The following is a 550,541-nucleotide window of genomic DNA, read 5'->3' on the forward strand; positions in this document are numbered from 1 at the left end:
CCAATTTCTGGTATTTTTAGTGTATCTTTCCGCTTAGCAAATATTTATGGAGTGTCTACTATGTGTTGTATAATAAAGAATTTGTGCCAGGTTCCTGGCATGGAGCTTCTAAAACCCTTGGAATTTCCCAGGTGATAGAAGTATCATAGTGACCCGTGAGCTTCCTGGATCACACCTGAGTTTTTGCTAGTGCGGTGACTCTTGGAGGGCTCCTTGATGGCTCCAGGATGGGAGCTGGTCACCAGAGAGACCAACCATGCGATTAGAGGGGCAGAACTTTGAGCCTGCCTGACCTCCAGGGAGGGGAGAGAGGCTGTAGATTGGGTTCAGTTGGATGGTCAATGATTTAACCCATCCAGCCTATGTAATGAAACCCCAATGAGGGGCACCTGGGTGGCTCAGATGGTTAAGTGTCTGCCTTCGGCTCAGGTCATGGTCCCAGGGTCCTGGGATCAAGCCCATCATCGAGCTCCCTGCTTGGTGGGGAGCCTGCTTCTCCCTCTCCTTCTGCTGCTCCCCCTGCTTCTGCTCTCTCTCTCTCTCTCTCTGTGTGTGTGTGTGTGTGTGTGTGTGAAATAAATAAATAAAATCTTAAAAAAAAAAAAGAAACCCCAGTGAAAACTCTGTGGAGCTTCCTGGTTGGTGATGTGCTAGGAGGGCGATACTCCCTAACCATGGAAAGAGAACACTGAAGCTATGCATTTGGGACCCTCCCAGATCTCATCCTATGTGTCTCTCCGTGTAGCTGGTCCTGATTTGACTCCTGTATGATGAAATTGCGATCCTAAGTATAGTGCTTTCCTGAGTTCTGTGCGTTGTTACAGAAAATGATCGCACCTGAGGGGGATCGTGAGAACCCCCAGGTCTGCAGCCAGGTGGTCCAAAATAGGAGTGGTACTGCTGTGGAGCATGCCCTTTAAATAGTGGGGTCTGCACTAACTCTGGGTGGTTAGTGCCAGAATTGAACTCTAGTCCACCAGTGGGTATCAAAATACTATGTTCCAGACACTGTTTTAGAAGCCAGAAATCTCAGTCATAATCATTCTTTAATAAGAGTACAATAGTTGCTTTGGTTTCCATTAGGTAAATCACGGTCACGTTCCAGTTTTTCGATTTCAGGACCATCTCAATGGCGACCAGGGTCTCCCCAAATTCTTCAGACTTTCAAAGACAACCCCTAGGGTGCCTGGGTGGCTCAGTCATTAAGCGTCTGCCTTCGACTCAGGTCATGGGATCCCAGGGTCCGGGATCGAGTCCCACATCGGGCTCCCTGCTCGGCGGGAAGCCTGCTTCTCCCTCTCCCACTCCCCCTGCTTGTGTTCCTGCTCTCACTGTCTCTCTCTGTCAAATAAATAAATAAAATCTTAAAAAAAAAAAAAAAAGACAACCTCTAGGCTTACTCCCACAGGGATCGGGCTCGATCCTGGGATGTAAGGACATAAATCCTCCCCTCATGTGGCTCACTGTGGAAAACAACATTCAATGGGAGAAGATGCTGGAGAGCCTCCACGCCCTATGGACAAACTCTCCCACAAACAACGGTGAGTCCAGGAGAGGTTGTGAGTAGCTTGTTTTTGTTTTAGCTCTTTGTTGTATTTTCCTATCACTCTACATTATTGTAACAGAACATTTGGAAAATAAAAGAGTGGACATGGGAACTACCGAATGTAGGCCTCGCTTCTCTACCCCTGCACCCCACCATCCTTACAACATCTCCATGTATTTCTTCCCAGGCTCCTTCTTGGTTATCATTCTTCCACGGGTGTGGGCAGAGTGTCTACACTATTTTGGATCCTATGTTGTTCACATGACACCATGACAGAAAGGCTTCCCCATTTTATGTTTTGTGCATACAATTTTTGTATCCAGCTCTTACTCAATTAAAACTGTTCAGGGCACCTGGGTGGTTCAGTTGGTTAAGCGACTGCCTTCAGCTCAGGTCATGATCCTGGAGTCCCGGGATTAAGTCCCGCATCAGGCTCCCTGCTCAGCGGGGAGTCTGCTTCTCCCTCTCCCGCTCCCCCCTCTTGTGCTCTCTCTCTCTCTCTCATTCTCTCTCTCAAATAAATTTAAAAAAACTGTTCAAAATACTATTAAGAACTCTTTGCGAATGTGAAATCTCATAACTGCATAATACATTGTCATTTGGACAAACCATAATGTGTGAACATTTCAGGCTGTTTACAATTGTAAACCTTTCTGTGTCCCCATCATTAAAGGAATGGATATATCGTGACATACTGGAACAAAATAGAGCAGGGGTTTGGATTTTTTCGTTTTTAAAGATTTTATTTTTACATAATCTCTACACCCACCAAGGGGCTTGAACTTACAACCCGAAGATCAAGAGTTGCATCCTTTACCAACTGAGCCAGCCAGACACCCCTAGAGCAGGGTTTCTTCACCTCAGCACTATTAACATGGAGGCCAAGATAATTCTTTGCTGTGCTCCGCAGGTCGTTGACCAGTTTCCCTGGTCTTACCCACTGGGTACCAGTGCCCTCCACCTCTAGTTATGACAATCTAAGCTGTCTCCCAACAATGCCGAATGTCTCCTGGAGACAAAATTGTGAACCACATTTGTTGCCATAAACCAATGAAAATAAATGAGCTGCAATTGCAAAAGCAAAATATGGATCAATCTCATAAACATGATCTCAAGTAAAAAAAGTCCGACACAAAACACTATATACTATGTAATTTCATTTCTATAGGTTCATAAACAGACAAAACTAATTCAAGGTGCAAAAAGTCAGGGTGTTCTTGGGAGTAGGTACTGGAAAGGGTACGGGAGGGGTGGGGTGGTTGTTTCTGAGGTGCTGAAGTGTTCTAATGATTGATTGATGAATAATTTTTGATATCTTACATAAGAAATGTTACTAGTTTATATAGTCAAATCTGTTGGCTATTTTTTTCTGATATCTTCCATCCCTTTATAAAATCCTTTAAAATGTGTATAAGTAATACATATTCTTTGCAGAATAGATAATACAAAAGAAAAAAGAAAAAATCAACAGTCCTATTATCTAGAAATAACTACTATGGATATTTCGGTATATCAATTTCCAGACTTTTTTCTACACATACATGTGCATGTAAATATGTTATATAGTTTCTTTATATAAAAGTGGGATCATGGTATATAGATACTTTTAAAATGGTTTTTATTAAAATATTAATGAGGGGCACCTGGGTGCTTCAGTCAGTTAAGCTGGCTCAGGTCTTGATTCCAGATTCCTGTGGCCAGCTCCCTGCTCAGCGGCGGGCCTCCTCCTTCCCCCCTGCTTGTGCGCTTTCGCTTTCTCTCTCAAATAAATAAATAAAATCTTTTAAAAAATGTTAATGACATGTCAACATCTTTCCATTTCATTAAGTATGGGATTCCATCATATGGCATATTTTTTTTAAGATTTTTTATTTTTAAGTAACCTCTACACCCAATCTGAGGTTTGAACTCACGATCCCAAGATCAAGAGTCCCATGCTCTTCTGACTGAGCCGGCCTGGTGCCCCATGGTCATTTTTAATGACTGAATTCCTAGGCATTGTATTGCTGCATCAAATATATATGATAATTTCAATGTTTTTGCTACATATTGCTGCTTTGTCCCCCAAATATGTTGTACCAGTTCACACTGACCAGCAATCAATGTAGGTATGTAACAATGCCTATTTCTCCACATTGGGATATCAGATCATCATTATTTGATATCCTTGCTGTTCCGAAAAGTTTTTTTTTTTTTTTTTTTTTTTTAAGGGTTTCTGGAATGCCTGGCTGGCTCAGTCAGAGGAGCATGCGACTCAATCTCTGGGGTTGTGAATTTGAGCCCCACACTGGGTGTAGAGATTACTTAAAAATAAAATATTTTAAAAAATAAAGAAAGTTTCTCTTTGTTTTAATTTGCATGTCTTTAATTGCTGGTGATATTGTAGATTTTCTCATGGATTTATTTGCCATTGGATTTCTTCTTTGGCCAAATGCCTGTTCTTCGTCTTTGTCTATTTATTAGGATGTTCATTTTCTTTTATGATTTTGGGAGCTATTTCTAGCCTAAGAATTTTAACTCTTTGTCCATTATATATATTGCAGATATTTCCTCACAAAATTGTGTTGATTTTTAACCTGTTAGTGATTTATTGGCCATCAAACTTTTAAATTTTGTACAGTAAAATCCATCAGTCTTTTGTTTAACAATGTCCCCAGTGTCTTTGTCTCATGCTTAGACGTTCTCCAACTCAAAATTATATATATATATCAGCCTCTGTTTTTCTAGTGCTTGTCGTTAAATCTTGGTTCCATCTGGAATTTATTTGGATATGTAGTATGAGGTAAGAATCTAATTTATTTTTTTCTAAAATAACTAGAAAGTTGTCTAACCCAATTGACAAATAAATCCATCCTTTCTAAATTTGAGATGTCACCTTTAACAGAGTATTAACTTCTAATAAATTTAGGTCTATTTCTAGATTTTCTCTTACTCTCTCTGTCTACTCCCATGCTTATATGCTCATATTCGGACATTGTTATAATTATAGTGATATTATAACACATTTTTCTTTTCAAAAATTGTCTATCACAGTGTTTTGTTTTCCCAAGTATACTCTGCTAAATTTTAAAAATTCTGTTGGGTTTTTTGAATTTGTATTAAATGAATAGATTCATTTGTAAAGGAATTGACAGCTGTCCAATATTGTCTTTCTGTCCATGAAAATAGCGTATCTCTATATTTCTTTGAGTCTTCTTTCCCCCACTAGGATATTATTATTTTCTTCATCTAAGCTCTAAATACATCTTTATGTTAAATTCATTTCCTGGATATTTTATATTTTTGATGTAATGTAGAAAAGTTCTTTTTGCCTTTTATATTTTCTAACTGCTTTTGGTAGATGTATAGAAAAGCTACTAATTTGTATATCATACATTTTGTATAACCCAATTTGTGTATACCCAAAAATATTCCAAACTATTTTTTTAAGTTTTTATTTATTCATTTATTTTAAGTAATCTCTACATCCAGCATGGGGCTTGAACTCATGACCCTGAGAACAAGAACCACGTGCTCTTCCAACTGAGCTAGCCAAGCACCCCCCAAACCATTTTCAATTGATTCCTTTGGGTTTTCCCAAAGGAAACCATGTAATCTAAAAAGTATTTTGCCTCCTCTTCTCAAACCTTTAACTTTTTTATTGCATTGATGAGAACTTTCCAAACCTTGTTGAATAATATCAATCATAGTCATCATCTTTGTTTTACTGATATTTCCTCGTGTATAGGGACTACCTCAAGTGTTTCACTTAAAAAAAAATGATTTTATTTATTTATTTGAGAGAGAGAGAGAGCATGCACAAAAGAGCAGGGGGAGGGAGAAACTGACTCCCTGCTGAGCAGGGAGCCCTATGAGGGGCTGGACCCTAGAACGCTGGGCTCATGACCTGAGCCAAAGGCAGATGCTTAACCGACGGAGCCACCCAGGCACCCGACAATTTATTTTTTTAATACAATTTTTTTAAGTAAGCTCTACGCCTGATGTGGGGCCTGAACTCGTGACCTCGAGATCAAGAGTTGCATGCTGTACCAACTGAGCCATCCGGGCACCCCAAGAAGCTGAGAGATTTGCTCAAGATTGCTTGTTACTCAGTGGCAGTGTTTGGGATCAAATTCAAGTTCTCTTTAAAAATAAGTATTGGGGCATGAGTTCAAGCCCATATTGGGCAGAGAGCTGGATGCAGGGCCCGATCCCAGGACCCTGGGATCAGGACCTGAGCTCAAGGCGGACACTTAACCAACTGAGTCACCCAGGCACCCGAAATGTTTCACTTTCAAGTGGCTAAACACTTGATTTTGCTTCAAGTGCATTAAGCACTGGCACTTCCTTATATATTGATCTTCTTTGTAAGCTCTACGCCCAATGTGGGGCTGGAACTCACAACTCCAAGATCAATAGTCACATGCTCTACCCACTGAGCCAGCCAGGTGCCTCTAAATAGTGATCTTCTGATAATGTCTTCTATATATTTTATCTTCTCCATCATCATTTTAATCTCTTTATCTTTTTCCTTTTCTTTAAAAAAATTTTTTTTTAGTTTTATAGTTTTACTTATTTTTCTAAAGTAATCTCTATACCCAACGTGGTGCTCAAACCCGTAACTCTGCGAATCAAGAGTTGGCACACTCCTCTGACTGAGCCAGCCAAGTGCCCCTTTTTCCTTTTCATTCTAGGAGATTTTCTTGACTCAGTACATCATGTCACCGATTTTCATGTTCAGTACTATCTACTCTGCCTTTGGCTCCTTCCAAGAGGATTTTATTTTATTTTTTTTAAGATTTTATTCATTTATTTGAGAGAGAGAGAGTGAGGGATAGAGAGCAGGAGGGGGAAGAGGGTCAGAGGGAGAAGCAGACTCCCTGCTGAGCAGGGAGCCCGATGTGGGACTCGATCCCAGGACTCCAGGATCATGACCTGAGCCGAAGGCAGGCGCTTAACCAACTGAGCCACCCAGGCACCCCTTCCAAGAGGATTTTAAAGCTAAGGAATTCTTATTAGTTGGCTTCTTTTTGGGTTCATCCTTTTGTTCTTTCATCTCAGTCTACTCCCTTATTATAATTTCCTAATTACAAGGACCATGTCTTCTTGTATTTATCTGAGAATGCCTAACTGTGTCTTGAAATTCTCTTCAGGATTCTTTGTCATCATTATTTGAGGTGTGCTCTTCCTCTGAACATTTTTAAGGGAAGATATTTTTATTATGAAATATTACAAGCATTTAGAAAGTTATTGAGAATGATATAGTGAATACTTACATAAGCATGACCCAGTTTTGTCAAATCTTAATATTTTTTCTATATTTGCATCATATTTTCTTAGTATTAAAAAATTACTCTCATGCGGTGCCTGGGTGGCTCAGTAGGTTAAGCGTCTGCCTTGGGCTCAGGTCATGATCCCGGGGTCCTGGGATCGAGCCCTGCATCGGGCTCCCTGCTCGGCGGGAGACTTGCTTCTCCCTCTCCCACTCCCCCTGCTTGTGTTCCCTCTGCCACCGTGTCTCTCTCTCTCTGTCTGCTTCAAAAAATAAATAAAATCTTGAAAAAAAATTACTCTCCTTTTCCATTATTCCAAAAATTGTATTGTGTAAAACAGGGTCTAATTAAAAAGAAACTACTGGGGGCGCCTGGGTGGCTCAGTCAGCTAAGCATCTGCCTTTGGCTCAGGTCATGATCCCAGGGTTCTGGGATCGAGCCCCACATCCGGGCTCCCTGCTCAGGGGGACTTCTGCTTCTCCCTCTCCCTCTGCCTGCCACTCCCCCTGCTTGTGCTCTCTCTCTGTGTCAAATAAATAAATAAATCTTAAAAAAAAACTACTGGTTAGTCAATATAATTGAGGTATCATAATTTCAGAGTAAACATTTAATTTTTTAAAATTACACATATAGTTGGTAGTAATCAGTCTCCAAGATGGCTGGCCCCCAATGACCCCCCACTTCCTGGTATTCACACCCTGTGGCCTCCTCTCACATTGTAGCAGGACTGGTCTGAGTCACCAATAGCATATGGAAGAAATGGTAATATACACTTCCAAGATTAGGTTACAAAGAGCCTGAACTCTTATCTTGGCTATGCATTCTCTCTTTCTTTTAGATCATTTACTCTGAGGCAAGCCAGCTGCTAAGTTGGGAGGACAGTCAGGCAGTCTATGAGAGGCTCATGTGAAGGAACTGACAGCTTCAGCCAACAGCCAAGAAGTGGGCTTGAAAGCAGACCCTTCCCACTTGAGTCTTCAGATGAGACTGCAGCCCCAACCCACAGCTTGACTGAAACCTTGGAGAGACCTGAGTGGAATCACCCCGCTAAAGCACTCTCAGGTTCCTGGGTCACAGAAAGTGTGATTAATAATGTTCACTATTTTAAGATGCCAAATTTGGGGGTAATTTGCCTTGCAAAAATAGACAACTACTACACAGCCAAAGCCCCTTATGTCCTCCCTAATCCAATTTTCTTTCCTTCCTAGAGGTAATCATTATGCCGAACTTGGGGTTTCTACTGTTCTCTTGGATGTTTTCTCCTATTATGACTATAGCAACTATTGTTTAAAAAAAAAAGTCTTATGAATTAATTTTGAAGGTTTTAAAAAAAATTCTAGTTCCAAATTTTACGACATCCAATATAAACAGGTACTTGTAGTTCAATAAATAGCCTTTTAAATTAAAGATAATAAAATTAGAGAAAATTTCCTTTCTTAATTTGGGGACTTCCTTGTCTAATGTTACAATGAAATAAAAAAAGAACATCTATTGTTAATATTAACGATGATTATAATAATAGCTGGCACTTACTGAGCACTGTTCCAAGTATTACGTCTTTACATCAACCTAGGAGCTGATGCTTTTATTATCTTAGTTTTATAGATGAATAACTAAGGCACATAAAGGCTAACAGCTTGCCCAAGTTATACAGCTAGTAATCAAGTGATACCCAAATCATTAGCCACTCCTAGTGCTCTTTATATAAGGTAGAAAGAAAAAAGAACAAAGAACAAATTAGCATAAAACATAGCGCTAGAGGCCTCCTCTACAAATGGCCATAATAGCTGCCTTCTCCTATTACTTATTCCATGTTCCCCTTACCCACAGTTGGGCAGAGCCCTATGCCTGGTACGGAGACCCAAAACTTCATTCCTGTAGGACCTGAGTTCTTGGCAGTTGCTTTATCTGGTTGCTGTACTTTCCCATTAACCAGGTTTTTGGGACAAGGGCACACTAAGATGTGCCCCTGGTAAATCCTCGGGCTCCAGACGTTGTCTCGCAGGGCCATTTTCCACTTGGTAATTGTACCAATCACACAGGCTAATTCAGTGACAGTCCTAGCTGGGGCTGCTCCAACAAAGTACCATAGACAGGGTGGCTTAAACAACAGACATTTATGTCTCATAGTTCTGCAGTTCTGGGGCAGAAAGTCTGAGATCAGGGTGCCAGCATGGTTTTTGGTTCTGATGAGAGCTCTCTTCCTGGCTTGCAGGAACGTCCTGCTGTAACTGAGAGAGAGAAGTGAGAGAGAGAGAGAAGTGAGAGAGAGAGAGAGAGAGAGAGAGACTCCATCCTTATGACCTCATCTAAATCTAATTACTTCCCAAAGGCCCCCCCTCCTAATATCATAACATTGTGTGTTACGGCTTCAATATATAGATTTTGGGGTGACATAAACATTCAGCCCATAACAGTGACTCCTTTGTCTTCAGCAGCATGAGGAATCCCAAATGTCCAATGGGCAGTCTCAGCTTCCAAATGAATGGACCCATGATGGTGTTTCCCGGTCTTAACATTTGTCCCTTGGGCACTAGGACCTCTGGACCCACTGAGTCCCAGACCACTGGCAAGGAAAGCAAAAAGTTCTTCCAGTGAGTTTTTAGGGGTCATAGTGGGAGGGACCACTCCCATCTCCCCTTGGTTCCTGGACTGGTAAATCCTGGCAATGTCTAAATCTGGAAACGGTGGTGCTGGTAGAAGTCCTGAAGGCGAGGAAGGCAAATCCATACCCAGAACACGAATCTGTCCCTGTGAGGACAAGGCGCTGTCCACACACCCCAGTCTTGTCTTTGCAAACAAGGGATTATTGTTTTGCCTCTTGAGTTGCGACCCTCCCCTTGGAGAAGCGCCCTCTGCTGGCGTTTCCTAGCATCTGCGGCCAGGAGCATCTAATGGGCCTGTTAGCTCCTCCCTGCTTTCGGTAGACCTTGTAGCCCTTTCCGCTTTTATGTGAAGAGTTGCAGATGTCTCCTCCTAGTGTCATTGATGATGATGTTTGTGGTTCTGCTTCTCATTCCTCTTGTTGCTTTTGTGGGACTTCCAAGAGGAGTAGAGAAAAAATGTCAACTTTATTGTAGTTTTAACACTGGAATCTGGTAAGTTTCAAAGTATGATAATTCTGAATGTTAATCTTATTGGATTGCATTTTAATATTAATTCTGGCACTTATTGTGACATTTTAAAATGAATTTTGAAAATTTGGACTGATAGAATACTAATAAGTGTCTGTATTTAGTCAAACCTTTAAAAATTAAAATTCCAAAGTAATCCAGTATAAAAAGAGGCACAACTAACCAACGGTGTTAGAAAAAGGGTACTGGTAGCCCTGGAGGAGATAGTGATTGGAAGGGGTCAAGGGTCAAGGGGGGCTTCTGCAGTGAGTAAGATCCCCTTTCTTGATCTGGGTGCTGGTTATACAAGTGTGTTCAGTTTGTGAACATAACCGAACTGCATGCTTATGATACCTGACTTTCTTGCATGTATGTTACATGTTGATAATAATTACTTTTTAACCCCAAAGTAGAACAGCCTACAATTAAAAATAAATCGGGGTGCCTGGCTGCCTCAGTTGGTGGAGCATATGACCCCTGATCTTGAACCCATGATCTCGGGGTCATGGGTTCAAGCCCCACATTGGGTGTAGAAATTACTTTTAAATTTTTTATTTTTTTTTAAAGATTTTGTTTATTTGACAGAGAGACACACAGAGAGAGGGAACACAACCAGGGGGAGTGGGAGAGGGAGAAGCAGGCTTCCCGCGGAGCACGGAGCCCGATGTGGGGCTCGATGTGGGGCTCGATCCCAGGACCCTGAGATCATGACCTAAGCCGAAGGCAGATGCTTAACGATTGAGCCACTCAGGCGCCCCTAGAAATTACTTTTAAAAAAATCCATGATCCTAGTAAACGCCTGATATTTATCTAGCTCAATTAAAAGGAAAGGGAGAATTTTATGCAAAAATGTCAAATATCTGAATTTTGCCATATTCTTCTATTTATTGAGGATGCTATGTTTGATCATAGGTATAACGTATCTTTCCTATGGGGAAAATGGTTTTCTCCAAATAACCAGGTCTACAGTGATACAATTCTAATGGGGACAAACACCCCAGCTTATACACTATACAATGAATTCCAGCATTTGGAGGTTCTGTCATTGTCTCCTCATATGCTGGCCTGTCTCCCACGGCGGGGCTAGGACTTCAGAGTCATGCACTCAGCAAGGACCTCAGCAAGGACAGCTGACATCCAACTTACCTCAAGCATCCTTAGATATCTATTTAGAGTTTTTTTGTTGTTGTCGATCTTCTTGGTTTTGTTTTTGTTTTTGTTTTAAGTAGGCTCCACACCCAGTGTGGAATATGCGGCTTGAACTCAGGACCATGAGATCAAGACCTGAGCTGACATCAAGAGTCAGACACCTAACCGACTGAGCCTCCCAGGAACCACCCCCACCCCAAAGAGAAATGAGGAAGACGTTAATGAAATCTGCACCTACATTAAGAAACTTTGTTACAACCTCAACACAGGGGCATTTGTGCCAATGTTGGCACAAATGCCAATTGGTTACAAATGCCAATTTCTGGTTGGAATGGTGACAGCACGTTGGAGCCAAGTGCTAACATGCTTTGGTTCAAGGGATGGAAAGTCACCTGTAAAAAGGCAATGGCCAGTGGAACCATTGCTGCTTGAAGCTCCGGACTGCATCCTCTTACCAGCTTGTCCAACTGACAAGCCCTTGCATCTGCCCCCTCAGGACATCCACAAAACTGGTGGTATTGGTACTGTCCCTGCGGGCCACATGGACATTGGTGTTTTCAAACCTGGCATGGTGGTCCCCTTTGCTCCAGTCAATGCTACAATGGAAGTAAGTATAACTGGCGCAAAACAATAAACTGTTGACATGCACCATGGAGTTCTGGGTGGAGCTCTTCTTGGGGACAACGTGGGCTTCAATGTCAAGAAGGTGTCTGTCAGCGGTGCCTGGGTGGCTCAGTCAGTTAAGCGTCCGACTCTTGATTTCAGTTCAGGTCATGATCTCAGGGTCATGAGATCGAGACCTGTGTTAGGCTCTGCGCTGCGCATGGAGCCCGCCTAAGATTCTCTCTCTCTCTCAAAAAAAAAAAAAAAAAAAAAAGTGTCCGCCAAAGATGTTCATCGTGGCGATGTGGCTGGCGACAGCAAAAATGACCCACCAATGGAAGCCACTGACTTCATGGCTCAGGTGATTATCCTGAACCATCCAGGCCAAATCAGTGCTGGATAGTCACACGGCTCGCACAGCTCACATGCTCGCAGAGCTGAAGGAGATGGATGGTCTTTCTTGGGAAAACTGGAAGGTGGCCCCCAAATCTTGAAATCTAGTGATGTTGCCATCCCTGATATGGTTCCTCGCAAGGCCGTGTGTACTGAGAACTTCTCTCACTATTCTTGTCCAGGCTGTTTTGCTGTTCATGACATGAGACAGGTGGTTGTTGTGAGTGTCATCAAAGCAATGGATGGGAAGGCTGGACCTGGCAAGGTCACAAGTCTGCCCAAAGGGCCCAGAAGGTTAAATGGATCTTATCCCCCAATACCTGCCACTCCAGTCTTAATCGGTGGTGGAAGAATGGTCTCAGAACTCTTGTCTCAATTGTCCACTTCAGTTTAATAGTAAAAGACTAGTTAATGATATGATGCATCATAAAACCTTCAGAAGGAAATGAGAATGCTTGTGGACCATTTGTTTTGTGTGTGTGTGTGTGTGGCAGTTTTAAGTTACTAGTCTTTATAATCAGTAATTTTGGGGGGGTGCCTGGGTGGCTCAGTTGGTTAAGCATCTGCCTTCAGCTGAGGTCATGATCCCGGGGTCCTGGGATCAAGCCCCAGTTGGGCTCCCCACTCAGCAGGGAGTTTGCTTCTCCCTCTCCCTCTGACCTGCTCCCTGCCTGTGCTCTCTCTCTCTCTAATAAATAAATTAATAAAATCTTTCAAAAAATAAAATAAAATCAGCAAATTTTTTTACTGATGCAGGGGACTCGATCTCACAACCCTGAGATATGACCTGAGCTGAAATCAAGAGCCAGCCCCTTAACCCACTGAGCCACCCAGGTGCCGCGAAAATCAGTAATTTTTAATGGAAACGACCAAAAATCTGTCATAGAATTTTGAGACCATTTTAAACAAAGTTCAATGAGGAAAAAAAAAACAATCCTGGTCTATATCACCTAAAATCAACAGTAGTGGTAGACCAATTAATATGGATCACTAAGAACAAAATGTACCAAATTCATGGTGAGGACAGGTGCTGGTGTTTCAATGTCTAGCTAGCACCCATGCCTCTTTTTTTCCTTTTAAGGAATTACCTCATCGCCTTAAGGGAAGAATTGGTGGGAAGGTAATTTCTATGTGGCCCCATAGATCAACAGGAGAAAGGTCCTTGATCCAAACTGGGAAATTGTAAACATTTCGCCAGAACCTTGATTCTGGAGCAAGTGGACGAAGAGAACTGTCAGAGGTACTTGTCACAGCTCCAGCTGTGTGACAAGTGCCAATGATGACAGTGGTGGTAGCCTCCTGACCAGGCGTTTCTGGTTCTCAGAGTCGCTGTGCTTTCAGCTCCTCGCTTTTGGGGGGCCATTGGTGTGTCCTTGATGCTTGCCGGTCCCCGAGCCTGGTTGTCCAGCTTTGCCCTGCTATTTAGTGAGCGCCTCCCTTCCCCAGTGTCTTTCCAATGAATTATCATTCGCTTTGCTTGGGTTGAGCTGGTTTGTTTCCATTGTGTTCCATTGTGGGCACCTAGAGGGAACTAGCAAAGGAGATTGAAAAGAAGTTGTCTGGAGAACTGAGGAAATGGGATTTTCTGGAAGTGTGGGCAAAGAGCTTGTTTCAAGAAGGAAGGACTGATCGGATCAGGGCACCTGGCTGGCTCGGTCGGTAGAGCATGCCAAGGTCGTGAGTTCAAGCCCCATGTTGGGCAAATAGCTTACGTAAAAAGAAAAAAAAAATACTCATATTAAAAAAAAAAAAAGAAAAAAAAGGAAGGACTGGTCAGGAACTTCAATCTTTGGGGTGAAGTTAAGCAAGATAAGAACTGGAAAGGTGTTTCTTAAATTTGCCAGTTAAGGGGCGCCTGGGTAGCTCAGTTGAGCATCCAACTCTTGATTTCAGCTCAGGTCATGATCTTGGGGTTGTGAGACAGAGCCCCGTGTGAGGGTCAGTGCTCAGCGGGGAGTCTGCTTGAGATTCTCTCTCTCACTCTTCCCCGCCCCCGCATGCACATGTGCTCTCTCTCAAATAAATAAATAAAAATAAATCTTAAAAAGAAGTGCCAATTAAGAGGTCACCTTCAAGAAGGAGTTTGCCTATCAGCAGGAAAGTGCAGAGAGGATGGCATGTGGGGTAAACGGAGACTCTGGGCACGTGGAGACCGCCCTTGAAGCCCCCTGGCTGCAGGGAGGAAGGGTACCCAGGACTCAGGTGAGATGCCCAGGGCCAAGGGTGAGCTTTTAAGGAATAGAGAACCTGTAGAGTATTTCTGGGCTCGATGGAAAGAGCCAGTAATGCGGAAAGCTAAAGGCACAGGCGAGAGGGAAATTAATGGGCTTATACCTTCTGAGTGCCTCCTAAGAGCCAGACAAGTTTCCTGAGGGGAGAGGGGATGGGTTCAGAGCCAAGTCAGAGAGAGGGATTGGGCTGTGACTGGAGGAGGGACAACTCTGCATCTGACACAGGAAAGGGGAGAAATGGGGAAGATGACGGTGGTGAGAGAAGAGGAAAATGTGGAATTTGCATTAAGTGACCTGAATCTGGGGGTTTCAGTAGGCACTCAATAAATGTGTGCTGATTTTAGCTGAGTGAACCACGGTGAGTGAGCCACAAAACACCTACCTTAGAGAAGGAATGAGGCTGAGAAGGAGGTTGGAGAAGAGGAATGGGGTGGGAGAGTCAGGGGAACACACTGGAGGCCTAAGCAGGCTGGCCGGAAGTCCAAAGGGCAGAGAACCAGTGAGGGGTTTGTCCTGCCCTATCCTCAGGGACAGGTATTCTGTTAGGAGAGCGATCTTGCCTTTGGGAGCCAGGGGGGCATTGTCACTGTTCAGTGTCCCCAGATGCTGAATTATCCCCTGATCTTCATTTATCCATGTGTTCTGGTTTAAGAATTCAGCTCTACAGGGGCTCTTGGGTGGCTCAGTCGGTTAGGCATCTGACTTCGGCTCAGGTCATGATCTTGGGGTCTTGGGATTGCGCCCTGTGGGGGAGTCTTCTTTCCCTCCCCCTCTCCTTCTGTCCCTCCTGTGGTTCATCCTCTCTCTGTGTGGGTCTTTCTCTCAAATGAATAAATCTTAAAAAAAATAAAAAATTAAAATTCACTACATTCCTAATCTTTAAAAGGGGGAGTAAGTATATCAATTACCTTTCTCCATTGGTTGTTTAGTTTTTAATAAAATTTTAATTTGGGGGGCATCTGGGTGGCACAGTGGGTTAAGCACCCAACTCTTGGTTTCAGCTCAGGTCCTGATCTCAGGGTCATGAAATCGAGCCCCCCGAATCGGGATCCGTGCTCAGCGTGGAGTCTGCTTGAGATTCTCTCTCCCTCTCCCTCTGCCCCTCCTGCTTGTGCTTGCACGTGCTCTCTCTCTCTCTCAAATAAACACTTTTTTTAAATTAAAAAATAAAATAAAATTTTAATTTTAGAATAATGTCAGATTTACAGAGAAGTTGCAAAAATGAACAGAGGGCTCCCATCTACCCTTCAGCCAGTTTCCTCTACTGTTAACTTCTTAGATCGCCATGTACATTTGACATAAGGAGGAGGAAATCAACGTGGGCATATTACTGGTAATTAAGCTCCAGACCCAGACTGTTTTTCCCACCAACGTCCTTTTTCTGTTTCAGGTTCAAATCCAGGATAGCATATTGCATTTTGTATTTAGTTGTTTTTAAAGAGTAGGAATTAACTCAGTGATATTCCTCTTGCACAACTTTTGCAAGAAGAGTTTAAACTTTTCAAGATGGTCTACTGAACTGGTCTGAAAAGCTTAATGTCTGTATTTCTTTTATTACATTAATTTGCAAATCACACACACACACACACACACACACACACACACACACACACACACACACCCCTACACATACCCCAAAACCATACATTCTAACTACAGTTTTTTGTTCACAATGCCTTAGGATAGAAACTATAAAATATGTTTATTATATATGCCCGTTGCAACAGCATGGTTCTTCCCTATAGACTCCCCTTAGTACTGAAAATAAATCTGTTTGGAGCCAGCCCTGAGCATAAGCATGGGGAGAAAGTTTTGCAGGTGTGGCTGCCCACCGGGAAGCTAAGCTTGAAAAGGTAGACAACAAGAGGGGATGCCATCTGTCTGTCTAGTCGGCAGTTCGTGCTTCCTAAGGATTTTTTACTTAAAAAAAAAGTCAGCATAAATTAAGCAAGAGTTAAGTGCTCCTGTTCTGTGCCAAATATCCGCCTTCACTTGCAGGGTCTTAATCGCAGTATTTTAAAAACGCGGACATGCATTTCCTAATTTCTAAATACAGCTGTTCTTGAGATCGCTGTTAGAGACGCCAAATGACCACAATTCAAAATCTACTTCACTGCCGTCAGTGCCCATTACCACCTTTCTCTCCACCAAAACTAATCTCCGTGCGACCCAGATGGGACTCGAACCCACAATCCCCAGCTCCGGAGGCTGATGCCTTATCCATTAGGCCACTGGGTCACCACAGGATCCGGGCTCTCACACCGTCTCCTTACGCGATGCCATCATCGCGCCCCGCCCCGCGCTCCGCGCTCCGCGGTCTCGCGTCGGGCGCCGAGTGATTTGGAAGCCGCCCAGCGGCGGCAGCGCGCGCCTGCGCCTCTCTGCGCCCTCCGCCCGGCCCGGCACCCGCGGCCTCGTGCGCCTGCGCGTGGCCCTCCCCGCCCCAGTGCTCCGGCGCTGCGTGGCCGGCACGCGGGAGGTTCCGGGCTGCTCTCGGCCTGTGGGCTTGGAAGGTTCACTGTCCTCGCTGCGCGATATGCGTGCTTGGGGAACTCAGACGAAATTCCAATGCCTGTCCTCCCTCCGTTCTAATTCTGTTTACCGGAGCCCGGGCGTCTGCATTTTACAAAGTTCCCTGGGATCGCCTAGTGCCGCCTCCCGCAGAGCCTGAGCGCCTTCTGCTACCTACACACCCTACAACCTTCCCGTCCCTTACTGCTCCTCCGTCTCTTGCTTTCCCCCAGTTACTCAGCGTGCAGCGTTGTTATAAACTATCATGTGTTGGGGATTGTTGGGGGACTCCAGGGGAAACAGGCCTTTTTTTTTTTTCTTCCAAATCTGCCCTTCTCCCTCACTCATTTAACGTCCATTTTTCTCCCCTGTCTCTTCTTTACCTCCGGATTAAAGGGGAAATAGGTATAACAAGGTCCGTCAATACAAAACAATAGGGATTTTGTTTTTATCCTGTCCTGGGTCTTGGATAAAGATTCAGAGACTTTTTGGTTCATGCACAATACGTCCATGCTTGTTGCCTGTGAAGATGCTGCATTCGTGGTTTTTAAAAATGCACAATTTCGTTTTCTCCTTAGACACCGAACACCTGTTCATTGTAGAATTGTATAAAGTATGGATAAGCCAAACGATGGAAATTGAAATTGAAAATTCTACCACGTGGAGCTTACCACTGTTAACATTTTGGTGTGTATCTTTCAAATCTTAGGTGTCTGTGTGTCCCATGTCACTGTTTTAGTACCTGTAAAGCCTGAGTCATTAAGGAAATGCTTTTAATGAAGATTAGGACATTATTAGTAAATAACAATTCATTAATCATTTAGCATTGGTGGTACAGAAATGACAGTGGGTAAAACTGACACCTCAGTGAATCAAGGCAGTGGAACCAAACTAGTAATGGTCATCCTTCATGTTCATACACTGGCGAAGGGGGTGGAGGTAGCTGGCTTTGCTTAAAAAAAAAAAAAAAAAGTCCTTGATGACACTGTAGGAATTGTCAATTGTATTAAATCTCCACACCTGAGGACACGTCTTTTTAATATTTTGTGTGACAAAATGGGAAGTATACATAAATCACTTCTTTCACATACAAATACAATAATTGTCTTTTTTTTCCTTCCACTTTTTAAAAAAACACTTCATTTTCAGGTAATCTCTATCCCCATGGTGAGACTGGAACTCAGGACCCTGAGATCAAGAGTTGCAAGCTCCAGAGACTGAGCCAGCCAGGTGCCCCACAATGTCTTTTGAGGGAAAGAAATTGTGTGATGTTTGAGTTGCAAGCTAAACTAACTGCTTTTTCAGTGGAAAATGGTTTTTACTTGAAAGAACAACTAACAGACAAATTATGATTATTTTGCCTTAGATGCACTTGGATTTGCTTCTCTGAAAGCAGGAGAGTTTCAAGCTCATGCCACCAGCACACGCAGTCCTATGGAAGAGAGAGGATATCTCACACCCAAAGGCCTCAGTAAATATTTATTGCATTGTGTTACATCTTCACCAAACCAGTCCCCGGGACCTGGGGATGGAATGTACTGATTGGCCTAGGCCATACAAGGTCCTCTCCTGAATCTCCATCCAAACTATAATAGTTAAGAGTAGAGGATGTATGGTACCCCCAGGATGACATTGTATCTTTCAAAGGCAACTTTCACTTTGGACATCATATTTCTGTTTCAGGTTGTTTTCAGGTGAGAGTACAGAATAGCATGGCAGCCTGGGTCTGAATCCTGTCTGCCATTTACTGGCTGTGTGAACCTGGACAAGCTCCTTAACCACTCCTAATTCAGTCTTCTCTTCTGTGAAATGGTGCAGGTAGATTAATAATACTACAACACAGAGTTGTGAAGATTAGATGTATTAATATATGTAAAACACTTAGAACACTTCTGGGGCACATGGTACTCCATATTTTCAAGCAGAAGAAAACCCAATATAACTAGCTTAAGCAACAAAGGAAGTGTATTGGGTGACATAATTGCAAAGTTATGTAATTGCAACTTTCAGAGGTAGGGCAGGCTTTTGATCAGAGCTTTCATCGTTTCTCTACAATTGTCCTATTCAAATTTCTAGGACTCACATCCCCCAGTCCAGAAGAACACAGCCTGCTTTCCTATCTCCAGTCATTAAACAAAAGGCATAGGCTTCCCAGCTGAATGAATTTAGGTCATATGCCTCCCTGAACCATTCACAGTAGCCAAGAGAATCCCTTGCAATGACTGGTTTAGGGGTGAATTCTTTCCACATTTTTGCACTTAGGGGGATTGGATTATACTGACTGAGGAGGTGGGAGTAGAATCAGCTGCCAATGAACCCCTTTGCTGCTACACAGTGAGTGGGGCTGACAAAAATGTCTACAATAATGAACAAAGTTCAATGTTTGAGTTTATTTATAGTAATAAACTAATACAATGTTTCTAAAAATACCCTTTTTAGAATACAGAAAAATTGCAGAGAGAAAACAAACATCTTTAAATCTGATGCTCTGATAACCATTTGTGATGCAAGAAAATGCAAACATTTTATTCAGAAAAGTGTACGATACAGCATAGAAACATATTGGAGCAATTGGCAAAACTTGAATACAGACTATATAATAAATAATAGCATCAAAATTCAGTTGTCTTGGGGTCCCTGGCTGGCTCGATCAATAGAGCATGCAACTCTTTATCTCGGGTCATGAGTTTGAGCCCCACAATGGGTGTAGATTACTTAAAAAAACAAACAAACACCAAAAACCTTAAAAAAAAAATCCTTAAAGGGGCACCTGGATGGCTCAATCGGTTAAGCGTCTGCCTTCAGGTCATGATCCCAGGGTCCTGGGATTGAGCTCTGCATTGGGCTCCCCGCTTCAGCTGGGGTCTGCTTCTCCCTCTCCCTCTGTGCTCTCTCAAGTATAAATAAAACCTTAAAAACATCCTTAAACAAAACAAAAAAGTTCATTTGTCCTGAATTTGATGATTGCGGTGTGGTCATATAAGAGAATGTCATCAGAAGATACACACTGAAGTATTTAGTGGTTAAGGGACAGAATTTCTGAAACTTACTCTCAATTGGTTTGAAAGTTTATATATATGTATATATGTGTGTATGTATGGCTTTTACATGTTACTTTTACACACATGCACACACAAATGTTAACATTTGGCAAATCTGGGTAAAGATTTGCAGTTCTTCTGTATTTGGAAGTATTTAAAAATAAGAGTGTCTGGAGAAACAGGCATAAGAAAACTTTTGTTACCAGATTTGTGACTTCTATGCAGTCTTTTATGACAAAGGTTGAAAAAATAAAACAACTAAAAAATGCAACACAAACCTGCCTTATCTCTTCCTTCAATAATAGCCAGAAACCCCTGCTAAGTTCCTACTGTGTCCTATCAAGGAAAAAACTCAAAGCAATATATTTCTATATTAAGATTTTTTTTTAGCCCACCTCCTCTATATCAAGATTTTTAAAGAGAATTATTTTGGAAATCAGCTGTGGTGCTTTGGTTAAAGCAGATGCCCAGGCAAACGACCTGCGAGCGATCTCCCTGGCATAAACCCTCTGCAGAAGCGCTGGGGTTCGGGCCAAGGTGGGGCTGAGAACTGGCCCGCTGCATGCCGGGATCTGGAGTCTTTCTTCACCCAACTGCAAAGCGCTCTGGGATTGCCCGGCCGCTCCCATATCTCGCGATGCTATCGTCTCTTCTTCGCCCTATGACCCCCCCCAATTTAACGTGTTTTTTAAATCCGCCAATGGGAGCGCAGCGTAGGCTCGAACCAGCCAATCGGAATGCGGGGACACCGGGAAATTTAAATCGCGCCGGCCGGCTGCACGAGCCACACCGTCTTTGGGGTGATCCGTGGTGGACGTTTTGAGGGCAGCTGTCCTGCGGCTTGCGCGCCCCGGACCGCCTCCTGTGGAAGCCTGAGCCGGCTGTGTAGGTACGAGCTCAGGCCGGAGCCCGGCCCGAGTGATAACGGCAGATGTGCAGGCCGCCCTCCGCTTGCGGGTGGCGGGAGGGGAGGCCGGGAGTACACGCCCGACCTGGCTCTGGCCTCCTTCGTTGACGAGGCCCCGGGGGCGTCGTTCGTTGACAAGGCGGCTGTTTCGCGGTGCGAGTGCTTGGGTTTTAGGGCGCCGCGGCTCTGCGAACCGCGGCTAGACCTCTGGCGCGTCGCGGCGGGGAAAATCAATGAGGCCCGAGGGCGAGAGTCCCGGGAGGTGGCCCAGCGCCTCTCGCCCCTCCTCCGCCGGTTCCCCGCTGCATCTTCCCGGGTGGGGGGCAGGGGAAGGGCCTGGAGATGGGGGTGGCAGTTGGAAGAACTGTCTCTTAACACGTAGGCCCAGGGCTGGCTGTGACACAGCGTCGGAAAAGAACATCACCGAACGAAAGATAACAAATTATAAGGAGGATTTGTACTTTTGTCCCCTTTCGGCTATCGGTCTTAAAGTCTGAATGAAGCACAGTTGATATCAGCCTAATTAAGTGCATTCACTCGAAATTTCTGGAAATGAAAATGTTTGCGAGATGCTGAGGATGCAGAACTGTGTCTCGAGTTTTCAGTGTTGACACGGAATGTTATCGAAGACTCCATAATGTGATGATGAGCCAGATATTTATTAAGTTTTCAAGTGTGGAGAATGTACCTATTTTGGCCATTTAAAGACAATAGAGAGAGCGTCCAGGATATGGATTTATTGCCCGTAGGACATAGGTTTTAACTGTGAGCTAGTTCCCCTATTTTGCCTTCAGTTAACTATTTAATTGAAATAGTCCAGTTGCATTGTCCAGTATGGTAGTCACCAGGCTGATGTGGCTAGTCCGGTTGGGATCTGCTGTAAGCCTAAAGTACACAGAGGATTTTGGAGAATTAGGATGAAAAAAGTGTAAAATATCTCAAAAGCTCGAAATATTATAACGTTGCAATGAGAACATATTGGATGTGTTGGGTTAAATAAAAGAGATTAAAATTAATTTCACTCATTTCTTTTTGCTGCTTTGAAAAATGTGGTTGCTAGGATATTTAAATTTATGCAACTTGCTTTCTATTTCTGATGGACAGCACTGCTCCAGGAAGTCTCAGCTCTTCAGAGGGGAGGGGACTAATACTGTTTGGCCAGTTCACTATTTCATAGTGTGGAAAAAGGAAGTTGCTCCTCTAATATACAAGTGTGGATGCAGTATTTGATAATTCTATAACGCTCTTCTTATTGACAAAGCAAAATGATAAAAGGGGAATTTTTTTCTCTCCATCTTAACAGCTTTCTCCCTTTGTCTCATAACCATGTCCACCAATGAGAATGCTAATTCACCAGCTGCTCGCCTTAACAGATTCAAGAACAAGGGGAAAGACAGTACAGTGAGTACCTTCTGTTGCTTTCCTGTGGTATTTTGTAAATGGAAAGGTATTTGGGAAGGGATCAGAACTTTGAGGAAATTTGAAATAAATGTCCTCACTTCGCAACAAAAACTGATAACAGTAGGTGAAGTGGTTTATCTTTTTCCAAGGAAATGAGGCGGCGCCGAATAGAAGTTAATGTGGAGCTAAGGAAAGCTAAGAAGGATGACCAGATGCTGAAAAGGAGAAACGTAAGCTCGTTTCCTGATGATGCTACCTCTCCACTACAGGAAAACCGCAACAACCAGGTAAATATATATTTTAGATTATGAATTACGGCAAACCCACAAAATCAATATGGTTATTTTCTTAGAAATTTAAATAGTAAGGGGTTTCTGGGTGGCTCAGTGGCTTAAGCATCAGGTCTTGGTCTCAGGCTTGTGACATGAGCCTCGCATTGGGCTCCACACTGGGTAGGGAGCCTGCTTAAAAAAAGAAAGAAATTTAAATAACATTCTTAGCCTAATGGTTTTTTTTATTAAGTTTTTTTTTTAAGATTTTATTTATTTATTTGAGAGAGAGAATGAGATAGAGAGAGAGCATGAGAGGGGGGAGGATCCGAGGGAGAAGCAGACTCCCGGCTGAGCAGGGAGTCAGATGCGGGATTCCATCCCGGGACTCCAGGATCATGACCTGAGCCGAAGGCAGTCGCTTAACCAACTGAGCCACTCAGGCGCCCTTAAAGATTGATTTATTTATTTTGAGAGAGTGAGAATGAGAGAGAGAGAGTGAGTGAGTACATGAGGGGGGGAAGGTTAGAGGGAGAAGCAGGCTCTTCCCTGAGCAGGGAGCCCGATGCGGGACTCGATCTCGGGACTCCGGGATCACTTAGCCTAATGGTTTTAACTGTCAACTCTGTGAAGATCTTTTTTTCTGCTCCCAGTCAGGAATTCTGTTGGGTTGTCTCCTTTTCTACCTACTCTCCCTAATCTACTGAAGCTGATTCCAAGGTCTCCTTTAGCTCTGAACTCCCTTCAGGTTTCCCTGCATTTCCACCCACCAGTTCAGTACCTTGACTGGCCAGTCCAATGTTAACTGAAAGTTAGTGTGTCTAGAACCAATCACTTTCTGCCTTTTTTTTGGGTGTTCCTGTTTTTTGTACTTTTCACCAGCTTTGTTCAGATCTTTTTCCTCCTGAAATACTTTCAGTGTTCTTCTAATTTATCTTTCCCTTCATTCTATGCCACATAATACTTACCTAAACATAGTCCTAAAATACTGCTTTAGACCTCTTCTTTCTCTGCTTAAAAACTTTGGTAGTTTTAAGTCCGTATTCTTAGAAAAAAATTTTGTGTGTGTGTAAATTAGATCAATCTTAGATTTTCAATTTATTTTTTATCTTTCAAAGATACTGGGAATCTTTAGTGCCTCAATTTTTTTTTTCCCCACCAAATAGTACCTATGTGCTATTTCTAGAGTACTATAGTCAAATCCTATATTCTTATAGCACTCCTTGGTCAACCTAGCAGGAAAAATGTTCCCTTTTCAGGGTTCCCATAGCATCCCAGCTGTGCACTAAGATGGAGAGTAAATGCTAACATAACATGAATATTCACCATTTGTTTTATGGTTATCTGTTTTTCACATTTTCCTTGTTAAGTTGTAAGCTACAGAAAAAGGGATGCTGTCTTTTTGAGTTAACTGTAGCACTGATTCTCAAACCCTTCTACTGTGATTACAACATGAAACATTTTTGTAGCACTGTACTGTGGAAATGCAGAGATTATAAGCTTAGATACGAAAATCCCCAGCACGTTGCCTACGTAACTCCATCCCTTTCTCCCTAACAGCATGTCTGAATGCAAGTGATTGAGACTAATGTAGGAACAACCTTCAAACTGCTCTAATTTCATTTATTAAATTGTTCATAGTCTCTTCTTTTAGTGACAAAATACTGGGATGATACTCCATAACTGGAGGTTCCAGTGAGTCATACACCAAGTTTGAGCACTGTTCTGCATGTGAAAGAATGAATATTTAATTAATAGCCAAAATTAAATGTAAGGCTAAACTTTTAGTAACTGATTGTAAACCTAAAAATGTCTTCACAGTGGCAAGTAGGGATTTTATTGTTTGTATTTAATGTTAAAAATGATAATTTGTGAAATTAATACCACTGTCCTTGCAGGGCACTGTAAATTGGTCTGTTGATGACATTGTCAAAGGCATAAATAGCAACAATTTGGAAAGCCAGCTCCAGGCTACTCAAGCTGCTAGGTAAGTCTTTTCTGCCAAAGCATGGGTAACCTAAGATATCAGCCCTCTTGGATTTTTTTGGTGGGAAAGAGACAGGCAGATAGCATGGGTAAAATAAAAGTTAAGTTTGCCATAGGCCTATTTTCATTAGAATCTTCCCTTAGGTGAAACTGTGATTTTGTATAAATCACAGCTGCCTAAAGTCCTGCCCACCCCAGTGATAACCTTTTGGTGTGCTTTTTAAGTAAGTTACAAAGTTTTTTGTACTTTGGTGGCATTTCAAATTGGTGGCAGAGAAAGAGGAATTATTCAGTAAGTGGGATTTGCACATTCATTTAGAATGGCGCATTTACTCTTACCTTCTATCAAATACAAATATTTGTGACATCCATAACAAAGAATTAATAATTTCTGTAGTTTGACAGTGTGCTGAAAAACAAATCCAAGTGACAAATGATGAAGGAAAAGATGCTTAACCTCACTAGTAGTTAGGGAAACAAATTAACAACGGTAGTATAACTGTCAGATTGTCAAAGTTGTAAAGTGACAAGATCTAAAGTAGTTTGTGGGAATGCAGAGAGGAGGTTATTTTACATTATTGGTTATATTTCAATTTTGGGGAAAAGGTAACTAAAGACGCCACGTGTGGCAGCACCGTGCAACCAGTCTGTTCATCTCTTAAATTCCAGGAAATTTCAACATTTTTAGTGCATTACTTTAAAAGGTTATCTCAAGTTGAATTGCATTTTAAATTGATTTTTAAAGTTAACTTCTCTTGATAATCATCTTCAACTTTTGTTTCTCTTTCTGCTTATCCTTAGGAAACTGCTTTCTAGGGAAAAACAGCCCCCCATAGACAACATAATCCGGGCTGGTTTGATTCCAAAATTTGTGTCCTTCTTGGGCAGAACTGATTGTAGTCCCATTCAGTTTGAATCTGCTTGGGCTCTCACTAACATTGCTTCTGGGACGTCAGAACAGACCAAGGCTGTGGTAGATGGAGGTGCTATCCCAGCATTCATTTCTCTGTTGGCATCTTCCCATGCCCACATCAGTGAACAAGCTGTATGGGCTCTAGGAAACATTGCAGGTACTTGGATTTAAAATCCTTTTGACTATCTCTAATCATACTGAGGTTGGGAGAAGTGCCTTGTCATAAGTAAGAGTCACCTGTGTGTTAAGATTTAAACTTGCTTGCTTTTAGTGCTTATAAAGGGGTATTAGGGGCATCTAAGTAAGTTAGGGAATTTCCGAGAGTATTGTCTTTGTGTTAGGACACTGGTACACTCAGTCACTGGACATTGATGGTGCTAGACAAGTAGATTATGATTAACCTTGACTTTTTTTTTTAGGTGATGGTTCAGTTTTTCGAGACTTGGTTATCAAGTATGGTGCAGTTGACCCACTATTGGCTCTCCTTGCAGTTCCTGATATGTCATCTTTAGCAGTAAGTTGCTAACATAAGTCAGGTTACTCAGTTCTTGATTCTAATTTTTGCCACCCCCTCAAAATATAGAGGGACCTCTCATTGCATTTTTCTTTTCCCTCAGTGTGGTTACTTACGTAACCTTACTTGGACACTTTCAAACCTTTGTCGCAACAAGAATCCTGCACCCCCATTAGATGCTGTTGAGCAGATTCTTCCTACCTTAGTTCGTCTCCTGCATCATGATGATCCAGAAGTATTGGCAGATACCTGCTGGGCCATTTCCTACCTTACTGATGGTCCAAATGAACGGATTGAAATGGTTGTGAAAACAGGAGTTGTGCCCCAGCTTGTGAAGCTTCTAGGAGCTACTGAATTGCCCATTGTGGTAAGTTGTTAACTTTTCGTTGAGAATATAAACCATAAGAAGCATGGTCAGTTGATACTGATGTTGACACATTGCCTATTTTAGGCCATGAGGAGCCTCTGACTTGTCAAAACCTTTATTTAGGGTGTAGAGTTTTTGAGCAGTGTTGGAAAAAATAAAAGCTAACCGTTGGCACCAACATTTTTTTTTTTTTCTTTTCAGACTCCTGCACTAAGAGCCATAGGAAATATCGTTACTGGGACGGATGAACAGACTCAGGTTGTAATAGATGCAGGAGCACTTGCTGTTTTTCCCAGCCTCCTAACGAACCCCAAAACTAATATTCAGAAGGAAGCTACGTGGACAATGTCAAACATTACAGCTGGTCGCCAGGACCAGATACAGCAAGTTGTGAATCATGGATTAGTCCCATTCCTCGTTGGTGTTCTCTCTAAGGTAATGAAGTCTTAGTACTTAACCAAGGGATGTTAGTATTTATGGGTGGACATTTGGTAGAGCTGTGCTTGATAAGATTCTTCATGTACCAGTGTTGGGTTCTAAGTCCTTCTCTAAATAGTGGCCAGTAACCTCTTTCACTTACAGTTGGATGGAATCAGTTAGTAGTTTAGTCCTTGTTTTTCTGTAACGGTACTTTTGGGATCTTATTTTTAACAATCGTTCTGAAGTAAGCTTGTTTTCTTATGTTTATTAGGCAGACTTTAAGACACAAAAGGAAGCTGTCTGGGCTGTGACCAACTATACAAGTGGTGGGACAGTTGAACAGATTGTATACCTCGTTCATTGTGGCATAATAGAACCATTGATGAACCTCTTAACTGCAAAAGACACCAAAATTATTCTGGTTATTTTGGATGCCATTTCAAACATCTTTCAGGTAAGTCATAAGGTAGTATTTGAATTTGGGCTTGATGGTAATTGATGATATTTAGACTCAGGGTAGGACAGCTAAGGTTACTCAGTAGGGCCACAGAATTAGGCTGTTTATGTGGGGCACACTCTCAGTAAGACGTGACAAGGGATTATAAGAGATTAAAGGAGATGACAAGTGGGTGACCTGAATTGAAATCAAGTCCCTATGTGGACAGGATTCAGTCCTATCTATTTTGTCAAAAATCTTTAATTCTCCAATGTCATACGGAATTTTGGTACAATTAAATTTTGATGACTTAAAGTTACCTAATTGTATTTTTCTTCTGGTTCCCTTCCTAATTAACCCGAGCATGCTAGCATGTGACACCTTGTCACAGTAGTTGAAGGTAGGTAGGTCCTACCTAATGACTTTATAAACTTCTGATAGGGAAATTTTACCTAGAACAGTCGAGTCTAGGATAATGATGCTTGGTGTATCCGTCACCCAGCATAAATAATTTGTCAACATTTGGCCTATTTTCCTACTCTCCCCTTACCTAAACCCTCTAAATTTAATTATTTTGAAGTATATAAGTTATTTCATCTGTGAATATTTATGTATTCTAAAATTTGAGGACTCTAAAAAAGGCTAACCACAGTTTCATTTTTATACCTAGTAAATTCTTGATATCAGCAAATAATCCAATCAGGGAAATTGGTTTTTATACACTTTAGGCCATCTTTGCCCTTATACGATGGTTCTCTACCTTGACTACACTTTGGTGTTATCTGAGGTGCTTTTTTAAAAAGATTTTATTTATTTATTTACTCATTCATTCATTTATGAGACAGAGCCATGTGTTAAGGGGGGCAGGGAGGGTGGGAAAGGGAGAGAGAATCTCAGCAGACCGAGTGCAGAGCCCAGTGTGGGGCTCAGTCCCACGACTCCTGAGAATCATGACTTGAGCTGAAACCAAGAGTCAGATGCTTAACTGACTGAGCCACCCAGGCGCCCCTCAGGTGCTTTTATAAAACAGTAATTTTCTGTTCTCATCATAGACCAATTGAACCTGGATATGGTGTCATTAAAGTTGCCCAGGTGATTTTGGTGCACAGAAATAATTGAGAACTACTGTAAGATCTGGCTGAGTGCTACAGAAGTAGCTGCTAAGAGCAAATAGAAATCTGATCGCCTTGAATTTTTAGAAAATGTAAACTGAGCCTGGGTGGCTCAGTCAGTTAAGCGTCTGCCTTCAGCTCTGGTTGTGATCCCGGGACTCATGATCCCAGAGTGCTGGGATGGAGCCCCACATCGGGCTCCCTGCTCAGTGGGGAGTCTGCTTCTTCCTCTCTCCTTCACCCCACTTGTGCTCTCTCTCAAATAAATAAAATCTTTAAAAAAATGTAAACTGGAGATAAAACCATCTCATAGGGTTGTTGAAGGAACTTTTCGAGTGGTTGTCTGATGTACATCAGTACCCAAACATAAACATTATTTTCATTAAAATAGAACATTCAGTAAATTCCAGTAAACTTGGAATTTTTTTTTTAGGCTGCTGAGAAACTAGGTGAAACTGAGAAACTTAGTATAATGATTGAAGAATGTGGAGGTTTAGACAAAATTGAAGCTCTACAAAACCATGAAAATGAGTCTGTGTACAAAGCTTCATTAAACTTGATTGAGAAGTATTTCTCTGTAGAGGTGAGTAACACGGTAATGTTAACAAGAATTTGGAAAATACACAACGTCAAGCCCCTAAGCTTTTTTTTCCTTATACTTTTTAAATGAACCCTGTGCCCTTGTTAAATATGGCAAAATATCAGTGTGAGTAGGACATGATGTATGTATTTGCTCCTCAGATGTTTGGCTTGATGATCATATAATCTTTAACCAGAAATTTTTAAAATTAAAAATCACCAGTGTACTTTCGAATGAATAGTCTTAGGGAATTAAGAATATCTTGAGAGTAAGTTTGTGTAGGAGTTGATGGAGAAGTGGGCCAACCCTACTAATAGGCCATCTTCCTTCCCATTTCCTACTGAAAAGTGACAGGTGGGAAAGTAAATCTCTCTTGTGGTAGCATCCTTCACCCTTTCAGAATCTTCCTCTCCCAGGCGCTCCAGAATTAGCAAGTTTCAGCAGCTCTCCCTCCCCTATTTGTAATATTGAAATACGGTTCAGCATTAAAGGTGTAATATGCAGATGAAGACCTTAAGAATAAATACAGACGTCTAGACACACTGCTGCCTGGAAATGTGCTCTGTTTGTGGAATTATATTGTTTGGTTTTGTTTTTTAATACTTCCAGGAAGAGGAAGATCAGAATGTTGTGCCAGAAACTACCTCTGAAGGCTATACGTTCCAAGTTCAGGATGGCACTCCCGGGACTTTTAACTTTTAGATTGTACAGCTGAGGCAGAAAGTTGTTTGTTGTGTACTCTGTTTGGTAGAAGTTTGTCTTACTGTTTCTCTACTAAGAACTCTTTTTAAATGTGTTTTGTTATTGTAGCACTTTTTACAACAAAACTCTACTTGACCAGTTCCGAACTGTACAACCTGTATGAAGCTCTTCCTCAGTGGGTTTCTTATTTCTATGTAGAATCTCCTCTCTTGCAGTGTCCTGTAAATAAAGATTAAATTCCACTCTTTTCTTTACTTCACCGTTCCTATGTATTGCTTTCTAATTTGGAGTTCTTAAGATTGCAGATGAAGGGTACCAGACCCAAACCAATGTGAGTAACCAGAGGTGTGGTTCTGGTTGCAGACATGGTTTGATGTCAGGTTTGTGAGGTCATCAAGGATGCAAGGGTGATAACTTTTTGTCCTGCTCACTTCTGAGTTCTGGCTTAGCTCTAGGCTGCTTCCATTCTTTGTAAATCGTGGCTGTTGGTACTTCCAGATGTCATATCCACTACACACCAGTCAGAATAGAATTTTTCAGAAGTTTGCATAGAATAATGAACAAAATTTCCCAGAAGCCCTTAGCCAGAGTCTCCTTAAATCTCACTGGCCAGGGAGACAGGATAAATACATACATATATATATATATATATATATATAAAGTTTATTTTTTTAAAGCTTTTATTTATTTGAGAGAGAGAGAATGAGAGCACGAGAGGGAAGAGGGTCAGAGGGAGAAGCAGACTCCCTGCTGAGCAGGAAGCCCGATGTGGGACTCAGTCCCGGGACTCCAGGATCATGACCTGAGCCGAAAGCAGTCGCTTAACCAACTGAGCCACCCAGGCGCCCTATATATAAAGTTTAATCATAAGTCTCCTCGAGCTACAGTTAGAATTCATTCCTCCCAAACTTCAAGGCTGAACGTTTCAAAGGTGTATTGATTTACCCAAAAGTTCTGTTTAATTGGTAAGGGGTGGGGTCCAAGTATCTTTTTAAAATTTCATCCCTGTATGCATTTTCTGTACAGTCCAGGTATAAAGCCACTAATCTAAGGAATAGTTACGCTATTAGCAGTATAGGAAATGGATTTGGGGGAGAGAGAGAGAGCGAGGGTTAACCAAAGTTCCCCACAAGTCTTAGGACAAATGAAACGCACCTTAAAAGCACTACTATCCATTTCTCTGTTGATGAGTGGGAAAGTAATGAGCCAAGCCTCCACTGCTGAAGTCGGACAGCTTTGCCTGCTTGTTTTCCCAGCTTGTTTTCCCATAGAAGTTCTAGAGCTGAGGTGGTGGAGGTGGGCATTTGGGTTGAAGACTAAAAGTGAGTTGGGGGGCGCCTGGGTGGCTCAGTCGTTAAGCGTCTGCCTTTGGTTCGCGTCGTGGTTCCGGCCCTGCGTCGGGCTCTCTGCTCGACGGGAAGCCTGCTTCTCCCTCTCCCACTCCCCCACCTTGTGTTCCCACTCTCGCTGTGTCTCTGTCAAAAAAAAAAAAAAATGAGTTGGGACCACAGAGGGCTACTGCATTCCGTAAAATAAGCTAGTTTTGCAAGTCAGTAGTAGTATAATGCAACAGATTTCCGTTTACTTTGTCTCCATGGGAATAAACATAAGGATATTCTTACCCCCTCAGCTCATCAGTCTGCACCTAAGTACATCTTGCCTTTTGTAGATAACAGGCTTTTAAAGTGGCCACTATGAGATATATATATTTAATGCTTGTTTAGGTGCAGAAATAGAGAATACTTTGGCTAATGCTTATTTAAAACACCTCCTGCAGCCAAATTTTTAATTTGGAACACTGAGCCATGTTACACCTGGTCCTCCCGAGCTCAGGGTGTCCTGTTGGGAGCCCTGGTCATTTTCTCGGCTTGTTGTATACAAAGGACCTCCTCCATAAAGGGGAGGCAGAAGTCACAGAACTGCACAGACTGCCCTTCCTGTCCCACCTACTTGCTGCACTGCCCTTTTTTCCTACCCTTGCTCCAAGGTAAGTCTCCTAGATGCCGGACCCCGACATCGTGAATGTGAGAAGAAAGAACATGGAAGTAAACCTGGAGACCAGAGGTTTTTGTTGTAGGAGAGGTGGGCTTAGTGGGCTGAGGGACCAGTCGAATACATGCTGCTAAGAAGCATCAGGTCTGTCACTTTCAGAGGGAAAGCATGAGCCAGTAGTGAAGTAATGGACAGGAGACAGCTGATGGCCAGAAATACATTTTCATGTCTTAGATAACATTTTTAGCATGCTGGTTTCCTATACAGCCACCAACCTCTTCCTCGTTCCAAAGTGTTAATGTCTAGATAGCTTTTATTAATGCACATTTTGTAGCTCCTATCAGTTTTAAATCCCTTTTAAAACTTTAATAAATTCCCTTTGCCCATAACTTTCAGTTTTGTATTAGTTTGTAGTAGTAGGTAAGTAGGGGTGGGAAGGTAACACTTAAATTTTTATGAGGCAAATATCAAAGGAAAATCTAGCACTTGTGCTTGTGGCAAAAATCCTTAGAGTTAAGCTATGGTTAGAGGTTGAACGTCAGTGTTAAAACACTGCACCAAGTGTTGATTCTTTACCTTACTAATTGTATCAGTTTTAAATCCTATTAAGCTACTGTTTTTGGAATAAAGTAGGACATTCCGTTTCTTTAGGTTGGATTATTCCTTCTCCCCGAATCTTTCTGTGGCTGCATCATCACTGAAAAGATAAAAACTGGATAATTTCGTTATAGCAGCTCTTTGGTGTTAAGGGGGATTTTGCTTCAGCATTTGGCCTCGAATTGCTTTTTTTGGGGCTTCCAAGAACCAGGTCAATTAAAACCAAAATGGTGTTCACCAAAGTGGTATGTTCCTTTTTATCTTACCAATAGTTCTAGGAGCAAAATCTTCAGTTTGTTGGGCAGTCGGAACCCTTGTGAGATTACAGTACCCCAAGTTCGGAAGGCCATGAAGAAAAGCGAAGCTGGCTACTCCTTGCCTCCCTCTGCCCTGCTGGAGCTTGCCAAAACCCAGCTGGCTGAATTTGGAAAGCCCTCGAAACATGTCATTAATGGTGCTTTCTTTTGAGATTGGGCTGTTGACCTAATTTGGGATGAACAAAACCTGGCCAAATCCTGTAGCGTCCTCCCCCAAGGGAACGTGTAGTGAAAAGTGTTTAGCAACATCACGGAGTTAGGTCTCACAACCTCAGCTAATAAAGATGATAAAGAAACACTCAAGCTATTAAATAGGGTTTTGTTTTGTTTTGTTTTGTTTTTGAGGGCAGAAGAGCAATTTAATTTTGAGCATTTGTATGTTAAATGGCATGTTGCTGGCATAGTTTGAAAGCCTTATTCTGGTGTCTTATAAACGCCTCTTTCCTCCTAGATATTTGGGACAGTTTCCTGACGCTGTGTAGGAGTTGTATGTGTCAAACCCTTTCCTACTGATCAGCTGTGCATTCCTCCCAAGCTTGTCACAACCGGGAATGCCCTTCCCCACCCTAGTTCTGGGATTTGCGGTGGGAAGGTCTAGGCATTAGGAGTCAGCTCTACCTGAGTTCAAATGCTGCCTCTTCTGTATGTTCTGAGTGACCTCAGTAGCTACATCAAAATAGCACAATCCCTAGTACAAATTAAGTTCCCTACAGATAGTAAATACTATATTAGTGGTGATATCTCAGTGTTCTAGCCACAGGGCAGGTTTTACTTTCTAGGTTAAGTTTACTATTACTCTTTTTTAAGATTTTATTTTATTTAAAATTTTTCTTAAAGATTTTATTTATTTATTTGAGAGAGAGAGAGAATGAGAGAGAGAGCACGAGAGGGGAGAGGGGCAGAGGGAGAGGCAGACTCCCCGCTGAGCAGGGAGCCCGACGCGGGACTCGATCCCGGGACTCCAGGATCATGACCTGAGCCGAAGGCAGTCGCTTAACCAACTGAGCCACCCAGGCGCCCTATTTTAAATTTTTTTTTTTAAGGATTTTATTTCTTTGACGGGGAGAGAGCGAGAGAGAGAGAGAGAGAGCACAAGCAGCGGTTGCAGCAGGCAGAGGGAGAGGGAGAAGCAGGTTCCTCGCCGAGCAGGGAGCCTGATGCGGGGCTCGCTCCCAGGACCCTGGGATCATGACCTGAGCCGAAGGCAGACACCCAACTGACTGACCCTCCCAGGCGTCCCTAAGATTTTATTTTTAAGTAATCTCTACACCCAGCGTGGGGCTCGAACTTACAACCCCGAGATGAGTCACATGCTCGATAGACTGAGCCAGCTGGGCGCCCTTCTTTGTTTTTCTCATCATTCACAACCGCACACCAACACGAGACGCCCCCCATGGATTCGTTTCTATACTCAACAATAGGATTCAATCCAAAAATTAGAATGTTTCGTGAGCCCTCAGGCCTTTTAAAGGCTGGCCTTAGCTTTGCAAACGGTGCCTCCCACCCGAGGGGAGCCCTTGTAGCCTCCCCAGGGAGAGCTCTGTGTTCTCTTCCTGCACCCACCGTTTCCCTTCTTAATTCTGGCAGACGGAGTGTTGCGAGCACCTCCTCAATGAACTTCTCACTGGCTGTGAGAACAGCCACCTGAGCCACCCAAGTCCAGCTTGGCGATGGTTTGCTTGGCAGCTTGTCACTACAAACAACAGATGGGCCCTTCCCAGTGACGGGAAGCTCCTCGAACGCACTGAGGCAGCAAAACAAAACTGTATTTTCTTCTCTGAACAAGCCTTGATGTTTAGAACTTGAACAGGTTGAGGCAGAAATATTGGAAGCTTACCCATAAAAACAAGGGAAAACGAAGGATTGGATGAAGAAGAAAGCTTTGAATTAACTGAAACTGAATGAGAAGTCAAGGTCTGATATATAGATGGTAGTTTCTGATGGTAGCTACAAAAAAACAACAAAAAAAAACCCACACCAAAACCCAAAAACAACACATACCATTTTTGGGGCACGACTGTTGGAATACGGGAGAAATGTGGGAAAACATGTAGACTCAAACTCTGACTTAGACCAGAGTTTTAGGTGACTAGTGACTGTCCCAGTACCCTTCCTGCCCATCCTCTCAACCAATTGTCTCTGTCCTGGGGAAACGTTAATTTAGTGAATATGAAGCTTTTTCCTTTTCTTTCTTTTTGGTAACTTTGTAAGGTAATGTTTCCTGGTTATAGAAATAGTAACTAATTATCAAAAATTTAAAACTACAGGATACCAGAAAGATTAAAATAAAATCTCACCATATAATTTTACCTTTTTTCATCGATAGGAATCCTTAACCTGAGTGACCTGAGATGCAGAATAGGCCTTAATGGGACCCATGGACCCCCCAAATTGTATGCAATACGTGCTTGTGAGCTTTTGGGGAAAAGTTGCTCAGAGCCTGAAGAAAATTAGGTTCTCAGAGGTGCAGCCACCTTCAAAAATACTATAGACCTGAGGTATAGATCTTTCCAATTTACTTTCTACACTCTGTAGTGCGCTTTTTTTTTTTTTTAAGATTTTATTTATTTACTTGAGAGAGAGGGAGAGGGAGAAGCAGACTCCCCGCTGAGCAGGGAGCCCAACTTGGGGCTCGATCCCAGGACCCTGAGGTCATGACCTGAGCTGAAGGCAGACCCTTAAGCAACTGAGCCACCCAGGCCTTTCCCCCACTTTTTTAAATGTCACCATCTGAGTTCGCTTCACACGGTGGTTTGGCTCCCCCCTTTCTCCTTAATCTTTACACCCAAGGTGGGGCTCAAACTCATGACCTTGAGATCAAGAGTCGCCTGCTCTACGGCCTGAGGCCAGCCAGCGGCCCCATTCACGCGGTAGTTTCAGACCTCAGACCAATGACCTTGGCTGTGATTTGCCTACAGGACTCTGTTTGGACAGGAGTTGTAACTGCTGTCCCTAAATTTGATGGCATTGGGCTGACATTCATTCCCAAAAGCATGATGAAGCGCGTAAGAATGTGGCACCTCTCCCCGGGGAGTGAAGATAGCAGGCAGGGCTTTGTAGTTCTCCCCCTGGCCTCCCGTCCAGCTTCCCCGCCGGCCCCAGAGGGTGGGGGGTATCCACAGGACGCGTTTGGCGCCTGGTCGTTCCCGCAGACTGCATATCACACACTTCCCAAGGGTTGGATCCCAGGCCGCACTGGCGCAGGGACAATGGTCGCGAACTGTCATTAGGAAGCAGGGAACCTGCCTGGCCTTCACCAGCAGCAGCAGGTCTGTGTCGGGGGCTGGCTTCCTTTCTAGGCCTTGCTCCTGGCTCTGAGGTAATAGCTGAAATCCCGCTGGTATGTCTGCGGTGGTGATGGCGCTTGCCCTTTCTCGTAGGAGACTCAGGGGACAGCTGGCTCCCAGATGGCTCTGGTACCGTGACCCCACCAACATCCCGAGGTGGATGTGCTTGGGACACTTACACTCGGCCTGCCGGGGCGGGATGCCTGGGGACCCCCAGCCTGGGAGATTTATGGGCTCGGGCCTTGGAGAGAGCAAGTCTCTAGAGGAGGGATGCGGCTAATCAGTCTCCTTTGGTGGCGCGTTCTAGAATGATTCCAAAAACAGAAGAGGTTGACCTCATCCCTACCCCACCCGAAGATTAAGTGAGGATGAGTAGATAACTAGCAAGCTATTACTGACATTGCTAAATTACCTGGCAAAGAAAGTTCTTCATGTTCTCTCTCTCTCTCTCTCTCACACACACACACACCCCAGAAGAGTTCTCTTCAGGGTATGTTCTTTAGGACATGACATCCACACGAGCCAAGAAGATCATAGGCTTCCCTTCCCAGAGGGAGTATCCATCCCGTTCAGGTGAAAATGGGCAGCAAAGCTCACATAGTTTCTTGTTGCAAAGAAATTCTTCAGCGTCTATTTCCTGGAGATAATGTAGAGAATGTTAGCAGGTTTCTAACATACTTCAGCTGTTCAGGAAACACTTTACATAATTTCCTGCTCTAGAGAATAGGAGGAGGCCCAGAAAGTTGGAAAGTATTACGCTCTTTCTCTACGGTCTCAAACGCACTTCGCAAGGACTCCACACGCTCCCTCCTAGAAGCTCTGTTCTCGCTCTCGCAGCCCTTTCTCTCGGGAATGTTCTTTTTAAGAGGGTGGCGAAAACCCTCGTCACTTGGACTTCCCATAGCATCCTGGCCTGAGCTGTGTAAGGAACTTTGCAAATGAGAACTAATTAAGCTTGGAGAGCCCCCGGAGAGGGCTCCCAGCCGTTTTTGAAATGCAGCCAGCTCTGCGGTGGACCAGCCGCCGTTTCTGCCCTGCTCAGCAGCTACAGCAACAGGGGCAGACCGAGGGGAGCGAGGAAGCTGACCGCCTCAGCTCACCGGAGGTGCAAGGAGAAAGCAAGTTAGACACCATGTCCTTAACTGCCCTTTCACTTGCTTTTTGCCACCTGCAGTGGGGGTCAGATACTGGGGTTCCACCTGGGTCGTTTAGACTTTTGAGCAAGATTTCAGGTAATTGTGAACAAAAAGAAAATTAGCAAGTTTGGGATTAATTTTAGTCTAGGGGCGCCTAGGTGGCTCAGTCGATTAAGTGGCCGATTCTTGGTTTTGGCTCAGGTCATGATCTCAGGGTCATGAGATCGAGCCCCGTGCTGGGCTCTACGCTCAGTGGGAGGATTCTCCCTCTCCCACAGCTCATGCTCTCTCTCTCTAAAATAAATAAATAAATCTTATTATTATTATTATTTTTTAAATCTAAAGGAACACTGTCCCAGTCAAGGGCAATTTTTGCCCCCTGAGGGAATATTGGACAGTCTGGAGACCTTCTTGATTGTCTCATCTTGGGGAGAGGGATGCTACTGACATCTAAGTGGGTAGAGGTCAGGGATGCTGCTCAATATCCTGTAATGTGCAGAACAGACCCCCACAATAAAGAACTATCTGGTCCAAAACATCAGTAGGGCCGAGATTGAAAACTTCTGGTCTAAAGTTTCTAAGTGATTCACCGTTGGCTTGTGTCCTCTTTCTCAGCCCTAAATCTTATGTTGGTGACCTTTAAGCCCATTCAAATTAGGATCCAAGCTCCTGGGAGCATCATGGGTTCCTGGCTCCAGCCCTGCTGTAGATGTGTCTGCAGGTGATGACATTCTCCTAAGCCGTGGGGTGTTGGAGACATGTCTCTCACCACCCCATATGTTCCCTGGCAATGAGATGCTTTGTGCCTCTAGTGAGTGGTCTTTCCGAAAGCAGAACCACTTTTTGCATCGTTCCTTGTTGGGCCCCAGAGCTCAGAGGTCCTGTTTTCCCTTCAGTGGAGAGCGAGGCATTCCTTTCCCCCAGCAGGGCCGATTCGGCGAGCAACTGTTTATTTCTTCCCTCCTCAAGGCCCTACTGCCAGGGAGACCCCAGGCTGTGGCCGTTTGTCAGGCAGCCACAGTGATACTCAGCCAATAGAAAGATAGCAGGGAACTTCATTTCAACCTTTCCTTAACTTAAAAACTTGAAAACTGTCTTTTCTGGGGGGAAAGAAACACCCTAGGAAATCCTCACCTCACCCAGGGAGCCCCCTGGACAGCCCCGTGCAGCCTCTCCTTCCCCTCCGCCACGGAACCCCTTGGCTTCCTCCTCCAAGTCTTGGTGCCCCCCTGGGTGAACCTGGGGCCAGCTCTGGGCACTGGCCCACCCCACGCCCCTGGTAGACATTGAAAAGGAGAAAGTCCACCCAGATCTCATCTGATCGGTGCTGTGGACCCTGAAAAGTCGCTCTGAAAGCCAGGCTGCCTGTGGTGCCCTAGAGAAGATACTCTTTCCCCGGGTGGCTGTCCCAGTGGGTCACCTGCTATTCATTAATCAAGCCAAACAGGCTCCTAAACGTGACCTGACAACTATATTCGTTTCCTCGGGCGGCTATAACCAACTGCTACAAACCAGTGGCTTCAACAACAGAAATGTATCGTCTCAGTTCTGGAGGCTACAGAACTGATCAAGGTGTGGGCAGGTTCCTTCTGAGGCTGGTAGGGAAGTATCTGTCCCAGGCCTCTCTCTCTGGCTCACTGATGTCCGCCTTCTCCCTGTGTCTCTTCACGTCGGCTTCCCTCTGTGCATTCTCTGAGTCCAGCTGTCCCTTTCTATAAGGACACTGGTCATATTGGATTAGTGCCCACTCTAATGACCTCATTTTAACTTGATTGCCTAAGACCTCCTCTCCAAACGAAGTCATGTGCTGAGGTCCTACGTGACTTTTTGGAGGAGAAAACAATTAAATGCAGTCCATGATCTGGGATTGGATCCTTGACTGAGGGGGGAAAAATGACATTAAGGAGGTTCTTGAGGCAATTAGCAAAATTTGAATATGGACTCTATGTTAGATAATATTAATCAGTATTAAATTTCTTGTTTGGAAATTGTACTGTGGTTGTGTAGAAAAGTCTTCTTGCCCTTAGGAGACAACATGACAGTGTTGAGGCATAAAGGAGCATGCATCTTACACCCTAAAGTAATTCAGAGAAAAAAATATTAAAATTATAAATATATATAGGGGCGCCTGGCTGGCTCTGTTGGTAGAGCATGTGACTCTTGATCTTGGGGTTGTGGGTTCAAGCCTCATGTCGGGTGTAGCGATTACTTAAAAACATTTTTTAAATCCTTAAAAAATTTATTATAAATATAAACATATAAATTGATGTGAAGTGTTGGGGTTTGGGAGCCAATGGTCAAGAAAGAATTCTTGGGACATGTTTGGTGCAAAAAGGGTGGTTTTATTAAAGCAGAGGGTGGGACCCATGGGCAGAAAGAGCCCATTATATACTTTCAAGTTGGGAGGGGGGGTTAGGGATAGCATAAGTCTGTAAGGAATTTGGAAGCAAGGTTTCCAGGACCTCGAGGGGCTAGCTGTTGTTAGGAAAAGGTCATTTACTACAGTCTAGTAAAACCTTAGTCATGAGACCCTTCCAATGTATATCAGTGGGCCATATGCTTGGGGGATGATTGCTAACATGTATCTTGGGGGGGGTAGAGATAAAGGAAGTTTCCAAAGGGATTTTTACAGGATCCTGGAGGTCAGGCTAATGTCAAGCTAAGGTTGCCTTTTGCCTCCAGCAAAGTACTAACATTGAGGCTGCTAAGCTCCTTGAAGACTTGTCTCAAGGACTTGTCAGTGGGCTGCAAAAGAAATTTAATTTTTTCTAGATTTCTTTTGTCTTTGGCCTCCACATCATAAATTACACACACACACACACACACACACACACACACACACACACACGATGCTACCAACGGAAACTCAGCAAGAGCCATTTTGTCAATCATTTTGGGAGTAATGAGGAGAAGGCATGTATTCGTCACAGAATGAGCCCTGCAAGGGAGGAGTTCCCAACACTGGCAACTGGGAGGGTGTCTGGGGCGGGGGCTGCAAGTGCCGGCCTGGGGCTCCGGCTGGGCCACCTGCTTGCTGTGATCTTGGGCGGGTTACTCCCCCTCTTTGGGACTCACTCTTCTCCCCTGTTAACGCCGCTGTGAGGGTCAGAGAGCTTCCTGTAGGTGAGGCGACGCGAGGAGTGCTCAGGGGAGCTCGGCCATTAGCACGTGACCCTGCCAGGCGGTCTTTGCCTGTGGGGCCCGCCACACGCGCTCAGCAAAGTTCGCTCTGGAAAGCCCGGATTCCGAGGCAGACATGTTTGCAAAAGGTGAAGGAAACAAGCGTTTCTGTCCTTTTAATCATTTTATTTTCCTTATTTGCAAGCCGACTCGCCCTTGTCCTAACACTTGTTCTGGGCCTCAGTTTCCCGGCCGTGGGTCATCGTCCCCACTCTCTCCTTTGTCCTCTTCTCCGATTCTTTTCTGTCACGGCCCACCCCCACCACACCACTTGGTAAATAGCGAGGAACCCATTGCCCAATCAGGCCTCAATTCAGTCCATCCCGCCCAGAGCCCATCGGCTCTGTCCTAATTCTCGAATTAAAGGGGCTACACTCGCTCCTCGTCCCATCAGAGGGCTCGAACCTCCCGCCCAGCAGGACCCTCCGCCGCCCCACACCTCCCCCGCCACACCCCGGAACCAGCCTCTGAGGCCAAACACTTGAGGTCTGAGCCTTGAAAGTTTTAACAGGAAAAACTCAACCCGCCTCCCTGCCTCCTGACGTAGCGAAAACACTGATGTGAAGAAAAAGATGTTTCTCAGACTTTGGACATGTAACTTCCCCCAAGCGTTCCAGATCGGGGTGTCAAAGCGATAGGGACCCCCAAACTGGGCCACGTATCACCGCGTTCCTCTCAATGGACTCAACCCCCCAGGACTTCTAAAGAGGAACCATGAGTTGACAATGAATTCTTTTGGTTTTAGGTAGGAAGGGAAGGACAAAATGCTGTTCTCATAATGATCTAAAATCAGAGAAAAGAGAAGTTATTGGCTAAAAAAATGTTTTGTTTTGTTTTGTTTTTTCTCATGGTGGGTTAATATTTTGCATGTGGAAAATGTGAATACGGGGTGTGGGATTTGCTATGTAACAACCTGGGAGGTAGCGAGTTCGGTGTGTTACAGCGGAAGGGAGGCGTTTGTGTAAAGCCGTGGGCTTTCTCCCAGCTGGAAAAACCACCACAGGGAGGCAGCAGAGCTTACTGGTTAAAAGTGAGGGCTCTGAAAGCGGCCGATTGGAGTTTGGGAAATCTTGATTCTAGTACTTAGTAGCTGTGTGACCTCCTGAAAGTGACTTAACTGCTCTGTGCCTCACGTTCGAACTCAGCAAAATGGGATGAAACTACTATCTAAACCCCGAAGGGTGTTTTAAGGGTGAATGAGCTAAACAGCTCAACGAGTAAGCTCTCAACTAGTTTAAAAAGCAGAACTTTAAGGTGGGGGGAGGGGCAAAAAATTCAGATAGGTAGAGGCATAGATAGGCGTTTTCTTGGTTTTGTTTTTGAGGGTGCAATGTTTTTAAGGCTGTGCAAAATGCGTTAGACCCCAAATCTCTAAACGGTTACTCGAAGAGCCTGTCCCCAGTCCTCACCTACAAATGCATCCCTTTCTGGTCATGAAGCAGATTTCAAGAACGGTTCCAGAGATGCCATGACCCTCCACAATGTTATCCTTCTAGTTTTCTTGTCATGCAAAGGATGTATAATTTGTTCCATTGCCCTCTTGAGTGTGATAAGCATTCTCTTAGCCCTGGTTGAATGTATATATACACACTTGCACAACAGAAAAATAATTTATATAATTGTCTCGTTATATGTAATATAGTTCTTATATTATATATGATACATTATAATTACATATCAAATTTATCTTTTTTATTTAGGATTTCACAGAGGTGGGGAAGGCTACTTTTTCTGCTTTTTTTTTGTTGTTGTTCAAGGTTTCAGAAAAAGAGCTTAAAGTGAAAGCTTTTAATATTGTGTGTTGATTACATTGAGCAGTGTCCCAGTGTTGGGGGGGGTTAGATCATGGCTGGTGATTAAGTGGGTGATTGATAAAATTTGGGGAGAAGGTTAATTAGGTGTGGTGGGATCTGGGTGATCAGATGAGAGGAATTAAGGCTTAAGTACCTGACTGGATCATGGTTCCATCTATAGCTTGGCTGGTTTATAGGAGTGGATTAGACGTTGATGGACTACCAGATTCCTCACTTAAGAAAGGAAGTGAGAGATTATCTCTCTCCCCCAGTAGCCTGGGTAGATCAAAGTTGAGCTTGAATCCTGGCAACTTCTGAGTTGCTTAGCAGGAATTATTTAGGGCTGGAGAGATTCCTTTTATTTTTTCTTTATTTAAAGATTTTATTTATTTATTTGAGAGAGAGAATGAGAGACAGAGAGAGAGCGCATGAGAGGGGGGAGGGTCAGAGGGAGAAGCAGACTCCCTGCCGAGCAGGGAGGCCGATGCGGGACTCGATCCCGGGACTCCAGGATCATGACCTGAGCCGAAGGCAGTCGCTTAACCGACTGAGCCACCCAGGTGCCCAGGGCTGGAGAGATTCCAAATGAGTGCTAATATTCCTAATAGTGAACATTCACTAAGCACTTCTTCTGTGCCAGGTACTGCGCTAAGTACACCCCTTATATACTCGAACCTCTCAGCAAAGCCTTATCACCCTCTATGAGGTGGCTGGTGTCCATTTGTACAGATAAGAAAGCAAAGGCACAGGGAGGTCATGTGATTTGCCGAGGTGTAGTTCACTTCTCTGGTTTCATCTTCTCCTAAGGACCAAGGGAGGTGGTGTCCCAGAGTCCCAGACTCTTTGGCTCTGTGGACCTGGCTCCTGACCAGGGCTCTGCAATGGACAAGTGTGCCCACCGAAGCTGGGTGGCTCCTAGTGACCACCCAGGAGGGTGCCGGGGAAGAGCAAGCTGGTGGCGTCCACTGAAGAAGCAATGTCCTTTTTTTAGTGTGAGGGTGCCAACTGGAGGCCGGGCTGGGAAGCCAAGGGGTGCTGGCCGGGATGCTGGGCCTCAGAGCTCTTCCCAGAATGAATCAGCACTCTTCCGGCGGCTGCTGAGTTTTGGAGAGGAAAGATCTAACGCTGGGCAGAGAAAGGGCCAGAGCTGACAGTCTTAAAAGATGCTTCCCTGAGGTGCATCCCTTCAACCCAATACTGTTTTTTGACGCTTTTAAATGAGTGTGGGAAGGAAAATAGCAGATACGACAAACCATCTCCTGACATGCAATACCTCTCTTGATTCCCTCAAACCCCTGGGAGGCAGGAGCAAGGATTCCACCACTACAGAGAAAGAAATGGAGTCTCAGAGGGGTTAAGGAAGTTGCCTAGAGTCACACAGCCACCAAATAGCAAAACTGGCAAGTGAACTGTCCTCTGTCGATCCCCTGCCTGATACTGCCCGGGATGGGACTCATTGCTGGGGTACAAAGCCTGCAAGAAAAATAGCTGTCCCCCCCAACCCACCCCAATGACTTTAGTATCCAATAGGAGAGATAAGACTGGTATCCAGATGACCAATGGGAATGGCAGACATTGATCAAGAACTTTCTGGAGCTGACTCTGCTTTTCCTTCAGTGACTCTCATTGGCTAACCATGACCCTGTGAGGAAGGAATCATCGTTTCCATTTTCCAGGTGGGGAAACTGGGTCTCAGAGAAGCTAAGAAAGTTGCTCAAGATTCCCCAGAAATCAGTTGTCCCTTCCCAGCCAAGGGAGGCACCATGAGAAGAACAAACAATCCGTGTGGGTGGAGGTGGTTACACTTAGTGTGTGTAGAGCTCCAGCCTCATTCTGGGCCTGAAGTGAGTCATCTATCTGCACGTCACAGAACCAGCCCCTCTGGACCCATGGCTGTTTTGTACATTAGGCAGAGCTGGGCCCAGATAATGTGGTTCTAAGCAGAGAGGATGGCTTCCTTCCAACCACGTCCTCTCTGCAGGCCCTTGGGAGCTGGCCAGGCCCGGTGACCCGTGGAAGAGGTGATGCTGTGCCCTGGTGTCCAAGCAGCATGGCTTGGCCAAGTCTGCTGGGCTTCTTCCAGCTCAGAAACCCATTTGCTTTTACCCGTCAATGTGAACCAGATGTGGGGCACCTCTGCTCTGCAGGGCAGAGGCCATTCCCGGAGGCCCCTGGCCACCCGTCGCCCCCTCCCCAGCCCCTCAGCACCAGGGGAGGGGGCTCACTGGAAGCAGCAGTTGGTGGCCTAGCCCCCTTTCCTCCCTCCTGCCCCCTGCAACCCCCCACCCCCTTCTAATGACACCCCCTGTATCCTCCCTCCCCATCAACAGGAAATGACACTGGACAGATCTCAAAAGTCCATATGTCTTGGACAGTCTCTCTAGGAATTTTCTGGGCCTCTGGTTTGCTCTATGTGTCATGTCCTTTTCACTCAACATTTAAAAAAAAAAATAGGAAAAAGGAAAATAAGAGTGAACGTCCTTCTTCTCCCCAGTGCTCTCTTGCCTTCTGATCTTGGCTGAGAAATGTCATGTCTGTATATGCTTGTGGATTCAGGGGGGCTGTAATCGGTCACTTTCATTGCTCATTTTGATAATTATTCCTGGTGTGGCCAGTGGGAGCCCACTCAAGCTAATTGCTGTATTCTTTTGCCAGGCCTGTCATTCTTTGAGCTTTCTAGCACAAGATGTTCTAGGCTCATCTCATACTTTTCCTGTCCCAGCCCTCGGAAATCAGTCATTTCTCCAAGGACCCCGGTTCATTTTAGTGCAAGTGGTGTTTAGAAGTCAAGATCTCGGTGCTGGGTGTGCTCATTGCTACCAGGGTGAGGCCTCCTTGTCCCTCTCAGGGGAGAAAATGAGGGAATGTTGGTGTGTACACATCCAGACACAGCAGAACACACACAATATGACCCATACAAACACAACCAGTTATGTCAACGTCTACTTATTATTTAAACAAATTATGGTAAAATACTCAGAACATACAATTTGCCATCTTAACCATTCTCAGGTGTACATTTCAGTGGCATTAAGAACACTCCCTTGTATAACCCTCACCACCATCCATTCCCAGATCTCTTCATCTTGCAACACCGAAACTCTATCTATTAAATACTCATCTCTATAATTACTTTTATATCTCTATATACTGAAAGAGTTCACACCAATATGAGTTCACACCAATGTGTGTAATTCCTGTCCAACACCGCAGGCTTTGTCCCAACCTTCTCCTTTTCCATATGTATAACTCTGTTCTCAGACAGTGAGGCTCTCCTCTCCCTGCGTGGGCTCTGACTCCCCACTCCAGGCTGCATCCTGCATGGACAGTCTTCCTACCCTTCTCGGGCTCTGAATCCTTATGTCAGACCACCCACACCCTGTGTGGGCGCCTACTCTGGGTCACCATGGCTGCCCCCCAACCTTCCACTGTGGACACCTACCTAGCTCTGTCTCACCTAAGTTTTAGGATTGAATTGTTCCAGAAAGGAAGGAGAAGGGGAAAGGGATATGAAGAAGAGCTATTAGTCCCATCATTTTAAAGAGTTATTTATTTATTTGAGAGAGAGAGAGAGAGAGAGAGCGCACAAGCAGCGGGGGAGGGGCAGAGGGAGAAGGAGAGAGAGAATCCCAAGCAGGCTCCATGCCCAGGGTGGAACCCAACACGGGGCTTGATCTCACGACCCTGAGATCATGACCTGAGCCAAAATCGACAGTCGGATGCTCAGCCGACTGAGGCACCCAGAAGCCCTAGTCCCATGATTTTTAAACTAAATGACACGGACTTTATTCAGTTCTCACCGGCTATTCTACCACTGGCCTTACTCCATTGTGGGATCCAATCCAGGATACCATGTTGTATTGAGTTGTCCAGTCTCCTCCAGCCTGTGACAGTTTCTGAGTCTATCCTTGTGTTTCTTTATCTTGATACTTTTGAAGAGTATACTCCAATATTTTGTATAATGTTCCTCAGTTTGAGCTTGTCTGATGATGATGTTTTCTCATGATTAGACTGGGGATATAGATTTTGGGGAGGAATACCAAAGAGATGAAGTGCCTTTCCGTTATATCTTATGAAGGGGTGTGTGATGCCAACGTGTGTTGTTTACATTTTAAAGATGGAGAAACTGAGTTTCCAAAGCTGTCACCTGCCTGAAGTCACACGGCCAACAGATGGTCGAGGGAGGATTAGAAGCTTGGCTGGTCTCTGAGCGTCGTACTAATTTCCTGAGTTTAAAAGGAAGGACTGGCCAGTGACGGAGATGACAAAAGGCCTCTGGCTTTCAAGTCAAGGGTGGGAGTGGGGAGACTTTGCATCCATATTAGGTTCTCAGGCCAGGGCTGATTCACCACCCGTGGCCTCTCCCACAGGACCCTGTCCAGTCTTGTCTTAAATTCCCTCTGTCTTGTGCAAGCAGCAATGAGGGCTCCTCTTGAAATAGATCTGGCAAGACCATCTTTTGTCCATTAGATGAGATTGTCTGGTCTTTGTGCCTAGAGCGCTGGGATGAAAATAGTCTGATAATTCAAAAAAGATGCATTTTTCATGAGGGTCCAAGTTATACAAGAATCCTATAACCAAACCAGCTAGCAGTCGTGTGGTCATCTGTGCCCCCCTCAACCCCCCTTCAGAGTTCCTGACTGCTCTTTGGGCCTCTTCTGGTGGTTTGCTTACAGAAGAGGCGGTTGGAGGGAATTAGCTTATGGATGTCGGTGACGCTGGCTTTCCTTTGCCTGCTCTTGAGCTCTTTGCCTAGCAGTTATCAACAAAAATCACTGCCTCAGAAACTCTGAAACAGCCTGACGTTTCAGAGCGGACGTTCCAAACATGGCCTCTGGACAGTGGTCAACCAGCATATGTGTTTTGTTTGGCTCTCACTTAATTAAAAAGGTTTAAAATTAGTTCGCAACATGAAAAAAATCAGGAGCTCATCATAAAAACCCGGATTTTGGCCTCTCTTGAAAAATCAGATGTGGCAATAGATGGTCCACATTCCCACATGGCAACAAGTGGCCAGGGCTGAGGAGTGGCTGCCCCTTTCGAATGTGGCACACGTGCTCCCCCGTTCACTCTCTTCCTTGCTGTTCCCTATGTTACCATCCCCAACCCCATTCATTTGTATCGTCTCCCTGGCCTTGCAAGACGTCTGAGTCTGCAATCCTGTGTTAGATGCTTGCAGTTCATTCATTCACGCTGCACTGGCTGAGCCCCTGATCCAGGCCACGTTCTCTTCTGGGCTCCAAGATCAACAGCATATACACTGGTGATTCTAGAACTGTATGGAAAGTCCTTGAGAAGATAAATCCTGTTGATGTGGGAACATTGAAGTGGGGCCCCTAGGTCAGCCTGGAGGGAGTCAGGGGAGGCATCCTACAGGAGACACATATCCTTGAAAAGTCAGTCACCATCTAAATTCAAGTGAGGTTTATAGGGGAAAGCTGCTTTCTTTACTCTGGGACCCCTGACCCCCCCGCGGAGCCATCAGCCTGTCTGGACTTGTCCTGTGGTTGGCTTTTAATGTGGCTTCATGTCTCTGCTAATTTTTACAGCCTCTCTCCAGCAGCTTCTCCTTTTCTGCGTTTATCTTGGGATCTCGCCACAGCTGTGAGGAGTTCCAGAGTGTGTGAGAGGGATAAGTGCAGGACACCCAGCCGTGGTGTGAGGTGACATCGGGGCTAGAATGGCAGGTGAGCGATGGAGGCTCCATGCTTTGGCGTGTATTTATGTATTAGGACTTTTCATGAGGCAGGGAAGGGGCAGAAGACTTGGAGTCAGATTTGGTTGAAGTCCTGGTTTTGCCACTTACCTGCTATGGGATCGTGTGTAGTTAATTACACTCTCTAGGTGTCAGTTTGCTCCTCTTTCAAATGGGGGCAATAGTTTTAATTCACAAGGTTGCTGTCAATATCTTGTGTAATGTACATAAGGTTCCAAGACTTTGGTTTGGAAGATGGCAAACAGACAACATTATTTTAAAAAACATTCACTCTTTTTTGTTTTTGTTTTGTTGGTATACAGTTCTGTGAAATTTTATCACATGTGCAGATTCAAGTAACTATCCCCACAATCTGGATACAGAACTGTTCCATCACTACTAAGAAACTCCTCTGTGTTAACCCCTTCCTAGCCACACCCTCTCCCAACCCTAACCCCTGGCAACCACTGATTGATTGTCCGACACTATAATTCTGTCACTTCAAATATCAAATAATATGCAACCTTTTTTTTTTTACAATCAACATATATTACTATTATTATCGCAAAAAAAGAGAGCTATTTTAAATATGTGTACCAATACCAGGCAAAAGGGAGCAAAAACGGCTCTATGGGCAGGGTCTAATCTTTTTTCTCCCCCCGCCAGCTTTATAGAAGTACAATTAACGAATAAAAATTATATGTATTAAAGCCTACAACATGATGATTTGATACATGTATACACTGTGAAATTAGCACCCCTAAAGTGAACATATCCCTTACCTCCATGTAACCTTTGAAATTGGCTTTTTTCACTCAGCAGAAATGCCTGACATCCACTCAAGTTGTTCCAAGTAGCAATAGCTCATTCCTTTCTATTGTTGAGTAATATTTCATTGAATGGATATACCACAGTTTGTTTTATCCATTTACCTGTTGAAGAACATTTGCCTTGTTTCCAGTTTCTGACTTGTGATGGTTAATTTTGTAGGTCAATTTGACTGCGCCACAGGTTGCCCAGATATTTGGTCAAATGTCATCCTGGATTTTTCTGAGAGTATTTCTGGATGAATTTAAGGTTTATTTATTGGGTGCCTGGGTGGCTCAGTCGTTGGGCATCTGCCTTCAGCTCAGATCATGATTCCAGGGTCTTGGGATCGAGTCCCACATCGGGCTCCCTCCTTGGCGGGAAGCCTGCTCTCCCTCTCCCTCTCCCGCTGCTTGTGTTCCTGCTCTTACTATCTCTGTCTCTGTCAAATAAATAAATAAAATCTTAAAAAAGAATAAAGTTTATTTATTGATTTATTTTTAAATAATCTCTACACCAAACGTGGGGCTCAAACTCACAACCGCAAGATCAAGGGTCACATGTTTTTCTGACTGAGCCAGCCAGGCGCCCCATGAGTTAACATTTAAATCAATCGGCTAGGGGCGTCTGGGTGGGGTGGTCGGTTGGGCGTCCAACTATTGGTTTCAGCTCTGGTTGTGATCTCAGACCAGTGTCAGGGTCCACACTCAGCGGGGAGTCTGCTTGAGATTCTCTCTCTCTCTCTCTCTCAAATAAATAAATCTTTAAAAATCAATCAATCAACCAATGACTGAGTAAAGCAGATTGCCCTCCCTAATGAGGGCAGGCCTCATCCAAGCGGCCGAAAGCCTGAAGAGAACAAAAAGGCTGACCCTAAGCCAATTAAGGGAAAAATTTTCTTGACTGCTTTGAGGTGGGAAATCGGTCTTTTCCTTCCTTCAGACTCAAACTGAAACAGGACCCCTTTCTGGATTTCAGGTCTTTGGACTCAGATTAGAATTACACATTTGGTTCTCTTCAGTCTCCAGCCTTGTAAACTGCAGATTTTGGGACTTGTCTGCCTCCATAATCACGTGAGCCAATTCCTTATAATCAATATAGATCTATATATATCCTATTGCTTCTCTTTCTCTGGAGAACCCTGACTAATATGTGACTATTATAAATAAAGCTGTAATAAATATTGTACAGAATTTTGAATAAATGCAAGTTTTCATTTTTCTGGGATCAATACCCAGGAGTGCAATTGCTAGGTCTTGTAGTAAGTGTATGTTTAACTGTATAGGAAACTGCCAAATTGTTTTCTAGAATGACTGTGACATTTTACACTCCTACTGTTCATAATTTTTGTGATCTTACTCTATTGGTTGAGTTAGTTGACTTTGAAATGGGCTGGCATTTTGAAGGCTGGTCACACAGGGATTTTTGCCCACTTGAATTCTTTTTAAAGATATTTATTTATTTATTTCAGAGGCGGAGGAGAGAGAGAAAGAGAGAGCACGCATGCGCACATGTTGGGGGATGAGGTGGGGTGGGGTGGGGGAAGGGGCAGAGGCAGAGGGAGAGAATCTCAAGCAGACTCTGTGCTGAGAATGGACCCTGGCATGGGACTCGATCTCACGATCCTGAGATCGTGACCTGAGCCAAAACCAAGAGTCTGAGGCTCAACCAACTGAGCCACCCAGGCACCCTGCCCCCTTAAATTCTAATCATGGCTGTCACACGCATCCTTGTTTTAATTTTCATATTTATTAGGCAAATACAGGGGTCTGCAGGGTTAGAGATTTGAAATAACAAACCTGGCTGCCTCAGATTTTCTAGGCTGGCACTGGGTCTTGCCAGGCCTTTGAATCAGCTGGGTGCAGGGAAGGGTCACCAGGAAACTCAGGCTGCCGGACTCAACAGGAAGCGTGGGCCGAAGCTTACTCTCGGTCTGGCTCGTGGTCAGCCCGGCTGGGGCCTGAGGCTTCCAGGCCGGCTCGGTGTGCACTGTCAGGAAACAGCCGAGGCTCTTCAATAAAATGAAGATAAATTCATAAACAAGGAAGCTCTGAGCTCCTTCCTTTGAGAAATATCATCTTATAGCCTGTGAGAAAATCTCCTTGCACAGCAATTATGACCATGTGCCCCTTGGGCTCTCTATACCTATAAGTCAATGACAGGTGGCTTTGAGGCTTTTTTGTTTTTCCTGGAGAAGACTGCTATGGATCTGAGCTCCCTCCCTGAGCTGAAACCAAGAGCCGGACACTTAACTGACTGCGCCACCCAGGCGCCCCACCTACCACTACAATTTTTTTTTTTTGAAGTCTTTAAATTTTTTTATTGTTATGATAATCACCATACATTACATCATTAGTTTTTGATGTAGTGTTCCATGATTCATTGTTTGTGCATAACACCCAGTGCTCCACGCAGAACGTGCCCTCTTTAATACCCATCACCAGGCTAACCCATCCCCCCACCCCCCTCCCCTCTAGAACCCTCAGTTTGTTTTTCAGAGTCCATCGTCTCTCATGGTTCGTCTCCCCCTCCAATTTCCCCCCCTTCATTCTTCCCCTCCTGCCATCTTCTTTTTTTTTTTCTTAACATATATTGCATTATTTGTTTCAGAGGTACAGATCTGTGATTCAACAGTCTTGCACAATTCACAGCGCTCACCGTAGCACGTACCCTCCCCAATGTCTATCACCCAGCCACTCCATCCCTCCCGCCCCCCACCACTCCAGCAACACTCAGTTTGTTTCCTGAGATTAAGAATTCCTCATATCAGTGAGGTCATATGATACATGTCTTTCTCTGATTGACTTATTTCACTCAGCATAACACCCTCCAGTTCCATCCACGTCGTTGCAAATGGCAAGATCTCATTCCTTTTGATGGCTGCATAATATTCCATTGTGTATATATACCACATCTTCTTTATCCATTCATCTGTCGTTGGACATCTTGGCTCTTTCCACAGTTTGGCTATTGTACCACTACAATTTTAACACATGGCATTTTAGTGTTAAGTCGATTCAATCAGACATCATAACTGAATGAACTTTCTAGTTTTATGTTATCATGCTGGAGTCTACCAATAACCTTTATTGTATAAGCAGGTGAACTGTTGACTCTTTGTTATATATTTTCCGGGAGTAGGACCAAGATTCGTAACTCCTGAGGCACTTTCCACAGGTTCCCATGGCTGTAAGTGGTGGTGTTGGGCCTGGAAGTCAGCAGTCTGAGTGCTGGTGCAGGGCTCAACCCTCATTCTAGCCCAGAGCCATCCAGTACAAAAACCATGAGCCACCTGGGGCCACTGAGCCTTAAAACATGGCTAGTCCAAGTTGAGATATGTTGCTTATGGAAAATACACATCAGTTTCTGAGGACTTAGCATGAAACAATAATAAAGGTAGAATATCTGATTAATGATTTTTTATATTTTTTCACAAGCTGAGGTGATATTTTAGATATGTTGGGTTAAAAAAATGTGTAAAAATGAATCCCGTCTTCTTTTTTTTAAGATTTATTTATTTGTTTGAGAGAGATAGAGAGAGAGAGTGAGTGGGGGGAAGGGCAGAAGGAGAGGGAGAGAGGGAATCCCAAGCAGACTCCCCGCTGAGCTTCCAGGGCCCTGAGATCATGACCTGAGCTGAAATCAAGACTTGGACACTCAACCTACTGAGCCACCCAGGTGCCCCTGTTTTTTTTTTTTTTAAGTGTGACTACCAGCAATGTGAATCACACGTGTCTCACACTGTGTTATATCAGACTGTGTTGGCCTAGACCATACCACAGGCATTTTTTTTTTTTAATAGAGGAGAGTTTTAGGGGCACCTGGGTGGCTCAGTTGTTAAGCATTTGCCTTCGGCTCAGGTCATGATCCCAGGGTCCTGGGATCGAGCCCCATTGGGCTCCCTGCTCCGCGGGAAGCCTGCTTCTCCCTCTCCCACTCCCCCTGCTTGTGTTCCCTCTCTCGCTGTGTCTCGGTCACATAAATAAATAAAAAATCTTTAAAAAAAAATAGAGGAGAGTTTTAGACATATGATTTCATTATTTCGTAAAAACATATTCTTCCCAAGTGTCTGCCTTCTAGATGGCATTCATGTGGATTTCTCCCCACCATCTTTAAATGTCACCCTTCTCTGATAAATTTGGGGAAAGGGAACTTGTCTCTTGACAGTTCCTAAGTGCTTTTCTTCTTCCCCTCCTTCTCCTCCTTCTTCTTTTGATTTTTAGAAAAAAAATTTTTTAAAAATTTATTGTTAAGTAATTGCTTACACCCAAATGGGTCTCAAACTCATGACCTGGAGCTCACGAGTCACATGCTCTACCAACTGAGCCAGCCAGATGCCCCTAGAACTTTTTTTAATTGTAGTTAATATACACAAGGTAAAATTTACCATTTAAACAATTTTAAGTCTATAATTCATTTGCATTAAGTGCATTCACAATATTGGCAGTCACCACTATTTCCAGAACTTTTTTTATCATCCTAAACAGAAAATCTCTACCCATTAAACACTAACTCCCCATTCCCCTGTCCCAGCCCATGGTGATCTCTGTTATATTTTTTGTCTCTATGAATTTGCCAATTCTAGGTACCTCATACACGTGGAATCATAACATTTGTCCTGTCGTTTCCGGCTCATTCCACTTAGCATAGTGCTTTCTAGTTTTATCCATGTTGCAGGGTGTGTCAGAATTTCATTCCTTTTTCAGGCTGAGTAATATTCCACTGTATATATACACCACATTTTGTTTATCCACTCATCTTTTTTTTTAATCCACTCATCTCTCTCTCTCTCTCTCTAAGATTTTATTTTTAAGTAATCTCCATGCCCAATGTGGGGCTTGAACCCATGACCCCGAGATCAAGAGTCACCTGCTCCACCAATGGAACCGGCCAGGTGCCCCCAAATGCACTCATCTTTTGACAGACATTTGGGTTGTTTCCACCTTTGGGCCAGTGTGAACAATGCTGCCGTGAACACTGGTGCACAGGTATCTGTTGGAGTCTCTGCTTTCAGTTCTTTGGGGTGTGTACATAGCCCTGGGATTGCTGGATCGTATGGTGATCCTGTGCTTCGCCTTCTGAGGAACCGCCATACTGTTTGCCATAGTGACCGCATTACATTCCCACAAGGATTCCAAATGAGTGGTTAGCTTTCTTTCTATCTTTCTTTCTTTTTTTTTAAAGAGAGAGAGAGAGTGTGTGAGTGGGGGAAGCGGGGGGCAGAGGGAGAGGGAGAGAGAGAATCTTAAACAGGCTCCCTGCCCAGCACAGAGCCCGATGTGGGGCTCGATCTCACGACTCTGAGAGCGTGACCTGAAATGAAATCAAAAGTCGGACGCTTAACCAACTGAGTCACCGAGGCGCCCTGGGTGGTTATCTTTGAAAACGTCTTTATTCTGAGTTCCAAATTAATGCATACCCATTATAACAAATCCGAACTGTAGGGAGAATTGCAAGTTAGATGTTCTTTGGAGGGAACTACACTGAGAGTGATCCATCTGATTTTCGTCTGTGCTTGTACAGGGAAGGCTGTGTCTCCTTTCTCCATTCCTGCCCCCCACCCTGGTACCCCAGTTCCTGCATAGTAGGCCTCTTAATACAAAGCAGAACGTATGGTTTCCCCACCTGGAACCCTCCATGGGCCTCTCATCGCACTTTGTGTTTATGCCAATCTGCACATTGGCATCGAGACATGGCTGGCACCTCGCATCTTCCCCAGCTGCATTTTCTACCCGTCTCTTCCTCATTCATTCTGCTCTGGCCACACTAGCCTCTTTGCTGTGGCTCACACCCACCCAGCTTGTTCCCACCTCTGGGTATTTGTGCTTGTTTGGTGTACGCCGAGCTTGTTATTGGCTCCCCCTTCCCTCATCTGGATCTCTGTCTTGGTGTCTCCTTCTGAGATAAGCCTATCATGAATGTCCTTCCTGCAAGCCAGACACTTGATCCCCTCAGCCTGTTTTCTTTGTCAATACAGCATTCGTCACCATCTGCCTCATATACTCTCTGCTCATTTTCAGTCTCCCTGACTTGAACGTGATCTCCAGTAGAGCAGGGGCTTTTTCCATTTTGTTCTTCTTGTCTCCGCAGTGCCTAGGACAGTGCCTGGCAAGTAGTAGGTGCTCATTCGTTAGGTGCGTCTGTTTGCTAGCTGGATGAATAAATGAATGTATAAAATACATCTTTTTTTTTTTACAAATGTTTTAGTTATTTGAAATATAAACATATTTATATCAGTTTGCAAAAGGAGCAGAAATGATTGCACATCCAAGGACCAGTTATTGTGACATGACGATGGCTGTCTTCTAAGTCAACTCAAAGCAAATATGGAGGAGCCTCTAAAAGCCTCCCATTCACTCCAGAGCTCATTTGTTCTCTGCCATCAAGCATGTGTTTTGCTTGGCTATAGGATAAAGTGGTAAACACTCTTGATGCCACACGGCAGCCTGCAAAACTGGATTTCTGACACAGGGCTCCAGCTTCGTTTCCTCACGGTCATCGTGGGAGGACAAGCATCTGAGCAGTCTCCAAGTCACACTCCTGTATGATGTCCTGAACCTCCTCCAGGGAGAGGATGGGGGAGGGGCCGAGCAGGCCACAACCTCCAATGGCAGGATCTTCAGTGTGTGTGTGTGTGTGTGTGTGTGTGTGTGTGCGCGCGCGCGTGTTTAATTGAAGTATATTCATGTACCATAAAATTCCCCTTTAAAAGTGTGTGATTCAGTACTTTTAGTGTATTCAGAGTTTTGCAACCATCACCCCCATCTAATTGCAGAACATTTCATCACTCCAAAAAGAAACACCATACCCACCAGCAGTAGCTCCCCATTTCTTCCACCTCCCCAGCCATAGGCAGCCACCCATATGTTTTCTGTGTCTATGGATTTGCTTATTCTGCATATTTCATACAAACAGGGTCATATAATATGTGGACTTTTGTGTCTGGCTCCTTTCACTTCGCATAATGCTCTCTAGGTTCATCCACGCTGTAGCAGGTATCAGCACTCGATTCATTTTTATTACCAAATACTATTATATGGATATAGTATATTTTGTTTATCCATTCATCAGTTGATGGGCACTTCGGCTCTCTCTGCTTTTTTGACTATTATGAATAATGCTGCTATGAATATTTTTGTACAGGTTTTTATGGGGACATATTTTTTTAAAAAGATTGTATATTTATTTATTCAAGAGAGAGAGAGAGAGAGCAGGGGGAGGAACAGAAGGAGAGGGAGAAGGAGACTCCATGTCCAGCACGGATCCTGTTGTGGGGCTTGATCCCAGGACCCTGAGATCATGACCTGAGCCGAAATCAAGAGTCGGACTGAGCCACGCAGGCGCCCCTCCATTTTGTTAATTGTAGAATATTTCAAGCAACAGTTGAGAGTTATATATATGTATGTATATATAGCATCCTCTGCACCCATCATCTATTTGAGCAACTTTTAATATTCTGCCATATTTGCTTCTGAGTTTTTGCTTATTTTTAAGGAAATGAAGCATTACAGAGAGAGTTCACCGCCATTATTCCTGCTGTGTAACCAGTCTTGTTCCCTTCTCTAGAGGTAACCACTCTCCTGAATATTTAGGATATCTTCATAATTTTACAATATATAATAATCTAATTATCTAATATCTAGAGCTGATGTTTGGGTTATTTATTAACTCTATTTAAATTACAACATATATATATTATGCTTCAACATGCTTGCAAATTTATGCTTTTGAATTTTTTCCCTAGTGATATATGCAGCTCTAGTTCTTTTTCTTGCTTTCTTTTTTTTTTTTTAAGCTCCTGCATGGTATTCCATTGTACAATTCTGCTGCAATTTATTTATCCAGTCTCCTGCTGATGGGTATTTAAGTTGTTTGCAGTTTTTTGCTCTTACAGACAGAGTGGCAATGGACATTCTCGTTTATCCCTCTTTGGGCAAGTGTGTGAGAGCTTGCTGAGTTCCTATTTCTGCACATCTTTTGCCAATGCCTGACATCGCCAGGCTTTTAAATTCCTGCCAACCTGAAGGATGCAAAGTGGTCTGTCAGGGTTGTTTCAATCTGCATTTTCCCGTTAATGAGTCTGGGGACTCTTTCCACATGCTTTTGACCATTCTCTGGGTTTCCTGTTAAAATCCTTTGCCCATTTTCCCCTTGGGTTGTTTGTCATTTCTTCTTGAGTTTATAAGAGTTCTTTATATCTTCTGAAAATGAATCCTAAAGTCTGTGGCTTTTTTTTTTCTCTGTGAATACCGTCTTTTATTTTATTTTCCTTTCTTATTTTCTTTCTTTTGGTACAGAAGGCTTTGTTTTTTGTTTTTTAGTTTTATAGTCTCTTCTATTTGTGTCTTATTTGAGAAATCTTCTTCTACCCAATGCTATAAAAATAATTCTATTTTTTTTCTAAAAATCAAGTTTTGCTTCCCCATGTAGGTCTCCAATCCATTTAGAATTTATTTTTGTGTATACTATGAAGTAAGGATCTAACTATTTTCTCCCATGGGGGTAACTAATTCTACCAGCCCCACTTTTGAATAGTCCAACTATCTTTTTTTCACTGATTTGTAATGTCCCCTCTGCTGTATATTGTTTTCATATGGCACAAGTAGTTTCTGGCCTCTCTGTTCTGTTCCCTTAATCTGTTTGTGCACAAATACCACGCTGTCTTCATCATAATAGTATGACAGTATTTGGAAGGGTGAATGCTGCTACATTGTTCTTCAGATATTTCTTAGCTTTTGTTCTTTATCAAATTCAATAAGAAAACCTATTTGCGGGGCGCCTGGGTGACTCAGTCAGTTAAGTGTCTGCCTTAGGTTCAGGTCATGATCCCAGGGTCCTGGGAAGGAGCTGTGAGTCAGGCTTCCTGCTCAGTGGGGAGCCTGCTTTTCCCTCTCCCTCTGCCCCTCCCCCTGCTTGTGCTCTCTCTCTCTCTCAAATAAATAAATAAAATCTTAAAAAAAAAAGAAGAAGAAAACCTATTTGGATTTTTGTTGAAGTTTCATTACAGATTATAAATTAATTTGGGGGGAAATTGGCATCTTTACAATTTTGAGTCTTCCTATCTCTGAACAGGTTGTATTTCTCCAGTTCTGGATACAGGTCTCCTTATGTCCTTCAGTAATGGTTGGAGATTTTTTTCTCTATAGAGGTTTCGAATTTATGTTGTTAGATTTATGCTTAAGTATCTTACAGCTAGTGTTGCCACTGTATGCATTTAAGGTGTACGGCATAATGACATGACTTACACAGTGTGAACTGGTTACCACAGTAAGTGTATTAACATTCATCTTCTCATATAAATACAAAAAAAAAGGCAAAAAAATGTTTTTTTCTAGTGATGAGAACTCTTTGGATCTACTTTTTTAAAAAAGATTTATTTATTTTTAGAGAGAGAAGGGAGCGTAGGGGGAGGGGCAGTGGGAGGGAATCTCAAGCAGACTCCCTGCTGAGCACAGAGCCCTGACCTGGGACTTGATCTCATGATCCCGAGATCATGACCTGTGCTGAAACCAAGAGTTGGGTTCTCAACCGACTGAGCCACCCAGGTGCCCCTGGATCTGCTTTTTAAACAACTTTTTTTTTTTTAAAGATTTTATTTATTTATTTGAGAGAGAGAGAATGAGAGAGAGAGAGCATGAGAGGGGGGAGGTCAGAGAGAAGCAGACTCCCTGCTGAGCAGGGAGCCAGATGCGGGATTCCAGGATCATGACCTGAGCCGAAGGCAATTGCCCAACCAACTGAGCCACCCAGGCACCCCTTAAACAACTTTTTAAAAAAGATTTTATTTATTTATTTGAGAGAGGGAGAGAGAGCAAGAGAACACAGCAGGGGGAGCAGCAGAGAGAGAGGGAGAAGCAGGCTGCCCGCTGAGCAGAGAGCCCAACGCGGCACTCGATCCCAGGACTCTGGGATCATGACCTGAGCTGAAGTCAGATGCTTAACTGACTGAGCCACTCAGGCGCCCCTAAACAACTTTAAAATATATAAAATATAAAATTTAAAATATACTAAAATATAAAATATAACAGTGTTAACTATAGTCATTTGGTATGGTAGCTTTTTAAAGCTGTCAGTTGCATCCTGTAGGCAACCCTCTAACCCCACAGGCGTTGTCTCCGAGCTGACCCTGTAACTGAGCCTTCAGCAGGCCATTCTACCCTCCTCCAAGCCAGTTGCTGCTGGGTGGTGGGACATGTGTTAAGACCAGTGAATTCTGTGGGTGGGAGCCCCCTACAAGGGTTCCTTGGTTGGAGGCACCCTTGTGAGGAATAGATAGTGATGGAGAAGCTCTTCCGTAGATCCACAGATGATGGTGCTGGCAGAAGCACGGCAAGCAGGGAAGATAATCTGAACCTGGAATAGGCACCTCTTCCTGTGAGGACAAAGCACAGCCGTGTCCACGAGTCCCACGTAATTAACATGTTGCCAGGTGGCTGGCTGGTCCCTCCACCCTGGAAATGATGCTATGTGGGAAGGTCGGTGTTGACCTCTGTTTGCAGAAAGGGCCCTTCCTTAGCAGTGGCAGCGGCCAGATCAGCCTGTGTCGGGAAAGTCGATGTTGTGGAGTCCGTGCGTGGACACCAGCCCAGCTGCCATGGCCACTTTGCCTACGGGCTATTCAGGAAGCACTGGGATGCTTGGGGAAAGAGCCCAAGTGATATGCACAGGATAAGTCATCCTGTCTACCTCATTTATGGGCTTGTATATGGTCATTAGTGGGCATACGTGTGGAACATGAATGTCTTCACACCCTAGACGCATTCCAAAGGGTCCATCCACATCTCTCTCCCCTCCAGAATCTCCTTTTCCCCAGTTTTCCAGTCTTGTTCTTTCCAAGCCCCTGACCAGCCAGCCAACCCATCAGCCACTGCCAGTGAATGAGTGTGGATTCATACCACAGGCCGTATTCCATTCTGCACAGAGTGGACCACCACATGTTTGATCTGAGGTTCAGCCCACTGGGAAGATTTTTCCTTCACCACTGTCGTGCAGGGCCATGCTTGGGTGGGATGACGTGCCGTAGTCATCTGCTTCGGGCTGATGTCAGCATGCTGCACTGACTCAGCCAGAAACCAGGCCTACTGGTTCTTCTTCCTCCTCTGTTAACTGGTCGTAAAGAAATTGCCATGAGTCTATAGGTACAGGTAGAGGGAGAGATGGAAGAGCAGTAGGAGCTCCTGGTCACCTGCTTGTATAGTTTACTTCTGCCTTCTGGATCCTCTCAGGCCTGGACCCAGATATACCAACTGCATTTTGTAACAGAATGCTGCAAAGCTGCCGTCCACGTCATCTGGTGCCCTGTGGTCAGGTGTTTATACTGTACTCGGGCCCAGTAACAAAACAGGACCTGCTTTTCAAATGGAGAATAATTTATTGGTCGATGAGGGCATGACCTTCTCCAGTGTATCATTCTTTTGTTGGGTGTTGTCAGTACTCCTTCGAGTATCTGTGTTGGCCAGAGACACTTCTGGCTTCATTAGGTGTAGTATGTCAAAACGCCCAAAGACAGGGCAACCTTAATGGTGGCCTGGACTGCCACAGAACCCTTTCTTCCTCCAGGCCCCACCAACACCAGCAGCCTTGCAGGTTGCCCAGAGGAGCATGCCCACGGGTGATATATGCCATCTCCAAAATTCAGAAGTCCAGCCCCCCCAGGGTTGCACCTTGTTCTTCATGGTGGGGATTGCAAAGCACAACAATTTGTCTCTTACTTTGGAAGAGATGTTCTGGTATGCCCCAAGCTATTGGATCCTAAAAACTTCACAGTATGGCAGGCTTTGAAAGTCTGTGGGGTTCCTCTCCCACCCTGGGCTACTGAGCTATCTGGGGAGATTACTATGTACGGCTAATCAGTGCAATGGACCAGCATGATATTCTGTGGGTTATCAAGATAATTAAAGCCTCCTGGATTAGATTAAGATGGGAAAGATAGCTGATGGAGCCCTAAGGCAAAACGGTAAAGATCATCTATATTGACCCCTGCTTCTAAGTCTCTTTACTGATGGGTGTGGGGAAAAATATTTTTCTGCAAACAACAACAACAAAAAACAGAAACAGACTCAGAAATACAGAGAACAGTGGGGTGGTTGCCAGAGGGCTAAGGGGGTGGGAGGATGGTGAAATTGGCGAAGGGGATTAAGAACTATAAACTTCCAGGGGCACTTGGGTGGTGCAAAGTCTGTTAAGCGTCCCACTCTTGATTTCAGCTCAGGTCATGATCTCATGGTCGTGAGATCGAGCCCCGCATCAGGCTTGGCGCTGGGCGTGGAGCCTGCTTAAGACTCTCTCTCTCCCTCTACCTCTGCTGCTTCCCGCCTCTAAAAAAAAAAAGAAGTACAACCTTCCAATTATAAAATAAATATATCAGAGAGATGAAAAGTGCAGCATGGGGACAGAGCCAATAACGTAATAATGTTGTATGGTGACAGGTGGTGGCTATATTTGTGGTAGTGAGCATTGAGTAAACGCATAGAATTGTTGAACTACTATGTTGTACATCTGAAATTAATATAACATGGCATGTCAACTATACTTCAGTTTTTAAAAAAAAAGTATTCTTCTGGTGAGTAGCTGTGTATTCGATGCGTAGTGTTGCAGTTCTGATCGGCACAGCCGGCACCTGCTCCATCAGTCTCCTGGCATTCTCAAGGACCATAGGGGACTTATGCCATTCAAACAGGATGCTGTATGGGCATGGGGTGGGAATGGCTGTCCCTGCATCTTTCAGATCTTTGATGGAAGCATAATTATTGCCCTCTCTTTAGGGGTTTAGAGCTGGTTTGGGTTTGATATCTTGGTGGGGCATTGGGAATGGGGAAAGTTCTACTTGGCCATTCTTATCCTAATATCCTCACTGCGTGGGTCAGAGCACCAATGTGAGGATTCTGCCCTTTGCTAAGTGTAATATTCTGCGGCCGAAGTTATAGGGCGCCTGGGTGGCTCAGTGGGTTAAGCGTCTGCCTTCGGCTCAGGTCATGATCCCAGAGTCCTGGGATTGAGTCACATCGGGCTCCTTGCTCAGCGGGAGTCTGCTTCTCCCTCTCTCTCTGCCTGCCCCTCCCCCTGCTTGAGCTCTCTCTCTCTCTCAAAAATAAATAAATAAAATCTTGAAGAAATTTACTATTTAAAAAAAAAAGAAGTAACAAACTATGTGGCTTAAAACAACACATATTGCGGGGCGCCTGGGTGGCTCAGATGGTTAAGCATCTGCCTTCGGCTCAGGTCATGATCCCAGGGTCCTGGGATCGAGTCCCGCATCGGGCTCCCTGCTCAGTGGGGAGTCTGCTTCTCCCTCTGCCTCTCTCTCTCTCTCTCTGTCTCTCATGAATAAATAAATAAAATCTTAAAAAAACAAAACAAAACAAACACATATTGAGTCTCCGCCGAGAGTCGCCGCGGTTTCCTGCTTCAACAGTGCTTGCACGGAACCCGGCGCTCGTCCCCCACCCGGGCCGGCCGTTCAGAGCCAGCCCTCCGCCATCTCTTCGTCGCGCCCTCGGACCGCTCCAAGGCCCCCGCCGCCGCTCGCCGCCGCCTTTTCTCAGCCGCTGCCATGACGACTGCGACCCCCTCGCAGGTGCGCCAGAACTACCACCAGGACTCGGAGGCCGCCATCAACCGCCAGATCAACCTGGAGCTCTATGCCTCCTCCGTCTACCTGTCCATGTCTTACTACTTTGACCGCGATGATGTGGCTTTGAAGAACTTCGCCAAATATTTTCTTCACCAATCTCATGAGGAGAGGGAACATGCTGAGAAACTGATGAAGCTGCAGAACCAACGAGGTGGCTGAATCTTCCCTCAGGATATCAGGAAACAAGACCATGATGATTGGGAGAACGGGCTGAAGGCAACGGAGTGTGCATTACATTTGGAAAAGAGCGTGAATCAGTCACTACTGGAACTGCACAAACTGGCCACTGATAAAACTGACCCCCCATTTGTGTGACTTCATTGAGACTCATTACCTGAATGAGCAGGTGAAATCCATCAAAGAATTGGGTGACCACGTAACCAACCTGCGCAAGATGGGGGCTCCCGAATCTGGCATGGCAGAGTATCTCTTTGACAAGCACACCTTGGGAAACAGTGATAGTGAAAGCTAAGCCTTAGGCTGTCTTCCCATAGCCACAAGGGTGACTTCCCTGGTCACCAAGGCAGTGCATGCATGTTGGGGTTACCTTTACCTTTTCTATAAGTTGTACCAAAACATCTACTTAACTTCTTTCATTTGTACCATTCTTCAAATAAAGTAATTTGGTACCCAAACAAACAAACAAACAAACCCCACATATTTGTTGTCTTACGGTTTTAGAGATCAGAAGTGTGAGACGGTCTCACTGAGCTGAAATCAAGGTGTCAGTATGGCTGCGTTTCTTTCTGGAGGCTCTAGGGGAATTCCATTTCTTTCTTTCTTTCTTTTTCTAAGGGAAGATTGGTTTTCTTTCTTTCTTTATTTATTTTTAAAAGATTTTATTTTTAAGTAATCTCTACACCCAACATGGGTCTTGAACTCACAATCCTGAGATCAAGAGTTGCGTGGTCTACTGACTGAGCCAGCCAGACACCCCTGGGGAAATCCGTTTCTTGGCCTTTACATTATTTGACTTGTGGCCTCTTTATCTTCAAAGCCAGCAATGGCTGGGCAAGTCTTTCTCACGTCCTTCACGTCTGGTCACTCTGATGTTGACTCTTCTGCCTCTCACTTCCACATTTAAGGACCCTTGTGATTACATTGGGACCACATTATCTAGGATAATCTCCCTATTTGAAGGTAATCTGATTAGTGGGCTTCAGTCCATCTGCTACCTTGATTCTCCTTTGCCATGAACTGTAATATATTCCCAGGTTCTGGGGATTCAACTGTAGACAACTTTGTGGGGACTTGTATTCCGCCTACCACACTAGGTGTGTCTTCATGTATACATTCAAGGATTAGGGACATAACCACAAGACACTAGACTTGGGTCAAGATTCCACTTGCACCTGATCTCCATAAACTCTTATTCTGACCAGTAGATCACAGTGGAATTTTGGGTCTCCAGAGACATCAATTTAGAACCAATATCTAAGAACCCCTAGAAAGTCTGGGTGTTTCCTTTTCCTCAGTGCACAGCCACTCTGGTAAGTGGCCCTGAGACCCTCTAGGAGGGTTTGGGGAAAGATTCACAGTGTATACATGTGACTGCCTTGCAGACCTCTCCTCAAAAATTCTCAGCTTCTCCCTCAGTCAGTGGGACTTCGGTGTGTGAACTGGTAGATCTGAGAACTGCATAGGAAGCCATGAATCCCTATCACAGCAACGCAAGTTATGGAATTTTTCCTCCTTATATGTCAAGTGGCATCTTACTAGGTTGCATTATCTACCTAATTCCCGGGAACGCTGTGATCAGTTGGCTATCACTGGTCAGTCCAGTTTGATTCCCATTCCTTTCTGCTGTTTACGAAGAAATTGTGCCACGTGGTGTCTGACAAACACCCACCTGACCTCTACCCTTCTGGAATTTGGCTTTTCTCACTGAGATCAAGGACTCTTATTTCTTCGTAGCAACCCAGAGCTCACCTCCAGCCTACAGTGACAGTCACCACAGAGTTCCTGAAAGACAGTGGTGCCCCTGTCACAATGCATTTGTTAACATCTTGGTGAAAAGAATGTCCTCCAGGCCTTAGGGTGAAGGAAGGGAGATATGGCTGGGAATGGCCGAGAGGTCACAAGTAATTGATTCGTTTGAACATTCCTGTTCCTTTGGGCTTTCAGACTCGTTCCTCTACACTCAACATGCCAAGGATTTTTTGGCATCTCAACCTCATTAACTTTAGGTCGCTATTAAATCTAGTCTGAATTAGCCATTGTAGGAGATTATTCAGGCCAAACTCCAAAGCCTAAACCTGGGTAACTTCATGTCAAGGGAACTCAGCCCGAGGAAGCCTTGTACTTACCCTCCTTGGGCTATGGTGTATAGAATTCATTCCTGTACTTGCTCCCAAGACTCTTGATTTGAATTGGCAAGGTCCTAAAACTCTTTCTGTGTCTAGGCCATCTCCTTCTGGCTCAGGACTTGCACTTCCTCATCTGGGTTGTGTTGGGATCTAACTCTTCCTTCAGGCCTGGGAGATGGAAGAGGAGATTTGGCATCCCCTTTGTGAAGCAGCTGTCCTGGGTGCAGTCAGTGAGGGGCTCTGAGGCAGGGAAAAACAGTTCCCCCAGACAGGGAAGGGACCACCTGCTCTGACAGGGGAGGTTCAGGGGAATCTGAGAGTTCAAGGTTCTCTGCTGCATGTACAGTGAGGCCCTGGGCTCAGGCTTCAGCCACACCTACTACTCTGCAAGGACAGATGGCGAGGGCTTCCTCAAAGCTGCCACCAAGCCTCCTTTCTCACTGACCACTGCAATCTTAGTGTGACATCACGGCTTTCGATTTTTCCTTTTCCCGGTGTGTCCTCTCCAGGGCTGCCAGAAGAAACCAAGTGACCATAATCGGTGAAACGACCAGAACTGCTATAGTAACTAAGGGCCCAAGTCACTCCAAATCCTAATGCCTTATCCTCCGCCTGCCCTTCATCCCATGCTACCACCGACAAGTTGAGTGATCACAATGCCACGGATTTCACGTGACCCATCCCATGCCCACCACTCCCCAGGAGTTCAAGGAGGTTGTGGTTGCTCTCCTCAAATAAATGAGCAATCTAATCTCAGGATTCCATCTCGAGGGGCTGCCCTTGGTACTGGGCCACCCCTGGTCCCTATTACCAGCAGGGAACAGGTGCACATTCAAACTGGGCAATTTGAGGAGAGTTTAATGAGAAGTAGGTGAGAAAAACAGCAAGGAATAACACAGAACGCCGAAGCTGGAAATAGTGGAATGCTTTCTTTGCCATGCCTGGGCCTAAAAGGGGAAGGGTAGGAGTGCTCACTGAAATCCAGGGATGGAAAGGCCATGACCTTCGCGCAAGGGATGTAGCTGCCCAGTGGCAAGCTCTCAGGCTGCTGGAATAATCAGCGCCCCACCTGTGCACTCCTCCCTTCCTCCTGTCTTCTTTTGGCTCCCCCATTGGCTGAGCCTATCAGAAGCGAGGGTGAGAAGGCCCTTTAATGTGGTCCTTAGAGGACAACCTCCAAGGACAGAGAGCAGGATGAGGAAAGGTGAAAAATGGATTTGGAGGGGCAAATGTCCAGCAAGGCTATTATTATAATTTTGATGTTTAACAATCCTTGAATTCCAGAGATAAATCTTACTTGATCATTTTTTAAATTTTTAATGTTTATTTATTTTTTATTAATATTTTATTTATTTATTTGACAGAGAGAGACACAGCAAGAGAGGGAACACAAGCAGGGGGAGTGGGAGAGGGGGAAGCAGGCTTCCCGCGGAGCAGGGAGCCCGATGTGGGGCTCGATCCCAGGACACTGAGATCATGACCTGAGCCGAAGGCAGCCGCTTAACCGACTGAGCCACCCAGGCGCCCCTAATTTTTATTTTTTTTAAAGATTTTATTTATTTATTTGAGAGAATGAACAGGGAGAGGGGCAAAGGGAGAGGCCGATTCCCCACTGAGCAGGGAGCCCGATGCGGGGCTCCATCCCAGGACCCTGGGATCATGACCTGAACTGAAGGCAGACCCCTTAACTGACTGAGCCACCCAGGCGCCTGCCCCTTGATTATTTTAATTTCATTTTTATTCCCTGATAAATCCGTTTGGCAAATATATTGTTAAGATGCTTAGATCTGTTATTATTTTCTAGCCAATTAAAGGAAGGGTTTCCCCAGTTACAATTAGTTTTGGAAGCAATGTCCTTGTGCTGATGATCCTTTGTGAGGTGATGGAGTTTGCCCTAATGTTCTTGTCCTTGGTGTCTGTTCCCCCCACCCCACAATACCAGGAGACTGTTTCCCCACTCTTTTCCAGAAGTCTATGCCACTCAGTTCTAGTCTTATAAGTCAGTGGAGCCTAACTTTTGCACATGATAATACAGAGGGAAAGTCATACTTTTGATTTTTTTTAGAAGTGACATCTATGCCGAATGTGGGCCTCGAACTCAAGACCCCAAGATCAAGAGTCACATGCTCCACTGACTGAGCCAACCAGGCACCCCTGGAAAGTCATACTTTTTTTAAAAAAAAATATTTTATTTATTTGAGAGAGAGAGAGCAAGCAGGAGGGGAGCAGGGGGGAGGAGCAGAGGGAGAGGGAGACGCAGGCTCCCCGCTGAGCAGGGAGCCCAATGCGGGGCTCGATCCCAGGACCCCGGGATCATGCCCTGAACCGAAGGCAGACACTTAACTGCCTGAGCCACCCAGGCACCCCAGCAAGTCAGACTTTTGCATGGTACACTGGGGTAACGAAGCCGGAACCCGGCTGCTTGGGGCGGGAGACACCTGCCACGCCAGGCCTCCCTGGCTGCCCAACAGGGTTTCAGACTCACCTGTCATCCCTTTGCCCCTCCATGTGGCTCTTATGACTACAGTCTGGTCTATGTACTGTGGGGAGAAATGATGTGTCCCCCCCACCCCCAGGCGGTTCCCTTAGGAAAGGTGTGCCTTCCCCTCTGCTTTATTCCCTTTCTGCTGCCGGGAATGTGCACACAGTGGGCTTGAGCCACCTTGAACCGTAGCCTCGGGAAGGGGAGCAACAAGACAGAAAGAACTGGAATCCCCGACCACCAGAGAGTCGGAAACTTTGCTTGTTTAAGCCACTGTTACTTTGGCTTCTATTTAATCTACCCTGTCCGTATATATCAACCTAACTTTATTATTTAAAACATTTTTTTGCATGACGGTTATTTTTTAAAATCACAAGTAACGAAAAGCAGGCATGGGTGAGGCGTGGACCCAAAGCAGGCAGGCTGCAGCTCTGAGGCACTTATGACAGCGCACAGAGTTGTAGAAAAGCCTGGACGCTGGAGTCAGACAGTCCTAGGTTCAAATCTGATTCAGCTAATCACTGCCTGTGGTCCCTCATGGGCCTCAGTTTTCTTATCTGTAAAATGCCATGAGGTTTCGAGGAGCCACGATTCCTCAATCTTCCAGCAGCGTCCCGCGGGGCCTGAGCCCGGCTTTGACAAGCAGGCACTGCCCTCTGTCCCTAGGGTGGCCTTGTGTCTCCCTCTCTGCCTCCCTGTCACTGCCCCCCCCCCCCCCCGTTCTGCTGCCCTGTCCTTTCTTTCACAGAAGTTCTGGGTTGCTCCCGCCCGAAGCAGGACTCCTGGGACCACCAGTGCGTTTTGCCCAGAGGGGCCTTCAGGAGACCCGCAGCAATCCCTGGCCAACCTGTTATTTCTTCGCCCTCCTTCTACCAAGATGCTCCTTCAGCCCACCAAGAGATTCTTTCTCTCTTCACGGGGCTGTCGGCGGCCGAGAACCCCCAGGGGCAGTTGTGACTAGGTCCGACTTGATGACCTACCTCTACCTTCTCTCTCTCCCTCCCCCAGGGAAGGTGCCCCGGGCCCCACAGCCAGTAGTGAGGCTCAGCCAGCAGGGGGAGGGCGCCTAGCCAGGACCGTCCTGGGCCTTTGACACATCAGATCTTGAAGGAAGGTCGCCCCCTCTTCTTCATCTTGGGGTTTGCCGTACATGTGTAATACCTCCTTGGAGAAGGTATGGGAGGAAAAAAGAAGAGAGGAAAAGAAAACAAGAACCTAAACACCACTCACTCCCTGAGATAGCAGAGGCCTCGGCACTTCCTGTGGTGGCCTCACTTCTCAGGCATGGGTTCCGCCCTGGCTCCGAAGGTCCCAGATCACCTCACTCCTCCTGGAGAACTCGACCTTTAGTGCAATCACATGAAGGTGAACAGTGTCTGGTGGCTTGATGGGACAGACTTGTCAGGCCTTCCTGCCTTTGGATGCATACCATTCCTGAGAGCTGAGCTGGGCCCCTGAGGATGAGAAGGACCCTTCAGACTTCCTGAGTGTCTCCACACTCAGACTCTTGGGGTTTGTGGTCTGAGACTCTGGCATGGCTATTGTGTTCTACAGAGCATGCCCTCTGGGTCCCAGCAGAACTTTGTGCAAACCACCTCTAACCAAACTGACCGAGAGGGTCTGAAAGGCCCTTGACCTTGCTGCCTTTAGCAGAGAATGAGTGACTGGCTGGGTGGACCTGGCAGAGCATGAGGGGAACTGCCTGTCTGGGGCAGTGGGGACGGGGGGGGGGGACCCTCTGCCCTCCATTCTGGCACCTTGGAGCTCCTTCCATGTGTATTCAGACATCTCTCAGCCGCTCAGTATCACTAAAGGCCGACATACGTCACCATATTCTCCTCCTCCTCCCACTTACAGTTGAGGAAACTGAGCCTCAGTGAGGTCAAGTGACTGCCCCACCAGCACACGGGGCTAGGATTGGAACTCAGAGCCTGTTGACTCCAGGGCCGTTCTGCCTCCTCACAGTTGCGTAAGGTGTTGGCGAAGTCAGGAAACACAGGACAAACTCTTTTCTTTTAAAATCGCCTGGTTGAGGTCATGTTAGTCAGGTTTCTCTGCTATAAAGTGCCTCTTTTCTCCCACTTTCCAGCTGTGATTTTTGGGAAGGAAGTCACAATGCACACCCCATGGGTAAGGAAGGGCCAGGGACCAGGGAGCCTTGAGGGTGGAGTATGCACATAGATTATTTGGAATTTTTCTGCATGGGAGATTTCTATTTTGTCCTCCTTTGTTTATTTATTCAACTACTTATTTTTTAAAGTTATGCTACTTACATTTTCATTACATGATTTCAGATGAAGTACCTTTAAATTGAAATTATTGGGTCTAACTGTGAAGCTGGAAAAAAAAAGTACAATAAATGTACCACAGAATGTCCAGAAGTTCTGGAAACACAGGGAAACTTGTGTACTTACTGTGTATTTTCCACATTAGTAATTAGATTCATTGTTTGTTTGTTTTTTAAGATTTTATTTATTTATTTGTCAGAGAACACAAGCAGGGGGGGCAGCAGAGGGAAAGGGAGAGGGAGAAGCAGACTCCCTGTTGAGTAAGGAGCCCGATGTGGGACTCGATCCCAGGACCCTGGGATCATGACCTGAGCTGAAGGCAGACGCTTAACAGACTGAGCCACCCAGGCGCCCCAGATTTATAGTTTAAATGTAGAGGCATTTGGGGGTGCCTCAGTGGCTCAGTCAGTTAAGCGTCCAACTCTTGATTTGGGGTTCGTTTGTGATCTTGGGGTCATGAGATCGGGCCCCATGTCAGGCTCCACACTCAGTGCGGAGTCTGCTTGACATTGTCTCTCTCTCTCTCCTTCTGCCCCTCCCCCAGCACGTACACGTGCGTATGTGCACACTCTCTCTCTCTCTCTCACATAAATAAATAAACAAAACCTTAAAAAAAATGTAGAGGCATTTTATGTGGAAAGGTGTTGGAAGGCTGACTCCCCCAAAAATGATGCATGTTATTTGAAAGTGTTCCTAGACCTACTGCTTAAACCTAAGTTTATCCTGGTCCCCTGAGCGGTGTCTCCCACAGCGATGGCCAAGTCTGTCCTGCCTGTGAGCAGCCTCTTCCCCTCAGCTCTGCTCCTTTGTGGATACTAGGACCCAGGTCCCACAGGCTGAGGCAGGGAAGGGCCCGGCAGCCACCTCATTTGACGAAAAAAATGGAAGCTCTAGGGAGAGCTTGTGGCTGGCTTCAGACATAGGATGGCTTTGCTGAGTGGGAAGCAGCCAGTATCTTGAGCAGGATTCCTTTCCTGGTGGATAGTTCTATGCCTCCCAGGTACCCATTCCCTGTCCTGGCAACTGTTTCCAGCATGGGCATGGGACCTAAGCAGGCCCAGTCAATGAGAATCTCTGTAAGTGTGCATTCCAGAAATTTCCAGCTTGACCTTGGGGGAAGGAGATGTGAGAAGGGGATCTCCAGCAACTCAGTCAGAATTGGGCTCCCCTCCCCCCACCAACACCACGATTCTGGGAATAGGGTGATCAGCCCTCCTGGTTTTCCGGGGACTGTCCTAGTTTTAAAAACCCAAAGTCCTATGTTATGGGAAAACCCTCACTCTCAGGCAAATCAGGAGGGCTGTTCACTCTACCAGGGAGAATGGTTTCTTTGCTTTCCACATCCAGCCTCTAGAAAGGAAAAAATGAGTTTGGAGCAGGGGCAGGGGAAATTGCAGCAGGGAAGGGCTCAAGCCAGCCAAAAGGGGACTCCTCCCCGGGGGGAGTGTCTGGCAGAGCACTGAACAGTGTGGATGCCTGCTTGGGGCTCACCTTCAGGCCATCCTCAAGGTTACTCCATCTCTTCCATCAGGGAAGACCCCTTAGTCTTAGTTTACAGGAAGTACATAGAAGGATATAGATACATACAAATTGACATGACAAGATGTTCATGATCCATTACTTAAGCAAAAAAAGCAGGTTGAAGAATGCTTTGTACCATATGAGCTCTTTCTTGTAAATAAAGAAGTTATACGCTGCCTGCCAGGGTGGTACCTCCTGCTATCTTCAACCTCTTATCAAAGACAAGCTTAAAGATGCTTGTTTTGGTTTTCAGAGAGGAGGAAGAAAATACCACAGCTTTTATTATAATAATCATAATGCTCATAATAACATTCCAAGCTTTGAGTTGCTCGCTGCATTTCCCCGTAAACAGAAGGCCCGGAGCTTGTCTGGAGATTGCTGTGGTCACACAGTGTGTTGGGAGAATTTTCTTGCTTTTTCTGTTCTTCTGGGAACTTGAATTGATGCATCTGCCCATTTCCATGCTGAGCACTGTGTTTGTAGTTATTAAACAGCCGGGTTGCTTTTCATCAAAAGTTTCCTGGCATGGGTTTTATGACATTCATGCCCTTTGGCCAAAATGCAGAGGCCAAATTTTTGAGCCCACCAAGGCAGAGCTACTGTGGAGAGTCTGTAGGAACTATTTCTCTCTATTCCGGCCGCAAAGTAAGATTTCAGGCCACAGCCTCCGTGATCTGGAAGCTGGATCACCTTGACAGAGCTGGGAGATCCCTCTGCTGGGTGCCTGAGTGTGAGGTCCCAGGGCTGAGGCAGGCTCAGCTTGCTTCCTCATCCACTCCCGGGGAAGGTACAGAAAGCAGGTTTCCTAGAGACCTCTGGCACTGGCCTTCTGGACCATTGTAACTTCTGATCTCAAATCAAGAAGACGAGATTGGTAAAATGGTTTGCTAAAAAGCTGCTCTCTATGACAGCTCCTGCAGAGCCTCAAAGCCGGGTGCTCTCTCCTCTCTCTCCAGCACTGAGTTAGTCCTCCCTGTGGTGGCAGACACAGCACCAGGACCTGCTGCCCCGCTTCCTCACCCACATCATTCCCAGGGAGATGCCAGCACAGGAGCAGGTTAATCTTGTAGCCCACCTGACATGGCTGTGGGCTTGGCATGACCGTTGCCTCTCCTTCAGCATCCAGTCACCCAAGCTGGGAATCCCAAAGGAGGAAACACCTGTTCGCCCTGTCTTAGGGATGGGCTGTGAATTCCCCGAGATATAGAGTGAGTCACTGTGAGACTGTGGAGCGGAATTTACTCATCCCCCAGGAATGGACCCTTGGAAGGCTCCAGAATGACTCGCCTCAAGTGTTCTGTCTCAGGCACAGGGCATTTTCCCCCTGAACCATGTCTGCAGTCACTTCCTCTCTGGACACATCCTGTTTCTGGGAGCAGGCGACTTGCCAGGCAGATCGTAGCCTCTGCTGTTGGGAGCAGACGGGCGGAGACATCCTTCCTCTAATTTCTAGTACCTCATCCCATCTTCCTTCCCAGTCAGAGATATCAATCAGCATCTCCGCTTTTCCCAGGTCCCTGCACGCCAGGAAGGGAGCGTACAGAAGGAGCATGTTTCTATTGGCAACTCCAACTTACTGGAGGTGCTTAGAAACCACTGCTGATTTGTGACCAGCTTCTCAGGCACAGGTAATCAGCAAAGGATCTAGGGCTACGATTCCATTCACTCATTCACACAATAAATATTTGTGGAGTACCTACTGTGTGCCAAGCCTCATTCTAGATGCTGGGCTATGGAGGTAAATGAAACGTAAAAAAATCAATATCCTCATAGCAGTTACGTTCCACTGGGAGGGACAGGTGATAAACAAGATAAAAATTATGGCATGTGAGATAGTGATAAATGCTAAGCGGAGGAAACAAAGCTGGGAAAGCAAATACGACATGTTGGGTACGGAGGGAAGTGTGAAATGTCCAACAAGGTGGCTGGAGAAGTCCTTGCTGAGAAAGGGAATCCTGAAATAAGACTTGAAGGAGGCAAGGGAGACAGCAGTGGGGGCAAGAGCATTGTAGGCAGAGGGAACAGCAAGTGCAAAGGCCCTGAGGTGGGAGTGTGCCTGGACTGCCTGGTGAACAGGGGAAAGACCAGTGTGGCCCGAGAGGAGTGAGAAGGGGAGAGGCACAGGGGTTGAAGTCAGCTAAAGGGAGCCGTTCCACACTGCTGCCTGTGAGTGGTGGTGTGGACTTTGGTATTCACCCTGTGTTACAGGAAGCCACAGGAGAGTTTTACTAGTGAAGTGACAGGATCTAATTTATGTTCTAACAGGATTCTCTTTTGAAGTTGCATGAATAGTAGCCTGAAGAAGGTGAGGGCAGGATGTGGAAGGCGGGAGACCACTGAGGAGGGAACTGCACGAGTCTAGGGAAGAGATAAGGGTGGCCTAGACAGGTAGTGGTTGGGGGTGTGGTGAGCAGGGACTCTGGAATATTCTGAAGACAGAGCTCACAGGATATGCTGATAGACAGGATATGGGGTGTAAAAAAATATAAGAAAACAAAAGGACACCACCGATGTTTTCGGCCCAAGTAACTGGAACAATGAAGCTGCTATTAATTAAGAAAGGGAAGCCTGTGGGAGGAGCTGGTCCAGGGCAGAATATCAGGAGCTGGGTTTGGGATGAAAGTTTGAGATGCCCACTGGATATCCATGTGACATCAAATAGGCTTTGGAGACATATAATCTTTAAAAATTTCTAGTATGTGGATCCTTTAAAGATGTAGGTCAGATTAAACCTTCAAATGATTTCCCTTTTCATTCAGATTAAAAAGCAGAGTTTGAAGATTGCTTGGTAATACCCATCAACGCAAAAACTATGCCCAGTAATCCCACCCCCCAATATTTACTCAACTGAAATGCCTACTTATGTGTTCTAAAAGACACAAATGAAGTGCTCATAGCAGTATTATTTGAAATAGCCCCCAAATTGGAAACAGTCCAGATGTTGATCAATGGTAGAATGGAGAGACAAATTGTGGTATATACATACTAGTGCAATACCACCCACTAATGAAAAAAATGAACCATGACCATGCGTAGTAACATGGACAAATGCACACATATAATATTGAGCAAATAAAGCCAGACACCGAAGGGCAATGCTGTATGATTCCATTTGCGTGAAGTTCAAAGCCAGGCAAAATGAATCTACAGTAACCAAAGTTGAAATAATGGTCATCTTTGGGAGGATAGGGACAGAGGGGACATGAGAGAGGCTTTAGGGCTGCTGGCAATGTTCTTTTTTGAAAAGATGTTATTTATTTGAGAAAGAGAGAGAAGGAGAGAGAGCGGGGGGGGGGGTGGGCAACAGAAGGAGAGGGACAAGCCGGCTCCTGGGTGCAGAGCCCGATGCGGGGCTCGATCCCACAACCCTGAGATCAGGGCCTGAGCCTAAATCACGAGTAAGACCTTCAACCGACTGAGCCCCGCAAGGGCACCACTGGCAATATTCTACCACTCAGTCAGGAGGGGGGTTTAAATGGGTGGGTCCAGTTGGTGAAAATTCACTGAGTTGTGCATTTATGATTTGTGTATTTTTCTCTACGTGTGTTATACTTTCATAAAAATCTTATGCCAAGTCCTCATCAGAAAGGCCCCATGTGATAACGGCACGCCCTCTGCCACACCCCCATTGCTGGATGCACCCCAACTCTGCTCATTCCACTCCTATGACACCGTACCAGTTATGGGTCACTGATACACCATTGTTGGCTGTTCTTGCCTTGAGGATTTTGTGCTTACAGTTCTCTCTGCTCCCAGATATCCACGTAGCTCACTCCCTCACCTAATGCAAGTCTCTGCTTGAACGTCCTTTTATCAGGGAAATCTCCTCTGATGAACCTATGGGAAATAATATCCTCCACCACTCTGGTCCCCTTGCTCTTCGTTATCTTGTCCAAATAAGTATCACTGTTTTACATATTATGTGCTTAGTTCATTGACTTATTGTCTGTGTCTCTTACTAGAATCTGAGGTCCATGAGAATAGATACTTTGTTTACTGTTGTATCTCTGGTGTCTGAATTGGGGCCTGGCACATAGTAGGTGCTCTGTAAATATTTACTGAAGGAATGAATGCAATAGACAGCAGCAAATAAGACAGACATTCTTTTTTTTTTTTTTAAAGATTTTATTTATTTATTTGACACAGAGAGAGAGAGAGACAGCGAGAGAGGGAACACAAGCAGGGGGAGGGGGAGAGGGAGAAGCAGGCTTCCCGCCGAGCAGGGAGCCCGGTGCGGGGCGATCCCAGGACCCTGGGAGCATGATCTGAGCTGAAGGCAAACGCTTAACAACTGAACCACCCAGGCGCCCCAAGACAGACATTATTCTTGTTCTCATGGAGAAAAGAGTGGCTTAGATCTTTAAAAGGAGTATAAATAGTCTAGCTAGCTCTGAGGCAGGAGTTGGGTTTATTTGTATTTTCGTAGGGTGTAGGACAGGGACTGACCTATAGAAGGAATTTTCAGCAAGTGATTATTGTGGTCTTTTTTCTTTTAAGATTTCATTTATTTATTTGAGAGAGAGACAGAAAGAGCAGGGGGAGGAGCAGAGAGGGAGGGACAAGCAGACAAGCCTGGAGCGAGACTGGGGGGGGGCGCGGGGGGGCGGGGGGCTGGATCCTGCGACCTCCAGGCCACAACCCGAGCTGAAACTAAGAGTGGGAGGCCACCTGACTGAGCCACCCAGGTGCCCTATTGTGGTCTTTAAAGCTACATTTCTTTTTTTTTTAAATAATTTTTATTGTTATGTTAATCACCATACATTACATCATTTGTTCTTGATGTAGTGTTCCATGATTCATTGTTTGTGCATAACACCCAGTGCTCCACGCAGAATGTGCCCTCTTTAATACCCATCACCAGGCTAACCCATCCCCCTACCCCCCTCCCCTCTAGAACCCTCAGTTTGTTTTTCAGAGTCCATCTTCTCTCATGGTTCCTCTCCCCCTCCGACTTACTCCCCTTCATTCTTCCCCTCCTGCTATCTTCTTCTTCTTTTTTTTTTCTTAACATATATTGCATTATTTGTTTCAGAGGTACAGATCTGTGATTCATCAGTCTTGTACAATTCACAGCGCTCACCATAGCACGTACCCTCCCCAATGTCTATCACCCAGCCACCCTATCCCTCCCACCCCCCACCACTCCAGCAACCCTCAGTTTGTTTCCTGAGATTAAGAATTCCTCATATCAGTGAGGTCATATGATACAGGTCTTTCTCTGATTGACTTATTTCACTCAGCATAACACCCTCCAGTTCCATCCACGTCGTTGCAAATGGCAAGATCTCATTCCTTTTGATGGCTGCATAATATTCCATTGTGTATATACACCACATCTTCTTTATCCATTCATCTGTCGATGGACATCTTGGCTCTTTCCACAGTTTGGCTATTGTGGACATTGCTGCTATAAACATTGGGGTGCACGTACCCCTTCGGATCCCTACATTTGTATCTTTGTGGTAAATACCCAGTAGTGCAATTGCTGGATCGTATGGTAGCTCTATTTTCAACTGTTTGAGGAACCTCCATACTGTTTTCCAGAGGGGTTGCACCAGCTTGCATTCCCACCAACAGTGTAGGAGGGTTCCCCTTTCTCCGCATCCCCGCCAACATCTGTCGTTTCCTGACTTGTTAATTTTAGCCATTCTGACTGGTGTGAGGTGGTATCTCATTGAGGTTTTGATTTGGATTTCCCTGATGCCGAGCGATGTTGAGCACTTTTTCTTTTCTTTTCTTTTTTCTTAAAGATTTTATTTATTTATTTGAGAGCGAGAGAATGAGAGATACAGAGCACGAGAAGGAAGAGGGTCAGAGGGAGAAGCAGACTCCCTGCTGAGCGGGGAGCCCAATGCGGGACTCGATCCCGGGACTCCAGGATCATGACCTGAGCCGAAGGCAGTCGCTTAACCAACTGAGCCACCCAGGCGCCCTGAGCACTTTTTCATGTGTCTGTTGGCCATTTGGATGTCTTCTTTGGAAAAATGTCGTTCATGTCTTCTGCCCATTTCTTGATTGGATTATTTGTTCTTTGGGTGTGGAGTTTGATAAGTTCTTTATAGATTTTGGGTACTAGCCCTTTATCTGATATGTCATTTGCAAATATTTTCTCCCATTCTGTCGGTTGTCTTTTGGTTTTGTTGACTGTTTCTTTTGCTGTGCAAAAGCTTTTTATCTTGATGAAATCCCAATAGCTCATTTTTGCCCTGGCTTCCCTTGCCTTTGGCGATGTTTCTAGGAAGAAGTTGCTGTGGCTGAGGTCGAAGAGGTTGCTGCCTGTGTTCTCCTTTAGGATTTTGATGGACTCCTGTCTCACGTTTAGGTCTTTCAACCATTTGGAGTCTATTTTTGTGTGTGGTGTAAGGAAATGGTCCAGTTTCATTCTTCTGCATGTGGCTGTCCAATTTTCCCAAAACCATTTGTTGAAGAGACTGTCTTTTTTCCATTGGACATTCTTTCCTGCTTTGTCAAAGATGAGTTGACCATAGAGTTGAGGGTCCATTTCTGGGCTCTCTATTCTGTTCCATTGATCTATGTGTCTGTTTTTATGCCAGTACCATACTGTCTTGATGATGACAGCTTTGTAATAGAGCTGGAAGTCCGGAATTGTGATGCCGCCCGCTTTGCTTTAAAGCTACATTTCTGAGCTTAGAAATTTACTCTGTCAAAGAAAGAATGAAGACAATTAATTAAATGAATGAACAAATGAACGAATGAATGAATGAATATTTTCAAACCCATGTGCTTCCAAGCCTTAGAAAAGAGACTGGATTCAAACCTACCAGCAAGTTCTTGAAATCAGGTGTGTGTGTGTGTGTGTGTGTGTGTGTGTGTGTGTGTGTCCCCCTCCTGAGTAGATGTAACTGCCAACATCATCAATTTATTGGAGCTCACTCAATTGTACCACATTTCTACATCTTGACAAGACCATTGCATTCTGAGCAGCATCTCTAGGGTATCAGAGTTCCCAGTGTATGGAGACTGGATTTGCCTTGCTGAGTAGGAGTGAGGCAGGGCAACAAAGGGCTCTAGATGAGAACTGAAGGCAGGGCTCCAGATCTGGGAAGGAACACGCATACTGGGGGAGGGGACCAAGGAGGACACGTCACTAGTTCTATAGGAAACAGCTGCCCAAGGATATACCTGGGCTGGTGTTCCAGCTGGGAGTTTCACACCCATTCATACCTTTACCAATGGTCATCCCTGCCCTGTTCTTAAAGTGATCTGAGGGTTTCGCCAAAGCTTGCATTAAGCTGCACCTGTAGGTGCCCAGCTATGAACCTGGAGTGTTGGTCTCCTGGGTGCATGAGAGGATCACAGGATTCAAAGGGTTACATGCTTGGTAATAACCCTCCTTCTGCCTGTTGGGTCTTTTATCCCACCAGTTCACATACCTTTTCAAACAGTAATTAACCTCCCCACAGCCTCAAGTGGAAGCTGGATATGTTAAACACAGTGTTCCTTGTTTAGTTGTGAGAAAAGAGGCAAGAGCACTTCTAAGTGTCTTGGCTTGAGGGCACACACAGTGAGTCAGCGATGTCTCCCAGGAGGGGAGTCTGGAGTCCTGTCCACAAGTGACATGTTTTACTTTAATCACCACCCCACCCAGCGCCTTCTGGTCGCTTCCTTCACAATTCTGTGGTGTCTGTTACCATTCCTCCAGCAGCACGCCCTCTCCCAGCACGCCCTCTCCCAAAAACGTGTTAAGAGTTTTTCAGCTGTGAGATCTTCTGCTTCCTTTTTTTTTTTTTGTCTTTGTAGGTTTGTAATCTTTTTATTTCTTTACTGTCATTTAGTGAGGTCTCCCGAGACAGAAGAGCAAAACCCAGTTGGACAATCTGCCATGATTAAAAAGTAAATGTGAAAATTACACTTGATACCACCACTTTACAGAAAATCCAGGGGAAAAAAGGTGGGGGAAATCTCTCGTCTCTTACCCCAACGAAACCATGTTAAGATTCTGGTGTACTGCCCATGTGATTCTTTGCTATGCATGTTTTCAGACTGTGGTCATCTTCTTGGTTTGCATAAAGTTTATATCCTTCCTTTTTCACTTGATATTTGCATCAGAAGCATTTCCCCCGCGTTTTGACATAATCTGTATAATCATTGCTTTAAAGGTTGTACACTATTCCATCGGGGAGATTTACAAGAATACAGTTTAGCCAGAATACTATTATTGGTCTCTGTTGCCAAATATTTAAAATGTTTCTGGTATTGATTCATAAATGTAGTCGGGAGGGGCAATCAAGTAGGGTGTCTACACCTAGTATTTCTTTTTAACTAGAAAAACCTATCATTTGAGTGTTGCCAGGAAAAGTTATTATAAGGGTATATAAATTAATGGGAAAATATAGATAACTAACAAAAATAGTGTTGGGGACAACTGAGTAGCCCTCTGGGGTGGGGGAAGGGGAAAACTTGGATCCATTTCTTTAACTAGGATAAACTCCAAACACACCAAATATTTAGATGTCAAGAAAGAAAGAGAGAAAGAAAGAAACTATAAAAGTCCTTGAAAAATCCATTGGAGAATTTTTTATTATTTTGTAAGGGGAAATTTTGTCCAAGTATGAAATGAAGTCCAGAATCCATAAAATAAAAAATGGATAAATACGATTATATAAAAATCTAATTTCTTCATGGCAGAGACCATTATATATGCAGTCAAAAGACAAATGACAAACTGGGAAGTATATTTTTAATTCTGAATATAGAAAAGAATAATTTCCCTAATATATTAAGAGTTCCCACAAACTGGTAAGGAAACAGGCCAATAATCTAATGGAAAAATGGGCAAAGACCATGTACAGACAATTCACAGAAAGGAAACACAAATCATTCTTAAATATATGAAAAAATGTTCACTTTCTCTCATCATAGGACCAATTCATAGAAAAACTACCCGAATCATAACAGTCTTGATTTTTCTGTTTGGGAGATGCTGAAAATGCAGTTCAGCTTAACGATGAAGAGCCTGAACTCATTATTAGATGAGTTACTATGGAGAGTGAATTGGTAATCCCTACTATGGTTACCGTTTAATTCATTGATTTATCATGAGCAATGATGCCCCTTTGTGATATTGTGATTTATAATGAGAAATACGCATTTGGGGGTGGCTGGCTCTTGATTTCAGCTCAGGTCATGATAGCAAGGTCCTGGGATGGAGCCCTGCTTTGGGCTCTGAGCTCAGTGGGGAGTCTCCTACAGCATTCTCTCTCCCTCTCTCTCTGCCCCTCCCCCTGCTCACTTGCTCTCTTTCTCTCTGAAATAAATAAATAAATCTTAAAAAAAAAAGAAATATACATTTGGTCTTGGTCCCGATTCTAGCACAGAGCTCCTAAAACTCTTGGAATTTCCTGAGTGATGAGAGAGGGAAAGTTATCTTTTGTTATGTAAATGGCGTGTCTTTTTGGACTGCCCCTAAGAACGGAGGCTGGCTGCCCAAGACCCAACCATGTGATTGGAAGGTTAGAACTTTCAGTTCCACTGCACCTGACCTCCTGCAACAGGGGCTGGAGTGGAGCTGGAGATTGAGTTCCATTATCAATGGCCAATGATTTCATCAGTCATGCCTTTGTCATGAATCCGTCATAGGAACCCAAAAGGAGAAGGTTTGGAGAGCTTCTGGGTTGGTGAACACTTGGAGATTGGGGAGAATATCACACCTGGAGAAGGCACAGAAGCTCCACGCTCTTTCCCCGTCCCCTTGCCCCACACACCTCTTCCATCTGGCTGCTCCTGAGTTCTATCCTCTTATAGTAGACTGGTGATCTAGTGAGTAAAATATTTTTCTGAGTTCTGTGAGCCACTCTAGCAAATTAATTGAACTTAAGAATGGGGTTGTTGGAACCTCTGATCTATAGCCAGTTGATCAGAAGCACAGGTGCCAACCTGGACTTGGACAGGTATCTGAAAGTGTGGGTAGTCCTGTGGGACTGAGCCCTTAACCTGTGAGCTCCGATGCTACCTCCAGGTAGATAGGGTCAGAATTGAATGGAATTGTAGGATACCCAGCTGGTATCTAAGCATTGCTTGGTGGGTTGGGAGGAAAGCCCTCCTCTACACATTGGAATTCGGGTACAGAACAATTTTACTCCTTATAAGGGTGTTTGCTGCATTGTTGATTGATTAGCAAAAGATTAAAAACAACCTAATAAAGGATTGGTTAAATAAATTATGATATATTCAAATTGTGCACTGATATGGATGATAATTCAAGAAAACAAGGTGTGAAAAAAGATTACATGTTATCAGTTTCCATAATGTAGTACTGGCTTGTCTCTAATATTGTTCCTAAGTGGGGACAGGATTGGAGAATGCCTTTTCACTGTGTACCCCTTTGTATTTTTTTATTTTTGAGTGGAATTTTTGCCTATTCATGGAAAAATAAATGACGTTTACTTTTTTATTTTATTTTAAAGATTTTATTTATTTATTAGAGAGAGAGAGAGAGAGAGAGCACGAGTGGGGGGAGGGGCAGAGGGAGAGGGAAAAGGACCAGCAGACTCCCTGCTGAGTGGGGAGCCTGACCGGGGCTCAATCCTAGGACCCTGAGATCATGACTGGGCCCAAGGCAGATGCTTACCCGACTGAGCCACCCTTACATTTACTTTTTAAAAATTAAAATAGAAGCTGCCAGCAGTGGGGCTACCCCACCCAAACTCCTTGGAGGGTAGAGCTCAAAAATTGTTGGGGAGGGGTGGGAAAGTCCGCCTTTAATGAGGCTTAGTGGTATTACAATCTCACTGATGCACTGAGCTGCTCCCCACTGAGGTCATCTGAAGGACATAGGGGGCTGCAGGAGGAACTTACCAGGGTGGCCAGGGAGGTGCTGGGCCTGGAACCCAGACCTCGTGGAAATGAGCAGGAGGGGCCAACACGTGCCAAGTGTCCTTCCAACAGTGACCCTGTGGGAGAGCCTCCTCAGCAACCTTAGCGGAGATGGGCCCTTTTGGAGACTGATGGATTTTCTCTTTGTAAAAGCCTCTTGGGAGAAAAGACAGCAATATGTCTCCAGTCATTTCAATTTTAAAGAAGATAGGTTCTTATTTTTGTACTTGATGCTGGAGAAGCAGGACAAATTGGTTATGTTTAAATAATATCATGATCGGCAACTTTCTACCTAGTGCTTTCCCACATTGCAAATTCCTGTCTATTATTTATTTATATTATATATAATTATATATATATATATAATTTAATTACTTAAATCAGATTTTGAGAAGCAGGGCTATGGAGTTAAAAGGTATGGACATTTTATATATGACTTTGTCAAAGGGTTACATCCAACTTATATATTTCCAGCCATGTAAAGGACAATAGGTTATTCCACATGAAGGCTTATGCATGGATAAGAGTGGAAATATTTCTAGTGCCCATCAAATGATGAATGGATAGACAAAAATGTGGTATATCCTTATAGTGGAATATTATTCAACAGTGAGAAGGATTGAAATGCTGACACATGCTACAACATGGAGGAACATTATGCTAAGTGAAAGAAACCAGTCACAAAAGATCACATATTGTAAATCCATTTTTTAAAAAGACTTTATTTATTTATTTAAGAGAGAGAGAGAGAGAGAGAGAGAGAGCACAAGCAGGGGGAGAGGCAGAGACAGAGGGAGAAGCAGGCTCCCTGCTGAGCAGGGAGCCCTATGTGGGGCTCAATCCTGGGACCCTGGGATCATGACCTGAGCTGAAAGCAGATGCTTAACTGATTGAGCCACCCAGGCACCCCTTGTACATCTATTTATTTGAAATGTCCACAATAAGCCAATCTATAGAGGGAGAAAATAGACTGGTGGTTGTCCACAGTTGGGGGACGGAGGGATGGGGAGAGACTGCCAATAGGTGCAGTATTTCTTTCTGGAGTGATGAAAATGTGCTAAAATTAGATAATGATATGGTTGTACAACTCTGAATATGCTAAAAACCACTGAAAAGGATAAATTGTATGTGAATTATACCTCAATAAAGTTACTATTAAAAAAAGGCAATGAGTACTATGAAACCCTGACTAATATGAGGTTGTTCCTTTGTTGTGGTACTTTTTCTGATTTAATTAATGAGAAATTTTTAAATATTTGAATAATTTTTAAATTTTTTTGAAATTAAAAAAATTTTCTTTGTGAGCTGTATGTGCAAGTACCTTGCCCAGGAATCTTTTGGGTTATTGTTTTTTTTTTTTTTTCTTGTGAATTTGAGTTGCCTACATAATAAAAAATATTAAAACTTTCCTAATCACATTTGGGAACAGAGTACAGTCTGTTTCTTTTACTCTTATGTTAATTTTTCTTGGGAATGCATAACTTTAAAAAATAATTTTATAGAGTCAAAGCCATAATTTTTTTCCTTTTATAATTACTTTTATTCTTTTGTAATTACTTTTATTGGGAAGTTATTCTCTGAAGGAAATAATAAAGAAAAAATAAGAGTCAGAAATAAAGTTGAATTGGCAAATAAATTAAAGGGCTGATTCTTTGAAACACTAAAATAATCTGGTTATCTAATTAAGCAAAAAGAAAACAACAACAACCACCAAAACCCAAAACCCATAATAACTAGAACTAGAAATGAGAAACAGAATATAATATCAGATGGGAAGAAACCCTTTAAAAAATTAAAACATATCATGTTCAACTCAATTCTAGTAAATATTCAATTCTTGATGAAGTGAACATTTTTTTCTAGAGAAATATAAATTACCAAAATTGATCCATGAGAAAGTAGTGTATCAGAATAAGCAAACAGGTATGGAAGAAACTGATTATGCATGTCGTTAAGGAAAAAAATCACTTCCAAGAAAATCTCTAAGTCCAGAGAATTTGTTAGTCTATCCCAGTAGCTTTTAGGAAAAGAAAGACTGGTGGACATGTGGTGAGATAGCCTCAGTTTTCCAAAACAAGGTTGTACCTAGAAAGAGTTCGTGCCCTTTGATCTCAAGATAATCCCAATTCTATGGCTCATTCTAATAAAATAACCAGGGATTTATGCACAAGAGTAGTTATTACAGATCTAAACTAGTGAAAAACTGGAAACAACCTAAATAGTCATCACTATGAGAATGGGCAACAAATCAAGGATATTTACAGCATAAAATACCATCTAGCCACCTAATTGTGTTCAAATAATATTTAATGATACGCAGTCTCACGATAAGTGAAAAATCTGGGTATAAATTTGATTTTACAATACAATCCCAACTTGTTTAAAACAATTTTTTTTTACAATGATGCATGAAAACACAAGTTGGATAGAAATATTTATTTTTTATTGGAATACTTCCATGCTTAAATCACCAAATTGGCCTTGGAAAATATGCAATCTCTTCAAATTACATTCTCTTTTAACTCGGAATTAAAAAAACAACAGTCTCCACAAGTTAGATAACATTTTAATTATATTTTTGTTTTTCACAATTATTTTTAAGTGAATGTTAAATATATGGTATCACGTTGTGCATACCAAATTTTGTAACTTAGTTTCCCCTAGTGTATTCTGAACATTTTTAAATTCCTTAGAAGTTCATCTAAAATATCATTTTTAATGGCTGCCTAATATTTTATTGTAATTTTTTTACCAGATTTAGATTAAAAAAATTTTTTTCTTTTTTTAAAAATTTTTTTAAGATTTTATTTATTTATTTGAGAGAGAGAATGAGATAGAGAGAGAGAGCATGAGAGGGGGAGGGTCCGAGGGAGAAGCAGACTCCCCGCTGAGCAGGGAGCCCAATGCGGGACTCGATCCCAGGACTCCAGGATCATGACCTGAGCCGAAGGCAGTCGCCCAACCAACTGAGCCACCCAGGCGCCCTAAAAAAAAAAATTTTTTTTTTTTCTAATTCAAACTGTGCTTCAACAAACACTCCTACTCATCAGTCATTCTTAGGCCATCTTCCAGCTTTTGAGTTCTCCACAGTGTCCTGAATGAGAGTAGGCCAGCCTTGGATTTCTCTCCAGAGGAACAGGGCACTATTCCCTCACGTGATGGACAGTCTGGACCAGTGTGACCTACAACGTGAATGTGCATTTGAGTCGCCTGGGCATCTTTTTGAACTTCAGGTGCCGGTTCAGTAGGTCTGGGTTAGCCATGAGACCTGGCACTTTTCTAATGGGTTCCCCTGAAGTCCATGCTGGAGTTCTCCAGACCACACTTAGAGGAGCAGTTCTAAGGCCGGCGTATCTTCTACCAATTCAAATTCCAAAAAAACCTTTCTCTTGTCTCAAGTTCTGTCTCAATGGAATTCTAGTCCCAGCTCCTCCCGGCAAAACCATGGCAAACAAGGTTAATCTACCCGAACGTGAAGACTTATCAGGTATTTTAAGGCAGCTGATATGTTCCTCGGAGTTTTCTTTCTCGGCTTTTCCAAATATTCCATATGGGATATGACTTAAAGTCCCTCAGTGTCTTGATTCCTGTCTCCCTTGTCCCTTTACGGTATAGTTCCCAGAGTGGAAAATATTGTTTATAGTGTAGGCTGATGGGCTGCAGGTAGAGGGGGGACCATCATGACCTTTATCCCCGATAGAATACTGCTATGAATTCAGCCAAGAGCTCATGTCACTAGAGTGACTCATGCTGAGCCCATTCTCAGCTAAGAGCCTGAAGTCACTTCCACAGGGGCTGCTGTTGGTTCACATCGTCCTCGACTTCCACTTGAGCCTAAGTAACCCAAGGAATTCTTGTTAAGCTCTGGGTTTCTCACTTGAATTTGGCATGGAGCTATCCTTGCTTGTCTCAGAGAAAGATGCTGCGACCACAGGAAGGGGGCGGTGTTGAGTCAGAGATTCCCACCACCATTTGGACCAATACAAAGGTGTCACTGATAAAAGCAAATTACACCTTTTTCAGCTTCATTTAGGAATCTTGCATTTGACAATCAGACATTTCTGAAGAAAGAATCTATAGCAGTTGATAATGCAGAAATTTTTATTTTTAGTTTATTGAAGTGATCTTTCTCCTGTGTAACCATTTCCTTTCCCCTGCCCATCCATCCAATATGTGGTGAAAAAATAGAGCTAGTAACATGTAATATTAATATTATATGCAATATGATTTTAATAAATGCTCTTCGTGGAAAATTCAGAAAGCATTAAAGAAGAAAATGAAAGTCCCATTTGATGGCATCATGTACTGACATTCATTGTTGACTTTTCTTTCATTCTTTTTTATTTCCATATTTTTATCTTGCTAAAACCCAACATTTTAACTGTTTTATTACTGAGTAATAGAGGTTCATTGTAGAAGAAAAGTGGAAAATACAAATATGCAAAAGAAGAAGAAATAGAAATTCCCATTATCTAGAAACAACCTCGGGACAACTGGGTGGCTCAGTTGGTTAAGTGTCTGCCTTTGGCTCAGGTCGTGATCCCAGTGTCCTGGGATCAAGCCCCGCATTGGACTCCTTGCTCAGCAAAAAACCTACTTCTCCCTCTGCCTGCCGCCGACCGCCACCCTCTGCTTGTACTCTCGTGCTCTCTCTCCGGCAAATAAATAAAATCTTAAAAAGAGGGCACCTGGGTGGCTCAGATGGTTGAGCGTCTGCCTTGGGCTCGGGTTGTGGTCCCGGAGTCCTGGGATCAAATCCTGCGTCGGGCTCCCTGCTCCTTGGGAGTCTGCTTCTCCCTCTGCCTCTCTCACTCTCTCTGTCTCTCATGAATAAATAAATAAAATCTTTAAAAAAATAAAAAATAAATGTTTAAAAAAATCTTAAAAAGAATCTTGAGTTACATTTTGGTATATTTCTTTTAAGATGTTTAAATGTGTATATAAATTACATTTTTTGTTAAGAAATGAAGTTACACAGGGGTGCCTGGGTAGCTCAGTCAGTTAAGCATCTGTCTCTTGATTTTGGCTCAGGTCATGATCTTAGGTCGTGAGATCGAGCTCCACATTGGGCTCTGTGCTGGGTATGGAGCCTGCTTAAGATTCTCTCTCCCTCTCCCTCTGCCCCCTACCCATCTCTAAAAAAAAGGAAATGAAGTTACATAGTAATATTATATTATAAAAATTTTTTTCCACTTGACAATATGTTAGAAGCATTTCCAATGTCAAAAATATACATATTAACAATAACTGATATTTGTATGTTATATATGCCATATATCTTATAGCTAATGAATATATTTCTAAAATATCATTTTAATGGATCCATGTATTCCATAATATGAATGTATCATAATTTAACCTCTCCTCTATGGTTAGATAGTGTGAGTTAAAAATTTCTTGCTGGAATATAAACTTTTTATTCTAAACAGGATCACTGCTCTGGATCATATATTCTTTAAAGGATTTTATTTCTTTATTTTTGAGAGAGAGAGTATATGAGCACAAGCAGGGGGAGGGGCAGAGGGAGAGGGAGAAGGAGACTCCCCGCCCAGCAGGGAGTCCAATGCAGGGGCTCCATTCCAGGACCCCGGGATCATGAGCTGAGCCCAAGTCAGACGCTTAACCGACTGGGCCACCCAGGCACCCCTAGATCATGTATTCTTAATCTCTCTGTTAATATGTACTACTTGATGATGCCTCCTTCAAGTTCTTAAACATTTTTTAAATTTAACTTTATTACAAATATACATTTCAATGTATTACCATAGATTATCTACTCGGCATTTTTATTGACCTTTACAGCATTATAATAATTGAATATATTATAGGGCGCCTGGGTGGCTCAGTCATTAAGCGTCTGTCTTCGGCTCAGGTCATGATCCCAGGGTCCTAGGATCGAGTCCTGCATCGGGCTCCCTGATCCACTGGAAGCCTGCTTCTCCCTCTCCCACTCTTCCTGCTTGTGTTCCTGCTCTTGCTGTCTCTCTCTGTCAAATAAATAAAATCTTTAAAAAAATAAATAATTGAATACATTATAGGTTTCTTAGCTATAATCACAAATGGCACATTAGAAATTGCTATTTTCAACAAGAAAATTAACGATGAACATTACAGTATAGTAGATAGCTTTTGTTTTTATTTTCTATATTTCTATATTCTGTATATTTTCTACATTAATTTTCATAAACATTTTCTGCCGTTTTGTATATCCATGCTTTCTCTCGAGCTTGTTAAAGTTGAGAACCTCAAGCCAACAGACCTTCTCCACTTAGGCGCCTCTATCATGGGGTGGGCAGATTTCACCTTGGTTTACTCAGAGTTCTTTCTTGTGTCTCCTGCGTGATGAGGCAGAAGAGGAGTTCCTTTCAGTCTTGATCGGCTAAGTCACTTTCCATGGTTGCAGTTCTATGGAAAACTATTTCGGAGAACATTCAGTGAACTTACCCGGTATGTTTTCACATTGTGAGGATTTACTCTGTAAGAATATCATTTCACCTGTATTTAGAGAAAGTTGCTTGTTTTGGCAATTTCTCTTTTGCTATGAGAATTCACAAGAGCCAAATTCACTTTCAGAAATGCTGTGGGCCAAACTTCATGCTGTGTAAGTTCATATCTAAAGACTGTAAATTTCTGAATGGGTTCACAAGATGAAATACAACTTACTTGTGCTCGCTGTCTTTCCTTAGAAATCAAATCCAGAATGTTTTAAATGCCTACATACAGTCATAGATTTAAGCTGCTAATGGACAGCAGTGAATGAATTCAGAAAAAAGACATCAGTGTTTTCAGATGGGTTAGACCACATGTTTTAATAATTTTGCAAATAAGGAAATTCTGACCTTGAGGGGGAACCCCCTTGGTCCCTCTGAAGAGAACAGTTATTCTAAAAAAGGATATTTTTATTTTTTTAAGGATTTTATTTAATTAATTTATTTATTTTAAAAAGATTTTATTTATTTATTTTGACAGAGAGACACAGCGAGAGAGGGGACACAAGCAGGGGGAGTGAGAGAGGGAGGGAGAAGCAGGCTTCCCGCGGAGGGAGCCCGATGCGGGGCTTGATCCCAGGATGCCAGGATCATGACCTTAGCCGAAGACAGACGCTTAACGACTGAGCCACTCAGGCGCCCCGTTTTTAAGGATTTTATTTATTTATTTGAGAGAGAGAGAGAGTGAAAGAGAGAGAGCACAAGCAGGGGGAGCGGCAGGCAGAGGGAGAAGCAGGCTCCCCGCTGAGCAAGGAGCCTGATGCAGGACTCCATCCAAGGACCTTGGGATCACAACCTAAGCTGAAGGCAGACACTTAGCCGACTGAGCCACTCCAGAGCCCCTAAAGGATATTTTTAACTGAGCCACTCAGGCACCCCTACAGTATATTTTTAAAGTCAGTAACTTGAAAATTAAGAATTCCATTCATTTCTGGGTGCCTGGGTGGCTAGTTGGTTAAGCGTCTGCCTTTGGCTCAGGTTGTGATCCCGGGGTCCTAGGATCCAGCCCCTCATAGGGTTCCCTGCTCAGCAGGGAGTCTGCTTGTCCCTCTCCCTCCCCGCTGCTCGTGCTCTCTCTCACTCTGTCTCTCAAGTACATAAAATCTTAAAAAAAAGAATTCCGTTCATTTCAAGTTTGACAGGATTTGGCATAATAAATTTGATAAATGAATATATAGTTTATACTTACTTTTACTCTACCAGGATAGTAGAAAATATGGCTCTGGTCTCTTGATTGTTTATATGGTATATGTTTTGGCAGAGACACAAATTGGCTGTAATTTTGTCTTTGGGTTTAAATATTTAGTTTTCAGCTGCTCTCCTCATGTTGTCTTATCCCAGCCTCAATCCATGGACCATGGTGCTGCTTTTCTAACTTTCTGTACTAAAACCATGTTCCACCTCTTACATCATCTGTCAGCTGTGGTTAAGAGTCGTGGTCCTTCGGGAGCCTAGGTCATGTTGGCCATGAAATAGGCCTAACTATCGAACACTCCCTGAACTACAAACGTGGGAATGGGGCATACTATGGTTGCATGAAAATGTTATAGCTTCAATCTCTCTGCGGAACGTGGAAAGAAAATCCTTTTTCAGCTCAGCCCTTATTAAAAAGGCAACTCTTCCTGAATCTGGGCTAGCACTTAAGAGGTCTTCCATATTTCCACTCTCCCTCTTGGCCCTGTGATCAGCCTCCAAGTAAACAATATATTATAGATTGCTTAGCAATAATATCATCACAAATGGCACATTAGAAACTGCCAGAAGCTGGGCTGGCCTGCTGGGAACGAGAGACTGCCCGAAGTAAAGGCAAGCTATCTCACTTGAGTCCATCTTAGACTAGCCAGGCCCTGGTTGATCTGCTAGCTAATTGGCAGCTAACCAAAGATGTATGAGTGAGTCCAGCTGAGACCAGAAGCCCAGCCCAAATTGCTGACCCCTATCATTGTGAGTGAAATAAATGGCTGAGGTTGTTTCTTACACAGCAAAACTGAAGTGGTATACCCTGCTAGAGAGGTCTGGTCACATCACAAGTTTAATAACGGGCTCAGTTGTACTTGATTTTTGAAGCAACCTTTGGAGCTCTCGGTCTTTCCCTGACATCCTCAGCTCTGCTGTAGCACTTCAGTGTGGTGGTTGAGGTGTTGGGCACTGTATTCGCAGACTTGGGTCTGAATCCAGTCTCTTCCACTTTTTTGCTGTATGACCTTGGGCAAGTCACGTTCCTCTCTCTGAACTTTATTTTCTCATAGTGTGTAAAACATGGAAAATAATATTATCTCATGATATCACATTATCTCATGATATCCTTCCCCAATATACTTTCCTGGCCCCCGTACCTCCTTCCTAACAGAACCCTGATTTCATTCAGTTATTCATACATGCTCTGCATTGTTTTCTGCATTCTCTACAAAGCCTCAATGAGGAGCTGATTCCTAATTAGTCTCAACTAATCTTGGAAATTCCATTGCCCTTGCCAATGATTAGTTTAAAAGCAGGCATATGATCAAATTTTGACCAGTGAGAAATGAGAGGGAAGATGCAGGTGTGGAGGGATTTGGGGAAAACATTTCTTCACTTATTTTTTTAAAGTTTATTTATATACTTAGATCTCTACACCCAACGTGGGGCTCCAACTCAAAACCCTGAGATCAAGAGTCACATGCTCTTCTAACTGAGCTAACCAGGTGGCCCTATTTCTTCACTTTTAAGAAGCAGGTAGAGGAAGAGATGATCTGTTTCTTTTCCTAAGATTGTTTGGTCTGGATTTGAGGCCTGGAACTAGAGTAGCCATCTTGTCGTCATGGAGGGAGTTACTTAAAAGTAAAGCCAAGGGGCATCTGATTGGCTCAGTCGGTTAACTGGTTAAGCGGTTAAGCCTTTGGCTCAGGTTGTGATCCCAGGATCCTGGGGTCAAGTCCTGCTTCGTCGGGCTCCCTGCTCAGTGGGGAGTCTGCTTCTCCCTCTCCCGTGCCCTCCCTATGCTTGTGTTCATGCTCTCTTGCTCTGTCAAATAAATATGTAAGTAAGTTTTTAAAAGTAAAGCCAAAACCCTGAGGAAGGCAGAGGCACCAGGTGGGAAGAAGCTTGGTCCTTGAACATATCACTAACCCACTGGAACTCCAATCATGGAATCACCCCAATCTCAGCGATGCTTATTGTGAAAAATACAAATCCTCTATATCATGTAAGTTTGATTCAGGTTTTCTGTTCCTTGCTAACCAAAGCATCCTAAGTGAGATACCCCTTAGCCCATAGTAAGCCTTCCATAAATATTAGCTCTTGTTATAATTGTATTGGCTTCTTTCCCTCAACTATTAAATGGTTTCAGATTTCACAGATCTTGGAAACACATTTTACTGAATTCTACTGACCCTGTCAAGTATGGTACTTTTTCTCTTGTGGCTCTAGATCTAGAGCCGGGGTCAGCACTGTGGCCAGTGGGACAAATCGAGCCCACTGCTTGCTTTTGTAAATAAAATTGGCCTGTGGTCTGCAGTCAATTCTTCACCTCCTCCATGATTATTCACATGGGGACCTAGTTCACAAGGCAGATTGCAGCTTTCACCCCAGAGATTCTGCTTCACTGGATGTATCAGTGAGGACTTTTATAGGCAAGTGACTGCAAACCTGACCTGAGCTACATGATGGCTTCAGGATACAGGGGCTCAAATGGATCATCAGGATCAGATTCCATGCTCTTCATCTCTTGGCCCCACTTCCTCTGTGTTGACTCCAGTCTCAGACAGTGTTTGACATCGAGGACCACAATATGGCCCAGCAGTGCCAGTCTTTTCTAATTCATGTCTGGTGGGAAAGAGGTAAAATCTTTCTCAACAGTTTCAGTGTAACTTTGGAGAATCATAGTGATTGATTTGACCTAAGCATTGAAAATGCTCTCTAGAAAGCAACAGATAATTCCTTTTTACCCTTTGCCTTTTATATGTTGTTTGCCTTCCTTTATTAGCTTATAAACTTGAAGAACAGTGCTCAGCAGCTAGTCTGTGCTTAGTAAATATCATTTTGAGTGAATGAATGTATATTTATTTAAAAGTTGGAACTGGGATCATTCCTCACATATATTTTTGTTTTCTGCTTTTTTTAAGTTTATATGTTTATAACATGAGCATTCCTTTATGTCACTAAAGCTGTTTGGATGGGAGTCAAGAGGCAACGAGCCGTCACTGAAGGTTTTTAAGCAATGGTTGACATTGACCCATTGGCTTATGAGCCATGTTGATCTCATTCTGGCCCATATTCTCTGCATTACCCATAAAGACTGCATCATACAAATATTTCCACATCTCCTCCTCCCATCCCGCCCTTGGAGAATTGTGTTGTAGCTACTACAGTTTTTATTTTGAAGATGATTGGGGATGACTTTTTTTTCAGCCTGCTCATGTTGCTCAGTTGTCCAAAGTAGTTGCAGTCGTGTGATGCGCCCGCTCCCTTTCCCCCGGGGTTGGGGCTGCTACCTCATCCCCAAAAGATGTATTGCTTCATGAGATCAGCTTACAGCAAACCATGCACAGATAACTTTTCAAACATTTAATTGTAATACTTCCATGCTTAAATCACCAAATTGGCCTTGGAAAATATGCGATCTCTTCAAATTACATTCTCTTTTAACTCAGAATTTACAATATATCAGGGCAGTCTGTATACTTAAGACATTTGAAAATGGGTGCATGAAAATGGCCTTGATTCACAGGATGTTCTATGTTTTTTAAAAGCCCAGTATTGTAAATGCAACAAATAATGAAAGTCAGCTGTGCAATATACCTTTTTACCTGTATTGTGCATAATATAATAGGGTGCAGAGAAGACTTAGGGGTTATATTAGTTTCCTAGGGCTCCTGTAACAAAGTATCACAATTTCGGTGGTTGAAAACAACAGAAGTGTATTCTCTTACAGTTCCAAAATTAAGGTGTTAGCAAGGCCATGCTTTCTCTGAGACTCTGGGCAGAGTCCTTCCTTGCCTTTTCCCAGCTTCTGGTGGTGACCAGCAATCCTTGGCATTCCTTGGCTTGCCAGCTACACACTCCAATCTCTGCCTCCCTTGCCACATGACATTCTTCCTGTGTGTCTCTGTCTTCATATGGCATTTTCTGCTTCCTTTTTTTTTTTTTTTAAGATTTTATTTATTTATTTGACACAGAGAGAGAGAGACAGTGAGAGAGGGAACACAAGCAGGGGGAATGGGAGAGAGAGAAGCAGGCCTCCCGCTGAGCAGGCAGCCTGATGCGGGGCTCCATCCCAGGACCCCGGGATCATGATCCGAGCTGAAGGCAGACGCTTAACGACTGAGCCACCCAGGCGCCCCCCCCCCCCCTTTGCTGCTTCTTATAAGGATAACATTCATATTGAATTAGGACCCACTCGCATGGCCTCATCCTAACTTGATTACATCTTCAAAGACCCTATTTCCAAATAAGGTTATAGTCCCAGATACAGGAGGTGGAGTTTAGGACTTCAACATATCTTTTGGGGGCGAATAATTCAATCCATAACAGGGGTCATCTGGTCTACGTCTCTACTGGACATAGGAATCTGCTGTACAAGATCTGTTCAATCATCAGTCAGTTTGAATCAAAACCAGGTAGGGGCAGTAGGAGCAGATAGAGGATCTTGGCACCGGATCTTCCCATTCTCACAAGAGTGAGATAGTTGCAGTTGAACTGACCTAGCTATAGAAATCGGTTGGAAAGCTGGGTGGGTAAGATAAAATCTAAAAAAGTGCCACAGGGAAAGTCAGGTGCTGGGCAGAGTGGTGGGGAATTCAGCTGGTGGCAAATATTCTGGAAGTAGATGAATGGGATAGTCATCACCCTCTAGATCACCACTGGTCAACAGAAGTACAGAGAGAGTCATACTTGTGGTTTCAGATTGCCCAGTAGTCCTATTTAAAAAAGTAAAAAGAAATAGGAAAATTAACTTTAATACTCTATTTTATTTAACCCAACCGATCCAGAATATTATGGTTTCCATATGTCATTGATATAAAAAATATTAAGACATTTTGCCTTCTTTTTTCCCATACTAAGTCTGCAAAATCCAATGTGTATTTTATACTTGCAGCATATCACTAGCCATATCTCAAGAGCATGATAGCCATATGTATTAGAGGGCTCTGGATTCTGGAAGTGCTACCCCTCTGTGGTAGGATCCAAGCCACAGTCTGGGTTGTAGGTGAGACTCATTTCTGGGGAGGAACACCAGCAGGAGCAGAACAGACAATCAAGGGTGTTTGGAGAAGCGTTTAGGACAGGCCTGAAGAGGAAAAGGTGTTCCAAGTGGGGACAAAGTGAATGTAAGGGACAGAGACCCACTTACTTGCTTAAGTAGGGTGGGGTGGTTGTTCTGCACAGTGAGATCCCTTGGAAATGAATTGTAAGAAGTCCTTCGTGGGCCAGGAGTACAGGCAGGAATTCTGTTAGACAATCATTCTCTTTGTCTCCGTCTTCAGGGTTATGAAACCTCTTATCCGCACTTTGGTTTGTCTGCTTTGTTAGGCTCTTTCTACACACTGATTTGCTTTTTTATTTATCTATTTGAACCTTAAAATGTCTTTCTCAGCAGCGAGCTCTACAGCCTCTCAACCCAGTGCCACACCACTAACTTAGTCTCCCATTGCCCCCATTTCATGTTCCAAGGAGAGAAAAATCTGATTGGCTTATTGGTCAGTCATCCCATAACTAGGAGGCCAAGCTCACCTAATACAAACAGGGACACCCAGGCTCATTCCTGATCTCAGGCTGTGGTTCTCACAGTGGGTTCTCCCCACCAGTAGCATTAGAAATGTAAATTCACGGGCCCCACCTTAATCTGTTGAATCTGGATTTCTGGGGATGAGCATAGAACACTAGGCTAGAGCAGTAGATGGGGGTGGAGTCCTTCAGAAGGGGTTGTGGGTAGGGACTGCCACTGTAGGCAAGAGTGAGGTGAGTGGCCCGGGGGAGCCTTGACCTGGAGAAACACAGGCCCCAGATGTGACCTCAGTTTTCATCAATGGGAACCAGGTCTGCTGGGAGGGGGTCAAGGAAGGGGTCATAGACAACAGCTTGGAATGTGACCCAATTCTAAACCATGTCAGGACAGGACCGCACATGTGGGTTTTTAGTAAACCTAACTTTGAGGACCTAGGACAGGCAAAGGCAGAGAGGAAACAAGTGGAGATGGAGCAGGGAGGGTCAGGTTAATAACTGTAAGTACATGGGGGCTATGCTTAGCTGCTTCATCAGTGATAAGCTGATCTGAAGGAAGCTAGAACTAAGTATTAAATTAAATTAAATTAATGATATTTTAAACATTAAAGAAAGTTGAATTTTAAGCCGTGGTAGAAACTGCTGAGTTCCTGATGTTTGCTTTTTTCCATGGTGCATAAACTGTATTAAATTTGAAATTTACAAAAATAGCTTCACAGGAGGACCATTATTAACATAGCCTTACCTCAGACAGATTTTTTATTACTGGAGACAACTCTTCTATGTAAAAAATATATTAATGGCTGGAGCAGAAGAAAAATACCAACTACAGATGGTAAGCATTTTCTTGCAAAGTCACATCAAATTTAACATTAGCCTTGGAAAACAGAAACATGTTTTAAACAAAAGATTTTTAAATATTCTTGTAACCATGTGTAGATTTTCACCTCTGGTCTAGGATACCATCATAAAGAGTGCAACTTTCAGTGATTAAAATATGTTCATAAAGTTTTAAAACTCTTGCCCCAAAATGCTATTTAATAGTTGTTATAGCGTTTTCATTGGAAGTTTCTACTAAGTGGCATTTATGGAAAAAGACTTATTTTATACTAATAAAATAGGTGGAGTTAGTAAACTTGAGACAGATGCCTAAAATAATGATTTGATAAAAGGTGCACAATTCTACCGAGAGCAAATTAGAAGTCATAAGGGAATAAAAAGGCTTTGAAAAGATTTTCTGCAATTCCCATACCCATTACAGACATGCATAGGTATGATTTACATTGGAATTGGATTTCTATTTTAGGAAGAAAGAAAAGGGTGAATTCCCTAAGAATTGCTTTCCTCCCTTTTTTCTCAGGCTTATGTCTAAAAGTGTTGCCATGATGAAGCAATACTATGCATCTAGTGCTGAAATTTAATCTAATGAAAGTTTTGCTCTCCTTAACAATATGAATCGTTTCAAAGTGTTATTCTTGTCTGAATCTTTTGTTTTAAACAATGAGATTTAAACCTATACACAGGTAAGCCTAAACAGAGTCCTCCTCTGTATGTTAAGCATGTATACATTTTGCCTCACTGTCACTTACATATTGGAAGATATTGCTTTAAACTTCTCAACAGGTAGCCTCCCCAGCTCCCCCACCTCTGTTCTCAAATCCTAACTTCCATTGCCTAATACAAAGCTACAAATTAGGGCGCCTGGGTGCCTCGGTTGGTTAAGCGACTGCCTTCACCTAGGGAATGATCCTGGAGTCCCGGAATCGAGTCCCGCTTCGAGTCCCGCTTCGAGTCTCGCTACGAGTCCTGCATCGAGTCCCGCATTGGGCTCCCTGCTCAGCAGGGAGTCTGCTTCTCCCTCTGACCCTCCCCCTCTCATGTGCTTTCTCTCTCTCATTCTCTCTCTCAAGTAAATAGGTAAAATCTTAAAAAAAAAAAAAAAGCTACAAATTATATTACTGGGTGGTTGGGAACAAAGTGTGTGCCATAAGAGCAAGGCAAATGTGTATGTATCTGTCAGTTTGCTAATTTTCTTGCCATTGTCCATCCAGTCTTTTAAACTGTGGTAGCAGCCATTGTTCGAATTGATTAATGTCCCTTCAGAGCTTCAATAGTACAAAGAAGCATTTCTAAGGGAACTTGTTCACTGCTTTGCACTTAGTAGGCACTCAGTATTTTAATTTGAATGAATTTCTAGCACTGTCCTTTGAATTTCTAGTCTAACTCATAGAACTTTATATAATTTCTGGGTACTTTATTTTATTTTTTTAAGATTTTACTTATTTACCTGACAGAGGGAGAGAGAGAGCACAAGCAGGGGGAGCAGCAGAGGCAGAGGGAGCAGCAGGCTCCCCACTGAGCAAGGAGCCTGATGTGGGGCTCTATCCCAGGACCCTGGGATCATGACCTGAGCCGAAGGCAGACGCTTAATGACTGAGCCACCTAGGTGCCCCAATTTCTGGGTACTTTAATTGTAGAGCTGTAGCCAGACTGATGAGATGCTCTTGGAGGTAACTTTCTCTGGAGAATGAAGAGACATTGCTGATAAATTAAGAGGAATGACTGACACCGAATTAGCATTAAAATATATTAGACTTTATTAAATATTTAAAATCGCATTAAAAACAGCATTCAGCAAAACTAACAAAGCACATAACACCCCCCCCCCGTTATTCTTAGTTTTCATTGTCCTAGATCCTTTTGCATGCATACAACTTTTTGTTGTGCTTTTAAACTTTATTTGTAAACTCTTCCATATTATAGATCTTCATAATTGCCATTTAAATGGCTGCATAAAAATCGATGGGGATGATGTAATACAATTCACCATTAGGCTGTTCCCTCATCCCCCTTTTGTTATTAACCGAACTTTGCAAAGAACATCTGTATTATTATATATGAAGAATAAATTCCGAAGAGTGCAATTACAGGGTCAAAGGGCAAGGTACACTTATTTTTATCTCATTTTCTATTTTTTCCTCCTGAGATAAGGAAATACAGTACTGTATGAAAAGCTTTCATACGCTGCTCTCCAAGGTTTAGCTTGTTAATAATCCTTTAAGGTATTATTATCAATCTCCTATCCTTGGAGATAGAGCTGGAAAAAGAGCTAGAGCAGGCAGGTAACCTGATCTAATCCACCAGGTGAGTCCTGGAAGGAGGTAGCAACGACTATACCAGAAGCAAAACACCCCTGGGAATTTGCCGGAGCCCTCGGTATGGGAACGGTGTCTCTTCCTCACCCCAGCAACGCTAAATTCCCGGAGGGTCGCGGACTTGGGGCCAACCTTGCTCGCCCCAGCCTCTTAGAGCGCCCTGCATTCAGTGGGCGTCTAATAAATGCAATCTGCGTCGCAAGGACAAAAGCTCTCCCTTAAGTGGGCTAGACACTAAGCCCCTCCTGGTGCCACAGAGCTCGGCGCCGCCACTTTGCTCTTTTGCCCGTTCTCTCCCCAAGTTCTGTGTGGGACCCTCGGCTGCAGCGAACACCCCCGCCCTTCACCGCCAGCGCCCAGGGCGGCCCGGGCTCCGCGCCCAGCGCCCCCGCGCCCTGGGCACCCTGCGCGCGCCCGCCCGTCCAGGCCCCGCCCCGCCGGCTCCGCCTCCCGTCTCCTCCCCGCCCCCAGGAGCCGACGAGTGGCGGCGGCGGCCCCAGGACCCGGTTCCCTCAGACAAGAGGGCGGGTGGAGGAGGAAGCGGCCGAGCCCCGAGTCTTGCTCCGGCGCCGCCGAGCACCGCCCGCCTCGGCCGACCAGCGCCGTCGGCTCCTGGGCCTCGCCGAGCCGAGAGGAGGGAAAGGCGGAGGCGGCTGCGTGCGGGCGGCGGGGGCGCGGGCGCGGGCGGAGGCGGCGCGGCCGGCCGCGGCTGCCGCTTTGTTGTGCGGCCCGGACCGAGGAAGGAGAAGTGGGAGGAGGGGGGAGCTCGGCGTCCCGCTCCCTCCGCGGCTCATGGCGACGACGCTCGGCACATCCGGGACCCTCCGGCCGTGGCGGCCGCGGCGCCGGCTGCTCGGGCCCCAGCCCCGGCCGCTGTGGTGACTCCGCCGCGCCTCGCCGTCGCCCCCGCCCCGCCCGCCGGCCCCGGGCCCCGCGCCGCGGCCGCAGCCCCGCCGCCGCCCCCGCCGCCCCCGCAGCCGGGGACATGTCTAACCCCGGGGGTCGGAGGAACGGGCCCGTCAAGCTGCGCCTGACAGGTGAGGGGGGCGGCGGGAGCTGGGCCGGGGCATCCGCGGGGTGGGCGAGCCGGTGGGGGGTGCCTGTGGCCTTGGGCAGGGCCAGGGTCGGGATCAATGGTGAGTTGGGGGTCGGGGACGTGGGAAGGCCTAGTTCAGGGAGAGTAATGGCTAAACCACTCGCCCTTGTTGGGGGAATTCTTGAAAAAGTCGACGGTGTCTCGGGGGTCTTTTGTTGCGGGGAGGGCTGCCCCGGTTGGACTCGCCGGCGGATTTAAGGTCGGAAAGCCTTGGCCGAGGAGCTCGACTCTCTCCGGGCCCTCGGGGAGCATCCCCTGGGCCACTGCCCAGGTGGGGTCGTCGAGGGGATGAAGAGCTCCTGTGGCGGGGATTAGTGAATCCGGTCGCTGACTGCGAGCTGTAAACACTCCTTAAAGATGGAGCGCTTAACGGGAGGGTGTGTGTGTGTGTTCCCTGGTGGTTAACTTGTTCGCCCACTTATGCCCGCGTGCAAAAACCTTCATTCTCGGCCGCCTGCCACAGCAGCCGGTGCCACACACCTGAAACGCATGTCTTTGGGAGGGGAGGAGACCGGGGTGGATTTTTCCGGTGTGACCGCCTGATCCGACGACTCCGGCTCGTTGTACACTCTTGTGTTTTGGAAGTGTTTGATTGTAGGGTAGCATGTTTTGGGTTGTTCCTTGTAGGCCGCAGAACTTGTGTCTCACTTCTAACTCCAGACCTGCTTTAAGGGCGCACCTTTTTTTTTTTTTTGGTACATTTCTAAGTATGTGCTCATACAAACTTGCAAGCGAAGTTCTCTCTCTCATCTCCTCCCCTTCCCTTTTCTAAATGGAAAAGAATGTATGGAGGGGTTGCTAGGTAGAAGGCTTCTCTCTTACAAAGTGTTTTTGATTCCAAGTGCATTAGATCTTTAACATTACAGGTACATTTTGCTTACACAGTGCCATTTTTGGTATTCTTACGTGGTCGTGTCACCCCATTTTAAGGACAAATTATTTTTGGTTTGAAAAGTGGAATTGAAATCACTGTAGTTATCCTAGTTTCACCATTCACTCTTAATTATCCAAGTCGTTGTTGGGGTGTGTGGTAAGAAAGACGATTTTCCTTAGAGGTTGTGTGTGTGTGTGTGTGTGTGTGTGTGCGCGCGCGCGCGTGCATGCGTATGTAAGGATAAACGGTAATTATGTTTGCCTACACTAGACGTTGAGATTTATATGGACTAATTTTGTAATTGAATGCTTGTGTGTCACATCCGAGTCCACTGGCTGAACTTTACGGATAAAAACTTGCAGTGAATTTGGTATTTGAGAATTTAGCCTGACTGTAAATTGGCTGCAATTTAAAAAATATGACTTTATGACAGTTTTACTTTCCCTGGGGAAAATTGCAAAGAATTATGAACTGAGTGGTTCTTAATGGAAAACCTGGATTGGGGATTACGCCCCTCCCCCCTGCCCCAACATTGCCCCCATTCGGTTTCCTTGTTTTGTTAGGATACCTTTATAAGGGATCTTTGTGGCTTTAGGGTTTATCTCCTGATGTTCCTCTCCGAAGTCAGTCCTGTGGCAGTGATCATGGAAAGAACCTGTGATTCCAGGTGTGCAAAAAGCATCAGAAATAGGCTGTTGGCCATTTACTTCCCTCTAGGCTATATGCATAATGAGAAAATGAGGGAGAAAACAGGTGTTTTTTTTTCCAGATAAAATGAATTTGAAGTTTTTACTGTGACTCAGTATCTTAAAGTGTTTGTGGTTTCCTTACAACCTATGATACAGTATAAAAATTCATGAGTAAACTTAGGAGAAAAGATGACACTTCTCTTTTGGGGGGGAGAGGGAACGCTGGACTAAATTTATAGAGTGATTTTTGTATTTTTAGGTTTTTCTGAGGAATATTAAATACAGTGTCCCCTTAATTGTAAAAACAGTTTGAGGTACTCTCATTTTTTTAAAAACCATTGGGTATTTGTCTCTGTCATATTTTAAGAAAAAACTATTCAGATATTAAAAACATTGCCCTCTCCTTTTTGGTTACATTTGGTGGATCCTCTTCTGTTTTGCCAGGAAAGTTAACTTGTATTTTTCATTTTTGTCCATTTACAAATTAGATGGTATAGATTTTAACAAATGGATTTCAAGAGCTGGATTCAATTAGCAGCTTTTTAGGACATAAACATTAAAGGGTTAGATGGAAAAGATTGTTTTGACTGACTGGATAAATGACAGGGCTGTGTTTGATGTGCGTCCAGGAACTGGTCTGGAGCTGGTGCCCAACTTTTCAGTCCATCTTGAGAAGCCAAATAAAATATTTAACCTAGGCCTCATTTTGTTTAAAAAAAAAAAAAAAAGTTGATTCTTTGTTAAGACCTTAAGAAATGTTTGGCATACCTTTAGACTAAGTGTTTAACAGTTCATTTAGATCCGGGTTCCATAATAGAGGAAAATCACTAAAAAAAAGTCACATCCCCCAGTGAATTTTTACTTGGTTTACAATACACTTGGGCTGTAAGATGCTTTAAAATTATTGTTCTTTGCTTTAAGCCAGCACCATACTAGTATTTTAAATTTATAGTGTCCTTGATTCCATGGTGCTTTATGAACTGTACTCAATTACATCTTTAACATAGAGTTGCCCCTTTACTCAGAGGTATAAACAATTCTTCATGATGACACACACACACACACACACAAACTGAAGAAGAAATATTTGAGCCATGAGATCTTTGCCCACAACAGATATTAGACTTTTCCACATATTATTCCTTAGCCCACAATCACCTAGTGAACTGTTTGGTATTTTTGATGCTAAGGAGGCAGGGTTAATTTAATCCCACATTTGAGATTCCTCAGGCCATTGGTGTTAAAATCTGATTTGGTCCATCAAGTACTTTGGTGGTTCTTCTGACACATTAACACTTAATCATTAAAATAGGCTGTATGGTAAAGCTATCAATTTCAACTATTATTTCTATAGGGAATTGATTATAAAATGTAAAATTTGTATGCATTATACTTATGAATATCTGATACAGGCTTTTCTTACAATGCTTTGGATAGAAAATATTCTTTGTATTTGGTTACAGTAAAAAAATGTAATTTTTAATATCATTATTGTTTTTGAAAACCAAAGACTTGAAAAAGCAGTTTAGTATAATTTGTAATATTTAAATTTCTTAGATAGGGAGAAATAACAGATTACTTCTCTAGAAAATTTATTGCAGACCTTTTTGTAACCTAAATGTTTTTGTGTGCTGTTTCTCATGTTATTAATTTATAAAACCCTTGGCAGTAATGAGGTTAACCTGTCTATAGCTAAAGGAAAATCAGATTTAAAAGTCCCACTTTAGATATGCTGGTATCTTAGTATTGTTTTACTGTATATTTTATTGATTCAAGGCTTTAAAAATTACAACTTGATTATATCTCACAGGTTTCTAAGTAGGAGCGTTAGTGATTTGAATGTCCCCAACTTATTTTCTTGGTTTTTGAGGAGGAAGCTAATGTGGCTTAAGCCCCTTCCTTTTGTCTTAAGTTGTCTCTTCTAGTCTAACATTCAGACATGCAGTGGAACCTGCTTAGGTGCTTCATGTAGTTTGGTTTTCATTGGTGAGTAAAGGGTGTGTGTGTTTTAATCATGGATTTTACTTTTTTTCCTATTGGTTGAACTGTAACATATACTACCATGTTACTTATTTTGCTTATCATTTAGCATAAAACTCAATTTTCAAGGTAAACAAAAGGCCACACTTTAGGCACACAAGATTTTTTTTTTTTTTTTTTAAGATTTTATTTATTCATTTGACAGAGACAGAGACAGCGAGAGCAGGAACACAAGCAGGGGGAGTGGGAGTGGGAGAGGGAGAAGCAGGCTTCCCGCCGAGCACGGAGCCGGATGCGGGGCTCGATCCCAGGACTCTGGGATCATGACCTGAGCTGAAGGCAGACGCTTAACGACTGAGCCACCCAGGCGCCCCCACAAGATTTTTATTTTAGCCATTTTTGATGTCTGTTAAAGATGTTGAAGGCTTTTAAAGATGTACTATGTCCTACTTTTTTCAAATAGACCACATTTAACAGAACTTAATGTTTTATTTATGATTAAGTATCATGAATATAAAGGACCATCTGTTGTAATGTGTAATATAAGGATATGGTCATGGTGTATAGAGAGACCTGTTTGATCCTGGCTGTATGGTGATAAGTTGTTTAACCCCATTCTTACTGCTTTTTCTCTTTTTGTTGTCATTTTTGTTTACTGTTACTTTCTCTGTTCTGAGAATGCTGGACCCTTGAAATACACTGTTGTAATGAGCATTGTTGTGTGTTTCTGTATGACTGACAGGTATTGAATGCTTATCAAGTGCCAGACACTGTGTTAAGTTTGTATCTATTATTTTAATTCTCACAGTAGCTCCAAGAGGTAGAAGAAACTTGGGGAGGTTAAGTACATGTCAGAACCCCAAATTGTCTAGAAAGCTTGTTACAGTGTCTAAGATTTTGTGTGGAAAAATAAATACATTCCAGTTATTTGGAATTACCTTTGCCCCGTGAGATTTTTGCTCATCTTTTAAGGTTCCAACTCAAGGCTTACCCTTATCCCTAGAACTTTCCTTGACCTGAGTTGGCCTTTCCTTTGTGACTAAGAGGCTCTTCCTCTGGTGTCAGACCTAACTCAATGAAGGGTATTTGTTGTTTCTATGCTCTAAGCTCTAGGAAGCCAGAATCTTTGTTTTAGCATAGATTAAGGGTTTTTGGTATTTTATTGAATGAATGCTAGAGGCCTAGAAGTAAATCTTTGTAGTTCTGTATGTATTCTTTGTGGCTAATGCACTAGATGTGAGTGGCAAGAGATGAGGCTAGACAGGGACAACCCAATTTGGAACTTACTGTGTTTTGCCAAGACGTTTGATTTTTTTTTTTTTTAAGATGGTGGGAACCATTGAAGGATTTTTAGCTTTTTAGCTTTGATGTCTTTGATGTTTAGAAACATTAATCTTGGGGCAGTAGGGAGGATGGACTGGGATGGGAACTGTGAAGACTGATTTTAGGACAACCAGTTAAGAGGATGCTACATAACAACCATTGTTCTTACTTTTTTCCTTGTTATAACTTTTATTTCTAAATTTTTTATTACAGATGATTGCTGTAAACATCTTGGTGTAGATAACTTTTTAAAAAGGATTATTTTTCTAGGATATTTGCACAGAGAGAGTGCTATTACAGGGGCACCTGGATGGCTCATTCATTTAAGCCTCCGACTCTTGATTTTTGGCTCTGGTCATGATCTCAGGGTCCTGGGATCGAGCTCTGAGTCCAGCTCCATGCACAGCTGGGAGTCTGCTTGAGGAGTCTCTCTCCCTCTCTCTGCCCCTCTCCTTGCTTTATATGTTCTCGTTCTCTCTCTCTCTCTCAAATAAATAAATCTTAAAAAAAAAAGAGTGCTATTGCATTATTGGGTATGGATCTTTTATAAGTTCTTTATTAATTTCTCCTCAGGCTGTTTCCTATAAGAATTGTGCCTATTTAGGGCAGCAATGAATAAGTGTACCTTTTTACTGTCCTGTTACAAGCATTGGCTCTTGTTTTTAAAATTTTTTGCTAATTTCATGGAATATAGTATTTAAACATTTACTTGTGAAGTTGAATATTTTCCTGTTTATTAATGATATTTCTGTTGACTTGTTTGGCCTCGTCCTATTACCTGTTAGGGCTTTTGTGTTTTTCTTATTGATCTGCCTGAGAATTAAAAATGTTAATCTGTTGTTAGATTTACTACAAATGTTTCCCCTAGTCTGTTATTTGACTTTTAATTTTTGACCATTTTTGGACATCAGAAATGTGTTGTTTTAGGAATCAAATCTGTTCAACTTCTGTTTTTCTTATTCTGTTACTTGGAAGGCCTTTTTCTTTAAGAGGCTTAGTAAATATTTAAGTACATTTTATTTTAGTGTTTCTTATTTAGGAAGATATTTCACCTCCAGTTTCTATTTCGTCATCTCATCATTATTGATTAACCCATTCTTCCTTTCCACAGTGATGGGATATCTTTTTAGTTATGGTAAATTAGTTATAGTAGAGTCATATTATCTCTTGTTCAGTGCCACACTCTTTTCATTATTGTAGCTTTATAATTTAGTTTAATATGCTCATTGTGATGGAAATTTTTTTTTTGCTATTTTCACTTATTTGCTCTTCCACACAAATATTAAACTCGTTAAGTTTAAGAAGAAATTTCCTTGGGATTGTAATTAGAATCACCTTACTTTGGGGAAAAGAGGCATTTAAGTGTATTTAGTTTCCCCGCCTAGGGGCACACCATGTTTTTACTTTTATTTAAGCTTTTGTCTGTATTGCTCAGGACAGTTCAATAATTTTCTATGGTTTTTTTTTTAAGATTTTATGTATGTATTTGAGAGAGAGAGTGAGAGTGCGTGTGTGTGCATGAGCATGATCAGGGAAGGAAGGGCAGAGGGAGAGGGAGAAGCAGACTCCCCTCCCTGCTGAGCAGAGAGCCCGATGCAGGACTTGATCCCAGGACTCTGGGATCAACCTGTGCTGAAGTTAGACGCTTAACTGACTGAGCCACCCAGCTGCCCCTAATTTTCTATGTTTTGATGTAATTCCAGCCAATTTATATGACATTTTCATTGTATTTTCTAATCTTAGGTATTGCTTATATTTAGGAATGTAGCAATAGGTATTTTTGCTTGATTAGAGCAGTTTTGTTGAATGCTAATCCTGCTAGTATTTCACTTGATGCTAATTTTCCAGGTATCAATATTTGGCATTTTTAACAGTTGAATGTTTACATTAAAAAAATTTCTTTGCGATTTTTCTGCTAAAGTATAATTAGTTTAACAAAATGAGGAATTTCATGTTTGTTTTAGAATAGCTTCTGAAGGCATAGACTACTTTTTTAAAAACCACATTTGATATACTAAGAAGTATTGACATGTGTCTTAAGTTTAACACTTTGGTTTCTTACTAAAAATTGAAGGCAGACATAAAACTTAAGTTTTATTTATTTACTTGATTTTTAAGTTTTAAGATAAATCTTGATGATAATGAATCTAATAATACCTAAAATGTTAGGTAGGAATAGGAATTACTACATAGATGATTGCACAAAGCTTATTTATCTTTTCCCAGAAAGTTTCCTCATGCCCCTTCACAGCCAGTCTCCTTCTCCCATTCCCAGTCCTTGGCAACCACCACTTTACTTATGGAATTGTACAGTGTGTAGTCTTCTGGGCCAGCCTTCTTTCACTTAGCATAGTGCTTTTGAGATCTATCTTGTATATCAGTTGTTTGTTCCTTCTTATTCCTGAGGAATGTTGCATTGTGCACATATGCCCCATTTTGTTTATCAGTTCACAAATATCCACAGACATTTGTTCTTTCCAGTTTTTAACCATTACAAATAAAACTGTGAACATTCAAGTATCCTTCTCTGTGTGTGAACATGTTTTTATTTCTCTTGGGTAAATGGTTAGATTGTTGGGTCATACGGTAAATATGTAAATATGTGTTTAACTTTAAAAATGTCTGCTAAAGTGTTTTTCAGAGTTGTACCATTTTGTATTTCTACCAGCAGGAGTTCCAGTTGCTCCTAGTCCTAGCTAGCACTTGAAACTTGAACACTTGCTGTTGTCATCTTGGATTTTCGCCATCCTAATTGGTGTGTAGAGATATTTCATTGTAGCTTTAATTTTAATTCCCTTATTGACCTACAATGTTAAGCATCTTTTCATGGGCTTAGTTGCCATCTGTGTATCTTTGGTGAATATCTGTTCAAATGTTTTGCTCATAACTTAAATTATTTTTTATTAAGTTTTGAGATTTCTTTTTGTATTCTGGATACAAGTCCTTTATCAGATATGTGTTTTGCAAATATTTTCTTCTAATTTGGGGCTTTCCCCCCAATAGTGTTTCAAAAAGCAGAAGTTTTGAATTCTGATTTAGCTCAGTTCATCAGTCTTTCATTTATGATTCATGCTTTTTGTGTTCTAAGATATCTTTTCTTAATCCATAGTTCTAAAAGTTTTCTCCCATGTTTTCTTCTGTGTTATAATTTTAGCTTTTACATTTGTATCTATAACTCTTCTAAAGTTAATTTTTTAATATAGTGTGAGAGGTAAGCGTCAAGGGTTTTTTTTGTTTTGTTTTTTTCTTCCAATATGGATATCTGATTATCCTAGCACTATTTGCTCACATACACTTTTGTTTCTTCCATTGCATTGTCTTGGCACCTTGACTGAAAATCAGTTGACAAATACATGTAGTTCTATTTCTGGACTCTGTTCTATTCCTTTTAGCTATAATTTATAAGTTTATCATTTATAAGCCACAGTTTCTTGATAACTGTAGCTTTAACATGAGTCTTCTGATTTCAAACAATGATTAGAAAGCTTTTATAAACATTTTGATAACAGTTTAATGAGCATAAATGCATCGTTAGTATAGGATCCTGTAATGATTTAGGATTTTGTAATGCTTTTGGAGCCATTATTTCATTTATTCAGCCAATAAATATTTATCAATTTCTTGACATTTGCAGACATTGATTATCAACGACATATAGTACCGTGAATGGAAGTATAGGAAATCAGAATAAACCTAGATTGGGGTCTCTGTTTTTCTTCTGAAAATTTCTATTATGGACCTTTAAAAAATTTATTATTTTTATCTCTTACTGATGAAAGTGGATTGCAATAGGTATGAGTTAACAAGGTTTGCCTGTTTACCAGCTATCATCCCCCTCAGATCATTTTTGGGAAAAGGTGGGATAAAAAGAATAAACACATGTAAAATGTGGCAATAGAAAGGAAAAGATATACTGTAATTGTTAAATGTGTGTTGGATTATGAGTATTTTTTTGGTTGTATTTTATATTATGAGCATGTATTTTCTATAAGATGAAGGAAGAAAGTCAATTTTATTAAAATCTAAGCAAGACTGTTTATTTGAGAGAGAGAGCATGAGTGGGAGAGGGAGAGAGAAACTCAAGCAGACTCCATGCTGAGTGTGGAGCCCAATGTGGGGCTGGATTCCAGGACCCTGAGGTCATGACCTGAGCTCAAACCAAGAGTCGGATGTTTTTCTCGTTTTTAAGATTTTATTTATTTATTTGACAGAGAGATAGCACAAGTAGGCAGAGAGGCAGGGAGAGTGAGAAGCAGGCTCTCCCCTGAGCAGGAGACTCAGGGCCCTGGGATCATGACCTGAGCCGAAGGCACCCGCTTAACCAACTGAGCCACCCAGGTGCCCCAAGAGTTGGATGTTTAACTGACTGTGCCACCCAGGTGCCCCAGACTTTTTTTTTAAGATTTAACAAAAAATTTTTTTTAGATTTTTTATTTATTTGACAGCGCGAGCACAAGCTGAGGGAGAAGCAGGCTCCCCACTGAGCAGGGAGCCTGATGTGGGGCTCGATCCCAGGACCCTGGGATCATGACCAGAGCCGAAGGAAGACATTTAACCAACTGACCTACCCAGGTGCCCCCATTTTTTTTTTTAATTTGAGAGAGCGAACATGCGTGTGAGCATGAGCGGGGGGAGGGGCAGAGGGAGAGAGAAAACCTCAAGCAGACTCCATGCCAAGTGTGGAGCCCCACGGGGAGCTCAACATGGGGCTTGATCTCATGACCCTGAGATTACAACCTGGGCTGAAACCAAGAGTCAGTTGTTCAACCAGCCGAGCCACCCAGGCGCTCCTAAGCAGACTTTTTTATTTGACCATAGTACATTCCTAGGAACTGTCACAAAACAGACATCTGTAATGTAGATCTTATTTACTGTGTAAGATGTACTTGGTAATTTGGAAGGAGAGGCAGTTGGGATGTTGTGGAAAGAATATAGAACTTGTAGGCAGAAAATTTAGGTTCAGATCCTAGTTAGGCCACGGGTAAACTTTATCACTTTTCTTGGTGCCTGTGCTTTTAGTTTTAAGTGCATGCTTAAAATGACAGTAGTAGTTAAGATTCTGCTTGACAAGGGGTGCCTGGCTGGCTCAGTCATTAAGCATCTGCTGTCGGCTCAGGTCATGATCCCAGGGTCCTGGGATCGAGCCCCGCAACGGGCTCCCTGCTCCGCTGGAAGCCTGCTTCTCCCTCTCCCACTCCCCCTGCTTGTGTTCCCTCTTTGCTGTGTCTCTCTCTGTCAAATGAATAAATAAAATCTTGGAAAAAAAAAAAAGATGCTGCTGGACAAGAAATAATGTATGTGAAAAATACTGTTCAAGCTGTAAAGTATTATGTTAATGTATTTTGTCATTTTTGATCAAAGACTTTCAAATGTTAGTCATAACCAATTATATGCTGTTATAGGAGCAAGTACAACATTAATAAGGATTAATATAGGTATCTGTTTAATTGATATCATGTCTTATAAAATAGGCACAAATGTGTACTTTGGGGGTACCCAGTGTATCATAAAGAATTCATATAGTTAGATAAGCTACTGTGTTATAATTTTCATCATGAACTCATATAGCAGACACTTAGAGAATTAACTGTGTTCTCTCCTCTCCCCCTTACTTTTGCTGAAAAGTAGAAGAGCTTTGGAGAATTGTTTGAATAGCTCAGGGTTTTGGAGGTGGCAAAACTGTTTGGATCCAAATCCAGTCTTCAGTGACTTAACTACATTTCCCTGTAGCTTGCCACACTTTCAAGAATAGCCCGTAGTTTCACCTTTTGTCAGTAGATGGAGATATTTCTGCACAGGTAGATGTCAGGAGTGTGTAAGACCTATAAAACTGAAAACTAAAAGTCTAAATGAGTGTACTTGAAATAAATGGAGTTAGAGAATTAGAATCTATCAAAGGTGACACTGGCTTTTAATGAAAATCCACATTTTAGGATAAACTTTCTTATATAAACTATGTTACACATGTCCTACTTGTGTTATAGGAGTAGATACAAAAATTCTTTTTATTAGAATTGCAAACATAAGTAGCTAATTTCAGTTTTTTAAAAAAATTTTTATTATGTTAATCACCATACATAACATCATTAGTTTTTGATGTAGTGTTCCATGATTCATTGTTTGTGCGTAACACCCAGTGCTCCATGCAGAACGTGCCCTCTTTAATACCCATCACCAGGCTAACCCATCCCCCCACCCCCCTCCCCTCTAGAACCCTCAGTTTGTTTTTCAGAGTCCATCTTCTCTCATGGTTCAACTCCCCCTCCGACTTACTCCCCTTCATTCTTCCCCTCCTGCTATCTTCTTCTTTTTTTTCTTAACATATATTGCATTATTTGTTTCAGAGGTACAGATCTGTGATTCAACAGTCTTGCACAATTCACAGCGCTCACCATAGCACATACCCTTCCCAATGTCTATCACCCAGCCACCCCATCCCTCCCACCCCCCCCAACTCCAGCAACCCTCAGTTTGTTTCCTGAGATTAAGAATAATTCCTCATATCAGTGAGGTCATATGATACATGTCTTTCTCTGATTGACTTATTTCACTCAGCATAACACCCTCCAGTTCCATCCACGTTGTCGCAAATGGCAAGATCTCGTTCCTTTTGATGACTGCATAATATTCCATTGTATATATATACACCACATCTTTATCCGTTCATCTGTCGATTGTCATCTTGGCTCTTTCCACAGTTTGGCTATTGTGGACATTGCTGCTATAAACATCGGGGTGCACATACCCCTTCGGATCCCTACATTTGTATCTTTGGGGTAAATACCCAGTAGTGCAATTGCTGGATCGTATGGTAGCTCTATTTTCAACTTTTTGAGGAACCTCCATACTGTTTTCCAGAGGGGTTGCACCAGCTTGCATTCCCACCAACAGTGTAGGAGGGTTCCCCTTTCTCCGCATCCCCGCCAACATCTGTCGTTTCCTGATTTGTTAATTTTAGCCATTCTGACTGGTGTGAGGTGGTATCTCATTGAGGTTTTGATTTGGATTTCCCCGATGCCGAGTGATGTTGAGCACTTTTTCATGTGGCTGTTGGCCATTTGGATGTCTTCTTTGGAAAAATGTCTGTCTGTGTCTTCTGCCCATTTCTTGATTGGATTATTTGCTCTTTGGATGTTGAGTTCGATAAGTTCTTTATAGATTTTGGATACTAGCCCTTTATCTGATATGTCATTTGCAAATATCTTCTCCCATTCTGTCGGTTGTCTTGGTTTTGTTGGGCTTTTTATCTTGATGAAGTCCCAGTAGTTCATTTTTGTCCTTGCTTCCCTGGCCTTTGGCGATGTTTCTAGGAAGAAGTTGCTGCGGCTGAGGTCGAAGAGGTTGCTGCCTGTGTTCTCCTTTAGGATTTGGATGGACTCCTGTCTCACATTTAGGTCTTTCAACCATTTTGAGTCTATTTTTGTGTGTGGTGTAAGGAAATGGTCCAGTTTCATTTTCTGCATGTGGGTGTCCAATTTTCCCAACACCATTTGTTGAAGAGACTGTCTTTTTTCCATTGAACATTCTTTCCTGCTTTGTCAGAGATTAGTTGACCATAGAATTGAGGGTCCATTTCTGGGGTCTCTGTTCTGTTCCATTGGTCTATGTGTCTGTTTTTGTGTCAGTACCATACTGTCTTGATGATGACAGCTTTGTAGTAGAGCTGGAAGTCCGGAATTGTGATGCCGCCAGCTTTGCTTTTCTTTTTCAACATTCCTCTGGCTATTCGGGGTCTCTTCTGGTTCCATACAAATTTTAGGATTATTTGTTCCATTTCTTTGAAAAAAGTGGATGGTATTTTGATGGGGATTGCATTGAATGTGTAGATTGCTCTAGGTAGCATTGATATCTTCACAACATTTGTTCTTCCAATCCATGAGCATGGAACTTTTTTCCATTTCTTTGTGTCTTCCTCAGTTTCTTTCATGAGTATTTTATAGTTTTCTGAGTACAGATCCTTTGCCTCTTTGGTTAGATTTATTCCTAGGTATCTTATGGTTTTGGGTGCTATTGTAAATGGGATCGACTCCTTAATTTCTCTTTCTTCTGTCTTGTTGGTGTATAGGAATGCCACTGATTTCTGTGCATTGATTTTATATCCTGCCACTTTACTGAATTCCTGTATGAGTTCTAGCAGTTTTGGGGTGGAGTCTTTTGGATTATCCACATAAAGTATCATATCATTGGCAAACAGTGAGAGTTTGACTTCTTCTTTGCCGATTTGGATGCCTTTGATTTCTTTTTGTTGTCTGATTGCTGTGGCTAGGACTTCTAATACTATGTTGAATAGCAGTGGTGATAGTGGACATCCCTGCCGCATTCCTGACCTTAGGGGGAAAGCTCTCAGTTTTTCCCCATTGAGAATGATATTCGCTGTAGGGTTTTCATAGATGGCTTTTATGATATTGAGGTATGTACCCTCTATCCCTATACTCTGAAGAGTTTTGATCAAGAAAGGATGCTGTACTTTGTCATTCTCTGCATCGATTGAGAGGATCATATGATTCTTGTTCTTTCTTTTGTTAATGTATTGTATCATGTTGATTTGCAGATGTTGAACCAGCCTTGCAGCCCAGGGATAAATCCTACTTGGTCGTGGTGAATAATCCTTTTAATGTACTGTTGGATCCTATTGGCTAGTATTTTGGTGAGAATTTTTGCATCCATGTTCATCAAGGATATTGGTCTGTAATTCTCCTTTTTGATGGGGTCTTTGGTTTTGGGATCAAGGAAATGGTGGCCTCATAAAACGAGTTTGGAAGTTTTCCTTCCATTTCTATTTTTTTTTTTTAAAGTTGATCAGTTATTTTTTTTTTTAAGATTTTTATTTATTTATTTGAGAGAGAGAGAATGAGAGAGAGCACGAGAGGGAAGAGAGTCAGAGGGAGCAGCAGACTCCCTGCCGAGCAGGGAGCCCGATGTGGGACTCGATCCTGGGACTCCAGGATCATGACCTGAGCCGAAGGCAGTCGTTCAACCAACTGAGCCACCCAGGCGCCCTTCCATTTCTATTTGTTGGAACAGTTGCAGAAGAATAGGTATTAATTCTTCTTTAAATGTTTGGTAGAATTCCCTTGGGAAGCCATCTGGCCCTGGGCTTTTGTTTGTTGGGAGATTTTTAATGACTGCTTCAATTTCCTTAGTGGTTATAGGTCTGTTCAGGTTTTCTGTTTCTTTCTGGTTCAGTTTTGGTAGTTGATACACCTCTAGGAATGCATCCATTTCTTCCAGGTTATCTAATTTGCTGGCAAATAGTTGCTCATAATATGTTCTTATAATTGTATTTCTTTGGTGTTGGTTGTGATCTCTCTTCTTTCATTCATGATTTTGTTGGTTTGGGTCATTTCTCTTTGCTTTTTGATAAGTCTGGCCAGGGGTTTATCATCTTGTTAATTCTTTCAAAGAACCAGCTCCTAGTTTCGTTGATCTGTTCTGTTCTTTTGGTTTCTGTTTCATTGATTTCTGCTCTGATCTTTATTATTTCTCTTCTGCTGGGTTTAGGCTTTATTTGCTGTTTTTTCTCTAGCTCCTTTAGGTGTAGGGTTAGGTTGTGTATTTGAGACCTTTCTTGTTTATTGAGAAAGGCTTGTATTGGTATATACTTTCCTCTTAGGACTGCCTTTGCTGTATCCCAAAGATTTTGAACAGTTGTGTTTTCATTTTCATTTGTTTCCATGAATTTTTTAAATTCTTCTTTAATTTCCTGGTTGACCCATTCATTCTTTAGTAGGATGCTCTTTAGCCTCCATGTATTTGAGTTCTTTCCGACTTTCCTCTTGTGATTGAGTTCTCGTTTCAAAGCATTGTGGTCTGAAAATATGCAGGGAATGATCCCAATCTTTTGGTGCCGGTTGAGACCTGATTTGTGACCTAGGATGTGATCAATTCTGGAGAATGTTCCATGGGCACTAGAGAAGAATGTGTATTCCGTTGCTTTGGGATGGAATGTTCTGAATATGTCTGTGAAGTCCATTTGGTCCAGTGTGTCATTTAAAGTCTTTATTTCCTTGTTGATCTTTTGCTTAGATGATCTGTCCATTTCAGTCAGGGGGGTGTTAAAGTCCCCCACTATTATTGTATTGTTGTCAATGTGTTTCTTTGCTTTTGTTACTAATTGCCTTACATAATTGGCTGCTCCCATGTTAGGGGCATAGATACTTAAAATTGTTAGATCTTCTTGTTGGATAGACCCTTTAAGTAGGATATAGTGTCCTTCCTCATCTCTTATTACAATCTTTGGTTTAAAATCTAATTTGTCTGATATAAGGATTGCCACCCCAGCTTTCTTTTGGTGTCCATTAGCATGGTAAATGGTTTTCCACCCCCTCACTTTCAATCTGGGGGTATCTTTGGGTCTAAAATGAGTCTCTTACAGACAGCATATTGATGGGTCTTGTTTTTTTATCCAATCTGATAGCCTGTGTCTTTTGATTGGGGCATTTAACCCATTTACATTCAGGGTAACTATTGAAAGGTATGAATTTAGTGCCATTGTATTGCCTGTAAGGTGACTGTTATTGTATATTGTCTGTGTTCCTTTCTGGTCTATGCTGCTTTTAGGCTGTCTCTTTGTTTAGAGGACCCCTTTCAATATTTCTTGGAGGGCTGGTTTCGTGTTTGCAAATTCCTTTAGTTTTTGTCCTGGAAGCTTTTTATCTCTCCTTCTATTTTCAATGACAGCCTAGCTGGATATAGTATTCTTGGCTGCATATTTTTCTCGTTTAGTGCTCTAAAGATATCATGCCCTTCCTTTCTGGCCTGCCAGGTCTCTGTGGATAGGTCTGTTGCCAATCTAATGTTTCTTCCATTGTAGGTTACATCTACATCTACATCTCTTCTCCTGAGCTGCTTTCAGGATTTTCTCTTTGTCTCTGAGACTCGTAAGTTTTACTATTAGATGTCGGGGTGTTGACCTATTTTTATTGATTTTGAGAGGGGTTCTCTTTGCCTCCTGGATTTTGAGGCCTGTTTCCTTCCCCAAGTTAGGGAAGTTCTCTGCTATAATTTGCTCCAATATACCTTCTGCCCCTCTCTCTCTTACTTCTTCTTCTGGGATCCCAATTATTCTGATGTTGTTTCATCTTATGGTATCACTTATCTCTCGAATTCTGCCCCCGTGATCCAGTAGTTGTTTATCTCTTTTTCTCAGCTTCTTTATTTTCCATCATTTGGTCTTCTATACCACTGATTCTCTCTTCTGCCTCATTTATCCTAGCATTTAGCACCCCCGTTTTTGATTGCACCTCATTAATAGCCTTTTTGATTTTGACTTGGTTAGATTTTAGTTCTTTTATTTCTCCAGAAAGCGTTTCTCTCATAACTTCCATGCTTTTTTCAAGCCCAGCTAGTATCTTTAAAATCATCATTCTTAACTCTAGGTCTGACATCATACTAATGTCCATATTGAGTAGGTCCGTGGCAGTCGGTACTACTTGTTCTTTTTGTTGAGGTGATTTTTTTCTGTCCTGTCATTTTGTCCAGAGGAGAATAGATGAATGAGAGAACAAAATGCTAACAGGGTAACAACGTCCCCAGAAAATATACTCTAAACAAATCTGAAAAGACTTGAAGCTGGGGGAAAAGAAAGGGAAAGAAAGAAAAAAGAAAAAAAAAAAAAGATAAAAACAAAAACATAACAAAACAAAAAAACAGAATATGATCAGATATGATCAGGCTGGTGCATAGATCAGTGCCACACACTAGAGTTGGGGTGTATTTTGGTCTGTTAGAAGAAAGTGCCTCCTAAAATTTTAAAGAAAGAGAAACTTATATATGTACGAAAATAAGGGTTGATAGGATGAAGGGATGGAATATGACTGTAAAGATGAAAATTATAAAAAATTTTATAAAAGGAATTGATAAGTTGTTTGAAAAAAGAAAGAGGATTTAAAAAAAAAGGGAGAGAATGTGATCAGGCAGGAGACTAGAACAAAGTCATACACTAGAGATTTAGGGTATATTTTGATCTGTTAGAAGAAACTGTATCTCAAAATTTTAAAGAGAGAATAACTTATATATATGCCAAAAAGAAGGGTAACTACTATGAAGGGATAGAATATGACTCTAAAAATGAAAAATAAAATTTTTTTAAAAGGATTGATAAGATGGTTGAAAAAGGGAAAAATAAAACTAAAAAAAAGTTAAAAATTAAATTAAAAAAATTAATTTTTTTAACTTTGAGAGACTAAAGAATCATGGTAAAAAAGCCATGAATTCTATGTGCAGTATTCCCCTAGCTCTGGAGTTCGACCGTTCTCCTTGATGGGTAAACTTGGTCTTGGCTAGCTGTTCTTGCTGATCTTCTGGGGGAGGGGCCGTTGCTGTGGTTCCCAAATGTCTTTGCTGGAGGGGGAGTTGCCCCAACGTAGCGGGTCTGGGCTAAGTCATCTGCTCAGGTTTGCTCTCGTGAGCTTTTGTTCCCTGCAAGCTTTCTGTACAGCTTTGGAGGACAAGAGTGAAAATGGCGGCTTCCCACTCTCCCCCCCACCCACCCCAGGAGCTGAGAACTCGGGGTCCCGCTCCTCAGCCCCCAGAGAAAAGCAGTCAGTCATTCCCGTCTCCCCGGTGTCCGGCTGCACTCCGTGCTCACCCGGCCTGTGCCGGAGCGTTTCTATCTCTGGCACCTGACTGGGTGTGGAGTCTCCAAACCCAGCAGATCCTTGCGGTTTGCTCCTGCGGCGTTCCTCCCGGAGGGGGTAGGGGGGAAGAAGGGGAGTCTCCCCGGATCTGCCGCTTGTTGGGTCCCTGCTGGAGAAGCAGGGGCCCGACTGTGTCGCGGATCACAGTTTATGGTAACCCCGAGCTGAGGGCCCGCACCTCGGCTCTGTCTCTGCAGCCGGCTTCCCCGCTCCGATACCTGGGAGCTCTGCTGCACTCAGGCACCCCCGGTTTTTCTGTGACCCCGAGGGTCTTGAGACCACACTGTCCCGCGAGGGTACCCCCCCCCACCCCCCGCTTAGCCACTGGAGCGACGTCCCTCAGCGGAGAGGACTTCTAAAAGTTCCGATTTTGTGCTCCGCGGCTCTATCACTTGCCAGAAGCGGCTGTAGGAGGCCCCCTCCCCCGCCGTCTATCCTCCCGAATATCGCCTCGGATTCGCTTCTCCGCACGTCCTACCTTCCAGTAAGTGGTCGCTTCTCTGTTCAGAGAGTTGTTGCTATTCTTTTCTTCGATCTCCTATTGAGAATGGTTTGATCCCTATCCAGCTGAATTTCTGAGACCAGATGAAATCCAGGTCTCCTACTCCTCCGCCATCTTGCTCCGCCCTAATTCTTCCATTTTTATATGTGATCTTATGTCATCTGCCTTTAAATCTAACTATTTCTCTAGTGAAGAAAGTTAAGTTACTGATTGGTCAGATTATTCAGAGTCCTATGAATTTACTAAAAAACTTGAAATTTTTTAAATTTAATTTTGGGAATTTTGTAAAGGAATAAGGATGAGAAAAAAATTTTTTTAATTTAAGAAAAGTGAGATGGCATTTGATACATGTGATACATTCAAAATACCCTGAAGTAATACTTGATACATAGTATACATTCAGTATTTGTGAATTAAAGAATGATTGAGGGGGCACTTGGGTGGCTCAGTCGGTTTAAGAGTCCAACTCTTGATTTTGGGTCAGGTCATGATCTCAGGGTGGTGAGATCAAGCCTTGCATCTGGCTCTGCACTCAGTGGGGAGTCTGCTTGGGATTCTCTCTTTCCCTCTGCCCCTCCCCACTGCACTCTGTTGTGCTCAAGCTCTCTCTCTCTCTCTAAAATAAATGTTTTTTTAAAAAAAGAATGAGGAAATTGAAAAACTTACCTGGTCTTTAGGACTTCATTTGAAACAAATAATAGGATCTCTCTTTGTGATGTCATTTCGAATTAACTGACATGTTATCTTAGTAATTTTGACAGAATTTATAAAGATACAGGACTGAAGTATTCATTCAAGTTACTATTTGACTTCGTGAATAGAACTCTTACCAGAACTCTGCAAAAATTTTTTTTTTTTATTTTTATTTTGGGGGCACCTGCGTGGCTCAGTTGGTTAAGTGTCTGACTCTTAGTTTCAGGTTGGATCATGATCTAAGGGTTGTGAGATTGAGCCCTGCGTCAGGCTCCGTGCTGGGTGTGGAACCTGCTTAAGATTCTCGCTCCCTCTCTCAGAAAAAAAAAAGGGGGGGGGAAAAAAGATTTTATTTTTAAGTAATCTCTATACCCAACAGGGGCTGGAGCTTACAACCTGGAGATCAGGAATCACATACTCTACTGACTGAGCCAGTAGTTGAGCCAGGCACCCCCAAAATTTACTTCTCAACAAAGTAAAGATTTGTCTGATGCTCACTGCAAAAAGATCTGTTTTTGTAGCATCACCTAAGAAAATTCACATATATAACTAGTGTCAATGTTAGGGAGATAATTAATTTTTCAGAGTTCTACAGTTCTAACTACTACTCAGATCCCAACTTTGTAAGTATTCTGAACCAATGATAGTGAAATGAGAATCTTTATCTTACGAATTTTTTTCTTAAATCTCATGAAATCTTAAATTTTAAATCTTTTTTTTTCTTAAATCTTACTAAGAGAATAGTAATAGATTTTTGAGGAAACAATTGGTACAACTATTCCAGTTCTATAGAAATGAGACTAGTTGAACCAGAAGTCCTTTGTAATGAATTATGAATCCTTCTAGAGGCACCTGGCTGGCTCAGTCAGTGGAACATGTGACTCTTGATCTTGGGGTTGTGAGTTTGAGCCCCACGTTGGGTGTATAGGTTACCTTAAAAAAAGAAAACACAGATACGAATTCTTCTGTATATTTTCTCTTTTTTAGTTTTGAATTTTTCTTTTTTCTTTAAAGATTTTATTTATTTGAGAGAGAGACTGAGAGGGGGGAGGGTCAGAGGAAGAAGTAGACTGCCTGCTAAGCAGGGAGCCTGATGTGGGACTTGGTCCTTGGACTCTAGGATCATGACCTGAGCCAAAGGCAGTCACTTAACCAACTTGAGCCACCCAGGTGCCTGAAATTTTCTTTTTTCTTTTAGGTAGGTAAGAAAGCTTAGGTAGGAAACCAATCTTTTTAGTACTTAAAAATGGCATTGGTGATGACATTTCAAATTTCTTCTGATTTCCAGTTTGGTTAACTTTTTTTTTTTTTAAGATTTTATTTATTTGTTTGAGAGAGGAGACTGAGGTGGCAGGGGGAAGAGCATGGGAGAGAGCGAGTGTGTGCATGAGCAGGGGGAGATGCAAACAGAGAGGGAGAAGCAGACTCCCCACTGAGCAGGGAACCTGATGCGGGGCTCAATCCCGGGACCCTGGGATCATGACCTGAGCCGAAGGCAGATGCCTAACCAACTGAGCCACCCAGGCACCCCCCAGTCCTTAACTTTCAGCAGTTGAAGGACCCGATCAAGTTGTTAGCTGATGATTAAAGATAGTTTTCATAAAAAAATAGAGATGTCAAGTAATGCCATTATTTTCCAGAAAGTTAAAAAAAAAAAAAAAGATAGGTTATTGTGGTTTTTTTTTTTTTTTTTAAATATAACTCAGGCCAGGGATTGATTTAGTACGTAATAGATAGCTACTATCTTTAGAAGGATTATAATGCAAGACTCTGAGTTGGCTGCTTGGTAGCCTGGTAAGTATATTTATGCACTTTCTTTTGCCATAGGAGAATCATGATATAGGGCAAAAATCTGTAGGGCTGTAAGGCTAATTATGTTAACTTCAAGAAGAATGTGACTTATTAGACTTTCTGTGGGTTATGACATAGCTTTTTCAGATCTCTTAAATATATGAAAGCTGGTCTCTATCAGGAAAGTTCTTCCTTATTGTTTGCCAAATTCTCTCCCCCAATTAGTTGAACTAATTATCATATTTGCTATAAAGACTTGTTAGAATTGCTACACAAAAGATTACTGCAAAACTTAGAGTCCTAAAACACAAGGGATAATTTTATTATCTTTCACGGTTTCTGTGGGTCAGGAGTTTGGGAAGGGTGGTTTTGGCTCAGAGTCTGTTGTGTTTTATTCAGATGGTGTTTGAAACTGGAATAGCTGGGGGCAGGCTGGGCATTTACCTCTCTTCAGGTCATCAGAGAGCCTCTCCATGTGGCCTGTCTACATGGGCTAGTTGATGGCAGTTCTAGGGCAGTTATACGGCCAGTATGACTGACTCGGGGCACCAGCAGTTGTTGCCTGAGGATCGTCCGAGGAACAAGGTGAAAGCTATGTCCTCTTTTCTGGAGTAATCTAGGAAGTCCTTGCTACATATTATTGGTTACAAGCAAGTTAGTTCATTACAAGCTCTTCTAGATTCCAGGGGAAAGAACATAAACCTTATCTGTTGATGGAAAAAGTATCAAAGAATTTGCAGCCATTAAATAATTGTCAGAGGTGGCAGTTGTGGCAGCCGCTGCTGCTAGTTCTGTTGTTTTGTGGGTTGGACTACATATTCTTTGGTATCCTAATCTAATAGAGACCATTTTTCAGTTTTTATAATTTATTTTATGTTCTGTCTTTGAAGTTTACGAGAATTTTATTAGAGTACTTAACAAGTGGCATACAAGTTTTCAACAGCTTCTAGAAGAGTTATGATAATTTGTTTTTAAAGTATAAAAATCCAGGGGTGCCTGGCTGGCTCAGTAGGTAGAGCATGGGACTCTTGATCTTGGGGTTGTGAGTTCGAGCCCCATGTTGGGTGTAGAGACTACTCTAAAATTGAAAAAAAGTATAAAAATCCATAAATTTTGGTAAATTATAAAAAAGATACTCGGTGGAAACAAAAAGGCTGGTGAAAAGAAAGAAGGCAAATACTGTTTGAAGGAAATAATTTATGCAAATAATAAAAATTCTTTGATTCTCTGGAATGATTTTTATATTGAAAAAATATAGTTCAGGGCTAAAAATCAAATAATTTTAGTGTTCTCCCATCAGATCTGTGTTGTTTTTCTTTAACCCTTTTTAAATCCATTCTCCACAGAGCAGCTTCATATGTTTAAAAAAAAAAAATGAATTGGGTAATTTTGCTCCCTTCAAATTCTTCAGTGGCTTTCCATTATGCTTTGAATGAAGTGGACATTATTTGCACATGATCCTGTATAATCTATCCCCTGGTGTCTTTCCTTTGTTCATTATGTTATAGTCACATTGATTTTTATTTTCATTTCTTGAAAAGGTCAGTCAGTCTCTTTCCTATCTTAGGGACTTCATGTGTATTTTTTTTTGTGGGGTTGGGAGGTGGGGATCTTTTTTATCTTGTTGCTCCTGATTTTTCTGTGTCAGTTTATCACCCCAAAGAATTCCTACTCTGTCTAAAAGTAGCTTCCAGCCTCATTATTGTCTATCACAATGTCCTGTTAACTTCAGAGGCCTTAATACAATTCATTTTTATATTCATTTATTTACATGTTTATTGTCTTTTAAAAAGTCCTTGTAATTTTAGACTAGTTTTAGATTTACAGAAAAATTGGAAAGATAGGACAGAGAGTTCCTGTATATTCCATACCCAGTTTCCCCTATTATTAACTAATCTTATATTAGTATGGTTCCTTCATCACAATTAATGAACCAATAATGATATATTATCACCATTATTATTATTTTAATTTAAATTTTGTTAACATATAGTGCAGTATTGGTTTCTGGAGTAGAATTCAGTGATTCATCACTTATATACAACACCCAGTGCTCATCACAAGTGCCTTCTTCAGTACCCATCACCCATCTAGACCATCCCCCACTCACCTCCATCAACCCTCAGTTCTCTGTCGCTAAGAGTCACTTGTGCCTTGAATGATACATTATTTTTTTAACTAAAATCCATACTTCACTCAAGTTTTCTTAGATTTTACCTAATGTTCCTCATTGTCTTTCATTTTTACTAGATTGGGAGCTCCTGCAGGCAGGGACTGTGTGTGTTTCATTCACCTAGGGTAATACTAAGTAAACACTTGGGAGGTACTCTAAATATTTCTTGAAAGAATGACTATTAGATGTCTCAGAGTTTATAGACTAACATCTTTCCCATTTGCTGATGGACATCATGTGTGTCTTTCTCAGTTCCTTGACTAGTTTGCAAGATCCAAGTCTCCAAGGTGGTACTAGAAACCATATCTTGTTATATCTAATTTGCTATATAGAGGGGTGAGTTTACTGGGAAACTCACGAAGCTGGTGAAATTCATGAAACTGATAAAGCTTAACTTCCAGGATTCTATCTGAGGGCCTGGGAGGGACCTTAGCAATGAGTTCACATGGTCACTTTAAAAAATCTTTTATTGGTATATAGTATATACATGCAAGAATGCAAAGATTATAAGCATCCAGCTTAAGACTTCTCACAAACTTAACACACCTAAATAATCAGCACCCAGATCAAGAAACAGAACATTTCCTGTACATTATCACATACTTACGAAGAATTTGCAAATATCCTAACCACCATCAGTTAAGATTGCTGTTTCTTTTTTCACTGACTTCCCCTCTATCACAGTTGTCCTCATGTTGGTGGCACTGGAATGGCTGTAGCATTTTGGGCATCTGGTTATGGGGAAACTGACATTGGGGATACATTTAATTGGGTTTTAGCAGGATATGTTTATTTGGTTCATAGTCCATGTATTGTCAAGGTATTGTTAGCCATCCAGTATAGGGATAGCTTCTAGGAGTACTACACATTATGTTAACTCACCTGGCATTGTGACATAAATGCGCAGAACTAAAAATAGTAGAGTAATATGGATGTGTCCCATGGTACCTGGCACCTGAAGTATGTGGTTAGTGGAGGAAAAGCAGGGTTTGATGCCAAAAGCCAATCTGTGAAAATTCTTCCAAATCTTAAAGCTTCATGTGAAAAAGACTTAAGAGTTTTCCCAAGTTTGACCACAATCCTAAAAGTTTACATAACATTACCAATAATGGACCTGTACTAAAAGAAACTTTTCGAAGCCAACAATAACAACAACAAAAACAACAAGAAAAATACATTCAATTATGCTAGAGAAAGGACTAAATTATTTTTCTGTTGTCTCTATAGAAATGACATTATAAAACTCGTGAGAAGGTGCAGTACTGGCATAAACGTTGACCGATCAATGGAATAGAATCGAGAGTCCAGAAATAAATTCATATACCTGTGGTCAGTTGATCTTTGACAAGGGTGCCAAGACCATTCAGTGGGGAAAGGTTAGTCTTTTCAACAAATGCTATTGGAAACAACTGGATATCCATATGGAAAAGAATGAAGTCGAACTGCCACCTCACACTATATATAAAAATTAACTCAAAATGGATTAACGACCTAGTTTAACAACTAAAACCATGAAAACTTTTAGATGGAAACACAAGACCTTGAATAGGAAATGATACCAAAAAGCATGGTAACCACAGGAAAAACAAATTGGACTTCATTGAAACTTTTGTGTCCCTTTGGCAAGGACTCTCATATACTGTTGGTGGGAATTGAAAATGGTTCAGCTCCTGTGGCAAAAAGTTTGGCGGTTCCTCAAAAAGTTCAACATGGAATTACCATTTGACTCAGCAGTTCCATTCCTAGGTATATAAGATAATTGAAAACCTAGGTTCACACGAAAACTTATACAGGAATGTTCATAGCAGTGTTATTCGTAATAGCCAAAACAGTTGGGTGGGAACAACCCAGATGTCCATTAACTGATTAATAGAGAAACAAAATTTGGTGTATCTGTACAATGGAATATCATTCATCCGTAAAAGGGAATGAAGTACTAATAAATGCTATAATATCACTGAACCTCAAAAATATGCTGTGTGAAAGAAGCCAGACATAGAGGGTCACATGTTGTATGATTCCAGTTGGCAAATCTATAGAGACATAAAGTAGATTAGTGGTTGCCTAGGTATGGAGTTTCTTTTTGCAGTGATGGGAAAGTTCTGGAATTAGCAGTGGTGGTTGTACAGCATTAGAAATATACAGAAAAAATGAATTACACAGTTTAAATTTCTGTATTCATTTTTTGCAGCTTTAATCTCAATAAAACAAATGGCAAAAATTCTGTTATATGGGAAGAGATAAAGTATGCAGCAGGAAAACTAGGACAAAAGGTATCATAGGGCTGTGTCATTTAACAAAAACATTATTTTCTGTTTTGATGTATTTGTCAGCTTGTTAAAATTTTTATTTTCCCATTCTCAATTGACTTATCTGCTTTCGTACCTCATTTTATATTCGTAAAGTGGGACCCTCAAACTATATAAACTCCGGGCTTTGCAAAACCTGGATGCACCCTAGTATATGTATTAGCATCAAATAATCATTCAAGAACCATTGTCTTTTTTTTGAGTAAAGATTTTATTTGTCAGAGAGAGCGAGCAAGCAAGCGACAGGCAGAGGGAGAAGCAGGCTCCCTGCTGAGCGAGGAGCCCGATGCGGGACTCCATCCCAGGACTCTGGGATCATGACCTGAGCCTAAGGCAGACGCTTAACCCAATGAGCCACACAGGCGTTCTGAACTATTGTCTTTTTAAGCATGGGGGACTGAACAAACGTTTATTTCTGTTCTCTCCCCAAACCCCATTTCATGGGAGTAAAGGGATAAAAACAACATATCCCTACAAGAGCAAAAAGAACAGAAGAGACAGCACATAGTGATGTGAAAAAATTTCAGGAAGCTGGAAGGTGGTTGGAGTAGGTAATTTAGCTAGGAAAGTAGAATATAAAGTATCTGCAGACGGGTATACCAGATTTCTTGCAGTATTCCAGCTAGTTCATGTCGCAGATCTCTAGAAAAGCCTCAGGAATTGGAGGCACTCTGTATCTCTGAGGCTGCAGGTGGGATGTGAGGCAGCAAATGGGAAATGGTTTAGTCCATAAATGGTTCTGTATGTACTTCATCCCAGGCAGCCAGGTGACTGGTCGTCCTCAGCCCTCACAAATAGTGTCTTACTTTGTGGAGAAAGTAAACCAAACTGGTTCTGTCCCAGGGATACCTGACACTGTGGAAGGTGGGGGAGAAGTCCTCTCCTGAAAGTGAGGGGACTGGCAACACCTTCAACGGTGAAACTCCCAGCCCCCTTACACTGCTCATCTCCAAGAACACTAGCAGCCAGTTGTATCTTTTATCCTTTATGCGGAAATCTCTTCTGGAAAAAATTGGACAGCTCCAGAGAAAACACGAATACTAAGTCTCTCCGTGGAACAGCTAGGTCACCCTGCCAGACACCCTACAGTGAAAGCATTAGTTGCCAGTAGGGGGAGGGAGGTCTCACCACTCAGTCCTTAAAGTTTTAATTTCACATGAAGAATTAAACATGGCACTGACTTCTCAACAGCAATATCAACTGTGAAAAGAGTTGAGCAATGCCTTCGGTATTCTGAGGAAAGATGATTTGCAGCCTAGAACTCAAATTTGTTCCATCACGTATGAAGGCAGACTAAAGCTATTTGGCGTGCCAGATCTAAAAAAAAAAAAAAAATCCCGTCCACTTACCCCTTCTTAAGAAGATACCGATAGATATGCCACCAAAGTGAGGGAGCGTGCTATGAAGGAGGAAGATACCTTTATAAGGCAGAGGGAGGCAAAAGAAAGTCCTAGGGCTGTAAACCTCACGTCAAGGGTAGGAGACTCTGCCTTGAAATTGTATGCAACATCTTGTGTATTTTTTCTTGAGAGAGGGTCTATACTGGGACCCTTGTTTATAAATGACCAAATGCATTGCCAGCCATGAACATTATCACTTTTTTAGTGTTTTAACAATTCTGTAGGTGAGAGAGATGGTGTGTTTAAAAATTTTTGAGTTTGAAAGTCTTTTTTTAAACTTTTAAAAAGAGATGTATTTATTAGAGAAAGAGTGTGCGAGCATGTGTGCGTGTGCGCCCTCGAGGGGCAGGGGTTGCGGGAGCAGAGGGGGAGAGAGAGAGAGAAAAACTTAGGCCGATTCTGCACCGAGTGCGGAGCCCATCTGCGGAGCCCACCGCGGGGCTGTATCTCACGGCCCTGACACCATGACCTGAGCCGAAATCAGGAATCAGATGCTTAACTGACTGTGCCACCCAGGCGCCCTTGAAAGTCTTTTTTATTAGTCAAGTTGATCACTTTTACTGTCAGAACTGGTTTTTTTTTTTCTGCTTTTGTCAATTATATTGTGGCTTTATTGCTAAAATACTTGGTAATAGAAACTCAAGTTTTAAAACTGGCTGAGAACCAAGTAATTACCTTAACCTGTGATATGTAGATCTTTAAGAAGTCTGTGGATTGGTTTCAGGTGAGTACTGTGAATCCCTTGGGTTGTATGTAAAATTGTTTACGTGGACGCTTTTTTTTTTCCTGGCATCGGGTCCAGTTTCATATTATAAAAAGTATCTTAGAGAGGTTAAGTGACTTAATCAGCAGTGGTCTTCTGACTCCTGTTTTGGTGTGCATTCCCCTGTTGTGTCATGCTGTCTGCAGAGTTCTGAATTAGTGTACTTTAAAAGTTTTTAACTTTGCTATATAGTGAGAGGGGGAAAGTTCAGAGTTGCCTTGGAGTGGGTAGTTAGCTTGAACTATGAAGAAGACGACTTGGTACTTTTTCTGCTCTTGTGATTGACTTGAGGTGAGTGGTTACCCGGTTTTTGTCTATTTTGTACATGATTTAAAACTAAAAAAAAATGAATTAGCTAAATGTATATGCATGGCAAATTTAGCTTGTAGAAAAGATTATACAGTGAAAAGATTAATTTCCATCTGCTTCCTACTTTCTGAATGTGGCTTCCCCAGATGTAATCAGTTACCAGTTTTACCTACTTTGTAAATTGCCTACTGCTGAACTAGAGGATGCTTGCAGTTTTGTCCCCTTCTCTTAGTAACTTATGCTGCTATTCCTTTTGGGAACCTCTTTTGTCTGCTCTCAGTCCAAGTAATTGCAATGTGCTGAGCCCATCTCTGGACTCCAGCTGGTCTTATCTTCAGATAGAGAATATGAGCAAAAGCAGAGGATATAAAATACCAAGTTATATGTGTTGGAGTAGGGTAGGGAGGGGAAGAAAAGGAACACCTGAGATCAGATTGTACAGTGACTTAAATGATAGACTAAGGAGTCTGGATTTTATCCAGTAGGTAGTCAGAAGTTAATAAACATTTCCAAACAAGGGAGAAATTTTGGCTTTATAATTAATTCCCCGTTCCTCCCAACCCTGACTGTAAAGCCCTGCCTTTTCTGCTTTGGAATCTCTCTAGACCCATCCTTTCCTTTTCCATTCTTACTCATTCTACTACCATAAGTCAGTCTTTATTACATCAGACTGAGATTGTTGCTGTAGTTAAAAAAAACAAATAGTTTCTCTGCTTTGAGTCTTCTGTCCTGCAGTCCATTCTGGACATCACTATCAGATTCATCTTACCTAGAGCTTCACTTTGATCATGTCTTTTTCCTGCTCAGAAAACTTTAGTATCTTCCTGTTGTTGACAGGATAAGATCCAGTCTTCTTAGTCTGTCTTTCAAGCCATTCCAAAAAATAACCTAGTCTACCTTTTAAGCCTTACCTTTTTTCCTTCATTTAACCTAGGTTCTAGAGAACTTGGAATATTCCTTTTTACCCTCTCATTTATCTTGCCTCCTCCATTTTAAAATTTAGTCTTTCTTCCTCCTGGGTTATCTCTTCTCTAGTCTCATTTCTACTGATTAAAAAATCGTACCCATCCCTAGAGTTCAGTTAAAATTATACCTCTCTTGTACAGCCTCTTCAGATAATTGAGAAGGTAGTTTGAGTTCTTTCCTCTGAAATCTCAAAATTCTTTGAGTGCATTTAAGGCACTTGTTACTTAATGCTTTATACTGTGCTTGTTTGTCTTAACTGCCTTGCTAGATGATAGAATTTTGTTATAGTGTTTATTTTCCCCACACAGTGCTTCCATGCTTCCATATGCTTATGTGCTTGATAAATATTCTGTTAGATTTTCCTACTTTGGACTGCCTTTTGTGCTGATGTGTTTTGGTAGTTCAGTTTAGCACTAATTGTTTAGCACTAATTTGATAGTAGTTATGTTTCTTAGTCATGGTTTTCAACTAGACTATAAAATTCTTAAGGGCAGGAAATAGTCTAATCTGTACTTCAGAATCCTTTCATAATATATATATAATGTTTCTCGTTTTTTATTTTTTTATAAGATCTTATTTATTTGACAGAGAGAGACAGAGAGAGAGAGAGAGAGAGAGAGAACACAAACGGGGGAAGCGGGGGAGGGAGAAGCAGGCTTCCTGCAGAGCAGGGAGCCGGATGAAGGGCTTGATCCCAGGACCCTGGGATCATGACCTGAGCCGAAGGGAGCCGCCTAACGACTGAGCCACCCAGGCGCCCTCTATTCTGAATTTTTTAAATTGATTTGTAGAAGCTCTTTATATGTTCTGGATATTAATCCTTTGTTACACTTTGTTTTGTTTTTATTTCTTTTAAAACTTTGTTAATGGTAACTTTTGTCATACAGATGTTTTTAAATGGTTGATTGTTGTGATGAGATTCATATTTAATATTCCATAAAGATTAAGTTAGTATGCCAGATTTTAACTTCTTAAGAAAAGTTTGATAAAAACTGATTATTGTTTCATTTTATTTTCTCGCTGTTATATTACATGGACACTTAAAAATCATACTTCTAAGTGTAAAGTTGTATACAGGCCTCCTTTTCCTAATTTTAAGTAATGACAGCAATTTAAATGGTTGGATTATGTCTGGTGATAGCCAAACTTTTTTTTTTTAAGATTTTATTTATTTATTTGACAGAGAGCAGACACAAGCAGGCGGAGTGGCAGGTGGAGGGAGAGGGAGAAGCAGACTCTCGGCTGAGCAGAGAGCCCCATGCAGGGCTCCATCCCAGGACCCTGGGATCATGACCTGAGCTGAAGGCAGATGCTTAACTGACTGAGCCACCCAGGTGCCCCCAAAATGACTTAACTTTTAAGGCAGTAGTTTCTGGATAGATTTTTTTTTTAAACTTTTTTTCCCCACACAGTTGATTTCCTTTAGAATTGAGACATTTTCCTGAGAAATGAAAGCCTAGAAAACCTGTTTATTTTCTGTTAAAAAAAAAAAAGTGAAATCTTATATCACTTTGGGCTGAAGTCTCTTTTTTGATGTTTTAATAAGCATGTAATTACGGTACTTGAACAAGAGATTGATTCTAAGCATATATACAAATAGAATGTATGGTCTCCAACAGTTTTGAGCATATTTTCTGTAAGAATACTGTGGAGGAAGTTCTGTCCTGAATAAGTGATTAGTAAACTGATTCTAGCAATGTTTAACCCCTTTCAAAATATGAAATAATTAAAACTAAAAAATAATGACAAAAAATTTATCTCGACCAAGTAGACATTTTCCTAAAATGCAGGGTTATTTAACTATAGAAGACATGCTAAGTGATCACCCATTAATAGAATAAAATGGGAAAAGGTATTTTCATCATAATTGATGCAGGAACAGATTTTAACACCCACTTATGTTAAAAAATGCTTAGAAAATTAAGCTTAGAAGAAACTTTCTTGATAGTGGGTTACCTACTAAAATCATAAAGGAAAAATCATACTGAATGATCAAATGGTAGAAGTATTCTCTCTAGGATAAGGAATAAGTTCCAAAAGTCCAGTATTACTGCTTTTATTCATCACTGCATCATTGTAAGGAAATACTTACAAGACAAGAATAAATATAAGAATTAGAAAGGAAGATACAAAATCACAAATGGCAGGGGCATCTGAGTGGCACAGTCTCTTGGTTTCTGCCCAGGTTGTGATATCAGTGTTGCAAGATGGAGCCCCATGTTGGGCTCAGCGTGGAGTCTGCTTAAGTTTCTCCCTCTCCCTCTGTCCCTCCCTCCCACTCTCTCTCTCAAATAAATAAATCTTTTATTTTTTTATTTTTTTAAAGATTTTATTTATTTATTTGAGAGAGAGAGAGAGAATGAGAGATAGAAAGCACGAGAGGGAAGAGGGTCAGAGGGAGAAGCAGACTCCCTGCTGAGCAGGCAGCCCGATGCGGGACTCGATCCCGGGACTCCAGGATCATGACCTGAGCCGAAGGCAGTCGCTTAACCAACTGAGCCACCCAGGCGCCCTAAATAAACCTTTTAAAAAAACAAAACAGAAATGGCATAAAAACGTAGGGCTAGAGACAATACCCTGCAATAATGACCACCATATTTAAGGGAACAATAAAGGATGCAACAAGAGTTGCACTGAACGAATTTTTAAATTTAAATGTGATAAACCTATTTCTGCTACTTGATAGTTTGAAGTTTTTTTGTTTTCTTTAACCCTCAAAAGTTGTTTACCTCATTTGGGGAATAAAGCACCAATGAGTCTTTTTGTGTCTCTGATGGTCATTTTTAGTGTTAAACAGAGCAAACTGCAAATAATTTCTGAGATTACTTCAGGATGTCATTACACTTCCTTGGCAAAAAAAGCTTTCATATTGGTATTCACAGTAATTGGTGAATTTGTAGTTCTCAGTTGATTCTGAGGTAAATTATCCTCATTGTGCAAATTCATTCATTCTGTTGCCTGCTTTGTTAGAATAAGGCCCTGAATGTGGTATTACGGCTGTATGGATGGATGGAAGCATGGATGAGGCTATCTTTCCCTTCTGGAGATCAGTTATAGCTTCAGTGACAAAAATCATGTAAACAGATGTTTCATTTGTTCATATCCCAAATAACTCATTTGATATATGTGCGATTTGTATATAAGGGATGTATATCAAATATATTATGGGAAAATAGTGAAGTAATTGGGTCTGTTTTTGGACTTTCTATCCTATTCCGTCAGTCTGTTTATTAATGCACCAACGCCTATGTCTATTTATCTGTTAGTGGTTTTAATTATAGAGGCTTTGTAGTTTGTTTCAGTATCTGGTAGGACTGCTCTCCTCTACCCCATAGCTTTTCCTTTTCTCTGTTTTTCTAGCTATTTGTGATATTTTTCATATGTAATTAGGTATCTGTTTTTCCAGCTCCAGAAAAAAGTTGCTGCTATTTTTATTGGGATTTCATTAAATTAATAAATTAACATAGGGGCAGTATTTTAATGATGAGTGGAACTTTTTTTAAGATTGTATTTGTTTTGAGAGAGAGAGAGAGAGAGAGCACACACACAAACGTGAGCAGGGAGAGGGACAGAAGCAGCGGGAGAGAGAAAGTCCCAAGCAGACTCTATGCTGAGCACAGAGCCCAACTCGGGGCTCAGTCTCATGACCTGAGCCAAAATCAAGAGTTAGAGGCTTAACTGACTGTGCCACTCAGGTGCCCCAATGAGTGAAAAATTCTAATCAATAATAAGGGATTTCATTTCATTGATTACATTTTTCAGAGATCAGAGAGTGTAATGTTTCTACTTTATAAACATTCTGGGGGTGCCTGGGTGGCTCAGTCAGTTGGTTAAGCATCCAACTCTTGGTTTCTGCTCAGGTCATGATCTCTGGGTCCTGAGATTGAGCTCCACGTGGGGCATCTTACTCAGTGGGGAGTCTGATTGGGATTTTCTCCCTCCCCCCTCCCTCCCCCTCTGCCCATCTCCCTGCTCGTGTGCGTGCTCTCTAAAATAAATAAATCTTAAAAAAATATATAAACATTCTGATTTTTTGGGGGAGAGTGGTCCTAATATGATCAGTTTCTATTATGGTTCTATGTGTATGTGTGCTTAATATCCCCTGTTATCAGGGTATTATATATAAAATCTGTCAGAACACACAATATTCGTATACTGTGCTTTTACATGTGTTCCTGTCTTTGTCTTCTTTGTAATTCTTTAAATAGATATAATAAAATGCTCATCCCCAATTCTTAAGTTACCTCAGTTATTACTTGGATGAAGCTCATCTTGCAGTTAGACTGCTCAGAAGTGTCCATGGATAGAATATTTCTTGAGTTCTTGTACATTTGAAAACAACTGTTTCTTAAGTCTTGATACTTGAAAGATCGTTTTGCTTGATGTGAAACCCTTGGCTCGCCCTTTCTTTCCTTAAATTTCTTGAAAATGCTTCTCCACTGTTGCCTTCCTATGTGTTGTTCTTGAGAAGTTTGATATCAGCCTGTTTTCTTAGGAGTACTAATGTGATCTTGCCTGGAAGCTCTGGGGATTTCTCTTTGTCTTTAAAGTCTAGTTTTACTAAGATAATGTCTCAGAATTTATTGCTTGAGTCTGTGTTCCCAGGGATACGATGGGCCCTTTTCAAGATGTAGATTTGCTTTCTCGAATTTCTGGAAAGTTGTTTTGTATTGTGACTTTAAATATTAAAAGTTCTAAAAATCTTTTATTATTTTGTTTTTCCACCCTAGAGACTCCCAATTATATGTGTATGTATTGGCCTTCTTTGTCTCCTTTCCATTTCAGTCTCTCTCTGCCTCCTTTTAACTCCTTTTTATTCTCTGGGTTGTCTTCTTGCCTTTCTTCAGTGATCCTTACTAGCTTTTCATTTGATTCTTTTCTCCCATGGACACTTTGTAATTTTTTTTTTTTTTCATTTCTGCAGTGGTTTTATCTTTCTTCAGTTTCTGTCCTGAGTTTGGTCAATTATTGTTGCTTTTTTCCTCCTCCTCCTCCTCCTCTTCCTGATTCTTTTCCGCCTTTCCTTTTCCTTCTTCCCTTTCTGCTCTTCGTTTTTGTACATCTCTGAACTTTTGTTTGAGCATATTTAATTCAACTAGGAGTGTTTGTCAAAGGGTTTTTTCCATCTTTTTAACAGCTGAAGTGTTTGTTTCCATTTTCTGTTTTTATAGTATTTTCTGCTTTTATAGTATCTTTGTATGGAGAATATAAAATTCTTCATAGTTTTTTTTCTAATCTCTTGGTAGTTGCCTGTGTTCTTCAGTTACCTCTAAATAAAGTATAGTATTGAGAGCTGTGTACAGTGTTTTAAGCATCGAAGCCTCAGATTTGTAGAGATGAGAATTTTACTGATACCTATGATGCCTCTAATTGAATTTGTGAAATCATTCATGTTATGTGAACAACAAACTAAATGCAGGTAGTTGAGTCCTGGAATTTAGACTTTGACATACGGTGAATATGACACATTTAATGGTTATTCTTACGTTGTTTGGTAAATATGTGCTAAGGGGTTTATGTAGATGACTGTTTTTACTAGCTAATACAAACATTTCACCTGGGATGGAATGATACTGGAGTGGGTGTGGAGGAGTCCGTGGAAAGGGCATTTCTTGCCTCTGCTTCTCTTTTTATACTGCACTTTCTCTTTGAAGTTGTTGTTCCCTCTCATTTTAAGGGATTCTGATCAACTCCCATCATCCTGGTTACAGAGGATCTCTCGTTAGGGATGCTGCCTTTTTTTGTAATAATAAATACCATGTACCTGTGTTGCCAAGTAAGGTTTCCCCTGCTTATCCAAAAGTACAGCATTGCAATGACACCTTTTGTAAGCTGAAATTGCATATAGCAAAGAAGTAATCACTTCTTTTGTAGAATCAAAAATCTTCAGATTTGGGCAACTTGGGTGGCTCAGTTAAGTGTCTGCCTTCAGCTCAGGTCATGATCCCAGGGTCCTGGGATCGAGTCCCACATCTGGCTCTTTGCTTAGCGGGGAGCCTGCTTCTCCCTCTCCCGCTGCCGCTCCCCTTGCTTGTGCTTTCTCTCTCTGTCAAATAAATAAATAAAGTATTTAAAATATTAAAAAAAAAGAAAGAAGATCTTCAGATTTCTTTTGGTTAGTGAAAACAGGTACTGATATAGGTCTGTCCTAAGAGCGAAGTGGCGTAAAGCAAACTTTCAGAGGGTGAAGGAAACCTGTATTAAGAAATTCTTTACCTAAATCTTCTCATCTAATTCTCAAAGTAATTCTATGAAGTAGGTGGGTACAAATATTATAACTATATCATCCTCAGAAAACACTGATGATTGTTAAGTCATTTGTACTTGTAAGGGCTTAAAGCTAGTAAGTGTGGGGGAGCTAGAATTTGAACACAGATGTGTTTTACTCAAGGTTCTGTGTTATACTGTCTTCCTGAACTTTAGACCTCTTGACAGGTCTGGAGGCCTTTGAAGTTTTCCCCCTCCCCTTCCCCAGGCAGTTCCTTTTTGTCTTTTCCCTTGAGCCAAAAAAAAAAAAAAAAAAAGGGAGGGGGAGGGGGGACACAGAAGCATTTAAAACCTTTAGAACCAGGTTTTAGGTCAAATAGGCCCGGTGAGTGTTTCAAATTAAGAGATTTTTTTTTTTTCTTTTTCCTGCCCATGTCTCTTTTTGACAGCTGACTGAGTGTAATCAATTGGGGATTCATTTCATTTAATTGGCGAACATTCCCTGGGAGGATTAATGTTGAGTGTGTTGGGACACAGTGACTTATTAACCATGTGGTGTGGATTACAGAGGACATTTTAGCCATCCCTCAGACATCTGAACTAATGGAGAAATTTGTGATCAATGTGTCAAAAGTAAATTAAGTTAAACTTCTGGAGATTGAAGTACCCCCCCCCTTTTTAAGATTTTATTTATTGAGACAGAGAGCACAAGTTGGGGGAAGGGCAGCGGCAGCGGGGGAGGGAGCCCCGTGAGGGAACTCAATCCCAGGACCCTGAGATCACGACCTGAGCTGAAGGCAGATGCTTAACTGACTGAGCCACCCAGGCACTTCACCCTTTTCCACCTTTTTAAAAAGAGAGGCTTAGAACACCAGAGTGATGGCTGGCTAATGGACGATCTGAGAGGCAGTATATGATAGTGAAGTGCAACTTCGCAGGGTAGCTGTATGTTGATCTTCTCTAAACTTTCATTTTCTTCTGTAGAATGGGAATAGTATTAATCCAGAGAATTTAATGAGCTAATCCATGTAAGTGTTTAGCCCAGTGCCTGAGAAGTAGTAAACACTCAGTGAATATTAGTCATTGTGTAAATACTTTTTATACCCAATAAAGAGGGTATGAAAATGAGTTCAAAAGTAGAGTTTAGGATCTTGTCACATTTCACTGTTTTGTTGTTTGCGGGCAGGCATTGGTTAAATGCATTTTGTCTCATGAAACAGTAGATCGAGGAGCTGGTGTTTGAAGAAGACGTGTCAAGGTGTGTTCCTCATTCATCCAGGCCGGTTAATTTTCCTTTTGAGATCTGAAACTTGACCTGTCAAGTCCCCTTTTATACTTCTTTCCGAATTTAAATATCCATATGGGCCTCTCATATTAAAAAGTCTTACTTTTGCTCATTTCCTTTAGTTCTTGTATTCTTTTAAAAAGTTTGACTTTTAGATAAGAATAGTCTACTCTCATTACTGTTCACATTTTCACCTTTCATTATATGCTAGTACAGTCTTTGCTCAGCACTCTTCCGGAATTGCTCTTGGTGAGGAGACTGGTGCCCTCATTGATACAAGGAATGGAGACTTTTCTGTTTTAGCTTTCTTGACCTCACAAATTCATTTAAAGGAGGTAATGTTAAGGGTACCCTAGAGCTAGTTGAGTGCTGATGAAAGTAGGGCCTCTAGGGATGTTTAAGTTCTCTTCAGTCCTATCCAAGGAAAGCTCTTAGCTGGAGCCGTCAAGAAGTTTGTAAAAGCAGCTTGTTCTTCGTCAGTTTCAGCTGCGTGGCAAACTGGTTGATACGGTTTTCTAAAGGACAGTTTAAAAAACCTATTTTGGGGGCACCTGGGTGGCTCAGTCAGTTAAGCGTCTGCCTTCGGCTCAGGTCATGATCCTGGGATCCTGGGATGGAGTCCTGCACTGAGCTCCCTGCTCAGTGGGGAGCCTGCTTCTCCCTCTCCCACTGCTGCTCCCCCTGCTTGTGCTCTCTCTCTTTGTCAAATAAATAAATCTTAAAAAAACCCAAGCCTTTTTGGGGTAAATTTGTTTGAACTCTGGATGGACCATCATTTATTTTTTCTCCCCCTTGTCCTAGAGCCTTTAAATAGAAATTTTTAGGTCTGATAGTATTAACAGACAGTTCTCCTGCCTTACTGCTTACACCAACCTGTTGTACCAGTTTGGGTGTGGTGGCAGGAACTCACGTCTTGTGTTTTGGCAGATTAGTTCTCTGCATGCTTGCAGAGTAACAGGTTCCCTTTCCCTTTCTTTTGTGACATTTAATTTGAGCAGGATCATATAATTTTAGAGATTCCCAATTCACTGATAATCTCTCAAATGAAGTGGTTTTCTCCTTGATGCAGACAGGACTTTCGAAGCCTCTTGTAAAAAAAAAAAAAAAAAAAAATTCTTCTAGGATCTTTGGTAACCACTTAATCTGCATTAACTTTATATTTCACAACCTAGGGGGAAAGCAGATGATTATTTCCTCTAGTCACCTCAAGTGGCTAGTCTTTCCTGTCATTCATTGTCTCCGTTTGTAAAACCACCCTGTTCACTGAGCTCAGGTTTATAGCTAATCTTCATACATATTATGAGAGCATTTCTGGGTTCAGATGACGTATAGTTGAAATACAAGTAGTTTCACGTCTCTCAGCTTGAAACTTGTTTAAAATATTAAATAGCTTCTTCCAGGAATCTTTTGTGATTTCCCAGGTCGTTCTTTTAAACCTTACTAACACTAAGGGTTATTGTTTTTATAGGTTTTCTCTTCATCTTCTGGGTCTAAGCCTTTATTTTCACCACCAGGAGCCTATGTTTTAGGATAATTTTTTTCTTGCAGTCAGGTCACCAGATTCATTTCCTGTAGACTTTAGGTCAAAACTGTTGTCTCAAGGCAGCCTTCTTTGGTGGGTATTCTTCTAGGCTCTTCCTGTTGGAGGTTTCTGAATAGGCTTTCTTTGGTTCTGAATAGTTTACCTGTGTATTATCATGATCGTTTTTCCTGGCCTCTGTTCTCTTAGTTCTGTTTTTCTGTTTGCTTTCTGTCTCCTTTTGCTATGTTGTTTTTAAAATTCTATTAACGTTGCTCTTCTTAGCCTCTTTTCTTAAGATTGTTTGTCGTTCTTTCTAGCCTTTCTTTCTCCTGCTGTGTAACTAAAAAATCTTCTTTAAGATTCTGACCTAGGAAATCAGTCCCAGTCTCCAAGATTCTTTTTCAGGACCTCACTTGGTTCCTCTGGAAATTTGATCTATTTAGAAATTTGTGGCTTACTCTGGTCTGGTTGTCCCTTTAATTCTAGTGCAGTGAAAATTGCTCTAACTTAAGGATTCTTACATACTCTTTACAATTTATAATCATGTTTTGGGGAGGGATGAAGTTGCCACAGTAGATGAGAGGAGGCTATTTTCTCTTTAGATTTTATCCATAAGTAAGCAGCACAATGTGGTAGAAAGAGTATGAATTTTGAAGTGAAAAAAGAATTTGGGTTTTAAGTCTTCCTTTTCGCTTTTTTTTTTTTTCCTTTTTTGTTAAGAGAGAGTGGGGGGGGCGGGGGGGGCGTGGAGAGAGGGAGAGGGAGAATCAGCACGGAGCTCCATCTCACAATCCTGAGATTGTGACCTGAGCTGAAATCAAGAGTCGGACGCTTAACTGACAGAGCCACCCAGGTGTCCCTGCGTGGTATTTTTGAGGCTCTGGTCATTTTTTCCTCATCAATAAAATTATATCCATCTCCTACGATTGTTGTAGGACTAAAAGGACAGTTTCTATAAAATATGATACCTAGAAGATAGTATTTACATACCAAAGGTTTTTTTTTTCCTCCTTAAGGAGTAGACCTCAGTTAACTAACCTTATTGTGGTAATCATTTTGCAATATGTATAATCATCAGTTGTAGGGCCCCTGGATGGTGTAGTCGGCTGAGTGTCCGACTTGATTTCAGCTCAGGTCGTGATCTCAGGGTCTTGAGATTGAGCCCTGTGGTGCGCTCCAAGCTCAGCGTGGAGTCTGCTAAAATTTCTCTCTCCCTCTCCCTCTGCCCCTCTGTGTGTGTATGTGCTCTCTCTCTCTCAAATAAATAGATAAGTCTTAAAAAGAAAATCATCAGTTGTGCACCTTAAATTTACACAGTGTTATGGGTCAATTATATCTTAATAAAGCTGGGGGGTAAAAAAAGAAACAGACCATTAAAGTAGTGAAGTCCAACATACTGAGACCATCATTCATTCAGTAAAGAAATATTTATTGAGCATTTGATCTGTGTCAGGCACTGTGGTAGGAGAAGAGGTGTTAAGACATCTTTGTTTCTAAGGTAGCTTACAGTGTGGTATTTCAGTTTATTTTGGTAAATGCTATGGTAGAGATAAACACAGTACCATGAGAAGACTGAGAAAGAAAAATCAAACTTGGTCAGTAACTCAGTAGGTGTTAAGGATCACTTTCTGTTGGGAAATGATGATTGTCCTCAATTTTTAAGGATTATTAGGATTTAGCTACGTATATAAGCTGGGTAATAGTGAAGGAGGTATTCTATATTGATGGAGTATAGTGATATTAGGCTGGAGGAGATGGTGTTCAGGGACCAAATTATAAAGTACCATGTGTGCTAAAGTGTTTTGGCAAGCCCTTGAAGGATTTTAAGCAAGTAAGTGATACAGTATGAGGTCTGTTTTAGAAAGTTTACTCTGGAGGGTGTATAGATGATGGATAGAGATTAATTTCCAAGCTTTCTTGATGACTGTGTGGATTGGTGATGCTGTTAAACTTGAGGGGGAGAGGGAAAGATAAAATTTGATAGTGGGGAGAACCCTAGAAACCATTACCAAAGAGAAAAATAAAGACTATTAGAGATCCACATTGGAGCACCGAATGAAGAACTTTTATTGCTAAGCAGGGAACCTGATCTAGCACAAAGTCTAGGGAGGAGTGAGAGTCATTTGAGGAGTGAGAAATGAAGATCTTTTAAACCCAAAGACTATGAGACAGTCTCTGTTTCATATTAGGAAAGCAAAGTGCTGTTGGTAGGCTGGTGACATATGGATTTGTTGGTCAGATAAGCCATTGACTGGCCAGAAGTAATCTGTCTTGAGTGTATATGGATGTTCCTGTCTTGAGATTATGGTGTATAGCTAGCTGCCAATGCATAGGCTATCCTGTAAACATATGTTTTAACTGTACAAGGAACTAAACATAGTTAAACTCAGTCTCACTATGCCAAGACAACACAGTGATCACTTGGTATTTGATTTAAATCCCCAGAAAAAATACTAGAACAATAATTTTTTTTTTTTAAAGAACAAATCATTCTATGTTTTCCTCCAGTATCTTGTTAAGAAGTTGTCTATATATGTAGTCATCAGCTTGATCTGTGGTCCTGGGGCAAGTTGTATATTTCTTGGAGTTGTCTGCTTCTGGAGTTATTTTAATAAATCCACTGGTCTGGATTGGTTTCACTGTGACACATGAACCCATGCATCAACACCTTAAAGCTTGACTGTTGTAGGGGTGCCTTGGTGGCTCAGTTGTTAAGCGTCTCCCTTTGGCTGAGGTCGTGGTCCCAGGGTCCTGGGATCGAGACCCGCATGGGGCTCCCTGCTCCGCGGGAAGCCTGCTTCTCCCTCTCCCGCTCCCCCTGCTTGTGTTCCCTCTCTCGCTGTGTCTCCCTCTGTCAAATAAATAAATAAAATATTAAAAAAAAAAAAAAGCTTGACTGTTGTAGCTGTTGACAGGAGGACTTGAAAAGGTCCCTTGAGGTGAGGTCCTTTCCAGAGGAAAGATCATTTACACTTACTGGGGATAAGACTGAGTAACTCAGGTTAATCTCTCACAGTGTTTAGCTAGATTTGCATGTAAGAGTACAGAATAAGTTTTTAGTGGATTTAGGGCCCAGTTGTGTTGGGCATATTGTAACGATTTCATATGGAGAAAGTCTGTATGAGCTCTGAGGAAACAATTGCATGGCCATTGATGCTTGTGGAAAAACTTTAGGCTAGGAAGAATGAAGGGTTTCTGAAACATTAGGGATAATATGAACAATGGAGTTTCTATGTTAAGAGAAATACATTAAGGAGTTTCTGCTTAACTCCTCCAATGAAATGAATTCCTTGATCATTTGACAGGAAGGTAGGGGTTCCTCATGTTTCACTAAGCAGTGAACCTGCTTCAGTGCCTACATGTTCATTGGTTGCAGCATATCCTGTACGGGGAATGCCTTTGTCATTTTTAAGATAAGTCATTCCACAAACAGTATTAAATCAGAATTGACAAAAGCAGGTATCTGTAGGATCAAAGCTGGGCATAATTAGTTTTTGAGTTATTGTTCAGCAATCATGTAGTTTCCCATTATCTGAGAAGGAATTGATGTTGCAAGAGTAAGTTTTGAATAGAGTTGAAGGGTGATATAAAAAGTGAACAAAAAGGGATTTCTTAAGAGGTAAAATGGTTGACAGAAATGTCATATGTTGCTTAGAAGTAACAAGAATTGGGTAGCATGTGGGACCCATCAAATGCGTAGAGAAAGTGCCACCAAATGCAGACAGGGACAGTATGTCTTAGCAAGATAAGCAGTAGGCTTCTGGTGTGAACAGTGCTGTTAGATTACTAATGGAAGGAACTGAGGAAAGTTAGGTGTTTCATTAAGAGCTACTGTGAGGGGCGCCTGGGTGGCTCAGTCATTAAGCATCTGCCTTTGGCTCAGGTCATGATCCCGGGGTCCTGAGGTCCTGGGTTGGAGCCCTCCATCGGGCTCCCTGCTCTGCCGGGAGCCTGTGTCTCCCTCCTCCACTCCCCCTGCTTGTGTTCTCTCTCTCGCTGTGTCTCTCTCTGTCCAATAAATAAAATCTTAAAAAAAAAAAAAAAAGACACTACTGTGATTCTAAGGATCACAGTTCCATTGATGCCCTGAGATCTTTAACAAATCTGTAGTCCTTTCCATTAGTTTTCTCAAGGGGCAGTCGGGGAATATTAAAAAAGACAACACATCTTTGTTCTGATAAAGGCTCAATATGAGATTTGTTCTTGATAATCACTTCAGGTTTAACTATTGGAGTGACTGAGGCAGAGTTTTGTAAGGATCAATTTGAACTCTTTTTTTTTTTTTTTTTTTAAAGATTTTATTTATCCATTCATGAGAGACAGAGGGAGAGAGAGAGAGAGAGAGAGAGAAGCAGAGGGAGAAGCAGGCTCCCAAGGAGCAGGGAGCCCGATGCGGGACTCGATCCCAGGACCCTGGGATCATGACCTAAGCCGAAGGCAGATGCTTAACCATCTGAGCCACCCAGGCGCCCCAATTTGAACTCTTAATGGAGTCAGCAGCATATATTCTGCCTGTGTCAGTAAAATTCTTAGTTCCAAGAGTACAGGTATCATCTAACAGTGGGTTAGGAGAGGCCAGAAGGCACAAGACAACAAGAGTGTCTAGGGCTGTGATAATTTGGTTTTGTGCACCCTTTTCATTTGGGATCTCTAAATATATGCCTTCTGCAGAGCATTTAATTTGACAGTGCTATCTACAGAACAAGCCTCAACCTAGCAAATTATACAGGGCAGAGGTCATACTAATGGACTAATTAAAATTGGTAAAAGTTGGGAGACTGGGAAGATACTAGTTATTGGTGATACCATCACTATTATTCTTTTAGTACAGTGAGGAAAAGTAGGAAGGAATTTAAGGTAGAAACAGAAGACCCTATACCCACTAGGAATTTGTAGGTCTGTTCTTTTTAAGTTTATTTTTTTAATAATTTTTATTGTTATGTTAATCACCATACATTACATCATTAGTTTTTGATGTAGTGTTCCATGATTCATTGTTTGTGCATAACACCCAGTGCTCCACGCAGAATGTAGGTCTGTTCTTGAACAGAAAATTATCTTCATCTTGTCCGGTAACAGCAGACAATATAAATAGAGTATTATGGAGATTCTCAGAGGTATATCTGTACTGTATCTCTAATTTAGATTGTTGGATTCCTTTCTTGTTTTTTAAGGGACAGTGACTTTTCTAGTACCTGAATTTTTCATAGATGCAGCATCTCCCCCAGGACAGTTCTTTCTGTCATACGAGGGAAGGTTGGACTTTAAGTTGTTTAATTTAAAGGGACATGTGGGCCTCCCCTCCCCTTTCCATTGTTTCAGAGTTCTTTGATAATATTCTGTTGTAATTCACCTAAATAATCTGTTTGCCAATCTGGTTATTTTTGGTTTTAATCTGTTAAAGGGGTGAAAAGACCTTGTGGTGGTCTGCCTCCAGGTCTATATCAAAATATTTTCTAAAATTCTTAAAATCTTCTAATTATGAATGATTTTGCTTGTAATTTTAGATTTTGGTCCAATCTACTTTGGTAAGAAAGGCTTCTGGGATAGCCAGAAGCACTTTTCTGTGTCTTTAGCATTCTTTAAACTTTCTCCTGATATGGGATATCTGATCTGCATTAGGATCCTACCTTGTTTTTTTGAATCATCTTTGACATTCTGTTGGGGAAATTAGTAGTCTGTACAAGCTTGTGAAGTTCTGGAAGGCCTGGGAGTATAAGTGTCTAAAAGTATTCTAAATTCCTCAGAGAACCTTTGGTTCTTAGTGGGTTTGGGGATTCCCTCAGGTACTAAAGTTTAAAAACAACAGCCTGACCTTCTTTTGAAGAGTGATAAATCCTTAATGGAAATTGCATGATTGTCTGTTCCTCACTATGTGGGTGCTCAGCAACAAGGGAGGAGATAGGATCATTATATTTAAGGGAGGAAGATATTACGGAAACCCATGATGATAAACTGAGAAAAGTATGAGGTCCTCATCTGAAGAATCAGAACATTGGGATTCTAGAACACTGGATAAAGGCTAAGCTTTCAAGGCAGGAAGTTAGGCACTGAGAATAAGCTGCCTTTTCTTTAGCTTTTGCCAGGGAATCCTTCAAGGAAGTTAGTTATGAGCTATTGAGGCATTTAGATGTCTTGGTGTACCAGTTTAGAAGGTAGACTATTGTCTTGGGGGTTTTGCCTCCTTTGGTTCTAAAGTATTGCAGAAGTATAAGTCATTACTGAAATCATGATTTCCCCAGAGTGGCTACTGCAATTATAAACTATCCATGGTGTAATTATACCATATTATTAGAAATGTATATGAACTTGGACTATAATGCATATACGTATACTTGGTTCTTTGAATTGACAGCCCCTACAACAAATATCAAAAAGGAGATTCCTTTGCTATGTGGTAGACAAATGTATACACAGAGTACCTAGGCAGTTGAGAGGGAGCCAGTAGTCTAGTGCCTTGAATCTGGCCCAAACCATGAGTTTTCTGAGACACAGGTGGACTACAACAGACATACACAGAATGGATCTTCTCTCTGTGTCATTCAAGAAAGAGATTGAATTTCCTCTCCATCTCTACCCATGAGAAACCAGATGGCTCTGAGCCAGAATAAACAGAAACTTGTGGGACAGAACGGAACAAACTCAGAGCTGAAATCAGCTGAATCACTATCAGAAGGTGCCAAAACCCTGCTAAATCCAGGGCTCAGTAGGTTCTTAAGTGTCGGTGGTCTGTCAGCTTCACTGGTAGCTCAATCATATGATCTCTGTGGGACCTCCAAACTGTTAAAGAAAGCAATAACGACTCTTAGAGACCAAAGACTGAGCACTAAGTGAAAAAGCTTTATTGCCAAGCATGGAACCTGATCCAGCCAAGAGTTTAAGGAGGCTCTCAAGGATGAAGTTCAGGGCAGGAGAAATGGGGTTGGTAGGTTTTTTAAAGCCAGAAGACCATGAATTATCTTTATTTCATATTAGAAGAGCCAAATCTTTGAGTGTTACTACTGATTGGTTGGTGATATCTGCATTTATTGGTTGGTAAGCACTGGACTGGCTGGAGATAGTCTGTAACATATGTGTGGTACAGAGTTATGTCTAGCTGCCTCTGTTTTGTACATAATATGTGTGAGGATATGTCATCCATCTGCTTCATTGGCATCAGCAGGCCAGGTGGCCAGGTCAGGGTTTATCAAGAGCTTAGTAGTTTATTGGATATGAGGGGATGGGTTTTAGGAGGGAGGTCTGGGTATGGTTCTATAGCTATATACTTTGAAATGTGGTCTAGTACAGAAAAGTACCAGCTTTAATGGGTCTTAATCTGTTCTTAACTTACGTAATAGTGTTCTAATTGTTGATGTACAGTAAACCACCCCAAAACTTAGTGACTTAAAACGACATTTATTTTATTTGAGAAACTGCAGTTTATACAGGGAGCGACAGGCTCAGTTTTTTTCTCTTTTACTCAGCATCAGCTGGGGTGGCTCAAAGGCTGGGACCTATGTTATCTGAAGATTCACTAATATTCACTGGCGGCTCAGCTGGCTGTCAGCTGGGACCTCAGCTGGAACTCTCACTGAAATTCCTACAAGTGGTCTCTCTATGTGGCCTAGCTCAGTTCCAGGCTGAGTACTCAGAGAACCAAATCACTTCCAAATATCATACATTGGGGTCAGGTTTCAACATACGAATTTTGGAAGGACACAAATACTCAGTCCATACCATACTTATTTTCCAACTATATCAAAATTATATACCTTAATTTCCATAAAAGAACACTTTACTAAAAATAAAACATCTGAGATTTTCCAATTGTGGGTATAAAGGTTTATGAACTACAAATAGTGAAGCGTTTTTTACAGCTTTTTGTTTTTTACAGATCTTATTACAGGGCCTGTCACATTTTAGTTGCTAAATAGATGCTCTTGAGGATACAAAAACCTAATAATCCTTTGAAACAAAACTACTAAAAATTCTGCCCTTGCAGGATAAGTGATAAAATAAGTGATATTCAAATCATTATGTAAAAGTGCTGTGTGTCTGAATTTTTCTAGTGGCCCAGAGAGCTTTCAGAGAATGAGTTTCTCAAGTTTTGTCCAGATATGGTGGATTTTATGCGTAGGTCTCAGTGGACAACTTCCTTTTTAGAGTGACTCTTCATAGCAGAAAATGTGTACATTAACTCTAATCTAGAGTTTTTTTTTTTTTAAGGAATGCAGGTATGTCTTTCATGTGATAATTAAGGTCTTAATCTGTTACTCCTGAATGTTTTTTTTCTGTTTAATTAAATCTAGATACAGATTTTGTCTATTTTAAAGATAAAATTTTGTCTATTTTTTGTGACAAAGAACCAGGTGCCCCAAGCCTGGCTCTTTTGAAAAAACAAACAAGATGAGGGAGGTTTTCCTGCTGCTTCCCCTGCTTGTGTTCTCTCCCTCTGACAAATAAAAAAATCTTTAAAAAAGCCCAACAAGATGAATGTGAAAAAATATTAGGTAAAACTTCCAACTGTACTAGAAAAATATAAGTGTATAAGATCCTTTGTTATTATTTTAATGAGTTTTTTTTTAAGATTTTATTTACTCATTTGAGACACAGAGATAGCATGAGCAGGGAGAGAGCAGAGGGAGAGGGAGAAGCTGGCTTCCCGCTGAGCCAGGAGCCCGATGTGGGGCTCAATCCCAGGACTCTGGGATCATGACCTAAGCTAAAGGCAGACGGTTAACCATCTGAGCCACGCAGGTGCCCCTTTAATGAGATTCTTAACCTAGAATTATCTCGAAGAGGATATGGATGACCTTCTAAATTTCCATAAACCATTTAAAGTGTGTGTGTGTGTGTGTGTGTGTGTGTGTGTATAAGTACATAGTTTTCATCAGATATTCATAGTAGCCCTTTACCACCACCATTTCATCCTTCAGAAGTTAAGAACCATTACTCTCTGTGGTTCTCAAAGTGTGGTGTAGAGACCAACAGCATCAGCACACCTGGGAACTTAGTCCTGGGACCCTACTCCGAACAACTGAATTAGAAACTCTGAAGGTGCACCTGTGCCCACCCCATCTATTTTTAATAAGCACTCCAGGTGATGTGATGCATGCTACAATTTGAGAACCATAACTTCAAGGTGATAGAGTAGATATACTCAAACAAATACTACAGTAGACCCCTTTGTCCCATTACTGTGTCAGGTGCAGTCTGGAAGCATATAATCCTGCGCCTGACCTATCATCATAGGCTTAACCCTATTTCACAATGCCTACATGATTCACCTGACTTCATCTCATCATGTAGGCATTTTATCACACTATCACAAGAAGAAGGGTGAGTACAGTACAATAAGATATTTTGAGAGAGAACACATCCACATAACCTTTATTACAGTTTATTATAATTGTTCTGTTTTATTTTTATTGTTAATTTCTTACTGTGTGTAATTGGTAAACTTTATCATAGATATGTGTGTATAAGAAAAAATCCTGTATATACAGGGTTGGGGACTGTCTACCACTTCAGGCATCCACTGGGGGTCTTGGAAATGTATCCCCTGTGGATAAATACGGACTATTGTAGTTTTATGTATGTTGGCCTATAATCTGTACTAATCTACACTAATGTTAATTTGCTGATCTGTTACAGAATAGAGATACCTGTTGAATACAAAATTCTGTATTATAAGCATGTTCATATGTTCTTGTCTGCATAGCAGTTTTTTGAACACAAATATTTTTCTTGAGATTTAAGATTAGAACTAACGTTTGAAAACATCTTGATAAACTGTTAATGACTTTTGGTGAAGCACATTTTGGTCTATAACAGTACTTTGGTAAGCACTGTGGATTACCTTTATCTTAAGACTTTTTTTAAAGATTTTATTTATTTACTTCGAGAGAAAGAGAAGAGAGAGCGCATGCGTATGAGTTGGGGGGGTGGGGAGAGGGGCAAGGGAGAAGCAGACTCCCCTCTGAGCAGGGAGCCTGATGCGGGGCTCCATCCCAGGACCCCGGGACCATGGACTGAGCTGAAGGCAGACACTTAACTGACTGAGCCACCCCAGGCACCCCCATCTTAAGACATTTTTGGTTGCAAGTAACAAGAAAACCCATTCAGACTAAAGTAAAAAGAGACATTATTGGAAGGACATAGTTTTGGCACCCAGATGGGAAAGTCCTGCCTGACTTTAGATGAGACAGGATCAAGGAAATGGAAAGCCTCAGGAACTGACACAGCTAATCCCAGTGGCCTACTAGGGGCATTTAGTACTCTTGTCTCTGAGTGCTTCCTAATTTTAGTAGCTCTGACTCCCAGTGCTAGTTTCACAGGAGAGTGGATCTGACTGGCTCATTGTGTCTGGTGGCTGCTCATCCAATCAGCTGTGGTCATTGGGTCAGGATCACACTACGAATACAGCCATGGATACCTCTGTGGTTTAGGCTGTAGCTGTAGATTACTCTTAGTTGAAGGTAGAATTTTGATATCCTGTTAAGGTGAAAGTAGGGCTACCTGACTTGCCTGTTAGTAGTGAGTAGCTTTCTTTTTCCTTATAATAACTGTCTTTAAAAAATAAGGCATTACAAATTATTTAGTGAATTTGGAGTTATATCGTAGATACAAAGTTGCTTAGTAGAATCATCCCATTATAATCATGGCTTATTTTTGCATGTGTTTGAATAGGGTGTGGGAACATGTCTTCACCTTATAATCAAACCATGTAAACATGAGACTGTATATGTTTAGTTTATGCTTTTTCTTTTTTACATACTTATAAATCTGTAAAAATTGGTATATTACATAAAAACCTACATATTGGTAGGTTTCAGATGCTTTATTTTACATATATACTAGCTGAGTGTTTGAGGGGGCATTGTATATAAAAAAGTATGAGTAGATTTTTGGCAGTTTCATTGTCAGTAATTTTTCTTCTGCCACTGTTGGTAAGGATTTGGCATTATGCCTTTCATTTAAATTCTACAAAGTTAAACATGATCATTTGAATAGAACTTGGAGAGGCAGTATGGCAATATGCCATTATAGAAAGAATCTAGGAAATGTGATGCATTAGTCCTTTGCACTGGAAATTTTACTGGGAAATACTTAAACTTTTGGCTTGCAGTGGAATAAGAGGGAGGAACGGTGGAAAAAGGAAGCCTTTTGTTTACTGTAAAACAATGCAGTGAATTAGCCATAGTGATGTTAGAACAGGAGTCTAAACATGACACATCTAGGCAGATTCCATTGGAATGGGAAGTTATGTTGTGATTCAATCCTGAGCCCTCCTTTGGAGCTTCAGAATTTGTAAGACTTCAGTATTTGTGGTAGTTATTGAAGGCATACTTTGCACAATTTTCTAGGCTCTGGGGATGTAGTGGAGATCAAAATTAAGTTCTTGACCTCATGGAGTTTAATGTTCTAGTGGGGGGAACTAAAGGGTTAGTTGGCTTAACTGTTTATGTTTGAAAAATGTGGGTCTTTATGGATGTTTAAAACTGGTAATTCCCTGGGCTTCTTGGAGAAATGAATGATTCTAGGACAGGGGCAGGGAACACAGGATGAGCCTGGAGCATTTTCTAGCGTCAGAAAGGATGCAAGTGTACCCCGCTCCCCACAGTTAGGTGTGTATGTCAAAGGAACATGGGAACCAACTGAAAGAACTCCCAGTGGCCAAAGCTGGCATAGTTTGAGCAACAGAGTAAAGTAATACTGGATTATAACCCAAAGTATAAAATAAATATTTATGAGTCCATACTGGTATAAATAAATGATTGAATAACTAGATAAATGGAGGAGGATAGATAACGCTCCCATGCAAATTCCAAATAATTTATGTGGACATTCCACAGTTACGGAGGGGAAAAATAACTCCCTGGTTCTTTAGTGTGGGCAGCACATAGTGATTTCCTTCCAAAGAGTACAGTATGGAAAGGAGGATAAAAGAGTACCTTAGAGTCGAGAAACTACAAACACTCCTTCAGCCAGGTCAAGGTTAATATCAGTAGTGATAAGTCATCCTTGACATGATATCATGAGAATGGCACCTTTACCGTGGATTTCCTCCCAACAGCTCATAAACCAGAATAATCATGAGAAATCAGACAGATTGACTTGAGGGGCATTCTACGAAATACCTGACCAGTATTCTCTAAACTGTCAAGGCCATGAATAATAAGTCTGAGAAACAATAACAAAGTCTGAGGAACTGTCATAGCCAAGGGAAGCCTAAAGAGACATGATGACTAAATGTAATATGGCTTCCTCAGTGGGATCTTGGAACAGAGTAAAGCCCTTATGTGAAAATTAAGGAAATCTGAATAAAATATGAACTTTAATAATAATTTATATTGGCTCATTAAATTGTGACAAATGTACCATACTAATGTAAGATGTTTTGGGTAATAGGGTAAATGGTTGTGGGGTATATGGGAACACTATACTATCTTTGTAACTTTTCTGTAAATTGAAATTATTCTAAAATAAGTTTATTAAATTTAGTAATTCCCTATCAACCCAGGAAATACCTCAAAAGCATGAAGTTATAAAGAAGTATTGTTATAAATCACAGTGCTTTTTTTATAGTTGCAGTCTTCCTTCCTGTTTGTATTAGTGGCTTGTATTTACAAATATGGTCTGTTTCAAAAACTAAGTATCTTTGGCACTTTGCTCTATTAGAGTAGATCATCAGGTATTTGACTACAGTTTTTAGAGACTGGAAGGATGCAGAATGAGAGCTTATCCTTGTTTGCACTGTTGTAGAAATAAGGTTAATATAATTGGTGATAATAAAAGGTGATAATATGCTTTTTTATTGTATATGAGAGAAGGTTCAGTGAGATTTTTTTATTTTTTAAAGATTTTATTTATTTATTTGAGAGACAGAACAAGATGTGGGGGAGGGAGAAGCAGACTCCCTGTTGAGCAGGGAGCCTGATGCAGGACTCAATCCCAGAACCCTGGGATCATGACCTGAGCCAAAGGCAGATGCTTAACTGACTGAGCCACCCAGGCGCCCCTGGTTTTTTTTGTTTTTGTTTTAAGATTTTAAAGCAATCTCTATACCCAGTGTGGGGCTTGAACTCAACCCTGAGAACAAAAGTCACATGTTCTACTGATTTAGCCAGCTCAATGAGCTCTGTTTTTAAGGGCTCCAATAGGTAGTTGGATAAGCAGAGTGTTTACAAATAGTTGAGGAGGCCACTGTGATTTGACTTGCTAGGTTAAGGAAAGCAAAGAGTGAATTTTATTATTTACCCTTTAGTTTGGTCATACCTTATCTTGGTTTTCTGAGGATTTTCATTGATTTCAAGAAGTATTTGAGTACATATTATGTTTAAGATATTATACATATAAACAGTAGGAGAGATAAAAATAAGTCATGGCTTTGTTTTTAAGAAATGTATAGTTTAGTGGGACATTGAAGGACAGATAAGATATCACGTGAATAACTTTAATACAAGCTTAGTGAGAAGGGACATACGAAATAGAGTCAAGGTGGTGGTGAAAGTTCATAGGAAGGGAGAGAGAAAATCAGATATTGAGAAAGGAGGAGATCAGAAAAGGTTTCACATGAAGATGAGATTTGAATGGATAAGATTTTGAAGGTAGGTGGTTAGAATAACAACACTTGAGATGGGAAGGATATTTTGAATGAAGGCAAGGCAGAAAAGTCCTGGGTTTATTTCAGGGGACGAGGCGGCTGATATTCTTAGTCTAGGGGTTAAGGAGAGGGAAGGCTAGTGTGAGTGAGCAATCTATAGAAAAAGAGAATAGAGCCTGGATTCAAAATGCCTGATAAGCTCATTTACTAGATGACAGGTTAGGGCAAGCCATAACCCTTAGTTGTAGTTTCCTTTTCTATGGATATTAGAACATAACTCACAAACTTTTGTAAGGATCAAGCAAGTGACACTGTATGGAAGTTTTTTTGGCATATTATAAAATACTCTAGATGTATTGTTTAAATGTGAACATCAAAAATGGAAATAGGTGGAGAGAGAGGTATGTGATACCCGATACAATTTGGCAACTGCTTTAGATATGAAGTGGTCAGGGAGAGATAAGAGACAATTGCTTTCTAGATGATTGGAAGCATGTGGTGCAGTTCACAGAACTGGGAAGGTCAGAAAGAAGAACAGCTGCTGGTTCAGGAGGAAAGCTGTTGGATTCAATTTTTTTTTTTTAAAGATTTTATTTATTTATTTATTTGACAGAGACACGGTGAGAGAGGGAACACAAGCAGGGGGAGTGGGAGAGGGAGAAGCAGGCTCCCCGTGGAGCAGGGAGCCCGATGCGGGGCTTGGTCCCAGGACCCTGGGATCATGACCTGAGCCGAAGGCAGACGCTTAACGACTGAGCCACCCAGGCGCCCCTGTTGGATTCCATTTAGAATAAATAAAATTTGAAGTGCTGGTGAGGTTTTCAGGTGGGTATGTGGGGTTAGGCAGTTGGAAAGTGGGCTTGGAGCTTGAGAGAAGAGTGATGCTAGACATACACATTGAGACTCAATATTTACTGAAAGCTAAGTACATAAACTTTGTTACTGACTTCATATTTGTGTCCGCCCTCCCCAATTTTATATGTTGAAGCCCTAATTCCCAATTTGATGGTATTTGAAGGGGGGGCATTTGGGAGGTAATTAAGTCATGAGGGTATAGCCCTCATGATTGGGATTAGTGTCCTTAAAGAGACTTAAGAAAGATGATCCTTCTCTTGGCCATGTCACCGTACAGCAAGAAGGTGGCTGTCTGCAAAACAGGACGACAGTCCTCACCAGACATCAGATCTGTTGGCACCTTGATCTTAGACTTCCCGGCCTTCAGAACTGTGCAAAGTAAATGTGTACGCCACCCAGTGTATGGGATTTGTTACAGCAGCCCAGGCTAAGGTTCCTCATCAGGTTATGAGAAGACCCCTTTCTTGCTCTTTAAAAAAAAAAAAAAAAAAAAGCTTGCAACTTGATGGTTTAATTTTATTAGAAAGTTTAGAGTAGAAGGGACAATAATAGCTAATATGTATTGAACACTTGCTGTATGTGAGGTCCTGTTCCAAATACTTTATGTGTTTCAATTTATTTAATCTTTAAAATACCACTTCAGGGTGGCTCCTAGTATCCTCCTTTTTACAGGTAAGATATGAGGTAAAGAGGCATTAAGTAGTTGTTTGGGGTCACAAGTTAATAAGTAATAGCACCAGATTCAAACTCATATAGTGCTTATAGCTTTATACTATGCTGGCTCTATGAGTGTCTCTAGAAAAAGTTAAGTAAGAGAAACTTTGGAGTGGACAGAGTGATACAACCTTTTCCCAACATACAGACTAGTGTTCAGGCTTCATTGCACCTATATACTTGTATTTTATAATAAGATTTTCTTCTCTTGGTGTTCTGATGAAGAAGTAAATTACCACGTGGTTAAATTTAGACATAGCTATATCCATCACTTTGAGCAGCCCTCTGTTGTGTCTGTCTGAATGAAGGTGTCCAGTAGAGAGGAGGCAGTGGTCACATCTCCAGTGACACTAGCCAGGCGAGTGTTCAGTCTGCAGATAGCGTAGGAGGACCTTAAGTCATAGTGAATTTACTGACCTTATAAGAGGAGACAGTACTTTCATTTTCATCCCCAAATTTTGGAGAAAGGAATTTCATGGAAGTAATGATTGAAGATATATAGCTGAAATGCTTCCAGAGAGTTTCTTACAATAATACCTTCTATCGTGCGCCTGTTATGTGCCGGGTGCCTAGACTACATGCTTTACATTTCTCAGTGTGCTGCTTGGCTTTAGCTGAACCTTACTTATTTTTTAACATGTGAACTTACACCAGAATTTAATTACTGTGTTTGTAAGAGAAGTTTTATTTTAAAATTACCTCACTATAAGGCAGATGTTTATAGTTGTGGCTAAAACAAGTACTATATCTGCATTTATTATGTCAAAGTAAATAATTGTTTTTGTACTGAAGAAGTTAACAAGCCTGCACTTAAATTTTTTAAAAGCTTATTTGTATACCCTGATCTTGTTTCAGTTTTATTCGGTTAAAATATACTTTTTTAGGAAAATTTTTTGACCCAAATCTTTATATGTTTTAAGTTAAAAAAAAACAAAACTGTAGTTACTTAAAAGTTGTTTGGTATGAGTGAGCTAGAAAGGTCACTTTTAACTGATTAACTTGAGAACCCATTTTGCCTTTGGTGAAATATTTAAATGCTGATAGTTTAGGTTTTTGCGTGTGTGTGTGTGTGTGTGTGTGTGTTTGTGTGTTTTAGTAAGAATATTTACCTCATTGTGATAGAACCTGTATCTTTTAATATAGCCTCTAATATGCTAATTTAATCACCTGCCTGCCAGGTACTAAATATATTAAGTTAAACTTAGCGGCCCAGTTTGTTTTGTAACATGCATAAAACAAATGGCCTAAAATTATTAGATTAAATGGCACTTTGGCAAGATACTTAGTTAAAAGCAGGTCTAATATGATTGTAGGGGTAAACTGTTACATCTATTGAAAGAGGGAGATTGCTCATTTTTTGCAGAAGGCCCTTTTGCATCCTAGGTTTCTGTTGACTGTTTTGTGAACTCGTATCAGACCGATAATTGCTTTAACCAGTATGAGTTCCTTTATATAGGAAGAGCTAACCTGAGAGACTATGTTTCATTTTATGTATGATGGTTCAAATTTTGGATTCTGTAGTTAGTCTGTTTGAGTTGGCATCTCAACTCTAGTACTTACACTGTAAATCTCTGGCAAGTCTTTAATGCCTGAATCTCCGTTTCTTCATCTCTAAAATGTAGGTAGTAATACCACTTACTTCACAGAGTAGTAGATGTACATTTGCACATAGTATATATTCAGTAATGTTAGCCAGTCTTCTTATATTCCCTACTAAAATTACATTTTATTAAATGTATTATTTGTAAATGGACTTCTACTCTTAGCATTTAAAGAAATATTTTCTTGTCAATAAATATATTCACATAATTTTAATGGATGTGTAATAATATTTCAACATGGTACTTGTCATCCTTAACCGTTTCATTATTATGCACAGAGAGTTGTAGTTGATACTTCTCATTGCAACATTTTGTAATCTCTTGAATGTGAATTATGTATGCTCCCGTTTCAAGCAACAGTAACTAAAATATGTACGTATAAAAATTTGTGTATGAGTTTTCTGTAGAGCTTACATTTCATTTTCATTCCATGTGTAGGAGTTGAGGTAGTGGTTATTTCTTGGAGCAGAAAGATCTAAATTGCTGTCATGTGCCAGTGATCAGGAAGGGTGCATATTAGTAGACATTTTTAAAGCACTAGGCCGTCTTGTTGGAATATGTATAGGAATGTTATCCTGAACTTCAGTTTTATTTTACAATGATAATATAAGTTCAAAGAAAATCCAGAGAAATCTACTCTTTTCAAAAATAGTCTATGCAACTTTTGAGTTGCAGGAACAGTGTTATAAAATCTGTTTTCATGGGGCGACAGAAGACGGGATGTCTGAGTGGTTTTTTCTTTCTCTCAAGCAGTCTCATTCCAATCAGCAGTGTAATTGGAATGCAACTCCAATCTGGAGGAGGAAGGGGAATTTTTGGCAAGAAGATACTGAACAGTTGGGAGTTTTATTCAGATTAAGCATAGACAGCCATTCATTATGAGTACAACTCAGTAAGAACAGCAATACCATTCTGTTTCTACAGCTGGGATTTACTCTGATATTACTACATGGTGTGTTGCAATTGATAACTCTTATCCAACCATAAAAAGAAATTACTGACTGAAATGGTAATATTTATTTCATCTGCACTTCTGCAAATGGTTTTCTCCAATCACCTCAAATTGGTTGCCTCAAAGATACTAAAGGAGATTTTTGCAAAATTTAAAATAGTTTCTTGAGAAAACAACAACAAAAAAAGGTCATTAATGGCATAATATTTGAAGTATACTTGACCTGCAAGCTCTGAGGGCAAAGTACTATTTAAATACTAAGTACTATTTATTTATTTTTTTAAATTTTATTTATTTGAGAGAGAGAAAGAGCAAGCAAGCATACAAGCAGGGGCAGGGGCAGAGGGAGAGGGAGAAGCAGACTCCCCGCTGAGCAGGGAGCCCGATGCAGGGGCTCGATACCAGGACCCTGGGCTCGATACCAGGACCCTGGGAACACGACATGAGCTGAAGGCAGCCACTTAACCAACTGAGCCACCCAGGTGGCCCACTGAATACTATTTAAATACAAAGTATTTATCCCTGTGTCTGCAAATCTGTTATAGTACTTGGCACAAAGTAGGTCCTTAGAAAATGGTGAAAGAGTGAATGATATAGGGGGACGCCTGAGTGGCTCAGTTGGTTAAGCGTCGGCCTTCAGCTCAGGTCATGATCCCAGGGTCCTGGGATTGAGTCCTGCATTGGGCTCCTTGCTCAGCAGGGAGTCTGCTTCTCCCTCTGCCTGTGCTCCTCCCCTTGCTTGTGCTTGCTCAGTCTCTCAAATAAATAAATAAAATCTTAAAAGAACAAAAAACAATGATGAACTTAGAAGCCAATCCAGAACAAAGGTGGAAGGATAGTTCTGAGGAATGTTTTAAGGATATTTTGGAATGGTATTAGGAGGAGGGGAAATGTATGGAAGGACTTAATCATGTTTGTAAAGAGATCACTTTGGATCCATTGTGGAGAACTGATTGGAGAGTTGAGGCTTCAGGCAGGGGACTGATTGGCAGGCTGGTTGTAATGGCCTAGACTAGTTGATGGTGGCCTGGACAAAGGTGGGGTCATTGTTAATAGAAGTGGACGGATGAAGGCTATTTGAGAGGCAGAATTGATTAGAATTGTTATTTGCCAGGAGGTGGGGAGGGGGAAGAGTAGTGAAGGTTGCTGTTAAGATTTCTGACTGGAGCAGTGGAGTCAAAAGCAAGGTTATTTATTGAAAGAAAGTGAACTGGAAGAGCAGTTTTTGGGGAGGAGGAGATTTTATTTTGGGGGCATATTTAATTTAAGTTTAGGAGAGAGTTAAGATTGGGTCTTTATATTTAGGTGTCACCAGAATGGTAAAGGCCAGGGAGAATGTATGAAATGTAGCTCTTCATATTTATTTTTTGAGAGGGGAAGAAGAGCTTTGTCAGTCTGTTAGGCCGTGAATTTTCTCCTAGGAAAAATGTGTGTTCTTTCCCCAGAAAAGTACACATGCTGCATATGACAGTTTACGTATAATTCCAAGGTTTGCAAAGATGGGCTTCTGTGCTCCTCAGGTTATAGAGTAAAAGAAGAGGATCTAGGCCACAAATCCTGAAGAACCCCAATTTCCATGGATGGAATATAGGAAAAAGATCTAGCAAGGAAGATTTAGAATGCATTTTATGCCTGGTATAAAACCAGGTGAATGTGGTATTGAACAGAAACCAGAAGAAAAGAGGGGTTCCAGAGGAGGCAAATGCTCCTCAGGGGTCAAGTGTGATAATAATGAAAGATGTCCATTGGATGGATTTAGTAATTAATGTCCCTGGCGCTTTGGAGAAGCCATGTAGGGGCAATGGTGAGAGAGGAAAACAAATTGCAGTGAATTAAGGCATTAGTGGGAAGTGAAGAAGTGGAGTCATTCTAAATTTACTTTGTTCAGAGTATTTATTATGTATGGATATTGTACTTTGTCAGGTGCTTTTTCTGCATCTATTGAGATGATCATATGGTTTTTTATCCTTTCTCTTGTTAATGTGATTAATCATATTGATTGATTTGTGAATATTGAACTGCCCTTTGCATCCTGGGATAAATCCCACTTGATCGTGGTGAATGATTTTTTTTTTTTAATGTATTGTTGGATTGGGTTTGCTAATATTTTGTTGGGGATTTTTGCATCTATGTTCATCAGAGATATCGGCCTATGGTGTTCTTTTTTTAAGTGTCTTTGGTTTTGGTATCAGGAGAATGCTCGCCTTGCAGAATGAATTTGGAAGCTTTCCTTTTGTTTTTTTGGAATAGTTTGAGAAGAACTTTTCTTTAAATGTTTGGTAGAATTCACCGGTGAAGCTGTCTGGTCCTGGATTTCTGTTTGTGTTGGAAGCTTTTTGATTATTATCAAAATTTGATTATTTTGATTGTTGTCAGTTTTATCAGTACTTGGTCTGTTCAGATTTTCTGTTTCTTCCTTATTCAGTTTTGGAAGGTTCTTTGTTTCTAGGAATTTATCCATTTCTTCTAGGTTGTCCAATTTGTTGGCATAACATTTTTCATAATAGTCTCTTATAATCCTTTGTATTCCTGCGGTGCTGGTTGTTATCTCTCCAGGATTTCTGATTTTATTTATTTGAGTCTTCTCTTTTTCTTGATGAATCTGGTTAAAGTTTTGTCCAGATAAAATAAAGTAAAATTTTGTTTATTTTAAAGAACTTGTTCCCAGTTTCGTTGAGCTTTTCTCGCGTCTTTCTTTTTTTTTCTTTTCTTTCTTTCTTTCTTTCTTTCTTTCTTTTTCTCTTTCTTTCTTTCTTTCTCTCTCTCTCTCTCTCTCTCTCCTCTCTCTTTCTTTCTTTCTATTTCATTGATTTCTGGTCTAAACTTTATTTCCTTCTTTTGACAGGCTTTGGACTTTGTTCCTCTTTTTCTAGCTCTTTTACGTGTAAAGTTAGGTTGTATGTTTATTTTTCTTGTTTCTTGAGGTAGGTCTGTATTGCTATAAACTTTCTTCTTAGAACAGCTTTTGCTGCATCCCAAAGATTGTGGACCATTGTGTTTTCATTTTCATTTGTCTCCATGTATTTTTTGATTTCCTCTTTGATTTCTTGGTTGACACATTCATTGTTTAGTAGCATGTTATTTAGCCTCCAAATATTTGTGTTCTTTACAGATTTTTTCTTGTGATTGATATCTGTTGTAGGAAAAAGTGCATATGATTTCAGTCCTTTTGAATTTATTGAGACCTGTTTTGTGATCTAACTTGTGATCTATCCTGGAGAATGTTCCATGTGTACTTGAAAAGAACATGTATTCGAATGGAATGTTCTGTATATACCTGTTAGGCCCATCTGGTCCTGAGGGAGAAAAAATTAAGAGCTTTTACTCTAAAATCAGGAATAAGACAAAGATGTCTACTCACCACCTTTATTCAGTATAGCACTGGAGGTCCTCCTAGCTGCAGCAATCAGACAAGAAAAAGAAATAAAAGGGTGCCTGGGTGGCTCAGTTGGTTAGGCGACTGCCTTTGGCTCAGGTCATGATCCTGGAGTCCCGGGATCGAGTCCTGCTTTGGGTTCCCTGCTCGGCGAGGAGCCTGCTTCTCCCTCTAACCCTCCCCCATCTCATGTACTCTCTCTCTCTCTCTCATTCTCACTCTCTCAAAAATAAATAAATAAATCTTTTAAAAAAAAGAAAAAAAGAAAAGGCACCCAAATTGGTAAGGAGAAAGTAAAACTTTTGACTATTTGCAGATGACATGATAATATATATAGAAAATCTAAGGACTCCGCCAAAAACTACTAGAACTGATAAATGAATTCAGTAAAATTGCAGGATAAAAAAACCAATATATAGAAATCTGTTGCATTTCTGCACACTAATAATGAAGTAGGAGAACGAGACATAAAACAATCCCATTTATAATTGCACCAAAAAGAATAAAATACCTATGAATCAACTTAACCAAGGAGGTGAAAGACCTGTACTCTAGAAACAGTAAAACACTGATGGAAGAAATTGAAAGTGACACAAATAAATGGAAAGATATTACATGTTCATGGATTGTAAGAACCAATATTGTTAAAATGTCCATACTACCCAAAGCAATCTACAGGTTTTATGCAGTCCCTATTAAAATACCAACAACATTTTTCACAGAACTAGAAGAAATAATACTAAAATTTGTGTGGAACCACAAGAGACCCTGAATAGTCAAAGCAATCTGGAGAAAGAAGAACAAAGCTGGAGGGGGTATCATAGTCCCAGATTTCAGGATAAATACACTACGAAGCTGTAGTAATCAGAATAGTATGGTACTGGCACAAGATAGACACATAGATAAAAGGAACAGAATAGAGAGCCCAGAAATAAACTCACACTGATAAGGTCAACTAATCTGTGACAAAGTAGGAAAAAATATATGGTGGGAAAAGGACAGTCTGTTTAACCAATGGTACTAGGAAAACTGGGCAGCCACGTGCAAAAGAATGAAACTGGACCGCTTTCTGATACCATACAGATCTAAATGTGAGACCAGAAACCATAAAACTCCTAGAAGAAAACATAAGCAGTAATTTTAACCTTGACAGTGGAAACATTTTTTCTAGATACGTCTCCTCAGGCAAGGGAAACAAAAGCAAAGTTAAATTTTTGGGAGTATACCAAAATAAAAAGCTTTTGCACGGCAACAGAAACTATCAACAAAACAAAAAGTCAACCTACTGAATGGGAGAAAATATTTGCAAATGATATGTTTGATAAGGGGTTAATATCCAAAATATATAAAGAACTTATACAACTCGACATGCAAAAAACACAGATAATCCTATTAAAAAATGGGCAGAGGACCCGAGTAGACATTTTTCCAAAGAAGACATGCAGATGGCCAGTAGATCCATGAAAAGATGCTTGATACCCCTGACCTTCAGGGAAATGTAAATGAAAACCATAATGAGATATCACCTCATACCTGTCAGAATGGCTGCAATCAGAAGGACAAGAAATAACAAGTGTCGGTGAGGATGTGGAGAGAAAGGGGTCTTCGTGCTCTGTTGGTAGAACGCAGCCACGGTGGGCGGGGGGGACAGTGGTAGGAGGGTGGACACCAAGTGGAAGGAAGGCAAAAAGGATGAGTATCAAAACAGAAGTTTGTAGGGTTAGTGATAAGAAGTTGGGGAATTCACATATATTTTCTGTTTCTCTAAAGTAGCATGTGAAATCATTTCACTCTGGAATCGTAGGCTGATGATTAAAAAAGCCATTACCTCGTCAGGACTGAAGATTATAATTTGGATTCATGTATGTGTTGTGTATGTATTGATCCTGAGTGTTCAGTTTATAGGGTGATAATCAAGGTTTAGGGAGAAGTTCTTCTAAATCCAGTTTGTGGTTTGGTACTCTTAGTTATGGCCCTTAGTTTTCATGATTGAGTTTTTATGTTTTTAAAAATAAAACTGTTTCTAAGACAGGGCCTAAGAAACTGACTAGTAAATCAATATCTCGTGCTTACTTAATAATTTTATTCATTTGCCAATGGCATCTGTCTTCAAAATTGTTTTTATTTGAACTTTTAAAGTGAATATATTTTGACTTATTGCTGAGGTTTGTTATGTTAAATGAACTTTATACACTAAACTTTAAATAGTTGTAATTAATTGAACAGACCACTTAAACCGAAGTGGGTAGAAATTAACCAAACATTACATTTACAGATATTTTATAAAATAGAAACATATGGAAATTGATGTTTTCCTCTCACTTGTAACAAGTTTGAATTAAAGAAGTTAAGTTTAGGGGCGCCTGGGTGGCTCAGTTGTTGGGCGGCTGCCTTCGGCTCAGGTCACGGTCTCGGGGTCCTGGGATCGAGCCCCGCGTCGGGCTCCCTGCTCCGCGGGAAGCCTGCTTCTCCCTCTCCCACTCCCCCTGCTTGTGTTCCTTCTCTTGCTGTGTCTGTCTCTGTCAAATAAAAAAATAAAATCTTTAAAAAAAAAAGTTTATGACTACATAAGCAGTAATTTTTAAGTTAACATATAATCACGTACTATAAAATTCACCCCTTTAGAGTGTGCAATTCAATACTTTTAATATATTCACAAGGTTGTGCATCCATCACCATAAAAGTAGTAATTTAATGCAAGGTAATACAGAGAATGTGGATTTGGGATATCTGTCTCAATATTATTAACTTTCAGTTTTTGGTAGATACAGTAATCTGTCTTGTCATTGAGCTGATGATTTAGGAGAAGGTAATTTATCTCCTGTAAAATTCTGTAGAGTTAGATGAAGAGTATATAACAATGTTATTTAAAAAAAAAATCTCATCTATATCAAGAAAGTTCGAATTTATGATCAGTACAAAAGTATTTCATTTAAAAATACATTTATCAACCTAAGTTTACATATTTTCTTCTTAGAACTGTTTTCCCTTTCTCACCAGGCTACTCTGAGGTAAATCTTGAGGGAAGATTGATTGGAAGTCGATTCTTATTAGAATACCAGATTTATAAACTTCCTGGCCCTCAGCTGTTACTGTGATCATTGCTGAAGTTGCAACCACTGGTTCAGCTGTCTTTTGCTAGTCTTTAATAAAAATTTGTGATCATATTTCATACTTTGCTGTAGTTATTATTATTATTCACTGGTGTTTTCATTGTTTTAAAATGAATCTTTTGACAGTGCAGTCTTACCGTTTTAATTCTTTCCATGTATATTTTTTTGTTTCCTTTACAGTACTCTGTGCAAAAAACTTGGTGAAAAAGGATTTTTTCCGTAAGTAAATTAACTTTAAATCTTGTATGTTGTGTGTAGACTTTTTGGATAACACTTTCAGAATTGTCTGGCTAAGTGAGTTCTCTATTCAGAAATCTACTCAGTACTGTTTTATGAATGCTTTGGGTCAGAGCCTTTTGGCAACACTGTTTTTTGTTTTGTGGTTTTTTTTTTTTAGAGGATTTTGTGCCTTTTTAGCTTTAGTCCCTTTCCTTGTATCCACTCCTCCCACATATTTGTGTGAAACGTGTGTGGTAAGTGTGTATATGAGATGTGCGTGGAGAATACTGAAGGTGTGCATATACTACTAGGTTTCTAGAAAAGTAGAGATTATTTTGTAAACACTTTTTCTTTTCTAACATTTTATAGGAAATTTTATTCAGGCAGTCATGATTCCTTGGAAAGTAGAGAAGTCATTCAGCCTGCTTGGAATTTCCAGAGTGTAGGAAAGAAATCTCTGCCACATTCAATCATAGATGCTCTTATGTCTCAGACTCCAAAGCAGACATTTGGTTCCCATATTTGCAGTCTCTTTGCCAATAAGTTGTCAATTTTTTTTTTTTTTTGGTGGCTTTATTTAGGATTAAGTTTTGTGAGGGAGGATTGGGAAGAACCCCTCACGTGTGTTTAGAATCTTTACCCTGTAATATCATATTTCATGATAGCTTTAAATTACTGAGTAAAGAAAATTTAAAAATATATAAGTGAGGAAAAATGATATAACTTTTGGTAAGGAACTATAAGCCAACAAAATTTTATATGTAAAATATTTGAAGTTATAAATGAGACATTTCATTAGATTTTAAAATTCAAGTTCTACCAGCCAGGAAAAACTAGCTGTAAGTGCTAATTTAATATGATATTACTTAATTTTCAGGGGTTTGATTAAAAGAAGTAATAAGCTCTTGATGCATTTTTTAAAATCGTACTTAATTCTTTTCACTTGAAATTTTCTTTTAAAATTTCCGGAGAGAACCAAAATTAAAGTTTGTAAAATAACATCTTATAAACCTTTATATAATTAGAAAATTTTCTGGTGTCTGTGTTTATATGGGAAAGGAGTTAAATAGGATAATTGGGGGCATAGTTAAAGTTTTAAGCAGTTCCAATTTATGTACTGTGTGCTCTCCACCCTACTACTGCATGTTGCAGTAGCAGAGGCCACTGGCCTGTCTTCATGCTGCCACCAAATAATATCTTCACAGGCTTTTGCTGAACTACTTATCTCATCCTTGTCACTAATAACCTAGTAACCAATGTATACTCTTTTACCCTTAAAGGTTGATTTGATGTAGGATTTATTCTAGTAGGACTGCAGAGTGGCAAATAGGATCAGATAGGCAAGTGACAAGGAAAAAAGGGAGGAAAGTGAGGAATGCATACTCTTAAAGTTGCTTCTGCACTCTCCAAGACATCTGCTCTGGTTTTAAAGATAAAATCTTCCATTTTGTCTCCCAGCCTTCCTTCCCAAGTTCATTCTTCCCTCCAGAGTCCCAAGATACAGCTTCTCCAGTAAAATATCCAAATAACCTTGTCTCAGTTTTCCTAGAAAATCTAGGGGAATCTTACTTTAATTTTTGATAAACCTCGGAGAGCCCATTGTTATCACTTATATGACCTTTATCTGCCCTTAACTTGTAGTTAGGAAAAAAAGGAGTTCCTTCTTGAACTCCTTCTCTTTTTCATTGGTGTACGCGTAAAAATTAATAAAAATTCTTAAGAGTTGTGAGTTTGCTCCAGGGATAAGAAAATTAGGGGAAACTATGTGATTATGATGGCTCTGGAAAGGGAAACAGGAAAGCCAATCGTGAGGCCTTCCGAAGGCACTCAGCCAGGGATGGACTATCTCCCGGGTTCACAGTGAGAACAGCCTCTGCTGTGGTAGATTTACATCTGTCTTTGATCTGCTTATAAGTTGAGGGTGGCCCACATTAATTCCAGAGAAGGAATTAGAGTACTTCTTAAATCTTTTAATGAAATTTGAGTGAGAGTGTTTATTGATCAGAATGCAATTATCATTGATACCAAAATATAAAGTACTTGTTTGTAATGAGGTTTAAAGCATGTTGAATGAGAAAAGTAAATTTTAATATCAAGCATGACTATAGGCTGATGAAATATGTATGTGTGTATATATTTAATTATAGGAAAAAATACAAAGCCAAGTGTTGTAGAGTAATTTGTATAATTTGAGATAATACTATTTATTTTGGGTAACTACCCTTCCTGAGAAAAGTTTTGCTAATTCACTTTTTAGAATTGTTTGCAAGCTTATTGGCTTTAAAAAATAAGTTACTTCCCTTCCCCCAAAATTTTAGAAGGAAAAATTTCTCACATATAGGAACATGTAGAGAGTTTTATAGTGAATATCCAATCTAGATTCTCTTTGTCACATATATGTTTATCCATTATCTGTTTTTTAAAGACTGTTTTTTTTAAGATTTTTTTTTATTTATTAGAGAGAGAGCACGCAAGAGAGCACAAGTAGGGGGAGTGGGAGAGAGAGAAACAGACTCCCTGCTGAGCAGAGAGCCCGATGTAGGGCTTGATCCCAGGACCGTGAGATCATGACCTGAGCCAAGGGCAGACACTTAACAAACTGAGCCACCCAGGTGCCCCAAGAATATTTTCATTAGCGTATTTTTTTCTCTTTTATGCAACATTTAAATAAAAGATTTGTGTGTAAGCTACTGTGTTAAGGTGCTGTATATAAGGGCCAAATTGAAGTCACTCAGAACCAAGATGGTTGGTGAAAGATTTTTTTTTTCTTCCCCCAATCAAAAATAAAGCTTTAGGGGCACTTGGGTGGCTCATTTGGTTAAGTATTAGACTCTTGATCTCAGGGCTTGATCTCATGGTCATGAGTTCAAGCCCTGAGATTGGGCTCCATGCTGGGCATGGAGCCTACTTAAAAAAAACAACAACAACAACAAAAAACCCACAAAACTTTTTCTCTGGACAGTAGCACACTTCTAAGTGGAAATTTTTGTTTCATTATCATTTGCAGCCCAAGTACATTTGTGTAGCGAAAAAGTCTTGAGCTTTAGCTATTTTTATATGACTCAGAAATGATGGGGCTAATTGAGAAATTTTTTAAAAATACAGAAAATACCTTAGCCACTTTATGTTTACCACTAGGGGTCTCACTCACTTCAGAAAACTTGATAGCTTTTGATGACATCACAGTAACTTGGCTCTCAAGTTAAAGTTTTGTGGAGTAATAGAATCAGGTAAGTTGAAAGTTAGGTATTTTTATTGTTGTTAGGGTGTAGAGCTTGTATTTTGTATTATTTAACAGAAGAGAAACGTAGGAGGCTGGGACTGATAATTTCATACTTAAGGATTTGAAAGCCATACGTAGTGTTTTTGTGTGGAAAAGTTGTTTTCCTTAGTCCTTAATTCTATAACTAAACAAAATCTAAAAGGAAAGCTAGAAATGTGATTTTTGTTTTTGTTTTTGCTTGCAAACATACTTATGTGTTTTTTTGAGATAGTAGAATCAAAAGAACAAGATAGAATGGAGTCCTTCAGGAGAAAATACTTAATGTTACTGAAGGCAGAGGGAAAAGTACTCTTCCATTAAACACAGTTAAAAATGATTAGGTATTAGGGGCGCCTGGGTGGCTCAGTCGTTAGGCGTCTGCCTTCAGCTCAGGTCATGATCCCAGAGTCCTGGGATCGAGCCTTGCGTTGGGCTCCCTGCTCAGCATGAAGCCTGATTCTCCCTCTCCCTCTCCTACTCCCCCTGCTTGTGTTCCCTCGCTCGCTCTCTCTGTCAAATAAGTAAATAAAATCTAAAAAAAAAAAAATGATTAGGTATTATTGAAATAATATGAGTAGCAGTAAACTTCAAGAATATAGTTAAATAGGGGCGCCTGGGTGGCTCTGTCAGTTAAGCGGCTGCCTTCGGCTCAGGTCATGATCCCAGGGTCCTGGGATTGAGCCCTGCATTGGGCTCCCTGCTCGGTGGGAAGCCTGCTTCTCCCTCTGCCTGCTGCTTCCTCTGTGCTCTCTCTTTGTGTCAAATAAATAAATAAGTAAATCTTAAAAATATATATATAGTTAAATATATCAGTACCCTAACTTCCAAGTATGTTCTTAAATACTTAACACTCGTAAATTTTGATCTTTTCTTATTTGAAGTTGACAGATCACAGAATCATAGAATTGGGGAACTGATGACACAGTTTCTGCCTGGCCTTGAGTCTTGGCACATTGGTATCTTGACTTAAAAAAAAATTAGATATCAAGGTGTACAAGTTCTTCACTTATCAAGACTTACCAACATTTTGTTCTAGTATTTTCAGCTGTCCATAGGAAATCTTTGCTATCCCAATATGTCTAATGCCTAAATTGTCATTTTTGTCTCTAACATTTTTAGTTTTACCTTGTAACTTTTCTTTTTCTTTTTTAAGATTTTTTTATTTTTTATTTGACAGAGAGTACAGGCAGGGGGAGTGGCAGGCAGAGGGAGTGGGAGAAGCAGGCTCCCCGCTGAGCAAGAAGCCCGATGTCGGGCTCGATCCCAGGACCATGACCCGAGCCGAAGGCAGATGCTTAACTGTCTGAGCCACCCAGGTGCCCCGACCTTCTAACTTTTCTTTCCCTGCAAAAGACCACTCTTCTCATTGTTACTTAGGGCTGAAAACTGTAGTGTCATTTTTTACTTTAGTTTCTTATAAACTCAGATCTTTCAGAGTAGCTTATTTCACTGTTACTTTCCTTTTCATGTGACTTCCCTAGTGCAGGGTCTACTCATCTTACTGTTCTTTTATCCTACTCTTTGGAACTTAGAACAGCTTCGTAGATGTTCTCTATACCAGTCTTTCCTTCTTCCAGTCCACCCTGAATACCACTAGTGGGAAAATAGGACCATGTATTTACAGCCATGCTTAAGAACCTAGAGTGGCTCCCTGTTATCTATTTCAGTCATTTCCTGACTTTTAAGCCTCTCTTACCAGCAGTATTTACTTTTACACATTAGCACAGAAGATTTGGTTAGACTCCTCAGAGCCCTTCAAATATTGTCAATATTGCCATACCTTTCTTGGCAATCTTCCTGTTTGTCTTTAAAGCCCAAATGAGTCCCATCCCCTCAAGAAAACAAAACAAAAAAAACACACCTTGATTTACTGTTCAAACTTCAACTGTTCTGTTTTTCTGAGCTCTTACTTGTGCTCACTGTTGAACTGCATAGTAAGTGAGAGGTGTAACATAGCATAGTGGTTAAGAGCATGAAATCGAGAATCAGATTGTATGTGCATGACTTTAAAAATCGAAACTTTAGACCCTGGCTCTGTCATATACTGTTTGTCCTTGGACTAGTTAATTAACCCTTTTTGCCTTAGTTTCCTCATCAGTAGAGATTATAGTAGTATTTACTCTATGGGATTATTGTGAAGAATAAGAGATTCAATATATGTAAAGCATTTAGAATAGTGCCTGACAGAGTATTAAAAGTGTTTTCTTTATAGTCAGTACAAACCCTTCTTTATTCTCAGGGTCCCCTCTCCCCAACAGCATTTTTAAAAAAAGATTTATTTATTCACTTGAGAGAGAGCATGAGCTGGGGGAGGGGCAGAGGGTGAGAGAGAATCTCAAGCAGACTTCCCGCTAAGTGCGGAGCCTGATGCAGGGCTCAGTCTCAGAACCCTTGAGATCATGACCTGAGCCGAAACCAAGAGTTGGAGGCTTAACCCGCTGAGCCACCCAGGCATGCCAACCCATCCCCCAGTCCTCATGGCATTCTTATCTCCCCAATTAGATAGAAAGATCTTTTAAGGCAGGGTATTAGATTTTTTATTTGTTTCTCATCACTCATGGTAGCTATTGAAGAAAACTTTTTGGCTAATTTGATTTCTCTGTAGCCCATGTTCTTGTGTGAAAACCTTTAATAAGCTGTTTCTTTAAATGCTACTAAGAGAGACCTTGGGAAGGCTCTAAGAGAGCCAGGAATGTTTTAAGCTCCCTTGGGTCAAAGGGCTGGTAGATGTATAAAAACTTCCACATTCTGAGGTAACCTCTAGGCTTTTGTAGTTTAAGCTGAGAATGTTTTGAGATAGGAGCAAGAAAAAAACGTAGCTTTTGGTATTTAATATAGAATTAACTTTAATCTTAATTTTAAAATGGACCACTTTAATTTATAGCTGAATGTTAAACTTTTTATAAAGAATGGGAATAATCTTTTGTAGTAAATAGTAAGCTTTATACAATTAATCTTCTATTTTCCATGTTATAATATTCTTTAATAAAAAAAAAAATTCTTCCCCTTTTTTCACAGGACTTCCTGATCCATTTGCTAAGGTGGTGGTTGATGGATCTGGGCAATGCCATTCTACAGATACTGTGAAGAATACACTTGATCCAAAGTGGAATCAGCATTATGACCTGTAGGTTTAAATGATTCATTTGAAATGAAACCTAGAATCAATATTATTTGATATAGTCTTCGAAAAGAATCACTGAAAATGATCAGAGTTTGATCTGTGGTATAATTTGGTCTTCACAGAGGGACACAAAACCTAATGGGAAGGTACTTTGGCTTATTGATAGCTGGTTTTGAAAGACTAAGTGCCCTTAATAAGCCTATGGAGAACAAAATGTATATGCAGTTTAGAGCAGCCCCACCCCATCTTTTTTCAGTTAAATAAAGGTATTAATTTACTTTCCACCAGTTATGAGTATAAAACCAGAAGTCATAATTGGGATGCACTCGTAGGCATTCTTTTTGCTTTTGTAGGGATGGTTTTATTTTAATCACAGTAGTATATGTAACTTCTAAAAAGGCACATAATACTGTAAGGCTTTTAATGGGAAAATGCAGTTTGCTGTCCCATTCTTATTCCTGATTCCCATTCTCAAGGTAACTACTTTGAGTAACTTTGAATATTTATTCTGGTATTTTCTTGTATTTCTAGATATCATGCTTATTTTATACACCTGTCTATATGGGGTGGGGGTGGGAGGAGAGATGCAGAGAGATTCAGTGTCTACATACTTTTAGTTTTAGGTATTATTTTTACAGTTCCTACCGTACAAGAAAATTCAGCTTTTACAACTGATCTCTCTCATCTTACTCCCCCAACATCCATAACACCCCCATAGCCCTTCTTTCTCCCAGCCCCTAGTGTAGGTATGTGAACCTTTTTGGTTAAATCATTGTGCTGTATTTACATTACAATGGTCATGTAACTATTCATAATTGAGTCATGTGGCATGTAATGATTACATTTCCTTTCTTGACAACTTTTTTTTTCTGGAGTTATAACTGTCTTACTTTGCCATTTGCTTAGTTTTCTGTCTCATTGGTTAATTCCCAAAGTCTCCCACAGGACTGAACATATCTTCATATATACAACCACATATATACAACCACAAATTGGCTTTGTTTTCTTCTTCGAGATATCCCTCCTGAAACCTCTGTCTTTTTCCTCCAGTCTGGTCTGGTAGTCTAAACTGGTCTAAGACCTGCTGCACAGTTGTCTGGGAACTTGCCTTTATCATTACATTGGGGATTTCCTTTCTCTCTTCTAGGTTCAGTGACTTCCCATTTTTTGTTTATTCCCTGTTTTGGTGAAGTCTGTCTTTCATTGAGAAAGAGTACAAAGATAGGGAAAATTCCTTTGATATCTTATCCTGAGAATACTTTGTCTTCTCACTTGATTGTTTGAGTGTAAACTTCTAGGTAAGACATCACTCTCTTTCCAAATTGTGAATACAATGCTCCATTGTCTTCCAGGTGTAGATCAGCACTGCTGAATAGAAGTACAATGTGAGCCACAAACGGGAGCTTGTCTGCAATTTTAAATTTGCTAGAAACCACATTTATAAAAGCTAATAAAAAGGATTAGGCTTAATAAATATATTTTATTTAGTTCAGTATATCTAAAATATTCTTATTTCAACATGTAGTCAATATCAAATAATTGTTTTTTATAAATAGAATTAAAAAATAAATATTTTAAAACTAAGTCTTTGAGATCTTAGGGGAGTTTGTTTTGCACTTACAGAGTGCCTCAGTTTGGACTAGCCTCCAGTACTCATTAATAGCTCCATGTGGCTGGTGGCTTCCGTTTTGAACAGTGCAGTTTTAGAGTATTGCTAATGGCAGCCTGATTTTGGTCTTTCTTGATTATTGTTTTCTACTGGAAGATTTCAGGGTATTCTCTTTATGCCTGATACTACATTTTTTTTCTGATGGTCTTGGTATATGTTACATAGTGCTAGATACTTATTGGAAACTTTTAATCTGGATAATGAAACTCTTTAAAAATTTAATTTCAGTATTGTTAACATACAGTGTTATTAGTTTCAGGTGTACAATATAGTGATTCAGCAGTTCCATGTGTTACTCAGTGTTCATCAAGATAAGTGTATTCTTCGGGTGTCTGGATGGCTCAGTGGGTCAAGCATCTGACTCTTGATTTCAGCTCAGGTTATGATCTCAGGGTTTTGCGATTGAGCATCGCTTAAGATTTTCTCTCCTTCTCACTCTGCTCCCCTCCATCCCACTCCCTCCCTGACTCTCCCCCCACCTCCCGAAAAAGCTAAGTATACTCTTAATCTCCTTCCGCTTTTTCACGTGTCTTCCCCCCGCCCCATAACCATCTGAACCATCTCTGTGTTCTCTATAGTTAATCTGTTTTTTTGGTTTCTCTTTTTTCCCCCCTTTGTTCATTTGTTTTATTTCTTAAATTCCACATATGAATGAAATCATACGGTTTTTATCTTTCTCTGACTGGCTTATTTTGTAGCATTACACTCTCTAGAGCCGTCCATGTTGTTACAAATGGCAAAATTTCATTCTTTCTTATGGCTGAATAATATTCCATTCTTTATCTCTTCATGTCTCAGTGGACACTTGGGCTCCTTCCATAATTTGCCTATTGTAAATAATGCTGCAATAATCATAGGGGTACATATCCCTTTGAATTAGTATTTTCGTATTCTTTGGGTAAATACCCAGTAGTGTAATAACTAGATTGTAGGATAGTTCTAGTTTTATTTTATTTTATTTATTTATTATTTTTTGAGAGAGAGCGAGCGAGCGAGCCAGGGGAGGGGCAGAGGAAGAGAATCTCAAGCAGACTCCATGCTGAGGGTGGAGATGAACATGGGGCTCGATCTTATGACCCCAACTGAGATCACAACCTGAACCGAAATCAAGAGTCGGCTACTTAACTGACTGAGCCATCCAGGTGCCCCTCTATTTTTAATTTTTTAAAAAATTTTATTTATCATTTGAGAGAGCAAGTGCATGAGAGCAAGCAGGGGAGATGGAGAGGGACAAGCAGACTCCGCACTGAGTTCAGAGCCCAACATGGGGCTTGACCTCAGGACCTTGAGATCATGACCTGAGCTGAAATCAAGAGTCGGATGCTTAACCAAATTAGCCACCCAGGTGCCCCGCTATTTTTAATTTTTTGAGGAACTTCCATACCGTCTTCCATAGTGGCTGCACCAGTTTGCATTCCCACCAATGGTGCATGAGGGTTCCTTTTTCTCCACATCCTCACCAACACTTGTTGTTTCTTGAGTTTTTGATTTTAGCCATTCTGACAGGTGTGAAGTGATATCTTATTGTGGTTTTGACTTGTATTTTCCTGACAATGAGTGTGAGCATCTTTTCATGTGTCTCTTGGCCATCTGTATGTCTTCTTTGGAGAAATGTCTGTTCATATCTTGTGTGTTTTTTAATTGGATTATTTGCGGTTGTTTGGTGTTAAGTTCTTTATATATATTGGATACTAACCCTTTACTGGATGTCATTTGCAAATATTTTCTCCCATTCAGTAGGTTGTCTTTTAGTTCTGATTGTCCTTTTCTGTGCAGAAGCTTTTTATTTTGATGTACTCCTAATAGTTTATTTTTGCCTTTGTTTCCCTTGCCTCTAGACATATCTAAAAAGATGGCTGATGTCAGAGAATTACTGCCTGTGGTCTCTTCTGGATACTTTTTAGTTATGGGACAGTTATTTATTTAGTGAGTAAATAATTAAAAGATCTTAATTTTTAAAAAATTATTTTTTTAAGATTTTATTCATTTACTTGACAGAGCACAAGCAGGGGGAGCGGCAGGCAGAGGCAGAGGGAGAAGCAGACTCCCCACTGAGCAGGGAGCCTGACACAGGCCTTGATCCCAGGACCCTAAGATCATCACCTGAGCCAAAGTCAGACGCTTAGCTGACTGAGCCATCCAGGCACCTTCTCTGTTTTAATAAACTATTTTTGTTTTAGTAAAAAATTAAAAACTGTGATGAAATGTCTGGGCTGTTTCCCCAACTTAATTTTCAAACATTCCTTTTTTAGGATTTATTTATTTATTTATTTGTCAGAGAGAGAGAGAGAGAGAGCACAAGCAGGGAGAGTGGCAGGCAGAAGGAGAGGGAGAAGCAGGCTCCCCTGCTCAAGCAGGGAGCCCGATGTGGGACTCGATCCCAGAACCCTGGGATCATGACCCGAGCCGAAAGCAGTTGCTTAACCGACTGAGCCACCCAGGAGCCCTCAAACATTCCTTTTATTGTAATTTCTGTTTTCACATTTTTAGTTTCCAAGATCGCTTTGTTTTTTTGACTATCTTTTTTTTCATAATTTCCTCTTATTTCTTGGATGCAATATCTTCTCTAATAAGAAGTGAGTTTTCTTCTGTTGTTTGTATTGCCTTTCTTTTGTCAGAATTCCTTTTTTTCTTTTAGTTTGATTTGGGTTTCTGTCTTTTTATATTTAAGGGGAGGCATTTAAATGTTGATTGGAAATTCTTTGCCCATGGGTAGAGCTGGTCTACTCACTAGGGTAATCAGGTGTGACTGTGACAATTCTCCCCTTTCCTGCTTGGGGGCTATATATTCTTGGATGCTAGTGTTCTTGGAGCTGAAGAGTGTAAGGATGCTAGGGAGTGTCTTCTGTTGCCTGTATTAACCTCTTCCTTATATGCCTGCTTTTATTTAATTAATTAATTAATTAATTTTTTAAAGATTTTATTTATTTGACAGAGAGAGACGCAGCAAGAGAGGGAGCACAAGCAGGGGGAGTGGGAGAGGGAGAAGCAGGCTTCCTGCAGAGCAGGGAGCCCTATGCGGGGCTCGATCCCAGGAACTGGTATCATGACCTGAGCTGAAGGCAGACACTTAATGACTGAGCCACCCAGGCACCCCAGGATCCCTGCTTTTATTAAGGACTTTTATCTCCTTCCTCAGCTGTGCCTCGTGTCCCTCAGTAGAGAACTTTTCCGAGTATAAACCTTAGGTTTCTTCCTAGGGTTGAGGATGAACTGGATCAGGGAGGGGATTCAAGAGGGCCTTCCATTCCTTTTTAGTACTTTCACCAGTCCTTCTGTTTTAGCCACACCATTGCTGTCAGAGTATCTTGGGCTTAGAAGTTCAGGAATATTTCAGGGATTTGATGACCGTAATAGTCTTGTTTCTTATTTGTTCCTCCCTGAAACCAGGTGTAGGTTGCAGTTTTCTCCAGGTCGTTAATTCCATTATCACATGCTTTCTACACCACTACCATTTTGTCAGCGTATCTCATGTTATAAACATGTTGACTGCCTTGATATCTTCTTTTAAGTCTTTGGTCTTTTAAGCTTTGGACTTCACCCTTCATCAATTTCAGTTTTTCTTCAAAGTGTTCCACTTGACTTACCTACAAAAATGAATTTTAGATCTCCCATCAAACCCTTCTGCCTGACATCTTTCCTACTTACTTCAGACAGTTCTAGAACCACCCTAGAGTACCCACCTCAGTCAGGACTCTGGTCAGTTACTTAAATTTGACTTTCTAAACCACATGTGAACAAATGTCCTGTCTCTACTACTGAAACACTGAGATACCTAGAGACAACTCAGAATAAGGCTTCTGTGTATGCCCATCAGTGCTATGGCTCAGTAACTCCAAGTTAGTATGCAGATGAATTGGAACCAAAAAAGTAAGCGATAGAGAGAAGTGAGAGTACGCAGCTTCCGGCCTCCACCACTTGCTTGTGTGATCATTAGCTCAGTGTTTAACCCCTTGTGTGTCAGTTTCCATTGACTACAGCAACAATGCCTACTTTAGAAGACTGATAGGAAGAGTGAGACAGATAATACCTGTAAAGTGCTTAGACTAGTACCTGACAGGTAATTCTCAAATGTTAGAGGCTTTTAGTAAAAGTATTATATTAGGTCACACATTTTTTTCTATTACTTGATTTGACCTTCAGTGAATTTGAAATCACAGCTCTAATAAGCTACTATCTGTGTAACTGACTAAGCTTTTGAGTTCTTAATCAGATTGTTTTAAGCCATGTCTTTAAGTTTCAGTGAGATTTAAATTCAGCCAGAGACCCAGGTGCAGTAGTGAACAAGATGTGGTCCTCCAGTGTCCAGCCAAGTGGTGTATCAGCACAAGTAAATAGGAAATTATAAACAGTGTGATAAGAAAATGGGGAAGTATAGGGTGCTCTGGAAATACAGAGAATTTCTTTATATGAATTTAGGAGTTAAGGACAGCTTCCTAGAAAAAGTGACATTTAGGCTTTGACCTTAAGTGGGAGTTTACTTGAAAAAGAAGTGGGCCGGCTCTAAGCAAAAGCAGTCTGTGTGAAGATCCAGAGGTGAATAAGATAATGACTTTGAAAACAGTTTGGAGGGGCAGCATTAGTGAATTCATGTAAGGGGAGTGTGGCATAGGACAAGCAAAGAGAGGTAAGCAGGAACCAACTCACGAAGGTCCTTGAAAGCCTATGAGTAAATTTGAATCCTCTCCTAAAAGCAGTGGAGAGCAATGAAAGGGTTTTCAGTGGGGGGAATACTATAATCGGTTATATCCAGGAGTGGACACTTGGGCTATAATGTGAAAAATTGCTTAGAGGGGGGCAAGGATGTCCAGGAGACTAGTTCCTACACTGGAGTGTGGGGCAGCCTGATCAGGTGGAGGCTGGCGGAACAGGTGCTGAGAGGATCACCGAAGGCAGAACGAAAGAGAGAAGTTTACTGAATACACTGGGAGGGAGCAGTGGGCAGGACAGCAAAGTGTAGAGACTGTCCACCAGGAGGCAGTGGTGGGGGGCTGTAGTTCAAGGGGCGGGGTGAAGAAGTATGGGAACATAATGGAATTTTCCTTTTTTGGTACCTGTGCTGGTTGTAAGTAGCCCATTGGTCAGCTAAGGCCTATGGATATTTTGAGGTAGGTCTCTTAATGAGCTTGTTTGCATTCAGCCCGGTGGTCACTGTGGCCCCTTTGACCTTACTCACGTTTCCATTGCTCAAGCCTGTTGTTCAGAAGTAGCCTCTACATTCCCCCCCGCCCCCGAGATCGACAATGACAAATCTTTGGCATTTGGGCAGAGGTCTCCTCTTTAGTAGTTGCTTCATGCTGGACCTGGGGGAGGGGGTGTTCCTGCCTAAACTTGTCTGTTTGTCAGGGGTTCTGTGCAAGTTACAGACCAGAGCTTGGTATTATACTCATGTGCTAATAGGTAATTTGAGTGGGATTCTCTGGTGGTCAGGTCCATGGGATTTAGGGGGAGGGGACTCTGCCTGTTGGATCCAGCCCATAGAAATGATGACTTTATGTTAGAAAAGTGGTAATGTGAATGAAGAGATGTAGACTTTCTGATTATTTATAATATGGCCTTAAAAGTTAAAAAAAAAATTTATCCTTGAAGAAAATGAAATCACACTATACCCTATGCTCTGCTGGATTTGGCTCACAGGCTGTGGTTTGCTGACCTCTGCCTTAGACTCCTTGCTTTCCTAGCCTTGCTTCTAAGGTCTTTCTCAACACAGCAGCTAGGGTGATCTTGTTAAAACATATTTCAAATCTTGTTACTCCTCTGCTGCACATCTCCCATTGGTTTCCAGCCTTACTTGGAGTAAAGGCCAGAGTTCATACTATGGCTGACAAGGTCCTTTATGATTTGCCTTCTGTATTGGTTAGAGCAGACTAACTGATATAATATTCAACTCCAGATTTTCAGTGACTTCATACAGTAACAGTGTATTTTGTATAAAAGTTTCATTTGTCAGGGAGGCAATTCACTGTCTCAAAGTTGTTCAAGGACACAAACTGACGGAATCTCCCCTGTTTTCATAGTATGTGCCTAAGGTCTCTGGGCCTTGACAGCCAGCCACCTGACAGGATGCTTATGCCAGTGGTGGGCTAAGGGCATGAGGGGATCAATATTTTATCGTACTTGTACATCTGGCTTACCAGTTGGGAAAGTGATTTAATGTGATTTTTTTCTTTTAATGTTGGTTTGGGGTTATTTAGCTGTTTAATAATTGATTCTGGTCTAGAATTTTGACGTATCACGCAGGAGATACTTGCCAAGTTAGGTCTGTTAGGTATATTTAAAAATTCTAGTTCAGAGTTTTTCATTTGCAAGCAACAGAAATGAAATTCAAATTGGCTTAATTTTTAAAAAGGGAATGTATTGATTTGCATAATTAAAAGTCCAGGGGGTAGGCCTGCTTTAAAGCACAGCTGGATCCAAGTGTGGCTTTCCTGTTTCTCATTTAAAAGTTTTAGTTCTCACTTAAGTGGTTTTGGCGTTTTTATATACTAGGTGAATTTTTCTGATATTATTGCTTTACTGAATGACACTTTAAGATCAAGGTTGCTGGACCAAAAATTTGACCACTCAGAGGCAATGAAATAGGGTTAGGTTTCTACTGGTATAATTATGTTATTTTATTATATTTTTGCATGGGATGGCACCATGTGAACAATTGGCTGTGGTAGAGCTTTTACATACTTGCAGGTATATGCACAGACAAGTATAGTAACGCTTTTCCCTGCTCTGCTTGTCTGCAGGCAGTGAAGTGAAATCTGCAAGAGTCCTGCTCGCTCAAGGCCTGCATACAGGAAAGAAGCAGGGGAAAAGCGTTACAGTCAGCTTTTGTTCTACAGCAATTTAAAACATAACAGGTATGTCAGATTTTTGGTCTGTCAGCCTTGACGATGCCCCTTGAAAACTGACTGCTCTCTGAGATGATAGGTCATGTCATTGAAACGTTTTTAAAATGTGACTGATAAAAGTTCTTGTAACACTTTTGTTCTTGGAAAGAAATGTCAGAAACTCCTTTAGTGTTAATTGACACTAGCTACTAAAATAGTTTTTTACTAACAAAAATTGTTACCCAGCCTGAGAGTAGCAGATGTGATGAAGGATATATTAAAAATTCTTTTTAGATTTTACTTTTAAGATTTTTTTAAAAGTTTAAATTCAGTCCTGTGGGATTGATTGAACTCAAAACATATTTTGCATTATTTAGTCATACTCTGAAGCATTTGTGACTTTAGACTACAAAAGCAAAAGAAAAATCTCACACTAACTACTTGTAGTTGCCAAGTTACTCATTCAGTCATGTTATGTTTTAGGTATATTGGAAAGTCTGATTCAGTTACGATCAGTGTGTGGAATCACAAGAAGATCCATAAAAAACAAGGTGCTGGATTTCTTGGTTGTGTTCGACTTCTTTCCAATGCCATCAACCGCCTCAAAGACACTGGTTGTGAGTAGACACTAGTGCTTTTTAAAATTTAAAAAAAATATATATATATATATATTTATGTGTGTGTGTATACACACACACATTTTTGGGGGGGAGGCAGGGATTCAGAAACTTAACTTCCTATGTGTGTTTGAAACATTGGTAAAAGTTCTTGGTTACATTTATTTTATGGACTTTATAAAAAGAATGAAACATTTAAAATATGTGAAACTTGAACTGAATCAGAGCTGATGCTTAGTATCCAGTGAATTTGTAAGTGTTAGGAAAGGTTTGATATCCAAGAGTAAAAAGAAGGGTGTCAAAGTATATATGCCTTTTTTTATTTCTTGGTACCCTTCTCTGGTGTTGGTGGATTTATGAGATAAAGTGAGTTTTATTTAGGTGATTGGAATGTTTAAAGGGGAATTATTAGTGAATAAGAGTGATATATAAAATAGGGTGAAAAAAATTAAAAGTTCTGGAAGGTAAGACATTGAGTGTAAGACAGCTGTATTAACTACTTAATTATAGCTTAGTTTTCCATCATCCCGGGCATTTATAAGATCAGGCCAACGTCAAGACATAAGAAATGATTTCCATATTGGATTGACAAGTTTAATTAGCATATGCATAATTCATGTAACCAGGTGACAAAGCATCTTTTGGGGGATTATTCCCATTGAGACATAGATGAAAATGTCTTTTTCAACAAATTTTTTTTGTTTCTACAGGATTCTTTTTTATATAATATAAAAAATATTGCTAGTCATTCATCATCATGGGATTTTAGCCCAGATGTCTCTGCTAAACAAAAATTCACATAGAATCTAGCTGAAGAAATTGATTAAAAAGAGCAAATTTATCTTTGAATATTAGATATTGAGATGACCCCTTTTAATGTAGTATGATATCATAGTCCAGATATATAAATACTGATCTGTTAAAAAGGGAGAAAATTGTGCCAGAAGTCCCGAGTTGGAGGAATTTAAAGGCACTTGAGAATTTCTTGTATTTCTGGGTTGACAGGGTGACCCAGCAGGAAATAGAGGACGTTGGGTTTGGTAAAGGTCTAGCATATAAAAACGAACTGTTTTATTACCCAACCCAGCAGGCACACTGAAGACTTACAGGCCATATGTACGACCTTATCTCTGCTTCAGTTTAGCCAACATATATTGAACCTTTAATGTGCCAGGTACTGTTCAAAACCCTGGTGATAAAAGGTGAAAAAGGCATGGATCCTGTCCTCTGAGAAGCAAGGGCAAGGGCCTGCTGGCAAAGGGAGGAGGACTCACTGGAGAGACTGAACAAGAGAAGAGGAATTGCTTTGCAGAAGTCCACTATGAAGTGGATTTAGCAGTGTCCGTTTATTTTGCGAAGGGAAAAATGTCTATTTTTGGCTGGATAACCAGGTGCTGTAGTTTTGGGACACAGAGTTTTCTTTCTGCTGCCGTGAGTGTTTCATTGCATTAATTTACTTGACTCTTTTGATGTGCCATAATATTTGATTTATCAAACATTTGTTGAGCACCCTGATACAGTGTGTGGAGTGGAAAATACAAAGACTAATGTGTTGTCTCCTCCTCTTATCAATTCACAACTTCTTTAAATAGACAAATGGCATATAGCTGTACAAGAATTCAGTTTTAAGTGCCATAATCAAAAGCAATGTGCTGTTGGATGACACTGTTCCTTATTATAACTGACCAGGTCAGTGTGATGTCTGTTCTATAGATGAGGCATAAGAGAGTAAATGAGTTGCCCCTAAATGCGTTAGTAGCCAAACAGACTCAAATCCTGATCTTACAGTTTATACTCAGGTTTTTATTAATATTTAGTTTGTGTGTGTGTATGGAGCTCATTTGAAATGGTTAGATAAAAAATAACAGTGATAATAACTAACATTTATTGAACACTTATATGCCAGGTACTGTGCTAAAAGTTTTACATAATTACCTAATTTGATCCTTAAAAAATATGAGGTAGATACTACAGTTGTACGTGAGAAAATCAAGATTCATGGATAAATTGCTTAAGAACAACTGCTATTAAGTGACAAGCCAAGACTCAGACAAAGTGGTCTGAAATCTTTGGAGAAAAAGTAATTGCATGTTGGTAATGTATACACCAGTGCCTTATGGTTTTTGAAATCTGAATTTATCAAAACTTTGTTAAGACATTTATACTAATTACATACGTAGTTAGAGATTTTAAATATTTGTTTCATCTTTAAAACATTATTATTTAAATGATAGGCCTGATTGCCATTGGATTATGGAAATTTACCATCACTCTATAGAAGCTCTGATACCAGCTTATTTTTTAATTGCTTTTTTTTTGTTGATTTGAAATAGATCAGAGGTTGGATCTGTGCAAACTTGGGCCAAATGACAATGATACGGTTAGAGGACAGATAGTAGGTAAGTGTGGAATTTAAAGTCATGTGAAATTTTGGCATCATTCAGACTGACCTAAACTCTAAACATCTTTGAAATCCAAGTACACTAATGATAGCTTCATTGTATTGGCTTGAGTTAAATGAGTCACGTAAAATGTTTCAAACAGTGGCTCCATGTTCCAGGCTACCTTAATTTAAAGAATTAAGAACAAACAAAACCCCCAAACTATAAATAATGTTAAAAAAAAAAAAAAGAGGCTCCTAATGTTGTGAAAAACTATTGATCCTTTAGGCATTCTTTTAAAGACATATTTTATGTGTGGTCTGAAAGTTTTCTAAAAATAATTTCTCAGCTGGTTTTTGAGTAAGAATGTTCTATTGAACTTTGTTTAAGCTTTACAGTTTTAAAATAAATAATCTGTGCTAATTGAAAAGAATAAGAGGAATGATAGAATACTGATTGGAAAAAGGGAGAGGTTGTAATCTTACTCATAAGGGACTCGTGGGCTATCTTGAATTGACTCAGAGGAAGGGCTTTATACAAAATTTCCTGAGACTCAAGAATTGATGGATTGAGCTTTGATGAAGATACATAGTATGTGGGGTGCCTCGGTGGCTCAGATGGTTGGACATCTGCCTTTGGCTTAGGTCATGATCTCCAGGTCCTGGAATTGAGCCCCACATTGGGCTCTCAGCTCCGTGGGAAATCTGCTTCTCCCTCTTCCTTTGCCTCTCTCCTGCTGTGCTCTCTCTGTTTCTCTCAAATGAATTAAAAAAAAAAAATCTTAAAAAAAAAAAAAAGATGCATAGTGTGGTAGGACACCAAGATGGGCTCCTTTGAGGCTTCTTAAAGAAGAAAACATAATTGGAATCTTACCAGTTCACTGTAGAGCAGAATTTAGGATAAGTTGATTGCTTTATGAACCTATCAGAGAGGTTTTAGTTACTGAAGTTACTTTTGAAGGGCTTCATTTCCCAAGGAAATGAATTGGGTTCATAGTGAATTGCCAGAGTAGCAATGTAACAAAGCCCTATGACAGTTATCATAGGGAAGTATCTACACTACAGCCTTATTGAGAATTCCTGTCATTCTTAGATTGAGAAGGGAGTAAAAAACTCAAAAATAAATGCTGGCATATAAGACCTTTAAATGTGATTGTTCTTACTTTATTTGATTTGCTATGTTATGTAATGTTTGCCAACTAATGTCCATTAGTAACAAGATAGTTTTACTAGATATAAATTGGCATTTCTAAAAACAGACTTTCCTTTGTCAGCAATTAGAAATAAACCTATGGAGTATACTATATAAAAAAGGAAAGCTTTACTTTAAAATGTGTGTGTGTTTAAATTTGAAGCTTTTGTGTGGATTTGGTTTTCATAGTAGACATATGTTGGATTCAAACATTATGCTTTAGGATCTGCCATTTAAAAACGGAATAAGTTAAAAAAAAAAACTAAGTTCCAGTTCTTGCTGAATTAGACCTTTACAAATAATCATGTATAGATGTATATAAAATCCTTTTGGGAAATGGAGAAAAGTATACTAGAATACTAACTTTAAAAAATATATATCCCTTTCTAATTTTATATACATTTATATGTGTATTTTTATGATTTTGGTTCACTGAATATAAAATTTTTGTTTTCTTTCACTTACTGTAACCATTATTAGTGTTTACAATTGATTTTAAAGGATGAGATATCAATATATCATAACTTAATTACTGGACTTTTAAGTTATTTTTTTGCTATTGTAACATTGAAACTTGTAAGCATTTTTGGACACTTAGCATTATCCTATTTTTGGAGTATTACCTGAAAGAAAAATCTTCCAAATTGAGATGACTGATTCAAGGTTATAAATCCTTTCTCTTGTTTTTGAATCTGTTACTCAATTCTTTGCATCTCTTGTGAGGTTTTTATTTTTTTGTTATAAAATCAAATCAAATTAAAATATAGACAGAGAACATAAGGAACATCCATAATATGCCATCATTGTGATTACCATGATATATATACCTTTTCTGTTTTTTTTAAATGATATTACACTGTGCAGAATTTTAAATAACCTGTTTTAATTTGTCCTAAACATCTTTTGTTGTTGTTCATGTATACATTTCTGTAACATTTTTAATGTATGGCAGTCCATGGTGGACAAATAATTAATTTAGCTAGTTCATTATTGCTGGATATTTAGATTGTTTCTGATGTTTTAATGTTATGAACAGCGTTCTTATAAACATAGTATTTCTATGATTCATTTTATATATTGCTAGGTTTAGGCCATTTGAAAACACAAACCCACCTAAAAATTGCTTAGGTGTTTTGTAATATAGTAGTCTGGAGTTGAAGCTCATGAAATCCTTAATTTTGAGCCTTAATATTATTCTAAACAAAGCTAATGAGAAAACACATAGTGTTTACAGTGATTATATCTAGATAAGCATTTCACTTAGCTTTTCTGTGTAAGAACTGGTTAATACTGTTTTTTAGTACAATTTTCATATAACATTTTATGTTCACTGAGGAGAGAGGTTACAATGTTACCTATAAATGAAATTCATATAAAGGAGTAATGTGTTGAACTTTCTGATTTTTCAAAATTTTTGCAGAGCTGGAAAATTTCAGAATTTTGAGACTCTTCCTAGAATGAAGGGTGTTAAGATGTCATACTTTATATGTAGTAACTGATTAATTCTTTAAAAAGTTGGGTTATAGTCAGTCACATTTGCCTGTTCCTGTTTTATCTTTTGGGAGAATTGCCAAAAATAGAGTTAAGGAATATTAGAGCAGCAAGGAAGGACTTCAGACATATCAGTTAGTCTAACTTCCTCGTTATTTAGATTATCTAAACTTTAAGAATGTTAAGTGTTTTGTTGAAGGTCATTGTGCCAAACTAGATTTTAGAGCCTGGTCTAAAGCTTACATCTCTTGCTTCCAAATTTATAGTGGTAGTTTTATATCACACTAGATGATTATGTACTGTTTTAACTCATGGAATCTAAGTATTGCCTGATTGCCAAAATCCAGTGTTTTTTGTTTTTTTATTTTTTATTTATTTTAGAGGACACCTGGTAAGTGTCTGCTTTTGGCTCAGGTCATGATCCCAGAGTCCTGGGATCCAGGCCTGCATCAGGCTCCATGCTCAGTGGGGAGTCTGCTTCTCTTTGCCTCTCTCCCCCCACTCATGCTTGCTGTCTCCCTCTCATAAAAATAAAATCTTAAAAAAAAAACAACAACTTATTTTAGAGAGCAAGAGAGGGAGAGGGGGAGAGAATCTCAAGCAGATTTTGATCTCAGGACCCAAGATCACAACCTGAGTCCAAACCAAGAGTTGGACGTTTGACCAACTGTGCCACTCAGGTACCCCTGTTTGTTTTTTAAAGATGTGTCAAGAATTAAACCCAAATTGATGTGAACTTTTCCAGTTCCTCCGTGTGTGAATATACCTTTCGTGTGTTATGTCTCTTTTGAGTGTAGTAGAGGCCTTGCTTTGCCCCATTACAATGGGCAAAAAGGATTTAAACTCTTCTCCATGAACACAGTAAGGCATTGAAAATCATAAAATTGAATGTCACTCCTAAAGGGAAAAGTCTCATGGAAAAAGACATTACAGAATTTATTAAAAGCTAAAGAGGTCATTCTAAAGTATTAAAATAAGATAAGCTAGATGTCTTTTAAAGATATATATTTTAAATTGCAATAAATCTTTCTAGTTTTACGACTCTTAGTAATTTTTTTGTTGTCTTATAGTAAGTCTTCAGTCCAGAGACCGAATAGGCACAGGAGGACAAGTTGTGGACTGCAGTCGTTTATTTGATAATGATTTACCGGATGGGTAAGCTGAGATCATTAGAGAAATATGTTGATTACATCCTTCAAATAATGACAGATAAGTTGGTGTTTATTGTATACTTAACTTTAGAAATTTGCTGATCAGTTCCAGAATCTAGATTTTCCTTGTACTTGGAAAATTAGCAAGGAATCCTGTCAAGACAAATTTATAAAATAAACCATGAATTAGATATGTTAAATTTGGTTTTTAAGAGTTTTGACTAGGAGACAAATTGCTTGACAAATACAACTTTCCAATAAATATTATGTATTTAAAAGAACAACTTTTCTGGGTGATAGACTTTGGAGAGGGTATGTGCTATGGTGAGCGCTGTGAATTGTGCAAGACTGTTGAATCACAGACCTGTACCTCTGAAACAAATAATACATTATATGTTAAAAAAAAAAAAAGATAGGGGAAGAATGAAGGGGGGTAATTGGAGGGGGAGACGAACCATGAGAGACTATGGACTCTGAGAAACAAACTGAGGGTTCTAGAGGGGAGGGGGGTGGGGAGATGGGTTGGCCAGGTGGTGGGTATTAAGGACGGCACGTTCTGCATGGAGCACTGGGTGTTATGTGCAAACAATGAATCATGGAACACTACATCAAAAACTGATGATGGAATGTATGGTGATTAACGTAATAAAAAAAATAAAAAGTTTATCTCCAAAAAAACAACTTTTTTGTTTGTTATTCAAAACGATATATATACGTTATATAAGTGCTGAATTTGAGACATTACTCCATTTAGAGGGATGGGATAGAGATTTGTGGAGTAAAAATTTTAACAACATAGAAACATTTATTGAGCATGTGTGTGTCATGTACTGTTAAAAGCACTTTTTGTGATACATTAAATCATTTAATTCACATGTGTGTGATTCTGGAATTACACCATCTGGGTTCTAATCCTTACTCTTTACAAGCTTTATGAATTAGTTTATTTAACTTCTGTAAGCATTGGTTTATATTTATTTACTTACAGAAGAGGATCGTGATAATAGTATATATGCCATAAATTGTGAGAATTAAATGAAATCATTCATGTAAAGCACTTAGCACAATGTTTTGCACATACTAAGTGCTTAAATAATTAGCTACTATTATTACTCCTGCTGCTACTGTTGTCACCCTCATTCATTTCATAGATTAAAAACAGTGGGACTCAGAGGAGTTAAGTAAACTTGCCTTGAAGGTCGCATACTGAATGGTAGAGCTGGAACGTAGACTTAAGCCTGGATTCCAAAGCTCATACTTTTGATCACTGCTCTTTGTTTGTTTGACACTAGTGCTGACACTTTTCTGACTTTATTTTTAACTTTCAAACTATGTTTAATTAACACCAGTGAGGTGTAGTTTATATACAGTAAGTTATTTAAAGTATATAATTGGTTGAGTTTTGATTTAAATTATTTTTGATAATGAAATTTTACATCCAAGCCAGGGTATTTGCTCATTTTGTTTAAACTCTTAAAAATCGCCATAATTTTTCATTTTAGCTCCTTGATATATATGTTAACTTCTATGGATGTGAGGTAGATTATGGTAATTTTGAATGGGAAGTTTAGTATGAAATAACTAATCAGTATTAAGAGATTACAGCAACGTGAGGCTTATTCTAAGCTTGCTCTACTTTATAGTACTTTTTCTTCCCCATTTGTTTTTCTATCACATCATTTAAAAATTCCAATCTGGGCGGTGCCTGGGTGGTTCAGTTGGTTAAGCAACTGCCTTCGGCTCAGGTCATGGTCCTGGAGTCCTGGGATCGAGTCCCGCATCAATCCCGCATCAATCCCGCATCAGGCTCCCTGCTCAGCAGGGAGTCTGCTTCTCTCTGTGACCCTCCCCCCTCTCATGTGTGCGCGCTCTCTCTCTCTCATTCTCTGTCTCTCAAATAAATAAATAAAATCTTTTAAAAAAATAAATAAAAATTCCAGTTTGGTCTACATTTTATAATACAGTTGTACATGTATATAATTTATAAATTAATTGATAAACACTACATTTTGTGCTTTAATTGTTATCACAGGGCAAAAGACCCCTTAAGCATCTCTTTATTTCCCATTTTTTATGGCTTCTACATCTCTGCCAGGGTTTTGGTGGAAATATTAACATTACTACATTTCTCTGGTCATTTGCCTATTTTTTTTGTTGTATATTACATGCATTAAAAAGTTACCAAGGAGGAAGTACCATTCTTTAAAAAAAAATAATTTGGGTAGGCTAAATGCTTTAAAAATTCTTTTGTATGCTTTTATGTTAATTTTAAAAATTAGGTGTGATTTTTAGTATGGTTTTTCTCCCCCACTAAATTCTGGAGAAATTAGTATAATTTAATTGAGTGTTGACATTATTGAAGAATTCAGAGTTTGGCTGATGGAAAATATTAGTCACACCTCAGTGTAAATATTTTAGAAGGTTCAAAATTCCAGAAGATACATTGTACAGTTTTAAAATAAGCTGACAAAAATTCCGGTATTCTATTGATTTTTCAGTTGTCATTCCTGATTTATAATAGCAGATGTCTTCCTGGCTCATTTATTGTACTAGAAACATTCTGTATCCACCTTCCTATTGATGCCTTATCTCTCAATTTTTATTTAAGCTGGGAAGAAAGGCGAACTGCCTCTGGAAGAATTCAGTATCTAAACCACATAACAAGAACTACGCAATGGGAACGCCCAACACGGTAAGAACATACAAATGTCTTCCCGGGGTCTGTGCTTTTTGCTTTCTTGAATTCGTCACTTTCTGTTTATCTGTCAGCTTTACCAGATTTCCTTTCTTGGTTTATACTGCTCAAGATCAGTAGATCTTACAGCAAGTGCCAATATTATTTCCAAAAGTAATTCTCAAAAAAGATTGTTTAGCAGGTCATCCTGTTATTGTAGCTCTAGGGCCTGTGATGGTACTTAATAAATATTTATTAAATGAGTTAACTGAATAAATTGAGAAGTCATCTTATTTCTGGGACTCTTAGAAAATTTTTTTTGAGTCTGTTATTGAATGGCTGTAACAAAATATATATATTGGATCTTTATTTGTTTAGTCATGTCGGGGTATGATTACATTATTATATTGCATTCAGTAAGGTCTGTGATCAAGATAAGAACCAGATGCTCTGAGACCATATGGAGAACACCTAACTTAGAGTGGGGGGGTAAGGGGATGTTAGAATCTGCAAAGGAAAACCCTGAAGGAGGAGAATTTCTGAACTAAATCTTGAAGAATGTTAGAATTTAACCAGGTAAGGGGAAGGTGATGAAAAGTATTCAGAGTAGTGGTAACAGCTATCATTCAGTTCACCAAATGGTTATATGCCAATTACTATGGTCAGCATTTACACTGTAACAGTGAACAAGGCAAAAGGGCCTTCATGGAGCTTAATGTATAAAGACATGGGGATGCAAGATAATTTTTGGAAACTCCAAGGAAGTACTTTTTAAAGTATTTTATTTATTTGGGGCACCTGGGTGGCCAAGTCCATTAAGCGTCTTCTTTCAGCTCAGGGCTACCACCAGGTCCGGCTCCCTGCTCAGTGGGGAGCTTCTCCCTCTCTCTCTGCAGCCTCCCTGCTTATGCTCTCTCTTTTTCAGTCTCTCTCTCTCTCTCTCAAATCTTAAGAAAAAAGATTTTATTTATTTATATGAGAGAGAAAGCGCGTGCACGTGCCAGGGATGGGGGTGGAGGGGCAGAGGGAGAGGGAGAGACATTTTTATTGTATCTGAGCATAAATGAATGTGTACTTGTGTCAGTGCTTTAGTGAAGTCCCATTTCGTTCTAACTCATTTAACTGATGAAACTGACTTTAATTTCCACATGTATAAAGTTGATTGTGGTTGTAAGTGTTAGTTTAAAAATTAACTCTTGATTATCCTCTTATATTTTGGATGACCTGTCAATATACCAGAAGTTCTTTGAAGAGTCACACCATCTTCTTTATTCATTCAGTAAATATTTATGGGCTACTCATATATATACACACATATATATATATATTCTAGGTGCAGGGGATATATATATAGGGAAACAAACTAGGTGGACTTTCTTCTCTCAGTAAATATTCTAGTAAGGGAAAACAAACGAGGGTACGGATAAAAATTGCTATGCTGGGAAAGTAAGGTGAAGTACTTACCAAATGCCTGGGTGATTACTTTTGAATTGAAGGTCTGGAAGGACCTCTCAGACATTTAAGCTTAAGCTATGATTTGAATGACAGAAAGGAGCCCTGCCTAGGGAGAGTAGGAGAAAAAAGCATTCTGGGTGGGAGGAAGAAGTCCTTTCCAGCCCTAAAGGTAAAACAGTGTTGGCAAGTCCAAGGAGCAGGAGGAATGTCAGTGTGGCAGAGGTGGAGTGGGAGAAAGGTGGGAAGTCGGGTCCGAGAGGTAGGCTGAGGCTAAGTCAAGTCTTGCTTTGTAAACTAGTGCTCACATCTACAAATATATGTGGATTTCATATAAAATATAATTCAAATCAGTATAAGATGATTTAAGTACATAATTGACAATCTGCCTGTAACATGAGTTTGTTTGGTGTTTAGAGGCATCAAGCTTGCTTTTATTCAGAGTTTTTGAAATCATTATATTTGTATTGATCATTCCATTCTCTTGTGATTGTTCCTGCAGTACATACATTGTCTGGAGAACTCTACCTTTGGTATCTGAGTTGAGTAACTTTTCTTCCCCCTTACTTTTCAACAGACCAGCATCTGAATATTCAAGTCCCGGCAGACCTCTTAGCTGCTTTGTTGATGAGAACACTCCAATTAGTGGAACAAATGGTGCAACATGTGGACAGTCTTCAGATCCCAGGCTGGCCGAGAGGAGAGTCAGGTCACAGCGACATAGAAATTACATGAGCAGGACACATTTACATACTCCTCCAGACCTACCGGAAGGCTATGGTATGACTAGCAGAGGAAAAATAAAGTGTGGCTTACTCATTTCAGCTTGCTAAGAAAGCCAGAAAATCAGCTGTAAAGAAGTTATTAATCTGGGTTTAGGGATTCTACATGAAAATAAATGTGTAAAACCTCCCAATCTGAAGTGTCTTTGAAGTGGTAGAGGACTACCTAACCAGCGGTTTGACTTGGGCTAGTCATTTAACCTCAGCCTTTTGCTCTTTTATAATGAAATGAGATGAATGATGCCTCTCCTTGTCTCAGAGGTCCCGTGAAGAGCATATGTAACAATGCGAGGGGACTTGCAAATAGGCACTCTATAAAGGTAAGATGGTATTGTTAGTGATCATGGTAATCTGAAGTCAGACCTGCGATGTATTTTCCAGACCTACATATTTAGAAATGCCATCAGAAATATGCTTTTGAAGTTATTTGTATCTTTGTATTGTCTATAATTTTGGATTATCTGCACGATATGGGTTATTGTTATAAATGATTTAGTCACTTCTGTGTTTGTATAAAATTATTATAATCTTATATAATTTCTTAAATTGTAGAATTTCATGTGGAAGATGACTTGAATCTTCTAGTTGGATACAGAACTTTCTAAATTAATCACAACCTGTGAATACTCTTGTAGATACTAGGAACTCAGCTGTCTTCTCCTTTCTTGCCAAAAGTTAACCAAAGTAATTGTATCCTTGCCCTCACAACAGCCTGTAGATAAACCATATCTGGGCTGATGGTGACACCTAATGACCAACATTGGGAATCGCCTGATCTAACTTGAGTTTTATTTTTCCTCTACAGTGTGTTTTAAACTGTTCTGCAAATGCATGATTCTAGCTTTATTTTTTAAATATATTCTAACTCTTTTAAGATTTTATTTATTTGAGAGAGAGAATGAGAGAGAGAGAGAGCACATGAGAGGGGGGAGGGTCAGAGGGAGAAGCAGACTCCCTAATGAGCAGGGAGCCTGATGCAGGACTCGATCCTGGGATTCCAGGATCATGACCTGAGCCAGAGGCAGTCTGAGCCACCCAGGCGCCCTATTTCAACTCTTAAATTAAAAATTTGTTAACTATGCTGTGCTGCACAGGTTAACCTAAGTAGCACAGTGATGAGAACATGGCCTTGGGAGACAGACAGACCTGGGTTTATATCCTGGCTCATTATTTAATTTCTCTGAGCCTCAATTTTATCTTCCATAAAATGGGGAAATTGGATGATGATTTCAAGTGTTGGTTTCATGTGAAGTGCCTGACACAGTTTCTAGCACAGAAAGCACTTAGTAAACTTTGCCTGTTGTTATTAATGTTCAGACCTTAGAATAAAGTATTTTCTGTCATTACTGTTTGAAATTATAAGGCAAGCTGTTTGGAGGTGGGGGTGGTTATATTTTTATAATATTTTTGTGATTTGGATTAAAAACAAATTTTGTACAATGAAAACCTAGGAGTAAAGTGGGTACCAAGGCTGAAATTATTTCAGCTGTCATCTCTCACCAATTTTAAACACTTATGTTTATAATTTTAAGCTTAAAGTTTAAATTGACTTTATTATAGGTTTATAAGCAAATTTATACTAATATTAGCAATAGTTGTATTTTATATGTTGGAATTTTTCATTAGATTTTGTTTAAAGACAAGTGGTTCTGTTGCTTAAAAGCACAATTAAGAATGAAAACCACTGTTGAAGAAACTTTTCCGGAGATTCCTTCCCTTTTGCCCCAGCTTCCTTATTCTCTTCCCAAGGGCTGAGAGTTAATTCTGCCTTTGACCTTTTTCTCCCCAGAATGCATGTTTGTTCTCTGGTCTTCCTCTTTCTAACTTGCTTATTTTTGTATTTTGTCTATTTTTGGCTATAGAGTCTCCCCTTTTAAAATGGCAAAAAAAATTCCATCTTTTTTGCCTTTGTTTGAGTCTAAATGGTAGTCTTGAGAAAACACCTTTCTCAAGAAAAAAACTTAAGTTTTGATATAAAATTAGGCATAATAAACAAGCATTAGCAGCCTGCAAACCCTTTGACAGTTTTTACAAGCCCTTGCAGAATCCCCCCACGGTTGGTCAGCCTCTTCCTCTGAGCTTTCTGTTGTTTCCCCTCAGGCTCCACTTGAAGACAAATAAAAGATCATTTCTTCATGTTTGTTTTGTTGAAATGTCCGTACTGTGACAATCTTGTTTTCTGTTTTACATAGCAACATGTTTAGTATTTGAGCCACATTATAAACGTAGTTGGCTTTCAGATAGCTGGCCTCTCTAACCCTCATCACCATTTATAAGATTGTTTCCCAGAGAAAATGTATTGAGTTGAAAAAGAATGATTTATAAAGCATTTTTTGGTAATGCAATAGATTGGTAATTTGGAGAATGTAACTATTGATATAATTATCATCCTAGTGTCTGTAGCTGTCTTTGACTCGGACATTCTGAATATGTTTTTATTAGTGTTTCTTAATTTTACAGAACAGAGGACAACACAACAAGGTCAGGTGTATTTCTTACATACTCAGACTGGTGTGAGCACATGGCATGATCCAAGAGTGCCTAGGTAAGAACATATCCAAATACTTTTCACACTGATGGATACCTTTTTACCTAGGATTTCTTTGATTATTTAATCTTCAACTTACAATGGTTTATGTAAAAGTTAGGCTCTTTGTGACAGTCATTTCAGTTGACATTTAGTAGAAAGGCTTTCCTATTTCTCTGCAGTCTCACCCCAGTGCCCTGCCCCCAGCCAGCCCCCAGTCTTTCTACCCTCTCACCCTTAAGAAAAAAAAAAATCAGGGTGAAAATGTGGGTCTTTAAGGAATTTGAAAATTAACCTGGAGAAGAACATAAAAACCTTACAAAACATACATCCCCTCCCCCCCCTTTTTTAAGGCTAATAAGTTGATATTTTAATTTTTAGTTAGACCTTTTAAAAAAAAAGGTTTATTTTAACCTAATGTGAGAGTATTCAATGTTCTTTTATGTATTCCTTAATAAAGTTTCATTTTAATAGAAAAAAGAAATAACCTAATCAAATCTTATTTATTTAGGACGTTTGTCACTTTTTTTTGCTTCAGCTGGTACTATCATGTGATTTTTCTCTTTTATTCCATTAATATGACATTACATGGATCAGTTTTCAAATACTGAACCAGTCTTGCACCCTTGGAATAAACCTCACTTGGTCGTGGTGTCTTATGAATTAAATTTCTTTTAAATACCGGAACTTGTACATTTAAACTGTAGGCCTTGTTGAATGCATTTACTAACCCAAATATCAGCTCTCTTTTAACTTGAAGAAGATGGAATGACATACAGATCAATTTAGTAATTTAACATAATTTTTGATACATTTTAATATCAATAAGTTTTTCAAACACTGTTTAGCTCTTTTGAGTTATTGAACAGATGCAAAGTGTCAGGTTCCGTTGAAGCTACAAAAAAGGTTGAGTTCTAAATTCTGAATCAACTTGGTAAGCTGCATATATACCTTTATGAGACGAAGATATTTTATATTCTAAGTGTACCATTCTTTTCCTCCAAAAAAAAAAAGACCATGGAGTGTGAAGAGATCTTTTACTGCCCTAAGCTTATACTCACAGTTCTACTTGTCAAGAGTCTTGCATTTGAATAAAAAACAGATGTGACTAGCTGATCGTGGATTGCTTTGATACTCTGTATTTACAGTGGACCCTTGAACAATGCAGGGTTAGGGGCACTGACCACCCACACAGTCGAAAATCTGTGTAACTTTTGACTTCCCCAGAACTTTGCTAATAGCCCCCTGTTGACCGTAAGCCTTACCGATAACATAAACGGTTGATTAACACATATTTTGTATATTATATGTATTACATACGTATTCTTACAAAAAGTAAGCTAACAGAAAAAACATTAAGGAAATCCTAAGGAAAGGAAAACACATCTATAGTTAAGTACTGTTCCGTAAAAAATCTGCATGTAAGTGGACCCACACACTTTAAACTTGTATTATTCAAGGGCCAACTGATATTTATAAATGAAGCTATTATAATGTAAATGTTTTACTTTGTGATATAGCTTAATTAGAATCTTTTGAGGGTGGCAACCAAGGAATGTGCTATCATTTTCATTATTGTATCAAGGTTGCCATTTCTGTTTCTTGATAATATAAACTGTTTAAAAAGTAGTGGGGAAGAAATTTTGTTTTATTAATAAGCTCACTGAAAACTAAGGGCCTAACTTTTTTAGAAACATGAGTTTTGTTAATATAAATTAGGAAAAGAAGTGTTTTGGATTCTGTTTATCAAATTGTAGGTCAATAATGAACTTCTCTATAAAATAATTTAAAATTTATATAAAAAATGATTTTTTTTAAACTAAATGATTTACAATAGTGAGAAAGTTGATCTTGAGTTATCCGTTGAAAGAATAGTATGTAAACTGGCACCAGAAGTTGAAATTGAGAGAGATTTTGGGACCACCTTTGATAATGTTTCTTATTCCTAAGGAAACATGTCAGTTTTTCATTTATGAGTAAAGGGTTTCTTCTATACACGTTTAAGAATATTTTATGTTGTGTATTGAATAATGACTTTAAAATAATGCTCTGGATTATTTTTCCTTAGTCTCTGTGTTCCAAATTGTTAATGTAAAAATGTGTATCATATCTTTTGGAGGATCCTGTAAGTAAAGATGCCTTTTTGTATGGAGGACCTTTTGTCAAAGCAGACCATGAATACTTAGATTATATTAAAATATCATCACTGTTCAAAGACATTTATAAAATAGTGTAGCTCAGACACTTTAATTTTATAAGATATCCAATAAACTTAGATATCTGAGAAGTCCCATTTTTGCCATCTTTTGCATTTCTCTTTAAAACCATGATTAATGCCTTGTTATTCATTACATTTCACCCTGACTCTGTAGTCTTGTGGTACAGATCTGTATCTTTATGGCTGTATAACATTCCATTTTTAATCTTTTCCTAATTGGGCATAAAGATTGCTTCCAGTTTTTTGCTCTTTTAACCCATTCTTTAGAGCTCTCCCACATATGACTATAGATTTATAAAATTCTAAATAAAATGATATAAAACCAAGTTCTGCATTATATCAAAAGAATTATTCATTCTTTGATTTCCATAATCGCTTTTCAATTCTAAAAGTTACATTTAAAAAATCCATCTGTTCATTTTTTTTTTTCTTTAAATATTTTATTTATTTATTTGACAGTGAGACACAGTGAGAGAGGGAACACAGCAGGGGGAGTGGGAGAGGGAGAAGCAGGCTTCCCGCCAAGCAGGGAGCCGATGCGGGGCTCCATCACAGGACCCTGGGATCACGACCTGAGCCGAAGGCAGATGCTCAATGACTGAGCCACCCAGGCGCCTCCATCTGTTCATTCTTAATAATCTCTCATTGATAGTTTGTCTTTGTAATTATTCCCCTCCCCCCCCTTTTTTAACTTGAATATCATAGCCGTTCTGTTTGATCTCTGACAGTATTTAGGGATCTAATTCTGTGGTTTATTGTTTCCACTCACTCTCAGTCATCATGACTTTTCTTTCTGGAGTGTGTGGTGATCTTTGGGAGTTTGATCTTTAATTGGTTGGAGTTTTGTGGGCCTAAAGTGGGAATTTAGGAAGTTTTCCTGAATCATTTCAGCTTCCCTTTGAGTTCTCGGCTTAGTGGGGAAGTTCCAGATTTCCTTTCCCAAACTTCCTGCTGGCCTGGGGCTGAGTTTCCCAGTTAACAACTACTCTCTGGCAGCCCTACCCCTCTGCCTGCCCACCTGCCTGATGCCATCAGCTCCAGCTCCAGCCACCCGGTGGGGCGGGGGGGTGTTTTTGTTTTTTGTTTTTTTAATTTGAGGAGGATTCTTGGAACTTTTTCTCTCTCCTCTTTTGAGACTAGCAGTGTATTTTCTAAGCTTTAGTTGTTCTGTAGCAGTCTCTTGGACCTATAAGCAGAAGTCAAATCATTGTTTCAACAAATCTGTGGGTGCTTAGATGTGTCCATCATTATGCTTCACCATGACCAAGAAGAGGTTATTTCAGGAAAATCTTTTTCTAGTTTAACTTTTAAAACAAGATTTCTAGTTTAACTTTTAAAGCATGAGATTAATCATTACAATTATCTGTTACAGTTTAAGTTTACATTAGACATGTTTTTATTCTTTAAGGTTCTGTAAATCTTTGTCTATATATAATAGTATTTTAATAATGTGTAATACAGTAACAGTGGTCTTTGATCCATTAAAAGTCTTTTTGCTTTTTTTTTTTTTTTTTTTTTTTTTACTGTAGTAGTAAGCTTTAGAGCATTTTTCCTTAGGTGTCTTAAAAAGGTTCTTCATTCACTAGCTTTATAGCTTTCAAAATTCAAAGTGGAACATTTTTCCTTTAATATATATACTGTGATTATTTTCAGGGTCTCTAAATCAATAACATTTCCAGTGTTGCTTTGTTGGAGAGTTTAAGATTAATATGGAGTGAACATTTAGTTACACAAATTTTATGTGTAATGAAAGTAATAATTGAAGGGAAATTTTACAAAACATTTCATTCCTTATGTCACTGACATTTGTAAAACGATTTTGTCAGACAAGTATTGAAGCACAGTTTATGTTGGCAAATGTTGTGATTGCTTTTATATTAATTTAAAATCTGTATTACATTAAAGCCCAGGAATGAACTTACTAAAATAGTAGACTATGTGATAAGTTCCTGAGCCATTTATGAATTGGGTTTTGAATATGCAAGTTTGTTAAACTATTGGGAATTAAATATTCTAGCTGAACATCTCAGGTTTCTGAAACAATACATTTTCTCAGACTTCATGGAATTGTTCTGTGTCATTTACACTTGCCTGGCCCAACAGGCCCAGCAATGAGGTATTTTTTTATTTTATATTTGTTTTTGCAGGGATCTTAGCAACATCAATTGTGAAGAGCTTGGTCCACTGCCTCCTGGATGGGAGATCCGTAATACTGCAACAGGCAGAGTTTATTTCGTTGACCATAACAACAGAACAACACAGTTTACAGATCCTCGGCTCTCTGCTAACTTGCATTTAGTTCTAAAGTAAGTTTTTGAAACAATACATGTTAAAATGCAAGCCAGAACAAGAAAAGTCTAAAGATGCTTTTTGTAATGTAATAGAATTTCTGCTCTCTTCAATTATAAATTACTTTTGTTGGATGAAATTTTATGTAAGAATATGACATGTTTTGGGCACCTGGGTGGCTCAGTTGGTTGAGCGACTGCCTTCGGCTCAGGTCTTGGTCCTGGAGTCCCAGGATCAAGTCCCGCATCGGGCTCCCTGCTCAGTGGGGAGTCTGCTTCTCCCTCTGACCCTGCCCCCTCTCATGCTCTATATCTCATTCTGTCTCTCAAATACATAAATAAAAAAAAAAACTTTGGAAAAAAAAAAGAATATGACATGTTTTATTCTCATACATGAGTATTTTAAACCCCTGTGCTTAATTAGGAACCTATCCTGGAGTGTTAAGGAAAGGGTATGTACCAAAGGTGCATCATAGCACACTTGAAGAGACAAGATGCTTTACAGGGTAGATATTTTTTATTTTTTCCATGAGTGCATCAGAAATAGCTCCAGGATAGCTGAACCCATCCCAGAGGATTTTTTTTTTAAATCATCTTTATTGAAGTGTACATGACATACAATAAACTGCATATTTAAAGTGTACAATTTAAGTTTTGACATATGCATCTATGAAACCATCACCACAGTGTAAATAGTGAACATATCCATCATCCCCCCAAATTGCCTTGTGCTGCTTTGTTAAGTCCTCCTCCTGGAGGGGGGCTACCCCCTGTATTCGTTTCCTAGGGCTGCCGTAATAAAGTATCACACATAGCGTGGTGTAAAACAACAGGAATTCGTTCTTGCACAGTTCTAGAGGCTAGACGTTTAGAATCAAGTTGTCAGCAGAGTTGGTTCCCTCAGGAGGCTCTGATGGAGAATCTGTTCCCTGCCTCTCTCCTAGCTTCTGGTGGTGGCCAGCAAAACTGCCTCTTCCTTGGCTTATAGACACATCATCTCTGTCTTTGTCTTCAGTTTCACATGGCCTTCTGTGATCTGTTTCTACACACAAATCTTACCCAAATATGTGGGTTTTCCCCTCAAACCTTGCAGTTCTCCAGATCGCGGGATACCAACTGAGTGTGCAATGATTGAGTTCAGGTCTGACACTACCTGCAGTCAGCATCAGATCCCACAGGTTAAGGGCTCAGTCTCACAAGAGCATCACCACTTCAGAAGCCAATCCCAAGTACCAAGTCATCTGTACTTCTTATTGACTGGCTGTAAATTGGGGAGTTCCCATGACTCCTTTGGGTTCAGTAACTTGCTAGAATGGTTCACAGAACTCAAGGAAATACTTTATTTGCCATTACATTTATTATAAAGGATACAACTCAGGAACAGCCAAATGAAAGAGGTGCACAGGGCAAGGTGCGGGGATGGGGGAACTTAGAGCTCCCAGGCCCTCTCCAGGTGCTTCACCCTCCCAGTGCCTCAGTGTATTCTCCAGCCTGGAAGCTCTCTGCACACCGTCATTTGGAGGTTTTTGTGGAGATGTCATACATAGGCATGATCAATTATTAACTCAAACTGCAGTTCTCTCCCCTCCTCAGAGGTTGGGAAGATGGGGCTGGAAGTTCTAGGCTTCTAATCAAGCTTTGGTTTTTCTAGCAACCAGGCCCCATCCTGAAGATATCTAGGGCCCCACCAAGAGTCACCTCATTAAAATGAAAAATGCTCCTATACCCAGGAAATTCTAAGGGATTTAGGAGCTCCTGTCAAACTGGAGGCAAAGACCAAATATTAGAACAAAGGACACTTCTGTCATGTCTGTCACTCCAGAAACTGCAAGGATTTTAGGAATTCTGTGTCCGGAACCGGGACAAATGCCAAGGTTTATTTCTTATTCTACACCTTTTGGTATGTCTGGATCCAAATTTCCCTCTTTTTATAAGGATACCAGTTTATTGCATTTAGGGCCACCCTAATGCAGTATGACCTCCTCTTAGTACATCTGTAAAGACTCTATTTCTAAATAAGGTCACATTCACAGGTACCAAGGATTGGGACTTCAGCACATCTTTTTGGACACAATTCAGTCAAAACACACCCCATCTTCAGCTAACCACGGATCTGCTTTCTGTCACTATATATTAGTTGGCATTTTCTAGAGTATTAAATGCATTCCTGCAGTATGTGGTCTTTTTTCTTTTACCCAGTGTAATTATTTGAGATTCATCTCTCTTGTGTGTATAGTTCATTTATTTTCTTTGCTGGTTGGTATTCCATTATATGGATATACTACAATTTATTTATCCGTTTACCTATTGATGGGCATTTGGATTTTTCCCAGTTTTTGGTCATGACAGATAAAACTATGGATGTTTATGTATAAGCTTTTATATGGACGTATGCTCTCACTCCTCTTAGATAAATGAGCGCCTAGGAGTAGAATGGCTACATCATATGACAGATTTATGTTTAACTTTAAAAAAACTGGCAGATTGTTTTTCAAAGTGATTTTATCATTTGACATTCCCCGTAGCAGTGTGAGAGTTGTAGTCACTCCACACCCTTGCTAACATTGGGTATGGCTAATCTTACTAAATTTAGACCCTCCAGTAGGTGTATAGTTGTATCGCATTGTAGTTTTAAGTTGCATTTCTCTACTGACTAATGACGTGCATCTTTTCATGTGCTTATTTACCATCTGTGTATCTTATTTGGTGAAATATTTTGCCTCCTTTTTAAAAAAGGTTCATTTATTTAATTTTTGAGTTTTTAGCATTCTTAAGATATTTTAGAGTCCTAAATATCAGACACATGCTTTGGGAAAGATTTTCTCCTAATCCATGACTTGTCTTTTCATTTTCTTAACAGTATCTTTTGAAATTTTGATGAAGTTCAATTTTTACATTTCTTTTATGGCTTGTGCTTTTGGTGTCACCTCTAAGAAATCTTAGGCTAACACGGGTCATGAAAATTTTCTTCTGTGTTTTCAGAAGTTTTATGACTTTCAGTTTTACATTGAGGTCTCTGATCGATTTTGAATTAAATTTTTGTCTGTGGTATGAGGTATACCCAAGTTCATTTTTTTTTTTTTTTTGCATAGGATTAATTTAGCTGTTTAGGGAGTATTTTTAATATAATATTCTGTTTTGATTTTGTTTATATGTGTGTATAAAAAAACACCTTTAATGTTTACGAGAATAGTGTAAATAATGATTTATGATTTTCATTAAAGCTGTATTTTCTCTGGGAAGTTACATGTTTCAGGAATAAAATTTGGCCTGGTACATAAGAATTACTGTATGTAAAATAAGTTCGGGTCGATTTGTTAGAGACCTTAAGGTTACTTTTGTTTATTTTATCATAGCTACCACTGCCCTTTACCTTTAGGTTAGGAAATTGTGCTCCTGTCTGTTGTGTGTAAAATTAAACTCCAAAATGATTCAGTGTGTGCATGGGCATCAATAGTGAATTATTGGATTTTTTCTTTCCTGATGGGTTATTGGAATTAAGTAGTTCATTATAACATCAGGTTTTTAAAAAAAAAATTCTTAGGTGTAACTTAATATATTTTTGCCGGGAGAATAAAAATATCTGTAGGCAATGTACCCTTTTAAAAGTATTCTATTTATGCTGTCCTTGGGAGATTATTTTCATGTATTTGTGGTAAACCATATATGTGCACATTTGGAAATCACTTTAGCACAACAATGTGTATGTGCTTAATGCCACTGACTATATATTAGAAAAAGGTTAAAATGGTAAATTTTATGTGTTGTATATTTTACCACAATAAAAAGAAAAGTAGTCATTTTATAAGGCATTTAGACATGTTTGTAATGTGTTCATTTCTCTCTGCCAGTAACTTACATGTGACCTTCCACATTCTTGTGGTCTAGACTTAGCACGTATAGGAAAAGGGGCTCCTGCCAAACTACTGGCTCAAACTGTCTCTTCCAGAGAGACAGACTCTAGATAACGGGCACAGGGTTGGACATGTGCCTGAATTTTAAAATGGGTGATGGTCAACTAAGCAGAAAAAAATGGAGAATGGTATTTGAGAAATTTATTCTCAGCAGCTGTATAAAGCTGAATGGATACAACTCTGTTGTTTGATTCTATAAATTTGGGTTCTGAGAAATAAACTTTGGAGGTAGTTTATCATCATCAAAAATGTCAAGCCAAGAATATCACAAGGCCTGAAAATTATACAGGTAGATTTACTTTCTAGTATGGTGCTTTTTTAAATGTATAATTGCAGTCTCTTTTATTTATAATAATAGCATTTCTGTTTACTTTTAGTCGGCAGAACCAGTTGAAAGACCAACAGCAACAGCAAGTGGTATCGTTATGCCCCGATGACGCAGAGTGTCTGACAGTCCCACGGTACAAGCGAGACCTGGTTCAGAAACTAAAAATTTTGCGGCAGGAACTTTCCCAACAACAGCCTCAAGCTGGTCATTGCCGCATTGAGGTTTCCAGGGAAGAGATTTTTGAGGTAAATTTACAAGTCTTAAAATAGAGAAAAATTAAATTTCAGTGTTTCACTGTTTTATAAGAATACTTTCTGGAATTCCTATCTCTCTAGAGTGGGAGAGTTTTTATTAAGTTCTTTTTTAATTGTGGGGAATAAAGGCAGTAATATCAGAGATTTAATCTAGAAGGTAAACATTTAAATGGGATGAGTGTGAAGGAAGAGTGTGAAATATTCCAGTTGGTTCAGCTTGATTCTCTGCATTGCAAATACTTGTTTGTTAATGAATTTTAATATATATATTTTTTTAAAGTAAACTTTACACCCACAGTGGGGCTTGACCTCACAACCCTGAGATTAAGAGTGGCATGCTCCATCACCAGCCAGGTGCCCCTGCCCTGTTAATGAGTCTTAAAAGACCACAAATATTATCCATCCCTTACTTTCTAATTCTTCCAAAAGATGAGTGACTTCTAAGTCAAAAAATCATTTTGTTTAATGCTTTTTATTTTTATTTATTATTTTTTTAAGATTTTATTTATTTATTTGACAGAGACACAGCGAGAGAGGGAACACAAGCAGAGGGGAGTGGGAGAGGGAGAAGCAGGCTTCCCACCGAGCAGGGAGCCCGATGGAGGGTTTGATCCCAGGACCCTGGGATCATGACCTGAGCCGAAGGCAGACGCTTAATGACTGAGCCACCCAGGCGCCCCATTTTGTTTAATTCTTTTTGGACTACTTCCTTAATTTATTGAAAATCTTCCTTTCTCGTATATTCTTTTATCTTTGGTCTTTATAGCCCTACTGTCACCTTCAAAGTTCTTCCATAGTAAGTGGCAGAGGTCCAAAGCAGGGGTTTCCCACTCATTAGAAGATTCATGGGTAAAAGCTGTTTGGGGATTTGATAACCTTTTTCCTAAAGGATGAACTTTTTTCTCTCGGGACAGTTCTGACCTTGTTTGTAAGTTAGTCATTTGTATTTTAAAATAATATGAAGATGCCAGTTTAATGAGGATCACATAAATGATTACTTATGTTCTTTTGAACTTTCTTTTTCTCATCTTTACTTTTTTTTGGTGCCTGTGACCTAGAATTAGGTCAACCAACTTTTAAAAATTTTTGGTACTTTTATCAAATGCTATAATGTGAGTGTGTAGTCATTGCTGTGGTTCATAGAACTTAAATATGGAGTTTTGTACTTAGGTTGTTAATATAATATTTATCAAGTGAATTAATTTCAGTAGTATTAAGCTATAGCCATCTTGTTTTTCTAAGTTTCATGAAGTTTCAAACACTTGGAGTTTATCCATTGATTTGATTGTTGAACAAATTTCATCTTATTTCAATAAATGTATGTTTTGTAGGTAGAATGCAAGGGAGAGTTTAAATAACAAGTTTAAAGCACCTAGTACCAATAGTATGTTAATATTTTTTTCAGGAATCATATCGGCAGGTCATGAAAATGAGACCAAAAGATCTGTGGAAGCGATTAATGATAAAATTTCGTGGAGAAGAAGGCCTTGACTATGGAGGGGTTGCCAGGTAAAGACTTGCTCATGAGTAAATGACATGTGGTTATATTTACAGGTTTAAGGTACTTCCCCTGGTGAACGTTCTCACTGATACTTATTTTCTAGTGTAGCATTCCCTAATTTTTGCAATACAGAGGATATCCTAATAGGTATGTTCGTGATGAGGTTGAAGCAGTACTGCCACAGAGTAATTGAGAACTCCCTACTGGATTATCCAGCTCAGCGAGACTTCCTCTAAAAGTAGCTGCAGCCCTACATGGGCAGTGGTGGGCCACACGGGCCCTGCATGCTCACCATGTCTCTCCTTCATTATGTGTTACTCCCTCTGCTTTACATTGTTAGGAACTGTCTGGAGATTTTAATGACGTTTTCCTTTGCTCCCATTGCCATGCTTTTTAACCTTGTTAAAGTGACGTCTGTGTGTGCGTGTAAGTATGGAAGCGGGTGTGTGCATATGTATATAAGTGGTCTTTAAAATATTTCAGTACAGAATGTAATGTTTTTATGCTACATTCAAACATACATTTTTTTTTTTACAGGTGTAAAAATTTACTTTATGTAGATGTAGCAGAAACATTATAACTTCTGTACTGAAACGTCCTAAGGACCATCATGATAATTCTGCTATCCCTAATCTAAATCCAGCCTAAATTAAATTTGTGTTTCCACCAAGTCCCATTTCTGGTTTTCACCTGTAGGCTTATTTTTGTTCTGTGGCCTTTTTACCAGTAAACAGATAGTTTCTTTAGTTTGGAATTTTAGAATTGATCATGTGTACATCATACTTAGGGCTTGATAGTTTCTGTGGAATTCTTACAATTTGCTCATAACTAGATTTGAATGCTTCTTGGGAAAACTTGTTAATTATCTGCTGATGGAATCTAAATGCTGTAACTATATGTATAGTCAAGTAAGTAGTCAGTTTTTTATTGTTTATTTCTTAACCTCACTACTGTCAAGGTTTGGGCAGGCTAAGTGCGATGTGGCAGTGAAATGCTTTTTCTGCTCTTTGTTACATAGTAGAACCCCAGAGTAGCTGGGATCTGCTTACCATGTGTGTTCTAAATACTTGGTAAAACAAAACAAATATTTGGGTTTTCTTTAAAATAGTGTATGAAAAAGCATGGAAGACGTGTCAGCTGAGTTTGTTAAGTGTGTTGACAAGCTTGCTTATATGGAGACCTCCCGCACTTCCTTTTCTAATCTCTAGAGTTTTTCCAGTATTACATAAATGGTAGTGATTTGATTTAGACTCCATCACTTACAGAACTTTGAAACATTTTTCTTTAACTGCTTGTCAGTAGTGTTTCACTGCGTTTCCTAAAAACATTATTCAGTCTGTTTGTTTGTTTGTTTGTTTTTTAGGTTTTATTTATTTGACAGAGCGAGCGCACGCATGAGCAGGGGGAGGGGCAGAGGGAGAAGCAGACTCCCTGCAGAGCAGAGAGCCCGATGCGATGCGGGGGATCAATCCCAGGACCCTGGGATCATGACCTGAGCCAAAGGCAGACGCTTAACCGACTGAGCCACCCAGGCGCTCCTCAGTCTGTTTAATCCATAATACCAGAACATATTTAAATACTTTTCTAGTGGAAGAATGACAAGAAATGAGACTAGAACTACATCTCTTTAAGTCCTAGACTAGTGATTTTGTTTTACCAAGATGAATAACAAGTTAACCTTTCATACTTTGAGAAACATGAAGGATTTAGTAAGTTTCAGGTGATAGTACTGTTTATTATGTGGTTTTTAAAACACTGATGTACACTTGAAACCAATTACTATGGAAGCAACCCCCCAAATGCAGGCTTGCTCTTGTGTTCCTACCTATACCAAATGCCTTGCAGTGTCTGATCACTTCATACTTTTATTATGGTATATCTTAAGGTATATACAAAAAAAGATGAAATGGGATAATTTCCTTGCTAAACAAAATCAACAACAAAACAGAGCCTTGTCCAAAAGTGAGAGTAAATCAATGCTATATTATTTATCAGTATAAACCAGTATAAATGGGCCATGGTGGGAATGGACCAGAATAGTACAGACCACATGGATGTTTTGAAACAAAGCCATATTCTTCCCTTCATTTTATATTTATCCTGGATTAGAAATTTATTTAGTAATTAAGTAGGTAACAGACCACTAGGCTGCAGCATCTAATGAGTAGTTGGCACTTCTGGATAATACCTTTATACTCTCTTGACACTGAAATGTCATAAAATTGCCCTAAATAGAGTGAGAAGTAACTTCAGTATAACAAAACAAGAGTTCATTTGCTTTTTTGGGCATGGTAGATTTTTCCAATGTCATTTTATAGAACTAGTTAGTGCTGCTTTATTTTCTTTTATTTAAAAAATTCCTTGCTAAAATAATAGCATATCTTAATGAAAATATTCATTAACAAAAAAATTCCTGTGTCCTATCTTGCTTTCTAGGGAGTGGTTATATCTCTTGTCACATGAAATGTTGAATCCTTACTATGGCCTCTTCCAGTATTCAAGAGATGATATCTATACCTTGCAGATCAATCCTGATTCTGCAGTTAATCCGGTAAGATTGGTGGTTATTATGATGTGAATTAACTTGTGACCTATAATGCTTTTCATTTGAAATGTCAGTGTAGTTTATGATACAGGATTACTGTCCATGTCCTAGTCACAACCTACCTAGCAAGTCCTCTTTTGAAAATTTTCCCAAGTAAATGATTATGGATATATGTGGTAATTTGTGCACAGAGATGTGCACTGCATCATTTAAAGTAGCCCTTATTGGAAATAACATCTTTGTCCGTAAGAGAGGGATTGAATAAATTATGAAATGAAGCAAAATTACATTAACGGTTAAGAGCATAGGTTCTGGAATTAGAAAAACATGAGATCATATATCCTGGTCCTGTTACTTACTGGCTTTATGATTAAGCCTCAATTTTATCGTTGTTAATAATAATAAACATAGTTTGAACCTCAGAAGGGTTGTGACAATTAAGTGGGACCCTGCACAGTAGGTATTCAGCATAGTGATGTACATTGTTAGCCCTATTATATATTATTAAGCACTCAACAGAAGTTAGTAGCTGTTATTAATATTTTGTTTTTATATTATGTCTATTAGCTTTCCATACAAGGGCATACTATATAGCCACTAAAATGACACTATGGGACAGTAGTTAATGACAAAGTGTTCATGATATATTAAGTGAAAAGAAAGTTACAAAATAAGATGATACAGTTTTGGTAAATACATATATGTGTAAATCAGTATAATACTGATGGGGGTTATCTCCAGGTATTAGATCAAGGGTGATTTTTTGTTTTTGCTTGTCTATTTTCTAAATATTTTCTTAAAAAAAAAAACACCTATTTTCAAGATAAAAGGGAGGTTTAAAGATGAGCTTAAAGATTACTTATTAACTAGAGAAGTAAAAAAAAATTTTAAATGCCAATAACAGTTTATCATGAAAGACCAGATATATCCAAACATGGTAGAAATGTTAGGTTCATTGCAGAGAAATTTTATAAAGGGAAGATTTTTAGGTGAAGGCTGTGCTTGGGGAGCCCATTACTGTCATTCTATTAATAATAGCTTGTGTTTGTTGAATGTTTACTGTATGCCCGTCCAGTGCCATGAGCTTCATCATCTCATTTTACTCCTTGCAGGGACCTATTTGAGATACTGTTATTACCCTCATTTTTCCAGTTGTAGAAAATGAGTCCTATAGGAGTGAAGTAATTTACCCAAATATGCATGGCTAGTAACTGGCAGAATTAGGGCTCTGGTCCAAGTTAGACATGAAATCTGTGCTCATAAATCTATGGTGTTTTGAAGTTCAGATTCTGGTTAGGTCAAGGAAATAGGGAGGTTTAATATTGAAAGCTTTTTTCCCACAACAGAGTCAGGATTGTTAAAGGGCTCAGCAGGTAACAAAAGGAGAGGAAGAGTGATCTGAGTGGTTTCATGAAGCTACAGTAGGGAATGTAATTTGGACTTAATTTCTAAAGATAATTTTTACAAAGTGACTGTACTCTCTGGGAGAAGCTTGTCCCTGGTGTGAGATTTTAGCAATGGAGAGAATTTTGAACATGCCCTATAGAAACTCTCCCTATTGATTATTGACCTTTGATATGACAGCATTTTCCACTTAAATAAATTGTAGAGTATAAATTGATACTTATAAAAAAGATGAATGCTGCTTAATTTTTATTAAAAATTCCCTGCATGTGTCTAACTTGAGTATTTATATAAACTTTTCTCGATTTCAGGAACATTTATCATATTTCCACTTTGTTGGACGAATAATGGGAATGGCTGTGTTTCACGGACATTATATTGATGGTGGTTTCACATTGCCTTTTTATAAACAGTTGCTTGGGAAGTCAATTACTTTGGATGACATGGAGTTAGTTGATCCAGATCTTCATAACAGTTTGGTGTGGATACTGTATGTATCGAGTCTTGTATCTGTTCATTATAGTTAGAATCTGAGCCTTAAAAAAATATACATGTTTCAAAATGGATGTACTTTTTAAAAAAAATGATGCACAGAGAATATTGAAAGAGATTATCTGAGTGCTAGGACCACTTAAGACTTCACTCTTTCTGCTGCTTTCCTGTATATTTCAGATTCCTAAAAGTTAGTCCTACTATTTTAAAAAGAAAAAAAAAATCTAGTATATTCTGTTTTAAAGAGTAGCACATGCAGTGATTTCCTCAGCATGATGCAAGTGCTGTTCCAATCCTGCATGTGTGAGAATAGCGAATTCCTGTTGAAGTAGTGATTGTAGAAACCATACTTTGGAAAGGGTATCTGTAAGATTCAGTTCTATTTTGTCAGAGGTCATTTGTTTATGAATATACATTGGCCATACTTATTTTTACCGTATACAAAAGTAGCTTTCTCACGGGACACTCAGGCGTTTGGTTGCAAGGGGGTACCCAGATTCAAATGAGCTTCTTACTTAAAAGCCAAACGTAATTGAAGTTTTCCTTATGCAAAGCCTAGCTTTGGCCCAGGGGGCTTTGTCATTAGGAAGTGAAATGTTTCCTGAGGTATGGTAGCACAAGGACTAGCAAAAGGAATCTGATCTTGTATTTGTCATGTCATAAAACTATCTTAGTTTTATCTGTCTTACCAGTGAAGACATCTATAGGATCCGTATTTTAGATTTTCCAGTTAAATATCTTTCTCTTTTTTCCTTTCTAGTGAGAATGATATTACAGGTGTTTTGGACCATACTTTCTGTGTCGAACATAATGCATATGGTGAAATTATTCAGCATGAACTTAAACCAAATGGCAAGAGTATCCCTGTTACTGAAGAAAATAAAAAAGAATATGTCAGGTAAATACTTTTATGTTCGCAAGCCTGAGAATTGTTTTGATGCTCTAGAATGGCAGTACAGAAAAACATTGAAGTATTTAGGTCGTGTTACTTATTGCTACAAAATAGGCTTCTGTAGAATTTAGTGGCTTTAAAAACCACCACCATTTTGTTTTTTTCTCACAATTCTGTGGGTCAGTAATTTGGATAGAGAAGAGTAGGGAGAGCACACCGCTCCTCCGTGTGGTGTCAGCTGGGACTGACACCGGGACGGCATCTCACTCAGCTAGGATGGCTCAAATGGCGGGGGGGCTGGCTGGAGTGGCCCCTGGGTCACCGTCTGGGGTCCGGTTCTCGTTGGTTGGGCTCCCTGGTTATCCCCATGTGGTATCTGAGGCTTCTCGGAATTCTCCCCATGGCCTCTCTCTTCCCAGCAAGACAGCTGCACTTCCTGTGGGGCAGCTGGTTTCCCAGAGCACACAAGCAGAAGTTGTCTGTCCTTTTTAAGGCCTAAGCCTGGAACCGGCCAGATCATCCCTACAGTGTTCTTTCTGTTAAAGCGAGTCACAAGCCAGCCCAGGCTCAGTGTGGACGAGGGGCTGCACAGAGGCACGGACAACAGGAGACGTGGTGCATGGGGCTGGTCGTAGGGTAGCTGCCGTGGCTAGCCGTACAGGACGCTGCCATGCTGTGTGACCAGCACCCTCCCTGTCGTGGGTGTAAGGGATAAATACAAGAAAACGTTCTTCGGATTTTCTGTAATCACCTGATGATTGAGGAATTTAGAAATAGGGTTAGATCATTTGGCCTATGGTAACTAAAGTTCTTTTAAACATAAAACTATGGCAGTCCAATGTAGGTGTTTGAACTTGACCACATGGACACAGAAATGTGCACACTGTACTTTTGGTGTAGATTATATCCCTAAGTCTTACTGGCTAAATTGTCCTGGTTGACATGCAAGGCCCATCAGTCTCACAGACTGTTCATGGGAGTAAGCATTGGAATAGCTTTTTTGGAAAGCAGTTTGATAACAGCTATCAAAATGAAAATGCCTTTCAACCCACAGCCCTGTTTTTAGGAATCTATTCTATATAGAAACACATGTAGTTAAAGAAATATAAATATGGATGTTCACTTAAATACTACTTGTAAAAACAACTGAAAACTGATGAAATGTTTTTAGAGGAGAACGATTTACATATATACATAGAACAGAATATTATATGGATGTTTAAAAGAAAGAGACTATATAAGTTGTCAGAGTTAAAAAAGTTTTAGGGGCACCAGGATGGCTCAGTCGGAAGAACATGTGATTCTTAATCTTGGGATCACGAATTCAAGACCCACATTGGGTGTAGAGATAATAAACTTTTCTTTCTTTTTTAAAGGTAGGTTTTAGGGGTACCTGGGTGACTCAGTTGATTAAGCGCCTGCCTTCAGCTCAGGTCATGATCCCGCGGTCCTGGAATCGAGTCCCCATCGGACTCTGTTCAGTGGGGAGCGTGCTTCTCCCTCTCCCTCTGCCTGCCTCTCTCTCTCTCTCTCTCTCTCTCTGTGTGTGTGTGTGTGTGTGTGTGTGTCAAATAAAAATCTTTCCAAAAAAAGGGGGGGGGCAAGTGTTAGGAATTATATGGGAACAAAGTCCGTGTTGTTGTTTTATAATTATTCGGAAGTTGTCCAGGAGGACTGTATACCAAATAAAGTATTTGGCTAGGATGAGGGAGTACTGGTGCTGGGCCTGAAACTAGACAGGGAGAAGGGTGGTAATAGAATGGACTACCTAGCATGGACTACTCAGTTCCTAGACTCAGTCATGTTTTCAGCACATAGTCATGTCTCCTACCAGATACAGTTTTGACAGAAAAAAGTTACAGAGGGGTGCCTGATCTGCTGCCTTCAGCTCAGGTCATGATCCCAGGGTCCTGGTATCGAGCCCCATGTCAGGCTCTCTTCTCAGGGAGCCTGCTTCTCCTTCTCCCTCTGCTGCTCCCCCTGCTTGTGCTTGCTCTCTCTCTCTGGCTCTCTCCTTTCTCAAATAAATAAAATCTTTAAAAAAAAAAAAAGTTACAGAGAAAAACTTTTGTAAAGATGCGCAGTTTTGCTGTCCTTTTTAAGCAAACAAAAATGAGGTCTGCCCAAGGATCTAATGTTAAGTAACTTCTTAGAGATTGGTTTCCCCACGTTTGGAAGAGGAAGTGTTGACATATTTGGAAGGTGAATAGTTCTGAGATTTTTGAGGTGGGGAAGTTTAGGTAGATAGGGTAGATAGATTTTTTTAAAAGGCAATTTGGTTATAAGTCCAAGTCAAAAATATAAATAAAGCTCCATGTTAGACGTAGTTTGGTGTACTTTTTGTCGGTAAAATTACATCTTCCATGTTTTTTTTAAAGCCTCCAGGGAACAATGAGTATTTAATCAAAAAGTGTTTACTATTGGCTTTTACTGTTCTCATTCTGGATATGAAGAGACTCTTTACCTCCTTCCCTACATACCACCTCCAAAATATAAACGAAACACCCAACACGTTCAGATTAGACTTTGAAGTGAAACCAGAAAAATAGTTTGGTTGAATGGGCTCTTTTCTCTGATTGGTGGCATGCATGCTAGAAGTTCAGGAAGAAGTTTTCCTCCAGATTTTAACTTCAGACCCATCTAATCTCTAGCTGCCTTCCAGTTCACTAGGAATTTCTCTGATTTGCTTTATTCATGCTGCTTTTGTTAGTGGAAGGTCACCACTTTTTAATTTACAGTGAACTATCTCACAGCTCAGGGTCCAGCACCCTCAGGAATCTGAGATTCTTTAGACTGTGGCCTAATTTTTTTTTGGATTTTATTTATTTATTTGAGAGAGAGAGAGCATAGGGGCGGTTGGAGATGGGCAGAGGAGGAGGGACAGGAAGAGGAAAAAATCCCAAGCAGACTCTGTGCTGAGTGCAGAGCCGAGGTGGGGCTTAATCCCATGACCGTGAGGTCATGACCTAAACTGAAACCAGAGTCAGACACTTAACCCACTGAGCCACCCAGGCATCCCAGACTGTAGACTAAATTCTTAATGCTAGGTGCTTATAAAGTGTATTGTTGCTAAAGTAGAGATTCATAATAGTTACCAAATCTGAATATATTTGATCATATGAAACCCCTGCCCAATGTTTACAGGCTCTATGTGAACTGGAGATTTTTACGAGGCATTGAGGCGCAATTCCTGGCTCTGCAGAAAGGATTTAATGAAGTAATTCCACAGCATCTGCTGAAGACATTTGATGAGAAGGAACTAGAGGTCGGTGTTATTAATGTCATGACATCATTTAGTGTCATGAGGAAAGGTTGGGAATTTTCTGTTTTAGAGGAAAGTCATATTGCTGGTGCTTTTGAAGTTTTATGGTGCAATGCTATGAGAATTCTTATTCACAGGAAAAGTCTTTCCTGCTTTGGAAAAACCTTTCATGCTTTGGAATTTCTACAAGTAAGCCATCTCTCTTATATTGTGAACAGTCTTATTTTTCCATATTATCCTTTCTTGTTTTCAACAGATTTCATGTCTTATGTGTAAATGTTGTTTTCTATTCCCTAATTAAGTGGTTATTGATTTTTTTAAAGTCTTCATTATTTTTATTGCCCCGCTACCCAACAGAATATGATTTTGACCTTCCCCTTTTATTTTTTATTTTTTTTATTTTATTATGTTTATGTTAGTCACCATACATTACATCATTAGTTTTTGATGTAGTGTTCCATGATTCATTGTTTGCGTATAACAGAGTGGTTATTGATTTAATTAAGTTTCGTTACTTAGTCTCCACCATATTGAAATTTATTTGAATTAAAAGCCTAGGTTCAGTTGGATTTACACTAAGCTTTGCAAGAAAGCTTTTGATGGGCAAGATCATAGAGAAATAATTAAAACACTTAGGATGGGGCACCTGGGTGGCTCAGTCGTTAGGCGTCTGCCTTCGGCTCAGGTCATGATCCCAGGGTCCTGGGATCGAGCCCCGCATTGGGCTCCCTGCTCGGCAGGAAGCCTGCTTCTCCCTCTGCCACTCCCCATCCTTGTGTTCCCTCTCTCACTGTCTCTCTCTCTCTCTCTCTGTCAAATAAATAAGTAAAATTAAGAAAAAATAAAACACTTAGGATAAACTGTATCTAAATATATTTCCTCTCTTTGGAAATATTTATTACTAACAGTAGCAGTAACAACCAACCATTTTTTTGGTGGTGGTTTTCTTTTAAAAGCTGATTGTTAAAGCACCTTTAGTCTGGGTTTATAATTAAGACCTTTAAACAAATACATCTGAATTTCCACTGAGCTTCTTTGAAAAACAATGAGGTTTTATTCTACTAGAGGCCCCAAATTTAATTAGTGGCTAGGAATAGCATAAATATTTGAAATCTACAAATAAATGTAAAACATTTTATTCATTAATGTCAGTGTCCTTTCTTTTTTTAAAAATATTTATTGGGGCACCTGGGTGGCTCAGCCGGTTAAGTGTCTGCCTTCTGCTCAGGTCATGATCTTGGGGTCCTGGGATGGAGTCCTGCAGTGGGCTCCCTGCTCAGCGGGGAGTCTGCTTCTCCCTCTCCCTCTGTCCCTTCCACTCCCCTGCTTGTGCTCACTCTCTCTCTCAAATGAATAAATAAAATCTTTAAAAAAAAATTATTTAAGTAATCTCTACACCCAGCGTGGGACTTGAACTCACAACCCCATGATCGAGAGTCACACGCTCTTCCACCTGAGCCAGCCAGATGCCCCTTCAGTGCGTTTCTAACTACAGCTGTTAACAGACCTGTTAGTGAATCCAAACATCTTGGTTTGACTCAGTACCATCCCCCATTCCTTTTGTGCTTGAACTATTCAGTAGTGAAATGGCCAGAGGGAAGTGGTCAGGAGGAGGCAGAAAACACAGCAGGAATGGCAATAACGCTGAAATGCAGTGCATTTTCATCTGTTCATAAAATGAGTGAGGAATTTGGTTGTATAATTACCACTCCTCTGAAGAAAAGAGGAGATATCTTTTGTGTTAATAATACTTCTGTAATCCTATTTGGATAACCACCTCCCTGTTTAGTGTGGCTATGATTTAGTAATCTTTCCAGAACCCTGTCAAAGCTTTGGTGGAGATTTTAGTCAGTAGGGTTAGGGTTTATTTTACATAGTTTCATTTGGTAATGAAATTAAACTTTTTATTAAAAAAGGCATAGTTTCTTTTAGTGTTATATGGGATTAATAGAACTAATTATAACGTGGGATTTGCAAGTTACATCATGCTTTACGCTGCACATGGTTATAATTCACGGTTATCAGTGCTTGACTGAGATGAGTTACTCTTGGAGCCTCAGGAGATGTGTCAGTGGTATCCCAGTGATTTTGATGCGGCTTATGTGTGCTGCCCGTGCAGAAGGATGTCCAGCAGAGCTCTCTGTCCTGTATTTCATACTTTGCTATAACTTAAAGATTATCAAACAGATAATGTTCTCACTTGTTCAGTACCTATTTCTTGCACAGGATGGAGTGAGGTAGGCGTTACTCACAGCAGGGGAAACTGCTGGCCGAGGGAGTGGACCAAATTGCCCACATCCCAAAGCTAGTAAGGTGTTGAAACTCAATATGATGCAGGTATTAAGGAAGGCACATATGAACTGTATTTACTCTGAGTCTTTTTTCTGTCCATTAAACAGAAATTTAGAATTCTCTGAAAATATGGGACTTTCATCCTGTCATGTTCACCACAGTGGTGGTTCTCAGACCCTGGGTAGGGAGCCTGCCGTACGTAGGTCCATGGAGCCTTTGAAATACAGATCCCTAATATCACCCCAGACTCACAGAATCAGAATCTCTGAACATAGGACCTGATGATGTGTCTGTTTTGAAAAAGCTTTCTAGATGATTCTGATGTGTATCTTTGATTAAGAATCATCATATGAGAGCCGACACTACAAATCTAAAGTTCTGTTTGAGGGATTTGGGGCTTAACTTGGATTTCCATTGGCTCATTATTTGTGCAATATTTTAACAGCTCATTATCTGTGGACTTGGAAAGATAGATGTTAATGACTGGAAGGTAAACACCCGGTTAAAACACTGCACACCAGACAGCAATGTTGTCAAGTGGTTCTGGAAGGCTGTGGAGTTTTTTGATGAAGAGCGAAGAGCGCGGTTACTTCAGTTTGTGACAGGATCATCTAGAGTGCCTCTGCAGGGCTTCAAAGCTTTACAAGGTAGAACCCAGATGGCCGGCCTCAGAGGATTGGGGGGCAGGGCATCAATATTTGTTTTATATATATAGTTTACAAACCGTGGGCTTCATTCTGTTTCGTATCTGTAAGTCTCTCGTCTTGATACCTTCATCTCCTTCCTTTCTTTTGTTCCCCTCCCAAGAGCCCTTTCCGCTGGGGTCCTCTGTGCTTGTGGTGAGGGCCGCACGCTCCAGGCCATTGGTCACGATGCTCTGCCTTTTCTGGTCACCTCGCTTTTAGCCTGTGGTGCACATTCCCACAGGGAAAGCCTGTCTGTTTCCATCTTCACACCTCAACCTGGCAAAACCTGCACCCACTTGGGATGCCTCCTCCCTCAACTTTTTTATTCGTTTACTAGAAAGAGGCAGTGTGCGTTTGTGGAAGCCGTTTGTCTGGCCCGAGCGCTTTCCTTACTACATGGTGTCAGACCATTTGTTTGTTCTTCGGCATAGCTGTTGACTTTGGGGATGAGTTGGTAGTATCGCCAAGGACTGTGGGGCTTCCCGGGGTGGCAGCTGCTTCCTTCCGTCTGAAGCCATGGCTGAGAAGCGCACAGCAAGACTGGCACAGGATCCGGCGCGTTACCTGCAGCGCCCGTGGCAGGTGTCCCGGGGAGAGCGGCCTTTGAGCTGTGCTTACATTCCCTATTTGGAGAACTCACTAACAGACTACCAAGATGTGTAAAGTGAAGCTATATTTCTACATACACTTTTATGGAGGGTCTTATGTTAACTGAGATTTATGCCATGGACTGCTGATCTTTTGCTGTTGGCCAAGTTTGAGGCACGAAACCGTGGTTATCTTTTTGAATGTGTGTATATATATTTGACCTTGGATTTGTCCATTTACTTTTCTTCTCATACTTTTGGCATATCAATTTTTTTAATAGAAGATAGAAGTTGGCAAAGGATTTCTAATCCTGGACTTTTGAAACGCTAGCATATTAAGGAATCCAGTGTTACCCAAGGTCAATTCCAATTTTCAAAACCCAGATTCTTTTCCTCCTGCACTTGGTGGCTGGTAGTGGAGTCACCAGTAGCCGCATCCTTTAGGCCCCGTGGTTTATGTACCAGTGTTTTTCTAAGATTTCGGAGACTAATACAGTGACGTGACCCACACTGACTTCTTCGGCAGGTGCTGCAGGCCCACGACTCTTCACCATTCACCAGATTGATGCCTGCACCAACAACCTGCCCAAAGCCCACACTTGGTGAGTTATTTTTGGAGCTTTCCCCCTCATTCCATGTCAATACGTGTTAGTTTTAAACCAGTTTAATGTTTCATTTGCTGTTCTTACTGCTAAAAGGACCTCTAAAAGGAATAAGCCACTTTTAAATGATTTAAGATTATTCAGAAATTGGTAGGAAAACCTGAAAGTGGCACGTCTCTGCTTTAGAGAAATACAACTTTTAATTTTTATGTGTGTCATGAAAAGTGATGTGCCTGAATTAGTATAATATCACACTTGCTAGGCTAGGCCAGTTTGCTTATTCTCAGTGAACTCTGTCCATCTGATTTGCTTATTTACAGCTTCAATCGAATAGACATTCCGCCCTATGAAAGCTATGAAAAGTTATATGAAAAGCTGCTAACAGCCATCGAAGAAACATGTGGGTTTGCTGTGGAATGACAGACTTCAAGGATTTCCCCAGGACTCTATTTATACCCCGACCGCCAGCCTCCTTTCAGCAAAGTTTCGCGGAATGCGGAAATACAGGAAAATGCCCACCCCCCCCTTAAGTTTTTTAGGACACTGTGAGGGGAAAGGACAATTTTGAAATTCCTTTTCAAGGAAAAAAAAAAGAGGTCTTTATGCTTTGCCATGAGGCCATACTCAGCTGCTATTTAAAATTAATATCTTGAACCTAAAGAATGCTGACTTTTCCTACATATCCAGAGTTAGGCAGTATTCTACACTTAAAGACTACTACTATTTTTATAAAAGGTAATCTATTCAAATCGCTCCACAGATTTCAAGTCTCTCAAACATCAAGACACCTTCAGCAGTCGGTACACATCACATTTCATTTTGATTGAATACATGATTTTGAACAGCTCCTGTACTTGCTCTTTGTAAAAAAAGAAATAAAATTATTTTGAATTATTCTACCTTTGTAAACAATTGGCTAAAGGAATCATTATCTTTAAAAAAAATAAGCCATTTACACATTTAATTACATTTTTCTATAGCAAAACGTATTTTAAAAGCATTATATGTTTCAACCTAGACTAAGTGAGTCTTTTGTATATTTTTCAAGTACGAACTTCCTGGAATACAGCCACATGATTTTGGTTGTCAGATTCCTAATGCAACCATTTAGTCTAAACTTAGAAGCTTATTGATATAGTCAGATGCATTCAGGGGCTCCTTGTTTTTAAGAGACTTTTTAAAAAAAATCCTAATTTTTTATCTTGAATCAATATGATCAGGTATTTTGGATTTACTTCTCATCTTAAATGGAAATACTGCATTTTTATAGCTCCTCAGATCGTGTGGTTGGGATGGGATTTTCATTCTTTTGCTGGGTCAGCTTATCTTTAATATATATAATACTATTTCTGTAAACCAAAGTCTCCTATGACAAGTGCACCTAATTTATATTTTAATTACGGTCTAAGTTTCTATCAAGTAAACCATCCAGAATCTTCGTTTAGCTGCTCATGAGTTAAAATTTTTACAAAGGAAAAATTTTATTCAGGCAGCTTAGAAAATCCTGTTTTTACCTAATAAAATGAAGGTGGGGTGGGGGGTGGGGTAGGAGAGGGGGTAGGATTACTGAAGAAATAGTGATTCTAAATCTCTGGTATAAATTACTTTATAACTGAAGAATTAACTTGGAGGTAAGGGAATCCCAGTTCCCTTGGTGTTGATCAGCATCTGATTTTGAAATATCCAGATTTAGCTTTCAAGGTGTGTGGCATGTTGCATAATCCAGAAGGCAACCAAAATTCTGGAGTTAAGGATTGAAAAACTCTGAAATCATGGATGGATTTTTAAATTCAGCTGTCAGAAATCTGCACTATATATATATATATTTTTTTTCTTACACTGACGTGAATCAAGAGGGGCAAATTTTGATGATAGCTCTGTTGAAATTTTGCAGCTTAATTATCAAGTGAATAGGTCCTTTGTGTTCTTTCGTTTGATGGATTGGTTTTCAGTCTGTGTTCATGAGCCAAGGGGTTCCTCAGAGGTGCCTCAGAAGTAATGGTCTAAGAGAGGAGGGACAGAAAGGGAGAGGAAAGGCCTAGCTGGTATTTGAGCAGGAGCCTCTAACTACCCCCCCACCCCCTTTACCAGAGCAGCTCCCAATTTCTCTCTCTTGTGTATTGGAATTCCAAGTAAGCTTTCATGGGGTGGGAGGTTGGGGCAGGGGATATAAAAGAAGTGGAAATTTTGCTGCTTAAAAAAGTTGAGAACTACTTGTGTAGTTTCTAAGTATTTGAATTTATTTCATTCAGCCAAATTGGACTGCTACATGCAAGCTAGTCATAGTCATACCGTGCAGTGGTAAATGTGCTTCTGCTGACCTTTTCCTTCCCAGACACTTTGTGTTTTCCTACTGCATTCTTAGTAGTACCTAAGAACATCTTGAAACGTACAGAAAAGGTTTCTGAACTATTTGATTATCAGCTTTCAGCTTTCACAATAGTACCATATTGGTTGTAGGTCTGTCTCTTTTATATTATATTAAAGCACTAGTGCAGTGTAATTGTGCCTACTCTTAGAACCTTCCAAAAAGTAAGTACATGATGAACACTTTAGAGATGTCCTAACTGACGGATGCAGTAATGAATGCGACTATCATAATGTACAATAAAGCAGGCTAATACCATTGCTTTTGAGTGCCTTTTTAACTTTATAATAATGACTTAATAGAGCTTTAAAAGAAATCGACCCTAATAGTCTGTGGTATCACCAACGTGATTTAGAAAGACGTGATTTAGATTTCATTTTCAAAATTATGTTCCCTGATGACTTCCAAACAGGTGCTAATAAGCAAACAAAACCCCCACCGTGTCATTGAATCTGGGACTTGCACCTCATATGTAATGTGAATATTTATTTCCACATGTCCCTCTTAGCTGGGTTTTTTCTAATCCCTCCCTCCAGTTGTGTTATTTCAGATACGTGATGTCACGTTTCCATACACCGCCTCTCCACCATGAATGCTTAATTACGAACAGTGATTATTTGTAGAGCTCATATGCAGTACAGAGGTGAGTTCTGTTTCAGAGGGTCTAATTTGTTGGTGTAAAGAGTTTTTAAACAGTGCTGTGTATAGTGTACATTTTGTTTTGCACATAGTTTGTTGCCCTGAATGGGTTTTTATTTTTACTTTTTTTTTCAATTGTTAGCATTTATGGTTCAGAACACAGAATTCCTTCCTTTTAAGTACAATGTAATTCGCTTTATTTTACAACACTAAGTCCGCTTTGAACTTCCAGGGCGTTGAACTGGTTGCATTGTTGGGAATTAGAGACGATTCTAGTCGTCTGTAGTTTGATAGAGCGGCGCGCTTCTGTATTTAAGCAGCAGCGCGCGGTCAGCGGGCGCCGTGTGGGGCCGGATGTTCTTCTGTTCGGGTGATGAGTGTACCAAATGCTGAGTTGTTTTCTTACTAGATGTAATTAGTTCACTTGATGTAATATTCTTCTTTCCCTCAAACTGACTTTAAAAGCAAAGTTTTATCATTTTCATTGTATTTGTATTTATTACAGAGTGTTTTAGCTTTGATATTCTTTGTATTTTCACTCAGTTGTTACATGAGCTTTATCAATAACATCTGTATAAATGGTTTTTAAAAAAATTAACTATGTATGTGCCCATGCCGCAGTTGAGCAATAAAATGAATGCTGTTTGCACTGTCACAGCATCAAAGTTTTTAAAGAATATTGAGTTTATAATGAATTGTTTTGATAAAACTTTGTGATTGGCTTTGTGGAGAGTGACAGCCCATGAGCCATCAAGTGAGAAGTTTACGAAGATTCACGTGCCTGCCTCAGTTGTTGCCTTGTCACACCACAGAGCCTCAGGGAGCCCGCCCCCCCCCCCATCCCGGGCAGAGCAGATTGATTGGCTTGATTGGCAGCCGGCAGCTGCTTGGGAGGGGGAGGCTGTGTGGGGATGGATTTTGGAGGCTGCTCTGGGCTCCCTGGGTCCGCGCACCAGGCCTGGAACCGTGGCAGTTGGGGCTCTGGTGGCCCGAGCAGTGGTAGGGGCCGCCTCTACTATCTTCGTGTCGAGCCATAAAATCCTCAAAAGGAGAAACCAGTTACATCTTTCCAAGAAACCAAGACTTGAAGGGCCATGATTCACAATGGTGAATGATCGTGGATAGTGGATGAAAGTCCAGCTAAATACACGGGTCAAAACAGGAGTGGCTACAAGGTTTCTTCATCCAGAGCACAGCCTGTGTCAGTCTCCTGTGGCACAGGCCGCCCAGAAAGGAATGTCGGGGAAGTGGAGGGAGGTGGGAGCGGGATAGTAAAGCCCAGAGAAGGGGCGTGCTGGCCGTTCTTTACATCCTTTTGAAGTTTTTTTGCTTGGTTAAAGCATTGCCATGTTTACTGGTTATTATCTAAAATTTGTAGTGTTAGTATAGTAAGGATTTTAGTTTTTTTATAATCTATGAATTATCCAAAAGTTTGATTTGATACATTTTTCTGCTGTGTGGCGACCTGGAAGGTTTGTCTCTTTGTTATAATGAAGGTTAACCTTGGTACCCACTGCGTTTATTTGTCTTGTGTATCCCAGATGCTTACAGTTAGGATCCATACAACAGAACAAGAGCCTTGTAACAGGATAGAGGTAATTATACAGGAAAAAGGGATACATTCCTGCATTAACACTCTTAGCAAACCAGACAAACCAGCTTTTAATTTTTTAAAGATTTTTAAATTTTTTTTAAAGATTTATTACAGCGAGCATGGAGGGGAGGGGCAGAAGGAGAGGTATAAAGAATCCCGAGCAGACTCCACACTGAGTGTGGAGCCCAGTGTGGGGCTTGATCTCATGATCCTGAGATCACAACCTGAACCAAAACCAAGAGTTGGGTGCTTAACCGACTGTGCCACTGAGGCACCCTGAGATTTGTTATTTTTAATCTCTACACCCAACATGGAGCTCGAACTTAAAATTCCAAGATCGAGAGTCACATGCTCTTCTGAGCCTGCCAGGCACCCCAAGGGTTAAAAATTTTTTATTTATTTATTTATTTTTTAAAGATTTTATTTGTTTGAGAGAGAGAATGAGAGAGAGAGCCTGAGAGGGGGGAGGGTCAGAGGGAGAAGCAGACTCCCTGCTGAGCAGGGAGCCCGATGCGGGACTCGATCCCGGGGCTCCAGGATCATGACCTGAGCCGAAGGCAGTTGCTTAACCAACTGAGCCACCCAGGCGCCCAGTATTTTTATTTTTTAAAGTAATCTCTGTATCCAACGTGGGGCTCAAACTCACAACCCGGAAATCAAGTCACGTGTTCTACAGACTGAGCCAGTCAGGTGTCCTGCCGAGCCAGATTTTAAAGTTACCTTTTATCAGGTCTTTGCCCTATGACTTGTTCATTCAACAAATAACCTGTGCTCCTACTGTGTGTCAGGCTCTGTATTAGTTGCCAGGGATACAGCTTCTTCCTTGTTTGTGTTCATTATATAGTTGGCTACATTTCCAAGGTGATAGGCTCAACTCTTGCTGATCAGCATACTTTCGTGGATATTTGGGCTATGATTTATCTAGGGTAACAATTAGTCTATGAGCTGTAAACCCCACTTCTGTCTCCCTTGAAGTGTTTTGTAAGTGGAGAAAGTGGAGAGGCAGCTGTAGCAGTCCACGGGGTGGGTGAGGGACCCTTCTAAGGTATTTCTCCTGCCTGCCCAAATGTTCACAGTGTTCTGACTTTTAGCACAGGAACTGGGCTTGAAGATGGAGACACACATCAGACTCAACCTTTCAGACCACTCACTTCTCCCGGACGTGATGGCATGGCAAGAAGGTGGAGAACCAGAGACCAGAAGGGCAAAGTTCTTTTTAAAAATTGAGGTATAACTGACATATTGTTTCAGTTGTACAATTTAATGATTTGGTATGCGTAGATGTTGCAGATTGATCACCACAATAAGGTCTAGTGAAACATCCAACACCATATATAGTTACAACTTTTTTTCTTGTGATGAGAACTTTTAAGGTCTACTCTATTAGCAACTCTATCAAATATGCAATATAGTATGAACTGTAGACACCAAGCTGTACCTTACATCCCTGTGACTTATTTTATGACTGGAAGTTTGTACCTTTTGACCCCTTTCACCCATTCCCCCACCCCCTCACCTCTGGCAACTGTAAATCTTTTTTCTGTATCTATGAGCTCCATTTTGTTTTTAGATTCCACACGTGAGGTGATGGTATTTGTCATTCTCTGACATACTTCACTTAACACCCTTATGGGGTTTTTTTGTTTTTACTTCCTTTTTTTTAATGGTTGAATAATACGGCATTGTGTATAAACACCATGTTTTCTTATGGACACTTAAGTTTCTGTATCTTGGCTATTGTAAATAATGCTGCAATGAACATGGGGGTGCATATATCTTTGCCAGTTAGTGTTTTCATTTTCTTCAGATAAATACCCAGAAGTGGAATTGCTGAGACATAATAGTAATTCTTTAAAAAAAATTTTTTTTAAAGACATTTTAGCGAGCAAGCAGGGCAGGGACAGAAGAAGAGAGAAAAATCCTTAAGCAGACTCCCCACTGAGCAAGGAGCCCCACGTGGGTCTCAATTCCAGGACCCTGAGATCATACCTGAGCTTGAAACCAAGTCAGACACTTCACTGGGCCACCCAGGTCCACCATCTACATTTAATTTTTTGAGGAACCTCCATATTGTTTTCCATTTTGATTGCCCCAACTTACATTCCCACAAACAATGCACAAGGGGTTCCCTTTTATCCACATCCTCCCAACACTTTTTTGATAATAGCCATTCTAACAGGTGTGGGGTGGTTTTGATTCACATTTCCCTGATGATTAGTGATGTTGAGCACCTTTTCATGTACCTGTTGGCCCTCTGTGTGTCATCTTTGGAAAAATGTCTATTCAGTTCCTCTGCCTATTTTTTAATTGGATAGGTTTCTTTTTGCTATTGAGTTGTATGTTTTTTTTTGTTTTTTTTTTGAGATGGGGAGAGGTGGGGAGAGGGGCGGAGGGAGGGAGGGAGAGAATCTTAAGTAGGCTCCACGCCCAGCACAGAGCCTGATGCGGAGCTCGATCTCACAACCCTTGAGTTATGACCTGAGCCAAAATCAAGAGTCGGATGCTTAACCAACTGAGCCACCCAGGTGTCCCGAGGTATATGAATTCTTAATATATTTTGGATATTAACCCCTTTATAGTATCTCATTTGCTAATATTTTATCCCCACTTGATAGGTTACCTTTTCATTTTGTTGGTTTCCTTTGTTATGCAGAAGCTTTTTAGTTTGATGTAGTCCCTCCCACTCATTATTTTTACTTTTGGTATCAAATCAAAAAAATCATCACTAAGACCGGTGTCAGGGAACTTACCACCTATGCTTTCTTCTAACCTTATGGTCCCAGGTCTTACGTTCAAGATTTTAATCCTTTGGAGTTAATTTTTGTGTGTGAGATAGTGGTTCAGTGTCATCTTTCGCATGTGGCTGTCCTGTTTTCCCAACACCATTTGTTGAAGAGACTGTTCTTTTCCTATTGTATATCCTTGGCTCACTTGTCGTAAATTGACCACCTATGTGTAGGTTTATTTCTGGGCTCTCTATTCTGTTCCACTGATCTGTGTTTCTATGCCAATACCATACTGTTTTGATTATTAACAGCTTTGTCATACAGTTTGAAATCAGGGAGCACGATGCTTATAGCTTTGTTCTTCAGAGGGCAAAGCTTTATTTTTAAATTATTTTTCTTCCATATTTTTATATTCTAGTTAACATATAATGTGATACTGGTTTCAGTAGAATTTAGTGATTCCTCACACATAACACTCAGTGCTCATCCTACAAGTGCCCTCCTGATTATCCTCCACTCGTTTAGCCCATCCCCCCACCTACCTCCCCTTCAGCAACCCTCAGTTTGTTCTCTATCTTTAAGAGTCTCTTATGGTTTGCCTCCCCCTCTCCTCCAGAGGGCAAAGTTTTAAAGGCAGCTTAATGTTTTTTTAAGACAAGAAATTGGTCATAGCAATCCAATGAGCTGGGTAATATAGTCTGAACGGCTTGAAATGCCAGATGAAACATGTTCATATGCTCATCACCATGCTACTCTCTCCCTGCCCTAACGGGAGTGTCTCCTCTCCCCTTCAGTCCCTCCCTGGTACCCTGTGCCACTCTCTGGCTTTGATCAGCAAAGTCCCCATATCCTCAACTGCTCTTGGCCTTTACTAAAGCTGAAGCCTCCCTTTCCATGGAAGGTGCCACACCCTGCTGGGTTTGTGGTCCTCCCCCCCCCCCGCCCCTCCATACCAGAAAGAGGGTCGGTGTACTTGTTTACTCCAAGTCCAATGTGCCTCCTTTCCATGCACTAGTGCTCCTTGAGGCCCACACCTTCCACCCTTTGCCTCTTCTCACACTGTCCTCTGCCAACTAACAAACAGAGGCCATATACACAAACTCATTTTCCAGTCACCAGATGAAACGTACCTTAAAGATTTAACCCCAGCTCCCACCTCTTAATACAAGCCCACACTTCTGGTGCTTCTCTGAATTAGAGACTTTTATTGTTTTTACTGAACTACAGCAATAGGCTTCGGAAGCTGGCTGCTCAAGCAAGTCTTGTTAATTACGTTAGTGCAACTCTGACCGTGAGTGTGTGCCTTTATTCCTCCTCTGAAGTCATAAATTCAAAGCGGTATACTTCGAGAAAATGATTTTTATTTAAAAAATTGTCATAAAAAGTATTGGAATGCATTAGGCATTTAGAAACAAGTCTCCTGGTTTAGACTGTTTACTGGCTCAGTTCTAGATCTGTCCTAGTCAAGTCCTCCAGAAACCACTTATAAAATTGGGCCTCAGAGGAAGGGATTTTTACTGTACTGAAAAGAAGCCAGATGAAGCCGAGCTCTGAAGCGCTCAGCTTCCAATTCCCGGAAGAAAGAGTCGTCGTCATCCTGGGTTATCATGTGCTGCAGTTGCTGAATTTCCTTCTCCATCTTTGATCTCAGCTCCCTCTTCACCTTATACAGTGTCTAAAAGATAAGGCTGGTCACAACACTGGTCTGGGCCCCTGTCAATTTTTATCCCCCCTCCTCAAGCTCCTGCCATTGTCGTAATTGAGCAGTCGCTCTTACAGAGACTTAACAGGTAAAATTAACACAGAATAAATCCTCTTTATAGGATTAACCATAGGATAAATGTTCTGGGTCGTAGATGTAATACAATTGTTTTCTAGTTCTTAAAAATGTAAATCAATGATTTCTATCCTGTTAATTATTACCTGGGCCTGGGATTTCTCTCTGGCTTTGAGTTCCTGACGTTCATGTGATATGGCTTCTGCCAGCAATGAAAACTGTGTATAGAGAGGAAAAAAACCCAAATGTTTATCTGTAGCCCAAATTTGACAATTCTGATATAGAATGTTCACAGACTTAAAATCTTTATTTTAATAGAAATGGGGCAATATAGAGAATCTGTACTGTGGTCAAGTTCTAGCTTATCGTGAATAATCAGTCTAACCAGCAGTGTGACAGGTTGAGTTACTATGTGGAGGTTTTTTATTAAACAGAGTAAGCTGTTTTTTGACACAAGGTGGCCGGGATTAAGTACATTAGAGTGTGAACCAGCAACAGTGAGCTCACCTGGTCTTTATAGTAGTTCTCCATTGAGTCCAGTTCATTCTGGTGCTGTTTCTTTTGTTCGGCTCGCTTTTCTTTGGCATAGTTTCTTAGGTCTCGTAATCTTTGCTTTTGAATTTGTAAACCTTCTTCAAACAATTTCTTAAATATCTGTTTGGTTAGAAAAATAGTTATGCTGAACTTTCATGGAGGAACAAACATTTTGTACTGATTATTTCACAGTTTTAAGTAACAGCTTTATTGAGATAATAATCCACATACCACAAAATTCACCCTTTTAAGAGGTAGAATTCAGATTTTTGTATATTCAGAGTTGTGCAACCATCACTTCAGAAAGCCACCCTATACCCAGTAGCAGCCACTCCCCCACCCCCTGCAACCACTAATACACTTTCTATGTCTATAAATTTGCCTATTCTGGATTATTTCATATAATCACAAAATATGTGGCCTTTTGTATCTGGCTCCTTTCACACTTAGCATGTTTTCACGGTTCATCTATGTTGTAGCAGGTATCAATACTTCATTCCTTTTTACTGCCACATAATACTGCGATATGGGAATATCACATTTTGTTTATCCATCAGTTGATGGGCCTTTGGGTTTTTTTCCCTTTTTTGCCTATTATAAATAAAGCTGCTACAGGTAATCGTACATAGATTATTTGTGTGGCTATATGCCTAGGAGTGAAACTATGGAGTCACAGGGTAGGAAGCCATGTTAACCTTTTGACGAACTGCCAGACTGTGATCTAAAGTGGTTGCACCATTTTGCCAACCTTGCATGAGGGCTGTAAGTTCTCCATATCCTTGCCAACACCTGTCTTTTTTATATTTTAGTGAGTGGTTTCCCCTTGTGGTTTTGATTTGTACGTCCTTAATGACCAGTGGTGTTCAGCATCCTTTCCTGTATCCCCAAAATTCTTTTTTTAAAGATTTTATTTATTTGACAGAGACACAAGGAGAGAGGGAACACAAGCAGTGGGAGAGGGAGAAGCAGGCTCCCTGCTGAGCAGGGACCCTGATGTGGGGCTCAATCCCAGGACTGATTGAGCTTAACGAATGAGCCACCCAGGCGCCCCTCTGCAAAATTCTTTACTGCTTTCAGAAAACAATTCTCAAGCAGCCACATATATAGAAAAAGAACTGCAGCCAGAGAAGAAACAAATGGCACATTTACACAGGTGCACAACTAAGGGGGAGGTGGTTATCACTGAACGGGCCGGAGGAAAACAAATTTTTCAAAGGATTTAGATATGCCCGTTTTCCTTATAGTCATGCATTCATTAGTCAAGTTACTTAACCTCTCAAAGCCTTAGTATCCTCTAGAAATGAGCATGATAGTAGTAGCCCAGTTAACTGTAATGACCTTAATGTTTTACTCTAGAGATGTAATTTACTGCCAGTTTGGAATCCCAAAAGATTAAGCATTTCAGCTTGATTAGGATAAGACAACAAATACTGTGGAGAAATACTTCACAACGCATCTGTCCTACATTCCTTTCCCGTTTTTATGTGGAATCCAGGTCATCTAGTCACTTTAAATCCCTGTCCCTTCTAAACACACTCCCAAAACTCTTGAAGCAATTGTACTGGGAAACACATGCAGGGGGTCAGAGGGAATGAGGGCACTGGAGGATGTACCACACAGGTAATAAAATGAGGCACGGACAAGTTGAAACTCTGAGAGCTGGCACTTTAGGACTTGCATTTGGGTTTTGGATTCAAACTGGGACAGGAGTCACAAAGAAGGTAGTCCTGAAAGCTAACAGATAAAATTCACCCGTTTGACAGGGTTGCATAAAAAGCTACATTTACGGGGCACCTGGATGGCTGTCGGTTAAGCGTCCAACTCCTGATTTCGGCTCAGGTCATGATCTCAGGGTCGTGAGATGGAGCCCCATGTCGGGCTCCGAGCTCAGTGAGGAGTCTGCTTGAAGATTCTCCCTCTGCCCCTCCCCACCACTCGCTCCCTCATCCTGTCTCTAAAATAAATCAATCTTAAAACAACAAACAAAAAAACCTGTATTTACCATTTCTTCCCGGGTCCTCATTCTCATCATTTTTGCATGCAACTGAACTCTGTAATCATCGTAGTATTTTCGGGCACGGACAATCTGTTGCCGATTCTCTGTTATCTTTGACTGTGTCAGCTTCTGCCTATGAATGCGGTCCTTGAAGTCTTGCTGGGAAAGGGAAAAGTAAGGCCAAGAGGAAGACAGACTGGCATTCTTAGCTGCCCCACTCCCCATCACGAGGTCTTCAAGGAGTAAGCCAGGCATGCAGGGCCAGTGGCCTACTACCTGGGCATAGACTCTGAAAAACTGTCAGCCCCCAGAAGCCTTCCAGCCTTTGGTAGGTTCGTCACCAGTCTGAAAGGATGCCCCAACGAGCCCCGACTGCTGCAGCTGATCTCGGTGGAAATGAAGATCTCCTTTCCCCATGTCCCCTAGGGGGTTGCCTAAGCCACACCCAGATGCTTAAAAGGAGTAGAAAAAAGGCATTCTGACTTTTAAGCAAAGCTTGAGTCACACCAAGAGTATTTATGTCAAAACTAAGGAAATTAGTATCTTACAAAGTAGTGAGGATGAAATGAGGTCATGTACATAACGCCCTCAACAAGGTGTCCAGACTGATAACTAGTTTTCTTTTCCCCAAAAGTACCATATGTAGATTTTCAGCTGGCTTCCCCTTCTTTCTCTGAAATTGTTCACTGCTTATCTCAACCAAGAGTTTTAAAATCCCTTCTTCTGACATACTGTCTTTGACCTCTGTCCTCTCCATTATACTCAACAGAAGATGTGCTATGTATAATTCTCAATCCAAATCAGAAGGAAGGGAGGGTGGTAAACTAGCTCAGTTCTCTACTTATGACCTTAGATCAGAGAGGACAAAAAGCACTAGCTTACAACCACCTGGTACCTCGAAGTTGCTGTGGAGGTAGAAACAGACCTGAATTAAAATCTCAACCTTGCCCCTTGCTGAGTACCGTGGGACCAAGCATAAATTAGCACCTCAGAGAAAACATCTCCATTATGTTACTGTAAAGACCAAATGAAACCGTATATATAAAGTACTCAGCACCTTTGCCCCTCATCAATTTTGGTTACAGCCTTAGATGCTTCCATAGGCAAGTGTTAGAGGTAGAAGTCTGTGGACCTATTACCCAGTTGTATAAATATAAGTAATTAATATAACTTACAAACTCAAAATCATAACACTCAACTTGCTCTTAACATACCAGTCTCTTGTTATGTTCATATTCTTTCTTGACCAGTGCAGTAAGGAGGTCATGCCTTTTTAAGGCTTCTTCTATCTTTAGGAGGGACAGAAAGGAAGGAGGTTAATGCTATTCACTAAATTCTGAAGGATAAGCTCTTCCCTTTTCTGGTTTATATTTCTAAGCTTGTAATTGACAGTTAACTTACTTCATCCTGGAGTTTCTTCTTTGATCGATTTTCTCTATATGCCTCGTTTTTGAGCTGTTCAACCTGTGTAATCTGCTGTTTCCACATTTTGCTTAGTGTTTGGCCAGAAACATTGAGAAATGGAAACTGCTCCAGCATAAGGGGCAGGAGACTGTGTTCATTTACTTTCACTGCAAGGTAAAACAAAACCACCATAAAATCCCTCAGTCTGAGAGATTTGCTGATAACTTTTAATAAGAACTCTCATTCTACCTTCCTGGTAGAGCAAAGCTTATCTAAGTGATGCAGTTCTGATCCTGAAAAGAATAAATCTCAAAGTATGTCGATCACTTTCGCACTCCTTCTTTGATCCGAGTACACCAACTACCAGTAAGGACGAAAATAAGCTCAACAGTTCTGACTGATGCAGAAGTCCTTCCTAACTGCTCAGCTGACTCAGTGACTGGGGTGGACACTGTGCGTGTGGTCAAACACCTCTCAGCTCTACTGAGAGGCAAAGTCTCTGATGGGATGTTGTTAGAAGGCCAGCAGTGTTTGAAATGGAACCCTGGCATTTCACATGACCTTGTTTTCCTTATAACAGGACTCTAACATTCACTGGCACCGACTGTCAATATAACAGGAGCTGGACGGGACATCTGCTTGCTTTGGAGCATCCCGCAGGTTCTACCAACTTCCCAGAAACAAAGAAAAGGCAACTGGTGTGAGTGAGCAGAGTGAGGCTACAGCTGGAGCAGCAGGCAGGACTGCCCACTGGTGCCGCCGGTACCAATATATAGGCCTCCGGAAGGTATTAAGAGTTTTAAATAAATGCCTTATTTATGAGTTTTATCTCTCTTTATAGAAATCTAGCATATGGCAGTGATAAAAGAGGAACTTTCTCCAGCTAACTGGTTGATGTTAAGTTTTCAGTGCTGTGTCCTTGGAATGTAGCACACGCTTTCAAAGGATGCCAGTTTTCCATAAAGTACAATTTTGTGGTTCTTACTTGGAACTGGTTTATTTGGCTTTGGCAAGCCACCTCTTGGACTTGGAGTTGTGGTTTTTCTAGAGTAAGTCTTCCAGGGCTGACTACGTTTTGGAGTTCCTTTATGAACAGCTTCTCTGTATATTTTTTCCTTAGAAGCAGACATAAAACAGAATAGAAATAAAAGTCTAATAACTCTCTCATATATTACCTTAAATATTACACATTGACAAAAATAGCTAATCCCCAACCAAACACCTTACTTCCAATTTCTAAAACCTGCTTCGTGTTTATCTAAGTTAAAAGCATCTTTTGGCTTCTGGCACCCCTTGGAATCTGAAAAAGCACTGAATCTTTTTTGAGTTTCAGAGTCACCATAGTCCCACACCCTAAACACAACCACTAATAACGTTTTGATGTACTGGTTTGACAACTTTTTCCATGTAGATTAAAAAAGTGCTTAAATAACGTTTATTGCAGCCATATTGTATTTTATATCCTGTTTTTTTGTTCATGAACATTCCAGCACAAGCACTTTTCCAGTTTTTTTTTTTTTTTTAAGATTTTATTTGACAGAGAGAGACACAGCGAGAGAGGGAACACAAGCTCAGAGAGTGAGAGAGGGAGAAGCAGGCTTCCTGCCAAGCAGGGAGCCCGATGTGGGGCTCGATCCCAGGACCCTAGGACCATGACCTGAGCCAAAGGCAGACGCTTAACTGACTGAGCCACCCAGGCGCCCCTCCAGTTTTCACTTAGTTTCTGTAACCATCCTTTTGAAAAGGCAATGGGCATGTCTGTTTTGGGCTTCTTCCACCCAGGCACAGAACAGGTGGGAGCTCCTCACTCCCCTTGAACCTGTGAGCCTCAGCTATCTTTTAAACCCCTGGTGAACAGAACCCCCTAAAAACTGATGGGACGTTTTGGACAGGAAGGAAAAGTGCTGGTATCCTTTGGTACCAAGTGTCTGCCTTCAGCTTGGGTCATGATCCCAGGACCAAGTCCCACAGGGGGCTCCTTGCTTGGTGGGGAGTCTGCTTCTTCCTCTCTCTCTGCCACTCTCCCCCCCTCCGCCTTGTGCTTGCTCGCTCTGACAAATAATCTTTAAAAAAGTTTTTTTTTAAGTAAAAAAAATCATCTCTGTATTTTCCACTGATCTGATCAAGTTGCATTTATTACAGTAGAGACTTTTACCCACTGTTTCCTCCTCATTTATTCCGAGAGATCCAATATTCTCTTGAACTTTATTTCTTCTTAGTTCCCTTTCAAATGCTTCAGTTATTGCCTAGAGCAGAAAAAGCCATATAACATTAGTTACTAAAAACATACACAAAATGAAAATGTAGGGAAAAAAATTAACCTAAGATTCTGCCATTCCATTTTTTTTTAAGTTCCTTTCAGGCCCCCGCTATCATAAATATACATTATTTAACAAGCATGCAATTGGGACATAAAATTTTATGTCCCCCCAAAAATGCATTTTGTTTTTTGTATATAGGTTTTATAATTATTTTGACAGTCCCTTGAGTAGAAGTTACATGTTATTATAAGACACCTGAATTAATTTCAGTTTTTCACAATCATAAAATATGCTATAGCAAACAATGTACGTGTTCTAAATTTATGCTGCATTTCAAAATCCCTATTCCACAGCGGAAAGCCTTCCTTGGTAATCGTAATTCTCCGTGTTGAATCTTAACCACTTCCTCTCATTCCTGTCTTGGGCACTTTAATCCTACCTGTAACTCAACTAGTCTATCACTTTTAATCCACCTCCAATTCTCATCCTTTCTGAAACACTCTCTGAAAATATCAACCCACACTGATCTACTCTTTTTGAATCCACCTGAGCACTGGGTTATATCTGACAAGGTTAGTTTTCTTAAGAGTATCACAAGTTTTATGTTCCATAAAGGTGGGGGGGGGGACAAAAAGCTATGTCACATAATCTACCATCCACTCAGTTCAAGAATATTAAGTGCATTTTAAGCCTTTAATCAAGAGTACGTTCACTGTAGTATTTGGTTGAGGGTAAAAGGTATTGCCGGCTACCCAATCTTAGTCAAAGATGGGATGTACCTTTGCTTGGAATTGCCGAATATCTGTTTCTTTTGGCTTTCGCTGCCGTTTTCTCTCCTTATGGAACTGTGTGTTTTTGTTAACTGGAGATGGAGAGAGCGAATGAGATCTGTAGGGTGGCCTTCTATGCGTGGAAAGTCCTACAATATGACATGTACCATTAGTTCCTATATAGCCAGAAACGTTAAGTTGAAAATCAAATAGTTGATTTTTACCAAATCCAAAAAGAATGACTGTGAATGTGCTAAACGTACTCTCTCCTGTAACTTTTTTTTTTTTTTTTTGAGAGAGAGAACACACGCACGAGTGGGGAGAGGGGCAGAGGAGCAGGGAACCAGACATGGGGTTCGATCCCAGGACCCTGGGATCATGACCTGAGCCAAAGGCAGACACTTAACCAACTGAGCTACCCAGGTGCCCCTAACTAATTTGTATTTATTTGTATGTTTAGTCAGATCAATACACAAATGTATACAGTCTCAAAAAAGTACTTAGGTTCTATATTCAACTTTGGGTTGAAAATGGAGCAACACGTGGAATTAAGTGGAAGGAAGTGGTGGTGGAGAAAGAAAATGTTAAACCATCCAAGCTGTATGTCTGCTATCCTTTTATACCTACCTAGGTCCTGAGGAGGTAGGAGATAAGTATGTACACACCTTACCCTTATAAAGCAGCATGCTTAGAAGAAAAAGTTAACGTAATTCAGCATTTTCTAGGTAGTCCCAATTTTTCCTTATGTAGTTAAGTTAGCCCTAATTCCACACTGCCTAAGAGATCTAACAAGTCACTTCATAAACGTTTTTATGTTCCACTGTTTTTAGTTGTACTTGGGTATCTGCTAGTTGTGTGGAGGTGGACTCCATGCCTTTTTCAGAAAAGTGAGTAGTTCTAAGGTTAAGGAAATTAATTGGTATCTTTAAAACCTTCTCAGAGAATTCAAATTTCCCTAAGCTTTTATTTTTCTCACTCTCTTAATTCAGATCTTTCAAATGTAAGATATTTAGGGGGCACCTGGCTGGCTCAGAGGAGCAGGCAACTCTTGATCTCGGTGTCATGAGTTTGAGCCCCATCTTGGGCACTGAGATACTTAACTGAAAAAAAAAAAAGTAAGATTGGGGCATCTGGGTGGTTCAGTCAGTTGGACATCCGCCTCTTGGTTTTGGCTCAGGTCAGGATCTCAGGGTCCTAAGATCGGCTGGTGTCGTGCTCCATGCTCAGGGGGGAGTCTGCTTGAGATTCTCTCTCTCCCTCTCCCTCTGCCCTTCCCCTCGCTTGCTTGCGTGTTCCCCAAAATAAATATATAAATCTTAAAAAAAAAGAAAACTGACTTGCACAACTGATTTTAAATGATGTTTTTATGACATCTTATTACAACCATAATGTATTCTTTTCATTAAAGATCCAATGAAAATAACATTTTAACTTAGAATGAGTTTTCAAAATGGGATATGATGTGTATGTGTATAGAAGGGAAACATGTAGGTTACTAGGTGAGGCTTACCTAGCAATTAATTACTTGGGAAAGTTTAAGGGGAGAAAGATGAAACAAGAGAAAAAAAGATTATTTTTTGTAGTAAAAAGCTGTTCTACTAGATGTAGAGCCTACGGAAACTTTTTTTTTTTTTTTAAGTAAACTCTACTCCCTACATGGGGCTCAAACTCACAACCTACAACCCTGAGATGAAGAGTTCAATGGTCTATGCCTCAGCCAGCCAGCTGGCCCAAGATTCTAGAGAAATTTCTGCACGTTACAGGTTGTACATTGTTTCCACTTTTCATAACTACACTTTTGCAATCTGTATGTCCTGCAATAGAGGAAATGGTGATATATATATTTCATACAAATGGAGTATTATTCTATGAACTTAATAAAAATGCTGGATCTGTAATCAACAAAGATTTCCAAAACAACATTAACAGAAGATACGGACTTTATTTGAGGAAGACTTAAAAATGGTGGTCATAAAGATGCTCACCAAGGTCAGGAGAACAATGTATGCACAAAGTGAGAATCTCAACAAAAAGAAAATATAAGAAAGTACCAAACAGAAGTCACATAATTAAGAAATATAATAACTAAATTGAAAAATTCAATATAGGGGATCAACAGCAGACTAGATGAAGCAGAAGAAAGGATTACAAACTCAAAGAACTGTGGAACTTACCCAAACAGAGAAGCAAAAAGAAAAATGAATAAAAAAGAAGACAGCTTAAGGGATTTGTGGGACACCAGCAAGTGGATCAATATTCACACTATAGGGGTCCCTTTAAAAGCAGGAGAGAGAGAAAAAGGCCAGAAAGCCAATTCAAAGAAATAATGGCTGGAAACTCCCCTAACCTGGGTAAAGGAAACAGACATCCAGATCCAGGAAGCCCAGAAACTTTCAAATAAGATGAATCCAAAGACCCCCACACTAACACACATTATACATAAATTGTCAAATTTGAGAGAATCTTTAAAGCAACAAGAGAAAAACAATTTGTTATGTACAAGGGAACCCACATACCACTATCCTTAGATTTTTCAGAAGCTTTTCAAGCCCAAGGGAATAGCACAATATATTCAAAGTGCTAAAAGAGAAAAACTGCCAAGAAAAACTATTTTACTCAGCAAAATTGTCCTTTGGAACTGGAGAAATAGTTTTCCACACAAGCAAAAGCTGAAGCAGTTCATTAATACTAGAACAGCTTTACAAGAAATTTTTAAGATGCTTCTTTAAATAAAAGGGTGCTGTTTAGTAACAGGAAAGCATATGAAAGTACAAATCTCACTGGTAAAGGTAAATATATAGTTAAATCAGAAAAGTCTAATGTAACTGGTGGTGTAACTGGTGTGTATGTGTGTGAGCAGGGGGAAGGGCAGAGGGAGAGAAGCAGACTCTCTGCTGAGTGTGAAGCCCAATGCCAGGCTTGATCTCACGACTTGAACCAAAACAAAGAGTTGGACACTTAACTGACTGAGCCACCCAAGCTCCCCTGAATTCAACCATATAGAGAAAAGATCACACACGATAATGAAGTGGAATTTATTCCAACACAAAGATGGTTCAACATCCACAAATCAATGTGACTCACCACATTAACAAAATGAAAGATAAAAATATGATCATCTCAACAGATGCAGAGAGAGCATTTAACAAAATTCAACATCTATTCAGGATAAAAACTCTCAACAAACTGGGTATAAAGGGAATGTACCTCAACATAATAAAGGCCATGTTTGATAAGCCCACAGCTAACATTATGCTTAATGGTGAAATGCTGAAAGTGTTTCTTCTCATTTCAGGAACATGACAAGGATGCCTACTCTTACTACTTTTATCCGCCATAGTAGTGGACATCCTAGCCAGAGCAATTAGGTAACAAAAAGAAATGAAAGGCATTCAGGGGCGCCTGGCAGGCTCAGTCGTGGAGCATGTGACTCTTGATCTCAGGGTTGTGAGTTTGAGCCCCCCACGTTGAGTGTAGAGATTACTTAAAAATAAAATCTTAAAAAAAAAAGGCAATGAAATTGAAAAGGAAAAAATAAAACTTTGTATTTGTAGATGACATCCTAGTAGTTATAGAAAACTTGAGACCCCACCAAAAAACCGTTAGAATATAAACGAATTCAGTAAAGACACAGGATATAAAATCAATATACAAAAATCAGTTGCTTTTTATATGCTAAGAACTGTATGTTGAGAGAAATTAAAACAATCCCATTTACAGTTGCTTTAAAAAGATACTCAGCCATAAAAAAGAATGAAATCTTGTGATTTGCAACAACATGGATTACGCAGAGTAGAATGCTAAGTTAAATAAGTCAAAGAAAGATAAATACCATATGATTTCACCCATATGTGGAATTTAAAAACAAAGACGACAAAAAAACAGACTCTTAAATACAGAGACCTGGTGGCTGCCAGATGGGAGGTGGGTGGAGTACGGGTAAAACAGAAATTAAGAGTACACTTATCTTGATAAGCACTGAGATGTGTATAGCATTTATTAATTATTGAATCATTACATTGTACACCTTAAAGTAATTAACACTACATTAACTATACTTAAATAATTTAAAAAAGAATAAAATACCTACAAATAAATTTAACCAAGGAAATAAAAGACCTATATACTGAAAGCTGTAAGACATTGATGAAAGAAGACACAAATAAATGAGAAGATATTCCATGCTCAAGAATTTAAATATTGTTAAAATGCCCACACTACTCAAATTCATCTAGACTCAATGTAATCCCTATCAAAATTCCAATGGTATTTTCACAGAAATAGAACAATCACAAAATTTGTATGGGACCACACAACACCTCAAATAGGCAAAGCGATCCTGAAAAAGAACAAAGCTGGAGGCATCACACTTTCTGATTTCAATCTGTATTACAAAGCTGTAGTGTCAAAACATAGTACTGGCATAAAAGACACACAGATCAACGGAAGAGAATACAGAGCCCAGAAATAAATCCACACATATATGGTCAATTAATTTACAAGTGATCCAAGAATATATAATGGGGCAAAGAGAGTCTAATAAATGGTGCTGGGAAAACTGGACAGCCACATGCAAAAGAATGAAACTATAATTTATCTTACACCATATGCAAAATTCAACCAAAATGAATCGAAGATTTGAATGTGAGACCTGAAACCACAAACTCCTAGAAGAAAACAGTGGGTAAGCTCCTTGACATTGGTCTTGGCAATGATTTTTTTGGATTTGATACCAAAAGCAAAGACAACAAAAGCAACCAAAAGCAAAGACAACAAAAGCAAAAATCAACAAATGGGACTATATCAAGCTTCTGCACAGCAAAGGAAACTATCAACAAAATGAAAAGGCAACCCACCAAAGATATCTGCAAATCAGATATCTGATACAGAATTAATATCCAAAATACATAAAGAACTCATACAACTCAATACCAAAAAAAAAAAAAACCCAAAAAACTATCCAATTAAAAAATGGGCAGAGAAACTGAGTTTTCCCAAGATGATCTACAAAGGGCCAAAAGGTATATGAAAAGGGGCTCAACATCACTAAATGTCATGGAAATGCAAATCAAAATCACAATGAGATGTCATCTTACAGGTTCAGAATAATGGTGATTATCAAAAAGACAAAAGATATCAAGTGTTGGAGAGAATGGAGAGAAAAGGGAACCCTTGTACCCTGTTAGGTGCAGCCACTATGTAATCCAGTATAGAGGTTACTCAAAATATTAAAAAAACCAAATGACCCATTGATACTACTTCTGGGTACCCAGCAGTGAAAAGAAATCACTACCTCAAAAAGATACATGCACCCCCATGTTCACTGCAGCATTATTTACAATAGCCAAGATAGAGAAACAACCTAAGTGCCCACCTACAGATAAATGGATAAAGAAAACAAATACATAAAAGATTATTCAGCCATAGAAAAAAAGGAAATCCTGCTATCTGTGACAATATGGATGGGCCTTGAGGGCGTTATGCTAAGTGAAATAAGTCAGAGAAAGATAAATAATGTATGACCTCATATATATGTGGAATCTAAAAAAACCAGTCATAGATAACAGAAAACAGATTGGTGGTTGCCAGAAGTGTGAAGGTGGTCAAAAGGTACAAACTTCTAATTATAAGGTAAATAAGTTCTGGGGATATAATGTCTAGCATGGTGGCTGTAGTTAACAAAACTATACTGCATATTTGAAAGTTGCAAAAAATCCCATCTTAAAAGTTTTAAGAAAGAAAAAATTTGTAACTATGTGAAGTGATCAATGTTAACTAAACTTACTGTGGTAATCATTTAGATCAGTATCAATATATAAATAAATCATACTGTACACCTGCAGTGAATACAATGTTATATGTCAACTGAATCTCAATAAAATAAAAAATATCAATAAAAAAACAGGGATAAGAAGATATAAACTTTGACAGCATTGTTCTTTGAAGGAAGGGGAAAATGGACTGTGGGGAGTACAGAGGGGATTTCAACTCTTATTTTTAATCGCAAAAGGTATAAAGCATATATAATTATTAGCATCTGCTTTTAGATGGTGAAGATATAAGTATTATTATTCTTGCTCCTTCTATATATTTCTGAAATATTTAAAATGAGAAAGCCAGTCATAAACAATGGATCCCTGGGACATCCTTATCCTGGCTTCTCTGGGATAAGTACCTGGCCTTCGATTCTTCGGCCCATACTCCATGATGCTGTCACTGTGCTGAGATAGTGTTTCATCCTTCCTACTCTCCATCTCTTCGTTTCCAATACCGTCTTCTTCATAGTCAGTCTTTTCTTTAATTCGATCACCCAGGGCACTTTTTAACATCTACTGAGAAAATACTTTTCAACACTTTGATTTCAGCAGAATGCAAGTTGGAAGAAGTAGACAGAATCTTTAAAAAGCTTCTCATAATTAGGCACTAATAATTTTCAGATGCTTACGCATATTTAGTTTCTGAAGGGTGTATATATCAGTGCTATGGACTATGCAGTTTCAATAAACTTCAGAGTAAATCTCAGAAGGATTTAATACATGTATTCAATGATACCCCCAAACTGTAATACTGGATTTTATGAGAATCAAGAGATCTAATTTTATACCAAATGTCTTAGGTGTATCTAAAAGATTTTAATGTAATCACTTAAAATGATTAGTTTTCATCAGAATTCAATAAAAATCAGGATAAATCCGTACCAAATTTGGTTATATCATGAAAGGCTACGTAAGAGATGACTTCTCATCCTGTGTCCTACCTGCCTGATTTATGGAACATTTTCACAGTAAATAAGACACAACTAATTTTAGTACCTTAGCTTAGCTTTCCTCTTCAATTAGAAGATCACTTAAATACTCACCAACTACGGCAATCTCAATATAGATAAAAAACAAGACTTACCCAATCTAGTTCAGACAGCCGTTGAGAGAGTTTCTTGGAAACTGAATGTAATTCTTGTGCTGTTAACCTCTTTCTTGGCCTCTGGGAGATGGCTGAATCCCAGGATGAGACTGCAGGTCTGCTTTCATATCTGTAATAAAATGACCATGTGACATTTAAGTAGCCAAGCGTGTGGTAATGCATGCTTTAACAAATATTTCATACTGGTCTTCACAGCCAAATCTGGAGAGTATACCCCTTTCTTCAAATCCCTTTGCAAACGGGCTGAAAACAGACTGCAATAAATGTTACCTTTTTCCTTTGGGAAACTTCCTTGTCCTAGGGCCTTGGATCTGAGCTGAACACATTTCCTCTTTGCTATCTTTAGGCAACTTAGAAGTTAAGGGAACTTTATTATCTGATTCCTATTAAAAACAAAAGAGAGTTGATTTGAAAAAGCTACAAAAGATGGCACATTTTGGGTGGGAGGATAAGGGAGGACCTGTGGCACAAAGCTCAGTCCCTTTATTCTCCATGTTTTACCCTTTTTTTTTTTTTTGAGGTTTTTTCATTTATTTAAGCAATCTCTACACCCAACATTTGAGCCTGATGCAGGGCTCAAACTTAGGACCCTGAGATCAAGAGCTGCATGCTCTTCCAACTGAGCCAGCCAGGCACTGCTGTTTTACTTTTTAAAAAACACATTTGGGGGCGCCTGGGTGGCTCAGTCGTTAAGCGTCTGCCTTCGGTTCAGGTCATGATCCCAGGGTCCTGGGATCGAGCCCCACATCGGGCTCCCTGCTCCGCGGGAAGCCTGCTTCTCCCTCTCCCACTCCCCCTGCTTGTGTTCCTGCTCTCGCTGTCAAGTAAATAAATAAAATCTTTAAAAAAATAAATAAAAAATAAAAAACACATTTGTCAGGGTGCCTGGGTGGCTCAGTTGGGTAAGCGTCTGACTCTTGATTTCAGCTCAGATTATAATCTCAGGGTCATGAGATTGAGCCTCGCTTCAGGCTCTACACTGGGAGTGGAGCCTGCTTAAGATGCTCTCTCTTCCTCTTCCTTCGCCCCTCCCCCTCCACACCCTGCTCATGCTTGTTCTCTCTCTCAAAAAAAAAATAAAATAAAATTGTCAGAATACTCTCTTGATCCTCAATACCAAAGCAATGGAAGAGCAATGTCTGTAAACTTGTACTCAGATAAAAACTGTGGGTCAGGATGCCATTCAAATATAAAGGCAGGTGAGATGTTCTCAAATATGAAAATTTAGGGGTTACGGCTACACCTGAACAATGAAAAAATGATCAAATCAAAAGTGGTATTAAAATCATTCTCTTTAGTATTAAGAAGTCAACAGAAACTGTCCAAAACTGTAATAAAGATAAAATCTTCTAAAATATGAATATAAACTCAACATTTTTAACAATTTCTTTTTTTTAAAGATTTTAGAGAGAGAGCAGGCGCAAGTGCGTGGGTGGGGGGGGGACACAAGGAGAGGAAGAGAAATCCCCAGACTCCCCGCTGAGTGCAGAGCCCAATGTGGGGCTCGATCCCAGGACCCCAAGATGATGACCTGAACGGAAGACAGACTGAGCCACCAAGGCACCTCACTGAATAATTTATTTCTTAATCTCAGAGGAAATCTTATGAAAAAACAAAAATATTCGACGTTTAAGAATCTCTTCAATTTCACTTATCTTTTTCTTCTACCAAAGTAAAATTAAACACTTTTTAGTAAATAACAACTATAATACAAAATTCTTAAAAACTTTTTATTGAAGTTTAAGTGTCCTGCTCAAGAATTATTTCAAAATGAGTATTCTCACTTACATGCCACTCAGGTTAGGAAATAGAGTATTACCAGCAACTCAGAAGCTCTTCTACCATCCTCCCCTAAAACTCCCCCATATGTAACCATTATCCTATGATCCCTTTTATATATCTATCCACCCTCCCATGTGAACAGATGCACAGAATGTTAGAAGAATGATGGCCACCTAATGCTAATGATGCTTATTTCATCTTTGCACTTTTTGTGCACTGTTTGAATTTTTAATAACGAGAACGTATCATCATTTACGAATTCACCTTTTGCATATCCCTAGCTGTTCATTTCTACGAGGACAGGGACGAGATAACTTTACAAAAGGGATTTTTCAAAGAGTAGAAGCAAACAGGCCATGGTATTAATAGCAGTTCACACTGTATAATAGGAATATGAACGAAAGACTGTTCCTCATACTTTTTTTTTTTTAAAGATCTATTTGTCAGAGTGAGAGAGTGCATGCATGTGCACAAGCAGGGGGAGCGGCAGGCAGAGGGAGAAGCAGGTTCCCCGCGGAGCAAGGAGCCTGACACAGGACTCGATCCCACATGACCTCAGCCAAAGGCAGACACTTAACTGACCCAGGCATCACCCCCCCTTTTAAGATTTTATTTATTTATTTGAGAAAGAGAGTGCGTGCACAAGCAGGGTGAGGCAGAGGGAGGAGAAAGGGAGAAGCAGACTCTCCACTGAGCAGGGAGCCAACGTGGGGCTCGATCCCAGGACCCTGAGATCATGACCTGAGACAAAGGCAGACGCTTAACCAACTGAGTCACCCAGGTGCCCCTATATTTTCTTATATTTATAAAAGTTTAAATAATTTAACTAGGGACACAGAATATGGGCTCTGAAACTAGAATACTGAGTTCAAATCCTGACTCTACAGTTGCTCTGTGACCTGAGACTAGATATTTAATCTCTTTATATCAGCTTCCCCATGGGAAATAAAAATCATACCCACCCCACAGCTGTTATGAGGAGTAAATTATTCAATATCTGTAAAATACCTATAACTGCACAGGACACAAAATAAACACATAATGCGTGTTAGCTCTTAATATTTTCCTTTTTATACATTCATCCCTACTATCTTAGAGTAAGAACATGTAGGTATATGCAGAGGTAAAATTTCAGAAGTACAGTGCTCTAATTAGTGGAGTATCCTTTACTACAATTCTAGCAGAGATCTCTTTAAATGTATAAACGTCTACCTAATTGTAAGCAAGCTTTTCCACTTACCACAGAAAATGCTGTGCCCTCTCCAGTAGAATTCACGGCAGGGGAGATGTGACTTGAACGCAAGTATTCTTTTCCTATGGGGCAGGGTGCTCGAGGCTCTGAAGGGTGGTAGGGTGGATGTAAAGGAATAGCTGATCGAATAGGCTCCCCTAGCTTCCTAGCACTTGGAATCACATCCACAGAAGGAATCTCCACTAGTTGGCAAAAATAAAGTGGACATATTAAGATGAAACTCTAAGAAATACGTCATTTAACATATACACATACCTATAGATACTAAAAACCTAAATGACTTGAAGAATAGCTACATAAATTATGGTTCATCCATGGGTTATAAATATCGTTAGCCATTAACAATGATTTTATGTAATACTAAATAAAATCCCAGAGAGAACAGTAAGAAATGAGAATATTTTTCAAATTACTATATTTTATCATTCCCTAATAATCTGAAGACCACCAAGTGATATACTAATGTATTAGAGACTCATATTGTCCTAAGTCTTTAAGAGAAAAACTTAAATAATAAAACAGTGGATGTAAAACATGCAACCAAAAACCATTTTAAGAAATGAACTCATAATTAATAGCAAACATTTAAAATATGATCATGTAAAACCAAACAATCATATGAAGTATAGAGCAACAAAAGCAAAAAGGCTAATAGCAACAGAAATTGTCCCAGGAACTAACTATTGTCTCTAACTCACTAACAACACCTTACTACTCACTGTCTTCAACAAAAGATGTCCTGTTCTTGGACAAAAAACTAGATAAGGGAGGGTGCGGCACTTCTTCATATGATATGGTTGAAGCTTTTTTGGACTGCATTTCATTAGGGCCTTCGGCACCTAGAAAATAAAATATTAGAGGTAGAATTTTTTTGTTGCTGAATATTATACTAAAAACCAGGAGTTTTGTACCCAGAAGATAAAAATCTCATGAATGACATAATCATTGAACTGTGTTGGTCTGATTGCTCAAACTGTGCATTATTTTTTTTTTTTTTACCACGCATTACTTTTTAATAACTACCAGAGAAGATCTGGAACCACTAAATACAAATTAAAAGTAAAGATTTACATCGTATTACTTTTCTTTAGAAAAACAAGTGCCATAAAAATAGATACAAAGATCAAAAGAACAGAATAGAGAGCCCAGAAATAAACCCATGCTTATATGGTCAATTAATCTACAACAAAGGAGGTAAGAATATACGATAAGAAAATAGTCTCTTCAATAAATGCTGTAGGAAAGTGGACACCTACATGCAAAAGAATGAAACTGGAGTACTTCAATACACCATACACAAAAATTACCTCAAAATGGATTAAACAACTAAATGTGAGACATGAAACCATAAAACTTCTAGAAGAAAACACAGGCAAGTAATCTCTGACGTTAGCTTTAGTAATGTTTTTGTGGTATGTCTTCTCAGGCAAGGGAAACAAAAGCAAAACTAAACTATTGGGACTACACCAAAATAAAAAGCTTCTGCACAGTGAAGGAAACCATCAACAAAGTGAAAAGGCAAACTACTGAACATGAGAAAACATTTGCAAATGATATGTCTGATAGAGGGTTAATACCCAAAATATATAAAAAACTGATATAACTCAACACCAGAAAAACCCAGATTAAAAAATAGGCACAGGACCTGAACAGACGTTTTTCACAAAGAAAACATAGATAGCCAACAGACACAAGAAAAGGTGCTCAACATCACTAATCATCAAGGGAAATGCAAATCAAAATCACAATGAGATATGGCTAGATTCAACAAGACAAGAAATAGGGTGCCTGCGTGGCTCAGTTGGTTAAGCAACTGCCTTCAGCTCAGGTCATGATCCCGGAGTCCTGGGATCGAGTCCCACATCAGGCTCCCAGCTCAGTGGGGAGCCTGCTTCTCCCTCTGACTCTCTCCCCTCTCATGCTGTTTCTCTCTCGCTCGCTCTCTAATAAATAAATAAAATCTTAAAAAAAAAAGACAAGAAATAACAAGCGTTGACAAGATTTCACATGAAGGGAAAGGAATTCTTGTGCACTGTTGGTGGAAATGAAAACTGGTATAGCCACTATGGAAAACAGTATGAAGGTTCCTCAAAAAAGTAAAAATAGAAATACCACATGATCCAGTAATTCCACTACTGTGTGTTTACCCAAAGAAAAAAACTAACTTGAAAAGATATATGCATCCCTGTTTATTGCAGTACTTATAATAGCCACGATACGGAAATAACCCAAGTGTCCCTGATAAATGAAGGGATAAAGCAGATGTGTACACGTACACACACACATACACACACACTACTTAGTCATAAAAAAGAATAAGACCTTGCCATTTACAATATATATAGACTTAGGAGTATGCTAAGTGAAATAAGTCAGAGAAAGACAAATACAATTTTACTTACATATGGAATCTAAAAAACAAAGCATATGAACAAAAAAAAAAAAAAGAAGAAGAGACAGATCCACAAATAGAGACTGATGGTTTCCATGCAGGAAGAAGTAGAGAGAATGGGTAAAGTGGAGTGAGAGGTACACAGGCTTCCAGCTATGGAATGAATAAGTCACAGGGATAAAAGGTACAGTAAAAGGAATATAATCAATGGTATTATAATAATGTATGATGACAGATGATGGCTATACTTGTGGTGAGACTAGCAAATATACAGAGTTGCCAAATCACTATGTTGTACACCTGAAACTAATGTAATATCGTGTGTCAACTATACTTCAATTAAAAAAACTATTAATATGTACTATACGGTTACATTTTAAAAGATCATGAGATACACATTTGCATATCTGTAAGGAAAGAAATCAAAATGTTAACAGTGGTTTTCTCTGGGTCAGAGGTTGGCAAACCATGGCCCAAAGTCCAAATCTGACTCATCAACTGTTTTTGTAAATAAAGTTGTTTTAAGATTTTAAGTAATCTCTACATCCAACGTGAGGCTTGAACTCACAAACCGGAGTCACAAGAGTCACACACTCTACTGACTTGAGCCAGTCCTGCACCACTGTAAATAGCTTTATTGGAACACACTCATATACAAAGAGGTGCCAGAATTGTAGGAACGCTGTTATGGGGGTATATCTCTGAGCTAGGAATCTTGGCTGATACAATAAAAAAATTTATAGGTCAAATTGTTTTGTCTAATTTTTGAATGCTTATTTTTTAAGATTTTATTTATTTATTTGACAGAGAGAGACACAGCGAGAGAGGGAACACAAGCAGGGGGAGTGGGACAGGGAGAAGAGAAGCAGGCTTCCTGCCGAGCAGGGAGCCTGACGTGGGGCTCGATCCCAGGACCCTGGGATCATGACCTGAACCAAAGGCAGACGCTTAATGACTGAGCCATCCAGGCGCCCCTGAATGCTTAATATTTTTAATCGCCTTTATAATATTACATATAGAGCTGTATTAAAATATTCCTGAATATCCACTTTGTTCCCTTAGAAATCTACAGTACACAAACTCTCCACAAACAAAATGGATTGATGACTCCCCCTCTCCAGATGACTATTTATGCCTTCTTCAATTTAATGAAAGACTTCACCATAAACTTATTCCTACTTTGAAGGCATTGTTACCAGATGGTCATTTTCAAATGACATAATCACTACAAAGAGAAAAATTCACCTTGCACAGATCCCAAACTCCATGCAATTTATTCCAAGACACTGTATACTTTAAAATTTTTGACACTCATTTTATGTCTTTTAAAAACCAGCACACACATCGTTTTGTGCTTTCCTCTTCCACAATCCAATCCAATATGGCCATTTTCACATCAAAATGTTAAAATATGTGAGTCTCCCTCCATAACTTCCTATTACACATGAAGAGTATCTGAGATCTAATGTTCAAAATTCATTAACATGGTCCACAATTTCTCTACTACCCAAACTGAATTTGTCATCAGCTTGACCCCAGGCTAATTCACTTTTACCCGGGTCCATTTTTTTAGTTTCTAGATGACCAAGAAACTCATATGCTCCTTATTTTTGATGAAATTTCTCCTAAAATTTCATGCTTAGTTACCATCTGGAATTTTTGTCAGACTGAAAGTGACACACTCAAATCTCTCTCCATAAATTTTAGATTGTTTAAGGATGTACTGTTTAATTACTGGAATGATTCTGAATTTGTCTACTGTAAGCATTAAAATTCAATTATATATCTATATGATAAATGTATATAACATTTCATTTTTAAAAAGGGGACGGGGCGGTCCTGGGTAGAAAAAAAATGGGTGAAGATGGTCAAAAGGTACAAACTTCCAGTTAAATAAGTCAGGGAAATACAATATACAAAGAGGACAGATCTTAAAAGTTGTCATTACAAGAAAAAAAAATTTCAACTACCTGTACTGACAAATGTTAACTAGACCTTTGTGATGATTATTTCACAATATATATAAACATAAAATCATTAGGTTGTACATCTGAAACTAACAATGTTACATGTCAATTATATCTCAATTAAAAAAAAAGATTTGGGCGCCTGGGTGGCTCAGTCGTTAAGCATCTGCCTTCAGCTCAGGTCATGATCCCAGGGTCCTAGGATCGAGTCCCGTATCGGGCTCCCTGCTCAGCGGGAAGCCTGCTTCTTCCTCTCCACTCCCCCTTGTGTTCCTTCTCTTGCTGTGTCTCTGTCAAATAAATAAATAAAATCTTTAAAAAAAAAAAAAAGATTCATAGCCCAGGAACTGAAGCCTAAATTAGACCCCATGAGTGTATATGACAGTTATAACTTAAATCCAAATATAAGAGGAAGATACCATAGCCCTTTATTTTTTATTTATTTTAGAGATCTTATTTATTTGTCAGAGAGAGAGAGAGCACAAGCAGGGGGAGTGGCAGAGGGAGAAGCAGACTCCCCGTGGAGCAAGGAGCCTGATGCGGGACTCAATCCCAGAACCCTGGGATCATGACCTGAGCTGAAGGCAGCCGCTTAACCGACTGAACCACCCAAGCGTCCCACCACAGCCCTTTATGACACCAAACACCTTAACCCTAGCTTTTCTTTCAACCTTTTCTCTTTTGCCTTAATTGCATTATAATCTGAATAGTTACAATCTGAAAACAATTCACTTTTTATAGATGCAACCTTTCTATGTGGCAGTTGTTACCACAGCGCACCATTTCTAAAATCACCATCCCTTCCACCTTTTGTCAATCCATCTGACTCTCTTCCTTCTAGAAACACTACCTACACTTGACTCTGGTCATTCCCTTACTTTGCTCCTCCTAGTAGCAAGTACATGTTTTTGGTCTACTGTCTAACCTCCCAGCCTTAGGTTCTTTGAACATTAATTCCTTGGAATTCAGTGTCTAGTCTTTAGAATAAAAGTATTAATGCTGAAAGGGATTTCAGAGATGGTTTGTTGAATTCTCTGATTTAAGGCATTAAGAAACTGAGGCTCAGGAAAGATAAAGACCTTGTCCAAAGTCACACAGCCAGTAGCAGAGTCTGGATAAGAGTTTGGCCACTTGATTCCCAATTTAATATACTTAGTTCCTCTCTAGCATTCCTGTTCTTCCATTTAAAAAAACTCCACAACTTATTGTGGGCCTGGTGTTTTGCAAAGTTTTGGAATACTAAGATGAATATAAATGATTTTACTATATATTTCACTTATTTGTCTTATTTATTGGCTGCCTCCACAAGTAGAATGTAAGCTCCACAAGGGAAGGGATTTGTGTCTATTTTGTTTACCACTGTAACACGACTGCCCGGCACATGGAAGGCACTAAATATTTGCTGAATGAATATGATGTGGCTACTATCCCTGAGACTCAGTTTACCTAATAGACACACTCAAAATTAACTATGCGATGTGAAGAATGCTACTACCAAAATAAGGAGACAGGGCCACACTGCAGAAATATAGAATCTCAGAACCTGAGGCACACAGGAGAGACTGGGCTTTGCAGGGTAAATCTGCCAGGAATAGAAAGGAAGGAAGAGCACCCCAGCAGAAGAAACAATATGATGCCAGAAAAGAGCATGTCAACCAAGGTAGGCAGGACAGGGAGTGGGATGTTGGAGGACAGCAATGTGGGAGGCTCAAAAGGGGTTTGAGAGATATTCAGGCTTACTGTGTATAAGCAGCAGACTGTTAGAAATGTGGCCTGACACCTGGCAGAAAAATTGCCACTGGATATATAGACTCGTTGGTTGAAACCATGAAAAGAGCACCATTTAGGAAACTACACTTAGGGGGTAATCTGAATGTGAGTAGACTATTAAGTTATGAAGTTGCATCCAGAAGTCTCTTCCCAGAGTATCAAGTCCCACATATTACATGACAAACTTGCATCCACCTGTTTACCCATGTGCCTGCCTGTGGCCCCTACTTGACTGATTTCACATTAACCATTCATATTTAGGATAATGGTGGTATACTCCTAGAAATTCAATTCTAATATTGAGTTACAGCTCTCTCTGTTCTTCTCAACTATAAACATTCCTAAGTATAACTATTTATACTTTCATAGTTATATGATAACAATAACTGGTATCTAACAACTTACCATTACTTCTTAGAGAAAAGGTGTGTGCCGTGTCTCCCAGTCTAATTATTTCACCGGTGGATTCTGTTTCATCTCCATCCCAAGAGGGGCCCAAAGCCTCAGATGACAAGGAGCACCTGAAAGAGTTCCCTTACTTACTTGGGGCCCAGCCTAACCATAGAGGACCCCTCCCAAGGACCCCAAGAGTTCCTCCTAACAGCCTGCCTACGGGTATTCAGACTGCTCGCTGTTATGTGCAGAAAAAGGGCAACATACTCCCTTCTGCTGCTTATCACTTCTTGCTGCTTGTCTGTTTTGACTGATACATGTATGGGGGAACTGTGTTAAAAGTGTCAAGGATTAAATGCATAGGAGAATCCACACGGAGAACGATAAACATTGGATATTCTAGGGGTGTGGGAGTGGAGTCTGGGTAGGGTATTAATTTTGCACTAAATATTCTTGTATTGTTTTACTTTTGCACTTTTTAAAAAAATCTAGTAATAAGAAATAAAGTCAGGAAATTCATTTTATGGTGGTCTCCTTAATTTAAGATATGTTTTCCACAATGTACTATACCTAAACAGGAAAGCACAGCCTGTAATTTTCAAATCATGACAAACTCCATAAAAACATGGAGAATCAGATATTTAAAACAAAGTCATAGCATCATATTCAACCTCTAGTTATAACTACCATCAAATCTGTAATGACATTTTTTCTATAAAAGTCACAGAAATTTTAAAAACTCTGATATTTGTCAACAATATTGATTCATGAAAGTGCAGTAACCCAGCAATTTTATACTGCCGGTGAGTGTATAAACCGCCACCACCTTTTTGGAAAGTGACTGCTTTTAAAAGCTTTATAACATTCATTCTCTTTGAGTTTAGCTTAAAGAATAAAGAATAGCTTAAAGAATAAGTAAAAGTATGTATCACACTTTTAAAACCATAAAAAAAACACAAGAACGGCCACCTCCACTTTAGAGGAGTGGTTTAGCCAATTATGAAGCACACATATGGTCTGTTGTATGATGATTAAAAATTATTACAAAGATTTTAACAACTTCAAGACTACTGATGTGTAAAATCTTAAAATGCAAAAAACAAAATTATATAAATATAACTAAATCCAAAAAACCCTTGAAACAGTAAAAAAGCCTAAAGTATAACAAAACATCAACAGTATTTATTCAGTTTTGAATGGTAGAGTTCATCTTTTTTTTTTTTTTAATTTCTCTGTACTTTCCAAGTTTTCTATAAGGAACATAAACTCTTCTGATGACCTAGGGAAAAATTTAAAAATAAGGAGGTGCTTAATACTGAGAATTAAGTACTACATATAGCTCATGGTTCTTAAAACTCCCTCAAGAAGGTTTAAAATATGAGAAGGTAGTAAAATTTTCACACTCGTTTTTTTTGTTTTTTACTGCCATTCTGGTATATTGTGTGCCATTTCAATTCTTAGTAGAAGGAAAAAGCATAACTTGTTATGATTAAATTCATAGACATTGAGTGCTACCTCTCAAAAGAAACCCTTTTCCATGGTGACTTGGATTCCTTAGTACTTTCTGGCTCTTCCAAAGGTTCTCCTTGATGGGATTCTTTAAAACTCTGTCCAGTTTCACCTGTTCAGAATAGACAAAAACAATACCCAACTCCCCCCATTAGTAATGCTATTTTTATACAGGGATAGGTAGAGGTAAGAACAGTAAGGCACCCTCATCCTCTCCTGGTAAACTCGGCTCTTCTGAACATGAAATTAGAAAGAACCAAATCATCACCTGTGATGAGCATATTACTTGGGTAACAAACAAAAGTGTTGCTTTAAAAGCAGGGTCTGCAGTTGTATTAGCCACGTTTTATTTTTTAAGCTAGGTGGTAGGTTCATTTTCTATTGTTTATAAACACGTTTCTGTCTACAAGGGATGTCTAAGGTAAGAGGACTAGGTTGTGGCTTCAGAACAACATGACTGTGTCAGCTTGCCTCAGGCTCCAAGACTATCACTCCCCCTAACCTAAGAGTCAGACTACGTTAAGGCTTGGATGGAATTTTCCTTAAGATGATCACTCTTTTCTTCTATCCCAACATATCTGCGGATTACACTTTCACCAGTGGCAGCAACTCACTAGCAAGGTGATTTCAGGAGGTATGTGGGTGAACCTCCTATGATCCAGATTTATGGATATTCCCATCTCCATTTCTAGAGATTCCCTGTTTGGACATCCACCATCATTTTTTTCTATTTCTGTATTCAACAAGCAACATTTTAATAACATTAGTTAACATTCACTGTGCATCTACTCTAAGCTTGGCTCAGTGCTAAACTATTTATGCATATCTACTTATTCGACCTTCATATAGCCATGAAAGAATTTCAGATGAGAAAACTGAGGCTTCAAGAGCTTCAAACAATGAGGAGCATAATGCAGCACTGACTCAAGGTCTCCTTTCAAATCCTTTGTCCTTCAGTTTAAGTAAATGATAATGCTAGCTCAGGTAACAGGAAAAAGCTGCTCTGTATACCTGCTGTGACTCATGATAATAAAGATTTACTTCCCATTATTAACTGGCATTTTGAAGAATCTGCTCAGCTCTAGGTAATATTGCCATATCAACTTGGGACCTGCAAAGGTGAGTATCAGACTTTAGAAAACACTGTCCAATTCAGGTACTACCGCACAGGGAGGCCCCATCTGTGCAACTACCTCCTAGCAGCCCTAAGTTCACCACATTCTACTGACCTCCCCTTGAAAGATCCCTTCTCAGCTCTGCCTCAGCATTTCACTATGACCAGACTCCCATGTAAATATCTCTCAGTTCTGTGCTCCTCTCTCCATCCCCACTGCCCTATCCGTGGCCAAGCCACCATCGCCCCTCCCCTACTTACAATCAAGCACTGCATTGTAAAAACTGCTGCTGTCAGTGTAAAATTTCAAATTAATCTCCATCTAAAGGTAGTTTTCTACCTCTTAATCTTGCTTCTAGAATGACTAGTCACAGAGCATCAAAATACCTACTGGTAACCTTGAATTAGGTGAGTTTCATATGTCTTTCACTCTCCCCCAATTCTCCTATAATGTTTTTATTGTACAACAGTACCACTTATCCATGGGGGATATGTTCCAAGATCCCCAGAGAATGCCTGAAACCACGGACAGTATTGAACACTATATATACCCTTTTTCCTGTACATACATACCTATGATAAAGTTTAGCTTCTAAATTAGGCACATTAAGATAAACAATAGCTAATAAAAAAATAGAGCAATTACAACAATATACAACAATAGTTACAGAAATGTGTTCTCTCTGTCAAAATATCTTATTGTATTGTACTCACTCTTCTTGTGATGATGTGGGATGATAAAATACCTACGTGATGAGATGAAGTGAGTGAATGACATAGGCACTGCAATACAGCATTAGGCTATTATGACCTTCTGACAGTATGTCAGGAGGATCATCTGCTTCTGGACAGAGGTTGACTGCAAGTAAAATGAAACTGTGGAAAGTAAAACTGCACATCTGGGGGGAACTATTCTATGTATTTATGGTTGTCTTCCTGACTTGAGTATAGGTTTCTTTGAGAGCAATAAACATGGCATGCAATTCTGAATCCTCCCAGAGTACTTGGGCTGGTACATATTTAACATACATTAAACACTCAAAATACTCCACACTCAGAACACTCAAAGTTTTTGAAATAAGAAATACCTTGTGTGGCAATTTTTCCTTCCTACATGATTTTAAATCTTTTCAACAATGATGATAAAAGGTAGAAAACTATCATTAAGAGTTTAAGGTTAATTTCAAATGTTATAATCACAGCACAGGTCTCACCATCAACGGTGTGAGAAGAATGATAAGCCTACCCATACTTTTGTCTTCATTCATATTAGAATTTATGTTGATTGCTACTACTGCTAAAAACTTGTTGGGTAACTTTAAAATAGTAAAACCATTCTTACATGGGTCATATATTACTCCAATCATGACACAGCATTATTTAATCAACCAATCTCAAACTGTTAAGACACACAGGCTTTTTTTCTTTCTTTTCAATTACATTGCAATAAAGACCTTTAAGCCCCTTTCTTTTATATTACTTCCTTAGGATAAATTCTTAGAAATGAGATAAATTGAGCCAAAAATTATAAATAGCTCTTATGTACTGCTGATCCACTTTAAATAACCATAAGCCTTTTGGAAAATAATATGGCAATATTAATCTTTATAATTATCATTAAAAACCATAAAATAAAAATTTCACACAATAAATTGTTACAATTTGGGAAACTGAGTTACTGAAGACTAAAATAAAACGTTCAGGCTGTCACAAACCTGTAGTTTGAAGACAAAAAACACACCAATTTTTCCTGCTAATGCTTTAGCGATATCCAAATTGGTAACTAAAATAGCAGTTCTGACAGAGAAAATTATAGTCAGTAATTTCATGCAATAAGAAGACAACAGGCAATTTTAGCCAGAATTTAGCCATTACAGATTAGCCTTAAAGTTATAAGCAATAGTCAAGTTGACAAAGGACATGGTGACAGTCTAGGATAATTTTTCTCAACCACTTAGAACAGTAAGAATTGAGATTTATGATTAACTTTACCAGGTATACGCATTAGTGATTCCAATTCCTGTGAAGAAAAACAGGCAAAAAGAAAAAAGGCAAAAAGGGACAGGATGTAGAATATAAACCAAATCAAATTTCTATTTTTAAACTTACTTTTCTCATGAGATGTCTCACTGATGTGTTCTGTAAGATACTCCAGCAACCCATCAAATATTTCTAGCAGGTTCTTAATAGATTCTTTATCTCCTTTCACTATATTTTCTCCTAAACACAGGATAAAGAGCTAATTAAAAATATTAACCAAGAAATTGAAAGCCTCATAATTTTGAAAGGAATAAACCACCATGCACTGTTCTAGATAAAAGAATTATAAACTAACTCAGGAAAAACAGTAATATAAATATTAAAAATATGAATTTTCTTTTTTTTTTTAAAGATTTTATTTATTTACTTGAGGGCGTGAGAGCAAGCACAAAAGCAGGGTGAGGGGCAGAGGGAGGAGCAGACTCCCTGCTGAGCAGGGAGCCTGATGCAGGGCTCAATCCCAGGACCCTGAGATCATGACCTGAGCTGAAGGCAGCCGCTTAACCAACTGAGCCACCCAGGCGTCCCAAAACATGAATTTTCTGATGCCTAATTATATTTGAAGAAACAAAAGCAGCAGCCTTGAATATGTTTGATAATTAACTGGCATATTCCTTCCTTTATCAAAAAACAAAGTAAGTGAACTTAAGAAAACATCCCCTAGTAATATTTATACCAAAATATAAAGCATCTAAGGAGAACTTTATTAGGCTGGTGAAAAAAAATGGCATGAGAAAACAGTTTCAGATTGTGAGATCCTACTTCTAGATGGTGGTTTGTTCTGAAGATAAGAGCAGCAGAGTAATATAAAAACAAAACAAATCTGTTGGGATACTTTCATCAGGAATCTCTCATTTTTTCTATTTAACTTCTGTTCATTTCGTATGCATCATGTCATCTTCTTAATTAAAAATTGCCTATGCATACAAACTTCCAATTTGTATAACTTTGTATACAGTTTGTATTAACTTCCAGTTATAAAACAAGTCACAGAGATAAAAAGTAAGGCATAGGGAATAACGTCAATATTGTAATTAGCATTGTATAGTGACAGATGGTTAACTAATCACAGTGAGTACTGTGTAATATACAGAACTGTTGGATCACTATGTTGTATACCTGAAACCAATATAACTTTGTGTCAACTATACTTCAATAATAAATTTTCTTAAAAAAACTGTCCATGCATATAAAACCCTTTTTAATTTCACCTCACCCCCAACTTCTCTAGTCCAATCTCCCACCGCATCCACTTTACACCCAGAAGTTAATCTTTAAACAATCCCTAGCACAATACCTGGCCCATAATAAATTTTTAATAAATGCTAAATTGAAATATTGACAAGAAATGGGTTGGTAAAAGCATGGAAACTTGGCATGCTTAGTGTCACCTAAAATGGACTCTACTCAACATCAGGTATGGACGGAATTTAACTCAAGACACTTAGGTTGTCCTTCAGGAGATCATGCAAGCAATTCTCATAAGTTCAAACCAGTAAGGGAGAGGCAAAATGGAAATTTGATATTTGAGAGAATCTAGCCATTCAAAAGTTCATTCATGACGCAAAACAAACCTAAACCAGAAATGTGATGTTCAACACTACTACTAGTACAGATGGACAACATTTGACAATTTTTTTGTTTAAAGCAAATATTATTCTTAAGCCTTATGTTTTTCTGACTTAAGATACACAAGTATACCCCAAGGGCATACTCAGAAATTCTCAGTTGCCAGGATGGGGGAGCATCCTCTGCCAACCCAGCAACTAAGATGGCATGTCAGAGTGAAGTGCTTTGTGGTATAGGAGATATTGCTTTAAACAGAACACATGGAGTAAAAAGATGCTGTACAGTATACCACAAGAGGTGAACAGTTTTGCAACTTTTCATGGGGTGGGTGTATGCTGTCAGGAGCAGCTCTGCGTTCAAAAGTTATATATGCAGATACAACCTTGCTATAGTAGGTTTTAAAAGCACAAATACCAGAAATTGCCCTGTTCAAGTGATAAAGCAATTCAAAATTGCAAAAGAACAAGAAAATCCTTCGATTACCCTTCAAAATGAATTATCTCCAAACAAATTTACCTTTACTCACCTAGAACTGAACTCAAAAATTAGAGTATCTTCCTAAAAGTTTGTCATCAATATTAAATTGAGAGATGTAAATGACCTATGCTGATTAACATTTATCTCTCTTAACTGTCAAAGAACAAACCAATAGTGTAAGCCTTCTCTTAGTGATTCATCAAACCCACTGGGGCGCCTGGGTGGCTCAGTCGTTAAGCGTCTGCCTTCGGCTCGGGTCATGATCCCGGGGTCCTGGGATCGAGCCCCGCATTGGGCTCCCTGCTCAGTGGGAGGCCTGCTTCTCCCTTTCCCACTCCCCTTGCTTGTGTTCCCTTTCTCACTATGTCTCTATCAAATAAATAAATAAAATCTTTAAAAAAAAAAAACAAAACCCACAGATTCCCTCTCTTCCTTAGCTTGAAATAATTTACTTGAGGGCGCCTGGGTGGCTCAGTTGCTTAAGCGACTGCCTTCGGCTCAGGTCATGATCCTGGAGTCCCGGGATCGAGTCCCACATCGGGCTCCCTGCTCAGCAGGGAGTCTGCTTCCCCCTCTGACCCTCTTCCCTCTCATGCTATCTCTCTCATTCTCTCTCAAATAAATAAATAAAATCTTTAAAAAAAAAAAAGAAATAATTTACTTGAATAATCCTCATTTTCTTACTATGTAAAATATAGGGATTTATAAATATATTTGGTAAGTCTGGCTTCAGAATATAAGCATGATATACTTTATCCTGGAAAAAGGTTCACAATTTTTTTTATTTATTTGAATACACAATATATTAACGGGGTTTAAAATTCAAAAAGTGCAGGGTGCCTGGGTGGCTCAGTTAAGCATCCGACTCTTGATTTTGGCTCAGGTCATGATCTCAGGTTTTGAGATCAAGCCCCATGTAAGGCTCCACACTGGGCGTGGAGCGTGCTTAAGAATCTCTCTCCTGCAACCACTCTGGAAAACAGTATGGAGGTTCCTCAAACAGTTGAAAATAGAGCTACCATACGATCCAGCAATTGCAGTACTGGGTATTTACCACAAAGATACAAATGTAGGGATCCGAAGGGGTACGTGCACCCCAATGTTTATAGCAGCAATGTCCACAATAGCCAAACTGTGGAAAGAGCTAAGATGTCCATCGACAGATGAATGGATAAAGATGTGGTATATATACACAATGGAATATTATGCAGCCATCCAAAGGAATGACATCTTGCCATTTGCAACGACGTGGATAGAACTGGAGGGTGTTATGCTGAGTGAAATAAGTCAATCAGAGAAAGACATGTATCATATGACCTCACCGATATGAGGAATTCTTAATCTCAGGAAACAAACTGAGGGTTGCTGGAGTGGTGGGGGTGTGGGAGGGATGGGGTGGCTGGGCGATAGACACTGGAGAGGGTATGTGCTATGGCGAGTGCTGTGAATTGTGCAAGACTGTTGAATCACAGATCTGTACCTCTGAAACAAATAATGCAATATATGTTAAAAAAAAAAAAAGAAGATAGCAGGAGGGGAAGAATGAAGGGGGGGAATCAGAGGGGGAGACGAACCATGAGAGATGATGGACTCTGAAAAACAAACTGAGGGTTCTAAGAGGGGAGGGGGGTGGGAGGATGGGCTAGCCTGGTGATGGGTATTAAAGAGGGCACGTTCTGCGTGGAGCACTGGGTGTTATGCACAAACAATGAATCATGGAACACTACATCCAAAACTAATGATGTAATGTATGGTGATTAACATAACAATTAAAAAATTTAAAAAAAAGATTCTCTCTCCCTCTGCCCCTCCCTCTCATTTGCACATACACATTCTTTGTCTCTCTCACAAATAAAATAAAAAGTAAAATTCAAAAGTGCAAAAGGTATATAATGAAATCTCAGCCCACCCTCATCCTGTAGCCCTGAAGTTCCTCTTACTGGAAGCAATCAGTATTACAGGTTTCTTGCACATGCTTTGAAAGAGTCCTTCTGCGAGCAATCAACTGCATATTTACTCTCACCTTTGTTTTCTACAGTAGCACCATACTCTGCACATTATTATCAAGTGCACATTTTTCTGACACTACATACACTGGAGACTGTTGCACTAATATGGAACATTTTACATAATGAGGATCATCAAAAATCTTTTACATTGGTAGAGTAATTCTGTGTATGGAGCAATCGTTAACTTATTTAACCTGTCCCTATTTAGTGGACATTTAGATGTTGCTAATTTTTACCTACTACAAACAAGCAGCATGTTAGCTTTAAAATAACTAAATAACAGGGCACCTGGGTGGCTCAGTTGGTTGAGCATCCAACTCTCAATCCCAGCTCAGGTCTTGATCTCAAGGTCATGAATTCAAGCCCCTTAAAAAAATAACAAAACAGGGCGCCTGGGTGGCTCAGTCATTAAGCATTTGCCTTCGGCTCAGGTCATGGTCCCAGGGTCCTGGGATTGAGCCCTGCAGCAGGCTCCCTGCTCAGCAGAGAACCTGCTTCTCCCTCTCCCACTCCCCCGCTTGTGTTCCCTCTCTCTCTGTGTCTCTCTCTGTCAAATAAAATCTTAAAAAAATATATCTATAACAAAAAAAAATAAAAAAAAAGAATGAAAAACATACTTCAAATGACCAGGATACTTACATCTCAGATCCAGGTCCATCACAAACTCAGTGTTTGACTCTCCTAAAAAACCTCCCAAGGATGGGTGCCTTAATTCTACCAGTCAATTGTCTTGGCTCAGTGTTGTCGTTTGGTCTACTTCATAAGGTTACTCATTTGGTTAACTAAACAATGTATACGGTTCTACCTAATAAATCATTTTAGTAAAATGCAAAATTATTTGATGGTTAAGTATACACCAACCTGTTATGTGAGACAAGCTGACTTGCAGGTAATCCAAGGCCAGTGAATCAATTACTGCTTGTACATTATGAGCTTCATCCTCTTGACTCCTGGGAATAGCTATGAGGTCTGTGGGAAAAAAGCCACATAATTTTTCATCTGAGGGTCCAGGTTGTCATGGTCTCTGACCAGGCTTCTAAGTGAAGTTAACGGCTACAAAAGCAAGCTCCACCCAAAGAGAAGAGGCTTTTATAAAGTACAGATAAAGCTAACAGAGCCTGATTTCTATATAGCACCTTTATTAGTTGACTTAGTCAGTTAACATATATGTAAACATGCTCTACAATAAGCACCATACTACAGAAAGATTAAGATAAATTCAAGGAGATGCTAATACTCTAATAAGGGAAACAATACGTGAAGTGAGACTTTAACCCATAATCGTGGGCTGCTTTCCATGAGAGAAAAAACCCACAACAGGTACGAAAGGAGAGTTCTTGTAAGTCTTGTTAAAGCACCCTAGTAGAAATTACTGGCATAATGATTTAAAAGGTCAGTACAGACCAGACTGAGGAGAGATATTAACATCAACTTATACGTGGAATTTCTCCTCTAGTACTGAGGAAGGTGAATGTTTTGGAGAAGTATGAAAAAAGTATTTTAAAAGACTGACCAGGTAACTCTATGCCTCTGCACTCAAAAGGTTAAGACTAGCATCAAAGATACCAGCTGGAGGCCATCTCCATTATTCCAAGTGATGAAGGCACTAAGTCAAGGTAACAGTGGGAACGGAACAGAGACTACACACAGTTTTAGTACTTGATGGTTGTAAGCTACACAGAAACAGCAGAGGAATCTATGGATAAGGACTCTGAGATACTTAACCAGGGACGCAGGACAAACATCAACTCGTATCTGTAATACTGGTTAAGTAACAAGACCCAACAAGTTTCCAAGTTCTACTCAATTTTAGAACCTTTGAAGATAGATTTACAGAAAAGGTGTAACTTTCATGAGGTATTAGGCATAATTAAACAGAAATGACCAAAACCACTTGAACTGATTTGACCAAGGGTGTTACTATGTGTGGGTCTCATTAAGGTAATGAATGCAAGTTGGAAAGAAATAAGATATAAAAGAAAAAAGTCAAGATTTTATAAATCTCACAGGATCTAACTGAAGGCTCTCAAAACTCCTGGCCTAAGATATGGTCACTATTACTCCCACTTTTTAGTACCCTTACCTGGTACCTTTTCTCCCAAAATGGATTGGTAAAGAGCAATAAAAACATTAGCATCACAATCTTCTAGTTCTCGTATCCTCAGGTGTATGTGACATTTCAAAAGAAGGTTATTGGCAACGGTTATCCACTCTGTCAGGAATGGAAAAAGATCAGCCTTAAATAGCACTAGAAAAAGTCAACCCCCATGAAGACAGACATTGAATGATGTAGAAGATAAAATATTTGATTATTGTAGAAGTTCAAAGATCCTCTGAGGCACGAATTTTGAAAATATTTAATTTCTTGGGATGACGTCCAGAGTGCTAGAATTTTAATGTAGTCAAAACTATGATGCAAATCTAACTTTTACTATTGCAACCTAAAATCTTAAGTTATTTTACCCCTGTTCTTATTTTACCAGCCATACCTAATGTTTTTATTTAAAACACACAAGTAAACGGGAATATATGTCATAAACGAGTTTGTTAACGATAGTCTGAGGTTACCAGAAACCAATTAATAGAAGCTGCTTCAAATTCCCAATGGTATTAGTCATGTTTTTACACAATTATCTTGTGCAAGTCAGAATTTCTCTGGTGCCCAAATAGGTGGTGATTAACTTAGGCTGTTAAAAACTGAAATAATGACACCCAACACTACAACATGTTAGTTTTTTAGAAAATTACATTTAATGAATAAGAAATAAAACATAGAAAACACACAAAAACGTCCCTAAATTCAGAACTAGCACGTTACCAACACAGTTGAAGTTTCCTGTGTACCACCGCACCCCACCCACAGATACGGTAGGAATTAGCAAGGTTATTTCAAGACTTTCTCAAACAAAGGTAATTTAGAAAGCCTGACCTATTTGATCCCTGATATAACTGGCGATTAATGAGAAAGTCCTTTTGTGTTCGACATATTCAGTATGTTCTAGGAATAACGATGTCTGTGTGTTCAAGGCACGTTATCTCCCTCTCCCCACGCCCACTTCTCACAGCTGACCAAACCACGACAAGCAGTCTGAACGCTGTCCTGAGGAAAGGGATGAAAGCGTCCCAGACAACCCAACCCACTCGCTTTGCAAAAGCGGTTGCTAGACAAAAGCCGGTAACTCCAGAGGGCAATGAGGGGAATATCCAGGAGCATCAGCAAATCTTAAGAGTGCCGTTCCCCCAAAAGTTCAATGCACATGCAGGTACGGCCTCAGTCCCCACAGTTCAAGAACCAGAGAACACGCTGACAGGGGCCGCATTCCCCACAGAAATACAAGTCCCGGGAAGACGCTTTCTGACTGCCCTTTTTGCAGCCAACTTGCAGACGTGCTGCGGGACTCGCCACGGGATCCTTCTCTCCACACCCCAAAATCGCGCTCGATGGCCTCTAAGCCGACCGAGAGCGGGGCGAAGAAACCCATAGAAACCGCCCACTACGAGGGGGTGTCTGTCACCAGCCCTGCGGACAGCCCAGACCTAAGGAGTGCATCCAGAGGAGTCAAGATAAAAGGGGAGTTCGGGGACTTAAACGGCTTCAGTTCACACACACCCGGGCTCCGAGCCGAGACTCACCAGCCTCTGAGCCCGCCATGTCACGGAGGCAGGTCGCCGCCGGACTCCCAGCTGGGCGCGCGGTGGACGGCGTCCTGGAAGGGCCGCACAGCGCAGACGCACCGCCAAGGCGGGGGGGGGAACGAAACTAAAGGGCAGGGGTAAAAGAGGGAGGGACGTTAAAACGGCTTCTCGCTGCTGATTGGCCATCACAAGAGCACTTCCTTTCGCTGCACGCGCTGAGGCGGCGGTTTGTGGGCTCTGGATACCATTCTTCGCGGGCAAGATCCCGCTAAGGAATTCTCAGGTGGGTGGGCTTGACAGGCCGGGTCACCCAGCAGCCCAGGCCGCTCTCCCGGGGGCATTAGTACGGTACTTCCGGTGAGCTCTTTCGTTTCGTATTCCTCCGCCGACGCCAAGTGGAGAAGTAGTGCGGTCCGCTTACCGGAGGGGCGGGAGCAGCCACGTGACAATGTCAGGCTCCGCCTTCCTGTCTCAGTTGGTTGGGGGCGTGAAGGCTCTTTGGAGACGTAAACATCTCCAAGTGGGCTGAGTGGGTAGGCCTGTGCTGGCCATTTTGTCGGCTGGGCTGGAACTGAAAAAGGGCGGGGTGGCTTCCTTGAGGTGTGGAAAGACGAGAAAAAGGTGAAGGAGTGTAGGCTGAGATAATCTCAGTGTAGGTGGGCCCAGCCATGAAAGGGCCCCCAAACAGGCGACTCTGAGGGAGAGGGAGGGGGAGGGGGAGGGGGGTGGGGGTGGGGGTGGGGCGAGAACATGGCGGATCCCGGAACGCCGGCGGGCGTTGCGGCCTCTGCGCAGGGGCGGGGTGATTAGGTCATAGAGCGGCTCCCAGCAGTCTCTGCGGCGGAGGAGGCGGTCCAGGCTATAAAACCGGCTGCCGGGACGCGGCCGGTACCTCATTCATTTCCACCGGTCTCTTGTTGAGCAGCTCCGGCTCCTGTCATCGCCGCCCCTCCGCCGCTGCCGCCCCCGCAAGGCTTTGCCATAGCCAAAGCCACCTGCAGCGACTCGTCGCACCCGATTCTCTCCACTTCGTTCCCCGCCAACCGCAACCATTGACGCCATGTCGGGTTATTCGAGTGACCGAGACCGCGGCCGGGATCGAGGGTGAGTGTGGGAACGGACTTGTCAGGCCCGGCAGTGGGGGATGGGAGGCCGATGAAGGTGGCGGCGGGCGGGGGCGGCGGGAACTTGGCTTTTTTAGCCTATTATTAGGTTTTATCAATCGAAGGTTTGCGCCATTTTGATATTTGTCCAAAACTGACTGAGGTATGTTTTCCTGTTAACGGTCCTCAACCTCGCCTTTTGTTGGCGGGGGTGGGGGGAGGGGGCGTCGAAGCCGCCCCCCCCCGACGATAGAGCAGCTGTTGGGAGAACCCGGGAGAGCGTATTTCGATGGGAGAAAAGCGCGACGCTTCGAGGAGAACGAAGTCAGCGCTGTTAGGTGCATCTTCTCGGGAGGTGTTTTAGGGGCCCCAGGAGTTCTGTGATAGCCGAGGGGGTCGCCTCCGAAGCCATTGATGCGGCGGGGGCAGGAGGGTGGCTGGCACCGCGGGAATCGGCCATGTGGCTGAGTCGCGGGTACAAAATGCCGGCGTCGGACATGGCGGCGGCGCCTTTGTTACCCCGCCCGGCGGAGGAGCTCAAAATGGCAGCGTCGAGAAAATGTGGCGCAGAGAGAAATGCGAGACAAAGGGGGAAGCGCCGCCCCAGCGGGAACGCCGCCCGGTCCGGGACTCCTCCCCCGGTAGTTGCCAGCTCCTCCTCCTCTTTTTCTTTGCGTTATATAATTTTGCTATCTCGATCGGGAGTCCTTCCGCGGGATCCCCCCATTCGATAGGCTTGCATAAGTGTCTCTGAGACCAGCGTCCTTGTTTTGTTCTCGTTGCTGTTGCTGTCCCATTATTCCCTTAAAACCAAAGCTGCTTTGGTTTTAACTGTTGATAAATAACGTTGTTAAGCACCTCCCTTGTATTGTCTTTTTCCCAGACATTTAATTCCTAAGCTCAAGGGAAAGACTAGGAGCTACAAGCTGTTGTCTATCCTTGTAATTTGAACTTCAGGCGTTTGGGCAGCCAGTTTCCGACCCGGTAAATCCCGGGCTGTTGACTTGGCTTCAGTAGTGTGTATTTGGGACAACGGGAAGTGAGAGAGGTGCTAATTGTGGCTTTTGAGAGCATGACCGGTGCTAAGTGCTAAGCCTTAAACCTCGAAAAGTCTCTTGTTTACGTGAAGTGTATGCCAAGGGAGAATGAGTTTGTATATAAATTTCTCTGTAGACGTTTGAAAATATGAGTAACAACTTTTTTGCTTTAATTTCAGGTTTGGTGCACCTCGATTTGGGGGAAGTAGGGCAGGGCCCTTATCTGGAAAGAAGTTTGGAAACCCTGGGGAGAAACTAGTCAAAAAGAAGTGGAATCTTGATGAGCTGCCCAAATTTGAGAAGAATTTTTATCAAGAACACCCTGATTTGGCTAGGCGCACAGCAGTGAGTAATTTCACATAGCTTCATTGGGCTGTAATTCGATAATGGTTTCTATCTAGTAAGTAAAAATATGAACAGAGACCTCGTGGAAATGACCAAATTTAGGGAACTTCGCACTTTCTCAGTTAAGAGGTGGTACTTTGGAAACAGGTGTCTTCAAATTTTTCTGCAGAGTGGTTAAACATAACTGCAATCGCATCTTTTACTGTGTAGGTTTTCCATATGTGTATATAGGTTTTAAATGGCCCCATTAAAGTTTAAATAATAGTTCATAAGTTTAGGGGCTTGCTGGCTGCGTATTAGTGAAGGTTGTCATGGTACTTAGTAGATTATTACAATTTGTTTTATAGCAAGAGGTGGAGACATACAGAAGGAGTAAGGAAATTACGGTTAGAGGTCACAACTGCCCAAAGCCAGTTCTGAATTTTTATGAAGCAAACTTCCCTGGTAAGTGCTAGTTTTGAACCTCCTTTTTTATTATTTTTTTTCCTTGGCTTTACTAAATTTTACTGAATTATTACTAATTACAGCAAATGTCATGGATGTGATTGCAAGACAGAATTTTACTGAACCCACTGCTATTCAAGCTCAGGGATGGCCCGTTGCTCTAAGTGGATTGGATATGGTTGGAGTAGCACAGACTGGATCCGGGAAAACATTGTCTGTAAGTGTGGGAGACTTTGAGTTTTAAATCTGTGGTCATGTGCTAGAGAAAATGGATTAGGAATATAAAGAAATCAGAAGCCTTTTAATTTAACTCCTGTTGTTTGTTCCCCTACCACAAACAGTATTTGCTGCCTGCTATCGTCCACATCAATCATCAGCCATTCCTAGAGAGAGGTGATGGGCCTATTGTAAGTATATATCTGTATTTTTTCTTAATTTTTGCTTAGGAGTACAACGCAGTGATTTGTAGAACACATAGCAAAAAATAATCCTTGGGGTTTTATGTAGAGACGTTAGTTATATCATGTTAATTTAGCTGCTGACAGAGCTGCCTTGATTATATTTGAGTATTGGACAGCAAAACCAGTGACCTGCCCATTTAATGCCAATCAGTTAGTTTAAAACTAGGATCCAGGAGTTTGCTAAAACCTGTTCCACTTTTTGTTCAACTTTAGTGCTTGGTGCTGGCACCAACTCGGGAACTGGCCCAACAGGTACAGCAAGTAGCTGCTGAATACTGCAGAGCATGTCGATTGAAGTCCACTTGCATCTATGGTGGTGCTCCTAAGGGACCACAGATTCGTGATTTGGAGAGAGGCATGTAACAAAAATTGTATTTGTCACTGTTGGTGCTGGAAGTTCTAGATGTCATAGTTACATCTATGTGTTTAATTGAAGGTGTGGAAATCTGTATTGCAACACCTGGAAGACTGATTGACTTTTTAGAGTGCGGGAAAACCAATCTGAGAAGAACTACTTACCTTGTCCTTGATGAAGCAGATAGAATGCTCGATATGGGCTTTGAACCCCAAATAAGGAAGATTGTGGATCAGATAAGAGTAAGTGCCTTTAAAAATGTTTTATTTTCAAACTTAGCTCTCAATTTATTCTTGAAAATACAATGTTTTTAATCCAAAATTCTTTAGCCTGATAGGCAAACCCTAATGTGGAGTGCAACTTGGCCAAAAGAAGTAAGACAGCTTGCTGAAGATTTCCTGAAAGACTACATACACATAAACATTGGTGCACTAGAACTGAGTGCAAACCACAACATTCTTCAGATTGTGGATGTATGTCATGATGTAGAAAAGGATGAAAAGTAAGTTTCCTATAAAAGTTATAAAAATTTTGCCAGATAAACTTTGGAGTTAACCCTTTCATAGGTTATCTTAAAAGTGACTTTATTGGGTGGAACCTGAATGTGTTCATTTAAATTTGTCTTCCTGAAAAATGTTTTCCATCATTTACATAATTGGTTATCGCTATATAGCATTCCTTCAGGTGAAAGAACATGCTTTGTGGCTTAAGGACCAAGGGCAGTTGCTTGATAAGTGTTCATGCAGGTGTTTTTACTTGTAGCTGTGTAACTGAAGGTAGTGCTTCAGTGACCTTAAATGCGTGGCCATAACCATGGACTACTTTTTAAAATTCACAATTTTTTTTCCCCAAGACTTATTCGTCTAATGGAAGAGATAATGAGTGAGAAGGAGAATAAAACCATTGTTTTTGTCGAAACCAAAAGAAGATGTGATGAGCTTACTAGAAAAATGAGGAGAGACGGGTATGTGGGCTTCTTCCATTGAAGCAGGTGTATGAGAGCTGAGGTTAGGGGGAGGGGCAAACCGATCAAGAGTAATGATATAAATGTTATGGATGACCATTATTTGGTGTAAATAAAACTTGTTTAGGTGAAATCAAAGGAATTGGTGACTAGATAGGTAGTAGAGTAAAACCTTTCATGTTTCAAATGTGAGTCTACTGATAACGGTTTTTCTTTAATGTAGGTGGCCCGCCATGGGTATCCATGGTGACAAGAGTCAACAGGAGCGTGACTGGGTTCTAAATGGTTAGTTAAATGAAAATTTTTTTTTTCAAAACCTGGAATTCTCAGATTATTGATGATCCTTTCTTTTTCACAGAATTCAAACATGGAAAAGCTCCTATTCTGATTGCTACAGATGTGGCCTCCAGAGGGCTAGGTTAGTAAAAACTCGAATTCATGGCTTGGTTTCCCAGAAGATCTCCATATAACTTTTTTAAAGAAAGTTTATTGCTTTCTTTAACCTCTGCATTTTTTCTAAGTTTTTTTCATATAAAGGTGCAGTCTTTGTGGCAAGGCCTAGGCATGACAATCGGAGGACTCGAGGGGGATGGAGGACTAGTGATCGGCTGGCTGCTTCCAGTCGATTAGAGAGGTGAAAAGCTGAAAGTGTGCCAGTAATCTTCAAAAGGCAGAACATACCACCTCTGCCCCGTAAACTGTTCTCTCCGGGGGAAAAAAATGGAAGTTATCCTCACAGTTCACTGCCGTGGTATTTCTTCTGTCCCATGCTTTGCATGACTGCCATGGTACAGCATTGTTTCAAACTGTTTACTGTGATCTGTGGGTCTTTGAGTTTCAGTGAGTTTGCTGAAATGTTGAAGAAATATTTCCAAACTTCAATGTTCAATGAAATTTTTGTTCAAGTTTGAAATGGAGAGAGCAGCTTTAAAAGGTACTAAGCCTTTTACAAATTGGTGAGTACTGGCACATGAGATCTAGATCAGGAGCAACTTCTCACACTTAGTCAGTGGGAAAAGAAAGCAGTGCTTTGAAAGTTCCTCCCTCACCTACACAGTAGTCGTCATGTCGAGACCTGCCAGAGAGAGACACATTCTCAAGTGAATCCTGGCTTCTTGGAAGCGCTTGCCTAGACGAGACACAGTGCATAAAAACAACTTTTGGGGGACAGGTATGTTTTTCTTGCAGCTGCGGTTGTAAGGTCTTGGCAAGACAAGCAGTGTGGCCAGAATTTTGAACTTCTGATGAGTGTGTAATGCAAAGGACCATGTACATTTTTGTTTAAAGGTCCTCAAAATGAGCACATGAAGAGGTTGCTGTGAACCTTTAAGTGGCCCTACTGCGCAGAAGCATTCAGATGTCACTTGATGATCTGTAAGGGGACTTGGCTGGTTTGGGAATATGTTAGAGAATACACGTCCTTTTGACAGGCTCTCTATCATTGGGTGGGTAATGAGAGGTAGATGGTGTGTGCTTTTTTTTTTTTTCCTCCCTTCCAACCTCAATGGTATTCCTACAGAGAATGGATAACCATTTTAACTGTATTTTTTGCAGCCCGTACCTTCTTGGGAATACAATTGTCTAACTTTTTATTTTTGGTCTGGCTGTTGTGGTGTGCAAAACTCCGTACATTGCTATTTTGCCACACTGCAACACCTTACAGATGTGGAAGATGTGAAATTTGTCATCAATTATGACTACCCTAACTCCTCAGAGGATTATATTCATCGAATTGGAAGAACTGCTCGCAGTACCAAAACAGGCACAGCATACACTTTCTTTACACCTAATAACATAAAGCAAGTGAGCGACCTTATCTCTGTGCTTCGTGAAGCTAATCAAGCAATTAATCCCAAGTTGCTTCAGTTGGTCGAAGACAGAGGTTCAGGTAAGACCAACCTTCATTAAGAAATGTTGGTGATTTGGGGTCACATGATTGTCTACAAATCCTTTAAATGGGATTGGCGGGTGAGTAAAATCTTCAATATGAAACTGAGAAAACACTTCACACATAGAGTGAATAGAGCTTCCTAATTCCTTCTGCGTTCATAATGATTTGTGCCATGGAAATAATCTGCTTGCAATTTTTTTTTTCTTGACAGGTCGTTCCAGGGGTAGAGGAGGCATGAAGGATGACCGCCGGGACAGATACTCTGCGGGCAAAAGGGGTGGATTTAATACCTTTAGAGACAGGGAAAATTATGACAGAGGTTACTCTAGTCTGCTTAAGAGAGATTTTGGGGCAAAAACTCAGAATGGTGTTTACAGTGCTGCAAATTACACCAATGGGAGCTTTGGAAGTAATTTTGTGTCTGCCGGTATACAGACCAGTTTTAGGACTGGTAATCCAACAGGGACTTACCAGAATGGTTATGATAGCACTCAGCAATATGGAAGTAATGTTCCAAATATGCACAATGGTATGAACCAACAGGCATATGCATATCCTGCTACTGCAGCTGCGCCTATGATTGGTTATCCAATGCCAACAGGATATTCTCAATAAGACTTTAGAAGTATATGTAAATGTCTGTTTTTCATAATTGCTCTTTATATTGTGTGTTATCAGACAAGATAGTTATTTAAGAAACATGGGAAATGCAGAAATGACTGCAGTGCAGCAGTAATTATGGTGCACTTTTTCGCTATTTAAGTTGGATATTTCTCTACATTCCTGAAACAATTTTTAGGTTTTTTTTGTACTAGAAAATGCAGGCAGTGTTTTCACAAAAGTAAATGTACAGTGATTTGAAATACAATAAATGAAGGCAATGCATGGCCTTCCAATAAAAAATATTTGAAGACTGAATTAAGTGGAAATTGTACTTTATTTTACATATATAATGTCATGTAAAATTTTGCTTAGATGGTCTTTTTTTTTTTTTTTACCATAAAAACTCAAATTGCTCCTTTCTCTAATTTTGGTTTGGGAAGTGGGGAGATCAGAAGGCCCTTCTTAGAATGACCTATTTATAGTGCAAGAATTAAAATGAGATTATACAGTTGTAGGCTAAATTGCATAAAGGCTCTCTGTCCGTACCTCATCAGGTGAGTCATTTAAAAGCCTAATGGTTAGGATGGTGAAGTGAGATTAAAATAGGAAATAATCAACTGTATAGCCCCACCCTCAAACTTAGTGTGAGAGCAACATGGATGACTTTATTCCTTTGCAAAATTTTATCATTTGAAAAGCTCCAAATAACTTTTTCGGAATAACTTTTGGCTCTATTATAAATTACCAAAACGGTGAACAAAGCTAAAAGACTTTACACCTGTTAAGATCTTTGGCCAAGAGCTAAGTTTGAATTTAATATAGATTGTAGTATTCAGGCTCTTGGGGCACTTAACTATGGTTACACTGGGAATCATGAATGTCTTTGATAATTCAGGGAACTCTAGAGCACTTCAAACTGGACGGTCTATTCATATTCAAAGAAAATCCTGTCGAAGTTAATGATTAACCAAGAGGAAGCAACATAACCAAAAGCACAGTGACTATTGTATAAGTCATCTTGTTAGGTCAACATGGTTTTTTATTGCTAGAAAGGTCAGGGGAGGAGGGGGATTTGTTTTAGATTTAATTTTGGCTCACCAACCTTTCTAATACTTCATTTCAGTAATGACTAGAAATAGGTCTGGATGTCTTCCCAGAGTCTGGTATATATGTTCTTTTTTGTCAGGAGAGGAGAGGTCTTCATGAGACTTCACTTAAATTCTGGTTATTAAACTGAGGCTTTAATTGGTGTCAATGCCTTATCTCTAAAATGTAAAACTTAACTAGAATTTGCTTGGGGTAGGGAATGGGGAAGTGGTATTTTTAGGACTAATACATTGAAAACTGATTCAGCCTCTAGTGACTTGAACAGTTTTCAATAGCATGGTTAGTCAAATTCATTATGACTTTTAACTTATAAGAAGCTTTTGGGGTAGGTTGGAGTATTTATTACATATTTTACTGTTTAATGTCTAACGGCCTTTTAATTTGTAAACATTTATTGAAATGATTTGTGGGGCTGTGGAAAACATTTACCTATTTACCTTTGAAGTAAGTTTTAAGACAGTCCACTTTTTAGCATGTGTTGTGTCCAGCCTGTGGTTGTCTGAACTAATAAATGTGATTTTTCTCCCCATTCTCGCTTTTATTTATTTGTGTATAGGCCTCTTCCCTGGTGTGTGTTTCCTGATTGGAAAACACGATAATAGAGCCCAGCTTTTAATGGAATTAAAATTTTTTTTAACAAAATTATTTTACAGCAAAACGATCTTAGCTTTTTTTACACGAACTCCTGCACACGTGCTTGTATAGAATGTTTTTGAGCCTGTCCTGCAACATGTTACACATAATGATGAATTAACAGTTAAAATTTAACTGCTAGGCTGTCACCCTCCTTTCATAAACTGCCCCTTGGTAGTTTAATAGAATCTAGTAGTACTTTGATCTGCATTAATCTTTCAAGGTTATCCTAACCACTTTAAGGGAAGCTAGAGGTAGGAATTACGGGCTTTGGAAGCAACCATTTTTCTCTGGGCTGTGCCAATTCACACTATTTGGGCAATTTTTGAGGGCTGAGTGTAAATGAGAAATTGTGAGGTCACAAGTGCCTTCTAGGTTAAAACAGGTTATCACATTTTGCATGTTTTGATGAGCCTGTAGAAAGGGTTGATAGAAGAACTTGCCTTTATATTAGAGATTGTCAATGTGCTTCCACATTCACTCGGGCGGCTTGTTTAAAAAAGCTGGGCTCCTCTTCAAAAATGTTCCCGGGGTGGGGCGGGGCGGGTGCAAGCACTGCTGGCTGAGAACTCCACCATGTAAAAGCTTATCCCGGTTCGCAGTCACAGCCCCATCCTCACTCCTGTAAATAGGCAGCATGGCGGCAGCGTTTACAATGAATATACAGCTAAGACCTGGGTCTCTAAACCACCTCGAAAGTGGGAACTAGTTTACTTTCGCCAACGCTTAAATTTGAAAAGGTGTACTTATTTTTTTTTTAATTGGAGTATTTTTTATTTTATGTACAATGAGTTGACATTGAAGTAGGTATCCTGGTTATCTGCAGTTAACATAGGTTATCTTGGATGAGCAATTCAAGGAAGTTCACTTAATCCAACTTAATGAAGCCTATATCCTTCGCGTACTGACGGAAACACTGGCGGCACATATTGAGGCCGTATTTCCGGATCAGACCGTGCCGGTTTGAGCAGACGCGGCAAGAACGAGAACCCTGGCCAAATTTCCTCGGATGGCTCCAGTACAGCTGCTGGTGACCCATCTTGCTCTCTCGGATGCAACGAGGCAAAAGGCTGAAAAGGTGTATTTAAATGGTGATTTGGGGAAAGCCTAAGTATTTTGATGGGATTTGCAAAAAATTGAGAAGCAAGGCTGACTCAGTACCGCAGGATAGTGAAAAAGTAGACGGGAACGACCTTTATGGGTGCTGAAGACCTAACAATTAGGCAGGGCTTAATGGCGAAAAACGGCAGGAGGTCTGCATCGGCCTTAGCAACAGGGCCCGGCCCTCGGCGGCAGGAGCGCGTACACGGTGACGCGCTTCCGTGGGTGTGGCCGGCCGCGCTTCTGGTCACTTCCGTCGTGCCTGCGCAGTTGGCTCCCGGGCTCATGGTTGTGGCGGTTTCCCGGATCGACCAGTTAATGGGAGCCTGGGCTGTTTAACTGCCGCCGGCGATGCGTTCTGGTGCAGCGGTCAGGGCCTGCCAGAAAGTCTGCAGGTGCCTGTTGTCTGGGTGTGGAGGTCGAGTGGATGGGGGGCAGCCTGAGCCGTTATTGGAAGGGAGTTGTTCCTTCGGAGTGCCCGTGAGGTCACACGCGGAGCTGCCCCGGGGGAGCGAGCCGACCGGAGCCCCCGAGTCCGGTGAGGGGAGCGAGGAGCTGGTAGACATCTGTCAGAGAAGGCATTTCTTCAGTGGTAGCAAGGGGCAGCTTAGCCGACATTCTCTTCTGAGCGGGTGCCACCCCGGCTTTGGCCCCTTGGGCATAGAGTTGCGCAAGAACCTGGCAGCAGAATGGTGGTCCTCAGTGGTGGTGTTCAGGGAGCAGGTCTTCCCGGTAGATGCCCTCCATCATAAGTCTGGCCCTACGCTGCCTGGGGACAGTGCCTTCAGGTTAGTTTCCGCAGAAACTCTACGCGAAATCTTGCAAGATAAAGACCTGAGTAAGGAACAGCTAATAGCATTTCTTGAAAACTTATTAAAAACTTCTGGGAAACTACGGGAGAACCTTCTTCACGGTATGCATCACGATTTCATGCTTCAAAATAGATGGGGGTGGAAAGGCAGACTTGCTAGATTTCGCGGATTGCAACTGGTCCTTTATTCACGTGGAAAGGAAATTATCTGGTTCTCATCTTTTTGAAGTAATTGGGTATATTGATGATGTTTCTACCAAGGAGAAAACTGGTCTATGGAATAGTTACTCTTCCTTAAAGAATCTGGCTTGAAGGACCAGGTGACGCTCTCAATTTCCTGCGGCAACCCTACAGTTCAATTGAGCAGCCCTAGGATTGGGAGTAAATTGAATCATTTGTTCGTCGTTACCAAGATGTTGGTAAATACTCCCACAGTTACTCTTTAATTTTACACATAATAGGCTAATCAAGAGCTCGGTCTTCTAGAGCAAAAAGAAAATCCCCCCTCTCCCAAATTTCCCTACTGAAAACCTATCTACACTCTGTTGTTTGAAGAGCCCTTTAAGTGATTTTTGTTTTTAAAGATTTTATTTATTTGACAGAGAGAAAGACAGCCAGAGGGAACACAAGCAGGGGGAGTGGGAGAAGGGGAAGCAGGCTTCCCGCGGAGCAGGGAGCCTGATGCGGGGCTCGATCCTAGAACCCTGGGATCATGACCTGAGCAGAAGGCAGACGCTTAACGACTGAGCCACCCAGGTGCCCCCCCTTTAAGTGATTTTTGAGTCGACTAAAAAAATAGAACTAATCAAGCTTTATAACATTCTTGAGTGAATACACAGAAATTTGTGGGGCACCATTTGCCTTTAAAGTTTATTTTTGTAATCTCACACTCAAGGTGGGGCTCGAACTCACAACCCTGAGATCAAGCGTCACCTGGCTCTTCTGAGCCAGCCAGCGCCTCCATCATTTGCCTTTAAAGTCAAATAGAACACAATCGCAGAGATTCTGAAGAAACAAAAATTCAAGTTCTTTACAGGACAGACTTGCCACAGCATCTCCGCAAAATGCTATCCGTACTATTTTAATTAAGTGGCACTACAGAGTAATTTAACCAATGTCCATGGTTCTCTGAAAATTAGTACCCACATTATAGCTTTTTAAAATTTTCCTTAATAATTAAAGCAAACTGGTGAATATTTGTGACAGTTTTGATTTGTACTACTTTAATTATTCCATGATGTCTTTATTTGGGGCAAGTTAAATCACTACTTATTACCATGTCCAAAACAAATCAATCTTTTCATCCCTATTAGAGAATGAAACTTAGGGGCACCTGGGTGGCTCAGTCAGTTAAGCATCTGCCTTCGGCTCAGGTTGTGATCCCAGGGTCCTGGGATTGAGCGCCGTGTTGGGCTCTGTATTCAGTGAGGAGTCTGCTTCTCCTGCCTCTAAACCCCCCTCCCCCCCGCTCGTGCATACTCTCTCTCTCTCTGAGATAAATAAATAAATCTTAAAAAAAAAAAAGAATGAAACTTAGCTCACTTAGATTTCCATTCATCAAAACCTCCATTGATATACCAGACATTTTTCCTTTATTTCCTTTATTTGCAGAATCCTTTAGTTGACTAGTATTTTTAGCTTAGAATTACCCAGTTTACCACTTCTTTCTATTCCTAAGGTCCTTGCTCTCTTTATTTCATGTCTGAACTACTTTGGTAGCCTCTACTTACGAACAGTTTTAAAAAATCTTTAGCCATTATATTTCCAGATATTGTTATTGTCCCATTCTACTCTGTCCTTCTGTGACAGATTACCTGTTAGACCTTTCCCCCATCTTGTCATCAACTTTCTTGAACACAATCACATTTTATAAAGTCCACATCCAATAACTCAGATATATCTATTTTTCTCTGGGCCTTTGGTCAATTGGACTTTTCTCCTGATATTCTGTGTAATTTGTGTATAAACTCTAGACATAATTTGAGCTTCTGGGTGTTGTTTTCTTCCTGGGAGGATTTACTTTTGCTTTTGGCAGGCAGCTAGAGTGGGAGCATATCTTTTTTTTTTTTAAGATTTTATTTATTTGAGAGAGCGAAAGAGCACAAGCAGGGGTGAGGAGCAGAGGGAGAGGGAGAAGTAGGCTCCCCACTGAGCAGGGAGCCTGTTCAGGGCTTGATCCCAGGACCCAGAGATCATGACCTGAGCTGAAGTCAAGACACTTAACTGACTGAGCCGCCCAGGTGCTTCAGAGAGTGGGAGCGTATCTTCTTAATACAATCTGGGATTAAGTTTATTGGAGGCTGGTCTTCAGGGTTTTCATCTCTACTCCTACAGTGTAGCCCTTTGAGTGTCCCTAGTGAAAGGCTGGAGTGTTTACCAGGGCCCCTCCTCCTTGAGAAGCCAGGAACTACAGTTTTTGTACTCCCCAGTCCCTTAAGATGTCAGGAAGCTTCTCAGCTCTGCTACTTGAGATTTAGAAAAGCAACCCTAAATGTTGGGTTCACCTCTCTGCTCCTCCCTTCTCTCCATATTTTGGACCCTCAAGTCCTTACTGCCTTGATAGCTCAGTCTTTAAGCAGATTTTTTTTTAAAGTTTCTTGACCAGCTTTTCTTATCTTGCTGATCTACCAGAAATGGAAATCTCAAGTAGCTTAAACACAATGCTGTCATTTAATGGGACATAATCTAAGTGCATAAAGAACTACAACGAAATCTTGAGCTTAGATTTATTCCAAATAGAAATGTTGGAATTATAATTCTGAAGCTATTTCATATATGTTATAAAGCAAATATATGGATAGATAAATATTATTAGGAACCAAAATTTTCACTGTGAGAAAAATGAGATACAAATATAAAAGACAAGGATAAACTTTGCAATGTTAAATTTGAATCAGCAATATCAGTATGACCTCATAATTTTAAAAAACATTATTCTTAACTTTCTTCATTGAAAGGGCCTAGAAGTAATGACACTCAATAGCAGTGAACACACCTAGTACCCAGATTTTGATTTCTAAAATGAACCAGTGCTTGAAGAAATGGCTTATCCCAGGTCTGGGGCAGGGAAAGTACAAGGTGAGTTTGGGACATTTTATGGTGCTAGGAAGCAAAGAATTACTTGAAGACTGGTGAGGTCATGTCAAAAGGACAGATGGTGGCTTGAACTAGACTCCCACTGGCTAAATTTGAGACAAACTGAATATTAAGTATTGATGGTAATAGATCATAACACATTAAAATTAAAAATTTATAGTGTTAATCAGAAAAGTAAATAGTTGAGGTTGCTGGTAGGGGAAGGAGGTGGAGAAAGTTTACTTTTTTTACAGAAGCTATGAAATAAATGTAGAAGGAAAGACAGAAAAATCACCATTTTGTGATTTTTGTAATCCCCAGTATAATAATTGATTCAGGCAGGATCATCAATGGATTCTAAAATGTTGGGTGGAAGATTGTTGAGCAGGATATTGTTGGGGAATGGATATTCACTGCCTAACCAGGTAATCAAATTCAGTTTCATTAATATGGTATAATTTGATATTATTTTCCTCCTGTTAGAATGCAAGAAGACACATGCATCAACTGTGTAGTATTTATTTCTGCTAAAAATGACTTACCCGAGTTAATGAAACAATCAGCCAAATCTCGAGTATGACTGGTCTGGACTCAAACCAAAAGTCAATATCATTAAAAGTTAGAAAAAGAGGGAGGAATCAGGGGAAATGTTCCAGATTAAAAGAGACCTAATCAAAATGCAGAGCAGGAGCCTTAATTAGGGAAAGAGAGAACAACAATAAATGACATTTTGAGTGACAATTGGAGAAAATAGAGTATCGACCATATTTTATATAAAATTACGGTATTATTAATCTTATAATGGTATAAAGAATAATTTTAGGAGACACGTGCTGAAATGTTTTGGGGTGAACAAGGAGAAAAGGTGGCAGAATGTTGACAATTGGTGAATCTAGCTGAAGAGTGTACAGGTATTTATTGTACTATCAACTTTCTTATAGATTTGAAACTCAAGTTAAAAAGTTGTGGGGAAGCTAAGTAGTAATCAGTTAAGATCTGCCTGAATAGTTCCGTGCTACTTGTACTGCTGTGTTAGCATTATTATATTAATTTGTTTATAAATTGACCTTTAGGACTTGGGTTTATAGAATAGATTTATACAGTGACAGATTTATCTTTTGACAGGTGCTTTGGAGCACTATGTTAATTGCCTGGATCTGGTAAACAAGAGACTGCCTTATGGCCTTGCTCAGATTGGAGTGTGTTTTCATCCTGTTTCTGATACTAAGCAGACATCTGATGGTGTTAAAAGGTACCAAAAAATGGCAAATAACTTGGCCTTGTATTTAATCAAGAACCAGTCACTTTCACTTCAGGATAGATTATATAATCTTCACGTAAGTAACTATCTGATATTTCTGCTATCCAAAGAATCGGTGAGAAGACTGAGGCTTCACTGGTTTGGTTTACTTCAGCAAGAACTGCAGGCCAGTGGCTTGATTTCTGGTTACGTCATCGACTCCTGTGGTGGAGAAAGGTATACCCTTAATTTACTCATTAATAGGTGAAGTGTCTTAGTGTGTCAGAGATAATACTTCTCTACAATAAATGAAATTTTATTGATGTGGGGCTGTTATGTTTGTAAGAGACAGCTCTAATAAATCAGTAAGTACAAATAAAAGCCTCTTTGTAATGATTTTCGTTGTTCCGTATAAAATTACTTTGTTAAAAAATATCTGTTGATGTCTCTCTTGCTCAGAAGCTTTTGTCGATAAGGCTTTGCATTCGAGCTAGAGTTCAGATGCCTTACTTGGCATTCCTGGCTGGGATAGAGTTTGACCTTTGCACACCCTTAAAGCGTCAGCCTTTGCTCCCTGCCTCTGTCCATGAACTCTCCATATTTGTCAAGATGATTCTGTGATTTATCATCAAGTTTTAGTACATGCTGAAGAGGAAAGAGTAGGTATTTGTGGTTCATCATTGTCTTGCTTTTCTCCAATTCTTAAAAATCCCCAAACACCCACTCAATTAAGTGGAATAATTACAAATAATCACACTCTTCACAGAGGATAAGAACGGTGAGTATACACTTTCTTCTCTATCCCTCTTAGTTTATGGTCACCTTCCCTTCTTATTAACTGGCCAAAAAAAGCTAGATCACTCCAGCAGTTTTTCTCTGTAGTTCTTTCAGGCTAAAAACAGTATTTTTAGCAATACATTTGCTCATATTTAATTGAACTTCATAGTTTTTATATGGGACCTGACCAGTTTCATTCAGTTGCCACATAAAAGTCTCGGGCAACTTTACTTTTTAACATTTAGTTTCATAAATTAATAAAACAAACTTTCTTGGGGCACCTGGGTGGCTCAGTCGTTAAGCGTCTGCCTTCGGCTCAGGTTGTGATCCCAGGATCCTGGGATCGAGCCCTGCATCGGGCTCCCTACTCTGCGGGAAGCCTGCTTCTCCCTCTCCCACTCCCCCTGCTTGTGTTCCTGCTCTCACTGTGTCTCTCTCTGTCAAATAAATAAATCTTTAAAAACTAACTTTCTTTTCCAGTTTGCTGTGAGTCCATCTAACTTCAGCAGCAGCGATTGTCAGGATGAAGAGGGACGAAAAGGAAACCACCTTTATTACAATTTCCCATGGGGAAAGGAGCTAATAGAGACCCTGTGGAATCTAGGAGACCGTGAACTTTTACACATGTGTCCTGGAAATGAGTCTCAATTACACGTATGTTTTACCTTGAGCTCCTATCCATCCTTTACGCATATTCTCTAACTGATCATTTCTGAAACCATTTGAGAACAGGTTGCAGACTTGAGGCCCCATGACCTCTTAATGCTGCAGTATGTATTTCTGAAGTGCAAGGACAGTCACCTGTGTAACCACAACATGGCCATCAAGATCAGGAATGTGCCAGTCATCCATTAGGACCATCCAATCCATGTAATCCTTCAGATATAAGTGATTATCCTAATAATGCCCTTTATTGGTCCATTATCCAATTTAGGATTTCATGTAGTTGTCATGTCTCTTTAGTCTCCTTCACAGGAATAGTTCATTTTATCTTGTCTTTCATGACCTTGACATTTTTTTTTTAAGATTTTTTTTTTTTAAGTAATCTCTACACCCAGTGTGAGGCTTGAACTCACAACCTGGAGATCAAGAGTCACCTGCTCTACAGACTGAGCCAGCCAGGCAGCCCATGACTCTGACATTTTTGAAGGATGCAGGCCTTTGTAGTTACTTTGTAGAATGTCCCTCCGTTGGAGTTTCTGACATGTTTCCTCATGATTTATGTATTTTTGCTTAGAAAACCATAGAAATGATGCTGCCATCATATCACGAGGCATATGATACCATATTTGTTACTGGTGATGTTAACTTTTATCTCTTGGTTAAGATAGTGCTAAATAACCTGTTTCTGACCACGTTTTGACTGAACGAGTTGCAGCATACATTGGTGATTCTTGTGCAAATCAGTGATTACTATGAGGGTAGCCAAATGGTATCTTTTTTTTATTTTATTATTTCATTATTTCTTTTAGATTTATTTATCAACAGTATACTGTGGGATTGAGCTTTTCCCTCCTCTCTTTCTTTTTATGGGCTTACAGATTCCTGTTTTTCTCAAGGAGTTACCATCTGTCACTAGCATTCTTTGATGCTAAAATTGTCCTAGACTTGGCCAGTGTCCTTTTGACATATCCCGATCACTCTCTGAGCACTTCCTATTTTTTGTAGCAACTAATTGTTCTGGGATCATCTTGTTTCTTGGTCTAGCTGTGCAGTCAGCCATTTCTTCAGGGAAACTTAGTTCTTATTAGAGGAAAATGTATTTAAAATTTGAGATTCTGCTACTGGGTGTACTCCTTGCAACTGGGTATCATTGCTTCTGGGCCCTTTATGTGGACACAGCTAGTAAATATTTTGAGGCAATTACGTACATTTATGTTTACACACTTATCTCTGTATTTGTGTCTATATTTATCTATTATTAAAAACTAGGAGTTCATACCAGTTCTTCAGGTTCTAATCTAATGTCACAGGGTTTATTCTAGCTTTACCTCTTTCCACATTTGTAATTCTCTTCTCTGACAGTGAGAAACGTGGTTTCCAGTATCTTTAGTGTATTGATTTTTCATTTCTTGTATATAACCAAACTCCCTGCCGTTATTACGCAAAGATCAGCCCTGACACACCCCTTGTCCCACCGCACCAGGTTCTCTAGATGAGCTTCTGAACCCAGGGGAAGGAAAAAGGAAGAAAGACGTTAGAGAACGTGACCGTGGACATGCTGCTTCCCCCTCCCTTTAACAGCCCCCCTCACTAGGTGCTCTGACTAGAACATAGAGAAGGAGGAAAGTTAGAAAGCCTGGCCTTCAACCTCAGTGTCCCCTTTTTCACTAGTCACACTGGCCAAAACTTTGGCCCTGGGTCAACCCCAGTTGGATGCACTAGCCAGCTGACCAAACTCAGGACTGGCCAAAGGAAAAAGGTGCTTCATTTACTTCCTAAAATAAACAGAGTTTTCAAAAATTTAAACAGGTGATAGAATTTTTTTAGAGAAGGAATTTTGCCTTTGCATCCCACAGGGCACTTTGTAAATAGCTGTAATATTTTTCAGGGTGCCCAGTGGGTGCAAAGTTTTAGAAGCCATGTGGATGGATAGAATTGTGGCTGAGCCCTATGCTGACCCTCTCTTGAGTGGTTCCAGATTTGAATGTTTAGATTTTCTGACTGGCCGCAGCTGGAGTTTTATGTGCTATTTGGTGACAATACAGTCTTCTCAGTGAGAAAAGGTATTTGGAACTTGAAAATAATTAAAACATAGTAGTTCTCATCTTATTAGAGAAAGTAGATTAATCTTAAATACAAATAAGATAACTAATAAAAAATTAAAAAGGTTATGGGGCACCTGGGTGGCTCAGTTGGTTAAGCAACTGCCTTTGGCTCAGGTCATGATCCTGGAGTCCCGGGATCAAGTCCCACATCGGGGGGCTCCCTGCTCGATGGGGAGTCTGCTTCTCCCTCTGACCCTCTTCCCTCTCGTGCTCTCTATCTCTCATTCTGTCTCTCTCAAATAAATAAATAAAATCTTTAAAAAAAATTTAAAAAGGTTATTTATGAATATTTTCCCATAACCTCAACACCACCACATTTTATTTTGCGATATTCAGCTCTCATATGAAACTTAACTTGGTTATCATAGTCATTATAGTTAAATAGTCATTATCATACTTAAAAACCAATCAATCTTGTGACTAGGAATTTAATTTTAAGTTCATTAATTTTTTTAGTAATCTACACTGAACTCATGACACCAAGATCAAGAGTGGTCTTCTTGGTCTTCTGACTGAGCCAAACAGGCACCCCAATCTTGTGACTAGGAATTTAAAGACAATCTCTTTGTCATGGCTGTTAGTCTCTTATTTAGTTCATTATTGTGGTAACTTTCACTGTCTCAATGAAAAACTTTATTTTGCAGAGTTTTACTCTCCATTAAATTGTTGCTCTTCCATTTTCACAGTTCTCAAAATTGTTCATCATTAGTTGACATAAAGTGTTATAAAATAATAAATAGAATTCCTGCCATTTAATATGCTTTTTTGAAAGGCTTCTTAGGCTATTTTGTATTTGTTTTTAGTAAATTTTACAGTTAACATCTAAATATATTCTTGGAGGGATTTTTAGAGTGGTAAAGCAGATCAGTAAAGTCTGAAGAACAGAGTTAGGATAGAAATTCATTCTGGATGGTATGAGAAATCAGGTATTTTAGCTAAGAAGAGTTGCCATTGGATATCTCTACATCCTTGGATATGAAATTTTCAAAGAATTAGAAAACAATAGGCGCACCAGCCTGGCTCAGTCTATAGAGCATGTGTGTGACTCGATTGATCTCTGGGTTGTGAGTTCAAAGCCCCACACTGGGCACAGAGATTACTTAAAAATAAAATCTTAAAAAAAAAAAAACAACATTAAAGTCTTCTTAATATTTAAATATGATTTAGTCTTTTTTTATATTCAAATGGCACCACAGTAGCTTGCAGCGCCTGAGTTATATTAAGTATCAGTTCTATAAATGTATAAAAGACATCAACTAATAAAGTTAGAATAGAATCCCAGATTTCAGGAAGTGTACTGCCTTTTTTTAAAATTTAAAATCAATTAATTAACATACAGCGTATTATTAGTTTCAAAGGTAGAATTCAGTGATTCATCAGTTGCATATAACACCAGTGCTCATTACATCAAGTGCCCTCCTTAATACCCATCACCCAGTTACCCCATCCCTGCACCCACCTTCCCTCCAGCAACCCTCAGTTTGTTTCCTGTAGTTAAGAGTCTCTCATGGTTTGTCTCCCTCTCTGATTTCAGCTTATTTTAAAAGTATTGCCTTTTGAGGACAAATTTACATTAATCTTTACAATACCATATGCCATTAAAATGGGTTTAAAATGCCAATACAGGGGTGCCTGGGTGGCTCAGTTGTTCAGCGTCTGCCTTCGGCTCAGGTCATGATCTCAGGGTCCTGGGATCAAGTCCCACGTCAGGCTCTCTGTTCAGTGGGGAGCCTGCTTCTCCCTCTCCCTCTGCCCCCCACGCATGCTCACATACTTTCTTTCTCTCTGTCTCAAATATTTTTTAAAAAGGGGTGCCTGCATGGTTCAGTCGTTAAGCATCTGCCTTCAGCTCAGGTTATGAACCCAGGGTCCTGGGATCGAGCCCCGCATCGGGCTCCCTGCTCCGTGGGAAGCCTGCTTCTCCCTCTCCCACTCCCCCTGCTTGTGTTACCTCTCTTGCTGTCTCTCTCTCTGTCAAATAAATAAATAAAATCTTTAATAAAAAAAGCCAATACATATGTGTTAATGAAGACTGTGCTTGATCATGGATAATTAATAGAAGATGAGGATTGACAAATTGTTTTTTTAAGTATTAGAGAATTACATGAATGTTCAGATGACTGTGATGATAGTAAAAAAAGAATGAAGGTAGAACTGTTTATATGTAAAACCTTTTAAATTTTTAGGATTGACATTGAAAAAATTTGAGGTGATTATCAGTTTAAAAGAAAGGCAATAATAAGTCTGTTTATCAATCCTTGATTTATATCATGCATTACAGTATATTTTATATTCTTAATTATAGCCTTAAAGTAAATACCCCAAACCGGGTTTTTAAGAGGTTTGCTTAATATAAAAACCTTTCATTTCCAGAGATTATACTCCAAACCCCTATCCCTAACCATACCAGTTTTTTTCTCTAAGGGCCCTGCTGAACTTTATTATAATATTATCCTCTTTATTATAATGCTCACCTAGGGACCATTGGAAAAATAGTGATGCTGAGGTCCCACTCCCATCCAGGTAGTTCAGAATCTCTGGGAGTGGGGCCCAAGCATAAAACCTTTACGTTTTAAAATTCAAGACAGTTCTAATACGTAGCCAGTTGAGACTCACTGATCTGAACCCTAATCTCCCTGAGAGCGGGGAATAGGTCATAACCATTTTTGTGGGCCCAGTGCATAGCACAGGGTTTGCCCAGAGTGGATGCTTTGTAGAATGAATTTGTAAGTTTGTGTTCTGATTCTATAAGTCTATAGTTTTAAGAGAGAGCTCTGCTAACAGATTCTGTATTTTTGTTCTACTTTTCTTTGAAGGGCCGAGATGGACGAAAAAATGTGGTTCCACATGTTTTATCTGTTAATGGAAATCTGGACCGAGGTGTGCTGGCTTACCTCTACGATTCTTTCCAGCTCACAGAGAACTCGTTTACAAGGAAGAAGAATCTTCATAGAAAGGTGCTTTTGATATTTCAGAGATAAACTTGGGAAACTAAAAATATATGTTTTTCCATCATATGTTAGTGGGCTTGGTTTTTTAACACAAACTGTGAGTAATAAATTTCTTTCCATGCAGGTTATTTTACATTTTTCATTTTTTAGAATCTGGCCACAGAAGTAATAAGCAGGTTCTCACAGAATAGAACAAGGCATTCCTATTGGGTAATCTCAGAGGCATTTCTCTTTGATCCTGGCAGACAGGTAGAGAGTAATCTCTGATTCTTAGCCCCTGAGCCTTTCCCTCGGTGGCTTACATTTATTTGTATCACAGAGTGTTAAGCAGGACTATGTCAGACTAGCAAAACTTGTGAGATTGACCTCTCTGCTTCTAGTCTGACCCCAAGTGGCTATTCACTAGATCACAGGAGCTATCTTTGGGCCTGGGTCAAGGACATGTTTATGGGCTCACAATCAAGAGAGAAGAGGGACTGAAGCTATAGGAAAGAAAATAAATGCTTAAAGGAGTGAGATTTTGGAAGAAACATTAAGGGTCAAAACAGGATCAAGAACACTAGTGGAGGGATTGGTCTTGAAAAGGAGTTACTTGAAAAAGCACAGAGGAGAAAAATGATGGTATAGATATAAATAGGCTACCAGGGCTGGTTTAGCCTTTGAAGGAAGTTTTCCTCATATCCTCTATTTTCTTAGGGAATTAGAAAGCAGGATTATTAGCTTAAAATGTGGAGGAGTAGAGGTTTAAGTGGCAAGAATTTAGAGTATTCATATTCCCCTTGAATGTGAAAGGGAGCTGCCCCAAATCAAAAGTTTCAACATGTTGAGTCCTCAACTGGGTTTGGAAACCATGAATTTGTAGTACCACTTTGCATAGCTGAATGATTTATTTATTATGCAGTGTTCATTTAGCCTGATATGCCCATAAAGAAAGTCGCATTATAGAATTGTTCTAGGGCTTGGAATTTATAGGATATATAGCAAACGAGGGATCCTTTCTATCTCTCATACCCCACATCCAAATCATCAGCAAAAACCATTTGACTCTGTCTTCAAAATATATCCTGAATCTGACCATTTCTTACCACTTGGCCTCTTTCCACTCTGATCTAAGCCACTACCATCCCCTCCCACTAGCACTGAGTGGCCCTTTTAAAAGGTACATGTTACTTTGCCCCGCTGCCCAGAACACTCCACTAAGCTCCTTGTTTCCTTCAGAGGAAAAGGCAAAGCCCCTAAAGTGTTTTACAAAACCCTTCCCTTTTGACCTCCTCCACCCCCCACCTTACTCATTCTGTTCCAATAGCACAGACCCCTTTGCTGTTTCTAGAAAATGTCAGTCGTGCTTCCAGCTCAGAACTTCGTCATTTGTTCTCCCCTTTGCCTGAAATGCTCTCCCTCCAGGATCCAGAACCACCTTTTAAGTGTTCGGTCAAATGTCACCTCAGAGAGACCTCTTACCACCTTATTTAAAATTGCAAACAGTCCTCTCCAACCCACCCCTCTCCAGCACTTCCTATCTCCTCCCCCGCTTTTTTAAAGCACTTAACCACCTTCAGATATATTATTTACTTGTCTATTATCTCTTTATCCCCACCATGAGGGGCAAGGAGTTTTGTCCCTAGTACCTAGAACTGTTTCTGGCACCAAGGAGCCATTCAAATGTTTGTTGAGTGGATGGATGAATAAGAAGAGTGGTAGGTTTTGGCAAGAGAAAGTTCAATTGATGAGTCCCATGGCTGGGGCTGGGTAGGGAGGGCAGTGATACCCAGAAGGGGCATTTGGATTGAGGGAAAATGGAGTTGTCAGAAAACGGGAGAGTATCAAGTGAAATTACCTCTGCAGAATATCTAGTGGAGAAATCAATGAGCAGCTAGATAATAGCCAGCTGAATACATCATTACATGATTGATGATCTCAGCTAGCTTCCATTTTCACACAAAATTTTTATGGTTTAAGAAGTTCCATGTTTGATGATGCTTGTGTTAGACTTAAACAAGATGTGCTATCCTTCCCCCCCCCCCATCTCTTTCAATTGCTTTAGGTACTTAAACTTCACCCTTGTTTAGCCCCTGTTAAGGTTGCTTTGGATGTGGGAAGAGGCCCAACGGTGGAATTAAGACAGGTGGGTTAAATGAGTTTTACTATCATGATTTTAATTATAACCATTACTTCAAATAAATGAGTAACTTTACTGTTTAAATTTTTGATTCATTTGCTTTTTTAAAAATTTAATTAAATAGCTGTGGATAAATACTGTGGTTATTATAGATAACTTGAAGCATAGTATATAAAAGAAGCTGCATACAGCTCAGTGATTTTGCTGTTAAAGTCATACTTACTCATAGTTGCCTTTTTCAAATGAGTATGCATAGTTTTGTTAATCCAAGTATTCATACAGATGTCTAGTGAATTATTTCTTGCTCACTTAACATTTTTAACCTGATACTTATTGGTATAAGCACAGGTTCTAGATCTATACCTTATTTTGGTTCTTCTAATCTATCTGGTCTAATTAAACACTCTTGAGAAGCCACGAGGGTGGTTTTAGTTTCTTTCCAGACACCTGTTCAGCCGTCATGCTGGGTCCTGGGTGACTCATACCCACCCAGCACCTGAGTGAGGACACTAGCAAGATTCACCCAGCTTTCTTAGGCTCCTGTGGAGAGGTGTGGGAAGGTGGGGATAGTGCACTCAGGGGAAGGGAAGGTAGTGGTTTAATTTCCACTTTTCCCCCTGGGGTTGTGGCAGCCTCCCCAAGACCCTTGTAGTAGAAGGTCCTTGGGGTTTTGTTTTGTGTTGTTTTGCTTGAAGGACAAAAAAGTCTGCTCCCTAAATTTTTGTCATTGCAATTGCAGGTCTTGTTTTGTTTTGGTTTTGTTTACATATAAGAACATAGTAGTATTTTGTCCCTTGTGTGTTTTTAATTTACCAGAAGGGAGTATGTTGTATATCTCATTCTGTTTTTAACTTTTTTTCCCTCAGTGGTAGCACAGAACTTTCTGGGCTATGCAAGGGGTTTTGCTGGTTATATACATGGAGATGGAATTTCTGGATAAAATGGACACATATCCTTAATTTCACTATTGTCAGTGAGATTGTCTCCAGATTGGCTGCACCTGTTTGTATTCTCATGGTGTGGGGGTTCTCATTTCCTTAGGCCAGAGCTACTTCTCTTCTACCTCCCAACAGGAAGAGCAGATGTTTTTGTTGTCAACCACTAACTTTTTAAAATAAAATCCACAATGATGTTTATTTTTCTCTGTTAACTTCTTAGACTTATTAATATTTATATTCTCACCTATCCCCAAAATATCAAGTACCTTCACACTCATTGGTCTTTCCCTGGGAACTTGTTAGAAATGCACATTGTTGGTCCTCACCCCAGAGCTGCTGAATCAGAAACTCTGGTAATGAGGCAGAGCAACCTGTGTTTGACAAGCCCTCCAGGGGATTCCAGTTTGAGAAAGTTGGAGAAGTCTGAGAAACAGTGCTGTAGCTCAGGCATGCCCTCCCCCACCCACCACGGCCGCCCTCCCCTGCTGGGCCATTTGGTGTTGTCTGGAGACATTTTTGGTTGTCACAAGTGGGAAAGGGAGTGCTATAGGCATCTCAGGGAGGCCACGGATGCTGCTAAATATCCTAACGTCAGCAGTGTGGAAGGGGAGAAATCCTGCTCTAGAGTTTTAGCTCCCAATTGTTAAGGGTTAAAATTTTTGCTTTGGGAGCGCCTGGGTGGCTCAGTCGTAGTCGTTAAGCATCTGCCTTCGGCTCAGGTCGTGGTCCCAGGGTCCTGGGATCGAGCCCCATGTCGGGCTCCCTGCTCTGCGGGAAGCCTGCTTCTCCCTCTCCAACCCCCCCTGCTTGTGTTCCCTCTCTCGCTGTCTCTCTCTCTGTCAAACAAATAAAATCTTGAAAAAAATAAAAATAAAATTTTTGTTTTGTTTTGCCTCACCATTGCTTGTGAAGAAAACAGTAAAATTTATTATGTAATATTACTCATTATTCTGTATTTCCAGTCAGGCTTTGTGTCCAGCATTCCCACTTAAAACCAATCATTCTCTTCTTGAAACGTTTTTTTTTAGTTGGCTTCAGGAACACCACTCTCCTCATTTTCTTCATACTTGTCTGGCTACTCCTTTGTTTCCTTTACTGGCTCTTTCTTCTCTTCCTGAGGTGGTGGTGTAACCCTGGGGCTCAGTTGCCAGCTCTCAGATGAGCTCACAGTTAGCACGGCCCTTTGCACTTACGCTTTTTTCTGACAGAATCTGTTTCGGTTTTGTTCCTGTTTTGAAGGGTAATGATGATGATAAAAATGCTTGTATCTGTTATAAAATTTTCTCTTAGGGAAGATTTGCACTTAGTATTTAGCTTTGCAGTGCTTAATTTCATTTTCAGAGGAAGTATGCAATTAGTAAGTATACAGTGTATGAATTGTAAACAATATGATCACATAACTATAAGAATTTATGCCTCCTGTTAAGGACTGGAAAAAGTGATTTGTGGTTTCACAAAAACAGGGTAGTCATTCTAGCTACTTTTACTTCGTTATATTTGAACTGTTTGTATTTTTTTCCTCAGGTCTGTCAAGGGTTATTTAATGAATTACTAGAAAATGGAATTTCTGTGTGGCCTGGTTATATGGAAACTGTGCAGTCCTCATTTGAACAACTTTATTCAAAGTAAGATTGTCTTGTCACTAAAATATGTATGTCTGTTCAGTTTTTTATCATATGTGTCTTTACGAGTAATAGAAATCTCTTCTAAATATCCTTCTAAATAAATGTAAATATATATATAATTAAAAATATTCCTAACTTTCCCATTTATACCCCATACCCCTAGTTAATTGCTACAGCAGGGAACAATATTCACTGGTATATTTGAGCACATATTATGTGCAAGTTCAAGACTTAATGTCATGTAGTATGTGCACCTGAGTTTATCATTTTATCAGGGATGCAGTTATGTGTAGCTGCATTTATTGAATCAGGATTGAGGGAACACAAATGGAGTGCCTTTTCCTTGTTGGTGCTGTGGTTCATTCTGAGGCTGAGTGGAAGATAATTCCATCCCAAAGGACAGAGAACTAGTTTCAGTGATCAGCACCTCTATTCACCCAGTTGCTCCAGACTGATACCTGGATTTATCATCCTTAACTCCTTCCTCTTCCTTACTCTCCACCACCCCCAATTCATCACTAAATGTTGTCAGCCTGCTTCCTAAATAGTATCAGATCCATCTCTTTCCATCCTCACTGCACTACCCACATTAAAGTCACCGGTGTCTTTTGGCTGGGTTCTTTTTTTTTTTTTAAGATTATTTATTGATTTATTTGAGAGATAGAGCACAAGTGGGGGGGGTGCAGAGGGAGCGAGAAGCAGGCTTCCCGCTGAGCAGGGAGCCTGATGTGGGGCTCGATCCCAGGACCCCGAGATCATGACCTGAGCCGAATGCAGAGACGCTTAACCGACTGAGCCACCCAGGTGCTCCTTCTGGCTGGATTCTTGTAGTAATCTCCTGATTGATCTTCTGTCTCCAGTCTTAGCCCCTGCTATTTCATTAACTTCCATTTTTAAGGTAATCCATTCTTCCCTCCTTTGCATTTGTTACCTTCGTAGCTTTTTGTGTTGAATATCTATCTTTTGGGTGAAAAGTTGGGAAACTTTATGTTTTTCTCTTCAGTTCTCTAGTAACTTGTTAAAATCACCTTTCAGATGATGTCAGAGGAAAAATAAGTTTCTATAGTAAAGCAATTAATGGTTTCATATAAAAGTGGTGGTGCTTGAACTCTCCAGTCCCTGAGTTCTAAAGTCTTATCCTTTGAGTCATTTAAGGATAATTGAGTGAACATTATCAAGTTAGAGTGGTCTTTTGAATGGTAAAGTCTTTATTATCCCAGAATATTTTTAATGAAATATTTATTAAGCGTACATACTATGGTTTTTTAAGAGGATTTTTTAAAAAGATTTTATTTATTTGGGGAGGGGGTTGTGTGCACACGCATACGCAAATAGGGGAAGGGAGAGGGAGACAATCTCAAGCAGACTTCACACTGAGTGCGGAGCCCACTGCTGGTTCGATCACACGACCCTGAGATCATGACCCAAGTCAAAACCAAGAGTCAGTTGCTCAACTGACTGAGCCACCTAGGTGCCCCCACAGTTAACTATGTTTTATGCACTTTGATAACAGCAGTAAACAAGACAGAAAAATTTCTTGTTCTTATGAAGCTTATATTGTAGTAGGACAAAGTAGACAATAAACAAGTAAACAGATAAATAATTTCTGATGGAGTCCTATAAAGAAAACAGACAATGAGAATCATGTGTCTTGGGTAAACAGAAAGAAGGCCAGTGTGGATATATTCAGTTATTGCTGAACTAGAAATGATAAGTTACCATTCTAAGTTATATATTAGGTAAGCATGATTTTGGTATAATTTGTTGTATACAAGATCTTTATCAGAGTAGTATTATAAGAGATTTAGTCTAAAGTAATGTTTCTTGGATTGTATAAAGCATCAAAAGGCTGAGATTATTCTGAGGTTCATCCATAATTTCACCCCAAATGATGTATTGAGGACCAGTGTTTATTTCTTAGATTTTATTTTCTTTTATGATTTTTCATCTATTACAATAAGTCAGAGAAACTTTCTGAGAAATTTACTTTGAATATGGTTCAGAAACTTTAAAAAAAGTGTTTTTTTGGTCCAACTCTCAAGCCCTGCTTTTGAGTTTTATGACTCTGGAAAGTGGCTGGATTCTAAAGTAATTAAAGCTGGTAATATGGTGAATTTACAATTTGTATTTGTGCTCATATATTTTGTTTAACTACTTTTTTCCTTAGATATGATGAAATGAGTATCCTGTTCACAGTTTTGATTACTGAAGCTACTTTGGAGAATGGGTTAATACATCTGAGAAGTAGAGACACCACAATGAAGGAAATGATGCATATATCCAAAGTAAAAGACTTTTTAATCAAGTATATATCATCAGCTAAGAATGTATAGATTTTAATATTTGTGTAATAAATATTCTCCTTTCCTAATTTGATTGTCTTATATTAACAGATTTGTTTTTAGCCCCTTTACTTTTATGATGTGGACATTTTTGGTGCTTTTTTAATTCAGTTTTTATTACTTATATTTCTTAATGGATTACATTCTATCAGAAATATGTTCAGCTACAAGAAACAAAAATCCCACTATATTGGATTAAGCAAATTGTAGTTTGTTTTTCTCGTAACAAGAAGTCTAGGAGGGTAGACTGTCCAGAGCTAGTATAATTGTTTCCTCTATAGTTAGTGACCCAGGCTCTTGATACCTTTCTGTTCTACCATCTTGGGTATGTTGGCTTTTATTTTTATACTTGCTGCTTTGTGGTCACAGGGTGGCTGCTGTATGTCTAGCCTTCTTGTCCACATTCTAGTCAGGAAGAAAGTAAAAGACAAGAGCTAACCAGCCAAAACTCTTCCCTTTTTAACTGGGAAAGTAAAAACTTTCCCAGACATCCCAATCAAAGGACTTGTTTACATTTCATTGGTCAGAACTGGGTCACCTGGGCATCCCTAGGCCAGTCACTGCCCAAGGGAATGAGAATATCATGATTTATTTGGATCAAACACAACTTCTGCCTTAGGGCTTTGGTGGTGTCTTATCCTCTTTGAAATGGGTTTTATTATCAGGGAAGAAGGAGTCTTTATAGAATCTGCCACATGTGTACTGTCAAATATTGAAGATTAACCTAAAACTAAACTTTAAAAAATTAGAACACTTACTGATTTTTGAAAAGCAAGATAAAATAAATATTAGATGGTATAATCTAATATTACGGTGTATTTTGTGTCTGGTTCTAATAGGTATATTTAAAAGAAATCTTTGAACTTTTATGTGCTGGTTATGTTTGTGTTAATTATACTATCATTACTCACCTGACAAAAATTCCAAACATAAGAAGAATAGTATAATTAACCCCAAGTGCTATCACCCAGCACCAGTAACCATCAATCTGTGAACATCTTGCCTCATCCACCCAACAACCATCCTTCCATATCAGTTGGAAGCAGATTGCAGCTCTCCCTTCATTTGTGAGTATTTTAGTTAAGTGTCTTTTGTTAACCATTATCACACCTAAAAAAAAATGAACATTACATGGTATTAAGGAATTGTTGACAATTTTCTTGGATGTGTGATAATGGTATTATGACTTTTTTTAAAAATGTCCTTATCTGAAAGAGACACATACTTAAATATTTTTGAGTGAAATTATATGATATCTGAGACTTGCCTTAAGATTCTCCAGTTTAAAAAAGGTGGTGTATTATAGATAAAAAATAATAGTATCTCTCAGTTGTTGAAGCTGGGTGATGAGAACATGAGGGTTCATTGTATTGCCTTTTTATTTTTGTGCATGTTTGAGAATTTTCATAATAAAAAGTTTTTAAAAACCATTTCTTTAATATCAGATATCTACTCAGTTTTCAGTTGTCTTATAATTTCATAAAATTGAAGTTGATTGTTAGGTCTTTTAGTCTCTGTTTTTTTTTAAGAAATTGGGCTGCCTATTATGGGGTTTGTTACTCTTTGGATTTTGCTTATTGCATCCCCATGATGGTTTAACCAGTTCCTGTCTATATATAATTTCCTAAGGATTTGGAAGTTGAATCCAAAGGCTTAATCAGTTTCAAGTTTAATTTTGGGGGACAAGATTTTTCCTAGGTTGTTGTGTTCTATCAGGAGGCAGTACTGTCTGGTAGCTTCTCTTTTGGGGATGCTAACAATCATTGATCAAAACGGTAATATTCTGATTCTCTTTCTTCCTCATTCATTAGCTAGAATACTTCTGTAAAAGCATCTCATCTATTAATTGCTTAGAGGTGTGAGAGAGGTAGGATAAATGCAGATTTGTTTCCTTTAAAGTTGTTCTCTTTGATGTTCAAATTGTCCTATCTTTGGCCAGTGGGAGCCTCTTCAAGTTGGCCTGGAGTCATTTTGACACAACTTCTGTAGTCTTTAATAGCTTGTATATTTCAGAGTTTCTGTAAGAAGTCCTGTTTCCTTTTAATGGGAAATGGTATTTGGAAGCTGTATCTGAGTACTGGGGATACTCATTGTTAGAAGGTGGTCTTTGTTTCTAGGCTTTTTCAGTGTTCAGTACTAGCAGATATATGTGTGTGTGTGTGTGTTTCACCCTGAATTTAAAAAGTCATGAATTCATACCAGTACTTTATATTCAAATTCAGCACTGCAGTGTGGCGGGGGGTGGGGCAGGGTTGTTAATCAGCTTTGTTGGGATAAAATTTATATTCAGTAAACTTATTTTAAATGTACAAATTACGAATTTTGACAAATGTGTAACCACCACCACAATGACAATATAGAACATTTCCATCACCCCAAAAATGTCCCCTCAAGCTTTTTAGGACTGCAGGGCTTTTACTTAATCTCTTTTATCATACATCTGTATCTCTTCCATTCCAAAATCCCAGTTCTCAAGAATACTGAGGGGCTGGGGCACCTGGGTGGCTCAGTCCATTAAGCTTCTGCCTTTGGCTCAGGTCATGATCTCAGGGTCCGGGGACCAAGCCTTGCATCAGACTCCCTGCTCAGTGGGGAGTCTGCATCTTCCTCTCCCACTTCCCCTGCTCATGCTCTCTCTCGCTCGCTCTCTCTCTCTGGTAAATAAAATCTTAAAAAAATAAAAATACTGAGGGTGATAATTAGAAAGCCATGGCCTACAACTGCTCATTTGCTTGATTTCACCTTAATTGTGGCAATCTCAGAATTACCATACCAATATGACCACCATATGTCAACTTAAAAGTTTAAATTTCAGGGGCGCCTGGGTGGCTCAGTCAGTTAAGCAGCCCACTCTTGACTTCAGCTCAGGTCATGATCTCAGGGTCATGAGATTTATATATTTATAAATATATAAAATCTTTTCTAAAAAAAGTTTAAATTTCATTTTTATAATTTAATGATAAGAGTGTTCTTTTTAAAAAAAAATTTATTTTAGAGAGAGAAAGAGCACAAGAGGCAGAGGGAGAGGGAGAAAGAATCCCAAGCGGACTCAGCACTGAGCACAGAGCCTACTGCTGGCCTCGATCTCACAACCCTGAGATCATGACCTGAGCTGAAGCCAAGAGTTGGAGGCTTAACAGACTGAGCTAGCCAGGCACCCTGCTGTGAGAGTATTCTTGAAGGCATTTGTTTGCTCTGTTATACCACGTCTTCCTGTAAGGAAGCATGGGAGAAATTTCTCTCAGTTGTGCTTCTCCTGGCCTGTTATTATATGTGTTATATATTTGTTCATTTTGTTCATTCAAAAAAGGCTTTTTTGAGCACCTAAGTCCTGGGGACTGTAGGTACTGGGGATATAGTGGTGAACAAGATAGACCTTTCTGGGGGTAGAGAGGTGGGAACAGATACTAAGCAGGTATGCTCATGGACAATTTCAGGTAATTTCGGATAGTGATAGTGTTGTAGGTAATAGAACAGGATGATGTGCTAGATCATGGGTGTAGTTGTGTGCTTTGCCTAGGTGGTCAGGGACGCTCAGAGGATGTGACCTTCAAACTGAGGCTGAATGATACAAAGGAGCCAGGTATGTGAGGATCTGGGGCAGAGCATCCTGGACAGAGGGACTAGGAAGTGCCAAGGCCCTTAGGAGGGAGAAGGTAGTGACCAAGGAGCAGAAAGCAGGCCAGGGGGGCTGAAGGAGGTGAGCGGAGGGGAGATGAGTAGAAGATGAGGTCGGACAGGCGGTCAGGACCCACATCACTTAGAGCCATGGTGGCCCCAGCAAGTCTTCCGGAAGCCACTGGGGCAGGAGGGGATGGTTTAAGTAGACAAGGGACATACTGTTATTTTGAAAAGATTACTGTGGGAATGGGATGCAGAAGAGTAGGAGGGAAGCAGGGAGACCCGTTAAGGAGCTCTGACAGGTGATGGCGGTCAGGACAAGACAGGGAGCAGTACCCTTCTTAGACCTGGCAAGAGGAGCCCCTGCACTGGGCCCTTTCTCGAGCATCCTGCTCTGGCCCTTCTCCATCTACCTCCTTCCCCACAGGATGTTTGAGGGGCCAAGAAGGCATGCTTGGAGATCACTGTAGTCCTTAGGTGTCTAATTTTTCTAACCTGTAAATCAGTTACAGCCTCTGGTACAGTGTATTGGGGAAGAGTTGAGGGCACAGTCCATGTCCCTCAAAGGTGGAAAGAAGAAAGGAAAAAACATTGAGCTTCAGGCATCACAGAACTGTCGATCATTCCTCCGGTTAGGTCTCCTTTACATCCTTCCTGAGAAGCATCACTGAGAGAAGGCAGTCTCCTCCGGTTGTAATCCACCAGCCCTGGGAGCAGAAGGGGCAGACGGTCCTCCCTGCAAGGCTTTTGTGCTGCCTGGTATTACCCTGCAGGTACCACCTTTTCCCATTTTTCTGTTGGATTATTGGTGGGTTGGTTTTTGTTTTTCAATAGTTTGTAAGAGCTCATTATATATTATGAAACTTCAAATTTTATCTGAGATGTGGGTTCAAAGTATTTCCCCTATTTATTCTTTCGGCTTAGCTTATGATTTTTAAATGTAATTTTAAAATGAGTCATCTAATTAAATTTAGCAGTTCTTTATATCTTCTGAATTGTGAGTCATACCTAGAAAAGCCTTCCCCTCTTAAAGATTATTTTTAAATTCCTCCTGTTTTCTTCTAGCACTTCTATGGCTTTATTTTTAGGTATTTTAACATTTGACCTATTTGACTTTATTTCGTTGCAGAGAATGAAGTGTAGGGGATCCACCTTTTCTTAAATGTGATTCTAAAGTTTTTACACTATATTGAATGATCCATCTTTTCGCCACTGATTTAAAATGCCATATTTTTCATTCACTGAATTCGCACGTGTGTTTAGATTTATAGCTAGACTTTCGGTCCCGTTCCATTGTTCTACTTGTTCAGCCATATGCCAATACCACACTTTAAACATCATGGTAGCTTTATAATGTTTCCAAACCTTACATATACATCCCTGTCCCTCGCCCCCGCCTTCTGTCATTTATGTTTTCTATATGCTTCTTAAATCCTACACCCTTTATCTGTGTTCACTTTTCTTCCTCAAGTACATCATGTAGTTCTTCAGTGAGAACACAGTTGGAAAAACCTCTTTCTCTGTCTTTGTCCTAAAATGTCTTTATTTCACCCTTAGTCTTGATTGAAATTTTGGCGCATGTAGAAGATATTTTGAGTGGCCCTCTTAAACCTCATCATAACCCTCCTTCCATTTGGTGGGGTCGGAAATCTAAAAGCATTACCATTCTCTTACTGCTGGGGGACGTATGGTGGTGAATATCTTCTAATCAGATGCGTATGCTCGGGATCTAGAAAGAAGGGAGGTGGTGACGGTCGCTGAGAAGCAGGTGTCTGCGGCAGTGGAGCTCCATGTTCTGTGTCGGGCCTGAGGCTGTGGTGGCAGAGGCAGCAGTGGCAGGTAGCTGTCTGGCTCCAGATAGTGAGAAAACCTACAGATAAATTATTAAAGTGGAAGAGAGAGTTTAGTGAGGTTGCTAAGGGATACAGAATCAAACACAATAATATTGTGTTTCTGTATATCAACATGAAACAAAAACACAACTTATCATAGCATCAAAATATCAAGTACCTAGGAATAAATCTAACGAAAGATGTGTAAGATGTTTATGCAGGAAATAATAAAAACACTCTTGAGAGAATCGAAGAAGACATAGACAGTGAGTTATTTGTAGTTCGGAACATTCACTGTTCTAAAAATGTTAATACTCCCCCAGTTGACCTATTAATTCAATGCAATATCAATCAAAATCCCTATCATGTTCAGGGTTTTTTTTTTTTTTTCTTTAAGAAAATAACAGGCTGACTTTTTTTTTAAGCTGACTCTCAAATTTAACTGGAAATGCAAAAGGTCAAGAATAGCTAAGACATTCTTAAAAAGGACAAGATAGGAAAATCTGCCTTTCCAGTTATCAGAACTTATTGAAAAGAGTATGGTACTGACACAGGAGAGATAAGTAGAACAATGAAACTGAATCTAAAGCCCAGAAGGAAAGCCACATGTATATGGACATTTGATTTGTGACAAAGATGATACAGCAGTTTAGTGGGGAAAGGACAGCTTTTCAGTGGACAGTGCCAGCATTGGTGATGCTCATGCGTGGGAGCAGGGAGAAATAGGGTGCTCCTTTCATACCACACACACAAACGGTTCTGCGTGGTTGTAAACCGAAATATGAAAGTAAACGAGAAAAACCTCTAGTAGATAGTAATATAGAATAATTCTTGCATGCCCTCAAGTTGAGGAAATGCTTCGTCACCTGGACACACATACACAAAAAACACTAATCGTCAAGGAAAAGGTAGACAAATTAAGTTCTTAAAATTAAAACTTTTTATCAAAAGGCAACACTGAGAGAGTGAAAAATTAAGCGTCAGAGTAGGAGAACAACTATTAAAAAATAAGAAAAAGTTAAAACACCTCCTAGAAAAACAGGCAGAGAGCCTCAAACAGGTATTTCATTAAAAAAGGAATCCAAATGATCTCTAAATATAGGAAAATGTGTTTGTTCAACCTTATTAATCTCAGGGAAATGCAAATTAAAATCACAATGAGATATCACTATATGCCCACAAGAATGGTTAAATTAAAATGACAGTGCCAGTGTTGGTAAAACTGTAGGGGGGTGAAAACTCACATACTGCTCAAGGGAATGAAGAGGTGATAGGACCACTTGGGAGAATATTATGGCATCGTCTACTTAGGCTGGGGATAAGACCCATGACCCAGACATTGTATTCCGACACATATTCAGCACAGTTGCATGCAGTTGGGAAGCAGCAGACATGTTCCTAGCTTAAGAGTGGTCACAGCTGCATAATCGCAATAGCCCCACGCTGACAAAAGCCCAAATGTGTGTCAGCTGTAGAATAGATAAATTACAGTAGATTCAAACAATGGAATACCATTTAGTAATGGAAGATGTAATTACAACTACATGCAGCAACACGGATAAATCTCACAAATATAATGTGTTTTTTTTTAAGTTTTTTTTAAAGATTTTATTTATTTATTCATAAGAGACAGAGAGAGGCAGAGGGAGAAGCAGGCTCCCCGCTGAGCAGGGAGCCCGATGCGGGACTCGATCCCAGGACTCTGGGATCATGAGCTGAGCCGAAGGCAGATGCTTAATGACTGAGCCACCCAGGCGCCCTCACAAATATAATGTTGAGCAAAAGAAGCCTGACACAAGAATAAATGCTATAATGATTCCATTTATATGAAATTCAAAAACAGGCAAAACTAAAGACAGTATTCAGGAATGCATACTTGGTGGTAAAACTATAAAGAAAAGCAAAGAATCGATCCCCTTAAATGAGTAGTGAAGGGCGGGGCGGTGGGTTTGTGAGTGGGAAGAGGCATGCAGAGGGCGTCTGGGCCATGGGCAGTGTTCACTCCGTATAACTTACCAAGTTGTCCATATCCATTTTAATGCATTTTCTTATAATGTGTGCTCTATTTCACAACAACAAAAAATGTAAAGACCCTGGATTTGAAAAAGACCCAAAGTGAAGCTGAAATAGACATGACAAAAATGTAGCTATTGAAAGGAAAACTCAGTAGACCTTTTCCCTTTCCTTTTTCTCTTCTCTTCCTGAACAATTCAGTCCAAAAGCCTGAACATCTGTGCGGGGGCGGGGGGGGATCAGGTAGAGTGGGAAGCCACAGGAAGTCGCAGCTGGGTGAGGACAGAGTCATGAGGACTACACAAGCCTAAGTACACAAAGCACTTCACAGCACCTGCACCCTGGTACGTGCTGCACACGTGGCAGCTATTGTCACAGAGGAATTCTTGGGAGATGGCGTACCCGCCACCTCTGTATCTTGCGTCACATCCCCTGGGCCTCACCTCCGATTCCAACTGCTCCTGAGACTTCATTCACTTTGTGTCGATAGCATCTTGCTTCAAGTGTACAACACATACCCCCATTTTCTGCCCCGATGCTTTGCAGCGCCCTGGGTGAGATGCCAGCTTGGAATGTCCACATGCACAGCCTAGAAGTGGGGGAGGCATCACCTCCTGGGACAACCCTCAGCCAATCAGGGATGAAAGCCAATGGATAGGTCCTCAAGCAGACAGTTCTGAGAGAGTTTCTCGTTGCTCTGAAGGTTCCAGTGGAATCAATCCCCAGTTGTCCATAGAAGTGCCCAGCTCAACGGTACTCCCTGGTACTGGCTTTTCCTCCAGTCCCTTATGCTTGTTCCCTTGGGTCACCTCCCAGATAAATTAGTTGCACCGAATCCTTATCTCAGGCTCTGCTTTCAGGGCCAGTCCAGGATAAGACAGGGTATCAGAAGACCCTAGAAAGCAGCCCTAGGAAACGGATTTACACCTTGGATGGATAGCAACAGGCGATGTTGTAAGGGGGTGGTAAGGAGGGTGGTGATAACCTTTACATGCCATAGCTTCACAATTACTTTACAATTATTAAGACCTTCCTCTGCAGTGGGGAAGGAGGCAGAGGTAGAAAGTGAAGCACTAGGCTATGCAATGGTTTTAGCACTTGAAAGGCACAGGGCAATGGTAATTATATGGATTGTGGAGTTGGTTGGCTTCTACTAACTGCTTTAAAAGCTTTGCAAGGAGAAAATGAGAGACTATTGATTCAGGGCATGCTGTGAAACCCAGAGGCATTCTGGGCTTCAAAACTTCAGAAGGTCTTAACTGGATCAAATCCAATTACCATTATGGTCTGGAGCTTGCCAGCCCCTCCCCACCCCAGTGTTGACTTTTCCTCCCTGTTTTACTGCCCTGCTCCCTCACTCCTGCTGCCTGAGGTCACGTGCCATATAGGCTACCTGCATTCAAGTCCTTGTCTCAGGCTCTGCTTCCGGAGGGACCTCAAGACAGAAGAAGCAGCCAATGGTAACCAAGTTACGAAGTTTAAGACCTCAAAGACTTAAAGATTTCTAAGGGGAGCAGCCAATTAGTAGGACGCAGAGTAAGCACCATACCTAATAGCCTTTTTTTTTAATTATATGCCTGGCCCTGTTCCAAGCCCTTTACATTCATTACCTGAGTTAATTATCACGGCCCCTCCATATGCTGGTGTTATTTGCCCCCTCCCTTTCTCCGTCCCCCCAAGTGAATAACGCTGAAGGCCATAACTTATCCACAGTTAAGACACAACTGAGCCTGAATTATGTTCGGTCTGTCTGACTCTGGAACCCTTATTTTCTTAGCCTCTATGACACACTGATTTTCCCCCAAATAAAAATGTCAACAGAGAAAGGGCAGAAATGCTCATGAATGCTGCTTTATGGCAACAAAATCCTCAAACTCATCTGGACCTATGTGCACAGTATCCCTTCCCAGCCTGGAGAGGCATTCCCATGGCCAGTGCTTCTGCTGATCTTTGCTAGGATTTAACTCCCGGTTCAACCACTACTAATCTGTGCGTGATCTTGTGAAATCACTTACCCCATCTGAGTCTAAGTTTCCTTACCTGTAAAAGCAAAATAATAATATCGCCCTGTAGGATGCTAGACAGTTAGTGTCTAATAACTGGTAGCTATGATTTTTCTAGTCAGAGGTCCACTGTTGGGAACTATTAAGACTGAGTTTCAAGCAACCCCCAGAAGAAGAGCAGAGCAGAAAAATTTGGGCCAAGTTGTTTTGTTCATCTAGAACCCAACAAATGCCTCTTGGCTTTTACTGGACTTGACTAATAACGCCTAGGATGAGAGATTTAAACCAGATATCATTTTGACCCACCCCTGTAGTGGTCTGAATGGTGGCTCCCCAAAAAAGATAAGTCCATGTCCTAACTCCTGCATCCTGTGAACGTCACCTTATTTGAAAAAAAGGTCTTCAGAGGGGTGCCTGGGTGGCTCAGTTGGTTAAGTGGCCAACTCTTGATTTCGGCTCAGGTCATGATCTCAGGGTCTTGGAATTGAGCCCAGTGTCAGGCTCTGCACTCGTGGGGAGTCTGCTTGAGGATTCTCTCCCTCTGCCCCTCCCCCAGCTCTGTCTCTCTCATAAATAGATCTTAAAAAGAAAAGAGAAAGAAAAAGGGGGCGCGTGGGTGGCTCAGTAGGTTGGGCATCTGACTCTTGGTTTCAGCTCAGGTCATGATCTTGGGGTCCTGGGATCAAGCCCTGTGTTGGGCTTGCATGCTCTTCTTGTCCCTCTCCCTCCCCCTCTGCTTCTCCCTGCTCTATCTCTCAAATAAATAAAATCTTAAACAAAAACAAAAAAGTGTCTTTGTAGATATAATTAAGGATCTTGAGATGAGGTCATCCTAGGGGTCCTAAATCCAATGACCAGTATCCTTATAAAAGAAAGGCACAGGAAAAGAAGTCCATATGAAGACAGAGGCAGAGATTGGAGAGATGTTGCCACAAGCTCAGGAACACCAGGAAGCATAGGAAACTGAAAGGGACAAGGAAGGATTCTCCCCTAGAGTCTTTGGAGGGAGCACAGCCGTGCTGATATCTTGATTTGAGATTTCTGGCCTCCAGAACTCTGAGAAAATAAATCTCTGTTGTCTTAAGCCACCAGTTTGTGGTGATTTGTGAAGACAGTCAAAGTAATCCATTCTCCTGTCTCCCACAGAACACTATCCTCTCTACAGAACGCCAATGGGAAATGCAGCACATAAAGGCATGCCTTTGCCATTAGCTAAGTTTTGAGGCCTGAGAACGTCCACGAAAATCAATATAAATATTTTTGCGGGCTTCCAAAATCTGAGAGCAAATTGAATAGCAATGGATAATAAATGTGTCCTTGGTGAATAATCTCATTTTCCTCTCGTAACTACGGGGACTCTTCTCTTCAGACACGTTTTCAAGGTCACCAGTTTTTGTTTTAGAATTTAGACATGGTTTTTTTCTTCTGAACCTTCGGTGGGCATGGTGGTGGGGACCCTGGAAAGGTGATCGCTATTCTGCCTCCAGGATGCACTTAATGAAGAGCACAGTGGTCTGGCGATTTCTCTTTTTTCAGTGATGTGGCAATGGGGAGAATGGTCCATGCCTAAAAATGGCAGAAGCATTTAAAAACTGTCACCAGTCAGGATCCCACCTGACAAAACTGTTGCCTGATGACAGGATTGGGTGTACACAGGCCAAAGGAATGGTGTTTAATCATGAAAAATAGTAATTCACTTTAGGTCACCAGTGAGATATTTTTGAGTATCGATCACATTTGCCTTTTCTTCATTGTAAATCAACTTTATAAAAAGGATCTTACTCTGAGATGTAGCTTGTATCTTTTTTAAATTTCAGAAGATGAGTTCTGAATAGATATATCCAGTTTTACAATCACTACAGGCTTCTGAAATATAAGAGAGAAAATAATTCAGTAAAATTAGGATATATATCCATAGAGACTCTAAAACGAACCCCCCCCCCTCCACAAAACCTCATTTTAGTAGCTGGGTGGTCTGAAAGAACCATGTGTTAACTGTTTTTTTTCCTAGACTATATAAGAATAATTATGAAACTCTCAGTGTCACATCCTTCCCTCTCCAACCCCGCCCTCCCGTCTCCTAATGAGATTTGTTAGGTTGTTACTGGCTTCCTGGGGTGTGCATGTTGCCTCCATCTACCCCATCCTTGGGCTTCTAAAGCCCTGGTGGCCTTATGTCTCATGTTGATAGGATTCTCTTATCCCAAACTGTGGCTTACCATGAACTCTTGGTGCCACCTCCTGGAACACAGGGGTAGCATAGTGTATCTCCTGGGAGCATCCAGTTCCTGGGCAAAAGACAAGGAACAGTTATTGGGCCTATAATCTGAATCTCTGATCACGTGAGGGCAGTGGTTTAGCCAGCCACCCTTGACATGGTGTGCAGCCTCTGGACTTTGCAGAGAACACTTACCATCTTGGGCTGTGGGAACACACTGCCTTGGTTCCAAGCCTTGCACGGATTCCCTACCTGTAACATGGGAATAATATAAATTGGGAGTTAGTGGTGCTTGTGTAGGACAGGGTAGGTAAATTGCTTAGCACCGTGCCGGCAACAGGGTCAGGGTTAGTGTGAGCTGGTTTTGTTCTCATTGTTACCAAGGCCCTGAGTCTATTTACCATAAAGCAGCATATGATGCCTGCCTTAAGAGGGGATCATAAGAGGCTCTGGAACACAGTGTGGATCGTTCCAAACTGACATTAAAACATCTCCAAGATATGTTGTTAAATGAAAAAAATCAAGGTGTAGAGTGGCATATCTATGACCTGCTACCCTTTGTGTAGATGCTAGCATCCACGTAGAGGATCTATGTGAGGATTTTAAAAATTGGTTGTTGCCCCTGTAAAGTAGGACTGGATGTCAGGGGTGGGAGGAAGACATTGTATTCTAATTCCTTTTATTTTTTTTATTTTTATTTTTTTTTTTACCCCGGGTCTGTACAACCTTAAAAAAAAATAAAAAAGACAACAATCTGAATCCAACCAACCACACCAATCAAAATACCCCAAAAAATTCTCTTACCTGCTTGATTTTCACAGATATTTGCATATATTCTTACTTCCCTGGCCGTATTTCCATAGTCTCCGGGTGCTTTATCTCTTGTAGCTTTTACTACATAAAGTGAATCATTTATGTAGAATCATTAAATTAAACCAGTTCAGCCACATTTTCTCATTTCCTCTGCCAAGGAGTAGAATCCCCCAAAGGTCCGAAACAAAGAATAACCTGCTCCTATGGCCTAAACTGTTGTCTATTGAAGGAAAACCATGGACTCAGCAAGGAATCCATAGCACCCTCTTCTCCAAGCCAGAAGCCCTTCTGATTTATTTTTCTGGGTCTGCGAGAGACATCCTTTGCTTATGCCAGAGACACATCACGTTTTCTTTCCTTCACTGAAAAGAACAGTCTGTAAAAAGCTTTGTAATATCTGCAAGAGACAGTAAATTACCCAGCTGAGTTCTTTTTAGTCCTGGCCAGTAACCAAGAACACTAATTCTACTTTTGCAAGACTTTTTGTAGGAAGGGAAGACAGGTTTTAAAAAATGTATAAGATGTATACTTTTTTTTTTTAAGATTTTATTTATTTATTTGACAGCACAAGCAGGGGGAGCAGCAGAGGGAGAGGACGAAGGAGGCTCCCTGCCAAACAGGGAGCCCAATGCGGGGCTCGATCCTAGGACCCTGAGATCATGACCCGAGCCGAAGGCAGACATAACCAACTGAGCCGCCCAGGCGCCCAGACGTATACATTTTGACATCTATTTTCAAGTCTTGTGTCAACTAAGTTTCTGACTTGTCTGAATGATAACTCTCTAGAGGAGGCACAGGAGGTTAACAAGTATCTTGGTTCTCTCTATCTTAACAAGAACTTGGTTCTCTCCCTAGCTATGACAGTATCTCCCCATTCTACAGGTCAGAACACTGAAGCTCAGGCAAGTGAAGGAGGCTGCCCGATGCCCCTCAGCTCACTGCTGGGATGCTGATGCTGAGACATGCTGTTCTTTGTGCATATCTTGATATTCCTCCATACTTGCATGCCAAGTGAAAAGGCCATTTTGAAATCATAAGTAGAGGTGGTCATAAGAGGTGAATAATGAAAAGCAGTGACTGGGGCTTGATGCAGCACTGAAGGTAGGCAGAGGACAGTGATGCTTTTGTTGGTCTTCTTTGAGCTTCCTCTGAGTGGCAGAGCTAGACAGCATGCTGACAGATACAAGGCAAAGCTCTTGCCTTTGCGGAGCTGCCAGTTAGAACCCACCAGCTTGTTTGCAGGGCCCGGTGCACAGCGAAAATGCAGGGCCTCTGGTTAAAAAAGTATGAAGATCTGTGCACCTATGTTCGTGGCAACAGTATTCACAGTAGCCAAAAGGTGGAAGCCACCCAAAGGCCTATTGATGGATGAGTGGATCAACTTAGTGTATATATGCATATGTATCTATGGATCTGTCTGTAATGAAGATTCTTCAGCTTTAGAAATGGAGGAGATTCTGACACATGCACAACATGGATGAATCTCGAGGACTTCTGCTGAGTGAGATGAGCTAGTCACAGAAGGAGAGATACCATAGGAGTCCGTCATCCGAGGTCCCCAGAGTAGCCAAATTCATAGAGACAGAAGAGAGAGTAGTGGTTGCCAGGGGTTGGGGGAGGGGGACTGAATGGGGAGGGCATAATGGGGACAGAGTTTCAGTTTTGCAAGATGAGAAAAGTTCCATGCGTGGACAGCGGTGATAATTGCACGGCAGTAACAATGCACCTTATGCCATTGAACCGTATACTTAACAATGGTTAAGATGGCAAATTGTATTGGTCTGTATATTTCACAAATTAAAAAATAATTTTAAAAAGAGTTAAAAAGAAAAAGTATTCAGAATTTCAAGACAGTGACAGCAGAGCACGAAACCCAGTGTGGGGCTCTTCTCAGTGCAGGGGCTCCGGGTGACCGCACAGGTCACGGACCTCCAAGCCATCGAAACAAGAAGGGCTTTCGCCAGAGAAATGAGAACCAGCTTAGGTGTGAGCTGTGCGGGAAGCCGGCTTCATTTACCTTCCCCTTTTGCCTCTTTCCCTTCTCTTTGTTCCCCTCGTATCCCATTTTATATTTCCCTTTCCCTTCCTCTTCACCTTCTCTTCTGCTTTCTGTACCCAACACCCATAGCAAACAATGCAAAAGCTGCTGAAGAACTTACTTGTTTTGTACTTTGGTAGTATCCAAAATGCCAGAATCAAGATTATTACACTCAGCACCAGCAATAACCCTGGAAGCAGTAGCTGCAGGCAGAAAGGACAGCCGTCTCCACCTGGAAGAAGACAGCATTCACTGGTCACCACACAGCTTTCTTTTCCAATGGTATTGAACTGTGGAATGTTCTGGAAAGGGCAGTCACCACCGTCTCCCAGGCTAACTAATGTACTGTGCACCCCAGGCTCCAGACTGCTATGGACACCTGCCACTCTTGAGAATTAACTTGTTAGTGAAGTTCTGGAAGTCACAACCAAGTGCATCTTCCACATGGGCTCATACAAAGAAGAGAAAAACAGCACAGCATTTAACAGATGGATTCCTGGCAGCGTTGTTAGGATCATAAGGCTCAGAAAAGCCTGGTCATTTATTGGGCAAAGCCCTTAGTCATTTGGTATGATTTATGTCACTTAAACAGCTACCATTCATTATTAACTACACCCCAGACACTGTGTTAAGCGCTTTACATGCATTGCCGTATTTATCTCATTGCTATCATTCCCATTTTACAGATGACTAAAGTAAGGCTCAGAGGGGTTAAATGACTTTCCTACAGTCACACAGCTAGTAAATGGAAGGACTGTGACTGTAGGCAAAGCTTGACCCTGGGGCCTGAGTCCTACAGGCTGCCTCATTTGTTAGAACTTACTGAACACCAGGGCGTGGGCTCTGTTCTGAGGATGAGGCTGGGTGAAGTGTTCAATACCTAAGCATGCCTACTGCCTTAGCTAACCTTTTTTGTTCTATCCTTCTCCTACCTCAATGAGTGTCCCTTTGTAAGGTCCTGGAAAGCCAGATTTGAATCTAGAATTCTCAAACTCCTCAGCGTTCTGCACTAGAACATGGCAGCATGCAGAGAGCCAGCCCCAGCCCCAGCCTGGCCCACCTTTCCACTCAGGCTCTGACCTGCACCCTAAGGGGTCTCGTGTGCACATGGACCCTCCAGCTTGCGTGTACAGATGTTGTCCATGCTCCCCACAAACAGCCCCCTTAACTCAGGGCCAGCGATGCTCACTTCCTTTCTATGGGACAGCCTTGGGAGGATGAGCTGGGAATGAGACTTGTGTAGGCCCTGGAAGGTGGGTCCCGATCTGATTGGGTAGGGAATTCAGGTCCAGGTACCTAGAATATGGTTCAGGAAAGTGGGGATACAGGGTCCAGGTGGGTATATTCTCCTGTTTCCCCCTGAGCTCCTCAGCCGAGGGGAAGATGCATGGCGGAGAAAGCACCAGAACAGTGCCCTCCCAAACACAGCGCTGGGACAGGAGCTCTTCTCACCCCAAGGAGGGTCCTGGAGGTCTCCACTCACCAACCCCTGGCAGTGGGCAGTAAACAGCCAAGCAGGCGGGCACAGGTGTTAGAAATCAATGGAAAAGCAAAAGAGAATCAAAACCCGGCAGCTCCAAGAGATGCAAAATCTGATGTGATTGCTTGGAACCTGGGCCGTGGAAGATCAAGGCAGGAAGCAGGGTCAAGTTAGGAAGTCTCCCTACAGGATTGTAGGGATGTAAGTCTCCCTACAGGATTCCTGACCTAGCTTCTAGGCTCATCTTCTTCCTTTTAGTGGCAGAAAGAAACCCCATCGGGGTTTGTGTGGAACCTCCCAAAGGAAAGGCATTTGGATGCAGATGGCCAGCATGGGAAGTGGGTGGGCAGAGAAGCTACAGTTTCTGGAAGCAAATGCAGACCCTGTGGAAAGAGCTCAGGTAGCCCTTACCTGGTGGGGGATTGATGGAGACTGGCTGACTATCTTTCATGGTCAGGCAACCTGTTTTCACTTTTGCACCTGTACTCTTCCCTTTCTCCAGTGTTGTTCTTGCTTACGTTGAATTCAGCAGGCTCCCTTACATGCTTGAAATTAGGTGGTGATATCGCAATATCTTTCTCAAAGAAAGTATAAGTGATGGGCAGAGAGCCATTGAGCTACAAACGTAGTATTATATGTCGGTCTGTTTCTATGTTAATGACATGAATGTTCAACACTGGTGTGATCACTGGGTCTAGAAAAATGGAAGTGTGTGTTGAATGATAAGGTTGGATTCACTCAGTCCACAAACGTGGATTGAACCCCTACTCTGCTCCCGACCGTGGACCAGAAGATGAATGACCCCCTTCTTGAGACGTCAGGCAGCTGGCTGCCCAGTGAGAAAGACCAATGGTAAGTGGTTGGCTGCACTCAGTGCAGCACAAGCCAGGTGCTGAGAACGCCGGAGGGTGGAAGGCGTCTCTCTTCTTTGAGGAATCACAGCACAAACTTGCCTTTCATCAGAAGTCTCAGTCTGTTCATTGTTGAGGATGAGTATAATTTTGTCAAAGATCTAGTTTCAAGTATGAAGTTGAGAGGTACTTTTATTCCTAATCTTTATAAGGCTACAGGGGGGTTTTTTCTTTTTTTAATCAAAGAAATCTAAAAATATCATCTTTTCTAACTTTTTCTTTATAGAATTCAGCTGTACAGTTATCTTCTACTTCCTCCCACAAGCAGGAAGTAACCCTGGTAAATAGATTTAAAGGAACTTTTCAACAGGAAGTATGTGGGTCTGCTAGATTCTGTCAGGTCATACCCTATTTTGTGGGAGAATCCAGCTATATTATTGATTTTATAATTCATTAATAGGGGCACCTGGATGGCTCATGTAGTTAAGCGTCTGCCTTTGGCTCAGGTCATGATCCCAGGGTCCTGGGATCGAGCCCCTTGTGGGCTCCCTGCTCAGTGGAGAGTCTGCTTCTCACTTTCTCCTCCCTCTGCCTCTCACCCTGCTTGTGCACGCACTCTCTCTTTCTCAAATAAATAAATAAAATCTTAAAAGGGGGGGGGGGTGATGCCTGGGTCAGTTAAGTGTCTGCCTTTGGCTCAGGTCATGATCCCAGGGTCCTGGGATCAAGCCCCTTGTGGGCTCCCTGCTCAATGGGGAGACTGCTTCTCCCTCTCCCTCTGCTCCGCTCCCCCCCGCTCATGCTCTCCCTCTTGCTCACTCTCAAATAAAAAAAGAACTAATTCATTAATAAAGCAGAATAATAGGAAAGGAAGGAAAATTGTTGAGTATCCATCATTGTCAGGCTTGCTATTCACATTACCTCATTTCACTTCACAATAGTACTACAAGGAAGAAGTTTCATGCCCATTCCACAGATGAACAAGCTGTGATTCAGAGAGGTTAAGAAACTTGCCCAGGGTCACTTAGCTAGTAAACAGCAGATCCAGTTGGCTTGGGCTAACGCCCCAGCAGAATTTTTCTTTAAACAATATCAGTTTGGCACAGAAACAGTGAAATACAGGGACCAAAGTATAAGTAAAATCAAAGAAAATCATTTAGAGTCTCCTTACTCCACCCCTCCCCTGAGCAGGAATCCCTGGGGAAGCATCCTTGACAGAGCAGTACCTGGTAACAGTGGCCTCCAAGAATAACTTTGGGAATAGTAATGGTGGCATTGGAAAGCAACTTGGGTAACAGCACCAACAGGACATTCTTCCTATGGAACTGAAGTCTATGTCCTGTAATTTTCAGGAAGGGGCCGTTGAAACATTCGTGAGGAAGCAGAGAGCACAGACTCCTCTCTGAGATGGGATGATCCAAACTAGACCAAGGATTGATATCTCAAGTGATTGGAAAAATGTATACTTCCCTGAGAGTTTGTAAAAAGACTGGCAAAGCGCATCACAGCTTCATGGTGATCAGAGTAAGGGAAGAGCTACTCTTCACTAAACCAGATATTTTTTTACAAATTTCAGGGAGCCCTTTTAAGACTCATTCAACTGCCACCTTTCCCATAAGACCTTTCCTAAATCCTCCAGGCTGATGTGCTTCCTCTTCTGCCTCCCATCATGATCCACTTGGATTTCTCATGGTCCCCCTCATATGGAACCTGTTTGAAACTGAACTCTAGCTAATCTGCTAATTATTGAATAATCAGTAGGTAGATAAACATATACTAAAACCCTATTATTTAAGAAATGTTTTTATTTATATATTCATCCATCCATCCATCCATCCATCCATTAATTCACTTATTTTATCATGGTAAGAAGAGTTAACATGAAATTTAACTTAAAATTTTTAAGTGCTCAATACAGTATTATTAACTGTAAGCACAATGTTGTACAGCAAGATCTGGAGAACTTATATATCTTGCATACCCACAACTTTATACCTATTAACAACTTTCCATTTTCCCCAACTCCCCATTCCTCCAGTTTTCCCCATCTCAATAAATGCACCACTCATCAGCTGATTACATTAGATACCTGGAAGTCATTCTTGATTCCTTCCTCACCTTCATGACCTGTGAATCCAAATCTAATCATTAACAAGTCCTGCTGTTTCTTCCTCCAAAATATATCTTGAATCTACCCACTCTGTCCATCCTCACCATTGTCTCCTAGATGACTGCAAGAGCCTCCCAACCAATCCCCAACTTCTACTCTTGCCCCACCTCACCTAGAGTGGAATAACTTTGCAGATGACAGTTGGGTCACAGGCCCAGCCTGCCTCCAGTCTCGCCTGGGGCCACAGTCCCCTCATCTGACCTTCAGCCATACCAGCCTCCTATTAGGTCCTTCCCAGCCAGCTAAGTTCTTTCCCAAGTTGGAGCCCCTGCACAGGCTATTGTCCCTTGACTAGAGCCCTCTTTCCCTGTCTCCTCACCTAGCTAATGCCTTCTCATTCTTCAGGGCTCTTCTTAAATGTCATCCCCTTTGAAAAGCTTTACCTAACTACCCTATCTAAGTAGAATGCTCCACCATCCCCTGCTTCTCTCCATCACTGTGCCAGTTTGTTTTTCCTTCCTAACAATCAACAAAGTTTGTGATCATGAATTTGGGTACTTGGGTTTTGTATCTCCCCAACTAAGACTGTAAGCTCCACTAGAGCAGAAATGAATGTATAGCCAGGGCTTGGGACATTTGGGATATCAATAGTATTTGATGAGTGAATCAGTGATCGTTATTCATGGCTCATATCCCTACTAGGCTGGGGACAAGAACATGTCTTAGGCATCACTGAAACTCCAGCAACGCCCAACATAATTACTTGCACAGGGTAAGCACTCAATAGATACCTATTAATCTGATCTAAATGAAGAGGAAACAGTTTTATAACCTATCAAAACAGTTCTACAGGGCAGTGTAATTACTGTAACAAATTGCAGGAAACATGTACATTTACCTGGAAGGCAGGATGTGGGAAGATTTTCTACATATCTGTGGGACAGAAGCTCAGCAAATGAGTACTTGGGGTTTTTTAATCAGCTAATTTAAGGCTTCAGCCATTGAGTTCATAAACCATCTAAAATCGGGCTTATTCCTTGCAGGAGTGTATGCCCCTGTTATTCAAATGGAGGAGACCCACACCAGTGGTGGGTCTTGCATCCTTTCTCACACTGAACCTTGGTGATTTGAAGGACATTTGGATGCTTTCCCTGCCAATAAGTGCCTACTCTCCTCACCCCATTCTGCCCACAGTAGACTGAGACTCTCACCCAGAGTTAAAGCCAATGTTAGGATTATACTGCCTATCTTCTCAATTCATATTTTAATGATTGAGGACTGGAGATATATCAAAGGTGTAGCCAAAGGGAATATCTAAGGTTGCACAGGAAGCTCGTGGTACACAGGTCCCCCAGTGCTCATCCCATTGCTCTTTCTGCAATACCAGGCTGCCCAGTCCAGTCTGGTGGCCTATAATGACCACTAGAGAATATTTTCAGCTGGGGGATAGTTGGACGCTTAACTGAGTGAGCCACCCAGGGGCCCTGACTATCATTGATTGTTTTGGGTTTTTTTGTTTTTTTTTTTTAAGATTTTATTTATTAGAGAGAGAGAACATGAGCAAGGGGGAAGAGGGAGAAGCAGGCTCCCTGCTCCGACATGAGGCTTGATCCCAGGACCCTGGGATCAAGACCTGAGCCAAAGGCAGATGTTTAACTGACTGAGCCACCCAGGTACCCCTATCACTGATTGTTAAGATGGTTATAACCTAAAAAGCTAAGAACCATTGAGCTAGAGCAGTGGTGCCCAATGGAACTTTCTGTAATGATGGCAGTGTTCTTTGTCTGCATCGTCTAATACAGCAGGCACTGGTCGGCTGTGGCTATTGAATACTTAAAACATGACTAATAAGACTAAGGAACTGAGCTTTTTATTTCATTTAATTTTAATTAATTTGGATTTAAATGAAAATAACCGCATGTGGCTCGTGGCTACTATGCTAGAGAGCACAGACCTAGGGTCACTCAAAGATTTGGTCAGTAAGTCAGAGCTCCTGTGTTTAGAAACCTCCAGGTACAATGCACACACATTAGCCGGGAAACCCTATCTCCCCCTCCTAGGAGTCCACTATCAAGGTCATGAGACCATTAATGCTAGGTTGTGAGAGGCTTGGGGTGGGAAGATGGGAGAGAAAAATACAGTAATAATAAGATGTGTTTGGGCAAGGAGAGCGCTGGCTGATGGAGCACCTGGTGGGTAGTCACTGCAAAGGGGAGAAGGTGGGAAAGGTCTGGGGCTTTGAAGACCCTTGCCGCAGTATCCACTACTGATTCTAAGACTTCTCGAGTCTTCAGAGAAAAAGTAATTTTTGCCTACATGATGGGGATCCTAGAGTAAAGGATCTAGAAAAGATCTCAACAATTTCCCAAATTGTTCATGTAAGATTTTTGTCTAAGGCAATCAGGCTACTATTATCTGAAGTAGGCAGAAGTCTTTGGAAGACGTATTCGGGACTGCCAAGTTGTCGTTCCCCAAGTGCCAGCCATTGAATTTGGCCCCTCTACCCGCTCCCCTGCACCCAGCTGAATACGACTTATCTCTGGAAGCTGGGAAGGCACAAGCTGAGCGGTTGGTCATATGAGCTCACCCTCTTAAATGGGAGTACTTGCTTCAGTCAACAATCCCAGCCACAGAAGGCTCCACGAAGATCCTGACCTGATTTGTTCGACCTCTGCAAGATCAGCAAATATCTATCCCAATTTCAAACCCACTCCCAGGACCTCACTCGTAGGAGCTCTGTTTGAAATTGGGTCCCTCTTCTTCTGGTATTATGTTTTCAAAACTGACAGAGATAGGAAAAAACAAAAACAAAAACCTTATCCAGGAAGGAAAATTGGATTGGACATTTAATGTTTCATATTAAGTCTGGCAACGATGACTCTATGTATTATTGTTTAAACAAATCTTCTATTAATCATTTTTAAAAAGTCTTTAGAAGAGAAAGTAAAATGGAATTAATAAGAACAAAGACCTCAGTGACATACTTTCCAGACTCTTGAGTATTTGTAGGGAAGCAAAGAGCCCACTGTAGAACAGGAAGGAATCCCACAAATCACAGGGCGCCCCCAGGAATGAGTGCCCTACTTACCCACAAATGTGAAGTTGAACTCGTGACTGTATTTGACCAATGAACAGTTAGAAACTTGGGCTTTGCATTTGTAGGGGCCCAGCTCATGGGCTTCTGAGATGCTTAGGTTAAAAATCATGGGTTCACCTTTTCCATCATGGGTTCTCAGGTGTTTCTCACGCCGAAACAAAAAATAGGTGATCTGTAGTGATTTGTTCTGGTTGGAACAAATTAGCGATACATTTTGACCCCTCATGACCGCTTTTGCTTCTGAGTCCAAACTTGGAGAAAGGAGTTCTGGAAAAGAGAGTAACACGAGAAAACGTCTTTGTGAATGTCCCTTAATAACTAAATGGTAACCTGACCACATTTTGTGGGTCAAGGTGGTAGAGACACTGGTTCCTGGAGAACTTTCTTGCTGCACAGCCAGGCTGACCAGTGTGTGAGGAAGCCTCAGCACCTACAGAAGCTCCTTCCAGTGATGCATGGGGGGCCTTGACAAGCTCTCTCATGCTTGCCACCTCTTTTGCCACTGAGAGCTTGAAGTGGACACTGGTTTTTTTTTCTCTTTTTTAAAATGTAAATTCCAGTTAATTGACATACAATATTAGTTTCAGATGTACAATTTAGTGAAGTGACCTCTTAAAACTGGCTATGCTGACTTAGAAATATTAATTGATGCTTTGTATCTGTAAAAGATAAAGACTTTTTTGGTAAACACAACAGTACCATTATCACACCTAAAAATTAATAATGTTTTTAAAATGTCATCAAACGGGGCGCCTGGGTGGCTCAGTCGGTTGAGCATCTGCCTTCGGCTCAGGTCATGATCCCGGGGTCCTGGGATGGAGCCCCACTTCGGGCTCCCAGCTCTCTGGGGAGTCTGCTTCTCCCTCTCCCTCTGCTACTCCTTCCTCCCCCACTTGTGCTCTCTCTCTCTGTCTCTCAAACAAATAAATAAAATCTTTAAAAATAAAATAAAATGTCATCAACATCTAATTAGTGTTCAAATTTCCCTAATTGTCTGTTGTTGTTGTTTTTGGATCCAAAATGGCCCACTGTAATTAGTTGATATGTTTCTTTCTTTTTTTTTTATTTTTTTTTTAGTGTTTGCTTTTTTTTAGAGTTTTTATTATAAGGTTTTATTTATTTATTCATGAGAGACAGAGAGAGAGAGAGAGAGAGGCAGAGGGAGAAGCAGGCTTCCCGTGGAGCAGAGAGCCCGATGCGGGGCTCGATCCCAGGACCCTGGGATCATGACCTAAGCTGAAGGCAGACGCTTAACCATCTGAGCCACCCAGGCGCCCCTAGTTGATATGTTTCTTATGCCTTTTTTAATCTATAGACACTTCCATCTTTTTTTTTCCCCTCCCCCTACAGGTTATTTGTTGAAGATAGCAAGCTGTTTATTCTATAGTGTTTTCCATGGTCTCAGTTTTGTTGATCACATTCCCATGGTATCTTTTACCATGTTCCTCTGTCCCCTGCCCAGAGGCTTAATGAAATTCAGATTAGCTTTTATTTAGCAAGAACACATGGGGTTAGTATGCACTTCCATGAGGAGGCACATAATGTCTGATCATCTCTCTTTTTGTTTCTTAGTAGGCTTTGACAATAACCACTTGGAAGCATTATTTCACTAGAGGTTGCAAAATGGTGATATATTAATTCTATCTTTCCTTTTTTATTTATTATCTGAAATAATTCTATAAAGGGAAACTTGCCCCCGTCAACTCTTTAGTTCTACTGAAGTATGGTTTGCATAGAAAAGGCAGGATAAATGCTTGGTTCTCTCCCTTTATTGACCAGTTCTGAAAATAATGAGTTTGTTTTCTAGCATCTTGTAACAGTAGGATATTTTTCTTTCATTGTTGTTATTTTTTGTTTAAGAATCATTATGAATTCATAGTGTAAACATATTTGATGTATTTCAATCCATTGCAATTATTATTTTTATTGTCCCATTTTTTGACCATGGGAAGCACCTCGGAACCAGCTCCTAAGTCCTTTTTTTGTTTTGTTTTTGTCTTAAGGTTTTATTTATTTATTTATTTGAGAGAGAAAGAGAGTGCATGCGAGAGAGTGAGCAAGGGGGGAAGCAGAGTGCATGCGAGAGAGTGAGCAGGGGGGAAGAACAAAAACAGAAGTTTGTTTTTAAGTAAACTCTCTGCTCAGTGTGGGGCTCGAACTCACCACCCTGAGATCAAGAGTCATATGCTCTACCAACTGAGCCAGAGGGCACCCCTCCTGAGTCCTTTTGACACTACCCAGCAGTCTTTGATAGCTTGTATGTTTGTATTTTTTTTATTTTAAAATGCCAAGGGAAATAATAACCCTCATCAGAAAATCTAATGTAAGAGAATAAAATTATTAAAGAAGAGAAATATTAGAAAATGTTTTTATGGGCACTTGGGTGGCTCAGTTAGTTAGGCGACTGCCTTCGGCTCAGGTCATGATCACAGAGTCCTGGGATCGAGCCCCACATCGGGCTCCCTGCTCCATGGGAAGCCTGCTTCTCCCTCTCCCACTCCCCCTGCTTGTGTTCCCTCTCTCGCTGTCTCTCTCTCTCTGTGTCAATTAAATAAATAAATAAAATCTTTAAAAAAAAAATGTTTTTATATCACCCGAGAAGAAAAGTTCTTCCAAGTAAGGCACAAAAATTGAGAGCCACAAAGAACTTAAAGCTTTTCTATGGCAAAATTAAGACAAGTGACAGCCTAAAAAAAAATACTTAACACATAAATGAAAGCAGAGGATTCTTTTTATACATATAAGTCAATGGCAAATGAGTAAGAAAAAGACAAATAAATGGACAAATAATATGAGTAGGTAATTCCCAGAAGAATGAATGCAGGGGGCCATTAAATATGGTAGGGCCAGGGGATAGCTTGGGTGGAGGAGGGGTTTAGGCCCTTCAAAAATGCCAACAACTTCCCTTCCACTCTTTGGTCTGGACAACTAACATTTTCTCAGTCTTACGTATAACTCAGCTTCAAGACAAAGCCTCTCCTCTCTTCCCAACCATATAGCCATCCCTAAATTTCCTCCCCATGGAACTGAGTGTTCATGACCAATAAACATGAAAAAGACTCAGCCTCATGAGTAATGAGGCAACTACAAATCACAACAATACTGAGATATTGGTTTTTACTCATCAGATTGGCAGTTTACAAACATTGTCTCTGCTATTGGAGAGGGGTAGGAAACATTCGCCCATGTGAGTGGTCACTGTTGGTGAAGTTTCAGGGTATTGGGAGGGCAACTTAACAATTCAAATGTACTTGACCTTTGACCCAGCAATTTCACCTTAGGATTTTATTTTATTTATTTATTTTTAAAGTTTTTTTTTAATTTATTTTTGAGAGAGAGAGAGAGCAAGAGAGAGCGCAAGAGCCGGGGTTGGGGGACAGAGGGAGAAGCAGACTCTCCCCACTGAGCAGGGAGCCCGATGCAGGACTCCAACCCGGAACCTTGGAATCAGGACCTGAGCCGAAGGCAGACACTTAACCGACTGAACCACCCAGGCGCCCCAGTGGCCTAGCATTTATTGACAGTTCACCAAATGTCAGGCGCTGTGCTGAGGGACATGGCTTGTCTCACTCAGTCCGCCTCATAAGAACCCTCCCCGGTAGGTGCTTTTATTATCCCCACATCACAGAGGAAAGAGATTGTCAAGTGGTTGCATCATCCACCCAGGCTGCCTGCTGGAAAACAGTAGAACCAGGGTTAGGACCATGACCCTAGCAGGTCTAGTTCTATGATGATAAACTGTCTCCCAATACATATTTTTTATTTTGTCGCTTAAATTATTTTACAATGATTATGTGTTGATTTTGTACATTAAAAAAAACAAGAGCAGGGATGACTGGATGGCTCAGTCGATTAAGCTGCTGACTCTTGATTTTGGCTCTGGTCAGGATCTCGGGGTCCTGGGATGGAGCCTTGCAGCTGGCTCCACGCTCAATGGGGTGTCTGCTTGAGATTCTCTCTCTCCCTCTCCAGCCCCTCTCTCCCCCCTCCGCCCCTCTGCCCACTCTCTCTCTCTCAAATAAATAAATAAATCTTCAAAAAAAAGCAGAAAGAAAAATATTTCATTATAAAAACAATCTCAATATTTTATCTCTAAGTCTCAGGAAAGAAGCTTCAATTCCCGGCCTCACATCGCTTCATTTAAACTGTAGGTGATGGAAAAGACTCGACTCTTTGGTTGCTCCTCTAAAAGCACAGAAAGACTTAATCATGAACGGTCGCGTTGGGAAAGCTGACCATCCCCACGGTGTCGGTGAAAACGGTTTTGGTAAAAGAAGAGAAGGAAGTAAATGAAACTTACTGTTTATTCTTCTTGTGTCACAATCCAGGGCAGCTTTTTGTACTGAAAGAGAGAAAAGGAACGTAAGAAAACTCTTTCTCCACATCACGTTTTGGTTTGGAGATGCAGGCTTCAAAATGGCAAATGGGCTTTACATATGAGAGAAGAAAAAAAGCCCCAAAAGAACAGTTTATTCAAATATCTGCACATTCTCTCAGAAGAAATCGGATGGGAGGGAAAGGAGGCGTGGTGCCCCCATAGGGGTGAGTCATTTAAGGACTTCCTCCTTTTCTGACCAACTTAAAGAAATTGGAGTTGCTGGGGCAAGCTTGAAACAATATGACTGGTTGGTTTGACCAGCGTGTGTTCCCCCAGTGAGTTCTTGTACGAAGAGAGAGATGTGGTAGGTCGCCGTAACTCTGGCTGCCTGGGAAGCTGGACAGTGGGAGGAAGAAGGAAAGACAGGACTGTGATTTCGTCTTTGCAAAAACCCACCTGATCATCTCTCTCTGGATTCGGCCTGTATCGAAAGGAATTTGACGGAAGTTGGGTCCAGCCTTGGGAAGCAAATACTGACTGTCTGGAGTAGATACACACAAATGAGCCATCAGAAATGTCTGGTTGTGTTACATGCGGATTCCTAGGCCCCACTCCGGACTTCCTAGGGATAAAATTATATTTTATATAATTTTATTATATAAAATGGGACTCTGAATTATAAGAAAGGGTCCCAGCAGTCTCAGAGTCTCTACCATACAACCCAGAGGGGCTTGTGATTCACTTCTACTCGATCTAGAATCCTCCTGGCTCTGTGAACTGGATGTAGGAATAAACCCCATGTTCCAGTGTCACCAGTCTGCGGTAGGGAGTGGGATGTGTTGAGGGGCTTTCCAAGTGGAGGGAGCTGTGACCCAGCCAGGCCCCTTTGGCGCAGTGATTTCTGTTGCCATTAGCGGGCCTGCCCGATAGGTCTGGCACTTTCCTGTGGACAAGCACCCAGTTCCCTGCCCAGGTACATGTTCTTCTGGGGCATTGTCCAAACTCCTGTATTCACTCACTCCGGGTGCTCCTTGCTTGGACTCCCCAGGTCCCATCCTATGGTGGTCAGTCATTCCAAGTCCCACACGTGGCCACCACGGGGGGACTGAGCAAAACCAGAGTCTGCCGCCTGGCTACCACCATCTGGAAGCAAATCATGAGTTAATTCTCAGTGCCTGGAAGGCCTTTATTCCCTTCTGACAGTGAAAGTTAATGTTTCGTCACCCACTCTTCTAAAAAACACGACCCTCAGGGATTGACAGTGATTTTTCATTCGGGGATATTGGCGGTCATGTCTCTCACTAAAGAGAGGGAGGGGAAGAAGCTTACCAGCTTAATCTCTGGTGGGATGATCCTTCTGTCAGAATTTTTGCCAAAGGAAATTGGAAGTTTTGCAGGCATTGCTGTTTTGACACTTTTCCCACCAACATCTCACTCATCCTTGCCTGGGCAGGGTGGGGGTTGGGCTAGTTCCTGGGAACTTTCGTGCCCAGGGGGAACTGGGAAGGGGGTGATACTTTCAGAAAAGCTGATGTGTCTGGGGCATTTTCCCCATGTGAAACTCAGCTGGGTCAGGAAACTTGCAGGCCACAGCTTAGACACAAAGACTGTAAAGGAAACCAGAGGAAGTGCAACTTGCATCTGTTAGCAAACACTGGTTGCTAGGAGTGCTTTAGCGAGCCTCCAGAAAAGGAAAGTAATTTGTCCAGGGTTACAGGATAAATCAAGAGTGAAGTCTCAAATGGAAAAAGAAAAAGTTTATCCATGGACCTGTCACATTTACTAACAGTAAATTTAGTATATTCCTTTCTGTTGTCTAAGAGCTTCACACTGATAATCTAATTTAATCCTTATAAAATCTCTATGAGGTATGCAGAGGTATTAAAAATATTTAACAACCACAAAACAAAACAAAACCCACAGAAAAAAAAAACAACAAAAAAATTAACAACCAGCAGAGTAATGTAAATACATAACTCGATGCACAGATCAAAAATTTTAAAATATATCCCATCACCACCCCTCTTTTATCTCTAAGTAAACAAGCCATGTTCTAAAGCTACTTAACCAGTGATATAAGTTTGTATGCAAATTGTTCATCAAATCATTCTCATAATTTCCAAAAATTTGTTGTTGTTTAGAAATGGTTGGTGCAGTCTTTTGATATAGGGCTCACTGTCTGGGATGATATGATATGGGGAACTACCTTGAACTTTTCCAATGAATTCCTTGAAATAGATGGCCATTGGATAACGTGTAGTCTCAAATAAATAGAGAATTTCTCTTCACATCAAGAATATTGTTCATGGTAGACATTTCTGCAAAGAAGACATACAAATGGCCAACAGACACATGAAAAAATGCTCAACATCACTTAACATCAGGGAGATACAAATCAAAACCACAATGAGATACCATCTCACATTGGTCAGAATGGCGAAAATTAATAAGTCAGGAAACAACAGATGCTGGTGAGGATGCAGAGAAAGGGGAACCATTGGTGGGGATGCAAGCTGGGACAGCCACTCTGAAAAACAGTATGGATGTTCCTCAAAAAGTTGAAAGTAGAACTACCCTACAACCCAGCAATTGCACTACTAGGGATTTACCCTACAGATACAGACATAGTGATCTGAAGGGGCACCTGCACCCCGGTGTTTATAGCAGCAATGTCCACAATAGCCAAACTGTGGAAAGAGCCCAGATGTCCGTCGACAGATGAATGGATAAAGAAGGTATATATATATGTGTATATATGATGGAATACTACTCAACCATCTAAAATGAAATCTTGACATTTGCAATGACATGGATGGAACTAGAGGGTATTATGCCAAGCGAAGTAAGTCAATCAGAGAAAGACAATTATCATATGATCTCACTCATATGTGGAATTTAAGGAAAAAGAACAGAGGATCATAGGGGAAGAGGGAAAAATAAAACAAGACAAAATCAGAGAGGGAGACAAACCATAAGAGACTCCTAATCATAGGAAACAAACTGAGGGCAAACTGAGGGTTGCTGGAGGGGAGAAGGGTGGAGGGATGGGGTAACTGGGTGATGGACATTAAGGAGGGCACATGATGTAATGAGCACTGGGTGTTATATAAGAATGATGAATCACTGACCTCTACCTCTGAAACTAATAATACATTATATTTTTACCAACTGAATTTATTTTTTTTTAAGATTTTATTTATTTATTTGACAGAAACATATACACACAGAGAGAGGGAACACAAGTAGGGGGAATGGGAGAGGGAGAAGCAGGCCTCCCACTGAGCAGGGAGCCCGATGCGGGGCTCAATCCCAGGACCTTGGGATCATGACCTGAGCTGAAGGCAGACGCTTAACGACTGAGCCACCCAGGCACTCCTACCAACTGAATTTAAATAAAAAAATTTTTAAAAAGAATATTGTTCATGGTGTTAAATCTTCAACCCCTGGGGAGCAATAATAATTACAAAATTTTAAAACCTTCCAGCCCTTATAATGATGTTTGTAATTTTTCTAAATCCAGTATTTCTATCATCTTATATTTCTAAATCACAAAAGTCATTTAATCTGTTGGTATAATATCTATCCTTCCACGGAACTTTACAAATACCATTTGGTAAAGTAACAGGATTCAATAACTTGTAGAATTCACTTATTTTCACTTTTGCCCACAGAGAACAAATGCATTTTCGTATAATAATTATTTTAAAATACTGCAGTTTTCCTCTGGGAATTGATACTTTATTTTGTTTTGTTACAAGTGGTGTGCCATGTTTTCTACATTTTTCTAGTATCGTCTACTTGTCTTTCATCAAACTAATCTTATAAATCTAAAAGTAATATCTCGGTTAGACTATCACTAAGGATACCAGCACCCCCACAATGTCTCCTTTTCCAAAGATTTGGCCATCTCCATCAACATGAACATGCAAGACTCCATAGTTCCCAAATCGTTTGTTCTGTAGGCACTACCAGCCTGCACAGGGCCAAGAAACTTCCAGTTTTCACGTCTTCATTCCCAAGTCTTGAGATAATTGCTTAACTGTCTCTGATGTTTATTTGATGCAAGATGGTAAAAATAAATTTCATCGGGCACACACATTAAGTTATCAACGTGATTCACATCCTTAACGACATCACCCAGAAATGACTCTGAAGAGTTAGACACCCCTCACCTGCCCCAGGACAGGCTTCTGAGCCACAGAGTCTGAGATGGGATTCATGAGTATGTGACTTATTGAGGGAGTGACAGAAGGAGAAGGGAAGGGGACAGGGAAGTAGGGCAGAACAAGGGAAGAAATGAAGGAGAGGGGTTCAGCTGAAGTTGACCCCACTGCCTGCTCCCACAGGGAGAGACAGGGTATGAGTTGTATCACTGGGTTTGATCCTTCTCATGACAAGGGAGCTGGGTTTTTACACCCCCTGCTGATCATTCAGTCCTTGGTCAAGGGCCTGGAGGGAGGTAGGAGGTTGTGCACCTGGGTAGAACTACCCAGGTGTCTCCAGATGTGCTGTCCTCCAGAGAGGATGAACCGTTCTACTCAGTCTGGAGGAGGGGAGCTGGGCTTGCCCAACAGCCCATACCCACCACCAAACTAAAGGGTCTAGAAACAGCTTCTAAAATCTTGGCTAGATTTGCCAGGTTTCCTCTCTATCCTGCTCCGGTACTCCAACACTGCACAAAATCCAGTAAGGTTTTCATGAAACATCCCTGAAACCATATTTCTCAAGTACAGACAATAATATTTGGGTATAGTATTGCAGTTCCTTCGCCTCTAAGAGGTGAACAAAACCAACAGACTATTTTCAGAGTCTTGAATTTTACATTTTAAGTAATCTAAAAATACATATTATGGAAATAGTTGGAGCTTTGGGGAAAATGATGGAAATTTTATTGTCTTAATTTATAAATTTTCCAAAATTAGTTTTCTTATTTAGATAGTTCTATTTTACAAGCAGGGCCATTGATATGGGTCACAATGATACACCCTGTTTTTTATTCTTTTTGAGATGCTATTAATTTTATGCCTAAAAATAATTATTTAAAACTACACATTAAATTGTTTTAAAAATTCTGATAGCGTTTTGTGAATATCCTCACTTGCTTTATAGGTACAATTTTGATTTGAAAATTTCCAGAATTGTATTATTTCAGATATATGTGTGAAACAGATTTAAGGTAATCTTTTCATTATTTTGCTAAGATTGTAGGATTTATTAGAGCAATGAACTTTGTCTGCATATGATTACCATTCTGAGTAAATATATTTAGCATTTTCAGCTTTTCATAATATAACTTCTGAGCCCCATTTATTCACAACCTCTGAGCGCTATTCATGTTTTTTGTTATGATAATCAAATTGTTTTTCATTACAGAGATAGAAATCACTTACTTTATTTTGTACTTCTCTTGTACAGTGTAATAAAACATTCTGGGCTGTTCTGATTTGGGCCCTCTAGCAGATGATCTGGGCTGCAATTCAGGATTCGTTTCATCTCTTATTTGTTCCCATGGATTATATTTGATTGAATAGTGCTCCCCAGACTTCGTGTCCATCCAGAACCTTAGAAAATGGGCTTATTTGGAAGTGAGGTCTTTGCAGATGTAATAAGTTAAGATTCAGTCAGACTGGTGTCCTTACAAGAAGGAGGCCTTGTGATTCCTCACAGAGGCAGGGTCTGGCAGGGGTTCCGGGCATTTTGCCTGTTCTCCAGTTCTCTCTCCCTCTCTGGGCCCTGGAGTGATGTCAACTGACCCCCTAGCCCCTTTCAGGGAAGAGTCCCTTGAGGATTCTGGGGGGATAGGGTCAGTTCACAAGGTCAGCTTTTGGCCTTGCCTTCCTTCTCCTGATTCTTCTTGGGCCCTGCTCCATCCGTCCACAGCTGGGAATAAGTGAGCTTTGGCATCCATGCCTGGATGGGCTGGTGACCTCCCACTTGTGGGGTTCACCGCTCAGGAACTGCATCGTGTGACTGAATACACCAGGGTCTGTCCTGCCTCTCAGAGTTTGCTGCACATCTAGAGTCTCGTGAGAACCAACGGGAAGGATCTAGCATGCCCACGGTCAGTGCATGAGATGGGCCAGCTCCCTGCATCTGCGTGATAATCCTGTGAGCTGTTCTGTTTCAGAGAGGGAAAAACCGCTCAGGAACAGACAGAGCAGGATGCCTGGGTGGCTCAGTCGGTGAAGCATCTGCCTTTGGCTCAGGTCATGATCCTAGGGTCCTAGGATTGAGTCCTGCGACCGGCTCCTTGCTCAGCGGGGAGCCTGCTTCTCCCTCTGCCTGCCACTCCCCCTGCTTGTGTTTACTCTCTCTCTCACTGACAAATAAATAAATAAAATCTAAAAAAAAAAAAAAGGAAAAAAAGGAACACACAGAGCTAAATCTCCAGCAGGTAGAGGCAGATCTGGGATACTAACCAGGATGCCTGGCCCTACCTAGCTATGGGAGATTGTCATGAGAAGACAAAACCACATCTCCCTCCTCCTCTACCTACAATCACTGGGGAACACAGGCCCACCCTCAACAGAAAACTTACTTTAGCACGTGTTAAAAGCTTTATAATTCTTGGAAGAAATTTGAAGTGGCTTTTACCACACCAGCTAACATCAGAATCCCTGCATCCAGAGCTGTGTCCTGTAGACCTAGCATTTTCCCTCTAGATCTACAAGTGTGCAAAGAGAGGCACAGGGCATCCCTGTGGTTTTGCTGGTCATCATGAAAAACTGCAAATACTTACATGCTCATCAACTGGAAACAAGTTATTTAAATTTCAGGTGTTTCTTATAATGGTATTTTTTTGACATCTTGTTCTTTTATTAAACAGTTTTATTGAGATATACATACCATAAAATTAAAGGTGTGCAGTTAGCTGGTTTTCAGTATAATCACAAAGCTCTGCAACTGTTACCACAATCTAACTTTAGAATCTTTTTATTACCCCGAAAAGAATTCCTATACACAATGAGATTTTTTGGAGACATTTTTTAAAAATGAGGTAGTTCTAGGGGCACCTGGGTGGCTCAGTTGGTTGAGTGTCCAACTCTTGATTTCAGCTCAGGTCATGATCTTGGGGTCAAGAGATTGAGCCCTGTGTTGGGCTCCATGCTCTGCACGGAGTCTGCTGGAGATTCTCTCTCCCTCTGCCCCCCCCCCCACCTGCGCTCTCTAAATAAATAAATAAAATCTTAAAAAATGTTTTTAAATGAGGTAGTTATTTTTTAAAAATATTTTATTAATTTGACAGCGAGAGAGGGAACACAAGCAGGGGGAGTGGGAGAGGGAGAAGCAGACTCCCTGCCGAGCAGGGAGCCAGATACAGGGCTCGATCCCAGGACCCTGGGACCATGACCCGAGCCGAAGGCAGCCGCTTAACGACTGAGCCACCCAGGCGCCCAAATGAGGTAGTTCTATATAAATTGAAATATATTCATGATGGGCAAAAGGTGCAAAAAAGCATGTTAAAGAAATATATAACAAATTACCCTATTTATAATAGTATATATGCACATACATATCTATATATATTTGTGTTTATTCAATTTATTTGTATATGCATAGAGTACTATGTCTGGGAGTTTTATTTTATTCTATTTTTTTAAGATTTTATTTATTTATTTGACAGAGAGAGGCACACGAGAGAGGGAACACAAGCTGGGGGAGCGGGAGGGGGGTCGGAGAAGCAGGCTTCCCGCTGAGCAAAGAGCCCAATGTGGGGCTGGATCACAGGACCCTGGGATCATGACTGGAGCCAAAGGCAGACACTTAATCAACTGAGCCACCAGGCTTACCTGGGAGTTTTATTTTAAGTACGTTTTATAGATTATTTAAACATTTTTTTATTTAAGTAAGCTCTGTACCCCACGGCGGGGGATGGGGCGTGGGGGGGTGGGGAGGCTCAAATCACCACCCAGAGATCAAGAGCCTCATGCTCCTCCAGCTGAGCCAGCTAGGCGCCTCTATATACTATTTTTGTGCTACGTATTTTATAAAATTTTTACATCAATGACATATTGTTACTAGAAATAACAACCAAAAGTGCAGTAAACAACGGGGGTGTCCAAAGCTGATACACAGGTGCTTAGGAGTAGCTGCAGCTGATAAATTTGAAAGTAAAAGAAACGATTTTTGTATCTAACCTAATCTTTCATTAGATGGCGCCATTGTCAAATTTTTGTAGTTTCAAATGGGCGGGGATGGACACGTGGACCGCACTGTTTCTGCCTGCAACGACTAATTTTTATTATTGTTTGCCTTTCTTTAAGTCATGGGGGGCGGGGGGACAAGTTAAATCACCCTTCAGAAAGACCCTATTATTTCAAGCCACCGGGGTAAATGCTTAGTAAAGGAATTTAGTCATTAGAAGAAAAACACAGCCAAAGGCGTGTAAAGATGTACAATAGGGAACTAGTTACTCTCCCCAAGTCCTGTAAAAATTCACCACTGATATCCTGATTATCAGAAGTGCAAAATGCTGTTTGCTACTTTGGAATTTTCCTTAATTCTGAGCAGGCTGGGATTCCTACCTTTTCACCATCAACAACCCCTCCAATTATTTTTATTTCTCAAACCTCATTATTGGGATAATTTTACCCAAAATGGCATTAACTAAGTAGTTAGCGATTTTTCTATTTTGTATGGATTTGACTGATTAAAGTTCCTAATGGACAAGGGACAGCCTTGCTAAGTTGATGTAACTCCAGCTAAAAGCAGAAGGAACTTGAACTGGGTGGTAAGAACAAAGGTCCTGGGGTCGGCCCCTGACCAGCCATGGCACCATGGGCAAGTTACTGTCGCTGCACTGACATAGGACTGAGACACAGTGCATAAAAAACCACTTAGCCCACTACCGTAAAGGCCAGTTACTATTACTGGTTTCTTCGTTGGTGTGTGCTGCTTCATCCACGGGCAGCCACTTGGAATCCCGTCCCCTGACCCACTAGCCACTCACCCTGAGAACTCCCAAGCTGGGAACCCTTAGTCTAGATTGACCTTTGGGCTAACGATGAGAATGCCCACAAGAGCTTCCATCCCCTACTCAAAATGCCTATCACCCTGTTTATATAGTTGGTGAGCTAAGGAACGGGATTCTTAGATTTATAGGTGTACAAACGGCCACTGCCCCACTGTTTGGGGGCAGTTTTTGTGAAATCCTCTGGGACTGAAACAATACCATGAAAGTAAAGAGTACGGAGTGGAATGTTGAGAAGTCCTTTTCGTTCAAGAAAAGAGTCAGTTCGTAGATCTCAGATGGGGTGCATTTAAAGAACAGATTATCATTTTGACAGTGGGTCAGAATTTGGTACTTGGATGGCTTGAAGCCAGACCTCCCGGCAGGTGGTTCTGTGTTTACCATGAGGAGTGCCACTCTCCTAATTCTAAAAAGATAATACTCTATCATTGGTGAGAAAATGCAATTCTATCAGCAAACTCCACAGATACAGGAAAGCTCATTTTATTGGAGGAAGTGAAAAAGTTTCTCTCCCACAGAAGGGAGAGAGGAGGAATTTTTCTTTTTGGTTTTGATGCCGATGCTGATGATGTGTGTGTGTGTGTGTGTGTGTGTGTGTGTGTTGGCAGGTGGTTGTTGACTAGGTGTGCAATTCTTAAGATGGTATCCACTTATGAGCAGGGAAGTGCATACTCGTATATGTAGCCCTACAGCCCATAAGGATTGAATTGCTGAAAAATGAAACCAAACTCTTCGTGCAAATACTTAGATTTTAAACTAAGTTGCGGAGCAGCTGAGTCCCTCCACTTAAAAACAGCCTACCTTAACTCTATAGGGGCCAGAACGCAGACTGCTGGTTGCCTGGGACTTGGGGAGGCAGACTGCTGGTTGCCTGGGAATTGGGGAGGAATCGGGGACTGACTGAAAATGGGCAAGAGGAAGCTTTGGGGATTATGGAAATGTCCTAAGACAAGATTGTGATGGCAGTTGCATAACTTTACGTATTTACAAAATATAGCAAATATTTACATACGTATAAATATAAACATAGTTGAAATTCCGCAAAAAAACAAAAACAGGACATTCAGTGAAGTTGGAATTACAGCCGGTATTTTAACTGGATGAGTTGTCTCTGGCCCATCTTTCTCCCTCCCCAGGCCTGTGCTTCTGTTGTAAAAAGGCTGATAGTAACTGTGCTGTGGGGCTCACATCATAGAGCATGATCCCACGCGGGGCATACTGTGAGGTAATGAAACAGAATGATGGATGGGGCAACCATATTAAAGAGCTTTAAAGATGGCGAATGGCCACCCAGGTGTGATGCAGTGTGGGGCCTGCTGGGTGGTCCACACACCTGTGCCCCGTGTATGCCTTTAAGAAGAGCCCAAGCCCCTTCTCCGGTGCTCTCGGGAGCAGAGGATTTTCGGTGTGGATTTCCATTTGGCAGAGACCTCCTCTTTCTTCCTCTACCTGTGTGGCTCCGGAGGCTCAGCTTGGCGAGGCGCCAGGCATCTAACCAACTCTGGAGTTGGGAACGTGTTTGCAGGGAACCAGAGGAAGGGAAAAATCGTCCTGCCGACTATCCCTCACTGGCTTCCTCATGATTTATCGCTATGGAAACTGAGCTCTTTTCCTCTTTGCTGGCGGCTGGTTGGGGGCGCACATTGTTGATGCCATGGCTCACAGTTCACAAGTTCCTTCCTCTTTCCTGTTGCAGAAATGCCACAGTAACTGTTGTCCAAGAACTGCAGCTCACACCTGAAGAGCTGGATCTTGGGAAAAACAATCTCATTTGATTCCCCAGGGGTTGGGGGGGCCTTCTGGGTAAGCAGCGGCCAAAGAACAATGCAGCCTCCAGGGCTGAACTGGGGCCCTGCTTTTCCCCTTCCTTCAGCTTTCCTAGCTAGGAAAGTTTTAAAAATGGATTTGTAGGCAGTCTCAGGTAGCATTGTGTTAGGGGGCCCAAAAACTTCAACTCAACATCCCTCTGTGTGGGCAAAGCCAAGGGCAGGGCAGAGGTGATTATGGGCAGGGCACAGCCCACCCACTTATGGAGACCCCCAAGAGAAATCTGTCGCTCAGAGGGTAGGGCTTGCCAATGGAGGGCAGATGAGGATAGCGAGAGGGGAGATGCAAATGCCCTGGGATTAGCATTCAGGGAACAGGCCCACTGTGTCATCATCAGTCACTTCCACATTCATGTGAGTTTCAGAGGATGTCAGCTGGGGCCTGGTGAGAGCTGTCTCTGCTGGGGTTGGCCCAGCCCTCGGGTCACTCTTGAGAAGCCAGTGCCTGGGTCAGAGCACCCTGGGCCTGCCATCACACATGCCATGCCAGGTCCTGGATGTGAGGACACAGGAGGCACGTAAGTGGGGATCCCAGAGACAGTGAAGGAAGCTTGCTGGCCAGGAAGTCTTGAGACACTGCCAGGCTCAGCAGACCCCATTCTGGCTGCTCGAGTAAGTCACAGCCAACCTCAGGGACTGTCTCTATAAGCCAGCCTAAGGGGTGGCTCTTTGGTCTCATCCTATGGGGGAAGAAGGGACTAAGGACACCTCACATTTTTCCATTTTCCTGTCCCAGAGGTCCACATGAGGTTAATTTTCTGATGCAACTGATCATGAAATTATCTGGGAGGGAAATATTCCACTGAGGAGCTGGGGCATTTCAATGCATCTCTAGAATAATGTTCAAAAAATCCTCCTTTACCTCCTTGAACATCCAAGATTTTCCTAGGTCTCAAAATGTTTCTGTTCACTTTCCACCAGGAATGTCCCTTTATTTGGAGCATGTTTGCTCCTTGTCACCCCGGGGGAGTATTTCCAAGTTGTTTTCAGGTTCTAAGTAGCAGTGTGAAGATTCATGTTTTCTGTCAGTGGAGTGGCCTGAAGCCCTAGATCCCAGGGGAGCCCCAGCGTTAGGGAGAAGCAGATGGTGACAGACATGGTCTTGCCAAATGCAGCTCAGATCCCCTCTTCCTCTTGGAACAAGAATAAGCCTCTTTGAGGAGGGCATTCTGGTCCTCCCTGATTCACTCTGTGCCTGTGGGACCAGCAGATAGAGAGGGCTTTCGCATAAAGGACTCCCCCCTCAACCACCTTGAAGGGTGTCACTCCCCATAAGACATCAGGAAAATTGGAGGGCTGGAGGCCAGAGGGGCCACCGAATGCAGTCATCCCCCAACAACTGTGTCAGAACAGACGACCAGAGCTTCAGCAGCAAGGACCTGGTCCATTTTTTAAAAAATATTTTATTTATTTGACAGAGAGAGAGAGAGAGAGGGAGGGAGGGAGCACAAGCAGGAGGTGAGGCAAAGGGAGAGGGAGAAGCAGGCTCTCTGATGTGCAGGGAGCCCGATGCAGGACTCGATCCCAGAACCCTGGGATCACGACCTGAGCCAAAAGCAGACACTTAACCGACTGAGCCACCCAGATGCCTCTGGTCCATTTTTTAAAAACAGAAATTTTGATTGATGTAACAGTAGATTCACATGCATTTGTAACAAATAATTCAGAGAGATCCCTGCACACTTTGCCTGGTTTCCCCCAGTGGTAACATTTTGCAAAACTATAGTATAATAGCACAACCAGGACACTGGCATTGATACAACCCATGATCTTATTTAATCTTATTTCATTTCCCCATTTTCACGTATACTTTGTGTTGGTGTGTGCGCAGCTTCAGCACCTCTGTGGGTTTATGTATCTGCCGCCACAGTCCAGATGCACGTCTGGCACAACAGGGGCCCACCCTCTCATAGCTGTACCCACTTCCTTCCCGGCCCCCATCTCCAGTCTCTGGAAGCCGCTAATCTGTCCTCCGTTTATAAAATGTTGTTACTTTAAAAATGTTAGCGAAGTAGAATCATATTTGGGGGAATTGGCTTTTTTCGCTCAGCATATTTTCCTGGAGATTCATTCAATTTGTTGCAAACAGTTTGTTTCTTTTTTAAAAAAGATTTATTTGTTTGTTTTAGGGAGAGCGAACGAGTGCATGGGGGTGGGGCAGAGGGAGAGAGAGAACCCTCAAGTAGACTCCCCACCAAGAGCAGAGTTGGACACAAGGCTTGATCCCAGGACCCTGGGATCATGACCTGAGCCGAAATCCGGAGTTGGCCACTTAACCAACTGAGCCACTCAGGTGCCTCCATTTTGTTCCTTTTTATTGCTGAGAAATATCCCATAGTATGAATGTACCACCATTTACATAACCCTTCGCCCACTGAAGGACATCTGGACTGATTCCAGCTTTTTTGGGGAAAGCTGGAGTTACAAATAAAGCTGCTGCAAACATCAATGTGCAGGGTTTTGTGTGAACCCATGCTTTTTATTTCTCTGGGCAACTGGTGATGTTTTAAACAGCTCTAATTAAAGCAGATCCTTGAGGTTTGTGAGGGATCCATTTGGAAAGCCACATGCATCCTCACAGTCTCAATATTTGAAAATTTATACAGGCTCCCAGCTTGGTTCTAAATCACACGGATCTCATGTCTATCTAGAAGCACTGTTTCCTATGCATGTTCTCATACCCCAACTTGGCTGCCTTTTTTTATTTGTATGTATCTGTCCAGGTAATGAAGCTATAAAGAAACAGGAAGCGTTCAGACAGTTGTATAGAACAAATTGAAGGATTACATCCTAGAATAACCTTGGTGAATAAATATTTCATACTCTGTGTTTTTCACCTTTTTCAGACTTTGACCCCATTGGTCTTTGTTCAAAGCCAAAGATTTTCCTATTTGAGGGGGGGCATTTCAAGAAACCCTGAAATGTTTTTCCTCTAGAGGTGTTTGCTCAAGGAGTTCGGGCCTTGGGAGTCAGGCATCTGAGATTCCAACAGGCTTTACCACTTAAACTGGCTGTGGGAGCTTGGGCAAGTGTACTAAGCTCTCTGAGAGTCTCGTTTTTCTCCTGTAACATGAGATTACTAGTAGCCTCTGATTCACAGGATTCAACGAGACGGTCAATGAGACATGCTAAACGCTCCATACATTTTAGCAGAAACCTCTCTCCAAATCGATTTAAAATAATGCAGGGCTTGGGGCCCCTGGGTGGCTCAGTCAGTTAAGCATCTGCCTTCGGCACAGATCATGATCCCAGGGTCCTGGGATCGAGCCCCGCATCGGGCTCCCTGCTCCAGGGGAAGCCTCCTTCTCCCTCTCTCACTCCCCCTGCTTGTGTTCCCTCTCTTGCTGTGTCTATGTCAAATAAATAAATAAAATCTTTTAAAAAATAAAAAATAAAAAAATAAAATGATGCAGGGCTTCACTGAAGGTTGTTTCAAGGAGACTGTGAGGGGAGAATTATATCTCATTTTGCAGAGAAAATCCCAGTATGGAGGCTTCGCCCTCAAAATCAAGTTTGGGCCGGGCCCTCCCAACGTTAGCCAGTCTTGCTCACTCCCAGATGGGCCCCTTTCTTCCTCAATCGGGGGGGTGGGGACTTTGTCATTCTGCCACCGCCACCCCCCGCCCCGCACCCCACCTCCAGGGAATGAAGACTGGGAGCTCCTAGGCTATGTTTTGTTTTCCTTTTTGTTTTAGTTCCTGTCGTGCTTGCTGTTTGAGTGGTCAGACTGATCTGCTCAAGTTTCCACGACAGGGACAGAGATGCATTTTCTTGCTGCTGGCTGGTCATCCATGAGCTCCTCGAACAACATCATGGTCCTTCTAGCATCGAGCCAGAACTGTGATCCCAGCCCATGAGTAACAGAGGCCCCTTACCCACCTTTGGGATGACAACTTTCTTCTTTCCTTTTCCTTTGTCTTTAGCCCTGGTAATCAGCAGGAACACTGCTCTGACCCATGGCGTTGGTTTTGACCAGTATTTGCCATCTTAGTAGTATATTTATGAGTAAGATGAAGAGATGTTCAGGGGGCACAATTTCCCCCTAGAGAGAGGAGGTGTGGCCTACATGGCTGCCGGAGTCCTCAGGAACGAGCATGCACACTTGCCCTTGCTGGGGGCTGTATTTGCCCAACATCGGCCCAGGGGAGTCTCTGAAGCCATCTAGAAACACCTCCTTCTCTCTCTCTCAGCTGTCTTTAAAAACCCTCCTAAAACTTGTCCTCACTGGCTGGTTGCACAGTTCTAACTGGAATATACCTCCCTGTAATTTCTACCCGGAGGCAGAAAAAAAGTCCAATTTCTCTTTCACATAAAAACAATGCAATTATTTAAAGATAATTATCAGATGCTCCCCAGATCTTCTTTCTTAATCTTAACATTCCCATTTCCTTCAAATAGTCCTCTCAGGATGTGGTGTGAAGCTCCTACCTTAGCATTTTTGTCACGTGTCTACATGTGTCTGGGTGTCACCCATGTAACCGAGCTTGCATGACAACTTGCAGTGGGGCTGTCTCCTTCCCTCTTCTGAACTCCTTACCTCTCTGTTCATGTGGCCTGCAATGTTGACGGCCAGGCTCCTTCCAACTCATCAGTCTTTCCCATGCATTGTTCTGTTAATTGACATTTCCCTCATCCTGTGTTTGTAAAAGTTCCACTTTTTTTTTTACATAAAAATTCATTTTTTTACATAAAAATTCATTTTTTAAATTTTAGTTATTCAGCATGAAACAAAAAATTGTAATTCAGAAAGAAAGTAAAATTCAGTTAACTTAGTCACATCCTTCAGGCAGCAAAACAGAATATTCATGTGAAGTGGTCTCTGGGAACTAAGATCAGGAGCTTAACTTTCTATGATGGACCATAGCCTGGCCCATCGCTCCCTCCTAGTGACACTCTTTTGACCACTGAGTCTGTCGGTTGGCCCCTTAGCTATCCCTCCCAGTGCTGTGTCATCCAAGCAGCATGCTCTCGAGAGTCAGGTGTGAGCCAGCCATAAAGTTGACCAGCAGTGGGAGGAAGACACCTGTCTTTTCAGATGTCTGAAAGTGGCATCTTCAGTCCATTAGAGATGCCCTTTGAATTGCCCTTGGTCAAAGCTCTTTTGATTTAATTGTCCCATACGTTGCAGATACCAACACTTCTCCACGAGGACCCCAGGACATACCTGGTCAGATGTCTTGCTGAAATTCAGACCTGTACCTGCAGTATATTACTGTTGCAACAATCTCGTAACCCTGACAACAAAAGAAACCAGGTTCACTTTGTCCTGACTTATTTTTAGAAGATCCTGCTGGTTTCTGGTCATTTCCACCTCATGCCTGGAAGCTGCAAGTGCCCTCTGCCAGCACCTGGGAGAGTTCTGCTCTGATCTGCACCTGTCTGTTGGGTGCTGGGCGCCCCCTCTCAGTCCCTGCACTGAGCACTCCTCCTCTATTCCCGACCCAGGCCATGTCTAGTCCTTAATACCTGGCCTGACCTTTCCTGGGCGTGACCCTCACAGGCAGCTCTGTCAGGCCTGGCCCCGACTCCCCGTTCTCCACCCTTCTCTAACTCCCAACAGCAGAGGTCTGGGTCCCTTTCATAATTTTGTTTGTTTGTTTCAACAGCCTTTATTGAGGTTCTGCACACTGTGTGAGCCAACATCACTCGCTAGGAAAAGATTTTAGAGGATGCTTAGACACATCATGAAGTTTTCACATACCTATTAAATAATCTGCTGGAGTTTTGTAGAGGGTAGATATCAAGGCCCCTGGGATCTGTGGCTTTGGAATTCCCTATCTCCCCCACCTTCTTTTTTTTTTTTTTTTTTAAGATTTTATTTATTTATTTGACAGAGTGAGAGAGAGCACAAGTAGGCCGAGTGGCAGGCAAAGGGAGAGGGAGAAGCAGGCTCCCCACGGAGCCGGGAGCCCGATGCAGGGCTCGATCCCAGGACCCTGGGATCATGACCTGAGCCATAGGCAGATGCTTAACCGACTGAGCCACCCAGGCGCCCCTCTCCCCCACCTTCTAAAGTCAGAACATTTTGGGGGCTTAAGAAAACAGGTGAGAGAAATGGCCGCCACCTTTTCCCAGGCCAGGTGAGGCTCTGGAACTCTATAGGTGGGAGTCTACAGCCGCGGATGGGGTGATGTGAGGGATGGGGACACTGTTCCTGCTGGGAAGTCCCCCAAACGAGGGGATTATGCCCGATTAACAATGTCTTTAAGTTATAGACTGTGGATTTAAAAGTAATCCCTGCATGCAGGCAGCTCCCTCGTGGGTCCCACCTGCAGGGAAGGGAAACGACCAGATCTTCCCCTGGAATTAAGAGGGGCTCAAGCCTGGGAGCTTGAAGAGACTTGAGGCCCAGTTATGATTTCAGCCTCATTGTGGATAAATGGCTTGTGGGTGCCGAGCAGAGAACCTAATCAGTGTTTGTCAGACTGTTTTCTGACTACAGTTAGCATTTGCTCAACAGCCAACATAAAAACAAACTCCTGGATCAAAACCATCTGATGATAAGCTGGAAACTGCTTGTACTTTAAACCAGTCACTTTTTGTATCTAAAATTCATTTTGCTGATTTCTAGATAAACCATGACCGTTTCCCACCCCTCCCCCGCAAGAGTTGTTCCTGGCAGGGTAATTCCTCCTTGAACTTATGATAAACCAATTAAGGTTTCCTCTCATTTTAGCCAAGTTTACTTCATCTTGGATAGAAAGGACAGAAAAAGGAGAGTGGAGACAAAAAAAATTCCATTATTTATTATTGTTATCTGCTGCCACTGCTGCTAGGATAGTATCGAGAGTGGCCGCCATCTAATGGATGTATAGTTCGCTAGTACCTCTGGATTTGATCAAGCACCTAGGACATCCTCACAAAGAAGCCTCACATCCGGGGCGCCCGGGTGGCTCAGTCGTTAAGCGTCTGCCTTCGGCTCAGGTCATGATCCCAGGGTCCTGGGATCGAGCCCCACATCGGGCTCCCTGCTCGGCAGGAAGCCTGCTTCTCCCTCTCCCACTCCCCCTGCTTGTGCTCTCTTTCTCGCTGTGTCTCTCTCTGTCAAATAAATAAATAAAATCTTAAAAAAAAAAAAAAGAGAAGCCTCACATCCTCATGGAGATGTGTGGGATACATGATAGCAGAGGAAGGGAATTTGTAGCTTGTTAAACATTTATATCAAAAGGATTTTTTTAAAGATTTTATTCATTTATTTGACAGAGAGAGACACAGCGAGCGAAGGAACACAAGCAGGGGGAGTGGGAGAGGGAGAAGCAGGTTCTCCGCTGAGCAGGGAGCCCGATGCGAGACTCGATCCCAGGACCCTGGGATCATGACCTGAGCCGAAGACAGACGCTTAACGACTGAGCCACCCAGGCGCCCCAACAAAAGGATTTTGATTAAGATCAGCCCAGGGCGGGGGTGCCTGGGTGGCTCAGTCGGTTAAGTGTCTGACTCTTGATTTCGGCTCGGGTCATGATCTCAGGGTCCTGAGATCGAGCCTGGTGTTGGGCTCCACACTCAGCGGGCGGGGAGTCCACTTGAGATTGAGGCAAATTTCTGGTAGAGTGCCATAGGGCTCTATCTTACTCTACCGAATATTTTTATTAATGACTTGGATGAGGACCCTGGTGACCATCTGATAAAATCTGTGGATGATTCAAAACTGGGAAGAAGAAGTCAGAGGATAAAATCAATTGTCAAGAAGACAGATAAAGGCACTGGTCATGGAGGTAGATCTGGTTTTCCACCTTAGACTGATGAGGGAAACGAGAGAGGAACATCCAGGGGAGGCCACCTCTCATCTTCTCTCTTCTAGGGGGAGCTTCTCTCAGCATGTCTGACTCTTTGCTAAATAATCTGTTGATAAATCAGCCTCCAAACCCCTTGAGGGCAGGGCCAGGCCTTTGTCTTTCCTGGTGTTTAGTGGGGTGCCTGCTAGGGAAGAGAGAGGCCATCCCTCTGCAGCGAGGCGTCTTTGCTGACCTCCTGGTCCTGGGCCGGACCTATGTTTCTGACACTCCCTCCCATCTGCAGCCCCATTTAGTGCCCATTTTCCATTGTGTCCCCTCAAATCACCTGAAAAATTTAAAAAATGGGGAAATCCACTGCTAACGCCCCAAACGTTCTGGTCTTTCTACACATGACTCCAGTTTAGCAGAAGCATTCCTGAAACAGAGGGGTCCTGAAGTGACAGCTATCAGATAAACTACAGGATGCCCACTTACATCTGAATTTCAGGGAGACCAAATCCTGTTCTGGTATGTCCCGTGCAATACTTGGGACCTACATCTACGACAAAATGACTTGTTGCTTATGTGAAATTCAAATGTAACCGGCTGTCAGGTATTTCTATTTACTAACAAGGCAGGCAGAGGTGATTGCCAGGGGCCTCTCAGGATGCCTGGCCCAGCCCACTTCCAACCCAAACCGCCTCTCATGCAAGAGGATGTGCTTCCTCCCTCACTCCTGTGGACTCCTCAGGCCCTGGGCACTTGCATTGGCCTTGGGCTTGCCCTCCCTTCGGGGCCGTATCTTGCCTCACAGGACTAGGGGCTGACACTGGCCTTCCATCTGCCCCCCAGGAGTCCAGCTCAGTGCTGAGGCCAGCCATGGAGAAAGAATCCGACGCCACGGTCCAGGCATCACCATTGCACCTGATGACTGTTACATCCCAGCTGTCTTCCCAGCTCTTGAACTCATTTAGCAAAGATTCATGCAGGGCTCACTGTGTCACAGGACACTACAGTGAGCCCAACAGACCCACGCCTGCCCTTGCTGAGCTGATAACCTACTAGGGGTTACCCTTCTTAAGGCTCACGCAGACAAATAGAGGATTACCAACAGCAACAGGTGCTTTGAGAATATGCAACCAGAACTCTGCTCAGGGCTAGGAGTCTGCTTTGAGCTGAGCCTGGGGGCGAGGAGTTAGCTAGCTGGGGTTGGGGGTCAGGAAGAGCTCCAAGCAGAGAGGATAGCTGGTGGGGTCAGGGAGCCTGGCACTGAGGGGAGGCCAGAGCACAGGGCAGCCTTTCCACCCACCTCATCTCATTGGCTCCTTTTCCTGCCCAAAGTCACATGCAGGGCCAGTTCCATAATTTGCAGATCCAGTGCAAAATGAAAATGCAGTGCCCCTTTACCAAAAATGATTAAGAATTTCAAGATGGTGGGGCACCTGGGTGGCTCAGTCGGTTAAGCATCCGACTCTTGATTTCAGCTCAGGTCATGATCTCAGGGTCATGAGATCGAGCCCCATGTCTGGCTCTGCGCTCAGCATGGAGTCTGCTTCAGATTCTCTCTTTCCCTCTCCCTCTGCCCCTCCCCTGTTCACATGTCCTATAAATAAAAAAATAAAATAAAATAAAATATAATGTCAAGATGGTGACAGCAGAGCATTAAACCAAGCATGGCCCCTTCTGAGCACAGGCCCTGTGTGACTGCCCAGATTACATACCTGGGAAGCTGGTCCTGGTCTTATGATTCATGTGTGTCAGGTACAGGGCTGGATCTTTTTCTGTCAGGAAGGTATTCTTCAAGGCCAGTGATTGGAGGCCTCAGAGCAAGCCAGACAGACACAGCCTGGCAGATGTGACCCTGAGAACTGGTTGATGCTTCACCTTCTACCTCCATTTCCCCATCTCTGACAGCGATCCTGACCCCACGTGTAGAGGGCTGATAGCAGCCCCCACAGATATCAGGTCCTAATTCCTGGAACCTGTGAACGTTACCTAACATGGGAAAAAAAGGTCTTTGCAGATGTGATCAGTCAGAGATCTTGAGATGGAGAGATTATGCTGAATTATCTGGGTGGGCCCTAAATGCCATCACAAGTGTCCTTAAAAGAGAGGCAGAGGGAGATTTGACACACAGGGGGAGAAGGCAATGATAAGATGAAACAGAGGGACCTCTGAAGATGCTGGCCTCGCAGATGGGTGTGATGCGGCCACGGCCACGGATGCCGGCAGCCCCCAGAAGCTTGGAGAGGCTGGAGCTGGGGCCTCTGGAGGGAGTGTGGCCCTGCGGACACCTTGGTTTCGGTCCAGTGGTACTGATTTTGTATTTCTGCCCTCCAGAACTGTGAGAGAATAAGTTTGTGTTGTCTTAAACCCCCAAGTTTGTGGGGATGTGTTATAGCAGCTCCAAGAAACTAAAACACCTGCTTCCTAGGGCTTTTAAAATAACAGCTTTATGGAGATGTAGTTCCTACACCGTACCATTCAACTGTTTAAAGTGTACAATTCAATGGTCTTTAGTCTACTGACAGAATTGTGCAACTATTCAAGTATTCACACTCGAGTTTTAGAACTTTTTTCAATGCTTTTTCTTTTTTTTTTTTAAGATTTATTTATTTGAGAGAGAGCACAAGTGGGAGGGGCAGAGGAAGAGGGAGAGGGAGGATCTCCAGCAGACTCTGCGCTGAGCATGGAGCCTGACTCGGGGCTGGATCCCAAGACCCTGAGATCATGACCGGAGCCAAAACCAAGAGTCGGGCGCTCAACCGACTGTGCCACCCAGGCGCCCCGACTTTTAGAACTTTGTAAGCACCCCTACAAAGAAACTCCTTTCCCATTAGCAGTCACTCTTATTTCCTCCAACTCCCCTGGCCCTCTGAAACTACTCATCTACTTCTGTCTCTAGAGATTTGTCTATTTTGGACATTTCGTATATATAGATATAGAGTCATATAATATGTGGCCTTTCATATTTGGCTTCTTTCACTTAGCATGACATTTTCAAGGTTCATCCATACTGTAGCAAGTTTCATCCATACTTCACTCTTTTTTCTGCCAAATATTCTAGTGTATGGATATACCACATTTTGTTTATCCATTCATCAGCTGATAGACATTTGCATACCTTCTACTTTTTGGATATTATTAATAATGCTGCTATAAACTTTTGCATATAAGTATTTGTGTAAACATGTTTTCATTTCCTTTGGGTCTATACCTAAGAATAGAATTGCTGCTGGATCACATGGTAACTCTATTTGCAACCTTTCCAGGAATTGCTGGACTGCTTTCCAAAGTGGCTGCATCATTTTGCAATCCTTCCACTCACGTGTGAGGGTTCCAGCTTCCCCACATGCTCACCAACACTTATTATTGTCTGTCTTTTTAATCATAGTTATTCTACTGGGTATCAAGTGATATTTCGTTGTGGTTTCGATTTACAATCCCCTAATGACTAATGATGTTGAGCATCTTTTCATGTGGTTATTGGCCAAATATTTATTCAAGTCCTCTGCCTATTTTTTAAAAAAATGGTTGTCTTTTTGTTGTTGAGTCATAAGAGCTCCTTATATATTCTGGATCCTCATCAGATATATGATTTCCAAATATTTCCTCCCATTCTGTGAATTGCCTTTCAACTTCTTGATGGTGTCCTTTGCCACACAAGTTTGTAATTTCAACGAAGTCCAATTCATCTCTTTTTTGTTGGTTGCGCTTTGGAAGAGAATGCACAAATACCTGTAGAGTGTTTTCATTTTGGCACCTGAGACATGGTAGTGCTCTTGGTCCTATTCCTAGGCCAGTGCCTGGGCAACTCAGAGCAGAACGCAGCAGACTCCTTGGCCCCTTAGGCTGTTGTGTGGCTGACTGCCATTAGGGCCAACTTGTCCATTAGACACAGGAAGCACAGTGCCAGGCTCCATGATACTTTTAGGGGCCCATGAAGAAAGTTATTTTGTAATCTGAAGAATAAAAAGGAACTTTAGGTCAAAGAAGTGTTTTAATATAAATATAACTCTAATACATTCCTGCTTATACAATGGAGTTGCAAAATATAATTTTTTTTTTTTTTAATGGAGGAAGGTGCCTGTGAAAGACAAAAATGCCTACAGCCACGAGTTAAAATACAATCTTATCCCCTGTCACTGGAGGGGGGCCTCCAGCAGGGGATGAAACAACATTGACCCTCTCCCCCTACTCTAAGTCACCCCCCCCACACACACAAGGTTTCCCCCTGCCTCCCTTTGGCCTAGCTGCCCATCTCTGTGAGGCAACTGGGGCTGCGAGAACAGCACCTGGGTGGGCACTGAATTAGGGCCTTTGGGCTCCTCCCCTTGAGCTCATTAAGTTAAGCTGAGTTAAGTTGAGTTGAGTTGCCGGAGCAGTAATTCAGATCAGGTGAGCTGGGGGCCAAACGAGACCTCTAACTATTGCTACTGTGTTCTTAGTGTGCCCTGCTGGTTACCTGTGCTTTGACCTCCGTAACAAGCCTGTGAGATGGGTAGAATGGGCATATTATCAGCATTTTACAGGCATGGAAAGTGAACCTCAAAACACAGAAGCCATTAAACTGCAGAGAAGGGACGGAACACCAGGCTTAGTCTTCCATTGCAGTGACTTCCAAATTCAGCGAATGGTGGCTTAGTCCTGCTCCTGGACTCGCCAAGTTTCCTGCGGCAGAGCTGTAGCCACCGGCTGGGGGAATGGTCAGTACCTTCTTGCCGTGGCCGTGAAATAGATGGGTGGTCAGCCCTGCCTGGTGCTGTAGCTCTCCGACCTGCCGCCTCCTCCCCAACTCTTTCCCGATCCCACCCCTGGCTTCTCAGAAAAAGCACTTCCTGAGGTTTATTACAGCAGTTTCTTCCTGCAGTTAACGAATTGCTGTTTTCCAGATTTGTGTGACTTCCCTGGCATTGGAAGGTAGAAGACAGCATGCAGAAACCGCTCTGTTCTCCTTCAATTCCCTCTCACCAAGAAGAGGAAGAAGGGAGCAAAATCATTTGAGGAACTTCTTTCTTTCTTTCTTTTTTTCTATTAAGGAGTCCACTCAGGACAAAGGGCAGGAAGGGGAGAGCTATGTGAGGGCCACACACATATAAAAAGCCACTGAATTTATGATTTTTTTTAAAAAGTGAATTAGAAAACCTTCCGTTTATACATTTTTAATTTTTATTAAGACATTCATACTTCACAAAGAGTAAGGAGCCTGATCATCTTTTCAATGAATAAAATAAATGAGGGAGGATATATACTTCTGTTCTTACATCACAGCCAGGGGCAAGAGAGGAGGAAGAGATTGCCTTGAGAGCTAGAAAGAGGGGTTTCCGCAGAAAGAGAGAGGGAGATAGACCCCCAGGGGATGGGGGGGGCCTCTCCCGTGAAGGATCAGCCCCGTGTGGACTTGGCTCCCGGGCCGTGGGGTGGACACAGCGGACATTCCAAATGATTTCTAACACCTGAGGCACAGCTTTTATTTTAGAATTTAATTTCCTAATTCGATTTTTAATAGGTGGTACATTAACGTGACTTAAAAAAACTAAAAGAGACGTAAGGTTTCTAAGGAAAAATACACTAAAACTATACAGTATTGTTGTGTATGGAGAGAGATGCTGTGTCACTGGGCCAGAATACTCTCGATCAGGTTAAAATGTCACGTCTCCTCAAATTGGTTTGCAGATTCAATGCAATTCCGATCAAAATCTCAGAGGGCTTTTTTTTTTTTTTTTGGTAGAAATTGAGAAGTTGATTTTAGAATTCATAAGGGAAGGTCAAGGGGCCTAGAATAGCTCAAATTGAGACAGACCAAGGGACAGTACTCCAAGCCCTCAACCCAGACCCCAAAAGTCCAGCGTTCCTTTTTTTGTTTATTTTTTTAAGATTTTATTTATTTGTCAGAGAGAGAGAGAGAGAGAGAGAAGGAGCAGGGGGAGGGGCAGAGGGAGAAGCAGGCTCCCCGCTGAGCAGGGAGTCCCACTAGGGTCTCCATCCCAGGACGCTGGGATCATGACCTCAGCTGAAGGCAGACGCTTAACCCAATGAGCCGCCCATGCGTCCCTCCAGCGCCCCTTGATGGCTGAATCCCTGTGCGGATCCTGCAGGAACGTGGACGCAGGCTGCTCACTAGAGGAGGGACTCCACTACCAAGACTGGTGAAGACTGAACCAAACCAGTCTGCGCTCAGGTGGGCCCCAGCACTGACCTTTCACCGACTTTCCCCCTCATCACAGGACTAAAAATCACGCCCTGGGTGGAGATTTAACACGCCAACCAGACAAGCGATGCATGACAAAGCACGTCCTGTCCAGTGCCTGTGCTCCCCAGTTCCTGCATCTCTCCCCCCCTTTACCTGTTCGAGCCACTCCTTTCCTGCCTCAGCCTCTTGACAATCTTTCCCTGGCCTTTGCTCAGAGAGCCAGCTGGAGGGACCCTTCCCTTTGTGCTGTCTCCCTGGAGCTCTAACATAAGCCCAGTAAAAGCCTTGTCTGGAACTTCCAGTTTGGGCTCTCTGTTGCTTGGAGAGCCCCAGCACCGAAGCTGGTAACGTGTGGAGCCACCGGAACTCTCAGACATCGCTGACGGGAGTGTAAGATGCTGTAGCCACTTTGGAAAACAGTTTGGCAGTTTCTTGAAATGTTAGACATACACCTACCATACCATTATTTACCCAGGAGAAATGAAAGTGTATGTCCACACAAAGGCATGGTCAAGCAGCGCTCTCTCTGAGCTCAAAATCGGGAACAACTCAAATGTTCATTAATAAATAAGGATAAGCAAACTGTGATATATTCATGCAATGAAATACCACTCGGCAATAAAAAAATTAATAATTGACGACGCTGATTGAAAGAAGATAGACACCCCCCCAAGTATGTACTGTATAATTCCATTTTTATAAAATTCTAGGAATGCAAACGTAACTGTAAGGACAGAAAGCAGGTAAGTGTTTGCAATGAGGGATGGTGGCTGTGGGACAGCTATTAGAGAGGTTACACGCTAATTTACATGTTAGAGAGGTTAGCTCTTTGCCTATGATATAAATTGCAAATGTTTTTACCAGTTTGTATTTTTTCTCTTGACTGAACTTTTTTGGGGGCGGGGGAGAACTCTTTTTTCATGGAGTATAATCTGGCAGTCTTTTATAATTTCTGGATTTTAAGTCAGAGTTAGACCAGCCTTCGCCATTCCAGGGTCATGAGGAATTCCTTCACGTTTTCTTATAGAACTCCTATGGCTTCATTTGCCCTTTCAGATGGTTGGTCCATTTGGAATTTATCCTGGCGCATGGTGTGAGTGGTGGGATACGGTCTTTTTTCTGCTTTTCTTTTAAAATATTAACACTTATTTTGAAATGAAGTTTTATTTTCTCATGGTGTTCTAAAACGATTAGCATTGTATAAGAAACAATGACTAAGTCCTAGAAGTTTACTTTGGGACTTAAGGGCATCGGGTGGGGCATTTACCACCGTTGCTTGAACATCACTTTGAGAAGCAAAAGTTGGTTAGTCTGCTGTAGGTGAAGGTTATCTTTGAAGTGCCCATCTATTTTAGGACTCATGGTGTTCCTTTTATCTCGAGAAATAGAAATTTGGTGGATGGGTGGGGGTGATTTCTGGTAGGTTGCTAAAGGAAAGAGTTTACAGTGGGGAATAGAGAATACCAAACACCAAAAGTAAATGACACAGTAGAAAATACTCTTTTATGCTGCATGGCTCTTCAATAGCTCTTCTCAGAACTTCCACTGAACCATAGATCAGAGAGAGGAGTTGTTCTCTAGCTGGAAGCCATCAGTTCTTGGTATTTGCCCTAGGGCAGAGAAGTCTGGTTTCTATTTGTCCGCGTTCCAATCTGACTTAACTTTACCCGTGGCGGTATCAGAGGGTAGCGTTTCAGAAACAACAATGCTCTCTGACCTCAAGGCAGTAATAATCTAATTCAGACAATACTGTTAACTTATCTTCATTCACCCAATCATCCACTGTACTAAAGTATTTTTGTTTTTGTTTTTTTTGAGAGAGAGAGATAAAGAGAGAGGGTGGGGACTCACCATGTGGGGGGAGGGGCAGAGGGAGAGAGAATCCCAAGCAGACCCCACACCCGGCTCCCGCTCCAGCCGATGCAGGGGTTCGATCTCATGATCCTGAGACCGTGACCTGAGCTAAAATCTAGAGTCAGTTGCTTAACCCACTGAGCCACCCAGGTGCCCCCTACCAATGTTTTTTGACCACCTACTGGGTAGCAGGCACTGTCCCTGTTATCATGCAGCCAGCAGTCCACTGGGGGAGGACAGGCCATTATGGCACACTATAGAAAGTGTTTCACAGAGGGAAGGCTAGGGAGGTGAGGAATGCAGTGGGGGATGCAGAGGAAGGGCAGCTCAGTGTGGGGAAGACAGGAGAGAATTCTGGAAGAGTGGATGCCTAAACTGAGTTGCGATGCATGGGTAGGAAGAGGCCAGAAAAGGAGAGGGGGCAGAGTCCTCCAGGCGGGGGAGTAGCATATAGACAAAGGCGCAGACACGTGATGTGTCCTGGGAACTATAAGTCCTAGCAATGAGGGGCCAGGAAAGAATTGGTGAGAGACTTGGCTGGAAAGGTAAGCAAGGGCTGGATTGTGGAGGATTATAAACTGACTTTCTCTGGAGGACAGTCGGGAGCCATCACAAGGTTTCAAGCCAGGGAGTGAAAGGAACTGATTTATATCTTAGAAAGCTCCCTGTGGCCTGATAACACTCTGTGTATATTTAAGGGTAGAGGCTGGGGCTGCCTGGTTGGCTCAGTCCCTAGAGCCATGCGACTCTTGATCCCAAGGTCATGAGTTCAAGCCCCACACTGAGCATGGAGCATACTTAAAAAAAAATAAATAAATAAAATAAAGGTACAGGCTGGAGGGGGCCACCAGAAAACATACATATCTCACAGAGCTGCCTTTATCCACCCTGAAACCCAACTGCAGAAGCCAGGACAGCCTCCTAGGTACAGCAGGTACCAAGCTGAGTTTGCCCCAAGGCAGCTGGTCTGTCTGATGAACCTGCAATTTTCTGGAAAATTCAGCCCTGTCCCAGAGCATTGCCAGGAAAGACAGGAGCTCCAGACTTAACGCTGTGTGGAGAGAGGCCCCTGGGCGGCGGGGAGTGGGGGTGATGTGCTCAGGAAAAATTGAGAGATCTTGTTGGGTGTCCAAAGAGAGAAGCCCTTTGGGTAGAGGTTGGAAAGAGGGAAGAACCCTCTTACCTTGCCATGATAAGGGGCTCCAAACCCAGGTGAAACAGGAGAGTCAGGGGCACTAGAGGCAAATGTCACTTGTGCCTTTAAAACAAAGAGTCCGCGTTCAGTAGCCCCTCAGGAAGGCCAGTCATTTCCTGAGGAGATATCAGGCTGGCCCCTGCTTCATTGTTTCCAGTTTCCAGCAATGGCCGCCATTACCTGACCAGCAGTACAGCCAGTCTCTCTGTGGCGCCAGAAGTTACCAGAGTGGTTTCTCTACTTTCACAGGGCAGATTTATCTGGGCCACGGGGGAAGCGTCTTCTGCCCCAGGGGCATGGCCCAAAGGCAGAACTAACTGCCCTGAAGTCTTGGCTGTCATGATGCAGTTGGCGTGGGCCCAAGAGGGCAAGATGTGGCTAGGACTTCTGCTGATGCTTCTGCTTTGTGAGTTTTTATTCTCTTACCACATTATTTAAACTTCACGAGAATCGAAGCTAATGGAATCAACATATTTCTTCTGTCTTTTCCAGGTCCAAGCCTTGAGGGACAGGAAAACTGTAAGTTACCAAGTTTTTACCTAGCTTCGCTGTGTCTTTCGTTCAGGATTCTTAAAACTCACATCAAATTGCTTGGGTTTAATGTTTACGACAACTGAGAAAAATATTCCAATTGAGAGCTAACGTTTATTCCCTTCTGGCATTTTTAGAAGGCTTTTGGAATGAAACACTCGTTCTAAGCCAAGTTCTAATCAGCATGTTCTAGAAGTTGCATACATTTTTTTCTAAAAACTAGTGAATTGCTATTTGTTTGGATTGGAAGCTGATAAAAAAAATGAGTGGTTCCATATTTTATTTTTTTTGTTTTACCATAAATTTCTTATTTTCATAGTCTCCCCATCCCCCATTGTTTTTTAATCACAAATGAATGTAATTAATTTGTTAGATTCATGAGGACAGACCATAATTTAAGTTGTTATGACTTTTTCTTCTAAGTGATCTAAAACAGATCCTGGATTTCATTTCCCATTGACCTGTGAAGCTATGATTCTATCTGTAATATTTTGCGCTTGTGCACAGGAAGGGGGCTTCTGCCTACCTTTAAAGTTTGGTTTATCATCCCCTTTGGAGCTAGTTTTGAATCTTTAAGATGCTTGTTTGCGTCTGGAGGCTAAATGGGGCAGAGCCCACAGAACAGGATCCCCTTATCAGAGGTCACTTCGCTCCACAAAAGGAGGGGGGTGACCGGCTTGCGGACAGTTGTAGAGCCCTTTGCAGATGATGTACATGGATGATGCTGGTTTGCTGAGCCCAGGCTCTGAGCAGTGGCTCCAGGATTGGGAGGACTAGCGCGGCTACTAGCAAAGCCAGTCTGCGGGTCTCCTGCCCCAGTGTCCATGTGCTTTGGCGGGCATTTGACCCCCACAATAACCAGTGGAGGCAGGATATGTTACCTTCCTGCCATCCTAACAAGATGTCTCTGCCTCAGAAAAATAACTGACTGGACCAAGTGAGAGCCAGTTAGCAGGGCATCAGCGCTAGAACCTCCGCAGTCTGAAATGTGGCTCTCTGAGCCAGAAGCCCAAACTCAGATCTTTAAAGCTACTTTCACCTGGCCTCTTTGAGCCTTTTTCCCAATCTGTAAAATGGGGATGATAAGAGAATTGATCCCATAGAGTCAGTCTGAGGATAAGATGAGATAAGAGGAGGTGGCTCACCCACCACGGCGTGCAGTGACTAACGATAGTTGACCATCTGGTCCTAGCCCTCCACAATCATGGCCCCTGCGTGCCAACCGCCCCCCTTCTGTCCACTGCTGCCCATATACCCCACTCCCCTCCGCACCATGCCCTGCAAACACACAGGCTGCTTCCCAGAACCTTCAGTCTCTCCCACCTTCCCCACCTCACATGGAAGTAAATGGCTCCCTTCCCAGGGTTCCTGGCGAAAGGCCCTTGTACATTCAGGCTCAGAACTGCAGGACTGTTGGAGCAGGGAGACTCTCCCACTGCTTCCTCAGGCCTCCACCTGGTTTTACACTGGAGGAAACTGAGAGGCGCAGAAGCCATGAGGCACTTGTGTGTGCAACTGGGTGTTAGCGGTGTGGGGGCCAGGACAAGGCCTCCCATTCCTGTGGTCACCCACGGCCATGCTGATGGCACGTTTGACGTGCAGGACCCACCCTCTCGCTCCACGTTGCCGGCTCTGTGGTTGAGGTCCTTGGTCAGCCTTGGCCCTTTTCTCTTCCTAGGCTCTCCCACCCCACCCCAGCCCTACCGCCTCAGGAGATGACCTCAACTTCGTCTTCACCTAGAAAACACTGCTGTCTGGGGGGAACTCCCTCTACTTCCCGCCCTGCCCCGGCCACAGGCTTATCCGCCTCCCCACCCATCCTCCCGGCTTCCCTCCCAGCTTCAGCGACGTCGGCCCTCGTGGCTGATGGGGAGGTGGGGGGGCAGCCCATCACTCAACGGCACTCCTACCTCGATCTCGCTCTATTATTTATTCAGCCCCTACCCCACTCTTAGTATCTCTATCCCCCGCCCCCTTCTGGCTCTTTCTCCTCAGTCTACAAACACAATTGGTAGCTCTTGTTCTTTTAGGAAAAAGAAAAATCACAAACAACCCACCTCCCTCCATTATCTTGTGTCCCCCTATGAATCCACTCCCTTCCTCAGACTTCTCTCAAGGCTGGTTTATGGTTGCTGTCTCTGCTTCTCCAGCTCTCAGTCTGCCCTCACTTAGTACTCTGGCCTTAGTCCTTAGCCCCCACACCTCCCTGCCATTGGAATCCTCTTGCTGAGGGGTCATCAAGGACCTTGTAATAACAAATGCCACGAACACTCCCAGCCCTTAGCTTTCTGGACCCCTGTGCTGCCTCTGCACAAAGCCTCCGTCCTTGACCTTCTAGACTCTTCCTTGGTGTTCTCCTACCCCCTCTGACGAACCTTCTTCCCCTTCTCCCAGGGGAGACTTGAACTTTCCCAGGGTCTGAACCCCGTTCCCTGGTCTCTTCAGGCTCCATGGTCTCAACCCCTCTGGAGTTCAACACACTCCTCTATGCCTCCGCGTCCTCTCCCTTGAGTGTCAGGCTTCACAGGGGAGCCAATGGCTGACACCTCCTAGCCGTCCCTTGGGCCCCTCAAACCCAGCGGCACCATCGGGACTTTGTCCCAGTCCTTTATCTTCTTCTGGCATTCTCTACTTCGGTCGGCAGCACCCAGACCCTCCTGGGTACCTAACCCAGGAAACTTCCACTCTTGGCCTCAACCCCCATATTCAAGCACACAAGTCTTTTCTTTATTGTAGTGAAATACATACATCAAATTTTGCTACTTAAGACAGTACATTCATAATGGTGTGCAAACATCGCCACTGTCTAGTTCCAGAACATTTTCATCACCCAGAAAACAAGTCCTTTCTCATCCACTCAAGTCTCCCTTCCCCCAGTCCCTCCGTGCCTGCCCTACCACAGGCCTCCTGGGCTATCACCTGAACCATGGTCCAGGATGTTTACAGTCCTCTGGTCTCTCTCTCTTTCCAGCCCATGGTAATCTTTCTAAAACTCAGGTGGCATCCTGTCACCACCCGCCCCCCCAAATACTCTCAAGCAGGTCCAGCTTGTCAGCACCCCAGGCAAGGCCCACTGTTTGTGGCACCTCCTACCCGGTCTGCCTGTCCCCTCAGGCCCCAAGTCTCGTTCCTGTAACTGCACATGCCCAGAATGCATTGATTTCTTGGTTCTAGGTAGTTTTGCCCTGAACATCTTTGCTGTAAGCATTTTCACTGCATAACTAATGGGCCGTAAGGCAATTTTGCCATGAAAGGTTAAATAACCAGTTGACAGTTTGTTGGTTTTATCAGCTGGTTGAGTGTGGTTTCATTTCTCCATTGACATGTGCTTCACTTTTATATTATAGAAATCTTAGCCCTCATGATGGTCTATACAGTGGTGCAGAGTTTTGAACCCACATTTGCCATAGAACTGGGAACAGCTATCAATGGACCTGTTAAAATATGCCAAGAACAGACAACAGCGTAGGAGGTAATACATCTTCATGATGTAGTACAAAGTTCTGTTACAAATATGCGTCCTAGTATTTGGAAACTCTACCTCTCTTTTATTTTTATTTTATTTATTCATTTATTTATATATTTTTAAGATTTTATTTTTGAACTCTACCTCTCTTCATGAGGAAGAAACTTTAGTAAAAAAAAGAATGAGGAGACCCATCAGCAAGAAAAAGAAAAAAAATGTATAATTCTCTGAACGAGAGACTTTGGAGACAAGTGCTTAGGTGCGATCCATGAAATATAATCAGTTATTTGCACATGATTGCCATGAATCTCCACACATTTGAAATGTACTCAATTATTTTGCGTTTTACAATAGCTTTCTAATTTTGTTATTCATTTCTCATGTTTTATTATGTCCCCTTTAATGAATGTCCCTCTTTTATATTTTGTGATTTTATCTTTGATGGCCAAATGGCTTTACAGCAAATAGTTACGTGGTGAAAACGCTTGCAGCAAAGACGCTCCCCGTGAAAATACCAAGCCTGAGATTTCTCATGCCCCTGTGCCCTGGTACATGCTGATCTCCTGCCCGAAGTGCCCCACCAGGTCCAAGTTCAGGGGGCACTTCCTTCAGATTTCCCTTGGCCTTTCCTGGGCCTCTCTTCTCACCTCTCCCTCGGTGTGTCTAGCATTATACTTCAGTTATCTAGGTCCCCCCCAGCCTCTATGGTGTAGGACAGCAGGGATGATTTCTTATCCACCTTGTAATCCCAGCATCTGACACAGGCGCTCAATAAATGTTTCACTGAAGGGGACCCAAACTGAACTTAGAGATGCTTGGGTTTCAGATGAGATGGGTCAGCACATTCTCTGCTGAGCACCAGAGTTCATCAGGGGCTCCGTGCTAGCTGGCTCCCTGTAATTTTCCTGACAATGGTGGGAGGGGGCTCCCCTCCCTCCCTTTATGAGTCATTTCCAGGTTGCCCAAGAGGCTGGCTGAGTCATGATGCTTCATCTTCCCAAGGAGCATCAGCATCCGCTGACTGGTGGCTCAGGGTACAGGGAAGCAGGCCCCTTGTTTTAGGGTCTGGGGATTTGGCACAATGCTCCATGGGTGCCTTAATCTGTGCTCTGGTGACTTTGTTACATGGATCCCCCTCTGTCAGCCTTCATCTGTCCAGGTTGAAAAGATCTGACCTCCTTAGGCTGCTGCCTAACACCAAACTTTCATCACAGTGGTTCTGACCATTTGGGGCTCAGTAAAGAAAGCTGTGGATCCTCTCCCCCCACCCCCCAAAAAAACACACACTTGCCTATACTTGAAGGTTGTTCGTGGGCCCCCTACCGCCCATCGGTGAACCTCCAGGGGGCCCAGCTGTGAACACTCTATTGTGTAAATAGTGAGAGCCATACGCAGTAATCCAGCTTGGCTTTTCCTGAACAGTTTATTCACAAAGACGACAATATTTTCTATACTATCTTAATAATCAGGTAGAGATTTTTGAAGATTAGTTGGGTGGCGTATTGCTGCTTAATAAATTACCCCAAAATTTAGTGGCTTAAGATAACAGTTTATTACTTCACAGCTTCTGAGGGTCAGGAATCTGGGAGTTCTGGCTCAGGGCCTGTCAGGAGGAGATTGCCCATAGAATGCTGGTCAGGATTACAGTAAACAGAGGGTTTATTTGGGGCTGGGGGATTTGCTTTTAAGCTTACTCATGTGACGGCTCCTCACCATGTGGGCCTCTCCAGAGGGATGCTCATGACTTAGCCCAGAGTGAGTGATCCTAATAAAGGAAAAAGTGCTCAAGACAAAAGTTGCAACGTCTTTTATAGACTAATTTCGGAAGCAACAAAACAGCACTTCAGTATTTTTGGTCACAAGACCAACCCTGGTATGAGGTGGGCAGATGCAGGTATGGAGAGCGGAGGACAGCCTCCCTGGGGGCCATTCGAAGGCTGGCTACCGCAAGCGTGGAGGTGGTGGTGGTTTTGAAAGCGGGGTTGCTGCTTTTGTTGCCTCCCATCAGTGAGGTTTTGTGTTAGTCAAAGAGCTGGGTTTCATAAATTTACAGTAAAGTTATCGATACATTTTATAAAATCCTTTTCCTCCCGCTTTGCCTTCCTTTCTCCTCCCTTGTCTGCTGCCATTGGCCGTGGGAGTGTGATGTTTCTTCCAGTGAATCGACTGAGTTGATTTATTAAGCAGATGTGTGTTCATTGCTTAGAAAAACCAGTTGGCAGAAGTGCCCCATGCCTAGTGAATATCATCCTCTCTAAAGAACCACCACCTGATGCTTTAGCCAAGTTTGCTGTAGGGCTCCTGTAAAATTTAGGGATATGAATTAGGTCTGGTCAGTAGGAGGCCCAAGCAGGGATGATGCTGAGGCTGGAGGGTCTGGAATAGAGAAGTCGTGGGACTGCACATGGTGAGCCCCAGGGGGGCAGAGACCGTGCTGATCTCACTCTTTTGTGAACCCCTAGTACTAGATGCAGTGCCTGGCCCAGAGAAGGCCCCTGGAATGGTGCTAAGGAAGAGGGAAGGGAATGTCAGCCAGGGGCCAGGCTCTGCCCCTCAGGGCTCACGTCCTCCTCGGTTCAGTCACTGTTCAAGATTGAAATACAAGGGAAGGCAGGTACTAGGGTTCCCGTTCTATAGGAGGAGAAGTGGTAGCTTAGAGGGGTTAAGTAACTCCCAGCATCACCCAGCTCATGGCTGTGGACCCAGGCATGCCTGACTGGCTTTCTTCCTGTACCCAGGTCTGGGTCCCAGTCTGGGGCCTGACCTGCCACGGGTGTGCACTTCATCCAGGATGATGACAGGAAAGCAGCCTAACACAGCGGGGTGACAAATGCGGGGAGTCTGGAGAACTCAACTGTCAGTAACCTGGGAAATTAAGAAACGGTTTTCTTTTGAAAAAAAAATTGCTAGAAATAGGGAGTGGATATAGAGTTTCAGCGCCCTCAAGACTCAAGTTTGGTTCTGTATCTGTGACTGACAGAACCTGGCTAACATTTCTTAAGCACTTCCTCTGTGCCAGGAACTGTGTTTCTAGTCCTTAAACTCGGGTTCCCATTTATACTTACTATCAGTATGTCCATTGTACGGATGAGCAAACCAAGGCTCAAAGTTCAGGAACTTGCCAAAGCCACACAGTTTGTTGACGGAGGTGGGATTTGACCTAGACAATCTGGCTTTGCACTTACCTTCTTATCCTGTTAAAATCACTGTGCTAAACAGCATGTTTTATTTTTTAAAAAGTTTTTATTTAATTATTTGACAGAGAGAGACACATGGAGAGAAGAAACACAAGCAGGGGGAGTGGGAGTAGGAGAGGGAGAGGCAGACTCCCCACTGAGCAGGGAGCCTGACGTGGGGCTCGATCCCAGGACCCTGGGATCATGACCTGAGCCGAAGGCAGACGCTTAACCGACTGAGCCACCCAGGTGCCCCTAAACAGCATGTTTTAAAATGAGGAGGAGGTCCTGAAGGGGGAGTGAGATTGCCTGTCCCTACCCGGGAAGGGACCATATTAATTGATGGGAAACTAAATATGGTCCAAAGAGATTTCATTCTGAGAGCTCACTGAGTAGGCTCCTCAGATCAAGAACTAGTAAGGAATAGACAGACAACAAAGGGAGCTCTAAAGATTTTAATGCTGCAGGAAATAACTTGCATTTAAACATTCACCTTGTTTCATCTTGTAGACCCAATCAGATGCCATTTTTTTGTTCATTTAATTGCTCGGAAGAAAGGGACAGGTGTGAACTGTTGTATTCATTTTAAAACCTGAGACGTATTGTAGCCAAATTCTAAATTGTTCAGAAAGATTTGACTTTATTAAAAGAGAGAGAGAGGAAGATGATATTTGTCAGTGTCTCTGGCTAATTAGCTAGCTATACCTTTTCTTATCTGAAAAATGATTTGGGACCACTTACAAAATTATGCATTGTTGTTCAATAGGAGATAATAAATGAGGAAATCAGAATGGGAAGAAAGTAAAGGCAGGCAAATAAAACTGGGGGGTCTTTTAGCACACAGAAATTCATCCCAAAGTTTGCTAGAAGCAGAGATGAAATTTTGGGTTTATACTTCTTAGCAGTCAAAGCAAACAGGAAAACAAGATCCATTAGAAAAATTTGGGAATCTATAAGGTAGCAATGAATAAACACAGCTTTTCTTTTTTTTTTTTTTTTAAGATTTTACTTATTCATTTGTGAGAGAGAGAGGTTGAGCCGGTGGGGGGGTGAGGAGCAGAGGGAGAAGCAGACTCCCCGCTGAGCAGGGAGCCCAATGCAGGACTCGATTCCAGGACCCTGAGATCATGACCTGAGCTGAAGGCAGACGCTTAACTGACTGAGCCACCCAGGCGCCCTAAACACAGCTTTTGCTGATGCAGTTGAAACACAGTGAAATCATGAACAATGTCCTGGTGGCATCCTCGACTTAGACAATATCAGGTTCCATAAGACAATTTCTTACCAGCATCTATTAGTTTCCTAGGACTACCACAACAGAATACCACAGACTGGGTGGCTGAAACAACAAATTCATTTTCTCCTAGTTCCGGAGGCTGGAAGTCCAAGACTAGGATGTTAGCAGGTTTGGTTCCTTCCAAGGCCTCCCTCCTTGGCTTGCAGATGGCTGTTTTCTTGCTGTGTCCTCATATGGTCATCCCCCTGTGCACACGTCCCTGGTCTCTTTTTGTCCAGATTTCTTATAAGGACACTATAGTCAGATTGGATTAGGACCCATTTTAACTTAATCACCTCATTACAGGCCTTATGTTCAAGCACAGTCACATTCCGAAGTACGAGGGGTTAGGTTTTCAATATGTGAATGTTGTGGGTGGGGGGGGGGTGGGACACAATTCAGTCCCTACCTAACAGCATCCTTTGATAGAGTGCCAAACTTAATTTGGTTAATACAAGTCCGTGAGGGTCCATAGCAGAGTGGTCCAAGCTTGCAGGTTTCTGCAAGATCTTCCTTTGTCCCAGGATAAGGAGATTCAGGATGTGTAGGAGACTCAATAAATATACATTCATCAAGCATGGGCCATGAATATTTTTCTGTTACCAAAGTGTCTGAGAAGAACTGATCCTTAGGAGCCTTACTTAAGCCACGTGGTCCTGTTTTGCTTGAATAACACCTGGTGCCCACAGTCCCACACTATCTCTGGCCCCTGAAGGCCATATAAACTTTAGGTAAGGTGCTAGACTCTGCATATGGAGATCTTGTGCAAAAGATGGTGGGTGGGGGGAGTAAGTAAGACTTTATCTTTGTATTTGCTGGAAGAAACTAAAATCAGGGGTTACTTCTGCAAGGGGAGGTAGGAACTGGGTGGCTAGGAAAAGAATGGGAAAGAGACTTTATACAGTATCTTTTTCTCATACAGAAAATACATTCTCTTTTGGGGGCCTCAGGTACACAGAATTGTATTGATTGTAATCCTTGGTTCATAACATGCCCTCATCCTTGATCTGTGCACAATTCCTTTTTGTTTTATTTATATATGCATGTTTTAGTAACATCATGAATTCACGTGAGTCCGCCACCCAGTGCTAAAATGAGAACATCACCAACACTCTATCTTACTGTGCATTCCTAATCCTATCGCCCTCTTCCCTTCAGAAGTGACCATTATCCTGATTTTTTGTATATTAATGATCTCCATCCACCTTTCTGAGCTTGCATTATTTCAAATGACCTATCTGTAGGCTCTCTGGGATTTTCACACAGACGTCATATCCTCTGCCTTTGGGGGTTTGGAAACATTTAACTGCACTGGCCACTCACAGATTTCAATAAAATGCTTCTAATCTCATGATTCATGGAAGCCGATGAGACAGGAGGCTCAGAGAGCACACCAGACACAGTAGCTCCCAACCCCAGGTCCCAGTGTTGGAGAGATAGCCTCCTCGAGAATGGGCACCACACGTAAGTCATTGCCTGCCTGGTCCCTGGGGGCCTGGGGACCCCTGGATGCGACACTGCAGAGGATGTGATCATACCAATCTGATGTGGTAAAGGACACTGGGGTGATGTTTCTGAGATAACAGGTGTGTCTGCCTCTCCTTCCCTTGTCATTTAGCTTTCACCATCAACCACATCTACATGGAGATCCTGCCAGGACAGGAGGTGCAAAATGGGGAGAACCTGACCTTGCAGTGCATTGTAGACATCAGCACCACCTCGCACATCAAGCCTCAGCACTGGGTGCTCTTCTATAAAGATGACGTGCTATTTCACAATGTCTCCTCCATGGAGACTACCGAGAGTTATTTTATTCCCCAAGCCCGGGTCTATGATGCAGGGACATATAAATGCACCGTGATTCTGAACAACAAGGAGAAAACCACCTCAGAGTACCAGGTGTGGGTGAAAGGTGAGTCCCTGCATCTGAACGGAGCTCAAGCAGATGCGCTGTCGCACACACGGTAGCAAGAATAGTAATTGAATGGTTGGTAACATAGGCCTCAGCCCTCTCACTCCCCTGCCTGGAATTTTCCTAACCTGAAAATGTAGGCGTTAGACATGCTCCCAGTATGCCAGGCTGTATCTCCTCTCCTTGACTTTGCATGTGCTGTTCTCGCTCCTGGGAATACCCTTCTTCCTCTCTTCTTCCGAACTGCTTTTCCTCCTTTAAGACTCGACTCGATGATCTCTTCTCTGACACTTTCCCAAGCAAAATCGATCACCCCCAGGGTCCTGGTCCTCACAGCTCCTGTGTAATCTTGACATTCAGTGGTATTTGTAGGAAGGCCATAGGCTGAGTGTTGACATTGGCTGCCACAGTCACTCTGTCTGGAGTCCAGTTTGGGCAAGTCCCTCAGCCTCTCTAAACTTAAAATTCTCATCCGTGAAATGAAGATAATAGTAATACCCAGCTTGGGGAGTTATTGGAAGGATGAAAAGGTAAAGTGCTTAGTATAATTTCCAGCACATAAGTTCCCCATAAATGGCAATCACTATTCACCGTATTGGAAGTGTTTCTCGCCTACCCGTCTGCTCTTCTGGAATGTACGATCCCAAGGAAAGAGACGGGGTTTGGTCCACTTTTGTATCTTGAACAAAGAATCTGGCTCATAGTAGGCACTCAATAAACGATCGTGGAATAAATTAAACAAATGGAAAAGGGAAGTACAAATGGAGAAACGAGGGAAATCATGGGGAATTTGGGTTCAGAGATACAGGATTCCATCCATCTACTCATGGATTTACTCCCTCAGGAAGCATTTCCCAAGGCTGTAAGTCAGGAAGAAAACCAGGTGCAGAACGTGACAAGGCATCAGGTCGGGGCCGGCTCTGGAGGCAGTTGCTGTCTGGTGGGGAAGAGAAACATTTACAAAAATAATTACAATCTAATAGTCATATGATCTGAGTGCCATAGGGAGCACAAAAGTGAGAGGAAACAGTTCCTCCTGGGGAAATTAGGGCTGGCTTCCTGGAGGAAGGGACACTGGGTCCTGATACAGAGGATCGCGTAGGAGTTTGCTCGATGGTGAAGTTGAGCAAGGGCAGAGAAGTGGAGTGGAGCATGGGTGGAAAGCAGAGGCTGAGAGAGAGTGCAGTATCCCAGCAGAGTGCCCCTCGGTCCGATCCCCCAATCTTTGGAGTCTTGATGTGACGAGGAAAGACTGGCAGGGCTGAATTTGGGTAATGTTGAAAAGAAACGTGCTGGCAGGCTTTTGAAACTTCAGGTAATTTTTCTTACAACTTGGATGACTGAATGGATAGTTAGTGAGGTGAGCCCTGTACTTCCTTGACAGCGGCCACCATCACTGTCATTTCTGCCTTTTTGTGTTCCTGTTGGTCATCAGAGCAGTCATTCACATTCTTGTCACTTCCCGTGGTAAGAACTGCCCCCTTATTAGGTCCTTATGAAGTCAACAGTGGGAAGTGCTTTACGCACATTTCATTTAACCCCTGCAGTAGCGCTGGGAGCCAAACGTGGTTCCCCCCATTTCCAGGGGCAGATACAGGCTCAGAGAGGTTGAGCGGCATGTTCATGCCTCAGAGTTGCTCCAAGGCGAAGCTGATTAGAACCAAGAACTCTTGGACTCCAGAATTGGCCTCTCTAACTCCTAATCATTATTAAGGTCTTTGAGGTAGACGAAAGGCCATTCATTTGTTCATTAAACATTTATTGCGTCCCACTCTGAGCCAGGCTGAGGGCGCAACAATGAGGAAGACATGATCCGTTCCTTGGGGGAGATCAGCGTGAAGCAGGGGAATACTTTCTCGTAAACAGCTACCCCCATAAGTGACAGTAGTGGTATGAATACAGTATAGGTCACCTTCCCAAGAGGACGGCCCTCATCGGTATAGCTCTAGGCATCGAAACAAAGATTCATGAGTCACCAGCAACTGAGTGAGGTGGCAGGTTTACAATATAAGCTAGTCTGTTTGACTCTTAAGGTGTAAGGTGGAACTCACGACCACCAGGCCACAGAGCCCGGACAAGACATCTAGTCCCAGCCAGACCCTCCTAGCTCCCCCTCATCTGACCCCGGCTCACCACTTAATATACCTCCCCCCCACCCTCTTCTTTGCTCTAGATGGCCCTCTGGAAAAGTCCCTCACATTCCTTGTCCCCATGCACGTGCACCCTGAAATGCCTGTCCTTAGTCCCCATCCAATCTCGTCTGCCCAAGTAACACCCTTCCTCCAAGATTGCTCTCCGGCCCTGTTCCTTCTAGAACCACCTCTGATCCCCCAGGCAAAGAGGGCCTCCTTTTTCCTGACTGTTCCATCACTCATTATCTCTGCAACACATTCTGATGCGTAGTTACTTTCAGCTTTGCTTTTTTGAACTGGGAGGCAATGTATCCTTCCTCTCTTCCACCTCCCACGCCCACCCCACCTTCTGGCTTTGGAGTCAGACAGACCTGGAGTCGAATCTCAGTTCTGGGGCTGGATGGCTATGAGTTTTTGAATGAAATTTCACCTGTCTGAGCTTCACCTTCATCTGTAAAATAGGCACAATTTTATCTTTCATGCCTACCCAGGAGATTTATTAATGAGAATGGACATGAAGTCATGGATATAAAGTCAGTCCTAGCTTGTGGTTGGCAGTCAATCAATTATAACAACCACACTAATGCTAATAGATACTGGCTGTTTTGTTTTGTCTTTAATTGTATCAGTTGGGAAGACAAGTCTTCCCAATGGGTTTATTAACTTTGAAAGCACCAACCACCTCTTAAACATACTTCATATTTTTCATAGTAGCTGGTGTAGCTCTAGGCGCATACAGGGTCGGTAATTACCTGGTAGGTAGCACTGAGGGTTCTGGGAACAAAGCAAAAGACCCTCAGATGGGCCCACCACAGTGACCCAGCTGAGGGAGGCTTGCGTATAGCTACAGCAAACAATACTAACGGACTTTTTCTTCCCTCCAAGGAGTGTCTGATCCCAGAGTGACACTGGACAAGAGAGAGGCAATAGAAGGCGGGGTCGTGATGGTCAATTGTTCTGTCCCAGAGGAAAAGCCCCCAATACATTTCACAATTGAAAAACTCAAACTACATGCAAACGGTTTCAAGCAAAAAAGAGAAAAAAAAAAAAGTTCCTATAACCAGAATTTTGTGATGCTGGAATTCTCAGTGGAGGAACAGGACCATGTTATATACTTCCAATGCCAAGCCACGATCTTTTCTGAGAACCACATGGAATACTCGAGAGCCATCAAGAGTGAACTGGTCACCGTGACGGGTCAGAGTCCTAAACTCCTTTTTTTAAAAAAAAATCACTCTTTCTGGTTTGCTGGTTGGGGATGGGGAGAAAGAGCCCAGAATTCAGAAAGGGGGTTGGGGCCGTCTGGCTGGACTGCTGTTCTCGGGACTGTTCTTAACCACTTAAAGGCTATGTTTATTGTTTAGCGTGTGTGTGTGTGTGTGTGTGTGTGCGCGCGCGCGTATGTGTGTTTGCGCGCGCACGTGTGTGTGCGCATGTGCGCGCGCGCGCGTGTGTGTGCGCGCGCGCGTGTGTGTGTGCGCGCGCGTGTGTGTGTGCGTGAAATTTCCCAAACAAAAGTTTCACAAATCATCTTAATATATGGGGCGTTTGGGTATTTTCTATTCTATTCTACTTCAGTGTTTTAAACCACTGGCCATGACTCAGGGAAGCGATGCATCATAGAAACCAGAGCTTTGAGCCAATGTGGGTCAGACGCCAGGAGGTGGGGTCTGGAGGGGATCGGGAGGGAAGGGGGTCCAGGTCCTCGGTCTTTGCCTCCCACATTCAATAAAGGACTCCCCTCTTCTACCCGCTCCTCATCACCGAGGCGTTGGACATATAAGAAACCAATGAGGTGGCCTGAGGCATGCTTTCCGTAGAGAAAGGCCATAGCAGAGGGAAGCCTGGGGGCACGTGTCCAGGATGAAGGGAGCTCCGGGCCGGGCAGCCTGCAGGACGGGACAGGCTCGCGAACCGGGAAGAGTCAGGGGAAGGCACACTGCAGTGCAGATAGCCTCCAGTCTTATCTGTAGGAGCCCCAAAGTTTGTCATAAATACCCTTCTGCTTGTGGTACCTATGTCACCCCCACTTGTGTGTGGATATATGTACACATATATACAGGGATGATAATATGTATGTATAATATTTTTCTGATTATAATACATGGTGTGGGTTCAGTTTTCAGAAAATACGGTACAATATAAAGGGTAAAATGACAATCATTCATAGCACCACTGCACAGAGAAAATCACTTGTATGGTCCCAGACTTGCTCGGCTTATATGCTCACGCACACACACAATTTTTGTTGTTTTCCTTTGTTTTGACAAAAAAATACAACCTGCCAAACATACTATTTTATGACTTTTCCTTAACAGTATGTTACAGACTTTTGTCCATATCAAGACATACAGATCTTGGTCATTTTTGTAGCATCTCAGAATCCTATCATAGGGATGTACCATGATTTACCTCATTTTTCCAATGATAGACAGGTATTTGCCCAGTTTTTTTTGCTATTAAAACAATCCTGGAATACACACATTAAAGCTTATCATTTATGTACTTTTGCGAGTATTTTGTTTCATTATTATTTATGAGGTTGATTCCTGGTGGTCAATTTGTTGATTCAAATGTTTTGTGCATTTGAAATATTGATGTGAATGGCCAAAGCACTCCTCAAAATGAACATTTCCATCAAAAGTGATGCTGGTGTTTATTTTCCCACATCCTTACTCTCACAGAGTATTATCTACTTTCATTATTTTTGCCAGTCTGATTGAGGCACACACAGTGTTATATCATTGTTCTTATGATTTGTATTTCTTTGGTCTTTCCTGAGGTTGAGTATGTTCTTTGCAGTTATTGGCCTCTTACATTTCCCCCTATAAACTGCCTGTTCATATACACTTGGCCCATTTTTACTGTTTCTGATTGATTTGTTTGAGTCCTTTATAAATTAAAGGCATTAGCTCTTTGTGGAGAACTATGCAAATATTTCCCCGAGTTCGTCATTTGTCTTTATGATAAGTTTTTTAGGCAGAAATGTTTCATCTTTATTTAATCGAATCTATCCATCTTTTTTTTGACATCTCGGTTTCATGATTCACACTTAAAGCTTATCAAAGATTATTAAAGTTGGGGCGCCTGGGTGGCTCAGTCTGTTAAGCGACCGATGCTTGGTTTCAGCTCAGGTCATGATCTCAGGGTCATGAGATCGAGCCCCCTCCCTCTCCCTCTGCCCCTCCCCCCTGCTCTCACTCGCTCTCAAATAAATAAATCTTTAAAAAAATTGTTAAGGTAAAAATGAACCTATGTTTATTCTTATTGTTTTCAACGTGGGGTGTTTTTTTCCTGCATTTAGATCTCTGGTGCATCTGGAATTAAATAGAGTGTAAGAAAAAAACCCTTTAGTGATTATTATGCTTCTCCAGAGGGCAATTGTTGAGTGTCCTAAAAGATGTCCTCTCTCTTTTGACTTTTGTTCAGGACAACAGACTTTTTTTTTTTTTAACAATAGCTATTTATTGTGAAGTTAAATGACTTTGCAGTAAAAAAACTAATGAATTAAAGTATTATCACTCTAAATCCACTTTTGGCATTTTTAAATGTCCCATTTGATTTCGCAGAGTTGGCAGTCTGTGTGTGCACTCTAACGCTCTGCAATTTGTTTTGCAGAAGCAAAGGTTTGTCCCTACTTCTCTAACCATCTCCTGAAGATCCCGTGCCCTGGCATCCGACCCATACTTTATTAAAGCAGTGTTTTTCAAACTGCATGAGTCATGAAATCAATTTAGTCAGTCAAGGCTAGCATTAAACAACAATAGAATAGACTATAAATCACTTTTGGGTGGGGGCATATCGTTATTTAAATGTACATTTCCAAGAAGTGGCACAGTCTATATCATTGTCACTTTTGAAAGCTATGGAATACTTATACTGAAATGACATAGTTCTGTGAAATGGTGTGAGAAGAGCCTAGACAATTCTTAGTGGGCAGGGGCAACGGTCTGTTTTTAATGCTCTGATTATTTTTGAGGTCATTTGAAGAAGATTCTGCAGATGAGATCTAGAGAAGTTTGTTTGGCCTTTGGGAAGATCAAGGGAGGATTGCAGTTAAGGCTGAAGATTCGAGAATGAATGAGAAGGGAGAAGCTATCAGAGCAACTTAGAAGGTTTTTGGGAGGAAAGATTAAATTTTTTTTAGTTAGTAAGGAAGAACAGTGGTTGGCAACAAAAAAGCAAAAAAGGGAGGACGTAAGTGCCTCTTCCCTCACCCAGGTTTAAACCCGAGTCCAACCAGCTTGTCCTCTTCTTATAGAATCCTTCTCTAATCCCAAATTCCACGTCAGTCCCGAAGGAGTGATCACAGAAGGAGATCAGCTTCACATTAGGTGCACCATTCAAGTGACGCATCTGGTCCAAGCGTTTCCAGAAATCATAATCCAGAAGGACAAGACAATTGTAGCGCACAAGAGCCATGGCAACGAGGCCTCCTACTCAGTGATGGCCATGGTGGAGCACAACGGCAACTACACGTGCAAAGTGGAAGCCAGCCGGATATCCAAGGTCAGCAGCATCGTGGTCAACATAACAGGTAGGGCTGCTGCTGGAGGGTGTGGGAATATGGCAGGCTCGAGCAGCCACCATGCTGGAATCCAGAATGGCCAATGAGGGCCAATACTTCTGCTCCTGCTTGTTTGTCTGATGTGCTTAGGTGGAGGTGTGGTGCTCAAGGGGGAAGTCAATGCAGAGCCAGTAAGCAGTTAGCTGTGGTGGTTGAGTGTGCAAGTTCTGGCACCAAATACCAACACTGTCACGCGCTACTTTGGTGACCTTAGCCAAGTTACCCAACACCGTCACTCACTACTTTTGTGACCTTAGGCGAGTTACTGAGCTGCTCTGTGGCACAACTCTATGAGATGGGGGAAAATGACAGCACTTAACGTGTAGGACTGTTACAATGACTAAGTGACATGACTCTGCCATAAAGAGCCTCATACAGAAGAAGCACTCTGTGAATATTAGCTAGTATGTCTCTTATTATACTACATTTATCTTTCCTCTGTGCCAAGCACTAGGCTAAATCCCAGACACAGGTCCTAAGACAGGGTCAGGAGTGAGAGAGCACTAATAAATTCAAAAACAATGGTAACAATTCTTTTTTGTTGAACACTGTTTGATTGGTTTACCTACATTTTCAGTTCATGCTTGTAACAATGCTATGAGATAGGTATCATGATTCTGCATTTATGGATATGGAAATTGAGGCTGAGATGTTAGGTCACTCATCCAGCAATCACAGGGTTACCAGGTGGCAGAACAAGAGTCATTCCCAGGCCCATTTGACTTCCAAACCCATGCACTTAAAAGTTCTATTGGACTCTTTTCCCCCTTTCCTGGATTTACATCTCTCCATAGTACCTATTGCCAAAAGAAATATACTCTGCCTCTTCCTGTTTCTTGTTTGTACCCAGGCACTAGAATGTAAGCCAGTGAGAGCAGGGACATTACCTATTTTATTCAGTGCTATGTCCTTAAACACCTAGAATAGTGCCCAGCACATAGTAGGACTTCAATGCATATTTGTTGGATGAATGAATGAACATTGGATGACAGGGTTTCTGAGGGTAGAGAGAGTCAGCACTTTTTGGTTCCCAAGTGAAGATGTTAATTCATTCCTTCATTTACTGAAAGCCTTCTGAATGTCAAGCATTGAGTGTAGAGTCACAGAGACAATCCACAGTATCACAGGTAGGCTGCCAACCTCCCAACTGGGTGATTGGCAAATGTGTTGGATCCTGCCAGCCTTCAGTGTATACTAGCAATTTATCATTGATAATGACAAATATCTTGATGGTACATGATGTTTTTCATTGATAAGACATATTATCTCATTAGAGAAAAGTATTCAATTCAACATACATTGAGCGCCTTCTGTATGCTGGGCAACTTACTGAGGATAGATAGCTGTCTAAGGTCAGGCTTTGCCCTTGAAGAATTCACAGACATAAATAGACCATTCAAATGCAATGTCATGAACAAGTACAATAAAGGGATGGGCATACTGCTGTGGGAGCAACAGGGACCAAGTGGTGAACCAACTGACTCTTGCATCAGTCAGAGCAGCATCCTCACCCCTCGGGCCAGGCTACTTGAGGAAAGCATAAAGCATAATTGGTCCCTAAGATACTACTGTTGTAGGTGATCACCTACACCCAGAAGTCTGTATCATGTCGGGTATGCAAGTCATTCAGTAGATCAGTCTCCCTGGCCCAAGATAGCAAAGTGTTACACTCAGGCCTGCCCTTCCCATCCCTTCAGCCTGAGTGCTCTGTGATCCCGAGCTCTGCCCTTTCCACATGGAGCTAACTGAGCCACACCAGGGCTGGCAGGCAAGCATCCTCATGTTCAAGTTCTACCGGGCCTTTGGGAATGTTTCCAGGCCCACTTAAACATCCGGTTATCCACACCCCTGTTGCTATCAAGCCTCATTGTCAGTGGCTCTATATAGTGACGTTAGCAGCTCACAATAATTTTATTAGATTTGTCTTCAGATAGAAAAGACACCTTTGCCGCCCCCCCCCCCCGCGCCCCCCACTGTCCACCTTTTCAGATCTAATCTGTCGCCAGGGGTTGCCAGGTCTCTCAAATCCGTCCTGTCTTCTTATCTCTGTAATCACATCCTAACACTGGCCCTCACACTAGGATTATCTATTGCAGGGGTGTCCTGGAGCATCTGTGTTCCAGTTCATTCTTCAACCAGCTATAGGAGAAGCCCTTCTAATATGGCCCCTATTTGACATCACTATTCATGGGCTTAAATTCCTGCGTGGTCATGATCCTTCACTTTGACCCCATCCCCTTCCCAACATCCCTCTCACTCTGCCTAGACTACCCTTTCCCCTTGGCCACTGAAAAACTTCTGCTGTCCTTAAAGACCAAGCCCCAGATCTCCCTCCAGGCTCCCCCAGGAGAGTCCTATGGTCACACCTCAGTTCCCACCACACTCGGTTCCTGTCTTTATGTCCGCAGTCCCTGCAAAGATCTAGCATCTGCCACTACCACTCTGAGTGGGGTTCAATTCACCTTACATCGTTGATACTTAAAACAGAGCCTGGTACATTGTAGGAGCTCAATAAATATTCATTCAGTGAGCAAGTAAAAGACTAATCTTTATTAGTCTACATGATGGTCCTGCCAGTCTGTTACATTATGTCCTTTAGAAATGGACTGTTGTTCCCTAATATTTCATTCCTGATTCTAAACCATCTTGCACATTGGGCGCCTGGGTGGCTCAGTTGGTTGAGCAACTGCCCTCGGCTCAGGTCATGATCCTGGAGTCCCAGGATCAAGTCCCACGGCGGGCTCCCTGCTCAGCAGGGAGTCTGCTTCTCCCTCGGACCCTCCCCCCCCATGTGCTCGCTCTCTCTCTCAAATAAATAAATAAAAATCTTTTAAAAAAATAAATAAATAAACCATCTTGCACCTACTTCTGCAGGATGGTTTCTACTTTTTACATTTTTGTTTACATATTTTTAAACAGAGAGTTGTTTCTTTGGGATTCTTGCTGAGTCATTTTTTTCACATTTTTTGGTAAACACCCAATGAAATTGTAAGGCATTTTAGGATGTCTTTCTTTGGTTCCTTTCCTCACTCCTAAGCTAGAGCTTTTGATGGTGCTCTGAAAACAGATAAGTCAATGCTTATATGGAAGGAAGGATGGAATGTGTCTTAATAAAATATAAATTAATTATTGGGCTACCACCTTACTTGAAGTTTTATTTGATTTTATTGAGGAAACTAGGAAAGCACTGGGGACTGATTATGATGGAAATGACTTCCATAGCTATGTAACATCAATAACAATGACAGTGTTGATTGGTGTCCCCAGACCTGTTAAATTTAGAACCAAAGGTAAACTTTGATTCCCTGACTCCTGGCTGCATTCTCAAACCTGTAGTCCAAAGAAGCTTTCCTAAGAGGAACTTTGGGTCTCTGTTCTTTTCTCAATGTGCAGATAGTCTCAAAAATTACCGATGCCTGGGGTGCCTGGGTGGCTCAGTTGGTTGAGTGTCTGCCTTTGGTTTGGGTTGTGATCTCAGGATCCTGGGATTGAGCCCCATGTTGGGCTCCCTGCTCAGCTCCCCCCCCCAGCCCCGCCGCTCGTGCTTGCTTGCATGTGTGCTCTCGCTCTCTCTCTCAAATAAATAAATAAAATCTTTAAAAAAATTACTGAGTCCTTCCTTCTGCTATCAAAGGCCATAATCTTGAAGCCAGAGTGCACTTGCTTACACGAAGGACCAAGTCTTCACAGCGGCTAAGTAGTTAATTAGTAATTTCCCAGTATCTGAAAATAAAAACGTATTCCATAACTACAAAATCTTGATGTATTTCAGGGAATGTTTAAATAAGGAGATGCCAAGACTTCTTAAAAGTCAACTTGTATCTTTACTGTTGTTGACACTCAACCTGCATTATGGTACTAGTGACTCCTTAAAGTGGCATAGAATTCTAGCTTACGAAGTACTCCACCTCAGGAGGCTTCAGGTGTCACCTTCATCTTTCTCTGTGGGAAGTTCGGGAGGGATGGAGGCCAGCTGCCACTTCTCCCCAGCTTCACACTCTCACTCTGCTTCAAGCCTGCACTGCATCCCTCCTGCTTCCAGTCTGGGCCCCTTCAACTCCATCCCTTCTCCTTCCAGATATCTCCCTCTAACACATGTCTAATGCCATTCCCCTGACCCAAACTCTCCATGGTTCCCATTGCCCCTAGGATACAATTCACATTTCTTTAGGTGGTTCCCAGGGTCCTTCAAGATCTATAGGTCTTCCTTCTGCTCCCACTATGTTCCAGGATGCTTGAACTTTCAGGTGCTCCTTCCTGCCGGGCCTGTTCCTTTGCTTAGAACACTACCTGTTCACTTGGATAGCTTCCTGCAAGAGTCCCTTCCTGATTCCCTCTCTTCCGTCTCTGTAAGGGGCCCATGATTTGTGCCCAGAAACATCTCACCCCCTTCCACTCACTGGTTTTTCAGAGCTATTTTCCAAGCCGAAGCTGGAATCTTCCGCCACCCGTCTGGACCAGGGAGAAAGCCTGAACCTGTGGTGCTCCATTCCAGGAGCACCTCCAGCCAACTTCACCATCCAGAAGGAAAAGATGATTGTGTCAGAGTCTCAAAATTTCACCAGGATCGCCTCAGCGAGGGACAGTGGGACATACACCTGCAACGCAACCATGGGCAAGGTGGTCAAGAGAAGCAGTGAAGTCCAGATAACCGTGTGTGGTGGGTACATCCTCACTGGCTCAGAGAGTCTTGGGTGGGATGAGACAGAGACAGTTTATCACCAGCTGTACCTCTCCAGGCTGAAGGCAGATCACACTGAGGCAGGGAAAGAACTTGGGGGAGAGAGAGCGGTGAAATCAAGAGACCAAACAAGTGGGTATTCCTGCTCCAAGTACAGGAAGAAGGCAATACAAGGAAAGCGTAGGTAAAAGTCAAGTTCATGGCTTTATTGTGGCTGCATGCTGATGATGTGGCTGAGCTGGCAAGATTCTGGCTGCTGGAACAGGCTCCTACTCCAAAGGTCAGGGAGGAAACACTCCTTATTCAACACTAAACTTTAGGATCCGAGTTCCTGGTTTTTATCCATATTCTGTCTGACTAGTAAGCCCAGGTCTTCTGGTGGGCAGAATGTAGCTACTGGGACCACCTAAAGCCATGCTTCCCGGAGCTGACTGTGCATACGAAACCGGGTTAGAATGCAGGTCAAGATGGAGCCAGAGTCTACATCTCTGACTAGTGCCTGCCTTGGGGATGTTGGGCCCTGGGCCACCCTCGGAGTAGAGGGTCTCTAAGTGACAGTGGAACTCTGTTCAGGCTGTCACAGGCTCTGCTGCAACTCAGTCACCGTCCTTCAGTTTAACCCATGGCTGTGGTTTATGCAGCCAAGGTTTTAGTCTCAACTCAACCAGGGTCGTAGTCTCTTGTCAACTCACTCGATATGGAATTCCCAAGGAAATAATACAAGACACAAACGCGGGTCTTTACATTTCATAAGCTTTACAAATAAGCAAACTTCTGCGTAAGGACCTCGTAGAATTCTTGCTTCTCGAGGCATAGGTGCGGTTTACTCTCAAGAGAGGCTGAGGCACTGAGAATTTGTTTTCAAATCGAATCCACCTGGGTGCTTGTTATATTTCTTATGCTTTTCCTGTATCTTTTCTCAACGCAACAGCAACATACAGATGTGTGAGCATGTGTAGGTAAGATATACGAAAATATAAATGGATTTAGGGGGATGTAGTGTTTTTCTTGTCATCCTTTTTTGTTTATAGCACTCACTTCCCCTCTCCCTCATCACCACACATGCACACACACCTGTCCCTCTTAAAATAGTCCTGTGAAGGTAGGTAAGACAGGCAGGTAATTATGGTAATGCCAGAGAAGCAAAGAGCAGAGTTTGGAGAAGGACCCTTTTGGGCTGGATGTTTTGTTTCTGCCTTGAGTGTTGTTCAGGTTGTTTCTCTGTCATTCTAGAAATGCTCTCCAAGCCCAGGATTTTTTATGACTCCAGCTCTGAGGTGATAAAAGGACAGACCATCGCAGTCAGCTGCCAATCCATAAATGGAACAGTGCCTATTTCTTACCGCCTTTTAAAAGCAAATAACGTTTTGGAGAGCCGTGACATGCCCTCAAATGAGCCTGCAGTATTCAAAGACAACCCAATGAAAGACGTAGAATATCAGTGTGTTGTGGATAATTGTCATTCCCATACCAAAATGGTCAGTGAAGTTCTGCGGGTCAAGGTGATAGGTGAGTTGCTGTGCTGTGGGAAGAAATCCTGTGGTTTGGGGGCTTTACTTCACATTTTCAAAGGTTTGGGGTTGTCCTAGGGGGTTGTATGCACAAGTGAGTGGTACTTGTGCAGAGGCCATAAACGTGTAGCGCGGGCCCAAGGCCCAGGTAAACGGGTCCAGAAGGTATCTGGCGGTTCTTGGTGTGGCCAGTGACATCTTTTTGCAGAACCTTTCAATTGAACTGCTAAAATATCAGAGCAAAGTGTCCTGACGTCAAGAAGCACTAAAGTTGTGTTTTGGGGCTCCCTTAACATTTGCTCCTTTTTAGATGAACTGACAGCTGTCTCTGAGAATTGTAGACCAGAGTTCTTCTCCACTATGGACTCTTGGGGAGGCAGATTCCATCATGTGCAGAACCTGCAGACATCAGAAGTTCAGGCTGTAGTCTCATGGGACTTGTGCTGTCATACTCAGGAAAATTATACCATTGTGCTGGGGTGGATGTTTTTCCTTGAGCCTCTGTCTTGTGCCTCTCAGGAGGCCTCGGGAGGCCATTGTTTGCATCTCTGAGATATTCCATATCCTTTTGTAAAAAGTTTAATATGCTTCTCCTTCTTCCTCCTCCTCCTTGTTTAATAACTGCCTATCTGCAGGTACCACTGTGGACCTCTTAAGCAGGATAGAGATTCCTGCTTCTATTAATGTATGGTCCAAAAGGAGCCATACTTTTCAAATTAATATCAATATATATAAAGCATCTAATGCTATAGGGCATACAAAAAAAGAAAACATGTTCTTTGTTTTCAATGACATAACAAGAAACACAGGATGTCCTGATTAAATAATGGAGAAATATTTTAGTATATTTGAATGACAGTGCAAGTAAGCATAGAAAAAAATGTTACTAGGGAACCCATGATTGTCACTTACAACAATGGTGATAGGAATTCAGGGCATGAAAGATATCATCTAGCTTGAGTTAGAAGAGCTGGGTTAGGAGCCAGGTCTTGACAATGGGTCAAGAAAGGGCTGGAGATGGCCTACCAGTTAAATACATGAGCAGAATGTCTCCATGGAGCAGTTCAAAAGACTGAGTAGATCAGATGGCTGGAAACAAAAGATTGGGATTGGATATAAACTGAAAAAGTGACTGAGCTCAACTGTGAAGGGCACCGAATGCCAGTCTTCAGAGTTGAGAATTTGTCCTGTGTGCAATAAGAGCCAGAAGAGGAAAGGAGGTCATGAGGAGGATGGAGCTTGGGGGAGATTAATCGGGGGGCTCTATCAGTTAGAAGTGGGGGCCTCAAACCTCACAATACCTTAAGAAGCCAATGCAGAAGCCCACATGAAACTGTTTAAATTGGTTTAAATGGGGTCAATATAAGTGGTTAACATTTACTGAGCTCTGACCACGTGGGCATCCCAGTGTGAAGTATTTTAGCAAATTATCTCCATTAATATTTACAATAGCCTTGTAAGATGCATTAAAATATTATCCTTATTTTATGATGATGCACCGAAGGCTTAAGATGAACAGCTGGTGGGCAGTGGGGCTGCGAATGGGGGCCGGGCAGCCTGGTTCCTGAAGCTGGCTTGCCACCACTCCACTGTGCTTCAGCAGGAGAGAGGCTCTTGAATCAGGCTGTACCCTCCAGGACTCTGCCCTTGTGGTTGAAGTCCACCCTCCCATCTCGGGCCTGGTGGTCCCTTTTGTGGGACTGGCATCTCTGTGGTTGGGCCACCCACTGCACTCTCGAGGAGGTGGTTTATAAGTCAGATGCCGGGGCACCTGGGTGGCTCAGTTGGTTGAGCATCCGACTCTTGGTTTTGGCTCGGGTCATGATCTTGGGGTCGTAAGATGGAGTCCCACATCTTGCCCAGGGGGAAGCCTACTTGGGATTCTCTCCCTGTTTCTCTGCCCCTCCACCTGTTCTCTCTCTCTCTAAAATGAATGAATAAATCTTTTTTAAAAAATGAAGTCAGATACCAGTCTGCTGACCAGTCCGTTCTCACACTAATAGGAAAGTCTGCTTGGGAAGACAATTGAGGATCAGAATTTTGGTAGTTAAACTTGTAAAATCTATGTGGGAGGAAATTGAGTTCTGCTTGGATCTGCTGGGAATGCAAGGCTGGCAGGGCCTCCCAGTGGAAATGCCCAGGTCAAAATCGAGACCTGGAGTCCAGGGGAGTAATCGGACTAGAGCTGTCTATTTCAGCATTGAATGCTCTATGTTTACGTGTTAAATGCACAAACAGAAGCTATGGTGTAGGTGAGATCACCAAAGAGGAGAATGGAGATGGAAAGCTGAGGACCAAATTTTGCAGAAAGTCCATATTTAAGGAGCAAAAGGAAGACAAACTAGTGAATAAAGAGGGTGTGACAGGTGAGGAGGTTAGAGAATCTGGGCTGGGATGCATCGGAGAGGCCGCAGAGGAAGCCGCACTGGTTCGGGAAGGCCGCAGATGGGAAGACTGGAAGGACGCCTATGAAGACTGGAATTAATCTGCTGGGGACTCGGGGATGGGAGAGTCGGGATCGGGTGGCCTTTGGCGTTTCTTCAAAACCCGAGATGGAGAGCAGTTTCCAAAGCGGAGGGATGGAAGTCAGGTGACAGGGGTAACAAGAAGGGGGGAAATGAGGTTGTGAGAGCATTGGTTTAGAACATTCGTAAAGGAAAAGGGAGAAGAACAGGAATAGCTAAAGATAGTGGGTCAAGGTTGTTCATAAGATCTGGAAGGTGCCACACATCTTTGTAAGCACAGGGAGGGAAATCTCACACACACACACACACTCACTCACACTCACTCACACTCACTCACACTCACTCTCACTCACACTCAACAGGGCACAGAGATGAATTGTATCATCAGGCTGAGTGGTCAGTAATCCTTGAGGTGCTAAGTGAAGGGAGGTGTCCCTAGCATCTTGTGTGTAAGCAACACGTGGGCACAGGAGGCTTCAGCTGCTGTCCTTCTGGGCTAAGGAGAGGAGGGGAGATGTGAAGGACGTGGGGTGGGGGTGGTGCATTGAGTAAAAGGCGCACACAGGGGGCGCCTGGGTGGCTCAGTCGTTAAGCGTCTGCCTTCGGCTCAGGTCATGGTCCCAGGGTCCTGGGATCGAGTCCCGCATCGGGCTCCCCGCTCCGCGGGAGGCCTGCTTCTCCCTCTCCCTCTCCCACTCCCCCTGCTTGTGTTCCCTCTCTCGCTGTGTCTCTCTCTGTCAAATAAATAAATAAAATCTTTAAAAAAAAAAAAAGGCGCACACAGTCCCAGTCCCGGTCTCTGTCATAGGGCGGCAGGAGGCTGGCCCCGAGCGGCACTGTGTCGTGTTCCCTCCCTTGCACCTCCCCCTTTCCTCAGCGCTGTCCCTTTCACTGCCTTTCAGCCCCAGTGGATGAGGTCAAGCTCTCCATCCTGCTGAATGAGGATGTGGAGTCTGGGAAGGCCGTCGTGCTTCGGTGCTCCGTGAACGAAGCATCTGGTCCAATCACCTTCAGGTTTTACAGAGAAAAAGAGACCAGTCCCTTCTACCAAACCACCTCGAATGACACCCAGGCCATTTGGCACAAGGCGAAGGCTAGCAAGGAGCATGAGGGACAGTATTACTGCACAGCCTCCAACAGAGGGAACCGGCTTAAAAGCAGTCCCCAAAGCAACATACTGACAGTCAGAGGTGAGTCAGGGTCTGAAACAGTGGGATCTAGTGTGGCCTCCAAGAGCAGAGCAAGGCCAAAGCCTTATCCCTTGTAAGAGGAAGTGGGCAGCTGTTTAGCTCATTTCACTGAGGGTTAAGAAACCAATGTCCTCCAGGCTCTTTTGCTGCAAGTGACAGACATGCATCCAAATGAAATATAAAAGAGGAATTGGTTATTATAAAAAATTAGAAATTTCTCACATAGTTGTAATTCCAAATTCTTGGTCAAGAGATACCAGTTGGCCCATCTTGGGTCAAATGTCCACCCATGGACTACCAATGGCCAAGGGGATTGGGTCATGAAGAAGGGACATAGTTAGGGGAGCCCACACAAGTGGGTAGAAGCTGGTTTCCTAGTGAAGGAGAAGGGCTGAATAGACCCCAAAAAGGAGTCTACTTCAGTCCAATCGTCCTTTAAGACCATAGCTGACTCTGTAGCAAACAAACAAACAAACAAACAAAAAACACACAAAAACATTTCTCCACCAGCTATGAACAGTGTCCCTCAGAGGTTGATGCTCATGTAAGATGCTGGTTACAAGGACTATAAAAATTAGACTTATTTGTTGCTTAAACCTGGTATTATTTCTTGCTGGCAGAGGAAAAACCTATGTGTGTGTGTATGTGTGTGTGTGTGTGTGTATTTTTTTTCTTCGTTTCCAGTCTTTCTTGCCCCATGGATAAAAGGACTTATTGCAGTATTTGTCATTGGAGTGATAATTGCCATCTTGGTACTTGGGGCCAGATGTTATTTTCTGAAGAAAGCCAAGGGTAAGTACAGTTCTTTTGTTCCATTCTGGTAGGTTGCCCTGTCCAGGAAACTGGCCCTGGACATGAGGGGCTAGTGCTCTGCCCCACTGGGAACTGAGGAGATAACACTGATGACAGTTGCTTTTCTCCTTGGGGTGTCACCTTGATAACCAAAGATTTTGGCTTTGATGGGCATAAAGCTTTTATTGCCCCCTTGGATTTAGTTAGTCACAAATGAAAGAAATTGCTTTCCTAGTTGGACGACCCAGAAAAGATGCATCTGGGGGGAGGTTGCATCTACATGTGGTCAGAAGATGCTGTTTCTGTGGATTTGGCCACACCTAGTCCTGCAGTTGGTAGAGTGCTATGGAGACCCACCTAGCCCTCCCCCCCCATCCACTGAATGCCTCCCAATTGATCTGCCATTTGTGCCATGATTTCTAACCTGTGCTTGAGGTTAACCACACATGGAAGGGAAGCCAGGATCACCCACTGACACTCAGGAATCAGAGTCAGCTAGCATGAACTTAAGGAAAAGGGCACGGCCCCACTAAATTCTGCAAAAATTTTTGTAGAGTAGGGCAGGTTGTTTTGGAGCCCCAGTGCTGCTGCCTGGGATGGGTGGGGGCAGACGGGATGAGGAGGGGCCCTGGGTTTTTCTAGAACAAGAAAGCTGCAACCCTTCTGGGAAGACAGGCTCCAGAACCAGCCCTTTCCTAAGGCTGACCCTGGCCTTGGTCTCAGGCCAGCTTGGAATTAAAAGTATAAGGACTGATGTAGCCTTTAGTTCTTGGAATCATCTTGAATCAAAGATAGTTGCCCGTTTATCTGGCTTACCTGGTTCCTCTCCTGTTGACTTCATCTCTATTACATTCCACTAAGGAAAATTGCTCCTGGCTAAAACAGTCAAAATGTCCATATTTCTGGAGGAAATGATGTGAAATCTCTCGGTATAAGACCAAGAGAAGACCTACTTTGTTTGTTTATTTGTTTGTTTGTTTTTTTCTTCTTTTTTTTTAAAGGAGGAATATATTTGGCTTTCTTTTCTCTTTTTATGGGTATTCAATCTTCAAGAAAGTCAAATATGGTTGAGATGAGTCTTCCTATCTGGTATAGACGTGGATACTTTATACTAACTTTGGATTTTCTCTTTCTCTTTTAAAGCCAAGCAGACACCAGTGGAGATGTCCAGGTCAGTGTGTGTACTTGGGAGAGAGGTGGCTACTCTGTAGATGTGCATCAACTATAGGGAGATTCTGGTCCTTAGAGAGTTTTCAGTGTCTCTTGGAAAACTCAGAAAAATAAGGGTCTTAGGTGTGAGTAGCATAGGGATGCATGTGTCTTTGGCTCCTTGGAAGATTGCCAACTGTCCTTCCATGGGAAAGAATGGCTTTATTCTGAGGTCATGTCCTTTTTATATTGTTCCTTGTGAGATCCTCTTTTCCTTATAAAATTATATTGGTAGTAGATGGAATTTTTAAAAATTGCTTACTTGGGGGGCACCTGGGTGGCTCAGTTGGTTGAGCGACTGCCTTCGGCTCAGGTCATGATCCTGGAGTCCTGGGATCGAGTCCCACATCGGGCTCCCTGCTCAGCGGGGAGTCTGCTTCTCCCTCTGACCCTCTTCCCTCTCGTGCTCTCTATCTCTCATTCTCTCTCTCTCAAATAAATAAATAAAATCTTTTTAAAAAATTGCTTACTTGGCAAAATAGAGTTGGCCTAAAAAAAAAAAGGTGGTAATATTTTTACTGTTCTTGAAATCCAAAATTCAAAAGTATGGAAAGAGATAGCTCTGTCCTGGAGAAAAACAGTAGCACGGGACGAAGAATTCAGAGGGGTGGGATTCACCTTGGCCCTGACACTTCTTATTTTTATTGTACAAAAGCCAAATATCCAATTTTTATTTCTCAATAAAATACATAAAAAGCTTCACATATTATATATAAATTAAAATGAGTTATGCGGAGTCCCATGCAAAATATTAAAAAGTGTCATTTTCATTTCTAATTTGATGCTAATATTGACATGTATGAGAAATTGTATAAGAGCAAATAAAACTCTTGATCAACAATAATGAAATCATACGTATTGCTTAAGGCAAAATATTTTGTATTTTAATATACAATAATATTCAATTTGGCAGACATAGTCTTTATCTGAAACAATTTCTATAAATACATACCAGAATACATTTCTAACAGGCCATTTATATGTAAGTGAAAGTAACAAGGATATATGTGTGTATATATTTGATTAATATAGGATAATTCTGGTATGTCAAATATTTATGAGATGATGGACTATTTAATGAATGGAATAATGAAATAATCAAGCAATTCTGGAAATAAATGAAGACCGTCCAGAGAAGGACAAGAAAACGCTACTTCTTCAGAGCTTGCTATAGCCAGGAAGGGCCCTCACACTTTTTTTAACAGCAAAGAGTTTTTGTCAACATTTTGGAAAAAATGTTTATTTTCCACAGGAGAGGGTAAAGTTTTCCTCACTTCAGAAAACTCCCCCTGGTTTTCTCACATCTTTCCTTGATTGTTTTCGTGGTTTGAAGTTAGAGCCAAAAAAAGTCATACTCTTTCTTTCCTCTTGAAATTTCCTTTTAAGGCCAGCAGCACCACTTCTGAACTCCAGCAACGAGAAGATGTTGTCAGATCCCAATACTGAAGCCAACAGACATTACGGTAGAGTCATGGTTTCCTGCTAAGTGTTTTCCCCAGCTGGGTCACACACTCCCTCACCCCTCTTAGAAGCAGAATCTGTAGATGACGAGGTTCAAGTTGGGAGGGAAGCCCTGTCCTCAAGCAGGGGCACTTCATCTAACCAGTCGTGGAAGGGTGAGCTGATAAGCAAAACAAAAACTTAGGAAGAAAGGCAGAACATTCTACCCTAATCTTACCACCATCTAAACATCCCCAGGAATTAAGGTGGAGAATAATTATAATGCTGCGAATACCCATCCTGGGTTATCTTCCAAAACTTTGAACATGGCCCAGGTATAATCATTATCCTTTTGTTAAGAGAGCGAGAGACCAGTTATCAGATGAAGGCATTGGTAAAAGATCTTCTCAGATGGAATTATTTATTACAAGCACAAGACAGTTTCCATTCAGCTTTTGCCACAACTGATTTCAATATTTCTCTGTTAGTGGAGGCATTTAAAAGAAAAGAGTGGTACAAAGAGTACCTGGTGATAAGGCTTTAGTGCAAGCTTGGAAGTCCGCTCAGTAGGGTGGGAAGCCAATCCCCATGCATTTCTTAATCCCATTAGGTCTCGGAGAAAATTGCTGCAGTCTTGGAGCTGGGGTGGTGGCCGCTTCCCAGCGGGGTGGATAATTTTATCACGTGCAATGTCCTGTCCCAGACCAGGTTGGGGGCAGTTTTCTTTATCAGCAGTTCTGGGAATAGAACGCTCATGTTCTTACTAAATGTGTGAGTGTTCCACAAAATGAGAGTTTTAGGATATGCCTCTTGCAGGGCGTACTTGAGGCATATATTTTAAGAACTGAGCAATTCTTGTAACTACCAAATCATCAACCTTTAAACAGTGAATAAAACAGTGCCTGGTTGGCTCAGTCGGCAGAGCACGAGGCTCAGTCTCAGGGTGGTGAGTTCAAGCCCCACACTGGGCATGGAGCCTACTTAAAAAAATAAACATGTAAACAGACAAACAATAAATAAACAGATGGAAGAACCTGGGAATTCCTGAAGTCCATCAAATAGAACAGGAGCTAAAGAAAACATACAATGTGGTACAATCCTTACTAAAAAGTGAATAAAACATCTGTAATAACAAGGGGCGCCTGGGTGGCTCAGCCATGTAAGCGTCTGCCTTTGGCTCAGGTCATGATTCCAGGGTCCTGGGATCGAGCCCCGCATTGGGCTCCCTGCTTGGCGGGAAGCCTGCTTCTCCCTCTCCTCCTCCCCCTGCTTGTGTTCCCTCTCGCTGTGTCTCTCTCTGTCAAATAAAGAAAATCTTTAAAAACAAACAAACAAACAAAACATCTGTAATAACAAAAGTAATGGACCAATAAAGAAAACAGAGTATCATGTAAGAAACTACCTTCAGAAATATTTGGACTATTTAGCAAAAAGTAATCCAGTGTTATACCTTTTTGCGGTATAAGGGGGGTTCTTTTGGTTATTTGTATTATACATAAATATGTAGACACTTTAAATTGAATGCTAATATAGACTTGGATTAAAATAGGATTTCCCCCAAATTTCTAAAATGCAAGAAATATTCTAATTCTTATATTGTCTCTCCATGGATTATTTCACTTTATAAAATATTTTAGTAATCACAATAAGTAATTAGCTTAAATGCATTATGGAAAACCATGTGTTCTTCAGAAGTATTTATATTATTTATAATCCATAAAATTATTTTTAATAAAGAACAACTTGATAAAAAAAAAGTTAAGAAGTTCTTTTTGCCCACTGAGGTGGCAGCCTAGAGGTACCACGATTTCTTTAAACCATGTTCTCCTGCATCTAGCTCTCTGATTGGAGAGGGTTAGTTTGCTAGTGTTCTTCATGTTTCTGGTTATGGGCCTATCCCTTTAGAATTAAGCTTAATTTCTTTTTTTTCTTTAAATTTTTTGTTATGTTAATCACCATACATTACATCATTAGTTTTTGATGTAGTGTTCCATGATTCATTGTTTGTGTATAACACCCGTGCTCCACGCAGAACGTGCCCTCTTTAATACCCATCACCAGGCTAACCCATACCCCCACCCCCCCTCCCCTCTAGAACCCTCAGTTTGTTTTTCAGAGTCCATCGTCTCTCATCGTTCGTCTCCCCCTCCGATTTACTCCCCTTCATTCTTCCCCTCCTGCTATCTTCTTCTTCTTCTTTTTTTTTTTTTTGGAATTAGGCTTAATATCTAATGAGCTTACTCAAAGTGAACAATTCTGAGTCTTGAACAATTCATAAGCAGAAGTATCCCACCCATGGGATGGTGGGCATCACTGGTATTAGAAAATGACCACACAGAGGTCAGATGGGGCCATAGGGGGACGAAGAAGGAATCCAGAGTCTTCTACACTGCTGGTGGACCACTACACTGACGAAGTTAGGCCAGACTCTGTGTGTTAGTGGCACTGAGTTTTTTACAAGTTATATAGGAAACTAGGATTTCTGTTGCCACTCATCCTCTTTGTTATTTTTCAATTAGGTTACAATGAAGATGTTGGAAACCATGCAATGAAACCAATAAATGAAAATAAAGGTAATGGTCGAACTAAGTTTTTTTTTTTTAATTAGAAACATTTACAGAAAAAAAGACCCCTAGGAAAGAACTAAAACTGTTAAGACCTGAGGATATTACCCCCCACTCCCCTGCCACCCCAGTGACCCTGTCCCCAGCTGCTGTGTAAAATGGGGGTGGCTGGTCACTTGCTCCAAAGATGCTATCTTGTGTTCTTACTGGAAAGTAACCTAGGGGCCCCTGGGTGGCTCAGTCGGTTGAGCATCTGACTCTTGGTTTTGGCTCAGGTTATGATCTCAGGGTTGTGAGAATGAGTCCCACATCGGGCTCCGTGCTCAGCATGGAGTCTGGTTGAGATTCTCTCTCCCTCTCCCTCTGCCCTTCCCCCAACTTGTTCTCTCTCTCTAAACTAAATAAATAAATCTCTTAAAAAAGAAAGACAGTAAACTAAATTCCAGTAGGAAAGACCTGGGTTATACCTAACATGGAACTGGGTACTGGGTACTGTAGGAGGATCTCCTTTCTCTTGGATAGTAGAGGTGGGGGCGTTTTCTAAAATAGCATTGTGGTAAATCATCAGGTTGTACACCTTCACTTATACAAGGTTACATGTCATTTATGCCTCAATAAAACTAGAAGGAAAGTATTAAGGGTCTGGGATGGGGAGAAGCACACAGGGTACGTCAGGGGTAATAAAAATGTTCTTTTTCTTAAAAAGGTGATGGGTACACCGTTATTTATTATTATTATCTGTATTTTATACCTAACATAAATATTCTTTGAAACCTAAGTATTTAATAAAAAGGAAACATACACTATAAAAAATATAAAATAGCATTGCTGCTAATTTTTAAAGACAATGAACAATAGATTGCTTGCTATGGCTTTTAAAGCTCAGAAGGATCGGGCTAACTCATTTTTCAAAATTCCCTTCCCCTCCAGCCTGCTATCACAGGAGCTAAAGATATAAATAAGTAAATACCGGTGTCCTTGACCACACATCAGTTTTTAGTGCTGGTGAGAAAGACTCACTCTGAGACTTCAAAAACAAAACAATAGGGTGCCTGGGTGGCTCAGGCTGTTAAGCGTCTGCCTTCGGCTGAGGTCAGGATTCTGGAGTCCCAGGATCGAGTCCTGCATCAGGCTCCCTGCTCAGCAAGGAGTCTGCTTCTCCCTCTGCCCTTCACCCTTCTCTCTCTCTCCCAAATAAATAAATAAATAAAATATTTTAAAATAAAAAATAAATAAGTAAACAATAATGTTACTTTGAGTTAAAGACCAACTACTTTCCCAGATTTCACCATAGCGGCCCGACTGCTTTCATTAACTTGTTTTTCGATGCATATGGCTTATATTCTCAGAGCATGTTTAGGCTGGGGAAACCTGTTCCCCATTGCCTGAGATTCTTTCCATCTTGGAGATAGCTTTCTATGCCTGTGGCCGTGGACTAGGCTTCCAGAGTTAACTGCCGTGGCTAATCTTGAGCTTTTACAAATCCTTCCCCAGTAGAAACAAGGGGACCTGGGCAGAAGTGTTCCTCCACATCCTGGGGAGAGCAGGACTCACCACTGTGTTCCCCAGTCTGAGGTGTCCCTCTTAACCCTGAATGGCATTCAGCCTGTGTCTGGCTTCCTCCTTGAAATAGGCACTCCTTCAGTCCTTTGAGTGGAAATCTCTAATGCAGGCAGAGGCCCCTGAAGGAGGTTTTGTCTAACTGTGGGGTGCTGTGGTTCTTTTGAGCAGAGCCTCTGACCTTGGATGTGGAGTACACAGAAGTGGAAGTGACCTCTCCTGAACCTTACCAAGGTAAACAGCATTACTGGCGTGGCCCCCCAAGCTTTGCTGTCTGCTTGGGTGTAGACACCAGGCGGAGCTATGCTATGACCCAAGGACAGGGGTCCCTTTGGTCAGTCAGAAGGGAGGCAGTCAGCAGACCGACCTGGGCATGCCTACGGCGGGAGCAGGGACCCCTGCCTAGGCTTTTGAGGCATTAAATTTCATTATTATTTACCATACTATTAATAACGAGTAGGTTTTACTGAGCAATTACTAAGTGCTAAGAAATGTGTTTGCTGAGAGACCTTTTGAGGGCCGCCTCACTCCTGGGTGTTTTGGGCTTTCTTCCAGAGCTACATTCCTTGCCAACACCTAGCATCTTTCTTAAAGAGTTGCTTGCACCTTGAGCTTGGGGAAATGAAACACGTTTGAAGGTAGTGAGGGCTTGGCTCGTTAAAGGGGCTCTTGGGTAACTGCTTTTGAAAACACAGAGCCCCCTTCTGTGTAAACAGTGGCACTAGCTTCCCACTTCAGGTTTTGTTTTTCTATGTGTGGTTATCTCAGGGGCAGGCTGGCCTGGAGGTCCCTGGCTCTGGTGCTGTGCTGGGGACACTGACTCAGCCCGGGACGCTCCATAGCGAACACAAGAGCATCAGTTCCAGTTGCTTTTGGCCCCACAAAAAACCATGCATCTCCCCATAGCCTTCCTTCACCCTAGCTCTCCCACAGGCTGCGCTCAAAAGGAGCCTCCCAGAGCCCTCTGGCCCTGCTGGGAAGCTCTTCAGGGCTATAGCCACGCAGCCCCCTTCCCACTGAGCCTAAGGGCTACAGCTGTGTCCACTCAGCCTGGCAGGCTGAGGGCCATTTTCCAGACCGGGCACACATAGCATTAGCCAGAGTCACCGGGCAGTGGCATCCCTTTATTATCTCTGGCTCCATGAGTTGGGAGGAGTTTTGGGTTCCTTCCTTCTTCCTTGCTTAGGTTCTGGGTACCATGTCAGCAGGTATGTGTGTGGAATCTTTAGGTGAGGCTGTCCCCTACGGCTCCTAGGCTGTGTGCTGCCCAGTGGGGCACTGTTCCCACAGTCTGCAGTCAGAATGGTCCCTAGAGTTGATACTGCCCCATCTGCATGCCTACACTGAGCATTCTACTTCTTTTTTTTTTTTTTTAAGATTTTATTTATTTATTTGACAGAGAGAGAGACACAGTGAGAGAGGGAACACAAGCAGGGGGAGCGGGAGAGGGGAAGCAGGCTTCCCGCTGAGCAGGGAGCCCGATGCGGGGCTCGATCCCAGGACCCTGGGATCATGACCTGAGCCGAAAGCAGACGCTTAACCGACTGAGCCACCCAGGCGCCCTGGGCATCCTACTTCTAAGACTGGACTGGACCTGGGAAGGTGGGGGCCATGACAGGCCTAGAGTTCTCTTCCTCTTTATTTTATTGTAAAGAGGTTTGCTTGTTAACAAAGTAAGGGTCCTTGATGGGCCAGCCCCTGTGCAAGCAGCAAAGGTACATATATGATACCCACTCCCCAACCCCGACCCATGGAGGTAGAGCCTGTGAGGGAGTCCGGAAAACAAGGAACCGAAGAATAGATAGATAGCATCAGGTTCTGGTTAGTGCTCGGAAGGAAAGGAATGGGGAGCAATGAGAAGGCATGAAAGGCAGGTTTGGGGGCTGGCATTTAAGCTGGGGCCTGAAGGGCACAAAGAAGGTGGCCCCACTAAAAGGAGAGAGGGTTAGGAGAACGCAGGAAATGGGAAGGACAGCATGAGGTGGCCCAGAGCTTGACTCCTCTGAGGATCTGGAAGGAGGCCGATCAGTGTTATCACCAGGGGAGAGGGGGGTGAGGGTGGAACCAAAGTGCTGCCAGTGGAAGGACTCGAGATAGATTTCAGAGACATGACAACACTGGATGAGATTTTATGGCAAGGATCGGGGAGACCGAATCACTGCAGGTTGCATGACTGACTAACCGGATGGACGGTCAGGATGCCTGAGGCTGGGAGGAAAAGGTTCAGTTAGGTGAAACATGAGATGCCCAAGAGGAGACAGACAGCACAGGGGGCCGGTGCTCAGAAGCAAGTCTGGGTCGGCTGGGTCAGCTGTGGCTAAAGGGACTGTAGGGGGCTCCCCTCCAGCCTTCTCTGGTCCTGCCAGAGCCTGCCACAAGTGCCCCCCACCACCACTGCCCCGGGCACTGTGCATCGTGGGCTCAGTCCCCTTCCTCTTAAGGGGACTTCCGGCCGGGACCGAACGGGGAAGCCTAACAAGAGGGCAAGGCTGCCCAGAGATTTTGCATATGTGTAGAAAAACCCTGCTGTCCCCTGACCCTCCAAAGTCTGCTGAGTGCTCAAGCAGACAGGGCGTCCCCGGGCTCTGGCCCTTGAGGTTCTCATGCTCCCCTTGCAGAGGGCCAGGTCCTGCCCCCTCCTCTGCTGCCCGCTGGGCCAGGACGAGGTGGGATTGTGAGCGCTTTGCCCGATGGCCTCAGAGCGTTTGGACTGAAGGAAGCTGAAGGACAAAGGATGCAGGGTTTTGTCCTTGGAAAAGGGTCCCTTTTCCACTCTTTTGGGAATGTTCCACGTTAGAGCGTCTGGTTTAACTTTTTTGTGCCTGAAGGTGGGGTAGGCTCTAAAGGGAAAAGAGATCCTCAGACAGGCTGACGAGGGGTGCTTTCCTTGCCAGGCTGAGCACAACAGCAGTCATCTTTCCCCACGTGGCCGCAAGGGTCTCGGGAGAGCTAGAGAGAGTGCCAAGTGGGTGGAAATGGAGTTTCTAGAAGATTCAAGTTGAGTTTTCTGGACCCAGCGTCCTGGGTGCTCAGGGACAGCAGGGTAGGGCAGGCCTGGCCTAGGACGCTGTCCCCTTGCTTTCTCATGGGTGGTGGGTGGGGCGTCACTAGGGTGAGGAAAGGGCTTTGTGGTTTCAAGGCCAGTGATGAGTAAACTTGATCTGGTCTTGGCCAACCCAGCTCCCTGTCCTCAAGGCTACCTCTTCCACAGCTGGGATGGGGGAAGGGATGAGGATCGTGCCCAGCTCTGCCTCTGACTGGCAGCTGGCCAAGGAATCACTGCAGGGTGGAGGCAGGGTGGGAAGGAACTTGTTAAAGCCAGTCTGTTGCTTGTTTGCTGTGAGGCAAATTGCTGGGAAAACCCCATGACGTTGAAGCCATCTCTTTCTCGGTTAACAGAGAAAAACAGAAGCCAAAATAAAGCCCCATGCGGAAACATCCCTGACAGCAGAGACAAACAGCCTGTTGGCCTGGGTTACTCATTAGCAGGCAGCTGCCGAGCAGAGCAAGGTGGCCGTGTTGAGGTGCCAGCCCCCACCCATCACAGCGGGCAGAACCACCGGGGGGCGGGGAGGGGGCAGCAGGAGGAATCCCTGGGACAGCTGCAAGGGTAGCCGCTCTGCCAAGAAGTGGAAATCACCCTGCTGCCCGGGCTGATCCGCAGTTATAAGGAGGAAGGGGGTCAAGTGCAGCTCTTGAATCCAGAGGGTGTTAGAGTGTCCCCAAGGTGACCAGAGAGGTCTACCAGCAAGCCTGGGGGCTGTCGCTCTTACACGGGTGACCAGCCCCCAGGCTGGGCCACCCCACCTCATCCCTCCATTCCTTCCCCACGGCCCCCACTCCCACTGTGGGACAGAGTCTGAGGATGAGCTAGCAGGGACCCCGGTGCACCTGACACACAGCAACCTATATTGTTTCTCCCAGTGTTGTCTGCTCCACAGCCTGGAGCTCCCAAAAGCTCCAGGTCCGAGTTACCTTTTCCCTTCCTTGTCCATGGTGCCCAGCGCACAACAGGTGTTAGGATCATACTGAATGCGTGACCTGCCCAGGCCTAACATGGCGCAGAATCCCTTGGGGATGCGGTAGATCCCCAGGAGATGTGGGAATCCCTGGAGCCTCCCTGTATACCCCCAAATCTGGTGCCGCGGAGGGAGCGTGGGGAGTGCCGTAAGCATCTCTGCTGGCCTCTTAGAGAAAAGCAGGTGTCCTGGCAGAGGGGTGGTTGGTATCTCAGCCATGCTGGTGAGTACCAACTCCTGTTTGGTGCCTTGGGGGAGTCATATGAAGACTTCTACAAGGCTCTGGCCACCCCAGATGTCCCAAGTTCACCTGTTGGGGGATCTGAACCACCCCCCACCTCCAGGCTTCCTCCTGGTGTTCAGGTCCTGGCACAGGAACCACCACCATTCACCATTCAGTGTCTAATGAATGACCATGGTTTTAATCCTAAGATCTAAAACCTCAGGGAACAGGCTGATTATGCCAAGGCCTTCCTGAAGCTCAGGGTCTGAGACAGAAACCCTTGCAAGGACATTGACTGGTGCCTTCACTGTCCTATCAAACCTCTCTGGCTGCCTCCAGGTAACTGTGCAAGGCCTGGGATCGGGAGGTGCACCGGACCTCAGGTGCTGCTCTGGAGGAGCTCCGGGTCCACCAGGGAGACGGTCGTGGGGACAAATAATGTCAGTGTGGTCATGGGCAAGTGTCCCCAAAGTGCTGTGGGAGCACAGGGGTCCTACGTAACTGCCCTGGGCACAGGGAAGAGGTGAGTGTGTTAGGGAGTAGGTAGGTGTGTGAGGGTGTGTGAACCCAGGCGCAGGAACAAAGCTTGTCCTGGGACTTGGAGGAGGAATGGGGCAAAGAGAAAGGGCCATGCGGGCAGTGAAGGGGGATGTTCAGGGTCTGGGGCTCCCTGGAGCCTAGTGAGTCAAGGGTATCTTGGTGCAGTTAGAGTGCGTGGGCATGCCCTGGCCATCTGCCACCAAGGAAAATAACACCCACACAGTACTGAGCATGGTGGCAGGAAGCATCTTACCCTGTCTGGGGCTTCATTTCCGGATCTGTAGAAGGAGAATGTTGGCCACATGTAGAAAGCTACCTTTCCACAATGAAGCTTCCTGGTCCTTTGTGCAGGTGAGAGGAGGCGGGGGTAGTGGCCGGGCCCCATCCTGTCCCCTGAGGTTTGTGGGTGTGTATGTATGTACATATGCTGGGTGTGTACACACGGGGTGTACGAGTACGATTCGTGTAGACACAGTACGAGTGTGTGTACAAGTGCGTGTATACACAGCCTGTACGTAGACGTCAACTTAAACAGATGCCCGTATGGGTGTTTTGTCCCCCAAACCCTGAGTCTCCTCTGGGCGTAATCCATACCCTGGTCGGTCATCTGTCTGCTATTCCGAAAGAGTCCAGACCAGAGGATCTCAACCCTGTCTGCGTCTTAGAATCTCCTGGAAGCTCTTTAAAAAACCCCAGTGCCAGGGCCACCCCAGACCAATCAGAACCAGAATGAGGCCCCGGTGTTGGCATTTGAAATCAACTAGCCAGTTGACCAGCTGTGACTCAGTCACTGCTGATCCTTGAAGTCACAGATGATGCACAGGCTCTAACCCAGGCCTCAGATGATCAGGAGCCCATAGCCCTGCCTCCTGGGAGGGGCTGGAGGAGCAGCTGGACACGGGGACACCCTGGCAGGGGAGCAATGATGGGGCCCCCGAGCTGGAGGCTGCAGGTGGATACTGGGGACCTCTCCAGCTGTGGCCTCTCAGGTCCAGGGTTCCCCTAGAGCAGGTGGACCTGCCCCCGTAATGGCCTGTTGACCTCATCCTTCCAGGCTAAGAGTGACACTGGTTAGACCGGGATCTTCTAGAGCCAGGAAATGGCCTGAGCTTTGTGGCAACCAGGTCTCCAGGCCCTGCTGGAGACGGGTGCTCGTGGGGTGGGGTCGCGGGCAAGCAGGGAGCCTCGGACATTCTCCTGCTTCAGGAGTGGGCTGAGCTGGTGCCCAGAGACAGCTGTTGACCTGTACCTGGTCACTTTCCAGGTCTGGAATCCAAGGGCACAGAGACGGTGTACAGTGAAATCCGGAAAGCTAACCCTGGTGAGTGAGGGCCCCTGACTCCCCCAGCCTGGGGGCTGCTTCCCCCTGAATCATCCGTAGGCTTGGGAGTGGGCAGGGAGAAGGAGGAGCAAAGGAAGACAAAAAGGAGTACTGCCCCTTACACCGAAGTTGGTGTATATATAATATACAGACATGCCACCCCTAAAAAGTAGCCATGTGTTATGTGTGCTGCAGTTTAGTCAATGCACGCATATTAAGTGCCTACTGCATGCCAGGGAAACAGGACCTCACACATTCATACCCAGCTAATGGGCAGCTGAGCTGGAGTGTGTCCTGGCACCGCTGTGTGCTCACGTGACCTCAGGAGAAGCAGCATGGCCCCACCTGTGCTCAGGTGCCACCCAGGGTGCCTCACCTGCCCTTCTCCCCGCCCTGCCGCATGGGCCCTGGTGCGCGGTGGGTGCCCAGAGTCCGTAGACTAAGTCAGGGCTTTACTTTCAAGACGTTGGGTAGCTCAGTCTTTCTGAGAACATGCTGCCTGGGGGTGGGGGGTGGATCTGCTCCTTGGATTCTCCTTTTCTTTGATGCTGGACCCCAGTTCAGTCCCCATCTCCACCACTTGCCCATGAAGAGCTTCCCCCAGGACTGAGCGCAGTGCCCAAGCAGACGTGGAACTGGGGAAGCTCCCAGCAATATCATTTTTTGTATCCTTATTCTATCCCATTCTGGGGAAATGAGTGGAATACAAAGACTCCTTTTTAAATTCTGAAAATAAGTCACAACCCAAAAGGCATGATTCTGGGGGAAATAGTCACTACGTGGATATCTTGCCTCAGACCTGTATTTAAGCGGATTCTCTGGGAAGCATTACAACTGGCCGGGCAGCTTCGGCACAGCCCGGCTACTCCGAGCGGGCTCCACGACCAGTGGCTGTGGCGGTCTCAGGGGGAGCCCAGACCCATGAGAATCTGACTCTTCAGAATCTGACCTCTAACAGGCTCCCAGATATTGCTGACACCACCAACATTTGAGAAGCACTGTCCTAACTGGAGGAGACGCACTTTTTAGCTGAAACAGGGATCTCCCCTTAGTATGTTTTTTAACCAACTGAGCCACCCAGGCGCCCTCCCCTTAGTATGTTTTTTAAATGTATTTGTATGGGTAGAGCAGAAACTCAACCCCTTGTGGAACTTGACACTGACTGACTGATTTTTCAGAAACCATTTCCTGGGGCAATTTTTGGTTTCAGCATTTCATTTTGCACTCTCAATATGTTCAGAGGTAGCAAAATGCAAATTGAGAAATAAATAGACCTCTATTTTTCCAGGGTAACAAAAAGCTAGAGCTCCAGTAGGGTTCACACTGGGTCCTGTTGGGTAATTGTGTAAAAACACTCCTGCTTTCCTCGAGGTCCCTGAGATTGTTCACTTTTAGTTGCTTTGGTTATGCAAAAGGATTGAGCGCTTACTGTTACAATATCTCTTTGAATCCTCACAATAAGTCCCATTTTACAGATGAGGATACTGACGCATAGAGCGGTTAAAACACTTGCCCAGGTTCACACAGGAAGCACGTCCCCAAACTGGCCCACCCTGGAGCTGGATTTCCACGCTCCTGATCATGGGTCAGGGAACTGCGCTGCCTTTGGTTTCGGGGAAAGGAAGCTGATGGTGTGTGGAGCCCGCAGGGATTCCCCCCAGAGGGATCCCCCACACAGGAGACCCGCAGGAAGCCTTGGGGTCTGCTGTGGCCTGAGGCTGCTGCTGGAGACCCTTTACAGCTGGAAAAGGCCACATCCAGTGTGCATCCCGAAGGGTCTGTGTTAGGCGCCCTGCAAATTAGACTGACAAAAGACAGATTAACAGGAGAAAAACAAAGTGATGAGAAACTGCAGAGTGGTTAGAGTTGGGGGCTTATTTAGCAAGTTAACCAAGAGCAATAAATTTTTTTGTAGATGCTCTCTGCATCCGTTGACTCATTTGGCTCCAGCTCGAAATAATCCTGTGCCAATGTGGCATATTTGCGGGTGGTGTATTGTGGTTTCCTGTATCTACTTTAAGGCAGCTGTTCAGATGGGCTCCCTCAAGGGCCCTGGGCTGGTTCTCCAGGCCCGAATCCTCAGTCCCCGCACTGTGGGAACCCGACGGCTCCCTCTGGCCTAAGGCGGGAATGGACCACAGGACCCAACCCTGTAGGGATTCAGGACGGTATTGCATCTATTTTGCTGGCAGACACCTGAGCCCCAGTCCCGGTGCTGCCACTTGGCAGTTGTGTGACTTTGACCAAGACGCCTAACCCCTCTGAGACTCCAGTTTCTTCCGCTGAGATTAAATGAGAAAGGGGGGGAGCTGGTGCGAAGTACGCCTAGCACCAGTCCTCATAGCATCTCTATCCTACAGTGAGTAGCCCAGGCCTTTTCGCTGAAAGATGCCAGAGAAACTTGAGCCCAGGCAGAGACCAGAGCCATATCCCGACTCCCCCCACCCCAGGGCGCTCCCCCTGCCCCACCTGGGCCATCAGGAGTCCACTGGGGCTTGGGCACCTCTGTCGTCTGGTCTCTGACCTGGCAGCCCGTTCCTGCCCAGAGTTTGGGGGTTAGAGAGAGCCTGGGTCTTGTAGCCAAAACCACAGTGCTGCCTTGGAAGTCTGTGCTGGACCCTCAGTAAAGAGGCTCTGTCCTGGAAACCTCAGGAGCTGCTGTTTGGAGCGTTTCCTGCTCAGCTGCTGCTTCCCAGGGGGTAAGCCCCCTCACCCCCCCCCGCCGCCCCCCACCGAGGCTGCCAGCCTCGGGTCAATTCTCTTTCCTTTCCTTTCCTGTGCTCAGTCCTCAGAACCATCCTAGGGGGGTGGAGGCCCTACTACTATTCCTGTTCTGCAGGTGGGGAAATGGGCCCAGAGGTTAAATAACTTGTCACCGATCGATCCCAGGGCCAGTGGTTGGCAGAGCAGGGCTTAAGAGGCAGGGGCCAGGCTGCAGAGTGGTGCTCCTCACGTTTCCTCTCCACGCTGCCGAACCCATGGACCGCATGCTGCTACATTTTCCAGCTCTCTGTTCGGCTTCCCATTATCATTGGTTTCCTTAGAGGAGTCACCTCTATTAAGAGTAATAGCCTGTATGGTCTGGGTGACCCTGGGTGAGTCGTGGAACTTCTTGGGACCCTGGTCACCACCTCTGTGAGATGAGGGGCACGGGCCCGAATCTAGATGGATTGTTCTCCAGGTCTGTTAAAACACAGGTGGCGTGGCACTACCCCCCTGAATTTCTGATTCAGTAGGTCTGGAGTGAGGCTAATTTGCATTCCTCACAAACTCTCACAAAGTGAGGCTATTGGTCTGGGGACCACACTTACAGAAGCCTCTTCTAGATGCTTCCGAGTTCCCTTCTGATTATATCACTCCAATTATGTTCTGCTTCTTGTTTGAAGAGGTAGGGTCTTTCTCATTCTTAGCAATCTTGGAAGGATCACTCAGGGTTGGCCAGCAGAGAGAATCCTCCAACACGGGTACATGCATGCGGGCGTGTATGTGGGGGGCCGGCGTCGGGGGGCAGAAGGGTGACACCTAATAAAATAAAGGCCCTGGGGAGGTGGGTCTCTGGACAGGTCAGTGAACAGGCTGCGTGCAGAGCTAAGTCTTCTCTAACCTTTCCTTCTTAGGTTTTTATTCTTCCCACCTTAATTTCTCAGTCCTCACCACCTTCCCACCAACAGCACTTCAGGGCTGGCTATTTTGGGAAATGGCTCACAGGGCGTAGTTCTGGCTCTTAAACCCCCTTTTTTCCCCTGAGTGATACAAAGGAAAACTGCTCCTCTAGATAAGCTAAAGGGCATGGGGCAGGCCTGCCTCCAAGGAGCAGCCCCAGGGTGGGGCTCTGGGTAGGACCAGTGCCCTGGGGAGAGGGTGAGGAGTGGCGGGCATCTGTAGGCTGGGGGAGGAGCCAGGTCTTCGCAAGCTTGGCTTTAGCTCTAAGCTCCTCGCACGCCTGCGTTTTAGCTGTGACAAAATATACATCACACTTGGCACTTTAATCACTTTTAAGTGTACATTTCGGTGGCATTAAATACATTCACATAGTCGTACAACCATCATCACCATCCATCTCCAGAACTTTTTCATCTTCCCAAAGTGAAACTTCATACCCAGTAAACAGTAACTCGCGACTCTCCCCAGCCCCTGGCCACCACCATCCTACTTTGCATGTCTGTGAATGTGACTAAGCTCAGTGTTTTTATGTCAGGTGAAGTGGTTGAATAGATGCTTAAGTTGCCTTCTAGTTAGAACATTCAGAGAGTTAGAACATTCAGAGAGTCTCGTTCTGGCAGTTGGAAGTAACAGTCATTTGTCTATGCTTTGGTTCATCCTGAACCATTCCCCAGGACGTGTTGGTACTAAGTAACTTCTAAGAGTTACTTCCTAGGTCCCTTGGAGCCAATCCTAACTCTTTACTCACCCTTGACTCCAAGACCCTCTAGGTATTTGCTTCTAAGCCTGACTTGTCCCTCAAATCTGAATTAAGTCATGGATCTCAGAGGCCAACTCACTGTGCTTCTGCCGTGTTTGTGTTGGCTGGAGTCCACCTGGACGGTTCTTTGCACTGTAATCCTAAGGGGAACACCCTAAGCAGGAGATAGAGGCCTGGGGTTGGGTCTCAGCCCAGCCCTTGTCCAGTTGTATGACTTGGCTCCTGCCCCTCATTTCTCCCTCAGTTGTTAATTTTCTCATTAATATTCAATAAAATGCCCCTCACCCTCGTGGAACTGCTACAGAGCCTTCAGTGTTCTCAGGAGGGTGTGTTGGGGGGGTGGGGCTAAGCGCTGTAGTGGGCGGGTGGGTTCAATAGAATGGGTGTGAGGGGGCATCTCTTCCAACTCAGTGTCCCCTCCTGGGTCATGGCTGTGGTTAGGTCTGCCCTTCTGTTGGGAGCCTACTATTTTGGTGACAGAGAGCTAAGCTAACATCTTGTCCCAGCCATTAATTCAGTCCGGGCAAGAAAACCCCTGATCTTGGAGGTTTCCCCTTTCTAGCTATTAGGTGATTCATTACAACACATGAGGGAAAGAAGGAGAGGGGTTCTCAGTACTAGGAAATTTACTTCTGAAAGAGACCACATTGAGAGAAGCCTAAGGAGGAGGGAAAACAAGCCCTGGAAAATAGCCAGCATGGGGTTGAGAAAGAGCTTTTGCATCTACGCAACCATCAGCTGGCTTAGGTAATAAAGACCACGCAGATAATTTCTCATAATTTAGATCTTCAAGCTTAGCACTTGAGGTTTTTTTAAAGTACTTATTCCTTTTTCAGTGATTTGCCTAAGGTCAGATTTGCAAATCCCAGTCAGCAACGGTTGCTGTGGTTATGGCTTATGATCTGGCTTTCCAGAAACGGGAACAAAGTCTGTTTTTATGTCTTTTATTAAGCAGTAATGTAGGTTGTCCTAAGAAGTGAGTGTTTAAAGAAAGCCATACAGGTTACAGGGAAAGGTTTGATTTTCTTTTGTTCCCCTTGCTCTCCTAGTGACAGGAACTAAAAGGGAGGCATTATAGCTGGGCGGGGACCGTCTCCATAAAGGCATGACATCCTCTGGCTTTCTCCACAACTTCACTCTCAGCCTGGCTGAGCCTTGTGTGAACTGCAGCTCCTGGCTCACCAGGAAAGTTTGTATCTTTACTCTGATTCAGTGCTTGACATTTTCTAGTGCTCCAGCTTGTTCTAAAAGTACTTCATAAAATGGCTTGCAGCTCATCCAAAGCAAAACCTATTAATGTATATTTACACTGGATTTTAAAACAGAAGAGCGAAGTGGTTTACTACAATCAGCAACACAGTCAAGTTCTTCCCTATGAAAGAACTCAGGTCTAGGATGACATTTCCACAGCTGGAGCACTGGTTCTCAAGGCAGGAGACATTTTGGTTGTCATAATTTGGGCAGGGAGCAGGGGGTAGAAGGGGTAGTATAGCGTCTAATGTACGGAGGCCAGGAATACTGCTGAACATCTTACAACGTACGGGACAGCACCCCCAAAGAAGGATCCAGCCCAGGGGCGCCTGGCTTGCTCCGTTGGGAGAGCATGAGACTTTTGACCTCAGTGTCATGAGTTCAAGCCTCACAATGGGTGTAGAGATTACTAAAAAACAATAAGTAAACTCAGAAAAGAATGATCCAGCCCAGAATGTCAATAATGCCAGTGTTAAGAAACCCTGGCTTATAGGAATTTACCTCCTGTGAGTCTTCCAACAGGAGAGCTGGTTTTCCTCTCTAGATGCCCGTGCCCACCTCAAAAGGTGTCCTGAGCACATCCCACCTGACAACTCCAGGCCCTGGGAAGAGATGCCGAGTCCTGCTCCAGGGACTAACCTATGCCTTTTGGGTCAGACACTAACCTATACCTTCACATCCGAGTATCTACTCACTCAGCCTTCACCTTCTGTTCTCTCTTTTCCTGGTGTTCCAGATGTTTCCAAAGGGGGTAGAAATTTAATATACTGAGAGTAGCTGTCATCAAGAAAGAACCATAGAACAGAGGGCCTCTCTGTTGTAAGCCCTCTGGGAGGGAGAGAAGAGCACTTGGGGGTCAGTCCCCACCCATCCTGTTTGGTCCAGAGCCAGCCAGGCCAGCGGGCACTGCCAACCCGGCCCCCAGGGGACTGTTTCCTACTTCAGAACCCAAGAGAGTAGAGAAGTACTCTGAAAAAAAAAAACAAAAAAAAACAAAAACTGGTACTACCCACCAGATTCTATTTTTTTTTTTAAAGATTTTATTTATTTGAGAGGAGAGAGAGAGAGAGAGCAAACAGTGGGAGGGGCAGAGGGAGAAGCAGGCTCCCCCCTGAGCAGGGAGCCTGACACGGGGCTCGATCCCAGGACCCCAGGATCTCGACCTGAGCTGAAGGCAGACGCTTAACTTAACCAACTGAGCCACCCAGGTGCCCCCACCAGATTTTAGTTTTGTGGTGATTGCTCTATTACCAAAAAGAAGCAGAAACTACAAGTGTGCATAAACCTAGGTTTCCTTCAGTACTTACCAACATATTCGAAGTTTTAGTATTTTATATTCATATTGCTTTAGGAAACACAGCCTGAGGCTCTTTCTTTCTTGTGTCTGATTGCAGAGCGCCTGGGGCTTTGGGGGAGTGGAAGCATGGGGTCCTTCGGGTCCTTCCAGGTCAGGTTTGGGTTGGAGGTGGGAGTGCTGCCCGGGCCTCACCTCAATGCGTGGAAGTTTACACAATGGCTTGACTTCGCGGTCAGGCTGATTCATCCATTTGGCCGTTGACGTCTGCCTCTGGCCCAGCCAGGACAGAAAGGGGCCCCTTAGGAACTTCTGGCCCTGTTCCCTCTCAAGGGGACGCACAATAGAGCTGTGATAAGACAGGGTTTGAGGGGGGAAGTGGACTTTTGGAAACAGGATATTTTTAAATTAGAGAAAGAAACAGAAGGGTTGTAACTCCCGTTGTGACAGGTGGGCCCTGAGACTTCCCCAAACTCAGAAGGGACTGGGTTTGAGGTTGGGCCGCTGAGCAGAAACTGAGGCCCCTTGGAGCACATCCCTCTAGTAACACTGAGGACTTGGAGGGCATGGGTGATGGCCCTCCTGCCATTACCGCCACCACCTTCAAGAATGGCAACCATCCCCCACACCCACATCTCCCTTCCCCAGACAAGAAGTCCCCATGGTTTCTCTGTCTTTGGGTCTGTGTCCATAGGGGTTGTTTGGGGAATCAGTCCCAGACATGTGGGCCCCTGCCCATTTAGAAACTGCTATTAGTGGGGGCCTGGTCCTTTCCAAAAGGGAAAACACAGCCCTCTCTTGCCCGTGGTAGCAAAAACCATCTCTTAACACAGGCGGGGACGGTGCACCCTCAATACAACATCTTCTGTTCTCGGTGGCCTTCCTGCACCTCCCTCTGATCTTCCTGACTTTTGGGCAGGCCCATCTAAAGCACTGCAGCCTGGCAGGGGCAGCCAGTCCCTCTGGCAAGAAGCCGGTGTTGAGGCTCTTCGGGGGGGGGAAGGGGGAGGCGCTGCTATCCCAGACAGCCCTTGGGCCCTTGGGCGATATTTCCCAAGAGCAGTGGGTGATGTTTATACCTTCTGCTCCCTTGATCCCACTCCTGGGAGTGGACAGATTAGTATGAAATATGGAAATAGCTTTATTGCCAAAGAGGATATGGCAGCACTATTTAAAATAGCAAAAACTTGGAAAGAACCTAAATTTTTAAAGTAAGGAACTGGATAAGTAAACAATTGCACATCTATTGAATAATTACGCAGCTACTACCAGTTAGGTTTAAGAAGGCGCCGGAGAATATTTGTAAAATCGTGTTATGTAAAAAAGATAGGCTATAAAATGGTCTCTATTGTATATCAGAACTCAGAAAAAAAGCCTCTTGAGAGCAGAAAATCACTGGAAGACAAAAGCTCCAGCAGGGTTTGAACTGATTGAGTCACCTAGGCACCCCCACCAGATTTTATTTTTTTGGTGATTGCTCTATTACCAAAAAGAAGCAGAAACTACAAGTATGTGTAAACCTAGGGTTCCTTCAGTATTTACCAGCATATTCGAAGTTTTAGTAAAACAGAGATCATGTTTATCTGCTACTTTTCTTCTCCATAGTTTTCAGGGTTTTTTTCCTGAAATAACATGTACTAATTTAAAAAACAAACAAACAAACAAAAAACCTCTTTAAGGAGCCCCTGGCTGGTTCAGTGGAGTGTGTGACTCTTAACCTCAGGGTCATGTTCAAGCCCCACCATGGGTGTAGAGATTACTTAAAAAAAAATAATAAAATCTTTAAACTGTTTTAAATGTCCAATGAGCTGCCAAGGATTTTATATGCTTGTCACATGGGGTTACAGGGTCCAGAGGAAGCTGTCTTGTGGGCAAAGGAGCCATCCAGCTGAGCACCCGGTGAGCCTGTGGCTCAGAGGTCTCCTTCTGCATCCCCCCAACCCCTTCCTTTTACCACGGAGTTCCTGAGATGTGTATGTGGGGGGTGGGGGGGAGTGGCGCCTAAGGCACTCTCTGTGTGTTCTCACCTCCATTTTATCCTTTGTTTTGCAGATTTCATGGAAAACAGATATTCTGTAAGTACACATTTCATTGACATTTTTTAAATAGTCCACCTAACAGTGGAATATTTCCAAACTCACCCAGATTCTGCTTTCCCACTAATTATACCCCTACACCTGCCTTGTCTGTTTTAGACCAGGAGCCCCAGGCAACTCGGAACTAGCCTAGGACAGTGAAGGTTTGTCATCAGGCTGTCTGGGTGTTCTGGGCCTGTTGTGATTTCGAATATTCTCTCCCACTGTTCCATCATTACATTTCAGCCCTCCTGTGAAGGGATACCCCCCCCCCCCCCCGCCACCGTCACCACCACCATAGGACTGGGAATCTAGGGCACTTAGCTCCCCACGAGCAAAGTGCACATTTCCTCCTAGTCCAGGTTCAGGCTTTGGAAGTGAGGCAGAATGGGGGGTGGTGGGGGAGAGTATGCTTGAGGAGGGGAGATCCAACAGCTCACTTAAACTTTGAACACTGAGAGCCTACGCCATCACCCCAATACACCAGGTCCTCTGCTGTCAAGGTCCTTGACCCAATGAGGGAATTAGATGAGTTAACACTGATGAGAGAGCAAGGTGATCATAACTCATGGGACACTATGGAAATGCGGAAGAGAGACTGGCCTGGTTGGTGGTCTCCTTTCCAAGGAAGGCGTCTCTGGGATGGGCCATGAGGAATGAGTCTGACTACAGCAGGCCAAGCAGCTCAGAATGGGAGCAGAAAGGGTGTGGGGTACAAGTGCTAGGAAGAGGTCCGTTAGGGCTTGCACGCAAAGGACTCCAATGCCTTGTTAACGAGGTTTCACTCTGTAGGAAATTGAGGATTTATGAAGCTGCTACTTGGCAGAGGGATATGTTTTTTCAAAAATGTAGAGGTCCAGGTTCAGATTTTGCCAAGACCTGTCTCCTCCTGTCTTCCCACTCCCGACCTCTTTACGAACTACCCAGCAGTGCAGGGGTTAACTAACTGGGCAGCTAGTACCTTGAGAAATGAGGAACTGCTTCTTTAAGGTCTGGGAAGAACTCTCTGCAAAATTGCTGGTAGCTCTTCCAATGGGGCCCCTGGCTTCCTTTGTTTTGCTGGAGTCTGAATTCTTATAAAATAGGGAACTCATTACGCCTTTGCTGGCAGGAAACCACTGACATTCTTTTTATGGAGGAAAGCTATCAATTTGAGGAAAAGGGGAATGAAATGAATGTCTTTTTCTAGCCTAAACCCACCCAGACTCCTGAAACCAGAGACTTGCATTGGAAGGGCAGGGGGCCCAATTTATAGGTGAGAAAACTAAAGGCTGAATGAGCAGAAGAGCCTGGCCAGGGTCACCGAGCTAGGTCATAGCAGAGCCAGGACTAGAACCTACGTCCCCAGACTCCCTGACCAGTCCACGACACAAGACTCCCTTGAAGAAGTGACATCACCATTCCAGCCATCACAGCCTTGAGAGAATGGAAAGTAAGAACTTTGCTCCACAGGCAGTGTGTGACCCAGATAAAGAGATGCTCTTCAGCTACAATAAACAGAGCTGTGTCCACACAAGGCAGGTCTGCTGGACCTGCAGGACTGACTTATTTACTTTGTCTTCAATCCAAACGGTCTCTCTGGACAAAGGCTCTGAGCTCTGGGACAGATAGAACTTTCCTTTTCCCCAGAAGTTGGCCCGTGGGTCCAGAAGTCTGCTCCCAGGATGCTCCTGAGAGCTCACCCACAACTGGACCTACTCTCCCAGATAATAAAGCCTTTTGGCGGGAGCTCTGGGGTGCCCAGCCGTTGGGAGAGAGATTTTGAATCTTTAAGCAAATGCATTTTGTTTATAAAAGCGGCAGGTATAGTTTTGCTAATAATCAGCTGGTGAGGGTCAGGAGAAAATTAATTCAATTGCCCAGCAGGGAAATGGGAGGGGATTTCCTTCCTGAAATCAAACCTGGCGATCATTCCCAGTTGTTTAATGGCCGTTGCTTCTGAAAACACATTGGAGGAAATATCTTAACAATGAGATAGCCACTTAGCCAAATACTAATTTAGTATTGTTTGACTTGCTTCAATGGCACATTCTGACTTCATTTTTCCTCTGCCATTTTTGCCTTGTTTATAAATTGTGTTTGTGGCCCAGGCAGACAGATAACGCAAAAGAGAACACCTTGTACTTAAATGAAAGGGGGTGAATCTGGACCTTCCTTGGGCTCGGGATCTTGCAGACAGCCTTGCCTTCTTATTGCAAAAAGGCGGCCCCCAGTCACAGCTGACCTCCTTCCCTCTGGGGAGCCAGCCGGCCCCTGGGCCGCGGTGGGAACTGGACTATGGGCGCTGGCCCTCCAGCTGTCTTTGGGGTGATCCTGTCCTCCTCAAACTAAGCTTCCCAATCTGTAGAACGCTGATGGTGAGACCAACAAGAAACACTACCAGCCACCCATTAGTCTTAAGGGTAAAATGAGAAACACGTGTGCAAAGTAATTTGTCAACTACCATATAAATGCGGCTTGGTTATCTCTTTTTTAAAGTCCTTTTCATCACTCTGGCAGTATGAGATGTGGATGGGGGATTTCTATCACTTAGCCCTGAAATGCCTCTTCACAGGATTCAACCAAAGCCAGGCTTTGACTTAGGAACCAGAGACCCCCCCCAAGCCCCGAAACCTAACCTTTCCCTGATGAGCTATTCGCTAGCCATGTCGCTTTGGGCAGATTTCTTAACCTCTCAAAGCCTTGGTTTGTTTCATCTGTAAAATGGAGGTAATAACCAACCCCCCCAACCTGGGTGTTGCAAGGATTAAATGAGGATCTAGCACAGACTTGGTTTATTGGAAGCGCTCTATAATGGGCACATTCTAGAAGCAGGAAGTAGAAATCCCAGGGGTGTTAGAAGCTAGATGATCTTTGAGAGCGTCCACAGCATGTCCTGGCCAGAAGCGGGGCAATTTCATGGCCGTACTTGGGTGGCTGACAGCTGGCCTCTGATTGAAGCACCGGGAAGGACAGGTCTTGGATGTGAGCATGTTAACCTTTACTTCAAGGTCCGGTTGCTGGTGGCCCAGCCCTTTCCATCCGCAGTCCTCGCCTCGCCTGGCAAAGGAGAACGGAGGCGTCTAGGGAGGGACTTGGTCTGGGGCCTGCAGGAAGGCTGGACACCAGGGTCACCCCTCTGGGCAAAGCGGAAGAAATGAAGTGAAGGGAGCTGCCAGGGCTGGCAGGCCTCCAGCCTCCTGGAGCCAACACTGCTCTCTTGGCCCGCTTGCCAGGGTCTCTGCTGGCAAAGGAGGAGGCAGAGCCTGGGCCTACCAGCTGGAGCCCTTTGGACCTACATCCTGTTCTGAGAGGCTCCTCAGACGTGGCAGGGCCAAAACAAAACAGGGACTCGACCTAAGTGCCCCCCCCCCGACCAAGGAGCCCACCAGCCTGGCCACGGGCTTCCCAGGACCCTGGCTAATCCCCACAGCTGCCCCCACGCTGGCCTCCTTGAGGTCCTCCTGTGGCAGGGTGCCCTGTGCTCACAGAGAGGCCAGAGTCAGGGACTCATTTGCCACCTGCCCAGGGCCCCTCTACTCTAGCATTTCCCATCTGCTCCACTCTTCGCACGCTTGCTTCATCCGTTCGTCCAAATCTGCCCCACCTTGGAGGCTGGCTCCATGACACCTTCTGTGAGTCCCCGGGGAACTCGTAGAGATTGTTGGGAACTCTTCCACGTGGATATAATATAAAATTCATGCATCCTCAGTAGAAATAACAGTGTTTGTGTCAGAGGGGGGTCCAGTCCCTGGTGGATGTGTAGGTATCAAAAATACCATACAAAGCAGTTAGAGAACACAACAAGATGGCAGGTGGAATCTTTTTTTTTTTACTTTATTGTGCAAAATATACACAACAAAATTGGCCACTTTAACCATTTTTAAGTGTCCAGTTCAGTGATATGAAGTACCTTCGCATGGCCGTGCAGAAGCTACCACCACCCACCCACAGAACTTTTTCATCCTTCCAAACCAAGAGTCTACCCATTCAACACTAACCCACTTCCCCTGAAAACTAGAGTTTTCCCCTCTGTCTCTGTCAGTTTGGCGACTCTGGGTACCTCATGTAAGTGGAATCACACAAAATTTGTTCCTTCGGTGTCTGGCTTCTTTCCCTTAATAGTGTAGTGTCTTCAGCGTTTATCCGCGTTGAAGCCCTTCGACTTTGCAATTAAAAAACAGACCTAGAGAAGTTTCATCTCGTGGGAGAGGCAGACCTGGAACAAGAAGCCAGGTCTCTCTTAACTGTCCTTGTCTTGCTCCGTGGGTAAGGGGACCCCCTACCCGGGCCACAGCCCCAGGTGTATGGTGGGTGCTTGATGGTTCAGATGTGTGCCATGCCTCCAGGGAGCAGAGCTGGTGTGGACAGAAGGGCGGAAGGGAACAGCAAGTGTGGCCAGGAGCCGGGCCCACAGGGTGGAGGTCCCAGCTGAAGACATCACTGCTTTGGGTTTCCTTTTTGAAGGGCTCTCTGCAGTTCTGCATATTTTTCCACCAGGCCTGTCTTCAGTCCTGAAGGGTGTGACCGTAGCTTGTCTTCCTTCTTGTCTCTACAGAGAACGGAAGGTTCCCTTGATGGAACTTAAGGCTGTGGATGCAGACACTCCTCCCCCGGGGGACATCCAACATTCCAAGAAGAGCAGATGATTCCTGTATTCCAAGAGCTCTGTGCACTTATTTATGAACCTGCCCTGCTCCCACTGAACATAGCAGTTCCTCAGGCCACGTCACCAGTTCTTCATCCATCTTACGACCTTGATGTGGGGCATAGAGAGATACAGAGGGGCTGGTGAATTCCCACCCGCCCTCCCCCCACCAAGTTGGAGCATCCTCAGGAGTGGAGAGCCGCAGAAGGAGGTTCAGGGTCAACAGGCCATTGGGATATTTTGAAACTTGAATATTTTATCTTGTACGGAGATAAAGAACTTTTCCAAGTATCTTCACATACAGAAACCATTTTTATTTTGTAGTCAATCACTTCCAGTGAATGGCCTGGCTTAGGGGCTAATTTTTGTCTTTGCCTTTGGTCCTTCAAAAGCCTGTGGTTCTGGGTAGTCCCTGTTCCTTGGAAGGTACACAGCACTAACCAGACAGCTGCACCCTGTTCCCTCCGTGACCTCGCCTGCCACAAACACGAAACCAAAGCTGCCTGGGAGCGAGCACTTTGAGATGCCAACTTGAAGCTAAGGTTCATTCCGGGCAATGCACAAAATAGAAAATGACATTGGACGGAGCACAGATGTTCTTAAGCTGATCTTCTATACCCTTTCTTTCTTTTCCTCTACCATGCTGAAGGCCGCAAGACAGGAAGATGTTGGCCTACAGCAGATACTGTTTTTAATAGAAAAATGAAATGCATATTTTTCTTACTAATTTTTTTTTATTTATTCCTTGCTAAAGAAATGGTCTCCTGAAGTCTTAAGATATTTCTGACGGTGTCTTGAGTGGGTGGACAAGTAGCTGTGGCCATTTTGCGGTGGGATTTCACTAGGGAGCAGACCTAACTGAACCCATTTCCCCCAGCCACCTCAGTGACACAGCTGCAAGGTTTTGTATTAAATAAATTTGATCTTTACTCTTCACGGACCTGTGACATGTTACCTTCTAAGAGGCTGCACGCCTATAGGATATCTGTAGTGCTCGAGGACTCCAGGCCTTCTGAAGTCACAAAGCACCAAGCAGGTCTTATCAGCTGGTTGTCTCCCACGGGCCCAGGGCTTCTGGCCTCCGTTGAAGGCAGGGCCAGAGGTAGTCCAAGTGTCAGTCATTGAGTCATTAATACCCATTGGCTGGTGCTTCCGTGTTTGCTTCCCGAGCCAAAGCCTGCCACGCTGTCCCTGGCAGTTGGGGTTGCCAAGTTGAGCAAAAACAACAAAAGCCCAAAACATTCAGAATGTTCAGTTAAATTTGAATTTCAGGTAAACAATGTATTTTGAGTGTAAGTATATCCCATGTAACATGTGGGATGTACTTAACACAGTAAAGTATTCATGTATCTGAGATTCAGATTTAACTAGGCATCTCATATTTTACCTGGTAACCCTACTGGCAAAGCACCCTCCTACCCCCCTAAGCCAGCCTCAGTGGCCTCAGACCAGATCTCACTGCCCCACAGCCCGGGTCCCCATCAGAGTACCCCACTACTGGGCCTGAAGGCAGAGGGAGCCATGGAGTGTGTGTCCTGTCTCTGCCACGTGGCAGCTGCAGGAATGTGAAGGAGCCTTTTAACCTCTGAGCTTCAGGTTCTTCATCGCCACAATGAGGAGATTGGAATCATGGTTCTTAACAGTCGGAGGGTTTAGACTCCTTTGAAAATAAGATGAAAGCTATGGACTCAACGCACACATGCATGTACACACACACAAAGTTGTATCACAAAAATGTCATGTAATTTCCCGGGTTCCAGGGCCATGGACTCAGGTTGGAGGCAAAAGGATGAGATGGTCTGTAATGAACTTCAGGTCTGATAGTTGAAGTGTTGATGATCCAGGAAAAGCCCAGGGCCACCATGTCAACTCCCCTGCTGTCACCAGAGCCATCGCCCTGGAAGCTGGGATGATCCTCTGCCTATTGCTTATGACTTCTTTATGGAGCATAAGTGGGTTTTTAATTGTTTTTCACCTCTTACCTATATTTCTGAGAGGGAAACCACACACACATACACACACACACGGATCTTTCATAGTAGATTCAGTAGCTAAAACCTGAGTCCAAGATCTTGGTTCAGCTCTCCTAACCTGATGGCATAACCAAGCATCTAAGCCACAGATCCTCACTAAAAGCCTCAGTCACCCTTTCCAGAAAGAGGTTGGTTTTCCTCGGCGGTCAGAGCTCCCTCTCGTGTCCTCACATTGTAATAGGTCATTAAAGGACTTAGCACTCCTTTGCAAACACGTGGAGTTTTTTTCCCCTCTTCAGAGGATCCTCAAGAGGCCAGCCCCCCATTTCAGGAGCATACACTGAGCACCCCATCAGCATTAACTGATCAACTGTATTCTCACCCCCGACGTAGACGCAAGCTGGGCGAGGTGACTCCAAGGTCAGCATCCATCAAAGCAGTGGTTTTCTACCAGGGAGATTTTGCCTCCCAGGGTCGCTGGGCAGTGTCTGGAGACATTTTTAGTTGTCACAACTGGGTGGGGGTGCTGCTGGCACCCGGTGGGGAGAAGCCAGGGATGCGGCTGAATGTCCTACAATGCGCAGGACGGTCTGCCATCGCAAAGAATGATCCAAGTCGAAAATGCCAGCAATGCCTGCACTGAACCAGCCAGTTATTCATTTATTTTGTCTCCGTCATGCTCTGTTTTCCCAACACTGTTGGAAATAGGCCAGATTATAAGAATCACTTGGCTCCTGCTCTTCCTGGAACATACAATCCAGTAGAGATACAGAAGAGTAGAGCACCAATGTCAACAGGTGGGACAAAGACAGCAATGGAAGGATGAAGAATAAGAGCCAATGAGGGCACCGAGAAAGGGCTCCTAACTCTGGCTGGGGAATCAAAGTGTCCAAGAGGACGTTGGGTCTAACCAAAGACCTGAGGACAGGTAGAGAGGGTACTGGGTGGAAGAGGCGGGGTGGGCATGGCTGACTAAGGGGGAAAGTGTGCTAAGGCCCTGAGGCAAGGGAGAGGATGGTGTCGTCAAGGAATAGCAGGAAGACAGCCTATTGGCCCCAGGTCCTTTCCAGCCCAAGGATCAGTCAGTCCTCTTCCAACAGCCCCCATTGTCTTCTGAAATTTCTGCTGGGCACCGCACTGGCCTGACTCAATCTTTGAGAGTCTTCAGGAGAAGCTTTCTGAAAGTTGCTCAGCCAGAACTCAGCTCCTGAGCACAGTTGTTTTTTAAGACTCTCCGTGTGTGTCATTAGCATGTTGAAGACAAAATCTCCGCCATAGACCGAATTCTGCCCTTGCTCACCACTGTGTGGCTCAAATGAAAAGGTGAACTGCAGGGAAATGGAAGCCCAGCTCTTTGAGGATAGTCTCCACAGCTGGGGCCCACAGGGTGGGGGTGGGTAGGATATTGCGGCTGTGAACACCCCGAGAGTAGAGGCAAAAAGTTGTGAGAGTATGCAATTTTCTGGAAGAGAGTCTTAGCTTTTATCAGTTTCTCAGAGACAAGGTCCAAGTTAAGAACTACAAAATAATTAAAAACTTGTGTACGCTCCATATGATTTGATGTCTGTTAAAAACCCCAAAAGAGGGGCGCCTGGGTGGCTCAGTCAGTTAAGCGTCTGCCTCTGGCTCAGGTCATGATCCCAGGGTCCTGGGATGGAGACCCTTGTCGGACTCCCCTCCCTCTCCCTCTGACCCTCCCCCCTGCTTGTGCTCTTGCTCTCTCTTTCAAATGAATAAATAAAAAATCTTAAAAAAAAAAAAAAAAAAGGAAGAAAGAAAACCAAACCAAAAGAGTGGTTAACCCATTTCTTCTCATGAGTCTACTTTGTGGGCAGTTTTAGGTCCAATATCCCCAGAGGAACTTAGCTCACCTTGAGGTAATTGCTCAAAATAAAGAAATAAATGGTGATTTCTGTGTTAGAAAGAGACAGCCCTCATCTCTCAGAAGTAATGAGGTATTAGACTATTTTGGGTTTTTTTAATTTTGTTTAAAATTTTATTTATTTATTTGAGAGAAAGAGAGAAGGAGAGAGTAGAGAGCACGAGAGGGAAGAGGGTCAGAGAGAGAAGCAGACTCCCTGCTGAACAGGGAGCCCGATGTGGGACTTGATCCCGGGACTCCAGGATCATGACCTGAGCCGAAGGCAGTCGCTTAACCAACTGAGCCACCCAGGCGCCCTAGACTATTTTGGTAAAGCAAAGAAATAGGCAGTAAATTAATTTAAAAACTTAATAGTCCGTATTTCTAAAGCCTGAATTGTCCCTTCATACAGATTTTAAAATTCAATGGGAAAAAATTTGTATTTCAACATGAACTTTGAGAATAGAAGAGAAAAATGATTTCCCATGTTTCCAGAGGATGAAGGAAAAGGCAAGTTGCAATAGGAGATTAGCTACCAGTTGACTCTGTGACCTTGGAGATGTCACACATCTTCGGGTTCTTTGCCTACAAAAGAAGGTATATTCATTTTCTAGGGCTCCCATGGCAAATTACCACAAACTCTGACTTCAAATAAGAAAAAATTATTCTCCCACTGCTCTGGAGGCCAGAAGTCCCCAGTCAAGTTGTCCACATACTCCCTCCAAAGGCTCTAGGGAAGACTCTTTCCTTGCCTCTTCTAGCTTTTGGTGGTTGTTGGTAATGGATGGTGACCCTTGGCTTGCAGCTACATCACTAATCCCTGCCTCTGTCACATGAGGCATTTTTCCATATGTATCTGTGTCTGTGTCTTCACATGGCCTTCTCATAGACACCAGTCACTGAGTTGAGAGCCCATCATAATCCAGTAGGACCCAATATTTACTATTTCCAAAGAAACTCACATCCTGAGGTTCCCATAGGTAGGCATGAATTTCGGGGAGACATTATTCAACCCAGTACAGAAGGGATTAGAGAAGATAAGCTCAAATCCTTGCAGGTCTGACTTTCCATGTTTCTAAGATGCTCCTATAAATAGAAAGGTATGGCACCAGTGATTTACCTGAAAACAACATAATCTTCGGAGCCATCTCAGTCTGGTGTTTGCTCACTGTGCTTTGCTCTCTTGTGTTTGGTGTCTCCACCTCTGAAATTATCACTGTATTTCTGTCTCTAACCTTCTTCATGTCCTCACTCTCCTCTCTCATCCTTTCCCTGCCTCTTCTTTCCTTTTCCCCCTCCATTTCATTTTTTCCTTTCTCCCTCATCTGCGATTACTTGGCCATAATACAGAATTGAAGTTTATATATTTCTTTTTTTTTTTCCTCTCTTATTCCTTTATTTCACTGTGAAAGTTTTCCTTTTAAAAAAAAAACTGAAGTAAGCTGACACACAGTATTACATTAGTTTCAGGTGTACAACATAGTGATTGAACAATTCTGTATATTATGCTGTGCTCACAGCAAGGGAAGCCACCATCTGTCACCATACAACACTATTATCATTGACTAAATTCCCTATGTTGTGCCTTTCATCCCCGTGACTTATTCATTCCATAACTCTAAGCCTGTGCCTCCCACTCCCCTTCACTCATTTTGCCCCTCCCCCCACCCTTTTGCCCTCTGGCAACCATCAGTTTGTTCTCTCTATTTATGGGTCTGTTTCTGCTTTGTTTGTTTTGTTTTTTGGATTCCACATATAAGTGAAATCATATGGTACTTGTCTTTGTCTGACTTATTTTGCTCAGCATAATATCCCCTAGGCCCATCCATATTGTTGCAAATGGCAAGATCTCATTTTTTAAGGCTGAATAATGTTCTACTGTTGACATATAACACATCTTCTTTATCCATTCTTCTATTGATGGACACTTGGGTTGTTTCCATATCTTGCCTATTGCAAATAAACAATTGCTGCAATAAACATAAGGGTGCATATATCTTTTCAAATTAGTGTTTTTGTTTTCTTTGGGTAAATATCCATTAGTGGAATTTCTATTTTTAATTTTATATATATATATTTTTTTTTCCATACTGGGTGTGGAGCCTGATGTGGAGCTTGAACTCATGACCCTGAGATCAAGACCTGAGCTGAGAGCAAGAGTCAGATGCTTAACCAACTGAGCCACCCAGGTGCCCCTTTCATATATTTCTTATATTTATAGATGAGTTTTATATTCTCATTTATTTTGAGAGTCAATGCATGGAATAGTTTCTATTTTTCTCTCTCTTTAGGAAAAAAAAAATGCCTCCAAAAGCCTGCAAAGTTGTTTTTGGTTTCTGTCTATATTTGAACCATTGGTGGATTATTTTTCCAAAGGTTTATTGGATTCATTAGGAAAAAGTCCCCAGTTGCTTCCTTACTTCCTCCTGATCCTGGGATGTGCTAGTTTTCCTGGAACCTCTTGGCACAGGAAGACCTGGTTTAGTGCCAGAAACTATTCCATTAGTTTCTGGTACAACTAACACTCTCCTTCTCAGGGCTCGGCCTGTTCAGGCCAGAATCTGCAGCACAAGAAAACCTCTCACTGTTGGGACTTTGAAGGATCCTGGGACTGGGTCCTAGGAAAGGCAAAAAGATGCATCAGACAGACATGGTCTCTGGTACTTGTGATACTTTGCTTAGAGAAGTAATGCTTTTCAGTCACGCTTTTTAGGGGGAAAATGCTAAAATGTCGAATGTTCACAGTAATTATCCCTTTCCAGTGTTAGTGTCTACTCAGGAAGTGGATCCTCAGATCTGGAGAGCTTCAGAGTCATTGCAAAAGGTCCTCAAATGCATAGGGACATATTTATATCAACCTACAAACACTAAAAAGTCAATTAAACTCATGTGGGAGCTTTTGCAAACTTTTTTTTTAAGATTTTATTTATTTGAGAGAGAGAGAATGAGTGAGAGAGAGTGCACATGAGATGGGGGAGGGTCAGAGGGAGAAGCAGTCTCCCTGCTGAGCAGGGAGCCAGATGTGGGACTCGATCCCGGGACTCCAGGATCATGACCTGAGCCGAAGGCAGTCGCTTAACCAACTGAGCCACCCAGGTGTCCCCAAACTTTTTTGTGTTAAAGAAGAGTCCTTACACCTGAACAGGTTGGGAGCTATTGGTCTACTGTATTCATCTCCGAGTTTGTCCGAGTTCCCAATGCCATCTTGAGGTGACGTGCTTGTCCAGCTCTGGTAAGTATGAGTGTGCGTGAACACACACACGTGTGCTCACCCATAGGCACACATGCACATGTACAGCACACTAGAGAACAAGGATGCCCCAGCCCTGCCCCTGAACAGATCCTGTGCCAAGACCAACACAGGTGCTTCTCTCTGTTTTGTAGGAAGGTGTTGGCATACGAAAATATGATATTTAAGTCAAAAAGTGAAAATCAAGACAGCCTGACTCCAAACAGTCCACTTATCACTTTTGCTTATCAGATTTTACTCAACAAACACTGAGCATCTGGCTTGTGTGAGACTCTGCATATTCCATGGCTGTGCGGAAGATGCCAAGGTAAGCAGACGCCCCAAAGAAACTGGAGCCCACAAATGGCCAGCACAGACCAGAAGGCTGTTACAGGCCTCCCCAGCCCTCAAAGATGGCACCCCTTACCACACAGCAGGCTCATGACAAACCCAACCAGGTCTTCTTTCAAGATGGAAGCAGCTGATCTATGTAATTGAAGCAGAGGGAAACCAGGCCGTTCAGGCAAAAGCCCAGGGTTTGATCAGTGCAGAACCCAGCACCAGATGATGGCTAAGGCAACTTGACACATTGCAGGTGCAAGCTCTGGGCCCTCTCACAGCCAAGGATTGTTAACATGGCATAACCAATGCCAAGTGGAGAAAGAATATTTTGTGTGTGTGTGTGTGTGTGTGATGCATCTGTGATGGGCAGAGGCACAGTGCGGTGGGGACTCAGTTGAAGACGTGGTCACAGTGAATCTTATTTTTAAAAAGCACCAGACAGAAAAAAATGCCTTGGGAAATATATTAAGTATATTAAAATGTTTGTAAATCCTATATCTGATAGGGGACTTATACCCAGAATAGACAGCAAACTTCTAAAAATAATAACAAAAACCAAACAACCTGATTCAAAATGAGCAAAGGAATTGGATTGATAGTTCTCCAAAGAAGATCTATAATTGGCCAATAAGCACATGAAAAGATGCTCAACATCACTGATCGTTAGGGAATGCAAATCAAGATCACAAGGAGATACCTCCCACTCATTAAGATGGCTTCTATCAAAAAAAACCCAGAAGATAAAAGGGTTGGCGAGGATGTGGAGTAATTGGAGCATTTGTGCCCTGTCGGTAGGAACATAAAACAGCGCAACCACTATGAAAAACAATGTGGTAATTCCTAAAAAAAAAAAATTAAAAATAGAATTACCACGTAGTCTAGTAATTCCACATCTGGATATTTACCCAAAAGAATTGAAAGCAGGGTTCAAAGAGATTATCTGTACACCTATATTCATAGCAGCATATTCAATAACTAAAATATAGAAGCAACCCAAGTGTCCACTGATGGATGAATGAATTAAAAAGAAAAAAACATGGTATATACACACAGTGCAATATTATCCAGCCTTTAAAAGGAGAGAAATTCTGCAATATGTGACAACATGGATGAAACTTGAGGACAGTATGTGAAATAAACTAGTCACAAGAAGACAAATACTTTAGGATTCCACTGATAGGAGGTACTTAGAATAGTCACAATCGTAGAGACAGAAAGTAGAAGGGTGGTTGCCAAGGGCTTGGGGGAGAATGGAGGGGATTATTGATGGATAGAGAGTTTCAGTTTTACAAGATGAGAAGTGTTATGGCGATGGATGGTGGTGATGGCTGTACAACATTATGAATGGGCTTAATGTCACTGAACTGTACATTTAAAAAGTGGTGAAAGTGGAAACTTTATGTTATGTGTATTTTATCACACATGGTGCACACACACATACACACACACAAATTTTGGGGTGCACCAGGCAGAAAGAAATGCCTTGGGAAAATTTTTAATTTTACGTATTTATTTGAGAGAGAGAGCGTGAGCGGGGAGGAGGGGGAGAAGGAGAAGCAGACTCCCCGATAAGCAGGGAGACTGATGCGGGGCTGGATTCCAGGACCCTGGGACCATGACACTTAACCGATTGAGCCACCCAGGCGCACCCCGGGAAATCTTTAAATTAAAAAAAAAAAAAAAAGACCAAAGGTCTATAAGAAAACATGTATTGTTTGTTCATTTGTTCAAATATTTTGGCTAGATTTCATTCCTGGGGTAGTCAGAGGCTTTGTAAAAGAACCGGGTTTTGAAAGCGCATCAGCAGAAAACAGAGCAATTGTCCTTGCTTGGTGATGGGGCACAACTTCCCAGCCCCCAGAAGAGGTGAATTTGCTGTACGTGCGGTCTCTCTCTTTTGGACACATAACAAACCCTAGCAAATATGTTATGCAACTTGGAGAAACAGATGTTGTTTCCTCTCCTGTTCCTCTCTGTCCTAGAGATACTGGGCCTGGGGAGTTCCCTGCGGGGAAGTGAGAAAAGGAAAGAGATGGTTTGTAGGCAGAAACTCAAATATATGTTGAACATGAGAAAATCCAATCCATGAATTGCCCGCGGTTCAATGTTGATCAAAGATTTAAGACATCAGGGGCACCTGGGTGGCTCAGTTGTTAAGCATCTGCCTTTGGCTCAGGTCATGATCTCAGCGTCCTGGGATCGAGCCCCGCATTGGGCTCCCTGCTCCGCGGGAAGCCTGCTTCTCCCTCTCCCACTCCCCCTGCTTGTGTTCCGTCTTCTGCTGTGTCTCTCTCTGTAAAAAAAAAAAAAAAAAAAAAAAGATTTAAGACATCAGATATTTGTAAAACATGGTCTTGGATGTGTTGAACTCTGCATTCTTCTAGACTCTCCAGTTTCTGTCTTTATTTTCAGCAAGAGCATCAGAATAGAATTCATTTGAGCCGTAAGAGCCAGCATATGATTTAATGCTATACTCTCAGTCTCCGCAGATGAAGGGCTGGCATTCTTTAACTGTAACTTTGGGTATTTTGTAAACATAGGCCAGCTTGGAGCCCAGTGGATGTCACACGGAGTTCTCCTGTACCAATTCCTCCTGGAAGTGAGTCCCTGCTGAGTGCTCAGGCTTTCTTAGGTCAGACAATGAACACTATGTAGTCCCACGTGCTTCCTGTTTAACTCAGCTGCCAAAGAAGTTAGAGCCAAATCCTGCACCCCATTAGAGTAATTAACTACTGTCAAGTGCCTATTACGTGGACTCCCTTTTCCTTTAGATGGTATCTCTTGCATTTTGATTCCTAACTGTTCCATTTTATATGACCTTTAATCTTGTCTGCCGCTTCAGATCCTTTTTGGAAAAGGCCTAAGACAAATAATAAAAATTAAAAATGTAACTTCAAATTTAACTGATAGAAACAAGTCCTGTTTTTAAATTAGGTTCACTTAGAAGACTAGGGACAATGTCCCTCCAGTCTGTGTGACCACGGGCAAGTCTTTATCTTGCCTAAAGACCCGCAGTTCATTTCTTCACCAGCAAAATGAGGTGCTGGGGCTCTGTTATCTTGAAGGTTCCATGAGAGTGCACATTTTCTTGGGCACCTACTATGTGCCAGACAGTGCTTTAGGTGTTTGGGCTATATTGGGGAAGAAAATAGACAATGATTCCTGCCCTTGTGGAACTTAGATTCTAGCAAGGGGAGACAGAAATAAGCAATAAACATAATAAGCAGATTATAGGGTATGGGAGAAGATGGTGAGGGCTCCAGGAAAAAGGACCAAACAGATTGAAAGGTAATGGAAGCAGGGATGGGGGCAGGCGGTGGTATTCAGTAAATATTCAGGGTGGTCTGGGCAAGCCTCATTAAGAAGTGAGATTTGAGGGCGCCTGGGTGGCTCAGTTGGTTAAGCGACTGCCTTCGGCTCAGGTCATGATCCTGGAGTCCCGGGATCGAGTCCCACATCGGGTTCCCTGCTCAGCAGGGAGTCTGCTTCTCCCTCTGACCCTCTTCCCTCTCGTGCTCTCTATCTCTCATTCTCTCTCTCTCAAATAAATAAATAAAATCTTTAAAAAAAAAAAAAAGAAGTGAGATTTGAGGAAAGGCTGGAGGGAACCAAGAGAGTTAGACAAGCAGAAGGACATCTGGGGGAAGAGCATTCCAAGCAGAGAGAAGAGCTAGAGCAAAATCCCTACTGTTTGGAGCAAGAAAGCCAAAGGGCTGGGGTCTAGGCAGGAGGACATGGGAGCAGCTTCCTTGCTGGTTACGGTAAAAAGTAAAAGTTGCCTAATTGTAAATAGATATGTTTGTTCACATGGTTGTTCTAAACCCCTGCTCCTCAAAGTGTGCTCTGCAGACCAGCAGCATCATAGTCATTCCATGGCTTGTTAGAAATGCAGACTCTAGGGACCTACCACAGTCCTGCTGAATCAGAACCCTGATGAACAATATCCCCTGGGGATTATGAATCATATGTGAGAAGTCATGCTCGAAAGAATAGCATCTTTATAAATATGTGGGCATTTTTAACATCATATGTTTTACCAAATAAGAGCCTTATCTGATTGAGACAAAGTGGGTTTGCTTGCCTTAAATTGTCTTTCCACTTGTATGGTCCAAGGGCTGCTGAGAGCGCCACCTGGTGGTGGACTTGGAAAATTTACATTTCTAGGACAAGCATCACATTTAGGATTCAAATACTGTATCATATTTAAAGAAATTGTAGTTTTAAAACAATTGGCTTGGAATTTTCAAAGTCTCCATGTCAGAAAAGACTAAATGTGTGGAGAACTGCTCTAGATTAAAGGAAACTCTTTAGTTTCAGGGAACTGAATGCAACACGTACATGATCCTGGATGGGATCCCAGGCCTAGAAAGAAAAGAAAAGAAAAGAAAGAGAAAGGGAGAAAGAGAAGTAAAGAGAGAGAGAAATAAAGAAAAGAAAAGAAAAAAGCTATTAAGGGATATTAGTGGGCCAATTTGGAAAATATGAATTTGGAATGTGTATTAGTACTAGGGTATTAAATGTTAGGTTTCCCAAGCTTGATAATGTACTGTGGTTATGAAGGACATCTCTGCTCTTAGGGGATACATACTGAAGTATTAGGAATAAAACCATGATATCTGTACCTAAGTTTCAAATGATTTAGCAAAAATGGAAATTATACGTATATAATTTCCAATTTTGTATGTATATATATACACACACAGGGAGCAAATGGGCAAAATGTTAACAACTAGTATGAATCTAGGTGAAGGACATACACATGTTCATTGTACCATTTCTTGTCACTTTTCTGAAGGCTAGAAATCTTTCAGAATAAGAAAGAGAAACTAGTATCTTTAGACCCACTTCAAGTTGCAAGAAACTACTTGGGCTCCTAGGTGGCTCAGTGGGTTAAGCGTCGGACTCGATTTTGGTTCAGGTCATGATCTCAGGGTCCTGGGATCGTGCGCTGGGTGAGGCTCTGCGCTCAGCGTGGAATCTGCATAAGATTCTCTCTCTCTCTCTCTCTCTCTCTCTCTGCCTCTGCCTCTCCCCCCTCAAATAAATAAATAAATAAATCTAAAAAAAACCCACAAAAAACAAACAAACAAAAAGAAACTACTTAAGGAGACCAGGGACCTGTGAATCAGGTACTATGAGCTGGGGTCAACTTGAAGGTCAAGCCCGCGAGCCCACGGAAGGCTGAAGCGGTCAGGATCCCACCTCGCTGGGACACGGAAAGAGTAGAAGCAAGACACCGGGCTCAGTCTTGTGTTTTCAGCCCTGCATCTCCATTTCTGCATCTCTCATTCATTTCCTCCAGGGATCATTTCTATAGTTTGTGATTATAAATTACAAATATGATGTGCATTTATTGTGGAAAGACTCAAACAATATAGAAGCACAGAGAGTAAAATAGAAAAACCCCCATTAAAACCATTTCCCCGCTTCTGTACTCCCTGCCTAGAAATAACCAATGTGAACAGCTCCTTCCCGTCTTGTGTTCATTTATAAACCCTGGCTATGCACATGTCACGAGGACAGGGGTTTTGTGTCGCTTGCCTTTTTATCCATGGTGCCCGGCCTGGAATAGGTTCTCATTAAATGTTGGTTGAATAAAATAAGTATTTTCTTTTACATAAATGGGATCATTTTGAACATGTTTTTCCTCTGCCTGCTGTCTTCATTTAAAGTAGATAGTCTCCGTGTGTCTGCACAGCTCTGCCTCATTGTCTTTTTTGCCTCATTATTTTTAACTGCCTGGTGCAGCCACCTGGTATCCCATAATAAGGAAGGACCTTCACTGTTTAACCAGTTTGCTCATTAAAGGGCACTTTCCCCCATTGCAAACAGCAGGGACAGTTCTTGCAAATATCATTATGCACGTACTTGAGCATTCCCTGGGATAAAATTTCTGGACTGGAACTACGGGTCAGAGGATGAGCACATTTAGAGTTCAAATGGCTCTCGTCCTCCTTTGGACTCAGTCACAGGTGGTTCCCTTCTGCAAACGTCTCTTCCCTACCACACTGGAGCCCACGAAGACCCTCGGCTCCTTGGGCATAGGGAGGCAGGTTCCATCCTAAGGCAGGAATGAGCTGGCCCAGAGAGGCTTCTCGTGCAGGTGGGCCCAGACTTTGAGAAGCTCCGCCAGCGTTTCTGGAGGCAGAAAGGGAAGAAGCGTGAAATAGGACAACCAAGTTCACTGAGCTTTGAGCTTAGGTGGTGGGCAGCTCCCTTCTCGCCTCTACGGTGGGTATGAGCATCTCAGGTCGAGGAACCTGCCCCTTGGCTGAGTCTCTGGGGAGAAGGAAACTCATCCCTCACACAGAGAGAGAAGCTCTTCTAGGAAAACACATCAGCAGTGTGAGCCCTGGGAGAATGGATGAAGTGACGGGCGCTCGCAACGTGGGCAAAATCACCAACCATGCGCAAGAAGAAAACGGGTCCGTGTGTTCCTAGGCCTGAGTAAACAGTAATTACACCTCAAAAGCTTGCTCAATGTCTCTCTTAAGGAATCAACCCAGCAAGGCAATTTTTCTTTCACATTTAATAGCAACTCTTCTTGTATCCATCCAAAGTGGCCATAATCACGGGTCGTGATAAAGACAGCCACCCTCATAAGCTGTTGGTGGGAGAGGGGAGCAGCACGGTCTTTCTGAAGAGTAACTCCTTCCAAGAGCTTTAAAAACCTTCCCACCCTTTGGCTCAGTGAGTCCATTTCTGGGCATCTATCCTGAGGCAATAAAGAGACCCACAGACAATATTTATCTATGAAGACACTCGTCATAGCTTTGTTTATAGTACAAAAATATTGGAAATCACCTAAGCAGTCACCTTTTTTTTTTTTTAAGATTTTATTTATTTATTTGACAGAGAGAGACACAGCGAGAGAGGGAACACAAGCAGGGGGAGTGGGAGAGGGAGAAGCAGGCTTCCCGCGGAGCAGGGAGCCCGATGCGGGGCTCGATCCCAGGACCTGGAATCATGACCTGAGCCGAAGGCAGACGCTTAACGACTGAGCCACCCAGGCGCCCCTAAGCAGTCACCTTTAATGAGGGCTGTATTTTAGAATCAACTGGAAGTTTACTAAACCCATGTATATACACACACACACACGCACACACGCAAGCACACACATGAACACGCACAATGGGGCAGAAGTCAGGTGGCCTAGCTCCAGGTGGGGCATCTCTATTTTTAACAAGCTCGAGCAGCTCATTCTTATGCGAACACCAGTTTGAGAATCGGTCACCTGGTCCCTCTTGCAGGTTTTTCTTTAAGTTTGTTTTTATTATTATTATTATTAATCTTACAGTGGGCTTGAATTACTTTTATAATGAGGAAAATATATTACGAAAATAGACCAGAAGACAATAGGAAGGCCACCTGGCCAACACCAGTTGTGTCCCGGGCCCCATCCAGGCGTTGGTTCGGAAATAAAGAAAGCACAGTCTGGCCCTTCATGAAGTTCGCAGCCTTCCATGGGAGATAGCCATGGGAAAACAAATATTCTTCAATATACATGGAGAAACGTGATGTACTAGGTAAGTGTGCGGTACACTGCAATCAAGGCAGTAATTAGATCTGGTTACAAGCCCTGGAAAACCACTTCCGGAACAGGAGACATTTCAGCCAGTCCTTGAGGTGCATAGAGGGGAGAAGGAAGGGGAACATCCTTCTCGATTGAGGAAACAGCCCATGTAAAGACACAGAGGCATGAACACCCTCACATATGTGAGAAAATATGAGCAGTGAGGTGTGGCTGGAGCAGAAATCTGCACAAGGCACAGGAGGAGGTGAACTTGGGAGAGGCAAGTAGGGCCAGCTCTGGCGCTTGTGCACTAGGTTAAGGACCTGCAATTTGAGCTGGAGGGCCAGTGGTTCCCAGACTGTGTGCCAAGGAACACCAGTCCTCCTTCAGATTGATGGATAGATGCTCAGTGTGAAGGGGTCCCGTGGCAAAATGCCTTTGGAAAACTCTAGGTTAATGTGTTCTTTGACTTCAGTTGCAGGACGCATCAAAGCCTTTAATAGACTAATATGTCAGGGATTCTCCAAGACAAGGCAGCATAGGGAATATGCCTCCGATTTACTTAACTATAGACCCACCACCACCACCACCCCACACATACACACTTCGTTGCTGTTGATATTGTTTTTTAAAGAAAGCTCATAATTAACATCTTACACAGTGGTGTCCCCAGGGGCAGAGTTTAGGAAATTCAGCTGTGATCAGTAGGATGCCCATGAGGAAAATCAGTGAAATGAGAGCAGCACAAACTTAGGAGTCCCACAGACCCGGGTTCAAATCCTGTTCTCCTGTTTACCAGCTCAGCAACCTTGCCAAGTCATCAAAGCAAGGTGCCTCATCAGTAAAGTAGGAGCAATAAAAACTACCTGGTGGCCTTTTGGAGAGGAAATGAAAGTACAAGCAAGATGGCAGACACTCGATAGGGTCTAAGTAGTTGACGATCACCATTAGGATCTTTCCATCTGTGTTTCAGAAAGATCCCTCAGGTGCCCCGCCAAGTTTAGGTCTGCAGACAAAGGAACTGGCCTTGCTGCTGCCAGGACGGGGCAGTGAGGCCAGGGGGAATATCCCATCACTGTGAGAGGCAGGAAATCGCAGGACTGGGTGGCCTGATGGAGCCAGAAGGAACTATGGAGGGCACCCCTGAGTCTAGTTCCAGTGGGTCTGGGGGTTGGTGGGAACTGTAACCAGGAGAGCAGCACTTTAGGGAGAAAAAAAATGAATTGTTGGGTGTGTGAAGACCCCTCTGTTGCACTCAGGCGCTTCTGTAAGACTTAAGCCTGGTGCTAAAAGCTTCTCTTTGATTTATTAATTTTTTAGAATTGTAGACACAATGATTACTCCCAGTTTCAAATTGCATTTCGTGTTGCTTCTCTTTGCCAGACTTAGAGGGTTTTTATCATGTCTTTTCCCCAGCCTATAATAACAAAAGAAAGGAGAATACATTTCAGGTGGGGAAATGAGTTGCTCAGCTCTTGCCTGGAGATTGCCACAAATGTGGGTGTCCGGGGGCTGTCCCTGAAGAAGGGTTCTGTAGTACTGCAGCCATGGGGGGTGGGGGGGAGGGGAAGCGCTGCCCTTTGGATGCCAGGGGCACTTAGATGTTCCCACCCCGAGAGACATCAGCAACCCCCTGATGAACCTGTGTGTTCACCAGGAATCCACTGCTCGCTATAAAAGACAAATGGTAATAAGAGGACTCTGCCAGACGTGTTGCAGAAGGCAAATCTGATCCTCGAGACCTCCCAGGAAGATAGCTCAAGGCAGCCCCATTTTGCAGGTGAGGATAATGACGCTTCCCGAGGCTAAGCCACTTGCTCGAGGTCATACAGCTAATTGTGGCAGATCTGAGATTCCAGCTCAGGTCTTTCTGGTTCCAAAATGCAAACTCTGCTGTTCCGTGTCCTCATGTCTTTGGAGAAGGGCACACATAAAATGCTTGGCACAGTGCCTGGCACGTAGTAGACACGTGGTAAAGGTGAGCTAATCCTATTATCAATATTGTTATTCCTAAAACTCAGAGCAGGGTGGCTGCCAGGCGTAGAATCTGAGAACTACTGCGTCCCCCCACCCCCTAGCCCCATGTTTGTGTTGAGTGTTCTCATCAGTGTTTCCTTTAAGCTGTGTTGCCATTAAGCACTTGGAGCCGGAGGAAAACCTCTTCCTCTACCCAGTGTGGGAGTTTTACAGGCAAGGAAACCAAAAGCTGGGACTTGCCAGTGAGGAAGACAGAGGGGGACCTGAGCTCAGATCTCTTGACTCCCTGGCTGGGACACCATCCACTTCCCTGACTGGGCAGCTTCCCCGTTCCCAGGAGGCCTGCTGTGGACTAAGGCAAAGGCTCCAGAAAGCCTCCTTTAACTTGGCTCTAAACCTACTAATCAGGATGTGGGAGGCTATTTAATTGTACTGATGATCACAGATTATTATCATTATTATTATTTAGAGGGGGAGGGGCAGAAAGGGAGGGAGAAGGAGAGAGAAAATCTCAAGCAGATTCCACATTGAGCAGGGAGCCCAACTCAGGGCTCGATCTCATGACCCTGAGATCATGACCTGAGCCGCAATCAAGAGTCGGATTCTCAACAGCCTGAGCCACCCAGGCACCCTGGATCACAGATAATTATTGCAGATAATTAGAGATGGCTGTTACCTAGCTACTGTAACAGATGGGCACAAACTGTGGCTTAAAGCAACACTCGTTTTTTTTTTCCTCTCTCACGATTCTGAAGCCCAGAAGCCCAAAATCAGTATCACTAAGCAGAAGTCAAGGCATGGGCTGCAGTCCCTCTGGAGACTCTAGAGAAGAATCTGTTCCTTGCCTCTCAAAGCTTCCAGGGGCTGCTGGTTCCTTCACTGTGGCCACGTCACTCCAGGACCAGCATCTTCACATTCACGTCTCCCTCTGTTCTGTCTTCACATTGCCTTCCCCACTGTGTGTCAAATCTCCCTCTGCTTCTATCTCATAAGGATGCCTGTGACGGCATAGAGGGCCCACAGGGATAAAGGAGGAGAACTTTCCCACCTCAAGTTCCTTAATCACATCTGGGAAGATCCTTTTCCCATATAAGGTAACATCCACAGGTTCCAGGGATTAGAATGTAGCTATCTTTTGGAGGGCCATTTTTCTTTTTTTTTTTAAAGATTTTATTTATTTATTTGACAGAGACAGCGAGAGCAGGAACACAAGCAGGGGGAGTGGGAGAGGGAAAAGCATGCTTCCCGCGGAGCAGGGAGCCCGATGCAGGGCTCGATCCTAGGACCCTGGGATCATGACCTGAGCCGAAGGCAGACGCTTAACGACTAAGCCACCCAGGTGCCCTGGAGGGCCATTTTTCAACAAACCAGAATAGCTAGATAAATTCACCTTATCTGATAGCTAGCCTTGAAGGCCCTGGGGAATGGGAGCTGGAAGGAGAAGGTCAGACAGGGAAAGAAAGGAAGGAAGAGAAAGACAGGGCAGAAGCCTGGGCTGGGCTCATATCTAGTTGGCCACACAGCCCCTCTGAGTTTCAGGGGTGCTGAATAAGCAGTCCGGGTGCTGACCAGATGCTCTCTGGCCAGGGTCAGCAAACTATAGGCCACCACTGGCTGCCTGTTTTTTAAAAAAAAATGTTTTATTGGAATACAGACATGCCCATTTGTTCCATATTGTCTGCCATTGCTTTCAAACACAGTTGAATAGGCAGAGTTGAGCAGTTGCAATAGAAACCATATGGCCCACAAGCCTAACACTATCTGCCCTTTAAGAAAAATGATCCCAATCCCTGAACAGGGAGGTGAGAGAAGCAGGGAAATGACTCTCTGTTCCTTTTTCCCCCCTGTCTTTTTTCACTTTGTGTTTCATTTTGGGTAGTTGCCAATGCTATGTCTTCCAGTTTACTCATCTTTTCTCCCTCAGTGCCTAATCTGAAATTAATACCATCCAGTGTATTTTTTCCCCCTCAGACATTGTATTGCTCATCTCTAGGAATTTAGTCTGGATCTTTTGTCCTATTTTCTATATCTTTACTAAACACGCTCATTCTCTTCTACCTTCTTGAACATACGGTGTATTGTAGCTGTTTCTGTGTCCTGTCTACCCATTGTACTATCTGCAATTTTTACATCTATTTCTACTGTTTGCCTTTTTTTCTCATTGTGGGTCATATTCTTCTTCTTTTTTGAATACCCGATAATTTTGCAATGGATATCAGACTGTGGCTGTACCAGTTACCAATGTATTCCCTCGCAGCTACAAATGTATTCTTCATCATCCAACCTGGACTCTAAGCATTTCTTCTTTACAGCGAGCACCATATTAAGCTTTGTCAGTAGGGGGCGCTAGAGGGACACTGTAGGCAAAGGGGCTTCTCTTCCTTACTCTAAGGTACATCTGTTGGCTTTTTGTTCCTATTGCATAGGGCTGCCAGTAGAGTATGGGGGACATCGGGGAGCCCACCCCCATCAAATTTTGGCAGCCTCAGGAATTACAAGGTTTTCTACTCTGGCTGGTAGCAACATGGACTATTCCTGGTCCCATATGAGCTCCAAAGTTTGTTCTCTCTGTTCCACTCAGGTGGTCCTTTCTCTGGCTTCTAGTAGTTTCTTCACATGTTTGTGCTGATCAGCACTTAGCTGATGATTTGAGTAGGACCCTGTGCAGATTTCTGGAATTTTCTCTTTGTGAAACTTTCTCCTCCAGGTCTCTACCTTGTAAAATAGCTGCCCTGGCCACCCAGCTCCCCCTCCTCAATTCAGGGAGACTGCCAAATTCCATCTGATTCCCGCTGCCCACACCATGACCTGCAAACCCTCCAGGCAGTTAGTTGGGGCAATTGCAGGGCTCACTTCATCTGTGTCCCATCTCTCAAGGGTCACTGTCCTCTGCTGCCCAATGTCCAATGTTTTGACAACCATTGTCACATATATTTTGTCCAGTTTTTAAGTTGTTTCAGACTGGTCCCTGGTACTCCGTCTTGGTCAGACACGGAAGCCAAATCTCCTAATTTTAAAATATTCATTTATTCATTGCATGCACAGAAAATTACTGAGCACCAGCCATCTGGACGCATCAATGAACAAAACACACAAAAATCTCTGCCCTCCCAGAGCTTACATTCTCATGGCAACTGATTAAGAAAATCTCTAATGCTGTGTGAGCCCACAAAACATGTTCTGGTGTGGACCACCAGTCTGTGAGACCCCCTCCCGATCTCCCAGTCCCTGAGCTGTACTCAACTGCAGCTCTGCCCTCTTTCCTTCTCTCCTCTGTTCAGTCACAGTGCCCACAGCTCCAGACATGGCCCCTCCTTTTCTTTCCCAAGATAATTAATAGAATTCTTCAAACCGCTTTATCTGTGCATGCCTGTGGAAAGCAGCATGATGAATGCCTCCAAAGCCTACAAAGTATAATTTATGTTTTTAATTAGATCTTTCTAGCATCATGGAAGGAGTTTTCTTCCTTCCTATCTCCGCAACATCACACTTGCTCTTTAGTAAATAGATTGAGATCAAAACTTGCCCCTTGTGGGGTCACAGATAACAGGCCTAATCATCACCTGGCATCTGACAGCTAAAAGCCAAGGTCTTATTTATGGGCCCTGTTACATACTAAACCACCCCCCTTCCCTGCCAAGTTCATCTTTTATTATTCTGTTTTAAACTGGGGAGATAGCCAGCACCACATCCATCTTCTTTTGCCATACCGCCCAGGGGGTACAGACTGGGTGATGGCCATAAATATTTATGCATATATATTTAATAACAGCTTGATTGAGATATAATTCACATGCTATAAAACTCATCCCTTTAAAGTGTACAATTCGGTGACTTTTAGTATATTCACAGAATTGCGCCACCATCGCTACCATCAATCTTAGGACATTTTTGTCACCCCCAAAAGAAACCCCACCCCCCCGATAGTCACTCCTATTTCCCCTTAACTCCCCTGGCCCTAGGAAACTACCAGTCTACTTTCTATCTCTGTGGATTTGCCTTTTCTGTGTATTTCATATAAATGGTATCAGACAGTATGTGGTCCTTTGTGACTAGCTTCTTTCACTTAGCGTCGTGTTTTTAAGGATCACCAAGTCAGTACTTCATTCCTTTTTATTACCAAATAAGACATCATTGTATTGATGTAGCATATTTTGTTTGTCCATTCATCAGTTGATGGACATTTGGGGGCTCTTATGAATAATGCCGTCAGGCACATCCATGCATGAGTTTTGGGATGGTAGGCATAAATACTTAATGTCAATTTCCATCAGCACTTCCGTTGAGGATGTGCTTGAGACAAAGTCCGTGAAGGTGACCACAAAAGCCAGCCTGTGTTCTGACTGCTGCACTGAAGGAGACTTCAAGGAGAAAGAAGTTAGGAGAACAGGCTGCTTCTTAGCAAATTCAGCCTAGTAAACAAGAGTTGAAGACTTTGCTTTTTGCCAGGCACTGAGCTGGGTGCTGGGGCTGTAGCCTCCTGCCTCCCCTCTCTTCCCCTTATTAGCTTCTACTCTCTGCTGGACTCCAGGATGCTTAAGGGTCTTCACCTAGAGGGAGAAGCAGGTGCTTGACTTCAGAATAGCTCCTGTCCTGAAACAATAGTAGCCCATGAGAGGGGTGCTCAATCCAGTTCTGGGAAATCAGGGAAGATATCTCAGAGGGGGTGACTTCTGTTCTTCCCATATTATACTCTACAAATTTCTTTTTTTTTTTAAAGATTTTATTTATTTGACAGAGAGAGACACAGCGAGAGAAGGAACACAAGCAGGGGGAGTGGGAGAGGGAGAAGCAGGCTTCCCGCTGAACAGGGAGCCCGATGTGGGGCTCGATCCCAGGACCCTTGCATCATGACCTGAGCCGAAGGCAGACGCTTAACGACTGAGCCACCCAGGCGCCCCACTCTACAAATTTCTAAACCTACAGAAAGCCTTACATGCTCATTACCTGGGTTTAAGGACTATTAACATCTTGCCAGATTCTTTTCTGGACAATTTTTTAGGTAAATTTCAGACACTGTGGCAGTTCACCCCTAAATACCTCAGTACAATATTTTTTAATGAGGATACTCTCCTATATACAATACTCTTATCACCACCGAGCATAAGTCATAATATTCCTTTAATATCCAGTTTATATTCAAATTTCTCCAATTATTTAAAAAAGATTATTTATGGTTGCTTTGTTTGAAAGAGGATCCAATTCAGGAGGGGGTCCCCTTTAACCTCCAACATGAAGGGAGGCTGAGGGGGCTCTGTGCACAGAAGCAGGTCCCCAGAAAATTTGCAGGAGGAGTGTGATGTGCCCAGAGCCTGGGGCTGTGAAGAAGGATCCTACTGGTTCTTGCAGTGGCCCCCAGACTTCATGATGTCCCCTCAGGGTGGGAAGAACTTGAAACCTTCCTTCAGCCAGGGGAGAGGTCCATCCATTGATCAGCTGCTCCATCATGGCTCACCTTGTGCTCTCGATGGGGATGGGCCCTACCTGGACTCTCAGGACAGTGCTCTTTCTACTGCCTCATGCTTCTTCCTTCAAGACAGGAGACCTTCCTTCCTTAGACATGCTGGGACGCGAGGACAGTGGCAGATCCTGACTGTATAATGGCCCAGGATGGCACTCTCGCTTCCCCAGATCTCCAGTGGGCTGCTGTGGCACCCCTGGGTGACTCTTCAAATTGTTGTGTTGGTCGTCACACAAGGAGAAGAGAAATAGTGGCAGTCTTTGTTCTGAGCCCTGCCTTTTGAAAACAGCTATGTGCTCCTGATGTGGGCTGGGGGCCACCTTTTGAGAGAGTCATATCCCACTTCCCAGCAGCCACTCACCCATGTCTTCGGAGATGTCGCTTCTTTCTGTGATGGAACCTCATTCAGACTGCTGGCCTTGAGTCCACTGACAGCCCTGGATGTGAGTCCTCCTGGATGCGCCAGAGGGGCACTTAAACTCAGCCAGCAGGGCTGGAGGGCCCCACTGACCAGCTCTGACTGCCCCCAGCACAGCGCTGTGAAGCCCAGGCGTTAGGTGCAGGACTGGGAGGGGTCCTCCTTACTCATCAATAGAGCGTCTTTCCAGGCAGTGCTCCAGCTCAAGCCTTCCCTTCGCCAAAACTTCTCTATCAGCTTACTTCATCAGGCTCACTCATCAAGCCCTCGAAAGCTGGATAAGCAATCCAGGAAGCCACTTCTCTTCACTCATTCATTCAACATATTATGTATTAGCACATTTTGTTTGCCAGGCACTGTTCTTGGGGCCAGGCACATGGGGATGAGAGACAAAAAGTTCCCACCCTTGCAGGATGACATATAGTCCAGTGCATTCATTTGCAGTTAATTGATTTCAACCAAGACACGGAACAGCCAGAGCACTGCGGGCCGGTGTCTGCTGACCCGTGGTGGACAGGGTCAGAACAGTGGTGTGGTCCATGGTCCTAATGACCAAGTGGTCCTTGGACCACCAGAAACATCTTGGGTGCCTGCAGGTATGCCCACTTCAGGAAACCCTGATCCATATCGTCATGCACTAGCCTTAGGACCTAGAGACACAGCCCCTGTCTCGACAATTGGCCTTGCCTGGTCCCCAAATGCCTCAGGCTCCCACTACTCGTCCTTCCCCAGAGAGCATCACCTCTGTAGATGGTGGAGCTTACCCTTGTGCTGGGTGTTCCACCTGGACCCACTCTGGGGGGTGGTTTGAACCCTGTATTTTAACTACACCTCCTAGGTTCTTTTTCAAGATTTCAGGGTTGTATCTTTTTGAAAGCATTATCTCAAGATACCCATCTATATATAATAGTAATGGTGATAACAGTTAAAATAATCACTGCTAATAATAGCTCTTATGTATTTTAAGGGCTCCGGGCTTTGCAGACATAAAAGAATTATAATTAAATTTAAATATAAGTATAATTAAATGATTATAATAAATAATTTAATCTTCATTGCATGATGGCCCTGTGAGGTAGGTATAACATTATTATCTTCATTTCACAGATGAAACTTAGGGTTAGCAAGGTTAAGGGACAGATCCAGGAGGAAATCTTCTATCCGCCTCCAGAGCCCTGTTTTTAACCGCAATGATGTCTGTGTTACTTTTGGATGTGTTTGAAACAACACCGTACCCTGGAGGAAGTTTTCCAGACTCTGCAGGAAGAAGAGAGAGACTGGCAATTCCAGAAGGGACATCATCTGGAGACTCCCAGATCCCTAAACCTGCTGAGGTTTTGTGAATTACAGATTCCCAGCCGCTGCCCCCCCCCCCCCCCCCCGCAGACTGCCTGCATCAGAATTTCTGGGCAAAAGCAACAAAACTCATTATGTCAAAGTTCCCCAAACGACTCGAATGCAGCTGATCCAGGCGGGAACCTCAGGGAAACTCAGGTCTACTCCCTCCACTTCACAGGAGAGGAGGCTTGGCAGCTGGTTTAGCTCCTTACAGAACAGGGGTGACCCGGGAAGGATCTGGTGTGGACCAGCTATAGTGACCAAGGTACAAGTTCCTCCTGGGAAGCTCAGGTGATTTTCTGGTGGGTAGGTGTCAGCTGGGTTTTCTCTGCACTGGCGGTAAACCCTAGGACAGTTGGGCTATTCTGTAAGTTGGACACACATGGTGAACACAAGTTTCCAGAAAGGTTCCGACCGAACACAGAATAGCCATGGGACAGGTGAGTTAGATTTATGCAGGATGTCACATGGAATGACATGAGCCTTGTTTCTCACCTGAGGACAATTACATGAGGTCCCCAGGATTCCCCCCATGCCCACAGACTGAAATGGACCTTGAATTAGAAGTCCCACGGCAGGGGGTACCTGGGTGGCTCAGTTGTTAAGCATCTGCCTTCGGCTCAGGTCATGGTCTCAGGGTCCTGGGATCGAGCCCTGCATGGGGCTCCCTGCTTGGCAGGAAGCCTGCTTCTCCCTCTCCCACTCCCCCTGCCTATGTTCCCTCTCTCTGTCAAATGAATAAATAAATAAATAAATAAATAAATAATCTTAAAAGAAGAAGTCCCATGGCAGAAAATTCAGCGTGACTTTTATGCTGCGTATGGAGCTGTATATACCATTGTCCCCTTAATTCCACATCGATTTTTGTCTAAGTAGTTGCTGAGTTTGATCACAAGGTGGCGCTAACGGGCTTGGCGGAAGATAGCTGGGGGCGGTTAGGCATTGAGGTCTTTAAAAAGAAACACTCGCGATTGCTCAGCTTCTTAACTGATTAAATCTTACATTTTTTCCCCTGCTCTGCACTTTCCAATTGGTGAGGGGGACCCCCAGTCAATGATAAATCGTTATTTTAATATATTAACTCGGACTTTTTTTTTATATGGTTGTGACTATCTGATAATGTAATTGCTTAATCATTTTTAAACTTGATATATTTTTCTGTTACTACAAGTTCTTCATAAACACATTTATTGCTGCACATTAAACAGTGACCATATATTAAGGGTTCACTTGGAACCAGGCAAACATTAGCTGAATGTTTTATGCGCATTTTTACAGAATCTTCTCAACAGTGTCTACCCACTTAGGTGGACACTTATTACCCATATTTTATCTGCGAGTAGAAAGATGCTTAATTGCCTTTCTCTAATCATAGTGCTATTTCATTGGGTTTTACTTAATGATTCACCTAGTGTGTCCATTTCATTTATTGCCAAATTTCATTATTTTAGATAAAGCTTCAGAAAACATCTTTATGCATAAAGCATTTTCTGGATTCAGGAAATATTGCTGGAAGTAAACTTCTCACATCTAAACATTTGTAAGGCTCTTGATAAAGATACAGCACCAAATATGAGAAAATTTTCAGGAAAACAATCTCTGGCTGAATATTTTATGATATTAAAGAATTATTGTTCACTTTTCTAGGTGTGTTAATGGTATTGTGGTTCAAAGAGCCTTTCCTAGGGGCACCTGGCTGGCTCAGTCAGTGGAGCAGGCGACTCTGGATCTCTGTGTCATGAATTCCAGCCCCAGGTTGGGTGTAGAGATTACTTAAATAAGTTAATCTTTAAAAAATAATAATAAAAAGTCTTTCCTAGAGATGCATAGTGAAGTATTTACAAGTGAAATAATATCTAGAATTTAGTAAAAAATAATCCAGTTGAGGGAGGAGTAGGGGATTAATAAAAGCAAAAAATTAAGCATGCGTTGATCATTGATAAAACTCCATTATGGGTACACAGGTGTCAAATATGCTATTCTTTCCACTTTTGTTTATGTTTGAAAATTTCTATGATAAAAGGTTTAAAATATAACCATAAAAAAATCTTACAATCTATCAGAGAAGCCAGACCCATAATTCCTATTCTGCCTAATTCAGTGAGAAAGACAGGGAAAATAGCGTAGCTTTCTAGAATAGTTTGCTCATCTCTCTCTCTCTCTCCCCATCAAACAAGAGTTAAGGTGTCCCTAAAACCAAAACATACCAATCACTTTTGCTAAAACTTTTCTTTATTTTTAATAGGATCATAGGGCTGGAAAGGGTCTTTGAGATCTGGTCCTCATTCTTCTAAACGACCCCTTCTGAATTATAATCAATGCTCTATGACAATATTGTGCACCCACCTCCTAATCCTAGCTTGGGGCAGGCTTTAAGTTTCTGGAACTGTCCAGCGTCCCCTGCCTTGGGGGCAACCTCACCTATCATTTTAAATTTAAAAAGCAAAATGTTTTGTGTGTTCTGGAAGAGGGTAAGCATTGAGCATTTGGAGACTCCCTGGGAGAGGTCCCAGCATCACAGTGAAAGGGTTAGTTAAGCCCTTTGTCATTCTGCTTGCACCCCTCCATGGTTTTACTCCTATTCCTCCCTCCTGGCTCTTCTTCCCGGAGCCTGGCACCTTCTATCCACACATCCGCATTCTTGCCCACATATCCTGATATGTGGGTTTCACCTGGCCAGCTCTGCCAGTGCGGGCCCATCACCCAGCACTTGCTCAGTGCAGCTGGTCCCCAGGCGGTAGACCCAGAAGAGGAGGTTGGGAAAGACTGAGAACACCCCTCTCTAGGTCTTATTTTTTCAGTCTTCAAGAGTCCTTATCGGTGGAATCTAAAAAAACAAAACCAACAGAACTCATAGATGCAGAGAACAGATTGGTGGTTGCTAGAGGCAGGGGTTAGGAGGTGGGTGAGATGGGTAAAGGAGGTCAGAAGATATAAACTTCCACTTACAAAACAAATAAGTCCTAAAAATTTTAAAAATAAAAATTAAGTAAGTCCTGGGGATATAATGTACGCCATGGTGACTATAGTTAATAATCCTGTATTGCATATTTGAAAGTTGCCTAGAGAGTAGATCTTAAAAGTTCCCATCACAAGAAAAAACCCTTTCTGTAACTATGTGTGGTGTTGGATGTTCATCAGTCTTACTGTGGTGATCATTTTGCAATAGACACAGAAATCGCATCAGTATGTTGTACACCTGAAAATAATATAATGTTATATGTCAATTACATCTCCATTAAGAGAGGCAAGAAAAAAATACAATAGGCACTTAGTAAATATAAGATGCCTTCAGCTTTTACTAGATGAGTAATTATAAATATGTTTCTTAATATTTGATATTTAATATTAGATATTCTGGGGGGGAAGAGTCCTTAAGGGGAACCAAAATTTAGCACGCCCCTCCCTCTTTTTTTTCCCCTGACTTGGCCAGGGAAACAGGAATTTCTACCTATTCCATGTGATTTAGGAAATAAAATCCTTCAGGGGGAGAGAGTTCACTCTCTCAAACAGTGCTACTCTGGTTTTTATTAGGTTTGGTGGATGTTGGATACAAAGTCATTGGTGTCACTACTCTCTTCCCATCATACAGAGGAAGAATTTGTGTCCTTTTTCCCAGGCCTTGGCGACTCCATCCTATGCATTCAGAGTTTGCACCTCTTTTCTCTCACGGGGCTGCTTTGTTCCCTCGATGGGACTTGTCAGGGTGAAGCTTCTGAGGCCTAGAAAGAACTGATGTCTGTCCCACCACCGTGGAGTGAGAATGAAAACTCGGGCTCGTCCCAGCAGCCTCTAGCCTAAAAATATCTCGACTGCAGGAACTTTGCCTGTCTGTCCTTCTGGTCGACAAGGCTGGAGGCAGGCAGGACCCTTCCAAGCTCTAGCAGGAGGAACACGTATCTGTAAGAGCCAAGGTGAGGGGAGCTGATGGACGTTTCCCCTGGCCTAATAGTCCCAGAGAGGGCCCTTCTTATGATGGCCTGGTCCTGCAGAAGGAGAGAGACAAGATCTGATCCCTGATCTCCTGGAGCTCACCATCCAGGGGCGGAGATGCCAGTAATGGCTTGAATCACTGTAATGGTCAGTGTCACAGAGGGGATACGCGGCAGCACCAGCGGGACCTAGACCACTCTGATTTACAACCGGGGCCAAAGGAAATGGTCGCCAGGGTGACAGGGCTCAATTTCACCTTTAGAAAAGGAAGAGGTCTTGAGAAGAAGGAGGTAGATATTGATGAAAAAGGTTGAACAAGTTGGGATTTGATATTGATAGATCTCTAGAAAGGGAGAAAAGGCAAGGAGGCTTCTTCAAGTTGTTCCCTGGGCACTCCAGCCGCATAAACACTAACCAGAATTGCAGCAGATACACAAATTCTATAGCCAAGCTCTTGAAAAGGTCACTGAGATATAATAACAGCTCTGTGGGAGCCTTGAGGGATGCCAGCCAGGCCCCAGACTGTCATGTCCTTTAATGTTATGGCAAGCGGGTCCCCTCCATGGAGATTGCTGCCCGTCATGGGCGCCTCCTCCCCGGCGCTCTACCCACGGACCAGATCCTTACAGATGAGGGCCAAATCTTCTTATCAGGATTTTATGTTTTTGGCATCAAACTATTCTCTGTTGCCCAAACACCACTGGAACTACAGAATGGAAATAGAGAGGGGTGGAGAAAAGAAACACCAGCCATCCTATCACACTCCCTCATATCAATGCGTTAAAATTTCCATTTCCAGCCCGTGTGCCAGATGAAGAGAACAGGCCCGTGGGGACAGTGTTTGGTGGTCAGAGCAGACATCCCAGGGCCTGCCCTGGCCAAAACACCCCATTCTTACATTTCCCGGCACCAAAGGACAGATCGACGTCCTGCCTGCTGGACAGGAAACAGACCACCAGAAATGTGTGCCCTGACCTGGGTGGCCAAGATTGCTGTCTCCGTCGCAGCCCGGCTTGGAGGAGATGTGAGGAACCAGACTAAGGGAGTGAATTTTGGATGAGGTGAGAGGGAGCCAGCAGACGTTTTGGAAAGGACCGAGTCAGGGTCAAGGAAGACAGAAAAGCGACCTGAGATTTGGCAGAGCGCAGATACCAAGGATTTGACAAGCGTGTTTCAGGGGAGCAGTGGAGGTGGAAGCCTCAGGAGCGGGTTGAAGAGGGTGATACAAGAGGAGGAGAATTTTTGGAGAAGTGGTGCCGGAAAGGATGGCAGAGCATGGGACCGCGTGAGGGAGTCTTGGGCCAGAAAGGAGGGAGTTTTCAGAAGAGAGCTGCTAGGGCATGTTTGTGTGTTGGCGGGAATGATCTAGTAGAAGGGAAGAACCTGATTATGCCGGAGAAAAGGTGGGGGGGTGACGAGAGCAGCAAACTCCTAGGAAGCCAGCGAGGTCGGCCTTCAAGAGGACCGAGGACAGGAAACAGAGAGTATGGGTGAAGGTACCACAGGTAGACTGTTGCAGAGAAGATGGTGGGCTTTCTGTCTCCCTGGGCTGGAAGAGATGAGGCCAGCAGCTAAGAGGGGGAAGGCGGTGTTGGGCATCGGCAGGGAGAGCAGTCAGCACTGTCCTAGAGAGCGGGAGCATGAACCCACTGGGGAAAGGCAGCGTTGCTGTCTGGCCTGGCCTGCCCATGGGGGGGTCAGCAAGGATGGATTTAAGCTGGAAGCACTGAGTGAGCATGAAAGCAGAGTCCCTTTGAGTGCTGCTGGTGGCTCTGGGGAAGGAAAGAAGCAGACACATTGGAGAGTTTGGATGTGTCTGAACCAGGACTTGCTCGTGGACTGGATGTGGCCAGAAGAGGGTGGAATCAAGAATAACTCATTGTTCTTGACTCAAGCAAGCAAGTTGGGGGGGGGGGCGTGGACTAAGATGGGGGTGGCAGGGACCAAGAGCGGCATTTGAGGAATTTTAACATGAAATGACTATGAGGCATCCACGGAGACAAGCGGGCAGGTGGGGAAGGCTGGAGCATAAGGGGGAGGGTTTTCTCCTCTGCTCTGCTCCACAGTGTGTGAGAACAATGCATGAGCTGGGTCTGGGTGTGTGGAATCACCGTCCTGACTTGCATGAAGAGGAGGAAAGTCTCCAGCACTAGACTACAAGCTCCAAGCAGGGCCTGCATTTTATTCACTGATGCATCTCTAGCGCCTTTGAGAGCACCTAGAAGGCCCTAAGTTTTAATCAATATTTTCTGTCAAGATAGATAAATAGCATCATGAGCCCCCCCCTAGCCTCCAGAAACTGGGTGACTTTGGAAAGTCTGGGACAAATACCTTCATAGCTTCATGAGAGAGGCCTTGCTAATTACAATGATGACAAGGATTTGGGGATGACTTATAGTCAGGGAGGACCAATTGCTCTTCTGAATAATCACTTAAATGGGTCACACCATGATTGCTCAGAGTGACACAGGTGACAAGGTGGATGTAGGGGTTAGGGTGGGGTGGGTGATCAGAAAATGGGAGGAAGGCAAGTTTAATTCCACCAGAGAGCTGGGTTTGCTTTGTGACCTCAGGCTAACTACTTGACTTCTCCCACACTTTTAATTGTTTTGGGGGGGGTTGCTTTTTTTTTTTTTAATGGAAGTGATAGAGATCTACCATCCCAAATGGCCATAGGCACCACTAATAAAATTATGGCACCTCTGTGACAAACAAGGGAACCTGAGAAACCAGAAGCTGACAAGAGCTCTCAGAAGCAGAGACATTGTCTCTGCTCTAGGAAACTTAGCCAGGTGCCTGGAGTGTGTGTACGCCACAGGAAGAAAGAAGAAGGAACTGTGTGGGGTAAGGAACAGAGATGCCACGGACACTGGAGTCTTTCTACAATAGTAAAGTGACCACCTGGCAGGCAGCCAGGTAAACAGCCATAAAACAATAGACAGATGGAAACACGCAGAATGTAGGGCATGGAATGGTCTAACCTCTGTGATTTTATAGGAGACTGAAGCCCAACAAAGGGCATCCATTTGTTCACCAGGCATTTCTCAAGAGCCAATTATGTACCAAGTGCTGGGCCAGTGTTTTGGTTAAATATTGCTGCACAACACATCACCCCAAAACTCAGAGGCTTGAAACAATAGTCATTTTATTATTTCTCACACATCTGTGGGTCAACTGACCTCAGCTGTGTGGTTCTTTTGCTCCATCGGGTGATGGCTGAGGCTCCACGTTATTTGGGGTGAGACTCAGCTAGAACCTTCAAGATGGCTCACTCGCAGAGATGGCAGTTGGTGCTGACCTTTGACTGGGAGATTACCCGGGTCTTTCACCTGGCATGCCTCGGTTGTCTTCTGTATGGCTTCTCTGCCTGGCTTGGGCTTCTCAAAGCATGGTGACTGATTTCCAAGAGCCAGGGAAGTGGAAGCCGTCAGTCCCCTTAATGCCCAGGCTCAGAAGTCCTGGAATTCCACTTCTGCTGCATTCTATTGGGTGAAACCCAGTCATAGTGTATATATTAGTTACCTCCTGTTACATAACAAATAATTCTAAAACTTAGTGGTTAAAAATGATGATAAATATTTATCTCTCTCAGCTTCTGTGGGTTAGTTAGGAAATATGGAGCAGTTTTGCAGGGCAGTTCTGACTTGGGGTATCTCATGAGATTGCAGTCAAAATGTCAGCCAGAGCTGTGCTCATCTGAAGGCTTGACTGGGACTGGAGGATCCATTTCCAAGACGGGTCACTCACTGAGTTGGCAAATTTGGGCTTGCTCTTGGCAAGAGGACTCTGTTCTTCTGGACGGGCCTCTCCACACCTTGTGTGAATATTCTTGTGACGTGGTGGCTGGCTTCCCCAGAGTGAGTGATCCAAAACACCAAGGCAGCCCTTTACAAGCTAGCCTCAAAGGCGGACTTCATCCCCTCTGCATGCTTTTTTGTCACATAGACCACCCCTGATTTGCAGTGAGAGGAGACCATGAAAGGACACAAATGACCAGGAAGTGAGGATCACTGCGACCATCTTGGAGGCTAGCTACCACACAAGGCTAGCCCAAGGTTCCAACGGGCGGAGAAATAGACTCTACCTTTGGATGAGGGGAATGACCAAGACTTTGTGACCATCTTTACTCCTCCAGAGCCAGGCCCTAGGGACTTAGCAGAGGACCAGACAGAAGAGCTTTGTGCTTACAGAACTTACAGTCTAGACCACAGTCTAGCTCCTACAGCCCAGGACCACACAGAAAACTAGTGCCAGAGAATGGACGTGTCTATCATTTTCCTTATACAGATGGCAAGCCTGAGGCTGAAAAAAAAAAAAGCCAATAATACGCCCAAAGTCATCTAAGTGGCAGAGCTGAGACTAACACTCAGACCCTTCTGACCCCAAGCCAAGCCCTTCTTTCCCTTATTCTATACTGCTGTTCATTATAGCACAATGTTAAATTTTAAATAGGGAATACAACATTGTGTATAGTATAAAGTAACAGCAATGTAAATCAAACTATGCTTTTAAAAAGAACAGAAGGAAATACAAACAAAATACTGACAGTTTCTAATAAGTGGTAAGAAAATGAGTGAGGGTTTTTTTTTTCTTCCTTCTTCTAGGTTTCTGGTTTTTTTTTTAATACTCTAAACTGAACTATCACTTTCATTATAGAAAACCCAAAACCATTTCCTGCCGTGGTGGATCACATAGGCCCAGGAGGAGAGAGGGGTGCTGGGGGGGTTGGAGGGGGAGCTGGGCATAGGGGGTGAGGAAGGAGCCCTTCACCTGTGGATTTTGGTTCTTCCTCTGCTGTGTGGCTGTTAATTAGCTCACCTGTGCAAACAAAGCTGAGCCTTCCACTGAGGTGTGGGAGGAAGAACCTTGTCCTAAAGAAGATCTGTGCCTCCCACTCTCCAGGAGTGGGCAGGGCAAAGGAAAGTAGAGGGCTGATGTTTCTCCTTCTTAGTGGGATATATCTATAATGCTGTTTTCTGGTCCAAGATCAAGGTGACTTCCCCTCAAATATGAGCTTACATACTGACAGAATATTTGATATTGATGCTTTCCTGGAAACTCCAAGATAGGTAGTCACTGTAGTTAAAACTAGTTGTTTAAAGTATTGAGTCCTTTTTTTTTTTTCCTGCGACCATGTGATCTCTTCTTTCACTTTTATATTTGAGGCTTAAGCATGTCATTCCATTGTCTTCTTCCATGGCCAGAGTGTGTTTTCCCTGGAGTGGAAAACAACAGCTTCCATTAATTGAGCACCTATTACGGAGAGATGCTATATTAAGCACTTATGCACACATTTACTCTTTACAATAGTATATGATGTGGGTATCTCAATTTACAGATGAGAAAACAGGGCCGCAAGGAAATTCAGTATCTTCTCCAAGGCCACATGGCTCGGAAATGACAAAGGCGAAACCTGAGCCCAGGTCCAAATGGCCCCCAAAGCCACTCGCCTAATGCTGATTCCCTAAAAAGAACATTATGACATTAAAAGACATTTGAAAGTTTATATACTGATATCCCAAGATGGCAGTTTGGTGGGGATTGTACAAGGTTCTCTTTTTGAAAATGGACTTTGTAACAGGAACGTCTTAAGCACCACTTGAGAACGTCCAGCCCCGGCTGCAGGGGCCAGTTCGTGGTTATACTCCTTCCAGCTTCCCAAATATTTCCTTTGCCTAAGCACTCCCTCAAATACAGACCATCCTTGTCTTCTGAATTGCAGAGGTGTTGAGTAGAATAGATATGTGGAAATGGCCAGGACTAGCAAGTCCACTTTCATTTCAATTCTAACAACCTGGTCAGGAGCTAACATTTCCCACTGACTCGTGGGAAATATACCAGGGTATATAAATATATAATATATAAATCTCCTTTTCAAGATTTAAAAACCAAAACCAAAAAGCCCAACCTTCCCCTATGTTTGGGTGGATGTATGTGTCGTTAAATGGCCAGCTGAGCCCTCCCATTTCCGCTACTTAAGGGGTGATGTTTTCTGGTGGGGACGAGAGATGCAGGGCTGGGGCAACCCATGTTGGCTGTACTCTTGACCCTCTCATCCCTGGAGTTAGAACTGTGCTCCAGGGTGATTCTGGGCAAGCTGGAGATTGAATTTCCCATGCTGCCGTGGGGCAGTGGGCCCGGTGGTTGGAAGGCAGCAAGGATGGTGGGTGACATCAAGGTTATCGGGAAAGCAGGGGTGTAACTGTTGTACTGTGTATTCGTTCTCTATGAGCCTTTGGGGCAGGGGGGGTGCTGAGAGGCAAGGCTTAGAGTGGGCAGGGAAAGGGAGGGAAATATTAGTCTTTCTCCCTAGAAATTCCATTCTGGCTGTTCCACATCAACTGGAAGCCACCATTCCCCCAATGACCCTGGGAATGACAGAGCTTTGAGACAATTGTATTTGAGAAACCCAGGTCTCACATGCTAACTAGCAGAGTAAACAATCGACATCACCTTGTTGTTTGCTGCTCCGTGATGGCTGGGAATTATTCACAGAGCATCAGCCCACTGATGGAGGCCTCTCTAAAGCCCCCGAAGACTTCCCTCAAGCATCCCTTCCCACAGATGCTCATGTCTTGATGATGGTGTGAGTCCTGATTATTAGCAGGTTTTTATTTCAGAAGGAAATATCAGATGAGAATAAGTTCTCCCCACTCCCCCCACATCACCAGCGTTGGTGCAGAGTAAACAGAAAGTGCTGGAGGCTGCAAGTGGCTGATCATCCTTCATACGGAACCAAGGGAGGGGAACCCAGGAGTTGACCGTCTTCAGAAGTTCCAATTCTGTGGCCACACCTGACCTTGTCATCACTCAGAATCATTCTTCTGTGAAAACCTTGCCTCAACCATCCCACTCCGAATGAAAGCAAAGCTGGTTCTTCTCATCTCTCCTGCCGCCACGTATTTCCCCCTGCCTATCCCCTCCTCTTTGGATTTCCTTCTATCTCCATCCAACATAGAACCCAGGACCCATCACTTCAAACCCCCTGTTGTCAGTATCCGAGCTGTTTTGTTTCCTTTTTTAAAAAAGATTTTAGTTATTTATTTGATGGGGCAGAGGGGGAGAGAGAGAGAGAGCACAAGCAGGGGGAGTGTCAGGCAGAGGGAGAAGCAGGCTCCCCACTGAGCAAGGAGCCCGATGTGGGACTCGATCCCAGGACCCTGGGATCATGACCTGAGCCCAAGGCAGACACTTAACTGACTGAGCCACCCAGGTGTCCCCAAGCTGTTTTGTTTTCCTCCTGTTCCTGACCCTGTAAATTCATGACTCTGGATTCTCCACACCTGGAGCTGCCTAGCCCTCAGCAGTCCCGGGGCCGTCTCAAGTGCACTGGCCCGCGGGGCTGCCCCAAATTCTCCTTCTCAATCCAGCAGCTCCCTCTTTCATTCCTCTCAGAGGCTTTTCCAGTTCTTCACTGTTTCCTTCAAAACCCTGTTGTCACCTCCCACCTACTCTCAAGAGATGATTTTGCTTCTCACTTTAGAGCTAAAAAAATAGAAGCCAGCAGGCAGGAATTTCCTCAACTTCCTGCCTTCCACCTATGAATGAAGCTGCACCCACACCCATTCTTAGCTGCATGGAGCTTACTGCAGTGGAAGAGTGGACCCCTCTTCCTGCCCCAGGACTGCTCCCTTTCTGGGAGCTCTGGGGGTCCTCTGCATTTCCAGGCCTACCTACACTGCTTTGGTCGGTGACCCAATAACCAGTCTAATTTCCAAATCCCAAGATTCACTCTTCAGACCTCCTCCAACTTGGACCTTCTGAGGCTATGTTGCTATTGACCACTTCCTCCTTCTCCAGTATCTTCTCCCTTGGCTTTGGTGACAACACTCTTTCTTGGGTTTTTATTGCCTTTCTGGTTTCTCTTTTGAATAGCCCTCATCTGGCCACCCCTAAAATGTCATCTGTTCCCCAGGGGTTATTAGTGTTTATTCTGTGCCCCATAGCTCCTGGGCTTATATTCGAGGAAGCCTATCATGGTCTATCAACTTGCTGATCTTTCTCTACTAATCTAGTGCCCAAATTCTACCTTTTTTTTTCCTTTTAACACTTTTTATAGTTACCTTTCTCTCCGTCCCCAGTGTACTTACTGAGCTTTCCGTGGCTTGCGGCACAATGGATCCCTAGCCTTTGTTAGGCATACAAGTGGATAAACTTTTTTGTTTTTGTATACGTCACAACCATTTCTCCCTTCAAAAGTGCAATGTAGCATCAAAACACTGAATTAAAATTCTTAGAGCATTTTTGTTTGTTTGTTTAGAGTTTCAGGAGAAAATAGGGATTATCTTGAAACATCATAATGGGGAATAATTCAAGTATACCAGAACCTAGGTAGGCTTAAGCTGCAGTCCAGGTTGTGAGAGAGATCAGGTTGATGGCTGGGGACAAAGTGGGGGGCAGATGTCAGAATAATATAATAACTTGGGCTTGAATTTCTATGACTCCTACCTCTACTGTGGGTACAAAAATTTATTTTACTTTGTACATGATGTACATTAGAGCAACTATTTGGGGGATAGAGTAAGGAATCTTGTTTGATATCTGAATTTAGCATCACAATTCCTGAACTTTGTCACAGGTCACCATAATGAGTACAGATGCCAAGCTCTAAAATGACTCTTTTCAGGGGCGCCTGGGTGGCTCAGTTGGTTAAGCGACTGCCTTCGGCTCAGGTCATGATCCTGGAGTCCCGGGATCCAGTCCCGCATCGGGCTCCCTGCTCAGCGGGGAGTCTGCTTCTCCCTCTGACCCTCCCCCGTCTCATTCTCTCTCTCAAATAAATAAATAAAATCTTTAAAAAAAATAATAAAATGACTCTTTTCATTTACAAGTTCAAAGTCCATGTAGATTCATATATATGTTCTTTATTTGACTGGATTTTCATACCAGCCCAAGGAGGCAGAATTTGTTATTGTCCCATTTTATAGATGAGCAATCCAAGGATCAAAGAGACTTAATTATGTAACTTGTTCAAAGTCAAACAGATGTAAGTTAGAGCAATGAAACCTCAACTCCAAGGCAGTGCTTCTATATCACGGTTTTGGGGAAGATTAGTGATATTTGCTTCTTTTTGCCTTTCGAAGTTATCCATCCTGTTTCTGGCAGCAACAAAGGGCATTTTGGCAGGCACTGGAGTAGGAGGATCCTGGTCATTAGGGTCATGAATGCTGGCTCTTTCTTTAGCTAGCCTTGTGATCTTGGACACGTCAGCAATCCTCTCTGGGCTTCAGTTTCTGCATCCGTAAAATGGGGAAAATAGCAATCCGATCTACCACACAGGATTACTCTAAGGTTTCAAAGAATTAATATGTGCAAAGCCCTCAACATAGTACGGCGCATAGTGTCCTCTTCATAGGTTGGAAGTGTTAGATTATTCTGTTATTATATATTCATTTGTCTTTCAAAGCATCCAAATGCCTCACTTTTCAACAAGAAGGCATCCTTCTTAGTGTTCCTGCTAGATCTTATTGGCCTCTAGTTTGAGGTCAGATTGATAAGGTATTAATTAATCTAATATTTATGTAGGGCTTGGAATGGGCACAGAGTGGGGTGGGCACTCTGAGATGCACCTTGCCAACTTCCAAGGACCCTTGCAGCAGTGCAGTTTCAGGGCCTATCCCTCACCAACCCCCCACTGAGGAGGGTAGTTTAAGATATGGCCAGAAAGAGTCTGGGGCTATTTCTTGACTGATAATTGCTCTTGTTGCACATTTCCAGATATCCATGAATGGAGCCCTCTCCTGTTGAGACAAGAGTTCCCTTTCCTTTGGGAATGCCAAAAGGATACATGGTAGTACCAAGGAAGTGACATCAGCAAACCAGAGACTTAACACTGACTGACAAGGCTGATCAATGTGTGTGTGGATCTGTCCCTGGCAAACACAGCACCCAGCAGATATTACAGCAAAATATGGGGTGTTCTGTGGAGGCCATCTGCTCCTCATAGGAGGGATCCAGGTGGACGGGGCTGACCTTGAAACTGAAAGCAGTAACTTCTGGGTCAGATGTGTATCTGGGACACGGGGGATGAGGAGAGGAATGTGGCTGGGAGGGTGGGCAGGGCTCAATCCATTGGAAGGAAGCTCCAGAGGGGGAAGGCACCCTCCTGGGCTTATGACTGGGTCTGGGTGTGTTTGCCATTAAGATATCTGAGCACCGTCTCACCAGTCGGAGAACAAGACTGGTTTGTTGCTTCATCCCAGCCCAGTTCCCTTCAAATTCAGTTCTTAGCATGACCCACTCAGGGAACTGCTCTGAGTTTCTTTGTAGGTGACCGACCTCCAGCCCAGCTGGAAAGTCTCCCAGCCATATTATTGATTTTGAGGATAAAAAAGAGTGTAGCTTTATTCTTGACAGTTTGAATTTGAATTTCGTCACTATGATGGACTCGAAACATGCACCTGAGCCTGTGTGGATCTTGTTTGTACCACCTACATTAGATTATCTTGGGGGAGGAATGTCGAAAAATGCGTATTTTCCCCAGTCCCATTCCAGAAGTGGGGAATTAGAGACTCAGGTGGGACCTAGAGATCTTATTGTTAAAATCCGCCAGGGTGAGACTGAGAATGTGCCTTTTTAAGTGAATTTCTGGGATTGGACGGGAGGCATGAGGGCCTTCTAAAACCCAAATTTGAATAAATATGCCCCGCGTGGGACCCCTGGTTCTCGTAGCCTCAGTTTCTCCCTCCGACCGGGGCAGGTTCTGTCTCCACTTGTTTGCTAGGCTGCAGGAAGATATAATTAGTAAGTGCAAAGAACTGAAGAAAGCGCGGCAGCCGGGCCGGGAGAGAAGAGAAGCTCTTACCCCTTCCATCCGGACTCTTCCAGGTAATCCTGCCACAGCCCCTCTCTAGCCCCTTGGGCGGCGGTCCCTTTAACAGACCTGACCAATCGAGCGCCCATTTCCGCGGCCGCTCCCCGGAGCGCGGGTAGGGGCTGGATTGGCCGGGCCTGGCGCGCGGCCTGCTCCGCCCCTGCCGCCCTCTGGTTGGCGGCGGCGGCCGCGGGCGCGGGGCGGGTCCGCCGGCGGGGCGGGGCGGCCGGTGCCCGGGGGCGGGCGGGCGGCAGGACAGCGGCCGGAGCCCGAGCCCGAGCCGGAGCTGCGGCGGCCGCGGAGCACGGGCGCCGGCGCAGTACAATGAAGGAGCCAGCGGAGCCGGGGTGAGCGCGACCGGGGCCGGGCGGTGGAAGGAGCGCCCGCGGAGAAGGCCCGGGCTGGGGGCGGCCCGACCCCGCTGGGTCCCGGCTGTGCCGGGGGCTGGCGACCGTTGGTGAGGCGGGGCGCGGTGATCGGGGCCCCCTCAGGGCTCCGCCCCGCTGTCACGGCCCTGTGTGGACGGCGACGCCCACACGCGACGCCCCCGGGCGAACCCCTTTTTCTTTTGGGGTCGGGTGTGGCGGTTTGGGCTTAACCCGGGCCGGAGGCGCCGGCCAGCCCGTCCCCCACCCTCCCCCCACCCCAGCCTGCCGTCCCCAGGCTCCGGGCTCCCGGCTCCCGGCTCAGCCCGGGCCAGGGAGGGCAGTCCACACGCAAACTAAGGGAAAACAGCTTGTAATTTTATGAATGGGGCCCCGGGTTCCTGCCGCCCCCCTCGCCCACGTCACGAAATGCTTGCAAGTCGAGAACCGCGGTTACTTTTTCGCGGATCTGTCAGGGGCTGACTGCGCTCGGGTTGTTTTTCTCCCAATTCCTGGAAATCGCGGGTTACCGTGGGGCGGTTTGCGTGCCTTAGACAGGAGGCAGCGGCGTGCCGAGAGCTGGGGGATCGGAAGGTTAACAAGTGACATTGGGCTGAGGCCTAACGCCAGGTGTCCTGCCAAGGAGCGCGGGTGTGACGGTGGAGGTTGTGGCTGCTGGCCGCTGGCTAGCACGCCAGCGAAACCCAGGGACCGCGAGAAGGAACGCACAGCGACTCCAGTTGCACCATGCACGCTGCCCAAATTGGACGGCCGACGCGGGAGTTGGTGCAGGGGAGTTTTCCCCTTTTGAAAACGGTTTTTGGAAAACTTAGACCCTCAGTGGGTTGATGGTTACTTAACGGTTGTTATGGTTACGGGGCATCAAATGTAAGGGCAAAGTCTGTTTCCACCCTCGCTCTTTCTCCAAAGCTATGAAGTACTTTGTCACTACGTTTTACAGACACTGAACTGGGAGGACGTACTTTTTTAGAGTTGAAGGGAAAGCGTGGGCTCCTTGAAGGCAGGGGTGGTACCATATTCCTGTTTGAAGTCCATCATGGCTGCTCTGCACGAGAATTGAAAAGGACCAGCCTTCTGCATGTTTTGATGATCCTCATCAAAGGATTTAAAGGAGTCCTTTCAGGAGCCAGATGTACGCTGGAAGAAAAACAATGAGTGACTTTTATATGGAAACCGATAAGGAAAAACAGAGAGGCAAATGATCCTTGAACTCCAGGGTAAGGGGGTATTTGAGGAGTCTAGGTTTGAGGGTTTAGAACTGGGTGACACCGTGAAGCTTATCTCATAGGTATTGGAAGAGTGAAAAGGCCATTGCTGTTAGCTCTTCTTTAACCCTTAACCTATTTTGGTATTTCAGATTCTTCCAAGAATGGGTAGTTGGTCTAAACTTATGGAAAACATGTAAGCCTCCTAAGGAGATGGGTACCGAGTGGGTTTTTTGCCAGACAGTTTCTTTCACACAGGCCTCTCCAGGAGTGTCAGTGAAGGCCTCCAGTCAGCATGTGGAGGGCTCTGGGTGTACTGAGCTTGGCCTGCCCATTTATCTGCAGGAACAGGAGCTGTGCCTGAGAGGAAAGAGATTAACAACCCGATTCAAGTCAGAGGATGGTAGTAATGGAGACAACAAACAAGTAACCCAGGGGCTGGGACAGAGGGAGGGAGGGAGGGGAAGTGCAGGAGTTTGCTTGGGCTGAGTTCCTGGGGCTTGGAGGTTTGAAGAGAGTAGAATGCCCACCTGTGAGAGGTTTGGAGATATCACATATACCAAACGTATTGTTTGTTCATTAGAGATTATGTTTTTAGAATACTTCTGGAAAAGCAGCATAAGAGATTAGGCTTTCAGATAGAATAAAGGTACAGAATGTTTTGGAGTTTTCGTCTAAAAGAAATTGCATGTAGTTGAAAAATATTCATTCAGCTAATTTTTATTGAGTCAGTAGTGTGCCAGAAACTGCAAGGCATTGTGGGTTGTGGTGGAAAAAAATCAAAACAGATGGAGGGTTTGTTTCTACTTGCCATATGATTCGCCTTCCCTCCAAGTCAAAAGCTCTCTTCTGAGGATGTTCTGAAATCCTTGAGGAAAGAAAGGGGAGAAATGCACAGAATATTACTTAATGTAAGAACAAAACAGAACAATGGGAAATTCTTCCCACCGTAGTTCACTTTCGGTGTCAAACTGAAACTTTAAAGAGTGGTTTTCTGTGTCGGGTTTGGTATAAGATTATCTGCATCCTCATATCTATTGACCAATATCTTTTCATGGTGTTACTTCCTGTTCTTTCTTTTTTTCCCTTTCTCCTATCAATTTATTGATTCAAAAATTTGGAAGTTCATTAGACAGATACTGTCCTTGGTCTCTAGGTGCTCCCACCTCATTTTCTTCACGCGAGCATCCCTCAGCATCTCCTTTCCTCTCTCTGATCCTTATTCTCCCCGGAGGGTCCCCCTTGGGCATTGTTGCGGTCACAGGGAGTGTTTGTTCTTTGATTCTGTCCCCAAACGGAAGGCAATTAGTATTGGGGCGCCTGGGTGGCTCAGTCGTTAAGCGTCTGCCTTCGGCTCAGGTCACGGTCTCAGGGTCGTGGGATCGAGCCCCGCATCGGGCTCCCTGCTCTGCGGGAAGCCTGCTTCTCCCTCCCACTCCCCCTGCTTGTGTTCCTTCTCTCACTGTGTCTCTCTCTATCAAATAAAAAAAAATAAAAGAAAAAGAAGGCAGCTAGTATAGAAAATAGAGCATTTGTTGAATTTCAGCTCTGCTCTGTACTACTTTCTCTCTCTCTCTGTCTCCAGGAGATATCTTTATCAATATTAATGTAGATCTTCTCCAGTCCTTGAGCAACCCTCTATGGGAGATAGATGATGGTAGTCTCATTTTGTGGAAGAGGGAACCGAGGCTCAGAACAGTATAAGTAACTTGCCTAGAGTGATAAGCTGGTTAGATGGTGGAGCAAGAATTTCAGTCTAGGACTTTCTGATTCCAAAACGTGCTTCTTTCATTGTACTGTATTGCTTCTCCCAGAAGAGGAATAGCAGTTCTGGAACAGTGCCTTCTTTGGACATACGAAAGGTCAGGTTCAGAGATGTTCAGAGAATTGCCACAGTTAATGTGCTTATGGTGGACCAAGAGTTATCAACCTGTGTACTGCCTCTCTGCCTGGTACCTTTTTGGGTCATTCATGTGGCTGCCAGGAAATTTGAGTTTACTGCTGTGAAAAGGTGACCCGACTTACTGGGCATATCCCAGTGCTTCCATTTAGCAGCTCGTGACTTTGGGCAAATTATTTTTTCTCTCTCTGTACCTCAGTTTCTTTATTTGTAAAATGGGACAGTATTCACATTCCGGCAATGGTAAAACAAGTACAGTTTGTCTCATCTTAACATTTCTGAAGAAAAATATAGTCTTTTTATAAGATATTAAATATTACAATATAATATATAAGATATTAAATAGAGAATTTAAAAATCTTTCCATTGAAAGGACTGACTAAACAATGATTATTACTCATTCAGTAAATATTTGAGCATCTACTGGAGCCAACCATTGTGCCTGTCGTTGGCAGCGATGTCCATTTTTGGTACATAAAATAATGTTACGTCGTAGTAGTGGGGTCCTAGATTAGATGAACTACAGTAGTGCATTCTTTATTTTTTAAAATATTTGCGAGAGAGAGCCTGTGCATGCATGAGCTGGGGGTTGGGGGCAGAGGAGAGGGAGAAACAAACTCCCCACTGGGCAGGGAGCCTGACACGGGGCTCGATCCCAGTACCCTGAGATCATGACCTGAGCCAAAGGCAGACGCTTAACTGACTGAGCCACCCAGGCGCCCCAGTAGTGCATTCTTTATAGGTAGTCACAGGGATTACATGAAGTCGCTCCTGTGCCTGACACATAGTGAGCACCCAATATCAGTTGATGGTACTGAATGACAGGGTTAGGGTTAACTGGTGGGTGGCTCTGGCATAAAGCTGGAGAACATCTCATAAGATTTGCCACTTGGAGCCTAGGCAATAATCCATGATCTGTGGGCCGGAGGAAAGTTTTCCATTTTGCCTGGAACTCTGTCCTTTGGCTGACTCTTGTCCCCATGAGAAGCATTAACTTTAGGAGCTAACGAGCCACGCACAGACAGCTCCCTTTGTCCTGCCTATTCATTAAGGTCTTTGTCAACTTTAAATCCCAAGTTAAAAATAAATATCATTATAAGAAGATTGAAAACCTACACTGATGTGAATAGTCTTACATGTGGATTTTAAAGCACCTCAAGGTTATATACAAGATTCTGTGTTTCCCCTTTCAAAACTCCTTTTAATGTCTAATTGCTTTGGGTGAAGTGTCATGAGATGCCATTAACCAGAAGGAGCCTAGGAGGTCATGAGAGTCCAGAAGCCCTTGCCTAGCACTGGGTGAAGTAGAGAGAATTCTGGTGTGGGCATCAGAAGGCCTGCTCCCAGTCCTGGGGCTTTACCTTGTTATTGTGTGTGTTCTTGGGCCCTGGGCGCACGCGTCTGGGTCTTGAGGCTCTCTTTTCAAAATGAGGATTTGTTTTCTCAGTCTCCTCCCCTGACTCCATCCAACACAGTATCAGAGATTATGTGAGTTTATGAACTAAGGATCTGAGAAATTAAATGGCCGAAAGAAGTTCCTTCATTCAGGCCTCCCGAAGTCTCACTTGGGTGTTTGTGATCCTGCTTTGTAAAGCAGAAAACAGTAGTCAGGTGATAACAATATGAGTAACTATCATTTATGGAGAATTGCTGTGTGCCAGGCATTGTCTGCTTTTCAAACTCACATGGCCCTGTGAGTAGGAGAGACCAATGTCAGCCTTATTGTAAAATGAGAACACCGACGTTCAGAGTAGTAAGTACCTTATCCGAGGTCACACAGCAGAGAGGAGGGCTTCTGCCGCTCTCTAGTGCGAGCTTGTGGTTGTTTCAGGTGGACTCTGCCTCGTCTTCGTATCCTCTCAAGCCACGGGCCCTGGAAGTTTTCCAGTTTAAAAGTAGGATTCCTCCTGCTTTGAGGTCACACATCTATCAGGTGCTGACACCTGTTTAAATTTGAGTTCTTGTTCAGGACATCTGCTGTGCATTAGGAGAACTTTGTTCAACCTAAAGAATAGCCCCTGTGGGAGTTGCAGGTGACCTAAGTCCTTGAAAGGCAAGGTTTTTCTTTGGTGAACTGAAGCCACAAGCTGGGTCACTGTGAGCATAAGTGGGACCGTTGAGAGCAGAATCCAGTCCTTCGGTGTGGAAGCTGGTGGGATGGGAAATGTGGGTGGGCTTTGAAACAGATAATCTTTCCCTTTTGGGTTTGCCTGGAGGGTTGGTTCTAAGGGCTTTTCCCTAGGCAGGTTATTGGACCTAACAAATTGAGTGCCCTCCCTGGCTTATCCTATTAGTTGAAAAGGGCACAGGGCGAGCGGAGCCCTCGTCAGTCATGAGCTTATTAGGGATTTGAGATTTAAACCCACCCCTTGGAGCCCTCCTGCAGAATCACAAGAGGCATTTCTGAGTTTCGTTTCTCTGTTGTTTCTTACAGCTGGCGTAAGCTGGCCTGTTTTCTTACACAATTTTAAATTCTTTTTTACATCTGCTGTCTTTTAAACACTGTTCCTAAAGATGGTTATATTTATCATTTGGGGCTTGAAATAGAGAATTTAAAAATCTTTCCATTGAAAGGACTGACTATACAATGATTATTACTCATTCAGTAAATATTTGAGCATCTACTGGAGCCAACCACTGTGCCTGTCGTTGGAAATCCAGCGGGGAGCAAAACAGATGTGGTCTCTGCGGGCACATAACACATTATCTAGTCCAGGCAATAAACAAGTCAAGAGATGTATACATTGTGTCTATAGATTACATTGTGGTAAGTGGGAAGGCTTCTTCCTCTGAAGGGGAAGAACAGGGCACTGGGAAGGAAGAAAGGGAGGGAGCTAGCACCTGGGAGTGTCCAGGAAAGCATTTCCGGAGAAGCAGCCTGTAGAAAGTATGGATGGGGAGGAGAGGAGGAGGTAGGGGAAGATGAGTCACAGAGAGAACCGTGCAAGGTAGAGATGAAGAGCCCGGGCTCAGGAGGCAGGCACTTCTTCAGGGGACTTGGGGATTTCTTAGGCTCCTGGTGCCTCAATTTCCCACCTCCAAGTGGCCGTTAGGATTGAAGGAGCTGATGTCTGGGAAGTCCTGAGAGCAGTGCCAGGCACGTACAAGAAGGGCTGGGGGTAAGGGTTTGCTGATTCTCACACAGTGGGGATCTTGACCTGGAGCGGATGAGCTTCTGTTCTTGGTCAGCATTTTCCACCATTCCATGTGTAAAGTAACCACAGGGCTGAAGATGAGACGGAGATGGCTAATATGCACATCTGCTGGATGCAATCTAAGGTAGCTTGGTGTTGGATGCTCTGTGATGCGCTAACCATTGAGCACATGTGCTGGGGAGCACCTGCCGTGGAACCTCAGCCCCATCTGCTGTGGGTGCCATGTTCAGCCGGAAGCATTGTTCCTCAGCTCCTTCCTACAGTTGTCTGCTTTGGTGTTTGATATGGAAGGTAGATTTTTAGCCTCCGCCTCCACCCCCCCCATTAAGAGGAGGCAGAGGCCAATGGCCTCATTACCAGGTGATCAAAGGTGACAACTCAGAGTTGCTAAGTGCAGTACCCGCCTGAACTCATGCCCGATGAGATTTGGTGTGGTGCTTTCTTGGGGAAACAGCCACACCTCGGGATCATACAGGAGGAAAACTTCATGAAACGAGTCACTGGCTTTGGTTCTTTGGGCTGGTTTGGGATGTTCAGTAAAATAGTAGAAACCCAGCCATATCAGAGTTTGTAGTTATCCTAGAGTATTTTGTTAGAACTGATCAAATTTGTATATAATTGCATTAGTTCCTTTAAAAAAAAACTTATTCTGGAAACATTTTTTAAATTTACAAAAGTAGAGAATATATAACGATCCCCATGGATCTATCATTGTTTCAATAATTATCGACATTTGGCTAATCTTGTTCCAAGATAGTTTCAGTTTGAAGCATTGTTGGTGGATTTTCTGTCACAGTATAAATGTATCTTTGGAATATAAAATTATATGGTAGATATGGTCCTAGAGGAAAAAAAAATTACTGCATGCTGCCTAATTACAGCACTGGTGTTAATAGTTGAAATTCAGAATCCTAAATGAACATTTCTTGCAAGCCCACATAGACTTGCTCATGAAAAGTGCGCATCCCTGACTGGACTGCATATGGAAGACTATAACCTTGGGGTCTCAGATTGGAGCCCCATTCTTCCGATGATACACTAAGTGAGAATGATGCCTCCTGAGGCTGGGACAGGAAGCCCATCCAGACTAGAGGGCCACCCTTGCAACTTGGCAGGAGAATGCATTTCAAGTCTGGGTCAAAGACACAGAACATGCTTCTTTTGTAAAGACGGGCCTGAACCCACTGGACAGCTCCAAGGATGGAGTCCCATGGACTCCTTTCCTCCTTATTTCCCTTTCTGGATTATTCTGCTCTAAAAACTGATTCCTTCAATGAACCCAAATTTTAAAGAGCATATCTTAAGTTTCCCCTTGTTTTCTACCATGCTTGCATTCATTCCTTCATTCCTTCCTTCATTCATCACCCAACAAACATTTGAGGAGGCTGTGCAGTGGGTCAGATAGTGTGCAGTATACAGCGGTGAGCAAAATTGACAAGGTCCTTGCCCTCCTGGAGGAAGGAGAAAAGCAGAGGTCTACTAAAAAATATGTCCTAAGAAATAGAAGTGCTACAAAGGACAAGTGCAAATGGGAGTGAGGTGAGGGGGTGGAGCTGTTTCCTGAAGAGGCAGCAGGTGGTTCAGTTCCTGAAAGGCCTGGTTCCCTTCCTCCTGGGAACAGAAAGGTGCCTGGAATATAAAAAATACGAGAGAGGTGCGGGCCCAGCTGAGGCAGAAGGCGGGAGGGGCTAGACCATACAGCACTTTTCAGAGCATGGATCTTACTCCATGAGCCACAGGAAGCTCGCATAGGGTTTTGAGCAAGGATGTGGCGTGCTCCTATTAGGATTTTTTTTTTAATTTTTAAATTTTGTTTTTAAGTAAACTCTGCGCCCAATGTAGGGCTTGAGTGCAAGACCCTGAGATCAGGAATCTCATGCTTTGCTGACTGAGCCAACCAGGTGCCCCCATATTAGGAATTTTTAAAACCACTTCCACTGCAGCGGGGTGAATAGATGAAGTCACTGTGGGGAGAGCCGTGGGGGGGTTGCTGCTGTCTTCCAAGCAAAAAAGGTGGTCGTTAGGACCAGATTGGTGGCAGCAAGATTGGAGAGAAAGAGACCATTCAGGAGAGGTTTAAAGATAAAAATCACAGCACTTGGTTAAGGACTAGGTAAGGGCCAGCTTGCATTTGCAGTGAAAAGAAATGTAAATTACTTCAGGCAGAAAACATTGGCTGTGCATACTCTGCAACTCACTGGTTCCCTTGGCACCTATTTTTCAGAATTTCTAGATAAATTTAAAGCTGTTCTCCTTACTTGCTCTTAAATCTAGTCTTGAAAACTGTCATCCCCTTTTGACATATTCATCGAGCATCTACTATGTGCTGGGGAGAAATAGGTGAGCAAGACGGCCCAGGCCCTCAGCCCATCTCCTCCGCACCTCTCCGTTCTCCAGGCTGGGGTTGCCTTACCTCCTGAAACCTTCATATGGGCCAGGTTGCAAGGGCTTCCTGTCCCAGCCTCAGGAGGCATCACTCTTGTTGAGTAAGTCATCAGTAGCACAGGGCTCCAAATTGAGGCCTCAAGGTTAGTCTTCCATATGCAGCCCACAGTCAGGGACGTAGTAGTCTTCCTCTCTATCTAGAAGGTAGGGATTGTGCCCCGTTCATATTGGTATCTCCTCCCTCTCACACTCCCCACCCCCTCCAACTCCCATCAGCAAACCAGAGTGCTCCGCCCTTGGAGGTATTCAGCAGGTGTTTGTTCATAACCCCTGGTACTACTCAAGAATAATGCTAGATGGGCCCTAAAGAGGGCTCTGGAGAGCAGGAGGAGGGGAAGAATCTTCCTGATGCTGGGAGAATCCCCATTGGAGAGAACGAAGGCAGTTGTGTTTAGACCTAGCCCTGCAGATGGGCAGACTTGCCCTTGCCTTGAGGCCAATTTCTAGATGAGGGGAGGAGTCTTCCTCCTCAGATCGCCTGTCACGTGGGAGGGAATCATAGGAGACATCTGGGTCTTCACCGGAACTTTGAAGTTCTAAATAGGAAATGTACTTGAGGCAGAGAAGGTGATTAAATTTCCTCTACAACTTTTGTGATTGTGATTCTGAGAGAGAAAACTGATGTGGGATGTCATTAGCTGGTTTCCTAGGTAACTTTTTTTTTTCCCTTTGTTTTGTTTTGAAAGGATGGATTGGGTTCCTAGACCAGGTCCTCTGATAACCAGAGAGGAGGCATTTATTGAAGACAAGAGTGATGTGTTTTCTGGGAGACTTGCAAGTCTGGTTGGGATGGCTTTAAGCTGAATATTAAGGGGATAGAAGAGAAAAGTATAAAAAAAGAGTATGCAGGAAATTTGCAGAACGAAATGACATAGAAACCTCTGTGACTCAGCAGCAATGTGGGCACCAAAGTGGTGCCCAGAAACTCTCAAGTGGAAATTAGCCGCAAAGCTGCTTGAGAACAGCGTGGAGGGAAGGGGTCAGGAATCTGTCAACTCATGCCTGGGGGTGAGCAGCCAATGTCTCCAGGCACTGGAAACCTTAACATCACAGCCAGGTACATAAGTGATCTGCTGGTGGGTCGGATTGGAATAGAGCAAAGTGGTATGGTACACCTGGCCCCAGAGAAAATCCTAGGAGAGACTTCTCTGTGTGCCTTGACCACAGAAGGCTGGCAGCAGGCCTTCCAGTCATGACGGCAAGAGCAGGTATGTATTGTAGGACTGCCTGTCAGACTGAGGTGGCAGTGATTTTGTTCCATAGGCAGATCTTAAAAGAAGCCCCTGGCAGATGTAGTAGATTGGGAAGACGTTTGTAGGTGAGTGTTATTAGAAGTGGACCACGTGGTAAATTTTAACACTACCTTGCTGATATTTTACCTCTGAGAGCAGGTAGAGGGAAGTGTGTGTGTGTGTGTGTGTGTGTGTGTGTGTGTGTTGGTGGGGAGGGGTGCTGTTTGGACCTAATGATGACAAATAAGGAAAAGCTGGTTGACGGTGTGGATAGGGTAAAGGGAGCCTGTGACCGTGGCCCAGAAATAAGCACAGAGCTGGGGTTTCGGCAGGCTGGCTCCACAGCCCCTGCTCTTGGAGCATCTCCTACCTCCTGTTTCCTTTGATGAAAAGGTTGGAACTGCTCCCTACATTAGCTGTACAGGAACTGTCTTGGTGTCCTCAAATCCACATGCCTGTTGGAAATGACCTCTCGAGTATCAGGCCATAGCTATGAGTAATTTGATGTGACTCCTCCTTGGTCTCCCATCTGCCTCAACTGCCCCCCCTCCCAACCCTCCCCCCCCCCCCCCCCCCCGCCCCAAGAGTTAAGAGTAGAAACTGTAGTACCTGTCCTAGAAGTCTGAAGGGAGTTGTCCTCAGGGAAAGTTGAGCTGCTTGCCCTGGCTAAGTTCAGAGGCAAGATCCAAGTGGAAAATAATAGTAGAAAACCCATGGGAAAGGAGTTGCTTTTGTTTTAATTTCTCAGGGTAGGCTAACGTCTGTGGGGATATGATGAGTGGTATTCGATCCTGTTGAGGTAGGTTAATAGTAAAGCAGGAACATTAATTTTTTTAAGGCTAAAACTCCTAACAGAAATGACTATTGATCATACTCTGAGCCAGAGACTAAACTCGTTTGGTCAGTCTAGCTTTTGTCTTAAGGTTTGACTGCGATCAAGAGGGGTGTTGGCAGAGACTTAACAGCCTGAAGCGAATTTTATTTCATGAGGTCTGATTTGTGGTATGAAAGTCTTACGGAAGGAAAAAAACCTATCTTGAGTTTCTGAATTAGGTGATAGAGTTGCTTTGGCAGCAAATGTAGGAAGGGCAGGGCCCAGAATTTTCTGGGGCTGGTGATCAAGAGGTCCTTCCAACTATATGAATTTATAATGCCAGAAGTGTTAATCTCAAATAATAGAATTTTAAACATGTTTAAATTATATGACCCACAGCCTAGAAGTCTTCCAGGAATTTCAGGTTTAGCTATTTCTAAGTCCTAGCTGGACTGTGGCCTAAGAATTTTAGCCATTTTGTGTGATCTGTCAGAGTTGATCCATTAGCTGCAGTTTTCCCTCCCAGAAGCATCCTGCTGCTCCTTCTAGGCTCCCTTGAACAGCACTGCACAGAGGGGGTGGGCACTGTTGGTTGGTAAATGTTCAGTGAGATGGGTACTTTATAGCAAGCTCAGGAAAAAAGTGTGATTTTTTTTTTTTTTGCCATGTTCTTCTATTTTAGGAGTTCATACAGGTGCCCCAATGGGTGTTTAAAGAGGAAATGAGAGGTTTTTGCCACCGTAAAGCAGAGTGGTCACCTGGGTCAGCCCTGTCAGTTTGTATTTCTGCCTGTTGTTGTAAGGTGGGTATCCTTATCTCTCACTGGTGTGATGCTATTGCTTAGGGAGGGAGTGACCTTGCAAGACAAGCAGGAAGCCCTGAAACTAGCTTTGGAACCTTTCATCCAACCAGCTTGATGATTTCAAGACAAATTCTTTGGGGCTTGAAATCATCAAACGGGTTATCCCCACATTGAGTTAACATGGGCTGGGTATCCAGTGATCCCTTGAGCATTCAGCAGATGATGCTGCTCCCAGGACAGTGGCTGTGCTTGGGGACTGTCACGGGGCAGGTCCAGACTCTCTCTGGCAGTGAAAGTCAGTTTTCTGTGAGTCTTTTAAAAGTCTTCACCCACTTTGTCATTCTTTTTAAGGAAGGTCTTGAAGAATCTTAAAGCAAGTATTTGCATAGCATGAAACATGATAAATTTTTAGTTAAGAAATGGTTAATTAGATTTTTTTCTTTCTGATTAATAGCTTAGAAGTCAGTGTGCCAGTTTTTCTTTTTTAACTTAGGCAATCACTTAAGTATATTTTGGAATATTTGCTTTTCAATTTTTCGGTTGTTTGCAGCATGTCTAGAAAGGAACCACCTATTTTCCCATTAAGGTCTTGGCCCAGGAGTAAAAAAAAACCCGTGAAGCTTTGGGAGGCACTAAGGACTGTTGTTTTCTTGAGGCAGGATTTCACCTTGCTCTCTCTCTTGTCCTGCCCAGACTTCTAAAAGACCACACACCCACCATCCAAAGGGTGTACATCAAAACTTTATACTTCTTCCTCAGAATAATGTAATGAGTTCTTTGAATCAGGGTTTTTAACTTTGAGGAAGAGAAGGGAGAAGTCTGTATCTGCTTGCAAATTGAATGTGAACTCTTGCGGGTATTTGTGTACTTATATTTGGTGGTGGTAGGGTCTTATGTTCGTCAGGCTTTCAGACAGCTAAAGTCTCTGTACCTCTCATCTAGAGAGCTCTAAAGCCAGCTTTTTAGAAAGGAGGGACCAATTAACAGTAGGGGAAGAACCTAGAGCACAGACTGTAGCTTCCTGACTGGTGGGAGCCCATGCACACACGCCTGGCTTCTCACTAGTCATACCTGGCTACCCCTGGGTCCCGAGAGCCTCTTTCCTCCCTACTGGCCCCTCTCCCCTCTTCAAATCTGTAAGGTATCCTTTGTTGGGAGAGCACTGGATGAACTTGTCCTACAAGCCAGGTGCCACGTGCCAGGATATTTTGTCTTTGGTTTCTTTAGTCACTTTCTTTTGTTCAGTGTCCTAACTGCCTCCTAACTTCTTGTAGGCCTCTCTCCTCATTTTTCTTGGGTTTCTCTCTTATACCACCTTCTCTTCCTCCCCTCCTCCTCCCGCTCCCTTTTTTTTTCTTTTTTTCCCCTTAATGTGTTCTAAGTTAATCTGTTCCCTGCCATTGGCTTTTCTGTTCGGTTTGGTTAATTCTTGTCTGCAGCCAGAAAGGGTGCACTGAGCTAGACCCTGAGCTAGACAGAGAACCGGGAGGCTGGTCCTCCCAGCCCTGTGGTTCTGGATGGTGGATCCTGCCCCTCCCTGGGATTCCTTGGGGTCCATCCCAGAAGTCCAGCCATCTGCTCTGGCGGCCTCCACCCAGCCAGGAACACACACATGGATTTGCTGTCACAGGCCCCTGCCTTTCCTTGTGGACCTCATATGTATCCTGTCATGGTGAGCTCGGTTCATGAAAGTATTTTTTTTTTTTTTTGGTTTTGTTTTATATTCCTTATTCCAGTTGCCAGAGGCAGAAACGACAGAAGTTATTGCTTCCAGAAAGACTGTTCTTCCAGGGGCAGGCCAATATATAAGGGAGCACTGGTGACAAATGTGCATGATTGCAACAGCAGACAGTTAAATTACGGTAAAAGATGGTCATTTTCTACCTTTGGTAGTTTAAGCTTCTTTCCCTCTCCAAATTTCTCCCCATGCTCTGGGGGGCTAGGCGTCTGGCCCTGAAAGGGTTTGGGAGGAAGGTCTCCTTCTCTTGCTGCTTTTGAGGATTCATTAGCCCCTTGGCAGCACTCACCTTCACACGGAGGTGGGCATGTGATCCAGAGGGCTCTGCTTAGGAAACCAGATCTCTTAACTGATAGAGCCATCTCATGAGCTGGTAATGCAAGCTATTGGTAATTACAAAAAAACCTACCGTGAAATTCATCTAAAATTAATGAAGAGTCAGCACTGTGGATTTTAAATACAGAGGAAGTTATGGCATCGGCTCTCAGTTATCTGAGTAGCTTATTTCTTGCTCGTCTTTACGCCTTTAGCTGGCTTCCCTTTGCACCCCATTGTGCCCGTGGGCTCCCTTCCCACTCCGCTCTGCTTGGTTCACATTCCTCCCACACGGACCCATTTTAATGGGAAGCTACCGAAAAATACTGTGCCTTCCCACATCAGTTGTTTGGGATTATCCATTCCACTTTTCTCTTCTGTGAACACAGAGAAGTGAAAGGTCCAGTGTATTTAAAAGAAAACAGTAAAAATGTATGGAGAACAAACACATGTGAGTGAAAACCAGCTAGATGAATAGAACGTGTCTCCTTTTCCTGACACTGATTTTTTTTTTTTAAGGAACATTGTTCAGTACTTCATTTTGTGTGTATGTCAACATTTGAAGGTCCCTAGATCAGTAATTACATAGACTGAGGTAAATGGTTAAGGTATTTTGAGGCTAAAATTTGTATTGCTTTGGTGGTGTACTTTACAGGTATATCATCCCTTGATTTAATAGGAAGGATCTCTGGTCTATATGTGCTTTTATGTGACTTGAAAAGCAACTATTCCATTTAAACAGATTGCAGTGAGGACAGTGGTTGTGAGACATCTCACAATGGTACCGTTCTCAGACTGTTGAGATAGAATTGTCAAATTACAGCAAACAGTGTTAGAAATAATTTTGCAGTTTTCTCAGCAGATTGTAATTTCTCCTTCTGTACATCTAGTTGTTCTGGAAATAATAGTGTAAAGGTACGTTTTTCCAAAACTGATTATTTTCCAAATACAGTGGTACCTTTTGGTTTAGAAGAAATGATAGAGGAAGATTGTGGTCCAGGAGACAAGCAGAGAACAGGGTTTTTTTTAGCCTTTTTTATTTTATTTTAAATTTTTTTATTGTTATGTTAATCACAATACATTACATCATTAGTTTTTGGTGTAGTGTTCCATGATTCATTGTTTGTGCATAACACCCAGTGCTCCACGCAGAATGTGCCCTCTTTAATACCCATCACCAGGCTAACCCGTCCCCCCACCCCCCTCCCCGCTAGAACCCTCAGTTTGTTTTTCAGAGTCCATCGTCTCTCATGGTTCGTCTCCCCCTCCGACTTACTCCTCTTCATTCTTCCCCTCCTGCTATCTTCTTTTTCTTTTTTCTTAACATATGTTGCGTTATTTGTTTCAGAAGTACAGATCTGTGATTCAACAGTCTTGCACAATTCACAGCGCTCACCATAGCACATACCCTCCCCAATGTCTATCACCCAGCCATCCCATCCCTCCCACCCCCCACCTCTCCAGCAATACTCATTTTGTTTCCTGAGATTAAGAATTCCTCATATCAGTGAGGTCATATGATACATGTCTTTCTCTGATTGACTTATTTCATTCAGCATAACACCCTCCAGTTCCATCCGTGTCGTTGCTAACGGCAAGATCTCATTCCTTTTGATGGCTGCATAATATTCCATTGTGTATATATACCACATCTTCTTTATCCATTCATCTTTCGATGGACATCTTGGCTCTTTCCACAGTTTTAGCCTTTCTTTTGTTATACCTTTGGCCACATTTTTGAAGAGAGACTAAGAATTGCCATATGTGTGAAAGAAAATTGGTAACTGGGTAGACTTGAAATGAAAGTGAGATTTTCAGAGTAACAAGGTCCACTTTCTTACGTGGCTTGTAGATGAAGGATGTGAGATCACAGTAGGTCTAGCAGCTGGGGTTGGTGGAAGTGGAGAGTTCATGGAATCTGGAGGATATTTAAGTTGGTATGATATTTAAATTTCCAAGTTAGAAAAAGCTCATCGAGAACAATGGTTTGTTAAAACCAAAATAGAAAATAAATTTTAAAAAAATGGAAGGGGGAATGTGCATGTATGCATCTTATAGGATATTGAAAAAAATTTTAAATACCTGGGACACAGTTTGTGGAGGGGGCCAGAGCACAGTGGGAACAGTGCCTTAAGGATTACATTTGATGTAGAAGCACTCAGTCAAGGAAGAAACTTGCCCAGGAGGAAAGTTTCTGTGGAGATGTGCCCTGCATTTTGAGTGAGTGATGTACTGGAGCATTGCAGACTCAACACTGATATTGATCATTCTTATGAAGCTGGATAAAATAATGTTGTTTCTGAGGACAAAATAGTTGTTATCATGAAGTGTCAGAGCCCTGCAGTGGAAAATGCCAACAGCCAAGAATCCCAAACAAATTCCAGAATCAACATCCTAGGTGCAGACCTCACGCTGACGTACCATCTTGATTTACCTTACTGTGAGGTCCAGTGGGTTCTTGTTGGGCACCCCAGAAATGCACGGGATCCATACCCACCAAACAGGTGTTGCAGCTAGTACTTTGGCTTCCTGGTATTTTTCCTGGGAAAAAGTGTTTGATCTGGAACAGTTCCCAACTGGGTAGAAACCTTGCTCACCAGAGGTGGCTCTGAGAAACTTTGGTTTCAGGCGCCTGGGTGGCTCCGATGGTTAAGCATCTCCCTTGGGTTCTGGTCATGATCTCCAGGTCTTGGGATTAAGCCCCGCATCAGGCTCCTGGCTCAGCGCGGAGTCTGCTTCTCCCTCTGCTTCTCCCTGCTGTTCATGCTCTCTCTCTGTATCTCTCTGTATCAAATGAATAAATAAAAAAACTTAAAAAAAAAAAAAGAAACTTTGGTTTCCCAAAATAACGGGTGAAGTTCTGCTACCCCTTAAAAGCGTGGTGTTTTAACTTTTGGAATATATGCCCCTTCGCGCCTCTGAACGCTAGAAAACCACACATGTACACACAGACCCAGTTTGGCCCATAGGATGTGAAGAACCCTTGATGTAAAATAGTAAGATGGAAGGTTTTGAAGAGAATGTGAGGAAGGAGTTTGGTGCTGGTACAGAGGCCATTTTCCAGGGGAAGGTAGAGGTGGTCGCTTGGGAGTGTACTTTGTGTGTTGTTGGGCAGTAAGATTTAGCAGGGCTTGAACACGCAGCCAGGCCTGTTTTGAGAGAGTTGTACACTCTGAGAGTAGTGCTTGCAGAAGGTGCAACTCCCTGCTGCCCTCGAGAGCTAGGCCCAGTGTTTGCTGTCAGAGGCTTTTTGGAGAAGGTCTTCGTAAGTGCGGTTATTTAGTATGCGTATATCACAAAGCAGTACCAACTCTGCATTTATTTCCCTTGTTACTCATATCCTTTTCCCCTTAAGAAGACTGATACGGACATTGACCAAGTGGGTTTTAAGAGCCTAAAATTAATTTGTTAGATAATTGCTTGTTATATAAGTTATAAAGGAGGCATTGCATACTTTATTATGCACAACATGATTTCAGAATTCTCCCATTTGAGAATATATATTTTTAAGAAAGTGCTTTATAAGAACTGCATGTATTGGATTTGCATCCTGCTTTCAAATCCTCTGCTCAACTTTCCAGTGGGGCTGGCATATGAGACAAGTTGGGAGTGGGGTGGTTCTGGTCCAGAGGCAGGCCCAGGAGCCACAGGTGGACACCTTAAGAGTTCTGTGGGTGGCAACAGCTCTGCGATGTCCACTTCTGAACCCCTGCTAGATGGTGACTTGCAGAGGAGCTCTTATTTATGCCGTCAAGATAGATAGGGCGCCTGGGTGGCTCAGTTGGTTAAGCGTCTGACTTTGGCTTGGGTCATGATCTCTGGGTCCAGGGTTTGAGCTCCCCGTTGGGTTCCCCATTCGGCGGGAAGTCTGCTTGTCCCTCTCCCTCTCCTCTCTACCTCCTGCGCTCCCGCACGCATGCGCACATGCTCTCTCTCTCTCTCATATATAAATAAATAAAAAATATTTAAAAAAAAGATCTAGAAGTCACCACCACCCAGAGGTATTCCCTTTTTCTCCCGAAGGATCCTTTTCTTTGACAGCAGCTGGCTTGGAATTTTGGTTTCCTAGAAGAAATGTATCTTCCCGGCAGAGACAACATTATATATACACCGTGGTTCTGTGGGAAAACAGAGTTGGGAAAGGCTTGTGTTCCTGCAAAGGCTACCACCCCGTAGAGATGATCTGGGTATGAAGTTAGATCTCACTTTCTCCTAGCAAGTGTTAGAATATGTTACATTCTGGAGCTAAAACCTGATGTCCAGTTGCTAAAAATATACTGGGCTAAAATGATATATTTATTTTCTACACCATATGGAATTCTCTGAAAAGGACATAAACAGGTTACTTAGGTATTAGGTGCCGTGTTCTTTCATTCATTCAACGAATAAATATTTAAGTGCCTACTCTGTAGGGCGTATGTTCTATGGGCTGAGAGGTAACAAGTAGGTAGCCATGTAACACAATGTCAGGTAGTAATACCATTCTTAAAAATAAGGGGATGGGGAGGCCGTGCTTTTAGGGTAAAGTCAGGAAGGTTTTTTCTGAGGAGAGCTTAGAGCTGAGTTCTGCCATTGTTTTTACTACAACCAATTTTGGGGAGTAACAGTTGTCTTTGGGGCCATGGAATTCAGTGAGGCTTCTTTGCAGAGATTTTGACCAAGTAATTTGAAGGATCTTTTGAGGAGTTGGGACTTTGGTATCAGTGACCTTTTGAGAGAGTGACTGGCCTTATTCTGGTTGGTACCCTCTTTTCCTTACTGTCAGTTTTCCTGTGGCGGGAACAGGAGAGAGAGTTGCCTCTGGCTGTCATCCTGGCTGTCCAAAGCAGCAGACCAAGCATCTCCCTGCTCTTGGGTTGGCTTCGAGCTTGGCCACTGAACCTTGCTTTCTGACGTTTTGCATGCCCAGCGGTCTTTAAAATGCACGAACCGACCCTTCCCTTGTTGCTCCACAAGGTCTGACAACCTGAATGCTTTCCCTGGAAGGGTCACCACATCCAGAGGCCGGCTGACCTGAGTTTGGCCCTGAGTCCCAGACACAGAGGCCTGGCTATAGGCTGAAGGGTTACAGCTGTTGACCTAAGGCTATTTTTTTTTTTCTCCTCAGTGTCCTTTGTAAGCATTGAATCACAAAATTATAAAACAACCTTTTAGAAAATAGTTTATACTTCTTCCAGTGACGCTATCACTGTCCAAAACCTTTTCTCACACTTGGGTCCTGTTAGTTAGCCCCACGGTTCTTCCCTGTACTCAGTAGTCCCAGGATACATTAATAACCAGTATTTGCATAGGGCTGCGATGGACAGACCCAGGGCCATACCTCTGCCCTTAGTCCTCACAGCATCCTGTTGTTATTGCTGCCCCTTTGCAGACCAGGAAACTGACCACACCTGTCAAGGAAGGAAGGGCACTAGTCCTAAGAGGAGAAGCCCATATAAAGGCTAGTGTGGAACCTCTTTCATCCCCACACAGATGCTGTGAGGTACACTTATTTGTCCCCTTCTGTAGATAAAAAACTGAAGCGCAAAAAGATGATGTAACTAGCCTGAGGTCACAAGCTGGTGAGGGGCAGAGCTGGGGTTTGCTCCCCGTCGGATTTGGAAAAGCATGCTCTTACCATCCTGCCAGGCGCCTACCTCACCTGCCTGAGGCCGCCTGTCCCTTGCTCCCTTCTTCCCTTTGTCACTCCTGCTCTGCCCTCCCCTCTTCAGTATCACCTCAGCCACTTTGCCTGGTACATGAGCAGGCCTCCCTGAGTCTATGTCAGGCGGGTGGGCGGTGCCAAGTTGAGCAGTGCTTCTGAGATCCCTGGAGGGCTCACAGACTTTACACATTTGTGGACGAAGAGCTTTATACGCACACAGACATGCGTGTATGTGTATACATATACTTACATACGTGTCTGTGTGGAGATACAGAGGAAAATTAAACTGTCACTCTAGCATATCAGACATTCTTACGTTTCTGAACATTGTGTAAATCAGTGTAGGTACTAGTTTGTGTTTTTTCCTCATTTATCATGATTTTGTTTGCATATTGCCTCATTTCTATATCATGCACATACTTGCTATTTGTTGTTTTTTAAAAGATTTTATTTATTTATTTGAGAGAGAGCGTTGCATGCGCACACGAGCAGGGGGAGGGGCAGAGGGAGAAGCAGACTCCCTGCTGAGCAGGGAGCCCACTTGAGGCTCCATCCCATGACCTCGAGATCATGACCTGAGCCGAAGGCAGATGCTTAACCAACTGAGCCACCCAGGTGCCCCCATACTTACTTTGTAAGGACTATGTGATATTTCCTGTTAACACACCTAGGGTCCTTGGTTGACTGATTGAGTTGTTAAGCTTTGGGGCCTGGCAAGGAATGTACCTGATAGCATTTCTTCTTGGGAAAAAAGTTCTGAGTTTGGCTTAAGAATAAGTCGTTTTGCAAAATTGTTCTGTAAATTAGAGGCAGCTTATTCACCATAATTTCAGTGGATTTTGGTTGGAAACATGTGTAGTAGACATTTGATGAAAAACAAATATTTGTTTTTTCCAGATTGGAGTTTACATTTGGATCCCAATGTTATAAGCAGTCATAACTAAGACTTATAAAGCCTTTTTGGGTGTGATTTACATGCCTAACCAGGCAAAACCCTTTTCAGAAGCTAAAGCAGAGAGGATTGAATTGACAAAGAAAACTTTTTAGAAATTAAGGTTATCTTGAGGCTAAGGATGAAATTGACGGGTGATCACAGAAAACACCTTCCGAAATAAATATCCCAGCGTTTGACTTCTAGAGCAGAGGATTGACATTGAGCAAGTAGCTGCTGTTTCCTTTTCCCTGTGGTGTTGTGCCGTCATTAAAGGGAGTTGCCCAGACCCGTTTGCTTTGCATTTCTGCCCTTACTGGCAATGATGCCTTAGGCTAGTCTCTCAACTTCTCTGTCTCCTAGTCCTCATTTGAAATGAAAACACAGTTCCTGCCTCTTAGGGCCAAAAGATGGAATGAGGAGTGTCTTGATGTATCTGGGACTTAAATCTTCAGAGTTGTTCTCCGTAACTCAGAACTTCAGATGAATTAGTGCATGCCAAGTGAGCTGCCCGGACGATGCCAGGACTCCCCCCACCCCGCTCCTCATTTTAGGAAACAGTTATTTTTTCTGCTCCAGTTTGAAGTTTCTTGGTTGCTGCCTGGTTTAAATTAGGGTCCCAAAAGTAGAAGAACTGTGTGTGTGTGTGTGTGTGTGTGTGTGTGTGTGTGTGTGTGTGTGTGTGTGTGTGTGTAGAATAGTAGATGGCATTAAATTTCTCTGGAAAGATGTTCCAAAAAAGTTGAATGTAGGCAGACATTTCTGAAATGGTTTTATTGCATATGTTACTTGCACAGAATTGTTAGAGGTTCATGACTTCAAGAAAATACTTTGTCATCCAACAATTTCTCTCTCTACTGTTTGGTTTTTAAAATTTTTTTATTTTTTTTAAAGATTATATTTTAGAGAGGGGGAGAGAGAAGGGGGGAGCACATGTGCAGGAGTGGGGGGAGGTGCAAAGTGAGGGGGAGAGGGAGAGAATCCTCAGGCAGACTCACCACTGAGCACAGAGTTGGACGCCGGGCTCAATCCCAGGACCCTGAGATCGTGACCTGAGCTGAAATCAAGAATTGGATGCTTCATTGACTGAGCCACCCAGGTGCCCCTGGTTTTCCATTATTTGTGAGGAACCATTTGTCTCCCTTCCTGGTGGATGTTTAATAGTATCAGTTATTGAATCTGACATCCACCCATGGAGGCCACCAAGTGTCAGACTCAACGATGTCCCAAACTGAACCTACTATGTTCCCCCTAAACTGATCCTCCTCTTATTCCCGGACTTGATAAATGGGATCGCTGACTACTGTCTTGTAAGCCTAAGGCTTGTCCTTAAAAGTACCTTCTTCCTCGTTCCCTATGCCACCCACAAGTCCGACGCATTTCATCTTCTGTCTCTCAGTGTCTTTCATCTTCACAGCCACCTCCCTTGTCCGAGCTACGGTCACCTCTCACCTAAAATGTAAGAGTGTAACTGACCATTCTGAGTCCTTTCTTGGCCCCTCCCGGTCTGCTTTCACACTGTACCCAGAGTAAGCTTTTCAGAATGTCCATCTGATCACCTGCATATTGCCTCTAGACCACATATGATAACCCTTCAGTTGTTCCTCATTGCTCTTGGGATAAAACCTGTTCCTCAGTGTGGCCTTCAAAGTCCTATATGACTTGGTCCTTGCCCACTTTTCCAGCCTCATGCTGTGTACACTAAACCCACATTCAAGGGTCTTTCTTTGGGTCCCTCCGTTAGGCTGTGCTCCTGCCTCAGGTCCCTTGCTCATGCCATTCTCCCTTGTGGACTGCCCACACTACCATCCTAGCCAACTCTGACTCATCCTTGAAATGTGAGCCCAGTTCCCGCTTGCTTCCATGACCAGTCCTCAAACTGATTGGGTCTCCCCACTGGCTATACTCTCTTGGCACCCTTCATGTTCCTTCATAGCTCTTGCATTGATTATTTGATGGTCTCTGCCCCCTGTCCTTCTCTAAGCTCCCTGAGGGCTGTTCCAATACTGTGCTGCTTTGTGCATTGTAAGGCAGGACGCAAATGGCAAGTACTGAATGCAAAAACGTGTCTCTGCTCTCAGAGCTTAAATTCCACGTGTCCAACTAGAAAGGTTTGGCTGAGATTAAAATGTTTGTGCAAACAAACCTGTACCAGTGCATAAATTGTGAAATCAAGAGAGCCTTAGATCTACGATCAACTCCAACTGCTTGTTTTATATACATAATAGAGAGGAAAAGGAGTATGTCTTTAGGTGTTGTTTTTGAAGTCAGTTTCTGTATGGTAGTACCTTGAGACATTTAGATGAACACTTCATGGAGTGGTTTACATAGGGAAAATCTGTGGTAGCAACTGCCAGAGATGGTTAGTATAAAAGGGAAGGCAGAGACATCAGTAAAGTCACCAGGTAATCAATAATGTGGGTGGAACATTTGCTACAAACAACAGCCTCATCTGATGCCACCTCTCACTGTCTCACTGAATTCCCAGCTAATTGTGACCAACTTCCCTAAGATGGAAATATGTGCCCATAGCACACAAAAAGGGATGTGCAGTATTTTTAGGGTTTTCTTACGATTTTCGTACATACAGTAGAACACTTATATACAGCAATGATATAGGGGGGTGGGTAGAACAGGTAGTGCTGAGGGCTGATACGGGCCACCTGGATTTCTTTTTGCTGTAAACTGTGGTTTACTATAAGAAGGTCTTCCCAACGTGGAACGTATTTCCTTAATAGGTTGATTATTATCCCAAGCAGGCTTTGTGGGGCCTGTAACAATAGAGTGAAGAATAAAGCATTTTACAGCCGGTTCTGTGAATTACTGGGACTTTTTAAAAAGTACTTTTCATTGCTTTCCTGAGTTGTCTTTAGACTCAGGGTCCACCCTGGAACTGGTCCTCCCCCCCAGACAGTGTGAAGGTCTTTGTCTTTCAGTGATGGGCTTGGCATGCAGCCAGTGCTCAGTAAATGCTGAATGGCTGGAAGTCTTTCTTGAAGCACAGAGCACCTGTAGAGAGCTTCTGTTGTCCATGGATTGATTTGTCCTTGGAAATACCTGAATGAGGCAGTTAGTAGGGGTGTAGAGCATGGCCTTGGAGCGTGAGCCCTAGCTCTGCTAGTCAGTGGTTTTGTTGCCTTGGTAGGTTGCCCAGAACACTTTCATCCTTTTTCCTCATCTGCAAAATGTGGGAATAATAATAGCTCCTACCTCACTGAGTCATTAGGCTTCAATGAGATCTTGTTGGTAAGGTCCTGAGGCCTGGCATGTATAAGAGTTATCAGAATCCCTCTGTGATACAACCTCACAAGTCCAGATCGTGTCTGACTTGGATCTCTATGGGCCTCGGCCCTCCTTTCCTCTGAAAAATAATTCCTGCCGCTTTAGGTGACAGGGACATGTACTGCTCAGTACATAAATGGTATTCTTTACCATGGAAATTTAAATGGCTGTCATAAAGTTTTTGAAGGAAAAAAACTTGTATTTTCTGAAGATGACCATGATACATCTTTATTTAAATAGAATAACTGCCAAACAAGGTCTTTTGAGAACAAGTAATAATACCCCTTGGTATACTTCATCCTGTCCATGGGGAGAGAGCATCGTGGTTAATGATAACATTTCTCATGCTGGTGGTGCCCAAACTTCACAGTTTATGAAGTGCTGTCCCATTTATTCTTTCTCCCAGCAATTTGAGGGGTGAGTTTTCGCCATCACGCCCCTCATTTGACAGATCAGGAACTGTGGCCCCAGCGAGGCTGCTCCTGAGCTGGGGCTCTTCGCAGTTAGCCTCAGCTGTCCCGGGCTGTGCTTTTGGGTGTTGAGTTATCTCGGTGGGATTTTATGGTATCCTTAATCACACGTGGATAGCCAGAAAATTCTGCTCCTGTTTTGGCATTTTGCTTTGGCAGAGAGTACTCTCTGAGGACCCACATGAGCTGGAAAACAAAGCCCAACAACAAACTGAGCACTGATCATCCGGAAAGGGCAGGACGCTGCTCTTAGGCAGTTGCTGGACCTATGAACGGAAGAACATCAAGATCACAACTTAACAGCGTTCACTCCTTTGAAACGTCAAATGGAGCCCCATAACAGCTGTCAGGTTTATATTGCCTCCAGAATTAGATTAGGCAGTTTGGTTCCAAGCTGTGTACTCGTATTTCTGGTTATGAAATGATCCTTGTGCATATTTTCCCTTGATCTACCAAGAAATAGCTTTTTCTCTTGTTACTTTGTGCATCCTAGTTTGTTTATTTCACTTGCCCTTCATTTCTGCCTTCTGTCCTGCTTTGGGCCTTGAGACAGTGATGAAACAGACCTTCAGAAATGGGCAGCTGTGGAGGCCCTGGCTGGGGTCAATTCTATACCGAGGGTCCAGGCTTGCGGGGGGATAGGACCAGCCCCAGGAGATGAGGTCACAACTCAAGGGGCAAACGGTGCAGTCGAGGGTATCAAAGATCAAGAGCAGAATGCAATCCAGTTATGTCCTGTGCCCATGGAAGCAGGGGCCCACCTCTGATTCTTCATCTGAAATATCTGAAGTAGTTTACTGATTAACCTTGATGGAGGTGGGCCTGCCCCCTCCACCTTTTTAATGTAGGTTCAGAGCGGTCACCTCTTACAAAAGAGTTGCCTCTAAGGTAGTGCCTTCTAACGAAGATGTAGACTGGATTAACTAGTTACTAGTTACTGATGCCGAGGAATAACTGACACTGTATCGCCAGCTGAGTTCCTGGTGATCTCATGATTTCATCACATTTTCCCATGTGTGTAAGTTAGTAAGTAAGTATACTGCGTTCCTGATATTCCAAGTTGATTTAGACCAGTGAGCCTCAATTCCGTGGTAGGTATTGGGGCATGTGTGTGCACATACGTAGGCTGTGATTACTGGGGAATTTTTTGCCTTCTAAATCCCCCCTTCTCAATTATGACAGGTCCTGAGATGGGGAGGGGTGGCTGTCTCATCTGCATGAGTACATTTCCTCGGATTTTCTGGTACACCTCCCCTCCGCCCAATCCCAAAATGCACTTGCCCTTTGATTACTAGGGAGAAGGTGCTCAGAGCTGGCTGATCAGCTGTCTCACTGCAGTCTGCCGGGTGTTGCTGATCTAGGCTGGTGTTTCCAACCTGAGATCTACAAAGGAACCCATGGAAGCCAGGGGGCCATTTTCAGTATTTCAAAAGGCTTAATAAAAATTATGCATTTACCCAGGATAAGGACACAAAAGCTACTCAAGTTATCAAGTTTCTTTTCTTCTGTTTGGAATTGCAAGTCTGTATGGTTTCATGCTGATTCCAGGTTCTGATTGGCTGTGGATTACTTAAGAACTTCTGAGACAGGATTGGTCTAACTCTAGACATTGTTATTAGAGCTGGTATCATTCCCCAAACTGAATGTTCTTACTGCCTTTAGAATGAGGTTGACCTTGACTATCAAAGTTAAGCAACTGATTGTTTCTTGTTTGCTTAGCAATGTTTATCATCATTACACCTGTGGCAGTGATTTGCTTTCATAATATTATTTAAAACCCTTTATAGGGCACCTGCATAGCTCAGTCAGTTAAGCATCTGCCTTTGACTCAGGTCATGATCCCAGAGTCCTGGGATCGAGTCCTACATCGGGCTCCCTGCTCAGTGGAGAGTCTGCTTCTCCCTCTCCTTCTGCCCCCTCCCCATCTCCCGTGCGCGTGCGCTCTCTCTCTCTCTTTCTCGCACACACACGCTCTCTCAAATAAATAAACAAAATTAAAATTCTTTATGAATTAGACTATTGGTTAAAATTTGGATCAGCATTGAAATGCAAAAATAGTAAACAGAATTAACCAATTACTATTCAACTACTATTCAACATCGTTTGTTAGAATTTTGGCAAAAACAAGTGACCAAGTGGGGAAGGGAGAGAAAAAAAAGAGGTTGGTGGAACTGCAGATCTCATTCAGTGCCTTTATTTTATTTTTTAAAAGATTTATTTATTTTAGAAAGAGAGAGAGCATGCACACAAGTGTGGGGAGCGGAGGCGCAGAGGGAGAGGGAGAGGGATTCTCCAGCAGATTCCCTGCTGAGTGAAGTGCCTGATGCTGGGTTTGATCCTGAGACCACGACCCTGAGCCGAAATCAAGAGTCGGACACCCGACCAGCTGAGCCACCCGAGGTGCCCCCAGTGCCTTCATTTTAAAAGTGATCCTTTTAACCAGCTCTGCAGTAAAAGCAAAAAAGACAACTCACAGTAAAGCACCAGCTGTTAATCTTTAGTCTCTGTAGCTTCCGAGGATCCGGTTGGCTGTGCTTTCTTTTTTTTTTTTTTCATGCACACCCTCCCAAGTTCCACTTTTTCATGTTGTGCTACAATGTATAGACCTTTCCGTATTTCTGCTTTGCCCCTGTGTTTGTAATTCTTAATGGTCACAGCTGCCTGAGCTAAACCTGAAGCCAGACAGGCTGGACAGTCTAGTTTGGGTGGTTAGAGAAGCCAGGGACAGGCTGTTTGATCCTTGAGAACGTGGCCAGGCGGGGTCAACTCCAGTCTGCATGGATAAAAAAGATGTGCTCTTGCCTGCTGCAAATGCTGATAATAATAATTTACATATGCCAAATGTTGTTTCTTCATTTTCCCAGCAGCCTTTCTGAGGTGGGCACTGTCATCTCTATTTGATTTGTAGAATGAGGAGAAAGAGGCCTTTGGCGATAATTTGTCCAGAGTCCCACGCTGGTCAGCGGTGCAGCTGGGATCTGAAGCTGGGTCAGTTTAACGCCAGCATTTGAATTCTTAACCAGGTTTCTCTGACTTCAGAAAACTCACCACCTTCCACCTTCCTCCTCACAACAAATACATCTGTTGTCTGCATTGAAGTCGCAGAGGCTTGATATTAAAATAAGATGGAGCAAATGCAGGCGAGCAGGAGCCCCGGGAACCTCCTGTCAGCATCAGACCTTTGTTAGTCCTTCTTGGGGCAGAGCGGGGTGAAAAGCCAGCCCACAGGCTTTTCTTTCGTTCCATCCTGTAGTTGGCCTTGAGGTTTCTCAAACTTGCCTGGGCACAACAATGACCGCATGAGGTCACCTGAAGCGTTTATACAGTACTTTGTGGGGTAATCTTGGCTATTGGTAGCTTTTTGCCTTGACCTTAGAACCTAATCCCCACTGATGAGTGGCCACCACGTTCCTAATTAGAAGTTATCTTTGTGCCCTGTTCTGTCCTCCGGACATATTAAAAATGTTCCCATGTTCTCCCTGATGCCTTTTGCCATGGCGATGCTTAGAAGTCATCGAAGCGATTCTCCCGCTTCCTGGAGGGGGCCCAAGAAGAAGCGTTTCCTCTGACTGCCGCCCGGCCCTTATGTGTCTGGGGGCAGGCAGGTCCGATTCCTCTGTTTTTCCAGGGTCTTGCTTCTGTTGAATGAGAAAATTTTACGCATGAATTAAAACAGACTCATGTCCTTGGGCTGGATTGGAAATTGGAGTTCAGACTGTAGAAGTCTGGTTGGGGCAGGTGGGTGAGAAGTGTCTGGGTTTACACTCTGGGCCTTGGGCTTCCTATTCTCTAGAATTGTCTTTTTCTGGAGTGTGGACAGGGGGCCCTAGTTCTAGGGTCCTGGCATTATCTGAATTCAGAATGTGGTTTTGTTTTATGCTCTGTGTGGTTGGAAAGGTGCATCCGTAGCACACTGACATTGTGGATTGCATAAGATTTGTGGGCCCAGGAACCTATTTCCCATGTATTTTCCTTCAGGTTAAATGGATTTTGAATTTCAAACAATTGACTTACTGATGAACTTTTGAGACTCAGTCTAATCTTGGGTGAGAACTCACTTTCTATGATTACTTGTGTGGCATAAATGTTGTAGGAGGTCAGCTGAGAGGCCAGAGTTGTCTAGGAGGAAGGCCTGGGGTTCAGTTCAAGGATCACTAACTTCGTGGAGGATATTACACTTGACGAGGCAGAGGCAAGAGGGGAAGGCATTTCCAATAGAGGGAGCTGCATGCATGGAGGTGGGAAGGAGGATGGTTTTCACATGAACCAGTGGCTCATCAGACCCAGCCAGAATGTTGGGAAAACGTTGGAGAGTAACTGAAAGTAAGGTTGAGTAGATAAAGGGGCCTGGGTTATGTTGGACCCTAAAAGCCAAAGAGATTAGATGAGACAAAAGATAGGTTTTTGAGCAGAAGAGGGACATGATGAGAGTAGTGTTTTAAGAAGGCTAGCCTGGCTGCAGAATGCCATGTGGGCTGGAGGCTGGGGACGAGGGATGATACCAGAAAGAGATGTTGAGCTATGAGGTGACGAAAGAAGAACTCAGTCAACAGGACTTGGGGAACAAAAGAGGTTTGGAGGATAAAGAAGAGGAGAACATCAGAGGTGACCCGTGGGGGTTGGAACCTTGGTGGTTGGAAGATCAGTGGCCCCCTGATGGAGGAGTGGATGAGAGGGAGTTAGTGTGGGGTCCGGTTGGGTGGACAGGAGTGAGGGGACAGATGGGTCCATTTGGTTTAAAATTAGGCCTCTTTAGACCTGGATAGGATCTGTGTGTGGGTGTAGATTAGAGAGGAACAGCTAGAATTTCTAGTCAAGGGATGGATTTGTGTATATAGTTGGGTATGGGAGACAAGATGGCAACTCCTACCACCTTCCCAGTGAATTAGGGGCAAGGCCATCTGCTTAGTGGGAGAAAAGAGGGAGACAAAATTGGAGGCCTGGATGAGAGACAAGGCCTGGAATCACACCAGTGGGGGATCTGACCAGAAAATCAATGAGCTATTTCAGGAATTTCCTGGAAACAGCAGTGTCCTAGGTCAGGTGGGCATGCTGTAGTCACCTCCTGACTGGGGTCTGGAGCAACCCCTACCCAGCCCTCTCCCCGCACACCCTCCCTAGCTGGGACGGAGACCCCTGGCAGTGGGAGTGACTTGCAGGCCTGGGGGTGGGGGTGTCTCACAGGCAGTAAATAGCAGTGTTAATGATTTAGAGAGGGTGGTACAGATGGTGGTTTCATCTGAAAAACTAGGCCAGCCCCTCTCTTACCTTGCTCTCTTGCCCCATTAAAAAAAAAAAAAAAACCAGGCAGAGGAGGAGGGGGGATCATCTTTTGTGAGAGGGTATGGGATTGTGTCCCTGTAAGCATAGGTGGGAACCTGGAGGAGGTATAGTTTGAATCCACAAGAGGGTAAAGCTTTGTTGCCACAGCACATGCAAATGCTGGTTATCTGCATCTCATTCTTAGTAGACTTGGCAGACTCTCCACCTATGACCAGAAGTGAGGGATGTTTCTACAGCTGAGCTAAGTAAGACAGGGTCTAGAAGTATTTGTTAATGTGAGATGAACTGTTTCAATATTATTAGAAAAATATTTTGGCTTCATTGCCTTAGGCACATTAATCATTTTAAGTGTATTCTGGTTCCCTTTGCTTGACTTGAGCAATTGCCAAGAATTTCTCTGGGCAAAATGAAAATGTAGGAACTCTAAGCAGGTTTTGTTCCATGAACATTGAATCATAGAACCATAGACGTACAGAATTTAGAGCTTTCTGGAAAACTTCTTGAAGACGAGGAGGGTCCCCTCAGTTTACAGTGAAAGGACCCATGGTCAGGGAGGTGAAGTGGATGAGCTTCATCACTGTCACTTGAGGGTCTTGGTCCCTCTCGGAGCTCCTGGCCCTGCTGCCTCATGGCTTCACTCGGTATGAATTTTCAGTGGCTGATTCTACTACCAACTGAACAATTATCAAAATCTCACACTTGGGTGGAACTGTTGGGCTCGGTCATATCACTGGGCTGCCATCAGCTCAAGTCCTTCCCTGTCACATCCACAATGGTGGTTGAGTAGGTTGGGGGAATGTTACCTGACAGGGGCGGCGGGGGGGGGCGGCTATAGACAAGTAGTCCTCTTCAGAGGGAACCACAGTGTGGCCAGTTGGCCGTCCAGGAGTGTGCCTCTACCAGGAACACAGTACCTCGTTGACCTTGCAGGTCTTGAACATGGCCTTGGGTTTCTTGCCGCCTCCTCTTTTCTCATGGTCTGTCCTTCACTTGGAAGGTACTCTCAACCCTGAGTCTTTGTGGTCACCTGTCAAGTCTACAAGGGCTCTGGGGCAACCTTTCTTCAAGTGGGCTTCTCTTACCTCCACCCATCGCTTCCTCTCTCTCAAAGAGTTTTCTCGATTTGTGAAGAATATGAAATACTTTCCTCACATGGAAAAGCTGAGAAGTCAGTTGATACTAATGGATTCAGATATGTAAGCTAGGTTTTCTAGTTTACTAATATGATTTGGAGGGGGAAAAAATCCAATGCTTTCCTGTTTATTGTAGCTAGAAAAATACAGAGAAATGATTGTTCCTGTCAGTTTTTCTAAAGAGTTTGATCCTTGTGTGGGGACCAGAGAACAATATGCATGTTATGTATACCATTGTCTTCGTTTTCTGCAATGATTTCAGAGACTAATGCTCTTAAGCTGATGGAATGAGGAAGGCTTCCTTGTGAAGTGTAAAACCCAGAAACTATAAAGTAAGAGATTGAGAGATTCAACACCTCAAAATCTAAAACTTTGTATATCTAAAAATTAAAAGAGAGGTCAGAGATGGGGAACAGTATTAGACAGTAGAGAAAATGGTAACTGTCCACGACTCATAATGTGAATAAGAAAAACCCTTGAGCAAGAACTATGAATGACCAGTTAACAGAAGAAGGAAAACAGATGGGGAAAAACGTGAAATGATTATTGAAGCATTGAGATGCCTTTTTACCATCGATCAGATGAACAAAAATTAAAAATAATGTTCAGTCTTGACAAAAGTTCAGGGTGGGCACTTCATACACTGTTTAGCAAATCGGGCAAATTCGCAAGATAGTTCCAAAATTGTAAATATGCACTTCCTTTGACCCATCAGTTCCACTTCTAGAAATGTATCCTGCAGATAGACTTGCACTGTACACAAGATTTATATAGAAGGCTTTTCAATATAGCATTGTTTCTAATAGTGAAAATGCAAAAAAGTCAAATTTCTATCAAAGGAATGAGTAAGTGGATGATGATATATCTGTACTATGTAGAGAAAGCATGTGTGTATGTATACCTGTCAATTTATCTATATAGGCATACGAAAAAGTCCAAGGAACAGTGAGGGGCGCCTGGGTGGCTCAGTCAGTTACACGTCTGCCTTCAGCTCAGGTCATGATCTTGAGGTCCTGGGATCAAGCCCCGCATTGGGCTCCCTGCTCAGTGGGGAGTCTGCTTCTCCCTTTCCCTCTGCCCCCGCCCTGACTTATGCTGTCTCAAATAAATAAATAAAATCTTAAAAAAAAAAAAAAAAGAAATAGTAAGTGAAAAACAAACTGCAAAGCAGGATGTAAAAAAAAAAAAGATAAAAAATAGCTTTATGTGTTTGTGTGTATTTATAAATACAAACAAAAGGACTGGGAGGAAGGATACTTTCTTTTTTTCTTTTTTTCTTTTTTTTAAGGAAAGATACATTCCAAGCAGTTGATTTGAGGGGAGCAGTTTTTTGTTTTTTAAGATTTTATTTGTCTGAGAGAGAGAGAGAGCACACAAGTGGAGGGGCAGAGGGAGAGGATGAAGCTGACTCCCTGCTGAGCCGGGAGCCCGACTCGTGGGACTCAATCCCAGGACCCTGGGATCATGACCTGAGCTGAAGGCAGACGCTTAACCGACTGAGCCACCCAGGCGCCCCGGGGGGAACAGTTTTGGAAGGTTTTTACAATGAGCTTGAAACTGTGTTTAAAAAAAAAGTGCAAATGTATAGATGCTATGTAACCCTATAATTTCATTTCTAAGACCTCGTTTACTGAGGAAATAATCAGAGGCAGTCAAAGGTTATGTACAGAATCATAACACATTGTAGCAGTGTTTGTAATAGCAACAAATTCCAAGGAATATCCTGTTGAAAGGGTTATGTTATGGGATATTTATTTTATGTAGCTATTTAAAATCATGTGTAAAAGAATCTCTGTTGACTTGAGGAAATACTTAAAAGCACAGTTAACATGTAGGGAATGCTTGCTTTGTACCAAAGAGCATGCTCAGTGCTTTACATAAATTGTTTTATTTAATCTGAAGTCTTTTGCCGTTCCCATTTTACAGATGGAGAAACAGAGGCTTGGTTAGTGTAAATAATTTGCCCGAGGGTCAGACTCCTCCCAGGTTGGTGGAACTGAAGCCAAAGGCCTCCCTGATACCCATATGCTAGATTACTTCACTGTAATCTTGTGTATAAAAACAGATTGCATGCATACATATGGTGTGACTCATTTTGTAAAAATGAATATTTCTGTGCCTTAGTTTACTCATGGGTAACCTGTGGGGGATGGGCAAGTACAATTTTATATTCCAAAGATCGTGATTTTATTTTAAAGATGGACATGAATTTACATGTAATTTTTTTCCAGATTATGAAAATATTTGGAAATACCTAAAACTAGAAAATAAAAATTACTGAAAGCAAAACTGACATTAGTGCTGCTGGCCCCCCTCTGTTTTTGCCTGCTGTATGTGTGGAATGAACATCTTTTTTTTTAAGATTTAATTAATTTATTTATTGGAGAGCACACATGGGCGCTTTGCAGGCTTGATCTCACAACCTTGAGATCATGACCTGAGCTGAAATCCAAGAGTCAGACGCTTAGCCAACTGAGCCACCCAGGTGCCCCTGGAATGAACATTATTGAGGAACCTACTGCAAAATTGGTTTCTGGAAAGTTCTTAACCAATTATGTTCCAACCATTAGGGCAGTAGTGGGTTTGTCTCAATGTGCCGTTGACAGCATCCCGCATTATATATTTTTTTAAAGATTTATTGATTTATTTGAGAGAGCGAGAATGAGAGAGAGAGAGTACATGAGAGGGGGGAGGGTCAGAGGGAGAAGCAGGCTCCTCGCCGAGCAGGGAGCCCGATGCGGGACTTGATCCCGGGACTCGGGGATCATGACCTGAGCCGAAGGCAGTCGCTTAACCAACTGAGCCACCCAGGTGCCCTCCGCATTATATTTTAATGATGGAATGATGGCATTTGAGGACCAAAATTGTTTCACTGATTTGTTTCTCAGCTGATGTTTTTAGTGAGTTGACCTTCTTTTGTTTGTTTGTGTATTGGCCATTCGAACTTCTGTGTGAATTGCCTGTTTATGTATCTGTTGGTGATGTATTGGGAATTACCTATTGATGATACCTTCTAAACTTGATCGTTTAAGACCTTAGGAAAGACTATCAGAAAGTTCTTATAAGGGGAAGTTTCACTCTCACGTGGAATGCATTTTTCTTACAGGGATGAATTAGTGGTGTATAGTTAAAACCTGATTTCTTAACCTCTTGGGATTGATCTGGCTTTAAAATTTAAGGAATGAGGGGCACTTGGGTGGCTCGTTTGGTTAAGCATCTGCCTTTGGCTTAGGTTATGATCCTGGGGTCCTGAGATCAAGCCCCTCAGCGGGCTCCCTGCTCAGTGGGGAGTCTGCTTCTCCCTCTGCCTCTGTCCCTCTCCCTGCTCCTGCTCTGTCTTGCTCTCACATGCTCTCTCTCAAATAAATAAAGTCTTTTAAAAAATAATAAAATTTAAAGAATGATTGGTGAAAGGTATATGGCATTTCTTTGTATTGCTTTTGCAACTTACTGCAAGCCTCTAATATTTCAAAATCAAGTTTAAAAAAGTTCAAGTTATGGTAAAACTCAGGCTCCCTCCTGTTAGTACTCGTAGCTGGCCTTGATCATTCTGACAGGTAGAGCCAGAGGGAGGTGGGAGGGAGCAACACTGGACAACAGATCCAAAGCCAAACAAGGGCAAGAGCACTGCCTTTTTTGTTTTTTTCAACTTGGAAATTATTTCAAAATTTAAAATGGTTGCAAAAATAAAAACTGAATAAGGAGCACTATGTACTCTTTCCCAGATTTGCCTGTTGTTAACATTTGACCCCATGAACATCAACTGTTGAAGCACGTTTATATATGGTGACCGCAGCCACTAACAACTCTCGTCTCACCCTCCTCCAGATTTCCAGCCCCAGTCTCCTGGGTTCCAGGCATTCATTTACCTGAGCAAAAACATCTACACCCAGTTTCAAACTTCTGAAGAACCTACAGGGGTTCTGTTTCCTAAGATTTAAATATAGATCCAAACGCTTAGCCTTTTAAGGCTTTGAACAACTCAGATATTAACCTTCCTCCGCTACCCCCCAGCACAGCCCTCAGCTGTAGCTAACCCAGCAGTTTAGCCTCCCTCTTGTTTGACCTGTTCCCACCTCAGGTGCCTTGCCATGCGCTGCTCCATATCTGCAATATGTCCGTAGGCCTTGTGCAGTTGTGCTGGAGGTGTGACCTGGTTTTGAAGGGGTTCCTGTGAACTGAACTTGGATTTCATTATTGGGACCAGCTAGCAGTCTATAGAGCAAAATTCTAACTGTGTTGATGCATTTGAACACCTTTTCCTCCACGGATACGGCCCTCTTCCCAGTTGGGCCCTCTTTGTGGCAGGAAGAAGGTCCATGCATTGGCCGAAGAGGGTGGACGTGGGTTGGAGGAGACTTTTTGGGGTGTGGGTCTTGGAACCTAATAACTAATGGGAAAGGCATTCTGAGTTTCTGATAGGGTGCCTTGGGAGGGTTGTCTGTGCCAGAAATACTTTCTTTCCTCTCTTTTCTTTTTTTAAATGAAACTAAGGCCAGAGCTAGTTCATTATCTGTAATGTCAATATTGATTTTGTTCGCGAGGCGGAGTATTAACAGATTAGAATGGCTGCTGGCAATTCTCAGCCGCTTCACTGAATTTAAATGAATCAAGAGACAGCTACTAGAAGGCACTTGAAATTTTTGGGCTCAGTCAGACCTTCCTGTTATGACCGGTTTGACCAGATTCAGCTGTTTCCTCTGCAGCCTTAAGGCTTCTTCCTTTAGAAAGATAAGAGGTATTAAACCATCCTCTGCCACACAATGCAGCTTGCCTCTTTTCCCCTGCTAAGAGAAGTTTTTGAATTAAAACTATTGACTGACACAACCCATGCTAGCAGGTGGCACTCATACATCATACGTCCAAGTGCAAGTTTGTTCAGAGGCAGCAAATATCCAACAGGCGGAATTTTACAAAAACAAAGCATTTTAATAATGATCTTGAAGGATTAGTGATGTTTCTGAGAAATGAGACATATTCCAGACAGGCTTGCCTCCTAAGATCTGCTATATTACTGTGCGCTCTTTATCTGGAGATTAGTTCAGTTTTCAGTCAAAATTGTTCTCTTCCCTCCTTGCTTCCGTCCGTTTCTTTTTCCCTCCTCCGGTGCTTCCTCTAATCTAGTATGTGATTTAGAAACCAATAGTAATGATAGTAATGGCCACATCACTATTTGGTGTTTTATTTATTTATTTATTTATTTATTTATTTATTTATTATTTTAGAGAGAAAGAGAGTGTGAGTATGTGTGAGCAGGGGGAGGGGCACAGGGAGAGGGAGAGACAGAGAGAATCCCAAGCAGACTCCCCGCCAAGCATGGAGCCCAGTGGGGCTCAATCTCAGGACCCTGAGGTCATGACCTGAGCTGAAATACAGAGTTGGACGCTCAACTGACTGAGCCACCCAGGCTCTGCTCACTATTTGTTTCAATGTGGGAGGACCAAGTGAATGAACTGCTGATAAGTGAGTGACCTGGAAGGAACTCTTTTCTCTTTTTTATGGCTCTGTAGGACACCAGGATTGGATTGTTTCAAAGACAGCTGGAGGTAGGAAGGACAATTTTTATTAGAAAATTAGTCCCCCCCCCCCAAAAAAAAACACCGGAATTCAGGGAGGTTATTATATGAGTTAATAAATGCCAACATTGAATCTTGAAATAGCTTTTCATTTTTCATTATATAGTCTGATTTATTGTTGATTGGTTTTTCATGGCTAATTAATGATAACCTTTTTGAGTGACTAGAAATAAAATAAATTTCATGGATGTTTCATATTCTAACTTTGACTGTACTAAGTTTGAGAGCCTCATGGACTTCATGATAGGGAGGGCAGTTGGCTCCTGGCTTCCTATGTAAGGTCTTTGTTTTTTATGAGTTCAGGTTAGATGGGAGCTGAGGCATTGATTTATTCCTTGTTTTTGGACTGGATAGAATAAAATCCAGCATAAATGCTAGGGAGAGAAGCCCTTCTTTGAGGCTTTCTCAGTCTTATTTATTTATTTTATTTATTTATTTAGAGAGCGAGCACAAGCCTGTGCCTGAGGAGGGGGAGGGGCAGAGGGAGAGAGAGAATCTTAAACAGGCTCCACACTCAGTGCGGCGAAGCCTGATTTGGGGCTCAATCTCACAACCCTGAGATCATGACCTGAGCCAAAATCAAGAGTCAGACACTTAACAGACTGAGCCACCCAGGCGCCCTTTATTTATTTATAGAGAGAGGAGGCTTTCTCAGTCTTAATGAGAGCAATGGCCATCTCTACAAGGCATAGGAACTTTAATGGAGAATTGCAGTCAGGATCTTAGGAAAGACCCATCAGCAGAACAGTTTGAAATGTCCTTTTTCCCTGAAACCTACCTGACCAAGGCTAAGGTTCGGGGAGCACTGGGCTCTAAATAGCTTTCTTTTTTGACCTCCAAGAAGTATGAGAGCATATATACAATTACATTTGTTACCTGAGAATGTAACCACATGGCAAAGGCTGAAGATCAATGAGAGCTTTTTGAGTAGAATTGTTTTCATTGGCATGCTAAGTAGCTCAAAGTATTTTATTATTTCATTGTAAAGTTTTTTTTTTTAAAGATTTTATTTATTTATTCATGAGAGACAGAGGAGGAGAGAAAGAGAGGGGGAGAGAGAGAGAGAGAGAGAGAGAGAAGCAGAGGGAGAAGCAGGCTCCCAAGGAGCAGGGAGCCTGATGCGGGACTCGATCCCAGGACCCTGGGATCATGACCCGAGCCGAAGGCAGACGCTTAACCATCTGAGCCACCCAGGCGCCCTCATTGTAAAGTTTTGAATGAATATTTTTTAAAATATTTTTTAGTTTGAATTTATGGTAAAATATGCATAGCATAATATTTACCACCTTCACTGTTTTTGGGTGTACAATCCAGTAGAGTTAATTAAGTATATCCACATTGTTATGCAACCAATCCCCAGAACGTTTTCATCATATAAAACTGAAAATGTGGACCCACTAAACAACTCCCCATTTCTCCCTCCCCCAGCCCTCAGTAACTGCCATTCTGTGTTCTTTTTATTTGAATTTGACTACTTGAGATACCTCAAGTAAGTGGAATCATTCGGTATTTGTCTTTTTGTGACTGGCGTACTTCGCTTAGTGTAATGTCCTCAAAGTTCTCAAATCTAAGAGGGCCCATTTGTCTCTTGTTCACTTGTTGCTGAGTAGATGTAGCCCCTTGGAGTTCCAGCTCATTGTGGAAGGGTCTTCTGTTAGTGCTCTACCTCGGCCGGCCCTGAACTTGGATTTCTGCTCAGGAGATCATTAAAATTAAAGTTCCAGTTTGCCAGAATCACTCAATGTCTTGAGGGCTAACGTGGCTTTTCTAGAGCTCTTCTCTGGGTTCCTGTTTGCCCTAGCCTCAGCCTGGTCATTCCTTTCCCAGTTGTAAAAGCTTGAGTGCTTTCCAGAAGATTTTTTTTTTCTTTTTAATATCGAATTCAGTGTTAGTTATTTTCAGCAGAATGGTGGGCCTGATAATAGAACTTGCCTTCCCAGACGCCTCTGCTACCCCCATCCATTCTGGGGCTGGATGTGATTAATCTTTAAGCCCATTTTGCTCGTGACCAAATCAGACTTTTGCTTAAACGTGCACCTCTGGCAGGAAATCCTCCTCTGTGGCAACATGAGCTATAGGCCCTCCCCCCGCAGGACTCAGGAGCCGGTGTCAAAGCCCAGGGTCCTGTGATCTGCTGGTGGCTTTGGAAGAAGGAGACCTGTTGGGAAGGAAATTTCCTTTTCTGGACTTTCAGTTCCTGAGGGCTTGATAAGGTTGTCTCCTTGTTTGGAGTCCGGTTATAATTGAGTTGGAGTAGAGGGCAGGAGCTAGTTACTTTTTTAAGGTGCTAGATTGTCAGGTGGATAATGAGATGACTCTTAATTTCTCCACACAGCTGGTCACAGGCTGGTGGCTGAGAACTGAGCTTTTAGTCCCTGGGAGACCTGTCTGTGAGGGAGCACAGGGGGTGGGTACCAAGTCCAGGACAAAGCAGTCATAAAGCACGTGCATGACATGCTGGAGGAGGCAGCCTGCTGTGGTTAAAAAGGCTTCAGGACATCAGTGTCAAAAGCCCATGTCTAACTATCCCTCCCTTCCCCCTTCTCGGTCAGGTCCGTGGCCTTGGACAAACCACGTTATCTTCCTGGGCAACAGTCAGGTGCTCTTTTCTCTTGACCTTGGTTGTCCTGCAGGGCTGTTACTGTGGGAGGGTCAGTATTGCTGGCCCCAGCAGCCAGCCACTGGAGGACAGAGAGGAGGGAGCTTGCAGTAGTCCCCGGGAGGAGGCAGTGACCCACTTGATGGGTTGTCTAGAACTCAAACCATTGACTCTGGTTCCACCACGTTCAATTATCTAGCAATTTTGGTCCTAGAAGCAGCTTTTCTTCAATCTAATCCCCTCATTTTGCAGATGAGCAAACAGGGCCCTGAGATTTTCTTCTATTTAAACAGTAGTAGTGCTGCTGTGGCCTGACAGGGCAGGTTTTATCAATGTTTTATCACATTTTATCAGGTAAAATAGATAAAACACAAACATAAAAATAAGCCTACAAAAAACCCGAATCTGGTGAAGTAGAGCAAGGCTTTGGTCAGTGCGGATGCGAGGGAGAAAGACACTGGATGGTAAGCCAGACTGCCTGCCCTTAGCTGACTCCCTGGCACCCAGCTCTCCGTGGGGTCCAGCTTGGGCCCTACTGGCTGACATAGGCCTTGAGACAGTCTGATCAGAGAAGAGCAGAGGCCCCTTCAACTGGCAAGTCAGGGGGCCCGACTGTGTGGAGGAAGATTGGGCAAGGAGGCCCCAATGGTGGTCCTTCCTGGGCAGGTGCTTGCTCGTTGTACCGCACGCTCCTGGATACACTACTGTTTTCTGTTTTCTCCCTTTGGCTGCTGCCTGGACCGGACTTTGCCTGCGGATTCCCAGGCCATCCCACCCTCAACTATAGACAGGCCTCTCCACTCTTGCCTTGCTTCCCAGAGGACTGACTCACACTGTTCAGCCCCCAAATCATGCTCTGTCTTTACCCCTGTGCCCGCAGTCATTTTAACTTGTAGCCACCGCTACCTGTGAAGCAGCCTCAGAACAGCAGAGACTTACAGGTCATCCTTTATGTTATTAAAACAATTTAAAGATTTGTATTTATTTATTTGAGAGAGCGAGAGAGAACTAGCAGGAGGAGCAGATGGAGAGGGAGAAAGAATCTCAAGCCAACTCTGCACTGAGTGGGGAGCCCGACACAGGGCTTGATCTCACGACCCTGAGATCACGACCTGAGCTGAGGCATGGGACGCTTAACTGACTGAGCCACCCAGGTGCCCTGTTATTAAAGCAATTTAAATGAAGCTTATTTTTCAGCCTACTGAGAATTATCAAGTATCAAACTTTTCTTTTTAAATTACCTTTATAATTTTCTTCTTAAATTACGCTTATAAAACTAGGTGACAGTTAAATGAAAAACGTGTTGCACTTGGTATTTTTCTTCTTACTAAGCTTACAAACCTGTTGGTTTAAAGGTAACCGGGAAGGATTGTCCTGGACCTGAGGCTGTGTGTCTTTTTAACTTGCCCTCAGCTCCTGGATTTAAATTGCTTTGTCTGCCCATAAAGATCATTCTCTTTTCCTGAATCTGTTGGGGATAGGAAAGCCTGAGGGTCATGGTGAGCATGGGCAAAACTCTGTTGGAAAGTTGCTATGAATATAACTTCTCTTAACTATTGATGCTAAAAATGTGTAGTTTCAGATGTGTCCATGTTGTGACTGTGCTCTTGAATGGTCGTTCTGGTCATCATTGGGGTATTTTCTGCTCTAGTGACGCAGGATCACTGTTTGCCACCCACACCCCCACCAAAGGTTTACTTTTTCTCTTGTTGGTAGTATGAGGTGCCAGCATTTTGCACATGAATATTTGACAGAAGACTCAAATATAGGAGTTCTTCAAACTAAAGAAACAAGCAAGCAATGTAGTGTTGATCGTCTCTCATAGATTACTTGTATAAGTGTATTATGTTGGGTTGTGTACAATCATCTATAAACATGTAGGATTTTAGATTTGGAAAGAACTCGTGATCCTCCATTTTACAGATGAAGATTCTGAGAACCAGAGAAGTTTTGGCTTGTTCAAGGTCCCACAGAGTCAGCTGGAAAAAGAGCAAGTGCCAGAAGCTCTATTTGCCTGCCAGCACGTATATACCAGCAGCTCCCAAGGCTGCGCTTGCACTCCCCAGGATGCTGCTCCTGTACTGCTGGTCTCCCCCTGCTCCCCAGCACCCACCCACCCTCCTGGAGGTAAAGGCCCATTTGGCAGGACACATCATGCCCATGCTCATCTTACACCTTTTCGCTTCTTTCTAATCATGCCCCTTCTGCCACAACCTGCCCATCCATTTATTATTTAATTTTAATTTTTTTTTTTTATTTGAAGTAGGCTCCACGCCTAGAGCCTGGGACCTGAACTCATGACCCTGAGATTAAGAGTCACATGCTCTATTGACCCAGCCAGCCAGGCGCCCCTTCCCCATCAGTTTAAGAGGCTGAGCAGGTATCCTGCTTCCCACACTGGTCTTAGCTTCCTCAGAACACCTGAAGTTCATTCCTCAAGTGTGTTTTAGCTCCTTTGATAGGGTCTCTTTCCAGATTGTGGTGTTAATTTCCATTTTGTAGGGTCTGTCATGGTGTGTGGTGTCTAGTAAATGGGCCTTTAGTGAATAGGGAGAGAGGTAATGTACTAGATATCACAGGGTTGGCTTGGTGTCTTCTGTTTTGCTGCCCAGCTTTTCAGGTGTCTGTCTTCTCCCCAGCTGGCCGCTGAGTTCCAGAAGGGCAGAAAGCATAGCTTCCACATCTCTCACCATAGCCCTTAATGGAGTTCTTGGTGGTGATGGGTTACAGCATTGAGACTTAATTTTCCTGCCCTCTGAATCTTGGGTTCAGTTTAAAATATGTTTCCTTTATCCTGAAGCCCCAGAATATGACCATGTCTTCATGGCTACCTAAGTACTCTGCCATTTGGGGAATAAAGGAGCCAACAGGGTGATAGCAATTCATCTAGAGATTTCCCTTTCCACCCTTGGAGACTTTGCTGCTCCTTCTCTGTGGCAAGATAGTATGAGTCCTGGTGGGAGAAGCAAGCCACATAATTGTTAGGATTGCTGGGCAAATAGCACTGGAAGCAGTGATCATCCTGGGTTGGCTTTTTATAGCTAGCAAACAGTGGTGAAGTTTTTGTTCCAAGATCCTCAAAATCCCCAGGCTACTGCATTCTATTCCGTTGGACTTCTGAAGTAATGCTGGTAACATCTATTGTGCAGGTATTTCGAGTGTTGAAATATAGAATAGCTGGTAGAAACAAGCCACTTAAGAGGGAGGAAACAATTACTCAGCTGTTGTGAAGTCAGACAGATCGTTTGGCCTTTATAATACTGGTTTGTAGCGTGCTCATAAAAGAGAATGCCTAACTGGGATTTATCTGGTGAAAATTAAACCATCAAACCCGCTCAGGTGAGCCACAGTGGCCGTCTGCCAAGTAAAAGCATAATCACCATTTGGAAGGGAGCTGTGCTCCAGTGCGCACACGATAGCCTCTCCTGTGCGGAAACGGCTCTCTGACTTCCAGTTTCCTTGCTCTTTCCGCAGAGCCTGAGCCCTCGCGAAGCCGGCGATGACAAGTCTGAGTGGTCGCCATGCCGAGAAAACCATTGACATGCCAAAACCATCAGCCCCCAGAGTGCACGTGCAGAGGTCCGTGTCCCGAGACACTATCGCCATTCACTTCTCGGCATCCGGGGAGGAGGAGGAGGAGGAAGAGGAGGAGTTCAGGGAGTACCTTGAGGAGGGGCTGGACGACCAAAGCATTGTAACAGCGCTCGAAGCCAAGGAAGACCTCTATCTTGAACCCCAGGGTGGCCATGACTCCTCTGGCCCTGCCGCCCAGCCCATCCTTGCAGATGGACTGTCCGTGTCCCCTGCCATTTTGCCTGTCTCCAAGAACACGGTAAAGCTGCTGGAGTCCCCTCCTCCGGCAGTGCGAGTATTAAGTACGGTGCCATTGGCTCTGTCCCCAGGGTCATCTTCGTCAGTCCCCTTAGCTAGCTCTCCCAGTGTGTCATCCCTTTCTGAGCAGAAAACCGGTTCTTCCTCCCCGCTGTCCTCTCCTTCCAAGTCTCCTGTCCTCTCCTCCAGTGCCTCATCTACCCTGTCCAGCACCAAGCCCTTCATGAGCCTTGTGAAGTCCCTGTCGACCGAGGTTGAGCCAAAAGAACCCCACCACGCCTCGAGGCACAGGCACTTGATGAAGACATTAGTCAAGTCTCTGTCCACAGACACCTCGCGGCAGGAGGCAGACACCGCGTCCTGTAAACCACCCGACTCCAAGCTCAACTTGCACCTGTTCAAGCAGTTCACACAGCCACGCAACACAGGTGGGGACTCCAAAACTGCACCTTCCTCCCCACTGACTTCTCCCTCCGATACGCGCTCCTTTTTCAAAGTGCCCGAGATGGAGGCTAAAATCGAAGACACTAAGCGACGCCTTTCAGAAGTCATATATGAGCCTTTTCAGCTCCTTAGTAAAATTATAGGGGAAGAAAGTGGCAGCCACAGGCCCAAAGCCTTATCTTCAAGTGCTTCAGAGCTCTCCAATCTTTCCAGCCTGAACGGTCACTTGGAAAGCAATAACAACTACAGCATCAAGGAGGAGGAGTGTGATTCCGAGGGAGACGGCTGCGAGAGTGACCCCAGTGTCCCCAGAAGGGACCACCTCAGGGCCTCAGATGAGCCCTCAAGAGAGGTGGAGCCGAGAAGCTCCCAGGTGTGCGGCCTGAAGGACTCAGGCCTGAAGACGAGCTCTCTGGTTCTTGAGAAGTGTTCCTTGTCTGCCTTAGTGAGCAAAGAAGATGAAGAGTTCTGCGAACTGTACAGCGAGGACTTTGATTTGGAAGCAGAGGTAGAGAGTACAGTCGATAAACTCCCGGATATCCCTCTCAAGCCCGAGGTGCTGGCGGATGATGGTCCAACTCTTGACAGTGAGGACGAGGCCCACTCAGCCGTGCAGCACCCGGAATTACCAGTGAAGACCCTGGGCTTCTTTATAATGTGTGTCTATGGGTACCTCATCCTCCCCCTCCCCCATTACGTGAGCGGACTCTTTCTGGGAATTGGTCTTGGATTCATGACTGCGGTTTGCATGATTTGGTTTTTTACACCACCAAGTGCTCATAAATATCACAGATTACATAAAAACCTACAACACTGGAACACAAGATCTCTGGATATCAAAGAACCGGAAATACTAAAGGTAAGTCTCTCTGCAGCCGCTGGTGAGCGCATGCGCTCTCTCCCATACAGCCTGATTTTTAGATCCAACTTCATTTTTTTAGTTGATTGCCATGGGTTTTCACACAAGCAGTGTTTTTGAGGCTTTGGGATCTCTTCATTCTCCGGCCAAGCAAGAGACTTCTCTGGGAAACCTCATTCTAGTTCACGTTTAGCAATTCACCAAGTTTTTCAAGGTCTCCGGGGTGCTAGAGAGTAGCCTTTACATCCAGTTCGTATTTCAGTCTCTCTCTAAACTTTCCAGGGATTTGCTACTTGCTGAGGATTTGTTATAGCTGAGTCTGCTAGGATTGCATATTCTTGAGACCCTGGAGGAGGGTTCAGCGCCCCTGGAATGCCAGTGAAGAAAAGGAGGAAGAGAAGGCAAATTGGTGTCATGACTGGCCTTGCTGGCACTCCTCCTTCCTTTGTGCACCATAAGATGGGGGCTGGAGAAAGAGACCTCACTCCCCAGTGTGCAACAGTCTCGGGATTTGGGCCCCCCCTGAGGGTGCTGGGATGATTCATTAGGGTGGTATGTATATACGAGATATAAACTTACAGCTGTAGCTTATATAGTTTGTAAGTCATTGGCACATATACACATTTTATATATATATACATATGATTTTTTAATTGTGGTAAGATGCAAATAACATACAATTGACCATCTTAACCATTTTAAAGTGTACAGTTCAGTACATGAAGTACATTCCCATTGTTGTGCCCTCATCACTACTGTCTGTCCCTTGTACCCCTGAAGCTCCATACCTACTGAACAGTAACTCCTCATTTCTTCCCTCCCTTCAGACCCTAGCAACCATAGTTCCACTCGGTCTTTTTGATTTTGAATACTCCAAGTGTCATATAAGTGGAATCAGACAGTATTTCTTTTTGTGACTGGCTTATTTTACTTAGCATAATCAGAATTAGTCAGAATTTCCTTTTCATTTAAGGCCAAATAATAATTCCATTGTGTGTATGTACTCCATTTTCCTTATCCATTCATCCAGCAGTGGACACTTGGGTGGCTTCCATGTTTTAGTTATGCTGAATAATGCTGCTATGAACATGGGTGTATAGATAGCTCTTTGAGATCTTGTTTTCAGTTCTTTTGGGTGTATACCCCAAAGTGGGACTGTTGGATCTAATGGTAATTTTGTTTTTAATTTTTCGAGGAATTGCCATACTGTTTTCCACAGTAGCTGTACCATTTCACCTTCCTGCCAGCAGAGCACGAGAGCTCTAATTTCCCCATATCCTTGCCAACACTTGTTTTCTGGGTTTGTTGTTTTGGTTTGGTTTTAGGGTTTTATTTGGTAGTTTTTTTGGTAGTTCAAAGCTGGTTTCATTTCTCTTTTAATAGGGTTTTTCTCCCCTCTGTTTAAGTAAGAATGCTTATAAAAGGGCAGCATCTCTTTCTATTGCAAAAAAATAGAAACAAAAACAAAAAAGCAAAACAAGGGGAAGAATGCTCTAAGGGTCCAAAATACTATTTGTTTTCTAGTTTCATAAACTTTTTATCTTATTCGAAAGAAATACACGGACAGTGTTTTTTTTTTTGGTTTTGTTTTTTTAAAGATTTTATTTATTTGACAGAGAGAGACATAGCGAGAGAGGGAACACAAGCAGGGGGAGTGGGAGAGGGAGAAGCAGGCTTCCCGCTGAGCAGGGAGCCCGATGCGGGGCTCGATCCCAGGACCCTGAGATCATGACCTGAGCTGAAGGCAGACGCTCAACGACTGAGCCACCCAGGCGGACAGTTTTTAAAAAACTCAGGAAACCCAAAGAAAAAAATTATTTTTTTTTGGTCATAGTAGTGGGAAGGAATTAACGATTTTGTTATATATCTTGGTTTTGTTCTTTTTTTAAATTTCTGTGAGTATATATACACCACACGTGTGCGTGCTCACTCTTTTTGTTTTGACTTAATGAATCATGTATTTGATTTTTTTTTATTTCTTTCCCATGGCAGTATGTTATGGGACTTTCTTTTTTAAGAGAAGCTGATGCTGAGTCTTGAGGATATGACACATTTAAGCTTAGTATTAATATATGAAGTGGAGTAAGAGTGACTCATTATGGTTGCTATGCTTTTTATAGGGTGGTGCTGTGACTGCCTGAGTTACATGCGCTGTAAGTCAGTTAGTATAACTTTAGCAAAGAAAAATGGTACTTCTGTATTACTCCGATGCCTAACAATCGTGACATTCAGTTTTTTTTTTTTAATTCTTTTTTTAAAGATTTTATTTATTTGACAGAGAGCACAAGCAGGGGGAGCAGAAGAGGGAGAGGGAGAAGCAGGCTCCCCGCTGAGCAAGGAGCCCGATGCGGGACTCGATCCTAGGACACTGGGATCATGACCTGAGCCGAAGGCAGCCGCTTAACTGGCTGAGCCACCCAGGTGCCCCATAACATTCAGTTTAAACTGGTTTGAGCCCTTGACTTGTTTAGGGTGGCTTCATTACTGTTCAGGAAAAATTATATCTTAGCCTGGGGTCTTCTGTTTGGTGTACTGGGCTGTTTTTAGAAACCTGGCTAAAGGGGTGCCTGGGTGGCTCAGTCATTAAGCATCTGCCTTCGGCTCAGGTCATGGTCCCAGGGTCCTGGGATCGAGCCCCACATCGGGCTCCCTGCTCCGCGGGAAGCCTGCTTCTCCCTCTCCCACTCCCTCTGCTTGTGTTCCCTCTCTCTCTGTCAAATAAATAAAATCTTAAAAAAAGGAAACCTGGCTAAATACTTTATTTTATAAAAGGAACACTACTACAGATTAGAAGGGTAGGTTGTATGTGTATTGTAAGCCAAAGATTTCAAATGCAAATGTTCTTTGGGCTTAATTAATTTTACTGAGTTGGAGATCATACTCTGGGGAACCATTTAAAAAATACGACACTTTAAACATTTAGCAGTGTTGACGTTAAATTTAGGACACAATTGTTGTGATAAGAAAAGGAAAGTATAGTGGAGTCTATCTTCAAGCATCTATTTTCTGTTACATTTTCTCATTGGACATTGTGCTTTACTTTCTGTAAGAGGTAGGATAACACTAGCTATTGTAACAAATTACAAGTTTGTTTCTTCCCTGTGGAACAGTCCTGTTTGGGTATTCCTGGTGGGTGGGTGGCCATGCCCACATGTTGATGCAGGGGCCCAAGTTCCTTCCATCTTGTGGCTCAGCAAACTTTCTTAAAAGGCCACATAGTAAATATCTTATGTTTGTGGGTCATAAAGTTTCTGTTGCAATCACTGAACTCTTTATTGTAGCAGGAAAGCAGCCACAGACAATGTGTAAATAAATGGGTGTGGCCCATTTATAGAAACAGGCCTCAGGCTCAGTTTCTTGACCCCTGCCTAGGGTATCAGAGTTCTTTGCATCCAGCTGGCAGAAGGAGAGTGAGAGAGCAAAAGAAGGCCTGCCTTCTGATAATGCCTGGACCTGGAAGTGACACACATCACTTCTACTCAACATTCCATTGTGAGCTAGTCACATGGGTCCTCCAAAATGTCAGGGGTCCTAGGGAATCTGGGACTTGGCTGGTCAACTTCTTCCCAGCAACAGCTATGCACTGTGGAAAGGGGTGCCCAAAGTCTGAGGCACAGCTTGCCTTCTCTGCCTCACTTGCATAGTACTTATAAGATCCCTAGTTATATGTATGTTTATTGCCTATCTCCTCCAGTCCACCATAGGCTTCATGAATGCACAGGCCATGTCCATCGTGTTCATCGTTGTGTCCTCAGCACGTGGCACATAATGGGCACATGATAAGTACTTATTGGATGAATAGGTAGGTAGATGGATGGATGATGAATGAGTGAATGAATGAATGAGGCTTTATCCGGAAATGTAGGTGGTGAGGCAGTATTGACCCTGTCATCTCCTAATGAAGTTGCTTTTTAAAAGAAATCCCTGATACTTAAGGAAAAAATTTAGTTGGGTTGAAAGGGGTGGTCTTTTAAGAAGACAAAAAATAATTACCAAAAAGTACAGATTATGGAGAGGTTTTTCTTTTCCCACTGCAGTGGAAAAGCCAAGATGGTCCATTTTTGACAGGATTCGGAACTTGATTACTACTTAGAAATCTCTGGCAGCAAATCTGCTCTTCTCTTACCTGTACTGGCCTCCTGAATTCAAAGGGAGAAAAGACTGCTGGCATCTGCCAAGTAGAGCATTAGAGAAATGGGGATAGTGGCAAGTTCTAGATTTCTGCTCTCTAGATTTACGGCTTTAAGAGTGATGCAGGAGATGGGCCTTGGTTTCTTTATAAAACAGATCTGTGAACCTGTTTCTAGGGTCGGAAAAGCCCCTTTTTGAAAATAGGCTTGATTTAGGGAATTAGCTGTTTTGAATTATTTTCTGTGGAGGATGTAATGGTGCAGTTCTTGAGGGCAGGCATGGAAACTTAAAAAAAAAAAAATTCACAGACATGGGTTATAAAACCTGCCCGTGATAAAGATCTCTACTATAGAGGCCCAGCATTGACAGTGATCCTCTGTACTTCGTGCCCTCAGTAGACTGTATCTGGGAGCCCCATGAACCAGACAGGCAGGAGGGTTAGTACTCCAGGACTATTTTAGGAGACTGTGTGTCTTTAAACTTCAGAGCCATGTAAGTTCTCAGTGATGGGTCCAGGACTGAGAGTCCTGAGTCCTAAATTGGCTCCATAAACAATTCAGAAAGCATTGCAGTTTTTCTTCAGTGAGACTTCACATGAAGATGAAAGGGAGGAGAAAAGTAAAGCTCTTTTGTAGTTTATCCAGGTGATTTTACTGTTCCATCCACACTGTGGACACTTGTATTTAAAAATGACCCCATTACAGGGGCACCTGGGTGGCTCAGTAGGTTAAGTGCCTGCCCTTGGCTCAGGTCATGATCCCGGGGTTCTGGGATCAAGCCTCGGGTCGGGCTTCCTGCTCAGCGGGGCGTCTGCTTCTCCCTCTCCCTCTGACCCCCCTCCCTGCCCATGCTCTCGCTCACTTTCTCTCTCTCTCTCAGATGAATAAACAAAATATTTTTTAAAAAAATGACATTTCTGCAGTGGTGAGTATATGGGTTGGAGAGTCACAAAGACTGTTAGCAGCCAAGTACTAGCTGTTCTCAAAAACTGATATGTGGTTGATTAGGCCTCATGATCCTCCACCAACTCTCACTCGACGCTGCCAGTCAGCAGCTCTCTCGTCTGGGATGGAAGCAGTCAAAACCTCTGGAAGCCCAAAGAGTTGTCACCAAGTCCACAGAACGGCTCTTAGAACCTCCTCCAAAGCCTGCTTGTTCTTAATGTTTGGGGATTCATACATTATGATTTCATACATTCATGCTGCTGATGAGAAGCAGCAAGTAAGAGAAAGGTGGCTACACAGGCACCAAGTGACAAGTCGAACGCGTGAGAGCAGGGGGGAAGATCAAAATGCTAGGAGACACTAATATGACTGAAAGCTTGGCAGTCTGGGTATGTTAGCTCAAGGTAGAGCCTCATGTGTGCTGCAGAGTCCCAAGGGCTTCATTTTGAGCAACAACCCCTGTGTGGTAACCTTCTGGGGGTTTTATTTTGGGTCACTAGCTAGATACCCTGAGCTGGGGACCCTGGGAAAGAGTGGGTTTGGGCATCAGAGGAATTGCATTTGGGGGATGTTTGTTTTTGCTGAGCATTCTTAACAAGTTGGATGCTTCTCTAGGAATGAACTTGTCACAGGAAGCCTGGGTGGCTCAGTCGGTTAGGCGTCTGCCTTCTGCTCAGGTCATGATCCCAGGGTCCTGGAATCGAGCCCCGTATTGGGCTCCCTGCTTGGCAGGAAGCTTGCCTCCCCCTCTGCCTGCCGTTCCCCCTGTTTGTACGCTCACTCTATCTGACAAATAAATAAATAAAATCTTTAATAAAAAAAAAATAGAATGTACTTGTCACTTGACCAGGAGTGTACTTAATTCAGTGCCATTCCTGTACACTGATGTTTCCACATGTCTGTAATGATAAGCTTCCTGAAGATTTCATAAGGTTCTTAGATGTATGTTTGAGTGTGTGACTCATGCAGTTTTAAATTATATTCATGGGTAAATTCTTTATCTCAGACTTACAAACCACCCCACAGAACACAACAGTAGAATGTTGGTTTCCAGAGTGATGATCTGTCTCTCTCTCTTTTTTTTTTCTAAAATTATTTTAATGCAAACATAAAAAAAATCTGTCTCTTTTTAAAAGATATGGCCCATGTCATGGGGCGCCTGGGTGGCTCAGTTGGTTAAGCATCTGCCTTCGGCTCAGGTCATGATCCCAGGACCCTGGGCTTGAGCCCTGCATCAGGCTCCTTTCTCAGTGGGGAGACTGCTTTTCCTTCTCCCTCTGCCATTCCCTCCCCTCCACCCTGCTTGTGCTCTCTGGCTCTCTCTATCTCTCCATTAAATAAATAAATAAAATCTTTAAAAAAAAAAAAAGATATGGCCCAAGAAGTTCAACTAAAATTGTGTTTCCACCATTGCAAGACTAATAGAAATGAATTTTAGAGAACCTTTTTTCCTTAGGTTATATCACATTTGGATTTTTAGTAAGAGGGATAGATTTTTTATTTATTTTTTTAAAAGATTTTTATTTATTAATTTGACATAGAGAGAGACAGCGAGAGGGGGGACACAAGCAGGGGGAGCTGGAGAGGGTGAAGCAGTCTTCCCGCCGAGCAGGGAGCCCAATGCGGGACTCGATCCTAGGACCCTAGGATCGTGACCTGAACCAAAGGCAGACACTTAACGACTGAGCCAACCAGGCACCCCAGGGATAGATTTTTTAAATCATTGCAGTCCCTAAATACAGGCTTTGGTTTTGATATGTAAAAATGATTTCGTAAGGAAAACATTATAAATTTTGAGAAGAAATTCAAACTTGTAAATTTAATCTCAATTTCATGCAATTCTTTTAAGAAATTAGAGTGTGCAAATCTTAGAAGAGAACAGCCCCATTACAGCCAAAAGAGACTTGGGTTGCTTTTTGTTGGTGTCTTATAACCCCCAATACAGTGAGTATGAGAAATAAAACATTTCTTTCTACATTATACTGAACTGAAAATATCCTGCTCCCATAATGGGTCACTTGAGTTTTTATGGATGGTTTTTATAAATATGGCTATTTCCTAGTGTCCCTTGTTGCTTGAGAAATACCAGGTGAGATGTTTCAGTGCAGGCAGCCCTCACTTAAAAGCAGGTACCCATGTTTTAAAGTTGGGTGGAGAGTTAACGGTGTAGAAAATGCTTCCTGAATTCCATAGGAACAGTGAGGTTAAGGAAGTCAGGTGACTCCAGAATGATTTTTCTTGAACTTTTACTTTCTAACTTTTTATTGTAGAAAATGTCTAGTATACACAAGAGAATAGTATAATGAAACCCCATGTACCCAAGGCCCAGCCTCAGCTTCAACAATTATTAACATTTTGCCAATTTCCCACTCAACTCTTTAGCTTACAACATGGCTAAACAGTAATTCTAGTTCACTTACATATGACTAAGTTTATAGCATCATTTCCTTGAGAAAACATATTCTGGATTCTGGCTAGCTCTTCCAGGACCATGCTTTTTAGTTTTGTTGCAGATTTCATCTATGGAGTGAGGAGAGAGGCTGTGGGCGTAGTGGGTCTGAGAGTTCTCAGTCATGTTTTTTGGGAGAGTAAGGTATTAACCATGAAAAAAAAATCAATGCTAGATATCTTTTCACCTCTAAAATTTATTTTAATATATAAAAAGTACTAAGTTCATCGAAGACTGTTCTTATTGTACAATAATTAGCCTTTGAGGGGGAGGGGCATAGGCAAAGAGAATCTTTTCTTTTCTTTTTTTTTTTTTAAAGAGAGAAGGGAGTGTGCGTGTGAGAGGCAGGGAAGGAGAGAGAGAGAATCCCAAGCAGATGCCACACCCAGCTCAGAGCCAAAGCAGGGCTTAATCTCACGACCCTGAGATCATGACCTGAGCTGAAATCAAGAGTTGCAACACTCAAGCAACTGAGCCACCCAAGTGCTCCAGAAGATAGAGAATCTTAAGCTGTATGCTGGGCAGGGAGCCTGATACAGGGCTCAGTCTCACAACCCTGAGATCATGACCTGAGCTGAAATCAAGAGTCAGATGCTTAACCAACTGAGCCACCAGGCACCCCAGTCATTAGCCTTTAAGAAGAAGTTTGCCGTATCCCCCAAGACAAGGAGGTTGCCAACAAGATGGCGCCAGAGCATGAGCCTGTTAGTGTGTTGGTTCCTGAGGCTGCAATTGTGAACTGTTTTCATTCTTTTGCTTCTTTTCAGTGGTCTCCAAGATGGGTTGCTGAAGACACTATTCGAGAAGGAAGAATTAAAAGTTTCTATTTGTATATATTTTTTACTCTAAGAAAGTAATAGCCTTGCTAATATTTGACATACAGATGACCATATGTTGACCTTTGCCGAAATCCTTAGAAGTTATCAAGACTATTTGAAATGTGGATTTTATTCTTTATCATTAGTGATGAGCTTCACCCTAAATATATATATTATGCATTGAGGTGTCAGCTGAAGAGAGTACAAAGCTGTTAGCAAGGAAAAGCTAAAAATTAGCAGAAGGCTAATTATTTCGTCTTTTTCTCTTAATTTATATTTTTTACTTTTTATAAAAGCTGTAATAGGGCAACCCTGTTGGGACCCCTCTCACTCTTGAGAGCTTTTTCTGTATCTTCACTTAATAAACTTATATCACTTTACTCACAAAAAAAGCTGTAATATATTAGAACATGTATATAATTTGTAAGTAAATGGGTATATTGTGGGTATATACTCAAAATTTTTTAGCTGGTAGGATTGTGATCTAAAAAGTTTGGAGACTACTAATTTATTGGCTTGTTAATCTATTATAATTTCAAAATTTGTTAATATGATTTAATGTTTATCATGTGTTTTTTTTTTAAGATTGTATTTATTTGATAGAGAGAGACACAGCAAGAGAGGGAACACAAGCAGGGGGAGTGGGAGAGGGAGAAGCAGGCTTCCCTCTGAGCGGGGAGCCCGATGCGGGGCTCGATCCCAGGAGCCTGGGATCATGACCTGAGCCGAAGGCAGACGCTTAACGACTGAGCCACCCAGGTGCCCCTGTTTATCATGTGTTAACATAAGTCAGACCTTGATTATTTCAGTGGTTCATCTGAGATCATGTTATTTTTCTGTCAAATTTGAATGCTCAGGAGCGCCTGGGTGACTCAGTTGGTTAAGCATCCAACTCTTGATATCGGCTCAGGTCATGATCTCAGAGTCGTGAGATCAAAGCCCACATTGGGCCCTGCACTGGGTGTGGAGTCTGCTGGAGATTCTGTCTCCCTCTGCCCTTACCCTTCCTCCCTCTCTAAGAAAACATTTTTATTTTTGAATGCTCGTTTTCTCTTACTTTTTACTATTTGCCTGTACATTCTAAAACTGTTCTTTGGTCACCTGAATTGGGTAGATGCTGCCCTGAAGGATGGAAAAGCTGAGATAAAGGCCATTTTGCAGAGTCTGTGGCTTTAGCTCTGACCCCAATGCTTCTAGTGATGTGGCCGTGAAGGTGACCTTGGAGCAGTCAGTTGGAGGATGTGGATGGTATTGATGCTGGTGCTCCTCTCCCCAATGGACTTTTTTCCCTTCTTGATGGTTTCTTTGAGTAGCATTTATTTTGAATGTTGACTGTTGGCTTAAGGTTGTCATTCATAGTATGAAGTCTATACGTCTGTAGGTTTTTTTGTCTTTTCTGGGTAAAATCAAATTTGTATCTAAAGTTATATAAATTTAAGTAGACTGTTCCTGCCATAGTCTCTAAGTCCATGATCTGTGAGATCATGTTTTAACTGATGATCCAGTTCTAAACCATTAATCCATCAAAAAGCGTCAAAACCTGCAAAGAGAAAAATCTTGCTTATGCTTTAGTTTGGGAGACAAAAGTCCCCGAGCTTTTTTATGGGCTTCAGAGAGGATTTTCAGCAGGAGGGGCCTCAGGCCCTGGCTCTGTCCTTATGTTTAGGATTTGTTCCTTCCCTGACAGGCTAGATGAAGGAATGATGCCCGGGAGCTGAGTGACAGGCAGCCTCAGATGCCAGCACAGCCATGTGACAGCACAATGTCAGCCCCACGACACTGAAGACAGAGAAAGCCCCATCGCTTCCTCGGGCCAGAGGGCTGGTGCATTGCTCTGGTCAGCACAGCGTCAAGCTGACCAAGAGAGAGCATTGGTCTTGACCTCCTGGCTGGCACTATAACTGAAAGTGAACACAATAGTAGTTCTTCCAGACTTTATTATTTTGCAAAAGGTTAATTGCAGCTTTTAATCTTTCCAAGTATTAAATGAGTCCCTTTATAGATTGTGGTTTATACTTTCAGCCAGACATGGCTTCGAAGCCCAGTGGAGAATTGGAAGAGAAACCCCTGACCTTTTACAGACAGGATCACAGGACCAGTCTGTGAGCCAGGCAGCTGCAGGCCAGCTGACTGTGGTCATTGTCCCCCAGTGCGTGCACTGTCTCCATTTTAACAGCTCCAGCCTCTGAAAGAAACAAGGCTTGTCTGAGCTGCTTTAGTGTGGGTTGAGAGCATCTCTGAGTTTTTAGTTGAGCTGTTGAAATGGAATGAGTTGCTAACTATACACTATATCTCTTTATCCCCACTCCTATGGCCCATAACAAAATAAAATTGGAGAAACATCTTACTTGGTAAAAAATGGAGGGTTAAGAACTGTAGAACAGCTGAGCAGTAGACAGCTAGGCACTATATGGGAAACTGGGGGGAAGGCATTGAAGTTGCTGCATGCTCTCAAGATCTGATATTTGACTGCTTAGGTCTGGAAATTGTTTGCAGCTGAATCCAGGGGGTTGGTCAAGCTACAGGAAAAAGTTGGCCGATTGATGGTATCAAAAAGCAATGGGGTTTGCATTGGGAGATCACTTCCTGCAAGGGCAGCCTGCGTGGTTTGCGGTCAATAGGGTGCATTAGGGGACAGAAGCAGGAGAATCATGCCTGGTTTCCTCTTGGCCCGAGCCTCCCAATGGCCATCAGTATCCTGGATGCCTGACTGATGCAGGTCAAGTAGCAGCCCCTGTGAGTCTGTCAAGGTTTCCTATCAAAGCTTGTAATGTTCTGGAAGGAGCCCTGCATGGGAGTCAAGAAACCCGAGCACCAGTCACAACACCTACCTCTCTCTGTTACAGAGAAGTGGCTAATTCAGTTTCTGTCCTGAAAAGCTTAAACATCTTTTATTCTAAGATTCTTCCTGTTCTGTGCTATTTTGTGCAATTATAACTTGGTTTTCTCCTTGGGAGCAGTGACCAAGCCTTCTTCAAAGTAACCTCTGCCAGTCTCTGCACTTAATAGAATCTCAGCTCCTTCTGTGCTTCTCTCTGCTTATGCAGGTAGAACAATATTCACAGGCCGTGAAGGGCACACCAGCTTGTCCTGCTCACTTGTGCTTTACATACAGATTTCATGTAATCCTCACGGGTGCCATCTGAATTAGGCTACATTCATGTATTCAGTCAATGAACATTTGTTACAACTTTGATTGTCTTGTGGTGTTTGTACTCAAGTAGACCAGGCAGTTAACAGATACAGTGATAGGAGGAAGGTAATAGAGAACAGAGCCTAGGTGATCAGAGAGGATTCCAGGGAGAAGTGTCACCTTTGCCATGACGTGGGGGATGACTAGCCAGACCGAAGGTGGGCCATGCCATGGTGGGGAGGTAGGAGCCTGGGCCTCGAAGTCAGGTGGACTTGGCTTAAGTCCTGGATTTGCCACTCTCTGGGCCACTTTTTTTTTGTTTTTAAACCCCTCTTTAGGCAAATCACTTAACCTCTCTCACCATTTTGCTCACTTAGAAAATTTTAGGTAATTGGCAGAAGTAGCTAATGCACCTGAAGTGCCTGGATCATAATATGAGCTCAGATGTCAGCTATTATTACAAATATTAATATCTTAAAAATCTTACGGGTAAGATTTGTTCCTTTTACTATATATGCAAATTGTACCTCAGTAAAGTACTGTTAGCATGGAGAAATTCATCACGGCTGGAGCAGAGGGTAAGGTGGGGACGGGGGAGGCATGAAGCTGGGCAATAAGCCATGTTAGACTTTCTCACTGGCAAGAAGACCAAGGGTCTAAGGATAAGCTTCATCCAACTTGGCAGTTAGCAAGTGGCGAAGCCAGGATTGGAACATAGGCGTGTCAGACTAAGCAGTTCTGCTAATGTTTGTGGGTGGGTTGCAATGTTTTGACCAGCCGTCTGTCATGTATGGTTAAGGGTCGGGCCTCACTAAAGCTAACAAATGATTGTCCACAATAGACATGCAGTTGAAATCCTGACTCGTGGGTTGTATCTATTTGTTGGCAGCCATGGGCTTTAGCCTCTGGTAGCTCCTGAACACAAAGAAAAGAAAATGGTGGAGTAGGAAGCAGGCAATGTGAAGATAAAAGGAAGGAGAAGCCACAGGGCCCTTTGTGTTGTAATGCAGCCACTGGTGATTCTGAGGAGTGTGGGGAGGAGGAAGCTCAAGCCAGCCTTGAACCAGAAGAAGGGAGGTTGGAACCCTGTGGACCTTTCCTGAGGAAAGGCATCTCCTAGATTCTCTTCCTAGGCCTACCCCTGCCTCTCACCAGTGTCCTCTCGTGGGGCAGGTGTGGTGTTTTGTTCCCGAACTGTGTGGGACTTGAAACTCTCTTTTCTCCTCCACATACCTCTAAATCAGGTTGTTCTAATATTTCTGCAGTTTGGTGAGTGGTAGAGGTAACCTGCTTGTTATCTGCCAGAGCAGTCAGCAAAGGATGACCACATATCATCTTGGAACTGTGGCCATGTTGGGATGTCACAGGCTGCAGCCCAGCAACAACTCCAGAGGGCTGGCTCTCTGGCTTGGGTAGGAGCTCAGGCTGCTGGGTCGAGAGCAAATCCCTGAAGCACTGGAAGTGGTTGCTCTTGTTAACCAGATACAGGGAGTTTACCAGGAATAGTAACCATGCAGCAGTTTGTTAGACTAGTACGAAGTGATGGCTCTTCACCAGGTGATCCTGTAAACAGATGAACTGAAGCAGTCAGTGCTTGTGTCCTAACACGTGTGCCTGTGTGTCCTGTCTTCTTTTCTACTAAAAAACAGATGAATAAGCTAAAAGCTTAATGTTTGTTTGCAAATTGAGCATCTTTTAATGACCTTATAGAACTATAAGAGTTTTCAAAAACTTTAGCCTTTTACTTAGATTACTTTTATTCCTTAGTTTTTAAGATTGCATGTTAGCTTTTTTTTTTAAGTATGTATATAGTTTTAGTAATCTCTACACCCAACATGGGGCTTGAACTCATGACCCTGAGATCAAGAGTTGCATGCTCTTCTGACTAAGCCAGCCAGGACCCCACCTGTTAGCTTTTTAAAGTGGTTTTGAATTTCTGAGATTGAATGTTGCATCTGAAGATTACTTAACATTATCTTCTCTCATGTAATTTGGTAAAGCAGCTAGTAAAACACAGCATAAAACTGCATGTGTTGTAAGTATCAGCGAGAAGGGCGCCTGGCTGGCTCAGTTGGTAGAGCATATGACTCTTGATCTCGGGGTCAAGAGTTCGAGCCCCATGTTGGGTATAGAGATTACTTAATATAAAATAAAATTTAGAATCCTGGAAGTGTCAGCTAGAGAGGAGGATTTTGATCATTCTGCTTGAGCCAGGTGTCTAGGTTCGAAAAGCCAGAACCTACGAATTGGATGTGTGGTAATACAGTAGCCACTGGCCACATAGGGCCATTGAGCCCTCGAAATGCAGCTTGTTCAAACTGAGATGTGCTCTAGGTATGAAATATGTGCTGGATTTTGAGGAATTAGTACAAAACAAGGAATGTAAATATAATTAATAATTGTTAATGTTATATGTTGAAATGATAATATTTGGATATACAGTTGACCACTGAACAATGTGGGGGTTAGGGGCACTGACCCCCTGTGCAGTTGAAAATCCTTGTATAACTTTTGACTCCCCCAAAACTTAACTACTAATAGCCTGTTTTTGACCAGGAAGCCTTACCAATAACAGTCGATTAACACATATTTGGACAATATATGTATTGTATACCATTTCTTAAAATAAGCTAAAGAAAATCATACGGAAGAGAAAGTACATTTATAGTAGTATACTGTATTAATTGAAAAAAAAATCTTCATTTAAGTGAACCTGCACAGTTCAAACCCATGTTGTTCAAGGGTCGACTGTATTGAGTTAAATAAAATACATTGTTAAAATTAATTTCACCTTTTTTCTTTTTATTATGGCTACTAGACAATTTAAAATTATGTATTTTCATGATGCATATTTATGGTTCATATTATATTTCCATTGGACAGTGCTTCCTTGGACAGTTCTGCGTTTTCTGACTTACTAGGAAAGGCAAAACGAAAGCAATGGGAGAGAAACAACCTTTTATTCCCAAATGCCTCTTGTTCGTAAATCAGTTAACCTGTACAGTCTCAGGAGTTTCAAAAGCGGAAAATCTTTACAGCTCACATTACTCTATTTCTCAGAGACTGTCCTGTTATTTGAGAATAACTTCATAATATGCTTATCTTTTTTTTTTTTTTCAGCCTTTCTAGTCTGGTGATGATGACAACTGTAATGCAGGGTATTTTGTCCAAAATTCCAGTATCATGTTAATTCTATTGACTTTTTTACATGTCCACTATAATTTTACATAGCCAGAAACAAATGAAAAATCTTTTATATGGAGATATTGTAGAAATGTGTGACTTACATCAAATTATGATTATCAAAACTCAAGAATCAGTGATAAAAGGTTTAACATCTCAGCTAAGATGTAATTATGGATCCCACAGAGGGTATCACACATGCCATGTATCCTCAAATAGCCTCTATTCTAGGCAGGCGATGTACACTCAGAGTGAAATAATTCAAGAAGAGCAATCCCTAGTGGGGACTGTATGGCTAAACGGCTCATAGATGACACTGATAGAAGTTTCTATTTTAATCTCATTGTCATTCCCTGGCCCTAAGAAATTCTTAAGCACCAGCCCTTCCATCCCTCCCTCCACAGATTCTTCTTGGTTTTAGTAGCTCTGCAAGTAAATACAACCTGGCCTTTGAGCATGGCTCTGAAGCAGCCCAGAAAAATCAGATCTGCTTCAAATTCTTTATTAATCTAGTTGCCTTTAGAACTTTAGGCCTAGTAAACCTATTTAGGTAAGAAAGTATTTTCTGCAACCAAATTGGATAAAAAGAAAACTGTGGATTATATGCCAGGAGATCTTTAGCAAAAATGTTGTTTGAAACATTTTAGGCAAACATTGTTTAAAAAGACAAATGTATTTATAGAAAATGCATATTTTTTATAGTGTTCATGGAACATTCACCAGATACACCATATTCTGGGCCATAAAAACTTAACGAAGGTAAAAGAACTGAAATTATAAAAAGCATGTTTTCTGACCGTCATGAAGTTAAACTAAAAATCAGTAACAGAGAGATATCTGGGACATTCCCACACATTTGGAAATTAAACATACTTCTCATTAGCCTGTGAGTCCAAAGATAATCACAGGGAAGAGGAGAAAATATTTTAATCAAATGAAAATACAACATATCACAAATTGCAGCTGATGCAGTGTTTAGAGGGAAATTAATAACATTAAGTGCTTATTTTAGAAGTACAAATTACCAATATTAGGACTAAAAGAATATTGCTAGACTCCACAGACTTAAAAAGCGTAATAGGGAAATATTACAAACAACATTATGCCCAGAGGTTGGGCAACTTAAATGAAATAGACAAATTCTTTATAAGACAGAAACTACCAAAGCTCATTCAAGAAGAAATAGCCTAATTTCCGGTAGAAATTAAAGAGATTGAATTCATAGTTAAAAACCTTTCTACAAAGAAAACTGCAGGCCCAGATGGCTTCCTTGGCAAATTTACCAAGCCTTTAAGGAAGAAATATTTTACACAAACTCTTCCAGAAAATAGAAGGAACACTTCCCAACTCATTTTATGAGGCTAGCTAATATTGAAAGATATTGCAAGAAAACTATTGACCAATTTACCTTATGAACTTAGGGTGACAAATGAACAAAGTATTAGCAAGCCAAATTCTGTAATGTATAAAAAGGATAATAATAGTACTGTGCTGTTAAACTGGCTCTCTGGATCAAGAGGAAGTCCTCTTTGTACCGTTCACTGATTTCCATTGTATAAAAACTCCCACAAACTAAACAAAACAAAACCCTCCCACCGTGGCCGATTGTAAGCTACCAATGTGAGGTCACTGACAGCAGAGTCAGGAAGAGGTGTGTAGAATTAGCTCTCCTGAGCTGGTGTGACCCAACTTCAGCACATCATGACCAATACATAATCTCCCCGAGAATGCAAGACTGGTTCAACGTTCAAAAATCCATGAATATACTTCACCATAATAACAGACTAAGGAAAAAGACAAAAAACTATGAACCAAAGAATGTCCTTAGTTCTAAACTTAGCAAAATAAACCTACCCAAACTGATGCTCTGACTGTACAGTCCACTTCAGGCCCCACAGTCTCTTTGTTGCTTGTCCACCTTTTCATTTCATTGCTCTGATCTTTGCAACATCTAGATTACACCCTCTTTCTGTGACCACTTGCTTGCCCATTCAAATGACATTTTTAATAGAAGCAGCGATGCATTAGGAGGTGGGAGAGCTACTCCTAACTCATGCAAAACAAAAACAAAAACCTACTAAGATGTATAAACCTGTATGATTGCCTCATAAATTTCACACACACACCCCATGGCGAAGTATGTTTGTCTGTTTTTACTTACATTATGTAAGTGAAAACATTACTTACATTCAGGGTACTCTTTGTGACGACCTTTTAATGGTTACTCCAGCAGGGTTGTCACATGGGAAAATGAAGACCTAATTCTCTACTGATTTGGGAGCATCCTTGAGTCAAAAATCCTGTCATTTTTTAAATCTTTGTATCGACTCCTGACACATTACTTGGCACATACACTCAGTGCATGTTTTGATGAATGGATAAATAAATAGAATTCTAAGGATTCCTCATTTGCAGAGGCTCTCAGGTCAAGACTGAAGTGTGAGACTCAAGTACTCACTGTGGAAATGGCCATTCTTTGAAAAGAATGACATTCCCAATTGCATTGTGATTTTTAGTACTTCTCTGCTCAATTCAAAAACATTTATAAAATGAGGGGAGTAGAGGGGCGCCTGGGTGGCCCCTTAGTTGGGTAAGCATCTGACTCTTGATTTCTGCTCAGGTCATGATCTCAGGGTCGTGAGATTGAGCTCTGCATTGGTCTCCTCATTCAGTGGGGAGTCTGCTTGAGATTCTCCCTTTCCCTCTCCTGCCCCCCCCCACCATGTGCACATGCTTTTTCTCTCTCTCTCAAATAAATAAATCTTAAAAAAAGAAGAAAATGAGGGGCATGAAGAGAATCAATTAAGATTCCCTAGAGAACTTTTTTTAAAAAGATCTGGGCCACTGTATCATCTGAAAAAGGACTGTGGGGCAGGTAGAGGATTAAATGATGAATATTGATCATTGCTATGAGAGTAGCTTTACCATAATTTTATGTTAGGCTTTTGTACACTGCCCATACACTTTAATATGTGTGCTCTTTTTGAAGATCAATGTATAAGTAAGTACATTTATGTTGTTGGGGGGGGCACCTGGAGCACAATTTTACTCATTTAAGTTACTATATATCTTTGGATTTTGACATACTGTTGATTATAACTATAATTCTTAATGCCTAATTTCTGATCATCTGTGTGATTTAAGTGATCTAGAAATGGCGTGGGAGTGGTAGGTCTCAGTTCTGGAATGATAGCATGAGTTAGTATGATCTGTGAAATTCCAAAGATGTTTTGCAGGTGAGCTGAGAGGAGGGTGAGTTTGGCTAATTTAAGAAGGCCAGACTGGGTAGGATTATTCACCCCTAGAGGAGGTTAGGCTGAAAGACTTGCTCTATTTACATGAATAAAACTTCTGCGTTTCCTGATTTGCTTGTTATCTTTTAAAAAAAGAAAGAAAAGAACATTTTATTTAGAGAAATGGACATTATCATTATCCTCCCAAATCCAGATTTTTAGTTATCAGAAACATAGCAGATTATAGCTCCACACTGATTATCCTTGAAGCTTCGCACCTGTCTTAGCAACTCCTAGTCACCAGTGAATTGATACTTGCATCACAGTCAGGTTTGGTTTCAGTGTCCCGTGTACCTCAGATCTTTGTTTTTGTATCGAATAAGATTTATGTTTATTCTGATTTTACTAATGGAAGTTTTTCTCCATCAGGGATGGATGAATGAGATTTACAACTATGATCCAGAAACTTACCATGCAACTTTGACACATTCAGTCTTTGTCCGACTTGAGGGTGGGACCTTAAGACTTTCAAAGCCCAATAAAAATATATCCAGGAGGGCAAGCTACAATGAAACAAAGCCAGAGGTTACCTACATCAGCCAGAAAATCTACGACCTTTCAGACAGCAAGGTGAGCCTGGCTAATTTGAGAAACTAAAATGAAAGAAAAGCATTTGGAATCTTGGTTGTTTTACTGTGTTTTTCCCCCTCAAAAGGGTGTGTGTGTAGTTGTGTGTGTGTGTGTGTGTTTGTGTGTAATTTAGGGCACTACCTTTCATGCAAATCACCCAAGCATCTTTTTAAATGTAGATTCTATTTCAGCAGCTCTGAGTGGGGCCTAAGAGTCTGCATTTTTATGAGCTCCCAAGTGATGCTTTTGCTGCTGGTGGTCCATGGACCACACTTTGAGGAGCAAAGGCATAACACACTCATCTGACTTTGAGAGTTAACTCCTAACTTTTCAGTCCAACAAAAAGCTAAGTATAGTGGTGCTAGGGTAATAATGAATGAGGACTCTGTAAATGTGAAAATTATGGATATGCAAAATAATTCCATTTGATAAGTGTTATATACTGCTGTTGTTAAGAAATGTAAATTGTTGGTTATTTCAAAAAGCTATAGGTTTTCTGTTGTTATAACTCATGTGAGTGATCTTTAAATTTACCTCAAAGGACAGAAGTATTTAAAATAGTTTTTGTATAAATTTTCTCCTAACTTGAGACTGATAAACTTGAGCTTCCCATCTAGATCTAGTTTGATAAATTCTTTTTTTTTTTTTTTTTCAAATTTATGGTTGGTCCAAGGTCATGAAACTTAGTTGATGATAACCTGCTAAATAATTTTTGTGTCACTGTTACCTGAAAATTACAGATATTTAATCATGGAACACTACATCAAAAACTAATGATGTAATGTATGGTGATTAACATAACATAATAATAAAAAAAAAGAAAATTACAGATACTTGTAACTCTTGCAAAATTCTAAACGTCTACTTCTGGAATGAGTTTGAAGAGTAACAAATCACTTCTAAAACTTAATCCCAGTTTCTATAGTCATGTTGTAGACAGGTGGTAATTTTACACTCATTGTTTTAGCAAAAAGGCTATAAAGTTTGCATTTGTGTTCTGCATAATATTAATGCACAGTGTGGCCAGTTCTTAATTTTGTATGTCAGTCATCATTTCCCTTTCCTGTAGATTTATCTTGTACCCAAAAGTTTGGCTCGAAAACGAATCTGGAATAAAAAATACCCCATTTGTATCGAGCTTGGTCGACAAGATGACTTTATGTCTAAGGCCCAGACTGATAAAGAGACTTCTGAAGAAAAGCCTCCAGCTGAGAGAGAGCTGGGAAGCGAGGACCCTAAGAAGCCACCCCATCCTCAGGAGGGAACACGATCTAGCCAGCGAGATCAGATACTCTATCTCTTTGGGAGAACTGGCCGAGACAAAGAGGAGTGGTTTAGGCGATTTATTCTGGCATCTAAACTGAAGTCGGAAAGCAAGAAGCCACCTGGTGTCTCTGGAAGTAAACCAGGTAATGACGTGTGTGCTGAATGCTTAAGTAGTTTTAAAGGGTCCATAGGAGAATGGAGAGAGATTCCCAGGTAGAAAGGAAGGAAACCCACCCTGAGCCGATGACCCTCTGCCACCTAAGGAGTGTTCTCAGGACTCACTTACCTTTCAGGCTGGTCATTGCAACCCTTTGCACCAGATCATTTAACCAGTGATGGGACAGCTTGCAGATGTATGATTTTTGCCTTTGTTGGTTCCTTAGGATTATATTTATTTGTACATACTGTGACTCTGAGAGAAGAAACATCAGGAGAACCCTGGTTGTGATAAGGAGGCGGGGAAGTCAGGGCAGCGTATCAGGCTAGTGTTCTCAGGCTCCCGGCCTTGAACACGCTTCTCCAAGCCTCAGATCACCAGAGAAATGCAGAGTCTGTGGCCTCCCGACTCACATTTGTGCTGATAAATGAGCCTCTGCTCATTTCCTGTCCTGCCCCGTGTACCCCAGTTGGGCCCTCACTGAACCTCTCAGTGTCCTCCAGACAGCCTGGGCCCTGTCTTCACTTTTTGCATATGCTCCTCCCTCTACCTGGAATGTTCTTCCCCCACCTGCACCAGGAAAATGCCAACTATTTCTTCAAGAAGCAGCTGAGAGGACTCTACCTGTAAAGTCGCTACTGGGGCTTTCTTGGGCAGAGGTAGTCACCTCCTCCTTTCTGCCCTGAAAGTCCTTCAGTCATGCTTCAGTTGCCATGGTTATTATAGAGAGCCGTAATTTATGTGCCTAGGTGCCCAAATTCAAGGGCAGGGATTATGTCTCATTCTTCTTTTCATGTGGAATTGGCCCAGAGAAGGGCTTGATAAAAACCTTTGTTGAATGAAAGATGACAGGTCTGGAATTGCCGTGTGCTGTGGGCGAACAGTTAGCTTGCGGCCCACTTGCCATTTGTCTCTGGGGCTGTGGCAGTTCCATATTTGACCCTCAGTGGTCACCAGGAAAAAAGAACAAGGTACTTAACCACATGGACTTCATGGCTTTCAGTTCCTCCGAATTGTTTTAGAGAAGAAGAAAAACCGTTCTAAAAAATGAGCTATTATTAGAGTGGGAGGTATTTCTCAGGATGGGAAATAGCCTTATAAATATTTTTTTAAACAATCATTTGTTAGCATGTTAGCTGCTTGTCAGCTTAGCCCAGGGCAGTCTGTTCACTGTTGCGTTGACTTTGCAGTCATTTCCTTCCCGCACGTTAACAGCCCAGCCGGCCTCTCTTTGCTGCAGGGGTTTTGCCCTCATACAGCAGACACAACAGCCCCTCGGGGCACCTGACCCACAGCCGCAGCAGCAGCAAAGGCAGTGTGGAGGAGATTATGTCGCAGCCGAAGCAGAAGGAGCTGGTGGGCAGCGTGCGGCAGAAGATGCTTCTGGACTACAGCGTGTATATGGCCAGGTGTGTCCCCCAAGAAAACCGAAGCCCCCAAAGGAGCCCGGTGCAGAGTGCGGAGAGCAGCCCCACGACTGGGAAGAAGGTAAAGCTGGCTGCCCAGGCCGTGGCTTTTCTGCTTTTCTACTCAGACTCATTTCTGCAAACGTAAGCACTTGGAGCGCTTCCTGTGTACCAGGCCCTGCCCTAGGCACTGGGGACACAGTAGTGAATGAGACAGATGCGGGCCTTGCCCTCAGGGAGCTTGTGCTCTTGTCAGGGAGGCAGCAAGAAACAAACAGCTGGTGGTGGCAAGAATTAAAATAAAGCCAAGGCTGGAAGTGGGGAGGGTGGAAAGTGGCCAGGCTGCTATTTTAGAGTGGTGGTCAAGGAGGGCCTCCTTGTGGAGGTGACGTTTGGGCAGAGACCTGACCACAGTGAGGAAGTGAGCTGTGGGATGTGTGTGGGAGGAGCTTCCCTGGTTCGGGGGACCGGCCCCGAAGCAGGGGTATGGTTGGAGTATTCAAGGAACCGTGGTGAGGTCGGTGAGGTGACGGTGAGCAGGGCACAGAGAGGCAGGGCCTCATGGGATCAGTTCTGAGGAAGATGGGAAGCCCTGGGAGGGTTTTGAGCAGGGAGTCATGTTGATCTATTTAAGTTTAAAAGTGGCTGTCCGTGGAGAGTGGGCAGCAGGGGGAAGAGAGTGGGTGGGGGGCGCTTCTAGCTCTGGGGGATGAGGCTGTGATGAGGGACAGCAGCAGGTGCTGAGAACGGCTGTAGTTGGGATCTGTGTTTATAGGGGAGCGGCTGGATTTGCTGATGAATTAGGTGTGGGGCGTGAGAGAACCAGAGGGGCCAAAGATCCCTCCTAACCTTTGACCTGAGCAACTGGGCCATCAGTAGGGAAGTTCTCAGAATCGTTAGTAGTAGAGGTCTGATTCCTCAGTTACCTTTGTAGTCTCAAATTCTCAGACTCATTAGCGATGTCCAGTGCTTTTGAAGATTTGCCACAAGCATTCTTCCCACAGCGTAACAAGCTGGCCATTGACTCAAGATCATCTGCAGTGAGATACTGTAGTAGAATTCCTCTGATCCCTTCAACAGTCTTGCAGACGAGATGGGGTTCTCTCCATTTTAAAGTAGATGGAGAAACAGGTTCACACGAGCTAAGTAGCTTCATTTCACAGTTGCTAAGTGGTGGCGTGTACAAAACCAGATGACACTCCCAGGCCCTCAGCTGCCACCACGGCCATGTTGGTGGCCGTTAGAAAGCTGTGCCGGCCCTACACCACTCACATCCTCAGCACCGCGCCCAGCCTGTGCACACACAGCCTGCTTTCCTCCCGTTCAGTAACCCATGAGGTGTTTGGCCTCTTACAGTGACCGTATCTCTGCTCTTAATGGGAAGCACTTGGTGACGCCTTCTTTGTGTTGTTAGCCAGTCATGGGTTTTGATTCATTCCGTTGATCCTCTCCAGTGGAGAAGAGACCCCCGAACCCTCATCCAGCTGACTTTGGCAGGCCAAAAAAGACCCTGTGCTCTGCTGGCCCCTCACCCACTGCCTCCACCCTCTGACCTGAGTTACCAACTGAGAGTGGGAAGTAGGCCTTCCTCTAGGCTGGAGTTGGGCAATACAAAACTATTCTAGGAATGTCCTGTTTACCACCCGTGAATCCCCCTACCCCAAATTCCTTTTCTCCCTGGGTTGTCAACTGTCTGAACTCTCATCGGATTCAGGGAAATCAGGAGGAGCATTGTATACTAATGTAAGAAAATTACCCCATGAAATGCTTGCTTTTTAAAAGAGTTCCTTAAATTAAAAATACAAAAACAAAACCATGTTTTAGAGCATCGTTTCCTCAGTGTGTGTTGCATGTGTTTGTCGTGTCTTGTCATCGCTGGAGTCTCTGGAAGCCCCAGGAGGTGCTGGGAGGCCCTGATGGCCCCTAACTGAGCCCCCTGACCCAGCATCCCTGTCACCCGGGGGGCTTCTCTAGTGCAACCGTCCTTTCTGAGTACTTGGCATTTACCTCTTTAAGCACCAAAACGTGTTTTTCCTCTTCTAAGTCTGATGAAAATCTTCAAAAACCACACTGCATTTCCTGGCCCCCTTAGGCAGAGCAGGCAGGGATGATTTCATCTTGATAATTTAAGGGCTTAACAACAAACAGAAATTCAGGCTTGTCGTCATGCAGGCCTGCTTGAGGTCAGAAGCCTTTCACCGCCATCTGAGCCACCCCAGGCTGTTGATTCTGCAGTAGTTTTCTCTCGATTGTCAGTTGGCTGGTGTTGGTATATGGCCTAGTTGCTTCTCCTTGAGTGCTTATCCCCATCTCCCACCCCTCACCCCTAATGCAACGATTCTAGTCTGTGTGGGCTAGGAAACCAGAAAGCCAGAATTGTGTGAACGGGATAACTGTCCTTGGAAAGGGGGCTTTGCAAGAAGGTGCATGGAGTCTAGTGCTGGGTTCCCACATCCCCTTGGCCTCCCTGAAGCACGTGTGGGCCGTGTCCTGGCTCTCAGGGGTGGTCTGCTAGTTAAGACCATCTTGAATAAGGTATGGGCATGTGTTATAGTTAACTATTACTGTGTAACAGCCCTAGAAGTCGTGGCCTAAAACCATAACAGTTACTCATTTTGCTTACCAATTTGTAACTTGACCAGGCTTGGCAATGAAGGCTTCTCTCTACTCCATACAGCATCAGCTGAGGAGGCCCCACTGGGGGCTGGAGGAGCTGCTCCCAAGATGCCTCACTCGCATGGCTGGCACATAGATGCTGGTTGTTGCCTGGGAGCTCACTTCTCCGTGTGGCCTGGGCTTCCTGCAGCTTGGTGACTGGGTTCCAAGGGCAAGTCTCCCTTGAGAAAGAGCCAGGTGGACACCATATCACCTTTTATAACCTTATCTCGGAAGTAAAATAACATCACATCTATCATGCCCTATTGGAGCAGTCAGCACACCTTCCCAGGTTCAAGAAGGGGCAGAGATTGCACTTCTTGCTGAAGAAGTAGCAAATTCTTGGGAGAGCATGTGGGATGAGAAATATCGTGGCACTGTTTTTGGAAAGGAAGATCTGCTAGTTTCCTCTGCTACTTTGATTACTTTTAACGCTTTAAGGCAGTTCTTAACTAGTTTTATTTCTTATTAATTTTGCAGTTTGAGCACACGAGGACCTTCTCCCTCCATTTTTAACTTGTTATGTTTGGTGCCTATGAAACATTAGCATGGTTCCAGAGATCAAGGCTGTACAAAGACCTACTCAGAACAGGGCCGTCTCCCCCACCCTGTTTCTTCTGTTCTTCCATGCTATTCCCACTCACCCCCTCTGAAGTAAGCCAATCTCCTTAGTCTCTGGTTTATCCTTTCTGCCTTTATTTTCCCTTCTTAGTCGAAAGGTAGCATATTATGGATACCCTTTTGAACATTACTTTTCCACTTACTAGTACATTCTGGAAATCACTCCACATCAGTTCATAGATGTCTCTTCCTCCTCTTGTTTTTAAACAGCGCCAAGTACTTGTTCCATCGTACGAATGTTTCATAGTATATTCATTCCCTCTTTTATAAGGGCATATAGGTTTCCAGTATTTTGCAATTACAAACAATGCTGCAGTGAGTAATTTGTGTATTGTGTATTTTTGTGCTGTTCAGGGTGTATCTTCAAGGTGAAATCTTAGAAGTGAGATCGCTAGATCAGAAGGTAAATGCACATGTAGTTTTGTTAGGTATTACCACATTCCCCTCTATAAGGGTTGCCCCAGTGTTCACTCCCACCAGTAGTAAGAGTGCCTGTTTCCCCAAAGGCTCACCAAATGTGGGCCCTTTGGATGTGGTCAGTAGTGTTCATCCTTCCTGCCGAAGACTGGGCCAGGTTATTTCTTAGGGTCCATGTTGCCTCTGATATCATGAGTCCAAGAGAAACTCAAAGGGCTCAGAGATACAAATGAACCTTTGACATCTCTTCGGGTGACACTGTCACATCATCGTCAGGGTCGGCCACCAGCCAGAGCTTACCCAGAGGGAGCTTGGGACACAGCTCCAGCCTTTGCCTCAGCTTCTTCTCTCCCCACTGCCCCCCCTGCTGCTGCCTCTTGTAGGCCATGGTCAGAGCATCTCTTCCCCTGAGGGCTCCACGTCTAATGGCAACTTCCACCCGCTGGGCCTCCTTTCTCACATGGCACCTAGTGCTAAACTAGGTTTGGGGGAGAATGAGGCCACTGGTTCACAGGAGCCAAACCCAGGATACAATTAGTAAATATAGACAAGGTTTGTGTTAAAAAGTGCTGAAATACTTTTGGTGTTTATTCTTACTTATAATAATTAAAAACATATTCAGGGGATTCTGCATATCGAAACCACTTTGGAGCTCAAAATTGGAATTATAAAATCACTATTTTGGAGGAAGGGCCTGGTTCTCTAGATGTTTAGTGGTTAGTGACCAGTCACTGAGCCCTGACTTGCCCTCATGACTGCTTTGTCCCATAGCCACAGACTGTGCAAGCCTCTGAATCTCCAAACCCCTGTGGTGTTGGTGCCATTTTCTCACTGTTCAGGCAACTTAACCTCTAGAATAGTTGTGAGACCATGAGGCTGGCTGAGGAGACTAGAGCTTTATTGTCTTGTCAAGGTAGTGTGCTTGGTTGGAGGAGATTTTAATAGTAATTCAGAAAATAAGAAAATAAAGAGACTCTCTTTTGAAACTAATAATACACTGTATGTTAATTGAATTTAAATAAAATATAATTTTTAAAAAAGGAAACTCTGTTTTTAAAAATGTCTAAAGGTGGCATAGTATTACCCCTGGTGTGGTTACCTCAGAAAGGGAGACTGCACAGGCTGCCTGCAGATTTGCTCAGGGGTGTAGTAAGGCCCGGGAGGCTGCTAGTTCTGTGTGCCCCAAAGTGGCCTGCCTGGGAGAGAGGACCATCAGTGGGGCAGTGCTGTGCCTGTCCTCTAGGCAGGTGCAAGACTCCAGTATTCAAATTGTGTCACACACTTCCACGCTCATTATCCAAGGAAGATCCTAAACGTTTAGAGATAATGTAGGCTTCCCAGGTTTGGAGAGTTCTGTCTTCATTATTACTAGTTGTACTAATTATCTTGTTACCTATAAACTGGATCATGAGATATTACTCCCTGTTTGCAGTTATCAGGAGATGAGAACCCGAAAAAGCAAATAGGAATCAAATAGAAACCAGGAAATCTTAATTGGTGGAGTGGTTTTCCAAGGTTTCCCTTTCCTGCACAAAGTCACCTTTTCAGACATTTAAAAGTAGAATTGAAAAGTGCTCCTCATACAGTGAGTAAAAAATCTGAAGCCATAGAGCCAATTTAAACATAAATTTTAGAAAGGATCCAGAAAAGAGTGCCAAGACAATTCAAGGAATGGGGAAGGGGAGGGAAAGAATAGTCTTCAACAAATGGTGCTGGAACAGCCGGTATCCACATGGCAAAAGAATGAAGTTGGACTCCTACCTCACACCATACACAAAAATTAACTCAAAAGGATCATAGACCTCAATGTAAGAGCTAAAACTATAAAAGTCTTAGAAGAAAACATAGGAGTCAATCTCTGTGGTTTGGGGTTAGGTAAAGCTTTCTTAGATAAGACACCCAAAAGTACATGCAACCAAAAAAAAAGATAAACTAGATTTCATCAAAATTAAAAACTTTTGTGCTACAAACAATACCATTAAGATAGTAAAGAGACAACCCACAAAATGGGAAAATATCTGCAAATCATATATCTGATATTCTAGTACCTAGAATAAACAAAGGATTCTTAAAACTGAATAATAAAAAGGTAAATGACCCAATTAAGAAATGGGCAAAGGGGAGCACCTGGGTGGCTCAGTCAGTTAAGCGTCTGCCTTTAGCTCTGGTCATGATCCCAGGGTCCTGGAATCAAGCCCCTCATTGGGCGCCCTGCTCAGCGGGGAGCCTGCTTCTCTTCCTGCTGCTCCCCCTGCTTGTGCGCTCACTCGCTCGCTCTCTCTGTCAAATAAATAAAATCTTTTTCTTAATTTTTTTTTTTTAAAGATTTTATTTATTTGACAGAGAGAGACACAGCGAGAGAGGGAACACAAGCAGGGGGAACGGGAGAGGGAGAAGCAGGCTCCCCGCAGAGCAGGGAGCCCGATGCGGGGCTCGATCCCAGGAGCCTGGGATCATGACCTGAGCCGAAGGCAGACGCTTAACGACTGAGCTACCCAGGTGCCCCAATAAATAAAATCTTAAAAAAAAAAAGAAATGGACAAAGGATTTGAATAGACATTTCTCCAAAGAAGACATATAGATGGCCCATGAGCCTAGAAAAGATACTCAGTCGTTAGTCATCCAGGAAATGCGAATCAAAACCATAATGAGATACCACCTCACAACCACTAGGATGGCTAGAAAGAAAAAGATAGTAGCAAGTATTAGTGAGGATGTGGAGAAAGTGGAACCACTGTATGTTGGTGGTGGGAATGTAGAATGATGCAGCTGCTGAGGAAAACAGTTTGCTTGTTCCTCAGAGTAAACGTACAGCCGTACAATCCAGCAGTTCCACCTCTAGGTATATATCCAAGAGAAATGGAAACCTGTGTGTGCACAAAAACTTGTACACAAATGTTCATGGTGCCATTATTCACAATAATCAAAAGTGGAAGCAACTGAAACTTCCATCATGAGTGGATAAAGTATGGTAGATGCACACAAGAGAATGTTACTCTGCAATAAAAAGGAATAGTGTGCCAATACCTGCTACAGCATGGGTAAATCTTGAGAACATTATGCTTATGAGAGAAGTCAGTCACAAAAGAATACATATTGTATGATTCCATTTATATGGACTGTCTAGAATTAGGTGAATTCCCTGAGAGAATTGCCTGGGGCTGGTGCGGGGGCTGAGGGTGGGGGGGATGGGGCTTGTGGGGACGGTGGTGGCAGGGATGGAGTTGGGGAAGAGTGGCAAGTAACTGCTAAGGGAAACAGGGTTTCTTTGGGGGATAATTAAAATGTTCTAAAATTGATGGTGGTGATGGCTTCCCAACTCTGTGAATATGCTAAAAACCATAGATTGTACTCTTTATTTTTTTTTAAGATTTTATTTATTTATTTGCGAGAGAGAGAATGAGAGATAGAGAGCACGAGAGGGAAGAGGGTCAGAGGGAGAAGCAGACTCCCCGCTGAGCAGGGAGCCCGATGTGGGACTTGATCCCGGGACTCCAGGATCATGACCTGAGCCGAAGGCAGTCGCTTAACCAACTGAGCCACCCAGGCGTCCCAGATTGTACTCTTTAAATGGGTGAATTGTGTGTTATGTGAACTATATTTCCATAAAGCTGTAAAAAAAAAAAAGATACAAAACCATGTTAATTTGATCCAATTTTATTTTTTTTTTAAGTTCTGTATCCTAAAAAGTTATATACATTGAAAAAAGACTGATAGTAAATAGAGGAAAAATGTTTTAAATAATTATATTTGTGGGGCGCCTGGGTGGCTTAGTTGGTTCAGTTACTGCCTTCGGTTCAGGTCATGATCCCAGGGTTTTGGGATTAAGCCCCACATCGGGCTCCCTGCTCAGCGGGGAGTCTGCTTCTCCCTCACCCTCTGCCTGCCGCTCTGCCTACTTGTGCTCTCTTTCTATTTCTCTGTCAAATAAATAAATAAAATCTTAAAAAAAAAAAGCCAGGGGTGGCTTTAAAAAAAAAAAGAAAGAAAGAAGAAATAAATAATTATATTTGGATAGGGGGATTATGGGTGTTTTCTGCAATAAATATGTACTGTTTTTATAATGGGGAAACATCTAACAGACCTGGGGGAAGGGTCTTCCATTGTGCCTTCTCCTGGACCCAGTGGTCCTTTGTGGAACCCTGGTGGCACCAGATTGTGTGTGACCAAACCTTAGGAGCGGACGTACTGAGCTCTCTTTGGAACAAAAATAGGTGGGCTGGCCTTGGTCTCCTGGCCATTTGTTACAGGAAAGATTACACCAAAAAATTAAGTGAATTTGTACTTTCCTCTGGAGGTTAGCTTTTAATAAACTATATCCCAGGAGCTACTCAGATAGTCATAGCCTCCTTCAGCTTCGGACCTTTCTTCGGAAGTCATTTTGAGAAAGGTACCCTATCTGAATGTACCTGTGTAGTTGAAATGGTGAAATGAATATTCTTCTCACATTCCTTCCTGCGGGCACATGGCAATGTTAGGAAACATATGCATATTTATTCTTCAAGCTCTTAAATTTTTATGACATTCATTGGAAGTGAGTTCTTTCTAGTAGCCCAGTGAATCCAGATTTTGTTCGTAAAGCTGCTTTGATGCATTGTCAGTGTTCTGCTGCTCTTGGATTTTTCTTTGTTCCCAATGAGTCTGTGGAGAGAAGCCTGTAGAAGGAACTGTTGAAAAGAAAAGACAAGCTGCTTGTCAGTTATTTCAGAAATGTGTTTCCACATCATATGCCTTTGACTTGGACATACATTGTGAAATAGCCTTTGTTTCTTGCCATTTTGTGTTAAACCTGTTTGCTCTATCTAGGGCTGTAAAGAAAGGTTAATAGAGGGTAGACTTCCCCACTCGAGAAGGGAAAGTGACCGATTCTCTTGTGTCACCTACAAATCTAAGCAAGACATGCACTGCCTTGTGTGGGCACAGCTTGGCACTGCCGAAATACCTGGGGGAGGAGGGCATTGTCCTTGGTGCGTGTTTACTCGGAAGTCTGTGTAGATAATCTGATATGACTCAAAGACCGTAACCTCAGAAACACTGGACCAGATTCCCTTGGGGGGTGGGGCACAGATGTTCAGGCAGAGAGAAAAGTGATTCTAAGAAACATGTACCACCTGTGGTATGACTCAAATACCCAGTGGTCCCAGACATCTTGCATCCAGGACCTGGAGGTAGAAGTGTCTTGGTGAGGGGCGCCCGGCTAGCTTCATCGGGGGAGCGTGCAACTCTTGATCTCAGGGTTGTGACTTTGAGCTGCACATTGGGTATAGAGATTGCTTAAAAATAAAATCTTAAAAATATGTATATATTACAGCACTAGGAAGTACAGAGGTGCTATGTAGCCATTGAAACGAATGAGGTAGAGAGCCATGTCTTCTCAAATGGAATGACCAATGTGCATTTTTTAAACCAGAGTTTAATTTTTTTTAAATGAGACTCCCCAACATTCTTAAGGGAGACCTGTGAAAACACTCAAATTTGAAGGACTCCTAGAACATAAAATATTTCCCCTCACACCCGATAACATTAGATTGAAAAACACAGGCAAACTCCCAGACCCCCAAAGAGAGAGACAGCGCATGCTCTGACAACACTAGTGGACCGCTGGGTGCTGGGCAGTCCAGTAGGCCCTGCACAAGCTCAGTGACCAGTTCAGACCCCCAAACTCCAGGCTTCAGAAAAATCACACGCAGGTACGTGCCATAGACCTTTGGGGGTACTCACAAGTTATCAAATCTCCAAGGGTTGAATCCAGGAGCACTAGGCCACCTGGGTACAGTCCCCCTGGCCTGGGCACACAGGTCGCGCTGGCGTGAGCAAACACATACAACACGTGGATATGACAAGGGTGTCTGATGTGTATTATGGCTGCAGGTGGCCTGGGAGGGCAGGGCAGATGCATTTGTACAAACCACAGAGGGAAGAGAAAAGGTAAACAATTCACTGATTTCTGGTTTTCTAGTTTTTTTTGGTCCTTGCTTTCCAAGGCTAATTGTTTCTGTAAGGCTGTAGTCTAATTAGAGACCTCAGCGTAAGGAAATGTCTGTCACAGCAGGTGCCAGTCCCACCACCTTCCTCCCTCAGGACAGAGCAGGTGGAGATCAGGGAGAAGGAGGCTGTGAGTCAGGCTGTGCTGATAAACCAGGGGCCTCAGGCAGGATACTACATGGTTCCAAGTCCCGTTTCCTCCGCCCTAAAATAGAAGTCAAGGTTCCGTCTTTCTGGGGTATCGTAAGACGTAAATGAGCACCCTGAGAAGCAGTCTTATCGCAGGGCCTGGCGCAGGGTCTGCGGCCACAGCAGTGACAACAGGTGGTGGTCAGCAAGTGTTACCCGCGCTGCCAGGTGCCTCGCCACACCCTCAGCGGCGGTCACTGCCCGCTTCTGTCTCCTGCTTCACCCTGCCTGGCCCTCCCCGGGCAAGAGTCCATTGTCTGACAAGTAGCCTGGGAAATCGGAGACTAACTCAGGTTTGCTCTTGTCTTACCTTGCACACTGGCCGTGCTAGATGTTTGAGACAGATTGTACCTGGCGGAGCGGAGGCCCAGGGGATGTCACTGGGCTGAGATTGGGGAGAACAGCTGTAGGAATTTTCACAGAATTCCTGAGAACGGGCTCCCTCTAATCCGAGCCTGCGGTTCTCAACCTTACCTGTTCATTACATCTGTGAGGGAGCTTCGGGAAGTTGTGATAGCCACCCAGATTAGTATCTGGGCATAGGGCCCAGGCACTAGTATTTGTAAGCACCCCCCTGCCCCTCACCCAGGAGGGCTGTGAGTTCCCAGCTCCTGTAAGAGTCCTGGGCACGGGAGGCTTTGGGGCTGCCTCGGGAGGACCAGCCTGACGGTTACGTGTCCAGGGAGCCCCAGTTAGTTGGAAGAAGGGTAGGCAGACATTTGATCAGAGGTGCCATTAAGCAGAAGTGGGTACCGAGCTCATTTGGGACGCAGGGCAATCTGGTTGAGCTAATTGTATGAAATATTAGCTCGTTCACAGGAAGACTGGCGAGAAAAGAAAATAGACAAAGAGGAGTTTTTAATCTGTGATGGTGGCTTTTGTTTCTCCCTTTTTCTATTCACTGACATAATGTGAGACTTGTAATTTGTAGAGAAGAAATACAACTCCCGTGGCCGCCCATCTCTGTGGGGAGGGACCTTCAGTGACTTTGGAAAAATAAGCACCTGTCTTGTTCTCCAGTTGCTTTCCAGCTAATTTTGGTTCCCTTTCTTTTGCCAGTTGCCAGAGGCTCCGCCCTCCGAGGAGGAAGAACAGGAAGCCTGGGTGAATGCCTTGCTCGGAAGAATGTTTTGGGACTTCTTAGGAGAGAAATATTGGTCTGATCTGGTGTCTAAGAAAATCCAAATGAAACTCAGCAAAATAAAGGTATCGTTTTCCACACAAGAGGCTTCCAGTTCCTCACATTTCTTAATTTGGAAGTTTTGTATCGTTATATCCTAAGTGAAAAATAACTTGGTTTAAAGCATATCACATGAGAACAGCAACCTATCTGAGCTGTGACCTTGGCCATATGAGTCACTGTACCTGGGGACTTAGTGAATGTTCCTGTTTACTTTTTCCTTTGTGTTGCCCTCATTGTTATCCATTCTAGGTGATAATCGAGAATTTGGTTTGGGAAAATGTGAGCTTTTGTAGCTGGTTTGTCATGTAGACCTCTAGTATCTTGAAATTAGTAAGGAACTTAAATTGTACTTCAGGAGCCCACCCAGCCTCACGGTCTGGGGGCTGCACCATCTCTGCTGAGGAAAGTGCCAGACTCCAGACCTCTTTCCCAAGTCGTGCTCCCGCTCAAAGCCGGGAAAGTTAGCATTGCACTCTAAATGTGTCTGGGCCTGACCTTTACTTCTGGCCAGATGGTATTTTATTTTGGGCTCTCTCTTTGCTGAAAAACAGCAGTCCTGGTGCTGATCAAGGCCCACTTGGAAGTAAGTTTAAACTGCATAAATATTCCTCACCATTGCCACTAAATGACTCATTTAGCACCACCTCCGCCAACCCAGAGACATCAGTTAGGTTAGGCAGAAGTAAGTTTTTGACCCAGGGAAGACCCAGGCGAGGAAGGGTCCCTTTGGTCCCCAAATGAAGTTCCTCAGTCAGCAGCTTAAATCGGTGGATCTTTCTGGGTCATAGATACCTTTGACACACAGAAACGAATGAATCCTTTCCCTAGAAAAATGCACAGTGATGGCAGAATTTTGCCCATGACTTCAGAGGGTTCAAGGACTCCAGGTTAGGTGAGCTAAGGTAAAATTACATTAGAAGGAAAATGTGGGCATGGAGGAGCTTCGATGTGACTTTTGTCATTCCTTTGGATGACAAACCAAGCCTCTTAGGGCTCAGTCGAGCTCTGGCATACTCTCTGCCGGCTGCAGGCCGGTGTCATCTTTCCTAACGCCTGTTGAAGAGGAGAGCCACTGTCTGAGCTGGAAGAGAGGATGTCGAGGCAGAATTTGGGGCAAGGATTTGGGAGGGCTCAGTTGACATGAGTCAGTGTGTTGTTTTTCAGGTAGATTGAGGGTTGAATCCACTCTGCTAGCCAGGTCCAAGGTGGGGAGCAGGAAGCGGCAGTGACCCTCCCATGTTCACAAACAATCAGCCAAGCTGGGGCTCACTCCACCGCCTCCCCCTTTCTGGAAAATGATGGAGAGCTTGCTGAGTTCCTGGTCAAGACACAGAAGTGGGGCTGGCACTCCGCGGGCCCTTCCCTGAGCAGGAGGGCTGGGGTTCCCGGCAGAGGGAGACAGAAAGCAGGTATGCCTCAACTCCAGATGGGACGCTGCCGTCCCTGTTACACACCTTCCAAAACAGACAGGGCAGCCTCCCCTGCTTCTCTCGGGTGCTGGAAGTCCGTGGAACCTCTGCCATCTGGAGAATGGTGGGTTCTCTCATCCCAGAGGAAGTTGAGGGAAAGTCTTTTATTTTCATCTTCTCCCTTTGCTGGTCACGTGAGCTTTTTCAGTCTGCAGATAAAACTGGGGTCAGAAGTACTAGAAGGTGAGGATGGAGAAAAGTAGCCTGGATCCAGTAGTGGGCTGTGCTCCCTCCATTACCAGCCTCACACCTCCACCCTGCCCTGCGTGCCCTGCGAGACCAGAGGAGACCCTGGATATAATGGAATAAACAGAAAGGCAGCAGGATATTACTCTAGTTCTGAACCTGCCACCACCAAAGTCCATAAAAGGACTTTTATTATCATCAGTAGCCAAATATTCTGGGAAGAATGAAACCTAGTAGTGAGCGTTGGTTAACGGCCAATACCAGAGCCAGAATGGCTGGAGGAGCCTGAGCTGTCCTGTCCGCTGTGACAAAGATCTCTCCTGTCTCCTGGTTTCCCCTGAAGGCCTGACATATGGAGAACTCTTTGCTGGCCTTGCCCTGCAGTCTCAGATTGTCACCCTCACATGTGATAATGACTCATGTTGTGAAAGAGCAGCGCTGTGTTTGTATTTGGTGCCCAGTGATGGTTTAAAACAAGCTGAGTTTCTACCCCAACAGCAAGTACATTCCTGGCCTCCGCCGGCCCCTCCCAGTACCACCTTGGGGTCCTCAATCGTCAGGGGCCTCTGTTGCCCGTGTCAGCAAATGTTGTTACTGCAGACAGCTTCCAACAGTTCCTCCCACCAACCTGAGAATGTTCCATACACCTGAATGTCCAGTTGGGTTCACTCAGGAGAGTAAAGAACATGTAGTGGGTTCTCGTCTCACTGTGGTGCCTTTGAAAGGGAAGAAGAGAGTTTCTGGTTGAAAAGAGCAGGAGTGACCTTTTGTTGCCTTTCCCTGCAGAGTAGGAAGGAGGCTGACCGGGCTACGGCCTGGTCCTGAGAGTTTTGATTCAAATCAGTTGTGATTTGGAGGGGAAGGGTGCTTAGAGATGTTCTAGAATCTTGGAGTGGGCACTCAGGTGAATAAGTAGGAAGCGAGGCCCTGCTGAGCCCCTCCTCGTACTACTTGCTGGTGATTAGAGCCCAGCCCAGCCCTGCTGAGTCTTTCCCAGTCCCTGGTCCCTCAGCCCCTTCTTTGTCTCAGGTTCCTCCTCTGCCCTTGCAGGGACCACAGGGTGCAGGGTGGGAGGGCTGGGAGGTTGGACAGGGGACTGGGAATGCCATCTCTGCATTCATTCCCCTTGCTCAGTGTCAGACACATGTTGCCACAGAAACCCAGCATGCCCCTGACTCACTGAGTATTAGAGTGATAATAATAGACAGTCTGGGACAAGGGTGCAAGAATTTGGCTACACATTCTTGGCCAGGTAGCGTTCTGTAGGCTGATTGGGAGGCCAGCCGCCACGTAACATTGATGCCTTAGAAAAAGGTTTTCCAAATCCAGCAATCACCAATTCAAAACGCACATTTGAGTACTGTCTTTGGTCACGTTTTGTTCATCACAGACATCATAACTCTCACCGACCCACTCCTGCAGAAAAGCAGAGCAAGAGTTCTCTGCTGATTCATCAAAGTGTATACCTTTGACAACTGAAGAGGTCCAGCCAAAATAGGCTTTAAATCCATGCCTGGCTAAATGCTACCTCGTTTTATGGGAAATGTTCAGCATATATTTATTTAAAAAAGCAGTTTGATGCTGGTGGAAAAGCAGGGTGCTCATTACAGGCTCCAGTGTTGTGGGAATCTCACATTTACAGGTGGTGCTACAGGTTAGTGGGGAAGTATTGGTTGTTCAATAAGACGCCAATGAGCCATTGGGGGAAAAAAAAAGGTGGATCGGTAATTTATATCTTATACTGAAATGAGGAATGGACTACAGGTTAAAAAAAAACAACAACAACTATACACATACATAAATTCAGGTGAAAGAAACAGATGAATTAATTCCATAGTCTTGAGGCAAAGTAGGAATTTCTAAGCATGGTATTAGTACTCATGCTATTTCCTTTGGAGTGGATTCCTACTGACTTGGTATGAGTTGGAGTCCCATCAGGAGACAGATGACACACTCAAGTGGCGTCACCTGAGAGGAGAGTTTATTAAGGGAAAGGCTTGTAAATATGTGGGCCAATGTAGAGAAACCAAAGGGATAGGGTAGGACCCAAGGCTAGCAGCAGCAGGGAGCTGTCAGCACTCCCTGTAGGGGCAAAAGCGGAGAGCAATTACCAGACCTTGGGGCAGCATGGTTGTGTGGAGAGTTGCCTTTCTCACAGGAGCCGTGGCCTTCAACAGAGCGAGGGGGCAGCTACCTGACAACACTCTTGCCCCGAGTACCTCCCATCTTCCCTGCCCGTTGGCGTTCACCACTGGCCAAATCCAGCCAGAAGCCAGGGCCTGGGGGAGCCCACCCATGTGATTTGCACAGACCAGCCTCTCTGGGAACTCAAATCCAGGCGGGGGGGGGCAAACAGAAAATGTCCAGCACTGGGTCAAGGGATGTGATTTTCTTTTTTTCCAAGGATTTTAATAAATATTGTGAGTTTGCCTATCAGAAATGCTGTAGCAATTTCTTAACTCCCCACTAGTAATCTGAGAGGGGTCCACTTTCCCACACTCTAGCCAGCTCCAGGCAGTGGTAACCTGACCGGCATGGCTGGAGTCTCCTCCTCAGTCAGGTCTTCGGCCAACGGCACCCTTCACAGAAGCCTTCACCGACTTCCTTGGCCAACATAGCCACCCGCCCTACACCCCAGCTCCCTCTATCCCACACCACTGGTCTTACTGTCTCTGGAACACTAATCACTCTCTCAAGTGATTTGTCTACTTAATTATGTTTCTGCCTCTCCAACGTAAACCCCGTGAGAGCAAGGACCTTGCCTGACTTGTCCGCAGCCGTCTCTGTAGGATGATGCCTAGTATGCGGCATGTGCTCAGTAAATTCCGGTGAAATGAATGTGTCCCCAAAACCTTGGCCTTGACTCCTTCTTGAGCGGATGCTGAATTCTAATGAACAGGTTACCAATGTCTCATTTGTTGTTTACTTCTCTCCTCCAGCTCCCCTACTTTATGAATGAACTAACTCTGACGGAACTTGACATGGGAGTGGCTGTACCAAAAATCCTTCAGGCCTTCAAGCCTTACGTTGATCACCAAGGTAACTGTAGCAGAGAATTGACCGTTTGTATGAGGGTCGAAATGTCTCCATCACTGCAGATCGAACACCGAAGCTTGGTGTTGGGAGGGGGTTAGGGACGTTTTAAGCATCTGTCTTACGTTGATTATCTTTTGTTGTGAAAAGTCACAGCCTTCAACTGATGGGGAACAGATCAGGAATAGATCCCCCTCCTAATTCTTCTAGTCTCTCAGGTCCCTGCCGGTCCTGCCCCAGCCCCGAACATGCCCATGTACCCATTGGCGGGGCCTGGACTCGCCTGTGATTCAGAAAATAGCACCCCCCCCAACGGCCTCCCGTGTGCCCCCCCACAGCCCTCACATCTCACCAGGAACTGCTGCTTCTCCATCTGCCCTCGTGCCTTTGCCCTGCTCCAACTTCTAGGTTGCAGATTCTTTGACCTTCATGTTTCACATCTTGCCTTCCTTCCCACGCCTAGAAGGCCCTCTGTACATGTTTAAAAAAATGAAGACAGATGTTGTCAGCAATATTTTGAGCGTACAGCTTTCAGCTGGGGGAAAGTGCTCAGATTTGATTTTTAAGACACGCTCTTGACACATTATTTACACCTACTCTGCTGGGTTGGGGCAGGAAGAGTTGATTAGGATATATAGAGCTTAAATAAAATTATGACGTCAAGATTTATGCGTGTTTTGTGGCACATGGTTTTAAAAGGACCATGATGGAAAAGTTCGTACACAGGAGTGGGGTGAAAAGAGGCACGAGCCAGGTAGGCCAGAATAGTCCATGAACAGGCAGGAAAAGTCTCCCCACTGTGGAAGCGGTCAACTTCTTTTCTTCAGTATTGCTTTCCACACGCACCTCTTTCCACCTAAACTGGACCGTTATTCCTCAAAAGGCACAGGAACAAGGTAGGGGAGGAAATAATTACAACTTTCCAAGAGTGATATTTGTTTTGAATTAAGTGTTTTGTAAATTTAGGGACTATAATATCTACTTTTGTCCCTGCAGGGCTGTATCAGATGGCTCTTGAATCGTATTTAGTGAAATCATTTTCTGTGTTGTATACATTTGATGTAAATACAGAGATTTTTTTCTAGCCCTATAATTAGCAGCTCTGATTATCTCTTTAACAATATTTCAGCTGACAGCGAGCCCATATTTCCATGTTTTTAGCATTCCATGGATTTCAGAGATAGACCAGAGTGTTATTTGCAAATCCAAAAGTCTACCTAATATTTGCATGTTGAGATCACCTGTAACCCCTTGATCATTTCTATTCTTTGATAAATCTTTGTGCTCCTGGATTTGGCTAATTTCTGGTACACTGAGGGTAAAACTAGAAAAGATAATTTGCAAATGGTTTAGCTAGAGTTCTTTTAACCGCATGTGATATTTTTAAAAGATACATTATGTCTTGAGTACCTAGCTAGGATCTCCACCTCATCTGTGTATGAGGGGTTGCCTGCCTTTCTTCTGGCTCTGGCGGGCTCTGGGCTCCCCTTTGCTCTTTGCCTCTTTGGAGATTGACTTGTAACGAGCTGGTAAATGATCAGCTAACATACACCTCCACAGAGTCAGGCTTAAGGAAAGCAAATAATATGTGGACATGCCCTATTTCCTAACGTGTTAGCAGTTTCTTATCTCTGTCCTTTGTTGAATTAGTAGAAATTTCCAGCAAGAAAGAAGCAGGGCCACAGCTGGGCTTTGCCACATCTCAGGAGTGTCCCTGTAGCTTTGAACTCTGCGGCCTCCCAGGGCAGTCTTGTCAGGCTTTGAGGGAAATTCACCAAATGCCTAAGTCTCTTTCCTCTTCTCTGGAGCAAGACATTTCACTACACAGATCAAAGCTTCGCTGGTTTTTAATCCATTTGAGGCTTATTTCACTTGTTTCAGGGCAAGTTTTAGACATCTGCCTGCTTATGTAACAAGGGAAGAAATGTTACAAAAGAAAGGAATGATAAAAGACATAAAGCCTGTGGGTTTTAAAAGTTTGATCATATTACGTTTTTCCTTTTTTTTTTTTAAAGATTTTATTTATTTATTTGAGAGAGAGAATGAGAGATAGAGAGCACGAGAGGGAAGAGGGTCAGAGGGAGAAGCAGACTCCCTGCTGAGCAGGGAGCCCGATGTGGGACTTGATCCCGGGACTCCAGGATCATGACCTGAGCCGAAGGCAGTCGCTTAACCAACTGAGCCACCCAGGCGCCCCCACATTAGGTTTTTCCAAGTCGGCAAAGGATGCATGCGATAGTTAAAACAGAAATAAACTTAAAGGAAATGTGCTGTTTTGGATTCCATTGCTCTAAGGTAAACTTTTCTTTGAAGGAAATGAAAATCAAGGGTGACGGGCTAAAACTGACTCTGGGAAGCAGAGCTCACCTTCCAGGGAAATGCAGGCCAGGTGAACAAGGCTCCCACAGCTCTAAGGAGGGGGCACCTCCTGGGGGAATCCACCCCCCTCCCACACACCTTTTTTTTTTTTTTTTTCTTTCTTAAACGTTTCCTAATTTGTGCTTGTTTGTTGGAGGCACAGGGCTGGGGCGTGGAGGAGGGTGGATATTCGGGCCAGAGCTGGTTGGATCACTCCATCCATGGGATGAGGGATGAGCTGTGGTTCCGAGTGCAGCTCTGGGGCCAGGGCTTCGGGATTCACAACTCTGCGGCCGGGGCGGGGTGCGGTCCATATACCCCGCTAACCACTCTCTCCAGTGGGAAGACTATGAGTCGGTAGGCGAGGCTGGTCTGAGGATCGAGTGAGTCAGTGCGTGAGAGGCGCCTGGAAGGCGAGTGCGGTACGTGCTGGCTGTTCTTACTTATTTACATCAGGATTGGTGCCTTCAATGCTGCTCCTGGAGAGTCTAGAATGTGGGCGGCTGTGGTGCCCAGCTGACCCATTTTACAGGAATAAACGGAAAGAAAGAGGCCATTCTCAGATGTTGTGGCCTTGCCACTAAAAGGAGCGATGTCTGTAGTTCTGAAATCACCTTTTGGCCACCATGGGCCTGTCCCCAAGTCCCAGGACAGTCAGCCAGTTTCTCAGGTGGAATGACCGCCTTTCCCAGGCGTGTCTTCACTCCCCACCACCTTTCCCAGGCGTGTCTTCACTCCCCACCAGCGGCAGGTGGCTGGAGAGAGAGCTGTCCCTTGGAAGCTGGCCGCGCCCCTCCCGCCTCCTCTCCGAGCCCGGCCCACTCCATACACACCTCTGACCTGGGGCTGTGTGTTGGGGGCACAGCGGGCCCAGACGCCCAGGGGAGGCAGAGCAGTGCCTGCAGCCATGTCAGCCAATGTCAGGATGAACCACGGATGTGGACTGTGACCCCTCCGGTTCAGATGCATTCATTTAGGCTTCAGGACATCTGGCGCACGTATGTAACTCTGCAGATAGGCACTGAGTGTCCCCCATAGAGTGCCGTACTGCTTACACCCTGTTTCAAGATACCCAAGTAACAGCCCGAGTTTTGACAGAAGGTATTGGATTCTGTGGCAGGAGTACCATGTCCCACAGGAACAGGAACCTTGTCTGCTTTCAGAGAGGCGCTTGGTCATGACCGGTGGTGTCCACCATCAGCGACTTGTCTTCTGGCCCTTAACATTTAGTGCCTGGTGTCTTTATCCAGTGCTGAGACTGAAATTACTTTGCCACCAAGTATTGCAGAAAACTGGAACCAGAGTCCATCTGTGACCTGCCCATTCCTTCCACTGCGCCCTTGTTAAGAGCATAGAGGAGAGGGGCTGAGTACTGACAGGCGTGGCCCCACACACTCTGACCAGATCGTGTGGCAAAAAGGAAAATTACTTTTTTTGTGGAAAGGGAGAAAAATACCGTTTTGTGCAACTTGGTTGGGGTGCAAGAGAGGAGACTCTGATTTGTGACTAGATCAACCTTGAGAGGCGGAGCCGTTTCTGAGAACAGTTACAGGTAGACAGAATGGCATCTGTCCTAAAAGACACATTCACATACACGGAATGCTAGTTTTCTGTGGTATATGAGTGAGCCATATGGCACCAGGAACAAAACAATCACTGGTATACTTTTCTAAGAACCTATAACTCCAACATCTGTTCTTGGTAATATATTATTAAATGTTCCATTTTAAGAAGTTTGTTCTTTGGATGCCAGTGTTGCCTCTCGAAGTGAAAGTCAGCCAGTAATAGTTACAGTTAGAGAGAAATGGAAGAGCAGATAACATGAGGGCCAAGCTCAGATGAGCAAGGCTTTGGGTTCTTTTACCCCTTCTAAGCGGCAGGTACCCCATTAAGCCTACTTTAATAGTAATAAAACAGCTGCCGAGTGAAATTACTAGATCTACGGGGCCACAGTTGGACTGTTCCTGAGGCCGTGGCATCTATCAAACAGAACACCAGGGAAGGCTGATGGACCTCTAGTCTAGCTGTCCCTGGCGACATGCACTAAGGCGTGCTCACCTCCCGTGGCGCCACGGTCAGTCTGGCCCAGCTGGCCCTGGCCATCTTTGTTCATCTTCGAGCATCAGGTGCCTGAGGGCGGGGATTCGTCTCAGTGTTGTTAGCCCTGATGTCTTGCACTGAGAACTCGAGGAACATTTTGGGTGGAGCAGGCTGTAACTTTTGCTGCAGTCTCCCCTCTGAGTGGTGGTGATGGTAACTGATGCTGCCCTCAGCTGAAGAGTGGAAAAACCGCCATCTGAGCTTCTCGCAGGTCCTGGCATGAAAACTGACTGAAGTTGCCGTTGTCAGTTTGTTCCCCCATGTTGCCAGGCGATGGGCTGGTTTTATAGGGACCTGTTGGTAATCAGCGGCCAGTCTTCACCACTGGACGTCCTCGTCAATTGAGGACCCCTTGTGTGGGGGGGATCTGTTATGGACTGAACGTTTGTGTCTCCCCTGTCCCCCCACCCCCAAATTCAAATGTTGAAGCCCTAACCTACAATGTGATGATATTTGGGGAAGCAACTAAACTTAGATGAGTTCATGAGGGAGGGGTCGTCATGATGGGATTAATGCCCTTAGGAGCAGAGACCAGCGAGCTAGCTTGCTCTGTCTGCCACGTGAGGACAACACAGTGAGCCGGCGACCTTCTGCAAGCCAGGGAGAGAGCTCTCAGGAGGAACTAAACTGGCCAGCACCTCAGTCTTGGACTTCCAGCCTCCAGAGCTGTGAGAAAAAATGTCTGTTGTTGAAGCCACCCCGTCTGTGGTATTTTGTTATAGCAGCCCAAGCAGACTAACACAACACCCTTCGTTTCCGTGGCCTTTCTGGAGAACGTCTACGAGCACTGACAGTCTTACTCCTATTTAAGGGCTTAAAAAATTATCCTGCTCAACTTCTGGGTTTTGTCCCTGAGCACTACCAAGGGCAGATGGTTGTAGAAAGCAGCATTTTAAATGAAATGCCTCACAAAAGAGTCTTAGCATTTGTTAGGAGCACAAAAGAAAAAGCTCTGCAACCACATTCATCTAGACGAGTAGCATTCAGCTTAGTTAGAGTTAAGACACCCCTCGTGGAACAGTGTGTGTCCCCATCCTTACATTGTTGACGCATTTGTCCCCACAACGGGAAGACAGGCTCCCGAGGAACTGTGAATTTCATCTTTCAGTCACACAAGGCAGAAGTCTCCTGACTCACCCATTACATAACCGCTCGGTCTCAGCTCCAGGTTGTGTGTGCTCCACGGTTTTCAGGGTGCTCTTGGGCTCGCTGAATCATTGTCACCGAGGCAAGTTTTTCTTTGCACCTAATGTTAAAATAGTCTCCTTACCCTCATCTTAAATGCAAGCATGTCATAGTAAAGTAATTTGTCGGAATGGTTGCAATTTGTATCTGTTTTTAAAAGTTCTCAAGCCTTTCTTGACTCCTTCATATTCTCCCTGAGAACCAGGGCTGAACAAGGTGGTGGCGGGGCGGGGGGGCCTGTTGGGGTATAAACAATGATATAAAAAAACAGACCCCCATTTCTCATGCAGAGGCTTGGTCGGAGGTGCATGTTCTGTGCCCTCCCCAGGCCAGACAGGGCTCTCTGCCTGCCCGGTGCCCCCTTGGCCCAGTGACCTCCTCTGGTCTGGTCCCCATCTGCCATGGCAACAGCAGGAAGCACGGCAGGAGCAGAGAGTCCTGGAAGTAAGGAAGTGGGCTGGTGACAGCAGAGAGAGGGAAGAGCCCTGGCTGGGAGGGACCCAGCCCTCCCCTGAAGAGGCATCGCGGTCCCCCTTGTGCAAATGAGAAGGCTGGTGAACAGAGGTCTAGAAACTTCCAGTGGAGCTCAAGCCCTGGTCCAGGTGACAGCACTCCACATGCATCTTCCCTCTGCCTGCCTCCCCTGAGCTCCTGGCAGAGGGAGCACTGGCCCACACGTCCCTGGGTGGGATGTCCCAGTTCCCGGGGTGTAAGCCAGCTGTGCGCTAAGCTATAGCCACATCCCCTCATTTAAAAAACAGACAAAACCTTCTACTTTATAAGAAGTAAAATTCTGATGCCTTTTTTAGAACAATCCTCAAAGGCACTACATACTATTAATATTTATTAGAAACCTGACCAGGATTTTCAAAAGAAATTATTTCTGAGTACATTCAGGAGCCAGGTAGTTGGAGCCTATTGATTCTCTAGTTTCAAAAAAGGTGGAGATGGGGCGCCTGGGTGGCTCATTCGTTAGGTGTCTGCCTTCGGCTCAGGTCATGATCTCGGGGTCCTGGGATCGAGCCCCACATCGGGCTCCCTGCTCCGCAGGAAGCCTGCTTCTCCCTCTCCCACTCCCTCTACTTGTGTTCCCTCTCTTGCTGTGTCTCTCTCTGTCAAATAAATAAATAAAATCTTAAAAAAAAAAAGGTGGCGATATTCTACAGCAATAAATATCTTCTTTATTGATGTTCTATATTGAGTTTAAAGCCTATTCATATCTAGCCTTTGCCCCAGTCCCTTTCCACTAGAAGTGATTAATGACTGTCTTCATCAAGTAGATGTCCCCTTTGTTTCCAGTAACAGTACCTTTGAAGAGCAAGCTAATTGATGATTTTTAACTGCTTAATATAAGCAAGAAATAAAGCAGTTTTGTGAGTTGCTACAAACAAGACAATCACAGTTGACCATCACTTAATGTGATTCGTGGAAAACAGTTATCTTCAATTATGAGAAAAAGAATTTGTTGAAAACAAAACGGGAACCATTCCGCCTTTAGTGAAGAATTACACCATTAGTGCTTTTATCTGAAATGGTGGCCAAATACGGGCTAGGTTATTTACTGTAATTGCTTGAAAATGCTGCTGTGTTTCATCGATGCTTTTAGATTAGTTTCCTGCTTCCTTTTAGATGTTGTCATGCATCTTATGAGGATCTATAAAGTTGATTAGCGTTTAAACACCCACTTGAAGGATCCCATTTTGATTGAAAGTCCATGAAGTGTTATGGAACCCTGAGTCTGAAAACTCACAGCATAGCATGTTCTACCCCCAAATCCCAGAATCCTGGTGTGGAAGGTCGGGCGATGATCCCTGATGGCATTTTAGACTTCTGGTCAGTGGCTGCTTCTGTTGGTGGCCCATCCCAGTGAAATTCCACAAAGCTGAAAGCCTCTTACGTATGTATGATCTCACTGACACTGGTGTCTTTTCTAAGGAACGGGGTTTTAAACTAAGGTACCAAGTGGTTACCCCACTTTATCTGGATAATTCTGGGGCTTGAACATTAATTCTTCTGTCCATTACTAAGCAATTTCCAGAAAGAAAAGGATGCTAAAAATGTTTGTCCTGCTCTTTATCATACCGAGCTCAGTCTGAAGCATTTCCACTCCCCCACCAACATGAGATCATCTGAAGGCAGTGGTTCTCACGTGCATCTTTAAAGAATAGCCCAGCATTCAGTGAGGGCTCTGCACCTCTCTTCTGCCTCATAACTGGCTGGGAATCAGCAGACTTTGTCCTGGCTTTGCCCTGGGTCAAGCCATCCTCCTGTTGGGAGTGTATTTTCTTACTAAATGTGAGAATGAATCCAGAGAACAGGACCCCTCCAGCACGGACAGGTGCACTGAGCTCACCGTTTTAATGGATATTCACATGTTGGCAAGTTGACAGACACTTGAACCATTTCTAGGGGCTTTTCTTTTCACGACCTCCTCTTGCCTGCACTGGTAGTACAGGCGATATAAATCTACAGACTTTCAATATGATAAATACAAATTTTTATACTGTCATCTATAGTCATGTTTTTCTGGGGGGAAAAAAAAACTTCTGTTTTTTTCACCATTTCTCCAGGACTCTGGATCGATTTGGAAATGTCCTACAATGGGTCCTTTCTGATGACTCTCGAGACCAAAATGAATTTGACCAAACTAGGTAAAGAGCCTCTTGTTGAAGCCCTGAAGGTTGGAGAAATTGGCAAAGAAGGGTAAGGGGCCATATGAATTTACTAATCCAACCCTGGGGAACCAAGCTCTCCCTCTAGTCTTTGAGAAGCAGCTTTGATGTGTAGTGAACTTCCATGCATGTGCTTCCAGACCACAGAGGATTTCAGGGAATGGTTCCCTACTCTCGGCCCCCAAAGACTGTGAGTCCCCACCTCTGCTCAGCGCCTGTGGCCTCAGTGCTCCCAGTGGGGCGCACACAGCATCAATTACCCAGAAAGCATCACTGACTCGGACTGGTAGGGCAGGCTCATCTGCACAGTAAAATGCTCTGTGTAGAGAATCATCATCCAGAAACTTCCTCCTTCAGCTTGCAGCCACAAACAGCATTGTGTGGGCAAGGCTAAGGTCCCTAGGGGGTCTCTCTGCTTTAATCACAGAGTCTGAATTATTTCTAATAAGACAATTGATTTTTAGCCAAGAGGGTGCTCCTAAAGCGTTTTGAGATGTATTTTCCCTAAATAATACAGTATTGATTTGCTCAGTAGTAAATTCCTCTCTTTGTAGAAGATATTGCATCTGCTGCCCAGAGTTTGTCTGATTTAGTAACTACTTCACATTTGTGAGATAGTTAATGAAGGTTAATTTTTTTCCCCCTTAGATGCCTAGATTGGGTAAGCTGGAACTTTACATTCCCATACACCTTAAAAAAGACTGCTTCTGACCACAAATTTAAATTATATTACTGTTTTTACCAAACTAAAAATGCTGAGTAGAGTCTGTTTCTCACATCTTTATCCCTCTGGCATGGAATGAACAGTATGTTGACAGAAAAACCCCACAAGGAGCCACCTTCTCAGGGTCTAAATATAAGACACACAGACTCAGCTTTTTGCTTAGTTGTGATGCCGACCTAATGCTTATATTCATACATGCGGTCACAGCAAATGGGGGCGGTTGTACATTTGAGAATGTGCTTTTACTTAGATTATTCTGATTTAATGAAATAATTGGAAAATTTCCCCGCGTGTATGAAATCTAACCTGTATCTGCTATTTTCCTTTCGTTTTTCTGCTATTTGTTAAAATGTGTTTGGATTCGGCAATCTGTGGATTGTATTTTCTGGTGAGTGGTGTTTATCAACTCTCCGTGTAGCATTTCATACCCTGTAGGTGCTGAGTCTTGTTTGGTCCCATGTGATGCCACTAGGAAGCTTGTCCTTCCATCATGTTCCTGGACATAAAGGCTCAGTGTGTAGACCTAAGAGGATTGAGGTCAGAGTATTTAAGAGGCTTTCTTGGGAGGGAAAGTCTTGCCAACTTCCCCGATGTGAGTTGCCCAGGTTTTGGTCTAGTTCTGTAATCAGACTCTGTTTCCTGTGCCTGGACGCCCCCACCCCACTGCCAGGCACAGCTGCGCGTCAGCTGCCCGGCCTGTAAGACAAAGCACTGTGGGCGGAAGCGGCCTTGAAAATGAGGTCTAAATACCCAGGAGAAGGACAGAGCAAACTTCAGTCAGAAGGACTCCATTCTGGAAACAGCCCTGTGCCAGCACTGAGCTGCTGGGACTCCATTGGAAAGGGGCGTCTTGGGCAGCAGGTGGGGCCCCGACACAGCCAGGTCCCTGAGATCCTGGCCTTGTAGGCGTTCCACATTCACCCTTACTTGCGTGGCTCTCTTGGCACAATTCCAAGTTCGTGAACCCTGGCTCGTCAGAGGATAGACATGTTTCTGAGAAAGCAGTGCTTCTCTAGACTGCATGAAAAAAAAAATCCTCTGCTTTGGGAATATGATGGTATTATTTTGTCATATACTTCTGAAGTACCATTTTTCTCCTAGTAGAATCTGGTATAAAGTGTTTTGCTTCTTCCTGTGAGGGTGTTACCTTATATGTTGATGGGTAATTGGCTGTCATTTAATTTTAAAAGGAAAGAAAAAAAGCCGTTCCAAAAGTACTTCATTTGGGAGAAAAAGGCCTGGAAAAATGGACCTTTAACTTTTTTTTTTTTTAACATAAAGGACCCCTTTGAGAATCCAAGAGCTCTGGGTCCTTCTCCCTGAAAATGCCTGCACATGTACCGTTTTGTCTCACAATTTCTGGGAGTATTGAGAGCCTCTGAAAGCCCATCCATAACTAAGAACCTAATCCTAGAAGTGATTCTTGAATACACTTCTTCGCTCCCTCAGTGATGAGCATATAGGAATACCCTGAGTCTGAATACCAGGGAGAGAGCAACCCACGTTTTCCTTAACAGTGAATCTCTCCAAAGAGTAGGCTGTGGCAGGGCCTCTGCTTTGTCTCACAGCTTTTTTTCAGTCCCCCTTAAAGTGTGCAAATGATCGTGCCCTGGGGGAGCCTCTAGAAGATGCTGCTCAACCTGTGGGAAGCCCCACTTGTAGAAAGTTTGTTCATGTCCTCACGTTATTACCCTGAGAATGATAGTGAGACATGGCAATCTCTGTTGCTTTAGTCTAGTGAAGTCCCTTCTCTTTGCAATGTGTGTATACTTTTTATTTGTAGACATTTTTCCTTTAATCTTTATTTCCCAAATAGCCGCCCTGTTATATGTTGTAGTTAACATCACTTTGGGGTGATAAGGTGCTCAGAGTGGAATTCAGGTAGCGAGCTGAGCAGTCGTAACTTTAGGAATTGACCCGAAGAGGACCAGAGTGAGGCAGTAAGGGAAATGTTCTACACGCTGTCTGCTCTCTAAAGGAACCGTGGCTTTGGAGGAGGGCATTTCCTGTAAGGCACTTGGCCTGTTCATGCTCTACCACTGCCCCCTAGGTCCAGTGTGCCAGTCCCCACAGGGGGGCCCCTGCGACCTCTGTACTGGGTCACGGGTCCACAGTATACCCCAAACCACCACCACCCTGAAGCTCCTGAGTCTGGGGAGCCAAGTGCCTACAGCCCATGCTATGGCCTGGGCTAGCTCTGCGGGTATACGCACGTGTGTGTCTGTGGTGCCGATTTCACTCAGAGAAAATGCATACATTCTCGTGTGTGGCCACCTCACTGGGCTGTTTCATCTAATTATGCATCCTTCACGTAAAGCATTTTTTGGAGCTCCCTTTTAGAACTGCCTCCAGAGTCTGTGACATTCTTTTAACTATTCTGAGCATCAGTAAGTCATCCTGCTTTGTAGATGGATTGGACCTTGGAGAAGGTGTTAGAAGTTGTTCAGAGGCAATGGAGATTATGAGACCAAGAAATAAAACAGTTGGTCCAAGATAGAGCCTCAGTGATAAAATAGTTCACTTTTTCTTATGTGTCTGACTCCAAGCACATGTTCAAAAAGATTTTTAGCAGGGACAGCAAAACTAGAATTAGCTCTTTAAGGTAGCTCTTTGAAAGGATATCATCCTCATCTGGATTCTAAGATGCGTTTTAAAAAAGTAGGCTTATCACGTTCTAGCACACCTTATATAAGAATGTGCAGTGTATCTTTCTCTCAAGTTCATGCTGACATCATGAGATCATTAAATGCATGTTCAGTTATAAAGCTGAGTATCAGCCAAACATTGAGTGACACATTTAATTAGGTAACTATTGGGTGCCATATAGAGGTACCGTTTGGTCAAAATCAGAATTTCATGTCACCTGGTCTACTTTAACTGATATGGCATTGTCTAAATTATTAACTTCAAGCCACACAATTTATCCTGTTCTCTGTCCTGCGGAGGATTAATTCGGGAACCCGAGAGCTCTCTGGAGGCTGCCAGATGACAAATACCAGTGGGGACAGGACGGGATGGTGGCTCAGTTGGTTTCACTGCAGCCCCAGTCTTGAGGCAGCTTGCTGTGCTGCGTGGACGGGGAGCGGGCTACCTGTGCGGTGAGGACACAGACTCGTCGTCGGAGAGCGCCCGGTCTGAGAGCCAGGGAGCCCAGGCACCATGCTGATGGACAGGGAAAATAGATATCTCAGATGGCTGTGTTATCTTTGGGGATTTGCCTCCCTGACTCTCCTTATCTCAAGCTCCAGTTTGGGCTTTCTTGGGAATAATATTTTGCTGGCACATTTTACATAAAAGACCTCTGTGAGGGCTGCCTAACCACGGAAAGTTCTGACATGGCTTTGCGACCAAGGAGCATCCATAAGCATTCCTGGACTAGCCAGGACTCTAATGGAAGGAGGAAGAGTCAGTTAGGTACTGTCCCCATGGCCAGGGACAAGAGGCTTTTGTCTCTGCAGGGGGAGTTTCCCTTTAACTGTACACTCAAGCCTGTTGGCTGAAACGGCTGGCTCTCATGTTTCAGAGCTGGGGTGGAGGAGGGTCCCCGTGCCCTGCCAGGGAGGACACTTGCAAGGTCTGCTTACAGTCGGGCTCCTGTTTCAGGGGTGGAGATTTCAGCCCCACCCTTCTAGGGCTGGGGCCTCTGCTGGGCCTTCGGGTCTGCACTCATGTGTGTACTCTGTCCTTGGGTGCCCTTGGCCCCCATGGGCTAAGAGATGGCTGCCCTTGTGAGCATCAGAGAAGACCCCAAAGGGACTGCACCTGTAGGGACAGGACCTAAGTCCCGCTGCCTTTCCCGGTCCTGATAGTTTTGTCCTTATCAGAAATACAAGGCTTCACCTCTGCTTTGTGACCATTTGGTTGCTTAGTAGTGTTCAGAGACTACTCTGTCCCTTGGTCACTTCATCCCAATGAAGTCTCTGAGCCTCAGAAATGGACCCTGCCTCTCTGCTTCTCTGAAACAAAATCACCACCCAGGGAGGGAACTGCCTTTTGGGGGGCCAAAGCTCAGCCAAGAACCCTGCCCCACCCTGCCCCGGGCCAGAGAGGGACACTTGCCACTGCTGGTGATCTAGTAACCCCCCTGACTCTGGAAACTGAGTATCCAACCTGGAAGGATTAATGAGGGACTTTGCTCATTGATGAGGCTTTGTAATTACTTATTTATTTTTTTAAGATTTTATTTATTTATTTGACAGAGACACAGCGAGAGAGGGAACACAAGCAGGGGGAGCGGGAGAGGGAGAAGCAGGCTTCCCGCCGAGCAGGGAGCCCGATGTGGGGCTCGATCCCAGGACCCTGGGATCATGACGTGCGCCGAAGGCAGACGCTTAACGACTGAGCCACCCAGGCGCCCCATACTACTTTATTTTTAAAATGGTTTTTAAATTTGTATTTCTCCAGGAAACTTCCTGGGTTCTCCCGTCAGTTGCTTCCCAGAGCCCCTCGAGATTTGTCACTTGTGATCGTTGGCTTTTTCTCTGGCCTTCCGGAGCTAAGGCAGTATGGGATAGGATACGTAGTTTCACTAGGAAGGAGTCTTGAGTCGAAATGAACCTGGAGATGACCAAGGAAGCATCATAGTTGTTGAGCTCAGCCAGTCAAGGGCTTGCCTGAACATCCCTGTCATGGGTGAGAGGAGGTTATGTCACCAACATAAGCTGTCACCTCACCCCTGTAACCATCATTCTTCCCATTCACCCTCCCACTTGGCTAAGTAGCTGCCATGTTGATGAGATCACTGCATTTTGTGTGGACGGCATCACACTCCTGCCACCTGTCCTGACGCATGCACAAAATGGAACTCTTGAGGCCCAAGTCCTCTGTGCTGCTCCCAGGGGCCTTGGCACTGAAGAGTGTCCCGGGCAGCCTGGCCAATCCGAGGACTCTTGGATTGGGCCCCTTCTTTCCTGGGCGGGGTGGGCAGAGTGAGGACATGTTAGTGGTGGTGCTGGTGGAGCATGTGTGTTCTCTTTCTAAGCAGAGCCTGAAGGGCAGGCTACGGTGGTGACTCTGCCCTGATCAGTTGCAGGCCCAGGGCGTACTGTCTGGCGGACAGCGATGAGGAGTCCTCCAGTGCCGGCTCCTCCGAGGAGGATGATGCTCCAGAGCCCAGCGCCGGAGACAAACCACCTCTCCCGGGGGCCGAAGGGTAAGTGGATCTGGTTTCCAGAGGCTCCAGGGGTCAGGGTACCAAGTTGGGAATGAGCTTCCCCCCGCCCTTCCTGGTAATCTTTCTTCTTCCTTCACATTGAGTGAATGGTTTTTGCATTAAGAACCCAAAGTGGCTTAAACTTCCAGGCCCCAGAGCAAGAAAGACCTGCATAGCTTTCCTTAGCTAACAATGTCCCCCATCAGAATGGCTTTCTCAGGCCACTGAAGAAAAGTATTATTTTCTAAAGATTTTATTTAAATTCAAATTAGTTGGCATATATTGTATCATTAGTTTCAGGGGTGGAATTTAGTGATTCATCACTTGCATGTAAGAAAATTCTGAATAGAGAATTGAGGGGCGCACTTGTGGCACAGCTTACGCAACACCTCCTCCTGCTGTCGGCAGAGGGCACTGCACCCCCTCGGTCCGGTCGCACTTATGTTGAGCTGCCTGCAAGGCTGGAACACTCCGGGCATTTCTTTGGTGTGTTTTGAAGATGTGGGTCACTTAGCTGATCTTTTGGATCATGAATTTCATTTTTGGGGCTCCCTTTGCCTGTTACTTAGACTATGGCATAATCAGAGGACTTACACAGCTTCTCTGTAAGGATCTTTTAGTTATTTAAAGTGAGTTGAAGAAACGAAGATTATAAAGAAACCAGAGATTCAGAAGCACTGGTAAGAAAATATCAGCCTGTTCACTTTTGAAATCCGACAGAAGGTGGAGAGAATCCAGACATTTGAGGAGTTGATACTGAAGTTTGTGGGCGTTACTTGAAATCTACCCTCTTGACCTTCTTAGGAATGACTGCTTTTCCCTACATACATATACATACTATCCCTGACAGTCTGAAACTGGAGGATTTTAAAAAGCAAATATCCTCTCTTCCTAGGGCAGTCTTATGGTAGATAGGACCTGATAGAAAAGCTTGCTTTCTTGGCCTGCTAGCCTGCCAGCTTGATTAGCAGTTTTCTTTAGAAAGAATCTCTAACACCTTTGAAAAGTAGTTGCCACTTAAAGTTGATATGACATCACCTAAAAGGTGCTCCGTTAACTACTGTATTTTATGTCCCTGTCGATGCAGCATGATTTCTTATTTGATGTGTAGAGATGGGGAGGTTTCTCTAAGAGGACGCAGGATTTATAAGCAGTAGTTGAGGTGTATTAAGGACAGGTGAGATGCCTTCTCTGCACTGTGAGAACTTTGTCTCTCCACTGGTCAAGACCTGGGCTCTGTCTGATCTCTACACCTTCTCTAAAGTAGTAGTTTCTCAGTTGGAGGTGATTTTGCACCCCCCCCCCCCAGTGGACACTTAGCAATGTCTGGAGACATTTTTTATTATCATGACTGGGGGAAGCATGCTACTGACGTCTAGACGACTGAGGCCAGGAATGCTCCTAAACCACCTACAGGATTACACAGGGCAGCCCCGACAACAAAGAATTATCCCATCCAGAATGTCGTTGGTGCTTCGGTTGAGAAACTCTGGTCTAAAGTAAGGTGAACGCCGAGCCACAGAGTTTTTGTGTGTGGAGGAGCAAAGTTTATACTAACACCTGTGTCCCTCATTTAAAGGTATGTTGGAGGTCATCGGACAAGTAAGATTATGAGGTTTGTCGATAAAATTACCAAGTCAAAATACTTCCAAAAAGCAACAGAGACAGAGTTCATTAAAAAGAAGATTGAAGAAGTCTCCAATACACCCCTGCTGCTAACCGTAGAAGTACAAGAATGCCGAGGAACCCTGGCGGTCAACATTCCACCCCCCCCGACTGACCGAATATGGTGCGTATAACCTCTCGTGGGACCATCCATAGCCCAGCCTGCCTACCCCCGCCATTATGGAAAAGTACCTTCTCCTGGGCAGAAGCACTTTCACATGTTCTTCAGGGAACCTTCATGTCCGTTGCAAATCCAATTCTGCTTTTTTCTGTGAATGGTTAAGAATGGTTAATTCACATTGCAAGCTTCATCTTCACATGTATCTCTTCTTGGTCTTCCTCCCCTTCAAAGCCAACTCTTTCCCCCAGTCAGAAGAGCCACCATCTGTAGAGCTCTTATTCTCTGCCTGGCCTGGGGTGTAGCTGCTTCCCCTGGCCAGTCCTCACAGCATCCTGAGGAGATAGGTACCACTGTTACCCCACTTTATGGAGGGGGATCATGCATCCAGCAGAGCCCGAGATACTTAGGGAAGACTCCTCGGGTTGGACCTAAATGTTTTAGGAGGCAGAGCCTGTGCACTTGGTAATTGTGGTAGAAGGTCTACCCAAGGAGTTGTCATCGAATGAACCAGTGGTTCTCAACCCTATCTGCATATCACAGTCACCTGGGGACTTGTTAAAAACAAAGATGTACCCAGCCCCCAGGATCCAGGGCATGGGGGACTAAGCCAAGATTGAGAACCACTGGAATAACCTATTATTCATGGGTCCAGCAGAAGAAAATCACTGTCTGTGAACTGCAGTTTAAAATTGTCATTCCAGATCATTTAAAACATATATAAGTGTGTATAGTGATTGCAGGAAACTTCATTGTACCAGAAACTACGTTGGCATGAAAAAGATAGCTCTGTTCTATCCCAGAGTGAAACTATCATGCTGGTGCATACCCCTGGCGTTTAGAAGGGCTTATGAAAATGATCAGAAGACAGTTTTTGAATTGAATAACCATTTGATGATGATACCAGTGTTTCCCAGTAAAAACTTTAAAATACATTTTTAGATTTTATTTTTAGAGAGTAATATTTTCATTGTAAAAAATAAAAATGGGAACAAATGAAAAAAAGTGGAGGGGGAAAAAAAGCCTCTAATCTTACCGCCCACAAATAACCACCGTCCATACCTTATTGTACAGTCTTCCAAACCTAACAAGAAAAAGTTTTTTAATAGTAAGAGTTGATACATTTCTTCACTTTCATGCTTTAAGATGTATCAGTTACAGGTGATGCAAGGCTTCTGGGGTAGTACTACCCGGTGCATTTGTTATGAATCCATAAAGTTAAGTATAGATCTTGAGAGTGTTTAGAAATGCTTATAGCAATTTGACATTTTCGTTGTAATTTTTAAAACATTGATCCATGACAAATGGAAGTTTTTAGGTAATTTGATAGTACACAGTCTGTTGTCTGGATCCTTTACCAACAGTTTTGAATGCCAGTCAGCTCCGCTGGGAAGCCTTAATAAGCGTGCTGTGCGGGATGGAATGAAAAAGCAGGTTATAGAACGTTCTCTATTTACATATACATATTAGGAGTGTGGGGAAAATTGACCCTGCTTCTCTCAGTAGTCCTATCTTGGGGGTAAGATTCAGAGGGAGGCAGTATCTTTCACATTCTGCTTTGTACACATGTATTTTTGGGGGTTTGTAATGTACATATGCTACCTTTATTAAAATAGAAACAAGGAAGATCCTTGCCATTTCAGGAAAAAAAAAAAAAAACAAAACAGAAAACAATGCCCAGGTCAGACTTTTCCAGTGGTGCTTTCTAAAATTCCCAGCTTGTCAGAACTGTTCTCAGATCATCACAGCCCTACACATGGTCCAGGGATGTAGGAGCTCACAATTCCTGTTTGCTGCCTTGAATCATTTTTAGAGGGGATTTTCAGAGTAAGAGAACATTTACATAGGGATGAAGCCCTGAGTAGATGAACAGTGTTTGCTGTTGGTACTTGTCTGCTTCCTCTCTTTGCATCTAAATGTAGTTGTTTACTACTTGTCTTCTTCAAAAAGGTATGGTTTCCGGAAGCCACCATATGTAGAGCTGAAAGCTCGGCCAAAACTTGGAGAGAGAGAAGTGACTTTAGTTCATGTGACAGACTGGATAGAGAAGAAACTGGAACAAGAGTTTCAGGTAAACGTGTGGTGTCACCTGGTGTGCGTTTCACCTGAGTCTCAGAGCTCAGGGCAGAACGGAGGTTCTGAAGTGCATCTGGGTCAGGATGCTCTTTTGAGAATCTAATGAAAGCAATGGGCCCTCATCCCAGGAGTGTACCCATCACGATCAAACGGGCCTAACACTTTAGGTACGGTTTCAGAAACCCTGAACGTCATCCACAGAACCCTGTAAAGTAAGTAGTTCAGAGGAAGCCCCAAAGGTGGGTTCACTAGGCCAGAGCTCATTCTCCAAGCCTGTCCTTCTGCTTTCTGCCACCAAAGCTAATAGCAGTGTAGCGGAGGCCCTGGGATGAACCAGCAGATATTCGAGGCACAGATGTCTTTCTAGGTGTTATGGGTTGGCAAACAGTTTACTTTGTAAATGAGTTTCACCTTTTGAAGGAGACCCCCTATTTTTGCAGTGGTATATTTTGAGCTCTTGTCTTTAAAATTTTATATTTGTATTTAAAAACTATGGATTGGCGCCTGGGTGGCTCAGTTGGTTAAGCGACTGCCTTTGGCTCAGGTCATGATCCTGGAGTCCCGGGATCGAGTCCCGCATCGGGCTCCCTGCTCGGCAGGGAGTCTGCTTCTCCCTCTGACCCTCCCCCCTCTCATGCGCTCTCTCTCTGTCTCTCATTCTCTCTCTCAAATAAGTAAATAAAGAAAATCTTAAAATAAATAAATAAATAAAATAAAAGCTATGGATTAACATTAACTGAAAACCAATTGCTGGAAAGCTTAGTAATAGCACCAAGTGAAAAAGGACTTTGAGCCTAGCGAGGGGAAAGACAACCTTTAGTTTTTTACTTTTCCCTAGATCCTACAATAGGCATTAGAGTGGGTCATCTCCTTCAGGGATTTTGGGGTACAAGGAACACAAAGGACGAGGGGGCAGAGGTTGGCACCTGGTTTTGTTTTGTTTTTTAGGATGTATTTAGAGAGTGTGGGGAGGGGCAGAGGGAGAGGGAGAGAATCTCAAGCGGACTCCCTCCAGAGTGTGAAGCCCATCGCAAAGTCCAACTCGGCTCGGTCTCACAGTCCTGAGATCATGACTGGAGTCGAAATCAAGAGTTGGACACTCAGTTGACTTGAGCCACCCACGCACCCTGGCACCTGGTATTTTTGAGGCAAGTTGGGAAGTTGATGGGTAATTGCTACAACCTCCCGTAGCCACCTTTTTTTGCTTTTATGTATGCTTTTGTAAGAGGGCATTACTGGAGACTGAATGCATTGCCAAAACTCACGTGCGTAAAATTAGTTTATGAACAGGATAGGCAAAGCACCATTACTATCAATCACTGATTATTCTTTGTGCATTCATTACAGTAAGATTTCTTTCATACATAGCTTTGTCTGGTTCTGGGTGAAAAAAATTAGCTTACATTTTGTTGCTAAGATTTATTTAACTGGATAAATTCACTTGGAATTTGTGTTCTGGACATAGCAATTTGGAAATACTATGAGCCCGTGAAGCCAGTTCTCTTTAAGAAATGGTATTGAGTATTTATGAATTCATGAGTAGTTTTATCATATGTACATGAAGTCAAAGGCTGCTTCTACCCCAGAGCTGACTTAACCGGGTTCTTCTGTTCATGTGCTGATGTGATTCTCAGAGGAACTAGTTTAGAATGTGCACAAGAAGTTGTTTCCCATGTACTTTTAAAACTTCTCCAAAGCCTAAAATGATCAGAACAGAGTAGGGGGACAGCCTGAGAAAAGAACATTCTTCCACATGGCTATTTCTTTCTACAGAAAGTTTTTGTCATGCCAAACATGGATGATGTCTATATCCCCATAATGCACTCAGCCATGGACCCTCGCTCCGCTTCCTGCCTCCACAAAGACCCACTTGTGGAGGCTGCTGATCAGCTGTGATGGGTGAAGATCTGACCTTCCCAGTATTATGAGACCTAGCTCAAGGTATGGGGTTCTCGGCTGCCTTCTGTGCTGTAGCACTGGCATCTCCTCGTGCCACAGCTTCTGCCCTCCGCCTCCTGGCGCCCATTCCACCGCGAGGTGTCATTCCACGCATCCAGGAACTGGTGTCTGGGTTGCCGGCTGCAAAGCTTTGACTCAGCAAAGGAGACTGTGGAAGAATCACCACAGCGGATCCAGAGGCTACAGATGACTCACACCATGGCTTTTTTGAATCTACCAGTTTTTGTGGCAGCGAAAGAACACAGTAAGAGCAAAGCTGTACAACTGGAAGCCTTTCCCCTTGCCTCGACTCCTCCAAAGCTTTTCCTCAGGCAGCCAGCGCACAATGGGACGTTTTCTCACTTCTACACTTTGTGGGGGATGCAGCCCTCTACACTGCCAGAGAATGTCAGTTCAGGAACATGTGGAGGGTAGGGAGTGGAATTTTGTGAACCATTTCATTGATGATAAAGAGATACGCATAGCAACTTTTTTTCATATCGTGCATTCTGGAAGCAAGTAGCCATAGAACACACACACACGCACGCACGCACATACGATCAGCTGGGGTGGGGACAGCGGGATTTATGTGAACATTAGGCAAAGCCATGAGATCAAACCATCCCAAGCCTTCTGTCAGTGAGATACAATCACCTGATTTCTAACTGATCCCAAATGTTTTCCTGAGGCATGAGCATGTGTGAAAATGTCAAATACTGCACATAATGAGTGGATTGGGGTGTGGAGAAAGCCAGAGCCACAGCTTTCTATCCGGCACTTTCTATGTGCTCTGTGCTTCATATAGGCATCTTAAATGCTCTCTTCATCTAACTCGTTTTGGATATTCTGAGGTTGTGGGCAGTTTCCTCTTCTGACAGCCAAAACGGAGAACTCTCTTAACACCTCTGAGAGTCGAGACCAAGTTTGCTCAACATTAAACACTAATTACATTATCTAAAAATCCATGTGACCTTTAATGTTGCCAACCTTATTTTGTGCATTTGTGTCAGAATCTTTAGTTTACAAGTTTGGGGGCTCTCTAGTTGTATAATTTGCTTTGAGAAGTACTCTTAAAACAATTTTTTATTGTTTAAAGCTGCATTCAACATCAAAACTACCGTGGGTAACTTTTGATAACTTACATCTGCGGACAAAGCTAATAGTGGTTTTTTAAACAGCACCTTGCCTGAACATGACTTTAAAGAAATTAATATATTGAAAAAGTATATTTGAACCCTTGATTACTTTAAATGCACCATTAAAACATTTGACTTAAATTATTTGGTCATTCCAGTTGGTGTACTGTTCTAATTTCTCAGTGTGTAGGCCGATTTGCCTGTCAGTCCGCATGTTTTGTTCACTGGTCTATAATTTTTGTGCAATAACTAAAGGCAAGGGACTAGATGCACTACTGTGTAAAGAGATTACACGACTTACCCTATTGCACTTAATCGAATGGTATGTGGGGATTTACAATCGCTTGCGTTGTTTCACAAAATAAATATCTTAATGTCAAATACTAGATAAGCATCCAAGTTATTTCTACTGAATCCTTTTTGGATAATAGGGAGAGAGTCAACAGTGTGCAGAGATCACTTGGGCACTCAGCTGCCAAAGCAGCTTACATTTCCTGGGTGATCATCAGATGAGCTTTCTAATACTGCAAGGTGGTCCTCCCCTCAGCCGATTTTAAAACACCCGAGGGACAGTCTGGTTTCTGCGCTGGATCTTATACCCTCAATAGCCTCGTTAATCCTGTGAACTTGGAGCGCCCTGCAGTTACTACACACCAAAGCAGTTTGAACACTGCCCTCGTGCATCCTTGCCCTTCAACAGTGCTGCCTTGTCCTCAGAACTGATACGCCTTTCACCTCAACCCGGGTGAGAGATGGCTAATCACCACCAATCATATGGACTGGGAAGGAGGGTGCATTTACTTAGGTGCCTGATGTGACCAGTAATGGCAGTAATGCATAAAATTTAATTCATCTTTACAACGACCTCCTTTAGGCTAACTGGGCTAATTTGTCCAAAGCCTTTATCCCCATGCTCGCCAGTGTACAAATAAGCAGCTGGCCCTAAATGGTAGTTTCTCTAACTGGGTCGCTGCTACACCTTTTAAATTCATGCAGCATCAAGACTGAAACCAGTTCCTGTTAAGTATATCGGGGCCCTTAAACTGCTCACTTAGCTGCCACCCCCTCAGAGGCCATCCACGCCGCGGTTAACCTGCAGGTCTCGAGATCACGGGTAGGACTTACAGGAGAGGTACAGAAACGTGCGGGGCACTGAGTAGCAGGGCCTACGGGATCCCCGACGTCTCTCCAGGGCGCTTCAACCTCGGCTACAAGGACTGAGGCTGGAGTCGTCGCAACCCCCCCCCCCCACGCCCGGCGGTAAAACTCCCGCCCCCTGCACCCGGGTGCTGGCGTGTAGCTCGCGGTTAAAAAGGCAGCCGGCGGGGGAACCAGGCGGCCCCAGTTATGCGCAAGCGCGTACTCTGGCGCTGCAGCCTGACCCCTGGCGCCACGCGCAGGCGCAGCAGAGGCTCAAAGGCAGCGCGTCGCGACAAGGAACACCAACACCACCGTTGGGATCAAACCATTTTATTGAGGGGATTCAGGGAATGGTCCAAGGGGAGGAGGACAGGGAGATGCGACGTCCTCGGCCCGGCCGGAACCTGCAAGAATGAGAGCGGTGGGTTAGCGGGTGTGCGCCCGCAAGCCCGTTCCCTGCCCGCCCCAATCCTGGAGGCCCGGCTCAGATTGTAGTTCGCATCACCCGCATCAGCAGTCTAACACGTGCTTTTTTGGGAGTGTCATCACTTCAGGCCCCCCGCGACCCACGCGGCTCCCGGGCCGACCCACCGGAGCCCAGCACAAACACACCTCACCTTCCCAGCGTCACGGTCCCCGAAAGACTGAACGGCTTCCTCCGGCTTCTACTTAAGGAGCTGACAGGAGGCGGTTGGGCGGGCCTTACCGGCAGTAACCAATAGCAAGGGACACTTCCGGTCACGTGCCTATAAAGTAGCCTAAAGAGCGGCTGCGCTCGCTGAGTCCTCCAGAGTATGGAGTGGTCACGTGCCGACCATAGAGATGGGCGTCAAGGAAAGAGTCTGAATTTCTTGCCGAGTCTAGGTTGGTGGCTTGTAAGTAACCGCATGTCTGTACAGTACACCAAAGGAAAGTTTACAAACAGGACGCAACTGAGTCACTTTGAAATGTTCTGTGCCAGGAGGTAGGCTAGGAGCTGAGCATATAAAGTTGACAATCTAACCTTGTTCCTGAATTGAAAGTAACCTGTTTGGGCAAAAAGAGCCTGTCTTTGAAAGTAGAGGATGTGCACACACACACAAAAAAAGTAGAGGCTGGGCAACCAGATCCTGACTTTGTGATGAATTCGTTGTATGACCCTCAATTTGAGAAAAATAGGAATATCCAAAAAAGTTGTGAAGAAAAAATAAATCATGTCGGTTGCCTGGCACATTCTGAGTAGTAAACAATTGTTTTTTGTTTTTTTTGTTTAAAGATTTCATTTATTTTTTAACGGAGAGACAGCGAGAGAGGCAACACAAGCAGGGAGAGTGGGAGAGGGAGAAGCAGGCTTCCTGCGGAGCAGGGAGCCCGATGTGGGGCTCGATCCCAGGATGCTGGGATCATGACCTGAGCTGAAGGCAGACGCTTAACGGCTGAGCCACCCAGGCGCCCAACAAATAAATTTTTTTAAAGGACTGCTGTGGGATGGAAAACTTACGTGAGTGCAGAGCTTTAATAAATGCTAAAATAGAGCTATGAACAACCTACTGTGGAAGCCCCAAGGAGAGAATGCCTAACTTTGGGAAAGTTAAAAGTACTTCTAAGTACCGAACTCTTACTAAGAGTAAGCCAGACACACTCTTCACTACAGTTGACCCTTGAACAAGGAAGGGGGTGAGGGAGGGGTTGGGGCACCCACCACCCAGCGGTGGAAAATTCCTGACTCAGTTTTGACTCCCCCCAGAGCTTAACTACTAGTAACCTACTGTTGACCAGAAGGCTTATGGATAACATAAACAGTCAATGAACTCATATTTTGTGTTATATGTATTATATGCGATATTCTTACAATAAAGTAAGCTAGAAAGAAAATCATAAAGGAGGGGCGCCTGGGTGGCTCAGCAGGTTAAGCATCTGACTCTTGATTTCACCTCAGGTCATGATCTCAGGGTGGTGAGATGTGCCTCACATGGGGCTCTTGCTGAGCGTGGATCCTGCTTGAGATTCTCTCTTTTCCCTCTGCCCCTCCCCCTGATCCTGCACACTCTCTCCCTCTTTCTCTCTCTCTTAAAAAAACAAAAAAACAACACATAAAGGAAGAGAAAATACATTTGCAGTGCTGTATGGTATTTGTTGGAAAAAAAAAGTGGACCCATGCAGTTCAAACCCATGTTGTTCAAGAGTGAATTGTAATGGAGAATAATATGGCACTGCTCTGTGAGAGCTTGATTTACCAGGAGAGAGAACAGCAACCAGTCACAATATCTGGTTTTCTTTATTTCCTTAATGTTCTCTTTGGGAAATCTTTTCCTTTTTTCCTCCTAATTTAATAAGGAAAATGTAGTAAGAAAAGCATTTCAACCTGACCTTGTAGTAAAATTGTACTCTTATTTTCATTATTTTCTACACAGTCTTTAGTTAAATTTAAAAATTCCTCTATGTCCCAAAGTAATGATTATTTTGTCAAATGTCTTGTGACATCTATGCAGTTATTTTTATTGCTGTTTAAATTTTTATTATTTTCTACACTTATCACATTGTGGTACAGTTTCTACATTAGGAAATGAATACAAGTTTTCTTTGTGGCCTAGAATATCTATTTTTACAAATGTTCCACAGATTCTCAGGGCACCTGGGTGGCTCAGTCAGTTAAGCATATGACTCTTGGTTTCAGCTCAGGTCATGATTGTGAGATCCAGCCCCAAGTGGGTTCTGTGCTCAGTTCTCTGCTCAGCTGGGAGACAGCTTGAGGTTCTGTCTCCCTTTCCCTCTCCCTCCCCATCTGCCTCTCCCTCCCCATGTTTCCTCTATTACTCTCTCTCTCTCTCTCTCACACACACACACACATGCACACTCCCTCTCTCAAATAAATAAATAAAATCTTAAATAAACGTTCCATGGATTCTTGCAACGACGATGTTTTCACTATCATGTACACTGACGTGAAATATTTATTAATTCAACCTTAATTGTGTTATAATCATATTGTCCAAATGTCTATTTTATACTTGATTGGGAGTATATGTACTGTCGCTGACTGTGATGTGTTAAGGTTATGCTTCAAGTATGAAATACTGGGGAGGATGCAAAGCAACAAGAACTTTGCTCCATTACTATTTGGGAAAGCAAAATAGTATATACATTTTGGAAAAGAATTTGGACAGTTTCTTATAAAGTTAACTTACCCAAGAGAAATGAAGTTTTATGTTCACGCAAAATCCTGTACACAAATGTTTATAATATTATTCATAATGCTTCCAAAGTGGAACTACCTAAAAGCCCTTCAATGGGTGGATCTTAAGCAGCTGTGGTACATCCATACCATTGAATGATACTTGGCAATAAAATAGAATGAACTACTGATATATGCAACACTTGGAAGAATCTCAGAGGCATTATGCTGAGTGAAAGAAACCAGACCCAAAAGATGGTATGATTCCATTTATATGATATTCTAGAAAAGAGAAAACTATAGGAACCAAAAACAGATGAAAGATTTTCCAGGAAATGGAGGTGCAGGAGCGTTTGACTACAAAGGTGCGGCATGAGTGCATTTTTGAGGGTGATAGAACTGTTCTGTATCTTGATCGTGATGGTTACATGACTTCAGGTATTTGTCAAAGTTCATAGAACTATACCCCCACACGGTTTCATATTACTGTAGGACATTTAAAAATAAAAAAATAAAAAAATTATGCTTCACTTTCCTTGATTATTTCTATTGTTATTTGCTTGGTATATTTTGAGGCTATGCTATTTATCTCATTACACTTTGTAGCTGATAATATTCCGTCACGGATTAAATGTATCTATGTATAAAATAGCACTCATGTTTTTTGCCTTGAGTTCTAATTTGTCTTACATTAACATTGCTACTTGTGTCTTTTTTTGTTTGTTTTTGCTGGTATAACTTTGCCCATCCCTTTATTTTTAACCAATGTTATTTTGTTTTTAGTGTGTCCTTTGTATGAGGCACATGGTTGGCTTACCGTGTTTAGCCCAATGTGACAATATTTGCCTTTTCAAATTTTTAGTATGAAATGTCTCTGCATACAAAAGAGTACATATAAAGTATATGTGTGGTTTGGAGATTATTAATAAATTGAACATTCATATGCTCAACCACTTTTAGAAAAATCACATCATCAATAATTTTAAAGCTCACTTTTTGCCCCTTCTGATTCCATCTCCTTCCCACACTCTCAGAGGAAACCAGCATTCTGAGTTTAGAGTTTGTCTTGTTTCACTTTTTTTTTTAAAGTTTTGCTTCATACATTTATATGTTATTTAGTTTTGTGTGATTTTGAGCTTTATAGAAATAGAATATATGTATGTATCTTCTATGACTTACTCTTTTTATTGCATAATATTGGTGACATTCACGTTGTATGTTTGCAGCCAGTAATTGTACTAATGCAACCAGATTCACTTCTGTGTAGCATCCCAGTGCACAATTACATCACTCTTTACACATCTGTTCTCTTTATGTTGGATGTTTACAATACCTACAGTTTTCGTTATTGCAAACAAAGCCACTCCAAATATTCTTGTGTGTGTGCAAAAAAGTTCCTTTGGGGTATGTAGATTGAAGCACAATTGCTGGGTCGTACGGTAGGCACATTTCCAACTTCCTAGATAATAGCAAATAACTTTCCAAAAGTGGATACTTTGCACTCCCACATTGGCCTCCATCTTCACCAATTCTTGATATTGTCAGACTCTTCATATGTGAGTATAAAATGGTATCTCGGTGTAGTTAAAATTTTAAAGCATTTATTTTCATACAACCATTGACCAATCAGCTGACAATCAGGTTTTCTCTTCTGCAGTTGCTCTTTTAAAATCCAACTTTATAAAAAAATAAAATAAAATTCAACCTTACACACAATAAAAGGCACCCATATTAGGTGTCCATATTCCTGGTTTTTGTTTGTTTGTTTGTTTTTACAAATAGGTACATTTGGGGGTGCCTGGGTGGCTCAGTTGGTTAAGAGGTTGCTTTTGGCTCCGGTCGTGATCCCAGGGTCCTGCTCAGTGGGGAGCCTGCTTCTCCCTCTGCCTGCCGCTCCCCCTGCTTGTGCTCTCTCTCTCTCTGTCAAATAAATAAAATCTTTAAAATAAATAAATGTCTTTAAAAAAAAAACCAAAAAACAAATAGGTACATTTGTGTGACCTCCCCCACAATCAAGATACAGAAAATTCTCATCGCTCCAAAATTCTCTCTTGCCTCTTTGTAGTCAGTGCCCGCCCCCTTCAATCACTAACTCAGGCAACCACTGATCCATGTTCTGTTATTACAGGATGGCTTTGCCTGTTTTAGATTTTCTTGTAAATGGATTCATGCAGTTTGTACTCTTTCGTGTCTGGCTTCTGTCACTTAAATGAATGTTTTTGAGATTCATCCATATTATCGTTCAGGAATACATGCCTTTGTGTTGCTGAGTAGGATTTCATCGTATGAATATGCCATCGTTTGTTTTTCCATCCACATGTTTACAGAATTTGGGTTGTTTTCAGTTTGGGGCTATGATGAATAAAGCTGTTATGAACATCAGCGTAGAAGTCTTCTTATGGACATTTATTTGCATTCCTTTTAGGAGTGGAATTACTAGATCATGTGATAAGCATATGTCTTTAACCTTATAAGAAACTGCCAATCTATTTTCCAAAGTGATTATACCATTTTACACTCTCACCAGCAATGTATGAGAGTTCTGGTTATTTCAAATCCTAGTCAGCACTTGGTATTGTCACTCATTCTAATGGGATAGCTCATGGTGGTTTTATTTAATTTTTTTAAGTTTTATTTATTTATTTGACAGAGAGAGATATAGTGAGAGAGGGAACACAAGCAGGGGGAATGGGAGAGGGAGAAGCAGGCTTCCCACTGGGCAGGGAGCCCGATTCGGGGCTCGATCCCAGGACCCTGGGACCATGACCTGAGCCGAAGGCAGACGCTTAACAACTGAGCCACCCAGGTGCCCCAGCTCATGGTGGTTTTAATTTGCATTTTTCTGATAACCAAAGATGGTGACCCTCTTTTCATATGACCATTACCATATCGCTTTTTGTAAAGTGTTCAGATCTTTTGCCCACTTTTAAAATTGTTTTCTTACTAATGAGTTATATGAATTCTTTAGATCCTTTTTCACATCTATATATTGTGAATATTTGCCTTTTTATTTTCCGACCGTCTTTCAAAGAAGAGGTGGCATTTTTAACTTTGATGAAATCCAATTTATCATTGATGGGTTTTAAGCAAGAGAGTGACAGTCTGGTGGAGTTCAAGCTCCTTGTGACATTCCACAGCCCAGATTTATCTCCTCCCTTGAGAATAACATGAGCTACTAATAAGGGAGTGCCTACCACAGGCAAGGCACTTGACATATTTTAGCTCTAATTCTTGGGATAGTCCTGAAAGGTAGGGAATGCTGTTTCTAGTTTTTAGCTCTAAGTCCCAGAACAATCAGAACCAGGGCTCAGTAAAGAGTAAGTAATTTGTTTACATTTGCACGATTAATAGATGGCCAGGCAAAGCTGGGATTTGAATTCACAACAATTTGATTTTAAAGCCTATGCTCTTTGGGGGCACCTGGGTGGCTCAGTAGTTAAGTGTCTGCCTTCGGCTCAGGTCATGGTCCCAGGGTCCTGGGATTGAGCCCCATATCCGGCTCCTTGCTCTGCGGGGAGCCTGCTTCTCTCTCTCCCACTCCCCCTGCTTGTGTTCCCTCTCTCGCTGTCTCTCACCCTCCCTCTGTCAAATAAATAAATTTTTAAAAAAATCTTAAAAAAAAAAAAGCTTATGCTCTTTGATCACTATACCATGCAACCTCCTAAGGGCCACACTTGGTTTTAGTCAAAACTATTCCTTGTTATTTGAGAAGGTTGAGCTCAACCAACGTACATACCTACACACCTCACTTCTGAGGGAGGCTTACTAACCTCCCACCCCATGAACTACCCAGTGAACCCTTGCAAGGGACCAGGAGCAGCAGTGGTGGTGGGGAGTCCTAACTCAGAACAGTAGATGGACCCAGAAGTTATACAGAAGAGCTAAGACCCAAGGCCCTGGGAAGAGAGTCAAGAAGGGCACTGAGTCTGGAGGGGTCTGAGGTGAGTGTGGAGCAGGGCTCCTGGGAAGCGAGAGGGACGCGAGCATGTGGGGATAAAAGATGGAGAAGACAGAGAACGCTGTCTAGAGCTATCAGCCAGCCGGCATTGTGACTTGCTCCTATGGCTGCCATGGGTGTGTGTATGTGGAGGGAGGTGATACGTGGAAGCTGAAAGGGACCCAAATCATCCCATTGTGATTTCCCTCAACTCTCCTGTTCTCTACCTCAACATAACACAACCCTTGAGACCCCTCTCTCTGGTCTCAGAAGATGTGACCTCTCTTTCACTTTCTCTTTCAAGAAACACTTTAAAAGTCTCCCTTCCATGCTTGATCCTGCTCTGGGCATGGGAAATATGAATGTGAAGCAAAGAGTCCCTATCTTCAAGCAGCCCACAGTGTAGTTGAGGGTAAAAAGAAAAGCCCTACATTTTATGCACTTCGTGTCCCTCTTTCAACGTCCTTCAACCACAGTCTTCTTCAGAGCGCAGGTGTAGGTGGGGAAGAGAAAAGGAGAAAGAAAACTCTGCTTCACTGAAGGTTGGCCCTGGGCCAGGTGTGGTCATCCACATTGTTGATTTAGTCCTCCTAGAAATGCCGAGTCAGCATTTTGATCAGGGTTGCTTGCTTTTGAGTGATGAACCCAACTTGAACTAGCTGAGGTAAATGGGGGAAGGTCTGGTTCAATAGTGGGGGCAGGGCTGGGCAGGCCAATCTCAAGCCAACTCGAATTGGAACGTAAGCTTGTCCAGGGCACCTTGACTGCATCTGTGCATTTCTTGTCAACTTCTTTCTTTTCTATTGGCTTTCTACTGGATGGAGGCAGTTCCTGGGCCTCCTACCTCCTGGCTTGGCCACTAGAAAGGAAATGAGTTTCTTTTCATGACTCTAGTTGGAGTAGGGTCAAGTGAAGGTGGCCAGATGGGTGGCTGTTTTGCTTATCTAATACTGCATACCCAAACTACTCCATAAGTTTTATGGAGTCAGCTGTTTTACTATCTCTTACAAGTGTGTGAGTTAACTAGGCTCAGCTGAGAGGTTCTTCCACTCCATGTGGTGTCCACTGAGGACACCTAGGGGCTTGAACGGGCTGGAACATCCAAGGTGGCTCACCCAGATGGCTGACAGCTGGGGCTGGCTGGCCACGGCGGGCTCAGCGGGAGCTGTTAATTAGAGCAACCTCATTCTCCTCCAGGTGGCCTGTGTGTGGCTTGGGCCTCTCCCAACATAGCAACCAGGTTCCAAGAAGTAGTATCCCCAAAGTGAGAATTCTAAGAGGAAGGAAATGGAAGCTGCCAGTCCTCTTAAACCCAGGCTGGTAAGTTCCTGGATGTCACTTCTGGTCAAGACCAATCATGGAGCCAGTCTAGATTCAAAGGAGGAAAAGCAGCTCTATCTTTTTATTTTTAATTTTTATTTATTTACTTATTTAATTTTAAATTTTTATTTATTTGCTCCCCACCGACCCGTCCTGGCTGCCTTCCCCACCTCATCTCCCACGGCTCCCTGGTGTGGAAACCAAGCGTGAGCTCACCGAGGAGTCAGCTCGGACTTCCATGAAGCCACACAAGGTCATCCCTTCCTCATGCCCCTCCTCTTCCCCTGCCAAATCTGAAAGGACCCAGTGCAGAAACCACTTCTTCCATGAAGCACCCCGCTCCCCGCTCCTGCTCTATCCATCCCACTCCCTTCCTTCTACCTGATCCCTATCTCTCTTGAACACCGCAGTTATGTTTCTGAGTTTACTGCTGCTTTCTCGAACTTTTCACAGTCAGCCTTGCATGGTGCTTATTTCAGTGCATGTCCTAACACTTTTGCCAACCTGCAAACTCTGTCATATTCCCTCATGGCACCCATCCTTTGTACTCAGAAGCCCTCGGCAATATTTGTTAAAAGAATGAATGAATGAATGAGTAGTCATCATCCGTGGAGAAGTCAGAGATGAAGTCATCTGCAAAAGGAAGCTGACTAGATTATAACTAAGTCTGCCTCCTGCTCTGAAATCCGGTTATGTCTGTGAATGAGTTCTAAGGAGAAAGGAGAGAGAGTCGGTAAGGTCTACTATTAAGCTATGAGAAGCACAGTCCAGAAGGAGGAAAAAGAGCCAGAAATGGTAATACCCAGAGAGGGAAAGTTCTGAAAGAAGAACTGTTAACACATCTGAAGAGAGGCCCAGGAAAAACTAGATGAAGCATGGCCACTGGGATTTCATAAGAGGAGGAATGTTTATGAGCTGCCTGAAGGAAGTTTCCAGAGAGTTCTGTGGAAATAAGCCAGACCCCGGGGCAGTAGGAGGGACTGGCCAGGGAGGAAGTGGAGGCATTTTGAGAGGACAGCTATTTTCATACTGGTGCTGCTTTGGCTCTTGGAGAATATTCATATCTGATAAACGGTGACACTGTGGACACTTTCCCATGGTGGCATACAGGCTTGGTATGACTGGGTGTGAAATATGGCAGCTCACAGGCAAGTGAACAAATAATCAGTCAGGATTAGACTGAATTATCTCACAGGGCAGAACTCCCAGGAGGAAGCTCACTCTTCTCTCCCACATGGCTGCTCTATCACTCACATTCTTTTGCACAACCCCCAGATGAGACCAGGAGGCTTACATGTTGTTTGAGGCAATGCCCCTCATCACCACACATTTGTACAAATTTCTGGTTGCTCTCAGTACTTCAGGGAAACACCAAGCTGGGCACCTAACTATGTTTACAGGTCAGATAATAGTACCTTTTCATCATGCTGTGGGAGAAGCAAGAATAACAAGCAGCGTGTCATAGCCCCTGGGGTTGACCAGATGAACTCTGACATCATGTACGTAGCTGGGTCCTAATCCAGGTCGTGCCTCTTGCTCGCTATGTGTTACCCCCACCAGACTGTAAACCTTTTAACATTTCAATGTGTCATTTGTAAAACGGGGCAAATAACACCTACCTCTGGAACTGCTGTGCAGGTAACGTGAGCTGATCCCATAAAGCATGTACTTGCACATTCTCAAACAATAGCAAACTGCCAATAACTCTTAACTGCGATAGTGAGGAACACTCCCCTTTGCGGCACAAGAAAGTGTGCATTGGGTTGGATTCTGTGGGAAAGAATTCTTCAGAGCATCATAGTCTTTTCAAATCTGGTCATCCTGGAACAGGACGAGCCAAAGTTCTGTTTGTCTAAACACACTGCTCACAGCGACAGTGGCTTTTCTTAAATTTCCCTTCAAACGGTAGGATGTGAAGGAGATAAAGATTTCACTTGCTACCAGAGACTCTCGCCTCATTGTTTTACTTATCCTGTAACTACCCTACATGTGCTGGAAGGTCAAGTCTGTTTGGAAGCTGCAGCAGCAACACAAAAAAGTCAGTCACCTTATTCTGATAAAGATGCTGTTCCTTTGAGATGTTCCTGGAACTGTCAACCATGGCCTCTCTTTTTGGTTTTATCAGCTTCTTTTCCTTTCAAGATTCCTTCAAGAGAAAGATAAATACCCATATGATCTCACTCATATGTGGAATTTAAGAAACAAAACAAATGAACATAGGGGAAGGGAGGGAAAAATAAAATAAGACAAAATCAGAGAGGGAGATGAACCATAAGGTACTCTTGCTGGAGAGGAGGTGGGTGGGGGGATGGGGTAACCAGGTGACAGGCATTAAGGAGAGCACCTGATGTAATGAGCATTGGGTGCTATATGCAACTGATGAATCACTGAATTCTACCTCTGACACCAATAATACACTATATGTTAATCAAACTGATTTTAAATTGAAAGACTCCTTCAAAGGCAGCTACCCTCTCACTAAATAGCTATCTGCAAACCTACCTCATGATCATTTTTTAAATGAAATTTTGAAGGGTTTTAAACAAATGAAGAGGCACCAACTCTTTAAAGACTGAGTCATAATTTATCCCACCAGAGGGCGACATTTGCTAAAATAAACAAAAGGGATTAGAGGCCACAGGAATTAACACCGGACATTATGAGACAGCTGGGGCCCAGGATCTTGGCTGCCCTCAGTCACCTGTGAAAACTGGAAAACACAGGCTCTGGGGTCCACCCCTGGAGATGCTGAATCAGTGGGGGACGAGGGCACGAAAAGGTGTTGGAAATCTGTTTTTTAAACATTCTCCAAGTTTGGGAACCACTGGTTTAGAGAAAAGTGAAAATAAGATTTTGTGAACTCACTTTCTCCCAACCCCCAGCTCCTCAGACGTATTCCGGTCCTGCTGCAGTCCTTGTTGAATCCGATACACATATTTTTCTTGCCTTGGTGAAAAAAGAGGTCTTATCTTCACACCAAGACCATGACCTTTGCCTTGTCTAGTGCATGCTATTTAAAGCGACTTCCAGAAAGGTCACTTACTGCCCGTTTTCAGGTCTTTTATAGGGGCAGGTCCACTTCAAAGGCACCCTACAAAAGTATTTCCGTTTCTGTTTTTATTTATCAGTGATGCCAGCTTTAGCTTTATCATTAAGCAAAAAGCTTTTAAAATAGTACTTAACTTTGGAGCAACCTAATGGGCAATGCTACCATAAGTAAAACCAGAGTTTACCATAGGACTTGCCGATCAAGTGGAGAAGTGCATAAAACGTGGGAACTGATTAAGTCTAAGAACAATCTAATTGGTGCATAAGAAATTCAGAGAACCTATAATAGTGCAGTTAAAGCCTGGGGATTTGGTCCAACTGAGTACAAGATGCAAAATATACCTACTCCTTGGGACAGATTTTTTTTTCTTCATTAGATCTTTAAAGCTGATTTATGAGTCAGATGAGTCAGATTCCCCTTTGTGTTTCATCTACTGTTCTTACAAGGTCACAGTGACATTTTGAATTGTCAAAGGGCTGCCAGAGTTCCCGCACAGAAAGTTCCCCTCCTAGACTTTGAGAAGAAGCACCAGAGAAGGGATGTGAAAGCAGCATTTTCTAGTCAAGCTCCACTTTTAACTCAAACGTGGTCTTGCAGATCCTGTCGTCAGCTTGCAAGCTGGACAGGTAATTATTAAAAAAGCTCCTCCCAGTTTCTGTGTTGTAGGCTCCTCCCTGGACACCTGGCTACACAGCCTAGGAGTGATGGAGCCTCTGCTTCCACACATCTGTCAATCCCAAACCTCTCTACATTGAAACGTGCAGATAACACTTTTCAAAATGTGTCTACCACTTTCACAGTTGCCAAGATTCATCCCACTCTTAAAAATTGGTGTTAGGTTCTCTAGCAGTGGTAGAGATTGGTCCCTTGACTTCAATCCAGGCATTGGTGGCTGGGAATAGAGGACTCTGTTTATGGGATTTGGGCTACCAATGAGCATCTATCTGTCTTATACTGGAATAGGGTTGATCCACAGTGTGCACAGACCAGATATTTGGTCAGTAGTCTGCTACTTCTTTGCTGTTTTCTCTAGCATTGCCTACTCCTTTTTCCCCAAACCCTGAAAAATCTCAGGCTGTCAGGTGAGGAAGTCAGGAAAAATTAGAGAAGTTGCTATCCCCTTTTTCTTTTTCTCCAAGGATATGTAAATGCTATGCTTTGAATCTTAGTTTATCTTGTTACAAACAATGTCTTCTCTCTCCACTTCCACCCAAGTGGAGAGCAGCATGGGACCCAGTGACCATATAGGTGCCAGATTTTAAATTCAGGTTAATAGTCCATAATCCTCAAATAGGTCTTGTATGAGTCCTCAACACACCCACTCCCTCCAATGAGTTGTGACACACGTCATCTCTAGCTCCACCAAGTCACATCTACTAAATGCCTCATAAACACACAACGCAAGCCGCTGAAATGGTTTCCTTCTTTGCTTATAATTTTTGGAGAATGACTTGGCTGTAGTTTATTACAAAGGGAAGAGATAGCTGTTGGACGAGATTTGAGGGGAATTCCTGAGGGCAAAGGGAAGAAAAGGGCCTTGGGGCTAGCTGAGAAACAGCAGGAGGACCCTAGAGCTGTGGACTTGCGAGCATGGCAGAACTGTTGTGTTTGCTGGAATCCCTGCCAGCTGCTGACCCTGGCTCCGGAGGTCGCCCATGATTCCACCACGACGGAAAGACGAAGCGGGGGCTCTGGACAACTGGCCAGAGCCAGTCTCCTGGCCTTTCCCGTGATCGAGTCTTCCGAGTCTGAACGCAGCGGGTCTCTCCGCGGGGTTGGCGGGACCGCCTGGGGAAGGCGTGCACCCGCAGGGCGGGATTGCCGACCTCCCTCAGCCCTCG

The 550,541-nt window shown here is 42.8% G+C and overlaps 9 protein-coding genes, 2 long non-coding RNA genes, 3 other non-coding genes and 2 pseudogenes across 31 annotated transcripts; 8 read left to right on the plus strand and 8 right to left on the minus strand.

Moving 5' to 3' along the window:
• Window positions 1-16,452: 16,452 nt before the first annotated feature.
• On the minus strand, window positions 16,453-16,525 carry TRNAR-CCG (transfer RNA arginine (anticodon CCG)). Its single transcript has one exon. It is a non-coding gene; the product is annotated as a tRNA-Arg (tRNA).
• A 4,089-nt stretch (window positions 16,526-20,614) lies between these two features.
• Window positions 20,615-29,694, plus strand: KPNA2 (karyopherin subunit alpha 2). 2 transcript variants are annotated; one of them, XM_028087559.2, is made up of 11 exons: window positions 20,615-20,728; window positions 22,050-22,147; window positions 22,297-22,434; window positions 24,315-24,403; window positions 25,204-25,472; window positions 25,735-25,829; window positions 25,933-26,196; window positions 26,398-26,631; window positions 26,888-27,070; window positions 28,598-28,747; window positions 29,354-29,694. In XM_028087559.2, the coding sequence occupies exons 2-11, from the start codon at window positions 22,073-22,075 to the stop codon at window positions 29,444-29,446; spliced, it is 1,590 nt and encodes a 529-aa protein (XP_027943360.1). In that variant the 5' UTR covers window positions 20,615-20,728; window positions 22,050-22,072; the 3' UTR covers window positions 29,447-29,694. The 2 variants fall into 2 exon arrangements, with proteins under 2 accessions (XP_027943360.1, XP_027943361.1); XM_028087560.2 differs by having other exon boundaries at window positions 20,615-20,724.
• Window positions 29,695-61,650: 31,956 nt separating this feature from the next.
• On the plus strand, window positions 61,651-62,459 carry LOC114196764 (ferritin heavy chain pseudogene; annotated as a pseudogene).
• A 36,166-nt stretch (window positions 62,460-98,625) lies between these two features.
• SMURF2 (SMAD specific E3 ubiquitin protein ligase 2) lies at window positions 98,626-214,508 on the plus strand. Its single transcript, XM_028087513.2, has 19 exons — window positions 98,626-98,698; window positions 160,558-160,596; window positions 166,877-166,985; window positions 175,956-176,089; window positions 178,423-178,488; window positions 182,223-182,307; window positions 184,912-184,995; window positions 187,007-187,209; window positions 189,672-189,756; window positions 194,104-194,262; window positions 198,536-198,731; window positions 200,146-200,249; window positions 202,678-202,792; window positions 204,502-204,680; window positions 205,443-205,580; window positions 208,719-208,839; window positions 211,574-211,775; window positions 212,928-213,003; window positions 213,324-214,508. Exons 1-19 carry the CDS (start codon window positions 98,647-98,649, stop codon window positions 213,421-213,423), a joined length of 2,247 nt encoding a protein of 748 aa, XP_027943314.1. The 5' UTR covers window positions 98,626-98,646; the 3' UTR covers window positions 213,424-214,508.
• Window positions 214,509-221,671: 7,163 nt separating this feature from the next.
• CEP95 (centrosomal protein 95) lies at window positions 221,672-258,161 on the minus strand. Of its 4 annotated transcripts, XM_028087524.2 has the most exons (20): window positions 257,901-258,159; window positions 256,351-256,479; window positions 255,129-255,236; window positions 250,282-250,392; window positions 247,065-247,170; window positions 245,562-245,677; window positions 239,747-239,866; window positions 239,016-239,209; window positions 236,264-236,376; window positions 235,973-236,102; window positions 235,248-235,401; window positions 229,082-229,221; window positions 228,201-228,287; window positions 227,027-227,156; window positions 226,039-226,208; window positions 225,852-225,926; window positions 224,644-224,796; window positions 222,615-222,761; window positions 222,254-222,325; window positions 221,672-222,005 (listed from the first exon to the last, which is right to left on the minus strand). In XM_028087524.2, the coding sequence occupies exons 1-20, from the start codon at window positions 257,917-257,919 to the stop codon at window positions 221,829-221,831; spliced, it is 2,451 nt and encodes an 816-aa protein (XP_027943325.1). In that variant the 5' UTR covers window positions 257,920-258,159; the 3' UTR covers window positions 221,672-221,828. The 4 variants fall into 4 exon arrangements, with proteins under 4 accessions (XP_027943325.1, XP_087884311.1, XP_027943326.1 ...); XM_088028185.1 differs by lacking the exon at window positions 227,027-227,156 and having other exon boundaries at window positions 228,197-228,287; window positions 257,901-258,161; XM_028087525.2 differs by lacking the exons at window positions 245,562-245,677; window positions 247,065-247,170 and having other exon boundaries at window positions 257,901-258,160.
• A 623-nt stretch (window positions 258,162-258,784) lies between these two features.
• DDX5 (DEAD-box helicase 5) lies at window positions 258,785-265,421 on the plus strand. Its single transcript, XM_028087527.2, has 13 exons — window positions 258,785-259,007; window positions 260,223-260,388; window positions 260,736-260,832; window positions 260,916-261,049; window positions 261,174-261,239; window positions 261,507-261,648; window positions 261,730-261,890; window positions 261,978-262,150; window positions 262,502-262,612; window positions 262,836-262,897; window positions 262,971-263,030; window positions 264,276-264,500; window positions 264,715-265,421. The coding sequence occupies exons 1-13, from the start codon at window positions 258,964-258,966 to the stop codon at window positions 265,116-265,118; spliced, it is 1,845 nt and encodes a 614-aa protein (XP_027943328.1). The 5' UTR covers window positions 258,785-258,963; the 3' UTR covers window positions 265,119-265,421.
• Window positions 265,422-267,611: 2,190 nt separating this feature from the next.
• On the plus strand, window positions 267,612-288,032 carry POLG2 (DNA polymerase gamma 2, accessory subunit). 3 transcript variants are annotated; one of them, XM_088028186.1, is made up of 8 exons: window positions 267,613-268,860; window positions 272,959-273,085; window positions 273,205-273,310; window positions 274,331-274,504; window positions 279,435-279,575; window positions 281,614-281,694; window positions 284,151-284,251; window positions 284,997-286,510. In XM_088028186.1, exons 1-8 carry the CDS (start codon window positions 268,299-268,301, stop codon window positions 285,010-285,012), a joined length of 1,308 nt encoding a protein of 435 aa, XP_087884312.1. In that variant the 5' UTR covers window positions 267,613-268,298; the 3' UTR covers window positions 285,013-286,510. The 3 variants fall into 3 exon arrangements, with proteins under 3 accessions (XP_087884313.1, XP_087884312.1, XP_027943329.1); XM_028087528.2 differs by having other exon boundaries at window positions 267,616-268,860; window positions 286,419-288,032; XM_088028187.1 differs by lacking the exon at window positions 284,151-284,251 and having other exon boundaries at window positions 267,612-268,860; window positions 286,419-286,502.
• Window positions 267,613-267,927, minus strand: LOC114196739 (small ribosomal subunit protein uS14). Its single transcript, XM_028087529.2, has one exon. The coding sequence runs from the start codon at window positions 267,883-267,885 to the stop codon at window positions 267,715-267,717; it is 171 nt and encodes a 56-aa protein (XP_027943330.1). The 5' UTR covers window positions 267,886-267,927; the 3' UTR covers window positions 267,613-267,714.
• Window positions 285,231-313,144, minus strand: MILR1 (mast cell immunoglobulin like receptor 1). The gene is given in 9 exon segments (XM_088028188.1): window positions 285,231-292,084; window positions 297,845-297,928; window positions 298,282-298,350; window positions 298,476-298,532; window positions 299,085-299,174; window positions 301,253-301,398; window positions 303,053-303,305; window positions 308,661-308,936; window positions 312,970-313,144. Coding segments are annotated over 8 exon segments (1,029 nt in total). The 5' UTR covers window positions 313,055-313,144; the 3' UTR covers window positions 285,231-292,084; window positions 297,845-297,875.
• Window positions 303,405-309,694, plus strand: LOC114196689 (NADH dehydrogenase [ubiquinone] 1 beta subcomplex subunit 4 pseudogene; annotated as a pseudogene).
• A 10,999-nt stretch (window positions 313,145-324,143) lies between the features above and the next one.
• PECAM1 (platelet and endothelial cell adhesion molecule 1) lies at window positions 324,144-395,922 on the plus strand. 7 transcript variants are annotated; one of them, XM_028087550.2, is made up of 18 exons: window positions 324,144-324,302; window positions 337,598-337,680; window positions 340,991-341,147; window positions 341,234-341,260; window positions 350,809-351,102; window positions 354,120-354,431; window positions 357,496-357,771; window positions 362,213-362,461; window positions 363,716-363,991; window positions 367,361-367,648; window positions 368,333-368,440; window positions 369,584-369,611; window positions 371,036-371,112; window positions 373,609-373,662; window positions 375,385-375,447; window positions 381,260-381,316; window positions 390,337-390,359; window positions 394,897-395,922. In XM_028087550.2, exons 3-18 carry the CDS (start codon window positions 341,081-341,083, stop codon window positions 394,924-394,926), a joined length of 2,229 nt encoding a protein of 742 aa, XP_027943351.1. In that variant the 5' UTR covers window positions 324,144-324,302; window positions 337,598-337,680; window positions 340,991-341,080; the 3' UTR covers window positions 394,927-395,922. The 7 variants fall into 7 exon arrangements, with proteins under 7 accessions (XP_027943351.1, XP_027943350.1, XP_027943347.1 ...); XM_028087549.2 differs by lacking the exon at window positions 337,598-337,680; XM_028087546.2 differs by lacking the exon at window positions 337,598-337,680 and having other exon boundaries at window positions 324,144-324,298.
• Window positions 395,923-426,224: 30,302 nt separating this feature from the next.
• Window positions 426,225-433,918, minus strand: LOC114196743 (uncharacterized). Its single transcript, XR_003606774.2, has 3 exons — window positions 433,836-433,918; window positions 427,850-428,247; window positions 426,225-426,513 (listed from the first exon to the last, which is right to left on the minus strand). It is a non-coding gene; the product is annotated as an uncharacterized LOC114196743 (long non-coding RNA).
• A 170-nt stretch (window positions 433,919-434,088) lies between these two features.
• On the plus strand, window positions 434,089-536,481 carry TEX2 (testis expressed 2). 6 transcript variants are annotated; one of them, XM_028087475.2, is made up of 12 exons: window positions 434,089-434,191; window positions 476,229-477,888; window positions 496,209-496,409; window positions 497,479-497,818; window positions 499,073-499,320; window positions 510,165-510,311; window positions 514,883-514,982; window positions 523,190-523,322; window positions 529,042-529,167; window positions 530,747-530,956; window positions 532,901-533,021; window positions 534,800-536,481. In XM_028087475.2, the coding sequence occupies exons 2-12, from the start codon at window positions 476,254-476,256 to the stop codon at window positions 534,920-534,922; spliced, it is 3,384 nt and encodes a 1,127-aa protein (XP_027943276.1). In that variant the 5' UTR covers window positions 434,089-434,191; window positions 476,229-476,253; the 3' UTR covers window positions 534,923-536,481. The 6 variants fall into 6 exon arrangements, with proteins under 6 accessions (XP_027943276.1, XP_087884315.1, XP_027943279.1 ...); XM_028087476.2 differs by lacking the exon at window positions 434,089-434,191 and adding an exon at window positions 434,629-435,447; XM_028087477.2 differs by lacking the exon at window positions 434,089-434,191 and adding an exon at window positions 445,730-445,783.
• A 911-nt stretch (window positions 536,482-537,392) lies between these two features.
• On the minus strand, window positions 537,393-537,526 carry LOC114196766 (small nucleolar RNA SNORA76). Its single transcript, XR_003606778.1, has one exon. It is a non-coding gene; the product is annotated as a small nucleolar RNA SNORA76 (small nucleolar RNA).
• Window positions 537,527-537,554: 28 nt separating this feature from the next.
• On the minus strand, window positions 537,555-537,932 carry LOC114196751 (uncharacterized). Its single transcript, XR_003606776.2, has 2 exons — window positions 537,858-537,932; window positions 537,555-537,644 (listed from the first exon to the last, which is right to left on the minus strand). It is a non-coding gene; the product is annotated as an uncharacterized LOC114196751 (long non-coding RNA).
• Window positions 537,723-537,792, minus strand: LOC114196770 (small nucleolar RNA SNORD104). The gene has a single exon (XR_003606781.1). It is a non-coding gene; the product is annotated as a small nucleolar RNA SNORD104 (small nucleolar RNA).
• Window positions 537,933-550,541: the final 12,609 nt, after the last annotated feature.

Source organism: Eumetopias jubatus, unplaced genomic scaffold, assembly GCF_037043125.1.
Source record: "Eumetopias jubatus isolate StellerSeaLion01/CBP00866 unplaced genomic scaffold, mEumJub1_p1.0 scaffold_10, whole genome shotgun sequence".
NCBI classification, from domain to species: domain Eukaryota; kingdom Metazoa; phylum Chordata; class Mammalia; order Carnivora; family Otariidae; genus Eumetopias; species Eumetopias jubatus.

Excerpts from the sequence above, each read along its gene's own strand:
- KPNA2 (XM_028087559.2), top strand. The coding sequence starts at position 22,073 with ATGTCCACCAATGAGAATGCTAATTCACCAGCTGCTCGCCTTAACAGA. Across the intron at positions 26,197-26,397 it reads CTACTGAATTGCCCATTGTG|ACTCCTGCACTAAGAGCCAT; the intron begins GTAAGTTGTTAA and ends TTTTCTTTTCAG. Across the intron at positions 27,071-28,597 it reads CCATTTCAAACATCTTTCAG|GCTGCTGAGAAACTAGGTGA; the intron begins GTAAGTCATAAG and ends TTTTTTTTTTAG.
- SMURF2 (XM_028087513.2), top strand. The coding sequence starts at position 98,647 with ATGTCTAACCCCGGGGGTCGGAGGAACGGGCCCGTCAAGCTGCGCCTG. Across the intron at positions 204,681-205,442 it reads AACAGTTTGGTGTGGATACT|TGAGAATGATATTACAGGTG; the intron begins GTATGTATCGAG and ends TTTCCTTTCTAG. Across the intron at positions 213,004-213,323 it reads CTGCCCAAAGCCCACACTTG|CTTCAATCGAATAGACATTC; the intron begins GTGAGTTATTTT and ends GCTTATTTACAG.
- CEP95 (XM_028087524.2), bottom strand. Across the intron at positions 236,377-239,015 it reads AGGGCACAGCATTTTCTGTG|GAATCAGATAATAAAGTTCC; the intron begins GTAAGTGGAAAA and ends TGTTTTTAATAG. Across the intron at positions 224,797-225,851 it reads ATGAACATAACAAGAGACTG|CAAGACTTCAAGGACCGCAT; the intron begins GTATGTTAAGAG and ends TCCCTTTCCCAG.
- DDX5 (XM_028087527.2), top strand. The coding sequence starts at position 258,964 with ATGTCGGGTTATTCGAGTGACCGAGACCGCGGCCGGGATCGAGG. Across the intron at positions 260,389-260,735 it reads ATTTGGCTAGGCGCACAGCA|CAAGAGGTGGAGACATACAG; the intron begins GTGAGTAATTTC and ends TTTGTTTTATAG. Across the intron at positions 262,151-262,501 it reads GATGTAGAAAAGGATGAAAA|ACTTATTCGTCTAATGGAAG; the intron begins GTAAGTTTCCTA and ends TTTTTCCCCAAG.
- LOC114196739 (XM_028087529.2), bottom strand. The coding sequence starts at position 267,885 with ATGGGTCACCAGCAGCTGTACTGGAGCCATCCGAGGAAATTTGGCCAG.
- POLG2 (XM_028087528.2), top strand. The coding sequence starts at position 268,299 with ATGCGTTCTGGTGCAGCGGTCAGGGCCTGCCAGAAAGTCTGCAGGTGC. Across the intron at positions 268,861-272,958 it reads ACGGGAGAACCTTCTTCACG|GTGCTTTGGAGCACTATGTT; the intron begins GTATGCATCACG and ends ATCTTTTGACAG. Across the intron at positions 279,576-281,613 it reads AGAAGAATCTTCATAGAAAG|GTACTTAAACTTCACCCTTG; the intron begins GTGCTTTTGATA and ends CAATTGCTTTAG.
- PECAM1 (XM_028087546.2), top strand. The coding sequence starts at position 324,263 with ATGCCATGCCAGGTCCTGGATGTGAGGACACAGGAG. Across the intron at positions 341,148-341,233 it reads TCTGCTGATGCTTCTGCTTT|GTCCAAGCCTTGAGGGACAG; the intron begins GTGAGTTTTTAT and ends TGTCTTTTCCAG. Across the intron at positions 375,448-381,259 it reads CTCTCCTGAACCTTACCAAG|GTCTGGAATCCAAGGGCACA; the intron begins GTAAACAGCATT and ends GTCACTTTCCAG.
- TEX2 (XM_028087475.2), top strand. The coding sequence starts at position 476,254 with ATGACAAGTCTGAGTGGTCGCCATGCCGAGAAAACCATTGACATGCCA. Across the intron at positions 499,321-510,164 it reads GCCCCACGACTGGGAAGAAG|TTGCCAGAGGCTCCGCCCTC; the intron begins GTAAAGCTGGCT and ends TTCTTTTGCCAG. Across the intron at positions 530,957-532,900 it reads CCCCCGACTGACCGAATATG|GTATGGTTTCCGGAAGCCAC; the intron begins GTGCGTATAACC and ends TTCTTCAAAAAG.